The following is a 416,101-nucleotide window of genomic DNA, read 5'->3' on the forward strand; positions in this document are numbered from 1 at the left end:
CTACAAAACTGAGTAAATTCTCAACAGCTATACAAATATAAGGTAATACTATTACAGATTTAAACGGACTGTGATACTTCCCTTTTCTTCCTCTCCCCCATCCACACCAGTTTATAGACATTGGCAGACATTCTGTGGTCTGCACCCCTATCTTCATTGGATCATTTATGAACCACCTTAACTCAAGCCTCCAACCAAATCATATATTAAAGCATCCACTCTTTGCTTAGGTTAGCACCATGTAGACCTGGAAAGAAGCTTCATTTAAATAAAAATTAATATGTTGGAACTTACTCAGAGATCCAAGTTTAAAAAATGTAATTAATTCTGTGCCCATGGAAGAGAAACTTTTATATATATATATATATATATATATATATATATATATACACACACACATATATATACTGTTATATATATATAACAATTATATAGTATATATATATATATATATGTATATACTATATATATGTGTGTGTGTGTGTGTATATATATATATATATAGTGTGTGTATATATATATATATATATATATACACACACACTAATTGTTCCCAAGCATCTTTTATATATATATATATATATATATATATATATATATATATATATATATATATGATGCTTGGGAACAATTAGTATAAAGTAGATAGAATTGGGGGAGAGAGGTGTACCTTACACAATTAAATTTCTGGAGAGCTCAGCAGTTAAGGCACTAAGGCAAAGGGGGTTCCTTAAAGAAGATCAATGGAAAAAAAATCGACTTAACAATGTTGTTTTATTTAGGGAAATGAGATTTACTTCCTATGAGAGGGAATTTACCAAATTCAACAATGAATATGTTATATTGTCTCTCTTTGCCTTCTCCAGAAACCATAGATGGAAGGGGGGGCAAAGCCCCTGGAAAGGTGAAACTCACGGCCCTGAGTAGTCTTGGATCTGGATGTAGTCCGGGCTCAGCCGGCTTGTCTGTCTATACCATGATTATTCAGGCTCAGCTTTGTCTTAGAGAGAAGCTGACTCGAAGTTGGGTTTCCCTTAATGTTTCTTGTGTTCCTCATAGTGAGATATAGTTTCTCAGGCAACCTCATTAAAGAGAATTATATACCCCTGCCCCACTCCCAGATATCAAATGAGAGAGGATAATTGTTTGGGAATTTGGTCCAGGGCTTTTTTTTTTTTTTCCTAATGTATAAAATTTAGACTCCATTTCCCTTATAAAGCTGCTGGGGCTTGGCTGGACAACATTGACAGTCTGATTCCTGTGATTCTGAAACACAGATTTTAAACCTGATAATAACTCACCATGTTGGGATAAGATGTTTGTATATTGCACATAGGTACATGGTACATGAACTTTGTTTTTTAAAGGTATCAACCTCTTAAATTTATGAGAGGCACATTGTGAGGGGCTGCATTTGTCTGAATTTCACCTTCAGCTGGCCCCACAGCTGCCTGAGGTCAGAAAGTTTTCCATGATCCACTTTTTGATCCTGAATTAACAAGCTTGGAAACAGGTGAATGGACTTATATCAGCCTGCTGGAACTTGAAGTTGATTGACCACTATTAGCCCATGTTAGTGTGTTAGGGAAATCTTTCATTGCACATGAAGATTTGCTGTAACATTTTGACTATATTTTGTGGGCTTCTGGGAACTGTGCTATTTTCCTTTGTAAACTGCCCTCATCCTTCTCATTTGAAGGAGAGTTGAGGTGTCTAATGCAGGGGATGCGTTTAATGGGGCTTTACTTATCTGCCTTTCTTTAGCAATGTAGGTGGCTCTCAGCATCTATGTTGTAGATACATGAGGTCAGGGAAGGATACCTAGCAACCTCTGGAAGAGATGGGCTTCTTGGTAAATGTTTATTGAATTACAATAGAGGCAGATGTGGAAAACCAATTCAGAACTTGGCCTTTATATGCCTCTTCTCCTGGAAGTAAAATTATTCTCACTGTGAGAGAGAGGGCCTTGGACCAAAGCTTCCTGAGGACTTGAATATATTTTACTCACTCTTGTATTAATCCTGTCACTAATGTGGCATCTGAATACAGATTACAAGCTTTAGGAGGCCTTAGGTAGAGTAGGACTCAGAACCATTCCCCTGTCTCAAGCCAAAAACTAGTTCTAGGGGACACACAGAACATCAGGGAATTGTTAACAGTAGGCAAGAATTACCTAGATGGGAACATGGGGAAAACTCACAGACACTTATATTTACTTGGCACCTATCACCAAAGACTTGTATTTAAGACACCATTCACTAGTTTGATTGATACCCACAGCGGCTCTGAGAGAGATGTTAGGAGCTTAGTCTCAACAGTGGAAACATGTACTTGGTTTGAACACTGGTCCTGTATTCTAGGGGTGTGTGTGTGTGTGTGTAAGCATAAGTTCAAGTGTTCTGTGCTATCATTTGGCCTTATGAAAATAAAGGAGAAGAGATCACTAACAAGTGAAGTATAAATCTTAGTGGGAACCAGGGACCCCCTTTTAAAATTTGAATGTCTTGGTCCTGGGTCCACTGTAAGTAACCATGGTTATGGTCATGGTGCTGTCTCAGAAACTGTAGAACAAAGCCTCCTGCGAAACCAAAAAAAAAAAAAAAAAAAAAAAAAAAAAAAAAAGCCCCTTTCATGCAGTTATAATTCTTTCATGACTTTATTCACTTTACAATGTTCTGTTCGTGAATTTTATGATTCTCACCCCTTGTGTGAGAATGTACATACTTTGGAAATTTGAATCTATCCAAGAAAGCCACCTGTGGACTTGGAGTTTTTGCAGAAGAGTTCTAAACTCAAAGCCCAGTCCATGTGGATCTGGTTCCAAGCTTTCCCACTTGGGGTTTCCTCTGTACTTTTTCCAGACCACATAAGTAGCCTTATTTCTGAGGGCAGCCTTCGGGGTAAAGGTATAGAAAAGGTGGTGGGCACTAAATGCACTGGAGGTTTTCTTGCTTCTGGTGTTTCAGAACTCTTGGATTTTTCACAAGAACCAGCAAAACTAGGAGAGGGGGGAATGGAGAAATAGGCCTAAAACTCCCTCCCTACTTACGTCTTTTCTGACTTAACACACTGTTTGGGTCTGGTCTGTCCTGGTGCTATGGCCTATCACAAAGGACTGTTTTAAAAGGAAAACAATCTACAGCCTTGCCGGACAAGTCCTCAACACCAGCAGTCAAGTGTGGACCCTGAGCCATGGGAGGCAAGGGCCTCTGACTATTTTTGGGGACAAAGGATGATATTGACTAGTGAAATGATGCCACCATTGCTGATGGTGCCTGTTCTCACAGTGTGTGGAAGCTCAGTCCTGAGGTTTCTACGTGGTTTAGTCAACCTAACTGCGTGCTTAGCTTGGCCAAACGGAGGTGGGCAAATAGTGCTTGAAGAAGGATGAGGACAGGCTTTAGGGGTAAAATCAAGTCACAAAGCAGATGACTAGAGGGCCCCTACAAAGTTGAGACAGAATTAAAACTGGACAGTTCCTTATCTCCTTTTGCAAGAAGGCTCTAAGGAAGTGTAGTTCAAATGTTTCTTTTGAGATTTTAAAGTGCTCATTTCTTTTCCTCTTCCCTTCTTCCTTTCTTCCTTGTTTTGGTTGAATATTCTCTAAAGACAATCAGAGGCCTGCCAGGGTGGGACTTCTGGCTGGTTCCAGCCCTCTCCTTAGGCCTCTTTCTAATACTAACTTGTTGGAACTGATGCACTTTGTTTATTGTATGCTATCCTTTTTTTTTTTTTTTTTTTTTTTTTAAGCTGCTTGTTTGGAACAAAACAAAATGCATATTGCATTGTATCCTTCCTGCTTGCTGTTTTTCTCTTAATTTTAAAAGTTATGAGTTGAGGATAAAGTATAATTAAGGAGAAATATGCACAAAAATACCTATTAAAAATAATTCCCATCAAGTTTGATGGGTATAACTTCAAGGGATTAAAAAATAACTATTTTGGATTAATATTTTGCGTGGGTTTTTTTTTGTAATTAAGAGTGTATATAAACTTGTGGCATATTATGGCAGTTTTAAGTGGTTGTAAGAACATTAATACAGGTCTTAAGCTATGTTTAACTTCATTTGACAGCAAAGAAGACATCTTGGCCAGAGTAAATCCTTCAAAACTCTTTCCAGTGGGGCCTCAGAATCATCTCTGGAAGGAGGAGAAAGTTCCTTTCTACTTTAATAAACTGAGCCTTTCCAGAATTCTCCCCCCTTCTGCTGTCTGACCTTTACCCTCTGGACTTAGGGACTTTTTAATTGCAGGTCAGGAAAGGTAGGAAGAGCAGAATTTCCCCACAGCGACCTTGCTCCTGGCGTTGGGGAATCTGCCCCTGATCTCGGAAGAATGCTTCTTGTTTGTCTACATTTGTCTTGGTACAGCAGCAACGGGCCTTAAGGATCCCTCACCTGGAAGGACAGAGCAGTGCTTTGTCAAAAACGTCATTCTCCAGCTCTTATGTGCAACTTCCCTTAGGCTGCCTGTATCTTCAAGCAATTAACAGTCTCCTTATACTCAGCCCACAGTCTCTTCTGCTTTAAGTACACATCCTCTTGTTTGATTCCTTCTGAACATGGACTGTAACTGTTGAGCATCCCCGTAAGAGACCTTCTTAGATTTAAAGGCAGTAATGCAATTTTCCCTTACCTATTTATTTTCTTAACCTGATTTTCTGTATTTTCCCATGGTCAATACTTGTGGAGAGTTTTAAATTTTATAAATTAAAATTCAGTTTAATTTAAAAAAAGTGTTGCCATGTTCTGTGTGCCAGGCGCTATGTTGGATGTAAGGGTGAATAATGTAAACCAGTTCCCGCCCTCCGGGAACTCACACTCAGCTGTGTGAGAGACACATGTAAAACCATCTGATTAGCAGTATGAAAAGCTCTAGTGGAGCAGTATATGCAAGGTAGTATGGAAGCCCACCGGAGAGGGAGGTCAGGCAGGCCTTAAGCACGAGGAGTAGTTCATTCAGCAGAAAAGGGAACAGTAATACACACAGCTGAAATGCCATTTAAGACCCAGAGCTATGAAGTGCATTGTAAGAGAAGGGCTCTAAAGAGCCAACAGCATTTCTGTTCTCTGGATAATCAGGTTAGTATTCCTGTTAGCCATGAAAGCTTTTGTGTGGCATTTAGCCCTTTTATATAATTGGAATTCGTTGGTGACTATCTTTTAAGGGTAAGTTTCCCTAGGTGGAGTATCTATTGTTCCACAAATACAGCCCAGTGTCTATTGGAATAATATGTGTACATGGTCATTAAGCAAATGCAGCAGGAAGGCTGGGGACTTGAGGGAATCAACAAGAAGTGTCTGGAGAAAAGGCAGAGGTGTTGGGAGGATAGATGGGACAATAGAGACTAGAGGCCCTAATAGAGGTAGAGAGCTCCTTCCAAGGAGTCAAGGGGTTAAGGTGGGAGTAAACGTGCATGCGTGAAGGGAGGCATTAGAGACTCTGAGAGTTACCAACAACTTGGCTTTATGAGGCACGTTCAAAATGGACATGATGGGGATATGTTGGCCTATTTTCAGTATAAACCTTGTATATTTCTAAACGACCACAACTGGATTGAAATAACCATTTACATTATGCTCAGGGAAGAAAAAAAAGTCGACTCAGGCGGATTGATCAATCTAAGATAAGCTCTTGGCCACAATTTCGTACTAACAAGGAAAATAGAAGAACGTCGAACGTCTGTACTGGAAGGAATATTACTGTGTGCAGAGTCTTGGATTGTTTGCCTCACTGCCTCCTTCAGAATAATCTAGGCCGCTTGCTGAAAATGCAGATTATTCTGCTTGGTCTCAGAGCTACTGAATCGGAAACTGAGGGTGGAATCCAGGAGTGTTTTTAGTAAATTCTACAAGCTACGATGGCTTAATCTTGGAAAGGAAAAGAATTTAGTCGCAGACGATCCCTGCTCCTGCCTTGCCGACCTGGAGCTCAGGGTCCCGGGACTCGCTCCCTCCAGTCCGTGCTGCCCGGCTCACCTGGTCCGCTCTACCTGTGGCCCGGACGCACCACCCCGCCCCCACGCCTGGCGGGAGCCCCGCCCGTGGTGGGAGAGAGCTGGAGCGGCCGAGGCCCGCCCCCACGCCCGGCCGAGCCAATCGGGCGCTGCGATCTCAGACGTCGGGTTACGCGCGGCGGCGAGTGGGCCGCGGGGCGGAGGTACCGGCTCCTGTCTCGGACTCCCGGCCCGGGGCTCAGCGGTGCGGCCCCCGCACGCAGCGAGGCCGGCCGGGCTGGCGGGCTGGCCGCGGCACCCCGCGCCCCTCCGCCAGGCCCGCCATGCAGGGCCCCGCCGGGAACGCGAGCCGCGGGCTGCCGGGCGGGCCACCGTCCACCGTCGCGTCCGGTGCGGGCCGCTGCGAGAGCGGCGCACTCATGCACAGTTTCGGCATCTTCCTGCAGGGGCTGCTCGGCGTCGTGGCCTTCAGCACGTTGATGCGTGAGTCCCGGACCCCCACTCTCCTGAGGCCCTGTACGACCACCGCAGGCCCTGCCCAGCCTCGGGGACCCTCCCGCCTCCAGAGTTAAGGCCTGGGGTGCCTTCTGCCCGCGAGCCCGGGCTGGGCATTCCCAAACTAGAGGAGGCTCTGGCCCCGACCCAGGGTCCTGAGTCTCTCGCCTTATCGCTGCAGCCTCTAGCCAGGGTTCACCCCACCTCCTTTCCTCCAGCTTGCTCATGCCTCTCTTCCGAGATACCTGCCTAAAACTAAAACTAGCTCCCCGCCCCTCCCCCCCACCCCCCCCTTCCCGCTACCTTGTTACCGCGACTTAAGGCTACTCCACTTTCCAGCCTGGGGCTGTGAACGCCCAGTTGGAACAGTCCTTTGTGCCCCCTTTTAGAGTCTCTTCCTAGCCTCCCCTTCTCACTTTTAACCTGCATCTCTAAATCCCTAGTCTGATGCTGGGCTTTTTCCTGCTCTTTCACATCCCAAAGCTTTGCTATCTCCAGTTCGCTTTTAAATCCTGTTACTTTGCAATGTCTGGATTGTAAGGCCATGCATTGCGTCCTCAGTACTACTCCCTCCTGCCCCTTCGCCCTCACCTTTCCCCCCAGCTTTTTTTTCTGTTTTGGTTGGAGCAGGACCCACTCGGACTGCCTTCTTCCCCACGTCTCCTCTTTCCCCTCCTTCCTGAATAGGTCCGCCTGTTCCGTCCCTGTCCCAAGCTTTCCTAATTAAGTTGCTTCTCAGGCCTCCCCTGGTGGTTCCCTTTCCCAGCGCAGTTCTGTTATTTGTATTTCAACTTTTCTTCCTTTCCATGAGACTTGGGACAACCAAGTGGCTTGCTGAATGGAGGAGGAGGTTCAGAGGGTCTGGGGAGGTCTCCGAATCCCTGTGCTAAGTCCTCGTTAGTTCTTCCTTGAGGGTTTGCTGATGGAGGAGAAAACCCCAGATGGCCCTTCTGGAGAACTAGAAGTTCCACCCTATTGTCATGTGTGCTGTGTGTCATGGGTTTGTATTGTTTTCTTGGCGCACATCCTTACCTTTATTACAGTACCAGGAGGCTTTGGTTGGCTGTAGGCCTAGGAGTGCCCCTGTGATTGCATTTTGGGGAAGGAAGGGTTATAACTATCTGTACAGAGGCATTAATTCCAAAATGACTGGTTCTCAAAACTTCCCCACTGTGCTCACGTGGGCAGAGTGGGAAGTTTCTGCAGAGAGTATGCTCCTTAGCATTAGGGAGGGGTCCTGCAGCTGTGTGCATCTTACAGCGTGGAGTTGCTAGACTTAGAGTTTTGCTTGTTATAACTAACACAGGGCTTATTTGAGTGAATTATCCCAGGCTCCAGGTAACCCCGAAGAGGCTTTTCTTGGATGCCATTTTCTTCTGGTTGTCTGGCCTTGATAAGTCTTACAACAAGTGCCTGACTGTATATGTTTGCCACTTTTTCTTTTCTTTTTAGTCTCTACTTGTCTTGCTATTTTCCCTGTTGAACAAATACCGACTTGTTCCCCCAGGAATAATTTGTGATGACTTAGCCCAATCAGCTGCTGACTTGGGTGCATGAACTGTATGTGTGTGTTTTCAAGACATTGTGCGTGGGTCTCCACTCCCCTCCTACTTCTGTCTCCTCCAGCTGGCCCTCCTTTCTCTCTGAAGGAACTACAGGCTTACTTTGCATTGTGTTCCCTGACCTAAGATTTCCTAGCCTAGCTCTGGCTGTTTCCGTGGATTTGATTAATGCCGATGGCCCGACTTATTCCTGAGGGCTTGATACTTGTGGTTGAGAGAATGAAATGTGATTATGACGGGCAGAGTTGCCCACTGCTGAGAAGTGTGCCAGGTTGCCTGTGTTCAGAGTGATGGTGCTGGCCCTGAAGCCTTCAGGGACACACTCGCTTTGCTTAATCTTCGGTGCGAGCATATGTGCAAACCCCACTGCGGTTGGCGCTTTCTGTATGCAAAGACCGGACGACAGCATGGCCTTTTGCTCAGCGTAAGGCTAGACGTGGAGGGAGCGTGTGGAAATGGGCACTGGGTCCTGGGACTGTGATGAGGAGGAGGGTCGGGGAGAAGAGGTAGAAGGGCGAGGACTGTGTCTGCCCTTGCTCATCTCCTAGACTTGTTGGTTCTGTCCAGAGAACTGTGGGGCTTTTCCCTCTGGGAAAAGGGAGGGGGTCTCTCAGGGAAGTCTGTGAGTGGTTTGGCTTTGGGGGGCTCTGTCTTCCCAGACACGGCGTCGGCTCCCCAGTCCAGCAGAGCTGCTAGCTAGAGTGCCAGGCTCCCATGACAGGAGCGTCCACCTTGCAGCCCTTACGGGAGGTCTTGGTGTGTGAAGATGAGGCCACTCCATCCTTCATCATCAATTCCACCGTTTATTTTGTTGAGCATATTTAAAAAAATTTTTTTTTTTAAGTTTATTTGAGAGAGTGTACAGGCGAGCTCACGAGTAGGGGATGGGCAGAGAGAGAAAGAGAGAGAATCCCAAGCAGGCTTCTGTCAGCATGGAGCCCAATATTGGGCTCGAACCCACGAACCATGAGAACATGACCTGAGCCAAAACCAAGATACTGATGCTTAACCGACTGAGCCACCCAGGCACCCCATTGTCAAGCATATTTTAAATAGCATTCATCTCTGCTGAGCAGTTTAACAGTCCCTACCCTCTTTTGGGGTCATAGTCTTTTCTTCCTGAGAGCTTTTGTCCCCCTGTGCCATGGGCTTACTTCCTCTCTTCTCTGACAGTTCCCCAGCTCTGCGGGCAGGTACTGTCCCATTTTCCTGTCAGACCAGCTCTGTGCCATCAGCTGCACCCCCTTCTCTGCCAGACAGGCCGAGGGACTTTTCATCACTTCACATCCCTGATTTCAGTGGATCCTTAGACCACTGTCTTTGTTTCTTTTTCTACCCAGAATATCACTTTTGGTCTCCATTTACAGGTTGTTGTGTTTTTTACCTGGAGGGTTTTGTCCTGGAGGATGGCTTCTGATATATATATACAATCAAAATCCTCCCCTGAGATGTTAACATATATATTAATGATAATGTTATTATATATAACAATGTATAATATATATAACATATTATAACATAATATATAATATAACAATATACAATATAGATTAATTTATTATAATTATTGCTACATAATATTATTATATTAATAATTAATAACATTATTATAGTATATATTAATGTCTCAGGGGAGGATTTTGATCCCCACAAGGATCTCCCATCGCAGTGCTTACCTCTGTTGTGGGGGTTTTTAGACGGTCTCAGCCCAGGTGGATGAGAGTTTGAGTGCCAAGTGATGCCTGGAGTCTTTCTTCGAGCTACATAAACACACTGACTATTATGGGCCAGCATCCACAGACATGTTTCAGTGTCAGCGACACCTTGCTAAGTAGTGAGCTTTCCAGAGGCTCCACCTAAGCTACCCTCTGTATGTGAGGAAAGCTGAACACACTCAGAGGCAAGCTTATTAAGGGACTTCCCGCTCTGGTTCTCTGGGACATCACTGAGAAGCCTTGGTGTCTGAGTAGAAAAAAATGCTTTAAATGAGGGACTTGTTGGGGGGCGGGAGAGGGGAAAATGGGTGATGGGCATTGAGGAGGGCACTTGTGGGGATGAGCACTGGGTGTTACATGTAAGCGATGAATCACGGGAATCTACCCCCGAAACCAAGAGCACGCTGTACACACTGTATGTTGGCCAACTTGACAATAAATTATATTTAAAAAAAAAAAAAAAAAAAGTCAAAAAATAAATAAATGAGGGACTTGTCATGACCTGCCTGCTGAGCAGTTCCTCATGTTTTGGTGGCTTTATCTCCAGTCTGTGGTTCAATGAAGTCACTCAGCCCAGAGTCCCAGCAGAGCAGAGCTGAGCAGTCCCGGAAACTCAGCACACTGTTCCACTGCAGGGCAGCGGCCCAGCTGCCAGCCAAAGGTCAGCGTCGACCAGTGTGTGTGTTGGCATTTGGGAGTGTTTACTCCCAGGACGTGTGATGCAAAGCAAACGCAAGCCTCTTTCGCCGTGCACAGTTGAAGTTCTGGACCAAAGTATAGACAGAGTTGGTTCTTAACACAACAAGCATTTTGAAAGCTTGGATAAATCTACCTGTGCCTATTTTCGTGTTACAGATGTGGGGACTAGCCAGCTGGGTGAGGGTAGCCGTGTTTTACAAAAATACTGCTGGCATTGAGAAATGATAGTGTTCCTGAGACCCAAAGTAACATCACAAACCAGTCTGCCCAGCCTTGAAATCTTAATCTTATACAAGAGTCCCTGGTGTTTTCTCACGTGGTGAACAGCCTCCTTATGTGTTCTGTACACACAGACCTGCTGGGACCACCCCTTCCTGGAATCACCTCTGCCTACCCTATTCCAGTTTTTATCATACAAAACATCAAACATGCAGCAAAGATGAAAAATAATACAGTGATAATACACTATCTGCCCTCTGCCTAGTTCAGAAATTGTTCATGTTTTGCCACATCTGTTTTCTCTCTTTGTACTTTTTTTTTCTTTTTTTTTTTTGGCCAAGCCATTTGAAGCTGAGTTGCAGCCAGGATCATACTTTACCCCGAAAAATTTCAGTTGAGTCTCCTGAGAATAAGGACAGTCTTCTACATAATCACAGTTTCACGATCATGCGTAAGAAAATGGATAACTCCACAATATCATCTAACATCCAGTCCATGTTCACACTACCCCACACATCACAAATCTCCCATAGCTGGAGTTTTTAAAACCTGTGAGCCAGTCGAGGTCCACACATAGCATTTGGTTGTGTTTTGAAGTCACTTTTACAGTAGAAAAATCTCCCCCTAAACACACACACACGCACACACACACTTACACACTCACACACTGGTTTTTGTTGTTACTTGTTTTTAATGGCCTTGCCTTTCTTTTTAATGTTTATTTATTTTTGAAGGAGAGACTGAGCACAAGTTGGGGAGGGGCAGAGAGAGAGGGGGAGACACAATCCAGAGCAGGCTCCAGGCTCCGAGCTGTTAGCACAGAGCCCGACGTGGGGCTCGAACCCACGAACCGCGAGATCATGATCTGAGCTGAAGTCGGACACTCAACCAACTAAGGCACCCAGGCGCCCCTTCTCTTTTTTTTTTTTTAATTTTAACAGTGCAGGCCAATCGTCATGTGCAGTGTTCCATGTTCTGGAGTTGTCTGGGTGTTTCCTTGTGGTGTTTGAGCTGTTTCACTGACCCCTGTGTTTCCTGAGTTTTTTCTGGAGGAGGTTTTCCATTAAGGTAACCTTTTTTACAGCAAGAACACTCTGTAGGCAGTGCTGTGTGCTTCATTCTACATTGCACCAGGAAGCGTGTAACATCAGGCAGTTGCGATTAGTAATAATAAGGCTGACTACTTGGTGGAGGGGTGAGGTTTCCTGATCTCTCCCTTGAAAAGGTACGTTTTCCCCTTCACAATGAATAAATTATCTCTCTGGTGGTGGTAATACTTTGAGATCGCATGAATGTCCTATTCTGCAGTAACTTTTCACTCCGTGGTCACCTGGTAAGATAATGAAACACAGTGATGGCTGAACTGGATCTCAGGAGAAAAGGCACCTGTCTCTGGGCCTGGCACCCAGCACACTCAGTAAATGTCCGTTTCCTTCCTGCCTCCCGAGTGCCAGCCAAAGCTAAGGAAGAACTTCCCTTTTTCTTTCCCAGGCTGGTATTGTGCCCACAGGGGAAAGGAGGACGGCTGACATTAGTGTGGTAGCCGGTTAGGAGTCTTCATTTTTAGAAAGTTTTCAAGGTTTCTAAATGCTGATTTATCTGGTATAGCATGGATCCATAATGGTGATCTACTCCTTTATTTATAGTAAAACTTAATTAATTTGGAGCCAAATTGGGGCAAGAGGGCAAGAGTTGTCTGAATTAGAGGCCAGTCTGAGTTGTAGGATAAGTTAAGGAAATGCATTTTTTTTAGCCTTTTAAATAATGTTTGTCAAGCGTTACCCTATAGGGGCCTATCAAGCCTCTATTGCTTTAATGATCTGTTCAAAATCCTTTGCAGTTAGTATAATATTTGCATGAAGATGAAGTCCCTTTGAAGGAATTTTAGAGGAGGTTAAAAATAGTGGGATCCCTGGCTCTGGAACCAGTCTGACCTGGCTTCCACGTCTGCTTCTGCCACACCGTGCCCTTGAGCAACCTATGTATATTTCCCAAAGGTTCTGTTTGCTCCCCAGTAAGAGGGGAATAATAATTTTTCTGGGACTGTGGGGATTATAAAGAATGTGTGTAAGGAAGCTGGATCAGTATCAGGCACTTGTAAGGGGCAGGGAGCGAAGTCATCCTCATTGTTAGTACAGTATTTGCACTCATGAGTCCCATTGAAGAACGTTTCACAGGTGCTTGAGTAACTTGTTTTCTGAATTAGGTTAAACATTTCCCTTGCTGTCTTGTTTGCACAACATCTTTACCTTCAGCCCTCTTTTCATAGACTGCACAATGGTAGAAAACTTGATTAGCATGTACCCGAAGCAGGTGGCTATAGTACAGGTAATGCTCTCCTTTCTTCACCTAACCCTACCCTGTGTTTTCACCTGCAGAGTCTCATGTGGGCCTGGAGAGGGCAGTGGGCAGAATGGGGCAGCCTGGTTACAGGTGATTAACCTGTATCCGAGTTCCTGGCCTTACACGCCCCAGGGCCTGTGATGGCAGGTGGGGGGCGCCGGCAGCTAGAGCCGGTGTCTTTCTTGCTGCTTGCTCTGTACTGAGTCTCCACTGTGCTGGCTCTTGTGCCCAGCACTTCATGGACCTCCCAAGCACCCTGGAAGGAATGGGGACAGCAAGCAAGGTCCTGGTTAGTAGCTGTAGAGCTAAAATGTAAGCCAGATCTGTCAGACTCCAACCCCCCTTAGCTGCTTCCTGGCTACTTTGCCTCATTTTTTCCTGTTTAAACAACTCTGATTTTCTTTCTTTATGATTCTTTTTTTGTGTCCAAAGTGTTATCTGGAACTTCAGGCTGTTCTATGGCTATTGATAGCATGAAAATATACGTTTGAAATTACTTAACCAATCATTTTGTGCACATACGAGTTACATCTGAGGTTTTGCTTTCTCAGCCTGGGCCTTCATGCAGGTTCTCCGTGGCTGCATGAGGATGGCACTTGTACCCAGAGACGGAGCCTCCCAGAAGCACTGGGGAGGGGGTACCCGAGTCCATTGAGGAACTGGTGAGGAGGAGGCCTATCCACAGCCCTCCTGCTGTGTTTCTTTCTTTTTTTTTTTTTTTTTTTTGTTAATGTTTATTTATTTTTGAGACAGAGCATGAACGGGGGAGGGGCAGAGAGAGAGGGAGACACAGAATCGGAAACAGGCTCCAGGCTCTGAGCCGTCAGCCCAGAGCCTGACGCGGGGCTCGAACTCACGGACCGCGAGATCGTGACCTGAGCCGAAGTCGGACACTTAACCGACTGAGCCACCCAGGCACCCCCCTCCTGCTGTGTTTCCTTGGGGACTAAGGAGTGTGGTTGATAACCTTGAGTTAGGGATAACCCATAAGTTATCCTTTTCCTCACGTATGCATAGAAGTAGCCTTTGAGTGTCTCAGGCACCCCACTCCTGGGAAGTTCTCCATCAAACCCACAGTTTTTCACTTTGACACTGTTGACATTTGGGGCCAAGTAATTCTTTACTGCAGGGGCTGTCCTGTGTGTTATTGGGTGTTTCGCAGCATCCCAGACCTCTACCCACTAGATGCTAATAGCACCCTCCTCCCTCAAGCTGAGACAGACAAAAATGTCTCCAGGCACTGCCCAGTATGTCCTGGCGGGGAGGGTGCACAGTTGTCCCTGTTAAGAACTGCATGTGTTCAGTTTGTGGATCACTCAGTGAACTCTCAGGGGAGCCCTGGAGAGCAGATTCAGTCAGTATGTTGCTCCTGAAGGATGAGAACAGTGCAGCGACAGGGCTTAAGGGCCTGGGTGCCACACGTGGTGCTGGGTGTTGCCTCGACAAGGGACTGCTAGGACCCACACCCCGTCCTCCGGGGGCCCTTGGCTGGAGGGGGCTGTGTCCCGAACAGTGCGAAGGGAGTCAATGAAGCCTTGAGGGGAGAGATGAGGGGTTCTGCCTACAGCTCGGGAAGTGTCCATGGGGGAGCCCTGCTGGAGCACAGCACCAGGGAGGGAAACAATGGGAAGGGGACATGCGGTGGTGAGAGCTGAAGTCCAGAGGAGGCTGTGAGCAGGGCCGTCCTCCTCGGGGCTGGAGAGCATGGGACAGAGGCTCTCAGAGAAGGAGGCCGAGTGTTCCAGAGACTTCTAGATGGCTTTCCTTGTTCAGCGTCTTTTCCTATAGCTTGCACTTAAAAAGGAGGATGCGTTAAATTATTGGATGGCAAGTCAGCTTCTGCATTTACCTCATGCTCCATTTGGACTGTTTTTCTGAGAGCCTTTCTTTTGAAGCAACTTTATCATGTCCCATGTATTTTTTATTTTTGTTTTTTTAGAGAGAGAATAAGTGAGGGAGAGGGGCAGAAGGTGAGAGAGAATCTTTTTTTTTTTTTTTTTTTTTTAATGTTTATTTGTTTTTGAAGCAGAGAGAGAGAGCATGAGCTGGGGAGGGGCAGAGAGAGAGACACACACAGAACCTGAAGCAGGCTCCAGGCTCTGAGCTGTCAGCACAGAGCCCAATGTGGGGCTCAAACTCAAACTGTGAGATCATGACCTGAGCTGAAGTCAGATGCTCAACTGACTGAGCCACCCAAGTGCCTCTGGAGAGAGAGAGAGAGAGAGAGAGAGAGGGCTGGGATCATCACCTGAGCTGAAATCAAGAGTCAGACGCTCAACTGAGCCACCCATGCACCCTGATCATGTCCCTTTTGGATCTCATGGGGTCCCCCTGAGGAACAGGCTGTCCAGCTCCAGAGACCTTGCTTTTAGCTAATAAATGAAGCTGTTCCTTATTGTTAACTAGCTTTGTTGGCTGCCCACCATATTCCACCCAGGTGTAGAGGAAGCAGGGATGCTCCTGGCCTCCATTCTGGACAGCTGCCTGGTGTGGCTACAAGACTGATGCCAGGGCGGGGGAGGCATGGTCTGTGAGCATGGTCCCAGGCTTTGGTGAGCTTGGGTTCTGCTGAAGAACGTCTTATGAGAATGCCAATTGTCAGGTACATTCTAGAAATCCTGTACCTGCCACAGGATTGTCAGCCACTAAAACCACCTCTGTACCTATGATGAAAAGACTTCGAACTGGAGTTACTGCAATCCTGTCTTAGCATCTGACACATCCCTCCCACATTTAGTTTGATGTAGTGTCCTCCTCATTCTAAAGGGCATGCCGTGCTGTAGGCAGGCCCAGCTCGAGCAGCTTTGTGTGAGGCTGGGCCTTACCTGGGGCGGGCTTTCATGTGGGGGCAGTGGAGTGGCACTCGGGTAGGGGAAGAAGGGTCACTCGGCTGGCTGGGGCACTCGACTGGTGTTTTTTTCTTGGCTCTAAAATTTCTTTGAAAGACTTGGTGTTGAGTATCTGTGGCTTTTCCTATATTCAGTCAGTGAGAGGTATCAGGAGCTTTCATGCTTTTTCTTTAGTTTTCTCTTTCGTGGGCTAAGTTATATGCACAGTCGTTCAGGACACAAGCAGGACCAACCTTATATTTTTCATATGCTCACTTCTCTCAAAATGCTTTTCTGCCCCCAGCTTTTGTTCTAGTCCATGGACTCCTCTAGCCTCTTACGCTCATCAGTGTTCTTCATGGACTTTTTTGTTTTCTTAGAAGACATCTTCACTTAGTAACATGAAAAATGATGTAGAGAAATGAGGTACTGGCTTCGCCCCAGTTAAATGACAAGCCTGAGACACAATCCTGCGGGAGCAGGGCACACCGCCTCTCTTGCCCAGACCCAAGCACAGTGTGAGCATTTTGGCCGAAGCGGCGTGAGAGTGCCAGGGCAGGGTTTCTATTTGGGTGATGCGTTTGGGCCCAAAATATTTGCAGGTCGTTCTGACGCAGCAGACTTGAAGATTATAGGTCTGCTGTTTCCACTGCTGTTCCCACCCTCTGTCTGAGCTCTGCAGGCAACTGGGCTCCAGAAGCCTAGGAAAGAAAGAGATGGGTCTGGGGGGTCCTTTAGACACAGCGGAGGGGGCCCTGGTTTGTAATTCTATCCCCAAATTTCTCTGTGAGAAATCTCATTAGTTGCTGGCAAAAAAAAAAATAATAATAATTCCATGAAATGAGAATTAACAAGAACGTTAAATTGCCTTTCAGTCCACTGAGCAGATTACATATGGGTTTGGTTTTTTTCAGCGTGTTTAAGTAAACAACTTACTAATACCCCCTGCCCTAACAGGTAAAAATCATCAGTGAATACAGCCGACAAATACACTGTAGTCTTGCTATGGACCACCGTAGTTCAAGGGCCACTGCTGTGGATGGGACAATATTCTGGGTGCAGCTTTTTTGTAGTGATCTTGTTCCCCCCAAAATGGACATTCTTGGGCTGGGCCAATGTGGGTGGACGTGGCTTAAGCTGAATTTTGGTCTCTGATCACGTGAGGCACGAGGGTGAGGAGAGGTGATGCGGGGGCGGGGGTGGAGCAGGCGATTGCTGTCTGAAGGTGTTCATAGCTGGTGAAGCATTGAGCTGTACCAGGGAGCTCCTCTGCCCTCACTCACGCTGACCATAGCATAGGTGCCATAGGTACTCTTATGTGGCAGGTCCTTCTTTGCCTTGACCTAAAGTGGTGTGGTGTCCTGGCATCCTGCAGGACAGCTAGGCTCCTGGACCTGGTGCCCCCATCCTCCTTTTCTGAACTCTCTCTGTGCTGCAGGCAGTGCAGCCACCATGGTCTGCCCTATAACCTAAGCCAAGAACAGCAATGTTATTGGACACTGGGATGCAGCAAGATGCCCCAGGGCTGCTCTTCTCCCAGCCCCCCGAACCTGCCAGACCCGTTCCTGCCTCTTCCCCTTACTCACATTCCTTCCCCTGAATGCTTTTCTCCTTCCTTCCGGCCTAGCCACATCGTCCCCAGCTTCCAAGAAACTTCCCCCTAATGACCTTTGCCCATACTAGTCTCCTTTGAAGTTGCAGGACAGTCAGTCAGTACTAATCAGGTATGACCTCCATGTGGCTCTGCCTTTCCTTGGGCCTTGTCTGGCTTACTGGCCAGGCTCGGGGCTGGCACATGCGGGCGCTCTGACTGGGTGCTCCCCACCTGGAAGCTGGTCAGGAAGACAGCAGTGAGACATAGTACACTTAGTCTCTATTGGTCTTGGAATAGTTTCTCCACCTTTCTTTGTCTTTCTTGGCCTTGATGCTTTTTAAAAACTAATTAATTTTTTTTTTAAGTTTATTTTTGAGAGAGAGAGAGTCAGCGGGGGAAGGGCAGAGAGAGAGGGAGAAAGAGAATGCAAAGCAGGCTCCACACTATCAGCACAGAGCCCGATGAGGGACTCAAACCCATGAGCCATGAGAGCATGACCTGAGCCAAAACCAAGAGTTGGATGCTTAACCAGCTGAGCCACCCAGGCGCCTTGGCCTTGATGTTTTTGAAAAGTACAGGCCAGTGGTTTTGTAAATGTCCCAGATTGGGTTTGTTTAATGTTTTCTCATGGTTACCTTTGGGTTGTTTGGGGGAGGGGGGGGATGTTGCATAAGTGATGTTGTGACCTCCTCAGTGCGTCAGAACCTGGGGCACCTGATGTGGGTTTACCCCAGCGCTGGTGAAGTTCTCGTGATGATTTGAGGAAGGTGGTCCCTCCAGGTCTCTCCCCTGAAGTGAAAAATTTTCCCTTTGCAATTAATAAGTAAATTTTGGGGAGGTATTCTGAGACTGTGTAAATGTAAGATGTGTTTTCATTCTTCTTGTAAAGCCTCCCCTGCTTGGGAGGTCAGAACCACAGGCACTGAAGGTATTTTGGCCAAAGGTGCTTTGGCCAGTGTTTGATCTGGTGACGATACTGAGTCACGTTTTTTAGTGCTTATTATGTGCCAAGTCCTGTAAGCACCATAAATATATGTTAACTCATTTATTTCTCACATTCACCACACGAAGCAGGTACTCCTGTTATATTGTATACCTGGGGAAACTGAGGCACAGAGAGGCTGAATGAACTGTCTAAGGTTGTGGCAGCTCCTAATTGGAATCCTGGAATTCAAACCGGTGAGTTTCACCCCAGTGCTGGGACTTTCCACTGCTCTGCCCGCCTGTTGTGTGCAGTGTTCACGTGTATTTCATGACATGGGGACACTGCTTTCCTAACCTCTGTAGACTTCCTGTCTTCTCTGCACATGGAATTCTTTACCACCATTTGGTTCCCATTGTCTTCCATCTGCTTGGTTTTCCTTCAAGAGCATCATTGCAATCATTTTTGTAGTCATGATAGGTGTGCCAGGAAAAAGCCATAGGCTTTTCCTTTTGAGATTGGAATCCCGTAGGGCTTGTCATTGAAGTCCGAGGACTCTCTCCCATGTGGATAAATTTAACATTTGAGCCTGCACAAAAGTGGGTAAAGAGACTTTTGCCAATGAAGGAGTCACTGGTATAGAACTTGCCCATCTTCTGTTAGCAACCAGAAAACAGACCAAAATGTGTGAAACAACTCTTTGCAAACATTGGGCAACGGGCGGCTCAGGATAGTGGTCCCTGAGAGAAAGAAAATGATGAGGTGAGCCCTGTGGTCTTTCTGCCGGAGGCAATTTCCAAATCCCAAGCAGAAACCCAAGCAGAGCCGAGCAGCCTTGCCAAGTTGAGAAGACAGAATTGAGGAAGCCAGAGCAGTTGGAATTTCCAGGAACAATATGGAGAAAAACAAACTACATAAAAGAAAAGCTCTAGACATTTGCTCAGGGGTCTCCTCAAGGCTCTTTCTGAACATTGGTTTGTGCGTGCATGGGGTAAAACTCATGAGGCAAAGCCAAGAATAGCTGCTGGGAAGATGTAAGCGCAACTCTTTCTAGGGCCGGGAGATGTTTTTCTTCCCAGTTAGGTGAGAGACCTTACTGAACACCGGGGGCACTGGGTGGATACCTCAAAAGATTGTGCCTTATTTGAGAAAGCTGCTTGCAAACTTAACTGCCAACCCAGGAAAGGGCACAGAGCTTAAAAACAAACCAGATACCATACACAGAAATTGAGCAGAAATATATCACAGATCTGGATGTAGAAGCAAAAGCTCTGACACTTCTAGAAAGAAACATCGGAGAAAGTCTTTGTGACCTTGGGATAGGCAGAGAGATCTTAGGACACAAAAAGCTTGAACTTAAAAAAAAATAAAGTAAATGGAAGATAAGTCAGACTTCATCTAAATTAAGCATTTCTGACATTCAGAATAGACTGTAAAGAAAATGGAAAGGTGAGACGCAGACTGGGGAAAAACTATCTGACAAAGGACTTGCATCCAGCATAGGTGAAGAATTCTAACAACTCAGTTAAAAGACAGTGTTGTTTAATGATAGGCAAAGGATTGGAATAGGCATTTCTCTGAAGAAGATATACAGGTGGCCAATAAGCACATGAAAAGATGTTCATCAGGGAAGTGCACATTAAATGATACCACTGCATACCCAGCAAGGATGGCTAAAATTTAAAAGATTGACAATACCAAAAGTTGAAGAGAATATGAACTTTGACATTCTTGTATACTGATAACAGAAATGTAAAATGACACAACCATTTTGGGAAACTGAAAGTTTCTTACAAAGAAAATCACACCTGCCATATAACCCAGCAATGTTGTCCCTAGACGTTTACTTAAGAGAAAAGAAAACAGGGCCACAAAAGGACTTGTACATGAATATTCATAACAACTTTATTCATAATTGCCCCAAGCTGGAAACGATCCAAATGTTCATCAGCATGTGAATGGATGAACAAATTGTGACCTATCCAAATGAGGGGATACAGTCAGCAACAAAGAGGAATGAACTACTGATTCGTGCAACAACATAGATGAACATGCTGAGCAAAAGATTCCAGCTCAAGAGAATATGTCCTATGTGAGTCCATTTGTATGAAATTCCAGAAATGGAATCTTTAGTGACAGCAAGCAGATTAGTGGTTGCCTTGGAGTGGTAATGGTGAGACTGACCACAAAGGAACATGAGATAACTTTTGGGGGTAATGGAAATTACTATGTTGGTAGTGAGGGTCACATCAGTGTATACATTTCTCGAAATTCTTGAACTGTATTTAATATGGATGTATTGGGTATATAAATTATACCTCTGAATTGATATAAAAGAGAAGGGAGAGAGGGGCGCCTGGGTGGCTCAGTTGGTTGAGCGTCTAACTCTAAGTTTCATCTCAGGTCATGATCTCACAGTTTGTGGGCTCGAGCCTGCATTGGTCTCTGTGCTGTCAGCACAGCTTGGAATTCTTTCTCTCTCCTTCTCTGACTGACCCCTCCTCATGCATGCTCTCTATCTCTCTCTCAAGATAAATAAACTTAAAAAGAGAGAGAAGGGGCAGAAGCCTCAGAATTATCAAACTGTTTTACAGACTTAACTGCTTACTCCAGCAAACTTCGGTACTCATTAAAGGAAGACCACAAAATTCAAATACCTAACAATGTGGCAATCATAATGTATAGCTTCTAATCAAAAATTATGGGACAGGTGAAGAAGCAGAAAATTATGACCTATAATCAGGAGAAAAGTCAGTCCATATAAATGAATTAAGAATGAAACACAAAAGGAAGTCAAATAACAAACAGAGCCCCAGTGACCCATGGGAAAATAGAGGGCCAACCTGTAATTAGATTTCTAAAAGAGGCAGAAGAGAGGGCAGGAAACATATTTGAAGACTAATGGCTGAACATTTTCCAAAGTTGATGAAAACTGTAAACATAGATCCAAGAAGCTTCATAAACCCCAAGCAGATGAACCACACAAAGTAAATGACACTAAGCCACATCGTAATCAAATTGCTGACGAACAATGATAAAAAGAAAATTGTGAGAGCACCAAGAGAAAAAAAGACACTCTGTACAGAGAGACATAAGAACTGATACAGACTTTTCATCAAATTATTCAAGCCAGAAGACAATGGAACAACATCTGTAAAGTGCTGAATGGAAAACCCTATGAATCTAGGATTCTCTGTCCAGGGAGAAATAGCTTTCATAAATGAAGGCAGGGAAAAAAAAAAAAAAAAATGGGTAAAGGCACTTTGATCCTTCCTTACCCAAAGCAAGTGGCCCCAATCCTTACATACTGCCTTATCAACTTAGCTCTTGGACCCTTTTACAAATTTTGTCAACTCTAGTTGTAATCTCAGGACCTATGTTTGATGGTAGGAATTATGTAAATTGGGGAGAAATTGAGTCACTTTGCTAATTTTAAAAAATTACCACCACCACACTAAGAAGCAGTGCAACAGTATGGCTTTGGGCTCCAAGAGGCCATGTGGGAAATCATGATCCCAGTGCCTCCTTTGTGTGGTCAAATAGTCTGCCCTGCTTGGCTGTCGCAGGCCATAAGTGCCAGGACCTTGGCCCTTCTTGGTACCCCTCCACGGGAACATTTGGGTCTACACTGCCCTTGTCGGCAGACTTCATCGCACTGATAGGATGTCCCCTTGTTTGGGTAAGCGAGAAGCTGAATTTGGCTGAAAACACCTTTTTGGTTGTTTTCAGTAACAACCAAAGGGGAAGGGAAAGCTCTTGTAAGGTTGGACAGAAACACTGGTGATTCCTTCTAGTGCCTTGTTCGGTTTTCCTTCTTTGGAAGGTGTTAGCCAGCCAGGACAGCAAAGAGCATGAGTGTGTTGGCAAAGATGGAATTGAAAAGCAAAGGAACAGCTTCCAGGTCCCCCTGGAAAGGTTCATCCATTCCACATTCAGTAAAAATTTCCTGCAGACGTAGAAGGGCTCATGTGGCAGCCAGCCTCCACCACAGACCCCAGTGATCCCCACTCCTGATACTCACGCCCTGTGTGGTCCTCTCCCACATTGCATCAGGGTTAGTCTATGTGACCAATAGAATATAGCAGAAGTGATGGTATATCACTTTGGAAATTAAGTTATTAAAAACCGCAGCTTTTGTCTTAGATGTTCTCCCTCTTGGATCACTTGCTCTGGGAAAAGCCAGCTGCCATGTCTTGAGGACACTCAGACAGTCCTTTGGAAGGACCCTTCTGGTTAGGAGCTAGGGAGTCCAGCCAACAGCCATGTGTGTGTGAACCTTCTCGGAAGTGGCTCTTCCAGCCCCAGCCAAAGCTTCCCATGCTTTGTAAGTTTGCAGCCTTACAAGAGATCATGGAGCCAGAACTACGCAGCTAAGCTGACAATAAATCTTCTGGTTTTAAGCCACCAAGTTGTGGAACAATATGTCACATAGCAGTACAAAACTGATATAGTGAAGGTGGGCATGAGAAAAGTTTAGGAGACTTGATCCCTGTTCTCCAAGAGACTGTGATCTACTTAGGAAGACAAATCACTTGAACCAGTAACTAATACTTCCAGATTTGTATGCTGAGTGGCCAAAGAGGATCGATTCGGGTATATCTCTATATTGGGTAGATAAGTGAGAGCTTGTTGATTGGATTTTATCTTGGTGAGTGGGCTGAGCCCTCAGACGTGGTTGGAACAGGCCCAGGATGCCAGTGGACAGCTCCTCCAAGACAAGAGTTGGCTGCTGCTTTAGCCTTTCTTTTGAATTTTTGTTCATGTTTACTTTTCAGAGAGAAAGAGCTGAGGAGGCGCAGAGAGAGAGGGAATCCCAAGCAGGCTCTGCACTGTCAGCACAGTGTCCAACACGGGGCTCGATCTCACTAACCAAACCGTGAGATCATGGCCTGAGCCAAAATCAAGAGCCAGGCGTTCAACAAACTGAGCTACCCAGGCGCCCTGGCTGCTTCTTTAGTCTTAAGAGCCTCAGAGAAGCAACTTGTCATATTCTATTTGCCAAGCCAACTTGGTTGCTCACTGCTTATATTTTAACTGGTAGGAAATCAGAGTTTCTACAGTCTACACTAGATTGTTGAACAAGATACATTTCAGACTAATTTGTATAATGAGCCTTTGAGTTATGTGTGGGAGGAAAACAGGGACTAGTAATTGAAATGGAGCCTATTCATTCTGTGTGTACAGTGACTTTTTACACGTGTTCGGTCTTCTCAGTACCTTTTTTATAAGAACGCAGTTGATGGATCTTCCTTTTCACCCCTCTTTCAAAGATACCAGCAGCTCAAGGAGTTCATATTTCAATGGTGAGAGAGAAGAAGTGCCAAAGTTCTGACTTGTGTACAGTATAGAGCTTTGTTCTATAGAGTCTTTCTTTGTATAGAATGCTCACTGCCCTGAGCCCTCAGTAAGTCTCTTCCTAGCCACCTACTCTTCCCTTGCCCCTAGCGTATATATAGGCATGGTCACTCTCCTGATACTTGTGTCAGATTATTTTGGTCATTTCCTGACAGAGTATTCTGCTTTCTCTGGGTTCTGTACTTGCCCACCCACATGAGCAGTGCAACCTCTGGCTCCTCTTGCATGGATGGCGTCAGATGTGGAAAGGTGCTTATTATTTAAGCCTTCTGCAGGTGTCTTGGTGGACCAGCAAGCCCAAGGGAAGCATGCTCCCTGGCACTATTGCTGGGTTGGAGAGTCTGAGGACAGGTAGGGCCCTATGCCTCCTTTTTGCCCAGCGTCTTGTGAATTGTGCCTGGCCTTCCTGATCGAGGGCTGGCATAGGCAGGCCTGTTTAAAATGCTAAGTAGCCAGGCCAGGGTATTGTGATTTTCTGAGATTGATTTATGTTAATTCTAGACTTCTAAGAAGGCTGGAACCAAGGAGGATATGTTGTGAGTCAGTCCCAAAACAGCACCCAGCAAGCCCCTCTCTAAAACCCAAGAGGCTCGGTGGCTTTCCCTCACTACCTGTAGCTGTGGTTTTTGTTGCCCCCAAGGGAAAAAATGGAGGCAGACCTCCCTTTTGACTTGCTCTTCATCCAGGCTGTCTGCCTAGCCTTCATCCCTGCGACCACTCACTCTGCAGTCTGCATAATGGGACGATTGCAGAAAAATTTGAAAGTGACTCTTGTGACCATATGATGGTAGTTTGTTAGTGTCCTCATGGAAGAAGAATTGGAGGGATCCCAGCAGACAGGTGGACAGAGCGAGCACTGGGAGTTGAGAAATGCTAATTTGACTCAGATCTGCCTTTCTTAGGGCAGCCCAGTGTTCCTGGTCCTGAGTCATGGTCCCTTTACATCCTTCCTCTTCCTTTACTGGTGTATGCACTGCTCACTTGTTCCTCTCACCCCATCCACCTGTTCTTCTACATGGAGAAGAGGAGAAATAGCTGTGAGCAGAACCCAAGGCACCTGAAGCATCCACCATACCACTTTGGATAGGATTCCCACTGCCCGCCGAAGAGTACTTCAGATGTTGTAGCTGCTAGGGGCCTGATGATCTCAGCAAGTAAGGTCCCAGGCCTCCTTAGGCCAGCTTATTATATAATAAGGTCAGCTTATTATTGTAGGGTGAAGGCTTCCTCAGCTGCTCTCTTCCCTGGCCCCTGATTCCGAGGCTTTGAGACTGGCGAAATGAAGTCTGTTGCTTCTCTTCTGCTGAGGTTCTAGTTGGTTATACACCTTGGATTGTTTGAAAAGAGAAGACTCTGGGTACTAATTGCCCTGGGTTGAGAAGCTAGGGAAAAGGTCTTAAATGTAGCTTTGTAACTCTGATATCAAGAGAAGAGCCAATCTTCTATTAATTTTTCTGCTGCGGGTGCTTATTGATTCACTTCCACTAATAAAATTCAAAGGTGAAGCCCCAGTGTGTCCCAGACAAAGTCTTCTGCTGGGTGAATGCGTGGTACTCTCACAGGAGACATGGTGCCTCCCATGACCACCATGTAACGTTACAACTGTGCAACTTCATCCCAGGTGACTTTATGCCTCTGAGATTGTTTCTTGTCCTCAAAATGAGGGAGGTGATTTCCCTTTTTTTTTTTTTTTTTTAATATTTATTTATTTGTTTATTTAGAGAGAGACAGAGAACATGCGCATGAGCAGGGGAGGGGACGAGAGAGAGAATCCCAAGCAGGCTCTGAGCTGTCAGCACAGAGCCCGACGTGGGGCTTGAACTCGTGAACTGTGAGATCATGACCTGAGCCAAAATCAGTGGCCAGTGGAAAGTGGCAGAGAAATGTGGTGATGGAAGAGGGGGGTCACACACTCGTGGTGGGCCTGGGCCAGGGGCTGCACATGTTACCTGTGAGAAATGCAGGCTCTGGGTCTGTGTCTTCTGTTTGATTAGCCATGAGGTTGCAGAGGCTGAGGTGTTTTCTGTCCCCAGGGAGTTCTGCCTGCTGGAAGATTTTCTCTTAGAAGGAGATTTGCTAATGAGTTAGGTTTGAGGAAGGCTTTTAATGACCTAATGTGCAAAATTGTAATTTTGTCATTTTTTAATTCTTGTTTTTAGGTTTTTTCCCCAAGTAACCTTTTTTAAGACTTTTTTTTAACTATGAAAATAATGCATGCTCTTTGTAAATAACTAAAACATTATGGAAATAAATACACAGCATAAAATGTGAAAGTTCCCTATAATACCATCCTCTAGAGAGTTAACCATGGTTCACAGTTAATGTGTGTGCTTTGAAATGTCTGTTTGTATAAGTTACTTAAAAAAAAATGAAAGTAGGTTCACACGACACAATTACTGCTTTGGTGACTTGCTTTTTTTCCCATTTAACGTGGGAATTTTTCCAAATCAAAACAGATAAATTTACTTTTTAAACAGTTTTGCCGAGGTGTAATTTACATGCCATAAAATCTGCCCATTGCAGGGGTACCCTGTCTGCTGACTTTCTAAGCATAACTTCCAGTGCATGATAACTTACATTTAACTCCTCCCCCATTGATGGACATTTAGGTGGTTTTTAAATCCTCCACGCTTATAGACAGTGCTGTAGTACACCCTATTATGTAGATTTTGGGCATTTGTGTGAGTGTAATTAAAGAAGAAAATCCTAGGAGTGGAGTTTCTGGGTCACAGCATTTAAATAGTTGAAGTCATAATAGATATTCCCAAAATACCCACTGCAACTTTTCAAGTGATCTATGGATCGATGGGGGAAAAAAAACCACACACATCTCCATCTGCTGTGAGATCAAATTAAATTCCTACATTTACAGCCAGGGAGTATGGGGTCGGCAGTGCAGGGACAGCACAGGGTGGGAGCAGGTACAGCATGTCTCAGGATTCCCTGATGCCGGCTCGCGGCTTGCGGGGTAGGGTCCTTCTTGGACAGCCCATTTACTCTCGGTGCTTCCATCAGTGTGAACGAGGAAGTTACACTGACAAGGTAACTTGTCTCCCGCCCCTGCTGAAGGCCGCGGTCATGCCACGTCCAGCACATCCCCAGTTCCCAGAGGGCTCCGTTCACTGGGGCCACCCCAGCACCAAGAACGAACGTTCCCTCTCACCTGGGAGCCGGGGGGACAAGATCACAAAGCCACTCCCCCACACATCCCCAGGGGTCCTAACATTTACTTTTCCACCAAGAATTTAAGAGCCCCTGTTTTCTAATATCCTCACCCGATGTTTTTGTGTTTGCTAATCTGGTTGAGGGTTAATTATTAATTCACATTTTTAAAACCCACCTTATTGGGGTTGCATATCTTCTCCTGTGTTTATCAGCTATTCATATTTCTTTCCATCAAACAGAGCCCTGCGGGATGCTCACACAGTGACAGTGCGCCCTCACCCTGCTGAGGTGTCGTCGTCGTCAGCAGATGGCGCCACCGCCCTGCTCCCAGGGGAAGCTGCGGTCCTAAGGAAGCCCCGTGTTTAGAGCTAAGCATATTTATTTGCTACACAGTTTGGGGTTTTTTCTTATTTCTTCCTCAGCCTTTGGCAGAACCTCTGCGTAGGAGGATTAAAGCTGGCTAACTGTGAACCTTGGCTTCATCTAGTCCTTACTAAAAAATGTTCATGAACACTTCAGCTGTTTACAAACCCAGATTGTCTGGTTCTTGCATCTAAGGCCAAATTTGGTGAGGGAGACCTTGACGGGCCGGTTCTCCCTGCCCTGTGGTCGGGGAGGAGGAAGAAAGGTTTTGGGTGGCTGTCCTTTGGGAGTCTTGCGGGCAGATTACCATGTCCAAAACCAAAGAGCTAAGCAATTTTGTCCTGTTGCAGGACTAAGGGCTTGCAAGCTAAGTTTCTGGGAGAATCTGCCAGGCAGATTCACAGACCTTATTGAATTAAAAATAAATACCTGGACAGTACTCTAAATACATCTGAAGCGACAGACTGAATCAATTCCTTTGTTCAACAAATATTGTTTAGCTACCTGTTAAGAGCCCGGCACTCTCTAGATGCTAGGAATATGGGGGTAAACAGAACCAAAGCTCCTGGTCTTGCAGAGCCTACTTTCCAGGGGGAGAAAAAAAGATAGTAAAGAGATGAGAGGGGTAATAGTGGCGAAGAAAATAGAACAGGGAAGTGAGAGTGAGGGCGGGGGGCAAGGCAAGATGTGCACACCCAGGCATGTAGTGGTTGCGAGAGGCCTCCAAGGAGGTGACCTGGGAGCCAAGACAAGAATGAAAAGGAGGAGCCACCCGCTGGTTGGCAAACTGGGAGAAGAGTGTTCCAGACAGAAGTCCAGTGTGAGCCAGGGGTGCTGAGGCAGGATGCAGCTTGGTGTGTGTGATGCGTAGAGAGGAGGCCCTGGTGGCAGGCGTTGGAGGGAAGGAGAAGATGAGGCCAGAGGCAGAGCCCTAAGTCATATGGTCCCTTGGCCAGGAGAAGGAGCTGCTATGGAAAGGCACGGGAAGGATTGGTGTTCGTTTTGTTGTTTTTAAATTTTCTATTGAGATATCGTTTACCTAAAGTAAAATGCACCCATCTTCAGTGTAAAGTTTGGCTTTTGACACATTTATGTGTCATGGAAGTTTTAAGTGGAGCAGAGGGTGACGTAATTCTGTTAACATTGAGACCTCTACCGGCAGCCGTTTGGAGGATAGATGGACAGATGGACAAACAAATGGAACGATTAATTGTGTCTTATTACATAAAGCGTAGAGTCACTCTGAGCGGGCCATTTTGTGGCCAGGAGCCATTGCAGGTGGCCTCTGAAGCTCGCTTCCTCTGCTGGCCTTGCCCCAGGAAAAGGCTAAGGGGCAGGTGTCAAGTGGGAACCGCACAGTCCAGCGCAGGCTCACGCTGGCTCCACCCTGCATGTTCTTCAGCTCTCTAGTGGCATTAGCGGTTGTTTCTGCTCAGACAAGGCCCTTGTTGATTGTATTGGGCAAATCTAGCCTGGTCTCTGCTCTCTGACTGGGCCCAGCTAACTCAGCCTTTTCTCTGCCTGGGGTAAATATCAGTCCTATGATCAAAAGGGCAATGGCACTGACCCACGGGGTGTGATTTTTGAGGGTCACTAGAAAGGTCTCTCTTCAAAGATAGCTTTTGCATCTACCTTTTTTGGTGCCTGAAGTTCCACCATTAAAACGTCTTGATTTTAGAAACAACAGGTGTTGGTGAGGATGTGGAGAAAGGGGAACCCTCATGCACTGTTGGTGGGAATGCAAACTGGTACAGCCACTGTGGAAAACAGTGTGGAGGTTCCTCACAAAGTAAAAAATAGAGCTACCCTACAACCCAGCAATTGCACTATCAGGAATTTATCCAGAGTACAAAAACACTAATTCAGAAGGATACATGCACCCCGATGTTGATAGTATTATCTACAAAGCCAAATTATGGAAACAACCCAAGAGTCCATCAATGGATGAATGGACAAAAAAGAAGCGGTGCGTGCGCGCACACACACACACACACACACACACACACACATGCATGCACACAGTGGAATATTACTCAGCTATAAAAAATGAAATCTTGCCATTTGCAACAACATGGATGGTGCTAGAGAGTATAATGCTAAGCAAAATAAGTCAGAGAAAGACAAATACCATATAATTTCACTCATGTGGAATTTAAGAAACAAGCAAAGGGAGAAGAACGAGAGAGAGACAAACCAAGAAACTATAGAGGACAAACTGATGGTCACCAGAAGGGAGGTGGATGGGGGGATGGGTTAAGTAGGTGATGGGGATTAAGGAGGGCACTAGTGATGAACACCGGGTGATGTATGGAAGTGTGGAATCACTATATTGTATGCTGAAACTAATAGTACGCTGTTAACTAATGGAATTTAAATTAAAACTTCAAAAAATCGACTCCCATTGTAAAAAACTTAAAAATGTCTTGGTTTTGAGTGTGTGAAGCCACCTTTCTGTCTGACACGGATGGTGGTAGTATTTTGATTTGCTTCCCAGTGTAACGGTGAAAGGAAGCAAGGTGCAGGGCAGGTGGGTTAGGAAGGTGGCTTGGGGACTGAGAAGGACCCGGGGCGGCAGCACTCTGTCTTGACCGACAGGCCCAAGCGAGGGGCCCTTGGTTACATAGACCAGGAAGGCTAGAGTGTGCAGGAGTGCTGAAAGGTGCTGAATTCTGGGGTGTCCATCATCCAGCCCGCATGGGCTCTGACCTGCTCCTCCTCCTGGATCACATTCTGGTGACAGGGGTCGGGTCTCGTGGTATTTCTTGAATCAGCGCCACATCGGTTCTAGTTTTTTCCTGACTCTGATGATAGAAGAAATTCTTCAGTGCCCCAACTTGATTTCCCAGCGCGTCTCCTCTCAGCAGCTGAGAGTAGTGCAAGGTAGGACAGGAACCAGCCCTGTCCAGACAGTGGTCTTCTGAACCTTCGCAGTTAGTTTTGAGCCCCTGTTTTGCCAGCCCTTAAGCATTTCTACACCTCCCCTGGGTCCTGCCCTGCGAGGCGGGAGGACAAGACTGGTGCCTGCACCCCCACCCCCCACCCCCCACCCCCGTGCTGCAGCCTGGAGCGTGCCGTGCCGCCCTGCCTGAGTCATGCCTGTCACTGTTCTTGTGTGCTCACCTCAGAGAGCCGCCGCACCTAGAGAATTCTGAGTGATCAACCTTTGGGGCTGATAGAGGCTGACAGACCAGGGAACAGAGCACAGCCTGACGGGGCTTTGTACTGCTCCCTCCTGGGACATATAGGCCAGGAGGAGCTTTGGAACCAGAACTAACATGTTGTAACAATGCGGGCTTGGTTGTATCCCATGGTTACACTTTAGATGACTTCTCTTAAGTTTCCAAACTTGTTACAGTGATTTGTAACAGAAAAGGAAGGAGAAAGACTCTGGGGATGCACAGGTTATACTCTGATGTGTGCTTTCCTGCTCTCTGCCACTGGGCTTTGTGCCTGAGGATGGACCCTTTCTCCAGCAGTAACGGCACTGCTACTCCCTGCTAAAGTGTGCACAGTACTTTCTAAGTACTCTGATATATTGTCTTACTCTTACCTGTAAGAAGTGGGTACTATAACTTCTTCCATTTTACAGAGGGGCAGATTAAGGCCCAGAGAGGTTAAACAACTTTCCCTGGCCCCGCAGTAAGTGTTGCAGCAAGATTTTGGACCAAAGGTTGCATCCCCCGCACTAAGCTATTGCCTCTTTTGACTTGAGCATTCTTCCAGTATGTTCTGCTCTGTTTGTTCTGGTTAGTAGTTAAGTGTCTGCTTCCTTCCAGGTACAGGGCCGGGTGCTGAGGTTATAAGCATGAATAAGACAAGGTCCCTACCTGCTTCCTTAATCTAATTGTCTGGTGGGAGAGACAGATCCTCAATATTGCATGGGAAATGCCAGTACAGAGGTATGTGTAGTACACATAGGAGACTCTGGGGAGCCATGCGGATGGATGCTTAGCTCCGCTGCAAAGCAGGAAAGTCTGAGAGCTGCCAGACCTAAATGTGGAAGGATGCCTAAGCGTTATCTGGGAGAAGAAATGTGAGGGCCCTCCCAAGCCAAAGTGACTGTGTGAGTGACAGCACCAAGGAAGGTGCCACGCCCTGGGGATGGCCCAGTTTGTGAGCCCAAATAGCCTGAGTTGTGTTCCCTGAGGAAGGGGAGGTGGGACACACACTGAAAGGCTTGACCAAGGGGGTGTCATGCTCAGTTCACTCTAGCTCATGTGAGGGCGGGTTTAAGGGAAGAAGACTGGGGTCAGGAGGCCTCCCTGTTGAGGTGATGGAGATGGGCCCTGGTCTCAGGAAGCCTCCTGGGCACCAAGGCAATGCCCCTTCTACCCTTGTGGCTCATTCATGTGAGAATCTTCGTTGCCTTGTATTAGGCTTCCTCGAGACAGTGGAGATATGGGCTTTGCAGTCAGAGGGCCATGCATGTAGACAGACCTTGCCTGTGCCGTTTTTGGCCTTACCCGTAAAATGAGAATGATACCTTTCAGGGTTGTCATAAAGGTTAGAAATAATGGTGTGTAAAGTACCTGTCATAAGTAGCCAGTGATGGTGGCCACAGCTGCAGATGCTTTTCTCCCCACATTGACCCTCTTAAGTAGACAGTTGAGGAAACTGAGACCCAGAAAAGTGACTTGCTTAAAATGACAACATTTTTCATAAAACAGGGACTAGATTTCAAGGCAACCCCAACTTGGCTGCCTTTAGTTCCTTGCTGTAAGAATCAGTGGGCCCTTCATTTCTCCTTGAAAAGTAATCACCCTGTGTTTAACACTCTCATAGGCTAGGACTTAGTCCTGTGGTCACCGCCAGCTGCAAGGTCATTCCCCCAGCTGGGAATGTGGTCTGTCAGCTGTGTAGCTGAGGCCTTAGGAAGGAAGGGAGGAAGGGGGTATGTAGGTTTTGGGGAGGCAACCAGCAGTCTGCCTCAGTGACTTTCTGGGACTTTGTCCTGCCCTAAAGGAACTGGTACCTCTGGGGTTTTCCTACCACTGCGGGCATTAGGAGGTTTGGAATAGGGCTTGGCTGTTTATAATCTAGGGAAAGTGCAGAAACATTTTCCTTGATTGCTGGTTCTGCTAGTGAGAGTGGATTTGCTCACCACCACCCAGAACAGTTTCTTTCCTTTCTGAGCACTGGGGTACTGGGCTTACAGAACCAGCAAAGTGTGGCTTGAGGTCTCTGGCCCAGCCAGGGCCAGTTGGAGGAAGAAGTTGGCTCAGGTGGCTTGTACTTCATCCCAGGTCCACTAGTAACTATGCGGTGATCCTGGAGGGATCACCCCTTCCCCTCCATTTTCTCCGCTCTTTACACTGGAGGTGTTGGACCCTCAAAGACCCTTCTGACTCTGACTGAGAGTCCAAACTGCCTACTTTGTGAACCAGTCCCTTGATGGCATTAATGGCAGCTGTTTTGCTGCGGACTTGCTGTTGAGTGGGGCCTGGAGCTGTTTGCCATTCGCCGTGGTGAACGGTCTGTTGCCCTCGATGGAAGCCTGTCTTGGATGGGACACTGACCTGTGGTACACCTTGAAAAAAGAGGCCATCACGTCCAGGTCAGCAGTGTGTCAGTGGACAGAAAGCTCCAAAAGTGCGAGGGATTTTTTTGGCTCCAGCCCATTGGAAGAAAGCAAGAAAAGAAAGAAGAAAGCAAGAAAGCACATCAACTTCTGGCATGAGCTCATGGTCTCTGGAGCTTCCCGTGGGGTGGGAAACCTTCTCTCACATCCCTAGACCCATGATGTCATGAAAGGACCTGTGGTTTCCTGGCCCCAGGGAAGAGCATGCGTCTGTGATTCCCTGTAGCATGTGGGGCAGAGCCATCCAAGTTGTCTTCTGTTGTGTCACATTTTGAAATAGAAGCTAATGTGGCCACAGTGTGGTCTGTGATCACCCCCCTGCTTTAAGATTATGCTTTGGGCGCAAGAGCATGAACATTCCACACATTTATATTCCGTATGTAGTTGGATTGCCTCCGTGGATTTTCACAGCAGAGGGTAGCGCTGTGCCAAGAGCACTGCCGGGTTCAGGAGTCTCTTCCTGTGCTGTATCCACAGGGCGGGGTGGCAGTCTTCCCTCCACGTGCTGGTTTGGGAAATGTCCTCAGATCAGGAGAGGTGCAACGGACTGCCACTACCCAGTAACTGAGTCTGCAAAATCCCTGTTAACCCCACCTCCATTCGACCATAAACCTTTCTTTCTCTCCACCTGGTAGCTAAGCAGCTTCTTACTGTCTCTTCCATTCCTGGCAACTCTGCTTCTCTCAGGCTGTGCCTGACATTGACCAAATGGCTCTCTTAATTGTGTGGTTTAATTTCAAAACAGTTGTGCTTTTTATGACTCAGTTTCTAGATAGGACTACATGGTAATTGTTCCCCTTCCAAACCCCGTGATTTTTTTAAAGGTTTTATTTTCAAGCAATCTCCAATACCCAACATGGGGCTCAAACTCAGAACCCCCGAGATCAAGAGTCACATGCTCCACCAACTGAGCCAGCCGGGCGCCCCCGTCAAGCCCTGTGATTTTTAACACCACCTCTTATGTCTTCCTCCTTGTGACATGAAAGAAAACACCTGTATGTGAAACTCAGCTGTCCTCTGTCATGTAGCAAGGCTATGGGAGCACCACCGGCAAGGCTCCGAAAGGGAGAGCGAAATGAGGTATGCAGAACTTCTACAGGAGTGATCACTGTGCCTTGCCCCCTCAAGGGAGGGCGTGAGCCGAGAGCACGTGTGAGAGAAGGGGCCAGGTGGGGGCCTTGCCAGCCCCACCGGAGGTGCTGGGCAGCAGCGAGCCCTGCGGGCATCTGGGCACCCACGTGACCTGGTTAGTACACACTGAAGCCATGCGGAGGAGGCAGCCTGTCCGGTGATCAGATTGGCAAGGTTTGCTCCTGCTCCCTGCCGGCGGGGATGTGGGGAAACGGGCAGTCGTGGGAATTGCCACACCCCCTGGACAGCGGTGTGACAGAATCAGCTGCATGTACGCGACCTTTGACGCGGCGAGTCCGCCACTAGACATTCACCCACACAGGCATGGCCGGTACGTGGCAAGGACGTTCACTGCGTGGTGCACGGCCACGCCATGGCAGACCACAGAGCCTCTGACAAAAGAGGCAGAGCTGCGTGTCCAGGAGGTGAAATTTCAATGAGAGCAGCAAGGTCCCACAGTGTGTAAACTATGTGGGTGTCTGTCTCTGAAAAGAGACATCTGTCCATCTTTGGTCTCATGTGGCATGTCTCTGGAAGGCTGTGCAAGATCTGGGTGACAGTGGTTGTCTCTGAGAAGGGAAACATGGCCTAGGATTTCAGACAGAAGGGAGACTTCTCACTGAGTGTGTTTGTACTCTTCAGATTTTTTTTTTAGGAGAAAAAAAATGCCTTTATTTACTAGAGGTGCCATACAAATAATCACAAACTTCTTCACTTAACACAACCTTTCTGGAAGCTCAAAGCCCAGAATCAAGCTGTTGGCAGCCACACTCCCTCCAGTGAGTCTGGGGGTGAATCCTTCCCCATCTCCTCCTCTTCAGGGGTGTGGCTGCAATGCTCCAGCCTCTGCCTTTGCCTTTACAAGGCCTTCTCATTTCCCCTTGCCTTCTACTGTCTCTCAGTGACACTGGTAATTAGATTTAGGGCCCACCTCATTTATCCAGGATGATCTTATCTCAAGTTCCGTATCCTAATCACCTGTAACGACCCTTTTTCCAAATAAGGTCACATTCACAGGTATGGGTGGGGGGTCAGGATTTGGACATCTTTTTGGAGACAACTATTCAACCCACTACAATTGTGAGCCAGATTTATAGGGGAAAGCTCACCTATATGCTGTTTACGGTAGACCCACCTTAAATATAATGTTGAAAAAAAAAAGACATTAAAAAGGATATACCATCCAAATATTAGCCAAAAGAATGTGCTCTGAAGTTTGTATATGTTCATCTCTTCCAAAAGATGTATTTTAATTTAAAAATGGGTAAGAGGGGCACCTGGGCAGCTCAGTAGTTTGCACATCTGACTCTTGGATTTCGGCCTAGGTTACAATCTAGGCACCTATCAGGCTCTCACTGAGAGTCTGCTTAAGATTCTCTCTCCCTCTCCCTCGCCGTCCCACCCTCTCTCTCCCCCTCCCTCTCCCGCCTTCCCTCTGCCCCTATCCCATGTGCAGGCACACATGCTCTCTCCCAAATTAAAAAATGTGTAAGATTAGGAAAGAAGGGAGCGGTGTTTCAGGCAAGTCAACAGTGATGTGCACTGTTATGGATGGAAAGTTGCCTGAGGGCAGGGACCCAGCTGTATTATCCAGTGATATGTCCCAGGCACAGTTGGTGCTCAGTGTAGCGGAGGGAAGCACAGGTGGGTGGGGTGGTCAGAGAGCCAGGGGCAGGGAGCCCTGTTAGGAGGCAGTCTGCTTAGCACAGGAAAGCAGTCATGAGTCCCCGACTACTTTGGTGGTAGAAATGGGGAAAAGGACACATCCAGAAGACTTGAGTTGCACAATTGGCAGGGGCGATTGACAGTTGAGTCGGAGAGGAAGGTAAGGAGTCCCCAAACAGAGGATGCATCCATTCTGTGAAGCCAGGGAGCGAGGGCTGGCCGGGGGAGGAGGCTGGAGAGCCCTCACCTTGGAAATCCTGGTTAGAAGGGGAGCCTGTGGAGAGAGGACAGACCATGGAGAGGCAGAAGAGAGACACAGAAGAGTACTCAGAGCACTGGGGAGTCAGCCCAGGGAGCATAACAGGGTTGGGGAACCCTGGGACCCTCCTAGCATTTAGGCCCCTGTAGAGAGGTCATGTTGCAGATGGCAGACCCAAGGTCACATGCTTCTCAGGGACCCAGAGACTAAGACGAGGTGGTTCAGCCCCAGGCCTGAGGAGAGTAGACACCAAGAGGAGGAATGGGAAAGCAGGGCCAGGGCAGGGACCCCTGAGTGCACATCGCTTTCCTGAGCATGTGTCTGTGCCAGCATCTTCCCCCTGTTTGTTCTCATGTAATCCTGACACCAACCTGGCAGCCCCCCCCCCCCTTTTTTTTTTTTTACACACAGTCAGTTGGCTATATAGTAGCAAAGACAGAACTCCAAGCCATATCTGTCTGGCTCTTGGCCACTACTCCTTTTCAGAGGTGACAGGACCCCATGCCTGTCTTCAGGACACGTGTGCGTAAATGCAGAGCACCTGCGGGGCGCCTGGGTGGCGCAGTCGGTTAAGCGTCCGACTTCAGCCAGGTCACGATCTCGCGGTCCGTGAGTTCGAGCCCCGCGTCAGGCTCTGGGCTGATGGCTCGGAGCCTGGAGCCTGTTTCTGATTCTGTGTCTCCCTCTCTCTCTGTCCCTCCCCCGTTCATGCTCTGTCTCTGTCCCAAAAATAAATAAAAAAAAAAAAATGCAGAGCACCTGCTTAGGGGCCCACCACAGCCTGGAGGTGGTGGTGCACAGTGTTGTCAAAGGAGTGGAATGGGGTCTGTGTGCCAGGTTTCAGGGACCACTGAGTACTGCACACCCCGACAGTCCCTCTCCTGTCCCTGCTCCACCCCCCACTCTGCTCCTTCCTTTTCTTACTGGGGGCTCTTTGAGGCTGTCAGCCTGAGATTCTGGTGTCCCGCCTTCAAGGACCTGACCTACCCTTGAGTTGTGCTGTCCTTCCCAGCCTCTTGCCTCAGGCTGTGTGGTGAGTGTTAGGGTGGATTGTGCTTTGCTTTGGTTTCTGGCCCCATCTCAGTTCTCTGCATCCTATAGAAGCACCACCAATAATTGAGCAAAACTCATCTGTCCTGTGGCTCTGCCTGAGCCACTCTCTGCTCAAGCTTTGTTGTTCATGGCTTCCCAGGGAGCAGCTTCCAGGCTCCTGCAGGGAACGGGCGTGTTTCCATGGGACTGGTGCCTGGCTCACTGTCCATGAGGGACTCAGGGGCAGCTCATTTCTTGCGCACAGAAGTCTCGTGTCTTCCAGGTTCCCACAAACCCCCCCCAACACCCCCCCCTCCCCGTCCAACCACTACCACCAAAACAAAACCAGAAATGGGCAGAACTGTGTCAGCCCCCACCATACCCGCATCCACCTTGTCGGCAAATCCTGTAGGTTCACTGCTGAAGGTACCCTGCGGCTCCCACCTCTGGTCGCGCTCTCCTCCACCACCCAGGCCGAGCACCCAGTCACCCAGGGTTATTGTAGTGGCCTAATCTGCCTCTCCGCTCCCGCCTTGGTGCCCTCAGGCCACTCTCAGCACAGCAACAGTAGACCACAGCCCCCCTGCCCTTGGCCACCCCCAGGTCACCCTGGCCACGAGGCCTGGGCTATCTGACCTCATGCCCACATTCCTGCCGCTCGCTGGCCCCAGCCCTCCACCTGAGGGCTCTTCTGCAGACACCTATGACTCACCCCTGCCTTTCTTTGGACGTTGGCTCACCTTCTAGACCTCCTGATCTGCAGTCTGCCAACCCATTTCCAGCCCACTGTCCTTTCCCGCTTTGGTGTCAAGTCGCCATCCTGCCACTCTCCACATACCCTCTCCCCTCTCCCTGCCCGGAGAATGCAAGAAGTGCAAGAATTGTGTCTATTTCGTCTGCTGCTGAATGGGGCCTGTCACACCGCAGGCCCCGCAGTACAGCATGACTGCGTGGCAGAGCAGCTTCCAGAGTTTTCCTGCCACATTAGATCTGGAGGAGTTCTTTTAATGTTTCTTCTGCCTTTAATTAAAAAATAAAAAGATTTTAGACTTTGAAATGTTCTAGGGGGGAGGGGATGGCAGATGGAGAGGAAGAAGGCAGGAGTCACACTGCTCTGTTCTGGAGAATCACGAGTGGGTTCTGAATTCTGTCTGAGGTGCTCCTACATGAGGCTGCACCCCTACCTGCGAGCATGATCAGCACGCACACACATTCTTCTCTCTTCTTGTCCCATAGGCCCCCATGACCCACACCACATCTCCCCATGTCCCGCTTTGCTGTATTAGCACAGGTGTCTGATGGGTTTATTTTTAATTCATTGAAATAAAAACAACGTGAGATTAGAAGAATGTTTTAAACCATTCAGAATGATGTAGAAAGTCTACTCCCCTGATCTATAATTCCTTTCACCAAAGGCAGCTCTTGTTAATAGCCATGTACCCTTCTAGGGAAAAAACACATGCATAACACCAACATAAATATATATCCTTTAAAAATGGATATGAACAGGAGTGCCTGGGTGGCTCAGTTGGTTAAACATCTAACGTTGGCTCAGGTCATGGTCTCGCAGTTCACGAGTTCAAGTCCCATGTCAGGCTCTGTGCTGACAGCTCAGAGCCTGGAGCCTGCTTCGGATTCTGTGTCTCCCTCTCTCTCTGCCCCTCCCCCCCCTTCTTTGTCTCTCTCAAAAATAAGTAAACATTAAGAAAATTTTTTTAATTAAAAAAAAATGGATATAAACATGGGCACGTGGCTGGCTCAGTAGAGCATGCAACTCTTGATCTCGGGTTTTGAGTTCAAGCCCCACATTGGGTGTAAGGATTACTTAAAATCTTTAGGATACCTAAGTGGCTCAGTCAGTTGAGCGTCTGACTCTTGATTTCGGCTCAGGTCATGTTCTTAGGTTTTGTGAGATCAAGCCCCACATCAGGCTCTATGCTGATGGCATAGAGCCTACTTGGGATTCTCTCTCTCTCTCTCTCTCTCTCTCTCTCTCTCTCTCAAAAATAAAAGAAAAAAAAAGCTACCCTCTTAAAATAAAAATAAAATATTTTTTAAAGGCTAAAAAAATAAAAAGGGTATGAACAGAATGGTGGTAGGCATATTTTTCTGCAATTTATTAATATAATTTGGAAATCTTTCGACATGAGTCCATGCAGATTACCTTGTTGTTTTCAGTGACAGCCTAATGTTGCATAGTACCATGACGTATATACCCAGCCACACACTGGCAAACGTTGGTGTCTTTCCGGGTACTTGTTAGGACAATATTACAGTGAAGATCCCTGTATATCTTGGCACATGTTGTGCCTGTAGAACACACATCTGGCAGTGCATTGCAGGTTAAAGGGGTCTGGGCACTTAAAATTTTGATTGATATTGCCAGATGAAATGGTTGTCCTGGTGTATGCTTTTACAGTATGTTTTCCTCTCAACTTTTTATTTCAAAATGTTGGGGCGCCTGGGTGGCTCAGTCAGTCAAGCATCTGACTTCGGCTCAGCTCATGATCTCACGGTTCGTTTGAGCCCCGCTTCAGGCTCTGTGCTGTCAGCATGGAGCCTGCTTCAGATCCTCTGTCTCCCTTTCTCTCTGCCCCTCCCCTGTTCATTCCTTCTCTTTCTCTCTCTCTCTCTCTCTCTTTCTCAAATAAACATAAAACAATTGTTTTTGAATGTTCAACCTACAGAAAAATCTAAATAGTAATTTAGTGAATACTCAAATAGCCTTCCTCTGGGTTCTCCAACTACTGTGTTGCCACACGTGTTAGTGTGCTAGGGCTGCCATAAAGTACCACAGACTGGAGGGCTTGGACACCAGAAATGTCTCTTCTCACAGGTCTGGAGGCTGGAAGTGCCAGGTCAAGATGTGGGCAGGATCAGATTCTTCCAAGTCCTTTCTCCCTGGCTCGCAGATGGCACCTCACAGGACCGCCCCTCAGTCTGTGTGGGTCCTAATCTCTGTAAAAGGACACCAGTCGTGTTGGAATAGGACCCACCCGTATTACCTCCTTTTACCTTAATTCCCTCTTTTAAGACTTTCTCTCCAACTACAGCCACATTCTGAGGTACTGGGGGTTAGGAACTCCCCCAGCGTGAATTCAGGGAGTGAGGATACAATTTTTCCCATGACACCACATTTACCTCCGTTCATATGTTATGTGTCATATTAATATAAATAATAGGTTTATTACATAATTACTGAGATTGTATTTATTACAATGTGTTATAATTACACCCTGTGTAATATGTAGTTACTTTATATGATTATATAAGGTGTAATTTTTTCCCTAAACTAACTGCCAGTGAGTTGCAGCCATCCTGGTACTTGAGCATGTGTCTCCTCAGAATGAGAAGGTGCTGCCCCTCAGGACATGTTTATTTTATACTGATGAGGACAGAGGCCCCTGAGGCAGAAGCACAAACGCCCTTGAAGTGGCCCTGGTCCTGACTGGGGGCTTTCCCTCCAGATTGTTTTCTCCTGGCCCAGTTTCCTCTGCGTCTCCATCCCCCAGCACCCAGGCCCTCAGTGAGACTTGGGTACTTGTGGGGAGGAGACCCCTGCCTTTGAGAACCTTTTGGGCCAGCAGAACCTCCTGGCCCCACCTCCAGATTCTTTGACGTTGTTGACATTTGGGGATCTGTGATGTATCAGCAGAGTGACAGACGTCCTTACAGTTCCTCCTGCTTGTTGGTCTATCAAAATGTCTCTCTGAACACCATACCTGTTTTGTTTCTGTGTACAGGTAGTCCTTGCGTTGCAGACTGCAGACTGCCTGTTTTCATTTAAAGTAGCAGGGTCGGTTGATTCGGGCACCAAGCTCTCCCTCCCTGTGTCCTCCTCCTGCATGCTCATTGGCAACTCGGAGCTCTGCTGTTGGTTTTCACCCACTGCCTTAGTAACGAGGACCCTCCATAGGCTTGCGTTGTTATGTTTCTTCCTTGGTACTTTTGTGAGGGGCGACATCACACATGCAGCACTTTCGGTGTTTGTGTCAGGGGATAGACCCGTGGAGACAGTCTACAGACCCGAGGTGAAAGTGCCAGTGTGGGCGGTCCTTTGCCTTTTGAGGTCGACCTGCTGGTGAAGGAGCGCCCCACCCCGCTGGCTGTTCTGTAGCGGGGAGCACCCCTGCCTGGTGCTAGGGCTCAGCCAGCATTTTCTCCAGCCCCAGAAACCCACCATCTACATGATTCGGAACCATGTTTCTAAAACACAATCCCAACTATGTCTTTGACTCTGCTTAGCACTCTGCCCTGGCTTTTCCTTCCCTATGAATTCATTCCAGGTTCCTTAGCCTGGCATTCAAGACCCTCCGTCATGTGGCTTCTGCTCCATTTGTCTGCCATGTTATGTCCCTGCACCTATGAGCTCATGGTGTGTGCTCTGTCCCCTCCCTGGTCCATTCGCTCAACTTTGCTAACCTTCAGGACCTGGGTTGGCTGCCTCGCACCAGTGAAGTGTCTCCTGACCAAGGCCCTCCCAGGCAGGCAGACGTGGTCATCCTTCCCTCATGCCCTCACTCTGCCTCAGACATACCTCTTCTCTAGCACTTGCCTCACTATATGGTTGCGTGCCTGCCCTCCTGCTGGACAGCTGCCTTCGCCTTTGTCTCAGTGCCTGGCTAGTGGCCCAGCCACTAGATGGGTGGATGAATGGATTTGTCATCACGTAGAGCAAATTCTGAAGTTGGAGGTAGCTGCATTCCACTTTGTGGTTTCTAGGCCCTGAGGGAACCTCATCACAAAAGAGAAGAAAACACAGTTTTCCACACATTGTGAGGAGTCTTTCTTCATAAGTGTCCAGTTCTGAAGAGTCTGTACTGGTCAGCACCCAGTGCAGGGCCTGGGGCCTCAGTGACCTTCACAGCTTATTGTGCATTGGCACATGTTAAAAGAACAAGTACCTTAACTTAGTAGTGTCAACCCCGAGTGTACTGATAACCCCACTTGTTGAATGCATTTTGCTTCGTTGTCGCTGTGGAAAGCCGCTGAATGGTGTGTGTTTTCTTCCAGTCAAGCGCTTCAGAGAGCCAAAGCATGAGAGACGGCCGTGGAGGATATGGTGAGTATTTAAATATTAACACCTTCCTAGAATGCCATGGGCTATTTGGGGTTTATTTGCAGGGAGGGCAGGGGGCAATGTGAGCGGTTCTCCAGAACATAAAGTGTTAGGATCCCTTAGTTGAATCAATCATTAGGAACTACGAGTAATATGAAAGACTTCTATTTCTCCAGATAACATTGAGCTTTGCCTTTAGTCTATCATCACACCGCTGGCCAGTTTTAGAAAATGGAGGATCAGACAGATATATCACTGTGTGCTGCAAGTCCCTTTAATTATGTCTCCCTGGTGTTAGATTGTGATAAATCCTCAGATTCTGTAGTCTGTGTGTGTGAGCAGAACATTATCTATATTTGGAGATTACTCAGATATACTATGTATATGTTTCTCTCCCCAAAACTAGTCTTTCCTAGTCCTAGGATGACCCTGTGGTAGCAGTTTTTCCTTCATAAAAGGAGCGTAAAGCTTCAGACACGGCTTCCAAAGACAAAACTCCAGAAAATAAGACGACAGCCAGCTCTTCGAAACAACATGTCCACAAGAAGCTGACTTTCTTGGGCTGTGTTAGGCTTGCAGGTGTGCTAACAAAATAGCCATTTTCCCCTCCGGAGAAGATGTCAGATAAATCACTGTGATAAAGGCCCTTTACAACATTTTAAGCATCTCCTTATTGATCTGCAGTGCATTATTTGTGAATGTTGATCATTCTTGTTTTTATTTTCCCCGGTTGGTTTCTCTTGAATCTGGGTATCTAGCTTGGGCTGGGGGACCTGGGGAGGGTCTGGAGCTGGGGCACTCTGTGGGGCACACATTGTCCTTTGGAGGGGGGACTTCTACTTTGCCATTATTTCAGGAAATGATTTTCAAGCTTCAGTCACGGGGTTGGTCTGGATAATCTCCAAAGTCCATTCAGTCCTAAGACCCCAAGGCTGATGGTCCGTGCCTGTGTGCCCCTCACCACCCCCTTCAGTGGCCTAGCCCAACCCTGGATGCCCAGCCTGGGAGACCAGGAGATTGACTGCAATCCAAAGACTACCTGTGGTTTCCAGGTGTTCGTGGCAGGGGAGAAACTAAAGACCCCTCATGGATGGGGCAACATAGTATCTCCAGAACGAACACCCTGCCATCTAGCCCAAGGGTTGACAAACTACAGCCCACAGGCCCAATCTGGCACGCTGTCCATTTTCATAAAGGGTTGCAAGAATGGCGGGCTCTACAGCTGCTCTCACACTGCAGTGGCAGGGGGGTGACCAGTTGCTGCAAACAGTGGCCTGCAAAGCCTAAAATATTTACTCTCTGGCCCTTTACAGAAAATATCTGTCCACCCCAGGCTGGCCCAGGGCATAAATGGCAGCAGCCAGAAGTCGTTAGAGTTTGAGCTGCAGTGCTGGATTTGAGCGTCTTGTTAGTCTTGCACAGCATTTAGCTCTGAGTGAGGTTGAATGGGAGCTCTTTATTTTTAAAAAAAATTTTTTTTAACGTTTATTTATTTTTGAAACAGAGAGAGACAGAGCATGAACGGGGGAGGGGCAGAGAGAGAGGGAGACACAGAACTGGAAGCAGGCTCCAGGCTCCGAGCCATCAGCCCAGAGCCTGACACGGGGCTCGAACTCACGGACCGTGAGATCGTGACCTGAGCTGAAGTTGGACGCTTAACCGACTGAGCCACTCAGGCTCCCCGAATGGGAGCTCTTTAAAACAGAGGCACCTTGGACTTCATCGCAAAGCTATGGTCGAGCATTTTGAAATAACAAAAAATGAAAAAGTAAACACACCTAATTTAAATATATGTTTAAACATGTGTTATACATCAGTGGCCTTTTAGGGATTTATACATTATTTATGATGTTATACATCAGTGGCCTTTTAGTGTTATTGAAGGGTTCAAAAGGTAGCCGAGATGCCAAGCCTGAGTTAGTGCTGATGCCGGGGGAAGAGGTGACTAGTAATGGTGAGTTTGAGATCTCCCTGCTAGCTTTCTTCCTGTTTCAGACTTCTCATTTCCCCTAAATTGGATATTACCCTCCTATTGGGGTGATAACAAGTGCTGATCCTATTTTGTGCAGGTTTTTAGACACTTCCAAACAAGCCATAGGAATGCTGTTCATCCACTTTGCAAATGTGTACCTAGCAGATCTCACTGAAGAGGACCCTTGTTCACTGTAAGTGGCTGATATTCCAGTACAAACATCACCCACCCGTCCACTGAAATTATAGGCTGGTCTTGCTTTCTGCCACCAGTCATGTTCCCTCTAGCTTGGGGAGGGAGCAACCCCCCATTGTGCTCTGTGTTCCCCCAAATGACCATATTCTATGTGCTCCCTGTGGTTGCTCAAACACAGCTGTCAGTTGACCATTAGGGCTTTGCCTGCTTACGGTTGCCCTGCGCGTTGGCTTTCTCCTCATCAGAACTCTGGCGCTTGGTGTTCTGGTACTTTCAGGCCTCCTGGCAGGGAGCAGTCCCTGGCAGGATGGCATCGTGCCCTGAAGGAGTATCTCTGCTGGAACTGGACACACAAGGGCTCCTCTGTGGTGCCACCCGCTCAGGGTCAAAGCCATTGTTGACCATCATTGACCTCTTTGACCTGAAGACCACAGGTTGTTCCGGCACATCCCTGCGGTGTGTGCCTTCCACACAATCCCCCACCCCAAGAAATCTGACTGAATCCCCAAATTGTGCCTCTCCTGGCAGATGGAGTGGAAAAGGAGGCTCACCTGCCCTATCCTGGCTCCATCTCCTACCTTCCTGGCTCAGACTTGCTCCAGCCAGTGCTGTGCTGGTGGCCCTGAACGCCACCAGCTACCTCCTGCTTCTGTGCCTTTACTCATGCTGCCCTCTGCCTGGAACACACTGCCCCCCCCCCCCCCCCGCCCCACCACCACCCCCACCCCCACCCCTGTCCTGCCCCTGCCTCTGAGAGAGCAGGGCGGATGGCTGGTGAGTCCCTTGCCAAGAGGTTTAGTGTGTATTTAAGAACATTTGGACTGGAAGATTCTTTTAAGGCTCCTTCCTTGGTGACTGTGTAGATTTAGATTTCAGAAGGAAGTTATGAAGTCTCCCGGAATCTTTCTCTAAGAATTGGACAGGTTGTGATCTGTTTGGATGTTTGGGTGTATGTAGTCACAAAGTAGAGGAGTAGAAAGGTGACCCTTCTGTAGGGGAGATGGTTAGGAAAGGGCCTTGTCCTTCCAACTCTTGAGTCCCCCAGCAGGCTTGAGTCATTGTCTGATCTTGTTAATCATCTTGATGTCGTTGACCAGGATAGACTGAGACCCAGCTGCTTGCACAGGAGCCTCTAACCTAACTCCTGGTGTAGCCTCGGCCATGTGCAGGACTCTCCCTTGCAGCACCTCCATTGCCCGTCTGCAAAAAGAAGATGATACAGCTTTAAGAGGGACATTGACAAACTGAATCATAGCCAGGATGGAGAAAGGGCTGTTGACCGATCTTGAGTGCTCAGCCTGGAGGAGAAAAGGCCCAAGATGGAGCTTGTTATGGTGAAGGCACTTGCCTGAGAGGCCAGACTGAGCCATAGTTTGCTCCCCTGTCCTGTGTGTCCTGCCAGATCCCCAGGATTCCTATGAAGGTTTCAGGAGTTGATGAGTATAAGCGCCACTGGAAGCCAACCAGTGGGGCACTTCTCAGGAAGTTAACAGTTCAGTTAGAGGAAGTTGTTGTTAAAACTTAGGAAAGGCATGAGAGCCCCAGCAGTGGGGACAAGAACAGGTGGTGCTTGGGGAGTAGATTGCATGTGCCCTGGAATCTGTTCCAGGTCCTACCATCCTTGCTCTGTCCTGTGACTTTTTACAGGTGGGCTGGGTTGGGCTGGCCCTGGGGCATCATGGGAGTCTGCAGACCGGAAAGGAAGCCGGCCCCAGCTCAGGGAAAACTCAAACAGAAGGAGACAACTGCTCCCTGTGGCTGCATGGGTCCCGTGTGCTGGGGGCTTTGCTCCTTCCTCTGGACAGCTTTGTTGGCCAGGTTGGGGGGGGGGGGGGGGGGGTAAGCTTTCGTGACTCTGAGGAGCTATGATTCAGACAACACATTTGTGTAGTATCTACTAGGTGGCAAGCACTGTTCACATGTGTTAATTCATTTGATCCTGCCCTACAATTTAGATACTTTGGTTATCCTCATTTTACAGCTTGGGGAACTGAGGCACACAGAGAGGATGTAAGTTAAGTTCTCACGGCTCAGTAGTGACAGAGTGGAATTTGAAGCTGACCAGTCTGGCTCAGGGCCCACTGCTGTCTGCCGGTCTCATCTGTGCTGGATAGAGGGTATGGAGCTTTCTGTCTTTGTTCCCAGGGCCTGGCGCACAGCAGGCATAAATATTTGGTGAGGGAATGAATGAACTGACGTGTATATATGTATCAGGTGTTCTTGTTATTTTCAGGGTGAGCCTCAGATGTGAGAACCACTTGAAACCAATTAGATGTAAGCGTCCGAGAGCAGTTTAGCTTAGGGCCAGCTGTGAACTTGGAGAAATTGCCTTGGAAGCAGTTGCTGTGCTTTGGTCTCTGGTCTGAGAGTGACCCCTTGTGATTTTAAAGAGGAAGGGCAGATGGGAGAAACCACCTTCCCCTCTGGTTTTCTTGCCACTCCAGGGCGCCCCTCCAGTATCAGTGTGCTGTGCGTATCGCCAAAGCCTGGGCCTTATCTTAGGGTGGGGGCTGTGAGTCTGCATAAAATGTCTGAAGCCTCAGAAAGTGGAAAGTGTCACAGTTGATCTGTGGCATCTGGCACTACTTTGAAGGCTTTCCGAGCCACTTGGCATCCCAGAGGGCTGTACCTGACCCAGTGATGTCCTGTCTCCTGCTTTGTGTGGAGAACTGGAGCCTGTGATCAGTAAGATCTGGGTACAGGCCCTCGAGGGAGGCCCTTTCCTTGGTGAGGGAAGAGGTGCGTATCAGACACATGGGAACAGACCTTACAAGAACACATGATCAAGGTGGGAGTGCTCTTCCGACCCTCCTCCTCTCCTTCTCCCATCATCGTGCCTTTTCCATGGGAATAAAGCTTCTACTCCTTAGAAGTACTTGTACTTGCCTCCATGGTAGGCTCTGAATCTGAAATATGGGGATGAACAGGGCCACATGGCCCTGACCTGGAACAGGAGCACTGTCTCAGGGCTTTGGGTGGACTGGACCGTCAGGATGTGAACAGTGTCATGGAACAGACTTCTTTTACTGAATTAAGTTCTGTTTCCCTGCTGACTCCCTTGCTGTTTCCAGGCACTCTGTCTTATGAGAGGTCTTTATTTGCTGGGAGTGTTTGAGGTCTTCCAAGTTTCTTTGTCCCTGATGAGTGTCAGCACACTGTCGTGGGGAGGCTTCGTTGGGGTTCCTGGGAGTGAGCCCCGCAGCCTCTTGCATGGGCCCCAGAACAGGCCAAAGTACCAGGGCATCAGGCTTGAAGTTGGCCCACCAGGGGCTCTTGCTTCCTGACAGTGCTGCTATGTCCTCTCCTCCCAGGTACCTCATCAACTTCCTCCTGGATGCCACCGTAGGCATGCTGCTCATCTACGTGGGCGTGCGTGCTGTCAGCGTCTTGGTGGAGTGGCAGCAGTGGGAGTCTCTGCGTTTTGGCGAATATGGTAACGTAGCACGGACATTGGTAACGTCGTATGGAGTGTGGGGGGCGCTTCCTAGAGGGGGCTCTGCTCCTTGTCCCATACAGCCCTCCAGGCCAGTGGATTCAAGGGTTCAGGAGCTGGTGACTGTCTCCTCTGTGTGCTTGTGGGGCCAGTTCTGGTCCCCTGCTGGTATCTGAGTGCCACATGTCTGAGGTGGGTAGGTACGCACATCACTGCCACTAGACGGCAGGAGCCAAGAGACCCTGGACACAGGGAGAGCCACAGCATTGGCCTCTTCCACCAGAGGGCACTGGAGGCCACACCTGCTGGCTGTAAGGCCACCTCACTGTGCCGAGCTTCCCACTGAGTACACACCGCCTGCCCACCTCGTTAGAGAAGGGACAGCTCTTGGTTTGGGAGGTGCTCAGTAGGGAGCTGGCCCTCTTTGTGCCGCATGTCTGTGCTTGTCCTGCCATTGGGCCATTTCACTACAGGGGCTGCAGGGGCAGGATGGAGGATTCTCCCCTCCCTGGGGCCAAGTTGCCTTTCTGTCTCCTGACAGTAGGCTGGCCCCCACCGGTTTCTGGCACATACGGCTGCCAGGGACACCAGGTGCATCCTCCCTCAAAGAGACGTGGCTTAAAACAGGTGACCTCTGGCTGCTGGCTCATCTTTGACCCACCCCCCTCTCCTCAGGCCCCAGGGACAATGGCCTGGGCAGGAAGTTCCCCTGAGGCTGTCTCCCAGCACAAACACATCGCCCTTGACTTCGACTTCGTACTCCCAGGGAAGCGGCTGGCTGTGGCCTGAGCAGGGCTGCAGAGACAGGTGCCTCCTTCAGGCCTTGCCACACCCTGGGAATTCAGGACCACCTTCATAGCTGGTCCCTACTGTCTGGGAGCAGGAGCTCCTGGTCTCAGTGGGAACAGCATCAGCAGGGCCTTGGCCACATAGGGGCACACACAGAACAGAAGGGAAGGAATTCTGGACCTCCACTCTGTTTCCTGTTCATACCTTCCACAGAGCTCCTGGGTCTGGGCCTCAGGGCCGGTCACTCCTAGATGACTGAAAACTCACAAGGCACCAACATGTAAAAGGAGCCGATTCATGGAGCTGGCTCTGAGTGCCTTGGGTATTTCTAGAAATCTTAAGTAATTGTTTGTCTCCGTTGAGGGGAGATGAACTCAGGGGAGGGCTTTTCTTAGCCCCGTTACTCGATGCCTGGTGAGTCATGGACTTAAAGATAGTGTCTGACACACAGTGTGTGCTCCTGTGGCTCAAGAGAAGGCTTCTGAGAAGCCCCGAGTCATGACTCCTCAGCTTAGAGGACACACTCGGACCACAGCGGTGCCATCCTCATTTATAGGCTCATGCCCAGAGAGGTTAAGTGACACAGCGAGCCAGTGCACAGCTGAGGTGGGGCGGGGGGCGGGGGGGGGTCTCCTCTCCCACCAACTCCAAGGACGGTGCTGCTCACTGCTTGCCACTGAGACCCGTCCCGGAAGGCGGGGCTCTGGACTGCACTGTGGTGACCAGTACTGTGGGAGGTGCACCCATGGCCCCTTGATGACTCGCGGGAGGGGAGGCCAGGCTGGCCCTGTCACAGCAGGCACTGCACCCATCCCCAGCGCGTCGGGGAGGCAGCGGCTGTCTGAGCTGCTTGCTTCCGTGCAGTCCTGTCTTCCCACCACTGCATTTAGGAACCCGAGTCTTCAAGCCGGGTGTCTCCAGATGTAGCTGCCCCTTATCCAGGACCATCCCGAGTCCTCCCTCCCTAGGCTGACGGAGGACAGCACATGTGATGTTACCTCATTCTGTTTCTGTCCATGTTACCGGTTTCTATCGCTGCTATAAAAAGTTACCGGGAAATTAGTGGCTTCAAACAACACGGATTTCTTGCCTTACAGTCGTAGTTCAGACATCCCACGTGCGCCTCCCTGGGCTAAAGTCAAGGTGTCGGCAGGACTGGTTCCTTCTGGAGTCTCTAGGGGGGCACCCGTGTCCTTGCCTTTTCCCGCTCCTAGAGGCTGCCTGCACTGCCTGGTCGTGGCCCCTTCCTCCCTCCAAGGGTCCCGCAACCGGTCCTCTCACGCGGTATCACGCTGACCTTCCAGCACCTCCTTCCAGCTTGAAGTGCCCTTGTGAGCACTCTGGGCCCACCTGGATACTGCAGGATGCTCTCCCTTTCTTAGAATCGGCTGGTTAGCGACCTCCCTCCCCTCTGCCAGGTTACCTGACACGCGCACAGGTTCCTGGGACTAGGATGTGGTCTCTCTGTGGGACCGTTATTCTGTCTCCCGCACCTGTTGACCAGCTCACTGCTTGAGGCCATGGTTCCATGTAAGCCCCAGAGCTCTCTTCTCAGCTAAGCGAAGAAGAAGGGCTTGTTTTCTAGGTGCTTCCTTTGTCCCTAGATGAGAGGGTGAACTTGCTGAGAAGCACCTGGGACTTGAGGAATCAGCCACGTGGCCCTGAGGGGTGAGACGAGATCCAGGTGACAGGTGTGCTTACAGTCAGATGACCAGGCAGCTTCTCCCCAAGCAGAAGCTCTGAAAGTGGGGTCTCTGCCCCAGGGGCACCAGTGGTTTGTGGGTTTTGCTGCCTGCCCCTGTCCTAATGGTCCCTTCCTGAAGCCTTGAGAGACAAACATGTTCTGTCCGTTTGTCCCCTATTCCTGCGATTTATCCTGAGGAACTTATTCAATAAAAAAACACCCATGGGGGCACCTGGGTGGCTCAGTCAGTTGAGCGTCCGACTTTGGCTCAGGTCATGATCTCACGGTCTGTGAGTTCGAGCCCCGCATCGGGCTCTGTGCTGGCAGCTCAGAGCCTGGAGCCTGCTTTCGATTCTGTGTCTCCCTCTCTATCTGCCCCTCCCCTGCTCATGCTCTGTCTCTCTCTCTCTGTCAGAAATAAATAAACATTAAAAAAAAAAATTAAAAAAAAAAAACAAAAAAACACCCATGTGTGAACCTGAGGCTGTCCATTGTGGTAAAAAGCAGGACACATCGAGAATGCCTGACGTTGTCTGTTTTTAAACAATGAGACAGTGGGGAACGTCTGAAAGGCTCTCAAATGAAACAAATCTGAAAAACAAACCGCACATGTACCCATTCCAGCTGGGGCTGCATGTGGTCCGGACACAGCAGAGGAAGGGATGTGTGGGAGCAGGTTTGCACAGGTTTTTTTTCATTTTTTTCCACCATGTTTTTTATTAAAGCGTGTAAATGAAACAAGCCGCAGCTGCAGCTAAGCTTTGAGGGGGCAACACGAGGGGAGGGAGGAAAACACGTCCCCCTTTGTCAGTCACCTCAAGCTGAAGGGCAGAGGGAGCAGACACACAGAGCAAGTGGGTTTTCTCTTGACATTAAGTGTGGCCCCTTGTTCTGTTGACTTTAAACACGGCAGTCCCCATTTAGAGATACTGACTGCTAGTGCTCTGTCTCCGATTTTAATGATTTTTAACAAATATTTTGATTGGTTGTTTCTGAGAACTTTTCTCAGTAAGGTCACATGGTTTACTGAGGGGATTACAGAACTCCATTAAAAGTCTGGCTAGGAGGGATTGTGCTTCTGAAGTGGTTTCTTGGCTCAGCTGCATCTAATCCCAAAAGTGAAAGTAGACAGAACGAGCTCAAAGGAAGGCCCTTTGGCTCTTCTGCATGCCTTCTGTACCCTTCTCCCGAGGCTTTCCAGAAAAGGGAATGGCCTGATGTTGTGTCCATTACAGCTGCGTGAAGGCATTCACTTGCTCTTCCACTGGCAGGCTCTGGCAGGGCTGGGGCCTGTGACAGGGATGGCTACGGAAACCATAGACTCCAACGAGAAGCTGGCGCCTTCTCTCTGGGTCACGTTCTCTTCTCACTGCCTATATTAGGGCCTTTGCCTCCCCTGAAAAGCTACCGTCTACCCTGCTCTTCTGGTCAGCGGTGGTCATACAAGTGCAGCAGAGCTCCCAGAGCTGGCCCCGGGGGACCCCACCCCACTCTCCCTGCATCTCCCACTTTGGGGAGGCATGTGTGGCTCCCCGGGAGGCCCATCCTGTGGGTTCTGCCTGTCCCTGAGGATACAGATCCTTCCCTGGGACTGGTCCTCCACCCTTCCTTCTAGTCCCTGTTGAAACATTCTGGAGGCCCTCCAGGGCCTGCGTGTACCCCAGCTTGGACTGTTGGGATTTCTCCATTTCTCAAACACGGTGACTGATGGGATCACAGATGGACCCTTGGCACAGCCCCAAGGCACAGCCCCTCACTGCTGCCCCCTTGCTGTGAGGGCTGCCCACTTTTCTTCTTTGTCCCCAGCCAAAGCTGTCTTGGGCTGCCCTGTGTAGACAGAATCAGAATCCCTCCAGTCCGAATTCTGCTTCAGGGCTGAGGGCGGCAGGGACAGCCGGGGAGGGTAGGTGGGGGTAGCAGATGAGCAAAGAGGTTATCTGCTGCCATCACAGTCACAAACATCAGCCAGCCCACAGATGGAGGAAAGGATGGGTGGCACCACAGTCACTGGAAAAATCAACAACGGATAATAATAGCAGTCTTGCTTCACACAGCTCTGCCAGTGGACAAAAAGAGCCAGCTCTCCGAGCCCCAGCAGGGAGCACTTACTAACTTTAGTTTTTTTAATTATATCTTAGAATCTCTTGAAAGAAACGCCACGCTGGTATCTCCAAATTAGGAATTCTCTGATTTTGTCTAAAACACTCACATTTGTCTACTTGCGCTGAAGTGATTCTTGGTGCTTTCAGGGCTCATTAAGTGGCTTTAGAGCTGGCATTCTGGTGTGAGCTGGGGGCGTGAGGGCTCACAGCGGTGGGTACGGGACAGAAGTGTGGTGTCCGGGCCCCACGTGACTGCACACCCACTGTCCCCACAGGAGACCCTCTGCAGTGTGGAGCCTGGGTTGGGCAGTGTGCTCTTTACATCGTGATCATGATTTTTGAGAAGTCTGTCGTCTTCATCGTCCTCCTCATACTTCAGTGGAAAAAGGTTTGCCTCTTGTCCCTTCTCTACCAGCTCCTTGGGACACCAAGCAAGGTGGTACTTTTTCCCCTACCTCCCACACATTCCCAACCTTATTAGAAAACCAAATTTGTTGTTTCTTTCTTTCTTGCCTGCATGAATGCAGCCTGGATTCCACGTGATAGGGCCACCTGTCGAGAGCAGGAGCTTGTTTTTCCACTTAGCCTCCATCTCTTTGGATCATGCAAACATCTGCTCTAGATTAAGCCTTGGGATACGTAATGGAAGTAAGAGTCCCTGCCCTCGGATTGCTTACCGGCTGATGCGGTCTTTAGACCTCATGACTGCAACCCTCAGGAGGGTGTTCTCTACATCTGCACATGTCCTCACGCACCCGTCTTTGCCAGTGGTTTAATTGAGCCCTTTGGTGGCACAGGAAGCTCCTGGTTGCATGTTGTTCCCAGGGTTCCCTTGACTTTGCCCTCTGGCCCCGGTGCCCATTTCCTCCATGTGGCCGCATGAAACCAGCCAAAGAGCCTTTGGAAACAAGTAGCTCAGAACTTGGCTTTCCTTTGGTTTTATTTGTATCTGCTTTTTATTTTTTAAGAAAATAAACCAAGGCTTTTCAGAGCTGTTGTCCTTCGGGAGGTGGTTGGGGTGCAGGACTTCTGTAAGAAAGCGGCCTGGCGCCTCATTGCTAGTGTCTGTAATGAGCATCCACTGACCTCGCTCCCTCTATCTCCCCAAAGCCTCCCCACCCTCCATGCCTCCTGGTGTGTGGTTGTAAGCCCACTACATTTCCTGAGTCCACAGCCCTGGGCAAGCTGTGAAAGCCCTAACTGCTCCAAGTGCTCTCCCTGGCCTGCCTTGTTAGCAGTCACACTTCGGGACGGCCTGTGCAGCCCTGGGCATGAGGTGCTCTACCCATCAGAGTTTGGGGGACTGTGGTCTAAGCTATGCCGCCCTGCTCAGGGCCTCATGGATTGACCCGTGCCGCCACCCCCACCCTCAGGTGCCTTCCCTGTGGTGTCTCCCTACCTCACGGAGTCTGCTTCTCTTTACAGGTGGCCCTGTTGAATCCCATTGAAAACCCAGACCTGAAACTGGCCATCGTCATGCTGATCGTCCCCTTCTTTGTCAATGTCAGTGCCATGTTGCATTTTCCTACCCCCACGTGCTCTCTGCCTTCCAGTGTCCCATTCACAGTTCAGAGTCTGACAGAGAAAGCCCCTTTTGGCCCCCACGTCCCTCTGTGTGAGCATTTGCCCTCTCCCCACCCCCACTCCAGACGTGAAGATGGCAGGATTGCTTTCTCAACAGGCACACCCCATGCTCCAGGCCCCCTGTGCAAGATGGAGGGTCCCGGGAACTGTCTTGCCCTCCCTGCCAGGGGACCTCCCACCAACGAGGCCCACCACATGCATGACAAGGATTTCTAGATCAGGATGCCGGGCTTCTATCCCTGTCGTTTACACAGAGCTCCAAGAAAAACTCACAAGCACACTGGCTAGACTTAGGAAACAGTGAGAAGAAATGCTACAGGCACCTGGGGCTGACAGACGTGGCCGACTATGCAGGCCAGCCGCTCAGCCCGTGGAAGGAGCCCCAACCAGGAGCCCAGAGACCTTGTTAGTGGCTAAGGCAAAGGCTCAAGGCAGGCTGTCCCCATCAGTCACCACCACTCGGGGTGAAGAGGGCCAGGGCTTTCTTACCAGTTCTCTGATAAGAAAGTAGAAACAAAGGAAGTGGAGAGTGGGTGTCTCTTTGAAAGCTTGTGAGAGCAGGGGGACTGGATGAGGGTTTTCTTCCCCTTGTCCTGGACGTAATCTGGAGCGGGTAGGAGGCATGCCGATGGGGTCTGCTCTGCTTTCACAAACGGCTTATCCCGGAGTAACGCTCAGGTTCCCTCCCCACAGGCTTTGATGTTCTGGGTAGTGGACAATTTCCTCATGAGAAAGGGGAGGACGAAAGCTAAACTAGAAGAAAGGGGAGCCAACCAGGACTCGAGGAATGGGAGTAAGGTCCGCTACCGAAGGGCTGCATCCCACGAGGAGTCGGAGTCTGAGGTAGGGCTGAGCCCCTGTGCTACCACCCGACCCAGGGAGGTCTCTGGTCTCTGTTTGCATCTGGTCCTCTCAGCACTAGCCAGGGGGAGGGAGAAGAGGCTGACAGCTCCATCTGGCAGGGACCCATCCCTGCAGCCCCTGGCCTTCCCAGGGCAGGAAGGTGGAGCACCCAGTGTGGTGAGGGCCCCGACAGTCCCTCCCCAATCCCTCCGCCAGTGGAGGAAGACAGGGAAGGGAGGGGCTGCCTTTCCCTGCCTTTCCTTCCAGGGAAGCTGGCACAGACTCTCCTGAGCCTGATCATTGACCTTTAAGCATTCAGGTGTTTGAATCCCTGCCCACCACTACAGAGCAGCAGAAGTGTTGGCTGAGCTCACTAGAAAAGTCTAAAACGTAGGGGTAGCCAGACCTTCCCAGGGCACCTCACCTTCCCATATTTTCAGGTTTCCTACATTCAAGGGTTTGGACTTGGAGGAGACTGGTGGTCATAACTAGGAGCATAGAGGCAAAGTTACACTCCCTGGGCAGCCTGCACTTCTGTGTGCTGCAGGGTGAGGCCAAGGCTGCCTCCTGAAAGGGCCTTGTCAGCCCCCAGGGTGGGGCTACAGAAATGGCTGAGGTGACATTTTCCCTGAGAGACCTTCAGACTGCATGAGGTGAACGTGTCTGAAGAGCTCTCTGTAAGACTGATCATTTTGAGATTGAGGTGTTAACAAAAGCCCTGTGAGGACCCTGGAACAGTTTGTTTAACTCTTGGGGGCATCCTGGAGGGAGTTTTGGAAGCTGGGTAGAAGAGCAAGACAGAGGGTAAGCCCATGTCTTCTCTAGGGGTGCCTAGGATCCGACCCGGGGCCTGTCGTGTTGTAAGAGCCTGGTGAACATTGGGTGAATGACAAACAGCACTACAGGCAGAAGCAATGACTCATGAGCAGTCGTGCTCATGTGGTATGGCATCTGGGCAATGTGAAATCCATCATGGCCAGAGCGGCCTGTGTTCCTCAGGGTAGGATGGGATGACAAGAAATGAGGTACAGGCAAAGGTCTCGGCGAGACAGGCAAGGTGCTTTGTGATTGGGGCACACATGTACAGGCAGTCGGGAGCCAGAGAGAAGGTTTAATCTGGGAGCCACCAAGGGAGTGGTCCAGGAAGAGGTGATGTCCCCATCCTACCCCCGGGAGAGCATGAGCTCATGGTCCCCTGTACAGCTGCAACTGTCCCTGTCCTTCTGTGATGCCCAGAGGTCTGCGGAGCCAGGCAAGTGGTGTGGCAGGTTGGCAGTGAGTGAGTTTGCCCTGGATGCCCTTGCTCCGTGGCCGAGTCATTCCAGGGATTCAGAAGAGTGAAGGGCTCCTTTTGTCTTCACAAGTTACAAAGTTGGCTTAAAGCAGCTGCTCTGAAACAGACCTGCCTCGTATGTGCTCCACAGATGTTTTCTTTTCCTCTTGAGAAAGGGGACTCTTTTGTTTGCTTTTGCTTTATTGAAGGCAACTCCAAAGACTTGTGATGCCCCTGGTCAAGATTGGGCTTTTTTGCCGGGATGACCTTAGGTTGTGTGTGGGTCCTTGCTGAGTTTGCTCTGACTGGGGTTCCGTTCCAGCCGGAGGTTGGATGGAGAAGTGGGGAGCACTCCAGAGAGGCGGGTATGTCAACTCGATGCTGGTTTCAGTAGCCCATGAATATCCTGAGAGTAAGTGAAGTCTGGGGTGGTCTTACTCTGTAAAGGGGCCTCCCCATCACCCTTTCCTCAAGAAACACGAGACCAGAGGCCTCCTACAGGGGTTGGCACCCTGGTGCTGGGGTGGAGGGAGGACAGAGGAAGAAGGCACCGCTCGTGGTGACACAGACCGTGCCTCCCCCGCCCCCCGCCTCAGATCCTGATCTCGGCCGATGACGAGATGGAGGAGTCTGACGTAGAGGAAGACCTGCGCAGACTGACCCCCCTGAAGCCCGTGAAGAAGAAGAAGCACCGCTTCGGGCTGCCCGTGTGACACACTCCTGCGCTGGGGTCAGGTTTGGGGGCCCAGCCGGGTCCTTCCTTCCCTCCTCCCTGCCCTTCCTCTTCTACCTCCGCCCCTCTTGCCGTCTCCGCCCGCTCCCAGACTACTGTGACTCGACAGAGGGAGGACGGGCCGGCGCCGAGGGGTTTGCGGCAGCCGGAGGCTCCCACTCAGTTGCACTACAAACACTGACCAAATATGCAAGTGAGGCGTTTTGTCTGTCTGTCGTTGTCCCAGACGGTGTTGTGAGGGACCCAGAAGCCCCGTCCTGTGTCTGGCTGGGTGGCATCGAGGAGGGAAACACACAGGCTGTGGTCAGAACCTTTCCGCAAGGCTCTGGGCGCGTGGACACATAACACGTTTGGGGCTAAAAGTCACTCATTGACCAAGTTGGAACCGCAATGCTTTCTTACTCGAAATGGCTTTGTAACTACTGATTTCTAAAGCCGGTTTTATGAGCTGTCACAGTGTTAATGTTTTTTGAGTATGTGTTTATTTCCTATGGGACTAATGGGCAAAACATAGATTTTTTAAGTCTTCCGTACGCTGTTGACTTTTATATTTTTAAGTTATATTTTCATACTATTGTATTTAAAAACTCTTTTTAATCCCCAAAGAAATGGGTTTGTTTGCCTTCCATGAGATGTGAACTGGTGGGAAGAAAAAGTCAAGAGTTTTGTTAATTTGGAATATTTGTAGGCAATCTGCGATAAGATGAGATAAATGGTCTCAGCAGGAAGGGAAATGAAGCCTTATCTGAAAGGAACAAACCCAGTGAGTCTGTGTAGGGCAGGCCTGACTGGGAGGCAACTGGTCTGAAGGTCGAGCTAGGGCCCTGGTGCATGTGGGACAGGAAGTGCTCTGTCCAGTGGCTTGGTTTTTCTGCTGGCAGGTAGAGGTTTTAGTTAAATGTGACCAAGAAAAGAGCCTAAGAGGTCTGTGTCCAGAGAAACTGAGACCTCGAGGCCAGCCCTGTGTGTTCCCTGTCTCTCTTCAGAGCCTCCAAATCTGTAGTTTAAAATTCAGTCTGGGCCTCCTTGCCTCCCACTGGTGCAGCCTTCAGAACCAGCTGCTGGACCAGCCCCAGGAACTTCCTCCCAGGCTGCCCTCTGCCTGTTGTCTTACTGTCATCCCCTTGTTTGCACAATAGTCTGAGGAACCCCTGCCTGCCCAGTGATCCTGTTTCTCACGTCCTTCAAAGATACAGGGCAGCTGGGGACGGGGCAGGTTGAGGTGCAAGAGCTTACCGTCTGCCTCCACAGGTAGGCGAGGTGCTTCTAAGCCCATGTGCCCTCCCTGGGGAGCGGCCCCACTCCTCAGCATGGCCACAGGCCCCCGTAGCTTTAGGAGTCTGCTGACCACAGTGGAATGAGTTGGCCTGGGCACTTGTCCTACTGTGGAAGCAGCACGGTGGAGCAGCCAGGGTTTTGTCACAGCCCAGAGGCAGCCACAGAAATTAAGGAATAGATAACTACACCACTAAGGTGGGAGCTGGAAGTGAGACAGGTGCAGAGAGGCCACCTGGTCCAGAACCTTCCTTTTAGACCTACATACAAAAGTGCTGCCCTTATGTAGATTGGGTCTGAATTGTAGCGTGGGAGCCAAACTGTTAAGCCCTGGGCCTGCCTCACCTTTCACATCCCACCCAGGGGCAGGGCAGGGGGAGTGGGCTTCTCAGCCCTTCTTCCCGTGGGAGTCTGGACCCAGAGGGCTGAGAGGAACTGGGACCTGTCACTGCCGTGAGCAGCAACTCTGCAAAAGTGGGCATCTGCCGCAGGAGGCAAGATTGCGTGCAAGACTAGAGGCTGTATCCGCTTCTGCCCTCATTTAGGCTGTTAACCCCCTCCCGTCCCTGGCCACGGTGAGGTGTCTGCCCTGGAGAATCGGTGCTGGGGAAGACCAGAACTGACGTTGTGCCTGCTGCACATCAGCCCCTCATGGCATTGCTGGCTCCCTGTACTTTTCCCTCCTGTTTCATTTTGTCTGAACAACCTGTGTCCATCGCTGTTTCCTGCACCTTACTGAGCTCAGAATCAGAGATGTGCTTTCAGCCTTGAGCTCCAGGCACAGCGAGTGGGAGAGACACAGTCCATGAAAGATGGAAAGTAGGGGTTATGTAAGCCTCGACAATCTGTTCTTCCGAAGGCCCTTCCCAGTGCCTGCTGGGCGGTGGGTTTGGGGGACAAAGTGGTGGAGAGTGAGTGGTGGTTTTTCCCTGTATCCTGATTTTCAATAAGGGCTTTAGTCTCTGAGCCACAGTCATAGAGCTGGCTGACTAGGGGATGAGTGTCTAATCATAGAGGGCCTTGTGGTGTGTGGGACTGGACAGTGTGGCCTTGCCTGTTTGGCCTTATCTTCCTGTGTGTGTGTGTGTGTGCATGGGTGTATAACACACACACACACACACACACACAGAGTTTGTATTCCCTGGAGTGTTTCCTGCAGTCACTGGGGGTTTTTCTGTGGTACACTGTCCCAGGAGAGACCAGATGCAGAGGACCATGGTCAGAACTTCCCCTGAGCTGTCCTCCCTCCGTCCCTGGGATGAGTCTCCTCTCCACCTGCCCCAAGGTGCCTTACGAGGTACAGCTCTTTACCCAGCCACATGGCAAGTGTCACTGTGCTTGAGAAACCATGAGACACCAACTGGACATTGTGTGCTATCCATCTGATCTGTCCAAGAGTGGACCTTGGCCAAGCCATGCATGATGAAAGCTTATAAGTCAAGGTCATGAACAAGTTTCTTGTAACTGATGGAAATAACCTGATGAGGTAAAACTGTCACATCTCAATGGAAGGAATCATTGTTGGCCTTATTTCCTTTTGTTGTCAGTGGCATGTGGACAGTGGCAAAGGGGGATGTTGGTGAGATCCTAGGCCGCAGTGGCTTCTTGGTCTGCTCAGAAGACCTTCGAGATAAGGGCCCATGGCCCATTAGTTAACCCACAGGCATGCTGGTGGCCTCCTGCCTCAAGCTTTAACTGGTGCCCCTTCCTGGCAACAGGGAGTCCTAGGCGAGTATTGTCCTATCATGCCTTTAAAGGGAAAAGATAAGGCTCAAATCCTAGGCAGTGTAGTCCTGTGGCCTGCAGCACAGAGGCCCCATCTGTCAGCTGCCCAGGAGCCCACTCTGGCCTCCAGACAACAACTCACTGGCCTTTTCACAGCCAGGCCAACATAGACAGCTCTAGGAACTTCTCATTGGCCAAAGCAGCCACCTTGTAGGGTGTAGGGTTGGCGTTGAGATGTTGCACACACTTCCAGCCAGGAGTGGAGAGCTCTCTGCTTTGCCCTGTGTGGCACTGGCAGCTCTGAAGGGCTTTGCTCTTGGTGAGGGACTTCTGGTCCAATGGCTGTCAGCTACTTGAGCTCCTGGCTAGGTGGGTGGGTTGGTTTCATTTGATTTCTCTTTTCATGATGTTTCTTAGAACTCAGACCAACGTGAGCAAACCGTGGCTTATTTCCACTGCCCTTCTGGTGGGGGTGTTTAATCAGTGATGACTCACAGAAACCCGTTTTTGAAATGAAAGGGAAGATGATGTACTTAACATTGTACAATGGTTTACAATAAAGTTTCACATCTTAATACATTTTTTAAAAAAAAAAACCATCACTTGTGGCTGTGGTTGTGTGTTCTTTGGAGTTGAAACAGCTTAATGGGGTCAAGAAGATTTCCCCAGTGAGTTAGAAGATTCTCCCCCAGGAAGCCAAGTGTGAATGAACCTACATCACCTCGTGACACACACCGGAGCCAGAATCTGCCAAGGGAACAAGCTAAAAGTACTCTTGCCTTTTCCACTTACCTGCTAAGGCGAATAAAAGCTGCTTTACCTCCTCCTGAGGAGCAAGCAGTACTGGGAGGTTGAGGGGTGAGGAGCAAGGCCACGGGGCTGGGAGGCAGGTGCCTCCCTGGGCAGAGCCAGCTGGGGTGGCAGGATTGGGGGCAATGCCAAAGCACCCTTCCCAGGCTGGGCCCACCCTTGGTGCCTTTCGGCCCCGTTTGCAGTCCTGGGTTCGTGCCCCTGAGCGCTGGTCTCAGATGGAGCCTGGCAGTCCTCTCATTGGCCTCCTGGGACTTGGAGGGGGAGATTGGAGGCATGACAGCAGCGGAGTGGTATTCGGGATAACCAAGTGTCAGTGCCTGGTGGGGTTCTGTCTGCCTGGAGCCTCCAAGGATAAAAATAATCCCCACCACACACTGACCAGGAGCTGGAATGTGGCCGACCTCCCACCCACATCCCCTCCCCACACCCATCTCAGGTGGAGAATTCTGCCTTGCGCCCCGAGGGTCTCCCCTTCAGGGATGGGCTATTAGGAGCTAGCAGAAAGCTAAATGGCCTTCAGGAGAGACCTTGGGCCTGTCCCTCTCTCCACAGCTCAGTGCCTGGAATGGGCTTGGATCTCGCCCACCTGCTTTCAGCAACCTAAATGTCAGGCCAGGCACCTTTGGGTGACCTCACCCAGTCAGAGGCTCTGTGCCCTTCCCTGCCTACACTCACCGGTGCCCTTACCACAAAGCAGGTTTTCTTCTGGTCCTTTCTGGGCACTTTACCTCCCGCCTTTTGTCCCTTTGCTACCCTTGCACTAGGAGCCAGGCAGAGGGCAAAAACACAGATGAAGCAGCTCCCCAAGCTTCTCACAGCCTCAGCTGCTCACCTGTGAACCATGGGGGGCTGTGCTCACTGTGAGCAAGTGCTCCCAAGTGTCACACACAGGAAGCTTCTGCTCTGCTGCCATGCAGGATGGAAAGTCTCTTTCCTCTGGAATCCATAGAAGGGTAAAAGAGAGGGAAAAATAAGCTCAGAGCGGTCCAGCCTAGCCCAGGGCCCTCTCTTCCCTCAGGGACACCCACCGCATTGGGATGGACTCTCCCAGGTGGACAGCTCAGGCTGCCACACACATTCCAGGACCCACGCTCATAAATCCTCATTGCGCACTGCCAGGCCTGGCACCTCCCGCCTGCATAAGAGCACCTGTTCTCGAGGGCCCCGGGTCTCCCCAGCTGTCCTTTTCCACCAGGGCTGTGGCCCCGGGGCAGCAGTGCTCAGCGAGCCCCTATCATCTCTAAGAATAAACTCTGAAGCTGCAGGCTGTGCGGACCTGAATCATCGGGAAGCCCATCGAGGAGGGGAGTGGCTTTCCGGGGCAGGCAAGTGGACTATATAAGCCCCAGAGGGCTGGCGCTGCCCCGATCTCTTCCACCGGCTTCTGCCTGCCAGAGGGGAGCCTTTGCAGCAGCTCTCGCACAACACCCACCATGTCCCAGGTAGGAGGGTCCGGCACAGGCCGGGTTGGTGCCGGGGGGGTGGGGATGGACAGCTGGACACTGTCACCTCTGACAGTTGTGTCCTGAGCTGAACTGCAGGCGTAACGAGAAGTTCTGTGAGCCCCTGGGAGGCCAGGGCTCAGGAGGGGCAGCACTGGGCCCCAGCTTGCCGGCAAACCCCCATTTATCTTGGGTTTGGTGGTGTTCTGTGGCTTGTCAGGAGGGTAGAGACAACATGTATGATACTTCAATTTGTGTCTGCCTTTGTGTGTGAAGAAGACCATAGGACTCGTTTGTAGCTGTGTGTGTGTGTGTGTGTGTGTGTGTGTGTGTGTGTGTATGCGCGTGCACGCCAGGCGGGATCTGTGGGTGCATAACTTCCCCCAGGCATCTCCCCAGCAGGATATATCTCGGTGCAGGGGGTGTACTGTGTTGCCACAGGATCCCAGCCCAGACTCAGGGACCAGGAATTCCCTGCACCTGTCCCCAGGGCTTAAGAAGGAATGAGGCCTCAGACTCCTGGGCGCCTGGGGTTGAATGGTAGGATAAGCACTGAGTCTGAATATCCCCAGTCTGGAGGGGGATGGACTTGTAGGTCAGTGCTAAGGCATGCTAAGTTGAGGTTCTCCTTGCTACCTGCTCCATGGGTGGGTGCTGACTTCGGACCGACTTCACGGGCATCTGATTCTTCCACCAGATTCCCACCGCAAAACGCACGAGGTAAATGCCAGCAGTTTGGGGGAGAGAGAGACAATCCCTGAGGGGCCCTTGCCACCCAATGAGCAGATCTTGGAATTTACCCAAGGAAACTCCACTCAAAACCAGCCCCTTTCCCCTTTGCCCTTCGTTCCCAGGCCTGAGCCTGGCCAGGCAGGCAGTGTCAGGCCACAGTAGCCAGGGTCCCCATGCTCCTGGTCTGTGGGGGAAGTAGAGAGAGACGTGGAGGTGGGGGTGGAGCACGGTTGGGAGAGCTTCCTGGAAGAGGAGTGCAGCCTTAAATTGGCTTGAGTTCAGTGACCAGAGAAGAGGGGTCTCAGGGCCAAGGCACTGAGGTAGGAAAGGGCTTTCACCCTTGAGGCCTCGGGTTGTAAGATGAGGTTCTGGGCTCTCCAAGGCTGGTGCTCAGGAGGCCCCCATCAAGAAGAAGCGCCCCCCCGTGAAGGAGGAAGATCTGAAGGGGGCCCGTGGGAACCTGGCCAAGAACCAGGAGATCAAGTCCAAGACCTACCAGGTCATGCGGGAGTGTGGTGAGTATCCTCCTGGGCAGTGGGGGTGGAGGGGGGAGGTGTCAGTGGGAGGGGGGGATGGGGAGAGGGGTCCCAGCATCCTTTCCTGAGTCCAGAGCTCCTGAGCAGGGGGGGGCGCTCCCCACAAATGCCCCTGCCCACACCTCCCCATCCTGCCCACAGAACTAGCTGGTTCCACCGCCCCGTCGGTGTTCAGCGGCACCCGGACCGGCACCGAGACCGTCTTTGAGAAGCCCAAAGCTGGACCTGCCAAGAGTGTCTTTGGCTAAGAAGTGCACACCATTCCTCTCGCCACTGCCAACTCCTAGATGCAGGAGCCTTTCCCAAAAACTTTTTTTATGCCAGAATACACCTTCTCACCTGCTGCCTCTGGGACTGCCGCCTATCCCTCAGAGCCCTGGTCCCTCAGCCCAGGGAGTCTGCACCGGCACCTGGGGAACAATAAAGAGGATGCCCAAGTGACTCCGGCATTTGGAGGGTGTTAGTTGGTCACCAGCCATAGCCGCTCAGTGTAGGGGAGGGGCAGGTGGGGTAGGGGGTGGGGCATGTTCTGTACCCTTTGTGGGCTTTTGGGAGGTCCCAGAGGATAAGGCAGGTGCCATTACGGCCACTGCCACATGCCAGAAAGTCTTGGACATGGTGAACTGGCGCTGAGCTGTGTGGCTTCAGACCAGTCTCTGCCTTTCTGAGTCTCAGTTTTCCCTCCCATCTGAAAAGGGACTAGAGCTGGAGCCTGTTGCATAAAACAGGCCACAGTAACACTGCTCAGAGTGAAGCAGGTGGGGGCCCGAGGCTCACCCCTCCCCCTGCCTCCCACAGAGGATGTTGAGATGCTTCCGAGGACACCAAGGCTCTGCAGGACCAGGTCACCTCAAAACCGCTTTCCTCTGGGGCCCTTATTTGTACCACCTCCTTGCCAGCTCACACCCCTTAAAGACAAAACCAGGTCGAGGCCCCTTTCTGGCCAGTGGTAGTCTGCTTACTGAGCTGCTCCTTTCTCAGACTCGGGGTGAGCCTCCCCCTCGCCATTCCCACCGCTCTGCCTGCATTGTGAGAACTCCAGGTCCTTGGCTCATGAGCGGTTCTTCCGTTCTCAGGCTTCAGTGTCCCCTGTGTGCGTGGAACTGTCAGATCCAGGGGACTGCAGAAGTCTGTCCCCCTGTGACGGCAAAGCCATAGGCAGTCCTGCCTGCTGCCTGCACGGAAGTCCGCCTGTCCCCTGGGCACGTGGGGGTGGCTGCTTAGAGCCTTCCCCACATTCTCAGCCAGCATGGCGTCCTTATATAGCTGTCTTCAGGCTGGGCCCGTGCTCTGTGCCCCGAGTGGCCCTTCTGTGGGGCAGGGCCTGGGCCTGCTCACCGTGCTCCTCAGGGGTGGGGGGGGGGTGCTCTTTGCTCAGATTGCTGACCGGGTGTGAAGCCCTGGATGATCCCAACCATATTCAGAGCCAAAGGGCAAGCAGTATAGATGTGCACAGAGATGCTTTCTGGAGGGGAACATTGACTTGCAGCCAGAGACACAGCTCCAGAGTCCTGGATGCTCCTGCCACTGATGGAGGGGACCTTGGGGGCCGGTCACTGCCTCAGAACCTTGTGTGGGCCCCCGAAATGGCTACTCCTCTCCCTCCCCACCCCCACTGACAAGTGTCACCAAGTCACCCTCCTTCCTCAACCCAGGGCTTGGTACCTGGCCACACTTTCCTGAAGCAACTTTACCTTATCTATGGCCAGACTTGGGAGCTGGGCTGTCCCAGAGCCGCCAGGGACGTGAGCACCAGCTGCGTCCAGATCCCTTAATATTTATTCATTTTATTGCTATTTGTTATAAAAGCAGCATTTCAAGTTTATTAAAGAAAAATTGAAAAAAGCTACTGGTAATCCTACTCCAGGCCCTCGGGTGCATTCCTACGGGTCTGGGCTCAGGACAGTGGCACTGCCTTGGTGTGCTGATGGCTGGGTGTCCTGTGCTTTCTCACGCAAGCCGTGAATCATGGGCTCCCTTGGCACGACCGACCTCCACAGGCTATCTGAGTGCACACACCCCCACAATGAATCATCCCCTTCAGGACTTGTGTTGCACGATTTCCTATCAATAAATTACCCAGAAGGAGACTTCCGGGCCACAAGGTGCAGGCATCTTTATGGTTCTCAGTTTGTATTGCCAAAGTGCGGGTCTTGTTCTGGCAGCCTTGCTGGAGTTGAGCCAAGAGCCCTAGCTAGGTTAATGGGGGCTGACAGCAGCCGGGGACCCAAGGAGAGAGAAGGGGACCCCTGGACCCAGCCCCTCTCACCCCAGAAATGAAGTGTCTCCATCCTGCCTTGGCCCCAGCATATCTTGCCCCACTCAGACACTCCAGTGGCTCCTCAGAGCCATTAGGGCCCTCACTGCCCCGTCACATCAAGCTGGCCTCCGGTCCCCCTGCCTCCTGGAAGCCACCCCCTAGCCCTCCTGTTCTGGGCCATCCCTATTTCCCCCAGACTGGGCTTTTGGAGAGCAGGCTGGTTCACTGGTGTATCTCCCAGACCTAGGGAGCTGGCTGGTGCAATGGCTGGTATGGGGGGTGGTAGTGGCCTGGGGTGACCGTGGACCTTTCAGAAGGGGTGCCGTACCCAACTCCCACCTGAGCTTGCTCTTCCTCGGTACATGTTCCTGTCCCCAGCCAAGGTCCACAGGATATTCACAGTTTACTTATCTGAGGCAACTGCAGTTTTTGGCTTGTAGATCCCAATTTCCCAGAACCTGCCCCCACAGGGGCGGGACAGCAAGCATGTTATTAATTCATTCCCCACTTCTTCTCGAGTTCAGAAGCAACCTGCCAGGCACGGGAGCCAAAATGAAGCCTTCAGCCCCTTGCCGCACCTGTAGCATCGCGACGGTCCTGCTCTCGCTGCTGGCTGTCCTTCACACCTCCACCCCGCAAAAGGTAGTGGGTGTCCGTGGGGGCCTGAGTGTGAATGGTGTGAGCTGATTAGCAATGGTGAGAGCCTCTGCACGTGCAAGCATTATGTGGACAAGGGAGCATGGATCAGTGTGTGTGCAAAGAGTTGGTGCTGACCATCCACCAGGCACTAGCCCGGGCTGTATGGTTCCTCTCTTACTTAACAGTAGGGAGATCTAGTCCCATTTTACAGGGAGAAAATGCAGCCCAATAAGTTGCTGCTAGAGGCCGGCAGTGGGGGGCGTGGGGAAAGGGGTAGGAATGGGCTTCACGAGGGGCACCTGGGTGGCTCAGTTGGTTGGGCAGTTGAATATCCAGCTTCGGCTTAGGTCACGATCTCACAGTTCATGGGTTTGACCCCCGCATCGGTCTCTGCACTTTTGGTGTGGAGCTTGCTTGGGATTCTTGCTCTCTCCTCTCTCTCTGACCCTCCCCCACTTGCACTTTTTCTCTCTTTCAAAATAAGTAAATAAACTTTTTAAAAAATGGGTTTCATGAGCCCAAGTCTACCTCTCCCTGGCTGAGTGGCCATGAAGGAGTTATTTATTTAAAGTTTGTTTATTTATTTTGAAAGAGAGAGAGAGGCATGCAAGCAGGGTAGGGGCAGAGAGAGAGAGGGACAGAGGATCTGAAGCAGGCTCTACGCCAACAGCAGAGAGCCCAATGCGGCGCTCGAACTCACAAACTGCAAGATGATGACCTGAGCCGAAATCAAGAGTCAGAAGCTTACCCAATTGAGCCACCCAGGTGCCCCAGGAGTTATGTACTCTGTGTCTGTTTCCTCATCTATAAAACACTAAAAAGAAAAGCTATTCAAACCTGTAACATTTATAAAGAACTTAGTACAGTGCCTGCCACCCAGCAGACACTCCCGTGTATACATAAGCCGCCGGGCCAGTCACCTGTCTCTGTGCTAAGCTGCATGCACAGCGGAACATACCGCGTGCAGGCAGCTGGTGTGCACATGTCCTTCCCTGGGGACCACAGATCTGGAGGAGAGCATATGTCTGGGGAGGGTCCACAGCTGCAGGGTCAAGGGGGCAAAGAGGAAGGCTCCCAGCAATTAGAGACTGGGTCCTCATCACCTCCAAGTTCTAGCTCCTGTGAGCACCTGGTGGGAGACAGGCAAGAGCTGTTTTTCCCAGTTTCCACGAGGCTGAGGTCACCAGAAATCACAGGACTTGTTCATTACCCTTTCAGTGGGCAGAGCTAAGATCAAATGTGAAGCTTCCTGACCCATCTAGGGCCCCCTGCCTGAGGAGTAAGTGAGAGTTGCTTCCCAGACGCACTGGGCCACAAGCTCCACCATCGTGGCCCTGAAGGGTGGGGAACGAAGCACATAGCTGCCTCTTATGTGAGACTGGTGTTCACATGTGGAATGTATCATGGGGTTTGGCTGGAGGCCTGGTCAGTGGCTCAGTCGGGAATGGGGGCCAGGACTTGGTCTGGGACTCTTTTTAAAGAGTACTGCCTCGAGCTGGACTGGCATTGAGACAATCCCATTCCTCCTCCTTCATTTGTCCAGAATGACATTGACATCTACAGCCTCACCGTGGACTCCAGGGTCTCATCCAGATTTGCCCACACAGTCGTCACCAGCAGGGTGGTCAACAAGGCCAATGTTGTACAGGAGGCCACCTTCCAGGTGGAGCTGCCCAAGAGAGCCTTCATCACCAACTTCTCCATGTAGGTACCTTCCTGCCCTCCTCGTCTCCCTCCCCAACCCAACACCATGACACCAGCTTCCCCGATGGCACCCAGTCAAGAAGAGCGACTCTCTTCCTGATGTAAGGTGTGCCTTAGGTGTGTGTGCTCGGCCTGTAGGCAATACAGGGAACCAGGGACTTTACCCACGAACTTCAGTACATTCTCAGAAGTGTTCCATACCTCCATCCTCCACACCTCCCTCCCTCCACCCCTCCCTCCTTCCATCCACCCCACCGTCCATCCCTCTGTGCACCATCCCCAAATACTGCCCAGTTGACAGGTGGAAAACCACAGCATCTTGGTTTCTTTGCCTCTGAGGAGTACAGAGTTGGGGCATCCTGAGGCCCAGGCCCAGGCAGGAGGGAGTCACCCAAAGGCAGAGTCCAGCTCAGAATACAGAAGACTTCCTAACTCCGGGACTGCCCCACAATGGAGCAATGCCTTGAGGAGGGGGATCTCTTTGTCATAGGAAGTTCCAAGCCAGGCTAGTCCCCTCCCTCCCACCTGGGATACTGCAGAGGGCGTTTCTGCTCTGGACCAGAGGCCAAAATTGGGAGACCCCCTGGGATTTCTGTGGACTCTGTGGCTGAGTGCTGATCCTCACCTTGTCCTCCTCACCCTTCCCGAATGTTTTGCAATGTTTGTCCAATACATGAGAACCCTCTCTATCTGTCCTTGTCCCCACCAGAGAGGCAGTGATTGAGGGCAGGCCAGAAAGAGGCTGATCCCAGCAACTCAGGGAGGGCGCTGGGTGGGACAGAGAGCGGGCTCAGCCGGGGTCCCCAAATTACCCTGAGACCTCTGAAAAACTATAGTGGGGGCTGGGTCCCTGTGCTCGGCTCCTTCTTCTCTCTTGGCCACTGCTTCTCCTAACCCTGGAGCGGGGGGCCTGTGCTGTGTGAGCACTGTGTGCAGTGTGCGCTCTGCAGGAGGCTCCCAGCCAGCTTGGGGAGCAGGGCACCCTGCCCCCTGCTTCCCTATGCCCTGCAGCAGCACAATCTGGGCCCAGGGAGCGGCGCCAGCCCGGGGCTCTCAGCGCATGTGATGGGCCCGGAGCCTGGCAGCCTGCTGGCCTTGGCACCCCAGCTGGGCGTCCAGGAGGAGGAGCCCTGCAGCCCACTCTGCAGCCCCATCCCTAGCCCAGGGTTAAATTATGACCAGGAATGTCAGGAAGGTGGGGAGGAGGAACACTGGGTCCTAATGCCCTGGCTACCCCCGCCGACCCCTGAACACCCTTTCATGCCACCCCCAGGTGGAGCAGGGCTGTGTTTGCCTGACACATCCCTGCTCACCTCCCAAGGAGGATCTGGAATAGTCATTTTCATTCCAGAGGAGAAGCCCTGGTAGCTCTTTCTAGTCCCCAAAAATAGGATTGTGGGACCCACACCCCTGGGAGTCCAGTCCACCCGTTGTCCAACACCTGCTTCCCCAGAGGCCAACCTCCCTGAAGAGCCCCCTGCCCTGTGCTGGCAGGGGGAGGGGCCAGAGGCTTTCAGTGCTGCGTTTCCCACTGACCTGGGAGCCCAGCATCTCTCCCCTTCCCAGTCTTCCCCGCACAGGTGCATGCAGGGCTGGACACAGGGGCACCCCAGAAAGCTCACTGGTGACTGACCAGTTCTTCTGGGAGCAGGCTGTGAGATGAGAGGGAAAGCTGGGATGTGGGGCCAGACTGCAAGGGTGAAGAGAGGCTGGGACCTAGCTCAGTCCTGCCTCCTCTGCAGCCTCCTTCCCCTGTGTGTTCGGTAAACACATGTTTGCCAACACTGTGCACGCCTCAGGGTAGATGGAGGCATGGCATAGCATGCAGAGCTCTCCTCCCCACCTGGGGTCCTGCAGAGACTTGTATACAGTAAGTACATAATAAACAGGGATGGCCTCAGGCAGAGACAGGAGTTACTCTGTTAAGAGGCACAGCGAGTCAAGGGAGGCTCCCTGGAGGAGGTGGGATTGGAGTGGGCTGCCTCTATCAGGCCCTCCACAAATCTTCCCCTCCTGCCGCAGGATCATCGACGGTGTGACTTACCCCGGGAACATCAAGGAGAAGGCTGCAGCCCAGGAGCAGTACAGCACGGCCGTGGCCAGAGGGGAGAGTGCTGGCCTCATCAAGTGAGCCAAAGATGGTGGTGGGAAGGGACCCCAGGAGGGTGGGGGCAGAGGCTGCCCTGCCTCCAGCCCTTCAGACCCTCTCCAGCCTCCAGTGGCCATAACCCCGCCCGGCCTGGAGGGACAAACCTGACGTCCCTCTCCCCCAGGGCCACCGGAAGAAAGATGGAGCAGTTCCAGGTGTCAGTCAATGTGGCTCCCTCTGCCAAGGTCACCTTCGAGCTAGTGTATGAGGAGCTGCTCAAACGGCGTCTGGAAGTGTATGAGCTGCTGCTGAAAATCCAGCCCCAGCAGCTGGTCAAGCATCTCCAGGTACTGGCACCGCCTTTTCCGGGGAGGTCTCCAGGAACACACCTGCTCTGCTGAGGGCAGCCCCTCCTTCCCCCTCTGCCTCCCCGGAGGCCCAGCCCCAGCTCCTTGCCAACCCAGTGACCCGCTTCTTGCCTCCAGATGGACATTCACATCTTTGAGCCTCAGGGCATCAGCTTTCTGGAGACAGAGAGCACCTTCATGACCAACGAACTGGCAGATGCCCTCACCATCTCACGGAACAAGACCAAGGTGGGCCTGCCATTGTCAGCAGGCAAGGGTACCAAGGGGCCTGTTGTCCGGCCAGCCTTATGAGTCTGTCCGGAGAGCGGGACAACTGGGCAGAAGCTCTGTGCTGGAGGGACTTCTGAGGTCTGTGTCCATGCTGCCACTTGGCAGAGGTGGAGGACAAGGCCCAGAGAAGGGTGGTAGGTGCTGGTGTGGAGACCACCTTCGCCTTGGTGGGGAGAAGGCTGTGGGGAGGAACTTAAGTGAGGGCCCCATGGATGGAAAGGGGCCTGCCAGCTGGATCATGCATATCCTGAGCCGGGCCCCTGCTGGTGCAGCTCTAAGAGCAGAGGTTCACTCCCCCACTCCCCTATGGGGAGTCATTCTCTCCAACAGCTCAGCCTCAGGGAACATTCCCTGGACTGTGGCCCAAGGCCATATCCTGGAATTCTTGCTTCAGATGGAGTGGGTGTGGCCATGGGGCTCTTCTCAACCCCAGCCTGTCCTTTCCCAGGCTCACATCCGATTCAAGCCCACACTCTCCCAGCAAAAGTCACCAGGGCAGGAGGACACAGTCCTGAATGGCAACTTCATCATCCGCTACGATGTGAACCGGACCCTCTCCGGGGGCTCTATTCAGGTGTGTGGGCTCCAGGCGAGAATAGTGGCAACCAGAAAATCCATCCATACTCAAGGGCTTGAGCTTACATGTTCTAGAAGGAAAGGCAAAGTAACTGCCCCTACTCATCAGTGTGAACCAGTGGCAGCACAGACCAAAAACAAGCAATTTTGTTATGTTGTCCCTGAAACAATTTTCTTTTGGAGGCACAGAAGTTTCATCTCTGCTAAAGAGATGCCTTGCAGGATTTTCCTTATTGCCTTGGCTGACAGGAGGCTCACAGTTCAGTTTGATGTCCAATGGCAGTAGCTTCTTTCATGCAAGTTTCTGGCTTCATTGTGCTTTCCCTTACTCTTTTTTTTTTTTTTTAATTTTTTTTTTTTAACATTTATTTATTTTTGAGACAGAGACAGAGCATGAACAGGGGAGGGGCAGAGAGAGAGGGAGACACAGAATCGGAAGCAGGCTCCAGGCTCTGGGCCATCAGCCCAGAGCCTGATGCGGGGCTCGAACTCACAGACCGCAAGATCGTGACCTGAGCCGAAGGCGGACGCTCAACCGACTGAGCCACCCAGGCGCCCCCCTTTACTCTTTTGATGGACCTTGTTTTTTAAAACTTTTTTTAACTTTTTTTTTTTGAGAGAGACAGAGTGTGGGTGGGGGAGGGGCAGAGAGAGAGGGAGATACACAATCCAAAGAAGGCTCCAGGCTCTGAGTTGTCAGCACAAAGCCCGATGACATGGGGCTCAAACTCACACACCGTGAGTCACGACCTGAACTGAAGTCAGAAGCTCAACCCACTGAGCCACCCAGGTGCCCCACTATGGACCTTGTTTTTCAAGTCCTTACTCTTTTAACGGATCTCAGGTTTATTATGTCTAAACCTTTTAGGATAAATTGCCTCAAATACTAAAACAAATAGGAGGTAAAGTGGGGGTAGAGTTCTAGTAGGCCATACGTGAGCAGGGAAGGCAAGAGAGGGGCTGGACTGAGCCCTAGAAGATGTTGAGGATTTGAGGAAGTTAGCAGTGGGACAGAGACAGATGGGGCTGCGTGAAGAGAGGAACCCAAGTATTAAGCTGAGAAGGCTGGTTGGGGGCAGGGCAGGGCTGCAGCTCTTATTTACCTGGGTTTGTTTCACTCTGATCACAGATTGAAAATGGCTACTTTGTACACTACTTTGCCCCCGAGGGCCTACCCACAATACCCAAGAATGTGATCTTTGTCATTGACAAGAGCGGCTCCATGTTGGGCAGGAAGATCCAACAGGTGGGTCCCACAGGTTAAGACCACAACTCTGGAAACTCACACATGCCTCACACCATCACCTCTGGCCCAGTAGGCAGATTCTCCCTCCTCCATCTTCCTGAGTATGGGGTACCCAGGGGTTGAGATTGGTCAGAGCATCGGCAGGTCCTGGCTCTAGAGCAGTCACCATGCAAGTCCGGGGATGCCAGCCCAAGTACACAGGATGCCAGCCCCAGGGAGGCTCCACTGAGACACCCACCTTGTCTCCGATCCTCCTGCTCAGACCCGGGAAGCCTTAATCAAGATCCTGGATGACCTCAGCCCCAGAGACCAGTTCAACCTTATCAGCTTCAGCGGGGATGCAACCCAGTGGAAGCCATTGCTGGTGCCAGCCTCAGCCGAGGACGTGAACCAGGCCAGGAGATATGTGGCTGGCATCCAGGCCCAAGGCGGTGAGTGCCTCTGTAGCCCTGCTATGGTGTGGGGGCTTCTGGGGCACCAAGCCCAGCCTGAGGCGCTGGGCTGGAAGCCATCCTGAGTGTGTGCCCCCCAGGGACCAACATCAACGACGCAATGCTAATGGCCGTGCAGCTGCTGAGTAACGCCAACCGGCAGGAGCTGCTGCCCGCGGGCAGTGTCTCCCTCATCATCCTGCTCACCGATGGTGACCCCACTGTGGGTGAGGGCACCACCAGCAACTCCAAGGCACACGGCCCAGAGGGATCTGCTGAGGACTTCCCCTGGCTTGCTGTGGAACCCGAGGCAGGGCGGGGGGTGGGGGGGGTCTCTAGAGTCCAGAAGTATCCATTGAACAAATCTGTTTTCTCATACCCCCCACCCCCTTCCCAAACTGCTGGGCCCAGGAGAGACCAACCCTGCGAGGATCCAGAAGAATGTGCAGGAAGCCATAGCTGGCCAGTACAGCCTCTTCTGCCTGGGCTTTGGCTTTGATGTCAGCTATGCCTTCCTGGAGAAGCTGGCACTGGACAACGGTGGCCTGGCTCGGCGCATCTATGAGGACTCGGACTCTGCCCTGCAGCTCCAGGTGCCAGAGTGTCCCCAGTGGCCCCTGAGTGAGGGATGGCACAGAGAGGCAGGCAGACCCCAGCCCCGCACTCGTGACACCCCCCACCTTGCAGGATTTCTACCAGGAAGTGGCCAACCCACTGCTGACAGCAGTGACCTTTGAGTACCCAAGCAACGCTGTGGAGGAGGTTTCGCAGGACAACTTCCGGCTGCTCTTCAAAGGCTCCGAGATCGTGGTCGCTGGGAAGCTCCAGGACCAGAGCCCTGATGTGCTCTCAGCCAAAGTCAGAGGGCATCTGGTGAGTGTGGCCGGCCATTCTGCAGGGGAAAGGCCACTGGAGCAGGGAGTCAGAAGGGCTTCATTCACACCCCAGCCCCACAGGGCTCCAGCAGTGGAGAGAGCAAGTCACGAAGTGCTGTCTCCCACTTAGAGATGACACGCAGCAGTCCGTCTGTGCTGCTGCTGTTCCTGAGAGAACCAGAGGCCTGGCATTCCCTCCTGTCCTCACACTGCCCTCTGAGGTTGCAATGGGGTAGAGAGGGCTGCTCCCATTTCACAGATGAGCAGGCTGAGATCCAGGCAGGGCAGGCAACTTGCCTGGGGCCCCTCTGCAGCCAGATCAAGAGCGTGGCTCCCCACATGGTGCCGTCTCTGCCCAGTCTTCCCCTGCCTCTGTGCCACAGGAGGCCCTGTCATTCCACAGAGAGAAACAGCACCTGCTCTGCGCCAGGTCCTTCTCTAGGCCCTGGGGACGCTGTCCTCCCGACAGTGACAGTGCGTGTAAATCCTCACACCAGCAAGGAGATTCGGGCTGGGATGTCCCTGACACAACAAACCCAGGAACTCAGGGGAGCAGCCCTGGGAACCCAAACCTGGTCTGGGAATCAGGGAGGGATGCCTGAAGGAGGCCCAGCTGAGACTGAAGGATGAGTAGAGGATGGTACAGGCCAGATGGTGGAGTGATGGAGGAACATTCTAGGCTTGCATGGCAAGCAGGCAGTGTGTGTGGGAAGAACAGCAGGTAGGTGAGTCAGAAGAGAATGGGGGGGGTCCCGGGCCTCACCTCAGAGGAAGTGGCCGAGTAGTGGGATGGGCAGTGTGTGACCTATGGCCAGCCTGCCTGGGTTCAGACCCAGCTCTGCCACCTCCCAGAGGTGAGTCCTGGGGCAAATCACTTAACCTCACTGTGCCTCAGTTTCCTCCTGTGTAAAAATCAGAATAGGTCACCCTACCCACCTTGTAAAACTGCTGTGGGGATTACAGTCTGGCCCCAGTGTAAATATTTCATTCATGTTAGCTGCTAATATGAACCTAAAGGCCCAGGCGTTCCCAAAGTGTAGGACCCAAGGTGACTCAGGGTAGTTCACAAACATGTTTGTTTTAGTAGTTGTGTATTTATTTTAATGTGTCTCCTGAAAAATAGAACTTGAACCCCAGACCTAAGATTTCACAGGTATTATTGCTTGGGACAGGGCCAAATAAATAGTATTCGACTATTTAAAGTTCATTTAAGGAAAACCATCAAGCAAATAGCTCTATGTGTGGATAGGACAAAATTCGTGCAGGTGGCCTGCATGTGACAGTGTGGGGAGGCCTGGCTCTGGGTGAGAGACAGAAGAGGTAGTTCCAGCAGGGGTAGTGGGATCTGATCCACACTGAGAAGTTCTTCGACTGCGGTGGGGAGCAATGGCAAGAAAGGTGGGGTTTCCTCTGTCCTCCCACCTCCTGCCACTTCCCAGGCTGTGGGCAGGGCAGCCCCAGACCAGAAGCCCCCTCCCTGGGGAAGGATGCAGCAGTCACTCGGAGCTCGGCATATGCCTTGCTGCCTCCATCCCACAGTGCCCAGCCCCAGCAGAGGGCATCAGCATGGTCCGGGATAGCTGGTTGCGGGTGGACGGGACCCCAAGCCCTGTCAGGGCCATGACACCAGAGTCCTCTTTTCAACTCTGCCACTGACTGCTGGGGAAAGCTCTTCCCTCTTTGTCCCCAGAGTCTTTATCTTTGGGGTGAGTGTGGAATGCATCTGGGGACCCTTTCTGTCCACACACCACACTTGGACTTCCTTCCTACTGCTGTTTCTACACTGTCCTGGGCTTCACATCCCATTCTCATTTCCCTTTCTCTGGAAGGATCCGTCTGACCTGAGCTCCCAGCTCTGTGTCTGCCATGTTGCACTTGGACGGTTTGCTACCTTTTATCTCCACCTCCTTCTCATCTTGGGAGGCTCTGTGACCAAGACTCTCATTCCCCAAACTCCCTCCCCACGCCCCACTCTACTCAAAGGTAGTGCAGTCCTTGCAGCCGATGCATGGGGGCTGCCCCAGCTCCAAGCAGGTTTCATGTGGGAGCACTTGGAAGACCTAGGCCCTCACAGCTCCTGCCCCGGCTGGGCCCCTCTTTCTAGCACATGCAGAACATCACCTTCCAAACGGAAATTAGAGTGGCGGAGAAGGAGGAAGAGTTCCAGAGCCCCAAGTACATCTTCCACAGCTTCATGGAGAGACTCTGGGCATACCTGACCATCCAGCAACTGCTAGAGAAAATGTGGGTAGCCCACACCTTTGAGGGCCCACCAGGATAGCTGCACATAGCCTGAGCACCTTCACAAGCTTCCCATGGCGGCGGGGGCGGTGGGGGGAGCAGCGGGCACAGGGTGTCTCCCAAGTCCAGAGAGAGGGGGTTGTGGCACCACGTGTGAGCTCCAGACTCTCCCAGTGGAACCTTCCCAGAAGGGTCTGGAAGGGAGGGAGAATCTGACAAGGAATCCAGGGACCTGCTGAACCTGTGATGTCCTCAACCTGCAGGATTTTGGCATCTGATGCTGAGAAACAGGCCCTTGAGACCCGAGCTCTGAACTTGTCGCTCCAGTACAGCTTTGTCACACCCCTCACGTCCATGGTGGTCACCAAACCCGAAGGCGAAGAACGATCTGAAGTTGCAGAGAAGCCTGTGGAAACCGGTGGGTGTGAGAGCAGGACCCCAGCCTCCTTGGCAGCACAGTTTTGACCCAGCACCCTCCGCAGCCTTTCCTCTGCATCCCAACCAAGACCCCGACCCTGCCACCCCTAATCTCCCAGGAGCCCTGGGAGACTCCTCCCATTTCATTGATGTGAAAGCTGAGACCAGGTCTCCTGACCCCAGAGTTCACTGCACCTGTTTAGTGCTGGGGTTGGAAAGCAAGGTTAAATACAAGCATGTCAAATTTATTGAAATCACTCTAACAGTGTATTTCTTTCTTTCTCTTTTTGTTTTATCCAGAAAACAAACGCAAGCACTTCCACTTAGGTAAGAGCCTCAAAGGCTGGGCTGGGGGACAGTTGGCTGACACAGGACCTAAGGCACCAGCCCCACAAGGTTGCTGGCCAGGGCCTCTCCAGCCCAACCCCACTGCCAGCAGGGGGTGTCATCTGCCTAAGCAAATGGGTGCATTTAGTCACTTCGTTCATTCAGATACTGGCTGCCATTTGGGGCCTGCCCTGGGCACTAGGGATACAATCCCTGTTCAACTGCAGGCCCCAGAAAGGTACATCTAACAAGCAAACCCAGGTCCCTCTGATTTCCAGGTCTTCCTCTCTCCAGATTTCATACCATGGGAGACAGAAGTTCCAGATTAACAGGTGGCAAAGGAGGAGAGGGGAGAGGGGTGGGAGATTGACAGAATCATGACCCTGGCCACAGATTGGGCTCTGCCCTGGTTGTTGGGGGAGTGACTTTCCTGGCTCACCTGGCTGGCTGGCGGGGCTGGGACTCACGTCCAGTTATGTCTGATTAGGGAGCAGCTATGCAGACTCCTTCCTTACCGAAAGAAGCGGCTATAGAGGACCAAGTAATTTGAATTGGGGACTGGGGGTGGGGGCTGACATCCCAGTGGCAGGGGCGGAGGGGTTCAAGAAGGGTCCTTTGTTCCCACTTTGAATTTCTTCTGGCCATGGGAGGAGAGGCTCCCAGAGTGATGAGTGCAGGGAAGGGAGCCATCCACCCTCTCCACATCCCTCTCCCGGGGTGGGTCCCAGAGCCCAGGCTGGAGGGGGGGACCACAACACCACTTTAGAGAAGACTGTGTGTGTGTCAACTTTTCCAAAGCTGGACCTTCTGGGAAGGCACCTGGTAACCCAGGGAGAATCGGACCACAAGGACCTGTTCATTCTCCATCTCATCATCTAACCTACCATGGGGTTAGGGACTTGCTGCTACCAGACATGTTGTTAGGTAAGCCACTTTCTGACCCTCTGAGAGTCTAGTTTCCTTAAGGTGATCATTAAACCTGCCTGTAGAGTTGGAGAGGTAAAGCACCAGCACAGAGCCTGACACGGGGCTCAAACCCAGAACTGTGAGACCATGACCTAAGCCAAAGTCAGACACTTAACTGACTGAGCCACCCAGGTGCCCTGAAGTAATGTGTCCTTTATTTTCACTGGATCAGATTCATTACACTCTGGAGGCTGGCTCAGGATGGAACCTTCTAGAAAGGGAAGGCTTCCTCCATTTCCAAAGCTAACAGTGGTCCCTTGAGCTATTTCCAATCCCAAATCTGGATTCAGAAACGGCAGAGTCAGGCTAGACCCCATGTCCTCTGCATTTTCCCTAATAGTATGCTCTCCTGTTTGAAAATCTCGTTACAAAGGCTCTTCCAAGTTGGATGTATGTATGGCAGGGGTTATGGGGGCAGGGGGGTGGCGGGTGGCAACGATGGCTGGAGGATGTGAAGATTACTCTCAATCCTGACTACCTTCTTCCTTTCTGTTTCTGGCTGCCCCTGCACTAATGCCTGCTTTGGCACCATCAGCCCCCTCCATTCCTGATGAAGTGGATTTAAGAATCAAGGCCAGAGTTTCTGCAATACCTTCTGACACTATGACACAGAGACACCAGGAGAGGAAACCCTCGGGGAGCTCTGAGGACACATCACGTGGGTTTCCCAGTGTTGAAGTTGAGAGGGAGCCCTGGCCACGGGCATCTGCTTCTCCATCTCTCACCTCTTCCCCCACTCCCCAGGAAGGGGCTGTCTAAATCCAGACTTTTTCTTCTTTCAGAACCAGCCAAGACAGACTCACCCCCAGGTAGGTTGCCAGCCTCCCTCAGGCCCCCTCCCTGCCCTTACCTCCCAGCCCGCTCTACCTGCTCTAGGAACTACACCTGCTGTCCCAGCCCCCATCCAGGCACCTCCTGTCATCCTGACACTGCCTGGACAGAGTGTGAATCATCTCTGTGTGGACATCAAGCACTCTCAGGGGCCAATGAACCTGCTCTCAGACCCTGACCAAGGTGAGAGGTGCATACCCAATCATCTACCCAGAGAGACCCAGACACCACTCACTCCCAACTTAACCACCCCAGAGACAATGATGGGACACCAGCCCATGGAGACACACCTTACCCCGTGTGGGCCTGTCCCAAGATCACGGTGTGGCCTGCCTCTGGGCGCTGACACTTGCACTTACACGGCCACCCCACAGACTTTCCCCTGAACACCACATATGCAGGTCCGGGTGGCCTGGGCACTCCAGGGAGACCAGATGTGGACTTGCCCCAGGCACTGCCATACTTCAGGGGTGACGAGACAGACTTGGGCACACATAAGCTCAGAGGCCTATAGTCAATGCCCAGAGCGACATGGAAGTGAGCCCAGAGGAGGAGACAAGAGCTGTCTGAGGTTCAGGGGAGGCTGCACGGGGTCATACAGGAATGATTGGGCCTTGGCAGATGAGTGGGGGCCCACTGGGCAGAGGAAGGGGAAAGCAGCAGCGGAGCCCTGGAAGGTACTGATAGGACTCTGGAGGGTGTGGAGCAGGCGAATGGGAGGAAGGGGTAGGTGTGCTGACCAGGCCTGCACTCCCAACCCCAGAAGGGTCCTACTGGTTGAACCGAGTGTCAGGTCAGATGTGAGGATACACAGCACTCGGGGATGCTCACACACACCTGCAGAGCCACCCAGAGCCAATGAGCCTCTGCGGCTCCCCCATTCTTCCCACATCCACCCGGTCTACCGCTCATCTCACCAGGCCGTGGTCTGCTTGCTCCCAGAGGCTGGGCATCGCTCGTTTTCCATCTCGCTCTTGGCCACAGCACCTCATCAGGCCAGCCACACTATGGGGGCTTTATGAATATTCCCTGATTTCAGACAGGATCTGCCCTCTCAAAGGGCTCGTCTGAAGGTGGCCATCGCTGAGGATTCGGGGGCCCTTCCAAAGCCACATGAAACCAGGGGATGAGGGAGAGGTTGTGGGAGGAAGTGTTGGGAAAAGGGGACTGAGAAGGTGAGCTGGTGAGAAGGGGTTTGGGTAGACCTGTCATCCAGGCCAGCACCCAGCTGGGGCCATGGCCTTGACCTCTGTGCTCCCGGCCCTCTTAGGGGTTGAGGTGACTGGCCAGTATGAGACAGAAAAGGCCCAGTTCTCGTGGATCGAGGTGACCTTCAAGAACCCCCAGCTGCAGGTCCGCGCCTCCCCTGAGCACGTGGTAGTGACTCGAAATCGAAGAAACTCTGCCTATAAGTGGAAAGAGACGCTGTTCTCGGTGACACCTGGGTATGCCCCCCGCTGGGTACTTCTCTGGCCACATTAGTTGGCTGGTGACTGCTGCTAGGTGATCTGGGCCCATGCGCCTGGGGATGGGGTGGCGGAGCATGCGTCTCCTGCGGTGGGCTGCCCCCGCAGAGAGCCCTGCACCATACCCTCCCTTTCTGGAGGTCACAGAGGGGTTGTGCTGGGACCCAGCTGCCCTCACACCTCACCTGGGTCACTACCCGACGTGGGGCACAGTGTGGTTTGGAGCTAGCTCTACTGCCAGTCCTGTGTGACCCTGGGCAGGCTGCCTAGCTGCTCTGTTTCCTCACTCGTAACTAGAGACAATCACCCAGCCCTGAGTCAGAGGGCTGAGGAGAAGGTCCAATGAGGGGATGGGATCCAGGAGTACTGTGCCCATTGGACAGTATGGTGCCCACTGGGTACAGGGGAGGGCCGTGCTGTCTGTGTGGTGAGGTAATGACGACAATAATGAGAAGCTGGAGAGCACTGTTCCCTGGGGGAGGTTACGAATGTCATCCTTAGCATAGAGGTGGACAGCCACCTCTTCTGGGTGAGGCTGCCCCACCACAGAGCTTTCCAGAGGCAGCTTGCCAGCTCTGGAGGCTACCAGGGGCCTGGGAGTGGGGCCAAGGACCCTGGCCCTCTTTGAGCAGTGCGCAAGACCCCAGCCTATACCGAGCACGGAGAGTCTTGTCCTCTGCCCTCTCACTGTGCCACACTGTAGAGACCGGTTTCCACTTGACAAATGAGTGGGTGCCTAGAAAATCTGAGGGGCTTACCCGAAAACCATCCAATTTCATAAGAGATCTTAAAGTCTCCTATTATCTGATAAATGCACAAAGAATGTCAAGAGTTTCTGTGCCCTGGACGTGCACACTAGAAGGTAGAATGAAGAATTCCTAACACCTGCAGTGAGAGAAAATCCAAATACTTTCATGAGCTGCAGAAGATACACCTAAGAGAAAACAGACCACATCTTGTACATTGAATCAAGGACAGTGTAAATTTAGGGCAGTTCCATTTCAAATAACCTCAGAGTAACAGCAGGATCTTATTCAACATGCTTTAAGGAGCCTGACAATCAAAGCTTATCTTAAGTAGAAAAGGACAGGATAGGATGAAAAGGGACTTGCTCTTCTAGACATAAGTAACACTAATCATCAGAAGGAAGTGGCACTAGCCATAAAAACGAAGGGGATAGAATGAATGTATCAGGCAATTGCCTAAATCATATAAAACTAATTTATGAGAAACTAATCTAAGAAAACCAGGGAGGGAAAGGAATCTGGTTTATCTTATAAATAATACACCAGATACCGCTAAGACGGTCCCAGTTTACCAGTGAGGAAAGCGAAGCCCAGAACATTTAAGGGACGTCCCGCCCAAGGCCACTCCCACCTCGATTGCTCAGGATGCGGGGTTTCCCCACAGCTTCAACATGACCATGGACAAGGCGGGGCTCCTGCTGCTCAGCAGCCCAGACAAAGTGACCATCGGCCTGCTCCCCTGGGACGGTCCTGGGGAGGGACTCCGGCTCCTTCTGCGGGACACCGACCGCTTCTCTAGCCACGTTGGCGGGACCCTTGGTATGTTGCCCACGGCTCAGGGCACCCTCAGAAGCCACCTCTGCCTGCGAACTGACAGTGCCCTTCACCTCTATGTGTCTCCCAACCTCCATCTTTTTTCCTTGCTGACCCGCCCTTTGTATCTCAGGCCAGTTCTACCAGGGAGTGCTCTGGGGGCCCCCAGCAGCGGCAGATGACAGCAGGCGAACACTGAGCGTTCAGGGCCGTGACTACTCTGCCACCAGGTGACTGCGCAAGCAGGCCACTGAGCCTGGCTGGGTGTGGAGGCCTAGAGGCTGGGAACTGGGCTTGGCGGGTGGCCCTACTCCTCTGTCCTTGCCTGGAACCTAGAGACAGTGAGGGCAAAGGTTGATACTTTAGATATCTCTGACCTAACTCTCAGTGACCTCACAGAGGACAGTCAGCTCAAACCTGCAAAAAACACCCCAGCCCAGAGATCACTAGGGTGAGTCGGGGACAGTAGGAAATTCCTCCCAAACTCTCAGAGCCCTGGGCCCTGAAGACCACACACAGCTGGGTCCACTTGGGTGACCAGGCCTTGTCGTCCTGTGCTGGAGGAAATTCTAAGGCTCCCAGCCTCTCTACCCTCCACACTCCTAACCCCAGCCATCTCCCTCTCTTCCCACCACACCTGAGATTTGCTGACCACCTATCTTTCTGTCTGTCCACGTATCCATCCCAGATTGCTCAAGCTGGATTACCAAGAGGGTTCCCCAGGAACAGAGATTTCCTGCTGGTCCGTGGAGCTGTAGTTATGTGGGAGGGGTTGTGCCCACACCCCGGGCCACCCCACTGTGTGCAGAGAGCTGCCACCCTGTGGCCAGAAGACCGCCCGTGGGGCCTGGACTGCGATGGGGAGGGATGTTCCCACTCATTCCAAATAAAGGTGCTGTGAGCCCAGGGAATGGACATCTGTGGTTGCATCTGGCTACATCCCAGGGCCTCAGAATCCCATTAGAACCTTCCACTGTGAGCCCCTCAAAGGCCTGTGGCCAGTAAGGCCCATGAAGAACTTTCAGTCCAACCTCTTCATTTTACAAGCAGAGAAACTAAGATTTAAAGAGATTAAATCACCCATTTAAAATGTTGCTGCAGCCCCCAGCTGGGGGTCTAGGGCGGGAGAACATTCTCTGGGAGCAAAGGTTCAGTCTGCTTAATGGTCACTGAGTCTGTGAAACCCCGTTTCGACTAAAAACAAAAACACACAAAAAAAGAAGAAAAAGAGTGAACTGGGTAGAAGTTCTTATTAGAAACACAACTGGCCCTGGGTGGGCACAAACTGGGTAGAAGTTCTTTATAGGCCAACTCTCCAACTTCTCAGCAAGCTCTTGGGCCCCTCGGTGATGGGATTTGCATGACACGGTTTGGTTTTTGCACCTGTGCTCAGGATGTCCGCTCGCCACCGGGTCAAGAGGCCAGCACTGGAGATGGGGGAGGCAGAGATGAGGTCCCCGGCCCACGGAGGATGCAAGCGTCTGTCCCCAGGAGCCTTGAGTCTCATGAGGGGGCTCCAGGCCTGGGCTCCAGGCCCTGGGTCTGCTCTGCCATCCATGCTCCGGGGGTGGGCACCCCCAAGATTGCACTCAATCCCCTGCATAGGCGAAGCACACCTAAACATCTACAGTTACTCCACCTACTTCTTAAAAAATGACACATGTCTTTGGCTTACAAATAAAAACCATGAAGAGAACAAAAGCAAAACCATGAGAATAGAATAAAAGAAACAAGCAGGGGAGGAGTTAGATCACAGGCACCAGGGTAAGGCAAGCTAGAGCGGCACAAAGCTTTGTGCAGAGCTTCCTGGCAGCCAGGGGAAAGCAATAAATGAGCTCGTTTGCTTGCTGAGAGGAAGCAAACTAGATCACCAGGGAAAGCATTCTGTTCTCAGCTCTAGAGCTTTAGAGGTTGTTTGCAGAGTGAGTCTTTCTAGAAGGGTCAGGGGAGAGCCCAGTGGGAGGGGGTTCCAGCAGCGGTTTGCCAAATTCACAGGAACACCCCTGCTGAGCTGCTGCGTCTCCATTGAGCCTGGTGGGCAGGTGGGGGTCAAGGCTGAGTCACCTTGTGAAGGTTGCTCCGAGGGGCTCAGACCAGAGCTCTGACATACCGGGATGCGAGATGAGTGCCCACCCCGACTCACCCCTCCAGGACCCCAACAGCTAGGCTGGGCTGTGGAATTGGTACAGCAGCAGAGGGGTCATGGGTGACTTTCTGGCCCAGCCGTACTTGCAGAGGTGTTCTCCGTGAACAGGTGAAAGGAGTTCGGTGCCCTTCGCTGTTTTGTTCACCGAGTGCTTTCCAGCACTCACTTGGGCCAGGCCAGGGGCTGAGTGCTGCAGGTCCATTGGATACCATGGAGACACATTGCCTCGTGTGACAGCTACCACCCAGAGAACAACCAGGTGCCACCAAGAGCCCGGGGAATGTCAGGGAAGGGTTCCTAGAAGTGGCATGGTTGGGGTTGGATTTTGAAGAATAAAGAGAAGTTAGCCCAGTGAAAAAGGAGGGCAAGGACACCAGGCCTAGAGCGAGGACACTGTGCACCAAGTCAGGGAAGGTGCAGTGCCATGGGGTGAGACGGAAGCGGATGCTGAAGTAGAGAAGCAGGACCAGGCCATCACTGGCTGAGTGCCCCCTGCCATGAAGCATGGCTTCTATCTTGAAAGCTGAGGGTAAGCAAAGACAGGTGTAGCCAGGATGATCTAGGACTGGGGAGCAAACAGGGTCCCCCTGGCTTTTACCTGCGTGGAGGGCCTCCCTCACTGTTGGAGGGAAGGGGCAAAATTTGGGCTGGGGACCTCCTCCTGACTTTCTCCCAGCTCGCTGGGCCAGGAGACTAGCTGGAGGCGAAGGACAAAGACAGGCACCTCAGGAGGGCCAGAAACCATAATGATGATGTGTCTACACCATCTGGCAGGATCTTTCTCCCCATTTTACAGATGTGAAAACTGACTGGTTTAAAGTTACATGGTTCCTCAGTCAACCCGGGACCCAGTAGGTAGCAGGGCCTGGCCGCTTAGGTTTTCTCCTGGACTGGCCTCCCCAGTACCCTCCGCCAGGCCTCCAGACCCTGCGAAACCCTGTTCTGACTCAAGCAGATGGGGCCCTGGAGTGGGGGGTGGGGGAACTTCCTGGTGACCCATCACCAGATCCCACCCTCACCCACACTGGCATTTGTGGCCATTCCCAGTCTAACTCAAACCTCGTCCAGGAGGTTGTGTTCCCTGCTCTGCCATCAAGCAAAGCTGCCCACTGCTTCCAGCAATGGGTACCCTCTGCCCAGCAGGCCCATAGCCCCCCAGGCAGTGAGAAGTGCAGAGGCAAAGGATCTGGAACATGAAGGGTTAGGTTCACAGAACTGGAAGCAGTCTATGTCTGGAACCCTGAAAGTGAGGTGAGACACCTGGTGTGTGGGGTTGGTGAGGCTGGACAGGCCATAGGTAGGACATTGGCCTTTCTCCCAAGATCAGTGGGTGGGAGGTGTTATTAATAGGGTTTTAGACAGGAAGTGATGGTTGGTTCTGCTCTACACAGTCTTTCTGTGGAAGCAGGGAGACCCGAGAAGGGGTGTTGCAGTTGTCTGGGTGGGAGAGGGTTGTCCAGGCTGAGGGCCCTCAGAGCCCCTCCTCTGGGAATCTCTATCTGATCCCCGACCTCTGACCCCACCCAGGACTTACTGTGAGGGCAGAGTGGGTGGTCACCATGAGCTGTGATTGGAGGATCTTAGGGATTTCCAGCCTAGCTGCCACAGGCTTGGGGCACCCACGCGAAAAGGAAATGGGCACAAAGCTGTGTGCCCCCAGACTCTGGCCCAGAATGTTGGGTTTATCTGCTGAATGGATAGATGGCTGGATGGCTAGAGGATGGGTGGGTGGGTGGGGGTGGACATCTAGATAATGGGAAGATGGAGGGAGGAAGGACATCCATAATGAGCTGCACGCTATGTCTGCTCCGGAGCACTCTGCTTCTGCGTCATAGAAAGATCTTCAGCCCTGTGGGTCCTGATGGGGGCTGCTGAGCCATGAGCCCTGACTTTTCTCATTACCCTCCTGGACTCTGAAATTCACTCAACCCTTCTTGACTTCTCAGCCCCTTCACACTAGAGCCAATTCTTGTTTGTTTTTTTCTTCCCAAACCATCATACACTTGGCTCCCAAAAGCGCTACCCCCAACCAGCCCGGTCTTTCACTCACACCAGGGGAGAGCCCCAGGGAATTGCCTTCCTAGCAGCCAGCCCCTCCTTTGAGCTACCTCGGGGCCCAACTGCCTGATCCCTTGAACAGGGGCTTACAGAAGCATGCAGACATGGCTGGTGGCAGTGTCCCCTCGGGCTTTATTGTCACAACCCTCCCTTAGACCCTGGGCTGTGTCCCTGTTCCAGAGGCCAGGTGAGCTGGGCCAGCTGTCTCAGCAGGAGCTGGCATGTCTACTCAGAACAGGTTGGGGACAATGTAGTCGCTGTGGACACCATCAATCAGCCCTTGCCCGTTGTTGTGGACAAACCAGCAGGCAACCTTGGTGCCGACACTGGCATCCTTCCTGTAGTCTTTCTGGGATCCCCTGGGAAAAAGGAAAGACACACTGTGATATACACAGGGCAGGCAAGACGGCTGCTACACTCAAGGTCCTAAGGCTGGAGAAGGGTTTGAAGTTGCCAATTGTGAGTCCAGGAACCCTTTGGTCAAGAAAGAGATCAAATGATTAACTCCCTCTAGGGGGCCAAGTTTGGCCTTTTCCTGATTAGGAGGGGCCTAGAGTGGGGGGTGGGGGAGGTCAGGACCCCAGAGGGAAACTAGGGTAGGTACCCCACAGGAGACAAGAGCCTGCCAGGCCAATGTGTCTGGGCAGAGAGGGCTCTCTCCTCCTGTCTTGTTACTGGGCAGGGTGAGGATGTCAGAGTTCCGTCACCTGGTGACTGTCAGCCGATGGTTCTTCACCACCATTGTGGCGTCTGGCTTTGTGGGGTCAGAGCCTGGGTGGATGTCGGACACTTTAAAGTCAAAGGGATGGAAGAATTGTCCTGGGAACAGAAACATTCACACTGTCAGCCCCTGCACACTGTCAGCCTCCACCATCACCATAGGTAAGACAGCCTCTAGTCTTGCAGGGTTGACGCGAAGGCTGACTGGGTGTTGTGTGCTCATCCAGGGTGACGAGGACAGTCTTTCATGTGGCTTTTCACCTCTACCATGTCTCCTGAACAATCTGAAGCTTAAACATTCCATACCCAGCAGCCCATGTGTTTGTGCTGACATCCGGTGACTATCCACCACATAGAAGCCCAGAAAGTCTTGGTGGACAGGATGTTTCTTCCACACCTGGTGCAGGACGACCACAAAAGTAACCCCGTCTCCAAAGGAGACCACCATGTTCTTTTTCCTGTTGATTGTCACAGACAGCCTAGGAGAGAAGAGGAAGGAAGTCAGCAAGCGGGGCTCAGTGGTGACCATCGTACTGGGCATCTGAATCAAGGGTATCTCGATAGGGCCTTCTCCATACATGACACCCAAGAGCACACAGACTCTGGAAACAATCTCAGAGGCCTCATGTGTGTTGACTGTGGAGAGAAGATGCCTCATGCGTGTTGACTATGCCCTCTCCAAAGTGGATCCTCGTTCCTCCCTAAGCAGAAGACAGGGCTGTCCTCGGAGTCTGGAGACATGGGATCAATCCTCAGCTCAGCCACTGGCTTCCTGTGTGACCTGGGGTAGGTTCCACCCCTCTCTGAGCTTCACTGGGAGTAACGCCCTGCCCTGTCCACTGGGCTCTGGGTGACTTGAAGACCTAGGAGAGGCTGAGCAGTTGGAGAGCTAACAAGTTCAACTAGAGAAGGTGAAACTGAGGGTTAGTGTGTTACTAGATTGCAGGTCCCCCTAATGCTTACATCCACACAGCCCTTCCCTCAAGATCAGTCCTGTGGGGGCTCCTGGCTGGCTCAGGGGGTTAAACGTCTGACTCTTGATTTCGGCTCAGGTCATGATCTCACGGTTTGTGAGATCCAGCTCAGAGTCAGGCTTTGTGCTGATAGTGTAGAGCCTGCTTGGAATTCCCTCTCTCCCTGTCTCTGTGCCTCACCTCTCTCTCTCTCTCTCTCTCTCTCTCTCTCTCAAGGTAAATAAATAAATAAATAAATATCAGTCCTCTGAAGTGTCCAGCTACCAATTCTGGCTGGGGCCATCGTGGTCACCCTTCCCTGGGCAAAAGGGCTGAACTCTGAGGCCACCAGTCTCTCCTGTAACCCCCGTGGGTCTTCCATTCTGGGATTTGTCCACATCCCTCAGAGAGGCTCCTTAGACCTCTGAGACCCAGGAGCGGGGCTGTACCCGTCCTGTGTGACTGTGACCGTGTCCAGCCAGCTGAAGGTGCTCTGTGCAGCTCCACTCCACAGGGTGATCTTCTCCGGTGTCACCTCCACCCGGAAGTCCATGTGAGCACTGGCAATGCCCAGCTTGCCAAAGTAAGTCTTTCTGGTCTTGGAGTCAGAGTTGCCTCCCTTCTCGCCGATGATCTGCCCGTTAACTGTGAGGCCTGCCAGAGGGATGGGGTAGTGAGGGGCCAGTGAGACCTTTCTGAGTCCAGGCTGGTTTTTAGGATGCACCTTCTCCTCCAGCCAGACCTGCTAAGGGATCCCACACGGCGTGGGATCCCCAAGACGAGACCAGGACTTCAGAGCCAACCCTCCCTGTTCCTAGACACTCCTGGGTCCCTCTGGCAGCTGAGGACCCATGTTGCAGACCTGCCCCCTGCCTGGGCCAGGGAGTGGTGTTCAGAGCAAAACTATTTCCCAGACACAGGCTTCGCCTGGGCCCCCCTCACCCCTAACCGTGTCTCCAACACCACTGGGTCCCGGGGGCTTGGTGAGCCTGTGGCCCCACAAGGTGTAAGCTGCACATAAACACGGTGCATTATGGGCAGAGTGAGGGCCTGGCCCCGGCTCCTGCCCGCAGCCCCCACCTGTGACGGGGTCCTGAATGAGGCGCAGCACTGTGCCTGGGTCTTCATCGACGTTGAAGCAGATGGCGTCGTCTCTCTGCGGGACTTGGATGATGAAGTGGGGGTCCCCATCCACTGAGAGCACATCAGAGAAAGGGCTGGCTCCCGGGACCTCTCACTTACTGTGCCGGGGCGCCCTCCCCTCACCCCTCGGCCCCTGTGGATAGACTCCTAACAGGTAGGAGGCTCTGGGCTCTGGGGCCCGGCTCTCACTTCAGGAGGAGGCGGGGGAACTCACCGTAGTAGTAGGGCGTTTGAGGAGGCTGGTAGCTGGCTGTGGACACAGTTGGGGGAGAGGCTGAGCTAAACAAGCAGGCCTGAGGAGGCGCCAGGACCCACATCCGGATTCTGGTTAATGCGCCTCCCGTTCCCTCTTCCCCATACTCTCAAACCGCCTCCCATTTCCTCGGGATCCCAACCATCTGCCTGTTCCAGAGAGCGGGTTCAGGAAGGACTCTGGGGGAGAATGTGGCATGGGGCCAGTCTCTGGGGAGATGCCCTGTGGGGGTAAGGGGGCTGCGGCTGCTGCCATATACTCACTCAGGTAAGCCATGGAGCGGGCCACTGAAAAAGGAAGCAACCGGGCAGTCGTGAGCTGGGTCTGAGGGCTCCCTCTCCCCCAACCCCATGCTTTCTACCTGGCTTGGGGCTACCAGTCTCCAGTAGAGCCCCAACCCAGGTAGACAAGAGGGTTGAGATGGGACTCCTCATGTAGGCTTCAGAAATGGGAGCGTGCCCAGGGAGTTCCTTTCTAGGGCTGGTGGTAATATGGATGTCATTTTTATGCCGGGGTCATGGCGCTGTGATGTGGCTAATATGTACACCATGAGATCGTCTGCCTCCCTGTCATGAATAGTGTTCACAGCAGACACCATCCCACACCCCAAACTCCCACTCCCCAGGTGGGGTGGGGTGAAGCTCAAAACTGTCTGTTGTCCTTGGTAGTAACCCCCCTCCCGACATACTCATGCACACACGTGTGCACACCAGTGACTGCATCTGACAGGGCTGTGCTGAGGGAAGAACAATGACCTGGTCCAGATGAGATGCTAGGATTGAACCGCCTATCGGTGGAGGTAGGGCAGGCTGGGAGAGGCTGGGAGCCCCTGCCTGGTGGTCCTGGGCTTATTGGGGGCAAGGATGCAATTTGATAATGAGAGACACACAGAGCGCTATGAATCCCAGAGTGGGCACAGGTGCCAGGCTGCCCAGGCTGAAGTCCCAGCTTGGCCACTTGCTGACTAAGTCCTCGAACAAATAGACTTAGCCTCTCCATGCCTCAGTTTCCTCACTATAAAATGGGAACCATGAGAGGACTCCTTTAGAGGGTTGCTGTGGGATTAATGGCATGTCAGTGTCCGATGTGTGAATTTGCTAATTTTTGCAGGTCACAGAATGCTCTCATACTGATTGTCCCTCATTAGTAAGGGGAAGCCACCTCCAGACAACTGACAAGGACCTGATGAGGCTCAGAGAGGGCAGAGCCTGGACCAAGGTGGCTCGTGAGTTGGTGGCAGAGCTGGGACCTGATCGCAGATGTCCTAAGGGCCCCTCCCTGGGCTGGGCACTTGGAAGGGCCTCCTTGGTTCTCTCTTGTCGCCCTCCTGGGACACCTGCCCAACTGCCGGCTGAAGCTCACCTTCCGTATCTGCAGGCCCTGTGTAGGAGGAGGAGGAGAATTGTGTTAGGAGCCACAGACTCCTGGTGTCGGCATCAATGCCATCAACTGGCTGCCTGTCCCACCTCCAGGCTGTGGGCCTCCCAGCCAACAACGGACCCCCCACCACTGTGTGTCTCCTGGAGCCAGGGGCTCCTAGAGGCCAGAGGCCTGGCCCGGACCAGCTCTTTGCCTCCTGTGCCGCCCCATGCCACCTCTCTGCTCCCCACGCCCAAGTACAGGAGCACTTAGGAGTCCCCTCTTAGAGTCTGGTTGAGCAGGCCTGGTCCAAGGCCTCAAGGCCTTTTCCTCTCACAATTCCCAGCCACATGCTCTGGGACTAACTTACAAGCTGGAAGTGCTTCTCCCTGTCTGACTGAGCCCTTCCATGCTGCAGCCAAGTCCCTTTCCTTGAAGTGACCCTGGGCGAGGTGTTCCGTGACTCACAACCCTTTAGAGACCCAGAGGCTCCTATTCACCCCCTACCCACTGTCCATGCTGATGGATTCACCCGCTCCACAACACCCTCCTCAGCCCTTGGCCGGATCTCCCTCTATGCCCGCTGGACCTGCCCCTCTTCAGCAAGTCTGGGTCTCACCAGCCTGGCTCACTCCTTTTCGGGGCATCCAAGGCCCCAGTGGCCTGGAAGGCTTTCGAAGTCTGGCCTCCACTCTCCATGCCCACCTTCTCCAGGCTTGTCAGCGATGGCTGTCTGGTCCTCATTGTCCTCAGGCTTGGTCACCACCATGGAGGTCAGTGGAGTCACAAAGTGGTACTTGAGGGACAGGTCCAGGGCCTGGGCTGTGAGGTTCTCCTTCTCCTCACCATGGGCATTCTTGCTGTGGGGAGGGGTGGGAGTGTCAGTCAAAGAGCCTTTCCCTGCTTGGCCTCCTCTGCTGTGACTCCCAGAACCAGGCCTAGAGCCCCAGAGGCAGCCTGGGAACGCCTTTCCCCAGGGTAGAACCCACTAGCTCTCAGAAAAAGACTGGTTCACCAGCTCCCTGGGACAGATGGACAGGCTGTGTCTGAGGCTGGGCCTCAGTTTCCCCACAAGATACAAGGGGCTCGAAATGGCATCCCAACAATCACTCATGATAATGTCCATGCCCTGAGCACTCAGCATGTGCCAGACCCTGCACCAGGGGCGTTGGAGGCTTATCCCACCTCAGGGAAGGCTGACGTGGCACTCTCAAATAGGCCTAAGCTCTGCCTTCTGGGGGCTGCGGGCAAGGACCCAAGCCTTCAGTTGTGCTCAGCCTCACCGCATTGTGGGCCCATGAGGGGTGTGGGGTACAGGGTGCCAAGGCCCGCCCCTGTCCCCGAGGTGCTCCCAGGATGCTGCTTGAGCCCCCGATGTCAGGCTGGGCTCTGCCCCTGGGAAAACATTCTTTGGGGCTGGGCTGAGAAGAGGGGAAGGCAGCTGGCAGGGCGTGTGGCAGGGCACGTCCTGGGGTGTGGCTGACTCTTCCTCCTCTTGGGCTCCCCCAGAGTGAAGCCAGCACAGGGGCAAGCGCAGGTAGGTGGTGGGGCAGTGTGGGAGGCCCAGGTGTGGGGCCTGGCTGTGTGAGGGGTCGCTAGGGTCACCGTTTCTCCAGCAGCTGCTCAATGGTGAGGTAGGCCCAGAGCCGCTCTATGTAGTTCCCAAAAATGTAATCCTGCTCCTTCAGGGCCTTTTCCATCTCCTTCATGTCCACCTCCTCTGTGAAGCTCAGATCACTGATGGCCTGAGATGGGGGTGAGAGGAGGCCAGAGGCTGGAGGGCAGGAGGCCTGGACCCAGCTTGGGGTTGCCACCGCTGGACCCTCAGGCAGGGGGCCAAGCCCCATGGGTGCCGATCCCCCATCCACAGCACACCTTCCGGCCCTGGCTCAGCTCACCCCGTGGCCCTTTACATCCGCCTTAAAGTTGTTCATGTCCTCGTCCAGCAGGCGCCCAGCCACCACAATCTCAGAGCCATCGTAGAAGTGCTGGTAAGCGCTCTGGGTGAGGTCCTGGATGGCGTTCTCGGGGTACTCTACCTCCACGCCTGTCAGCAGCGGGTTGGCCACCTCCTCATAGAAGCCCTAGAGTCCAAAAGGGGGACCTGGTCATCTCAGGCCACAGGGCAGATCTGGAGAGGACAGGGTGTGCAGGTGCCCAGTGCCTCCCTAGGCGTTGAGTCCCCCAGGCTGTGCCGATCTTAGGTCCTGATCTTCACTTCCTCGTGGCCCTGATCATGTCCTTCAGTTCGTGGGAGCCTTCCCTGCCCTCCCCCCTTCAGGTAGAGCCTGGGAAGAATAGAAAGGCAAGGACAGAGTTCCGGGGAATGTAGAAAGTGCTCGATAAATGTTTGCTGGAATGAAAGCAAGAAAGAGAAAAGGAAAGGAGGAGAGGCCGACCAGAGGAGGTGACAAGGCGCAGGAGCACAGAGATCAAGAGGGAGAAGGCAGAGGCACGGAGGCACGGGGTGGGGCTTCCTCTGCACCGGTTCAGGCACTGTCTCCTGCACTGGGGAAGAATGGGGCTGCTGAAGTTCGCAAATGAAAGTACAGGACATGCAGTTGAATTTGAATGTCAGGTAAATAGCACACTAATTTTTAGTCTAAGTTTGTCTGTTATGGGATGAATTCTGTGCCCCCAAAATACATGTTAAAGTCTTTACCCCTACTCTCTCAAGACAAGTCTGTTTTGGGGATGAGGGTGGTTACAGAGGTGATCAAGTTAAAATGAGGCCTCTGGGGTGGGTCCCAAACAGTATATCTGGTGTCCTTATGAAAAGGGGGCAATTTGGACCCAGAGACAGACAGGCACACAGGGAAGATGATGGGAAGAGACGGGGAGAAGGTGGCCATCCACAGGCCAAGGAGAGAGGCCCGGAACAGACCCTTCCCCCACAGCCCTCAGAAGGAAACGGCCCGGCAGACGGGGTTGATTGGGCTTCTGGCCCCCAGAGCCGTGAGGCAACAATTTCTGTTGTTGAAGCCCACTGCCTGCCCCCCACTCCACCCCCAGCATGTGGTACTTTGTTAGAGCAGTTCTGGCCAACTAACACAGTGCACTCTGCAATATTTGGGCTCGTGCTTACACTAAAAAATTGTTCATATTTGGCCAGGTGCCCTGTATTTGATCTGGCAATCCTGTGGAGGAAGCAGGTCTGTTGTGTGTAGCCTGAGGACAAAATCAACCACCACTGATGGATAAGAGGGAGCTAGAGGTAGATGTCAGCCCAAGAGGCTCTTCCTAGAGAGTGAAATTGCCATTCGATGGAACAGCTGTCTGAGGAAGTAATGAGCTCCTCATTCCTGGAGGTATGCAAGACAAGGCATACCTGCAACTGCAAGTTGGCATCGGAATCCTCATAAATGCGTCGGGCCAGCCCATGGTTCTCCAGAGCCATGCTCTCCAGGAAGTTATAGTTCAGATTGTTGCCAAAACCCAGGTTATACAAGGGGAACTTGCCCCCAATGGCGTTGCGTACATTTTCTTGGATTTTTTCAGGTCTGCTTTCACCTGCAGGAGAAAGGGGTGTTCACACCCCAGCCCCAGCCCCAGCCCCAGCAACTAGCTGGATCAGCTCTGTCTGGAGCTGTCTGACACCTGCATCAGCAGAGCTGGTGGGGGGTGGGGGGGGAGATGGTGCGGTCTTTGGCAGGGGGACACGTGCCCTTGCAGGGCTCACAGACCATGAGGGACCCTGGGGAGAGCCGCCCAAGATCTTGCAGCCCACTGGCTACAGCACACTGGCTTTGGTTCAGAGCCACACCCGCCTGCCTCACCGACATTGGGGTCCCCGTCAGTCAGCATGATGACGATGGAGGTGCTCCTCTCTGGGACACTGTGTTCTTCCCGGGCCTTGTTCAGCATGCTGATGCCCCTCAACAGCCCATCGTTGATGTTGGTCACTGGCACACAGACAGACAGAACCGTGGGAGGGTGTTCTCAGTACTGGGGTGGAGGAGGAGAGGGCAGCAGGCCCCGCTCTTAGGCCCAAGGACCCTGTTAGCCAAGGCGCCCTGGTACTCAGTAGGTATTGACCGAGTGAATTGGCGAGTGATGAATGAATGACTTACTCTTTCATTGGGGACCAAAGGACCAGCCTGTCGGGGCTGCCGGAAGGTGATTGTAAAAGCAGTTTGGAAAGCTATCAGAGGGGCTGCCAGGCATGCTCACTGGGAGGAGAGGGGAGCAGTGTCGACGTCGTTTGTCATTTTCCCTAAGGAGCGGCCCAGGATAAGGGTTCTCTGTGGCGTTATCTTGCCGGGACCAGTGGGGCTCCAGGATCAAGGATTAGAGAAAGGAAGAGTGGGCTCCCCTAGACTGCAAAGAAGACACCCTAATAAGAAGCCTGAGCTGCCCCCTATCCCACCTCTACCCCCAGCTGAGGTCTGCAGGGCCTAGACCAGCAGAGGCTCTGTCCCAAGGCACAGGAGAGGCAGACTGCTCAGGCCAAGGGGAGTGACAGGATGTGTCTGTTCTTCCCTCCGCTCATACTTCCTTGATCATCAATGTTCTTCACAAATGTCCTGGCCTCCTCGATGTTCTCAGGAGTGGCTTGAACTAGGGTGTCTTTCCAGGTGGTCACATCCCCACTGAACAGGATGAAATTCAGGTAGTCATCCTCTTTCACATCCTCCAGGATCTTGAGGAGGGCATCCTTTGTCTGGGAAAGAGAAGGGCACGCAGACAAGAAGCTGGGAACGAGCAGCAGACGGCCAGCTGTCTCCCGCATGGCTGGCACTGGGGCCTGCACTCTGCAGCCAAAGGGGGCAGATGCTTTTTTTTTTTTTTGATCCTGTCTCCCTTCTTCCTCTTTCACTGGGAATATCAGCTTTGTCCACTTACAAATAAATGTGTCTCCCTGCCACACGTCACCCCCAGTCGCAGTGAGAAGCGCACCTGCTCCATTTTCCGACCGTGCATGGAGCCACTGACGTCAATCACGAAGACCACATTTTTAGGCACCACGGGAAGGCCTTGAGGTGCAAAGAAGTGCACAAAGTAGCCATTGACTATCTGGAAAGGGGAGAGAGAGAGACTGCAGGCAAGTGCTTTTAGCAACTCTTGCAAATAGAAGCCAGACATTTACCAGCTCCAGAAAAAGCCATTCTTTCCCACCCACTGTGGGGTGCCACACAAAGGCTCTGGACCGTCCTCCATACCCAGGCTGTGCAGGAAATCCGGCCTTGGGCCGAGCACCAGGGTCTGGGGACGAGAGGCAACTGCAGCCCCTCCCGTACCTGTTCTCATCCCATCAGGGTGATGGAGAATCAACCAGCCCGGCAAAGCCAGTTGGCAGGTACCTGTACGTTGGCTGGAGACTCTCTGTTCACGTCGTAGGTGATGATGAAATCTCCGTTGAGGAGGGAGTCTGTACAGGTTGGGCACGAACGCTGTTGGTCCATGCTGGGCTTGAAGGACACACGGCCCTGGGAGAGGTGATGGAGGGCCTCGCTCAGCGTGGCCAGGGCCTGTCGACTGTGCTCTCTCCTGGGGAGTGAGGCCAAGCCCCCACAGGAGGAGCCCGCAGATAGGCGCCTGGGCAGTCCTGCCACCATCTGGCAAGCTCTGGCCTTTCTGAGCACCTCTCTCCCCCTCAGAGACCAGGGGCTCCTTGTCTGGTTCAGCCTTTGCCTGTCCCTGTTCGATGGGCCCCACAGGCTCCTTGGCTCAGCCTACTTTGGGGCTCAGCACCGAGAAGCCACTCAGGGAGGGGTTTTGCACCATGAGAAGGAACTTTGTGTTGGGTGGTATTGCGTGTATTGGTGGCAAGAAGAGGGGGAAGGGAATGAAGGGGGCAGGGAGAGGGCGGGGGCCCAAGGCAAAAGCACAGCCTTGCAACAGCCAGGAGCCCTCTGAGCTGTGCTCCTCTGGCTTTGACTTGGAAGTCCCGAATGACTAAGGTTTGCTATTCATGTAAACTTTATTCATTCACTGCCCACAACAAACAAGGCCCCTGGGATAGCTGGGGGCCTCGGGAACTGGAGCCAACCACCTACACCAAGAGAATCCCTTTCGTCTGTCACCCTTCAGCGTGGCATCAGTAGGCCTAAATGACTCCCCCTGGCCTCAGTGTCCTTATCTGTAAAATGGCCAGTCACCTGCCCTGTCCACTTCCCAAGGCAGAACAGGATCTGGCCTTATAAATGGTCACTCTGTCCCCGCAGTACAGATGAGACCCCAGTTCCTCTGGCAGATCATCGACAGCTGGCAGCCCCTGCCTCCAGCAGCCTCACTCCTGACTGGGGTGCCCCAGGAGAAAGGAAATGGCTGTAGATATTTCCCCCTTCCCCTCTCACACACACACTTGCTTCAGCCAAGCCCCAGGGTTCACACTTGTCCTGTTGGTTTCAAGGTTCCTGCCCCTGCCCCCCTCCCAGGCCTGAGAGGCATCTACACCACCTTCCTCCCTGAGAAGGACTTGGTGAGGGCGCTGCCCAGGAGGTCATTGGTGATGAATGAGGCCTCAGCATCCAACGTGCTGATGCCCTGGGGCTCGAAGATGTCTGCCTCGATCTGGAAAAGGCAAGAGTAAGGAGGGGTCACTCAGTGACAGTGCAGAGGCCGAACTCCAGGACAAGGCCAAGGGGACTGAGATGGTGGGTGAGGGCACAGGGACAACTTCCAGACAACTCATGATGACTAAGCCTGGTGTCTCCCACCAAGAAAATGGCTTCAAGAGCTGTGGACGGGTCCGTGACCCCAAGGCTCTTCCATCACCCGCCATATTGGCCTCCATGCTACCACTAAAGCATTTCCCTTTGGCTTTCAGCTCCTATGCTCCTCGGCCATGGTGGGGCCGACTTCTGCATTCTTGACCCTGCTCTGGGCACTGCCCCAGGGCCCTTCCCTGCCCCCGCACCCTTGCAGGTTCAGCAGAAGCTGCAGGGGTGGTTGATTACCTCAAAGTGCTTGACCAGTTGCTTGGGCTGGACCTTAAGGTACATCTCGTATTTGCCTTTGTGCCTTTTCAGCAGCTCCTCGTAGGTTAGCTCAAACGTGACTTTGCTGCCCGCTGCCACATTGACTGAGACTGTGAATTTCTCCAGCTTCCTCCCCGAGGCCCTGAATGCGGGTGCCAGACAATGACTGCCCTGCAGAACTTCTTGGGCCCTCGGGCCCTCGGTTTCAATCTCAGCCCCTCAGGAGAGACCCTACCCTCTCTGAGCCTTGCTTACCTCCACTTCAAAGTGGGGTAATGTAAAAATTACAGGCAACTTTTGCTATAATAATGAAATAATAACTAATAATTATAATGGCCGTTGCTGTTGTTGTCTGCATCTCTGAGAGCCCTTGTAGCCCACATGTTCTTCCCTAAGTGCTAGGGGGTCCATACTTACTTGACCAAGCCGGCTGTCTTGCCCTGGGACACAGCCTTTTCATACTGCTTCTTGGCGACTTCCTTCTCCTTGACATTCCCAGGGTAGGTAACACCGTCGATGGTCCTGTAAGAAAGGAGAGTTGGGGGCTCAAGCTGAGCCAGACTCCCCTCCCCCGCTGGAGCCAGCAGCCGTGGTGACACCCACAAGGTGAAGTTGGTGATGAAGGCCGTCTTGGGCAGCTCCACATCAAAGGACACCTCCTTGGCGGTGTCTGCACGGTTGACAGCCCTCATGGTGACAACATTGTGAGCAAAGCGGGAGGTGACCTTGCAGCTGATCTTGGTGCTGTAGACCTCGATGCCGTTGACGACCTGCAGGAGGGGGTGGTGATCTGCCTCTGGGAAACCAGACCTTCAACCTGGCTGCTCCCCTTCCAGGCTCCGTTCGCACAGCCCAGAGCCCCTGCCTGGTAAGTGGCCCCTCCAGTTTCCCAGTCACCGTGTCTGGAGCCTGGGCGGCATCTTCCACCTTCGTGTTCAGTTGTCTACCCCGGTTCTGGAATTCTCTGGCCTTTCTGAGCACCTCTCCCCCTCGGAGACCAGGGGCTCCTTGTTGGGCGGGATGCTTGTCTGATTCAACCTTTGCCTCTCCCTGTTCACTGGCCTCACAGGCCCCTTGGCTCAGCCCACCTTAGAGCTCAGCACCAAGAAGCCCCTGGGGGAGGGGTTTTGCACCATGAGAAGGAACTTCATGCTGGGTGGTATTGCCTGTGTTGGTGCCAAGCGGAGGGGGAGGGGAAAGGGGGAGAGGGAGAGGGTCCTGTTCCACATCCTTAACCCTGGGTCTGTTTACATAACATGTAGCCAGCTGTAGCAGGGAGATCTTATAAAAACCTAAATCTGCCGCTCCCCATCACCCTCAGGACGGTTTTCCCCATGGCTCTGAGGTCCCCCAGGCAGGTCCTGCCTCTCTGATCATCTGTGCTCCAGCCACACCAAGTCTCTGGCCCTAGATCACCCTAGTTCCTCCCGCTCACCTCCACTTAGAAAGAAATCACAGTCGCACACACCCCGCCCTCCTCCTCTCCTTTGGTAATTGCCCAGTTCTGTCCCCAAACAAGGGGAGTGTGTGGGGACGACCTTCATGCCCCCAGCACCTTCTCTCCAATGCAGACGGTGGACTGAGGGAAGGCCGAGGGAGACATCTGGCAGGATATAAAGATGCTTCATGAGGATGTGTGTCCCCAGCCCTGCGCACGGGCCCTGGTACCAGTGAGTGCTGGGTAAGTGTTTGTGGAAGGAGGGGCTGGTGGAAGAGCAGTCCTGCGCCGTATCCAGAGAGATCTGAGAGCACGGTTCTGTGGCACTCTCTCCCAGGGGTTTTGAGTCGCATGGGGGTCTTGACAGGGCAGGGGGCTGTGGGCTGTTTGTCCAGTGTCAGGGACCTGCCATTATGGCCCACCCCTTCTACTTTTGGGCAGCCAGCTCCATCCTGCCCTGACTCACCCCACCCCATCCCTGGTGAAAGTTCTCACCCCTTCCGGGAGGCTCCGTTTCTGCAAAAACAAAGACAAACACAGGGATCAAGCCAAGGCCAAGGCCACCATGGCCTGGGAACAGGCTCTGGGCTGAGGCCAGGGTTCAGCAGTGACCCCCACACACACACCACTCTTGAGGGGCCTCTGGACATAGGGCCTACCCAGAGCTACTTCAGAGTAGGAAGGGCTCTGAGTAGATTATGGAAACTGGGGTTCAGAGAGGGTCTCCAGGTTTCACAGAGGAGCAGGGCTGGGAGAACTAAACCAGCTCTCTCCCTGCCTCACATACCCTGACCACTCTGCCTTGCTCCGGGCCCAAAACCCCTGAGGCCTCCCCTGAGAGCACCCCCACTAGGGGTGTACCCCACAAGGCTCAGCTCAACCCTTTCTGGAGTCCTCTGCCCTTATCTCAGATATGGACCTGCACAGCCCCTCAGTGAGCTGAGGGGTTCCTGGTGCATCGCCCATTTAACAGGTGGGGAAACAGAGGCCCAGGGAGATTTAAGAGCCCAACACCTAGCTCTGTCCTCTGTAGCTCACTGCCTAGCCTTCTGCCTCCTCCTTGCCCCACATAGAGGACCATCCATCCTGTTGCCTCTGCCCATGTGACAAGCCCAGATGGTGAAGAGGGGGCAGACTTACCCCCAGTGGCCGGGAGGGGCTCCTTGGGAAGCCAGAGGCCGCCAAGCCAGAGAGCAGGGCCAAGATGAGGCAGGGCCACCAAGCAGATGCCATCGCTGAGCACGCAGGCCTGGCCTGAGCTCCTTATATGGTGAGGCTGGTGTTTTCCAAGTGGGGTCAGTGACCTGCAGTGTAGGATGGGAGGAGCGGGGGGGGGGGGGCCTCCTCTGGGAACCTGGGGCGTGGGTGGAGTAAGAGGCCCTAGATCTGCCTGTACCAAGGGGGCCATGGGGACTGTCAACAGTGTTGGGACATGGAGGCTCCTGGCAAAAACACAAGCTGTGTGTTGGCACATGGGCCCGGGGCTCCCCAAGTAGGGGTGATGGTGTGGAGTCGCAACGAAAGTCAATGGCAACGTTAGTTAGTCAGCCATCAAAAAGAATGAAATCTTGCCATTTGCAACAACGTGGATGGAACTAGAATGTATTAGAGAAAGACAAATATTGTATGATTTCACTCATATGTGGAATTTAAGAAACACAACAGATGACCATAGGGGAAGAGGGAAGGAAAAATTTTATAAGATAAAAACGGAGAGGGAGGCAAACCATAAGAGACCCTTAACTACAGAAAACAAACTGAGGCTTGTGGGCCGGAGGTGGGTGGGGGGACGGGCTAGATGGGTGATGGGCATTAAGGAGGGCACTTGCTGGGGTGAGCACTGGGTGTTATGTGTAAGTGATGAATCACTTAATTCTACTCCTGAAACCAATGCTACACTGCATGTTAACTAACTTGAATTTAAATAAAATCTTGGAAAGACAAAAAAAGATAGCCAATGGCATCTCGGCACTGCTGCCTGTTGTCCGTTACCTGCACCACTGACGTGGCCTTGAGTCTGACCTCCTGGACAGAAGCCTCCCAGCCTTCTCCAGGCAGCCAGGGCGCAAAGCCAGGCCGGTCACAGTGAGGCTCAGACCTCCATGGCCAAATACCTTGTTCATTACCCTTCTTGGGTTCTCACGGCCCCAGGGAAAGGACAAACCCCAGGCCTGTGCGCCAGCGCTCGCTGTGATCTAGCTCCAACTTGCTTTTCCAAACTTACTCTCTTCCCACTGGCATGTTCTCCCCGTCTCTGCACTTGCACCTCTCGCCCTGCCAGCCTGATGTCCCGTCCCAGAAGCCTTCCTGTTTTGTCCCCTAGCTGACCCCACACAGCTCTGCTCCAGGCTCCCAGCCCCTGAGGGTCTGCTCCATTTCACCTTTTGTTGAGGCTTGTATGTTTGGGTCTAATCACCCTAGAGTCCTCTAGACTCTAGAGTCCGAGCTCCTGGAGGGCCAGGCCATGTCACATTCATCCCTGTGTTCCTGGGGGATGGCCAGGGACTCAGCTGCCCTCGCCTCCTGGAGAGTCATTCCCCTAAGAGTCTCCAGTGAGGCTGGAGCTCTGGTCTCCAGGACAATGGGACACTCAGAGGAAGAGCCCAGGCCCACCCTGGGTCATGCCAAGACCCTGCCAGCTCCCAGACCTTCCAGAGTGGCCACCATGTGCCTGCCATACACATACTCTTCTGAGCAAAGTGACCCCGTGACTCTCCCACGGGGCCACCACTGAATGGTGTTGACGAGGCTGCCTGGGCACAAGGCAGCTAATTTATGACATACCATGGCCTTGGATGAAAGCTCCACACCCAACTGTGAGTTATACAGAGAGAGTTGACTGCCAGGAGCAGAGAAAGGGCGAGAAGGCAGAAAGAAGACTCCATGAGGCAGCAGAAGCCATGAGGAAAAATTGGACTAGTGGCTGGAAGTGGCATGAGCCACAGAAGCAATGACAGTTGCCAAGTCAGCAAGATGACGTTGGACCAGATGAAGCAGCCACTGAGAGGGTCACCACCTGTGGAGGAGGCCAGCTGGGGTGCCTGTGCTCCCCAGGCTTCTGGAATCCTTACACACCCCCGCTGCCGGCTGGTGCCGAGCTCGGGGCTGACCCCCAGGAGCAGAGCCAAGACCCCTCTCAGACCTGCGCTGCAGCCTGGCCCCAAGGTTCCTGGCTCCCAGGACATCTCGTCCATGTGGTCATTCTCAGCGCCCATGGTCACTGACTGCCAGGCGACGGGGGCTGTGGCAGAACTGTTGTCCTCACAGCAGTGTCTGGTGGCTCCTTGTGGCCCCGCAGCTGCCTGTGGAGCCTCCCCAGCCTTTCCTCTAGGTACGACCTCCTCCCCAGTTACTTAGACTTTTGTGGGAGGGACAACTCGAAGTAGGACTTCGGAAGCGGCTCAACAGGCACCAGAGGGACAGCTGGGGTCTTGGAGGGACCCAGAGTCACCATGCAGACTTGAGAATTAGACAGAATCTAAGAGATCTTTGGGCTCCCCCTTTTCCACTCTACAGGAGGGCCTTGCTTCAGGTGGCCGGTCATCTGGAAGCCCATGGCTCTCCCTTGAGAAGCCCAGGATGCTGCAGATGGCGGTTGGTCCCTGAGACTCTGTTGGCCACCCGCCCCCACCCCCCACTACCTGCCACTGAAGGAGGGCTCTATGTTCCCTGGGCCTGGGGCAGCCCTGGATCTCAGCATCTGTGTTACTTTAAAACAATTTTTTTAATGTGTATTTGTTTTTGAAGGAGAAAGTGACAGCTCGTGAGCAGAGGAGGGGCAGAGAGAGGGAGACACAGAATCCGAGGCAGGCTCCAGGCTCCAAACTGTCAGCACAGAGCCCAACATGGGGCTGGAACCCACAAGCTGTGAGACCATGATCTGAGCTGAAGCCAGATGCTTGACCAACTGAGCCACCCAGGCACCCCCAGATTTGTGTTATTGCTCTGGGTCTTCAAGGGCCTCCACTGCAGTGGGAACTGGACAGAAGCCAGCAGAGAAAAAGTAGAAATCTTTGGAAAAGAAATGCCCATCACCCAGAGGGCCAGAAGCTCCCCAAGGTATAGTATAGGCTCATCTCCTTGCACCCTGTGACATTGAACTTTAACTGGGCCCCAAGGTGAAGCCAAGGGAAGGAGCCCTGAAAAGATCATTCCAGGTGTCAGCATGAGGAGCCAGCGGGCTGCCGTCACTGGCTCCCTGGAATCACAGCTTCTGGGGACTAGCTATCCCTGCCTTTGGGAACTATCCCCAGTGTAAGGCGTTGCAAAGCCACAGCTGCAGAGTCGAGCTGAAGGGGAAGCCCTGTGCCCAGGGGTCCAGCATCTAGCTCTCAGCAGGACTACCTAGGGACCCCAAGTCCATATATGGTTTGTGCCTTTCTTATGTTCATTTTTTTTTTTTAACGTTTATTTATTTTTGGGACAGAGAGAGACAGAGCATGAACGGGGGAGGGGCAGAGAGAGAGGGAGACACAGAGTCCGAAGCAGGCTCCAGGCTCTGAGCCATCAGCCCAGAGCCCGACGCGGGGCTCGAACTCACGAACCGCGAGATCGTGACCTGAGCCGAAGTCGGACGCTCAACCGACTGAGCCACCCAGGCGCCCCTCTTCTGTTCATTTTAAGCGATGCTCTGGAATATCTAGAACCCAATCTCAGTGGGCTGCGGCCATCAGCTGCCCAGCCTGACAGGAGTATTCACAGGGGGGTGCTTAAGCACACAGATGATGGCACCAGACAGTATGGGTTCAAATCCCAGTTGGGCCATTCATGAGTGACTTGGGACAAGTTACCTAACCTCAGTTTCCTCAGCTATAAATGGGTAAAACGGTATCCCCCCTAGGACTGTTGGGAGCATACATTGAGTTAATTCAATGAAGGCACTTAGAACAGTGCCTATATAGGCTGCCACAGTGTCCTTTGGGCCTTGGACCTGTAGGGATAGCTGTGTGCAGGGGACACTCCAGATGCTCAGAGAGCATAGGGTCTGGCAGCTGCAGCAAACAAGGTGGGGTGGGGGCAAAGTTGGCATGGGTTTCCTCCCGGCCTCCAGGTCTGCTATGACCCCTGAGTCCTTCCTGGCGGCAGCATCTTGGATTGCCTCCCCATCGCCCTCCCTCCCAGAAAGCAGCAGCCTGGACTGGACATAGCTTCTCTTTAATGGAAGTCACGGGTGCTTTGACACAGTGGATCAGCTTGGACAGCAAGATGTGTCCTGGGCAGTGGGTCAGGATGCTGTGCTCCTCTGCCGTGAGCCCAAGGAAGGACAGGTGTGTTGGCTGGGGGCTCAGAAGATGTCAGGGACAATATAGTCAGTATAAACGCCATCGATCAGCCCAGCCCCATTGTTGTGGACGAACCAGCAGGTCACCTCAGCCCCATGCCGGGGGTCCTTGCTGTAGTCTTTTTGCAAGCCCCTGGGGAGATACAAATCAGCTGGGGTTACCTTTTGGACTCAGCAGGGCTGCACCCCCTCCAGGAAGCCCATTCCATCTGTGTGACACCACGAGGAAGGACCTGAACAACCACAGGAATGCCAAGGGCAGAGATGCTGGGAGAGCCACCCACCCACCTGGTGACGGTCAGCTGCCGGCTCTTCACCACCATTGTGGCATCTGTCTTTGTGGGGTCGGAGCCCGGATGGGGGTCAGACACTTTAAAATCAAAGGGGTGGAAGAATTGTCCTAGAAAGGTACATTGGAAGCAGCAGTGACCATTGAGGGGCCTTGCACTCAGCAGGTGCTCACTGGAGGGTTAGGGTCGCCTGGGTGTTTTTTCTTAAGGGCATGACTATTTCTGATACATTTTGGCATCGAAAGCCTCCTTTAGTTCACCTGCTCCAGAGAAGCACCTACTGGCAGGTGGTTGTACCTCCTGCCTCTTTTAGACCAACTCTGAAGGAACATGGCTGGGGAGAGAGGGTTGAGAGGGAGGTGCCCACAGAGAGCAGGGTCTGCAGGAAGGCCACCAGGGGAAGCGGTGTGGCCAGTGACCCATCACACCCAGGAGGTCTCGGGGAGCCCAGTCTGTTTGGACCCTCCTGCTAGTCGGACGTCCCCTGCTCGCCCCCAGGTCCACTTAAGCCTGAGTTTCACCTTGTGTGTGATCACCTTTCTGAGGGACAAGACCTTCCCCAGGACAAGCCCTCTTTGGACCTTTGAGTCTTGATGGCCAAGTTGGAGGGAAGTGTGTTCGGTGCCCAGAGGCAAGTCTGACCCATGGCGAGCCCGCTGGCTTCAACAGCACACCCCACAGCTCTGCCTGCCTAGCAGGTCGTACCCAGCAGCCCGTGTGTCCGTGCCGACATCCGGTGACTGTCCAGCACGTAGAAGCCCAGGAAGTCCTGGTGAATGGCACTCCCCTTCCACACCCGGTGCAAGACGACCTCAAAAGTGCCCCCGTCCTCCACAGACACCACCAGGTTCCTCTTCCTGTTGATGGTCACTACCACCCTGCAGGGCCAGGTGGCCGTGAGGGCAGATGCAGCCACATTACACCTTTCTCCATTCGGTCACCCTCATCCTCTTGGACCCAGCTCTCATGAGCTCCTCACCCTCACTCCCAGATGGTGGGTGTTACCTTCTCACATGTTGTTATTGTGTATGGGGCCCCTACAGTGTGCTAGACCCTGTGCCAAGCCCTCCCTACAAACTGCATCATTCAGTTCTCACTGTGATCCTGTGAGGCTCAAAGAGGTTAAGTAACTTGCCCAAGGTCACACAGCTGGAAAGCGGTAAAGCCAGGACTTAAACTCCAGCCTGTCTAATATCAAAGTCTGTGTTCTTTGACCGCCACTCATCATCTGTGTCCTCCACCTGGACTCTGCCCACCTCTTTCTATAGCTCTCTGCCCGGCGTCAGGCTCTGATGCTCAGCAGAGTTTGCTGAGTGAATGAGTGAAGGAAGGAACAAACACAAGGCAAGGCGTGCTAACACAGGTGCTGAAAGAGCACTCTGGAGTTTCAGGGAATGGGTAGCCTTTGCCCTGGGCCGGGGAGGTGAGTCGGCTTTGCTTGGTGGAGATGGGATGGACTGTAGGGCGAGTGAGCCTGGGAGCCCAGACCCGCAGGCATTCGGGCCTGGAACACGTGTCTGGGAACTGAGGGAAATGGGTGGGGTGGTCCTCAGCGTCCCACATGTCTGCCCAGCTCCCAGGGAAGCCACATGGATGTCATTCACTGCCATGGCGCAGGTGACCAGGGCCCGGCAAGCTCAGGCAGCTGAGCTGGCTCTGGGGCTTCGTGCCTGTCCCTAACCACCCTTGCCCTTGCCTCCCCACCCAGCCCCCGGCCCCAGCCTGGTTACTCATGCTGCCGCAGTGAAGCCTGGTCTCCCCAGGAGAACACAGGGCCGCCCAAGCCGGGGTTCAGCGTAATGTTCTGGGGAGTCACTTCCAGATGAAAGTCCGTTGCGGGGTTGGCGATCCCCAGCCGCCCGAAGTACGTGCCCTCATGCTGCCCGGGGCTCCTGGCCTTGTTGCCAATGAGCTGCCCATTCACTGAGAAGCCTGCAGCGGGGTGAGGGGCCGTCCGGGTCAGGGAGGGGTCTGCTCTCGCCAGACCCCCGCGAGCCTGCCTGTGCTCATGCCGCACCTCCCCCCGGGAGACGCCCACACCCCACCCATCCCACACCAGCTTTGAGGGGCTCACCTCCTGAGGGGTTTTCAGGATTGGTGGAGGCCACACAGCACCACTCTGCACCCCCCCCCCCCCCACATACACACACACACTACCTGTCACTGAGCCCTCACATCCGGGCCATGAAAGACGCCTTGCAGGACTTGGGCCTGCTCCTTCTCTGTGGCTCTAACCCCTGACACAGAAGCAGGTCACAGAAGCCTCCTATGACCTGAGCAGCCCCAAAGCCCCCTCATCATCCTCACTACCACCACATCATGCCTCATGCTCTGAGGCTGTCATCAGAGAATTTGCTGGCCTGTTTGTCTCCCTTCCCTAAACTCCACAAGAGTAGGGACTTACTACACCCATGGCCCCCAGGAGGTACTCAATGAACCCTTGCAGATGACCTGACTGGACTGGGAGGGAGGGAGAGAGAGTGGCCGAGAGACAGGGAGTCATTCCCACCCCAGAGCACTGCCGGGGGATGGACTCAGAGGCCCCCTCAGAGGCTGAACGCAGGGCAGGATCACTATGTAACTTGCAGAACTTGGTACAAAATGGAAGTGAGGGGCCCTTTGTTCAAAAAGCATTAAGAATTTCAAAACAGTTACAGCAGAGTATTAAATCAAGCGTGGACCCTTCTAAGCATAGGGTCCTGTGTGCCCCCACCGGTCACATGTCCACGAAGCAGGTGCCATCTAGGGCAGGTGGATGGGAGGGAAGGAGGCAGGTTGAGTCCCGCCAGATGATGCTGGGGCACGGGCTGTGGGAAGTGGCGGCCACTGCCACTGTCCTGTCTGCGGCTGTACACTGAGGGCCGAGGAGTCCAGGCCCCACGCTGTCTGGCAGAATCAGTGATGTCACCCATACCTGTGTCAGGGTCCTGCACCAGGCTCAGAACCACACCGGGCTCCTCATCGATATTGAAGCACAGGGTATCCTCTTTCTGGGGCACGTGGATGAGGAAGTGGGGGTCAGTGTCCACTGGGGGCATAGCATGGAGTCTGTTAGATTGGGCATCCGGAAGGTGGGCTAGGGCCGGCCAGGAGCAAGGCAGGGGTGTCCCCCAGACCCTCCCCAGGACTCACCACCAGTCACTCGGTTTGGCAACTGCTGGATGTTGGAGCTGGATTGAGTCGGGGAAGGGTGCAAGGCCGACAGCATGAACGCTGGCAGGGAATGAATGGCAGTTAGGAGGACGGCACCCCACTTCCCTGGGGCTGCTGGCTCCTTTCCCCAGACCCCTCCACCCAGGCGGCCGGCCTGAAGCCACAGGAGCGACCCCGAGCCCCTGATGCCTCCTGGTGTGCTGGCCCCTGGTCTGCCTCCTTCCATGGGGGCCCGATGGAGCTGCTGGCATAAGGGGAGGAGGCCAGGGACAGTCAGGAGGCAGTTCTGAGGATTCCAGGGAGAGTCAGTGAGGAAGCCTCAGACCGGCTGTCGTTTCCTCCTCAGGCAAATAGGAGCTTCGCTCAGGACTGAACGTACCGCCTGAGGGACAATGGCACAAGGAGGAGAGAAGTAGAGATGTATGTCCGGGGGATGCCGCCACTTACTCTTTCTGTGTCCCAGCATCTCTGTGGAGGACAGCGAGAGAGGACAGCATCACCCTCAGCGCCCTACCTGAAAGGCACACGCCTCGTTCCCCAAGGGCATCCAGGGCCCAAAGGCCAGGCAGGCCTGGGCTCGAAGGCCTCCCTGGGCACCCCCACCCTGGCCGCTGGGCAGACACAGGCAGACATGGAGGCCCGGATGGAGGAGGCTGCACAAGGGCTCCCCAGGCATGCAGGGGGCAACTGCTGGTTTGTGGTGAAAGGCTGGAGGATGCGGAGCAGGGGGATACACCCCTGGGGGCTGGGGCACCAGCTGCTTGCCTGACCCCAGGAGCCCCTCCTGGAAACCAACGTGATTGAAAAACTCACCCAAGGGCAGAGAATCTGGAAGGGAGAGAAAGGGAGGAGAATCAAAACCCAGGAAGTTTTTGGCCCTCAGAAGCCTCCGCAGACCCGCAGCCTCCCCCTTTGCAGCACCCCTACCCTCGGGGGGCTTGTCAATGATGGGCTCCAGGCCATCCTCATCCGTCATGCCTCTGATGGTCATGGAGGTCAGTGGGGTCACAAACTGGTAGGCCAGCGACATCTGCAGGGCCTTGGCCGTCGCGGTGGCCTTCTCCTTCCCCTCCAACTTCATCCTACGAGACACACACCGGTTCCAAGCCCCACGGCCTGGATGACAACAGACTTGAACTCCCCGGCCCTTTTGCTCATTTGGTCACTCACTCACTCATTCAGCAAACACGAATCAGGCACCTGCAGTGCCCCTGTTCCATGGCCACCTTCAAGGGCCTCGTGATTTAAAGCCCTCCCACCTGGAAAACCTGGCGATTCGGCAGGGTTGGGGGACGGGCCTCAGAAATACGCAGAGAATTTAACAGCTGGGAGATTCTGGGGAGCGGTCTAACTTCTCTGAGCCTCTGCTCACTCCTCTACGAAATGGGGATAATGAGGAAATTCCCCCGCAGGCTGTGAGGATTGCCCAAGCGTGTCTGGACGCAGCGGCCCCCTCAGTAAAGGGCAGCCTCCCCCTGCCCGGCAGCTCAGCGGAGGCAAACCGGGTCCCACCCACGCTGTCGACTGACTGGTTGGTTCGAACTCAGTGAGCGAAGCCGAACGCCAGTCAGCCTGACCCACTTCCAACCTCGAAGGCCCGGAAGCACCCCTTCTCCGTTCACCTCACTGGTCCAGAGGCCCTGGTGTCCACCCCCGCCGCAGGGGTCGTACCGCTTGGCCAGCAGCTCCTGGATGGTGAGGTAGGCCCAGAGCCGTTCAACGTGGTTCTCCAGCACGTGGCCCCGCTCCTGGAGCAGCTTCTTCATCTCCTCTTCATCCACCAGGCAGGTCGCCTTGAATTCTTGGCCCTCCTGAGGGTGGTCACGGGGAGAGGGGCCGGGCGCCGTGAAGGGCACAACCGCAGGCTGGTGCCGGAGGGCCCGGGACCCCCCCCCCCCCCACACACACACACACATCCAGGCTCTGCGATTCTTTCTCAGCACCGCCCTTCCCCGAGCTGCAGTCCTAACGCTCACTCATCCCTTCATCCCGCACACGCTTGCTGAGCACCGTCAGTGAGCCAGTGGGGCCTCGGCCCTGGGGACTCCAGGAATGGGAGGACCAGACCCTGGCCTCCTGAAGTTACTCTCTCTGGGACGTGCCAGCAAGCATCCAGCTACTTCGACCATCTAGCTGTTTCCACCATGTCCCCTCCTTCAAATGCCCACCGCGGCCCCACCTGCAAATGCTGTTCTGTCCCCAGCTACGATAGTGGGACTTCACTTCCTGAGGGAATCCCGTGCCCCAGGCACTGCGCAAGCATATTACATAGATTATTTCACTTAATCCACACAACCCTCCAGGGCAGTATCACCCCACGGTACAGAAAAAGAAACTGAGGCCTGGAGAGCTGGACCCATTCGCTCAAGGTCACCCAGCCGGTCAGGGCGGAGCCGGGGTCCGGCGCAGCTTTCCTCACCCAAAGCCCCCGTTCTGCATGCTTGACCACACAGCAGGGCTTGAAGCCACTCCCAGCAGGACAGGGTCCATGTCTCACACACCTGTGACCCCCACAGCATGCACACACACACACATGCACTTGCACCATGGCGCCAATCTGGGTGTTCAGGAAAAGATTGTCAAGTGAAACGGAAGAGGCTGGCCTCTTGCTCTCTCATGCCTTTGCGGAGAACGATGTAAGGAATAACAGGTGATCCGTTTTGGGCCAAGGGACTACAAATAATCAAGGCTATGTCGGTTCCATCCCAGCCCATCCCCTGGATGCCTGCGTGGAGGAATGTTCTGGCCTGGGGTATGTGTGGCATGGTGCAGAGGTGGGGGCACTGCTCTGGGGAAAGAGAAGCCTGGGGACAGCGGGGACGGGTGGAGAATGAGTGTGGATTTGGAGCCTCTGGGTGCTGCCTGACCTCTCCACCCTCCGCAGCCCCAGTGTTTACCCCACGGGCCAGCACATCAGCTTTGAAACTGCTCAATTTGTGGTCAGCGATGCGCCCAGCCACCATGATCTCCGAGCCTTCGTAGTACTGTTTATGGCGGTGCTGGGTCAGAGCTGAGACGGTGTCCTGGGGATAGAGCAACTCCACATCCACCAGTAGGGGGTTTGCTACCTGGTCGTAGAAACCCTGCAGGGGTGGGGCGGGGGAGCACAGCCTCAGAGCTGGTGGGTCACCTGGGGCACACAATGGGGAGACTCACTCACAAAGTAGAGTATTGGGACCCCCATTTTATAGATGGAATTGCAGGTTCATAGGGGTTAAGTAATTGGTTTGAGGTCACGCAGCTGATTCCAACCAGATTCCAGAATTTTATCTGCTTCTCTGGATGGATGGGCAAAAGGCTGCTAAGACCGGGCTCCCCCATGGCATTCCATTGGTGGTATGTTGGGGGGCAGAGGGGGTAGGAGACCTGCAGTTGCTGGGTGGCGTCGTGGTCCTCGTAAATTCTCTGAGCCCGTCCGTTGTTCTCCATGGACATGACCTCCAGGAAGTTCAAGTCCACGTTGTGGCCAAAGCCCAAGTTGTAGAGTGGGAACCTGCCCCCAATGGCGTTGCGGACGTTCTTGAGGATTTGGGAACGGTCTGTCACCCCTGCAGCCACACACCCAGGCAGTGACAGGATACCAAACACAGGCATGTAGGGCACAATGGACCTTTGGGGCACACTCCCTGGGGGACAAGCCTCCTATCTCAGACCACCCCCCCATCTCCAGTCCCCACCAGCCTCTTGAGGCAATGTCTCCCACTGGCTCCCAACGACTATAACAGATCGTAACAGCCTCTCAAAGACTTGCCCAACTATATGGACCTATCATAAGCAGACCAGATTTTGCTCTAAACCCTCCCATGGGTCATTGCCATGGCCCATGAGACCACACTGACCTTCCCAAACCTAGTTTCACCTATTCTGCACATGTTGTTCTTAGGCAGGCCCCGCCATCGCACAAACTTTTTTTTTTTTCCTTCAAGCTTCTCCCTCTGCCAGGGATCCCTTCCTGCTCCTCCTCTCCTCCTTCCAGCCCAAGCTCATGGGTCACCTCCTCCAGAAGGCTTCCTGGGACCCTGCCTGGGCCAGATGCCCCTTATCTGCAGTCCTGCAGCCGCCTGGCACCCTGTTCTTTCAGGGCCCTCAGCACAGCTTCTGTTCCTGGGTCAGCCTCCCCCAGTGAACCCTGTGCTCCTTAAGCACAGAGACAAATCGTGTTCTCTTGGTATCTCTTCTTGGTCCCTAGCGCTATGCTTGGCACACAGTTGGCGCTGAATACATAGTTCGTTAAATTCAACCTAGGAATCCTGCCTATCGTCCTGGGGTCTGTGCAACCTTGGGTCATGTAGGTACTTCCCCAGTTTCCCAGCTCAGCATAGAAGTATGCCTTCTCTCTCCTGCAGACATTACAGTCTGAGCTCTGTCTTTAGACCAGGGCTTGATTTTGCCTGGAGCCTTTCTGCCCCCCAGTAGCACCTCCAGTGGTTGGGTTTCCAAGCTCAGCTTGAACGCCTTCAGTCGCAAAGAGATCGCCACCTCCCAACACAGCCCTTGAGGTGCTTACCCTCTGTGGGCTCCCCGTCTGTCAACATGATGAGAACTGAGGCATGGTTGCTGAGTTCTGGGACGCTGCCATGAGCTCCGTTCAAGATCTCAATTCCCTGGAGCAAACCTCCATTCAGGTTTGTGGCTGCAAAAGAAGGGAAGTAGGCCAGTGTATGACCTCATTCCAAGGGGACAGAAGTGACACCAAGGTGGCCCAAGACCCCTGCCCTTACCCCCAGCCAGGTGGAAGCGCCGCACAAAGTCTTGAGCCGCTCGCACATTGGCGGCAGATGCCGGCACCAATGAGCCCCTCCATGACTGCACTTCAGACCCAAAGAGGACCAGGTTGAAATAGTCCCCTGGCCGCATGTCCCCCAGGATTTTAAGGAGTGCCTCCTTGGTCTGGAAGGACAGGACAGTCATCAGAGGGACATGGCCCCTAGAGAGTGCCTCCTGTCAACTCCAGATGCCCCTTTGAGAGATCCACAGGGCAGAGGTACACAGTGGACAAGTGGGAGGGATGGACAGGCCAACCAGGTGGCACCAGAAGACGAGTGTCCTATGGACCCCTGGGGGTGGATGAGGGGATGGAGAAGACAAGGGACGTAGCATGGGAAGAGGAAAGGACCAGGAGCTCGAACAGGGCAGGATCAAGAAAGAGGACCACAGGGGGCTCAGTTTCTGACACTCAGCCATGGTCTCACTGCACCATGGGCAGGGCACTCAGTGGGCTGTGCCCTGCTGCGAGACTCCTCGTCGTGGACAGCCACGCTTGTCCCTGGCACATTCAGCAGACAGCTGTCATCTTCCAAGTGCCCCCATGGCCGGATTCATGACCTCGTGGGCATTGCTATCATTCTCATTTTGCTACTGAGGAGAAGTGAATGCACTTGCCACAGTTGCACAGCGAGGAAGTGGCTGATGCCAGAGCCCGCCACGGGGTGGGGGGGTGCGGGGGTGAGGGGGGGGATTTCCTGTCAGATCGCCCACCTCCGACTGGGAGCAGGAATCCCAAACCCAGACCCCAGCAACAACACCAAGGGGTGCGTGCCAAGGCTGAAGAAGGCTCTGCTGGGTGAACTGTTTAAAGCCACAGTTTACCTGCTTCACTTTCTGGCCTTCCATAGAGGTGCTAATGTCAATCACAAAAACCAAGTTCTTGTTCAGGTTCGTCAGGTTTTGGGGGGCAAAGAAGTGGGCAAAGTGGTTATTGGCAACCTACGATACAAAGGAACAAGTGAGGCCCCTGTCACAAGCATCCGTGCCTGCCCTCTGAGTCTCAGGCCAGAAGTTTCAGGCTCACCAGGAGGTCACAGAGTTTGTCTCGATTGACATCATAGGTCACCTTGAAGTCTCCATTCATCAAGGATGTAGAGCACGTGGGGCAGGATTGCTGCTGACCCACAGTAGGGCGGAAAAGCACATGACCCTGGAACCACAGAGGGTGTGAGGCATTACTGGCTTGTGCAGCAGCCGCCAGGGTGTTCGCAAACGCAACATAAGGGGTGTGTGTGTGTGTGTGTGTGTGTGTCGCATGGACATAGAAATGAATCTGGTGGGCCCTCCACCCAGCTGCTGGGAGCACACACCTATAAGGTGGTAGGAGAGAAGATCTGTTTCTTTGCTTATACGCTTCTGAATCATTGGGCTTTTCTACAATAAGCATCACCACTTTGGGTACAAGATAATAGCAGTAGAGAGACATTAGTTAATGCAAACTGTGGAGTACAAAAGCAAGACTATAATACTGTGCTGGAAAACAGGACCATCCCCCCCCCCCCCCCCCGCCACCAGGTAGACAAAGAGCAGAAGCTGGGAGGAAGGACACAGGGCAGAGGCTAAGGTCTGGTTTGACTTTGTGTTGGTGCTCAGGGAAATTAGGGATGGTTTTCACTCAATACTTTTCTATACTTTTGTAACTTTCCACTTTTTCTTTAAATACTTTTTAATTTTTACTTTTTGTTTGTTATAGAAGTAAGATATACTTATCAAAAAGCCCCCACAAAACTTGAAATGGATTGTTAGGAAGACACAGACCCACTTCTTGGTCTCCTACTAAAAGCAAGCATGTTGGGTAACACTCTGGGGTATCATATTTTGTTTAAAAAAGAACCCCTCCAAAACCGTAAGAAACATTCCCTTTATGTGAATTATTGTGGGGTCACTACCAAAGGTAGGCGGGGACTAAAGGGCTTGTTCCTGGCTCCAGTTGAGGGCAAGTTAGAAGGCAGGGCACTAGCTGGGTGTCACCGACCCGGATGCCACACCCCTCCAGGACCTGGGAAGGGGCAAGCAGGAGACTTTGGGGATCCCTGCAAACAGGAAGTGAGTGACAAGGGGTAAGTGGCGGGGTAGCCCAAAGGCCTTCCCAAATTAGTTCTGTTTCCTAGAGGCCTGGAGCTTGGACCCCTAACTACAACAGCACCTGGGATTTCCGCATGTGCCCTGTGCTTCCCTGAATGCTTTACCCATGCATGCGACACGGGCAAAGAGGAAACCGAGGCTCAAGCAAGTCAGCAGCTCACCCCAGACCATGCAACCAGGGGCTTGCCCCTGCTGAGGGGACACCTTCCCCAGCCTCAGCATCAGGATTTGGCTAAGTCGCTCTGAGAACCAGGAGTGCTGAGTTCTCTGGGATACCAACCACACAACACCTACCTTCCTCACCCCTAGGGTGGCTTGCAGCCCCTGCCTGGTTCCCGGGCCAAGCCTGGACACTTTGTGAGGGGTTGGACCAGGCTGAGAAGTCCCGGGGGCCCACCACCACCCCCCGCCAGCCCACACACCTTTTTTCCCGAGAAGGATTTCTCGATGAGTTGGCTTGCCAGTTCCTTGGGGAGGAAGGACGCCTGGGCATCCAGCTTGCTGATCCCCTGGGGCTCAAAGATGTCCACGTCGATCTGCATCATTGAAGCAGCCAGGCTCCCATTCAGGCCACCATCAAGTCTCAGCCAAGAGCCAACCCGTGTCCTGGCCACCTACTGTGTGCCACACCCACCCAGCCCTCAGCACAGGGCCTGGCATGTTGTACGCACTTCAGAAATATCGGCAAAATGAAGGTGTGCATGCCTGGGTCCCTCAACTCGGCCGCCACTGAGGTGCCAGTGACAGTCACAGCCCCTCGGTCTTCCCAGGACTTCCTAGCCTACCGACTACCTGGATATTTAATATCTGTCGTGATCCTTGTGGCAACTCTGGGACACACGGGAAGCCCCACTTAACAGATGAGCAAGCTGAGGCTCAGAGAGGAAGAGGAGACTGGAGGGTTCAGGTAGCTCCCTGCCCATGAAGAACCCACTAGAACCCACCCAAGGAGTCAGTCCCCTTCCTGTGTGCTCAGGCCTGGGATGGCACACGGTGGGCCTGGAACCAGTCCTCAGAGCCATGGCGACAGAGAGTCGGGAGCCCTGCCCCAGATATGGCTCCCCTGCATACAGCCACCCACGATCTACCTCAAAATGGTGCACCAGCTGCTTGGGCTTGACCTTGATGTCAATGTTGTACTGTGTAAGTCTTCGCTTCAGCACCTCCTCATAGGTCAGCCGGAAGGTGGCCTTGCTCCGGGGACCGATGGTGAGGTGGATGGTGAATTGTTCCATCGTTCTCCCCGAGGCCCTGCACATACCACCAGCAGCCACGACACACAGACAAATGGTGAGTGACATGTGGGTTCTTGTCACCTAAAGCATGGCCCTAGAATCAATTTCTCTTACATTCCTGCTGCTCCCAGGTTTCCTTGCCCTTCACCCTTGTCTTAGCTGGCTGGCCAGGGTCAGGGCTCAAGGACAGGGCCCCTTCTCTCAGAGGCTGGTCTGGGAAGGTGGGCGGGTCAACGCCAGCCTTGTCCAGTGCACCTGTGCCAGCATCTACGTTTGGGCAGTTTGCTCACTTCCCGTCAGCCTGGGGCTGCTCTCACCCAAGGCTGGGGAGGACAGCACCAGAGGTTGGGGCAGCAAGGCCACACTCACCTGACAAGGCCCGCATTCTCTCCTGAGACGGCCGCTTTCCGGTACTGCTTCCACGCAGTCACTTTGTCCTTTATGTCCCCAATGAATGCTTTTCCATCTGCTGTGCTGTAGGGAGGAAGAAGCCCTCAGGGGGGGGGGTGCCCCTGCCCCCACCCACTCAGTCCTACGGCTTGGAGGTGCTCCTGGCCTAGATCCTGAGAAGGCCCTGTCATGGGAGGCATCTCCTGCCTCCTCCCACTGCCTGCAGAGTTGTTCAGAGGCCCCACAGCAGTGAGGTGAACAGCCACAGCGACAGAATCCAACAGGAAGCCTCGGGTGCCTGCTTTTGCTCCCTGGGCCCTATGCTGAAGACATACCATCAGAGGCTCCACTTCGCCCTCCAAGATGGGAGCCCAGAACAGACCTAAAGGGGATTGCTCATCCCCTCAGTGCCGGAGCTGGCCTGTGGCCCTTTGGGACAGAGGAGATGGTCTGCACCATCTGGCCACCCTGAGCCATGGTTTGGGGCTGGGGCTGGTGAATGGACAGCTCGGGTGTGGGAGTCAGCCAGGGCACGCACATGGCAAAGTCACTGATGAAGGCCGTCTTGGGAATTTCCACATCGAAGGCCACTTCCTTGGCTTCATCGGCATTGTTGACCACTTGGCTGGTGATAACGTAGTGGGCGAAGCGAGAGGTGACTTTGCAGTTGACTTTCAAACTCCGGATGGTCACGCCGTCGACACTCTAGGGTGAGATGTGAGGGGCTGTGGCTGTGATGGGGGGTGGGGGCCCTGAGCCAGTGAGAGGCCTCCCGTGTTGTGCAGGGGCTCGACACCCAGCACAGGTGCCGGGTGCCCAGAGAACAGACCAGATCTCCTGGGAAGACCCTTCTGTCCTCTCTGCCAGAGACCCCGCAGTGGGGCGCGAAAGGCCCCATTTCTGGGAAATGGAGTCCCTCTGCCCAGGGTGCCCCCTGAAGCACGAGGGAAAACAGGCTGCGGTATGGCCCCACCACAGACCCCTTTGCAGGGACTCTCACTCACTGTGTCCACAGTCTGTTGCCTCTGTAAAACAAAACCGGGACAAGTGTGAGTGGGAATGTGCGGGGGACCATAGCCTATCTGCGAAGGGGTGGGAGCGGGGCACTACTTGTGTCCTCCGCTCCTTGGCCTCACCTCCCCTTAGCTGCTGGGACATCACCTCTCCAGTCAGTGGTGGTGGAGGTGGGTGGGGTGGCCCTGGCCCCCAGGGTAAGGGTCTTGTGTCCCTCCCGGGCCCACTCTGGCCCAGCGGCCTGTTTCTGGCCTGAGGGTTTACCCACATACCTTGCTGACTTTGGGCCTGCCTGGGGGTGAAGCCTGAGTGGGCATGGCCTGCAGGATGAGGAGCGAGGCCAGGCACACGCACAGTAGCACCCGCAGCCCCATGGTGCCGTCCATGGTCTCAAGGCTCCTGCTGCCCTGTCACTTCCCTCAGACCGTTAATCAATAAGGTGCCGGATAAACATGGATTAAACATTAGACAAGGCGAAGGCAAATATTATAACTTGGAGGGATCAACATTTGGCAGTGAAGTCTTTCTCCTTGGGGGGAATCCCCGGCCACGTGAACTCCCGACCAGACTCAGACCATGTCCTTCCTACAGAGCTGCGCTCTGCTGCTGTGAGTGGCAAAGACCCCGCGCTCATCTCATCCTGGGTCTGGCTCAGGCGACACCAGCGACATGGCGACCCACATCAAGAAGCCACAGTTAAAAGTGGACTTCTGAACTGTGTTAGGTGTTACTTTCAAAATCCTTTAACTAAACAAACTTTGCACAGTCACACTCTGGCCCGGGTGGCAGATGGTGTAGTATAGATGCTGTCTGCCCACACCCACGTCTCCAACAGCGCCAACCCTAGCGTCCGTCCTGCCAGAGGCAAGCTGGGCAGTCCTGGGGATGTGTAGTGGGGGGCCCATGCTTTAGGACAGTTGCTTCATTCCTCTGGACCTTCTCGTCCAGATTTGGAAAGAGGAGCAGAAGGAAGCCTCACCATTCCTCCACCTGGCAGATGAGGGGAGATGAAGGTAAATACTATGTGTTCATGATGGAGGACTGAGTATGCCTTTTGATCTGAGCCTTTTATCCTCTTATTTTATCCTCATGGTGGCCCTGCCCCCGGGACATTGGTCCTGCAGCAGGCAACAGACAGGTATTCAAACCCAGATCTTTCAGACTCCAAAGCCCAAGACTATCACATAATGACAGAAATGCCCTCTGCATTATTAGGAAGAAAGGAGAAGTAGAGTTGAAAACCCCAGGGACAGCTTTGGACCTTCACTTTCTTTTCTTTTTTTTTTTAATTTTTTTTTTTACTGCTTATTTTTGAGAGAGAGAGAGAGAGACAGAGCACGAGCAGCAGGGGAGGAGCAGAGAGAGAGGGAGTCACAGAATTTGAAATAGGCTCCAGGCGCTGAGCTGTCAGCACAGAGCCCGACGTGGGGCTCGAACCCACGAACTGTGAGATCGTGACCTGAGCCCAAGCCGGACGTTCAACCGACTGACCCACCCAGGCGCCCCTGGACCTTCAATTTCTTAATTTTTATGCCCAAACCCTCGGTGTCTCCCACAAGCCACAGCACGCAAGGTAGATGTGGCCCCGGTCAATCCAGTCCATGGCCCTGGGTGGGATGTGCTGGCTGCTATGACCCTGATAAGATGAGGGGGCCCAGAGGCCACTTTGATCTCTGTTTGCTTGTCTCGGACTTTGTCTCACAGAGCAGATTCTGGGAAAAGGCTTATCATCCCCAGGCCAGAATGACCTTCTGGCCTGTTTTCTGGCCTTTGTGGGAGATGAGGTGGATCAACATGAAACTGCATTGGAGGCTGTGTTGACTTCCTGCACCTGTATCAAACGAGCCCCATGGTGGGTTGTGCACAGCGCCAGGCACCAGCATGCCACAGTGATGAACTCAAGTGCCTCGCGGTGTTCAGTGAGCTGATGTGTTGGGAAAAGGAGCCTGATGACTCAAAGGAAGCCCAGCGAGTGTCAGAAGCTAAGAGGAGCACGAAGGGGCTGGAGTGATCTGGAAGTGGTGCAGCTCACTCCCATAGGCTTCGGGGAAGGCTCCTAGAGGAGGTGCCTGGGAAGCAGGGCAGCCCTTGGGCAGGGGAAGGAGAAAGGAGAGGGAGGGAAAGTAGATGGGTAGGTGTGACGTGTGCTTGGGAGAGGTGCAGTTGTGTACCCGATGGAAGCAGGACCTGATGAAGAGGGCAGGGAAGGAGGCTGGGAAGTGGTTTGGGACCAGCCTGGCCTGGAAGTGGCCAGTCTTTTTGGAAAACCCCAAAGATATTCTACACAGGGGTGTGGTGAGATCAAGACTGGACTGTTGGGAGATGACCAGCACCAAGCTTGGTCCCTAGAAGGTTTGAGGAATACATTTATGTGGCCAGAAGGGAAGGAGAACAGCGACTAGCACCTGGCCCGCTTCTCAGCATTTGTGTCCTATCTCATGTCCCGAGGATGATGGATGCTGTGATTCTCCCCATGTTACAGAAGAAGAGGATAGGTTGACTCACCCTGTGGATGTGGAAGGTGGGAGATGGGTGGACAGAAAGCAGGTGAGGTTGCTGAGGATTGAGCCTAGGGGCTTGAGAGGGGGTTTGTGCTGCTGGTGCAAAGGGATGACACATAGGACACAGGACACCTCAGACCTGCTCTGAGCTCCACCCACACAGCCAACTGCCTGCCTGATTTGCTCAGAGCCCCTCCACCTGATATATCCCAACTGAACTCATGACTTTTTTTCCCCCTCCTGTATTCCACCACCAAGCCTGGTCTTCCTCTCTTGTTGTCCACCCCAGTGAAGGCCACCACCATCCATCCAGGCATCCAAGCCAGATTGCTGGGTGGTATTCTGGCTGGCTTCCTTCCCTAGACTCCCCACCCCTCATCCCTCACCTCAGACTCTCTATCTTTCTAATCCATTTACTTCTCTCCAAGTCCCCAGTCACCACCGAGTCCAAGCCACCCTCATCTCTCACCTACATGGCTGCCCCCCCCCCCCCACCGCCTCATTTCCACTCTACTCCTACAGTCTACTCTCTGGCAGCAACTAGAGTCATCATTTAAAAATGTGGATCTGCTTGAGACCTGTCCTCATCGTATACACTTCTGTGTCCTGAGTGGTCTGGCCCCTGCTGACCCCTCCATCTCACCCAGCCATGGGCCCCCAGGGTCTTTCAGCTTCAATCATAGAGACTTTTTCCCAGTCTGTGTAGGCGGGTGCTTTTTCACTTGTTCATTCATCAGCCCCCATTTCATCCACTCATATCTACTGTGTGCCGTCCCCACGTCAACTGCTGGGTTTGGAGTCTTGAAGCAAGCAGTGCTGGCCCAATGCTCAGAGAGTTCCCACTGCAGCAAGGAGGTGAAGTCACAAAATAAGTCCACTGGACCTTAGCATATGGCGCTCCCTTTGCCTGAAAATTTTTTCCTTCAAACTTCAGTTCAAGCAATGATTGCTTGGGACAACCTCCCCTGGATGGGCAGCCTGGGCCTGGTGACCTTTCAGTATGGCACTGACCTCAGTTGGCAAGTATCTCTCTCTTCAACCCTAAGTCCCACAGGGGCAGGGCTTTGTCTGTCTTGTTCCTTTCGTGCCTCCAGGGCAGGGCACTAGTCTTGCACCATGAAGGCTCATACTAAATGTCTGTAGAGTGAATGATAGATTTGATGAAGAGCAAGTTGGAGAAGGTAAAAGGCAGAGAGAAGAGTAGAGAACCCTGGGGGAGCCTCAAACCTGAGGGGATCATGAGAAGTCAAAAGAGAACAAGAGTAGACAGGAGAACCAGGAAAGTTCTAGAAACCAAGAAAGGAGAGGATTCACCAGAGGGGCAAAGGGGAAGATGGATGGAAGAAGACTAAGAAAGGCATCTAGGGAATCTGAGTCATTTTTCAGGAAGCTTTCTCAAGGGCAGGCGTGACCAAGTAACTACAGGCGTTTTAGGAGCGAGCAAGCCATCAGCCTGTTGTTTTGAATACAGACCAATGAAAGAGAAAATTGCAAGCTACAAAATAAAATATGTGTGTTTATTTGGGGTTTTACGGATTGCAATCCAGGAGACAGAGATTCGATTGAAATTGAAAGCATGCTCTGGAGAGACAAAGGAATTAAGAGTTTTTAAAGAAGGAAGAGAGGATTTACATACATAGTTGTTTTTAACAAAATGTAACTTGTGCGCGTATAGCTATAGTTACAGTAACATATATGTGATTGCTTGCTAGGGCTAGCGTTAGGCAGAAAGTCCATTTATGTCCATTTTCACATGTAGCAGCTGCCTTGGCTTTTAGCTGAATTCAGCAAAAATTCCAAGAATTTGAGACAGAAGACATGTATAGGCTCCACATCCTCGACATCCTCCTGGTTCCATTTTTTTAATTCCTGGTTCCTTTTTCATTTCCTCCTGGTTCCTTTATTTATTTATTTATTTAAAAAATGTTTAAGTTATTTTTAAAAATTTATTTAAGTAATATCTACACCCAGTGTGGGGCACCAACCTATGACCCCAAGATCAACAGCTGCATGCTCTTCCAACTGAGCCAGCCAGGTGCCCCAATTTTAAATAATCCTCTTAGCAATGTTGATTCCATTTTATTCCCTCCATTAGCATGAGTTTCTTAACTTCCCAGAGATTCAATTTCCTTAACTGTAAAATGAAGATGATAAAAGTATCAGCCTCATAGGGTTGATATAAGGATTAAAGGAGCTAATGTACTTGGCTCTAATGGGGAAGTGGGGATTAACTGGGGAAAATCATAAATTAACTTTCTGGGGGTAATAGTATTATTAAAAAAGAGACAACAAGCCCCAGATGGAGTCATTTGCCCCCTCCACTGCCCCCAAGAGCAAACCAAGAATTAATTACAGTTTCAACCAAACCCAAGAATGTGACCTTCTATCAGTCAATCTGAAATTTCCTGATCAGCACTAAGTGAGATAATCTGTGTAATTAAACACCCCACCACTCCCTTCCTCACAAAAAAATATGTCCTGACCTGAAACAATCCTTTCTTTCAGATAACTTGCTTGCCCTGCCTTAGTTCGAGTAAAAACCTTCCCTTTTAAACAACTCCTTAGAGCATCTCTCTACTTGCCATATAGGATGCTGCCTGACTCACGAATTGCTTAATAGAGTCAATTCGATCTTCAAATTTGCTGGGTTGAATTTCTGTTAACATTACCCATTCTCAACAGGGGCGATATTGCCTCCAACTGGGCAAAAACTGGTTCTTGGATGTAGGCAAACCTTACACTTCAAAGGGGTGGATTATAGGTCCTTGAGAAAGGTGCCCTTGGTTACAGGAGATACCCATGTATCTAACAGGGACATAGGAAAGATTCACAATTGTAAACTCTTTTAGGTAAATGCTCTAGGAAAGGGAAGGGAGGTGTCCGCTGTGTCAAACGATAAATTCTTTTGGCAGCTTTGAACTTTCACACACGGGCCTTTTAAGGAGGGTCCTCCTACAGACACTACCTCAAGCTGTTAAAAACCATGCCAGAATTTGGTCAAATCACAGTGCAGTGGTTTGGATGGTTATGAGAGTTCTTTGCATTTCTTAATGCACAAGCTTAAGTGTTTAGGGGGAAATGTACTGGTCTCCTCAATTTCTTTTGAAATGCATAAAAATAAGATGTATTGCTAGATGCATACCTGAACCATTGTGTGATAAAGCAAACGTAACAAATGTTAGTTGTAGAATCTAGTCTGTCATCCTCGATTAGAATGGGAATCTCAGGAGGACAGGGACTTTGTCGGCCTGGCACACGGTAGGCGGTCGATAATTTATTTGTAGAAAGAAGGACCAATACTTTCAAAGCACTTAGATCACGTAGGTGGAAACTTCCCTGCTTTTATTGTTGCTCGCACCCGGAAGTTCCCGGCGGTGGAACCGAAGCACAAGGTCCGCGCGCAAGGACCAGAGGAGTCGCTCTGGCCGTCCGGAGCCTGGGCTCTATGGCGGTCCTCCCGAATAGCGGAACCGCTCTGGCTGCCTGGCGCTTCGGCTCTGTGGTGGATGTTTCCGGGCCGGCGGAGCGTGCGCGGTGCTGCGTTGGCTGGGATCGCTATGGCAGCGGCGTCGCTGTGGGCCCGGCTTCCGTACTCGCCTCGGGGCCCGGCCGTCTCCGCAGCCTCCAGTACCGCGGCTTCTCGGGCATGAGCGGGGTCTCCCGCCGCGGCCCGCTACCCTGGCCGCCGCTGCCGCCGCATCCCAGCTTTGGGCCGGCGCCGGGAACATGCCCCTGGCCGCCTACTGCTACCTGCGGGTCGTGGGCAGGGGCAGCTACGGGGAGGTGACGCTCGTGAGGCACCGGCGGGACGGCAGGCAGGTCGGCGGGGTTGGGGCCCGGCAGGGGGTGGAGGGCAGGCAGCGGTATGCCGAGGCCGCTGTTCAAAGGCAAGGCGCGGAGAGGTCTAAAGGAGACTCACTTCGGATGTCCCTTCTTCAGCGAAACCTCCCATACCACCAAGACTAGGCCAGGCCGTACTGTCATATGCGCCCCAAACTGCCTGTAGTTCTTTATAGTGTTAATTGTTGTGCTTTATCTACACACCCTCTCCACTCTGACAATTCCGTGAGATCATTCATTCCTAGAATCTCATGCAGCGCCTGGCAAGGATTACTCTTTGGACGAAGGGCCCCATACATCTGACCTGGAGACTACTGGACTCGCTTAAAACTCAGTTCATCACCTTCCCGCCAAACCTTTCACGGTCCCCATTTTAGTGAGTAGTACCACTTGCCATCCAGTTGCCCAAGCTGGCCATACCCGGAAGTCATTCTTGACACACACCACCGCCACCATTCACCTGCCCACTAAGCCAGCAGGCCTGTTCTCTATCCAGTGGTACCCCCCGCTTCCCCCATTCCAGGACATCATTATCTTTAGCTGAGTTGTGGCCATGGCCTCCACTGGTCCTCCCTGCCACATGGCTTACTCTCGAACCCATCACTTTCATTGCCATCTCCGTGATCCTTCTCAAACTTAACACTAATGTTGCCACTCCTTTCTTTCAAGCACTTTATCCCCTGACCCTCAGGATAATGAGCCAGTTCTTTAAAGTGGTTTATAAGTAGGGTGACCATATAATGTATCATACAAACTGGGACAGTTCTGAAACTAAAGGGAGGTGCTATTAATAATGACACCAGGATAGGGACAGTGCCCCAGGCAAGCTGAAAGGAGATGTTCCTTCAAGTATAAGGCCCTCTAGACTATTCTGCCTGGTGTCAGGTGCTGGTAGCTCTGCCTGGAACACAAGTTCGGGCATAAGAGATTTATTCAGAAATAGGGGAGGTGGGGGAGGTCATTGGATTTTTTTTGAGTGGAGAATGGGGTATTGGTTGTAATAACAGCCCCTCACGTGTGACAGCAGTTTATGTTTTACAAAGCACATTTATATATGTGTTTGTTGAATAATGAATTGGTCAAGGGCAATGTATTAGATGTCAGAGGATCCTGACTTTTTTTTTAATGGGAATAATTTTTAATGTTGAGAATCAGTGATTTTTAACCTTATTAGGCCATGGATCCCTTTGATTATCTAATGCAATCTGTGGACCCATTCTGTCTGCAGCTGTATTTTCAAGCCATATATTATATACTTTTGTAGGGGAAACTTAGAGGTTAAGGAATCTCTATCACGGATTTTACGATTGATCCAGTTGTATGTTCAGATGGACTCCTCTTTTATCCATTAATGAAATTATAAAATGCAGATGGGAAGTATACATTTTTTGTGACCCTCCAGTCTGCTCTAAGTCCAACCTGTTGAAAGTATTAGTAAGTGATAGCAAATCTTTTTCCCAATTTTGCACTTTGTGAATAACAAAATGAATAGGTTATCTGATAGGCTCCGGGAGGTTGGTTTTGAGGACATTCAGGAGAACCCTTAAATACTCTTAAACCTATAAAACTGTATGCTTATATGCACACCGTAAAATCATATGTTTTCTCTGTAGTATGTCATCAAAAAGCTGAATCTCCGAAACGCCTCTAGCCGAGAGCGGCGCGCTGCTGAACAGGAAGCTCAGCTCCTGTCTCAGTTGAAGCACCCTAACATTGTCACCTACAAGGAGTCATGGGAGGGAGGGGACGGTCTGCTGTACATCGTCATGGGCTTCTGCGAAGGAGGTGATCTGTACCGAAAGCTCAAAGAACAGAAGGGGCGACTTCTGCCTGAGAGTCAGGTGGTGGAGTGGTTTGTTCAGATCGCCATGGCTCTGCAGGTACTGTCCAGACTCCCAGCATTCCATTTGCTCCAAGGTGACAGGCAGAGGGCAGGTGGATTTTAGGAAAATGCTTCATGAAAAAAAAAAAATGTATTTAAAAAAAAAAAATCCATTTATGAGGTGGACCCAGTCCCTCTCGCCATAGCATTCGAGTGTTTTTGAATAAATGATGTCTATGTTGAGGTAGACATGGATTTCGGTTTGCGGGGGATGCCAGTTCTCTATTCACTTAATATTTATAGCAAAATCAATTTTAAGGGCCCTGAGTCGACAAAGAGCAAAGAATGACCGTTTCTGTTGCCAGCTGGTCAGCTATGTCATACCACAAGGTGGTTGGGTTAATTAATATGCCGAAACTGTGGGGATTTGGGCTTTAACCCTGCTGTGGCAGAGTGAGTAGAAATGCAAGATATGTTTGTGTTTGAATATACACATAGTCAAAAGTGAGACTGTTTATGAAATACTACTCTGGAGCTGAGCAGACTTGTCCAGAAATGATTGACTTTGTTTAAATTCTAAGGTACTCTCTCTAAATAAGAGTTATCTTGTTATGTTTGAAAATGTTATTAAGCTGAAGATTTCATGAGTGTGAGGGAATGTGTTTCTGACTCTGTACAAGTTGTCTTTCTACCTTCAGTGGGAATTTGTAAGTGTATTTTAACTGGAACCATTTAATGCTAAATGGTAACATTGTCAAGGCACCGGGAACAATTTTGAAGATTTTTGGGCACACTATGCATGGAACTTAATTCCTTGCTTTGGAAAGTTGTGAATCAGACTTTTTGTTTAGAGATTTTGTAAAACAATAGTGTTTTGTTATGTAGATAAGTGAGATTATTTAACTCATGCAATTGTTGCTGGTATGTAAGAAGACAGGAATAAGTAAGTAGGTCAGTATATTAATATTTAATGAAGTTTTATTTCTGTCCTCAGTATTTACATGAAAAACACATCCTTCACCGAGATCTGAAAACTCAAAATGTCTTCCTGACAAGAACAAACATCATCAAAGTGGGTGATTTGGGAATTGCCCGGGTGTTAGAGAACCACTGTGACATGGCCAGCACTCTCATCGGCACACCTTATTACATGAGCCCTGAACTGTTTTCGAACAAACCCTACAACTATAAGGTAGGATTGGGCTGCATATGCCAGTTCACCTTGTCTCTAGGATAGTATTCGTAACTTCAGAACCCATCAGATAGAAGAATTATCTGTGAATTGGCTCAAGGAAAATGTCTGGTTTTGTTTTTGTTTTTTTAAGAGGAAAAATATAAGTAAGGCATTCCGACATTTAACTGTTTACTGTTTTTCTTTTCTAGTCTGATGTTTGGGCTCTGGGATGCTGTGTTTATGAAATGGCCACCCTGAAGCATGCTTTCAATGCAAAAGACATGAATTCTTTAGTTTATCGGATTATTGAAGGAAAGGTAAAGAATATTCTGGAACTAATTGTTTTAATATTTGGAGCAAAGTTACTTTAATGCACCTTTGTAAGTAGCTATGGCAAAAATGAGTAATCATTGATGTCAGTTGGATAGGTAAGAATGGTAGGTCCCTTCTATGGGGAAGGTTGAACTAGAAACAGGACTAGGGGCGCCCGGGTGGCTCAGTCAGTTGAGTGTCCGACTTCGACTCAGGTCATGATCGTATGGCTCATGGGTTCAAGCCTCACATCGGGCTCTGTGCTGACAGATCAGGGCCTGGAGCCTGCTTTGGCTTCTGTGTTGCCCTCTCTCTCTGCCCCTTCCCCACTCACACTTTGTCTCTCTCTCTCTCTCTCAAATATATATATTTAAAAAAAAGAAACAGAGGGGATTAATATTTTTTAATATTAATTTGTGAAAGTGGCTTAATCGTTCTGAAGAGTTGGCTTTTTGAAAACCTCTACCTTGTAACCACAGAATGTGCAGGTGCCCTGAGGGAATATTGGTAGCATCTTATAAGTAGTTTGGGTTAAATGAGTCCCACCTAAAATGAGTCTACTCTGGGCAAGAAGTACCCATTCTATTCCCAGCTTGCTCAGTAGCTGGTGATTGGAGGACACTTTGCAACAATGTAAAATAATAACAATAATAATAAATAAAAATAAAGTGAGTCTACTCATTGCACATGTTGCTCCTTTGATGATTATCGCAATGACAAGTAAGCAGTTAAGAACTGCAGAAAGCAATGTGTGTAATATAGACACCAGAGTGGCCAACTTTCTATGTTTGTTCCATAAGTCTGGTTGTCCTCTCTAGTGTGAGGCATCTGTGCACACCCTTAAGTTTTAAAGCTATAACCCACTTACTGATTTTAATATTATGCCAAGACTCAATTTTAAATATTTTACATACTGAATAATTAATTTTAATTAATAATTAATTTTAAATGTTGAATACTTATTGAATAATATTTATTGAATAATATTACATTATTAATAATAATAATTAATTTTAAATATTGAAAACACACAAGAAAGTAAAATTTGCCCATAATTCCACTACTTGAAGAATCAGACAAGAGAGGAGGAGTAAATTCCCCTCTTCTTCTATTCTCATCTATCCTCTGGAGATAACCGTTACTAACACTTTTGTGTGCAGCCTTCCTAGCATTTTCCTGTCTGTATGAAAACATACATGTCTTTATTAGGCGTGCACATACACACACAGGTACTTTTATTTTTATTTATTTATTTTTAATGTTTAGTTTTGAGAGAGAGAGAGAGAAAAAAAAATGAATGAGTAGGGGAGGGGCAGAGAGAAAGTGGGGACAGAGAATCCAAAGTGGCTCTGCGCTGACAGCAGAGAGCTGTATGTGGGGCTCAAACTCACAAACCGCGAGTTCGTGACTTGAGCTGAAGTCGGATGCTCCTGTGGGTAATTATTTCCAATAATATTGGGAAACCTCTACCTTTTCTTTCAGACTTTGCTTCACAAGATCGTAGTAGTAATTGTGATATCATTTCTCTTTGTAGCTGCCGCCGATGCCGAAAGACTATAGTCCAGAGCTAGCAGAACTAATAAGAACAATGCTGAGCAAAAGGCCTGAAGAAAGACCCTCTGTGAGGAGCATCCTGAGGCAGCCTTACATAAAGCGCCAAATCTCTTTGTTTTTGGAGGCCACAAAGGCGTAAGATACTTCCCTTGCAAATAGGTGGCTAGATAGACGGAGTAAAAGAAGGTAGCTTGTATAATTTTCGTATGTTAGAATTTATGGTGATTTTTAAATTTTTATTTATTATTTTCTTAAGTTTATTTATTTATTTTGAGAGAGTGAGAGTGAGAGAGTGCATGCGAACGAGCCGGTGAGGGCAGAGAGAGAGGGGGAGAGAGAATCTGTACTGTCAGCAGAGAGCCCGACGAGGGGCTTGAACTCACGAACCTCGAGATCATGACCTGAGCCGAAATCAAGAGTCAGATGCTTCATGGGCTGAGCCACCCAGGTGCCCCGGTGATTTTTTGTTTTTAAACATGAAGGAAAATTGTGTGATTAGGGCTTGTGTTGAGGTTTACTTAATTGCTAAAATCAGAAATATAGGGAACCATTTAGAGAATGACTTTAAATTCCTCAGAGGATTCCAAGACCTATCAATTACAATTCTTTCAAAAGAATATATATTTTAGAAACCATATGAAAGTGAGATTGTCTAAGAAGCCTCTTACATTATGTGCCATGTAAGATAATAGTCATGTTTAAGAATGAGCACTCAAATTTGAGAGCTTTTGTAAGTTTCCCTCTTCACTCATATAAATTTCTCAAGAGAAAAATTTCTTTCTTTGGCAGGTGTTACCTTCACTAAACAGCTGTTTCAGGATGTAAGAGTTAGGGCTGGACAAGAGCTTCGTGATCTGTGTCTTGTGACATGTTAGATTTGAGAGCAATACTAGAGAGGCCCCAGGGGATAAAGAAAGACCATCTTTTTATTTACATTGTCTATAATTTGGCATCAAACAGACCTTTGGCCTTCCACAGCACTGGTCTCACCCTCCCATTGAATTCTCCAAAGGGTTATTAGTTAGCTCAGTTGTAGAAATGTCACACTAAAAGAGTTGGGGATATTAATCCTCTACACTTTTATTCTGCAAGTCCAGGCTGAGCATACTCTGAAACTTGGCAAAGCAGTTGTGATTTAATCACAAACATATGAAACTTGAAAATTATGCCGGTTCTTCTGTACATAAGGTAATTTCTCATAGATTTTTTATTTTGGAATAGTCTTGTATTTACAGACAAGTTTCAGAGAGAGCACAGAGAGTTTATGTATACCCGTCACCCAGTTTCTCCTGTTGTAAACGTTGACATACCATAAATGGCATCAGTGGCTTACTGTTGACTGAACTCCAGACTTTATTTGGCTTTCTCTAGTTTTTCTACTAATGTCCTTTTTCTGCCAGGATCCAATCCAGGATATCATACTACATTTAGTTCTCCTATCTCCTTAGTCACCTTGTGTCTGTGACAGTTTCTCACTTTCTTTGTTTTTCATGACCTTGATTGTTTTTGAAGAGTACTGGTCAGGGGTGCCTGGGTGGCTCTGTCTGGTTAAGCATCCAACTCTGGATTTTGGCTCAGGTCATGACCTCATGTTTCATGAGATTGAGCCCCTGCATCAGGCTGTATGCTGGCAGCATGGAGCTTGCTTAGGATTCTCTTTCTCTCTCTCTCTCTCTCTCTCTCTCTCAAAATAAATAAATAAATATTAAAAACAAAAGTACCGGTCAGGTGCTTTGCAGAATGCTGCTGCCTGGTTTTTGGAAGAATATTCTCTCTAAATGGAGTAGTTCTATGGTTCTTATAATACATACACACATTTCTCTATATATGTAAAAACCTTTAATCTTCACTATACTGATGATAATTTTTTCTTTTCTTCCTCATAAAGAAAGACCTCCAAAAATAATATTAAAAATGGTGACTCTAAATCGAAACCTGTTGCTGCAGTGGTTTCTGGAAAGGCTGAATCAAATCATAAAGTCTTTCCCCTCCAGCCTCACTCTTCTGAGGGCTCCAAGACATATGTAATGGTATGTTTCGTTTTAAAGGGTATGTATCTTAGCAACTATTAAAATAGTAGGTATTCAAAGCAAGTTACATAACATCAAGTTAACCATTTTAAAGTAAGCCATTAATTGCATTTAGTACATTCACAATGTTGTGCAACCACCATCTCTATCTAGTTCCAAAACATTTCACATCACCCCAAAAGGAAACCCCAGACCATTAAGTAATCATCCTCATTCCCTGTTCCATCCAGTCCCTGGAAACCACCAATGTGTTTTCTGTCTCTGTGGATTTGCCTACTCCAAGTATTTCATATAAATGGAACCATATAATAAGTGACTTTTCGCGTCTGGCTTCTTTCACTCAGCATGATGTTTTTGAGGTAGCATGTGTCAGCACTTCATCAGTTTTTATGTCTGAGTGATACTCCGTTATATGTGTGCACCACAGTTTGCTTATCCAGTCATTCACTGGTGGGTATTGAATTGTTTCCACCTTTTGGCTATTGGTATGAACATTTGGGTACAAGTCTTTGAGTCTCTGTTCTCAGTTCTTTTGCATATATGCATAGGAATGAAATTGCTGGGTCATGTGGTAATTCTGTGTTTACTTTCTGAGGTACCACAATGCCGTTCTCCAAAGTGGTTGCACCATTTTACTTTCCTACCAGCAGTCCACAAGAGTTCTGGTTTCTCCACAACCTCAGCAGCTCCTGTGATTTTCTACTTTTCTCATTCTAGCCATCCTAGTGGATGTGAAATGCTGAGTGTAGTCTGGGTTTGCATTTCCCTGATGACCAATGACATAGAGTCCCTTCCCATAAGCTTCTTGACCATTTGTATTTCTTCCCTCAAGAAATGTCTGTTAAGCCCTTTGCCCGTTTTTTAATTGAGTTTTTTGTAGTTTTGTTGTTGAGGTCTAAGAGTTCTTTCTATTTTCTGGACACTAGCTCGTTATCAGAGATATGATTTACGAATATTTCTTCCCATGCTATATACTTTGGGTTTTTTGCTTTTTTTTTTTTTTAAGTTTATTTATTTGTTTTGAAAGAGAGACAGAGTAACATGAGCAGGGGAGGGGCAGAGAGACGGGGAGAGAGAGAGGGAGAGGGGAGGGGAGAGGAGGGGAGGGGAGGGGAGGGGAGGAGAGAATTCCAAGCAGGCTCCACACTGGCAGTGTAGAGCCAGACACGGAGCTCGAACTCACAAACTGTGAGATCATGACCTGAGCCAAAATCCAGAGTCAGATGCTTAACAGACTGAGCCACCCAGGTGCCCTGGCTTTTTACTTTCTTGATAATGTCCAGTTATACACAAAAGTTTTTAATGTTGATGAAAGCCAATTTATCTTTTTTTTTTTTTCTTATGTTGCTTGTACTTTTGGTGTCCTATCTAAGAATCCTGTGCCAAATCCAAGTTCATGATGACATATAGCTATGTTTTTTTCTAGGAGTTTTATAATTTTAGTGCTTGTATCTAGGTTGCTGATTTATTTTTAAATTTTTAAATTTTCTTTTATTGTGAAATATCTATGACATAGAATTTGACATTTTGAACCATTTTTAAGCATACAATTTAGTGGCCTTAACTACACTCACAATGTTGTGCAACCATCACCACTATCTTCCAAAACCCTTTCATTGCTCCAAGCAAACTCTGTGCTCATTAAGCAATAGTCTCCCATTCCTCCCGTTCCCAGGCCCTGGTAACCTCTAATCTACTTTCCGTCTCTAGGAGTTTACCTGTTCTAGATAAGTTAATCATACAATATTTGTCCTTTTGTGTCTTGCTTATTTCATTCAGCATGTTTTCAAGGTTCACCCATGTCATAGCAGGTGTCAGTACTTCACTCCTTTTAATGGCTTTATAATATTCCATTGTATGTGTATATTATATTTTGTTTATTCATCTGCTAATGGACATTGAGGTTGTTTCCACTTTTAGGCCAGTGTGAATAATGCTGCTCTAAACACTGGTGAGCAAATAACCTGTTTGAGTCCTACTTTTCAGTTCTTCGAGATATTTACCTAGGAGTGAGATTCCCAGGTTGTGTGATGATTCTATGCTTAACTTCTGAGGAACCTGCCATTCCTTTTGAGTTAATTTTATGGGGTGTGAGGAGTGCTGTAATAAATTAGAAGCCTATTTTCACTCAGGGTGAAGACAAATATTTGTCCCAGGAGAAACCCATGGTCACTGGCCCCTTGAAGTCACCAGCAAGTCTGAAAGTCCACACCTCCAAGCTGGACGTGAGCAATACTGCAGAATCACTAGCCACGATCAGTAGAGTGAATATTGACATCCTACCTTCAGAAAGGAGGGACTCACTGAAAGATGGCTTAGTTTGGGAGAATGAGCTAGAAGGTAAATGTGGTATTTCTCAAGTAAAGGAGAAGCTGCAGGATGGCACAAAGCCCAGCACTTACCCCAGAAACCTGATTCCCACATGGTCCTCTGGTGATGTCGCTGGGGGAAGGAATGACCGACTGAATCCTCTGCAACCCCTAAACACAGACCAAAAGCCAAAAGACCAGGTGAGTGATACGCATGAGGTGTTGGTTTCAGAGAGATGACTGGAAAGTGCAGTTATGAAGGTGTGGCTCGTGTTGTTTGTCCTTTTCTAGTTGGTGTTTTAGGAAAGTTAGTTACTCTGTGTACCAGTTTAAACATTCCACAAACTGGGGTGCTTGGGTGGCTCAGTCGGTTAAGCATCTGACTTTGGCTCGGGTCATGATCTTGTGGCTCGTGAGTTTGAGCCCCATTTTGGGCTCTATGCGGACAGCTCAGAGCCTGGAGCCTGCTCTGGATTCTGTGTCTCCCTCTCTCTCTCTGCCCCTCCCCTGCTCACTCTCTGTCTCTCTCTCCTTCAAAAATAAATAAACATTGGGGCGCCTGGGTGGCGCAGTCGGTTAAGCGTCCGACTTCAGCCAGGTCACGATCTCGCGGTCCGTGAGTTCGAGCCCCGCGTCAGGCTCTGGGCCGATGGCTCGGAGCCTGGAGCCTGTTTCCGATTCTGTGTCTCCCTCTCTCTCTGCCCCTCCCCCGTTCATGCTCTGTCTCTCTCTGTCCCAAAAATAAATAAAAAACGTTGAAAAAAAAATTTAAAAAAAAAAAAAATAAATAAACATTAAAAAAAATTTCTTTTTAAATAAACATTACACAAACTAAAGGATAGGACCCAGGGCTTCTTAGATCCCTTCTGTGCCCTGGCATAGGGTATTTGGTGGAAGCAGGGTACTTGTATGTTTTGTCCCATTTTTTTGTCACTCTTCCGTAGGCCTCCACATGGATGGGTAGTTCCAACAAGTAGGTAACATCACATTTCTTCTTGCTCTTGAAAAGTTAGTGATTGATCTCATTTCTTAAGAATAAAAAATATATATATATGTATTGGAACCAAAGGGGAAAGAAAAGAAGGAGAAAAGCAAATAAGCAAAAGGATTTTGATACTAAGAGACTGTTCTGAGTAAATTTAAAGGTTAACTTTTACTTGAATTTGGAAAGAAGCCCGAGTTAAATGAAGCATGGCAATAGCTGAGGATTAGAGAGAAAGAACATTTGGTGAACTTTACGTTTTTATATGTAATATATTCTAAAAATATATTTAAGTTGTATATTAACTGTTTTTATACTATGCTAAATATATTTGATATCATTTTTATATAGATATATAAAACTATTTTATACATTTATATTCAAATGTTTCTAATAAAATTTCATTTTTGTGGAAAAGCCCACGTGTAATGCTCTTGTCACTTAAAGCCATTAGACAGAAGTCTTAAGCTTTCTTTGGACACTGGGATTCTTAGTATTTTGTAGATAAAATTATGTGTTCTGCTTGGCTCTCAAATTATATTCAGGTATACTTCTTTCATTTTTTTCTAATTTCACAGTACTAATTCAGTGATTTTTAGTCTGTTTATAGAGTTATACAATCATACTAATTCCCAAACATTTTTTGTAATGTTTATTTTCTCTTTTGAGAGACTGAGAGCGTGCATGCAAGCAGGAGCAGGGGAGGAGGGGCAGAGGGAGAGAGAGAGTCCCAAGCAGGCCCCACACTCAGCATGGAGCCCAGCTAGGGGCTTAATCCCACCACCATGAGATTGTGACCTGAGCCGAAATCAAGAGTCAGAGGCTTAATGGACTGAGCCACCCAGCTGCCCCAGAACATTTTTATAGCCTCAAAAATAAACCCTATACCCACTAATAGTCACTCTCTAGCCCCTGCAACCATTATTTGTATGGATTTGCTTATTCTGAGCATTTCATGTACAGGCATACTTCAGAGATATTGCGGGTTCAATTACAGATCATTGCAATAAAGCAAACATTGCAGTACCGGGTGTCACATGAAATTTTTGGTTTCCTGGTGCACGTAAGAGTTATGTTTACATTATAGTCTAACCATCACCTGAGCTTTCAGGAAATCATAATCTTTTTGCTCGTGGAGGGTCCTACCTCAATGTTGATGAGTGCTGACCAATGCCGTAGGTGCTGAAGGGTAAGGGTGACTGTGGCAATTTCTTTAAGACAGCAGTGAAGTTTTTGATACATTGGTTGACCCTTCCTTTTCCTTGAACACTTAGAAGCCATTGTAGTGTTAGTAATTGGCCTAATTTTCATATCGTTGTGTCTCAGGGAGTTAGAAGTCCCAAGAAGATGGAGAGAGGTGGGGGAATGGCCAGTAGGTGGAGCAATCATAACACACGCATTTATCAGTTAAGTTCTCCATCTTTTATGGGCACAATTTGTGGTGCACCAAAACAACTACAATAGTAACACCACAGATCACAGATCACCATAACAACTATTGTACTATTGAACGTTTGAAACATTGTGAGAATTACCAAAACGTGACAGAGTCATAAAGCAAGAAAAGGCCGTTGGAAAGAATGGTGCCGGTAGACTTGGTCATTGCAGAGCTACCACAGACTTTCCGTTTGTAAAAAATACAGTATCTGTGAAGCGCAATTAAGTGGAGTATAATGAAATGAGGTAGGCCTAGAAATAGGATCATAAATTTAGGGACTTTTGTGTCTGGTGTCTTTTACTTAGCATAATGTTTTCAAGATTTCTTCATGTTGTAGCATATACCAGTATTTCATTCCTTTTTAAATTGCCAAATAAATTCACTGTATGTATATACCATGTTTTATTTGTTCATTCATCAGTTGATGAACATTTGGGTTGTTTTCAGTTTTTGGTTACTATGGGTGATTCTGTTATGAACATTCTTATACATAAGTTTTTGTGTGGACGTACGTTTTCAGTTCTCTTGGGTATGTATCTAAGAGTGGAATTGCAGGGTCTTACGTATGCTAATTCTATGTTTAACTTTTTGAGGAACTCTAAAACTATTTTCCAAGGCAACTGCATCATTTTACTTCCCAACAATATACAAGAGTTGCAGTTTCTCCACATCCTCACCAATACTTGGTATTTTGTTTTGTATTATTTTTTTCCTAGCTTATCTTAGTGAGTGTGAAGTGGTATCTTAACAGTGGTTTTGATTTGCATCTCCCTAATGACTAACTGTGTTCAGCATCTTTTCATGTGCTTATTGGCCTTCTGTATACCTACTTTGGAGAAGTACTGTTTCAGATCCTTTGCCCACTTTTTAAATTGGTTTATTTATCTTTTTATTGTTGAATTGTAAGAGTTCTTTATTCTAGATGTCAGTCCCTTACCAGGTATAAGATTTGAAGATATTATTTCCCTTTCTGTGAGTTCTCTTCATTTTCTCGATGGTATCCTTTGAAGCACAAGAGTTTGTAATTTTGATGCAGTCCGGTTTTGTCTATTTTTTCTTTTGTCACTTGTGCTTTTGGTGTTATGGATACCTATCCCTATGTTTTCTTCTAAGAGTGTATAGTTTTAGCTCTTACATTTAAGTCTGTGACCCATTTGAGTTAAATTTTTGTGTATGGTGTGAAGAAGGGGTCCAGCTTCATGCTTTCGTATGAATATCAGCTTGTCTTAGCACCATTCATTAAAAGATTATTCTTTCTCCATTGAATTGTCTGGGCATTCTTGTTGAAAATCAATAGACTATAAACGTAATGGCTTATTTCTAGACTCTTAGTTCTGTTCTGTTGATCTGTATGTCTGCCCCCTGTCAGTAACACAGTCTTAATTATTGTAGAGAAGTTGAAGTCTTTCAACTTTCTTTTTTAAATGTTTATTTTCGGGAAAGAGAGTGTGCACACATGTGTGCACATATGCAGGGGAGGGACAGAGACAGAGGGAGACAGAGGATCCAAAGCAGGCTATGTGCTAAGAGCAGATAACCCAATACAGGGCTCAAACTCATGAACCATGAGACCATGACCTGAGCTGAAGTCAGTCACTTAACTGACTGGGCCACCCAGTCACCCCCAACTTTATTATTATTTCTTAGTATTGTTTTGGCTATTTGGGGTCCTTTGCATTTCCATTTTAAGACTAGCTTGTTAATTTCTGCAAAATGGGCTGAGATTTCAATAGGCATTGAATCTGTAGATCATTTCCAGAGTATTGCTATCTTAATATTTAAGTCTTATAGTCCATTAACATGAGATGTCTTTCTATTTATTTAGGTCTTTAACAGACTTTTTGCTGTTTAGTATTCAAGCCTTGCACTTCTTTTATTAAATTCATTTTTAAATATTTTATTCCTTTTGATACTACTATAAATGGAGTTGTCTTAATTTTATCTTCATAGTGTTCTTTGCTTGTGTATAGAAATACAGTTGATTTTTGCATATTGGCCCTATGTCCTACAACCTTGAACTCATCTATTCTCTATTGGTTCTAATAATTTTTTTAATGTTTATTTTGAGAGAGAGTGCAAGCAGGTGAGGGGCAGAGAGAGAGGGAGAGAGAGAATCCTAAGCAGGCTCTGTGCCACCAGCACAGAGCCCGATACCAGGCTTGATCTCACAAACCGTGAGATTATGACCTGAGCCAAAATCAAGAGTTGGATGCTTAACGGACTGAGCCACCCAGACCCCCTTTAATAATTTTTTTATAATGAACTATAGGATTTTCTGAATATAATATCATATTATCTGAAAATGGAGATGGTTTTATTTCTTCTTTTCAGATGTGGTTGCCTTTATTTCTTTTTCTTGCCTAATTGCCCTGGCTAGAACCTCCAGTATGGTATTGAGTAGAAGTAGTGAAGGTGGACATCTTTGTCTTGTTCCTGATCACTATCTTTTTTTTTTACATATATCACACGGGTTTTTTGTTTCTCTGATAGAACTTCATGTCTAGCATTTCCTCTTTTTTGTTGTTGTTGTTGTTACTGTTTTTATTGATAAAGGTAGAAGTTTTTTAGGACCAATTGGATTTCATTGAGAAATGAATTGCTTAAGTCATTTGTTCTGTCATTCTTGTATCTGTATAAACTTTATTTGAACATCCTGTACTTATCAGCAGAGAAAAATTTATTTCACTGTCCAGAATTATATCACTATTTATTATCAGGGTCTCCTTGTTCAGCCAGCTTATTGTATAATATTGTAAACATGTAATCATTTGCTATATTTTTTGTATAATGTTACATGGACTCGAAATAATAAATTTACAAATTATTTTCTTACAGGAGTTGTTAGTTTGTGTTTGGCAGAGAACCTAAATGGTAGATGATAATGACTCTTAGAAAGCAACCTCAGGGCAGGACTCTTGGGTGGTGGGACTTGGTTAAGTGTCTGCCTCTTGATTTTGGCTCAGGTCATGATCTCATGGTTTGTGAGTTCAAGCCCCATGTTGGGCTCTGTGCTGACAGCATGGAGCCTGCTTGGGATTCATATTCTCTCTCTCTCTCTCTCTCTCTCTCTCTCTCTCTCTCTCTCTCTGCCTTCCCCTGCTTACATACTCTCTCTGTCTCTCAATAAATAAATAACCATAAAAAAAAATTTTAAAAAAGCAACCTCACCTTGTATTAACATTGCATTTTTTGTTTTTCTTTCTAAAATGTACCACACAGGGGCTCTTGATAAAAATGTGCTGCTTGAATGAGATTCAATTACCAGTGTCCATCTGTCAGATGTTCTGATAGTTAAAAATTGTTTAAGAAGTAAACATAAAGGGCACCTGGGTGGTTCAGTTGGTTGAGCATCTGATTCTTGATTTCGGTTGGGGTCATGATCCCAAGGTTGTGGGATTGAGCCCTGCTTTGGGCTCCACACTCAGCATGGAGCCTGCTGGGGATTTGAGGATTCTCTGTCTCTGTCTCTCTCTCTCTCTCTCTCTCTCTCTCTCTCTTTCTCTCTCTCTCTCTCTCTGTTTCTCTTCCCTGCTTGTGCATACTCTCCCTGTCTCTCTCTTAAAAAAAAAAAATGGAGAAAAAAATGTAAAAATCTATTTTATTTTAATAATTTGTATGCATTTGTTTCTAAAACTAGCTATCCAAATAAAATACTAAGTCCTTTGTGATCTTTATAACTTAGAAGGTAATTTACCTTATCATCACTACTGCTAGGAATAGCTCCTGTTTTTTGAGCATCTAGTATGTCCTAGACAGAGTCCTAAGTACTTGAATGCACCATCTCCTCCAGCCTGCTTCAGTCAGGCAGTGTGTGTGAGGCATTATACCGCTTTATCGAGGAGGAAACTGAGGTTCAGGAGTATTAAGTTTCTCAGATAGGATTCCATTTGACTCCAAACCCAGTGCTGTTTTCTTGGTGCTTTTTAGGGTGTATCCAAATAACTGATATTTACTTGGGAAGTACGTATATATTAAATTGGATTTCATTTAAAACGTTTCCTAGTTTTCCGAATACAAATCCTATTAAAAGTTATGAAAAGAAGTATTTTTTTAAAACATGAATCGAACGTCAGTAGTTTGGGTTAATAACAATCTGAGTAATGTAATTAAAATAATTACTTACTTTTATTTGGGAAAAGAGGAAAAAAAGCCAGAAAATGTGGATAACCAATGTCAGCATTTTGTCTTTGCCTGTCCACACTGCAAATGAGCATTCATTTTGATAAAGACACTCATTTCCATTTATAATTTTAAAATAGTTTGGTCACTTGGAAGTTCAAGACTATCTCATTATTCTGTTTTCTTTTTTGTTTGTTTAATTTCATTATTCTTAAGGATCAAGTTGCTGGTGAATGTGTTCTAGAAAAACCAGACAGGACCAACCCAGGTTTACAACCACACAGCTCCGGGTCTGAGCCTTCCCTCTCTCGACAACGACGACAGAAGAAAAGAGAACACCCTGAACACAGTGGGGAAAGGACACAGGTCAGCGGAGATCTCTTTGAAGTAAGTCACTGTGCTGTTGCTTGGGAAATAGACTTTATTTAGAATGACTAACAGTTGCCAAAAAGATACATAAGAAATGCATGGAACATATGGAGAGGGGTAGCAATGGTAAGATGCTAAATATTAGTTTTCAAATGTCAGTGAGTTGGAAACAGAGTAAAGCTCTTATCTCTTCCATCAAAAATGGACAAATCCTCTTGAGAGTTAAAGGAACAGGCTAACAAGAGTATTTCTCTGATCCCTCCTGTGTTATACTGATGAATAGTTTCTCCCTTATCTTCTGCATAGAATCATGTCTACACCTCATTTCTTTCACAAGCACCCTGTCTATAAGCTTCTCAGATGGTAATTCACTTTTGGCAGAGTTTCCTTCCAATAAAATGCAATGTTTTGAAGTTTTTGAGAGCAAATCACTGCCAAATACATAGGAGACTTACTGGTAGGGGAACTTTGGAAATGGTTGTGTATGAAACTGATAATTCCCACCTCCCGTTTTTAATTATTTAAGTTCCAAGAGGCTCCTCCTCGACTTTTGCCTTCTCTTCCCACTATCGGAAAAACGGATATCACATTATCACAAAAAGATGCTGAAAATCAAAGTAAAGTGGTCATTGGGTCTACTGTGAGCTGTTCGAGCAGCAGGGAGGTGCCATCATCCAAGGTTTGTTGGAGTGTATATTGGATTTGTTTCAACCTTCTTATAAAACTTTTTCGTTATAAAAATCCTATATATATTATGAAGTTTTCTGTTAAAACATCTTAGCCCTGCCTTTTGCCAAACAATGGAGGGGACAAATTTGTGATTCTCAGCAGAAGCTTTCATTGAAATGGACAGATTCTATAGTTCCAGGGATGGTTGCTTCCACTTAATTAAGGAGACCAAAGTAGATTCTGAATGTAGGAAATGCAAAATTTTCCATTTACCCTTCCAAAGATGAGTACTTCCCAGAAATGAGTGTTCTGATCATTCTAGCTAGTAGTTGTAACCAGGATATGACTGGTTTCAAACACGTTCCTTTAAAGGCCTGTGGAAGGCCTGTCCTATAGTGCTGGATGATAATGTCACGCATTCCAGGTGTTCTAAAAATAGTAAGAAGGAATGAAAGTAACGGACTTTCTTTAAAAGGATCGACCATTATCAGCAAGAGAGAGGAGGCGACTAAAGCAGTCACAGGAAGAGGTGTTCCCCTCAGGTAAAGTTTTCTCTTTCCTTCATCTATTGAAAGTTGTTGGTATGGCTTATGGATGTAGCATTGGTTCTGATTGTGAGATGTGAAGTATTTTCAGCATCAGTGATCCATCTGGGAAACAGATTTGGGAGAATTTTTAAAATTTCTTGGTAAATCTTTAAAAAAATCAACATATGCGGCTGTTGGGTCTGGAACTTGTATTATCAGAGGAAAAGGATATTAAAAAGAGAGCAAGAGGGGTTTGAGTGGCATTAACTCCTGGGAGATTTCAGACAGGAAATGGAGTGAGTGTTCAGTTTGTTTCCATGTTCAGATTCTGCTGGTCAAAGAGTGGTATCTTCTCAGGAACAGAGAGAGGAAGCTGGGAGAATGGTGCTTCCCTGGGCTGAGGGCTGTGATCATTCTTATCGCTATCATCTAAAAACAGGACTAGCAGTTTCCATTTATTGAATGCTGACTATGTCTCAAGCATTATGGTAAACGTTTTAAGAGCATTGTCTCATCTCATGTTTACAGTAGCTGTCAAAGGCAGGCAGCATTATCTCCATTTTGCAGCTGAGGAAACTGAGGCTTGGAGGGCTTAAATAACTTGCCCAGGGTCACAGCACCGGTAGACCTAGAGCTGAGGTTTGAGCTGAGATGTCAGGTACCAGAGTGATGATGAATATGCTGTCTGAGGTACTTCTGGGCTGGCACTTGCTGGGGTATCTTTCATATATCCTGTGTAAAGCGCTCTTCTTTTGGGGCCAGCCCACTACAAACAACTGCTGGGGTGGTCACTTTTTCAGGCCCTTCAGTGAGGAGAGCTTCTCTGAGTGCATCAGGACCAGGGAAACCACCAGAGGAAGGCCAGCCCACCCCTAGCCGATGGTTGTCTTCTGACTGCTGTGCGGCTCAGGTATATTACATAGTCCTATGGAAAGGGGGGACGTGTCTATATCATCTGGCAAGCCTAATACAGTAAGCCTCATAACTGCCAGCTCCATTTATTTCTGGGACAGAACTGGCTTAAGTTCTGCCTTTTCACTTTTTTTTTTTTTTTTTTTTTTGAGGAGAGAGAGAGAGAGAGAAAGAAAGTGCTCACAAGGGAGAGGCAGAGGAAGAGAGAATTTTAAGCATGGATGTGGAGCCCAACACAGGGCTTGATCTCACAACTGTGAGATCGTGACCTGAGCTGAAATCAAGAGTCTAATGCTTAACTGACTGAGCCACCCAAGCACCCCACCTTTTCACTCTTGATAAGGAAAAGAACTGGTGAATAATAATTAAGAAGGTTATTTTTGTACCATTAAGGGAATGAGTTTTACAGGTGCTCTTATAAGCAGTTGGTAGGTTAGTTACTATCTTTCTTTAGGTAGTATTTAAAACAAGACTTTAAACGGCTTCCATTAGGCAACCTTTTGCTTATTCTGCTGTGTAACCAATATACCCACCTACCTGGCCAAATTTTAGTCTCACTTGCTTATTATCTTTGCTCAGTTTCCTGTTTGTGTCAGAGTTCATCACCTTCTCGCCTAGGGATGATGTAGGGGCAGCACCTAGTGGCTACATAGGTAATTGCAGGTTTCCAACCCATTTTCACTTTTTTGTGTATTGATACTTCAGGAAAAATGATCCATTTTTCTGTACTGCACTTTCTGACATTATTTCTAGGAGCATATAATTATTTTTAAAAACAGAAACTTCTTGCTCTTGAAAGTAAGGAAGATTTGTTTCTTTAACAATATTCTATGAATAAATTGTTTCACTAATTAACACAGTCTTCTCCATTGTCTAAAGTTTTAAGGTTTGTGTGTAATTAAGTCAAGTACTCCTTTAAAGTATTTTAACAAAGAGTCTCCGATATAAACTGAGGTTGCTTTTATTTATGTGGCATTTTTTCTAGTTTAAAATTCTTTAGAGCACCAGCCCTCTGTGTGGGAGTTGAAGTACCAGAACTGTTTGTCCACTCGCCTCTGGAAAGAAAATTTATTCATAGCTGAGACTTTCCAGGGCCTTGTAAAATTTCCCTTTAAGGTTCTTCACGGTTCACTTGTGTACTTTATAGGTGAACTGGGACATCATTTGGGGAAAGTAACTTCAATTTTTATATCATTAGATTGTCCAGTTAAATTGGATGTAGGTGTGTGTTGTATGTAGACATTGCATCTGAGAGTGGTGCATGCATTACATTCTGGTTGTGTTGTCATGTGGAATTGTGTTTTTCCAAACATTAATAGGAAAGGAAAGTCATCCACTGTCTCTCTGAGGATGAATTAAGTTCTTCTACAAGTTCAACTGATAAATCAGATGGGGATTCCAAAGAACGGTATGTTCTTGTTTTTCTGTCTTCTTTCATAAACAATTTCTGTTTGAATTAATCCTAAATATACGTTTGTCATGGTGTTCAGACCTGCAGTGCTGTCATCGATAACATTATAAATGGGTTTTTGTACATCTTAGAGCTAAAAATAATCTCTTCTAATGAACACATCTGATTTCATTCAGAATTCTTCTAGAATGTCTTTTAAGATCTATGGGTTTATAATTTTCATCAGATCCATAAAAATTTTGGCTGTTACTTCTTCAAAATTTTTTTGGATCCATTTTTGCCTTCTTGAGGATTTTAATTACCTATATATTAGATTGTTTAAAGTTGTCCCACAGCTCACTGATGGTGTTCATGTGTTTTAGACTTTTTTCTGTTTCATTTTTCATAGATTCTACTGCCATATCTTTGAGTTCACTAGTGTTTTCTTCTACAGCGTCTAGTTTGCTAATCTTATCTCATGTATTTAACATAGTGTACTTTTAATTTCTAGGAGTTCTATTTGGGTCTTTTTATATCTTCCATGCCTCTCCTTAAGATGTTAATGCTTTCCTCTACCTTGGACATACGGAATATATTTATAATAACCACTTAAGTGTCCTTATCAACTAATTCTATCACTTGTGTCACTTTTGGGTCTGTTTCTATTAACTGATTTTTTTCTCTTTATAAAGGTGTGCTATTTTCCTGCTTCTTTGCAGGTTTGATACTTTTGGCTGGATGTCAGACATTGTCAATTTTATCTCATTGGGAGCTGGTATTTTTGTATTGCTTGATATTCTTGAACTTTGTATGTGGATGTAATTAAGTTACTTGCAAATAGTTGGGCAGAATTTATACATAGAACCTGGAGCTTCTTTCTGGCTCTTTCCTTTCTAAAATTTCACTCTCTAGTGGCTATGATTGAACTTTGTCCTTTGTCTCTGCAGGCCAGAAAGACTGTGGGTTTTCTTTTGTACTTTAGCTGCCTATGGCCCTTAGGCTAAAAGGTGTTGACGCCCCTACAGAACCTGCATACAGGTTTTGTATATGCTCCATTGTCTTCACATACTTGAGTTTTAATTTTGTTGGGTTTATACTTATTATTTACAGAAGGGTCTGTCTGTAAGAGCTTACTTGCCTATTTAGAAGAACTTCCTGAAGGTTGTTTTGCATCTAATTTTTTGATGAAAAATTCTCATAAAGCCAATGAAATCACAAGGGGACTTATTTTCTCCCCCCCCCCCCCCCCCCCGCTCCCCCCAGGAAAGGTCATACAAATGAAATGAGTGACTTGGTCCAACTGATGACTCAGACCCTAAAATTAGACCCTAAGGAGAGCTATGAAGATCTCCTCGTTCCAGATCCAGTGTCAGAATTTAAACTTCATCGGAAGTATCGAGATACGCTGATACTTCATGGGAAAGTTGCAGAAGAAGCTGAGGAACTCCATTTTAAAGAGCTACCCTCTGGTGATCAGTTTATTCTTTTACAGCAAACTGGAAAGCATGTTTATTGGAGAAATGTGTCACACCAAGAAGCTAATGCTCCCAAAATGTTTTTGCTTTTTTTAATTATTTTCTTTCAATAACTCCATAAAAGGCATATCTTGTTTTATGCAATAGTTGTGTTCCTGAAAAGTTGCATGCAAATTGTTTTTAAAAAATAAATATAAATAAAATGCATGTTTGGGTTTTTCATGTGGCTTTTCTTCAAATTAGATAGCTGTAGATTTAGGTTTAAGAGGTTGGTAACGAGACATGAAGTGTAAGTTCATGTATACATTTGTAGTCATTAAAAATACATGAAGTGCTTAAACCAAGCTCTTGTCAAAGTGAAAAAAAACATGACAAGATTTTTACAAAAACATGTTCTTGTTGCAGTGAAGTGTTTATTTTTCCCTATCTTTGTTATTTCTTTTTAGCTATCATGCCAGGTTCTGAAAAGATCAGAAGAATAGTTGAAGTCTTGAGAGCTGATGTAATCCAGGGCCTGGGGATTCAACTTTTGGAGCAGGTGTATGATCTTTTGGAAGAGGAGGATGAAGTGGAGAGAGAGGTGAGTGTCCCATCAGCCTAATGTGTCAACTGCTTGTGCGATGGAATTCTTTTTAACAGACTTTTGAAATTATCCATTGCACGCATTTAAAGCATACAATTCAGTGGTTTTTAGTATGTTCACAGAATTGTACAGCCATTACCACAGCTGATGTTAGAACATTTAATACCTCCAAAAGAGAGCCTGTATCGTCACTCTCCATTGTCCCCAAGCCCTCCACTCCTAAGCAGCCACTGATATTTCTGTGTCTGTAGATTTGCCTCTTCTGGACATTTCATTTAAATGGAATCATACAAAACATGTGGTCTTTTGTGATTGGCTTCTCTCAGCATAATGTTTTCAAGATTCATCCATGTTGTAGCATATATCAGACACTTCATTGTTTTATATGGTCAAATGCTATTTATTCCATTCTGTAGCTATCCCACATTTTGATTATCTGTTCATCGGCTGATGGACACTTAGGCTTCCACTTTTTGGCTATTATGAGTAATGCTGCTGTGAACATTTGTGTGCAAGTTTTTTGTGTGGACATAGGTTTTCATTTTTCTTGGGTATGCATCTAGGAGTGGAAATTGCTAAATCATATGGAAAGTCTGCGTTTAACGTTTTGAAGAACTGCCAGACTCTTTTCCAAAGCAGCTGCACCATTTTACGTTCCTACCAGCAATGTATGAGGGTTCTAATTTCTCCACATTCTTGTCAACTCTTGTTAGTGTCATCATTTTGATTACAGCCATCCTAGCGGGTAGGAATCCCTAGCTGGGATTTTTATTAGAATGATATAGGATCTTGCTCTAAATAAATTCTAGTTTTGAGGCATCTGGGTGGCTCAGTCAGTTAAGCATCTGAAACTTGATTTCAGCTCAGGTAATCTCGCGGTTTATATGTGATTGAGCTCCACATCGGGCTCTGGTCTGCGCTAACAGCATGAAGCCTCCTTAGGTTCTCTACCCTCACTGTTTCTATACTGCCTTTTATCCTCTATGCATTTGTCTGTAGTTTGCTGTGTATATACACATCCATCACATCCATATATGTATCATAGGCTTTTTTTGTTTTGTTTTAAAGCCCAAATAGAATTATACTGTACACAGTTTTGTAACATGTAATTTTTACATAATGGTACAACTGAGCTTAGAAGCATAGTCAGCTTCTTGTGGTAACAATCACTTGATCGATCCTGTGCTTTTGAGGCCTTTGCTCTTTTCCTACTGTCGCAGGGCTATTTCCTGATTGAGATGACCACTCACTTTGGGTCATGTAGATTATTCTCCAGTGAGTCAACTGCATTACATCACACCTGCATAAGAAAACTTTCAGAGTAGGGGCGCCTGGGTGGCTTAGTCGGTTAAGCGTCCGACTTCGGCTCAGGTCATGATCTTGCTGTCCATGAGTTCAAGCCCCGTGTTGGGCTCTGTGCTGACAGCTTGGAGCCTGGAGCCTGCTTCAGATTCTGTGTCTCCCTCTCTGCCCCTCCCCTACACATGCTCTGTCTTTCAGAAATAAATAAATGTTAAAAAAATTAAAAAACAGAAAATTTTCAGAGTAGTAGAAGTGCCTGAACAAACATTCTTTTGACTAGCTTTATTTTTAAATATTTGTATTTCTAGTTGTTTGGTGATAATAATAGCAATGACAATGAAGCCTTAAATTCCTAGAAATACAGTTGCTTCTCCACCAATTTATTTATATTGTTTTTGATGCATTATCTTATTTTATCCAGACACTAGTCTGAACACACATGGTCCAAGAACACTCAAATAATAAACCAAATATAAACAGATGTTAAAGATTGGTCTTCATGGGGCGCCTGGGTGGCTCAGTCGGTTGGGCAGCCGACTTCGGCTCAGGTCACGATCTCGTGGTCTGTGAGTTCGAGCCCCGCATCGGGCTCTGTGCTGACAGCTCAGAGCCTACAGCCTGTTTCAGATTCTGTGTCTCTCTCTCTCTGACCCTCCCCCGTTCATGCTCTGTCTCTCTCTGTCTCAAAAATAAATAAACGTCAAAAAAAATTTTTTTTAAAGATTGGTCTTCAAACATTATAGCCAGCAATGCCATGCTTACCTATGATCTCATTGACATAAAACCACATCCACACCACAATCCCTATCAAAATAACACCAGCATTCTTCACAGAGCTAGAACAAACAATTCTAAAATTTGCATGGAACCAGGAAAGACTCTGAATAGCCAATGTAATGTTGAAAAAGAAAACCAAAGCTGGAGGCATCACAATGCCAGACTTCAAGCTGTATTACAAAGCTGTAATCATCAAGACAGTATGGTACTGGCACAAAAACAGACACACAGGTCAATGGGAACAGAATAGAGAACCCAGAAATGGACCCACGATTGTATGGCCAACTAATCTTGGACAAAGCAGTAAAGAATATCCAGTGGAAAAAAGACAGTCTCTTTAGCAAATGGTGTTGGGAAAACTGGACAATGACTTAGCAGAAGAATGAACCTGGACCACTTTCTTACACCATACACAAAAATAAACTGAAAATGGATGAAAGACTTAAACGTAAGACAGGAAGCTATCAAAATCCTAGAGGAGAAAACAGGCAACAACTTCTTTGACCTCGGCTGTAGCAGCTTCTTACTTGACATGTCCCTGGAGGCAAGGGAAACACAAGCAAAAATGAACTATTGGGACCTTATCAAGATAAAAAGCTGCACAGCGAAGGAAACGATCGGCAAAACTAAAAGGCACCCACCAGAATGGGAGAAGATATTTGCAAATGACATATCAAATAAAGGGTTAGTATCCAAAATCTTAAGCTCAACATCCAAGAACAAGATAATCCAGTGAAGAAATGAACAAAAGACACAAATAGACTTTTTTCCAAAGAAGACATCCAGATGACTAACAGACACATGAAAAGATGCTCAATATCATTCATCATCAGGGAGATACAAATCAAAACCACAATTAGATACCACCTCACACTGGTCAGAGTGGCTAACATTAACAACTCAGACAACAAGATATTGGTGAAGATATTGGTGAGGATGTGGAGAAAGAGGAACCCTTTGGCACTGCTGGTGGGAATGCAGAGTGGTACAACCACTCTGGAAAACAGTATGGACGTTCCTCAAAAAATTAAAAATAGAACAACCCTAAACTCAGCAATTGCACTGCTAGGTATTTATCCAAAGGATACAGAAATGCTGATTCAGAGGGGCACACGCACCCCAATATTTATAGCAGTGCTATCGACAATAGCCAAAGTATGGAAAGAGCCCAAATGTCCGTCGACTGATGAATGGATAAAGAAGATGTGGTATATACAATAGAATATTACTTGGTGATCAAAAAGAATGAAATCTTGCCGTTTGCAACAATGTGGATGGAACTAAAGTGTATTATGCTAAACAAAGTAAGTCAGAGAAAGGAATATATCATTTCACTCATGTGGAATTTAAGAAACAAAACAGATGAACACAGGGGAAGGGAAGCATAAATAATATAAAAACAGAGAGGGAGGCACACCATAAAATACTCAAATATAGAGAACAAAGTAAGGGTTGCTGGTGGGGTATTGCGGGGGATGGGCTAAATGGGTGATGGGCATTAAGAGGGCACTTGTTGGGATGAGCACTGGGTGTTATATGTGATGAATCACTAAATTCTATTCCTGAAATCATTATTACCCTATATGTTAACTAACTTGGATTTAAATAAATTAAAAACAACACAACACGTCCACACCTCAGTGGCTACCGCTCTAGTCTATTCAGCAGAGCTTCCTTGACTGTGAGCTGTTGGAAGCTGTCAGTTTAGCACTCTTGACTTTTTTTCAAGCTCTGAATAGCAGTAGGGATCTCAGCAAAGACTGGTGGGAGGAACTAGCTCAACCTCAGCATAGTGCCAAAATGTGGCCAGTCAGTGCTTCGAGTAAGTCACAGCAGCACTGGAGCCTTCTCTGCAGGGTTATGAACAAACTGGGCCATTGCTCTGGACAGCCACTGAATGTCACTTCTCCAGCAATTTAATACTAGGTGACTTTGTTGTGTTGTTTTAATTTTTTATTTTAAAATAATTTTAGACTAGCAGTTGCAAAAATAGTATAAAGAATTCCTGAAGGGCGCCTGGGTGGCGCAGTCGGTTAAGCGTCCGACTTCAGCCAGGTCACGATCTCGCGGTCCGTGAGTTCGAGCCCCGCGTCAGGCTCTGAGCTGATGGCTCGGAGCCTGGAGCCTGTTTCCGATTCTGTGTCTCCCTCTCTCTCTGCCCCTCCCCCGTTCATGCTCTGTCTCTCTCTGTCCCAAAAATAAAAAAATAAAAAATGTTGAAAAAAAAAATTTAAAAAAAAAAAAAAAAAAAAAGAATTCCTGAATACTCATCTATATTCCCTAACATTACTATTCTACCACTTTTGCTTCATTATTCTTTTTCTCCATATGTACAATTATTTTTCTGTCCATTTGTGAGAATGTTGTGGACATGATGTCCCTCCACCCCTGAATTCTTCATTTCACTTCCTAGGAACAAGAATATGTCCTTATATAACCACAGCACAGTGATCAGATTCAGAAAATTAACACTGATCTAATACCATTATCTAATCTACAGACGTTATTTAAATTTCATGAGTTGTCACTGATATCCTTTATAGCAAAAGAAAAAAAAATCATTCTGTTCTAGGATTCAGTTGATTTAACTCAATTGTGATTAAATAAAGGATTACTTTTTTTAATAGCTTTATTAAGATATAATTCACATACCATGCAACTCACCCACTAAAGTATATACTTCAGGGGCACCTGGGTAGCTCAGTTGGTTAAGCGTCAGACTTTGGCTCAGGTTATGATCGCACAGTTCATGAGTTTGAGCACCACACTGGGCTCTCTGCTGTCAGTGCAGAGCCTGCTTCAGATCCTCTGTCCCCCTCTCTCCCTGCCCCTTCTCTGCTTTCATTCTCTCTCTCTCTCTCTCTCTCTCTCTGTCAAAAATAAGTAAATGTTAAAAATTTTTTTCAATGTGCACTTCAGTGGTTTTTAATATATTCACAAATACATATATCACTACAGTCAATTTTAAATATTTTTGTCTCCTTAAAAAGAAACCTTGTACTTTTAGCTATTGACCCTCTATCTTCTCTTCCTTCCAATCCTAAGGAACCACTAAATCTGCCTTCTCTCTGTATAGATTTGCCTTTCTGGACATTTCATTTAATAGAATCATATAAAATATATAGTTTTTTGTGACTTTTTTTCACTTAGCATAATGTCTTCAAGGTTCATGTGTACAGGAACATTTATCAGTACCTCATTCCAACTGAATAGTGTTCTGTTGTGTGGATATGCCACATTTTGTTTAATTTTTTTATAAGTTGTTGGACATTTGGATTGTTTCCACCTTTTGCCTATTGTGACTAAATCTGATATAAACATTGGTGTGCAGGCTTCAGTGTGGATTCAGTTCCCTTGGATGTATAATGAGGAGTGGAATTGCTGGGTCACATGGTAACTGTTCATTTAAATGTTTGAGGAACTTCCAGACTGTGCTTTTTGTTTTTTTGTTTTTAATGCTTATTTATTTTTGAGAGAGAGAGAGCATGAGCAGGGGAGGGGCGGAGAAAGACAGAGACACAGAATTCGAAGCAGGCTCCAGGCTCTGAGCTGTCAGCACAAAGCCTGATGTGGGGCTCGAACACATGGACCGTGAAATCATGACTTGAGCTGAAGTCGAATGCTTAACTGAGCCACCCACGCGCCCCAATTCCAGACTGCTTTCTAAAGCAACTGCATCATTTTATATTTCTACCACCAGTGTAAGAGGGGTCTGATTTCTCCCCATCTTAGTCAACACTTGTTATTATCTGACCTTTGGTTTATAGCCATCCTAGCAGGTGTGAGGTAGTATTTATTGTGGTTTGGTTTGCATTTCCCAGATTGCAACTGATGTTGAGCATCTTTTCATATATTACTTTGCATTTGTATATTTTCTTTGGAGGTATGTCTACTTAGGTTCTTTGCCTATTTTTAAATTGAGTTATTTATATTTTAATTAATGAGTTATAGGAATTCTCTATATATTCTAGATACAATCATATTATCAAATACATGATCTGTGTATATTTTTCCCATTCTGTGGGAATGGGAGAATGTCTTTTTACTTTCTTGATAGTGTTCTTTGAAGCACAAAAATTTTCATTTTTGATGAAGTCCAATTTATTTTTATTTTTATTTCTTAATGTTTATTTATTTTTGAGAGATGGAGAGAGATAGTACGTGAACAGGGAAGGGGCAGAGAGAGAGGGAGACACAGAATCTGAAACAGGCTCCGGGCTCTGAGCCGTCAGCACAGAGCCCAACGTGGGGCTCAAACTCACAAACCGCGAGATCATGACCTGAGTTGAAGCTGGATACTCAACCGACTGAGCCACCCAGGCGCCCCTATTTTTCTTTTGCTACTTGTGTTTTTGGTGTCATCAAAGAATCCTTTGCCAAATCCAAGATCATGTAGGTTTACCTCTATGTTTTCTTCTAAAAGGTTTGTAGTTTTAATCTGTGTATTTAGGTCTTTGATGTATTTTGAGTTAATTTTTGTATATTGTATGCAGTAAAGGTCCATCTTCATTCTTATGTATGTGGCTATCTTGTTGTCTGACCTCCATTTCTTGGAAAGACTGTTCTGCCCCCTGGTCAAAAAAGAAACAAGTTGACCATATACACTTGGGCTTATTTTTAGACTCTCAATTCTGCTCCTTTAATCTGTGTCTGTCCTTATGCCAGTACCATACAGTCTTGTTAACTGTTGATTTGTAGTAAGTTTTAAAATCAAGATAGATGAATCCTCCAACCTGGTTATTTTTCAAAATTGTTCTGGCTAAGTCAGAGTGGCCAAAATGAACAAATCAGGAGACTATAGATGCTAGAGAGGATGTGGAGAAACGGGAACCCTCCTGCACTGTTGGTGGGAATGCAAACTGGTACAGCCACTCTGGAAAACAGTGTGGAGGTTCCTCAAAAAATTAAAAATAGACCTACCCTATGACCCAGCAACAGCACTGCTAGGAATTTACCCAGGGGATACAGGAGTGCTGATGCATAGGGGCACTTGTACCCCAATGTTTATAGCAGCACTCTCAACAATAGCCAAATTATGGAAAGAGCCTCAATGTCCATCAACTGATGAATGGATAAAGAAATTGTGGTTTATATACAAAATGGCGTACTACGTGGCAATGAGAAAGAATGAAATATGGCCCTTTGTAGCAACGTGGATGGAACTGGAGAGTGTTATGCTAAGTGAAATAAGCCATACAGAGAAAGACAGACACCATATGTGTTCACTCTTATGTGGATCCTGAGAAACTTAACAGAAACCCATGGGGGAGGGGAAGGAAAAAAAAAAAGAGGTTAGAGTGGGAGAGAGCCAAAGCATAAGAGACTCTTAGAAACTGAGAACAAACTGAGGGTTGATGGGGGGTGGGAGGGAGGGGAGGTGGGTGATGGGTATTGAGGAGGGCACCTTTTGGGATGAGCACTGAGTGTTGTATGGAAACCAATTTGACAATAAATTTCATATATTGAAAAAAACAAAAAACAAAATTGTTCTGGCTATTCTGGGTCCCTTATAATTCTATGAATGTTAGAATTTGCTTGTCAATTTCTTCAAAGAAGCCAGTTGGGATTCTTATAGGGATTGCATTGAACCTGCAGATTAGTTTATATAGAGTATTACCATCTTAACAGAGTTAAGACTTCCAGTTCATAAACATGAGGTGATTTTATGTTTATTAAATTTTAGATCTAAATTTCTTTAAACAATGTTTTATAGTTTTCAGAGCATAAGTTTTATACCTCTCGTTAAATTTATTCCTGAGTATTTTATTCTTTTGATCTTAATGGAATTTTCTTATATTTATTTGGGATTGTTTACTGCAAATGCACAGAAATAAATTTGATTTTGGAAATCTTGACCTTGTGTCCTGCAACCTTGCTTAACTTGTTTATTGGGTTTAATAGTCTTTTTTTTTTTTTTTTTTTTGTGCACTCCTTGGAATCTTCTCTATATAATATCACATCATCTGTGAATAGAGTTAGCTTTACTTTATAGTCTGGATGTCTTTTACTTCTTTTTCTTGCCTCATTGCCCTGGCTAAAACCTCCAGTACAGTATTGAGTAGAAGTGGTACAAGTGGAGGTCCTTGACTTGTTTCTGATCTAGGAGGGAAAGCATCCAGTCTTTCACCACTAGTTGCCTGTGTGTTTTTATAGATACCACTTATCAGCTTGAAGAAGGTTCTTTCTTTTCCTGGTTTGTTGAGTGGTTTTTTTTTGTTTTTGTTTTTTTTTTGTTTTGTTTTTTTCAACGTTTTTCATCTATTTTTGGGACAGAGAGAGACAGAGCATGAACGGGGGAGGGGCAGAGAGAGAGGGAGACACAGAATCGGAAACAGGCTCCAGGCTCCGAGCCATCAGCCCAGAGCCCGACGCGGGGCTCGAACTCACGGACCGCGAGATCGTGACCTGGCTGAAGTCGGACGCTTAACCGACTGCGCCACCCAGGCGCCCCTTTTTTTTTTTTTTTTTAATCATGAAAAGGTATTAGGTTTGTCAGATGCTTTTTATTTCAATGATCATATGGTTTTTGTTTTTAATTCTGTTGATAGGGTGTGTAACATTATTGATTTGGGGATGTTAAACCATCCTTGCATTCCTGAGATAAACCTCACTTGGTCATACTACTACTTCTATGTTACTGGAGTCATGTTTCTAGTATTTTGTTGAAGATTCTTTTGTCATATTCTTACCAGATATTGGTCTTTAGTTTTCTGTGATGTCTTTGGTTGTGTTATCGGGGTAATAATGGCTTCATAGAATGAGTTGGGGAGTGTTCCCTCACCTTCTGTTTTTTGAAAGACTTAGTGAGTAATTGGTATTCTTAATTTTTTTGTTGTTTATTTGAGAGAGAGAGTTCATTAAAAAAATTTTTTTTTAACGTTTATTTTTGAGAGAGAAAGAGACAGAGTGCGAGCGGGAGAGGGGCAGAGAGAAGGGGAGACACAGAATCTGAAGCAGGCTCCAGTCTCTGAGCTGTCAACACAGAGCCTGGTGCGGGGCTTGAACTCAGAAACTATGAGAGCACGACCTGAGCTGAAGTCGGACACTCAATGGAGCCACCCAGGAGCCCCTAGAGAGTTCATTTTTTTAAGATTCTGCATATAAGTGAGATCATACAGTATTTGTATTTCTCTGTTTGACTTATTTCACTTAGAATAATGCCTTCAAGTTTCATTGATGTTGTTGCAAATGGCACTGTTTTTTTCTCCCTCACTTTTTTTTTTTTTTTTTTAATTTTTTTTTTTTTTGTCGTTTTTTTTAATTTATTTTTGGGACAGAGAGAGACAGAGAATGAACGGGGGAGGGGCAGAGAGAGAGGGAGACACAGAATTGGAAACAGGCTCCAGGCTCCGAGCCATCAGCCCAGAGCCTGACGCGGGGCTCGAACTCACGGACCGCGAGATCGTGACCTGGCTGAAGTCGGACGCTTAACCGACTGCGCCACCCAGGCGCCCCCCTCTCCCTCACTTTTAAAGGACATTTTTGCCAGATAAAAGATTCTTGGTTGACAGTTGGGTTTTTGTGTTGTGGTGTTGTTTCACTTTGAAAATACTGCACTACTGTCTTCCGCCCTCCAAAGCTTCTGAGGAGAAATCTGATATCATATTGGAGATCCCTTGTATGTGATAAGTTGCTCCTTTATTGCTGCTTTCAAGATTCTCCCTTTCTCTTCAGCTTTCAACAGTTTGATTATAATGTGTCTGGGTAAGAACTGTTTGTTTCATCCTAGAGTTCATTGAACTTTTGGATGTTTATATTCATGTCTTTGTTAAAACTTCATACATCTTGGCTATTATTTCTTCAAATCTCTCTTTCTCTTTCTTCCCCTTCTGGGACTCCCACTATACACATATATCTGTCTCTTCAAATCCCCTGAGAGTTGCATCAGCTGGAGGGGGAGAGGTTTGTAACTGTCACTGAGGGCTACAACAGTGGTTGCCTGCTTCTGTGTTTGCAACTCTGTGAGCAGAAGAAGCAATCATCTGTTAGTACACAGACCCCCAGGACTTGGAGGACAAGTTCTTATTGCCTACCCTGGCTCCACAAGCTGTGTGCAGACTGCTCCAGGAACATCTGCCCACCCAGCTGCCTGCTACCAGGCTTGGGGGTGCTAGGGACTGAAATTGACTGAAATTAACCACAATTTACCAGCCTTCCCCTGGAAGTTACAAGTCTTTAATAGACTGCAGAGGTCCAATATAGTTACATCAGGCATTTTGTCAGGGCAGTTTTTTGTCCATGTGAGGAGAAGAAGTCCTGGTGCTTTCTCCTCTGCCCGCTTTCATACATATTGTGTAATTACTTTTTAAAAAAATTTTAGTTTTTTTTATTTTTGAGAGAAACACAGAGTATGAGTGGAGGAGGGGCAGAGAGAGAGGGAGGCACAGAATCCAAAGCACGTTTCAGGCTCTGAGTTGTCAGCATAGAGCCTGATGCTGGGCTGGAACTCCCAAACTGCAAGATCATGACCTGAGCCAAAGTCTGACGCTTAACCAACTGAGCCAACCAGGCACCCTGTATTGTATAATTATTTTAAAATCAGTTCCGAGAAGAAAGGAAAAACAATATGCATATATATTAGGTTTTATTTTCATAATTACTCTGAGGTGTCATCTGAAATTGGCCCCTGGTAGGAGGAGGGCAGAGAGAGGGGGAAGGAAGAGGCAAACGCTCCACATTGGTAGGTGGCAGTTTTAATAAGGAAGGGAACTTACATATGAAGCTTGTCTTGGGCAGCCACAGGATGAGTAGATCTCCACACCTACCTGCCAAATCTCAGAAGTTCATATATATATATATATATATATATATATATATATATATATATATGTAATATTAACTGAGTTCAATCACATATACTGTCCAGATGGTCTCAACACCACATCACTATCTCAAGGCTATGCCCTTGGGCAGCCTTTGGGAGTAGGGAAGGCAAATGGAATGTACATTCCAAGGACAGGAGAGGATGGGAACCTCTAGTTGCCAGGATTAGGTTCACAAGTGAACCAGAGGTCACATCCTCTCCATAACCTCCCCTCAAAGTAGTGCTTTTATGTTTCCATGTAAATTAAAATTGTTGTCTAGGGTCTTTTTGATTTCAGCTTGATAAACTACCTTTAGTAGTAGTTCTTTCTTTTTTTTTTTTTTTTAAGTTTTTTAATGTTTATTCATTTTTGAGAGACAGAGACAAAGCAAGAGGGGGCGGGGCAGAGAGAGAGGGAGACACAGAATCCGAAGCAGGCTCCAGGCTCCGAGCTGTCAGCCAGAGCCTGATGCAGGGCTTGAACCCATGAACCATGAGATCATGACCTGAGCTGAAGTTGGATGCCTAACCAAGTGAGCCACCCAGGCAACCCTGCCTTTAATAGTTCTTGTAAAGTGGTCTGCTAGCCACAAATTCTTCACCAGGGAATGTCTTTACTTCACCTTTTATTTTTGAAAGACAGCTTTACTGGCTATGGGATTCTTCTTGCTTGACAATTTTTTTTCTTTGAACACTTTGAATATAGTATTCCACTGCCCCTTGGTCTCTGTTGTTTATGTTAGCTGTTAATGTTATTTCAGTTCCTTTATAAGTGATACAGTTTTCCTCTTGCCACTTTCATGATTGTTTCCTTGTCTTTGGCTTTTAGCACTTTTGCTTTAATGTGTCTGTAGATCTCTTTGAGTTGATTCTGCTTGGAGTTCATGGAGATTCCTGGATGTGTAGATCAGTGTTTTTCAATACATTTGGAAGTTTTCAGCCATTATTTCCTTTTTTTTAGACGTATTTTATTATTTATTTGTTTGTTTGTTTGTTTAAATTTATATCCAAGTTAGCATATAGTGCAACCATGATTTCAGGAGTAGATTCCTTAATGCCCCTTACCCATTTAGCCCATCCCCCCTCCCTGTTTTTATATTATTTTTGCTTCTCTTCCCTTGTTTTCATCTGTCCGTACCTTAAATTCCTCATATGAGTTAAGTTATATGATACTTGTCTTTCTCTGACTGACTAATTTCACTTAGCATAATACCCTCTGGTTCCATCCACGTAGTTGCAAATGGCAAGATTTCATTCTTTTTTTATTTTTTTATATATGTATTTTTAATTTACATCCAAATTAGCATATAGTGCAACAATGATTTTAGGAGTAGATTCCTTAGTGCCTCTTACCCATTTAGCCCATCCCCCCTCCCACACACCCTCCAGTAACCCTGTTTGTTCTCCATATTTATGAGTCTCTTATGCTTTGTCCCCCTCCCTGTTTTTATATTAGTTTTGTTTCCCTTCCCTTATGTTCATCTGTTTTGTCTCTTAAAGTCCTCATATGAGTGACGTCATATGACTTTTGTCTTTCTCTAATTTCACTTAGCATAATACCCTCCAGTTCCATCCATGTAGTTGCAAATGGCAAGATTTCATTCTTTTTGATTGCTGAGTAATACTCCATTGTCTATGTATATACCACATCTTCTTTATCCATTCATCCATTGATGGACATTTGGGCTCTTTTCATACTTTGGCTATTTTTGATAGTGCCGCTATAAACATTGGTTGCATGTGTCCCCCTGGATGAATACGTAGTAATGCAATTGCTGAGTCATAGGGTAGTTCTAGTTTTAATTTTTTGAGGAGCCTCCGTACTGTTTTCCAGAGTGGCTGAACCAGTTTGCATTCCCACCAGCAGTGCAAAAGAGATCCTCTTTCTCCGCATCGTCGCCAACATCTGTTGTTGCCTGAGTTGTTAATGTTAACCATTCTGACAGGTGTGAGGTGGTATCTCATTGTGATTTTGATTTGTATTTCCCTGATGATGAGTGATGTTGAGCATTTTTTCATGTGTCAGTTGGCCATCTGGATGTCTTCTTTGGAGAAATGTCTATTCATGTCTTTTGCCCATTTCTTCACTGGATTATTTGTTATTTGGGTGTTGAGTTTGATAAGTTCTTTATAGATTTCGGATACTAACCCTTTATCTGATATGTCCTTTGCAAATATCTTCTCCCATTCCGTTGGTTGCCTTTTAGTTTTGCTGATTGTTTCCTTCACTGTGCAGAAGCTTTTTATCTTGATGAGGTCCCAATAGGTCATTTTTGCTTTTGTTTCCCTTGCCTCCAGAGATGTGTTGAGTAAGAAGTTGCTGTAGTTGAGGTCAAGGAGGTTTTTGCCTGCTTTCTCCTTGAGGATTTTGATGTCTTCCTGTCTTACATTTAGGTCTTTCATCCATTTGGAGTTTATTTTTCTCATGGTATAAGAAAGTGGTCCAAGTTCATTTTTCTGCATGTCGCTGTCCAGTTTTCCCAGCACCATTTGCTGAAGAGACTGTCTTTATTCCATTGGATATTCTTTCCTGCTTTGTCAAAGATTTAGTTGGCCATATGTTTGTGGGTCCATTTCTGGGTTCTCTTGTAGCAGGATTCTCACGCAGAGAGTCATGACACTGAGGCTTTTCTTTCCAGGAAGCAACTTTATTCCTGTTGGCACTGCTCAGTTGGGTTCGTACCCAAAGAACTGAGCCCTGAATGCCACGTGGCATACTTTTTTATATATTTTTTACTTCTTTGCCTCCCATATATGGTAACACACAAACATGTAGTCTGATTAAGTGGTCTCATGTTACAAGGTCATGAGGGATGTTGTCATATAGGCCGTATAGTCAGGTTGCCTTGAGATTTTTTTTCTTAGGGAGGGGACCCTACCACCTTCCCCACTTTGATGCTCGGACCCCTCTATTTTGGGTCAAAGAACATCAGGCGCCCTGAGGTATAAAACTTTTTTAAGAGCCAGGAGTTCTGCTAGAGAAAGAGTCAAAGCAGCCATTTACCATTATTAATTTGCAAAATTTTAGGTAAGCCAAAAGTGGGTATTATTTTATAAAGCAAAACTTTTATTGCTTTTTGTGCCTTTTTTGTCTTGCAGAAGAAGGCCTTTACTCAATTAGTGAAAGTATCAATCCATACCCACAGATGTTGGAATTCCTTTGACCTTGGCATATGAGTGAAACCTAATTGTTAGTCTTTCCTGGATAGCCTCCAGTTCCTTGATTGCCTGGGAGAGCAAGTTTGTGGTTGAAAGGATTGTTTTTAAGACATACTTCACAGGCTGATACTACTTTCAGAACTCTCTTTGAAAATTTTTTTTCCCAGTAAACATCCTTTGGGTCATTTGATAAGTTTTGCCTCTCCCTAAATGAAAGGCCTGATCCTGTGTTTTAATGATCTTTTATTTCTGTGAGCTTGGTAATAGTAATTGCTTTGCTCTGTTGTAACCAAGGGCTGGAGACGGTATCTAGGAGTCAGACCCCAGTTTATTTATTTATTTTTTTGGGAGTCTCCTTTAATAATTGATATAGCAGGCAAACTATTTTTCTGAACCCTGGTATCTACAGTCTACCATATCCAGTAATTTCCAACAACTCACATATTGTTTACCTGTCCTGGAGTTGGTAGCACCATAGTCTCTATTTTAGTTATAATGTCCCTTTCTAGGAAGGGAGTAAGACTCTCTGGCATTATCAGGAAAGAATGAGAAAAAAAATTAGTTTCCCCACATACATCCCAGGGGCTGAGAGAAAAATTTAGTTAGCAGTTTTCCGGAGATACCTCTAATTGTCATGCTGCGTTTGGATAGTTGGCCTGGAGTGGAAAGGAGGTCAGAAAAGGTAGCTCTGGTGTTAAGAAGGAAATCAACCAGTTTTCTTTCTGTATTTACCTGAGTTACCCGAGGCTCTGGGTTTCTGATAGACAGTTTGTTTAGGGGAGTCACCATGAAGAGCCCCAGACTCCAGTTAGTCCCTTCCAGGGACATTGGTTATCTGAGCCTTCACAGATAGAGGTCCCCGAGGGCCTTCAGATCTCCAGTGATTGTCTCCACAGAAGGGGCATGGCTTATGGGGTTTTCATTTTGGTTGTCCCCTCTGAGGACATTCTCATCATTTTAGTGCTCTGAATGGCCATATAAATGGCACTTGGTGCCAGGACCTCGGGAAGTCTGGTCTGACATAGTACGGAAGGCCACAACTAAGGCCTCAGATTTTTTTTTTTAAGCCTCCTTTTCTGTTTTTTGTTTTGTGTTTTGTTTTGTTAATTTTGGTTGTAATACACTCAATTGGCAACTTGTAAGAGTTCCTCCAGGGTCCCTTCAAGGCCAACAGCCAATTTTTGCATTTTCTCTGAATATCTAGGGCTGATTGAGTGACAAATTTGTCCTTTCAAACCATCTCAGCCTTAGGGGTGTCAGGGGAGATAGCCATATATTTAATGAGAGCCTTCCTCAACCTCTCCAGGAATGCCATCGGGCTCTCATTTTGTGTTTGTAAAATAGTGGCTAATTTAGCATAATTTAAGGGCTAAATCTTAGATTTCCTTAGTTTTTTTTTTCCAAAAATCTGTGTCACTAAGAGTCTGATTTAACAAAAGCATTATATCTTTCCAGTTCAACTCAAAAACATACATAATGTTCTGAAAAGCCCTTATATACTTATCTGATCAGAAAATTTACCTAGATCTCCTTTTATTTGTCTTAAATCTTGTAATATAAAGGTTTTTTCTTCTGGCATTCTAGCTTCTTGTAAGGCAAACATGCCTGTTACATTATGAGGAGGGCCTGGATAAGGTGAGTAGCAGCGAGCAGAATTGTGTGTGTATGTATGTATGTATGTGTGTATATATATATATATATATTTATAAACATATATATATGTATGTGTATATATATATATAGTAATATATATATACATATATATATATTTAATAGATTGAGGACCCAAGGAGAAGGAGGTTGAGGTGAAAGAACTCCCTTCCTCCTTCTCTAGGTCTGTTTTAGATACAGGTAAGGGGCCCTTAATTACTTCCCCCACTGATTGCTGGACTTCAGAAAGGGTTGCCATTAAATTAGGATCCACCTGGGGCACCTGGGTGGCTCAGTCGGTTAAGCGTCCGACTTCGGCTCAGGTCACGATCTCGAGGTCCGTGAGTTCGAGCCCCGCGTCGGGCTCTGGGCTGATGGCTCAGAGCCTGGAGCCTGCTTCGGACTCTGTGTCTCCCTCTCTCTCTGCCCCTCCCCTGTTCATGCTCTGTCTCTCTCTGTCTCAAAAATAATAAAATAAACATTAAAAAAAATTAAAAAAATTAGGATCCACCTTATATTGCTTACACATATCTCGATTTTTTTTTTCTTAAGGCCCAAAAACAACATAGGGGAATTCTCCCCATTTCCCTTCACATTTGCAAAACAAGTCCAATTGTAGGATAGTATTGTCATTGATATTTCCCTTTGGGGGCCAGGTTCCCTCTTCCAATTTGTATTGGGGCCAAACCTTTGTACAAAAGAAAACGAATCATAATGCATTCCAAAGGAGTAATGGCCTTGGTTGGGGAATTAACCATCTATAGGAAAAAGGAAGAAAGTTGTCCCTTATCTCAATTTCCTATAGCTGGCCAGGAGAAACCTCATCTCCTGTCCTGCATTTTGGCTGGCTCTGCAGCTGGCAGCCAAAAGCCCTGCCAGTCTCAGGAGGTGCTGAGAATAGTCATTCTTACCCAGGCTTGACCCCACCTCCAAGAGCTGACCTGGTCTTTCCTGTTTTTTTCTTACCCCTCCATTTCCTGCCTGCAGGACCTTGGGGTATGGACTGTGACCAAGCAAGACTTTCCTGGTTGTTGTAGGATGCACTAATTTTATTTTGGCCCAACAGTAACTTCCATATTGATCATTGGCCATTGAGGGAGGGGGTTAAAGGGCCAAAGTCAAGGTCTATTCCCTTTTTTCAACAATGCTCACATAAATATGTTTCAGCCGTGTGGATATCCATTTTTGGCATACAGTGGGCTAAGTGTAGTAAAATGGCTCCCATGTACCTTAGTAAAAGCCCTTCATATATCACCCATCCCTCATATGGCAGAGGCATCCAGTCCTTTGCTGAACAGGAACAACAGAAATGTGGAGGATTTGGAGGCTGGCACCAAGGGTATTGCTATCATTTTCTCTGCCTTTGGGTCAAAAGAGGAGGAATTTAATCTTAACCCAATGTACTTTTAAAATCCATTTATTTTAACCTTAGTCCATCCTGACCACACATAAAATTTCTTTTTAAAGATTTTCCTTCATGAACTTTCTGCAGTTTTTCTTTACATTTAGATTTTGTCCAAGCCATTTTTCTCCAAATAACCAGTCCCTTTTAGAACAAAATTACTTTCTTTTACCTTCAACAAAAATATATTTCCATTTCTTATATCTTTCTTTCATATCTCCTACTTTTCTACATACAGAGTTGCTTGTCTTATTTTTATTAGTTTTAACTACACTTAGTAGAATTTTACCTCTTAGAAACCTTAGTCTCCAGTGAAAACTAAGTAGTAACCAATTGTGAACTTGATGTTATATCTGAATGTTTTTAGATGGCAAAATTATGAATCCATTAAGGATAAAGCATGTTTTCCCATAGATCCAAATGTCTGGAGTTTCTCTGCAACAAGTCAGAAGCACAAACCTACATCTAGTAATTAGTGCTTTAGCCTCTTATCTCTTTAGATATCCAATGAATTCAATCTCAATTTATCATGCAAGCCAAACTTTAACGTTTTAGGTTACCAAAGACTTTGAAAGCTATCTTAACAGTTACCCGTGAAAGCTTTGAGACAGACAAAATTAACCATCATTTTAAGTCACCTTTTTGCTGACAAATTGCAACAGAGATAAAAGAGCTTACTTGACCTTTAGAAAACAGTTTTATATGTTTAATGCTGATAACTCTAAAGACATCTCTATTTTAAACCAAAAAACTTAAATCCATTTAAATACCAAATGTGTTCCATCTGTGTCCATTTAAAAGTTAATCAATTTGTTCCCTCTTGTCTATTTGTATCTGGGGCACCAGTGGGGAAATCTGAAGTGGGTGGTCTTCACTCCACAACCTCTAAGGTGGGAGGAGGAGCTGATGGTGCCTGAGGCATTGAGGAGCCAGTTATGCCGGCCACCCCCAAAGTGGTACAGAAAAGAAGGTGGGGGAGGGAAGGCAGAAGAGGAGAGGTGCCAGCAAAAGGCAGAGAAAGAGAATTCCCAGTTTTAACTCTTGTCAGCTCAGACAGAGGAGCAGACTCCAGGTTTGTTTTGTTTTGTTTTGTTTTGTTTTGTTTTGTTTTGTTTTCCACCAGTGGAATTGGGCAGTCCGTGTCAGTCTGGAGAAGACAGGGAATTTCCCTGAAACAAAAGGAGTTTCGGCAGCTGCTTGGGAATATTCCTTAAAGTCCCTGTTCTGAGGTAGAATAACCAGAGCCGGTTGGCTCTAATTATCATAGTCATTAACCCAGGAAATGAATGAGAGACAAGTCCCCACACACAGTCACACGGTGACTCCACAATCTGCTACCCAGTGCCTTAGAGTTGTGGAACTTGTGGAACTACTAGGGCAACTCTGGGAGGTGATCAGGCTCCCCTTCTGCCTCTTGGGGGCAGGTGTGCCAAAACGAACCCAGGTTCTTACCAGTCTGCCAGGTGGCACTCCCTGAGCTGGTGTCTGGGCCTCACGAGTTCCATTGGGGCACACGGGGTCCTCGCCCCGGCATGCTGGGAGGGCTAGTCTCCTGCAGATCAAGTGGTCTGCTGGCACCAGGCAAGGCTGCCTCTCCCGGCATTCTGAGGTCCATATCCCTGGTGGCAAAGGAGGAGGAAATGAACCGTCTCTGAATCCCGGACAAGCCCCCAAGTAATGTAGCAGGATTCTCGCACAGAGTCGTGACACCAAGGCTTTTCTTTCCAGGAAGCAACTTTATTCCTGCCAGCACCACTCAGTTGGGTTCCCAAAGAACTGAGCCCCGAATGCCACATGCTGTAGCTTTTTATATATTTTTTGCTTCCTTGTCTCCCATATATGGTAACACACAAACATGTAGTCTGATTAAGTGGTCTCATGTTACAAGATTGTGAGGGATGTTGTCACATACGCATATAGCCAGGTTACCTTGAGGTTTTTTTCTTTCCTGAGGGAAAGGACCCTACCACACTCTATTCTGTCCCATTGATCTGAGTGTCTGTTTTTGTGCCAGTACCATACTGTGTCTTGATGATTACAGCTTTGTAATATAGCTTGAAGTCCGGGATTGTCATGCCTGCAGCTTTGGTTTTCTTTTTCAAGATTTGGCTTTGGCTATTTGGGGTCTTTTCTGGTTCCATACAAGTTTTAGGATTGTTTGTTCTAGCTCTGTGAAGATTGCTGGTGTTATTTTGATAGGGATTGCCCAGCCATTATTTCTTTAAGTAATTTTTCTGCTCCTTTCTCGCTCTTCTCCTTCTGATGGTCCCATTATACATGTGTTGGTGTGTTGAGTGAAGTCCCACTTTTCTCTGAAGTGATATTCACTTCATTTTCTTTTCTCCCTGTTCTTTGATTGTATAATCAAAGAATTATATATTGATCTATCGGTCTATAATGTGAATTATATATTGATATTATATATTGATTATCAATTATATATTGATCTATCTCCAGCCCGCTTACTTTTCTTTCTGCCAGTTCAAATAAACTGTTGAGCCCCTCTTGAGTTTTTCATTTGTCATTATACTTTTCCATTCCAGAATTTCCACTTAGCTCTTCTTACAACTACTTTAATCATAGTTTTCTTTAGTTCTGTGAACATGTTTCTGATGATATCTTTGCTTGTTAACTCTAGTATCTGGTTACTCTCCCAGGTAGTGCCTCTCTTGCCTTCTTTTTTCCCCCAGTGTATGTGTCTTATAACTATTGAAAACTGGACATTTCAGAAAGTATATTGTACAAGTCTGGGCACTGGCCTCCCCAGGGAGGAGAGTTGCTATTATTATTTGCTTCTTTAGTGATTGGCTGAATTTTTTAGTAAAGTCTATTTTATCCCTTCTTCATGTCTCCACAATGTAAATCTGATGTTGCCTCTCAGCTGGCAAGGCCTTGGTTGTATCCACAGCCACCTTGGGATGATGGTGGGTTTTGCAGAACTCTTTTGACTCTCCCTTGTCCTTCCCTTAGCTGTTAAGGATTTTTAGTTGCTAATTGATGGCTCTCCTGTTTCCAACAATGTCCTGGGGCACACATTGCTCCACAAACTGATCCAGTAAAATTTGGGATAGTTCCCAGGGTCAGTGTTTGAAATTAGTTTTGACCCCAGGGTGGGGGGTGGGGTGGGGGTGGGGGAGGGTTCCTCCCAGCTTCATAGTTGTCTCCATCAAAGTAGGCTGCCCACAGTTTAGCCTATACACCCAGTGACTCTACCAGTCTCCTCCTAGTTGCCATTCACCACTACTTCCAGTTTTTGAGAGCACTTGTAGGCTTGAGTTTTTCCACTCTGTTCTAAATGAGGTCAGTCCATTAAGGAAAAGTTTTGGTGCTGTTTTAGGTCTTGCTTCTCACCCCAGGAAAAATCTCGGAACACAGCTGGGAGCAAAGACAATAGCATACTTGTCTATGAGTGATACCCCTACTTTAGAAGCTCAGTGGCGGGGAGGGCTGGTCTTCTTGGCATGCTTCACCTGAGCATGGGATTTTCACTTTATGGTCTGGGGCAAAGGTGACTGGGGCCCCAGTATTTTCATTGGCCTTGCTCCCAAGGTACAGCCTCCATCCTACAAGTCTAACCTGGTATAAAAAGGAAATTCCCACATCTTGGCTGCACTCTCTCAAAATTTATCCTTAACCACAGATATGGGAGGGCAGGATGAGATATGATGTCCTGCCCCTCCCAGGAAGATTGCCTTTGGACTAGGAGCTGATGGAAAGGGAACCCTGTGTTGTTGGCTACAGTTTGGTGTAGAGTTTTTGTCTCACTCAGCTGGGACTGGGGAGGGAGGCCTTTGATCTTAGCTTAGATACCACCCGCTCTCACTGTTCTTAATGGGTTTTGGTAGATTTTCTTGAGAAAAAAAAAAAAAGTGTCTTTATTTGCTGTATGCCCTCAGGACCGCTTCCAGAGACTTTAAATGGTTAGTTTAGAAAATAATTTTCACCAGTTTCAGTGAGGAGGGGGTCTTCAGAGCTCTTCAAGCCATCATGCCAGATGCGGAACCAATTGGGATTGTATTTGTTATCTCTCATCTAATCTGGGACAGTTAGGACATTTTTGAAGAGTATTGGCCATGTTTTATAAAATGACCCTCCATTTGGATTTGATGTGTTTCCTGTTAAATAGATTCAGATTCTGTATTTTTGGCAGGAATACCACAAAAGTGATATTGTGTCCTTCTCTGTGCACTGGATAGGAGGTGTGTGACATCTGTTTAACATATTGTTAGGTGTTATTTTAATTCCAGGCATATATTGAGTGTCACATTGTATGTATTTTTTTTATTAGATTGAAATTTCTGTTTTAATTGGCTATTTGTATTAATTTGTAAATGCCTTTGCTGAATTATCTATGAGATTGATTTTGTTGTTTTACTAATTCTAATGTTCTAATATTATGTGTTTTACTGGTTCTAAGAGCTCTATTTTTTTTTTTTTTAAATAGGGAAACTCTATGCTGTTTAAAGTTTGATTTCTTGAGAGAGAGTGGGGGAGAGGGACAGAGGGAGAGAGAGAATTCCAAGCAGGCTCCACACTGTCAATGCAGAGTTTAACACAGGGCTCAATCCCACAAACTATGAGATCATGAGCTAAGGTGAAACCAAGAGTCAGATGCTTAACGGACTGAGCCACCTAGGCACCCCCAAGGGCTCTATATTATGTTAATGGTATTAATTCTTTGGTATGTATGTTGCAAATTTTCCCCAGTGTATTGTTTGTTCTTTAACATCTCATGACAATTTTTTGACATCTTGAAGTTTCAAATGTTTTTTAAATGATAGCATTTTCCCATGTGGTTTCCACCTCTGGTATCATGCTTAGAGAAGTCCTTCTTGGGACACCTGGGTGGCTTGGTCGGTTGGGCCACTGACTTCAGCTCAGGTCACGATCTCAGTTTGTGAGTTCAAGGCCCGTGTTGGGCTCTGTGCCGACAGCTTGAAGCCTGGAGCCAGCTTCTGATTCTGTGTCTCCCTCTCTCTCCCCGTCCACCACTCACACTCTCTCTCTCTCAAAAATAAACATTAAAAAAAAATTTTTTTTAAAGAAAAGCCCTTCTCTTTTTTCTTGAAAAGCCTTTCTTCTAAAATTGCAAAAAATATTTTTTCTACTACATACTGATTTTCTTTTTGTTTCTCCACTAGGTACGTTTGCAGGAGCACATGGGTGAAAAATACACAACTTACAGTGTGAAAGCTCGCCAGTTGAAATTTTTTGAAGAAAATGTGAATTTTTGATAATTTATTCTAATCTGCCAGAACTAAAGACCTATTTTCAAAGGTTTTTGGCTTAAACAGAAACAAACCCATAATAATGGCTGGAGGCCATTCAACATCCTTATATCTTTTAACTGGGGAAAAAATGGGATGGAACAGAGTAAAATGAAGCAATGTCACAAAACAAAGGAAAAAAATCTGTGGCTAATGTTACTCTTGATGAGGAAAATCTGTTATAAGACTTTTGTTTGGTTACTGTTTACTGAGCCTTAAACCACCAACTTTATATTTAGAATTTTATTTTTCTAAGGTACTAATTAGTTTGATACGTAAGGGCCATAAAATATTGGATTGGAAGTTTTATATTGCACTATAGTGATAAAAGTAATAGGATAAATAAGTGACATAATATGTCTAGTGATGCGAGTTGTCATTGTTAATAACCTTAGGTAGTAGTTGAAAAATTATTTTTTTAAGAAAATCAATTCATGATTCTGGGAGTAGATATAAAGAATATGTAGTATCTAGTAATTGAGCAGTTCCTTTTTTATATATTGATGGATGTTTAATAAACCTTTTATTTTCATTTAATATGAACCTCATTTAGGATATGCAAGAATTGAAACTAAAATAATTTGGCTTTGTAAATCCATGTTTCTGCTGGCTTTTTTTAGAGTAACTTTTCATCAGTGAAAACATTTCTAAAACACGAATTCCTTTTCCAGTTAAGCAATTTGTAAGTGAAGTCCAGCTCCTTTTAGTTATGTTGGACATACTTACCTCCTGAAGTTTGTCTTTTTGTCTGTCAAATTATTGGTTGTCTTCCCATGTTGTAAATGTATGACTGTATATCACATATTTTATTAGTTGTTTAATGAGGAGTAATTCCCATGTGGGAAATAAGTTGTTTTTATAAAATAAAAATCTTGATTAGTAAATTTTCACTTTTGTATTCGAGGGACTTTAAAAATGAATGCTGTTCCGGAAACGTTTTCACTTTTTATAATATAAAGTGTTATCTTACCTTCTTTGAAAATTACACACACATAAAATACTCTAATGAAATGTTCCCTTTCTAGCCACTTAACAGATTTTTAGTTTTTACTCTGTGTCAGGTGCTCTGGCAGGAGCTGGGGATATGGTGGTGAGGAAAACACTTACTCCCTGTCCTTAAGGTGCTCATAGCCTGGTTTCTGAGATCTCTTATTTTCACTTTGAAGGGTTTGTTAGAACTCAACAGTAAAACCGTCTCATCCCAGTCCCAGTCTGAGGCAAATCCTTGGCAAACTGTGGGTGGGTCTTTCTGAACTATTCACCGTTTCTTGCATGTTTTATGAATACATCTTTCTGGAGAAACATCAGTTTTAGTTAAGTTTTCTAATTTGTATAATGTACATATTTTCTTAGAATTAAAAAATTCTCCCCCATATGTTATTATTCCCATTCTGTATAGTTTTATTTTGTCTAAACATTCATTTTGGTTTTCATCCCAGTATCTTTTGGTTACTCTGTGGTTTTTGAGTGCTTAATCATTTTTTATCTTAAATATAAAACACCTTTAATTTTCTCCTCATTATACCTTTGACCATATTTCAGACTTTGATATACTTTTGACAGTTTGTAAATAGTAATTGTGGTTTTCTCCTTAAGAAATATTCCTTAATTTCCATATACATATTTTCTCATTACCCCCAAAAAGCAGTCCTATGAAAACTTTGGTAAGCTGAAATGGTGAAAAACAGAGTATCTCCCACTCTCTGAAAGTTCTTCACACTTAAGACCTACAGTAGTACCTGTTTTTGTTGAAAGAAATCTGAAGAGGATTTTTGCTTTTATGAAAAAAGCCATTGCTGTAGTAACGTTAAGACTTGCAGAAAAGTGAAGTGGCATGAAACGACCTTTTGGAAAGTAGGGATACATGTATTTAGAAAGCCAAAAAAATTCGGGGCACCTGGGTGTCTCAGTCGGTTAAGTGTCCGACTCATGATCTCAGTCAGTAGTGAGATCGAACCCCACATCGGGCTCTGCGTTGAGCGTGGAGCCTGCTTACGATTCTCTCCTTCCCTCTCCTGTTGCCCCTTCCCTGCTGGTGCTCACTCACGTGCTCTCTGTCTGGCGGGGCGGGAGTCATTGCAGTGTGGTTACTGAATATGACCTGCATTAACTTTTACTTCTTGGGATTGTTCTTCCTTGTGGCTCAGTAGATGAGCCAGTAGAGGGAACAGTCCAATGGGCATTTAGTAAAGATTGTTATGCACAAACACAATCACTTGCCTTTCTCTATTATTCAAACCTGTAGAAGACCTGATCAGTAGTTTTGTGATGATGGAAATGTTCTGTATCTGTATTCTGTGATAAGGTAGCCACTGGTCATATATGGCTTTTGAGCTCTTGAAATGTAGCTAGTTTGAAGGACTCCATTTTTAATTTTAGTTTTAATTAAACTCAAGTAGACCAGGTGACTAATGGCAATGCACCTCTGAATCATTCATTAACTATTTACTGAGCACCTACAATGTCTCCCTAACTCTTAGAAGTACTGGGCAAACAGCAGTGAGCAAACAAGATCCCTGTTCCCTCCCATGGAGCTTACATTCTGTGGAGGGGGGGTGGCAACAATGAAAAATATGTAATGTGAGATAGATCAGTGCATAGAGGATGGGGCATACCACTTTATTTTGACAGGGCAGTAGGAGATGCTTCTTTATAGTCCCATCCGAGTAGAGACCTGAATGAAAGTAAAGAACAAGTCCTGTGTATCTGAGGGGAAATGTTCCAAGTATAGAGAACAAGTGCAAAAGTCTTCCCTTTCAATATATGCCCACTTATCTACCAAAATCTGAAAGGTAGTATTGGGTCTCCTACCCAGTGGTAGCGTTGCCAAACTCTTATGTATGTAAAATTCTTTCTTTATACATTTCATGTCTTATTTAATGTATAATGATTCAGAACAGCACATTTTGGCAGCTCCAGATGTCCCTCCTTGCCGCATTTCTGATGTTAAGTATGACTTTCTAATTACCCCTCCTTTCTGCTTGCATCCACCTAAGATATCCTTTTCCCTGTTTTCAACCTTTGGGTGTCATCTGGAAAACAGGAGGTAACTTGATTTTTTTTTAAGTTTATTTATTTTGAGATGGAGAAAGCCTATGCATGCGGGAGGGGCAGAGAATCCCAAGCAGGCTCCATGCTGTCAGCACGGAGCCAGCCCAACTTGGGGCTCAAACCCATGAACTGTGAGATCATGAGCTGAGCTGAAACCAAGAGTCGTTCACCCAGGCACCCCAAGGTAACTTGATTTTTAACACTATTTGGGAGCTCCTAACTTTTAAATCACATTAATTACTCTTATTTATATGCTTAGTCTTATTTATGTGGTCTTAATTTTCTCTCTCTTTTTTTTTCTTTAAGCTTTCCTGACTTTTGTTTATTAAGGTCATTGTTCTCATTTTTTAAACACATATTTTATCAAGTCCTGTATCCTGGTACTGAGAAATAGAATATTACCTACAATAACTCTCCCACTTCCATTCTGTACACAAACCTTTAGAATATTTTTCTGTTCAGTCCTCTGGAAAATTTAAAAAGAATTTAGTTTTTATAGGTTTCCACTTTGCTCCACCTCAAGTAAAGGATGGATTGAAATTTTTCTGCTTAACAACACCCTTATTTTAGTGGTACCAAACTATGACCGTCCCACAAATTTACACTACATTTTTTCATAGGCACTTACTGTTGTCAAGAAAGACATGTACAAGACTTACAGCTACAGAAAACAGAAATGGTGCTCAGTGATGTTTTCAGAACCACAAACTTCTAACTCTGGCATTTACTGGTAGGTTCGCTTTCACAACAATGGACAGAAGACTCTTTAGACATAGACTGGTGTTGAGTTTTAACTGAAAACCTTAAAACGATTTAACCACTCATAATGAATTATAAAACTCTGACAGTCAAACTGTACTTTTATGAGGCATTTATTCATTATTTTTGTAGACCTGAAAGAAACTTTGCATACTTGTGTTTTCTGCTCTCATTTCAGATAAAGATTATGAAGAGAAGCCCTAAAATAATTATAAGTCAAAAGCCAACGGAGTTAGAAATGAAATATAAAGACAACAAAATCTATACACAGCTGTGCTGGAGGAGCAGCGATGGGTTTCAACTCATGTTTTGGATACGAAAACAATTTAGCTCATCTCATACAAAACGAAAGCAGGTGCAACAGTAAAGCTGAATCATGAAAACCCTAATTATTTTTAGCATGCCTCTTAACTTTTCTTTCCCCTGGTTTCTTGTCTTCGGAGCCTGAATCTTGAACAGGTAACCACTTGAGGGGATGCCGGCGATAAATGGGCCATGGAGGAAGTGTCAACTGAGCCAGAACAGAGGAAATCCGTCAATATTAAACATCAAAAGTTTAAAAGAGCATTACGTGTAATATTCCTAAATAAGTCCTCTATGCTACTAGAGGTAAAAAAACAACAGCAAAACTGACATTCCAGTGAAAACTCATTCACCCAGATAAGATATTTAAGAATTGCAAACAAGCCTCACCATTTACACATAAGGCTTTAGAAGCTAAAAAGTGAGGAGAGCGCATTGTGAAGACCCTAAGAAATTCCTGCTAGTTTTGACCTTAAGATTACTGCTTGGAGCAGCTGCTGTTAAGAAATAAACTGTATCCTTTTATGCAGCTTACTTTATCTGCCACTTATTTGGTATTCTACTTTTCCAGTGATAGATAGCAAGGTGAAACACTGATGGCAAAAAGAGGAGGTTTTGAAAAGCTGGTGCTGGTTCTCACTACCAGCTCCAACCAAACCAACCCAATTTAGAAAACTTGCCACTAACATCCAAATACCCACAATCTTCTTACCAAACACGAAAAAGCAAATCCGGCCATAACTATGTACACAGTCCACCCGAACTGTTCAGCCACGTACCCGTAGATAAATCCAACTATCTGGAGACAAACGAAGTACATTAAATACAATCAAGCTGGTTGGGGGGGGGGGGGGGTTGGGGGAGGGGGAGAAGAAAAAGAATACTATGCAAAAACAATACTTACTGCAGAAAAAAGAATAATTCCCTGAAACATCTGTTCAGCTAGCTTCTGCCCCTTGTAATCCTAGAAGCGAAGGAGAGCAAAGCAGGAATTGGTTCCACCACCGAAGAGGTGGTTCCTGCTCTGGCCTCACAGCTTTGGCACCGGGCAACCCCGGCATCAGGGACCTCCCCAAGGACCGGACAAGAAATGAAATTCTAGGTTTTCCGGAGAACTGAAGCATCCTAACGGCGCATGGGCAGGGGGCTCCTCGCGGGCGAAGAGAGACGGGGACCCGGGAAGCACAATTCAGGGAAGAGACAAGGGCCGCCGGAGCTGCCAGCTCCAGAGAAGCGTGCGGGGCCGGGGGGTCTTGGGGTCGAGCCCTCACCATTTGCGTGGGCAGCGAGCTCAGATGCTCCAGCATGACTGACTGAGAAAGCTGGCGGCAGAGCGAAGGCAGGCGCGACTCAGGGATCGTAGGCGCCGGGGTCGGGTTCCAAGTGCAGGACCGCGGGCCCGCAGAGCCGGGCAATGAGACGGCCGCGGCCCCGGAAGCGGATGTCTCCCACAGACCCGAACGGCCCGAGGCTCCGCCCCGCACCATCGCTAGGCCACCTGCGCTTTCGGAGCCAGCTGTAGCCCGGCGCACTGCCCGCGAGGGCTGAGGTGGCGACGGTGGCGGTCGAGCAGAGGCATCGCGCGTCCGGGAGGGGTTAGCCGTCAGTAGTGTAATGGCGGGAGCCGCGGCCCCGGCCCTCCAAACTGTCCTCCTCAGCGCCCCCGCGGCCTAACGGCCGCCAGAGCGCGCCCCGTCTCCATGGCGACCGGCTTTTCTCTGCGAGGACCCGGGCGGTGGGGCTGCCCGGCGCGCCTGTTCGGCGCCACGATTCCGCGGTCGGAGCGGCGGGTGGGTTTCAGGTGTCGGGGCTGCGCCGCGGCCGCAGAACTAGCAGGCGGGCGGGCTTGGTCCGGAGTGCAGGGGAGGCGGGCGGCCCGGCGGCGGACTGGGCCCCCGGGCCTGCCGCGCGGGCGCTGAGCTGGCGGGGCGGGCCGGGGCCCGGACGGTGGCTCCTCCTCCTCTGGCTGCAGGTAAGGGCGGTCGCGGGGAGCGTCCGAGATGAGCTGCTTGCCCCGGCCCTAACCGGGGGTCTCTGGGCGTGGGGGGTGGGGAGGTCCTACGGAGCGTCACACCGTCCTTAGCACCCCTAAGCGTAAGGGGGCCGTGTTGACCCCTAGAATTTAGAGGGCAGTACCCCAGGCCACATCACCCAATAGAAAGGGCATCCTCTCAAAGAGGGGACCCCCCCCCCCTCCTCCGTCCCTTGCACCGAAATGGAGAGATGGCCTCCATTCGGAGAGTCTCCCAGGTTGGCCGTCCAACACGCTCGCCGGCTGCACCGGCCCCTCCCTATAGGGGCCAAGGGTTCGCTTTGCCTCTCTTTCAAAGCTGGTGTCTATCTCAAAAACTTAGGCCCTCCCTTGTTACCCCCTGAGCGAGATGGGGTGCCCACGCTTGGGAGAGAAACCTCCCTGGGGAACCTGGGCCTGTGAATCCTAGGTGGCTCTCTGGCCTCTATGCTGTGTTGCGTGTCAGGGTCACAGACAGTGGGATGCTCAGCTTTCCCCGGGCAGGCTGCCGCCCACATTCATACATTCAGCACATTTCGCGGTACCTTTTTCTCTGCCACGCAGTGAGCCTAGGATACGGCTGTGACCAACCTCAGGTCCTTACCTTCCTAGAGCCCAGAGTGTGTCAAGGGAGACAATGGTGTAACCCTAGAAATAAATGACAGCCAGCTTTATTCTTGGATAGGGAGGGCCGGGAGATGTGGGAGCTCAGGGCAGCTGCATCTTGAAGGGGGCAGGGGGAGGGGAGGAGAGGCTCCCTCGAGTCCTGAAAGCCAAGTAGGAGTTAGCCAGATGAAGAGGTAGGAGAAAGTGGATGTATATCTTTAGTGCTTTTCCACTTTTCAGCCTGGCAGAGACTTAATAGACTTTCTGTTGTATGTAGAAATTGACATATCCCTCTGTTACACCCTCCCCCTTCCTTTTTAAAAATTTTATTTATTTGGAAATCTCTACACCCAAAATGGGGCTCAGACTCACAGCCTGGTGTCAAGAGTCGCTTGCTCCTGCAACTGAGCCAACCAGGCACCCCCGTTTTACTCCTTTTTAAATGCACTTTACAACGTGTCAGTTGCTATAGAGGCAGTACGGTATTTGAGCTATGAAGATATGAAAAAAGGAAATTGCTTGTGAGGTTCCATTTGAGAGAGATCTCTGCTGGAATCCATGTCGTTCCTTATGTTGAAATGTGTTTTCATGACCATTATCAAAGATTGTGTTCCCTTTCTGAGCTGAGAACCACCAATGCTCCTATTTACAAGATCATTCAACAAATATCACCTGCCCACTACCAGTGGAGGTTTTTGATGGTGAGGATACATCAGTAAACACTTTGTTTCATTGGGGTCTCTGTTCTCATTAGGGCTCACATTCTAGGCCCAGAAGACAGATATAAAGAAACAAAGAAATGAAGGGCACCTGGATAGCTCAGTTGGTTAAGTGTGCGACTTGGGCTCTCGTCATGATCTCACCATTCCTGAGTTCGAGCCCCTGTATTGGGCTCTGTGCTGACAGCTCAGAGCCTGTACCCTGCTTCAGATTCTGTGTCTCCCTTGCTCTCTGCCCCTCCCCTGCTCATGCTCTCTCTCTCTCAAAAATAAATATTAAAAAAAATAATAAATGAGAGGATTTCATAATTGAGGAGGGGATGTGGTGAACTTTCCTGATGGCCTCTGAGGGGATGGATAACAGTATAGAAAGATAACCTTGGCCTGAGATACAGTTGTGAGATTGAGTTCCGTATTGGGCTCCTCGCTGGATGTGGAGTTTGCTTGGGATTTTCTCTCTTTCTGCCCCTCCCTCTCTCTTTCTCTCTCTCAAAATAAACATTTTAAAAAATGACCTTGGGCTTTGGTGACCTCAACAAGATGAGTTTGAATGGAACAGTAGGGACAGAAGTCTGGCCTGGAGGAGGCTAAAAGAGGATGAGGAAGAGCTAGAGGTAAAATTTTTTCAAGCATTTAGAGTGAGGGGAGCAGAAAAATGGGTCCGTGGGTCAACTGGGTGAGGGGAGTGGTGTCTTTTTTTTTTTTTTTTTTTTTAATTAATTAACTGGAAAGATACAAGAGCATGATAGTATGCTGATGGGTGTGATCCAGCAGAGAGTGAGTTTGCTGATGTTGTGCCAAGGAAACAAGTAGAGATTAGCTTACAGAGCGTAAGTGGAATGACCTTTCTTGGGACTACATATTTTTTTTTTTTTAATTTTTTTTTTCAACGTTTTTTATTTATTTTTGGGACAGAGAGAGACATAGCATGAACGGGGGAGGGGCAGAGAGAGAGGGAGACACAGAATCGGAAACAGGCTCCAGGCTCTGAGCCATCAGCCCAGAGCCTGATGCGGGGCTCGAACTCACGGACCGCGAGATCGTGACCTGGCTGAAGTCGGACGCTTAACCGACTGCGCCACCCAGGCGCCCCTCTTGGGACTACATATTAACAAGAGGGAGAGCAGAAAAGGTGGGTACATCTGCCGAGAATGGGTGCTAATGCCGGTAACTAGCAAGTTAAAAAAAAAATGGTATTCTTTCTCCCTAAGGTTTCTTCAGCCATATTTTTTGGATACGCCTGTCCTGGTTGTGTGTGTGTGTTTTGTGAGTGATTTGGGAATGTGAAGGTTTTATAATTTCTAAACAAAATATTAACTTCCCTAGTGAAAAATTGAATATTGCTGATCAAATTGTTCTTAGCTGTGTACTCTTAAAAAATATAGCCACTATTACACATCCAGGTTCTACATGAGGTTTTGAGAATTCTTTCTAACCACATCAGTGAGTTTCATTACAAGGAGTAGCAATAGGAAAGAAAATATGGATCAGACATACTTCATAATAATTAGCATTTGGCAGAGAGATAACTGTGGAAGTTTTAGAAGCAAATGGTTTCTGCCATGGTGGTTTATTTAAGTACATCAAGTACCTGTCAGGATTGTGGTTTTCTTGTGTCTAGCTAATTACCTCTCAATCCACATACTGTCTCTAAGTAACTTACTGGACGTTGTTGAGCTAAAACACTGTCCCTTGTATCATTAAGTTAAATGAGATTTATTCGAGTGAGATGGTTCTCTTTATTTGTGGTGGAAATTGGCTCCAAGCAGGCAGATGTTAGAGTTTTGTCTGCGGGGCTCCTGGTCAACCAGTTTTTATAGGTAAGGCTCAGCCCACCATGTGAAAAGCACACAGTGTATATAATGACGTGCATTCTTTAGAGAAGTTCACTGGTATAATGTACTTTATATATACTGCTCTAGAAAGAAATGGGAGAGAGGGAGAGAGTGTGTGTGTACGTATTTTAGATTGTTCTTTGGGAGTCTGAATTATTTTCTCCCCAGTTTGTAGTCTAATCTGTGATTCTCAGTTCTTAAAACAACCCTTCAATAGATTTCTTTTTTTTTCTCTTTTTTTCAAAGGTCTTGAGAAATCAAGTGCCTGATAGGCACACACTTAAGATGAAATTAATTCAAACTTACTTTTATTTAATTATTTAAATTTTTTTTATTAAAAAAATTTTTTTTTAATCTTTATTCATTTTTGAGAGACAGAGTACAAGTGGAGGAGGGGCAGAGAGAGAGGGAGACACAGAATCCAAAGCAGGATCCAGGCTCTGAGCTGTCAGCACAGAGCCCGACATGGGGCTTGAACCCCCATGAGCTGTAAGATCATGACCTGAGCTGAAGTCAGATGCTTAACCAATTGAGCCACCCAGGCACCACACTTTGATGTAGAAATATGCTATAATTCAGGGTGCGTTGTGAAGTTAGTAGCCTTATGTAAATGTTAGATGCTTCCATGAGGGGGAAGATGAAGTAGAAAATGGTAAATGTCTCAAAGGTAGGATTATAATATCCTGGTTGCATAAACCTGTTTTTATAAGGAAACGTTACCCAGAGATTGTTGTAGAAATCTCATCATTTAATTTTGTTCCACACACAATCTCATTTTCATTGGATGATCATTATTATTATTTTACAGTTTTCTTTTTTATTTATTTTTTAAGTAATCTTTACACTCATTGCAGGGCTTGAACTCACAACCCCATGCTCTTCTGACAGAGCCAGCCAGGCTATTAATCTTTTTTTTAAGTGAAAGCATCAGATGAGCTGAGGAGCACAAGCCACAGGCAGAGTGACAGTATTGGATACCACTTTAGGAAGAGATGAGTAGTTACCAACAGAAATGAAACCCTGGAAAGAAGCTCATTTTTCTTTTAGGGGATTTTTAATTTTTGAGAACAGCAGTCTCAAATTTTGACGGCAAAATTGGGTTTTGTGCATTTTTGTAATTATGTTTCTTTAAATGAATTTCTCTTTAAATGAAATTTTGTTTTAAATGAAGTTGGAAAATTTTTCTCTTTAATTCCAGTTAAAGCTGAATGGGATACAACTCAGAACAGGGACGTTTTGTGCCAGTGAGGCCGACCTCAGGCTATAGACAACAGAGTCCATGTCTAATTTAACTAGAAATTTCACCTGGAGAACATTTCCATAGTGGTTAGACCTCAGGTAGTCCTCTTGGTAGAATTTATTTTGCTTTTCATCTGGTGATATTTAACATACAAGGCTATCTATTTCTCCCAGGTTATTTGCAAGTATTTTATTATCATGACAACTATATAAAATTCAGATCCCAAATTGGGTTCTTGGAGACTATTAATTCAGAATGAGCTTCTGGCAGAAAATACTTGTATGCATTTCTTGTTTCTATCTAAATAAAATGCTGAGGCATTTCGATGGCCATTCTCATGTACCTGCTGACTTTGGGGGCTTGTTTTTGTTTTGTAGGGTTAAAAACTAATATTTATATAAGACAGAAGAGAAAGATGTCATTCCGTAAAGGTATGCTCTTTCTACAAATTTTCTTGTTTTTATAGCTGCTCAAAAGGTAAAGAGATGTAATGCAGGCTTTTCCTCTTTGTTTCAGTAAACATCATCGTCCTGGTCCTGGTTGTTGTTCTCTTCCTACTGGTTTTGCACCATAACTTTCTCGGCCTGAGCAGTTTGCTAAGGAATGAGGTTTCAGGTATGGGAACCCTTACTAATGTTTTGGCATCTGTTGAGGACCCGGGGTTCCCTGTGTCCCACATCCTAAAAGTTATAACACTAGGCTAAAGGAAAATAAAGTTTTCTTCTTGTCCTTACAAAAGCTGCTAGGAAAAGGTAGTGGTGCTCCTTGTGTTCTTATGGCCCCACCCCCACCTCCCTGTTGTGGAGATTTGCTAAGGGTTTTATCTTACCGCAGACCCCTTTTCACCAAAGCAGAGGCCTTAGGGGAACTGTCTGCTCATTGCAGCAGGGGAGGGCTTCAGAAGGTGGGGACAGGTATGTGAAGCTTCTACTTGATGCCTGCCCTGTTTACTGGTGTCATTGGGCTCCTTTCCTTCATCTGTTCTTTCCTTTAACGTGTGGAACAGTAGTACTGGGACCATAGTAGTAAAACAAAACCAGAAAGCCTTATTAACTGATGTAAAAAATCACTTTATTGCATAATTCCATTGCTCTACTGCAGTATTGGGAGGTTTCAGGATGTTTGTCAAAAATCATTTTGCGGTTGCTACCCACCCTAGTTGACCAGAACAAGAAAAGACGAATAGCTTTTGCCTGACCTTCACAGAGTGCTCTGAAATAACAGTATGTATTTACATATATACATACAACATACATTAAGCAAGTAAGTATGATATGTATAATGTATGCATAATGTATGCTCTTGGTGGGAACATTTAGAAAAAGGAAAACAGCATTCAGGCTCCACGAGAATACTTTGTTCACTGCTTTATCTCCTATGTAGTTGGATGATGGCTAGTACACAGGAGGTGCTCAATAAATTTTCATTGAAAATTATTTCATTGCCTAGATACAGCTATTACTAAAATTTTGGCTTAGTACCTTCCTGCCTTTTTTTTCTGTGTATGTATTTTTTCTGTCATGAGATGATGTAATATATAAACTGCAATGACCTGTTTTTCCATGTGATTATATCTGAAGCAAGTCACCGTGATGGTAGATATTCTTCATATATAATTTTAATGCCACATAGTTTGTTTTCCACAGGAAAAATAGTCTTGGAACAATGTGACTCAGCCTTTTTTTGATGGCATTCCCACTATAAGAAACATGTTATAGACAGCACCCAAATATACATGTGTATTTGCTTATTGTCCATCTACCCTTCGTGGTGGTAGAGATTTGTGTTTTACTTATGGCTATGACCCCAATGCCTAGCACATATTAGATGCTCAGTGTCCAATGAATGTAAATGAATGAATATATATTGTAAAAGGCAAAAAGGAACGTTTACAAAACAGTACTTAGAATTGCTGTGTGTGGTGTGTGGTCTGATACTTTTCTGATTTGGTGCTCTATTCCAATTCAGGAATTGCTTTTCTACTCAAATTCTGATTGTGACCCACTAAATTGATTTCATGCCTATTTATGGGACACAGTTCATGGTTTGAAAAAAAATGGTTTAGGGGCGCCTGGGTGGCTCAGTCGGTTAAGCGGCCAACTTCAGCTCAGGTCATGATCTCACGGTCCATGAGTTCAAGCCCCGCGTTGGGCTCTGTGCTGACAGCTCAGAGCCTGGAGCCCGTTTCAGATTCTGTGTCTCCCTCTCTCTCTGACCCTCCCCTGCTCATGCTCTGTCTCTCTCTGTCTCAAAAATAAATAAACGTTAAAAAAAAAAAATTTTTTTTAAAAAAGAAAAACATGGTTTAGTCAGTTTCTAGGTTTTCACAATTATAAACACACTTGCGACTTTGGATTACCTCTCAGATTTGTACTTAAAAGAGGCAAGGGGTTATTACTGGGTCAGAGATCATGTACCTGTTTAAGGTTCTTGATACAAATTGCTAAAAAGACATTCTGGAAAGATTCTATTGTATTCCCACCAGTAATGTATCAGAATTCAGTCCACCAATATTTTTTTTAATGTTTCTACTTTTCTAAAAGCCTTGTCACACATAGGAAAACACAGAGTTTCTGGGCTATCTGCCTCATGTTGTAATGGGGGGAGAATAAAGTAAGTATAATCCTCACCTTACCTCTTATCATGTCTTGGGCTCTAGATCAAAAGCTTATGAGGTTTTGTATCACAATACTTTCCTTGTGTGTGTTCTTTGCAGATTCAGGAATTGTGGGGTTTCAGCCCATAGACTTTGTCCCAAATGTTCCCCGACAAGCTGTAGACGGGAGACAAGAGGAGATTCCTGTGGTCATCGCTGCATCTGAAGATAGGCTCGGGGGGGCCATTGCAGCCATAAACAGCATTCAGCACAACACTCGCTCCAATGTGATGTTTTACATTGTTACGCTCAATGGTACAGCAGACCATCTCCGGTGAGTTCTGCTTGCCTGATGATTCTGCTTCTAGAGGATGCTCTAGAACAGGCCAGCTGCCAATCCAGGAATGTTTTTTTCCATATGTGTATACTTCTTCTATACAATTGAGATCATACCACATAAAAACTGCACATGAGAGGTTTTTCCATGTGATTGTATCATAAACACATCCCTGTGGTAGGACAAAGAATATAAGGAATTTGTACCAAGATGTAAATTAATTCTGTCATACACACATTATTAAATCAAGATTTTTTTTTAGTAATAGTTTCTCAGTGAAGGAAGCAATATGTTGATTTACATTCTGTTACAAGTTCCTTATCTCATGGACACACCCTGAGTAGTTAGTTCTAGAGTGGGATGGGTCAGGGGAACGATGGCAAGGTGGTGTGGTGAAGTGAGCATATAGATGAGAATCCGGATCCTGGCCCAGTGATTGGGGAGAATTACTTAACCCCTGGGAGCCCATTTCCTCATCTCTAAGTATGGGGTGAAAATGTCCAACTTAGAGGATTATTGTGTTGAAAATGAGAATATATAAAAAAAATTAAGAACATAATAGTCAGTAAACGTTCCTTACTGTAATTGTGATTAATCAAAGAATCCTAATCTGATAAAGTCATCCAGATCTTGAAAATGCTCTGAATTCAGATTTATAATATTCAAAGAAACATCTTATTTAATAGGCTAACAGTTGTCACTGTTCTAAAACATTTCTGTCCTTGTGACTTTCTCCATAGTTCCTGTTTAGTTTGTGAAAGTTGTTATTATTTTTCCTATATTTTAAGGACTCCAAGGGGCGCTTGGGTGGCTCAGTTTGTTGAGTGTCTGACTTTGGCTCAGGTCACAATCTCGTGGCTCGTGGGTTCAAGCCCTGCCTCCGGCTCTGTGCTAACAGCTCAGAGCCTGGAGCCTGCTTTAGATTTTGGGTCTCCCTCTCTCTCTCTGCCCCTCCCTTGCTCATGCTCTGTCTCTCTCTCGGTCTCAAAAATAAACTTTAAAAAAGTAAATAAAAACTCCAAAACCATCTAAAATAATGTAGAAATACTGCACTAGCAGAGACCACAGGAAAAATGTGCAGTTATTTACAGAACACAGACTTTCTTAGAGTTAGTACCTTAGACACTGGTGGAGGAATTACTTAGTCATTACACTGAATTAATGAGTCTAAAAGAACAGGCTGACTACCAGTTTTGTCGACAATTAGCTTTCACTGCCATCATATTTTGACTTTTCTTCACCACGTATTTGGAGAAACAAGAGTTGATTGGTCCGTGTGATGATGGGATGTTCTCAACTGGTTTCTCTCCAGCACTGATCCTGAATGTGAGCCTGGTGGGAGCACTGTCCATCACCACAGAATCTTGGTTCAGGCAGGGACTTTGATGGGCATACCTTCACTTAGATGAGGAAACCAAGGCTCATAGAAGAGGCTTGAAGACATCTATATGGTCCCCAGGGTTTCTCTTAAACTACATTATGCCCTCATTGGAAGACAGAGAAGGCTATAGTTTGGGGACATAGTTACTTATTTAAAAAAATTTTTTAGGGGCGCCTGGGTGGCTTAGTTGGTTAAGCGGCCGACTTCGGCTCAGGTCATGATCTCATGGTCCGTGAGTTCAAGCCCCGCATCGGGCTCTGTGCTGTCAGCTCAGAGCCTGGAGCCTGTTTCAGATTCTGTGTCTCCCTCTCTCTGACCCTACCCCGTTCATGCTCTGTCTCTGTCTCAAAAATAAATAAACGTTAAAAAAAAAAAATTAAAAAAAAAATTTTTTTTTAATGTTTATTTTTGAAAGAGAGCACGCGCTCGCACATGTGTGGGAGGGGCAGAAAGTGAGGGAGACACAGAATCTGAAGTGGGCTCCAAGCTCTGAGCTGTTAGCACACCTAACGAACCATGACGTGAGATTGTAACCTGAGCTGAAGTTGGACACTTAACTGACTGAGCCACCCAAGAGTTCCTGGGGACATGGTTATTTAAAAATTTTTCTTTAATGTTTATCTATTTTTGAGAGAGAGAGAGAGAGAGTGCAAGTAGGGGAGGGGCAGAGAGAGAGAGACACACACAGAATCCAAAGCAGGCGCCAGGCTCCGAGCTGTGAGCACGGAGCCCAATGCGGGGCTCGAACCCATCAACCGCAAGATCATGACCTGAGCCAAAGTTGGGTGCTTAACCGACTGAGCCACCCAGGCGCCCCAAGGACATGGTTATTTTTTTTTTTTTTTCCAACGTTTTTTTTTTTAATTTATTTTTGGGACAGAGAGAGACAGAGCATGAACGGGGGAGGGGCAGAGAGAGAGGGAGACACAGAATCGGAAACAGGCTCCAGGCTCCGAGCCATCAGCCCAGAGCCTGACGCGGGGCTCGAACTCACGGACCGCGAGATCGTGACCTGGCTGAAGTCGGACGCTTAACCGACTGCGCCACCCAGGCGCCCCAGGACATGGTTATTTAAAACAAATTCGGTGCTTTATTTTCATCAGGTCCTGGCTCAGCAGCAGTACCTTGAAAAGCATCAGGTACAAAATTGTGGATTTTGACACTAAACTTTTGGAAGGGAAAGTCAAGGAGGATCCTGACCAGGGGGAATCCATAAAACCAGTGAGTTCCATACATCCTTGTTTGTACTTGGAGTTTGGTGGACTCGAACACAGGTTTGAACTGCATGGGTCCACCTATATGCAGATTTTTTTCGATACAGTACTATAAATGTTTGTTCTTACGATTTTAACATTTTTCCCTAGCTTACGTTATTCTAATACAGCATATAGTATGTATACCAGATGTATGGACTGTTATAGGTAAGGTCAACAGTAGGCTATTAAGTTTTGGGAGACTTAAAAGTTGTATGTGGATTTTTGTGCAGGGGGCCAGTGCCCCTAAACCCCAAGTTCTTCAGGAGTCCACTGTGTTAGGAAGTGATTGGAATACTTGGGTAACTGGGTATGGTTCCCTGGGGATCAAGGTTGGGCAGTTCTGAGAGACCTTTAGCTGTCTTCTCCTGCATGGGTACTGAGAGCACTCTGGGAGTTTCTAATAAAGGCATAGTCACTGATGAATCCTGTGCCAATGGCTCTTTCTTTTTCCTTTCCCAGTTAACCTTTGCAAGGTTCTACTTGCCAATTCTGGTTCCCAGTGCAAAGAAGGCCATATATATGGATGATGATGTAATTGTGCAAGGTACCAAAGACTGTCACCATTAGTGCTGTTCTCTATCCAGAGTGTGGGTGGTAGCAATTGTTTTATTTATGGTATCTTATAAAAGGTCATCCTAAGTGGGAGGAATGGGCATCTTGAGGCAACTCAAAGTGTAAATCTTAAAAGAAAAAAAAAAGTAAATCTAAATCATACACCTTGTCTGTTTCAGGGGATATTCTTACCCTTTACAACACACCACTGAAGCCAGGGCATGCAGCTGCATTTTCAGAAGATTGTGACTCAGCCTCTACCAAAGTTGTCATCCGTGGAGCAGGGAACCAGGTAAAGTTCTTATTCAAGATCTTACATAGACACGCCACTCTCTATACTGCAGGGTAATGGGGAGAGGCAGCAAAATCAAGGGGCCCTTTACTTTTTGCTACATGTTCCATTCCCCAGTTCATCCCCAAATTCAAGGCCACTTTTCTGTGGACTGGTTCATGATTTTAACAACCTGATTCTCTTTGAACATCTGGCTTAGTAGGTTTATTCTAGGTTCCTATTGTTAATTTGGAATCCGAAATGTCACTGTTTTGTTAAAAATGTTTATTGGAGAGGAGGAAGAGAGAGCATGGGCACATGTGTGCAGGAAGGGCAGGGAGAGAGAGAGAGCATCCCAAGCAGGCTCCGTATGACCTGAACCAAGATCAAGAGTTGGATGCTTAACTGACCAAGCCACCCAGGCATCCCCCAAATGTCACTTTTCATTGCTTTACACAGAGCCCCTTTGCTAATAATCTGAGTAGTTTAATAAGCAGGTTTTTTTTTTTTAACTGGCTATCAGTTACATCTATTCTGTTTGAAGCAATAAACCTACTATATATCCCATTTGTGTTTTAGTATAATTACATTGGCTATCTTGACTATAAAAAAGAAAGAATTCGTAAACTTTCCATGAAAGCCAGCACCTGCTCATTTAATCCTGGAGTTTTTGTTGCAAACTTGACAGAATGGAAAAGACAGAATATAACCAACCAGCTGGAAAAATGGATGAAACTCAACGTAGAGTAAGTATATATAGCTGACCATGCTGTAAAGATGCTTATTTCAACCCGGTGGTCTTAAGAGGAATTTTTAAGGATTCTCCACTAACAGCTTACATTTGTCATTTGTCCCCCCAAGAGAGGGACTGTACAGCAGAACACTGGCTGGCAGCACCACAACACCACCTCTGTTGATCGTATTTTATCAACAGCACTCTACAATTGACCCCATGTGGAATGTCCGCCACCTCGGTAAGTTGAAAAAATTAACCAAAGGCCTAACTAATAAAGAATTTAAGTGTCTTTCCTCAGGGATGGGATATATCCAGTTCCCTTTAAGTTTTCTGGAGTTTGATGTAGCATTCTTATTTCTGACTAGTACTAGGTACAATCATTTGGCTCTTTTTTTCTCAATGTAAGGTTCCAGTGCTGGAAAACGATATTCACCCCAGTTTGTAAAGGCTGCCAAGTTACTTCATTGGAATGGTCACTTTAAGCCATGGGGAAGAACTGCTTCCTATTCTGATGTCTGGGAAAAATGGTACATTCCAGACCCCACAGGCAAATTCAGCCTGATCCGAAGACATATGGAGATCTCAAATACAAAATAAAACATAATTTATGCTATAAGCATTTCTCAGGAAATCCTGGAAGACAGTATGTGTGGGAATTAACAGTTGCAAGGCTTCAATGCCTACCTGCAGCAACCCATGGAAAGAGGGACATTTCAGCTGGGTAAAGAGGATGAACTACCCTGTTTAGCAGTCAGCTTCCCAGATAGGCTATAAATGTCTCCATCTGCCTTACCAAATGTTTGCTTACTGCCATACTGAAGGACTGACAGGGATGGTACGGCTAGTTCAACACTACTGCTTGGTTTTAATTTTGTAATATTAACCTGTGGTCTGATCTGTTAATAAAGTGAAACCTACATTTTTCAATAGGTGTCTGATGGTTTGCTTCCAGGTGATTAAGTATACTTCTACCCAGTTGTTAAGAGAGCGGTGCTGCTATAGAATTCAGACACTTTATAATTGCCTCATTTTTAAAGAATGAGTGTACCATGATATATATTTACAAAATTCACACAGCTTATGGCATACAGCAACAAACTATACATCACACACAATAGAACAGCTCAGCAGTCTGCTCAAAATGTAAAAAAAAAAACAAACCACAAAACCCAACAAACACCTTCTAAAAAGACAAGGTTGTTACACATAGTCTGTACTGAAGTCATAAGCATCATCTTCCTCTTCAGCCATTTTATCTGAGATGTAAGATTGTGCTGACTCATCTATATTGGAGAAAAGAAAAGTTAAGGTTAAAATTCCATACCATGCCGCTTTGTTATTGGTAAATCCCTCCACCAACCCACCTGCTTGAGACTCTTCAGGCAGTGCCCACGTCTCTTCCGCCGGGACCATGGCTAAGCTCTCTTCCTGTGGGACAAAGAAGCAGTGCAAGATTAGTAACCCTTGTCTGCTCATTAAGTAACTGCACATCTGGAAAGACTCTGAAGGTACTTGTAACGAGACACACAAAATTAAGACTCATGATTGCAAACCTTAAATACTAAATCTTAGGTTTTTTTCTTGGGTTTTTTTTTTTTTTTGGTAGTCTATCATGAACTGTTTAATTTCTACTTTCATCTCTTTCCCATTTGTTAAACATTATTAATGCTAAAAAATGCACTCAAGCTTAAGCAACTTGTGTGCAACATACTTACATCAGCTTCTTCATCAACACTTTCCTGGTCACTGTCAAGGTCGTTGTGGTCCTCCCCCTCCTCCTGCTGTTTCTGTCTTGGCAGTTCTTCAGGAATGTCCTTTTCTTCTATTATTCCATTTGTTAGACCTGAAGACTGGAAAAGGATGCTCCTGGCTGAACGAGGGCCCCTGATGCCTAGGGAAGGAACATAGTCCATGTAAACAGAGACCTTTTACTGCCCTGTCAGCCAACGAAGAGAGCAAACACAAGCCTTGCTTACTGTGTATGCTGTGTGCATTGTTCTTTTCCAATTCTTCCAGATTAAAGCCCTGTTTCATGTCTGTCATGATGCCCTCATTAAAATGTGGAGAAGGAGTCCAGGATGTAGGGGGATGGCAATAGTAACCTAAGGAGGCACTAGTATTAAAAACAAGATTTGTCAAAAACCAGGGGTCTTCATTCCATGTGGTCCTCAAAATGCCAAGAGAAAGGAGTCTTACCCTGTCCACTCAGACCACATCAGTTTGGCTGCACCTTCTACATTTGGGCTTCCACCTTTTTGGTGCAGTCCTCTTCTCTGAGCAAGCAATGTAAAAAATTCCAGAGGATTCTTAAAGTCTGGGACAGTAAATTTCAGTACTACCTTAAGAAAAAAAAAAAAGGAAAACTGAAAATTTCATTCATCTGATACAGTGTAAAAAGCCTTGAAAAATCTCCCACTTAAATGCTTATGATGAAAGAGAAAATGGAGCTCAAGGGAAGAGGTTCTTATACCTGTCGAGCATCAGCCTGGGACAAGATGGCGCTAGCGGCCTCTACTGGTTTCACCATTTCAATACTCGCTGGACTCCTCAGAGCAAGTGTGCTGGCAGAGTTAAGCGGAGACACGATGCAGCTTGGACTGTCTATGACTGTGATCTGTTTGTCCAAGGTGACAACCTGCATGCACCTAGAACAAGGGGGATGGTAACTGATGGGAGCACTGGTTTACCTGAAGGATGAGAGACAACGCGAAGCTCAGGGTTGGATTGAACAAACTCAGCACACAGTCTGTCAGATCCAGTTTATCATCATTCGCTTCGTGTTTTATCTGAAACCCTAACGGTGCTCCATCTACTTCTAAAAAGAAACACTACGTTATAGCCTATATGTTGACCTAAATGCATGCTGTTTCCTCTGCCATAAAGATTTCCCCTCCCCTCAATCTATTTGCTTGTCTTTCAAACTAGATGTGAGCTATTCCACTCTAATCCATTCTTCCCTAAACCTAGCACTAACCTAACCCTGTTCCTTTCACTGACACCTCTAAAGAAAGAATGGTCTTCCTTAAGCTACTGAAAACAAAATATTGACTCATCTATGATAAAATATTATAATTATGTAAGAACTCACTTTTACCTTGTCAGCCCCATGGATACACCAACATTACATATCCGTTCTTGTTTCAAGCTATTGATGATGCTGCTTTTCCCCACATTTGGGAAACCTACAAATGGGAAATCCACAGAACAAAAGGCATTATGTATTATATTGGTAATTACCAAATTTCCACTGCCTTATTTTAGGTTTGCCTGATGTTTAGAGCAAGATCAGAGTTGGATCTGAGTGTCTTCATTTCAACACTAAGACAAATCTTAGCATCTTCATTTCTTGCACAAGAAATCAAGGGTAGGAGGATTAATTCAAATAAACTAGGGAGCTTTCAGAAGCCAACTTCCTACAGTGCACATCTGGCAAAAGACTGAAATAGGCAGCAATTAACATTTCTTTGTGTGCATCTGAAATGGGCAAGAAGCTAATGTTTGAACAAGCCCTTTATTAAGCACCAACCCCACACAGTTAACATGGAAAAATTCTCGGCACTTAAGAGGTAATACGTAAGATGTGTTGAACTGAAACTCACCAATTACTCCAACCCGAATGGCTTTGCCGTAAGTCTCCTGAAAACTTCTAAGAAGCTTCCAAAGGCCTTCTTTCCCAACACAGACTTCATATTTGAATGGAGCTCTCTTCTTTAACTTCAAATGCTAAATAAAATTCCAAGTTTACTTCTGATAACTCACCAGATAAAACCCAAGCAATCTGGTTCCAGAACCCAGCTATTAAAATCACACTATTATCTTTCAGATTATCTCTGGATGAAATCAGAGTTGGATCTTATGAGTTCTCATTTTTTAATCAAGATTTTGTACACTCATCATATTTCAGCCATCCAAAATCTGAAAGAACCATACTTCCCACCACTAACAGTGAAGAGTACCTTGATTATCTTGCCTTTGTCCTTCAGATTTGTTGAGGCTCTGAACACCACTGTTGGTAATTCCTTCTTCAAATAATTTAGCCAGTTCTCCAAATTCTCCTTTGGTACCAAATCTAATAGGAATTAGGAATAAGACACATACTCCAATTTGGTAATTTTGTTGATAGGAATATGCACTATCTGATAAACTGGATTTCACTCTGGTTTGTCTCTTCAGTTTTTTCAAAAAGATTTAAGTGGAAGATGGGGAGAGGGTAAGCTCCCCACTATGCTGCCCTTATCTCAACAGATTTTGGTATCTATACCTCTATATTTCTTCAATTCTCCTCTGTACTACTCACCCTTTCAGAATTAAGTCTACCTGTAGATCATTACCCTACTAACTCTAGGGCTATGTTTCCAAAATTTACTCTCACATATCAGCCATGTTTACTGGCCCCAGCAGTAACTGTGGATCCCAATATTACTTTCTGCTTCCCAAGTCTCTGTTCTGGGTTTTCCTGGCCCTGATGCTCAAACCCGTACGTACCTGCACTTCACATAAATACTGTCATACTGCCATCTCTTCCTATGTGAAATATACTGCACAGTAAGCTATGTACAGAAGCCTATACTCTTGATTAAGACAAAGTGCTAAGTAATGAATGTCAAAAAGAAAGTTGAAACCAATTGATCTCTCATAGAAAATACCTCCACCCCATTGCCCAGCACTGTCTTTGGCAACAAGACCATATGCACTGGCTTTACTGAGATCAGAGTTGGATCTTAACAGTCCTCAGTAAAAATCAGACTGCTCACATGTTTTCCTCATACCTCACTAGTGCATATGGAACATAAAACATCCCTTTTGCTCACCTGATTTATTTAATACAAGTACCAGCTTTTTCTGTCCACCCTGGACAATGGCCTCTTCTACCTGGGGACACCTGCAACCAAGAGGATCTCTGGCATCCAACACCTCCAGCACAACATCTGAGGCTTCAATCACCTGTCAAGGCAGAAACTATCAGAGGAGCATCCCTTACTCTGTCTGGCAACACCCTCCATACAAGTATACTGGCGTTTTCCACTTTGCAACTCAAAGTTGGATCTTTTGTGTTCACTTTGGCATGAAGGATGTTCACATATCATTTCTCATAGGAAAGTGAAACACAAGTTTGCTTGGCAGCCTCTGGTCTCTCATCAAAGTGGAAATACCCCACTGTCTTGAACATATTACCCTCCCATAGTGAATTATGTAGTTTGATAGGCCCCTGTGGCCCTGCCAAGACTGCTGAGCAGCAGTCATGTTCTATTCACAGAGGGGAGTGAGCTTAGGAAAATGGGCATTGGGGATGGGAGTTCTGGGGAGCAGCTATGCCAAGACACTCCCTTGACCTCCTTCACTTAGGAGGTCACACAATACTTCCAACAAGAGTATTTTAGAGACTTTTTCCACACTGCTTGCTATAATGTATTTTTCTCTATTAAGTTTTATTTTTGAGAGTGCAAGTGCCCACATGTTGGGGGAGGGGCAGAGAGAGAGGGAGAGAGAAAATCCTAAGCAGGCTCCATGCTAACAACATGGATGTGGGACTCAATCGCACAAACCATGAGATCATGACCTGAGCTGAAACAACCATGGATGCTTGACTGAATGAGTCACCTAAGCACCCCATGTTTTACTCTATTTTAAAATGTGCTATATCATCATGTTACTTTAACACAAAGTACCACTTTTGTAAATCATGCTCATAGGAAACTGTTCCTGTGCAAAAAATTTAAAACACAAGAATATTTCCTTTAGCTAAACAGAAAAGGCTGTAAATAGAATAAGCCACAATAAACAAATAGGATAAGCCAACTTTCTGAAAAATTTTTCTAGCTCAAGTGAATTCCACTTCCACCTTTTCAGGGTTGGTAACAGGAAAAAAGAATGACTCTAGTCTTTTCCAACCTCATTACCATTTTTACACACTAGCCTAGACTAAAATACCTTTTTAAGTTCCTGACAATACAACTTCTTTGGATTCTGTTTGCCTGCCTTGGCTTTGTTCTTAGCTTTACGCTGCCCAAATTCCTACAAGATAAAAAAACAAAGGAAAAAAGACACAAAATTAGCAGTTCAGTTGTAACGTCTTTCTCCACTTTCCATGGCTAATTAGGAGCACTGCAATTGTTATTTCTATAGGTAAAACAGAGTGAGAATGGTCTTTTTCTGCCCAGGCGGTACAACAGCCCCTGCCCTAAGTCTATACTTTTGCTTCTACAATAGAACTCTCATTCACAAAGACACTTGATCATACCTCGTTCACAGGTTCCAAGTTAGATGCCTTAACACCAGGGTTAGTTTCAAGTTTCCTTTTCTTTTCCTGTTCTTTCTGCCTATCGAGTTTCTGCTGCTGTTTTAGTTCTTCAAGCTGTATCCAAGTCATAAGAGAAAAGGGTGAGCCAGAGCAACTTGGTTTTACTTTACTTTCAAAAAGTACACATACCCACACATCACTTGTTCAAAGTTTCAGCTAACATATCTTACTCGCTGTTTCCTTAGCTCAGCTTCCCGAAGAAGAGCCTCTTTAAAGGGAGCACTGTTTGGAACTCCTGGGTCTTTTCTAGGCTTTCTGCGACCCTGTTTTTTGGCCTCCTTCCTCAATTTTCGATGGTGCTCTCGAACCTATCATAATAAAAATTTTTATTAGTTTATGAAATTTACTAGCCAATCTGGCTAAAGTTAGTTATGCCTGTTAAATAACCTAGAAAAGCTGTAGCAAAAAAAAAAAATGTCACCAGAAGATTCTCTGCAAGGGTTAACATACTGATCAGAGTTTACAGACTTTCTTATCACCAAATTACTGCACTTTCCCACAGCCATATTCCTGATGCCTAAGAACTTGTACCCATGGACAGTCTATTTAACTTCAGTTTCATGAGGTGAAATCCTATTAATCCAGACCTCCTAGTGGAGGAGAGGTGGAGCAGAAATCACGTTAGGATTATACTTAATACAGTTCTCCTAAGCACTGGACTTACCTTTTTTTGGATTTTATACCGCTTATGGCAGGTCATGCGTTTACTTGCTTTCTTTAACTCTACAAAGAAACCGGTCACAAAAGGATTAGGCACAAATGATCAATTTGTTTCGTTTTTAGTGACTGTGCTCTAGAATCATATCCCTTTTCCTATTAAGTAGCTAATTAACTCTCAAACTTAATTTAAGTATCATATGTGGCGGATAATAAACATACACCACTCTAAAATCCTAGAGAAGTAGACTGAACAGGTCCGGAGCAGAGCCCAGCTTCCTTGCTCCCACTCTTCTCATATAGACGGGTTGCGCACAGGAGCACATGAGACCCCAAACAGCAGCCACTTCTGGTCAAACACCATGAATTACAAGTTAGGAGCAAACAGTGGGTGTCAGAGGCGGCTCTCGGACCTCACCAGGGCCAGACTGAACGTGGTCATGGAAGGGAAAACGCCGGGCCCGAAACATGGTTCAGACTCAGTTTCCTTGCCTAGTCTCCACTTTTGTCTTCGTTTCGTACAACAGAACAGGCCCACGATTAACGTGGGGCCTTCCCGCTCTTGGTTCTACTACCAGGGACCAGCGCGACGGCCTACCCGCAGGCTCTCCCATTCCCGCAGAGGAGCGCCCTGGTGGTGCATCGGCCAACAGAGACAGAAGCCCCTCCATACCCGCTTCCCGACCCCACTCACTCGGTCGCTTCATCCTGGTAGCAGGAAAGGAAGCAGCGGCAGAAGCTACAACGCGCCTCCGACACAGCCACGTGTGAACTGCGGACAAGCGCGAGCAACACGCACTGACGCTACCGCCGTAAACAGCGCCGCCGTCCGCCCGCGTGCGCGCGCACGCAGTGTCGTGCGGAGCCGGGTTCGCTTGGCGGCCGCGGGACTGGTTTTGCGGCGGCACCGGGAGGGGTGAGGGTGGTGAGGGCGGCGGGTGCTGGAGCGACGGCAGCGGCCGCAGCCGGAGGAGCAATAGCAGCAGCCGTGGCGGCCACGGGGCGGGGCGTGGCGGTCGGCGACCGCGGCCGGGGCTGCAGACGGCGAAGCGGCTGGGTAAGGCCGGGCCCGGGGCGGGTGGGGCCGCTCCCACTCGGCCGGCTGCCGGGCCTTTGTGTGGGCCCCGGCGGGCGGGAGCAGCAGCGGAGGCCCCGCCCCAGCCGTGAGGACGCGCCGGTCGGGCCAGGCGCGCGGGGCGGGGCTCGGCGGCGGGCGTCGGGACGGCCCGGCCGCCTTGCCGCACCTGCCGGCCGGGACAAAGGCGCGCCGCGGCCCGGAAACTCCGCTTCTTTCCCGCCCCAGCCGCTGGCCGAGCGCTCGTCGCGGGCAGCTTCAAAGCTGTCAACGTTTCCCTTAGTCCCCGTACCAGTGACAGGTCCGGAAAGTCTTTCATTTCTTCCGCAGGTCAGGGCCTCCTTTTTTTTGTTGTTTCTTGTCGGTTAGGACGCAAACTCAACTAGTGATTTTTTTTTTTTTCCGTTTTACAGATGACTGTGTTAAGACTGAATGTTGTATCAGTGGGACTTGTATTTATAGTAAAGGCTAGATATTTAAGTATCTTATTTATATGTAACACCACAAAAAATAAGCTTTTAAAACTGTGTACGTTTTCTGGTTTTTAATTGTCCACCTCTTAAAATATTTGACTGTAAGAGAAGCGTAGTTTTGTTGTGATAGGGCAGGTTTGGTGATTTAATGAAGAAAGATTGGCAAAATGTAGAAGAAATACTGAAAAATGGCAAATACACGGTATTATAAACAGATACAGAAATTATTGCTATAGTTAGAGAAACATGTTGGAATAAAACATTCTTATCAACTTATTTTCCAAAGAACTAGGACTCCTCAAAAATGATTTTGAGGTGATTTTTTTCCCTATGAAGAGTAGTATGGTTTTGCTTTATTACTTGCTAACGTATTGTAGTATTTTAAGATTCAAAGGAAGATTAGAAAGTATCTTTTGGAGAAATACTTCCAATTAAAACAGTAACAAATATGTGTGTGGATAAATGGAAGGGGCTTGATTGTTTTCTTTGATTTGGGGGTCTACAAAATACCTCAAATATTAATATTCTATCCTAAACCCCAAGATTAGTAAATTGTGGTATATGTGTATATGATAGGCTATTAAGCCATCAAACATTACGTGGAGATTGTTGACTCGGAAGAATCCCAAGTTAAAACACAAGTTGCAAAATAATACATATGGTTTAACACTTTTGTTAAAAAGGTAAATGAAGCATAGAATAAATACAGAAAACTGAATGCCAGTGTTAAGGATGCTTTTTTCTAGAAAGGATTGTAAGGTTTTTTTTTCCCCTTTGAATCCTGTTCTCCAAGATTCTTATTTTAATCATGCATTACGATATTGAGTATCATGAGAAATAAAGGAGAGTACTAAAAGTTTATAAACTGTCAGAATACACCATATGGTTATAATGAGTAAATATTTTCCCAGTTGCACATTATAAAGTTATTCTTTAGTGCCCACTGTAATTTATTGGTTGTCAGACTTTTGGACATGTGACTGTAATCAGTGCCATTTTAAAATTTCTAACCGAGCTTCATGATGTCTTTCCTCTTTATGGGAAAAGAATTGCTGAAGGGATGCTCACAATCTTTTTAAATTGCACAAACTTTTCTAAATCTCCCACTTATGTATACTTTTAACACATTTATTAAAAAGATGAATTGATCTTTCACGCTATGCCAAATACTATTTTATAAGCCAGTGCTACAAAGATGAATAAAATGTTCTTCCTGTTCCCAGGGAGCATGTAATCCTACAGTTGAAACTTCTTTGTTGTGCTTTGAAGTTTCAAAGTGATTTCATGTACATTTCACAGTCCCAATAATCTAAAGGAGATATGTACACTTGACTGCTCGCTCTCATTTTAGAAGTGAAGAACCAGATCTGAGAGGTTGTGACTCAAGCAACATCAAACAGATAATTTAAGGTGGCGGACTTGAAACTCACATTGTGGTCTTCTCAGTTCAAGTCCTGTTACCTCTCCCACCTGCCAAGTCACATTGCCTCTCTTGCCAACTTCCAAACTACGTTTAAAAATGTGTCCGTTGAATAAGAAAATAATTGAAAATTGCCCTTAAGTTGCATCTTTTTCTTGTTTTACCAGAGACAGTGAATGGTTTAAGGAGTTTTGGATATTGTGTGGTCTAAACTGGTATACACACCAATGATTTACTTTTTTTTGGTCATTTGCTTTTCACTGGATTATTTATGTAGATAATTATGACCTGCCAAAATGATTGAAGGTTTTGTTTTTAATCTTTCTAAACCTGTGTGTGGTGTCTTTCCAATGCTGATAGGACTTTTGGAAAGAAATGTCTTTCTCTGAATTTTTTTTTTTTTTTAGGGGGGGAGGAGTTTTCCAGACTCTGCTCACATGGGCCATTCTTGGTTTGTTCCAGCTTGCCAACACTTGGGGTCACATGTGAGCCTTCCACATGTGTTCACTCTCCATTCCAGCTCTGTGATTGAACTCTGCTCTTATTGACTAGGGGGCATTTGGGCAGGCATGCTTCATTCCTGGAATTGACAGTCATTCCATGTGAGTAAAGTGGAATCTCAGTGAGCCTTCTTTAAGTATATGAAAAGCATTTGGTTTTAAAATGGAAAGAAATGTCAGGTACTGTTAGTGCCTGAGCCTTTGCAGCAGTTTGGCTCAAGAGAACTGATATGCCTATGTTTTCCAGTTCTCTTATCTTTCTTTAGCAGTTCTACTTTAATGTTTTCTATCTATTCGTACTCATTTTTATTCCTTCTGACCTTTTTTTTTTTTTTATTTCCCCTTTCTCTGCTTTGTTCTTCTCTTTCAGTTTTGAATATATTAACACTGAATCAGCACTTCTAAAGCCCTGCCTTCTCCCACTGGCTTCACTTGGCCTTCAGACATAATGAGGAGACTGGCTTTTCGAGGCGCTGGTTGTGCTCTGGTAAAGCTGGTAAATTACTGATCATCTACACCTTTTCTCTTTTCTGTCCTTCCCTGCCTTTTGCCTTCCACTTTTCTTGAATTTTGTTATCCTTTCCATAAAGAGTCCCTCCTTGTTTTCATCAAATTCACTTGTGTCCTTGTCATAGCTTGTTTAATTAGGTTTGGTCCTTAGTTTCTTCATCTTAATGAATTGAGGCCAGTTGATCAGCCTATTATAAATAAAAGAAAATCAACAAAACCTGGCTGTCCTTGGCATAAGCCCGTTGAACCTTTTAGCCACTTGTAGCCAATTGCAAACTAATATACCTCATAACAAACCAAAGCCTAGAGGAGGGAATATCGTCATGGTAGGCTGTTTTTAAATACCATGTGGACGGTATTTCAGAGGAAGACATAGGGGACTCCTCTTGCTTCTTAGTTGGTAATCAGAATTTTTTTTTTTTTTTTTTTGTTGGTTTTTCCCCTCCTTTCTGTTCCCTGAAGATGCCCAGTTTTTTCTCCATACCTACTGGCAACCCATTCTTTCAGCTGATTGTGTCTTAGTTTACTGAAGTTGAACGTTGATGAGTGAAACTGGGATCAGGTTTTTCTTTTAGCTTTAGAGAAAGATCTTTGAAATCATAGTATACTATTTCATACTTTTGTTAAATTGTACAAGCATTATAGAACCTTCTCAGGCATATACCTTTTCCCTGTAGCTGTAGCAGATCATTTTAACGGTTGCATTTTTTGTGTTACCATCAAATGTATACATTAGTAAAGTCGTGTTAATATTAGTTACTAGACAGCCTACCTAAACCCAAGAGCAAATATTTATGTGCTTCTGAAAGGCCAAGTAGGACCTAAAAGTTCACTTCTGAGGTACTGTTCCAAATTATCTGTTGAAACTTCAAGCTATGATTTCAAGATTCATGAGCATAGAATACCTCATATGACTGACTGAAAAGGAGATCAGTCTGATTGACAGAAAAGTTTCAAAGCAGTTTTACTTCTTTGACATAGGTGTGGTAAGTCACATTAAGTGTTTTCCAGGAATATGTGTTGTGGCCTTCTTTAATGAGTGGAGAAAATTCATTTTCAGTGCATTATTCTTAGAGTTCATCTAAAATGCTAGAAGATTCATTGTCCTCTGCCCTCTACACTGCCACTGCTCATTTTCCTCAAGCACTGATTTCTATTTTTTCCATATCATGGCCCACCTGGAAAATGATCATAATTGTAAGACACACTGGGGAAAACAGATGAAGCTGCTGACTCCAGAGGTGATTGTCTTGGGGTTTCTATCCCCATGACCTGCCTGGCTGCCTTAGGGGCTTGCACTGCACTACATGCAGATTTTTAAAATCCAGTGAGGAGTAAATTTGGAGCCAGACGTGATTGGGTCATTCAAAATTGGTGATACATAAATGGATCTACTTTTGTTGAATTTGTCCTATCTGAATTGAAAGTGTAGCATTCTGGTAAGTGAAGGGGCTAAAGCCAACAAGGTCCAGAATTTCCCCTGAAAAAACTTGACAGTTAAGTTTCTTTACAAGAGTTAAAATATCCTCCTAAGTGAACCCGAATCTTGGTAGCAGGTGGCTAGCTGAGGGCTTGGTGGCAGTGTCTAAATTTAAGTATAAGAACATGGCTGATTATTTCTTATAGAAGAAGTTGGATTCCATGGGTTCCAAGAGAAGACGAGCTACCTCCCCTTCTAGTAGTGTCAGCGGGGACTTTGATGACGGGCACCATTCTGTATCCACACCAGGCCCAAGCAGGAAAAGGAGGAGACTTTCCAATCTTCCGACTGTAGATCCTGTGAGTAACTGGCACCACAGCTTCTGCCTGCTTTTCCTGCTCTTCCTTTAAGGATAAGCAGTTAAGATCCAGGCCTCACCACTTCTTTCTCCTCTGGCTAGATATTCCTAATCTCTTTCCAAATGTAGCTAACAATCTTAACAGTAATAGTGTAATTCAGTGTTAAGAAATAATGGTGGGTGGGTGTGGGTGGGTAAAATAGGTTATCCTATTTAAGGGGATTAAGAGGTATAAACTTCCAGTTACAGAATAAAAAAAGTCACAGAGATGAAAAGCACAGCACAGAGAATACAGTCAGCAGTGTTGTAATAACAATATGTGGTGACAGATAGTAACTACACTTACTGTAATGAGCAGTGAATAAAGTGTAGGTTTATTGAATCATTGTTGTACATATGATATTGTATGTCAGGTATAATTCAATAATGCACTTAAAAAATTAGTATTCAAGAGCTCTCAAGAGAAGTAATTTCTCTGAATACATTTAGAATGGGAAATTTGCATAAAGTGATTCCTGTTTTGATGAAAACATGTTTTTCTAAGAGTGTAATCTGCTGAAGCACTTACCTTAATTCTAATTAAAAATAACCAAATGGGTTAGCAATTCAACAGGCCAGAGAATGGCAGACAATGAAATAGAAATATGTACAAATTTGTTTTGTAATTTTATTGAGATGTAATTGACAGACAGCACCATATAAGTTCAGGGTGTACACTATAATGATTTGACATATATTTTGTGAAATGATTGCCACAATTAGTTTAACGTCTATCGTATCATATAGATGACCAAAAAAAATGGTTTTTTTCCTTGTGATGAGAACTCTTAGGATCTACTCTTGTGGCAACTTTAAAATATACAGTATAGGAGTATTAACTATAGTTACCATGTTGTACTTTATATTCCTAGTACTTATTTATAATAACCAGAAGTTTGTACCTTTTGACAAAAAATTTTAAAATGTTGGTATTTGCATTATACGTTCATTCAAATAACTTTGTGCTTGTCATGTGCTAGGCACTCACTATTCTGATGGTTGGGATATAGCCATGTGTAGGACAAGCCAGTTTTCACATGGAGCTTAGATTCTAGTGCAGCAGAAACAGAATGTAAACAGATGAACAAATAGATAATAAAGTACTCCCAACTAATATTAAGTGTTAAGAAGAAGAGTTTGGCTGAGGCTTCTTGGATCCAAACCTTGAGGCATTTCTTTGCGATTGGAAGGCACTGGCCCCACAGAATACTGGGGAAGGGTGTTCCAGGGAGGAGGGACCCAATGCAGAAGAACTAGGTCAGGAATGGGTTTGTTGTGTTGTGATTACAGAACAATAGTCAAGAGGGAGAAGGAGACTGGCAGAGTCTGCCCAGCCACAGTATGTAGTTACCTTACCTACTCTGTGGTCATTATTACAAATTTAGATTTTATTCTCTGATTAGTAAGAAGCCCCTCTTTTGGATGATTTTAAGCAAGAAAGTGATATAAACTGATTTAGCTTAAAAGAATAATCAACAATAGCATAAATCTGATGAAAGATACCAAAATGTTTAATAAGTTATTTTATTTTATTTTTAAAAATGTTTATTTATTTTGAGAGAGAGAGAGCGGGGGAGAGGCAGAGAGAGAGAAAGAGAGAGTGAGAGAGAGAATCCCAAGCAGGTTCCATGCTCAGTGTGGAGCCCAATACGGGGCTCAGTCCCACCACTGTGGGATCATGACCTGAGCCAACATCAGGAGTTGGACACTCAACCGACTGAGCCACCCAGGCACCCCATGAAGTTAAATTATTAAAAAATTTTTAAATGTTTTTTTTAAATTTTTGAGAAGGGGGGAGAAGGGCAGAGAGACAGGGATAGAGGATCTGAAGCAGGTTCTGGGATGATAGCAGTGAGCCTGATGTGGGGCTTGAACTTACAAACTGTAAGATCATGACCTGAGCTGAAGTTGGATGCTCAACTGACTGAACCACCCAGGCACCAAAGTTAAATTATTTTAAATAAGGAGATACTGTCATGTCAGCACATTTCAGACCTGGGATCCTATGTGGGAACTTGGGGATTTGTCCATTTTCTCTGCTTGCCTTTTAGGGGTCTCTTTTTATTAAGGATAGTCCTTATACCTACACTGCCTCTGTTTTCACATTTCTGGTGATTTTTTTCATCTTTTCATATGTGTAGATTGCTGTGTGCCATGAACTCTACAACACCATTCGAGACTATAAGGATGAGCAGGGCAGGCTACTCTGTGAGCTCTTCATTAGGGCACCAAAGCGAAGGTGAGTTGGAAGGTGAATGGGAGGGATTTGGCCCTGGGTCCATGTTTATGGTGTTTGGTAGTTGAGTTTTTTTAGAAGGAATGGCTTAAATGATAACTGGAGTCCCCATTTTAGTTTTAGTTGTCAAGATGCAGTGAAGCATATTTAAAAAAAAATTTATTGTAAAATACACAACGTAAAATTTATGCATTTTACATTTTTAAGTGGACAGCAGCAGTTCATTGAGTGTTTTTTATTCACATGGGTGTACAACAGATCTACAAAACTTTTTCATAATGCAAAATTCAAACTCTGTACCCATTAGAGAACTCCCAATGCCTCTCCTCCTGCCCCCAGCCCCTGACAGCCACCATTACACTTTGTTTTTCTAAATTTAACTATGTTAGGGATTTTATGTAAGTGGAATCATACAATATTTGTCTTTTGTGACTGGCTTCTTTAACTTAGTATAATGTTTTTAATGGTCATCCATGTTGTAGCATGTGATAGGATTTTCTTCTTTTTAAAGGCAGAATAATACTCCATTGTATGGATATACTGTCTTTTGTTTGTCCATTTATCCATTGATAAACACTTGGGTTGCTTTCACCTCTTGGCTATTGTAAATAATGCTGCAGTGAACATGGGTGTGTAAATACCTCTGATGCTGCTTTCAGTTCTTTTGGATATATACCCAGAAGTGGCATCTCTGGATCTTATAGTAATTCTATTTTTAATTTTTTGAGCAACTACCATACGGTTTTCCACATCACTGTACCATTTTACATTCCCACTAACGATGTACAAAGGTTCCAATTTCTCCATATCCTTGCTACACTTGTAGTTTTGTAGTAAGTTTTGAAATCAAAAGTGTGAGTCATTATGATGGTTAATTCTATGTGTCAGCTTGGCTGGGCTAAGGCATGGCCACATAGCTGGGGAAGCATTTCTGAGTGCGTCTATAGGGATGTCTCTGGAAGAGGTTAGCATCTGAATAGGTAGACTGAGTAAAGAAGATGGCCTTAACCTGTGCAGTTGGGTATCATCCAATGCCCTGAGGCCTTGAATAGAACAAAAGGGGGAAGGAAGGATGAATTAGTGCTCTCTGAGCTGAGACATCCATTTCCTTCTGCCTTTAGATCTCAGAGCTCCTGGTTCTTGGGCCTTCAGACTCATACTGAATTATACATACCACTGACTTTTCTGGTTCTCTGACTGGCAGATGGCAGATCCTGGGCTTCTTGGCCTCTATAATCTCATGAGCCAATTCCTATAACATACGTGTGTGTGTGTGTGTATCTCCTGTTGGTTTTGTTTCTCTGAAAAACCCTAATACAGTCTTCCAACTTTGTTCTTCCTTTTCAGGATAGTTTTGGCTATTTGGGGCTCTTTGAGATACCATGTGAATTTCAGGATGGATTTTTCTGTTTCTGTAAAAAATGCTGTGGGAATTTTGATAGGCATTGCGTTGAATTTGTAGATAGCTTTGGGTAGTATTGGTATTTTAACAGTACTTAAGTTTACTAATCCATGAACATGGGATATCTTTCCATTTATTTATGTCTTTAATTTCTTACAGAAATGTGTAGTTTTCAGTGTACAAGTTTTTCGACTTGTTGGTTAGGTTTATTCATAAGTTTTTTTGTTTTGTTTTTTGTTTTGATGGTATTAAAGTTGAATTGTTTTCCTAATTTCCTTTTTGGATTGTTCAGTCTTAGTGTATAGAAATGCAATGGATTTTTGCATGTGGTAATTTTGTATAATGAAACTGCGAATTCACTCATTCTACTTTTTTTTTTTTTAATCTTTAAGTTTTTTGCATGTGAGATGTTACCTGTGAACAGAGATAATTTTACTTCTTCCTCTTCAATTAGGAGAGCTTTTCTTTTTGTTGCCTAATTGTTTTGGTTTGGACTTCCAGTAATGTGCTGAAAAGAAGTGGTGAGAGCAAACATCCTTGTTTTTTTTCCTCAACTTAGAGGAAAAGCTTTCAGTCTTTCATGATTTTGAGTATGATGGCAGTTGTGTGCTTTTCATAAATGGTCTTTATTATGTTGAGGTACTTTCCATCTATACCTAATTTGTTGAGAGTTTTTATCATGAATTTTGTCAGATTCTTTTTTTGCATCAATTGAGATGATCATGAGGTTATTTTCCTTCATTTGTTACTGTGACGAGTTACTTTTAACAATTTTCATAGGTTGAATCATCCTTGAATTCCAGGAATAAATCCCACTTGTTTATGGTGTATTATCCTTTTAATATGCTGCTGACTTCATTTTGCTAGTATTTTGTTGAGGAATTTTTATCAGTGTTCATAAGGGACATTGGTCTATACTTTCCTTATAGTGTCTTTTGGCTTTGGTATGAGGGTATTGCTGGCCTCACAAAATAAGTGAATTTTTCCTCCAATTTTTTGGGAAAAGTTTGAGAAGGATTAATGTTCTTTAAATGTTTGGTAGAATTCACCAATAAAGCCATTAGGTCCAGGACTTTTCTGGGAGTTGTTTTTTTTTTTTTTTTTTTTTAATTGAAATTTTAAATTCCAGTATAGTTAGTATACAGTGTAATATTAGTTTCAGGTGTGCGATATAGTGGTTAAACAGTTCTGTACATTACTCAGTGTTCATCACGATAAGTGTACTCTTTAATCCCCATCACCTAGTATGCCCACCCCCAGCCACACACCTCCATTCTGGTAACCTTCAGTTCTTCAGTTTGTTAAGAGTCTCTTTCTTGGTTTGCCTCTTTTTTTTCCTTTGCTTGTTTTACCTCTTGAATTCCACATATGAATGAAATCATATGGTATTTGTCTTTCTCTAACTTAATTTGACTTAGCATTATAGTCTCCTGCTCTATCCGCGTTGTTACGACAGGCAAGATTTCTTTCTTATGGCTGAATAATATTCCATTGTACATATATACCATGTCTTCTTTATCCATTCATCTATCAGTGGACTCTTGGGTTACTTCCATATTTGGCTGTTATAAAATAATGCTGCAGTAAACGTAGAAGTGTATGTATCCCATTGAATTACCGTTTTTGTATTTTTTGGGTAAATACCCAGTAGTTTTGCCGGAAGATTTTTGGTTACTGGTTCAATTTTCATAATAGTCATAGGTCTATTCAGATTTTCTGTTTCTTCATATCCAGTCTTGGTAGGTTTTATGTTCCTAGGAATTTATCCCTTTCTTCTAAGTTATCCATTTTATTGGCATACAGTTATTCATAGTATTCTTTTATAATCCTTTTTATTTCTGTGGCATTGGTTTTAATGGCATTTCTGATTTTTTTTAAGTCTTCTCTTTTTCTTAGTTCATCTGGATAAGGGTTTGTCCATTATATTGATCCTTTCAAAAAACTGACTCTTAGCTTTAATTGATTTTTATGTTTTTCTATTTTTTGTTTTCTTTTATCTCTATATATCATTTCCTTCCTCCTGCTGGTTTGGGGCTTATGTTCTTTCTCTAGTTCTTGAGAGTGAAGCATATTTTTAAAATTTATTTATAGCATTTAAGGTAACATTAAAGTTATAGCTGTTATCATTAAAAGAAGTAAATTTTTCAAAGTATACAGAGAGCGCACAGTCATTGTTTTCATCTTGCTTTTTTGCTTTGTCCCCATACTCTTGGGCTTGACTTCTGTAGTCCAGTGAAACAAAAAAAAAAAAAATTGCTGGCCTAGTATGCACATTGCACACACCTCCCTTTAGAAGCTATGTTCTCCCTGACTAGAACTTCCTTCTTCTCTTGCTATCAAGATAACATCACTATTCCCTTCTAACTCAGGAAGTTGAAGTTATTTGTTCTGAAAACATACAGAAGTGTGGTAGACAGAATGATGGTCCCCAGATATGTCCATGTTTCAATCCCTAGAACCTATAAATATGTTAGATTACATGCTAGAAAGAAATTAAATTGTTAACCAACTGACTCTGATTTGGAGACATTATCCTGGATTATCTAGATGGGCTCGGTGTAATCACAAGAGTCCTTAAACAGAGAGGAGGGAGACAGAAGAGTCAGAGTCAGAGAGAGATTTGAAGATGCTACACTCCTGACTTTTGAAGATGGAGGAAGAGGGCTACAAGCCAATAAATTCAGGCAGCCTCTAGAAGCTAGAAAAGGTGAAGAATGGATTCTTCCCTAGAACCTCCAGGAGGAACACCAACATCTTGATTTTTAGCCCTGCAAGACCCATTTTGGACTTCTGTAAAATAATAAATTTGTGTTGTTTTAAGCCATTAAGTTTGTAGTAGCTTTTTACAGCAGCTCTAGGAAACTAGTACATTGAGTTAACTAAAGATTTAGGTTCATTCGTGGTTGTTAATGCCAAGCTGAAGTTGAAGGCAAACTTTTCACCTCAGAGAGCAGAGCCATTAAGAACACAGCACAACATCCTGAATTAAAGAATGTAAATTAGTCATGGCTAAAAAAGAAGGGTTCTTTTTAAAATGAGGTAACTCTCCAGATTTCATTTGGTTTATCATAGTCATCTTTTAAAAGTTACTTAGTTAGCATATAATAAAAGCCCATATTTATTTCGTACTATATATTAGATATATTGCCAAGTACTTTCTTCATATTGTTCAAACTTGTAAAATATTATTATCATGGTTTATAGGTAAGAACTTGCACAAGTTCTCAGAACTACTAAAAGATAACCAGGGTACAGACTCCAGTCTTTCTGATTCTAGAGCCAGTGCTCTTAACCAGTATGTTGTATAGAGGAACAGCATCGTACTGGAGCACACAAGCCCCTCATTGAAAAGGACTGCCCATCTGCTGCCTTCCACCCCCAGCAGGTTAGTGAGTCCTGAGGGGTGGAGGATACAGACTTTGGGTGCTAGAGCACTGTCTCCTTGCTTCCCAAGATGTGGCACCCTGTGAGCACTGATTGCCTTCCCCCCCGTGCTGTACCAGAGGATAGCTCTACCTTCTTTGGAATGGGTATGTTTTCTTAAGAGTTTGTGGGGAGCAGTAATGCTCAGAGCTACACAATTGTGAATCTCTTTTTGAGACTTTGTTTTGATTAGTATATTAAGCTACTTGTGCTAAGATACCCAAATTAACAATGGCCGAAACAAGAAAAACTGCTTTTTCTCATATAAAAGTTCTGTTCTGTCAAGTTCTCAGGGTCTAGGAACCGTCTTTCTTTTGCTGTCGTTGGGGTATCGCTCTTAGCTGTATAGCCTAAGATGGCTCACCAGCACAGCTGTCTTTCAGCCCATAGGAAAAAGAAAGTCTGTTAAGGGTATCGTACACCTTGGCTCTTGTATTGGTCAGAACTTGGGTGCAGCAAGGCTGGGGAATATGCTCTTTAGTACCCACACAGCAGCTCAGAGTGCTGCCATCCTGAGGATAAGGGAAAATGAATTTGGGAATAGCCAGTAGGCTCTGCCTGTCAAGCCTAGTATTTTTCACTTTTCTGGTTAAAAATGTCACTTATGGTTTGACTGTTCTGCTGCCATATCATAGCAGGGTGCCCTCGCCTATTGTTGAAAGAGAAAAGCTGCTATGCAAGAACATGTATGTATTGCACAGTGCTGTTTGTGTATGTGTGTGCCTGGAAGTCTGAAAGAATACTGATTGTGCTTTTACCTCTAGATGAATAGGGACAATGTTTATTATTTTATTCTTTTCCGTATGTTGATTTAAGCAGGAAAAATTAGTAGAACTATTTCGTTTTCAAAAGATGAGGACCTTGTCTTAACCTTATCACAGAGAGTGAAATCTGGGGATCCTGATTTCTGTTTTGTCTGGTAAGTCTGAAAATGTTTGTGAGGAGCCCTCTCACAGAGCTTCTGGGAGAGAGTGTTCTTTCTAGGCACATGTACTCATTGGGTGCTCAGTTGTCTACAGATAATCTCCCAAGCCTGAAAGGCTGCTGAGGTCCAGCCTCAGCAAGGAGCAGTGGACTGGCCTGTCAGGTCCAGGTGGAGAGAGCCATTGTGAACGTCAGGTTAACAAAGCCCTAACGCTCACCCTAGGAAAGTCCCTTGATGCCACTGATGACATCGATATTAGGCCTAGGTGGTCCTTTGTTGTTACTTGCTAAGACCTTTATGTTCTTGTACTTTGTCTGAATAGCAGAATGAGTACTCCTTTTATTTCCCTTATACTTAATTTTATAGTTCACTAAAATCATAAATAATTGGTAAAAGTTTTAAAAAATTCAGGTTGTTCTTCCTCCTCATTTCTCTTCCTGAAGAACTTAATCCAGAAGCCATTAGGTGAGACTGAGCAAGCTTGACATCTACAGGGAAGACAGGTGTTGGGGTGTTGGGGAGAGGGTTTGGACAGTAGCAGTATCACGTCACGGAGTGTCAGCTTGAGCATGGGAAAGAGGGGGGTCATGTAGAAGGACTTCCTGGCACAGGGTCTGGAGGCCTGAGTGGAGAGGGGAGGATGTCCATGTTGGGAGAGTGGTGTTGGTAGTGGCCTATCATGGATGGGGTCGGGAGGACATCTGCTGGGGTTGTGACCTAGCCCAGGCAGGGGGCTATAGCCTTAGTGAGGTGAGGAGAAGCCTTGTGGGGTCCGGGTAGATAGCAGCAAGAGGAGATTGGTTACGTACAGGAGATGAATCATTGTAGTAGATACATTGTGAATAATATGACCCGGGCTTCTCATTATCTAAGAAAGGGAGTACAAATATGGCAAGGAAACTAGAATGAACTCTGTTGTAGAATTGGAATTGGAAACGTTGGTGTGAATTCATGGTTTCCAACATATGTTGGTAATAGAAATTTAGGTATAGGGGCGCCTGGGTGGCGCAGTCGGTTAAGCGTCCGACTTCAGCCAGGTCACGATCTCGCGGTCCGTGAGTTCGAGCCCTGCATCAGGCTCTGGGCTGATGGCTCGGAGCCTGGAGCCTGTTTCCGATTCTGTGTCTCCCTCTCTCTCTGCCCCTCCCCCGTTCATGCTCTGTCTCTCTCTGTCCCAAAAATAAAAAATAAAAAATGTTGAAAAAAAAAAAAATTAAAAAAAAAAAAAAAAGAAATTTAGGTATAAGTGAGCTTATGTCTATCCACAGCTTTGTCCATTGAGACAGCCTGGGAGCAGCAACACACCAGTAGTTCTTTGGGGAAATGGCTGATTTTAATGGCAGGGAAAGTACAAGATGAGCCTGTAATATCTTAGGCAGCCAGAAAGTAAGCAGATGTTCAAAGGGTGATGGGTGTCAAAAGGACATAGAGAATAGAAACCATCTTGAAAGGATTCCAACTGGCCCAACCTTGAACAGATTGGACATCAGAATAGTTAATGGATTTTAATGACTTCCAAATAGGAATCCAGGAATCCATATGGATATAAATAAATGAGTAAATTGATTAGGAATGGACTTAATATAGTCAGGAGGTACTGCTCTATAAAATACAGGGAGCAATTGAGAAGCTTGGTGGACATCACTAAAATCAAGTGATCAAATTCAGCCTCGCCTAAGTACTGAGACAAGTTGAAATTGTGTGCCACCTAATATTTTATCAGGTGTGACGAACACAATATCATGTCTGTCATAGTCCTGCCAAAGAAGTGTAACCTGCGTTTATTCATTGGGAAAACAGACAAACTCAAATTGAGGGACACCCTATAAAATAAATGGCCCGTAATCTTCAAAAGTATGAAGATCCTGAAAGTTGAGGAAGGACTGAGGAACTGTTTCAGAATGAAAGAGACTAAAGAAATAGAACTAAATGCAACATGCGATTCTGGACTTGATCCTTTTGCTATAAAAGACGATTTTGGAACAGTTGCAGAACATGAATGGGGTCTGAGGATTAGATAGGATACTATCAAAGTCAGTTTTCTGATTTTGTTGGTTGAGCAGTGGTCCTTGTTTGTAGGAAATACTAAACTATTTAGGGGTGATAAGACCTCATCTGAGCAGCTTTCTAGTGGTTCCGGGAAACACACTTTGTACTGTTACTGCAATTTTTATGTCAGAATAAGATGATTTTAAAAATTAAATATATCCTACATATATGGCTATAATATGTCAATCACAGTCCCAAGAGAGAGTAAAGCCTTAATGACCATGACATTCTTTGTATGTAATAACAGGTTTCTTATACATCTAGAATGGAGTTAACTACCTACCCCTGAAGGAGAATTGAGAGAAATAGTCACTTATATACTTGTCTCATGAAATTTCGTTTGAAAAAAAGCCAGAAAGAAGAAGAATAAACATCCATGAACCCAAAACCCAACCTAAGACATTATCATTAGAACTGCCTTTGAGGGACACCTGGGTGGCTGAGTCACTTAAGCATCTGACTCTTAATTTCAGCTCAGGTTTTGGTCTCACAGTTCATGAGTTTGACCCTTGTGTCAAGCTCTGCTCTGACAGTATGGAGCCTGCTTGGGATTCTCTTCCTTCCTCTCTCTCTCTGCCCCTCCCCCACTCATGCTCTCTTTCTCTCAAAATAAATAAACATTAAAAAAAAAAAAAAAAACCATGAAAACGTCGGGGTAGCTCAGTCTATTGAGTGTCCAACTTTTGGTCTCTGTTCAGATCATGATCTCATAGTTCCTGAGATCAAGCCCCCACATCAGGCTCTGCATTGACATCCTGCTTGGGGTTCTCTGTCCTCTCTCTCGTTTCCTCCCCGGCACACGTGTGTGCGCTCACATTCTTTCTCTCTCTCTCTCAATATAAATTAAAAAAAAAAAAAAAAAAAAACTTAAAAAAAACACTACTTTTGAAATTTCCTGTATGGCCTTTGGTTGGTGACCACGGAGCTTTTTCTGCCAAGTACTATCAAGTGCCTGTTATATATAAACTTCTCTAATATCAATTACTAAACTTACAAAGAAGAAAGATGTGGTCCTTGGCACAAAGAGCTTACCAAAGATAAAAGGGCGTAAGAACAAATAAACACGACCAAACTATTAAAAAAAGAAAAACACATAGGAATGGTAAATACAAAATCCAGGATGGTAATTATTTCTTGGAAGGGAGGATAGTGAAGGTCATACAGAAAATAAGTTTTAAAGAGTTTTGAAACCTGAATCTGTTTTCAGCCACTATTGAACATGAAAGGTAAGTTATTTTCATTTGCAGAAGATACATATAGTTTTAGTGTTAGTGCCCTAAATCTTAAATATTTAGCATATAAATGATCATCACAAGCGTTGTTAGGTTTTTATGTCACTAACATATACTTAAAAAAGGCCTTGCATATGCACCTTTTGTTACTCCCTTTTAGTTCTAATGGAATAAGTCTAATATGTTCTGTCACTTGGAATGTTGGACAAAAAATAGTTTTGAAATATAACTTTTCATAGACTTTGGACTAACACCTTTTTTAAAAAAATTATAACAGAAATCAACCAGACTATTATGAAGTGGTTTCTCAGCCCATTGATTTGATGAAAATCCAACAAAAGTTAAAAATGGAAGAGTATGATGATGTTAATCTGCTGACTGCTGACTTCCAGCTCCTTTTTAACAATGCAAAGGCCTATTATAAGGTAAGAAACCATCAAATTTGGAAGGTATCCTATTTGATAATAATTTGGCTTTTTTAATATTTATCAGTCTGGTAGGTAAGTAGTGTTTACTCATTGAGTGGTTTGAGTTTGTATTTCTCTTGCTACTAAAGAGACTGGGGCACCTGCATGGCTCAGTTGGTTGGGCATCTGACTTCATTTTAGGTCATGATCTCACAATTCCTGAGTTCGAGCCCCACATTGGGCTTACTGCTGTCAGTGCAAAGCCCACTTTGGATCTTCTGTCCCCACCTCTCTCTGCTCCTCCCCTACTCGTGCTCTCTCAAAAATAAACATGTTGGGGCGCCTGGGTGGCGCAGTCGGTTAAGCGTCCGACTTCAGCCAGGTCACGATCTCGCGGTCCGTGAGTTCGAGCCCCGCGTCAGGCTCTGGGCTGATGGCTCGGAGCCTGGAGCCTGTTTCCGATTCTGTGTCTCCCTCTGTCTCTGCCCCTCCCCCGTTCATGCTCTGTCTCTCTCTGTCCCAAAAATAAATAAAAAACGTTGAAAAAAAAAATTTAAAAAAAAAAAATAAATAAAAAATAAACATGTTAAAGAAAATAAAATAGACTGAAGATTCATATAACATGAACCATTTTTGTTACTTTTGAGTCTGTTCAAATCTTTTGCCCATTTTTCTCTGGAGTTGTCATTTTCATATTTTTAGAAATTTTTTATATACTGTAGAGACTAATCCTCTTTTGTTGTATTTGTTGCAAGTATCTTTTCCCACTATGTAGCTATTTTCATTCTTTGTGATGTCTTGATGAACAGAATATTTTTATGTTAATATAATCAAACTTATTAGTCTTTGTAGTTTGTTATTTGTGTCTTATTTCAAAAATCCCTCTTATTCAAAGATTATAGAGATAATCTTCTCTCTCTCTCTTCCTCTCTTTCTCTCTCTTTTTTTTTTTTTTGAAAGAGAGAGGGCACAAGTGAGCAAGGGGCAGAGAGAACGAGAGAAGCGGAGCTCACCCGCCGCTCGTGTTTTACCCTAAGTGGGGCACGAGCTCACCCAATGTGGGACTCTAATTCACAAACTGTAGGATAATGAGCTGAGCCAAAGTCAGATGCTTAACGACTGAGCCACCCAGGCGCCCAAAGATATTCTTCTCTTAAATATTACAGTATATGTTAACTAACTAGAACTCAACTAAAACCTTGAAACAAACAAACAAAAAAAGTTCTTATATATTTTCTCCTAAAAGTTTGTTTTTCACATGTAAGCCTTTAAGGCAGCTCACATTGGCTTTTGGTGTCTTCTGTGAGGTAAGGACCTATTTTTTTTTTCCTAACAGGGATAAGCAGCACCTTGAAGTGGCAACCTCTCCATATTTGTTTACTCTGTCAGTGCTGACACCATTTCCATGTACTCATGGGTCCCTTTCTGGCCTTTTATTTTGTTCTTTTTGTTCTGGCAAGTTTATCTATTACTGGGCTATTACATTCTTGCCTTAATTATTATGCCTTTATAATTCCTTATTAGGTAAGGAAAGCACTGGTTATTGATCATTCTTGATTATTCTCAGCCCTTTTTTTTTTTTAATGTTTTTATTTATTTTTGACACAGGGAGAGACAGAGCATGAACGGGGGAGGGTCAGAGAGAGAGGGAGACACAGAATCCGAAACAGGCTCTAGGCTCTGAGCTGTCAGCACAGAGCCCAACGCGGGGCTCGAACTCACGGACCGCAAGATCATGACCTGAGCCAAAGTCGGATGCTTAACCGACTGAGCCACCCAGGCGCCCCTTCTCAGCCCTTTTCTCATACATGTCTATATTATTAGTATGTTAGGTCAAGCACAAAAAAATTGTTGGAAGTTTTATTGGATTGCATTGACTCCTTATATCATATTTTGGGGAATTGGCATAATTGTGATACTGACTTTTCCAGTCTTTGAATTTGATATGTCTTCATTTATTTAAGTCTTCTTTAATTTATCTTAGTAAAGCTTCATAAAGATTCTGCAAAATGTTATTAGATTTATTCTTAATATTGTGTGTATATATATGGTTTTTTTTTCTTTAATTGAGATACAATTCACACTTTTTAAAAAAGTGTAGAATTCTGGGAGGGTTAGTATACTCACAAAGTTGTGCAAAGATCACCATTATCTACCTCCAGAATATTTTCACTACTCCAAGATGAAAACCATACCATTAACAGGTGTTCTCCATTTCCCTTCCTCCCTGCCTCTGGCAACCACTAATCTACTTTCTTTCCTTGTGGATTTTCCTGTTCAGCACACTGCATGTAAATGGAATCGAATACTGTATGGCCTTAGGTTACTTGCTGCTTTCACGGAGGTGTCTTCAAAGTTCATCCATGCTGTAACATATATTAGTACTTCTTTCTTTACTTTTCATTTCTTTTTCTCTTTTTTAATTATTTATTTATTTGTTTATTTTTATTTTAACTTGTTTTATTTTTTATTTTTTTTAATTTACATCCAAATTAGTTAGCATATAGTGCAACAATGATTTCAGGAGTAGATTCCTTAGTGCCCCTTACCCATTTAGCCTATACCCCCTCCCACAACCCCTCCAGTAACACTCAGTTTGTTCTCCATATTTAAGAGTCTCTTCTGTTTTGTCCCCCTCCTTGTTTTTATATTATTTTTGTTTCCCTTCCCTTATGTTCATCTGTTTTGTCTCTTAAAGTCCTCATATGAGTGAAGTCATATGATTTTTGTCTTTATCTGACTAATTTCACTTAGCATAATACCCTCCAGTTCCATCCATGTAGTTGCAAATGGCAAGATTTCATTCTTTTTGACTGCTGAATAATATTCCATTGTGTGTGTGTGTGTGTGTGTGTGTGTGTGTGTGTGTGTGTGTATACATACCACATCTTCTTTATCCATTCATCCATCAAGGGACATTTGGGCTCTTTCCATACTTTGGCTATTGTTGATAGTGCTGCTATAAACATAGGGGTGCATGTGTCCCTTTGAAACAGCACACCTGTATCCCTTGGATAAATGCCTAGTAGTGCCATTGCTGGGTCATAGGGTAGTTCTAATTTTAGTTTTTTGAGGAACCTCCATACTGTTTTCCAGAGTGGCTGCACCAGCTTGCATTCCCAGCTTTTCTTTTTAGCGTTTTATTTATTTTTGAGAGAGAGCACAAGTCGGGGAGGGGCAGATAGAGGCGGGGGACAGAGGACGCAAAGGAGGCTCTGTGCTGACAGCAGCGAGCTCAATGTGGGGCTTGAACTCAGGAACCACGAGATATGACCTGAGCTAAAGTCAGAGGCTCAACTGACTGAGTAAGCCCCAGGTGCCCCAGTATTTCATTCCTTCTTATGACTATATAATATGCTATTATATCGCTATACCACCTTTTTTTTTTTTTTTTGCTTGCTTTCTTAATTGTTTTTGTTTTTTTGTTTTTTTTTTTTTTTTTTTAAGAGAGAGCGCTCATGCAAAGTAGGGGAGAGGGGCAGGAGAGAGAGAGAATCTTTTTTATTTATTTCGAGAGAGAGCAAGCAGGGGAGGGACAGAGAGAGAGGGAAACAGAGAATCCCAAGCAGGCTCTGCGCTATCAGCAGAGTTTGATGAGGGGGCTCGAACTCTGGAACCATGAGATCATGACCTCAGCCAAAGTCAAGAGTCAGATGCTTGACTGAGCCACCCTGGCCCGCCTGCTTTATGTATTTTTGTGTATTATTTAAGTTTTAATATGCAAATGTGAGCATACAAGTTTAAAATTGTTATATTGTCCTAGCAAATTGAAGTTTTGGGGGGGTTCTGTTGTATCATTACTAGTGTCTTTTGTTGAAGTCTGTTTTATATGATATTAGTGTAGTTATGTCAGCTTTTATTTTTATGTTTACCTAGTTTATTTTTTTGCCTTCTTTTCCTTCAACCTTTTCATGCTGATATATCACTTGTAAACAGCATATACATGAATTTCTATTAATACAGGTGATAATCTTTGCCTTTTAACTGGAACATTTCATGTCTTTACAGCTTTAGTAATTAGCATTATGTTTGGATGTATTCCTGTCATCTAAATTTCTACTTTCTATTTCATTTTGTAAATTTTTTTTTTCTTATTTTGTTTTTCTTTCTGCCTTTTGGTTTCATTTTGTTATTATTCCCTCTTCTTTTCTTGTGATTTGGGGATTCTAAGATCTGTTGATAATCTATTCTGAAGAAGTTTTAATATGCATAATTAACTTATCAAAGTCAAAAGTTAATCAGCATCTTAAACCTCCCTCTAAACAACACAAAGACTTTAGCATAACTCAACTCAGATCTCCCTATTTATGCTACTGATGTTTTGTATTTTAGTTGTGTTGTGGTAGGGTTTTTTTCAAGATTTTATTTTTAAGTAATCTTTGTACCAAATGTGGGGCTAAAACCCACAACTCCGAGATCAGGAGTCCCATGCTCCACCAACTGAGCCAGCCAGGTGCCGCTGTTGTTGACAGATTTTTAATCCCATAAAGTAATGTTGTTTTATATATGGTATTTGTTTTTATTTGCATTATACTCTTTATTCTTTTTAAAAAAGTTATTTTAGTGTTTATTTTTGAGAGAGAGAGAGAGAAAACGAGCGAGCATGAGTGGGGGAAGGTCAGAGAGAGGGAGACGCAAAATCTGAAGCAGGCTCTAGGCTCCAAACTGTCAGCACAGAGCCCGACACGGGGCCCAAACTCACAAGCTGTGAGATCATGACCTAAGCCGAAGTCAGATGCTTAACTGACTGAGCCACGCAGGCGCCTCTTAAGTCTATTTATTTATCTTTTGTAATCTCTACATCCAATGTGGGGCTTGAACTCATCACCCCGAGATCAAGAGTTACATGCTTTTCCTACTCAGCCAGCCAGGTGCTCCTATTCTTTATTCTTTTATTGCCATCAGGAAGTTCTCTGTCAGTATAATTTTAGTTCCTTTAAAGGTTAGCTATCTTTTCTTTCTGGCTGTCTTTGGTATCTTCCTTGTGTCTTTTGTGTTCTATAGTTTCATGGTGATATGTCTAGATATGAATGTCTTTTTCTTTGTATAATTTTGAAGTTGTAGGGCTTCCTAAATCTTTGGAGTTGGTGTTTTTCATCAACTGTGACAAGTTTGCAGCTGTTATGTCTTTGTATACTGCCCCTGCCCCACTCCTCTCTCTCTCTCCCCTGATGGAACTCTGATTGGAGTTCTGTTAGACCTCCCTCAGGTCTCTGTCTCTCCTAACAGTTCATAGTTCCCTTTATAGTGCCTGTGTTGCTTTTTTTTTTTTTTTTTTAAGATTTATTTTTGAAGGGGAGGGGCAGAGAGAGAGAGAGGGAGACACAGAATCCAAAGCAGGCTCCAGGCTCTGAGCTGTCAGCACAAAGCCTGACACGGGGCTCGAACCCACAAACTGTAAGATCATGACCTGCGCTGAAGTCGGATGCTTAACTGACTGAGCCACCCAGGTGCCCCTCCTATATTACTTTTTAGGTAATTTCTTTAGTTCTGCCAGTTTACTTTGTAATCTCCTCTTAAACTAATCTATTCAGTTCTTACATTTTAATTTTATATTTTTCATATTTTGGAAATAGTTTCTTTTTCAGGGTCTTCTGTACTTATATTTTCTACCCCCTTGGTTCTTTAAGCGTGTTCAAGCTACTTATTTTTAATTCTGTGGCAGATAGTTCCAGTATCTGAAATACTTGCATGTCTGATTTTGTGGTCATTTCTGCTGACATCACTCTTGTGTGTTTCATGGATTTTAACCTTGAGCTCACATTTCTTGGAACTTGATCTCTAGAGATCCTTTGAGGCTTATATTGAAGTTGAGTTCACTCAGGGAAGCGTGTTGCTTATCCCAGGCACTGGCCTGTCTCTGTTAGGGCTAGCTTATGAAGAGTTCTCAGAGCAGAGCATTCCCGTACCTCTCTTTCTCCCTGCAGTGCCATGGTTTGAGATAGGAACAGGTTGAACTGTGTGGAGGCTGAGGTGGAGGCTGAATTGTTTTGAATTCCCACTTACACAGCAACTGTGGCCTTTGGAATCCCAGCTTTTGATGGGCCTTGACCTATATCTCTTGCTCTTGTAGCCTCAGGGAGCCTTGAAAACTAAAGCTTAGCTTTATCTTGTCTTACAGATGTCCTCAGGTGAGGGGCACCTGGGTGGCTTAGTTGGTTGAGTCTTGATTTTGGCTCTTGATTTCGGCTCAGATCATGATCCCAGAGTTATGGGATCAAGCCCTGTGTTGAGCTCCACACTGAGCATGGAGCCTACTTGAGATCTCTCTTTCTCTCTAAAATACAAAAAAACAAAACAAAACAAAAAAAACAAAAAACAAAATAAAAAATATCCTCAGGTGAACATTGGCTTCTGTGTTCTGCTTATTCATCTGAGTTCCTGCTTTTATTCTACTATTGCTTTTAAAAAAAAATTTTTTTATGTTTATTTATTTTTGAGAGAGAGGGAGACAGAGTGTGAGCAGGCCAGGGGCAGAGAGAGAGGGAGACACAGAATCGGAAGTAGGCTCCAGGCTCCGAGCTGTCAGCACGGAGCCCCACGCGGGGCTTGAACCCACAAATTGTGAGATCATGACCTGAGCTGAAGTCTGACATTTAACCGACTAAGCCACCCAGGCGCCCCTCTACTCTTGCTTTTTTGAACATAGCTTACTCCTTATTGGCAGCACATGGATGCATTTTGGAAGTTTTGTTTATTTGATTGATTGGTTTTAAGATTGCATCCAGCATTGCTTTTACTGGAAAGTTTCAGTTTGAGTTCATCCCTATTCAGGAAAATAAATCTTCAAATAAAATAATAAATCGTTTTAAAAAATAGAAGTAGTATTAGAAAAATCATTAGCTTCTATCCTTTTTACTTATATCCCTTAAATTGGGTCTTATTTTTTAAATTGTCTTTCTTGGGGCTCCTGGGTGGCTCAGTTGGTTGAGCATCTAGCTCTTGATTTCAGCTCAGGTCATCATCTCATGGTTTGTGAGATCAAGCCCCATGCTTGGGATTCTCTGTCTCCCTCTCTCTCTCTGCCCCTCCCCTGCTTGTGCTCTCTCTCTCTCAAAATAAACAAACATGAAAAAAAAATTTAATAAAATTTAAAAGTGTTTTTCATAGTGTATCACTAATAATTTGTCTTAATTTAGCAAATCATCTATATTATCCCTCAAGTCTTTCTGTAATGAGGTAGTAGGTTATAAATCAATAAAATAATATGATTCTAGAATGCCTTTAAAACATACACTTAGTTCCAAGGAGGAATTAAGGCCCGTGTATCTTTAATCACAAGGATTTCTAAATTTATAATTAAGTTTCAAAGTTATGTCTTAGAATACTAGTCTCTTCTGGATTAGGATACTTTAAAAGTAGTCACTGACTTACAATAAAATAACTAAAGTGCTATTTTTTTCTCTTCTCTTTGTTAATGTACAGCCAGATTCTCCTGAATATAAAGCTGCTTGCAAACTCTGGGATTTGTACCTTCGAACAAGAAATGAGTTTGTTCAGAAAGGAGAAGCAGATGATGAAGATGATGATGACGATGGGCAAGACAATCAAGGCACAGTGACTGAAGGAGTAAGTGTGCAGCTGGAATGGGTGAGATGGACCACTGGGAGGTAGACAAGGGCCCTGCCTGTGATTTCTTCTGTGCTGCTTGGGCAGCTGGGCTTCCTGTGGAGTTGTGTTGGTAACTAGGAGGGCAAAGGGGCATACAGCCAGAGAGCCCCACTGCAATTGCAAGGGATACTAGGACATCCTGGACAGTGTATGCCATGAGTGGTTATTTTCATGAGTTGCTCTTACATTAATGCATATTTCCTGCCCAGTTTTAAGGAGAACCTTCATATTATCAAGGATTGTTCAGTATTGCTAGATTGAGGTATCTTATAAGGGTGGGCAGTGTTGTGATTAAAAGTTGCAGAATCAGGAGAATCATCTTAGGGATATTTTTGTAGATTAGACTGGTGCTGTTCCTAGAACATGCCAGGGTATGCTCCTGCCTCTGGAATTTTGCAGTTGCTCTTCTGCCTAGAACGTGCTTCCTTTGGCTCTTTCTGTGACTTGCTCTTTTTCATGGTTCTTTTTTCTTTTTTGGGGGGTGGGGAGGGACAGAGAGAGAGCGAAAGAGAGAATCCCAAGCAGGCTCTGCACTGTCAGCGAGGAGCCCGACATGGGGCTCGAACTCACAAATTGTGAGCTATGACCTGAGCCAAGATCAGGAGTCGGACGTTCAACTGACTGAGCCACCCAGGCTTCCCTTTTTTTTCATGATTGTAACATCCATTAAAACAACGTCAGCTAGGAGAGGACTTTCTTGACCCTCTATCTAAATTGTTTGCCTCACATCCCTCCTTTCCCATCATCACATCACTCTGTTCTGTGGTCTTTAGTTTGTATCAATGTATGTGAAATAGCTTGTTTATTTGTTTACATGTTTACTTTCTTCTACCAAGGAGAATGATAGCTCCACAAAAGATACTGCCTTATTCACCTGTTCCTGGCATCTAGACTGTGTGTGGCATGTAGGTACTGTTAAATACTTGATGAGTGAACACACATGTTTAAAAAAGGAAAAAGGATAGTAAAAGGAAGGACATCTGTAGCTAAATAGTGAGATACCTAAAGCAGAGCCTTCCCCTTTCTTCCCTAAATTAATCTAAATAGGCCTTTTGCTGAAACTCTCAACACAGAAAAAAGAAGTGGTAGGGTGAATTTCTCAAAAATGTAACTACTTAGAGTCTCAAAATGTACTTCCTAGGCACTTTGTCAATTTCTTTCTCGCAGTTAAATGATTAAAATAGGTAGAAGGCGGGGCACCTGGGTGGCTCAGCCATTAATTGCCCGACTTCGGCTCAGGTCATGATCTTGAGGTTCGTGAGTTCAAGCCCCGCGTCAGGCTCTGTGCTGAGAGCTCAGAGCCTGGAGCCTGTTTCCGATTCTGTGTCTCCCTCTCTCTCTCTGACCCTCCCCCGTTCATGCTCTGTCTCTCTCTGTCTCAAAAATAAATAAACGTTTAAAAAAAATTAAAATAAAATAGGTAGAAGGCAGTTAACTAGGGTTTCCCTGGAATTTTACTCTCTGATATTAATATAGGAACAGCAGCTTACCCCATGCTTTCTCGGGTAGAACGTTACCTACAGAGGGCTGAGTCTTATAGGCCTCCAAGGTTCTAGTCAAAAAATGAAATTGCCTACATTTAGGACTTGCCTATGTTTCTTTTGGTGAGAAATTGGGAGGATCTTGCACATTCATATTTATACCTCCCAAGCTTCTTCCTTATTCTAAGCTCTTGTGGAGAGAGAGGGAATTTTCAAGCTTTTATTTTTAAATTCAGAATGATTTCCTTGGAGTTTTCCCAGTTGTGGAAATAGGTTTATGAATGCATTTGCACACCCCACTCCCTTTGTCACGTGCAATGCATGTTTCCAAAGTAGCTAGTTGGGTTGGAAGGAGAGGAATCTTGGCTGCAGAATAGAACTCTCCTCTCTTTGAAGCTAACTCTGTGGTGCTGTGTTTCACCCAGGAAGTAAATGACTTAAACATGAGTTATTTTTAGTCTGCTATCATTGGTGTTTTGGTGGTTCTCTAAGCTTATATGGTTAGGGACTCACAGCTCATCACATGTTTTTTATGTGTTAAATGTTTGTTATGTGTCTGCTATTTCCAGATACGATGCACAAGGCCCAAGAGATGTTATTGCTCTCTGTGGAGTTAACGTTGGACCTTAAAATTGAGACTATACTAAATAAAAAAGACATGTTGGATGGATGAGGACGCAAATAACAGTGCTTTTATGATTTAAACCAGAAATACCATTAATCTTTCTTTTATATGTACAAAACATGGTTTGGACATGAAGTACATTTAATATAACTCTTGACTGACACATGCCATTGCTCACAATAAAAACTAGCTTCAGACTCAGACCCTTCCCTGCCACGTACTCTTTGGGGCATAAACTTTCTCATGTTGAAATGATGGGTAAGGCAGGAGGAGTAAGTCAGCCAGTCTGCAGAGCAGAAGTGAGATACTTTAGTTGACTTAATAATAGTCCTTACTTTTTAAAATTTTTTTAATGTTTATTTATTTTTGAGAGAGAGAGAGAGAGAGACAGCGACAGCATGAGAGCTAGAGTGGCAGAGAGAGAAGGAGACACAGAATCCGAAGCAGGCTCCAGGCTCTGAGCTGTCAGCACAGAGCCCGACACGGGGCTCGAACTCACGGAGTGCAAGATCATGACCTGAGTCGAACTCAGACACTTAACTGACTGAGCCACCCAGGTGCCCCAGTCCTTCACTTTTGAGATAGCTTGAATTCTATTGTTAGATCTGGCCATGCACCCCATGGGTAAAAAACGTATGTCGTTGTACCAGAATATCAACACTTCAGTAGATATGAACAGCAGATACAGAGATGGTCAGGTATCACCGAGCATGTTTTCTCTGTCTCAGTTGCTCAGACCCTAAAAAGGTATGTATTTCCATCATTTCACACATATGGCACCATTAGAGTTTGGTAAAAGGACCTGATCTAAGAGATTTAGTTACTGAACTAATACAAGGAGCCTCATTAGTTTCACATACATCATTCTGAGGGTCCAACATCAGAGCACTTTTGTGGTATTCTTGAAACTTACATTTAAAATAAGTACTGTTTAGAAGTTGCTTTTTTCAATTAGCTTTAAAATTTAGAAGCTGTTTAATATTGGCATTTATTTTTGGATTTTTCTCACAGTCTTTCTCCTTTCTCTCCTTCCTGCTAACCCCCTCCTCCCAGTCTTCTCCAAGTTACTTGAAGGAGATCCTGGAGCAGCTTCTTGAAGCCATAGTTGTAGCCACAAATCCATCAGGACGTCTCATTAGTGAGCTTTTTCAGAAACTGCCTTCTAAAGTGGTAAGTGATGTAATTAAAGACAGGGGAATCAAAGTGTTTTTATTTTTGTTTTGTTTTTGGTTTTGTACTTAGTTCTTAGCAAATAAGGTAAGTTAACGGAAGGCATTGGAGGCTGCTGAGAGATCCTTCTTGTGGCCTCAATAGCAACCACATAAGACATGTTCTATAATTTTACTTGCCTAAAGGTTGTAGTTTTTTTAAAATATTTGTTTTTGATTGGTAATTCTTACTGTTTGTTTTTTGTTTTTCATGGTCATGAAATACACATGATTTACCATTTAACCTCTTTAAGTGTGTGGTTCAGTGATGTCAAGTACATTCATATTGTACGTCTATTGCCTTAACTGAAATTCCGTATCCATTCAATAGTAATTCCCCATGTCCTCCCATCCCCCAGCCCTGGCAACTACCATTCTCTGTTCTCTCTCTATGAATTTGACCACTCTAAGTACCTGATAATAAGAGGTCTCACACAATATCTCTCCTTTTATATCTGGCTTATTTCATTTAGCATTATGTATTCCAGGGTTCATCCATGGAATTTCCTTCCCAGTGTTCATTCATGGAATCCATGAAGAATTTCCTTCCTTTTTAAGGCTAAATAATACTCCACTGGGGGTGCCTAGGTTGCTCAGTCGGTTACGTGTCCCACTTCAGCCCAGGTCACGATCTCGCAGTTCGTGGGTTCGAGCCCTGTGTCAGGCTTTGTGCTGACAGCTCAGAGCCTGGAGCCTGCTTTGGGTTCTGTGTCTCCCTCTCTCTGTCCCTCCTCTACTCTCTGTCACTGTCTCTCTCTCTCTCTAAAATAAACATTAAATAATATATTACCGTATGCATATACCACATTTTGTTTATCCGTTCATCTGTCAATTGACATTTGGGTTGTTTCCAAGATTGGTAATTCTTAAATAACAAAGTAAGTACCTAAACTAAACCTTTTATTTATAACAGAGACGAAACATTCTCTTTGCTCAGGGACAGAATGAGAGGAAGCTAAATGAGTTCTTCCTCTTTTATTTCTCTGGATTTCCTGGTGATGGAGAAGAGAGAGACTGACTAGTACTCTTCTACCCCAAAGAGGAGGAACTTTCTAGACTAGTGAGACCCTTTAAAAGTGGGAGGGCCTGTTGTGGCTTCATACCTAAAAGGCAATGAACATAGCTAAAGTTCCACTTTAGCTGTGGAACTACAAAAATTTCCATGGCCTCAGCATTCTTGTATTTCTAGACAAGAATATACTTTCAGAGGTACTCCACTGTAGCACATAACTCCTTTGTGATCATTTACTATTTATCTACCTTCTTCCCTGGTTCTTGAATTGAAAAACAAAGATTATATCATATTTTCTTTTGTGTCCCTGCCATGTAGCTGGAACCCAGCATGTCCTAGGTGTGTAAGAAGTGCTTATTGACTGATAAGTGGCTTGCAGCTTTCCCCATCAGTCACCGACAAGACTGGTTATTTAAAGGTGTGTCTTGACTAGTTGTAAGACAGTTCTCACATAGAAATAAAGCCTAGAGGCAGTTGGGTGGCTCAGTTGGTAGAACATGTGATTCTTGATCTCAGGGTTATGTGTTCAAACCCCATGTTGGGTATAGACTTTAAAAAAAAAGTTAAAAAAAAAGAAAGAAAGAAAGCATATATGACTACTGCTATCTATCCTAAGTGTGGATCTGATTACAAAAACATAATGATGATATTGGTCATATGTTTAAATTTTTTTTTCAAATGTTTTAAATTAAAAAAAAAAAAGAAAACAGTATGATGATTTCTCAAATAATTAAACATAGAATTACCGCATGATCCCACAATTCCACTTTGGGTGCATACCCAAAGGAACTGAAAGCAAGATCTCAAAGAGGTATTTGTACAGTCATGTTCATAGCAGCATTATTCACAGTAGCTGAAACATGGGAGCAAACCATATGTCCTTCGACAGATGAATAGATAAATGAAATGTGGCATATACACACAATGGAGCGTTATTCAGCGTTTAAGAAAGAATGAAATTCTGACACACACTACAGTAAGAATGAACCCGGAACACATTATAGTAAGTGAAAGAAGAGAGTCACAAAAGGACCAATATTGCATGACTCCTCTTGTAGGAAGTATTCGGAGTAGTCAAATTCATAGAGAGAGAAAGTAGAATTGTGGTTTCTAGGGGCTGACAGGAAGGGAAAGAGGGGAGCTGCTGTTCAGTGGGTATGGAGTTTCAGTTTGGGAAGATGAAAAGTTTGGGAGGTGGACGATGGCGATGATTGCACAATAATGTGAATGTACTTAATGCCACCGAACCACACACTTAGAAGGTTAAATGGTAAATCTTTTGTATCTTTAATCACAATAAAACTATGAGAAAAGAGTATAGCCTTTACTCAAGATCTACTCCTGAGTAGCAGGAGATCATCACTAGTGGTCAAGCCACCAAAGGTGACTTGGAGCACTAAAACATTGATATTCTGTTCCCCCATTCCGGGACGGCTTCCAGGGACACCATGCAGCAGGAGTTGGTTGGAAAAAGCAGGTTCCCATTGGCCCCTCAGAGAGTGACAGTTTCAAAGACAGTAAGGACTGAGGCTGGGAGGGTGGAGCAGTGTTTACCTTTCCTTTATGAGCCCTTCCTAGGCTGGACTGGCTAAGTGGGAGAGGAGATTCTGACTATTGTGGGCCCAACAGCCGGGATTACATGCTATCCCAGCCTGGGTGGCCTTGTCATAATTTGTCTTCTGAACTGTTTCTCAGAAGTAGTATTGGTTAAGAGGGGGGCAGAAAAGGGGTTGGATCAAGCCAAAAAAAACCCCAAAACAACCCCTCCCGCCCCCCCCCCCCCACACACACACAGTAGGGGTTAAAAAAGAAGGGATACGCTGAGGACTCAGATGAGAGGAAGCATCCCTGAGATCATGCCCTCAGCCCAGCAACTGAGTGAAGGCTGTAACCTCTTGGCTTTTTGTTATTGTACGGGCTGCAAGGATTTGAACAGGTCAGAAGAGCATGGAGAGCACAGCCTCACCTTCCCTGACACCTCTCTCACCTACCAACTTTTGACTTTTGGTCAACTTCAGTTGTTTCCTCTAAGGAACTAAAGATGTAGGAAAGGCTCAAGGCAGTGAACACACTGTGGGCTTTATGAGATGCTTCAGGGACATTCCTCTAACACGCTTAACTTCTTGTGTTGACGTAGTCTTTGCTGAGAAAGCAGAATGTGCTTATGATTTTACTGTTTCTTTAATGTAGTTTTACTTAAAATGTGTTTTATTTTGTAGAAAATTAATTTGGCCAAAATAAGTGAAAGCTTTAAACCTGAAGCTAACAAGCATGCACCCTTATGTCTTGTAGACCATTAACAATTTTATATGAAATAGGATAATATTATGTGATTTAGATTGCAGTTTTAAGAGTTTATGAGAACATTCAGAAACATTCCTCTACTTCATTGCCAGGAATAGATACGTTAGAACCTTAAATTTAAAACTGTGTGATTCTGTGAATTTAGAATTTTTTAAAACATTAAATTATGGTGTGTTAGTTGGATAATGATAATTACCAAATGCTAACTATAAACTCCTACAGCATACTCTTGTGTATTTCATGAAGCTGGTTAAAATCAAATTCTGTCTGCTTCAAACATAACAGTATGCTGTACAGCTTTGTCAGTAACCTTGCACCTCACAGAGCTGTTCAGTTGATCAATACGTTGTCAGTGCACTTCTTTGTTTTCTTATTAGTTGGATACTTCTCATTTATTTAGCCTGCCTGGGTTTTTGTCTTCCAGCAATATCCAGATTATTATGCAATAATTAAGGAGCCTATAGATCTCAAGACCATTGCCCAGAGGATACAGGTATGCAGATTACCATATGTAACTATATGTAGTTTAGGGAAGATTGGCTTGTGGTCTCTTTTAGAGGCTTTTAGAAAATGGAGAAGCAGATGTCTCTGTAAAGGATTTTTAGCATATAATGTAAATGGATTAGTTGATTATAGCTTTGGAAAAGGCAGCATGGTGTCTCTTTAGCATTTTTTCTATAGGGAGGAAAGCAGAATTTTCATTGGCATGGTAACAATAGGACAATATTTTAAAAAGACAATAATTAGGACAGTAATTAAAAAGCATTGGGCATAGACGTTTCTGGTTGTGAAAGATACATTGGCATTAAAGCTTTGTTGTTTATTCTTACCTGCTTCCAAATAGTTTTAGGATATCTCAGAATAAGTTACCTGCAACATATTTTAGAGTGTAAGGTTAGTGAAAACAGACTTCATTCTCTTCGAGTGCCTTCCTCCCTGTATCTCCAGCAATAGCAGCAGAACACTCACCTGGCATTGGTAGGTGTCTGCTCTGTTCTAAGTGCTTTATATGCATTAGCTGATTAATTTTTATAGCCACTCCGTGAGGTGGACTCTATTATTATTCCTGTTTCACAGATGAAAAAACTGAAGCACAGAGGTGATAAGTCACTTGCGTAAGTCATCAGCTAGTAAGGAGAAGGGTTAGGATTTGAATCCAGACATTCTGCCTCCAGAGTCTGTGCTCTTAACCCCTGCACTATTCCTACCTCTCCATAGATATTTATTGAGTGAATCAGTGACTGAAATTTAAAACTTGATGATCAGAGGTTAAGGAAAGTGTAGGGAGAAGGAGCTAAATTTTACAAAAAATCTGGTCTTTAGAGTTGTGCTGATGTGGGTTAATTTCCTAGCTCTGTTCCTTACTGGCTGTGTTGCTTCGGTCAGGCGACTTTCCTGCTTTCCTCTGTTGTGCACTGAGTGTAGTGTTCCCACTTTGCAGAGTTGGAGGGGGCAATGATCATGCATGTGAAGCATCTCACAGAGCACCTATGGGATGTGGCCTTGGACTGTGTGAGTTACTGATCCTCCCAGAGTAAGGAAGGTTTGGGGCTCCTGGTAGATAAAACAAAAAGGAAATTTTAATGTGTTGCATAGTCTCGTTGAGAAAGGAGACTGAAAGCAAGTGGTTTGCCAGAAGGGAGAAACTTCATTGGCTTTAAAGTTCTAGGAGAGTTTGGGGTGCTTAGGTGGCTCAGTTGGTTAAGCATCCGACTTCAGCTTAGGTCATGATCTCACAGTTTGGGAGTTCTAGCCCCACGTTGGGCTCTGGGCTGACAGCTCGGAGCCTGGAGCCTGCTTCGGATTCTGTGTCTCCCTCTTTCTCTGATCCTCCCCTGCTGGGCTCTCTCGCTCACGTGCTCTCTCTCAAAAATAAATAAACATTAAAAAAAATTTTTTTTAAATCAAGTTCTAGGAGAGCAGTAAAGAATAACAGTGTAGTAATTACTGGTATTGTAATACATTTTCACAGAATGTTAAAATACAGATTCCCTAATGTATCACCTGGTTTTTAAGGCAGCTCCCTAGCTGCTGCTGGTAATGACTTAGTCTCCTGGAACCTAAATTTCTGCGGTTCCTAATGTCTATCTGGGGGGGACGATGTTTTGTTTTTTTTTTTTTTAATTTTTTATTTTTGGGACAGAGAGAGACAGAGCATGAACAGGGGAGGGGCAGAGAGAGAGGGAGACACAGAATCGGAAACAGGCTCCAGGCTCTGAGCCATCAGCCCAGAGCCTGACGCGGGGCTCGAACTCACGGACCGCGAGATCGTGACCTGGCTGAAGTTGGACGCTTAACCGACTGCGCCACCCAGGCGCCCCTGGGACGATGTTTTTATAATCCTGAAGTTCAAATCAGATCTTTGGAAACCCCTGCCCTAGCCCCAGTCTTCTCTCCAAGACCTCACTTCTTATCTTGTCTGTTCTTCCTTCTAGAAACCCCATAGAAGCACCTCCTTTTGCCATCACCCTAATCAAGATCTCATCCATTTATGTCCAAATTACTGTAATGGTCTTTCTTACCTCTCTGATGAAAGACTCTCTAGTCCTTTCTGCATGTTGCTTCCTGACCCTAGCTTCCTTCCTCTTTCTTTTCTTTTTGATTCCACAGCCCAGAGCCTTGTCACTTGTTTTCTAGTGCCTTTTGCAGCGAGTCCCAGTTTCTTGTACTGGTGCAATAGTAACCAACTCTGAATAACTCCAGTAGAAGTGGTATCCATTGAAAGGATACTGGGTAGCTCATGGAATTGTTAGGAAGGTAGGCAGGAGAAGTAGCCTTAGAGAAGTGGGAGGAACTCAGGGACATTGTGGTACAGCTGAGGTCAACGCACAGTGTCTTTGTGGTGCCATCGCTGTTCCTAATGTCATTCACCACTGTGGGCCCTGGTTGCTCGCTGCTCCACTCTGCTTTACGTGCCCTTCATGGGGGTTAGGAATTCATTTTCTCTATTCCTTTGCCCTCACTCTAGTCCCTCAAGACTCAAGCATGAGTGATCTCCCCTTGCCTGGGTGCCAGGCTGCTGGCAGTGCTACCATCTGCTTACTTCTACCCACTGTTGTGTAGGACAGGTCCCTCCCTACCACCTATGCTGGGATTTTCTCCAATTAAAGAGGGTAGGGTGCTCAGGGGCTCCTGGCCAGCTCCTTCAGTAGAGCGTGTGACTCTTGATCTTGGGGTTGTGAGTTTGAGCCCCATGTTGGGTGTAGAGATAACTTAAAAATAAAATCTTAAAAAAAAAAAAAAAAAAAAAAAAGAGGATGCTCAGATGTTGGGTATTCTCACATGGCAAATAACCAGCTACTCTCCTTTGGCTGCCTGGATTCTGCCTTATTTATCCTCACCTTTGCAGCCTGTGCTGTGGTTCTGCCCTCCCTAACCTTCCACTCTACTTAATTTGGTTTTCTCAGTCTTTCTAGAATGTGTTTGTTCATTTCTGTGTCTTTCTCATTAGTCATGTGTACCTTTAGCCTAGATTGTCTCCCTTCTTCCTTTTCTTTGTAAATTGAAGGCAGTTCTAAGTTTCCCTGGGTTATTTGGACCTGAGTGAGCTTTAAGATGTAACAGCTCTAACATGGAGCCTAGTGCATAGTAGGTACTCACAAAATGTTAACCTCTGTGCTAGGCTATTTCATCTGAAGTAGTCTGTACAACTAGAGGAGTTTTACTTCACACTCTCAAGTCTACCTTAATGGATTAGTATTCATAAAGCACTTAGAACAGTGCTTAACACATAGTAAGCACTACATGTTTGCTAAATTAAATGACTTTTGTCTTATTTGATCTTTTAGAAGTTATGTTTTTATGATTCTTAACATAGCTCTAGTTTTGTTATCTATCTCAAAAACTTGTGTGTAAATGGACTATTGTAATAGTTTATAAAAGAGAGAATGACTTTATATATTGTTCACGTGTATTTTCCAATGAAGTCTTTGAATATGGTGACAATTTAAAAATGTATGGAGTTAGGGGGCGCCTGGGTGGCTCAGTCGGTTAAGTGGCCAACTTTGGCTCAGGTCATGATCTCGCAGTCTGTGAGTTTGAGCCCCGCATCAAGCTCTGTGCTGACAGCTCCGAGCCTGGAGCCTGCTTCGGATTCTATATCTCCCTCTCTCTCTGCCCCTCTTCCACTCATGCTCTGTCTCTCTTGCTCTCAAAAATAAATAAACATTAAAAAATAATAATAATAAAAATATGTGGAGTTCTTTTTTTTAAAAGGTCATACCGATTAACTCTCAATAAGAGGAACTGTTGTATTTTGTTGTTTACTCTAGAATGGAAGCTACAAGAGCATTCATGCAATGGCCAAAGATATAGATCTCCTAGCAAAAAATGCCAAAACTTATAATGAGCCTGGTTCTCAAGTATTCAAGGTTAGTGTTTTGTTGTTGTTTTCATTGGTAAGAGTGATACCTTAATGTAGAGCCAACAGTTTTTTGTTTTTCTTTTTAATTTTTTAATGTTTATTTATTTTGAGAGAGAAAGACAGAGTGTGGGGGGTGGGGGGCAGAGAAAGAGGGAGACACAGAATCTGAAGCAGGCTCCAGGCTCTGAGCTGTCAGCACAGAGTCCGATGAGGGACTTGAACTCATGAACCATGAGATCATGACCTGAGCCAAAGTCGGACACTTAATTGACTGAGCCACCCAGGCACCCGAGCCAACATTTTTTATATAATGACTTTATTGAGTTAAAATTCACATACCATACATTTCACTCCAGGTTAATTTAATAGTTTTTAGTGTGTTCACAGAGTTGTGCAGCCATCACTACAATCGGGTAGCAGTCACTCCATTCCTCCCCCGCCCCCCGTCTCTCAGCCCTAGGAGCTCAATCCACTCTCTGTCTCTGTGAATTTGCTTGCCTGTTCTGGACATTTCATATCAGTGGAGTCATACAGCATGTGGTCCTGTGTGTCTGGCCTCTTGCCCTGAGCGCAGTGCTTTTACGGTGCTCTCACGGAGCTCATGCTGCAGTAGGTGTCAGTACTTTGTTCTCGTCTGTTACATTTATATACCGCTTATTGTTTACCCGCTTGTCATTTGTTAGACATTTGGTTATTTCCACGTTTTGGCTATTATAAATAATGCTGTGTAAGCTTTTATGTAGACATAATATCTTCATTTTCCTTAGGTACATACCTAGGAATGGAATTGTCGGTTCACATGGTTAACTTTATATTTAACTTTTTGAGGAACCACCACATTGTTTTCCAAAGTAGATACACCATTTTACATTCCCACTAGCAATGTGCAGTTGAAATTTCTCCACCTTCTCACTAACATTTCCTTGCCATTTTTGTTTTTGTTTTTGTTTTTATGATAGCCATGCTCCTGGGTGTGAAGTAGTATCTCATTGTGTTTTGATTAGCATTTCCCTGATGATTAGTGATGTTGAACATCTTTTTATGTGCATATCAGCCATTCATATATCTTCTTTGAAAAAATTTCTGTTCAGATCCTTAGCCCATTTTTTTATTGGGTTACTTGTCTTTTTATTGTTGAATTGTTAGATTTCTTTACATAGTCTGGACATTAGAGTAGATATATGATTTACAAATATTTTCTCCCATTCTGTGGATTGTTTTCACCTTCATGATAGTGTCCTTTGACACAGAGTTTTTAATGTTATTTAGTGCAGTTTGTTTTTCTGTTGGTTGCTCATAATTTTCAGTGTCATATATTACTTAATCCAAAGCCACAAAGATTTACACCTTTGTTCTCTTCTAGGAACTTTATAGATTCAGCTCTTAGATCTAAATGTATCCATTTTGAATTAATTTGTGTATACCTGAGGTAGGTGTGAGGTAGGGGATCTACATTGATTCTTCTCCATGAGATACTCATTTGTCCCACCACCTTATATTGAAAAGACTGTTCTTTCCCCATTGAGTTGTGTCGGCTAGTGGTTGACTATCAGTGCATGGGTTTATTTCTGGAAGCTCAGTACTCTTCCATTCATTTATATGTCTCTTTATGCCAGAGGTAAGGTTCATTTTTGAGCCACTTTAAACATTGATTTAATGTCTCCTTTTAAACCTCATAAATATAGAAAGCGACTTCTATAGTATAATACACAATGTAAAATGACTACTTCACTGCTTTGTGATGTGAGTCTTTCCTAGAAATTTTGTAGTCCTATAACACAGTTGCTTTAGAAATGCCTTGAATTAATCATATGTCATTGGGAATTTAGCAAAGGATTCTCAGAAAACCTTTTGAGAATAAAATCATTGACTTCCAGAATACTGATTCATATATAGTTGCTTTTGGTAGTTCATTTATCTTTCATCTTTTAGTAAACTTTCATCTTTTAAGAAACTTCAAGTGAAAAATCAGAGAAACGAACAATAAAGTTCTTAAATTTTTAGTCCTTAATTGGACACTTCAATAGTACAGTACCAATAGTTTGTTGATGCAGTTAAGATTGTACTTTTTGGTCTGATTATTTTCCCTAAAATAAATTTTAGAGAAAAGGGAAACTAGATTTGATCTATTGTATGCTATTGATTTCAGTAAGTACATTCATCCTAAATTTGTGTGTGTAATCTTTAATCTTAGAAGTATACCAATTTTTAGGTCAGTGGACATAGGTAGAGTTGTTCATTTTCACTCATTTTTCCTTGTTCACTGTTAGATTTTTGTGCATTACTTGACTAATTGTGAAAGAGGTAGGAGGCTTTTTAACTTCTATAGAATTATGACTGTGTTTTTGAAAGTTATGGAAAGGTTAGAGGATGCAGCTTTATGGGCATTAAATGGAAGTCTACTCCAAATGGAAGAGTGCCGTAGAAAGTGTCCAGTGCATGATTGATGGCATTTTAAACTGTCCTTTTTTTCTAAACCAAATAATTTTATGTTGACAGGATGCAAATTCTATAAAAAAAATATTTTATATGAAAAAGGCAGAAATTGAACATCATGAAATGGCTAAGTCAAGCCTTCGAATGAGGTATGTTTTAAAAATGTTTAAAATCCTTGTGCCTTTGTTATTTGCCAAATTTTCTAGCTAGTGGGATCAGTGCAGTGTAAAACAAAATGTATGTTGCATTCGAAGATTATGTTTACAGTTAGTAATGTAATTCTGAAGAGAAGAGAGATTAACTCTTACCCAGCCCCTTCGTTGCAGCTGAAAGGCTTTATTTAAAAAGAAACAATTTTGGGGGCGCCTGGGTGGCTCAGTCAGTTGAGCGGCCGACTTCGGCTCAGGTCATGATCTCACAGTCCGTGAGTTCAAGCCCCGCGTCGGGCTCTGTGCTGACAGCTCAGAGCCTGGAGCCTGTTTCGGATTCTGTGTCTCCCTCTCTCTGACCCTCCCCCGTTCATGCTCTGTCTCTCTCTCTGTCTCAAAAATAAATAAACGTTAAAAAAAAAAAAAAAAAAAAAAAAAAGTTCTTCTTTAAAAATAAATAAATAAATAATAAAAAGAAACAATTTTTGAGGCTTAACATCACTATCTACTTTTATTGCTATATATGTATATATTTGTTTTTATATATACTATATATAACATGTATATAACACATTATATGTGATAAGTGCATGTGTAATATGGTATTTGTATGTAACACATAATAGTATATATTTATATCAGCAGCGAGAGCATATAGCCAGGTGTCAGGAGATCTAAAGTATCATCCTGGCTCTTTCAGGACTTTGAACAAGTCTTATTTCTTGGATTCCATTTCTTCCTACTGGAAATGGAAGCTGGAGTGGCTGCTTTCAAAGCTTTCTCCTGACCCTGACATTTGTTTCATTACCAGATCCTCTGTTACTGCAGGGACCTTGAGCTCTCTAGGACCAGCCCTGGTCCATTCTCTTCTGCAGTCTTCAGGCTTTGGAGCAAAGCCTGCTGTGGAGGCTCAGAAATACTTGAACATTTCTATTTAGAAACAAACCAAAAAACGCTTGTTTCCTTTTTGTCTACCCAGCATTCTGATTTCAGCCGTCAATTTCCTAAGGTTTTTTTATCTTATCTGTGATAGGACTCCATCAAATTTGGCCACAGCCAGGCTGACAGGTCCTTCACACAGTAAAGGCAGCCTTAGTGAAGAGAGAAATCCCACTAGCAAGTATTACCGGTGAGAGAGTGAGTGTGTTTAATCTGAGAACTGACCATGTTTTTGAGGCGAGGCATATTAGTGTTTGCCTGATGGCTATCTTGAAATACTTCTTTTGGGTATAATTGGGTTATTATGAGAATTGTTATCAAATGCCTTTTTAAAAGTTAAGTGCTATAGTTGGCCTGATCTCACCTCTGAAAAATGCATAAGCATAAGTTGTTTGTCTGGTAATATTTAATATTTACAATAAAATAAATGTGTGGTAAAATACTAAAAGATTTGGTATCAAAAGTAAGATTTCTTTTCACTGTAGAATATGAGCATCTTAGAAGAGAATTAACCAGTAATTATGAATGAATCTGTATTTTTCATAAAATAAAGAGTAGTGCTACATTTAAGTAACACAATTGCAAGTAGCCTGCTTTAGGCTTTCTACCACTCTGAGAGAAAAAAATTGGTCTTCTTGGATTAGATTAATTATGGGGAATATAAAAAGTATAAAGATAAATTGAGCACACAGTTGAATAGAAATTCTTTTTTTTTTTTTTTATGTGAATGCTTTGTTAATAGTTCCTATTTCCTGTAAAGTAACCAAATTATTATAACATTTTTTTCCTGTCTTCTGATTGCTTGTTTTTCTTTGTAGAAATAAAAGAACAGTCCAAGGGGGTCGTTTGTCAGCAATTACCATGGCACTTCAGTATGGCTCAGAAAGTGAGGAGGATGCTTTAGCTGGTAGGTGTTAGGTCTTGACAAGTTAATGCCTTCTCAGCTGATCCTTCTGGTGAAGGAAAGTTACAGTAACTTTGGTCTGTCTGGGAGTTTGTCAGTTTTGGAGTACATGCTATTTTGTTGCATTTTGATTCCACTCTTTGGTTGGCAAACTTATCAAAAGCTTGTTTATTTTGTGTTATAGCTTGTATCTAATAAGTAAATACTTTTGCCAAACAGTTCGTTTGCTAGCCTTAGCACATCCCGGTTTCAAGCCTATAAATGATAAATAGTGAGTACTAGTGATGCCATCAGGAAACCCCGAGAGAGACATTCACGCCATCTTAGATTTCCAGGCCACTGCCTTACATTTTTAGTAAGCTATAGTTTCTTTTTGGCAGGAACTTCTGATTGAAGACAGACATAAATTACAACCAGAGCAGCCTAAGACAACAAGATCAATATAAACAGGCAAATGTTCTGCAGTTAGAGAATACATGTTCTTCTCAGATTCACATAGAACAGTCATAAAAATTGCCCATGTACTTAGCCATGAAACAAATTTCAACCAATTTGAAAGTTCGGTATTTTACAGACCAAATTTCTGACCATAATGCACCTATCATAAGCACCCAATCTTGAAAAGATTAAAATTTTTTTTTTTTTTTAAGTTTTTTTTTTTTTTTTTTTTCAACGTTTTTTATTTCTTTTTGGGACAGAGAGAGACAGAGCATGAACGGGGGAGGGGCAGAGAGAGAGGGAGACACAGAATCGGAAACAGGCTCCAGGCTCCGAGCCATCAGCCCAGAGCCTGACGCGGGGCTCGAACTCACGGACCGTGAGATCGTGACCTGGCTGAAGTCGGACGCTTAACCGACTGCGCCACCCAGGCGCCCCATTGAAAAGATTAAAATTTAAAAAACCAAACACTTAGGAAAGAGAAAAATTTCCAAATGTTTGGGTTTCTCTTTTTTAAAAAGAAAAATTATAATAGAAATTTAATTACCTGAAATTGAACAATAGCAAGAATGAACATAATATATGTCAAAACAGTAGGGATACACTAAAGGGCTATTTTGGAGGGAAACTTACAGGGCTGATTGCTTCTGTTTAGAAAAGCAACTGAAAGTCAATGAACTAAGCACCCAACATAAGTAAATAATAAGAGAATAAAAGCAGAGACATAGAAAAAAAGGTAAGAAAGCTAAGAGCAGAAACGAATTTGTTTGAAAAGAAACCTATAGTAGAGAAGATCAGTGAAGTCAAAGTTTTTCTGTTACAACTGTTAATAAAATAGGCAAATCTGTGGTGAGAATATCAAGAAAGAAACTGAAGGAACAAATAAAAAAATACTAGGGGAAACAGGGAGCATACAGATTAGAAAGAATGTATGAACTGCTTTATGCAAACAAATTTGAACATTTAGATGAAATGGGCAAACTCCTAGAAAGTGATAAATACCTGGGGCACCTGGGTGTTTCAGTCAGTTGAGCGTCCGACTTCGGCACAGGTCACGGTCTCGCAGTTCATGAGCTCGAGCCCCACATCAGGCTCACTGCTGTCAGTGTGTCAATGTGGAATCCGCCTCAGATCCTCTGTGCCCATCTCTCTACCCCTCCCCCACGTGCGCTCCCCCATAAATTAAATAAATAAATAAGTAAACAAACAAACCTAAAACTGGTTCAAGAAGAAAAAGGCTCATTAGTTGTATCAGCATTAAAAAAATTATTATAAATCTTTTCCCATAAAAACACCAGGCCAGACATTCAAGGACCAGAATTATATACAAACTCCTGCAAAGAATAGAAAAGGAGCTCCAAAAAGGAGCTCTCCAGTTTATTTTTTAAATCTGATAGAACCTAGATATTCAAACTAAACAAAAAGAAACACACTGTATCTAGCAGTATTTGTAAAAGATAATGCATGATGACACAGTTGGTTTTGCTCCAGGAATGCTAGGTCACTTCAGTATTAGAAAAGGTAAAAAGAGCACAAGGGAAATACTTACAGCATTCCCTTTACTGTAAGTAAGAATGTCGTTACCTCTTTTGATCAGAGGCCAGACAACAATGAAGGAGTAAGAATCAGAAAAGAAGAAGGATTTATAAAGATTGCAGTTGAAAAATTGTTTTTTGAGTTTTCTACTGAAAAGACTATACAGATAAATTATTGGAATTAATAAGAATAATAAGGTGCTAGATATAAGATCATTATCTAAAAATTTATTTAATTTCTGGAATCAGCCACAAAAAGAAAATGTAATTTTTTTTTCTTAACGTTTATTTTTGAGAGAGACGGAGACAGAATGCGAGTGGGTTTGGGGCAGAGAAAGGGAGACACAGAATCTGAAGTAGGCTCCAGGCTCTGAGCTGTCCACACAGAGCCCGACACGGGGCTCGAACTCACCGACTATGAGATCATGACCTGAGCTGAAGTCGGACACTCAACCGACTGAGCCACCCAGGCGCCCCAAAAAATGTAATTTTTTAAAGATAGGGTTGAAGTAGCAACAAAACATATCTAGGTATATAAATCAACTACCTATGTGCAAGCTCTCTACAGAGAAAGTCAGCAGTAGTAGGGTCAGAAAAAACTAGTTTCAGATCCTCTCTTTGCTTCTGTCTCCATGACTAGATCCAGATCCTCTCTCAAATCACCTGAGACTGGTAGTGTACCCATCTCTTAACACTGTAACTAAGTACTTAATTAATAAATGATTGTCATTCTTACCTGGGAACAGTAGTGATTTTGATTAAGGAAAACTTAAATTATGGTCCTTATATGCTGTTATAGAATTTAGGGAAATGAAGAATATATTTTGTTTTTCTATAAAAATGACTATATGTTGTTTGTTTTGGTGTTTTTATGATAAGCTTCTGTCTGAAACTTCCCTCAGTAAGGGAAGACCTCATTCTTAAGGGATGCTATAGATCAGTGGGGCAAAATCACACAGAGTTAAAGCAAAACCAGATCTACCAATATCAACCTAACATCAGTATACATTTCTATGACCATAAACTGCATGCTGTTGCTTTAGTTCTGAGATCTGTTTATGGCTGGTTGCTGCTTTTCTTGGCCAGACACATACAGCAAGGAGTCTCTAAAGGAGTCACATTTAAAAAAGAGAAACTATTTTGGGGCACCTGCGTGGCTCAGTCATTTGGGCGTCTGACTTCGGCTCAGGTCATGATCTCACCGTTTGTGAGTTCGGGCCCCGCGTTGGGCTCTGTGCTGACAGCTCAGAGCCTGGAGCCTGCTTCGGACTCTGTGTCTCCCTCTCTTTCCGACTCTCCCCCACTCATGCTCTATCTCTCTCATTCTCCAAAATAAATAAACATTAAAAAAATTTTTTTTTAAAGAAACTATTTTGTAACTTTTAAAAAACAGTATAACATATTCTATGTAACATTTTATTCTGTTTCTGTGTAACATTTCTCTACACATGCAATTAAGCATTACTAACAACATCTTTAATGAGGGCTGGAAGCTATTCTTTTAATGTAAGTATTCTCAAACATACATAAGCTTAAACTGGAAGGTGGTTAGAAGCTTTAAAGGATGGTTCTCTCTTCCCCTTATAAATAAATACCTTTTTTGTCTTTTATTTAGCTGCACGTTATGAAGAAGGAGAGTCGGAAGCAGAGAGCATTACTTCATTTATGGATGTTTCAAATCCTTTTTATCAGCTTTATGACACAGTTAGGAGCTGTCGGAATAACCAAGGGCAGCTTATAGCTGAACCTTTTTTTCATTTGCCTTCAAAGAAAAAATACCCTGATTATTATCAGCAAATTAAAATGCCCATATCCCTACAACAGATCAGGTAAGATGTCTTCTACATTATTCCGTAGAAATCCATTTTCTTATGGTTGAGCCCTGCATATCTATCTCCTTCCTAAAATGAATAAGGATATTAAAGGTAAAAATGTTTGCATGTCTAGAGTATGCTTGAATATTACTCCTATGTGAAGGGTGAGAAATAAATTTGATTACATTCAAATGGTATTCTTTGTACTACAATAGAGTCAAGGCAAGTGAACCAAAGTTATTCCAGCTAGGCAACTCAAAAGTCATGTAGCTCAGAATTTAACTGTCCATTTTCTTACAACTGAGCAAAACACAAAAATCTTTCTGCTTATACCTCTCAGTGATATTTTAATTATAACAGTTTAACTGTATTTAAATTTTGTATCTACAGTTGAGCCCCCAGAATAAGTATAGTTAGCTCTTAGAGAATTCATTATTTGAAACAATACCTGAAAGATGGCCCATCTTGGTATCCCTTTTCTGTATAGAAAATGGTAAAATAATCAGAAGAGCCTAGGTGGCTCAGTTGGTTAAGCATCCAACTCTTGATTTTGGCTCAGGTCATGATCTCACAGTTTGTGGGTTCAGGCCCCTTGTGGGGCTCTGTGCTGATAGTGCAGAGCCTGCTTGGGATCCTCTCTCTTCCTCTCTCTCTGCCCCTCCCCTGCTTGTGTGCATTCTCTCTGTCTCTCTCACTCTCTCAAAAATAAATAAACTTTAAAAAAAAAGAAAATTACCATTGAGGGATGACTGGCTGGCTCAGTTGGTAGAGCATGGTAACTCTTGATCTCAGGGTTGTGAGTTCTAGCCCCACATTGGGCATGGAGACTACTTTTAAATAAACAAACAAATAAATAATCATTGGGAAATCAGCCAGACAGAATACTGAAACCACCACATTATTTTTTTTATTTATTTATTTTTTTTTATTTTTGGAACAGAGAGAGACAGAGCATGAACGGGGGAGGGGCAGAGAGAGAGGGAGACACAGAATCGGAAACAGGCTCCAGGCTCCGAGCCATCAGCCCAGAGCCTGACGCGGGGCTCGAACTCCCGGACCGCGAGATCGTGACCTGGCTGAAGTCGGACGCTTAACCGACTGCGCCACCCAGGCGCCCCTGAAACCACCACATTATTAAAAATAATAGGAAATAAGTAATATTGTAACTCTCACAGTGTGGGTTAGGTTTTATAGTATACCTAAATAGAGGTAACAACACAAAAATAATTGGGTAAAATCACACTAAGCTGATATTTACCAGGGCAGGTAACTCACTTTCCAAATAATAGAAATTAAAATTCTTATACTTGCTGGATCCTAGAAAATAAGTTTGGCTAGCAACAGGTGTTTCATGGTTTTGCATTTGTAATTTCCATGTTCATCATTTGATCAGTAAAATTTATGGTGTTTTTACTTAATCCAAACTTTGGAGGTTTTGTACACAGGTAGGATAATAGAAAATCAGTTTATTTTGCCCTCTTAAAATAATATTGAAATTAAAGCTGCCATTCATGAAGAAAATCATTTGGAAATTGTCTTTTATACTCTTTATGTTGGAAAAGGTAGTGACAGTCTTCTAGATGTTGAGAGGTTCTCTTTTAACTCAGCAATTTTTGTCCTTAGTTTCTTTTCTCCCTCAGTCTTTGTTGTTGTTGTTCAGTCTAATTAATTAATTCAAAAGAAGACATATTTCAAGCCAACTCAGTCACCTGCCTACAACCTTCTTCTGGTTAAAATTTTCTAGTCTAAACCTTGCTTTGTTAAGTCAATAATTCTGCGCCTTCCCCCTTTTTAAATTTACTTTTTGACAGTTGTCTGGCACACAGGTAGGGGAGTGTGAGGAATGGAGAAGTGGCTGAGAACTAGCTGGGAGCACAGTAGAATTCTGCAGGGTCAGCTTTTAGGGTGACTCATCTACCTCCTTTCTAAGGACCCACAAGCCAGTGGTGCCTGACAGGAGCTGGACCACCTTCCGTTGTCTCTCCATAGGAGCGACAGGGAAATTGACAGCAGTACTGCTGACTAGAACTTTCTGTGATGGTGGAAATGCTGTTTTCTCTGCCCTGTCCATTATGGCAACCACTAGTCACACGTGACTGTGGAGCACTTGATACGTGGCAGGTGCAACTAAGGAACTAGATTTTAAATTTTATTTTGATTTAAATAGCTACACGTGGCTAGTGGCTACTCTATTATATAGCCTAGTCCTAGGAAGATTTGTTGGCAGAAGTATGATAGTTGAGTGTCATCAAAAGCAACAGAAATGAAAGAGTGGTCAGGAACTAGACAGTGTGGCTCCATATGCCACCTATCACTGTGCTGAGGCTTGTCAGCCCCGTCTTTTATTCCCCATTCGGCCCATCCCATCCCTACTATGCTTGATTAACATCAGTCTGATGAATATCTGAAGATTTACTGTAGATTGTCACTTACAAGTTTGAGTTCCATGTCTGTTCTTTGTGGGTATTGAGAATACTCAGCACATTACCCCGGGAGTTGGCCTGAATAATGATGTCTGAGGCTGTAATTTAAATTCTGGGTGCTAGCTACATAAGCTGGTACTGAGAACTGAGTTTCTGCATCGTTGTTGTTTGCTTCATCCCAGAGATGTCCTCTAACACTCGTGTCTTTTTAAGCCCACATGGAATCTGCACATAGTTTGTGGGTGCTTCCATCAGAAGATATCAAAGTCTATCCTAAGTGCATATAGTTAGGGCAAACTGACTCTTAACTTCATATAAAATGTATAAGGGACTTTATGAGAGTTGGTATTAGCAATAGCCATAGTGTCTGAGAGACATATCAGAATTCTTAAGGCTTTTGGGGTGCCTGGGTGGCTCGGTTGAGCGACTTTGACTCCAGTCATGATGTGTCATAGCTTGTGAATTCAAGCCCCGCGTTGGGCTCTGTGCTGACAGCTCGGAACCTGGAGCCTGCTTCAGATTCTGTGTCTCCCTCTCACTCTGCCCCTCCCCTGCTTGCATGCTCTCTCTCTCAAAAATAACTAAATGTTAAAAAAGTAAAAAAAAAAAAAAAAAAGAATTCTTAAGACTTTTAAGTAAAGTAAGTAAAAATGTCAATTTTAAGCCATCATAATGAGTTACAAATGTTTGTATTGGAAGGGTGGTGGTGAATGGACTCTGACGTGTGTGCGTCTCATTTACCATCTTAAGATATCTTCGTTGTACATACATGTATCCCCTGAGTTGCTCTTTCATGGTGTTGCCAGTACTTTCTCTTTTCTTTCACCCTTATGAATGGGAACGGACTTTTATTTTCAGAAGTGGCTAGATCACCATGGTTCTTCATTAAGGTAGCTTAAAACCTCCTTGATTTTTTTTTTTCTCTTCTTGGGGTTTGAATATTAGCCACTATGGGTTTTCCATTAGGATTTTTGCTAGTATATGTGCTTTGTAATTGACCACCTTAACACCTAGTTCCTCTTATTACTTCTTCTAGTGTTTCATTCTTCTGGATTTTCAGGTAGACTGTTGTGTTAACTACAATGGTGCTTTTGGGGGCGCCTGGGTGGCGCAGTCGGTTAAGCGGCCGACTTCAGCCAGGTCACGATCTCGCGGTCTGTGAGTTCGAGCCCCGCATCGGGCTCTGTGCTGACAGCTTGGAGCCTGGAGCCTGTTTCCAAATCTGTGTCTCCCTTTCTCTCTGCCCCTCCCCCGTTCATGCTCTGTGTCTCTCTGTCCCAAAAATAAATAAAAAACGTTGAAAAAAAAATTAAAAAAAAAAAAAAAAAACAAAAAAAAAAACAATGGTGCTTTTGCTTCCTGTATTGAAAGTGCCCCTACCAGGCCTCTAATCAGCGTCACCAGTGAAGAGGCCAGTCACTGCTTGTTAAGACTTTCAGTAAGGATGTTCCATCGTTTTCGTAAAGGCAAAGTGTAGCTATGTGTTTGTCTTTCACAGAACAAAGCTCAAGAACCAAGAATATGAAACTTTAGATCATTTGGAGTGTGATCTGAATTTAATGTTTGAAAATGCCAAGCGCTATAATGTTCCCAACTCAGCCATCTACAAGCGGGTCCTAAGATTGCAGCAAGTCATGCAGGTATGATGCCTTGGGTTTGCTTGGCTGCAGCGTGTGTGACTGAGGTGATTTCACAAAGTACGAGGCTGCGCTTTTAAGAGGTGTGATTTCTCCCAGCAATGACACATCATTTATTTCAGCCACAAGTCCTGCTGGGTACTTTTTTAGAGTTGTCAGAACCATGTAGAGTAAAAGAATAGTTTAGACTTAGTTGCCTTTGTGAGTGGAAGGAGCAGGGATTTGTGCCTGGGGAGTAATTTTACAGTCCTCAGGAAGTTTCCTTCCAATCACAGACAATATTCTGTTATTTAGATTTTATTTCTTTTGTCCTAGACTTTGCTAAGGTAGGATTAGTCCTAGGAGAAAGGACACCTTAGAGCTAATTCATCATTGTACAGTGTCCATGAATTTATCAGATCCTTTCTGATGGGCATCTGGAGTCATGGGTCCCTTATGGGTCTTGAAAGATAAAGGCATAGATACGAAATACAAAGTGTGTCCGTTGGTTTTGGGTAGACTCTTTCTGGAAAGAGAATCTCAGAGCAAGGAAGCAACGAAAGCAATTTTAGACCACCTATAGAATCTTCATTTTGTATAGTCAATACTAGCATCAGTGCTGTGGATTTCAAGTATTTTCTTTCAGTACTCTGTATATCTTCTCTAAGTGCGGTGGTTGGACTTTCAGCTGTTTTGCAGAAGGTCTTTAAAAATGCATGTGTTGAAAAGTAGACCTTCTTTCACCTCTCACATTAAACTTTCTTCTTAGCCACACCATTGCTTAAGAAGTTAAGGGTACCAGAGACCGTCTTTGAATTGGCTTTACTTAAAATGACCCCTGGGGCCGGATGCCCCTACAACTTGCTTCAGTGCTTTTAATGTCTGTGCCCTTTGTAGTCTTGCATTTTAGCTATTGTTGATTCCTCAACCCTCTGGATCTGTTTTTTTAACCTACTTTTCTGTCAAGCAGGCTTTTGTTGATTGGGTTATTGAAAATCTTTACGGACTCTAATTTTGTGCATCCTCCATGCGGTTGTGTTTTTCTAAAAGAATCTGCTATGTCTAGCTCATTAATAATCATATATTCTAGGAGTGTTCAGCAAGAGCTTGACTCCTGGGATCTGCTCTGTTTCAGGCAAAGAAAAAGGAGCTTGCCAGGAGGGACGACATTGAGGATGGAGACAGCATGATCTCTTCGGCCACCTCTGACGCTGGTAGCGCCAAAAGAAAAAGGTACACACTCTTCTCACAGCTGGAGACACCTCCGTTTCTATTATTTTGTTTTTGAGAAATGCAGAAAAATGTGTTTTTAAGTGATCAGGTATGAATTTTCTTATAAGCTTTAATTATCTAATAACACATCTTCTGTTAGAATTCATTTGTAAATTGTGTGATTAGCACTTTTGTTGGTGCAAGTACCGTACGGGTGTTAGATGATCAAGATGAAAAATGGTGACTACTTACGTAGCTTGGAAGAATGTGTTCCTCTTTTTGCTGTCCAGGTTATTTTATTTAATGTGGCATTTCAAGAGTGCCACTTAAATGTGATTTAGGTAATTTCTACATAGTGAATTGCAAAACATTCAGTACTATCACTGCAGTGAAGTAAGTCATTGATACTCTTACATCCTTGTTTTTCCTTATGAATCTGATCTTTATTTGCCATTTTAAGGATGTCAGATTGTAAACTACCAAGTCATAACTTCTTGTAGATCATAAAATGCTAAGCTAGATGTTTGCTTTTCTCCTCTTTCTAATCTCTCTCTGAACTTCCCTAACCCTTCCTTTCTCTCACGGGTTGTATGGAAGGGCACCTCACTGTGAGATTCTGAAGCTGGACTCCATAAAAAGTCATACAAGAACATCTCTTCTATCTATGCCTCCCACACAGAGTTTCTCTGGCTTGATCTTTGTGAAACACCATATTCTCCCTCAGCCTTAACTGTTTCACCATCTCTGTAGCAGCAGTCACTCCAGGGAGGACACCTTAAACAAGAAATAAGCTAATCACTAATAGCGGGGACAGGTTCAAAGTTGAATAAAGAAGTTACTAGTAACTGTTGACACTGTTCTGTTCATGCACTAATAGATCCACTAAGATCAGAGGATTAAAGAAGTGGTTTTCAAAAGAGAACCTGTCCTGTCTTTTCCTCTTAGAAATAGCATTTGGGAAAAATGTTTTAGCTTTGAAAATAACTGCTGTGCTATGCCATGGGAATTAAATTGATTGGTGTGCCCTGAGATGTGAGTCTCCTCCATTGCTGGCCTATGAATTTCATCCTTCCAAGTTCTTAATTCCTTGTTATACCAGGGACAACGGAGGAAAAATGTGAAACCAGATCAGAGACATCAAATCAAGAACATCTTTGAGTATAATTATATAACTCTACTACAGCATCACCTGTGTTTTCCAGATCAGTCACCCATCAAAGATAAAAACTTCTAAGGCAAAAGAAGGTAATGGAGGCAAAAGTGATGGTACAATTAGTGCCAACACTGAATGAAAAGAGAGATCTTAAACTAGTTGAGTGTTAAAAAAGCAGTTCCGAAGAAGCCTTAGCCCAGGCCAGAAACTTAAAAGTACCTATCTCTCTCTGTCACTTGTAGTTTGTGGGACAACCCAAGTACATCAAAAAAAAGTTATTACTCTAAAACCTCCCATTAAAAACAAAACTAAGAATTATGTTGTTGAAATCATAAAAATCCCACTTCAGACAAAAAGTCTCCATGAGCAGGTTTCCTAGGAAGTGTTTTGAATAATGAGGTGAAAAACACAAGAGAAGAGCAAACATAAATCAAAGCTCAGGCAGTAAAAGAACATACCTGGTTTTGAAATCTAGGCATGAGCAGCCAGTAAGAAGTTGAGAGAAGCAAGTCCTATACTCTGAACTGTGTGGCAAAGGAAGAAACATAATGAGCCTTTAGAAGGTAGCTAGTTATGTTAAGAGGTTTTGCTGATGAGAAATAGACTTTTTCCAGAATTCAGGCAAACATAGCTGCCTAATAGGTTAATAAGTTCAGCTTGTCCACAGAAGTCAGGGCCAGGTTTTCCAAGTACCATTCGACTTGATGACTCCTGAATATTGTGTATGACTTGATCTTTGCCTTATTTTTTTTAATATCGCAGAGTATGAAAACAATTAATGTATGTTTTCTTCATTCTGGGAGTGCATTCTTCTCCCCCATCCCTTTGCCCAAAAATCTACCTGCTGTCTTCCAGGTTAAAATGTTCCAAGTATTCTTAATATCTTTTATCCTTTGGATTGAAGAATCTTCTTTTTTCGCAACCTTATTTGGTTTATACATGATCCTCCGATGTTGCTTGTTTTGTTTCTCTTCACATGTAATGTTTGTTTCTGCTTTCCCAGGAACACTCTTGACAGTGAGATGTTGGGTCTCAGGAGGCTCTCCAGGTGTGCAGTCCTTTTTTATGCATAAACATATTTTTAAAAGTATAACTTCTGTAGCATGGTCAGAAGGTGAAAAGTGAAGACTTAAGCATGTGAAATGACAGTTTTTATTTGGGAGCCAGTTTATTTTATGAATAAAGAAAGCAGTATTGTTTGGAAGTATAGTTGGTAAAATCAATTCAGAATTAGTTAGCCTAGGTAGTTCAGAAGCCTTAATTTGTTGCCAGCTTTGCCAGGGGCAGCAAGCCCCCTCACCAGTCGTTGTGGTTGTGCTTGTGCAGCAGAAGGCTGAGGCCAGGAATACGGTGGCATCGCCAGGGTCCAGAGGCTGGCGGATGCTGATTCCCTTTCAGGATGTCTTTTACAGATTGAGGGGTGGTGGAAGGATCAAAATCAATGTTGACATTCCAAGTGATGTCAGCCTGTGTTGGCGCCTGTGCGTTGGGTTAGTGCTTCTCGAGCATGAATACATCTCCTCAGTCTCTGATCTTGCCCATGTTTTGTTTCTTTGATAGCATCCATTCTTTTGCATGTCACTTATGATTTTGAAAACAGCCTGCAAGTTGCCATGTTATAGTCTCAGTGATCATTGTGTGGTGCTTTTATTTTTACCTTAGCCTTCTGGCATTCATGGAGTGTCAATTGCTATTAAGAACACCAGACTCTGCTCTTACAGGCCATAAAGGAAAATGGTTAGGCATCATCTCTACCTGCCGGGAACTTACTGGCCAGAAGAGGCAGGTTGAAAACAAATGAAATTATGTGGAAGCAATGTAAGAAAATAATTGCACAAGGTACACTGTTGTGTAGTACTATAGAACTACATGCATGATTGCCCAGGTAGCTCTAGGAAATATGATTTCCCTATCGTGCTTAAGAAAAGGTTTCTTAGGTCACAAATTTAAGGAAAAGACCACGGGTTGTATTTCTTTTGTATCGTTCATAGTGTATGCCACTAGCTCTGGGTAGTAGTAGAAATAGAAACGTGGGACATCATGGAGTAGTATCATACTCCCGAGCTCTAGAACTTAACTGCCCAAGTTCAAATCCTAGTTATTCTAATTAGCTTTGTGATCTGAACCTCGCCTCAATTTCCTCATCTGAAAAGGGAACTGGTAACTATACCTACATAAGATTGTTGTGAGGACCTGAGTGGTTAATGTGTTTGAAGCCCTTAGAACTGGACCTAGATGCAGTTAGTACTCTGATTGTAACTCTGATTATTTCCTGGGAGTAGTTCCTATGACATTAAGACCCAGTAGGTTTCATTTTGTGTTTAGTCCAGTGTGTAGTCTGGGAAACTCATTGGAAAAGGTTTATTATTTATTAAAAGGTTTTACTTATTAAAAGGTTTTATTCCTTAAAGGCTTAAGATGCAGTGAATGTAGTGAGCCTTGTAAAGGAGAGAACCTTTGGGTTTACTTAGCTTAACAGCAGACACTGCTGAAACTCTAGGACCAGGTTGTTAAATGCTGGTAGACCTGGACGCCTATGAGGGTAGAGAGGCTCTTGGTAAGTGCTGACTTTTAGGAAAGGGAGCAACATCATACATTTTTCTTTGTTTGTTTTAACATTTATTTATTATTGAGAGACAGACATAGAGTGTGAGCAGGGGGGAGGGGGAGAAAGAGAGGGAGACACAGAATCTGAAGCAGGCTCCAGGCTCTGAGCTGTCAGCACAGAGCCTGACACGGGGCTCAAACTCACAGACTGCAAGATCGTGACCTGAGCCGAAGTCGGTCGCCTAACCAACTGACCACCCAGGTGCCCTGGGAGCAACATCATAAAAGCAGCCTGGTCTCAGTTCTTATTGGTCACTTTATGACGTTAGGTATTTGCTTGATTTCTCTAATCCTCCAGTTTTCCATCGGCAAAGTTGGGATTGTAAGTGTACCCCCGGTTCTTAGAGTTTGAGGATTGAATGAGGTTGCACATGTAGTGCTCATTAGCACAGTCCCTGGCACATGGAAGAAGTGTTAACTGTAACTATAAATGGGAATTTTGTGTTTACATGCAAATATGAATACATATAAAAAATAACAGCTTCAGAGGAAGAGTAATTGTTAAGGACATTTGAGAAAGTGGTCAGCCTCAGAGTGTGAGGGTGAGGACTAACACTGTGGCATGAAAAATTGAAAGGCAAGATCAGACCCAGAAGGGCTGTGGAGGCCCTCTAAAACTTGGTGATAAACTAAGAGAAGCAAAAAGTGACAGTGATTACAGTGTTTGAGACTGGTTGGGAGTCAGGAGGATGTGGTAGTGGTAGCCCTGGAAAATCAGATTCAGAACAGAGCCTTTTCTAGCTTCTAATCATTGTGCAAATTAGAAAAAGCACCCATTTCTCAAGACACTTTCATTTGTTAGAAAATTGCTATAAAAGAATGATTTTGTTAGCACAGACCCCTTTATGGCCCATCCCTTATAAAATTCTAGAACTGCATATTTATTACAACAGTGTCTGTTATCTGAATTGGCATCCCCTTAAGTGTGGCACCTGTAAGTGCACAATGATAAACAGCCCTGGATTTGAACTCCCTTGAGATATAGTTTACTTTAGTATGTTCAAAGGTGCTGATTAAAAAAGGAAGAATGAGTATGCCAGTTACAAGGTCCGAGATTTATGTGCCTTTCCCAAAATGGGGAGGAGTAAACAAACTATTTACAGTTGGTGGTCTGAGAGAGGAGGACAGGTAAGACGCATGGAAGCGTTCTAAGAAGAATCTGAAAAACAAAGTAACATTGAAAACAGTGAACAGAAGGGCAGCTAGGTGGCTCATTCTGTTGAGCGTCCGACTTCAGCTCAGGTCATGATCTTGCAGTTGGTAAGGTCAAGCCCTGCATCGGGCTCTGTGCTGACAGCTCAGAGCCTGGAGCCTGCTTCAGATTCTGTGTCTCCTCCTCTCCCTCCGCCATCTCTGCTTTGCATTCATCTTTCCATCTCTCAAAAATGAATAAACGCTAAAAAAAAAAAAAAAAGAAAGAAAACTGAACAGAAAGTACCAGTTAGGGGAATATGGTATCTGTTTTTTGTAATGTAGAGTTTACTGCTTTCAGAAAGTACTTGAAGTTACTTCCAAGAGTCATGGATATAATAAAGTTCAGTATCCATATTGGAAAGAGATAAAGTAAATACGCCAGCCACCCAAGCTAAAACAGTTGCTATAGAGAGAATGAAATTTAGCTCTTGAGTTTTTTTCTGGCAGCCAGATTAAAACTAATGAACCAGTAGTTCTCAGTCACAAAGGCAATATAAGGATCCAGGAAAATGTCAGCAAAGTAACAAAACTGAGTTTGTTCAGACAAGGTTATTAAGTGGCCCTGATAACAAAAGTTTTGCTTGCCTTTGAGGATAGAAACCAATTACACATCACTCTCTTAAAGAGTGAATGATACAAATGGGAAAAGGATACTATTGGTAATAAAAGTCCTAAAACAGTACATTTCAGTTATTAGAGCACTGTCTTAAATAAACTCAGATTTCCCATTTTGAATTATATATTTTTTTACATGTTTGGTTTTTTGGGGTTTTTTTTTTGAGAGAGAGAGAGAGAACACAAGCAGGGGAGGGGCAGGGTGGGGGGCACAGAATCCGAAGTAGGCTCCAGGCACTGAGCTGTCAGCACAGAGCCCGAAGCAGGGCTCGAACTCATGAACCATGACATCATGACCTGAGTCGAAGTGAGATGCCTAACCAGCTGAGCTACCCAGGTGCCCCAGATTTCGTATTTTGGATATGTCTCATATAAGGCTGCCTAGTGTCAGAGTTATCCCACTCGCCCATCTTTTACTTTGTTGACCCTTTTTCTAAAATCCAGTTAAAAGCTTTCCCTCCTCTTCAAAAAGCTCATGAAAATCTGCCCTAGATCCACTGTCAGAGTATTTGTAGCTTCATATAGAAAAGTCCAGTGGTAATTGGGAGTAGTGTACTAGAACTAGGAAGGGAAGAGAGCTTACCTGGACTAAGTAAGGCACCTTGAATTGTTATGTATGGTATTCCTGGAATGAGGAGTGATTTCATTTTGAGTTGATGATTGAAGAGATTTTTTAAGCTTGGGTTCAAAATGGGATTTCTGTGGATGGAACTGAAAGTATGATGCTAAGTGAATTAAGTCAGTCAGAGAAAGACAGATACCGTATGTTTTCACTCATGTGGATCTTGAGAAACTTAACAGAAGACCGTGGGGGAGGGGAATGGAAAAAAATAGTTACAAGCAGAAAGGGAGGGAAGCAAACCATAAGAGACTCTGAAATACAGAGAACAGACTGAGGGATGGATGATGGGAGTTGGGGAGAGGGGAAAATGGGTGATGGGCATTGAGGAAGGCACTTGCTGGGATGAGCACTGGGTGTTGTATGTAAGCGATGAACCATGGGAATCTACTCCCAAAACCAACAGCACACTGTATACACTGTGTGTTAGCCAAATTGATAATAAATTATATTTTTTTAAAAAAGAAAGAAAACAATTAATTCTGGAAAACAAACAGAAAAACCAAAATGGGATTTCTGAGTCTTCGTTTTGAAGTTCTACCCCCTTACACACGTGAGACCCAAAGAAACCATAAGTGTCTTTAGTAGTTCTAACATAGATTTCCTGGGTATCAAATTGAGATTCTGAAATTTTTCTTTAGAGGCTTCCTGAAGGTTAATGTCATCTGTGTTCTAATCTCTGCCCAGATGTGGAGCTCTGTGGTTTTGGAGCTCTGTCCCAAGTTCCCTTTCCATTATCCATTTGCTAGAGTCCTGGACTAAGAGGACTCTTGGCTCTCCCCAGATGTCTCTTGGGAAATAATTCCCACTGGATGAAACTTCTAACATATCTAACAGTTATTTACCTGATGCAGAGACACAAAAGTACTAAGAGGGGAAAACAGCAGAAATGGCCCCAGGGCCATTCAGGATTACCCAAGGGAAATGAGCAGTCTGAGTGAAGGCAAAGGAAACAGGTTCTTTTTCCCTTCCTAACTAACCACTTCCACACTGTCTTAGCTCCATGATGCTTGGAAGATAGGCATTTTTGACATTTTATTATTTATTTTTATTTTCCCATTTCTGACACATTTAAGTTTATTTATTTTGAGAGAGACAGAGACAGCATGAGTGGGGGTGGGGCAGAGAGAGAGAGAGAAAGAGAAAGAGAAAAAGAGAGAGAATCCCAAGCAGACTCCATGCTGCCAGCACAGAGCCCGATGCAGGGCTTGAATCCACGAAACTGTAAGAGAACATGACCTGAGCCAAACCAAGGTGACTGAGCTACCCAGGCGCCCCTCGTTTCTGACACATTTTAAAAGCTTGACTTAAAGGTGGATATTTCTTTTCTTGTCTATTAATTATTCGGTATTGGGTTTTGTTTCTTTTTTAAAAAACATATTTTGAACTTGGGAGAGAAAATATCTGGCCTTTGGCCTCATCGTGACACAGTAGAGTGAGTCACTGAACCAGAAGACCCATTTGGCCACATAGTTTTCTTCAGAAATGAACTTCCTTCCATTTATAAGACAGGAAACAGATAAAAAATATTTACCTCTAAGTACTACATTATAGCACCTTATAAGCATTTGTTGAATAGAAATTAAGTCATAAATCATTTCGTTTTATTACCTACCTGAGTATTCATCTTGAGACTGCTGGTCTGAACTTTGGTAGAATTTATCAGTGTCCTGAAAACACACATAGTGGGCTGGAAATCATGCTGGAAAATCATCTCTTCTAATAATTCACTGGACTACTCGCCTTGGGCAAGTCATTTTAGCCTCTCTGAGCCAGTTTCCTCAACAGTTAAGAGACAGACTATCTCGGGGCGCCTGGGTGGCGCAGTCGGTTAAGCGTCCGACTTCAGCCAGGTCACGATCTCGCGGTCTGTGAGTTCGAGCCCCGCGTCAGGCTCTGGGCTGATGGCTCGGAGCCTGGAGCCTGTTTCCGATTCTGTGTCTCCCTCTCTCTCTGCCCCTCCCCCGTTCGTGCTCTGTCTCTCTCTGTCCCAAAAATAAATAAAAAACGTTGAAAAAAAAAATTAAAAAAAAAAAAAAAAAAGAGACAGACTATCTGTTCTCTTGGGCTCCTTTTTAACTCAGGTTCTAACCTGTGGCCCCTTGACTTTGTTCCACACTACACATATTTGTGGCTTAGTTTCACATCACATCTCACAGGGAGAATTTGGAGAACAAGACAAGGACTCACATTCAAGATGAAAATTTTCTCAAGAGCTCAGGTGAACCACTGAGCATTTATTCCTTAGGCTAGATTGGGATTTTGGAGTAATGCTGACAGAGCTGGAGGGAGCAGGGACTGACCTAGACAGGATAAATGCAAGAGAGACCTGTATGCATTGTAGAGACTCTAGTCTTGCAGGTAGCCTCCCTTTGTTTTCTGGTAACCAGGATATGCAGGTACTCAGAGTGGTTGTCTTAAGAGATGGGATATTCTCTGTGTGTTTGGTTTTGGTGTCTTTTAAAAAATTTTTTTTTTTTAATGTTTGTGTATTTCTGAGACAGAGACAGCATGAGTAGGGGAGGGGCTCCAGGCTCTGAGCTGTCAGCACAAGAACCTGACACAGGGCTCGAACTCACAAACCGTGAGATCATGACCTGAGCCAAAGTTGGTCACTCAACCGACTGAGCCACCCAGGCTCCCCTGCTTTTGGTGTTTTGAAGTAAGACTGTTAGTAACAGCAGGGAATCAGTAGTTTTATTCCACTTTTGCTGTGTTCTTAAAAACAAAAAGTATATTTCAACTGATAATAGAGTTTCATTTTCTTTGGATGTTAGAGAAGGCTTTTTGTTAAGCATTGCATTTCATAAATATTTTAAACAGGTTTGTCTGGTGTTCATTGGCTGCTCCTACTAGAGTCACTGTTTTAATTTTAACTATTTGGAAATTCTCCTAATATTTGCTTATAGCTTCCAGCATGTTTACTGTGTTTGTGGCATATGTAATCAGTAAATTATGATCATTATAAAGCACCTTCCCACAAGTTTAGTTTGTTTCATTTCATGTTCATCCCTGTATAAAGAAAACTGAACCTCTTCTCATTTCTCCCCTTTTCTACCTCCCGCCTCAACAGTAAAAAGAACATAAGAAAGCAGCGAATGAAAATCTTATTCAATGTTGTTCTTGAAGCTCGTGAGCCAGGTTCAGGCAGAAGGCTTTGTGATCTGTTTATGGTTAAACCATCCAAAAAGGACTATCCTGATTATTATAAAATCATATTGGAGCCAATGGACTTGAAAATAATTGAACATAACATCCGCAATGACAAATACGCAGGGGAAGAGGGAATGATAGAAGACATGAAGCTGATGTTCCGGAATGCCAGGCATTACAACGAGGAGGGCTCCCAGGTAAAAAATGTGTAGGAATCCTGCAGGAGGCACATTTTCTTTTGGGTGCTGGTAGAGTAATACATCTTGAGAGACCAGATCTAGATGCCTCACTCAGGTTACTCTTCTCAGTGAGTAGCTTAATACTTTGTCTTTTCTTAATTGTTTAAAATGGGAGACAGTACACTGTATAGGTTAAAAGCTTATGCTATGTAGTTTGACATCCCAAATTTGAATTCTGCTCTTCCAAAGCCCATGTAAGTAACTTATCTTCTCTGAGCTTCATTTTCCTCCTCTGTGCAGTGGAGATAATAATAGTACTTCCAACAGGGTTATCATAGGATTTAAATGAGAGAATGTACACAGAGCATGTGGCATGGTGCCTGGTGTTCAAATAAGCATTCAAATGAAAACCAGTGACATTAAAATCTTTCCTCATTATCACTACCCTCAATAACATACTTCTCCGGGGAGAGTCCACAGAATGGTATGGTCATATAAGAATTAAGATATATTCATAAATGTACCTCTAAATCATTGATTTTGTTATGAAGCATCTTGATTTTCAGTTCTTTATCAGTATAACTATGATATATTCTTTTGTTTTTTTATTTCATATTCTTTATTTTTTTGTTGAAATTTAATTGACCTGTACCATTATATTAGTTTCAAGTGTGCAACATAATGCTTTTGTATTTGTATATATTGCCATGTGATTATAGTAAACCTCATTAACATCTGTCATCATGCATAGTTACAAAATTTTTTTTCTTGTGAAAACTTTAGATCTACTCTCTTAGCAGCTTTCAGATATGCACTACAGTTTTAATAACTAGTCACCATGCTGTACACTATATCTTATTTTCTAACTAGAAGTTTGTGCTTTTGACCCCCTTCACCCATTCCACCTATCCCCACCCCCTCTCTCTGCGAACCACTGATCTGTTCTGTATGAGCTTGGGTTTTTGGTTGGTTTGTTTGTTTGTTTAGAATCTACATATATGTGAGATGATATGGTGTTTGTCTTTCTCTGTCTGACTTATTTCAGCTAGCATAATGCCATCAGAGTTCATCCACATTGTCACAAAGGACAAGATTTCATTTTTTTTTTATGGCTGAATAATACTCTCCCCCACTCCCTCTCCCTCTCCCTCCCCATGCATGCGTGCGCACGCACGTGTGTTTTCTTTATCCATTCATCTATTGATGGACACTTAGTTTGCTTCCATACCTTGGTTATGGTAAATAATGCACTAAACATGGGTGAGAGTGCATATACTTTTCGAATTTCCTTTTTCTACATTAAATCTCCCAGAAATAAAATAACTTTAAAATCATGTATTTCTTTTCTTTTGCTCTTACAAAATAAACTAGGCATTGAGGGTACTTGTGATCAAACACCCTATCATAGGGGTTTACACTCTCCTTAGTATCATTGGCGAATTTGCCACTTGTCTGCTACTGATTGAGAAAAAAGCCACCCTTAAGAAAAGTAGCCAAAGAAGAGAGAGCATTTATTCCTTCAGCCCCTCTGCTGTGGTGGCGGTCAGGGGAGCCTCTGTGGAGACAGTCAGGGGGATATAGCTCTTGGGGTATGGCCATTAGGTGAATAACCTTGTTCTTGGCTACATATTACCACCCTTGGCTCAGTCTTCAGAGAGCAGTCCCAAGCAGGGATTGTTGCTTTTCACAGATCAGAGTCTACATTGTGAATTCAGACTGATATTAAATCCCATTTAACAATATTTGAGCTATTACTGTCTATCAGATATTTTTCAGTTTTAATTCTCATTGAGCTAAGTCAGCTACCTTGAGGGTCCAGTGGGAGAGAGATTTATGAAAAAAGCAACACATGTAAATATGTTTCAGAAGTTCTGTAAAAACTTGCAGTGATTCTACTGCAATAGTTCTGAAACTGTAGCATGCATGTCTGCACATTAGAATCACCTGGAAAGCTTAAACAACAAACCATTTGAGGCTGAGGCCCACCCCTCAAAGATGCGATTTTGTTACTCTGTAGTGATCTCAAGCTTTATTTCTTTAGTTCTCATCTATGCTAACCTGTGTCTTGAAAACTTCTTTATAGATGTATGTTATACTTCAATAGAACATTTTTTAGAAAATAATTTTAAATATATTTATGGAATATAGGTGTACAACGATGCGCATATCCTGGAAAAGTTACTCAAGGATAAAAGGAAAGAGCTGGGCCCATTGCCTGATGATGATGACGTGACTTCTCCCAAACTCAAGCTGAGTAAGGCAGCCTCACACTTTGTTTTTCAGTTTAGTCTGTCAAGGATAGTACTGATTCACCGAGATAATACTTAATTTATTGGTGAATATGTTTGGACTGACACTTCCAGCATGGAGTTTTTTCTCTTCCCCTCAAGCACTCTCTTCTATATTTTAAGTAGTTAAAATGTGAAAAGCATGTGGGGAATAGTATATAATGTCAGAGGTTTTGTTAACTTTCTTAAATGCTGGGGACATTTATAAAATTTAAATGGTAAGAATAGATAAGTTTTCCCACATATTATGCCTGCAAGAGTGTAGTGGCAGATTTGGTATTTTATATATTTGCTTGTTTGCTGATTACTGGAATTAAAAGTGAATCCCAGCAGCAGATCCTACATAGAATTCAAAGTATTAGATGCTCAGCCACTGCACTTGTCTTTTGAGTTGGTTTGTGGATGGTGATTTTATTAAAACTGTGAGGGAAGGAGGGGCTCCTGGGTGGCTCAGTCGGTTAAGCATCTGACTTCCACTCAGGTCATGATCTCACTCTCCATGAGTTTGAGCCCCACATCGGTCTCTGTGCTGACAGCTCAGAACCTGGAGCCTGCTTCAGATTCTGTGTCTCCCTCTCTCTCTGCCCCTCTCCCATGCTCGCTTGCTGTCTCTCTCTCTCTCTCTCTCTCTCCCAAAATTAAATAAATTTTAAAGAAATTCAAAGCAAAACAAAAAAACTGAGGGGAGAAAAGACAACAAAAGCAGTTAATAGCATTGGGCTAAACAAGAGGTTTCTGCCTTATTTACAGTATGTAAGTAAAATAAATACCAAGCCTATGATAATGGTGTCGTCAAATATTCTTTGGAAGTATATTTGCTGAAAGGGGAAAAACAAACAGACCTTGCTTTTTTATATGAAATTACTATAAATGAAGTATTATAATAGTTTTGAGCATGACTTACTGCTAAGTGGTGATTCCTTCATATTAAGGGATTTATCTTTTTATGGAATTGTAAAAGCATGCAGAAGTTTTGCAGAAATGAAAACCTTTGTTTTACTTTTTAGGGACACAGTGCCTTATAAAAATACAATTCATTCTAGGGAGCATCTGACTAGCTCAGTGGAGCATGCAACTCTTGATCTTGGGGGCATGTGTTCAAGCCCCAGATTGGGTATAGAGATTACTTTTAAAAATTAATTTAAGGGGCACCTGGGTGGCTCAGTCAAATAAGTGTCTAACTCTTGATTTTGGCTCAGGTCGTGATTTCACAGCTCGGATCAAGCGTCATATTGGGCTCTATGCTGACAGAGCAGAGTCTGCTTGGGATTATCTCTCTCCCTCTCTTTCTGCCCCTCCCCCCTCTAAATAAAGGAATAAACAAATAACCCAAATAAGTAAATAAATAAAATTTTTAAGAAGGGTTTTTAAAAAATGGAAATAATTCCGTAAGTTGAGTTAGGAAATGGTAGATAATTCAACAGTAACTAAATATACATATATTTTTTAAAGCTCAGGGAAAAGAAATTTTAATGTTGATTTCCTTTTCATTTCTGTTTTGTATTATGAAAAATTTCAAACATCTACAGATATGAAGAGTAGTACTGTTACTCAGCATTTATCAAGGTTGTGCCTTATCTCCTATATCCACTTTTCTCTCTGTGTTTTTTGTTCTAAATTATTTTAAAGGAAATTCAGGCATGTCACTTCATTTTTACATAATTCAGTACGTATCTCTAATATTTGCAGGTATTTTGTTAAATATCCATAAAATCATTGCAACTAACAAAACCATTTCTTGGTTTCACCTAATACCTGACACATTTCCAAATTTTGCTGATTGTCTCAAAATGTATTTTTACAGTTGGTTTCTTCAAATCAGGATTTAGTTAAGTTCTTTATGTTCTATTTAATCATTATGCCCTCTGGCCTAACCTAGAGCAAACCCCTCCCTTTTTTTTTTTTTTTTTTTATGGTCAAGCCATTGACTCTTCAAAAACCAGACCACTTTTTTTTTTTAATCTTTTTAATGTTTTTATTTATTTTTGAGAGAGAGAGAGAGAGAGGAAGAGAGAGACCGAGCATGAGTGGGGGAGGAGCAGAGAGAGTGAGAGACACAGAACCCGAAGCAGGCTCCAGGCTCTGAATTGTCAGCACAGAGCCCAACACGGGGCTCGAACCCACCATGAGATCATGACCTGAGCTGAAGTCAGATGCTTAACCAACTGAGCCACCCAGGTGCCCTCCTAGATCACTTTCTTGTACACTTTCATGTTCTGGATTAATCAGTTCACTTCTTTGTGATATCAGCTAACTTTTCGTCTTTATTCCTCTCATTTCTTAAAAACATTTACTCCAGAGGCTTGATTAGATTAAGTTTCAGTTCAGCAAGGATGCTTCGTAATAGGTTTTCTATACATACATTACATCACAGGTTGAAGCAGTGTCTGGTTGAGGTAGAATCTAAATAAGGTCCGTATAGTGCATTTGATTGATACTTCTAATCCATAAATTCTCCTCTCATCTTTCTTTTTTTTTTTGCCTTGCAGTTTATTTGTTGAAGAAACTGGGATTTTACTGTAGCTTCCCGTAGTCTGGGTTTTGCTAATTGCGTTCCTTTGCTATAGTTTAACGTGTTTTAGTGTGCTTGACATTTCCTTTAAATTGGCAATTGGAGCAAGAGGCTTGATCAGATTTAAATTAGATTTGATCTTCGTTCCCTCCTTTTGGTACAGAAACCAACTTCAGAGGTGGTATATGGGCTTTCATTGGGTGACCCTGTAACAGCTGGTTGTTTCTCCCATGTGTTAACAGCTATTGATGCTGACTACCTTAATTCATTAAAGAGGTATAAAATAGCAATAGTGGGATTTTATCATTCCTTGCTCATTTACCAACTGGAATACTTCTGTATAGAGAAACTATGCCTCATCCAGAATTTGGTTACCCAGTGGTAGTTTTTTGTTCATCTTGGTTTGGTTTGGTTTGGTTTGGTTTTTTGTTTTGAAAGGATAAAAGATGCCCCCCTCCCCCCTTGGCTTACTACTTTTCAGAATAATGCATTGATTTACCAGCATCCTCCAACATTTACCCAGCTCATTTGTTCAGTTTTATATATCATTAAGAACTACTAAATTTAGACATGTAGCTGGGTTTTAACCCATTGCAGTTGCCTTTATTGATGCTCCTGTTGTCCCAGGCTGGCTGCCGTGTTCTTTTGACATGACCATAGTAAGGAGGCATTGATAGATTCTTTACTATCTCGTGTTTCAAGATACACGAGGTTCATCTTATGCCAACTGTGCATCTGCCATTTGCTGAAGAGTTACTGGTGTCAGTATTTGAAATCCCTATTTCAAAATTATAGTCAAAACCCCATGGGATTATACTGATACTGGATTGGTCATTGTTTCTAAGATTTTCAGTGGACAGAGATAAGAAATTTTGTGTGTGTTTGTTTTATATTTAAAGATAAAATACATCAAGGGGCGCCTGGGTAGTTTAGTCGGTTGAGCGTCCGACTTCAACTCAGGTCATGATCTCACATTCGTGAGTTTGAGCCCCGCGTCGCGCTCTGTGCTGACAGCTCGGAGCCTGGAGCCTGCTTCAGATTCTGTGTCTCCCTCTCTCTGCCCCTTCCCCGCTCATGCTCTGTCTCTCTCTGTCTCTCAAAGATGAATAAATGTTAAAAAAAATTTTTTTAAATAAAAATAAAGATAAAATACATCATAAGTTCATACTGATGCTCTTAACTGAGCTTTATGGCTGTAGGGTTTTTATGCAGTGTTCTCTGTTTTAACATCTGTATCTTTTTTCCTACTGTGATAAAAATCTCAGTTCTCAAGGGTACTACAAGTGATGGAATTAGAATGCCACATAGCTATTCATTTGCTTTATTCTACCTTATTCACAACTATCTCAACATGGTAGTGCTTGCTCTCTCACTAAAAAATGATTACTGAAAGCAGTTTAAATTTTTTTCCAGTTTTTTTGTTGTCCCTAGGATATACATTAAATTGTGTTTTACGAATCGTTTGGAGTAGTCCCTTTGTTATGGTTATGCTTTACCAACTGTATACAAATTTGGGTTCATTTATTTCATTTTACCCATTTAACATTAAATCTCTTCCTTTAGGTAGGAAGAGTGGAATTTCTCCTAAAAAATCAAAATACATGACTCCAATGCAGCAGAAACTAAATGAAGTCTATGAAGCTGTAAAGAACTATACTGATAAGAGGGGTCGCCGCCTCAGTGCCATATTTCTGAGGCTTCCCTCTAGATCTGAGCTGCCTGACTACTACCTGACCATTAAAAAGCCCATGGACATGGAAAAAATTCGAAGTCACATGATGGCCAATAAATACCAAGATATAGACTCCATGGTTGAGGACTTCGTCATGATGTTTAACAATGCGTGTACATACAATGAGCCTGAGTCTTTGATCTACAAAGATGCTCTTGTCCTGCACAAAGTCCTGCTTGAAACTCGGAGAGACCTGGAGGGAGATGAGGACTCTCATGTCCCAAATGTGACCTTGCTGATTCAAGAGCTTATCCACAATCTTTTTGTGTCAGTCATGAGTCATCAGGATGATGAGGGAAGATGCTACAGTGATTCCTTAGCAGAAATTCCTGCTGTGGATCCCAACTTTCCAAACAAACCTCCTCTTACTTTTGACATAATTAGAAAGAATGTTGAAAATAATCGCTACCGGCGGCTTGATTTATTTCAAGAGCATATGTTTGAAGTCTTGGAAAGGGCAAGAAGGATGAATCGGTAGGTTTTCAAAGCTATTTCTTTTTGAGAAGGTGTGATATTTAATACAAAACAGAAGAAAATTCTGCTTTGATATACTATTTCAGCTTAGGTACATGATTCCAGTTGGTGGGGTGCTGTTTTGAATTCTAATTTGCCACAACTTGTAGAGAGCAAGTGTATGCTACAGCGTAGAGAAGTCACGCTACTAAATCATCTAGGTAAGGACCTTTGAGAAAGAGTAGAGGATGGAGTTGAAGATCTGTTGAAAAGCATAAACTCTTAAAATATAGCCTTTCACAGAACATGTTTCTAAAGGATAAAGTACTTATAAGTTGAAATCGTATTGTGATTTTCTTTTAAACTTTGAGTTCAATCCGAGCATGCTTTAAATCAGATAGCCCTAAGTTCTTGATCTGAGGTTAGACTGATTTAAATTTGATCACCATTTCCTGTTCCTAAAAGGGTGGCTTTTTTTTTTTTTTTAATCTCAGATTTCTCACTTTTAAGTGCCTTTTGTAGCATTAGAAGCACTGAAAGAAGCAGTCAAGTTTAATTTTCCATCAAATTTGAATTCCCTTTTAATTTTGATCTACAGTATATCTTTGTCACATAACACTGGTATAAATCGACTATTAAAACAATTTCAGTTCAGTGGTTATGGCATGTCTTCTGGTTGCTCTTAGAGTCACTTGGGGAAATATAAAAAGCCAAAGATACAAACCTTTCTGGAGCTTATAGTGTACCATGCTGAAAGGAGACTTTTAGGCATTGGGTGTGAGGTAATTCTAGCTGGGGAATCTGGTGAAGCCTGCATTTGCTCTGGATTTTGAAAGAAAAATTAGTAATAAGGTATGCTCTTCCCATTAAGCACCTGCTCTTTATAAAGAAGCGTGCTGAACACTTTATGTAGATAGTCTCTAACCCTTGTAGCCATTCTAGATGATAATCTTCCCACTTTGCATATGAAAAAGTGGTACCTAAACTTATAGAAGTTGCCTAAAGTCACACAACTTGTAAGTGGTTCATCTCATTCCCCACCACAGAGCCAGTCACTAAGACACCAGTCATGGAGCCCAGCCATGGATGATAAGGCTTGTGCTCTGTGCTCTAAGAGCTTGAAGTCTGACAGTTGGGATCGGTCCTATGCTTGGGGAAGAATAATTCCAGGCATGAGACAACATATAACAACTTGATAGGTGGTAAAGACGGTGGAGTAGAAACTCTGCACTGGAGTTCTATAAAAGACATGAGGCATCAGGGAAGAATGGGGGAATGGGTGGGATGCAGATAAGGCAAGTGGCCTGAGGAAAGGCATAGGGTTAGGAAACTAATATGTTCAAGAGATGGGTGAAGTGGAGGTCAGATTGGAGAGGCCCTTGAGTGATGGCACATGTAGGAAATGGTCCTTATTGTTCAACGTTGGAGATACAAATGAAGAGAAAGATGGGGAGACATCTTGCAGTCAGAATTTACATTCATTATTTTCATTTATTCAACAAATGTTAATTGAGTGGCTACGAGTTATAAGTCTGTTCTAGATACATAGGATATACCAATGGACAAAACAGACGAATCCTGCTTTCATGGAGCTTAGACTTCATTTTTGTTCTCAGTTTTTTTAAATAGTTCTTAAATCTAAAGTCACCCCTCTCCTCCACCCCTGCCCCATCCCCATTACATCTTGGGGTTAGTTCTGTGAGTCTTCTAAAAGTGCGTTTGTCTCTTAAATCATTAACAGCTTTGTGTATCTTATATAGATGACGTGACAATTTCAAGAAATAAACAGATTTGTATCTCTAGGAAATGAGCTCTTTTCATTCTCCCATTACTGACATGATTGATAATTTGCTTTTGAGGCCTGGGAGGTAGAGTCTAGGGTGCATTTATTTATATGATACAATGAGGAGTTTCACTCTTTGGCCCAGAGCTTTGCAAAACCATTTTTATGGGAAGCCATTTTTACCTTTGCGAATGAAGGTCATCTTATGACTGCTTATAGTACTTAAGGGTAACCCCATGCTGCTGAGGTAGAGATGCATCAGTTTAGTTGAATGATAAACCATCATTTTATCTACTTTGCCAGTAATGAAGATAGACATCTTAGGGGCGCTTGGGTAGCTCAGTTGGTAAAGTGTCCGACTTCAGTTCAGGTCATGATCTCACAGTTCATGAGTTCGAGCCCCATGTTGGGCTCTCTGCTGTCAGCCCAGAGTCCACTTCAGATCCTCTGTCTCCCTCTCTCTCTGCCCCTTCTCCATGCACACTATTTATCAAAAATAAAAACATTTAAAAAAAAAAGACCTCTCAGAAACATAATTTCATGAATTTAATGAAGTCCATATGCACTAGATTTCCATGTTGATATCCAGCAGTGTTCATGCTTCTTTACACTCACCCCTACCTACCACTACTAGCCAGTATCACCTAGGACTTTACATCCTGAAATAGAAGGAGTCTGAAAAGTGAGGTGTAGAAAAGTTCACTCGGGAGAGTGGTTTGTCCATCAGCAATACTCTGTAACAGCACAGCACTGACTCATGCCAGTTAGCTGCTGGCTTTCCTAATAATATGCTGGCAGTATTCCTGAATTAAGTTCTCTGACTACCTTACAGGGACTTGGGACGACCAGGACAATGGAAGCAGTAAGAGCTTCCTAAACTCTTTAATTATTTCATCCTACTGAATGTCTACGTTACAAATAAAGATTATATACTAGTAAGGGAATAAGAGCTCTTTGTTTTGCCAGCTTGAGTTTTTGTTCTTGTGTGTACAGGGAATACCGAGCCTCTTAGATTAATAAATTAATTGTTCATATTACTTTGTTTAAATAAAACAGGAAAGATCTGTCAGACGTCTAATGGCTATGTACAGAACTTTCCTTACTAGACAACATGACATGATGGAGTTAGGAATCTCCCCTTTCAGTGTAACAGGGATTACCAAAAATGGATTTTCACTTTAATTTTATACTTAAAATTGTAAGCTATTATAAAATGAATTTTAATGTCAAGTGAACAGTCTTCAGACATCTCTTCAGAAAACAGGCATCGAGAGATCATAGGAATTTCTTCCTTTGACCACTTTTTGTATTGGTTTCCTACAAGTGTTAGCATTTCTGTAATTTGAAAGGATTTTTAAAACCTTTCCAGAAACATTCATTTAGGGTATTGTTGGCAGTGTTTTTAGATTGTTTGCCAGTTCACTTTTGTTGATGAGGAGAAGCATTCTGGAGGCTTTACTAAAATGTGATGCTCTAGTGGTCAGTGGCAACAGGCAGCTCACTGGGCTTGCTACACCTGCCACACCCCTCTGACCAGAATGTCTCTGTAGATGCTGCTGAGACTTTGTGGTTTCCTTTGTGAATGATTTTTCAGCCCCTGGGATTCTTAGTTAATAGAATTATGTTTAAGCGATCCTCAGACCACAGTGGAATAGAGATAGTAATAAAAGTTCTTCCAGTCTGAATTCTGAAGTTGATTTTGCCCAGGTCTCTCATTCTGTAAATGAAGAAAGAGTCTTTAAAAAGCTTTCAGTATGACAGATAATTATTTTTCTCTTTTTCACTATGTTGTCTCTGCTGATTCCCCAGCATTGTGTAGTTACTGCTGGGGAAACTAACATGAACACAGACTTTGAGGCCTTTCGCCGTTGTAGGGTGAATGCCCTCATGACTTTGCAGTTTAGGGTCAAATTTTTGCTGAGGCCTCCCAGCTTAGGCAAGGACGATACAGATTCAAAAAGAAGAAAGCCGACACTGCCTAAGTCTTCTGTTAACACTTTATATAATGTGTTGGTCCCTCAATTAAGAGAAAGTAAAAATTAATCCAAGGATTAGATACAAGTGCTGTACACGGTGGGGAGGCTCGGTGTAGTCCTTGATTCTGGCTGCCCCCTTCTGTTGCCAAAATCAGTTGATATTTGCACCACATTTCTCCCCCAAAACCATATGAGGCCTTTTCTTTTATATGTGCTGTACAAGGAGTAAACCGTAAGGAAAAGCAGACTGGTGGCCATGGGACTCCTCCTCGAGGTCAAACAACACTTCAGATTCTGTTGTAAAACTTTTCAAGGAGATGCCCTACTGTACAGAAGTACCCTTATGTCCTGTAACATTATTGGTAACTAAACATGTAATCGAGGTGTGTAAAGGAAGCAGCTTGTATGTCAGTGGATACTCTTGATCCCCTTATAGGACAGACTCTGAAATATATGAGGATGCAGTGGAGCTGCAGCAGTTTTTTATTAAAATCCGTGATGAGCTCTGCAAAAATGGGGAGATCCTCCTATCACCAGCGCTCAGCTACACCACGAAGCACTTGCATAACGACGTGGAGAAAGAGAAAAAGGAAAAATTACCAAAAGAAATCGAGGAAGACAAATTAAAGAGAGAAGAAGAAAAAAGAGGTTGGTTTCTTTTCATCTTGTTAAATATGAGGAAACGTTATACTGTGTTCTAGTTGTGGTTCGCACTGGGAGCTGTGGGCACGAATCCTGTGTGTGTAAATGTTGACTCTTTCAAAATGATGTATTGATAGAAATGATTTTATCATCATCAGTTTGGTCATCAGACCGTTAAATGGGAAGTTTCATGTGGCACAGCTGTTATCCTAGTATTTCAGGAACGGAGTCCGTTCGTTCACAAGTGTGGGAGCTCAACAGTCTAGTATTGTGAGGAGATAAAACCTAAGGAGCCCATCTGGAGCTAGAAAGCATTCTCAGCAGTGAGTGCATCAAGGCTCTACCCTGCCATTTAGTAGACTGACTTTCCTCCCGCAGACTCAGGCCAGATTAGTAGATGATACTTTGGTTGAACCACAATACTAGGAGGAAATTTTTATTTTCATTTATCAACCCAAAAATGTTACTTGGAGTCACTTGCTAGAATTTAGAAATATTTTGACAGTGAGAACTCTTGTTAGAAATTTGACCATTTCTAGGGGCGCCTGGGTGGCTCAGACGGTTGAGGGTCCGACTTCAGCTCAGGTCATGATCTCACGGTTCGTGGGTTGAAGCCCCGCCTCGGGCTCTGTGCCAACAGCTGGGAGCCTGGAGCCAGCTTCGGATTCTGTGTCTCCCTCTCTCTCTCTGCCCCTCCCCCGCTGGTGCTCTGTTTCTCTCTGCCTCTCAAAAATAAAGAAACGTAATAAAAAATTTAAAAAAAAAAGAAGAATTTGGCCATTTCTGGGCTCTCACTGGAGTCACCACCGTGGCCCACCAAGCCATGCATGCGCGCTGCTCCTCACCCTGCCGGAACTGGCGCTAGTAGTTGTGCTGGCCGCAGCACTGGCACGGGGCTGGTGCAGGGCTGGGGCACCTCGCTCTGCCGCCGCTGCCTGCCTTCCCCCTCCCTGCGAGGACGTGGCATGCATGGCCTACTTCTGGACGCACATCTGTGACTGGGCAGCAGTATGCCCTACTTCCACCTGAACCTACTACCACAGTTGGTGGGCAACCTGCAGAAGAATCCATATGCTACACTCACCATGTCTGGCACACACTAACTTCTACAGGAAGCATGGATTTGATCCCCAGAGTCCCTTCTGTGCTCACACAATAGTGTCAGGAATTATTACTGAGGTAAATGAAATGGAAATGGTCTTTGCCAAGGGTTCACTGTTCGTCCGACACCCTGATTTGAAAACCTGGCCTTGCAACCATTATTGGTTTTTTGCTAAGTTGAATATAGCCAACCTCCGGGTCCTGGACTACTTTGGTGGACCAAAAATAGGGCCACCTCAAGAATATTATGTCATATTTCAGTGAAGCAGAAAATAGATTTAACAGCATACGTGAGGTTGCTTAGAATGGCTCAAATAAGGTTTGAAGGGATTAATGTTTCTCTGTGGAACGATTCCCACATTAACTAGTTTTGTTTCACGTGCTGGTTTGTTTATTTGCTTGCTTGCCTGTTTATAAAATACAGTTGGACTGTTCGTGGATTTCTTGGAAGATGTGGTTGCTAGATTTTTTTCATATTTTGAAGACATTTTCATAGAGGTATCTTTCATTACAAGTTTTTCTCCTTCAATTGCAAATAATTTTCAAACTGTGCTCCTTGAAGAGGAGCAAGTACCAGATTCAGATTGCCCATTGGCATTTGAAGGTACTCAAAGATGTGTTCTTAATTCCTGGAAGCCATCGTGTTGGAGAGAGGACCTCACTCACCCACAGCTGTGTCTGAGCTGCCCAAGTCTGTCCGGCGGGACTGGCCTGTGTTACTGTGCACATGTGTATGTGTGGCCAAACCACACCTAGTGAGACACAAATGGAACTTCCACCTCATGGTCCATTTGTGTCTGACAGGACTGGGTGTTATTGATCCAACATAGGGCAAGACCATTTCTTATAAAGAACTTTTTTTTTTTTCCCACTTTTCAAATCTAAAGTAATAACTACCTTACCTAGAGCAAAAGTTCATAAAACTTTTCCTGAATTTGATTTCCCCACTTAGGTGGACACTGTATAATCAGTGTCCTCCACTCAAAACACATACATACACACATTTACACTTTTATTTTACTTTTATTTTATTTTATTTTATTTTATTTTATTTTATTTTATTTTATTTTATTTTATTATTTATTTATTTGTTGCCCATAAGTGGGCTTGCAAAAGAAAAAAGGATGCAGGGAATTTTGTGTAAGTCATTTCTGGTGTCCTTTTGTAAGGTGTACCAGACATGGACCAACTTAGGTCAGGTCCAAAACTCCATGCCCCCAACTTCACTCTGTAGCTTTTCTTTTTTTTTTTTTTTTTTAAGTTTATTCATTTTTGAGAGACAAGGCATGAGTGGGGGAGGGGCAGAGAGAGAGAGAGAGAGAGAGAGAGACAGCATCAGAAGCAGGTTCCAGGCCCCAAGCTGTCCACACAGAGCCCGGTGCGGGGCTCAAACCCATGAACTATGAGATCATGACCTGAGCCGAAGTTGGACGCTTAACCAACTGAGCCACCCAGGTGCCCCCACTCTGTAGCTTTTTAAATAATGCTGCTCTCAGTAGTGTCCTAAGGCTTCCTTAGTTGCTGTAAATCTTTAAATGGTTCCCGTGCTGTTACTACCTTAACCGGGTCGTCAGGGAGAAGATAATGTTAAAAAAAAAAAAAAAATCACATTTCTTCAGAAAAGAAGAGACTGTTTGCTTTTACCATCTGTTTACATGATTTGAGAAGATGATATAAGGTCTCATAAAGAGGTGTGTCAGGAACCAAGGTGCTTAATCCTTACATGGCTAAAAGAAAGGAAGTTGAATATAAGTCATTATGTTTGAAAACTACAAAATGAATTTACCTGAAATGCAACAAATAGCTTCTGTTTAAGAAAAATGATTTATATTAAACCTGGTAAAATAGCTTTTTTACTCAGAATATTAAGAAGCATTATTGTAATGAAAAAAAATTTGATCATTTCTTGTAAAGTTTTTATCATTATTTTTATTTATTTTCATTAGATAGCTATCTTTTTTTTTTTTTTTTTTTGAGCATAGTTGACACACAACGTTACATTAGTTTCAGGTGCATATCTTGTAAAATTTGAGTTCACATAGATACTTAGACTATGTGATTTTCTGAGAGTTACATTAGTTTCAACATCACATCTGCTCCTTAGGGCTTTTTTTTCCTTAGGCCAGAAAACAGTTGATTTGAAGCAAATTCTCATAAGCAGTGGCATATGCAAAGACGAGAAGGGAACCTGGTTGGTGAGAATAATTTACCAGCATAAGGCTATCTGCAAGACCCAGCGACTTTTCTGCCAGAGGAGATGTACTGATTCAGGATGGCGAGAGTGTATGGGCAGGGGATGTCTTTGCCAGCTAAAAGTGGTCGATGCAGAGATAAACGGGCCAACATTACAGTTGAGGGTGAGGACTATCCTGGAAGTCAGCCATAGAGGAGTGAGCTAGCTCTCACACGTTCTTGGCTGACTGGGAAACCATGCCTGTGCAAAGGAGCTAGGAGAACCATTTTGCAAGCAAAATGCAAGCGGTCCTTGGACATTGGTTACAGCTTTGAGTGGGTCCCCCAAGCCACATGCACATCAGTCATTGGAAGGTGAATCCTTAAAAGTTTTAAGTGTTTGAGGACAGTCTTCACCTAAATCATTGGCTGACCCATAGCTAAGCAGACTTAGGAGCAAACCCTCATGCCATGTATTCTAGTATACTTATATTGGGAGTCTCGACGGAAGAGAAAGAAAGTGGGAGGGAATACCTGAAGACATAATGGCTGAAAACTTCAAATTTGATGGAGAACATTAACCTACAGCTCTAAGAACACTAAGAGAACACAGGGAGACCATATCTAGGTACACCATAAACTACTGAAAGAGAAAACTGTGAAGGTAGCAAAACTTCTCAGGTCCAAGAAAACAGAAATATGATAATGGTTCATAAGAAATCATGGAAACCAGAAAGCAGTGACACAATATTCAAAGTGCTGAAAGGGACAAAAACTGAACCAACAATTGTATATCCAGTGACACCATCTTTCAAAAATGAAGCTGAAATAAGACATTCCTAGATAAATAGAAACAGAATTCACTGCTGCCATATCTTCCCTATAAGAAATCCTAAAGGAAGAGCTTCAGGCCAAAAGAAAATACCACCAGATGGTTGACTCAAATCCACAAGAAGGACTGAAGAGTAGTGGAAATGGTAAATATGTGGGTAAATATAAAACACTATATATTTTTTCTCTTCTCTTAATTTCTTTAGAAAACATTAGATTGTTTAAAGAAATAGTTGCATCATCAATTTTAGGTTTACAACATTTATAGAAGTAATGTATGTGAACAGTAGTAGCACAAAGGAATAGAGCTATTTTGGAGCAAAGTTGCACTATTTAACAAAATCAAGTCAGTCAGTATTAACCTGAAGTAGATGGTGATAAGTGAAAGATGCATACTGGAATGCCACTAAAAACAAATAGCAATAAAAATCCAACATAGAATTAAAATGGTACACCAGAAATACTTGCTTAAAAGAAGGCAGTAAGGAAGGAAAAGAGGAACAAAAAACGTAAGACATGTAAAAAAAAAAAGTAGCAAATGGTAGATGTGAATTGAGTCATAGCAATAATTATATTATATGTTGTGAATAGACTAAGCACTCCAATCAAAATACAGACTGAATTTTAAGAGATCCAACTCTGTGCTGTGTGTAAGAAACTCATTTTAGATTCGAAAACACAAATAGGTTGAAAGGAGAAGGAGGGGGAAAGATATACCGTGCAGATAGTAACTGTAGTGAGTTGGAATGGCTGTATTAACATCAATAGACTTTTTTTTTTAAGTTTATTTATTTATTTTGAAAGAGAGCGAGCACTAACAGAGAACGAGCAGAGAAAGAGGGAGAGAGAGACAATCCCAAGAAGGCTCTGCACAGGCAGCACAGAGCCCGACCCAGGGTTCGAACTCATGAACTCTGAGATCATGCCCTGAGGTGAAGCCAGGAGTTGGATGCTTAACTGACTGAGCCACCTAGGCATCCCTCAGATAGACTTTAAGAGAAGAAATATTGCTGAAAACAAAGAGGGATATCTCATAATATTAAAAGGGTGGGGACATTGGAACATACAATATTTATAAATGTATATACACCTAACAATGGAGCCTGGAAATACATAAAGCAAAACTGACCATAATGGAAAAGAGAAATTGTTTAGCAATTAAGTCTCAATACTCCTTTCTCAGCAATGATAGACCAAGTACACCAAAAATCAATACTCTTTTCTCAGCAATTGATAGACCAACTAGCAAAAAGTACAGAAGACTTGAATATGGACTCAAAGTTTGTCTCCCCAAAATTCATATATTGTAGCCTCATCTCCTGTGTGATGTATTTGGAGGTCAGGCCTTTAGGAGGTAATTGAATGTGGTCATAGAGGTGGAGGCACCACAATGGGCTCATTACCATTATAAGGGGATGAAGAGCAAGAAGACAACTGTCCATGAACCAGAAAGCGGACTTCTCACCAGAAACTATGTCTGGTGGCACCTTGATCTTGGATTTCTTAGAACTATGAGAAATCAATGCTGTTTAAGCCACCCTTGCTGTGGTAGGTTTTTTATAGCAGCCTGAGCTGACTAAGATGGACTGTCAACCAGCTTGACCTGACTGAGATGTGAAACACTGCACCCAAGGACTGCAAAATGCACATTCTTATCAAGCACACATGGAACATTATCAAGGATGGACCACATGTTAGGTCATGAAGCAAGTTTCAGAAGATTTAAAAGGATTGAAATCATACCCAGTTTTCTGAACACAATGGGATTAGACTAGAAATCAGCAAAGAAAGAAAGCTGGAAAATCCCCAGATATTTGAAAATGAAGCAGTACACTTCTAAATAATCCGTGGATCATAGAAGATATTGCAAGGACAATTAGGAGTCTTGAACTGAACCCAAATGAAAACATGGTATATTAAAATTTATGGGATATAGCTAAAGGAGTTTGTGAAAGGAAACTTAACAGCTTTAGATACATATACCAGGAAAGGAATAAAGAGCTAAAATAAGTCTACGTTTGCACCTCAAGAAGTTAGCAAAAGAAAAGCCAATCACACTTGAAGTAGAAATACTAAAGATCAGGGGCGCCTGGGTGGCTCAGTCGGTTAAGTGGCCAACTTCGGCTCAGGTCATGATCTCACGGTCTGTGAGTTCGAGCCCCGCGTTGGGCTCTTTGCTGACAGCTCAGAGCCTGGAGCCTGTTTCAGATTCTGTGTCTCCCTCTCTCTGACCTTCCCCCATCTCCCTCTCTCTGACCCTCCCCCGTTCAGGCTTTGTCTCTCTCTGTCTCAAAAATAAATAAACGTAAAAAAAAAAAAAAAAAAGAAAGAAATACTAAAGATCAGAATGGAAATCAGTGAAAGAGAAAACAGAAAATGCCAGTGCTGTAATGGGTATGACATTTAGGACGATTCACATTGTTTCTACTGACAAAATTTCTTATACTTGGGATTTTTTTTTTTTTTTTAAGTTTTGTTGACACTTTATCTGGTGATAACAAAATTAGCAACAGTGGCTTCTTGAATTACTGAGGCAGTTCTCAAAATGTGACCTAAAGGGAAGCAGCATCACATCAGCATCACCTGAGAGCTTGTTAGAAATACACGTTCTCTGGTCCCACTCCAGACCTACAGACTCAGAAACTCTGAAGGCAGAGTCTATGTTTTTTTTTTTTTGTTTTTTTTTTTTTTTCCCAACGTTTTTTTTTTTTTTTATTTTTTTTTTATTTTTGGGACAGAGAGAGACAGAGCATGAACGGGGGAGGGGCAGAGAGAGAGGGAGACACAGAATCGGAAACCGGCTCCAGGCTCCGAGCCATCAGCCCAGAGCCTGACGCGGGGCTCGAACTCACGGACCGCGAGATCGTGACCTGGCTGAAGTCGGACGCTTAACCGACTGCGCCACCCAGGCGCCCCAGAGTCTATGTTTTAACAAGCCCCGTAGGTGGTTCTGATGCACACTTAGTTGTGGGACTTACTGCTTCTTGGGCCTTGGATCTAATAGAGGAGCAGGAACTTAGGACACCTATCTTGCTTCATGGTGGATTAGTAATGATACATGAACCCATTATGTAATCCTGGTACATTCTAGAGAAAAAATAGTTCTGACATTTTCGTTTTTTTAAATGTATTTAGTTTTGAGAGAGAGAGAGACAGAGCATGAGCAGGGGAGGGGCAGAGAGAGGAAGACACAGAATCTGAAACAGGTTCCAGGCTCTGTGCTGTCAGCATAGAGCCTGCTGTGGGACTCGAACTCACGAACTGCAAGATCATGACCTGAGCCAAAGTCGGACACTTAACGGACCCAGGCACCCCAATACTGACATTTTAAAGATTATTGGTCACTACCCTTGATTGATCCTTTGCTACCAGGAAATATTTCCAGTGACTTAGTCTGTGAAGAAGGCATGTGGTAGAAAAGCAAAGCCATATAAAAAGACAGGAGGGGTGCCCCAGGAGGGGCACCTGGGTGGCTCAGTTGGTTAAGTGTCTGACTCTTGATTTCTGTTCAGATCATGATCTCACAGTACGTGAGTTTGAGCCCTACCTCAAGCCCTACGTTGGGCTCCATGCTGAGCATGGAGCCTGCTTAGGATTCTCCCTCTCCTCTCCTCTCCTCTCCTCTCCTCTCCTCTCCTCTCCTCTCCTCTCCTCTTCCTCTCTCTCTTCTCCCCCACACAAACACACACAAAATAAGCATTAAAAAAAAAAAAAAAAAAACTTAGAAAAGAAAAAAAAATCTTTATGTAGGAGATTTTCCTTTCCCATCACTGTGCCTATCTCAGGAGCCTGCAGCCCTTTGTTGATGAGAGGAGCCAGAGCCCTGCTGCCCAAAGCTACTTTCTAAGGCTGCCAAGACCAGCTCTGTTAATACTTCTTTTTTATATATACCAACTCAGGGACTGTATTTCCCAGCAGTGTAACTGGAAGTAGGTAAGAAGTGGTGTTTGCCATAGAATGTGAAGTCAACACTGGAAGGACTAAGAAAGGGGACCCAGAGGGTTATTGTAACTAGTTATTACTAGCCGTGAGACAACTGTAGTCTGCTTCAGATCATCCTATGTCGAGTTACTTAATGAATATTAAAAAGACAGCAATCACCAGAAAGTAGTGTAGTGGTTGTGTGTGTCAGTCAGCCTTCTCTGCCTTTAAGCCATAAGAGGAGTTTTCTTAATAATGATGAAAATTGAGGGAAACGAGAAGATCTCACACACCGCGTTTTTGTATTAACTACCAGAACTAAGTACTCAAAGGTAAGTAAGCAAAAGTAAAACAATATGAAGGACTTGTCACCTAAATGTGGCAGGTTGTACAGATGCCTACTACTAGTACATCCCAAAATACCTCTAAAATGATGGAAAATGGATTTTAAAGCAAAACAAAAGACATAAATGTAAAACATTCCCCTCCCTCAAAAAAAAAAAAAAAAAAAAAAAAGAAGGGAAACCATTGAAAAGGAGATGGTGGCAATGGGAATTTGGGAGCTAGAAAATGTACAAGTAGGTTGCTAACACTGACTTCAGTGCTGGCATCAGATGAAGACCTTAAGTAGGCCAATTCCTGTCTAGAATGGTGCAGGGATTAGAGCACCAGGTACTTCTACAAATGGAGGTGCTGAAAACAGGAGGATTAGTTAACTCTAAATTTGAGTTCAACCACCAGATCACTTACCAACCTTTCCTGTGACTGTTTGCCTTCAAGAGTCTAGTCTGAGAGACAGCAGCATACTGAAAGGTTAGAGGTACAGTTCTGAAGAGGGGGGTCATAAGAGGGTTTATACTAAGTAGTGAGACCCCTTGTAACTCTTTTGCTCCAAGAATGCTGGCAGTCAGGCTTCTAGTTTTGAAATAGGAGATTTTTCTCTTGAGAAATGGATCAGGCAATGGGGCAAAATTATGTACATAAAGAGCTTCTAGTCAGTTTTTTTAGTATTTTGCTTTTAAATAGGAGCAGGTACTTAATTTAAATAGGATCAAATATTTAAGGCAAACCTCTAAGATGTAAGATAGAGAACAAAACAAAAAGAGAAAAAGGACCTTGGAAAAAAAATAAGGCAGATGGAGAAAAATTTTAAAAACAAAACAAAAACGGGTGCCTGAGTGGCTCAGTTGGTTGAGCATCCCACATCGGCTCAGGTCATGATCTCACAGTTTGTGTGAGCCCCATGCCCGGCTGTCTGCTGTCAGCTGTCTGTCAGCTCAGATCCTGCTTCAGATCCTCTGTACCCATCTCTCTCTGCCCTCCCCCGCTCATGCTCTCCCTCTCTCTCTCAAAAATAAACATTTAGGGGCACCTGGGTGGCTCTGTCAGTTGAGCATCCGACTTCAGGTCGGGTCATGATCTCGGGGTTCATGAGTTTGAGCCCCACATGGGCTCTCAGCTGTCAGCGCAGAGCCTGCTTCAGATCCTCTCTGCCTCTCCCCTGCTTGTGCTCTCCCTATCTCTTTCAAAAATAAATAAATATTAAAAATAATAATAATAATAAATAAATAATATATAAACATTAAAAAAAAAACTGATAAAGATTTAGACCTTCAGAGAGATGACAAGCTACTGCATCCATAAAATAAAAACAGGAGGCCATAAAAACGAATAGTCACAGAACAGAAAATTTCTTGGAAATTGAAAATACGGCAAACCAACAGAATGAGAGAAAATATTCATAAATCATACATCTGATAAGAGTCTGATGTCCAGGATATGTAAATTCAGTAACAAAACAATTCAAAACTGGGCAAAGTATGGAAACAGACCTATCTCCAAAGAAATTGTACAGATGGCTGTAATCACATGAAGAATGTTCAATATCATTAATCGTTAGGGGAATGCAAATCAAACCTACATTGAGATACCACTTCTTTTTAGGATGGCTGTTATAAAAAACAAACAAACAAACAACAACCAGCAAGTGTTGTTGAGGATGTGGAGAAATTGGCGCCCTTATACATTGATGGTGGGAATGTAAAATGATACCGCCATTATGGCAAAACAGTTTGGCAATTCCTTACAAAGGTAATTATTGAATTACCATGTGATCCATTAGTTCCACTCGTGGTGTATACCCAAAGAACTGAAAGCAGGGACTCCTGCACATAATTGTATACCAATATCCAGAACAGCATTATTCACAAGAGGCAAAAGACAGATACAACCCAAATGTCCATTAACAACGGGTGAATGTGGTACATATACATACAATAGAGTGTTATTCCCCCATAAAATGTAATGAAATGGTGATAACGACATGCTACAACACGGATGAACCTTGAAAACATTATGCTAACTGAAATAGGCCAGACGTGAAAGGACAAATAGTGTATGATTCCACTTACATAAGGTACCTAGAGTAGCAAATTCATAGAGACAGAAAGTAGTATAGAGGTTACCAGGGTCTGGTGGGGATGAGAAATGTGCTTAATGGTTACAGAGTTTCTGTTTGAAATGAAAAGTTTTGTAAATAGGAAGTGGTTCTGACTGCACAACATTGTGAATGTAATTAATGCCACTGAAATACGTGCTTAAGAATGGTCAAAAAATGGCAAATTTTATGTGGTATATTATCACACTTTTTTAAATTAGTAACATACCAAGAAACTGAATTACACACTTGAAGTAGGGGAATTGTATGTGTATGTTGTGTAAATTATATCTCAATGAAACTTTTTTTGTTTTAAGTTTATTTACTTTTGAGAGAGACAGAGACAGCACAAGTGGTGAAGGGGCAGAGAGAAAGAATCCCAAGCAGACTCCACACTGCCAGCACAGAGCCTGATATGGAGCTCAGACTCACAAAGAAGCCCTGAGATCATGACCTGAGCTGAAACGAAGAGTCGGATGCTTAACTGACTGAGCCACAGGCACCCTCAATGAAACTGTTTTTAAAAAATGATAGCAGAGGGGCTCCTGGGTGGCTCAGTTGGCTGAGCATCTGGCTCTTGAGTTCAGCTCATGTCATGATCTCACGGTTCTTGGGTTCGAGCCCCACATCAGACTCTGTACTGACAGTGCAGAGCCTGTTTTGGATGCTCTCTCTCTCTCCCTCTCTCTGTCCCTCCCCTGCTTGCATTCTCTCTCTCTCTCTCTCAAAAATAAATAAACTTAAAAAAAAATTTTTTTAAATAAGGTCCCCTTTGAATAAAAACAATAGAGTGGGGTGAGGCGATAAGAGTGAGGGTGTTTAAGGGTACAACCTTGTAAGGAGTGGTAAATAGCCATGGAGAGCTAATGCACAGTAAAGTGAATATAGCCAATAGTACTGTACTATGATTAAGTAATGTGGTAAGTGTCACTGTAGTGGCAACAATATATAAGTGTATTGAAGTAACTGGTTGTACAGCTTAAATTTACACATTGTTATATGTCAAATTGATTCGTTTAAAAATTTTTTTAATGAGCCCCCCAGGTGGCTCAATCAGTTGAACGTCTGACTTCGGCTCAGGTGATGATCTTGCGGTTCCTGAGTTCCAGCCCCACATCAGGCTCACTGCTGTCAGCACAGAGCCTGCTTCAGGTCCTCTGTCCCCCTCACTGCCCCTCGCCTGCTTGCACTCTCCTAAAAATAAAGAAATACATACATACATAAATAAATATATATATCTTTAATGATAGCAGAAAGGAATCATTTAGAGAAGGATTAGAAGACGAAGTGGAAGAAATCTCAAGAGGTAGCAGAACAAAAACAAATGAACAAAGAAGGAGAAAGATAACCAAAGATCAGCCCAGGAGGCCAGAATCCAAGTAATTGCAGACATAGTTCTGCTAAGCTTTCTGCCACTGTGTAACAAGGACCCCCTTTCCAGTAACATTTTCATTTCCACCTGAGCCTTCTACTGCCAAGTCTTTAATGTCCGTTTCTCTACCATAGTCTATGCAAGGCAACTGAGGCCTTTGCTCTGTTCAAAATTCTCCCAGTTTCTGTTACTGCCCAATTCCAAAGTCGCTTCATATTTTTTAGTTATTTGTTGCAATAACACCCTGCTGGCGGGTATCAAAATCTTATCTAAATATTATCAGCTGAATGAGCTCAAAAGCCTCCAATCTTACTATTTAAATCATTTAAGGGGCACCTGGGTGGCTTGGTCGGTTAAGCATCCGACTTCGGCTCAGGTCATGATCTCACGGTCCGTGAGTTCGAGCCCCGCGTCGGGCTCTGTGCTGACAGCTCAGAGCCTGGAGCCTGTTTCAGATTCTGTGTCTCCCTCTCTCTCTGCCCCTTCCCTGTTCATGCTCTGTCTCAAAAATAAATAAATGTTAAAAAAAAATTTTTTTAATTAAATCATTTAAGTTGGTATATATAGGTGAGGCTCTGGGTGTGACCCATCCTGGGACACAGTTCCTCTCCCTCTGTGGACCTATGATACCAAAAACAAGTCCTTTGCTCCTACAGTACATTGATGAGACATGCATAGAATAATAATTAAGAGACATTCCCATTGAGAAAGGGAGAAATGGAAGGGAAAGGGTCTTCAATTCCAAGCAATCTTGAAATCCAGCGAGGCAGAACCATTAGGTTTCAAGGCCTAGAAATAGTCCTTTATGGCTCAGGACTCTGCCCTCTAAATCATCCTTTTTCATATTTTCAGCTGAGTTGTTTTATCATCCTGTTTCCTGTCTCTAGAATTTGGGGGTTTTGTACTCTCTCTGTCCTTTTCCATACAGTTGACCATGTTGTTGTTGGTGTATAATCTCAAGTACCTTGTGAATTTCTTGTATATGTTACAGAATTTCTTGTATATGTTATATGTTATATTTGTTATATTTGACTAATCGAATACTAGATAACATTTTCCACCAATATTGTCAAAACTTAAAAAATTAGATATGTTGGAGCATGAGAATGGAGAAACAGACCCTGTAGCCACACAGTGAGGGACTTAAATTGGTACAGAATTTGGGGGGTTGGTTTGGAATAGGCATATGAAAAACATTTAAAATGCTTCTTTCTAGCTGTCCTATTTGTAGAAAATTACCATAAAGAAGTAATCAAAGATGTGGGCACAGTTTTATCTTAAAAAACAAAAACCCTGTGGTATTTGTAAATGATGGCTTGTATGGGAGCCATTAAAAAGTATTATTTAACAAAAATAAGTCCTATTGAAAAGCATTAATCTCAGGGGAACTGCACAGTTCTGTCTTTAGTGTAGACATGTATAGTTCACATTATATTGCATAATATGCATGTTTGTATTTTCTCAGTTCTAAGATTCCATTAATTGTGACATACCCCTATAGTAACTTAGGGAAAATTTTTTCAGAGGCATTAAGATGAAGAGGAAGTACATATGAGATTATTTCCAGATTACATGATTTACATGTAATCTATTTTCTTCTTTACCTTCTACCTATTTTCTTCTTTATACCTTTCATTATTATCCAGAATGACTGTCTCGAGCATTTATTATTAAGGTGGTTATTTTTATTCTGTAGATCCTTTATTTATGGACTTACTTAAATTAATGACGGTTATAATTCAAAAAGGCACTAGACCTTGAAGGTCTAGAAAAGAATGAAATGTAGTAGTATGTGTTCTTTGAATCCTATGTCTGATTCCAACATGCTTTGAATGGGAACCTTTTTTTCTTTTTCACCTAAGAAGCTGAAAAGAGTGAAGACTCCTCAGGCACTGCAGGCCTCTCAGGCTTACACCGCACATACAGCCAGGACTGCAGCTTTAAGAACAGCATGTACCATGTTGGAGATTACGTCTACGTGGAGCCCGCGGAGGCCAGCCTGCAGCCACACATAGTCTGTATTGAGAGACTGTGGGAAGATTCTGCTGGTAAGTTCATTTTAAATCAAAGGACAGATTGGTGACATGTAACTATTTTACTCCTCCTTGGGTCTCAAGGAAGAAAACTGTCACTCAGACAATAGTTGTACTACAGTGTATCAGTAAATATAAGTAAGCACCCACTATATGAAAACATGGGATCTAGCACTATTGGGCCAGTGAGTGGTACAATTGAGTCAAAAGAAATGCATCTTCTTGAAGTGAAGCTGAGATTCATTTGCTCCACTGGTGTTTATTAAAACCAGTCAGGGGCGCCTGGGTGGCGCAGTCGGTTAAGCGTCCGACTTCAGCCAGGTCACGATCTCGCGGTCCGTGAGTTCGAGCCCCGCGTCAGGCTCTGGGCTGATGGCTCGGAGCCTGGAGCCTGTTTCCGATTCTGTGTCTCCCTCTCTCTCTGCCCCTCCCCCGTTCATGCTCTGTCTCTCTCTGTCCCAAAATAAAAAATAAAATAAAATAAAATAAAATAAAACCAGTCAGCCAAACTCTGGAGGATGGCAGAGACTCACAGGAACTAAAGGCTCACGTTTTGCTTCTGGCAAAACCAGTCTGGTATAAATCACAAGTGAAGAATAAATTATAGAGAGACATGTGCCTTGGCTTAGAATTTGATTTTAAATTTTTTTTTTTTTTTTAACGTTTATTTATTTTTGAGACAGAGACAGAGCATGAACGGGGGAGGGTCAGAGAGAGAGGGAGACACAGAATCTGAAACAGGCTCCAGGCTCTGAGCTGTCAGCACAGAGCCCGACGCGGGGCTCGAACTCACATACCGCGAGATCGTGACCTGAGCCAAAGTCGGACGCTTAACCGACTGAGCCACCCAGGCGCCCCTAGAATTTGATTTTAAAAAGGTGTCCTAGAACAGTTGCCTTTACCTTAGGAGTTAATGAAGCCAGAAGCAGGCAGAAATGTGATCCAGGCAATCCAATTCCCTCAGCTTTGCATCCCTTGCCCTGAGTGCTAACTGCATCCTTTAGTATGTGGTATCCTTCTTAAGCATGCATCCCTGGCCATGTCCTGGCCCCGGCAGAGTGGAGCAGCTCTCATCACCCTCCTCATCTGGTATATTACCTATCTTTTCATGTGAGAGGGAGAGTAGCATTTTTTAGGCCTTCTTATACTTCATTATTTTCAAGTATCATTTCTTCTAAGATAATTATTTTAAGGACCTGTGGCTTAAAAAGCACATCATTGGGTTCGGGCCATAAGAGAATAGATGGAGTATTTGCTTGTTTTGCAAAGAATGTGTGATTTCTGTTAATGGTAATTCTCTCTCTCTCTCTCTCTCTCTCTCTCTCTCCCTTTTTGTTTTTGAGGTGAAAAATGGTTGTATGGCTGTTGGTTTTATCGGCCAAATGAAACATTCCATCTGGCTACACGAAAATTTCTAGAAAAAGAAGTTTTTAAGAGTGACTATTACAATAAAGTTCCTGTTAGTAAAATTCTAGGAAAATGTGTGGTCATGTTTGTCAAGGTAAGAAACTCATTAGTTCCCAAAGTACAAATCATTCCATGAAAATAAAATTTACGAACACGGAAAAATCAGTATTTACAAATTAGAAGCTCTGTTTTAAACCGTTTGATTTTTTTTTTTTTAAACTGTATCTGTATGGCTGTGTGTAAAAGATTTGGGAAGAAATTAATCTGATCATGATGATGGAAGACCATTTGCTGCCTACATCATATAGTTGAATGCAGTTAGCTTAAAGTTTTTTTTATACTGCGAGGTTAATTTTTGAGGATGACATTTTCTGAAAGATAATTTTCTGAAAACTGTCAGTATGCTTTTTTAGGTAATAAAGTATACTTTTTGTGTATCTATCTGATACAGGCACATTGACCCCTGCCCCAAAGCTTTCAAGAACGTTATAGCTGTATTATGAAATGTTAATATATTTTCAGAAGGGCTGTTGGTAAGCTAAATAAGCTAAAGGGTGTGGGGGCGCCTGGGTGGCTCAGTCGATTGAGCGTCCGACTTCGGCTTAGGTCATGATCTCACGGTCTGTGAGTTCGAGCCCCACATCAGGCTCTGTGCTGACAGCTCAGAGCCTGGAGCCTGCTTTGGATTCTGGGTCTCCCTCTTTCTCTGCCCCTCCGCCACTCATGCTCTGTCTCTCTCTCTCTCTCAAAAATAAAATAAACATTAAAAAAAAATTTTTTTAAATAAGCTAAAGGGTGTGTATTTAATAAGGCTATTTTGTAGCAAGAAATTGCTCCTACATCTCTAGCCATTTACTATTTGTGGTTAACTGTCAAAAAGTCTTAACAGTTTAGCTTTTGTTTGTTTGCTTGATTGATGTGTGGTTTTGGTTTTTATGGTTGACTGGTTTTCAGAATATTCACCTAACTTATTAATTTTATTATATCTCCCAGGAATACTTTAAATTATGCCCAGAAAACTTTCGAGATGAGGATGTTTTTGTCTGTGAATCACGGTATTCTGCCAAAACCAAATCTTTTAAGAAAATTAAATTGTGGACCATGCCCATCAGTTCAGTGAGGTTTGTCCCTCGGGATGTGCCCTTGCCTGTGGTCCGAGTGGCCTCTGTATTTGCAAATGCAGATAAAGGGGATGATGAGAAGAACACAGACAACTCAGAGGATAGTCGAACTGAAGACAGTTTTAACTTGGAAAAGGTATGTAGCTAAAAGCCACACAGAAAAGAATTTTACACTTCAAAATACCTATTCCAGAAAATAAATGAATAAAGCATTCAAAATCAGAATTAGAAAAAGAGCAATAACATAAAACCTTACATAAACAGAAAGAAGGGAACTATAAAAGAGACAGAAATTAATACTTAGAAAACAACAGTAGAGCTGAAAAGTAAATCCAGGGGCACCTACTGGTTCAATGAGTAGAGCATGAGACTCTTGATCTCAGGGTCATGAGTTTAAGTCCCCCGTTGGGCATGCAGCCTACTTTAAAAAAAAATTAAATAGGAGCGCCTGGGTGGCTCAGTCGATTGACTTGATTTCAGCTCGTGTCATGGTCTCAGGGTCATGGGATTGAGCCCCGTGTCAGGCTCCACACTAAGCACGGAGCCTGCTTGAGATTCGGTTTCTCCCCCTCTTCCCCTCTCTCCTGCTGGCTTACGTGCATGCATGCGCTCACGTCCTCTCTCCCTCTCCCTCCCTCTCTCAAATAATAAAGAAGTGAATCCAAGTGCTAATCATTTGACAAGTCCAGTGAAATAAATGACCAACTCTCCTAATAAAAAAAAGAGAATTAGGGGCGCCTGGGTGGCGCAGTCGGTTAAGCGTCCGACTTCAGCCAGGTCACGATCTCGCGGTCTGTGAGTTCGAGCCCCGCGTCAGGCTCTGGGCTGATGGCTCGGAGCCTGGAGCCTGTTTCCGATTCTGTGTCTCCCTCTCTCTCTGCCCCTCCCCCGTTCATGCTCTGTCTCTCTCTGTCCCAAAAATAAATAAAAAAAAAAAAAAACGTTGGAAAAAAAAAAATTAAAAAAAAAAAAAAAAAAAAGAGAATTAAGCTCAGACATATAAATGTGGAAGAAATTTAAAGACTTGTAAATTTTGTTAATAAATTGAAATCCTGAATAAAATGAATAATTTCCTAGGACAATATAAATCACTAAAGTGGCATCAAGAAGAGGTGTAACACGTAAGTGGACAACAACAAGAAGAAATTTTTTTTAATGTCTTGAGAGCTAATCACAGAGTACTCAGATCAGATAATTCTGTAGGTGAGTTCTTTTAACCCTTTAAGAGACCTATAATTATACTATGGTTTAAATTCTTTCAGAGCATAGAAAACAAAGAAAACTTCCCAGTTATTTTACAAAACCAGAATAATCTTGATTTCAAAGCCTGACAAAACCGGAAAAGCTATAGTTCAGTCTAACTTATGAATATTAATGCAAAAAATACTCGGAGAAAATATATTTTTATAAATGAAATCAAAGTAGTTATTTAAGAACAATATGACCAAGTAGGTGGAAGTCCATTCTACAAATGCAAGGATTGGTCAAAATTAGGAAAATTTAGTAAAACATTTCATTGCATTAATAGATCTAAGGAGAAATTATTTGATAAAGTACAGTAACTGTCTTCATTTACTTAAGTCTTTAGATGGATATTTCCTCAAAGTGATTTTTTAAAATTACATTTGTTTCTCACACCTAAACGTGCTTGCTCTACTACTATTATCTATATTTTTCTGAAAGTAGCCAATGCAGACAAACAAAATAGTAAAAATATTGACAATAGAGGCAAAACTTTTTTTTGCAGATAATGGGGGAGAAATTAACTAAAGTTTTGAAAACCAAGAATTCAACAAATAGGAATTTCAAAGTCCATATACAAGTCAATAGCTTTCTTATATAAACAAAACAGTAATTCACAAGACTTTTGAGAGTAAGATAAAAATGTTGAATACGCTTTAGCAGCTGTTAGGAAAGTCATGTAGAAGAAAATATTTGATTCATCTTAACAACAAGATACATTAAGAAATAATCTTGGGAGCGCTGCTGGGTGGCTCAGTTGGGTAAGTGTCTGACTCTTGATTTCGGCTCGGGTCATGATCTCACGGTTTGTGAGTTCAAGCCCCATATTAGGCTCTGTGCTGACAGCGTGAAGCCTGCTTGGGATTCTCTCTCTGCCCCTCCCCACTCCACTCTGTCTCTCTGTCTCTCTGTGTCTGTCTCTCTCTGTCTCTCTCTCTCTCTCTCTCTCTCTCTAAACAAACAAACAAACAACAATAAAAAAGAAATAACCTTAAAAGGAATATATGGAACCTATGGGAAGAGAAACAGTCTATGGACATGAAAGACTTGTTTTTGGAACCTGACAGAATTATGCTGGCATTCTTATGAAGGGATCAACATGTTAGTTACCAGGAAAAGAAGGGAGAAAAGTAATCAAAGTGCTTTGCCCTGCTAGATACTATTGTATTTTATAAAACAACATTTTTAAAAAATTGGGAGAGTAGCTCAGGACCAGTCAGTGGAAGGAATAGGCTTTTCACAACTAAAATCTAGAATATAAAGGTAGGATTTTAAATCAGCAGGAGAGGATGGAATCAAATGATACTGGAAAAACTGGTAGCCATTTGAAAATAAAAGAAAAAAAAGAAGAAAGGAAAAAACCCATCTGAATTCTCTCTTGATATTCCAAAAAGATAAAAAACAAAAAACAAAAAACAGAGTACTAGTTGCTAACATAAACATATTTACTATTATTTACCTATATTCTTTTATGTATGTATGTATGTATGTATGTATGTATTTATAAGCTTGGAATGGGTCCATTCTATACATGATATAAAATCCAGTATCCATAAAAGGCGGGGGGGGGGGGCATTTTATCAGTGTACAATGGAAAATATCCATTAGTTTAATAAAAGAGTCTAAGGACTGCCATTTTTAACACAATGAGCTCTTGGAAACCTAGGAAAAAAGCTACACTAGAAAAATAGGCAAAGGACCAAATAGATGATTTGTAAGAGGGAAGATAGCCAAAAAGGTAAAATGTTTTTAAATGCCTGGCAGATTGTCAGGAGTTCTAAAGACTGCTAATACTGGGCACACCTGATGTGAGTGTGGGCAGTACACTTCTCTCCCATCCATGGCATTCCCTTTGACCCTACAGTTTGATGCCAGGGAATGTGTTCCAACTCAGTACTCAGGCGCACCAAAGGGTTGTCTACAAGGAGTGACATCAGTGTTACCTGTAAAGCAAAACCCTTGGCCAAACTCAAATGCCATGAATAGGAATTGAGTAAGTTGTCATACATCCATAGCATGCCAGCTGTACGGCCAGTGAAAGCATTGAAGTAGGTTTATACATGTCACGTGGAAAATTTTCCAAGTCCTGTGGTAGGAGGATGTTCATGATTAACAGGCAGCAGAATGGGATGCAGTTCCATCATTATTCAAAACAAAGAAAAATGTATATTTACATACATGAATGAGAAAATGAAAACAGCATGGAATACTGCTGTGTGCTAAACTAGGTGCTTATCTCTGGAGTTGGATCACAGAAGATTGTTTTTAAGTTTTACATGCTGTAATGTTGACTTGTTGCCAATGAATGTACTTCTTTTATATAATCAAGAAAGATAAAACTTTTATATTGTTAACATAAAAACTGGAAAATATTGAATTCCTTGAGTCCATTTCAGTGTCCTAACAGTTTTACAAGAGAAAGGGAGCCTGGGAAAGAACATGATATTTTTTACACTTTACCAATATGTCTGGGAATTGTAGAGACGTTAATTACGAAAGAATAAGAAATACCAAAGGAAGCCAGTGTGGGAATAACATAGATTTCTTCTTTTTCTTTTTTTAAAATTAATTAATTTTTTAATTTACGTCCAAGTTAGTTAGCAATTTTTTCTTAAAATTCATAAGTCCCCAGGATCCTCTCTGTGCACACATTTTTTTTTTTTTTTTTCTTTTTCTGTTCTTGTCTCCTATCTATTTTAATGCTGCCTGGCCAAAACAGGTCATTCCTGGAACTTTTTAAAAGAATACCTTCAGCAGGTAGAGCATGCAGCTCTCAGTCTTGGGATTGTGAGGTCAAGCCCCACATTGGGCGGGAAGATGACGTTACAGAAAAAAAAAAGAAAAGAAAAGAACTTCAGAACAGACCATTCCTGAAAGAAAAAGTTATTCTTACTCTCAAGGGTCACTTTATAGCTCCCTTTCCTGCAGGTGTCCCTCATCCAGCACATCTCATTCTTAAGGGTTTTCCAGGAGGAGCATTTAGATTGCACATTTATAGTTGTAAAGAAAGAAGCAAACCGTTTGGACCTTCTGAAAGAGAGATTTTTGTTTGAAGTTTCAGATACTCTCAGGGAGGTGCAGTAGAAAACTTGGGGGTTCTGGGGTTTCCTCGAGGAGCTTTTATATGTTTTGAAATTAATATGTTTACAACACCTCGTGCTGTGCCCACTATCTGCATCAGATCAGAACTTGTTTTTTTTTTCCCTTTTTCTGCCAACACTATAAAACAATAATAATGTTTGTTAAAGCGCTTTTCATAAGTCAGGCATTGCTCTGTGTAGTTAATGGGGAGAATATCCTTAAAGCTTCCTAACAATCCCATGTAATAGGCACACTGTCTTCATTTTCCAGATGAGGAAACTAAGGCCTAAGAGGTCAAGTAATTTGCCTAATGTCACAGTAGCCAGTAGGTGACAGACCTTGTAATTTATTTAAAAATTGAGAGTATGTGTTTGTATCACAGAGGCTATACTATTCCTTTCCATGCTAGAATAAAGCAAAATGATCATTTTAAATCTATCAGCTGTTAATGCTAAGACAGTGAGAGCTCAGTAAATGTGGTGAAGAGGAAGCTTATGCAGCATTTGCTCCTTATCCTCCATGGCAACGCATGAGTGAGGCTGCTCCTGAATGCTGCTAAGTCCTCTCTGGTGCTCTTTTTGCACTGGACTAGGGGAATAAAAGCATCTTGGAGTAACATTTTGTGAAACTTAACTAGAAATTTAAAATAAATGCATTATTTGAGAAGACTTAGTTTGGTTTCAGTGCCCTAATCTTTTGGTTTCTGATCTTCATCAAAACTTATGTTTATGGTTATTTTTTTCTTCTAAGTTAATATGAAGGAAAGTCAATTTTCCTTTCTTACCTTCTCTGTCTACTCCTTGATTGTGAGCTGCCTCTCTTCAACCAGTTTCCTTTACCACAGGAGAAAGAAGATGTCCCTGTGGAAATGTCAAACGGTGAGCCAGGTTGCCACTACTTTGAGCAGCTCCGTTACAATGACATGTGGCTGAAGGTTGGTGACTGTGTGTTCATCAAGTCCCATGGCCTGGTGCGCCCACGTGTGGGCAGGTGAGTGTTACTGAAGCAGCGAAGATGCAGTTCGGTCAGAGAGATTTGGAGCAAGTGGAAATTCATCACTCTTTAGGATGAAGACACACGTCATCATCAACCCCCCCACACCCCGCAATCCTGTTAACTTCCCCAGCTTCCTTGAACACCCTTGCCCTGCTTTCGTCTCTAGCCATGCTTCTTTAAATTCCTCTTGTGAACTTTTTTTTTCTTCTCTTACCATTTACTCAATTCTCAACCCAGAAATCTCCCTGCCCACCTCACATGATGAACTCTCTTTAGCTTCAATTTAAGATGACACTTCCTTAAGGAAGCTTCTCCTGTACCCTCCAGACTGGATTAGGTGTCCTTGTATTCTCAGAGCACTTGTCATGTTATTTTACTGTCAGGTTGCCATACCAGACTGCAAATGCCCTGACAGTAGGGTCCCTGTCTTTTTGCTCACCTTTGTCTTCCCTGCTTCAAGCATACAGTTCATGAAACATAGTAAGGGCTCAGATATTGGTTGAACAAGTAAATGGATGGAAGAGTGTTTGCATGGCATAAAATAGCAGTGACGGAGTCAGGTACAGAATTGGGCAGTAGAGGATAGTGGTTAAGAGTAGTAGTTGGTTCCAAGAGATCCTGGTGTAAGTCCAGCCCTGCTAGCTTCATGTCCTTAGGCAAATGATTTACTTCCCTGAGCTTCAGTTTCCTCATTCCATTTTTTCCTCATTCAGTAATCATTTATTACAAACCTATTTGCCAGGCTCTGAAGCTACATTAGTGAATAAAACAAACATTCTTAGTGCCCGGGATCTTCGTTCCAGTGGGAAGACAAACAGTAAACATCGTGAAAAAGTAAAGTGTAAGGTACATTAGGTCATGAAAAAATAAGAGTATGAGAACACTCAGGAATGCCGTGGTCACAGTGAGGAAGTGCAAAAGTTTAAGTAGGGTGATGTATATAGGCCTCACTGAGAGTTAATAGTTGAGTCAACGAAGAAACTGAGTGAGTTATGTGAATATCCAGGGGGAAAGCTTTCCGGGAAGTGAGAACAGCCAAGATAAAGACCTGAGAGAGAAGCGTTCCTGGCCTGTCAAATCAGGAGAGTTTGTTACAGGGGGAGTAAGCAGCGTGTTGAGTTAGATAGGAGATGAGGGCCACGGCATACAGTGCAACCCTTGTGGACCTCAGAGACCAATGTAGGCACTTGGGCTTTCACTGAATTAAAAAGAGTACCATTGGATTCTTTTAAGCATCAGTGTGACAGCTGAATTAGTTCTTAGCAAGATTGCTCTGCCTACTGGTTGTTGAGAATAGACTTAAAGGATCAAAGAGAAGCAAGGAGATCTGCTAGAAGGCTGGCTGTTGCAGTAATCCAGGCAGCAAACGATGATGGCTCAGACCAGTAGTCAGACCTGTTTTAAAAGGTTGAGTTAATAGGATTTCTGATAAATGAGATGTGTGGTCTGAGAGAGAGAAAGGAGTCAAGGGTAACTTCTGTCTCTTGTCTTGAGGAACTGGAAGGTGGAGTTAACAGTAACTGAGATGAGGATACTGCTTCTTGTTAGGAACCACAAGACATTGGAGACCATAATACCAAGCTGGTGGGGTGGTTGTGAGGAATGATACAGTACCTAGTACATAGCAGTCACATGTGAATTTTTATTTTTTTCTAGGGAGATAGTATCTGGCTTTGGTCAGATTCTCAAGGGGTGAAGGGCTCTTATTTCTTGGCACTCAAAAGTCATGAACCAACCATTGCCTTACAGGAATATCTGCCATTCATGTGAGCTGACCCCAAATATCGATGGTTTGCGTGTGTATTTGGCTGACAAGTCCAATGACAGATGCTTGGTTTTGTTTCACCATGAGCATCTCAGGGGAAACACCTGGGAGATATGCCTTAGTATTGTGTTAAAATTGTTTTCCCCTGGGGCACCCGGGTGGCTCAGTCGGTTAAGCGTCCGACTTCGGCTCAGGTCATGATCTCACGGTCCGTGAGTTCGAGCCCTGCGTCGGGCTCTGTGCTGACGGCTCAGAGCCTGGAGCCTGTTTCAGATTCTGTGTCTCCCTCTCTCTCTGACCCACCCCCGTTCATGCTCTGTCTCTCTCTGTCTCAAAAATAAATAAACATTAAAAAAAAAAAATTGTTTTCCCCTTAGATAAGTAGCCAAATGTTTGTTTCTCTTTCTGAGTATCTTCTGTGCTCAAAGAGGGCGAAACATCAAAGAAATTGTCTTTTTATCAAAATAGTCAGTGAAACTTCTCTAAAATAGTAAATATCATCGAGGCGCCTGGGTGGCTCAGTGGGTTAAGCATCCCACTCTTGATTTCAGCTCAGGTCATGATCTCACAGTCGTGAGATGGACCCCATGTCGGGCTCCGTACTGGGTGTGGAGCCTGCTTAAGATTCTCTCTCCCTCTTCCCCTGCCCCTCCCTGACTCGCGCTCATTCTGTCTCAAATTTTTATTTTTTTTAAATAGTAAATATCATTAGGTTTTTGGCTAGCAGAATTTTTGGTAGATTAATCCTTCAAGAATGAAACCTGTCAATTCATTTTAATGGAATTTCTCCATTTTTCCCCCAAGAATTGAAAAGGTATGGGTCCGAGATGGAGCTGCATATTTTTATGGCCCTATCTTCATTCACCCAGAAGAGACAGAACATGAGCCCACAAAAATGTTCTACAAAAAAGAAGTGTTTCTGAGTAATCTGGAAGAAACCTGCCCCATGACATGTATTCTGGGTACGTATTTCTGCCTTTTCATTTAATCACATTGATTCTGCTACAGTTGACTGAATACTCCTCCTGTGTTAGGCACTGCTCTAGGTGCTAGGTATACAGCAGTAAACAGACCAGAGTCAGTAAGTAAATTAAAATTAAATCTATAGAACATCAGATAGTAATTAGAGCTCTGAATGAGAATAAGGCAGAGGAAGAGGATAGAGCAAAATGTTGAGGGGAGGTCTTGTAGGTAATGTGGTCACCAAAAGCATTTCTGATGGGTGACGTGAATAGAGCCCTGAAGGCAGTCAGGGAGAGAACCACCCAAATACAGGCATGCTTCATTTTAGTGCGCTTTGCTTTATTGCCCTTCCCAGATGCTAGGTTTGTTACAGAATGAAGGTTTGCAGCAACCCTGTGTGGAGCAAGTCTGTTGGTGCCATTTTCCCAGCAGCATTTGCTCATTTCACGTTCCTGTGTCACATTTTGGTAACTCTCACAATATTTCAAACTTGATTGCTATTATATTTGAGATGCTGCAGTCTTATGATAAAACTTTAATGGACGAGGAATTGCTTGTTATGGAGGAGCAAAGAATGTGGCTTCTTGAGGCAGAATCTCCTGGTGAAGATGCTGTGAAGGTTGTTGAAATGACAACAAAGGATTGTGAATATCACATAAACTTAGTTGATAATGCATCAGCAGGATTTGAGAGGATTAACTCCCAATTTTGAAAGAAGTTTGTGGGTAAAATGCTATCAAATCACATCACGTGCTACTGAGAAATCATTTGTGAAAGGAAGAGTCCGCTGATGTTGCAAACTTCACTGTTGCCATATTTTAAGAAATTGCCACTGCTACCCCAGCCTTTAGCAAACACCATCCTGAGCAATCAGCAACCATCAACATTGAAGCAAGACCCTCTATCCCCAAAAAGATGGGGACACCTGGCTGGCTCAGTCAGTAGAGCATGTGATTTTTGATCTCGGGGTCATGAGTTTGAGCCCCATGTTGGGCATAGAGTTTACTTAAAAAAAAAAAAAGATTACAACTCACTGAAAGCTCAGATGATGGTTAGCATTTTGTGGCAATAAAGTGGTTTTTAATTACAGTATATAGTTTTTTTAGACTCCATGCTATTGCACACCTAATAGACTACAGTATAATGTAAACATTACTTTTAATGGAAACCAGAAAATCATTTCAATCACTTTATTATGATATTTGCTTTATTGAGGTGATCTGGAGCTGAACCTGCAATATCTCTGAAGTGTGCCTGTGTCTGAGATTTTACTCATTTTAGGCACAGCAAACATGAAATGCAAAGCCCTTAAGGCAAAGTAGCTGGGCATGGTTGAGATAACAGAAAGCCAGGTGGCTGGGGCAGACCAGGAGGGTGTGGTAGAGAATGAGCCCCCTGAGGTGCCTGGGTGCACACTCACAGTAGATCTACTAGACAGTGCTCAGATGGAGTTTGGGGCAGATGGGAAGTCCTGTCTGGGTGTGAGCAGAGCAGCTGTGTGGGCCAGCATATGCACTGGAGGAGTCCCTGCAGCTGCAGGATGGGGAATGTGTAAGAATAAGGTAGGATTCGGGGGAAGGAGTTGAAAGACTTCTAGTCTCTTGGACTCTTAATCCTAGCAATGTTACTGTCCCTGATCCAGAAATGTGCAGGGCTCGTGCTGAGGTTTCCATTCAGTCATCCTGAGTGTTCACACACACTCTGCTGCTCAAACGTAGTTCTGTGCATCATATGCTGTCATTATTTTCAGCTATTGCATTTCTTCCGGCCCAGAGTTAACACTACAGCTTACTTACAAACCAGCTACTCTCCATCTTTTGGAATAGTTTTCCAAATGATGTCAGTGAAAATAGTGAAGTAGGAAGATTTGAGGGCCATTCCCTCACAGAAACATGGGAGAAAAGCCCACAAAAGCTGTCAGAATCGACATTATTAGAACTCTGGAAAACAGCCAAACATCATTTGGAGTAATTCCTTTTTATAGACGCTTAGTAGAATTTGTTGCACTCTGTAGTTTATAAACCACATATCCAGGCTCTCACTTATTTCTCACCATGACCCCATACTAAAGATGCTGTCATTCTCAGAAAATTGAAGTTACTGTCCAATACATGGCCAAAACTAAAACCTGGGTCTTTTCACTTCTACTTCTGTACTGGTGTTTGGAACGCTTTTGAGAGTGAAAAGAGGTGCTAGTATTATTAGGCAGGATACCAGGAAAGCAGTGAGATGTATGGTTACTTCATCTTGAGATGATGCATTCCTCAAAAGGAAATGGATCTAGTGGTCACAAAATGGGATTTCAGCCCGGCTTGTGCATTTCTCATCTTCTGTAATGTAGACCTGATGGGCATATTTCACTCAGGAGACAGTACTGTTTTGCTAACTAATGCTTTTTGTTCATTGCCTTCAGTAACTTAAATAGTAATCAGACAGCCACAGAGAAGTTGCTTTTAGGAATGAACATGGCCACACCTGACAGAAAGTGCCTCCAGCCTAGGCACTTGGATCATAAAATTTCCAGGAACCTGGGTTTCTGAAACATGCCAATTCCTAATTTATTTGCCAGTTCTGTTTTCTTCATAGTAGGTTTTTTTTAATGCTGCATTAATTGAAAAACTGTTCTTACTAAGGTAAGAAAATTAAAAGGTTTTTAAAGATTAGAAAGGAAAAATTAAAAGAATCAGGTTTTGCAAAGAGATTATTAGGTACATAGAAAATTGAAAAGGTATTTGGATAAACTATTAGAATTAATAACTGAGAGGTGCCTGGGTGGCTCAGTTGATTAAACATCCGACTCTTGCTTTTGGCTCAGGTCATGATCTGCTTCGGGTTCTCTCTCTCTCCCTTTCTGCCCCTCTCCCACTCATGTGCAGTCTCTCTCTCTCAAACATTTAGAATTAATAAATGAAAATACCAAGATTAGCTATACTTTTATTTGTGGTCAATGAACAGAAAGTTGAAGTTTAAAAATACACCATTTATGTTACATACCTAGGAATAAATATTTTAAAAAGTTGTATAAGACTATGGATATAGTCTCCCTCTCTTTCTGCCCCTCTCCCATTTGCGCTCTCTCACTCTCAAACATTAAAAAAATTAAAAAATTTTACAAAAGATGTATAAGACTTCTACACACACACCCCTCTGAGGAAATGATTGAATGAAATAAAAAAAGACCTAAATTAATGAAGTGATTCATCATGTGTATAGCTGTAAGTTCAGTATTATAAATTATTTTTATAATGTTTATTTATTTTTGAGAGAGACCAGGCATGAACAGGGAAGGAGCAGAGAGGGGGGAGACACAGAATCCAAAGCAGGCTCCAGGCTTTCAGCACAGAGCCCGACGCAGGGCTTGAACTCACGAACCATGGTATCATGACCTGAGCCAAAGTCAAACGCTTAACCCACTGAGCCACCCTGGGTGCCCCAAAAGTTCAGTATTAAAAGAAGTCATTTTCTCCCATATCGATCTATCTAATTCATTGTAGTTCCAGTCAGAATCCAGCAGGCTTTTATCAGTTTTGTATGCTTTGTTAAATGAAGCTTCCTGGGGCACCTGGGTGGCTCAGTCGGTTGAGAGTCCGACTTCGGCTCAGGTCATGATCTCGCGGTTCAGTAGTTTGAGCCCCATGTTGGGCTCTGTGCTGGCAGCTTGGAGCCTGGAGCCTGCTTTGGATTCTGTGTCTCCATCTCTCTCTGTCCCTCCCTTGCTCATTCTCTTTCTCTCTCTCTCTGAAATATAAAATAAAACATTTAAAAAAATTTTTTTTAATTAAGCTTTTATCTTTTCCATGTCTTCTGAAGGCCTGGGAGGAAGCCCAGGTCAGGGCACAGAGAGACCACATCCATTCCAGGGCTACCAGTCAATTTTACTCTTTAGCTATGAGCCCAATTCTTACCTTTTCCAAATCTCTCTTTTTCCTTCTGTGAAATATGGAAAATGGTAACTATGCCGCCTCTGAATTGAAAAGGCTTTGGATTGTGTAAGTCAAGTGCTGTAAGTCAGAGGCAGTGATAATAATTATAGCTATTTTCAGCTTCTAAAATGTTTCTGACCTGTTTTTCCATGTTTTAGCTATTTTGCATGTAAATGGTTAATAAGTTATTAGCTATGAACACTCCTGTTAAAGTCAAGAGCAAAATCAGGGTGTTCTTATCATTGTTATTTAACTGCGTTGTGGAGGTACTAGCCAGCACAGTTAAAAGTAAGAAACAAAATCTACAGTGAGGTGATAATTCAGGAGGATCAACTAGGAATTACTCCATAATAGGAGAAGATGGGGGGTTCACAGGTGGCTCAGTTGGTTAAGCATCTGACTCTTGATTTCTGTTCAGGTCATGATCTCACAGTTGTGAGATCGAGCCCCACATGGGGCTCTGCACTGACAGTCCAGAACCTGCTTGGGATTCTCTCTCTCTCCGTCTCTCTCTGCCCTCCCCTTCACACTCTCTCTTTCAAAATAAGTTAACATTTAGAAGAAGAAAAAATGTGGTGTACCTGGGTGGCTCATTTGGTTAAGTGTCTGACTTCAGCTCAGGTCATGATCTCACAGTCCATGAGTTTGAACCCCACGTCAGGATCTGTACTGACAGCTCAGAGCCTGGAGCCTGCTTTGGATCTGTGTCTCCTTTCTCCTCCCCTCCCCTGCTCACGCTCTGTCTTTCTCTCTCTCAAAAATAAACATAAAAATATTAAATTAGGGGCACCTGGGTGGTTCAGTTGGTTAGGCGTCCGACTTCAGCTCAGGTCATGATCTCACGGTCTGTGGGTTCAAGCCCTGCCTCCAGCTCTATGCTGACAGCTCAGAGCCTGGAGCCTGCTTCGGATTCTGTCTCCCTCTCTCTCTGCCCCTCCCCAACTCATGCTCCATCTCTCTCTGTCTCAAAAATAAATAAACATTTGAAAAAAAAATAGTTTAAAAAAATTAGAAGGAAGATAAGATTGAGTATAACATGGATAACAAAGCAACTGCCTTAAGAGATTGAATAATAATAAAAAGATAAAACACGTTGGGATAAATTTAACAAGATACATGCCACATCTGTATAAAGTTTTTAAATGCTGCTTTTAATGCATTTAAAAGGGAGTGCTTGAACAAATTGAAAAGCATACCGTGTACTTGAATGAGAAGTCTCAACATCATAGAGATGTTCATTCTCCCTAAGTTAATCTTTAATGTGGTTCCAGTATATGTACCAATGGGAATTTTCTTGTGAGGACTTTGGGACTTAAATAAACTGATGTTTAAAATAATGGGGTGCCTGGGTGGCTCAGTTGGTTAAGCATTGACTCTTGATTTTGGCTCAGGTCAAGCCCTATTTCCGGCTCCACACTGATGGTGCAAAGCATGCTTGGAATTCTTTCTCTCTCTGCCCCACCCCCCAAATAAATAAACTTAAAAAAAAAAAATCTCAAAGAGAAGCAAAAATCAGGAAAATATGAAAAGTATAATAGGGGGTGAGGGTCTGTCCTGATCAGATATTAAAATTATTTATATGATATAAATACACAGATTCTTTGAACAGAATAGAAAGTTTAGCAGTAGAATCAAATATAAACTAACTTATGATAAAGGTGACATCCCAGGTAAGGGGGAAAAGATGGATTTTTCTGTTAAGTGGTATTTGGAAAGAGCATAGACATTTGGAAAAAATAAACTTGTATTCATCCCTCACATCAACTTCAGAATAAATTTCCAGATGAATTACAGGTTTAAATGAACATAAAGTGAAACAGCAAAGATACCAAAAGAAATGATGGGAAAGAAATTTTGATAACCTTTGACATAAACCTAGAACCCATACAGAAAAACAGGGATAAATTGGACTATGTAAAAGTTGAAAATGTTCGCATAACCAAAACAGGCAGAAACAAAGATAAATGACAACTTTTAGGAAAGTACTTGCAATGTATGTAATACATAAAGATCAAATTTCCTTCACATATGAAGAACTTCTATAAAACCTTTAGAAAAAATCAACATGGGGCACCTGGGTGGCTCAGTCTGTCGAGCATCCAACTCTTGATTTCAGCTTTTCAGCTCAGGTCATGATCCCAGGGTCATAGGATCAAGCCCCGCATCAAGATCTGCACTGAGCATGGAGCCTGCTTGGGAATCAATCTCTCTCTCTCTCTCTCTCTCTCTCTCTCTCTCTCTCTCTCTCTCTCTCTCTCTCTCCCCCCCCTCCCTCTCCCCCCCCTCCCCCCCGTCCTTCTCCCCCACTCATGCCCACTCTCTCTTTCTGTCAAAATAAAAATAAAAAATAGAAAAGATCAACACTGAACAGAAAAATGGGCAAAGGATAAGAATAGACAGAAGTTACCAGTGTTTCTTAAATGAAAATATGCCCAACCTCAGCCCTTAGAGAAATAAACATACCCAGATGTTCTTTTTCTTTATTTTAATTACCTACCAGATTGTCAAAATTTCCAGTATTAACTAGTTGACAAGAACATAGGGAAGTGGCATTTACCTACTTTGTGGTGGGTTTATGAATTAGCACAACTTTTATGGAAGGTAATTTGATTATACCTATAAAAATTACAGTGCCCATACCTTTGACCCAGGTTGTATACTTTTAGAAGTTTGTACCTCGGATATACTCACACATGTACAAATTGATATATGTGTTAAATTATTTATATCAGCATTATTTGTTTCAGGGGGAGAGCAAAAAATTGGAAATAGCCTAAATGTCCATCAATAGGGAATTAGTTCAATAAATATGTTAACACCAGCAGTGATCCTCAAGATACATTATTTTACAACAAAATTTAGTTGTAAAATAATGTAAGTGATATGCTACCATTTTTTAATTGTAAAATACATAACATAAAATGGAGTTTTTTAATCATTTCTAAGTGTACAATTCATTGACCTTAAGTCCCATGACAATATTGTGCAACTGTCACTATTCATTTCTAGAACTTGTCACCTTCCCAAGTAGAAACTTGCTACCCGACAAGCTGTAACTACCCACTGCTCCCAGTCCTTGGTAATATCTGTTCTACTTTCTGTCTCTATGATTTTTGTCTATTCTAGGTACCTCATAATAGTGAAATGATGTGCTGTTTGCCTTTTTGTGTCTGGCTTTTTTTGCTTAGCATAATGTTTCAAGGTTCATCCGTGGTGTAGCATTATCAGAATTTTATTCCCTTTTATGGCTGAATAATATTCCATTGATGTATACATAACATTTTGTTTATTCACTTATCTGTAGATGGACATTTGGGTAGTTTTTACCTTCTGGCTGTTGTGAATAATGCTGCTGTGAACATTGGTGTATGAGTATCTAATTGAGTTCTTGCTTTCAGTTCTTTTGGATATTTATCTAGAAGTAGAATTGCTGGATCATACAGCAGCCCTGTTTAACTTTTTGAGAAACTGCCATGCAGTTTTCCACAGAAGTTGTAGCCGTTTACAGTCCCATCAGCAATGTGTAAGGATTCCAATTTCTCCACATCCTTGCCCACACTTGTTATTTTCATTTTTTTGTGGGTTTATGGGGAAAGGTCTGTTCAGACCCTTTGCCTGTTTTTTAATTAGGTTATTTGTCTGGTTATTGTTGAGCTGTAGGAGTTCTTTGTATGTTCTGGGTATTAGACTTACACCAGAGACACGATTTACACATATTTTCTTCTGTGGGTTGCCTTTTCACTTTCTTGATAGTGGGCTCTGAAGCACAAAAGGTTTTCATTTCGATGAAGTCCGGTTTATTTTCTTTGCTTGCTTGTGATTTTGATGTCACATCTGCCTAATAGAAGGTCATAAAGATTTATACCTATATTTTTTTCTAAGAGTTTTATAGTTGGAGCTCTTATGTTTGGGTCTTTGATCCATTTTGAAGTTACATTTTGCATATGGTGTGAGGTAAGGTTCAGAGTCCACTCTTCTGCATGTGGAAATTCACTTGTGCCAGTGTTAACATGACTCTTTTCTCCCCATCAAATTGTCTTGGCACCCTTGGGATACCTGGGCGCCTCAGTCAGTTAAGCGTCCAACTTCGGCTCAGGTCATGATCTCATGGTTCATGGGTTTGAGCCCCGCATCGGGCTCTGCTGACAGATCAGAGCCTAGGGCCTGCAGCCTCTCAAAACTAAACAAACATTAAAAAAAAAAAAAAAAAATTGTCTTGGCGCCCTTGTAAAAAATCAGTTTCTTGTAGGTGGTGCCTAGGTGTCTCGGTCGGTTAAGCATCCAACTTCAGCTTAGGTCATGATCTTTCATGGTTTGTGAGCTCGAGCTCCACATCAGGCCCTGAGCTGACAGGGCAGAGCCTGCTTTGGATCCTCTGTCTCCCTCTCTCTCTGCCCCTTTTCTGCTCATACTCATGCACTCCCCCTCCCCACCTCTCTCTCTCTCAAAAATAAACATTAAAAAAAAAAAAAATCAGTTGCTTGTAAAAACCCAACTGTGTGGGTTTGTTTCTAGACTTGTAATTCTATTCTGTTGATCTGCGTGTCTATTTTTATGCCTGTGTACACCTATTAAATCTTCTGACTTTTGAGTCATGCAAATATATTCATTCAATAATAAAATTTTAAAATGATTGTTAGCTATGACCACAATTTACTCCTTTAATTCCCCTCCAATTTGCCTTTCAGGAAAGTGTGCTGTGTTGTCATTCAAGGACTTCCTCTCCTGCAGACCAACTGAAATACCAGAAAATGACATTCTGCTTTGTGAGAGCCGCTACAACGAGAGTGACAAGCAGATGAAGAAATTCAAAGGACTGAAGAGGTTTTCGCTGTCTGCTAAAGTGGTAGATGATGAAATTTATTACTTCAGGTAAAGCTTAAAAAACTTCAACTCCCAATAGGAAAATTGATACCCAAATAGTATAGCCCATGGTGGTTTTTTGTTTGTTTTTCTTATTCTTAAACTAGAGCTGTGTCCATTTCAAATAGAAAATATTAATTCGGCTAAAAATTAAAGGAAAATCCTCATTGTCGAGATGTAATAACTGCCCTTGGCATAGACTCCAGTAATTGTAATTTGGAGGCAGAAATCCTTGGTTCTGGTTTATAGCCTATCTATTAAGAGATCTTGCCTAGTTCCACAGTATGAAAATTCTCTTCACTGTATTATATAGGCAACTAGATCTCAACTTTGGATCCAGTTTTGTGGATTTTGGGTGGATTTTCAGCAGAATTCTTTGAAAAATAAACGTCTATAAATAGGGGTGACTTTATAAATACCCATTTAAATTCTTTCCTTTGCTGACTTAGAACATACATTGCAGATTGCAGGAAGTCTTTTCTAAATATTAAGGCAGAGCATTGCTTTCTGACCAATCCTGGAGTGGTATTTGGTGATTGTTTTCTTTTTTTTTTTAATTTCACTTCTTTTAGAAAACCAATAGTTCCTCAGAAGGAGCCCTCACCTCTGTTGGAAAAGAAGATCCAGTTGCTAGAAGCTAAATTTGCTGAGTTAGAAGGTGGAGATGATGATATTGAAGAGATGGGGGAAGAAGATAGTGAGGTCATTGAACCTCCTTCTCTGCCTCAGCTTCAGACCCCACTGGCCAGTGAGCTGGATCTCATGCCCTACACACCCCCACAGGTGATGGTAACAAGTTCCTGTTACTTGTCTTTCTCTCAGCTTTGGTTCATAGCACACTCAAGCCGAAGGAAGGAGATACCCAGCCCTCATATATGTGAGCTTCAACCTAGAATTATGCAGGAAGGAACAAATTTTTTTTCTTTCTTGATGCCACAAAGAATTTTAAATTTCATACCGTTTTAAACTTTGCATAGATAGCTATTTTTAATGGCATGTTAAGTTAGAAAGCTCTGCCTACCTTGTGTTGAAGGTGAGCAGTGAGGAGCAGCATCGCCCTGTGACTTTAGCCTTTCCTGCCCATATCTTTCTCGTCTCTCTTCCTTCAGGCCCTTATCTGGGTCGAGGTGCTCCCTGGTGGTATTTTGTTCTCATTCAGAATTTTCCCAAGACATAATTGTGAGGTCACCATTACAGATTACAGTCATGGAATTCAGAGAAACTTTCATTTATTTCTTAAATGGTAAGAGGCAAGGAAGAACTGTTTTGACCAAGAAAATGACCAGCTATAAACTAAACGTGTCTGCAAAATAATAATAACTATTGAATCACATGTTCCTGGCTTCCAGAAACCTTGAGCAGTTGACCAGATGCAGTGTTCTGATGCACTATAAGAGCTTTCTGTCTTACAGTCTACCCCAAAGTCTGCCAAAGGCAGTGCAAAGAAGGAAGGCTCCAAACGGAAAATCAACATGAGTGGCTACATCCTGTTCAGCAGTGAGATGAGAGCTGTGATTAAGGCCCAGCATCCAGACTACTCTTTTGGGGAGCTCAGCCGACTGGTGGGGACAGAATGGAGAAACCTTGAGACAGCTAAGAAAGCAGAATATGAAGGTAAATAGAGACTAGGTGCAACTGTCTCAGCTTTCTAAACAAGGGGGTGTTTTCAGGAATGCACGTGCGTAGACAGGTTTTACTCTCTTGTTCTTACCTCTTGCACATGAACTGTGTGTTGGGGACTGTCTCAAATGGCTCCCAGCCAACAGTTTAAATGCCAGCCTTGTCCTGACTGAGCAAGCACTGCCCCTGACTTGGCCTTTGGTCCTGGTGGGTTTTTTTTTTCCCCTAAAAAAATTTCTCAAATATTTTGCTATTAAAAATTGCATGGTTTTCTTCTTTTGTTGAGTCCTATAAGCATACGTGTGTTGAGCTGGGGAATGATTATATAAGAATGTTAAGTCGAATTTTGGTTAAAATTCATCCAAAAGGGAACATTCAAAATCAGGATCTATTATGGCTCTCGATAAGCCACATATTTAAGCTCCAGGCTGAGGCTTGGCTGAAAGCGCTTGGTTTCCTAGGCCAGTCTTGGCCTGTGCTATGTCTGCAGTCATAGCTACTTTTAAGGCACTTGGAGTCCCTGATAAAGTTCACCTGCCTTCATTTTCCTTTTAACTCTGTAATTAAGTTATTTGGGGCCATGAGCTATCATTTAAAGATTTGGTGGTTCTTAATTAGCCTTTAGGGACGAATACCTGCGAGATACTGTGGGGGGGGGGGGGGGGCAGGTATTGTTTTTTTTAAATGTCAGACATACCTTTAATAAAGAAATGAGTAGTGAACATTAGATTAGGCAGGACTCTTGCCGTGGAGCTATATTTTTTCCATTTGGAATTGTATATATTGTTCATTTTGCCAGCTTAGAGCTGTGTCTCTATGGTTCACCACTGTGATCAACCATTACTCTTCTTGGCTGGGTCTAAATCTGCTATTTTCCAGCAAGAATAAAGAAATTAATTGTTAAGCCTGCCTCCTTTATTAAAATTTATGGTATTTCCTAAGAAATTTTTCTAAAAAAAAGATTTTAGTCTTTTCATTTATATCAGTTGATTGATAATTGTAAAATTATCTGACAGGCTTCCCCAAACATCTTCTGCAGAATTCTAATCCTACAAGATGCTCAGACAGAAAAACCTTTGTGGCAAAACCAGTTTGAGAAGCATTCCAAACACTTCCACTCTTGGAAACTTATAGTGCATATTCCCATAGTAAAGTCTTTAAGACCTACCTTAAACACCTGTGTTTTGTCACCTGGCATTTTCTGAAACTTGATCAAGTATTCATATAATACTTTCTAGAATCATAAAGAACAAATATTTTGCAGAACACTCTTTAAGAAACCCTAGTCAATTCCATAAAAACCTCGAACTTTTCTTTGGTATTTGACCTTACTGACAGTTAAGACCAAATATCACTCCATTGGAGGAATATTGGAAACAAAGCTCATGTGAATGTAAAGCCCAGTCTAGGGCAGATGAAGCCAGTCACATGTGGCTGGTTATTTAGAGTGTGAACAAGAGAGACAAATGTGCTGGATGTAAAAGTATACGCTGGAGCAGGGCTGGAGAGAGGGGGAAAGGAGGGCTTCCAGGAAAGTCTCCTAAATTCAAATAGGAGTCTGAAATGGGAAAACCAAGTGAGAATGAGCTGGGTATGACTCAGCAGTGTCTGCCTGAGACACAAAATCTGAACTTGTGGTATTTGGACCAAAACCCAGTGTGGGTTTGAACTCAAAACCCAAAGTTTCGAGTTGGGCTAGTTTCATTTAACAGTCTTTTCCAACGCAGCCCGATGGGCTCTTCCCAGAAGGAGCCAACAGGTAGCCAGTCCAATATTCGATCCACAGGCCTGAATTTTTCTTTTTTCAACTTCATTTTTTTACTCTCCCATTTTACTGTGTCATTTGTGTAATGAAAATACTAGAATTTAGGTGCAAGGAAATTGGGTGCAAGGAAAATTGGGGGTCTAGGTCATTCAGTGGTTTTGTTTTTTGTTTTTTTTACTGCTAGCACAAGGAAGTGGGTTGTTCCAATGGCCTTTGTCCCTCACATTCATTGTACAGAGGATCTATAAACTGGGACAGTGTTAATGAGTGATGACAGGCCCATACAGGCAACTCTCACAGCAAGGAAGCTCTGACTTGCTTGACTTTCACATTCTTATGCTCATCGAGGACTGGAGCTGTTGCTTCTTGATTCTCTTTAAAGCCATGTGATCTTGAGCTATTTTCCACTCCTTAGATCAGCCAACAGTAGCCTTTTGAATTCCATGTTGGAGGGTTAATGTGTGGCAGTGGAATGTGCTATCATAAGTCAGGGCTACATGTTGCTGGTTCTCTCTGTATCCTTGGACAAGTTACTACCTATCTCCCAGCCTCAGCTTGCCCATGTGAGGAGTGGGGAAGATTTCCCGTTTATGAATAGTGAAGCAAAATAATCCCTGTATTGTGAGAGCTTTGGGAGCACATTTCTAGACTTTTCTAGTAACGGTCCAGCCTGCTAGCTCCCAAAAAGACTGGGAATGTGATTGTTGGGGCTACTGGCTATGGAGGGGTAGGACAGAGCAGCTCGAAGGAGAAAAGGGTACAGCAGGCGGTGCTCCACAACCCAGAACTGGCACAAGCAAATGCTCCTCTTGTACTTTGGATGAAAGAAGAGTGATTTCTTGGAACTTTAGCTGATTTAGGATGATCTATGGTCAGTATTGAACTGCTCAGCCTCAGGAAACCTGGTTCTGTCAGTACATTGTCCATTGTTTCATATGTGTATATATATTCCCTGCTTCTGATGACTGTAGCCTGGAGTATCATGCATTTTTTCCCCTCGGGGTTTATTAAACATGACCTCTTTGCTTCATTAGGATGTAGAAAGTAGTGTTTAATTTTCCCTAAAACCTTGTGAAGGAGGCAGTAAGCTACTTTTCCCTTACAGAGTTAATTTTCTTCAGCTGCTAAACCCCATGACACTAATGACAAGAGTCCTCAAATCGTAGTAAAATTGGGTGCAAGGAATCAGGAAAATAGTGTAAGTAACAATTGTGCCAAAAATAATAATGGGCCATGGAATTGCTTCATGTTGAAATTATAAATAATTTATAATGCTATTAATACTAGAATAATGGTAGCGCTTCTCATCTTCAGGGTGCCTTGTGAGATTAACCACGTTGGTTACGCTGGTGACGTGTTTAAATAAAACCTGTGCTTTCTGAATGTGTGTTGCAGTCTTAACATTCTTGAAATCTTTGCAGACCAGTTCTCAAGATGGGATAGGAAAGCTGGACGCTAGGTTACCAAGTGAAATCGGCCCGACTCCTCCTGTGTTGAGACTAGTCATCTACTGTTCCTTCCGTTGAGACAGAACTGTTGCCTGTGTTTTTACTAGTCCTGTTGAATGCAATGGATGGTATTTTGAATTCCTGGGTTAAAAACAGAATTGAAAATCTGAAATGCCTTTACAGAGCGGGCAGCTAAAGTTGCTGAGCAGCAGGAGAGAGAGCGAGCAGCACAGCAACAGCAGCCGAGTGCTTCTCCCCGAGCAGGCACCCCTGTGGGGGCTCTCATGGGGGTGGTGCCACCACCAACACCAATGGGGATGCTCAATCAGCAGTTGACACCTGTTGCAGGTAAAAACAGGAGCTAAGACCATTTTTTTCCACTTTAAGAAATTCCTTCATTTTTTTTTTTCTCCAATGAGGAGTAGGCCACAATCTCTAGGCTTTTCTCATGGCAGAGTCAAAGTTTCCAGTCGTCCATGTCGTCCTTCTGTCGCCTTTCCCATATGGGCAATGCCTCCCCTCTGCCCCAGAAATGGGCCCTGGGCCCAGCCCTGGGAATTAGTAGGGAGCAGCTCTAGCCTGGCTGTGGGCATGGTCTGGCGATACTCTCCACCCCAGACTGCTCTGGATATAGAGCCCTATAGCAGAAAACCTAAACAGACCCTGAATTCTGTTCTGGAGGGGCTCCCGAGAGAAAACACGAAACTAAGCTCTTAGGTGATACCGATTTTCCCGACTCATTCCAAGGTTCAGTTTGCCTTGTTCTGCTGCAGCCATCCTTAAAAGACTGACCATTTAAAAGGATTTTTGACAGTGAATTCTAAATCCTTTCTTGGTCACTAATGTGCATGACTGCTAAGTGGAGTACAAAGTCCTTATTCAATTCATTGTGCCCACTCTGTAATGCTTTTCTATTTAATTACATTAAACTGCATTTTCTGTTAGTATCCCAGTCACATATTTTAAAAAAAAAGAAAAGAAAATGATGAATGTGGTTTGCTTGTGTGTGTTGTCTCTGGTTCTGGTAGCCATGGCAAATTTGGCTATTCTTGAATTGAATAGCCTTGTCTGATGTGTCTCCAACGAGAAGCCCGTAGATCACTTCTCGGGTCCTTCCTTCGTGATCTCCCTAAGCCTGGTGAGGTCCATACAAGCCACCTGAGTGTCTTCTGAAGCAAGCGGTCTGACTTCTTTTCGCAGGGAGTCCAAGACAGTGTTGTTCAAGGCAGGCTCATTGGGATGCTGTTTTTGTTTTTGCTTTTTTGTATTTGCTTTTGAAGGAAGAGTAGCCTAGGATAACTTTTTCATTGTCGCTCCTACCTTTTGTGATGGCAAGTTCTCAAATGCACTGTCGCTCAACTCAGCAGTTGCACTCGCCAGAGCACATCTGAATCATGGCTTTTCAGTACTCTCAGTGTAACTGACGTTGATCTAACAAATCTCATAATCGCCTGCTCTATTCCATGGCCCATTTTGGTTAACGGGATTCCAGAGGGTTTTAGAAATCAGGCCTTGAACATGGGGACTTTTGAAAGTTAGAATTCCCTCGTTGACATCCTGTTTTGTTGCGTTTGATATGTGATACTGTAGCACTGTGCCCTTGACTAAAAAGCCCAGGGACACGTTAACAAAATGAATTCAAACAGCTAAAACTATTAAAACACAGCAGCTGCAGCATTTTAGCTCCCTGTTGGGGAATACCATCATAGCGCTCTGAGGGGCAAGGAGGGGGGGACCCCTTCACATTATTAAGCATGTGCTGCCCAGATTCCAGGCCATGGGAGTGAAGGGCAAGCAAGCATCCTGTACGGTCACCAGTCTTTGGTCCACAGTGGGAACTTTGCAGCTGACAGGGTGATTTTTCTTGGGTTTACAGATTGCTTAGGGCCTAAGTCTTAGCCTTGTTGCTGTCTGAGACCAGCTTTGCTTACAAGCATTAAAGCTCATTTGAACACATGTGACTGGGATAATAAGTGCCAAAGTACAGTTTAATGAAGACAAGTGTCATGGCTTTCAGTTCTTAATACTTTTCTTCAACCACAGCCCGTGAAGGCTGCGTTCAGATGGGCTTTTGTAATTGAAAGCAAAGCCTCCTAATGTCCTTAAACTCCCACCTATTTACCCATAAGAGCTGGAGCTGGTGGTGTGGTTAAAAGGCAGTTTGGCAGTTTTGTTTAAGATGATGGTATCTGTTCAAAAGTAGTTTTTACTCTCTGAACTCTCATTTTAAAAACCATGAAACTCATAATCCTATTTCATGTATAGAGGTACTATTTAGAATTCGCTTTATTGGTGTGTGTGATTTTAAGTTTTTCAGTCAGCTTAGATATGACTAATGAAGCAGGCTGAACCAATCTCAGAATTTTCAGTTATTTTATAGCTTCAAAAGACTAAACTTTTATCAATAGATACCTTTCAATAATCCTTACGGGAAAGTCAAAGAGTAAAGTCCTTAGAATCTGGAGTTTTCCACTGTTTCCCAGGGTCCTCCTACAAAGAGTGTTTTGTAAAAATGAGGTTTGGCACCCGTCCCTCAAGCTTCCCTTCGTGCGGGAAGCTGGGACGAAAGGTGATTGCATTCTGGGGGGAGCCTTATGTTTTGTTTATTGTGATCATTTCAAATCCCAGAAGAGTTAAGTTGTTTTTCTTGCTCAAAAAAAATGTCGTGTGGCTTTAAAGTTCTTTTGATAGGTGAGTTTTTGACATTTTGAAATTATTTTCTTTCTTTCACTCCTTTTGCCAAAAATACTGGTTTCCTGAAACTCTTCCCTAGCCAGCAGAAAATATTTTGTGTTATGAAGATACACTTTGAAAATAAAGGAATAAAGGCCTCTGTTCACAGAAAGTCTGTACCTCATTTAAAATGTTCCCTGTTAACTGAAGGTTTATGTGAGGGCATTTGTGAACTTGGAGACAGTAATGACAATTGGCATTTTCTCACATCAGCAGAGCCTGATTCTCCAGCCATTCCTTCTGAGGTCTGCGTGCCTGCTACCGAGTGACCTGGGATTAGCTTAGCTTGGCTTGGGAGGGTTTAGGTTTTACCTTTGTTTTACATGTTTAGAGATCTAAAGATGAAACATCATCCATTGTGATGGCTCTTCTCTGTTCCCCAGCTCAAGCCTGAACATGATCCATTTTTACCAAGTAGTGGTGGGGCCAGAAGGGAAGAGGAAGCCTTGAAAGGCTCTTGCCCACTCCCCCCCTCCACCCCCACGCACCCCAAGCTGGAGAACCATGCTTTGTGATCAGGGCTGTGCGCCTCATTTCCCTCCATTCCAGTGTCCCCTCATGTGTACCCATGATAGGCGTAAGAGTGTGGGCGGAGTGGGGTGATGGGGTTTAGTCTGTTGAATTAGAACCGCAGTTGCAGAACTGGTCACTCTGTTTGAACAGCTTGCAATAACATGACCTTGGGAAGGCTGTTACTGGAACTCCTCTTTATTATTATTTAATTAAAAACATGCAACATATTTATCCCAGGGAAGATAACTACAAATAATAATCTACTAAGTACTAATTCATCCACAAGTGTTGGATTTCATATTTGTAACTTTTTATTTTGTTCATTATTGCAACAAAATAATTGCACTAATTGCTGTTATCTCACACAGTACTAAGGGCGCTTTATTCATTGGTAGTGCATGGGGGGGATTTGTTATTACTTCGCTCATGTTGCATGTTAATGATGCATGTCTGAAATTTGTTGTGTCCTTCAAGGCATGATGGGTGGCTATCCGCCAGGCCTTCCACCTTTGCAGGGCCCAGTTGATGGCCTTGTTAGCATGGGCAGCATGCAGCCACTTCACCCTGGGGGGCCTCCACCCCACCATCTTCCGCCAGGTGTGCCCGGCCTCCCGGGCATCCCACCACCGGGTAAGAACTTCATCCTCCTTCATTCATTAATCTCATCTTCATATTCTTTTTTCCTCCCTCAGCCAGTTGTTCCCGGAGGTACCTGCTGCCCACTGTGGCCAGGCCTTTCCTCACTGAGAATCCCAGGGATGTCAGCAGCAGGGCCTGTCCCGTGTATTTGAGCAGGCGGCTCAGCACCTGTGCCCTTGGGCACCTGGCTCCCTAGCAGCAGCAGAGGACACATGGCAGAGACCAGACTCAGCAGACCAGGGGGCAGAAGGCATACTCTCATACCACTCAAACAATTTTACGTGTGCTCAGAAAACCGAATACAGCCTAGGAAGGTCATGCCCTCTTTATCAGTGAATGATACATGGATGATCAGTGAACGATATCCCAAATGGCTAGTTCTGAGTCACATAGGAAAGCACTTTGGGTCCTGAGGGCACTTCTTCCTCTGATTCAGTTCTTCTCTCACAAGGTCTTCTGTATGGAATCCCTGCTCCATCTCCTGCTTCTCAAATAGCCCTTCTAAGGGGATTGCAGAATCACTGATCACGGTGAATAAATCCTTCAGCCAGTCATTCTAGGAACAAAAAGGAGGGAGGGAACGAATTTGCAATGAACACGCTTTCTGTATATGAGTCCCCTAAGAAGTATGACATAAGACCTTAAAGAGCAGCATAGCCCTCCCATACTAACTGTGGACACTGGTTTATCTGTCAGCAGAAGCTCAGAATTTATTTCATGTAGAAGCATATAAATGGAGTTCAGAACTAGCTACAGATTTACTTTGTAAATAGTAAGTTGAAATATTACTTTATTGTGAAAGGAAGATCGCAGGTTCCCATATTGATTGCCATCAAATGCAAAAGAACTGACCTTTAGCCATAATCTAGTTGGAGGGAATGTGACCTGAAGATAACTTAGAAGAGCATTGGGGCCATTATCCAAAATACCAGCTAAAGGCCTGGCCCAGAGGACAAAATGTAGAAATGTTAGACTTGCCTCCAGCAGTGTTGGGTTATACAGAGTTCCAGAAGTGCTTCAGAGGTACACCCAGCAGTGGGCAGGGTGAGTGAACCTGGTGGCTTGGCCTAGAGCCTCCGGCCACACTCTTATGAGTATTGCTTAGAGAATGGCCATAACTCCACACAAGTGTTTGATTCAGATATACCCGAAGAGGAAATGTTTATGGCAGTGGGTACTTCATTTTAGAAGTAGTGGCCTGTGTGGGAGTTACTCTTGCAGCAAAAGTCAGTCATAAGATGGGTGTGCCCCTGTGGCAAGTAGAATTGGCCTTAATTCTGTACCTTCTCACCTTGACTTAGGGTACCCTATCTGACTGACTCAGACCAGGTTAGAGTTGACTTCTGGGTGCATTTGGTACTCAGTGGGAGCCACGTCTGAGGCCAGTACCCTCTAAGTAGCAGATACCTTTTGGTGGGTGTTGAGCACAGCTGTGTCCCTTTCCCCACTTCTTCGGGTGTTAAAAGTGCATTTGAAGGAGGCACACACTTAACTTTTAGTCGGGGAGACAGGGAAGAACTCTTAGTGCCCACACACATGCAGCACACACCTGCTTAGGCTTGGAGGAGAGGAGGACTCTGGGAGCTCCTCTGCTGACTCAGCCCATGCTCTCACTGGCTGCCCCTTTGCATGGCATTTTAAAACAGGAAGCAGAGGGGATTGCTGAGTTGTCTGTGCTCCCCTGCAGAAAAGGAGAAAGGCAGCTCAGGGAGGCCCCCCATGTTGTGGGATCTGAGGAGGGTGAGTGTCCCGGAGGGGGGCGGTGCACAGGGGTTAGTATGTTGGAGCAGCAGCTTACCCACCACAGCCTCTTAACCCAGTCACAAATAATCATCAGGATTCTGCTGTGGTGATCTGGAATATAAAAATCCCCACTTTGTAAACAGAAAGCTTATTTGTACTACTACGTTCTCTTTAACAAATGTCTAATACTTCCTGAAGTGGCATTTAGCAATTCAGAACCTTAGAATAGTGTACTGGTGCTGCCTGGCCAAAATAGCAACATTTTGAATCTAGAAAATCTAGTATGTGAAGTGAGCTCCTTTAGACCCTTCTTTGCAGCCAGCAGGACTTGTTTAAAAGTTTAAACAGGGGTTTGTTTGACTGTAGTTTGTTAGTTTTTAACAAACTGGAACCCTTCCTTATTTCAGTGTTTTATGAGAATAATAAATGGACAGTCCTGAGATGAAAACAGCCCCAGACACTAAAGTTAGGACATCTCACCTTTATCAGCTAGTACCTGTGGGACAGAAGTTGCTTGTGAGGCATCATCACTGGGAAGTTTATAAACTTACAGAGTACAAATGTAGAAAGAGTACAAAGTTTATAAACATAACAGAGTGCAAATGTAGTAAGACCACGAAATCTTTTCTCTTTCCCTTTGTCATTTTTGCATTTGAAGTGATAGCAACGAGGCTGATTTACTTCCAGATGATCCTTTTCCAAGTACTGCTCTACCAGATGGAAGTGACCTGTCTGCCAGTATTAGTGACTCCAGTTAGAACCAGGGGTGCTGGGGGCCTGTGAGTGGACCGCAAGGATGTGCCTCCAGCCACCACAGAGCTCATTTAACCGTGCACTTGCACAGCCTCTCCCCTGTGTCCCTGCTGTCCTAGCACACCGCCTGCTGCTGAGCCTGACTGCGGCACCATCACTGCCAAAATGAAACATGGGCTCCAGTTTCAGGAAAATGTGTTGTCAGAAGAACAATACCTTGAAAATAGAGGTGTATTCTGACTATAGTTTACCTAGGGAAATACTAGAATTTTATGCAGGGTTCAAATCATTTCTAAGCCATGAATAATTAATGTACATCTGACAAGTTGTACTACCTTTGTACTTAAAATAGCTAGAAAACCAAAGAATGTGAACTTTCTATTTGAATGCTGCATCCTGTTCTGGGTGCTTAGGGTTCTTATCCACAAAGATTCAAGGGCAGAGATCCATAGGTTTGCATTATAAATGGCATCATTTCTTATCAGACAGTAGTTTTTCAGTAGCCATCTCAACTCAGAACCTCTAACTGTGCCATTGCGTTCTGAATTATAGGTGTGATGAACCAAGGAGTGGCCCCTATGGTAGGGACTCCAGCGCCAGGCGGAAGTCCGTACGGACAGCAGGTGAGCCTCCCAGCTGGATTTTCTAGGACTTGACAGAATTCAGGTTATCCTCTTTCTCAGAGCATGTGCCAAGTATTTTTTCCCTCACCATGTGCCCTGTGCTCTTTCAGGTGGGAGTTTTGGGGCCTCCAGGGCAGCAGGCGCCACCTCCGTATCCTGGCCCACATCCAGCCGGCCCCCCTGTCATACAGCAGCCAACAACGCCCATGTTTGTGGCTCCCCCACCGAAGACACAACGGCTTCTCCACTCAGAGGCCTACCTGAAATACATTGAAGGACTCAGTGCTGAGTCCAACAGCATTAGCAAGTGGGACCAAACCCTGGCAGGTAAGGAGAGTCCTTCTCAACAAGCCTTTGTGAAAGCCGTGCATCATCAAAGTCCTCTCACTATGATTAGCGTGTTATGTCATGGGGTAGAGATCTACTTTTCGTATATAAGTAAAATAAATTTTATCTTGAACATGACACACCGAAGATGGTGGGGTTTTTTTGCTCAATTTCTAGACTTTGTTTTGTCATAAGCATCACTGCTGTCTTTTTAAGTATATTCTGGGGGCGCCTGGGTGGCTCAGTCGGTTGAGCGGCCCACTTCGGCTCAGATCATGATCTCACGGTCTGTGAGTTCGAGCCCCGCGTCGGGCTCTGTGCTGACAGCTCAGAGCCTGGAGCCTGTTTCAGATTCTGTGTCTCCCTCTGTCTGACCCTCCCCCGTTCATGTTCTGTCTCTCTCTGTCTCAAAAATAAATAAACATTAAAAAAATAAATAAATAAAAAATAAAAGTATATTCTGAATTTTTTCAACAGTTTTTCAGGCATTTGAGCATCAGCACAGATGCACTTGGGTAAATTAAAAATTAAGTTCAATTTTAAAAAAGAAAAGAATATTGGAAAACATGTTTCAGATAACCTGTTGAGTCTTCATTTAGCTCAGAGGACTTCCTGTGTTTTCAGTACCCACTAAAATAACGTGCCTGGCTTCTGGGAAGAAATGTGGAAGTTCCTACTCATTCTTCATTTCTAAACCTAATTTGATTTCTTTCAGAAGTATGGTTTCCCTTTCCTCACATTTACCTTTTTAGGAATTTTTGTTAACACTAAAGAAATTGATTATCAGGACTGCCTACAACAAAATAGTAGTGATCAGATCTTTTAGGTGTTTGTGCAACTCATGTGTTCCCTTTTAGAGAATTATGTTATATTGTGCAGCTCTTTTGTGAAGTCATTATTATAAATTAGATAATTTCTAAAATACATAGCATAAAATAAGACATCCTTAGCTAGGTAGTCTCATACCTAAGCACGTGGTTTTCTAAAAACCAAGATGCCTAATAAAATAATAGGCATTTGCTTGGAAATACACTGCAGGGTTAAAATTCATAATATTTAATAAATAATAAGTGTTAGGGGTACCTGGGTGACGCAGCTGGTTAAGCATCCAACTCCTGGTTTCCATCCAGGCCACAGTCTCACAGTTAGTTCGTGGGTTCAAGCCCTGCGCTGGGCTCTGCGCTGACAATACGGAGCCGGCCTGGGATTCTTTCTCTCTGAGCCTCCCCCACTGGAGCATGCGTGCACCTCAAAATAAATAAACTTTAAACTTTAAAAAAATATTTAAAAAATATTAAATGTTATATGCTTTAGTAAATCTGTCAGGCCTTAGGACTGAGGGGGAATTGTTACCTACTTATATTTCTCCTTATTCCTACTTATATTTCTCCGTGTGTATTTTAATTTTCAGCTCGAAGACGCGATGTCCATTTGTCAAAAGAACAGGAGAGCCGCCTGCCCTCTCACTGGCTGAAAAGTAAAGGGGCCCATACCACCATGGCAGATGCCCTCTGGCGCCTTCGGGATTTGATGCTCCGAGATACCCTCAACATTCGCCAAGCGTACAATCTAGAAAATCTTTAATCACGTCAATTACGTTTCTTTTATAGAAGCATAAAGAGTTTTGTGGAACAGTAGCCATTTTAGTTACTGGGGGCGGGGGGGGAGGAACAAAGGATGATTTTTATTGCATTTTACTGTACATCACAAGGCCATTTTTATATAAGGACACTTTTAATAAGCTATTTCAATTTGTTTTTGTTATATTAAGTTGATTTTATCAAATACACAGAGATTTTTTTGCATATGTTTCCTTCGTTTAAAACCAGTTTCATAATTGGTTGTATATGTAGACTTGGAGTTTTATCTTTTTACTTGTTGCCATGGAACTGAAACCATCAAAGGTTTTTGTCTTGGCTTGGGGTTTTTGATTTTGGTTTTTGGTTTTGTTTTTTAAAAAAGAACAAACAAAATGAAAAAAAAATACGTACACACACACACGCACACACACGCACCCATGAGAGTTTACAGATTAGTTTAATTTGACAATGAAATGTGAAGTTGGTCCTAGTTTACATCTTACAGAGGGGAGTGCACTGATGTCTGCTTCATGTGCCTCAGTATCTCAAGTCACTTTAGCAGAAGTGAAGGGTGGTTTTTAGGTTCTAGGTGTTTGGCAGACATGGCACATTTGCTCTATGGACTCAGAGGCTTGCTCCAGAAATCTGAAGTCAGTGCTGTGCATCCTTCTGCAGCTGGTACATTGCCCAGACACCTGCGGGGCAGAGCACTGTTTCTTGTGCTGTTGGTCATATATGGTGTCAGTTATTTTTGCAGAACATGTGCACAACCTTGAATTGTATTTAGTCTTGGCAGGTAAGTTTAAGGGTACTTTTGGTCTATTTATAATGAATTCACAATTTAATCCTATACTTCTTAGATTTAAAATTTTAAATCTCTTACATTGAAAAAATTGAAGTTTACCTTGAAGAAAGCATTGAGGTGTGCATGGAGGTGATTTATTTTTCAAACCTAACACCTAACCCAGCATAGGGAAGGGAGTGTATATGAGCTGTGTCAGAAGCATAATTGTAAAAGAGTAGATTGTCTACATATGCAAATATGTTTTCGTACCTTTATTTCCTCATCAGATGTGGCATTTTTTTCCTTCTGACTTTCAGCATTGCAAATCTCAACCAGAAATTTAAGGCTTTCTAGAATGTTTTTTTAAATTTAGCTTGTGCTTTTGAATTTCAGGAGAAAATAATTATAATTTAAGAAAATACTAAAAAAGACCATTACGGATCCCAGACACTTGGGCTTGACCCTGTCTCTCCTAGGTGACCCTAGAAGAAATATTTTCAGGTAGTGTATGATGCTCAGACAGGTAGAAAACTCCACGGTTTTGAAACCTGCTTTTTTGTAACAAGATGGTTGCCATGTTGGTGGAGCTTCCCTTACTGTTTGTAAATGGAGAGAGTGACCCTCACAGGATACTTTCTTCTTTTAATCTGGTATAAATCAATACCTGGATATTTAATTGCCATTCTTACTAAATCATGAGGACAAAAAGAGTGTAGAATGGAAGAAAAGCCTCTTGTATCTAGGTGCTTTAAATACAGGAGGCCCTTGTAACTTAATTGCGTATAGTCAACCACTGGATCTCAATTTGCATCAAGTATTTTAAATAATTCTGACTTTTAAAAAATGTATTGCAGTAGTATGTCAGTACCTTATTGTTAAACTGAATCAGATAAAGAAATCTTCAGTTCCTAGTTATTTGGGCCATTGAATCATCATGGACTGTATAATACAATCAGATTATTTTATTTCTAGACATTCTTGAATTACACCAAAGAACCTGAAATCTAATTTTGGTTAAGTTATTTATTTATTTCATTCACCCATTTTATTTCCCCTTTTAAGGTCTGGATGAGACTTCTTTGGGAAGCCTCTACAAACTCTTCACTGTGGGCTAGGGTGGGGCATTAGAAGCCAGGGCACTCCTCCTCCCGGCTCCTTCCCAGTGTCCAGAGGTGCTGTAGAAACCATAGATCCAGCCAGGGGCTTCCCGAAGGCAGTGCAGAGCCAGGCCAGGGGGCCGGTAGGCAGGCCCTAATTAAGTTTAAAAAAGAAAATCTATGTATTTATTTTAGAATCATGTCTTTCTGTATATTAACTTGGAGAATATCAGTTAATATTTAGGATATAAGATTTGAGGTCAACCATCTTCCAAAAAAGATAAGCCAAAAAAAAAAAAAAAAAAAAGTCCTGACTTAAAAAAGTACAAGTAAACTATATACATCTTTTTTTTTTTTTTTTCCCCAATGAATTTTAGGAACTAGTGATATGGCTTAGAAAGTATAATGGCCTAAATGTTTTCAAAATGTAAGTTCATATGGAAAAGAGTTTTGTTTATATGGGGGAAAAACCTATTGGTTTAAAATAGTAGGTCAGCCAACTGATTTAAAAGGCGCTGAATTGCCTTGTTTTGAACCCCCCCTTCTCTTCCTATGAGGAAGCACTGAAAGGGGATGCTTCCCTGTGTGAAATCTCAAACTGGTGTTGTTGACTTTTGAGCTTGAACATTTTCAGACCTAATTAAAACTTGGTTTATTCTAATTTCTGTATCAAAGGAGGTTTAAGTGGGAACTAGTCTTATAACATGTATGTATCATATGTTTGTTCATTTAAAGCTTTTTAATCCAAATAAAAATGGAGTTTGCAAAGTGATTTGGATTAACCAGGTTTGGTTGTTCTGTTAAAGCTTGTGTCAGATGTAAGTGTCAAGCAGATTTAATTGCTGCAAGTCTAGATTTTATGCTGACAGGGACACAGCTGCCAATTTAAGGGAACAAAGCTCCTCAGGTAGAGGCACAAGTCAGTGACCAGACCCTGGTTCAGGGCTTAGGCTGCATTAACACAAGCTGAATGTAGTCACACTGCAGCTTGACATGCCCCACGCCAAGCGTCTCAGGCAGGCAGTCAAGGAATTCCTGACATGTCCTCACCATGGGTGGAAATACAGGTCGAAGTTTAAATTGTAGTTACTGATGGTGGAAGTCAGGAAAGCGTGTCTTATATCATAAAGCAGTGTAAGCCATTTGAAATAGCTGCCTGTGGCCAGAAGAGACCAGTGGCCCAGTTATGTCTTTACACATGCTTGTAATACAGCTCTTAAAGACATGACCACACTTTTAATAGAAAGTGTTGGTAAAATCAACCAACTGTTTTCCTCTAATATCACTTTGCAAATCCCTGTGGCTCTGTTCTCCTAAATGTTTGGGGCTGTACTGCATCTATGCTCATGGGCATATTTTGAATGATCATTGATATGTAGTCAGACATTTCCTGCTGAACACCATGAGCAAACAAGTACTGTTACTGTGTTCCTTTTTAGCTTGGAAGTATGCTAGGTCAGCTGAATGAATGTTCAGAACTGAGCAAATTAACAGACTGTTTCTATCCCCACAATAGACATAGTATTCACTTCTTGTGGGTTGCACATAAATGTGGCAAGAAATTCTAAATTTAATGCACATGTGTAAAGACTAAGAGCTGACACTGTAGTTTTGTTTTTTTTTTAACGTTTTATTTATTTTTGAGAGAGAGACAGAGTACAAGCAGGGGAGGGGCAGAGAGAGAGGGAGTCACAGAATCTGAAGCAGGCTCCAGGCTCCGAGCTGTCAGCACAGAGCCCGATGCAGGGCTCAAACTCACGAACTGTGAGATCATGATCTGAGCCGAAGTCAGACGCTTAACTGACAGAGCCACCCAGGCGCCCCTGTATGGCTTTATCTAGGAGAGGAATTGCTTTGGAAAACACCATGGTCCAAATGTGTTTTGTTGTTGTTGTTGTTTTTTAAGAGAAGTACCTTGGGGTGAAAAATTCAGACTTACAAAAAGAAAGGAAGAGAGATTAATGTGCTTAAGTTATAACATCTTAGATTTAGGCAAGACTTCCAGAATAAAACCCTTTAGACAAAGATAGCTCCCCTTTATGATTTACTATGTGCCTAACTTAAATACTGTCCCTATCAGTTCAGATGAATAAGTGAAGCTCCAAAGCCACGTTCTTTACCCAACACCACACCGGACGTAGATTTCAAGCAACAAATGCTAGTTCCGTTTTTGTCATTCTAGAAGTATTACAGTTTTTAAAATTTGAGTTATTAAATTTTTTGCCTTGTACTTCACACTAGGGGGCACAGCAGTTCTGTAATCAGCATATAAGAGCATTGCTTTTCACATTATTTAAGTTCCCTTAGCAGTTCCAGTGTGTGAGAAGTAGGAGGCTTAAAATTTTTTTGAGGTGAAGCTTAAAAGCTTTCACTTAGGTTAACAAAGATTAGTTCTTACTTTGTAGCATCCAAACAACATACTCTGAGAGTATCTTCAATTTAATGCAACAGATGCTTAGCTAGTCTCCTTGCCTGGAAATGAGACATTTCTTATCATCTTCAAAGTTCTGTTGTCCATCAGTAAATCAGAACTCTGATATATATTTTAAAAAGAAGAACAGGGGCACCTGGGTGGCTCAGTCGGTTAAGCGTCTGACTTCGGCTCAGGTCATCATCTCACGGTCCGTGAGCCCCGCATCGGGCTCTGTGCTGACAGCTCGGAGCCTGGAGCCTGTTTCAGATTCTGTGTCTCCCTCTCTCTCTGACCCTCCCCCATTCATGCTCTGTCTCTCTCTGTCTCAAAAGTAAATAAACGTTAAAAAAAAAAACAACACACACACAAAGAAAATGCTAAGGAAGGTTAACATGAATTTGCAGCTGTGATTCTTTCTGGGGTGCAGGCAGGGGGGGGGGGCGGGCCAGGGAAGGAGCCCACAGCAGACACAGAAGTTAACTGTCAGTTTTATGGGCAGTTGTAAAAGGTGTGTAAGTTACAGATTCTCTCTAAATTACCAATACTAAACTTCTAGAACTGGGGTGGGGTATGGAATAAGGCCATATAATTGAGAGAATCCTACTACAATTTAATTCCTCATGCTGCAGTCTAATCACTAAAATGCCTATAAGGTCAGGTTCACCAGGAACTCTCTAGGTGACACTGCACAGAAGAACCTCCTTCCTCTCCCCAGTGCTGTGGGGTCATCACTGGCCTTTACGCTTAAGCCATCTCTGAGCAGTGACCCTGAGCTGCAGCTGGTGTGGATAGTGCTTTAAGGAGATCGGAGTAGTCAGTGGGTCTTTATACTGATTCTAACATAAATGGACTAATTTAAATTAGAAAAACGGGAAGAGATGTTTGTGACAAAGATTATTGAGAATACACTGTGGCCTTAAGCATCTGCTTCTATATATTCATGAGCAGTCATTAGAAACTATTTTGAAACTTAGTCTTCTTTAATACAGATATGTTCTTGTTTGAATAGATGTTGGATGTAGTTACCAAGCAGGGATTAAAAGGGAAAAAATGGATACAGCTTCTGCTTTTCTTACCAGCTGACCCAAACTTACTCTGGGTCAAATTACAAAATCTCTCCTCTGAGCTTCCGATTCAGATGAAGTCTGTGGTTACTTTATGGTTGCTTTGCAGTGTGAAGGTTCACTTTCTCAGGGAAGAAGTAGTGTCTTTATCTTTAGCAGCTGGATGAAAGCACATCTTCATCACAGAGGGGTGGGAAGCCTGTCCCCTCTGGAGTCCTTATGGAGGTCCAGCCCTTGTATATTAGTGGGGACAGGCAAGGGGAGGGGTTATTTCTGTTCATAAGAGCACCTGACATGAGTAATGTGTGGTCAGGAATTCCCACCACCCTAGCAAATATTGACAGATTGGTAGCTAGCAGGAATGTAATCTGCAAAATTATCTTGGTTTAAATAATCTTGCAGTAGAGATCTTTTATCTCTATGTTTAAATCTAAATTCTGCAAACAAGTAATTATTTGTGGCCTAAAACAAGACTTCACAAATAATTCAGACTGAGACTGCACTAAAAAGCATCCTGACTGATCCTTGAATTGTTTTGTTTTGTTTTGTTTTTGATCCTTGAATTGTTTAAGAAATATTTTCATGGAGGGACACCTGGGTGACTCAGTCAGTTAAGCTTCTGACTTTGGCTCTGGTCATGATCTCGCAGTTGGTGGGTTCAAGCCCCTCGTTGGGCTCTGTGCTGACAGCTCAGAGCCTGGAACCTCCTTCAGATTCTGTGTCTTCCTCTCTCTGTCCCTCCGCCATTCTTGCGCGCGCTCTCTCTCTCTCTCTCTCTCTCTCTCACATAAACATTAATTTTTTTTTCTAGTATTTTCATCGAGTGGATTTAATGGGCAAGAGCGTTTCAGGAGGAAAGTATTTTCCATAAGTGCCATCCAACAGTGACTTGGGAAGTATTCAAGCAGAGACAGGAAAACTATAAAAATTCTTTGTAAAGGCAGTTCTGGGAAGAACAAGAGATCTGAAAAGTACATTTTCAAAGGAATTGAAACCAGTAGTAAAATTTCATGTTTACTTTATTGACGGCTGAAGTACAGTCTCCGATGCATTTTCCAGCCTTCTCTGATACTGTCGTTCTGAGGCTTTTCTACGGTAGACATCATCTGTGTCAAATAAAAATTTCACTTAGATTTTTAAGAAACAGGAATTAAAAGTACTCAGATCTGACTAATTTAACCAGTGGCCTAGAGCTCTCAAGCTCTTTCTGAATCTCACTGTTTAACTCAATGCCAAAATAGACCTCATTTAAAACAAAACTTGAGTTAGATGAGGACTATGTTAATGCAGTTCTGGACTTTAATAGCATGGTAAGAGTGTCTTCAAAGACAGGATCCTGTCCTGGCATACCTCTTAGCAATGTTTTTAAGACTTTCCTCACTTCCTCCCCTGCCCACCCACCCCCCCTTCCCCCCCCCCCCCGAAAAAAAATGTCTTTCTCTGAAATCATCCTTAACTGAAGTGCCTCAAAGGCACGTCTTGCCCTGCAGCTCTCTGCTACTCCCTCACCTACACCAGGAACTCAGGGTGGGGAGGTGAGGTGAGTTCCCTTGTTCTCAACAGCTGCCCTTCGACACTGCAGATTCTTCACCCTCTTCCTTTGGGGCTTACGCCATTTGCCACAATGAGCACCTGGCTCTCTCATGGGCACCTGGCTCCACCACTCCCCTTCAGTCACTGAAAATGCTGGCATCTAGTTCAGGCTCCTTGACCTCCCTGTGTGATCTTCCAGGCAACACCACCTGCCATGGGGATGAAGCACTAGCCCCTTCACCTCCCTGACTTCTCTGGCCACCTTCTGCCATCTACTTGCGGTGTTCTCTGAAGTATTCATCCTGCTCTGACCACAACCTCTACCACCTTTCTAGCCATTCCGTCCTTGAACCTCTATCAACTTCTTCCCCAGGCCCTTGGCCCCTGAATACCTCCTCAGCCCCCTCTTGTTCTCTCTTCCTGCCCAAACCAGCTGCAGTCCCCTCTTAATAACTTCTTGACCCATCTTCAAAACCCAACTATAGACTAATCCAATTGCCTTCCTCCTGCATGCCTCACTCTGCTTTGTGGTGTAGGACCAACTTATGCATTTAACTGGGTCCACTTGTGATGCCTGACAATCCTGTTTCCTCAGTCATGACCCTGACCCTTCTTCACTTACCCCCAGAAGGCCATGGACCCTTCTTCACACAGCTAAGTCATCAGTAAAGAATTCTTCCAGCTAACTTCCAAGGGCTGCTCTCATGCCTCTGCTCTGATCCCAAGCTCTCCCACCTTCTCAAGAGCCAGGTATGTGTAGCCTGTCTCCACCCCCCTCTCCTGACCCGAATCTCCGTATCTTCAGGTCTCTCCTGGTGGGGGAGGGGAGGATGACCCCCACACACACACCCCACACCCCCCATTCACAGAGTCAGATTCCTGAGCCTCTGGGTTTCCTCCTTGCCTCTAGGGCTACTTCTAGTCATCCTTAAAATGTTGGATTTGCCTCTGACTTTCCTTCCAATCTGGTTTCAAATGACCCATAAACCCAGACCCATGAGACAGATCTGCCTGCTGAGCTTCAGATCTATAGAACTATCTCCACCTCGGCACGTCCAAAAACGGAGTCTGGACTGCCCCGCCAGTGTCCCCTCCCTAACCCCACCCCTGCCCCGGCTGTCCTACCAGAAGCCTCCACCACTCATCTCCTGAGTCCACTCAGTCACAAGGCCCTGTCAGTACCATCTCCTGAGTGTCTCTCAACTCCACTCTTGGGCATCCCATCTACACCCACCCGACCAGGCCATCATCTCAGGCCTGAACAACCAACAGCCTGTGTTCTTGCCTCCTCTCCACAAGAACCCACTCTCTTGTTAATCCTCCGCAGCTTAAAACCTGCAATCCTTTGGGTACGTTCTTGGTTCTCCAGTGCTTCTGGACACATCCGCCCAGGCACATTTCTAACCACTTCATCCCTCACTCCACTCACCTTTAGGCCCTCAAACAGTAATCTTTCACACCATGGCACTAGCGTCAGACTTTCACCTCCACAAACGTTCCCCTCATCTGGCTGACCTACTCAGTCAATCTTCAGGTCCCACCTGGCATGGTAACTCCTGGAAGCCTTCCCTGCACCATCTGATCCAGCTGAGGTCTCCACACTCCCCCAAGACTGCCATTGCCCCCTGCCACTGTCCCCTCAGTATTGACCACACTTAATAGTAACAGTCTTTATGATGGGTCTCTGCCATTAGAGCTCTTCTGAAGGAGGGGACATTGCCTTGTTCCTTACATACTCTCATGGGTGTGTATTAAATACTGATGAATAGATGAACAAAAGGTAAGTATCTTTAGGAAGCGCTAATGTAACAGTGTTTTTAAAATAAGGGTTGGCCCAGCACCTGGATGGCTGGGTAGGTGGAACATGCAACTCTTGATCTCAGGGTTGCAGGTTCGCGGAGACCCACGTTGGGGCTAGAGATTGCTTAAAAATCTTTAATTTTTTTATTTAATTTTTTTTTTTTTTTTTTTAAATAGGGGCGCCTGGGTGGTTCAGTCGGTTAAGCATCTGACTTCGGCTCAGGTCACGATCTCCCGTTTGGTGGGTTTGTGCCCCACATCGGGCTCTCTGTTCTCAGGGCAGAGCCCCCTTAAGATCCTCTGTCTCCCTCTCTCTCTCTGCCCCTCCCTCACTCTGGCACCTGCTCTCTCTCAAAAATAAACAAACACAAAAAAATTTGTTTTTAAATGAGGGTTGGTAATTCGCGAGTGATAACGTGTTTCTGGAGAGGAATAAAGCAGAAATGGCCAAGGGGGTGGGAAAGTTTTTCCAGAAGGGTAACTAGCGCTAAGGCTTGGCAAAGCAATGCCAGGCATTCTTTTCACAGGCATTCTTTGCTGGGCCCTGGTGTCAGTGACTCTGTCCCGCAAAGACTGTGGCAATCCTCTAGGCCAAGGCGGACCAGCTCTCTCCAGGGTTTGGACTGAAGAATCCAGAGAGGGCTGACCTAAGATTAGCAGGTGTTTCCATGAATCTTCAGGGTCGCACTCGCTTCTACAGTGCTGTGAGCAAGTGTGTTCCTTAGGACCAACCAAACAAATGTCACCGGCGGGCAGGGACGAAGGGGCTGGCTTGAGAGGAGGGTGTTCCGCGTGGAGTCACGTGCTCTCCCCTCAAAGTGCAGGGAAGGTCTCAAGGTTGGACACCAAAGTGCTTCTGTCGCCCCGCTTACAAGAGAGCCCGGGGCCGCGAATGTAACCGTACTTGCCCTTCTGACCACGGTAAAGGCAGCTCAGCGCTCAGAGTGGAATGAGCAGTCTGCAACCTGACTGTCCCCGAGGGAAACAGGTCCCTTGCCGCCTCCTGCCTTCCTGAAATGAAACGGACGCTGCTGCACCCCCACTTACAGAAGGTCTCCTGGCCCACGCGCAGTTTAATCATGATCCACTCCATCGTTCCTCCCAGGACAAAAAAGAAGGGCAGGAACCTGTAAACGCCGAGTCGCTGCTTCCCGGGCACCCGCTGCAGGATCCGCTTCACCTGGGCCCTGGAAAACATGCCCGACCCAGGTCGTGGACAGGGGTTCAGCGGAACCAGGAGCGACGAGAGCTGCCCCAGCTCCTGGACTGGAGCTCCCTGCTGAAGACGAGTCCGGCGGCCGGCCTGCGCCACCTCCAGGCAGCCGCGGAGCTGAAGAAGCTGAGCTCGGACACCCGGCCCCAGAGACTGGGCGGCTCCACCAATCAGAGTGCGGTGGGGCGCGAGGACCCGCCAATCCGATTGCGGCAGAGTGCGCGTGCTCCTTAAGGTGGAGCCCAGCCCGAGGGAGCTGGCGCAGGCGCCTAGGCTCTGGAGGCAGGGTGGCCCAAGGGGGCGGGGCCTCCCACGTGGCGTCCACCCCGCTCCGCCCCAGCCTCCCCAGTGCAAGCCAGTGCTCGGAGTTGGCGGCGGCACCCCCTACTTTGCCACCGCCATCTTTTTTCTTAAAGTCCTGCTAGAAGTGACGACCCTCTCTGATGGGCTAAACGTATACCGCATTGTACTATAGAGTGCAATTATGCAATTCTTTGCATTTATTTCGGGGTTGCGACTGGTGACAAGAATACTAAAAATAACAGAATTTGATATGCATTGTTGAAAGCTGAACTTTATCACAACAAAAGTCCAAGTAATCACCTTGTGACAACCCTGAAATTAATCAAAGCCATCCTGTATCCGGGGCACTTACCGTTATACAGGGACGTGTAGGTGCTTTTTATGCATCATCTCCTTATTCACAATAATCACAGAAGAGCAGAGTGGCTCAGGAGCATGGGCTTTGTCAAACCACATCCCTTGCTCCACAAAATGGGACCCTTTCTCTGATGCTGGCGATAACGATTTATTGAGTGCCAGTTCTTTACATGCACTCTAAATCCTAGGGAAACTCGCCTTTATTTGCATCTTCTCCTTTTATAGATGGGAAACTGAGAAGTTAAAAGCTTGAGCCAGGTAGTAGCAGAGCTCAGACTCCAGAGCCTTCACTCTTGCTAAGTCACTAAGTCTCCACGCTTTGTTGTAAACAGCTGTCACTTTATTACCTAAGGCTAAAAAAACAACTGGGTCCTTATCTTTGGAAAGGGAGACAACTAGTACACAAACTAAAAAAATCAAATGAAAACTTAGTGAAAAAGTCTGGTGACGTGAACACAAAGTATACACAAACAGGCTGGAGAAGAGGGACAGAGCAAGCAGGGCCCCTGGCAAGGGTCACAGAGCCGAGCTGAGCAGCCAGGCCAGTGCTGCTACCCGGATAACCTGCCTTCTCCAGCTTCCCGCACACACTGGCTTGGCACTCACTCGTTTCTTTTGGTGGCTCTGGAAGCCTGTCACTGCGGGGCACCCATCTCCCGCCTGAGGAGACTTGTGGACAGGTGTTCAACGCCCTCCTAGCTTCCTGGGGCTCACACGTGCCTACCCTTCCGCCTCCATCCTGCCCCATCACCTGGCCCAGGATCTGGCCCACCATATGTAAGTGCTCAGCCAAGATGCAATGTGTATTCAAATAGGCACACACCCTTAAGCCGGGAGGAGCACCCCAAGGAAACAGAATGTCTAGCCGGCCAGGTCCCCACCGACAGGGCCCACCGGTGCAGTGCACCACCTGGTACGCAGCGGGCTCAGGAAACAGATCTGAGTAGAAGAAACACAGGTGGAGAGTGGTTCCAAGAAGGAATGCCGAATTTCGATGGAAAGTCTGGAAACATTGCTGGAAGAGACCGCGGCATCTCAATGGGGGCCCCGCGCGGGGAAGCGGAGAGTGAGGTCGGTGCGGCTGTTTGCTGAGGTCAGAACCAGGCAGGCGCAGTGACCCCGGGCCCACAACTCTGCAGCGCACCGCTCAGGGGTCCTGCCCTAGGTTAAAAGGGGTCATCTGTGTGCGGTAGAGGGCGGGAGCGAGGAGAGGCTGCTTCAGCGGCGCTGTGGGTCCCGAGGTCTCACCCGGCGTGGGGAAGGCTCTTTATTCGCTAGAGTGAAACTGGCCGGCCTCTGATCTGCAGGGAACAGGACCCTCGCCGCATCACTGGCTGGGAGCGGTGGCGGAGCTGAGGTCGTGAAGGACAGGGGCGGGCGCGGGGGGCGGCGGGCTAGCGGACCCGGGAACGGAGGGGGAGACAGAGGACGGGGGGTCGAGGTGGGGCCGCCGCGCTCCGACCCTTCCCTCTCCGTGTCCCGGCCGTCTGCAGCCTCAAGGAGACGACCGTTCTTGGGTCCTCCGACCTCCCGGGAAGGGAGCCCAAAGAGCGGCCATCGCTGCGGTGGCCACCGAAGGGGGGCGCAGAGTCCTCCTCAGCCTCGAGGAGACGGGGGAGGGGGGCTAGGGAACCCGTCCCGCCCCGCCCCGGGACCTCCCGCCCCCCAGGCCGAGGGGCGCGCCCATTGGCCGGCCGGGCTCCGCGCGCCGCGCCCATTGGCCGGCCGCCGTGAGGAGCACGCGGCCACCGTGGCGGGCGCGCAGTCGGAGGGCGGCGGACTGGCCGACGGGCCGAGGGCTGCGCGGGCCGCGCGGCGGGCATGGCGGGTGCGGGGCTGCGGGCGGCCGCTCGGCGCTGGCTGCCGTGCAGGGGCCACGGCGGGCCGCGAGCCGCGTCGTCCTCGCCCTCCTGCCCTGGCTGCGGCCCCCCGGGTCCCGGCGCCCACTGCCCCGGTGCCCCGCGCCCCGCGCCCGCCCCGGCGCCCGCCGGCGGCGCCGAGCTCAGCGCGCACCTGTGGGCTCGTTACCAGGACATGCGGAGATTGGTGCACGGTGGGTGAGCCGAGGTGGGATGGGCGCCGGGGGTGTATCCGCGCGGCGGCCGGCGCGCGCCCAGGCGACGGACAGACCAGCGGTCCCCAGCCGTCCCGGGCGCCGCTCTTCGGGGAAAGCACCCTGGTGAGGCTCGCCGGGGCCCCGGAGCCTGAAGGCCGAGCAGCTTTTCGGGAGAGGCTCCCGCTGGTCGTCCCGGGGCCCTCTAGGGCCGCCCCGACGTCCGGAGGCAGACGGGCCGACGGGAGGTTTGTTTCCTGGCTCGGTCTGCAGGATCTCGGGGTTCCCGAAGCGGCCTCCGGAATGCGGAGCCCCCACCGTCTTTCCTGGCGACCCCGTCTGCCGGGATGCCGCGGCGGAAATGCCCCTACCCCTTGTTCTCTTAGGGGCCCTTAGTTGGGGCGGGAGCTCCAGGGACAAAGCCGGCCGGCGGCGCTGCCCAACCTAAGCGGACGCGGACTAGACTTTGCAGACACCTCTGGATTGCCACCGAGGTCCGAGGCACTCTCAGCCCAGGAGGGGAAGGTGTTGGTTGGAGAAACGAGACCAAGCCACCCCAGGGCCCTGGAGTCCACAAGGGTGGCTTCATCCTTGGCCGAGACACTGCAAAATGGGCTGATGAACCTGCGGCCTCTCCCCAGAGAGGCTAGGCTTCCTGTGTTCTCTCCCACACCTACAAGGCAGGCTCCTCAGGTTGCTCTACAGAAGGTCTTCTCCAGACCCAGAGCAAACACAAATCCTTAACAGCATCCCAGGCCTGTCCTGTCCACTGAAGCGGGGGGAGGGGGGGGGGGCGGGTCCTGACAGAGGTCCAAGGCCTTAAGAACCACTATTCTGCCTTGGGCTTCTCAAGTGAGTCCTGTCCAGCTCTCCACACAGCTAGAGTGGAGGCTCTAATCATCTGGAATCTTCCAGACAGGGATGGGATGAGAGGCTGGGATGCCCTGATGAAGCCAGAGATCTGAGAGTGCCTGATATTGGTCCCCACACCCGCCCTGGGGCTCTTCTCTCTTCTGCGGCAGGCATATGTGGTTTGGGCTTGACCCTATCACTGACCAGCGGGGTGGCGCTCAGCAGGCCTCAACCCTCTTGGACCCTCAGAGTCTACAGTGTAAAACACAAACCCACAACACAGGGCTGTGGTGGAGACACAGAAGGAACGAGGCCTGGAAAGGGCAGGGGAGCTTCTAGAGGAGCCCCCAAGGGTGATGTGGCTTTCATTGTCTGGTAAGACAAAGTGGCCCTGTCTGGAAGATTCCAGATGATTAGAGCCTCCACTCTAGCTGTGTGGAGAGCTGGACAGGACTCACCTGAGAAGTCCAAGGCAGAATAGTGAGGAATTGTGGTTCTGAAGCCCTTGGACCTCTGTCAGGACCCCGCCCCTCCCACCCCCCCCCCCCCCCCCCTTCAGTGGACAGGACAGGCCTGGGATGCTGTTAAGGATTTGTGTTTGCTCTGGGTCTGGAGAAGACCTTCTGTAGAGCAACCTGAGGAGCCTGCCTTGTAGGTGTGGGAGAGAACACAGGAAGGCCTGCTGGGCTTTGTCACACCTGGCTCACCTGGATCTTAAGATCATCACAGAGCCACCCAAGCTCCTCTTGATGTGAAAGCATCATTTCCAAGATGCTAGGATGAGCCAAACTGGCACCCCTGAGTCCTAACTCATCACTCTTGACTGGGTTTTCTGGGGGACATTCTGGGCATTGAGGTATGCCTTGGGCTAATGCCTGTGGGCAGAACTTTGCCCAGGAGCCAGGCCCCAGCCCAGTGCCTCCCTGCCAGCATGGGGACACTGAAAGGCTAGGCCTAGGGGCAGAGTGGTTAAGGCAAGTGGAGTGACCCGAATTTTAATCTCAACTGCATTGCCTACCGCTGGATGGTTTAGAGCAAGTGACTTCACCTTCCTGAGCCCATTTCTTCCTCTGGATGATGGATGAATAAGTAGGACCACCTCACAGGATTGGAGTAAGGCTTGAACAGGATGAGCCTCTAAGGCACCCAGCAAGTGCACCCAGCAACAGCTGGGAGGAAGGCACCCACAGTGAGTCTTACAGCTGCCGTGGGGAAGAGTTGGCCCTGGAGCCTGGGGCAGGGGTGGGAACTGGGGACTGAGAAGAGGAAAGAAGGGTGAGGTCTGCACAGTGAGCCCAGTGAACTTGGGAGGCCAGTGCAGGTGAGGAGTACATCCTCCTCACCTGGCCCTGTGCGCCACCATAGTCCCGTGGAAAGGAGTGGACCTTGTGGCCCCCAGAGCTGTGCTTTCCTCCGTCCAGAAATCAGGTCAGGAGGGCAGACCCCATGGGCTGCTTCCCCATCCTGCTTTGTTCCTCAGAGGATTGTCCATCCTGGGAACATTTTCAAGGACAGAGGCAGAAGCCTGGTCTTGGCTAGAACTCTGCCGGCAACAAGGGGCTATACTGCCAAGCAGATCCCTCCCCTCCTCCCAGTAGCCCTGGGGGGCTACTGGACTTGGTGCCCAGGAACTCAGGACCGTGGGGAGAGCAAGGCCCAGTGACATCAGAGGCCTAGTGACATCAGAGGGGCATCTCACAAGCAGTTCCCTAGAGAGCTGAAGGCAGCTGCGTCTCACGTGCATCCAAGTGAGGAGTGTTCTGTCTGCACCCACGAGTCTGCGAAACAGCTGCTCTGTGCCAGGCTTACGTTGGCCTGGGGCCCCTAGAGGAACCAGCCACACTTGTTCCCCCACCCACACCCTGCACTTTGCTCCAAAGGAAAGGGGGTAGGGTGGAGCCCGTGTTCCAAAGGGGCCTCCAAGGCAAATGCTCAGAGCATGGGAGCTCATCGGTGTTTGCCTCTGTGCACAGGCAGCTGTGTGGCCGAGGGTTTCTGCTTCAGGATTGTGCCTTCTTGTGGCTGAGACAGGAATTCCATGGAGGCTTGGGCTGTGGGTGCGGGCCTTAGCCACAAGCTAGTGGTCTCAGGAATGGGGCCACCTGGAGCCCCTGCAGGGCGGTGTCCTGTGCACCTAATCCCATCTGGTCCCCTCTCCCGCAGCCCCTACTCCTCGAGTGATGCAGGGAGATCCGGGACAGGGAGGTGACAGGCTTCAGAGGCCCGTGGTTCATTTAATCCGTTTGCTGGGTGCAGAGCAGGAATGCTGCACAGAGCACATTCAACATGACCTCTCCATAATTCTGTAGGTTGGCACGATTTTGATTCCGCCTTGAGAAATAGGGAATCTGAGGTACAAAATGTGAGGTAACTTTTCTGAGGTGCCAGTTGTAAGAGGGGGTATTTGGCTTGGTCTCTGTGACCTCAAAGCCCAGGCCCTTTCCCCATTCAACTCCCCTACTGTACAGATGGGGAAACTGAGGCAGATAAGCCTGGGACCCCCTCATCCTCCTCTGCCTCCCTAGGACCCTAGAGCCTACTCTGCACGGTGTCCCACTCAACCTGACCATAGCAGCCAGGGACTTGGGGTGGCCATGACCACATCCCCAGAAGGGAGCAACCTGGGTACTGCCCTGCAGCCCAACATCACACGTCCTGCCTGTCGTAATTAGCAATGTTCCCTGGCCAAAAGCAGCAAATGTCATTACGTGGACTGGCGGGCCGCTGAAATCCGATTAGAGGGGCCTCATTCCACAGGCCGTGGCAGGTGCTCAGACCCGGGAAAATGAGCGACAGAAGAGCTACCCCATACTCCCCCCTCCCCCAACTCCTATAATGTTCCTCAGTCCCAGCCTGAGCTTCAGGCAGGGTGGAAAGGGCCCAAGCATAGCCATGGGTCCAGTGGGGCTTATGAGAGCCTGGAGGGGACGTGGGCTCAGTTCACCTGGTGGGCTGCAGGCAGGGGTGTAACCCAAGACCCAGAGGTGGGAGATCCAGCTGTGGTCTTGTCCCATTGCCAGCTCTGCCTTACCCCAACCACGTGACCCTGGGCAAGTGGCATTTCTAAGCCTCAGTTTGACCATATGCAGCCTCGGGCTAAGATTGCCCATCTTGGGTGGTTTCATGAGCCTCCCAGAGCTGGGCACTTGGAAAGTGCTCGGTGACCATTTGCTGCTTCCGTGTTCATCTCATCATACCTGCATCTCCTCCCTCCAGACCTCCTGCCCCCCGAGGTCTGCAGTCTCCTGAACCCAGCAGCCATCTATGCCAACAACGAGATCAGCCTGCGTGATGTCGAAGTCTATGGCTTCGACTACGACTACACGCTGGCCCAGTACGCAGATGCGCTGCACCCCGAGATCTTCAGTGCCGCCCGCGACATCCTGATTGAGCACTACAAGGTAAGGCTGGCCGGGCAGACGGCCCAGGCCCCGGGGGAGCCTCAGGCTGAGTCACGGAGGTCCCCTGAGGCAGCTGCCCAGCCAGAGGTCTGGCATTGCCACTGGCTCAGGCGTGGCGCACTTCCCCCCCCCCGACAGTACCCAGAGGGGATCCGGAAATATGACTACGACCCCAGCTTTGCCATCCGAGGCCTCCACTACGACATTCAGAAGGTGAGTGGCTAGGCCATGTTCTCCGCGGGGCCCCTCCTGACTGGATGTGCATCAGCACTACTTCCTTAGCCCCCATCCTCTATAAGGGGCTACCCCTGGCCTCACAGCTGTAGCTTCACGGGCACTTAATCCCCTTGGTACCTTCCAGCTGGGGCTTCAGCACAGGGACTGGAAGAGGCTGGCTTGGATGAATGAATGCAAGCCCCTTTCTTACCACTCATCCCATTCCCCTGGTGCTCCCAGAGCCTTCTGATGAAGATTGATGCCTTCCATTATGTGCAGCTGGGGACGGCCTACAGGTCAGTGCAGACTGCCCTGCCTGACCCTGCTGTCCCCCCACCCCCTCAACCTGCATCTTACACCGTGGCCTCAGCTCAGGACCACTTCAGACTCATGATGTCTGTGCATCCACCCAGGGGCCTCCAGCCTGTGCCTGACGAGGAGGTGATAGATCTATATGGGGGCACCCAGCACATCCCACTGTATCAGATGAGTGGCTTCTACGGCAAGGTACTTGCTCCGTCTAACACTGCCACTGGCCAGGCAGCTCAGTGATCTCGCTGTGGGTGCCCTCACCCTGGTGGGCTGGCTCACCCAGCAGGTAGTTTCCCTCTACCAGTGTCCCAAGGGACACTGGTCTCCAGGGCGAGGGGCGGTAGGGCTAGAGGGGCTGCTGAGGTGGCTGCTCCCTCCACAGGGTCCCTCCATCAAGCAGTTCATGGACATCTTCTCACTGCCAGAAATGGCACTGCTGTCCTGCGTGGTGGACCACTTCCTGAGTCACGGCCTGGAGTTTGACCAGGCGCACCTCTACAAGGATGTGACAGTGAGGACACTGGGCCTGCCTCTTGGGGTGGCAGGGAAGATCAAGTCAGCCACAGCGGGGCAGGCCTTCTTGGCCCCACTGTACCCTCACAGTCCTTCTCCTACCCCCAGGATGCCATTCGAGATGTGCACGTGAAGGGCCTCATGTACCAGTGGATCGAACAGGATATGGGTAAGGATAGACAGTAGCCCTGCTGCGGCTTTCTGGGCAGGGGGCCGGGCTGGCCCTCACAGACCCATCTCCCTGTTAGAGAAGTACATCCTGAGAGGGGACGAGACCTTCGCCGTCTTGAGCCGCCTGGTGGCCCATAGGAAGCAGCTCTTCCTCATCACCAACAGTCCTTTCAGCTTCGTGTGAGCTGCCTGCGGTGGGGAGGTGGGGGGGGTCCTGGGGGGAATGGGGCGGGGCCCAAGGAGGGGCCTGCCTCAGCCCACCTGCTGCCTGTTCCACTTCTGCCCAGGGACAAGGGGATGCGGCACATGGTGGGTCCTGACTGGCGCCAGCTCTTTGATGTGGTCATCGTCCAGGCAGACAAACCCAGCTTTTTTACTGACCGGCGCAAGTATGGGCCTAGCAGGGGTGATGAAGGTGGGGAGCGGGCACTGGCCTTTGCTCACCACCCTGTGTGCTTGGGGTGGGGACACCCCCTTGTCAGCACCCAGCCCATGTGAGCAGGTGGCCTTTGCAAACTGAGGAGGTGCCTGCTTCTGGTCCTGCCCTAGACTGGAATCCAAGCCCTTTACCCCTCTGCTTCCAGGCCTTTCAGAAAACTTGATGAGAAGGGCTCCCTGCACTGGGACCGCATCACCCGCCTGGAGAAGGGCAAAATCTATCGGCAGGTGAGTGCTATCTGGGTGGCCTAACCATAGCCCAGGCTGTGGAGGGGTCAGTAGCACAGCCTCCTGGGCCCTGCCCAGCCACCACACATCTGCCGTGGCTCTGCCCCCTTGCACCATTTCCAGGGGCACCAGGGAATGGCTCTCAGGACACAGGCCTGGTCAGTTTGCCTTCATTTGAATTCCAAGTTTACTGCTCGATAGCAGAGGGAGTCTGGCCAAGTCACTTGACCTCTCTGTGCTTTGCTTTTTCTCATCTATAAAAGAAGTATAATGTAAAAAAAAAAAAAAAAAAGTATGTTTTACTTGAATTGTGGTGTACAAGCCCTTAGATGGGCCAGGCATTTACTGAATACCCACTAAACAGCAATGTCATTAGTTGGGGCTGACCACTCTGCTACAGCCAGTCAAGCTGGCCGGAGCAGCTCACGGGCCCTTGGGGAAGACCCCCTTTCCTGGCTGGTGGCTAGGAAGATGAGAAGGGGGCCCAGTGCTGGGGGTTGTGTGGTGATTAAGGAGCAGGAGGTGATTAAGGCATTTGGCCCTGGATGGAATGCGGAAATCCTGGCTGAGCTGGGCTTCTTGAGGGTGGGGGTTCCAGGGGTTGGGGGGAGGGAGGAAGTCAGCAGTTGGGTCGGGAGCAGCCTGGGGGTATCCAGGGCAGCGGCCCGGCCTGTAGACAGTACTCCTACCTGGGTTGCACCCAACTCTCCATGGCCCCCTTGAGCGCAGGCTCTTACCCTCAGCTCTGAGGGCAACGCTCTCCTTTGTCTTGGCATCTTGGCTAATAAGCCTGAGGAGGGTCATGTACCTTCGTGGGGAACAAGGGGAGTTTTTCTCCTTTGGCAGCTTTTAGCCTTTTCTTTATGCCTGATGATCTGAAGTTTCATTTTTTTGTGTGTGCCCGATCCTGCTTGGTTCTCATCTTTCTTTATGCTCCCTTCCTGTCTCCCCTTGCTGGGGAGCCTGGAACCCAGGTTCCGTCTTGCCTGACTCAGCACCTGTACCTCGAAATTTTCTCTTGTTTCAGGGCACATCCTCAGCGCTCCACCCACTCGTATTTGACTCTACAGCCTCCCCACTTGAGCTTATTTCAACAATCCTTTCCCGGCCCTGTGTCTGCCACGCCTTGCTTTCTCCCCCTGCCGCTAGCATGCACAGGCTACTGTAGTAGCTCCTTTGTGCTGAGTGTGAATTCTGTTCATTTCTAGGGTGTGGGCTCCTGCCTCACTGGCTGCTGCGCTTCCTGCTCTGGGCCCCCTGCCCCATTTTCTGCTCTCCCGCGAGCCTCCTCTGTTGTGTTTGAGCTTGACTGCTTTCATCTTTTCTCTGGCTTTGGAGCAGGAGGGGCAGATGGCTTCGCAGTGAGGTCTGCTGGGTCCCTCTGGGCCCAGGCCGGGGAGGACAGGAAGGGCTTTAGGGCCACAGGCTCGCTGCTGTGGTTTGTTTCCCACAGAGTGGGATCCCTGGGGTGGGTGTGAGGCCACAGGGAGGGGAGGCCCAGGGCATCATGCCAGGCTGACAGGAGACCTTCCTGTGGCAGGCAGACCCCCTTCCTGACTGTGAAGGGGGAGGAGAGAGGGCCAGAGCCCGGGGACACTGAGGCCACGGGAAAGGGCAGCCCGGCATCCAGCTGGAGGGGCCATGCTGCCCCTGGGGATTTGGGAGGAAGGTGGAGAACATGGCGTGGCTCTGGTAGTCCCGTGGTACGCTGTGCTCAGCAGTGCCCCCACCACCTCTCCCCAGGGAAACCTGTATGACTTCCTCCGCCTGACGGAGTGGCGTGGACCCCGTGTGCTCTACTTCGGAGACCATCTGTACAGTGATCTGGCGGTGAGGGGCGCAAGGCTGGGTGGGAGGGAGGGAGCCTGCTGGCTGATGCTGATCCCTGTCCTCCACCCCCCCCCCCCCCCCCCCCAGGACCTCATGCTACGGCACGGCTGGCGAACCGGTGCCATCATCCCCGAGCTAGAGCGCGAGATCCGCATCATCAACACGGAGCAGTACATGCACTCGCTGACGTGGCAGCAGGCACTCACGGGGCTGCTGGAGCGCATGCAGGTGTGGGGCGCAGGGCGGCCCCGGGGGGAGGGCAGGGCTGCCGCCCAGGCACACACCCAGCACCCACCTCGTCTCCCCCAGACGTACCAGGACGCCGAGTCGCAGCAGGTGCTGGCTGCCTGGATGAAGGAGCGGCAGGAGCTGAGGTGGGCAGGGTGGGGCAGGAAGGGCTCCCAGCCTCATTCCTGCTGTGCCTGCTCTAGTGCCCCATGTCTCTTCCTCAGGTGCATCACCAAGGCCCTGTTCAACGCTCAGTTTGGGAGCATCTTCCGCACCTTCCACAACCCCACGTACTTCTCACGACGCCTCGTGCGCTTCTCTGACCTCTACATGGCCTCCCTCAGCTGTCTACTCAACTACCGGGTAGACTTCACCTTCTACCCACGCCGCACACCCCTGCAGCATGAGGCGCCACTCTGGATGGACCAGCTCTGCACCGGCTGCATGAAGACACCCTTCCTTGGCGACATGGCCCACATCCGCTGAGGGCACCTTTATTGTCCAGAATAGGTCCTAACCCCTCCTGCCCCGCCTATGCTGGGCGTCGTTCCAGGGCAGGCAATAAAAGTGGTCTCCCTCCTGCTGGTGCCTCTGTTCGGTCCTAGATGCATCACTTGACCGTGAGGATCCGCTGGGTGTCCGGGAAGTCCTCCTCCAGGAGTGAGTCCTGGGTAGGGGGTAGGACCGCTTGTGGCTGGGCTGATAACCAGGCCCGGGGGTCCCCTTCTGTCATCGCTCACCCCTCATACTCACATCGAAGGGCTCACAAAAGGCATCAGGGCTGCCGAAGACGGGGTTGGGAACAGAGACCAGAGTTGGGCTGGTTCCTTCCTGCCATGGAGAGAAGTCATCCTCAGCATCATCTTCTGCCTGGAAGAGAGGTATGTGGTGAGGGGCCTCGAGCAAGATCAGTGGACCCAGACACCCCCAACATCCCTCCCCCCTCCCCCCCAACACAGCTCTACCTGGAAGGTGGAGAAGCCAAAGCCCGTGGCCTGGCCTCGGGCACGGAGGTAGAAGGCCCCAGCCACTAGGCCAAGCAGTGCTCCAGCAGCCACTACAGCCCCCACACCTGCCACCACGGGTGGACCCTCAGGCGCCACCACTGCCTGCTGCAAACAAGGAGAGCGTCAAGGCCAGGACCGTCCCCTCAACCCTTGCTGTTCTGCCTGTCGTCCTCCCCACCCCTCACCAACTCACAGGTTGTAGGGGAGCCAGAAGGGGCCTGGCCAGAGCATGGATGATGCCGTTGAATGCCATGATGTCCCACATGACGACGTGGCTAACCACGACCGCCCCTGGGGCCTGTAGGGAGACCAGAGTCAGGCCTGGTGAGTGTGAGGGGCCAGAGCCAGCAGGGGAAGTATAGTAGCAAAACTCACCACAGGGCCCCAGGAACTGTTGTCAGGGCCCACAGCACTGAAGAAGAGGCTGAGGCCCGAGTGGGCGGGGAGCACAGTATCCTGGCTGGCATTGGTGCTCAGGAAGGTGGTGTTGGAGGCATGCAGCTCCAGGTCTGGGCCACTCAGCGTCTGTAGGCAAAGCAAGGCCTATTGGCCCAGGCCAGCCGGAGGCATCAGCATTGGGCCTGGCTCTGCCCACGACCCCCACTGGTTACCATGTTGTCCACGAAGCCTTCATTAACAGGGACAAAGAGTGTCTTATAGGTGAGCTCATCGTCCAGGAAGTCCAGGAAGTCCAGACCCCGAGGGGTGGCATTGGCATAGCCAAGCAGCATCTGGAAGAGGGAAAATAGGACTGTGGGCAGGCTCCCTCCCCAGGGACCCCAGCTACCCACACCCTCAGCCCTGAGGCTGGGCCCCTGCACACCCCATAGAAGGTGGAGAAGTTGGCTGTGGCAGCCAGTACGTCGAGCAGCTTCCCATTGCAGACACTTGTCCCATCACCCACAAAGCCTTGGCGGCACCGGCAGGCCACATCTGCGGGATAAGCAGTTGGGTGGGTCAGTGGGAAGGGGCCAAGCCGGGGCATGTGTTGGGGGGGTAGGGGAGGCTGTACCTTGCTCGCGGTAGCAGTAGGTGTCCCAGCGCTCTGAGTGGTTCTTCCGGAGGCCCAGGCTGATGACACCCACCTGCCCACCACCGCAGTCTGCCGCAGGGAAGACGACTGGGTGGGCAGCCGAGCCGTTGGCCAGCCAGCCCACACGGCACAGGTGGAAGCCGACCTGTAGGGCCAGAAGGGGATGCTGAGACCAAGGGCCCAGTTCCAGGGGGCCCCCATGGGCTTGGCTCCAGATTCCTAAGCCCCACACACCTTCTGGGCAGCAGAGAGCTGAGGGAGAGAAGCAAGAACAGCTCCCTGGGCCCCACACGCTGCCTCGGCCTCTGAGAAGTTCAGGCCGTAAGGGCCGCTGGGGGCCTGGAGGTGGAAGACACCAGCCTGTTTCTCTGCAGAGGGAGGGAGGCGTGATCAGCCCAGCAGCACTGAGGTAAAGCAGGGGCACCGGGAGCGGGCAGGGAAGCACACCCTGGAAGTGGAGGTCAGTGCACACAGCATCCACGTGACAGGGTGGTGGCTGGCCCAGGCAGCGGTCCACGGGAGGCTCAGGCTCCTCCAGACACTGCAGTCCATCACCCACGTAGCCAGCATGGCACACACAGCGCCTCGTGTTCTGGGGCGGGAGAGCGGGCAGGTGCTCTTCAGGGACCGGGATGGGGGGGGCCGGGGGGGAGGGGGGCGAGGTGGAGGGGCTGCTCTGTGGAGCCTCCCCACCCTGCCGCTCAACTCCCCGGCTGCTCACCGGGCCTGTGTTCAAGCAGTCGGCATGCTCGCTGCAGCCCCCACGGTGGCCGTCCGCACAGGGGTCGCGGGCCCGGCAGCTCCAGCCGTCGCCCTCGTAGGCAGGCAGGCAGGTGCAGGTGACCACTGTGCCTGCTTGGCTGCAGGTGGCGTGCTCGCTGCAGCCGCCACGCCCATCCCGGCACAGGTCCGCCACTGCGGGCAGGGAGAGAGTGGCAGGCCCCGGTGGCAGGGGGGGAGGGGGCCTCCCACCTCACACCTGCCCACCACTCACCTGTGCATGAGCGGCCATCCCCTTCATAGCCCAGGCCGCACTCACAGCTGTTGCCCGCGCGGCACACGGCCTCGGGCGCACAGGGCGGGGCACACACGGGCTGCAGCTCTGTCCCCCAGGCATCCCCCGCATATCCAGGTTAGGAACTGCCCTCCTGGGTACCCCTGGACCCCCTCCCACCCACCCTCAGTGGCTCCACCTGAGTGTGTGGTCGGGGCACATGCCACTACACGCGAGCATATAAAAGCACTCAGGTGGACACAAACACAGACAGCACTCACTCAGCTGCACCTCACAGCTTGGCCCGGTCCAGCCCTCATCACAGAAGCAGGAGCCAGAGCCCCCAAGGCCCTCGTCACAGCGGCCATGGGAGGTGCAGCGGCAGGCTGGGGAGAGAGATCAGCAGGCTGATGGGGTTGGCATGTGGGCTGTGGGGCTCAGAGGGCAGGGTCGGACAGGGTGGGGCAGGGAGCCCACCTTGGCACTGGGGCCCAAAGGCACCCGAGGCACAGAGTTCACACGCTGTCCCTGTAAACCTCGAATGGCACTGGCACTGCCCGCTGCCACTCATGCCGTCCATGCACACGCCGTGACCACCACAGGGGCTGCTGGCGCCACCAGGGCAAGCTAGTGGAGAGGTGAGAGAAGTGAGGTGGGGCCAGGGCTCTCACTAGGACCCCCGCCACAGGCAGCCCCAGCCCAGCCACACCATCCGTCCCGTACCCGGGGCAGTCGAGCCTCCTCCGGAAGCCACAATCCACCCAAGTCCCCTCACAGGTGAGAATCCCACAGATGCCCACCCAGCCTCTCAGAGCACTCTCTCCTGGCCAAATCCATTCACCACCCAGACCTGCCCTGGCCCCACTACCCCAACATGTTTTATCTGGAGCAGTGGCTGGAGCTGTGCCAGAAGAGCCAGCCAGTGACACTCACGACCTTGGGACACTCACCTCGGCACTCGCTGCCATAGTGACCAGGGCAGCAGCTGGGCTTCCAGGTGGTGGTGACACAGTTGCGGTGGCAGCCCCTGCCCAGGCCTTGGGGCTGACCCCAGAGGCTAGACCGGGCCCAAATGCTGCGCAGTGCCAAGGAGTGCAGTGGAGGGGACGTCCAGAACTTTGAGTAGTACCGCCAGCAGGTCTCAGGACTGCCCTGGGCCAAGAGGAGTCAAACAGCCCTGGAGTCCCTGGGCCCTGCCTGAACCCCCACCCAGCTTCCAGGCCCTTACCTGCTCCCGTGAGCCCTCAGGACAAGGTGGTTCTAGCCCGCAAATGCTACAGATCTTCTGTAAAGAACAGAGGCCAACACGGCAAGGTCAGATGGATAGACGAGATGGGTCCCTTGGCTAGGATCCCTTGCCCCTCCACCTCTGACCTATGGCCTCCCTCACCAGCCGCAGAGGTCGAGTCTCAAAGCGGTCACAGCGGGCACCAAGGCCAGGTGGCTCCAGCAGCTGGTCGATGCCATAGGCCAGGCCACCCTCAAAGGGAAGGTGCCGCTGCATGATGCGGGCATCCTCCTCACCCACGGTGAGCTCACCCTGCAGGCGGAGGAGGGAGAGTACACGGGGTCACAGGTGCACTGTGGCCCCCCAATGCCAGAGCCCCTGCCTCCTGCTTCCCTCATCTGAGTCCTCTCCTCACACTCACCGGCCGGACACGGCTGCAGGAGAAGGAGATGGGGGTCCCATGCATGGTGCGGAGTGGACCCAGGTTGGGCAAGTCAGATGCCAAGGCCTGAGCAGAAGGGGCTACGGTTGGAGCCAGGCAGGTAGGCTGGGTGGCAGGCAGTGGGGACCAAGGACTGGGGGTATACCCACCTCAATGTTGCGAATCACATGGCCCCGCAGAATGGCTGCCAGCTTGTCACGGTGGTCTTCATGGTACAGCCAGGCCTGGCGATCAGGTGGCAGGGCTTGCAGGGCAGAGTCTGTGGGCCACAGCATTGTGAGGGGCCTGTGGGCCGCATCCTGAAGCAGGGGCAGGAGGCCAGCCACCTGGCAAGGAGAAGCAGAGGTGTGACAGAGACTCGTGGGTGGAAGTAGGGGGCTGGACCACAGAGGCCAGGAAGGGGCTCCAGGGCCCAGGGGGCCTTCCCGCCAGCCACGTTCTTGGCTGTAGCCAGATACACATGGACGTATGTGCAGGGATAAGCTTGCACACACCTGGACTACTTTCGGGTACGTGGACACAAATAAGCATACCCTTGTGCTCATACTGGGAGGCTCACATACACGGCCTGTACACACACAAGGGACAGGCTTACACATGTAAGGGTGCAGACAGGTAAATATACACTCACACATTTGTCACACACACACACACACACACACAGGCACAAATGCACACACTGACAGGCCTACCCACGGGAGCAGTACCTTCACGAGGCCGCTGAAGATCTTGTAACCAAAGCTCTCAGCAGCGGCGGTGACGTTTCTCTGTGGAAAGGCACCTGTGAGGCTTGAGGTCAGGCAGGGAGGGAGCATCTGAGGCCCCCAGCAACCTGCTCGGTAAGCCCCCAGGCCTGTGCCCAGGTCATACCCGCAGGACAGGGGCAACATCAGGCTTCCAGTATAACACCTCCGGCGGCAGCAGGACTCGGTCGATGAAGTGCAGCACGCCATTCACAGCCTCGTGGTCACTGCTCACCACACGGGCGAAGTCATTGAGATAGATGCTGCCCTGCGGGTGGGGCCCAGGACTGAATGAAGCCGATTGGTGGGGTACTCATGCTGTGGGTGGGGCCTGAGGTGGGGCGGAACCTGCGTTGGGTGGGTCTTGGGGCAGAAGGTGGGCACGATCAAGGCAGCCAGGTGTGGCGGGTGGGAGTGAGGGTGGAGCCAGGCTCGGAAGGCCCGGGCCTGGGGGACAGGCCTTTGGTAGTGGGCAGGGTCTGGAGCTGGTCTCCCCGTCACTAAGACCCGCCCAGGCCCAGGGAGGGTGAGGTCTTAACTGCGTGGGGTCAGAGCACAGGGGTCAGGGGCAGGGTCTCTGGGTCGTTTAGGGTGGGGGCGGGGCCCGGACCCACCTCCCTCTCGTGGATGCGCAGCGTGTGCCCTGAGAGCGTGGTGACGTAGCCCTCATCCAGCAGCTCCTGGCTCCTCAGCTGCCGGCAGCCGACCACGTGGTAGCGGAACACAAGCTGGCGGTGGGCGCGAATCGGGGCCAGCTCATCCTGGAGTGGGGGTCCGGGAGGGTAGAGGGAGGCCCCTGATTGCTGCCTCTGCCCACACCCCAGAATGCCCACCCCTTCCTTCCCAGCCTCTCTGCGGGTTGGGGAGGGCTGCATTACCTGCGACAGGTTGCTCATTAGATCTGCGCGAGGCACAAAGACTGTGAAAGGCCCATCGCCCTTGAGCTCCTTGTATTCCTGCGGGAGGGGGAAACAGCTTGAGTGCAGGAGGGGTAACTTTCGACCAACTCAGGGCTTCCATGGATCCTCCTGGAAAGACCTGGACTCTGAGAGACCAGAACAGCCAACCCCCTGGCCAAATGAGAACCTGAAGGCCCAGAGACCGGTGGGACTGGCAGATCAGAGAGACCCAGGCCAGACTGAGGAATTGGAAGCCAGTTGGTCACTCACCAGGAGGTGGAGGCTGAAGAATGAGGCATGCCTGTCCCGAAGGAGCTCCTGGGGGGGGCGAGGATCAGCTCAGATTTTGGGTGGCCCCCATTCAGGGCCTGGTGCCTGTCCCAGCACCTGCAGCCCAAGGTCTGGCCAAGGCAGAGATGAGGAAAGGAAAGCCGGGGGTCTGAGCTAGGGTTAGGATTAGTTTCATGGATCATAGCTGGGTCAGGCCCAGGTAGAGTCAGGGGTCAGGGTCACGGTTAAGGCCAGGATCAGGATCAAACCTGGGGTCTTAATATCATGGGTGAGGCCCATGGGGAGGCATAGCCAAGGTTGGGTCAGGGGTCTAACTTGGGCATCATTACCAGGCCAACTCGGGCACGGCAGGTGAAGCCATCACCCACGGTGTGGGCTGCGTCACAGGTACACGTCCTCTGGCCATCCCCTGTGCTTTTACACACAGCATAGGGGCTGCAGCCTCCGTTACTCTGAGGCAGGGATAGGAGAGGGAGAGGCATCAGTGGCTCTCAGACTCCTCTGCCCCGTCCCTGGGTAAGGGGCCATGAAGACCCCCGTCCAGCCCCCAAAGCTCGGTTTGCTACTGATCAGTCAGACTGGAGCTTGTGGGAGGGCGGCTTACCCTTCGGAGGCCCTTGGGACCCTGATGGGGGCAAGGAGGGCTGGTTCCTGCCTCAGTCCCCTTCCCCTATGAAATGAGGTGGGGCTGGGCCCTGACCTGGGAGCAAGGGTCCAGGAGTTCACAGGTCCGGATGCCATCCCCACTGTAACCCTCACGGCAGCTGCAGGAGACCTGTCCCAAACCCTAATCAGTGCGGCTTCTGGGCCCCAAGAGCAGGCCAGCACCCTTGACAGAAGGAGCACCCCGCCTGGTCTGAGGGGGGCCCCACCCTATGAGGGAATGGCACAGTCCCAGTGTCCACCTCTGTTTTGCTGACCTGCTGGGGGCCTGTAGGGATACATTCAGCATGCATGTGGCAGCCCCCGTGGTGGATGAGACAGCTGTTAACTTCTGGGGGAAGAGACGCGGGGATGAGAGGAGGCCCTAGGCGGCCCTTCATCTATGCGATCAGGTACTCACCCCCATGCTCTCAGGGCCCCCCGTGGGCCCCTCAGCCTCTCCTAGTGTGACTCACGACACTGAGGCCAGACCCCTGGCCCCACGTACGCCCAGGGTAGGGACCCCAGCCTCACCCTGGCACAGCTCCCCATCTCCTGTGTAGCCATCCTGGCAGGTGCACGTCCGCTGCCCAGGCGCCACCTTGGTACAGTTGGCGTGAGGGGAACAGCCCCCATGGTCACGGGCACAAGGGTCCACCTCTAGGGGCAGATGATCCCAGAGAGTTGTGAGGAGCTGGCACAGGGACAGAGTGGGGACAAGGGAAGAGGACGTGGGAGGAAGGAAGAGGTCAGAGGGAAGGGCAGGCCCCGAGATGGGACCGGGATCGAAACTAGATTCAGAGGGACTGGAGAGGGCTCTGCAGGGAAAGCCACTGCAAATTTCAGGGTGGGGGCCCGGAGCATCCGTGTGTGACTGGACCTGAACAGTGGACGCCATCGCCTGAGTAGCCCGCAGCACAGACACAGGCCGGGGCTGTAGCCGAGTCCTGTACGCAGCTGGGAGGGGTGGCAAGAGCTCAGCCTATGCCTGCCTGGCCCTTCCCTGCCCCCAGCACCCCTACACACTTGCCCACCTGCCCCAGGCTGAGCTCACTCACTTGGCATTGGGATCGCACTTCTTTGGGCATTGAGGGCCGCTGATGTCTGGAGGGGTGAGAAGATGGTTCTGGTCATTTGGACCCAGGAACCACCTCCCCAGGAGTCACCCACCTCTTCCCCTTGAGGCCACTCACTCTGGTCACAGCGGGGGCCCTGCCAGCCCGCATGACAGACACAGCTTCCATCCCCTTGGAGCCCCTCCTGGCACAGCCCATGGGCACAGTCACAGACTGGGAGCAGAACAAGGGGGGACAGGAGTTACCCAGTGCTCCCGTCCTGACCCTGCTGGTCCATCCCCGTGCCTACCGTCCTCCACCCTCTCCAGTGCTCACCTCCGGCACAGGTGGGCCCATAGCGGCCCAGCTCACACATCTCACAGGCTGTTCCATGGAAGCCCTCGTGGCAGTGGCACTCTCCGCTGCCCAGGAGCCGGTCCTGGCACTGCCCGTGGCCCGAGCACACACCACCCAGTCCCCCGGGGCACGGCTCACACAGCGTGCCGAAGAAGCCAGGGCAGCAGTCAGGCACCTGCAGGGAGGGGGCAGGGAGAGGCCCGGCACAGGCCAGATGTAGGGGGAGGGAAGTGGGGGGCAGGGGACTGTTGGAGGTGTGGGGCGGGGACAGGCCACAAAGCCATAAAATGAAGCAAGCTGGAACCAGGGAGATGGTGGCTGCCTTCTACCACCCTCCCCGTGGCAGGGGCGAGGGAACGGAGCCTCAGGCAGGCGACAGCTGTGCCGGGTCTCACAGTGAGACAGAGCTGGGCCCAGCAGCTGCCCCTGGGGCCTGGTTGACAATGTCCGGGCTGAGCCTCTTTCCCCTCTCCCCGTCCCTACTTCCTGGGGTGTGGCCATGGGGACCAACACTGGCCCCACTGACCTCAGACCTCTCCTCCTTACCCTCCCTCTGGGCCCTTGCCCCTCTGGCCTCAACCCTAGTCCAAGCCCAGCCTCTGCCTTTGAAATCTAGGCCAGGTTTCTCCCCTCGGCCTGCACTCCCACTTCCCCCTTTCTGGTTAGACTTGGGGGTGGGGGTGCCGCAAGGCAAACCTGGATCTTCTTGGCACAAGTGTAAGAACAGCCCCGGGAGAATGAGTAGCCAGATCGGTAGACACAGCTCTTCCTGGGAGTGTTCTGGAAACAGGGGCAGGCAAGGAGGGCTCAGCCCTTCGCTTGAGTAGGGGCAGACAGTGAATGGGGAGACAGACAATCAGGACAGACAGATATCAGTGGGTATGACAGATGAGCAGGAAAGCAGAAAATTAGGGAGGGATCAAGACAGGTAGACCTGATGAGGAGATGGCAGGTGGGACCCAGGCCTCGGGCTGCAAGTGAGTGAGGCCTCCTCCTGGCAGACCTGGGCCTGGGCCTCCTGGCCTCTACCAGGGAGGTCAAGCAGCCCTTGCTGTTCCATTCCCCAGGCTTGGGTGAGCCGACTGGGCCCTGCGGGCTCAGACACCTTGGGAGCAGAGAGCAGGCGAAGCTCAGAGCTGTGCTGGGCCCATCCTCACCTCCAGCTGGAAGCCCTGAGTGCAACGGAATTTCCGGGTGCAGTTTATGCATTTCTCCTACGGGGAGGGAGGGCAGAGCTTTCAGGTCGTCCTGGGACGGGGGGCCCCCCCAACTCACCTTCCTTCCTGTCCCACCCCTGACCAACTGCCCTGCCCTGCCAGCCAGGCCAGCCAGCACCTCCCAGCTCTGAACCCCCAGCTATCCTCCCCACCGGCCTCGGCCTCTCACCCGCAGGGACTCGGCGTGGCTATGCAGGCAGCGGCTTGAGCCCACAGTCAGGACCCCCGACAGGCCAAACAATGAGCGGCCAGGGGCCTCCAGCACAGGGCCTTCCAGTGGCATGTGGTTCACCTCAGGCTGAGGAGGACAGTAGGAGGCTGAGTCCACACCCCACACTTACCACCCTCACCTTGGGGCTACAGGCGTGGGGCGTGGGGCAGTCTCCAGGACGGGTGGTCTCTGGAGCAGAGCTTGCAGGCTCCCAGCCCCCGACCCCCGCAGACCTGGCCGCTATGATTGTAGAAGACGAGCCAGTGGGCAGGGCCCAGGAGAGAGTTGCGGTGTCCCCCTTTCTGTAGGGATTCTGTGGAGAGGGCTTCCCCCAGGATCACGTGATGTCGCACCGTGTCTGCATCCTGGCAGAGAAGAAGCTCAGGGACTCCGGGGACCACCAAGTGCCCAAGACAGTACGTTCCACCTGCCTTGTCCCTTTGTCATAGGATGGGAAGCTCCCCCAGGTTTTCACCCTCCCCTTCAGTGGCCCTATCCCAGTGACCTCACCAGGATGCTGCTGTTTCCCTGGGCCTCCAGAGAACGGTTTGTGGGCACAAAGATGGTGTAGGCCGTGGCCGCCTCAATCTGGGGCACCAGCCTGTGGTGCTGGGGGCAGGAGGCCAGGGTCACCAATGGGCATAATCCCCCTCAGTTCCAACCCCGGGGCCAACCACCTCCCTCCAGGCCCAGGGGAGGGCGCCCCGACCAGGCACTCCCCCTCTCTCCTCTGTTCCTTACCTGCAGCAGCTCCCGGAAGAGGTGGAAGGCAGGCACCGAGTCTAGCTGCTGCAGCAACCCCTGCCCGTGCAGTGCGTCCCCTCTCGGAGGCAGTAAGACCTGACGTGGAGCATAGGGGCTGGTCAGTATGTCAGTGCCCCTCAGCTTAGGATGTTCCCTGTGCACACCCCTCTGGCCATACCTGGCTGAGGACATGTAGGACACCGTTGGTGGCAAGGAGGTCAGCCACATCCACGCTGGCATTCTGCACCCAGACCCTCTGGAAAACAGCAAGCAGGGCTCAGCCACAGGGAGTCACAGGTAGACACTTAAGAGCGGGTACAGCACCAACAGAGACTCTGCTGGGCACACAGGCAGCTACCGGTGGCCCCCAGCCTGGCCCAGACACCCAGAGAACCTACCAGATGGGTACACAGACCCACACCAGGACCCATGCACAAAAGGGACAGGTATGCACATGCAGAGAAAGACAAACAGACGGCCCCTGGCAGGGCAGTCACTGCTGGTCCCAAGACACTGTCCTGAGTATGCCCTCTGCTGGCCCTGTGGAGGTCGAGGGGACCTCAATCTCATCACCGGGGACCCCCTTCTGGGAAGTCCCCCACCATGTTCTGCACGACCCCCTCTCCTGCCCAGAGTTCACCACGTACCCCACTGATGTTGTGAATCTCCCAGCGTGTGGAGGGGCTCAGGGTGGCCACATCCTGCCCAGCCAGCCGGGCCAGCTCCTCCTCAGAGAGGGCACCCTGGAGAAAATGGGCCCTGTAGGGCACGGAACCAGGTTAGTGTAACCTACCCTGGGACTAGGCTCCACCCCAACAGATGGACATAGGTCCTCAGAATGAGAACCTCTGGGGAGGGGCGGGGTCCCACACAGAAGTCCCTTTCCCAACCCAGCTCCCTGCCCTGGCTGCCCACCTGACCAGGTGCGGCAGCATCCTCGGCTGCAGCCAGAAGGCCTGGTCCTCGGGGCTCAGCCTACGGATGGCAGACTCAGAGGGCACCAGGGCTGTGACTCGGCTGTCGGTAGGAAGAGTGATGCCAGCACTCTGTGCGCGTGGTGACAGGGGGGTAGGGGGAGTAATGAAGGCAGCCACCTGAGATTGCTTGCTCCCAGCCTGCAGGCCTGCCCCCACCTCCAGCTCTTGGAGATATTATGTGGCACCTCTGCATCCAGGGAGGCCTCCTGGATTTGAACCCCAACCCCAGTATTCTGCCCTGTCCTACCTTGATCCACTGGTAGAAGACAGAGAAGTGGGCATTTGCCTCCAGCTCCTAAGGGAAGGGAAAAAGCTGAAGTCATCAGTCTAGGGACAAACCCAAGCCCCCTCCTCACCAGGACCCTGAGCACTGCCTCTTCCCACCTGAGGTGTGTGAAAGGACCCCCCTGCACACACCGCCGCCCTGCCAAACACAGGGACCCACTCACCCGGAAGATGTCTCCATAGCAGTTGAAGCCATCACCCCCATAGCCAGAGGGGCATGTGCAGACCCGCTGGCCTCCCCCCACTGCTTGGCAGGTGGCCTGAATTGCAGGTGGGGCAAAGAGACAGGGCCCTCCGTTCAGTACCCAGATGGCAAGCTGGACAGCACCCCATCTCTCTGTTCACCCTTATCATCTATCTTCCTGCTGCCTGCCTGTCTTGCTACCCAGCCCCACCATCTGTTTGTCCATCCAGCCAATCTGCATTCATGTTCTCCTTTGGTATGCCTGGCCCTAGGTCTCCAAGGTCACTGAGCACTTGACATGAGTTACCCTACTTCATCATGACAGATGAGTTGGGAAAGCCCAGGGTTGAGGGAGCACCCAGGAGGAGAGGCCTGAACTGAGAGCAGGAGGAGCTAGCTGGGAGGCCTTCCAGAATACGTGGGCAGAGGTACAGTGGTATTAGAGCAGAATGAAGTCGGGACAGCAGCAATGGGCTCAAAAAGGCCACAAGAGCATAGAAGAGGGTAGGGGGCAAGGGAGGAGATGGGAGGCAGGGCAGGGGTTGGGGCCTTAAGAACCAGTGAAAGCTCTATACTGTGGACAAAGGGGTGACATGGTTTGGATTTGTGGCTTGGATTCCAATCCTGGCCATAGACAGGGACAACCAGAGAGCCTCCCCCAGGCTCCGAGCCCTCTCGCCCCCTCACCAGGTCATGGCAGCCACCGTTGCCTGCCCGGCAGGGGTCAATAGGACTGCACACATAGCCATCCCCTGCGAATCCCAGCTTGCAGGTGCACCGGCTCTGGAGAGGTTAGAAGCAGAGGGCCTTATCTCACCAGGGGCACGCCCCTCTCCTCCTCCATGGACATCTGTCCATGGGCCTTATGTCCTGGGGAGCCTTGTTCAGACACATGGAGCTTCTCCCAGCTCCATCCACATTCCAGATCAGGATTCTGAGGCCCTGAGGGGAGGCTGGCTCTCCAGATGAGCCAACAGAAGTGATGGCATCATCAGGGAAGCATCCATGGGGACTTGGTACCCCTCTGCCCTCAGGCCTGGGAGAGGTCAGCAACGTGTGGTGAGCAGGCAGGTGTTGGCAAGGCTGGCCCCAGGGCTGGTGGCACAGACCCACCTCTGACCCTGCCACCCTGCTCTGATCCTTCCCACTGAATGCCTGTGTCTTGGGCTTGTCCCCACTGCAGCTGAGTGGTGACACTCCCCAGATCTCAGTTGCCCTCCTCTGCAAGTTGGGGGAATCTCAACCTGCTTATTCTGGTCCTCGGTTCAGGACTTTAACATTGTGTAGCTTCTTGTGGAGTGGAGAGTGCCAGCCCTCATAGCCAGCTGGGTGCTCGCCATGGACACCCCACAGGCGGGTGGCCCCAACCATCATGAGCAAGGTCCCTGCACACACTGACCCAGAGCCAGCCAGGCCTGGTCTCCCGATCGGCATACTAGACACTTGAGTGCCACCTAGTCCTCAGGTTCACGGGTCTGATGTGCCTCACAAGGAAAGCTCCAGATGCTCAGACCCTGTGGCTGGGGTCTGAGGCTGCAAAGCTCCACAGCTGGATTTCCAGGAGTCTAAACATTTGGGGATGCCACCTTCCTTGGGCAGGAGTCTCCCCCTCCTTTGCTCAGCTTTGAATTCCTAAGTCTAGAATAGGGACTAGCATGTAACACACTCCTGGTGCCATGTGGGAAACCAGTGAGTGAATGAGTGAACTCATGGTCAGAAGACAGTGGCCCTGAGGCCAGAAAGAGCAGAGGACTCGTGGACTCAGTTACGAGAGTCCTCATTCCCAAGGGACGGGAGCCGCGGCCTTCTGATTTGGGGAATAGGCAGCCTTGGACTGGTGCTAGAATGCGCCTTCCTTTAAAACTGTCATGGCCTTCATGTTGTCTCCAGGACACGTCTGCTGCTTCTAGACTACACGACTCAACATTCCAGACCTGCATTCTCACTTGTGTCTGAGATTTGAGACCCTCAGCTGGAGTTCTTGGGAGTGGATGCCCATGGAGCCAGACGGGGTGGGGTGAGAGACCCCCAGAATGAAGACCCCTCGCCCCACTCTGCTGCCTCTAGGCTTGCTGTGCCTCACCTGCCCAGGTCCCACGTAGCTGCAGAGGGCGTCGGCGTGACAACCACCTCTCACATCCAGCTCACACTCGTCGATGGCCACACAGACACGGCCGTCCCCGCTCCAGCCTTTGTGGCATGTGCAGTGGTGGTTGCCCAGGGCCCCAGGGACACACTCAGCCTGTGAGAGCCACGATGAAATGACTCAGCTCTGCAGGATGGTGGGCTGACCCTCCCACCCCTGGGTCAGGGCTTCAGGAGAGAGACAGTGAGACTGACATTTTCTGAGCAGCCACCACGGTCTGGGTGGGAGCAGGGGTTGCTGGGTGTACAGGAGAAGCCATCACCCTCGAAGCCATCGAGACAGACGCACCTGCGGCCAGTGAACGAGAGGCCTCCAGTGAGCCTCTGGAAGAGCTCAGAGGCCGAATGAACTGACATGCATGGTCATGGACAAGGCAGAGGGGAAACGTGAGTCCTCACCTGGTAACGCCTCCCTGGCTAACACAGCGGGCGTGCAGGTGGCAGGTCTGGGCCCGTTCCGTGGGCCCACAGTTCACAGAGGACTCATTGCAGAAGTGGCCGCTGAAGCCTGGGGCACACGTGCCACGCTGGCACACACCCCCACTGCCTGGACGGTTGTCACAGAGACCGTGGACGCAGCCACAGTCTGCAGGGAGGAGATGGGATCAGGAAAGCTAAGACAGGGGCAGAGCTGGCTGGGAGCCAGGATGAAGCCACGGGAGCACTGGGGACGGGGAATGGGGCAGCCGGCATAGATTTGACTTCAGGGTCACAAAATCAGAGGCCATCCCAGACTCAGTGGACAGGCAGAAGAAATGCAAGCAGGGCCACTCATTGCTTTCAGTCACCCCATTCTAGCTTCCCTGCCCCCAACAGCACCATCAGAAAGTTCTTTTGTGTGTCTGACTTAAATCTCACATGCTTTAGATTGAACCACAGCTGTCATCCTGGCATGGGTGAAGGAGACATCTATTTTTGTCCCCAAATCCTCCCCTCCTCCCTCTGGCCTTCACTCTTCCTCCTGGGGCTCTATTCCCCTTCTTGAGAGTCCCCAACCCTCTTTCCAAGCAGAGCCTTTTTTCCCTGGCAGGCAGCCTGGGCCAGGACCACCCACCTTCCTGGCACCGGTCTCCATGCTTGTTTGGGTTAGAGCAGATGTGGCAGGCGATGCCTTTGTAGTCTGGGAAGCAGAGGCAGGCCCCGTTGCCCCGGACCCCGTCGCTGCACTGGGGGTGGACAGGAAGAGGGACCAGTCATGGGGTGGGGGCTGTCCTTGCCCTCCCCCACACCCTCTTCCTCCATGGGGTGGCTCTGAGCTTCTGCTCCCCGCGGAAGACCTCACCCTGGAAGAGACCAAGCCACCGATGCTGCCAAAGAACTGGGGCCCTAAAAGACACCCGGCCCTGGAGGCTTCAGGCGGGACCTGTGCGCAACCTAGAAACGCACAACCCCTAGGGTGTCTTCCCTGCCCTCGATGCTACCAAGTGGCAAAACAGAACACACAAGAAAAGCACCGACAAATAGGTTTCATGAAAACAGGTGCCCAAGTCCATCTACTTAATTATTTCTAATTAAAATACTAAAAACAATATGGTCCAACTCCCTCTGCCTAAATGTTGGAAGCCTGAGACCACAGAGCGGCAGGCTTGACTCAGACACACAGGGTGTCGCTGGCCAACTCCCACCCCTCACCCCAGGGCAGTGGGGGGACTCACGGTGCCTTTGCCATAGCAGGGGTTGGAGAAGCCCCCAGGACACTGTATACAGTCAGGCCCAAAAAACCCTTTGCAGCAGCCAGGTTTCTGTAAGAGACAAAAGTGTGTCTGAGGGTCCATCTGGGGCCACTGCTGCTCTCTGGTCCCATCTCTAGAACAAGGGGGTGCATGAAGCCCCTCTGGGATGCAACACAGCTCTCTGAGGAAGGCAGCCTGCTCTGCCCCGGAGGGGAGGCTCCAGCTCACTGGCAGTGAGCACCCCACACCCAGGCTCACCAGGATAGTCTGGTTGCAGTAGTGAGCGCAGCCTTTCTTCAGGACGTTGAGCCCAGTAGGGTCATGGGTGTAGACACACTCCTTGGGGAAGATGTCCTGGGGTGGGCCGTGCAAAGCTGATCAGCAGGCATGGGGCCTGAGCCGGCCCCTTTCGCCAGGCAGCTCTGATCCAGGGACCACTCAGCACTCTGGGTCCAGCATTCCCACCCTCAGTGGGGCCGAGAGGGACTGAGCCTCCAGGTCCAGCCTCACAGGGCCTTCTCCCCACCCTGACCCATGACGGAAGTCTCACTGGGCAGCCCTAAGGGCCCAGCCAAGGGACACTCACCAGCTTCATGCTGTTGGGGGGGCACATGCTGGTGTTCAGGGCTTGGCAGTCCACACAGGAGCCCTGTGCAGGGAAGGGCCGACAGGAGGAGGGGGGTGGCGGGGAGAGTGGTTAGTCATGGTTTATTTATACAGAAGACCCGAAGAAAGTGTCACGGAGCCAAGCCCCGAGGTATGAGAGAGTCAACTGTCGGAGGGCCAGGGCAGAAGGAAGAGCTTAGCGTGGGAGTGTGAGAACTGTGCCAGAGGGCTGGGACAGAGGGCCAGAAGATGCAGGAGTGATCTTGAAGGAACCATCAACAGCACTGCTGAGACCTGGTGGTGGGGGAGGCAGGCACCTCTGTGGGGTGTGTGCCCAGGCCCCAGCCTTAAAGCCACTGGAGGAGAACAGGGATCCCAGGAAGGCTGGGACCGTGTGGCACGTGCTCACCGCCACGATCTTGTACTGCTCCTCGTTGCAGTGCTTAGGCAGGATGGGCAGGATGGTCGGGGGCAGCAGGACACCCTCCAGCATGTGGATCACGCCATTGGCAGCCAGCACGTCCACTCTCCGTAGTGGCACCCCCTCGGGTCCCAGCAGGATGCGCCCCTGTGGTGGAGCCCAGTGTGCAGCCTGTCTGGCCTGGCAGACCCCTGGGCCCATGCCTCCTTCATCCCCACAGCCCAGCCTGCCGGCCCTCTCCTCTCCCCTCTCCCTGGCTCTCCAGAGCCTCCTGCTCTGGCAAAACTGCTCCAGCCTCTGTGTCCTGAGCCCTGTAGTGTCTGCTCATGTGGTTTCCAGCCTCTGCGCCCCAAGTCACACGGAATACCGCCACCCCCCCACCCTTGTGCCCACCCTCCACGTCTTTGGAGCCCCCCCAGTCTGTTGGGCCCCAGGAGAGGGATTTGATCTGTGCCTGCCTCCCACATAGTCCCACCAGGGCCTGCACTCCATGGGGCTCAGAGCATAAAGGCAGGTCCAAAAGAGACCACGTAACCAGCCAGTCATCACCAGCTCCTCCATCAGTCCATTTGTTCCAGATTTTGTTTGTGGAGCTCACCTCCTCAGAGATATTCACAGCCAGGACCTGGTTTGCCATGGTGAGGACCCGACCCTTGGAGATGAGCTTCTCAATGGTCAGCTGAGGCGGAGGAGAGTGTGGCCTTAGGCTGGGCATTAGCCACACTGTAAAGCCCCAAACAGTCCTGCCCAGGTGACTCACAGCCACCACCTTGGTCCCCAGACTCTCTTCTGTGCTTATAGAGTCCAAACGGATGGGGAGAGGAAAAGGGGCTCCCAGGGAGGCCAAGACCTACAGACAAGCATCCAAAAGCCCAGCAGCAGGTACAAGCTGGTCACCCTTCCAGAGAAGAGCCTCTCACCTGCCCATGGCTGTAGATGTGGTACTTCACCAGCTCCTGTAGTTTCGACAGACCCTGGCAAGGGAGAGAGGGCTTGGCAGGGGAGGGTAGAGGCCCAGGTACCCTGTCTCCCCAGCCCCTTCTCCCCACCAAGCTTACTGCTGTGAAGAGGTAGATCAGACGGCCATCACGCAACATATCCACAGCCTCGTTGCTTGGGACAAACACTGTGAATGGCCCAGGCCCATCCAGGATGGAGGGTAGCCCACAGTTCTGTGACAGCGAGAAGGAGGCTCAGCGAGGCTCGGCCTCTACCTCTGAGGCCTGCCTGGGCCCCACCACCCTCAGCCTGCAGGGAACGCCCACGAGGAGTAAGTGGGAGACAATGGCATTGGGTCCATGCTAACACAGGACCTCAGGATGGTGATGGGCAGGTTACAGGGTGGGGGCATGGGCAAAGACCCATACTACTCCAGATCCCCAGATCCCTCTGGGGTAATGAGGGGTCCCGAGCCAAAAGATCAGATGGGCTAGGACCATTCCCCCAAGCTCACCTCCAGGATGGTTTCAAACCGGCTGAAGGCCTCAGTAGAGGCAAGGATCTGGCCGATGGTTCTCTGTAGCAAGGGACAAGCATGAGAGCCTCAGAGAAAAGGGTGAGGCTGCGTCAGCCTCAGAGGGGAAGGAGTTCTGTTCCACTCCTGCCCAGAACTGCCCCTGCCCACTCTCTGAACTCTGTGGGAGTCAGAGGTCACCCAGTGGCACGAGATGGAGAAAGGGGAGGGCACTGGCTTACCTTGGGGTCCTCAGGGAGCTCTGGTGGGGGCTGCCACTGCAGAGCAGTGACCAAGTGGAAGACACCGTTGGCTGCCGGGTAGTTGGCCTTTTGGATGGTGAATGTTTGCTGGGGGTGCTCTTTGTACTTGTATGTGTACTTCTGCTGAGATGTGAGACCTCTGGCTCATACGGCACAGGCCAGCCTCCTGTGCCGAGGCTCCGTTCCACCTCCACACCATTGCTCAGGCAGCGTCCCCCAACCGTGACACCTCTGGTCCCCAGGCTGGGGTTGCCCTCCTTACCATGAAGTGATTGAAAGTGACGGTGAGCTCCTGCCCATCCAGTGTCCACCACCTGCGTGTCTGCTGGGTCCCCAATTCCTCCAGGATGTGCTGTCCTGCTACGATGTGCTGTTTGCAGAGCTGCCGGGCAACGGACGCCTGTGGGCACAGGGGGACGAGGGTGCCGAATGGGCCCGTGGCGGTCGTCATGCCACGCTGCCCAAGCAATGGAGAGGACAGGGGGCGTCCCAGGCCTCAGATCCCCAGAGTGTGGCCTCTCTTGGGGCCCTCAAGCCTGGGGCAGGTCCAGGGAGGAGGCAAGGGCTGGCAGCCAGCTCCTCAAGGGGAAGGGCTCACGTTCATGGTCCTGGAGAAGACAGACGAGAGGGACGGTACCAGCACGGTAAATGGGCCCGATGTGGTGAGGATCTCGCGGCAGCCCTGGTCTGGGAGCCGGGAGAGGATGTATTAGAATAGATCTGGGAAAACCTCAGGCATCAGTCCTATGTTTTAGAGAGTTGGGTGGGGGGGCACTGGGCCTAGGTCTAGGGTAGATGAGAGGCATCAGGATTTGGGGGACTAGCTCCCACCTCCAATCACACACCCCACCCCGGCCCACTCTACTTCCATAGCTCTTGGGCAGAGAGACAGGGCATCCTTGCAGAGTCCGCCCCTCCCTCCCTCCTAAGAATGTATGAGGGACAAGGTCACAGGCAGGTGGTAGGGGTCACACACCCAACATGGCCAGGGTGACTCTCAGCCGCAGGAACACCACACCCAGCTGGCTGGCCTTCTGTATCTCATGGAGCAGGTGTCCATAGCAGGCACGCCCATCCCCTACCTCACCCTCCTTGCACACACAGCTAGGGACATGGGTAGAATGGGTCAGGGCAGGGGTATGGCCCGTCCCCACCTCCTGGCCCTCACGCATCTGTCCCCTCAGGGCCTTTGAACTGAGGGTACACATGTGCACACACTTGCCCCTGCCCAGCCCACCCTCTCTGCTCTGCCCCCGGTGCCCACCCCGAAGCCCTCGTGCCTACCTGGTCTTCCCGTCGGAGGTCACCTGACAGGTGGCTGACCGGTCACAGGAATGAGGGAAACAGTAGGCAAAGCAGCCCGCAGAGGCATTGTGATTGATGCTGACCAAGCCTGGCTTACACTGGCAGGAGGCCTGGGCCACCAGGCAGGGGGAGGAGGGTGACATCACATCTGTGAGAACCACTGGCATCTGCTGCACCCACAAAACTATGCTTGGCCCGTGCACCCACCAGCTGAGAAGAGGGCTGTCATCTTCTTCCCATTTTACAAAGGGGGCAACTGAGGCTCCCAAGAGGCCCGTGAGGGCCAAGAGGCCTAGGGTCCAGTAGCCAATGGGGGTGGGTGGACCACGGGACAGGCCCGAGCCAGGGCCCGGCTCACCTTGCCTGATCTCAGGTATAGACACACGGTGGAGTTGATGGGGCAGCCACCATGGTTGATGGTGCACGGGTCATGGGGCAGACACACCGTCCCGTCACCGTGGTAGTCCTTGGGGCAGCGACACTGTGCCTGCCCCGTGGGGCTCACCGAGCACTGGGCCAGTGGGGAACAGGGCGATGGCTGGCAGGGATTAGGGGCTGCCAGGGCAGAGAAAGAGAGAGCCCAAGTGAGCTGAGCACCCAGGAGCCTCATCACGTCTGCAGGAATGGCCCAAAGATGAGGTGAGCAAGTTGATCTAGAACTTGGAGACAAGGCCTCTCTCGGTGGCAGGCTGTACTTGCTGTAAATGGCCAGATTGTACTTGCTGGTTTAAAAGGGGGCGCCTGGGTGGCTCAGTCGGTTAAGTGTCCGACTCTTGATTTTGGCTCAGGTCATGATCTCACAGCTGTGAGATTGAGCCCTCAGTCTAGCTCTGTGCTGCCTGTGCAGAACCTGCTTGGGATTCTCTCTCTCCCCCTCTCTCTCTGCCCCTCCCCGGCTTGCGTGCACTCACTTTCTCTCTCTCTCTCTTTCTTTCCAAATAAATAAATAAATAAATAAGCTTAAAAAAAAATTTTTTTTTAAAGGATGTCTTCCCAGCCCCTGGTCATTCTGAACTTGGGCCTCCGGCATCTAGGTCGCTGACTTACCTCTACATTCTCTGCCCTGCTGGGTGTGGCCCGGGAGGCAGCTGCAGGCAGGGGCCTCTGCAGAGCACTGGGAGTTCTGGGGACAATTCAGGGCCTGGCAGACTGGCAGCTCTGAGTGGAGAGGGGGGAGTATTGTGGTGACGCAGAGCTCCAGGTTGGGGAGGAAGGAAGATAGGAACGAAGATGTTCTGCCCAGTTTGCTGTGTAACTCTGGCCAGGGCCTTACCCTCTCTGGGCCTCTGGGCAGTATAGGTCTCAGATGGCGTTCCCTCCCCCAGACCACTGTGTCTCTTTCCTACTTTGAAAGAAATTAGGCTTTGGGCAGAAGTCCTGCTGAGGCTCAGGCCCCATCCCTCACCTACTGGCCTCTCTTGCTCTGGTCACTGAGCAAGGGCTCAGCACTTGCTCAGTGAGCAAGAGGCTGCCATTCCATCCTATCCCAGCATCCCTGCCCACCTTGGTCACAGCGGGGTCCCGTGTATCCAGCAAAACACAGGCAGCTTCCATCTCCAAGTGGCCCATGGTTGCACACGCCATGCACACAGCTGCACACTGGGAGGGACACACAGGGACACACGGGGACATTGAGTCCCTACCCTCTGCATTTCTAGAACTCAGTTTCAGCTGGCACCAGCCCAAGAATACAGGGCTGTAATGTAGGACCACAGGGGAGATGGGAGCCCAAGGGAGGCTCCTGGCCTAGCCTAGGGGCCCAGGGGGTGGCTTCCTGGTGAAGGCCTCTGGGAACAGTACAGGACTGGAGGTATGAGCTGGCAAAGCTCATGTCCTTGGAGGTGAAGTGTCAGGCTGAGGGACTGGGAGGGAGCCTGCTGGGGGGCGGGTACATGGACTAGGTCTCCACAGTTCCCCAGGTGGGCAGTGGCCCTGCCCCCTGCCCCGCCAGCACTCACCTGACTGGCAGTTGGGCCCAAATCGGCTGGGGTCTTGGCACTCCTGGCAGGAGGAGCCACTGAAGTTTTCCTGGCAGAGATTTGCAGCAAGTCAGTGCAGCCCTCCACTGCCCCCACCCCAGCCCTACCAGGCCCTTACCTGGCACACACAGGTCCCGTTCCCGTCTATGCCATCCAGGCAGGTCCCACGGCCATTACACGGAGTCTCAGCACCTCCAGGACACTCTGTGAACCGCCCCCCCCGGAACTCAGCTGTGCCCCTAGGAACTCACAATTCACCCCTGACCCCAGCAGCTCCAGGCAGCCCCGGCCCCTCCCGCAGGCAGCCAAGCTGTGCTGGTGCTCACTCCGTGTCCATTTACTGAATGAGTGGAGGGTGATGCAGGCAGAAGCTGCAGATGGGGGCACCCAGGGCTGGAGTATGAGGAGCAGGGTTGGGCCCCCACCAATACCATAACACTGGGATCCCCAGTAGCCGGGGCAACAGGCCTTCTCCACCACGTCCTTCCAGCACTCCATGCTGCAGCCGCTCATAGACATCAAAGAGTCCCCCAGCTGCACCTCGTAGCTGGGCACAAAGGTGGGCAGGGTGACAGGAGGGACTCCCACTCTGCAGCCCCCAGCCTGGCCTCCCCACACTGGGTTTCAGTGCTCTGGCTCTGCCTCCTCTCTGTCTGCCTGGTCCGGAGATGAGCACAGGGCTGGCAAGTAGTAGGTGCTCAATAAATACCAGCTGCCCCCACCTCCTCCCTACTCCCTATCTCTGCCCCACTGGAAGGGCAACAGACATGTGAATAAGTGAGTCCCTGCCCTCACCACCCAAGCCTGCCAGGCTCTCCCTCGTCCCCCCAGCCCTCCCCCACCCTACAGGATGCTCCTGGAAGTGGATAAGGATGGAGGTGGGGATCCACACCGGCAGTCCTGTGAGATCTTCTCTGGTAACTCCCGAAGCCAGCCTGGGGGGCACATCCGCCTCTTAATGGCGGGGCACATGGTGCAGGGTATGCGCATGACAAACTTGGTCTTCACATCGCAGCGTCTGGACCGCACCTGGGCAACAAGTGGAATTTGGGGCGAGGCGGCCTGGACCCTGTACCCAGTCCTGGTTCTGCTCTGAGGCAAGGCCTAGCACTTCTCTCCAGGCCTTGGTTTCCCACCTGTTCCAGTGAAGACAGGGGAAGCTGTGAGAGATGGGGAAACCTGCCTGTCACAGGTCCTCCCTGCCACGGTATGTTCCTATACCACAGCCACGGACTTCTGCCCATGGCCACAAACATATGCCCAGAAGCCTCAGAGTCTATACCTCCTGACGTGATGAGAACCCAGCCATTTTGTTAGACCTTAGTTCATTCAGATGATGAAACTGAACCCTGGGCCCCAAACCACCCAGAGACTGGGTCTGTCAGGGACCAGAACCTGAATTCTCAACCTAGTGTCCATTATCACCTCTCACTTAAGAGTAAACACTAAATGCCACAGCAGACACCGCTTGGGAGAGCACAGCGATTCAATCCCCAGGCCCAGGCAGAACCCCTTTGGTCATCACTTTGCCCTGAGCATGTCTCTACTGTGCTGCTAAATGACCCTCTCAGCAAGCCCAAGGGCCTGCTCAGCTGCCCCAGGGGCAGAGACCCAACAGCCAGCCCCAGACCCAAGAGGTAGGCCTGGGTGAGCAGACGTGCACAGGGAGTCTGCATGGGTTCCCTAAGTCCTGACCCCAGGCCTGGCGCCTGGCCCCTGGCCCCTGGCCCCACACAAGAACGCGGACCCAGAGGTCCACAACTTATCATCGGGTGGGCAATGCTGGCGTGAGGGAGCTGCGAGGACCCAGGCGGCTTCCCAGGGGTGGTGACTCAACTGAATTGGGGCTGAAAGATGGATAAGAGTTGGCCAGGGTAGTGCCCCTGGTAGAGGGGAACAGGAGAGGCAAAAGCCAGGAAGTGGAAAGGAGCAGGTGACAAAGTGTGACAAGGCAGAGAGTGGCTAAGGAGAGAGGCCAGTGGCCAGGCCAACTGGTTTGTTTTAAATGGACCTCTGGCCAAGGTGGGGGAGGGGGGAGGGGGAGGAGAAGAGACCATCCCCTGAGGGTGCCGGATGCTGAGAAAGCCCAGCCCTGTGGTCCCACTCACTGGCCTGCCACAGCCCCTGCCAGTCCACTATCCCTGGGGCCACCGTCATGGCAACAAAGTCCCAAGAACAGTGCTATGCCCTGGAGGGATGGAAGTTTAAGTCTACATTGTAAGTGGGAGAAAGGGCCATAGGAGAGTGTGTGTTGATGGAAGAGAGGATTTGGGGTTCCAGGGCCCAGACTAGAGAATCTAAGATATTCTAATCTAAAAAATGCCCAGAACATCTCTTTCCTAGAAGGTTACACGTGTGAGGCCTCTCAAGGCAAGAGGAGAGAAGAAACAGAAGCATGACACTTCTGAGAGGACCCGAGGGCCGCTCTCTGCTGCTGTGATTTGGCCCTTTCCGCTCATGCCTCTGCGGTCTGCAAAGAAGGAAGTTGCTGAGAGTGGCCTTAGGCCCAGCCGTGGGGCTGAGTGTTGTGGTCTCATCCCCCATCCTGGGGCTCAGCCTTTGCTGAGCCAGGGAATGTCTAGGAAGTTGGGTAACTCCAAGCCTGGGCAGCTGCTGGCTCAGGGCAAAGGCACCCCTGAGGGCCACCTGGCCAGCTGGGCCCAGTTGCCATTGTGGCCACCACTGGCCCGGGGACTGGCTCTGAGAGGAATGGAAGGGTTTAGGGGAGGGAGACAGCACGCTTTCTTGGCTCTTGGCAGGGCGGTAGGGTGTGGAGTGTGGAGTGTGGAGGTGAGCACAGGAGGAAGGTGTCCCAAGGGGGACACACTCACTCTCAGGCTGCTGCATCGGGAAATGTGTGTGAAATGGTGAAGGGTGGATAAGTCAGTGGCTGAATCATACTTCCCGTGGGGAGTGTACCAGATGCGGGCACCGGGCCCCTCTGCCCTACAGCCTGGAAGGGGCACCAGCCTCCCCAGTGCACAGCGTCACCGCTGGTCCCTCTGGGTCACAGCCCAGTGCTGAATCAGATTCTCTTCTTTCCCGGGCACCTCAGAACCGCCTGAGCCAGGCCCTGGGTGCTGCCCCCTCCCTGCTCCGATCCAGAACTGATTTTGCAACATCTGCTTCCCACAGAGACAGATGTTGTTGGGGAAGTTGAGGAGACATGAGGTGTAAAGCCTGTTGCCAGTGGGAGAAATTCCCCCAAGATGGGGCCTGGGGCCCGGAACCCAAACTCCCTCAGAGGGGCAGCCCCCTCCGAACCCCCAACTGCTTTCTCTGCCCTAGATCAGGGCTCTTCTCCCTCTAACCCCCAGCTTGAGACTACAGGCTCCGCCAGCACCAGCACAGAGGAAACACTAAGCAAAAGGCGTTTTGAATGGACAAGGGCTAACACTCCCCCTCTTCCAGGAAGCCTTCCTTGCCTCTACTGCCTGAACCTGCCTGTGTTTGAGTCCTGCTTCTGCCTCTCACTGGCTGTGTGACCCACAGGTCATCCTTACCCCCTGGAGCCTCAGTTTCCTAATATTTAGAGAGGGCCTCACACTACAGGGATTGCCAGGAGGGTCGGGTGACTGAGGATGCAAGAGAAGGCCGGTATTGCCACCTCCCTGTTCATGGGAGCCCCGGGGACCATCAGACCTGGCCCAGGATGGCTAAGCCCCAGCCCGGCTAAGCCCCAGCCCCAGGATACCGACTCAGAGGTGGTCAGAGCATAGGTCTTTGACAGGGAAAAATTCCCAGCGTGAGGCGCCTCATTGACCCCTGTCCCCAGAACATGGGGAGGTGGCAAGGCCTATGAAATGCCCTTGTATTTCACTTGTGGGAAAAATGGAGGAGGGAGGGAATGGGAACCCACCTGCAGGGCTCATTGCAGCCTAGAATCCTGGGCTCTTCCAACCATCGGTCACCCCTGCAGCTTCCAACCTGCCCATCCCCAGCTCCGATCTGGCGCTACCTGGCAGTGGAATCCTGGACAAGTCCTTCCTCTCTGGATCCCAGCCTGCCCACTAATAATAATGGGGACAGCAGCAGCTGTCCCAAGAATCAAATGAACTTGGCCTCATGGTGGAGGGAACCCTCAACTGTAGGCAGGCCCCAGCCAGGCAACTCTATCTCCACATTCAGGGTGGGAGGCTCTTCTGGAAGCTCCAGTGGGGACAACGTCCCTGCTCCGGGGCTCAAGCAGACCTGCAGCCCGGCAGCCAGGAGGCAGCTGACACACACGGGACCTGACAGCCACACACTGGGACCCCTTCTCTGGGGACTCACAGGCAGTGATTTGGAGCATGGCTCCAGAGTTGGACAGACTGGTCTCCATCATCCTTGAACTTAAGCTCCCTCAGGCAGAGAACAGGACCCACTGTCCAGGGGTCATGAAGATTCCAGAGGATAATGGCCAGGTGCACCCAGGGCTGTGCACTTGATAAAGGGCAGCTCTTAGATTTGAGAGTATTCCTGTTGGCTGCTGCTTACCCAGACGGAGTAGGGTTGAGTAGACCTCATTCTACCCCTGGGGCCAAATACAGGCACACATACATGTGTGTTCCACAACCCTCCAGGGTTGGGGGTAATGTTATCTCCAATCCCCAGGCCAGGGTCACAGAGAGACCAGGCCCCAGTCTGGACAGGGAGGGCAGGAGGATGGGCCTGGCTCTGTACCCCCCAACTTCAGGCTGGGGAGCCCTGGGATGGCTGCCCATACCACATGGCTGGCAGGCTGGGTGCAGTTATAGGAGGGCAAGCCAACACACCCCTGCCACCCGAGGCAGCTAGACACAGACCTCTCAGCCTGTGGAGGTGGGCACAATAGCCCAGCCCTCTGGTCTTGCTCGGAGTCAGACAAGTATTGGCTGCCCCGTGTGTCCCCCCAGACCTGTGCCCGATCTGTGCACACTTCCCTCCCTGCTCCCACCACTGGCCAGCGGGCCTGGATACCATGTCCCCCACACTGGCTCCTACTCACCTTCTGCCCCCTGGTGAAGCTGGAGCCTGCTAGGCAGAAGGCCAGGAGGCAGAGCAGGAGGAGGCCCCGGGGCCCTGCCATGGCTGGTGGCGGCTGGCGGGCACGCCGTCCAGGACAGTCAGGGCAGCCAGTGTGGGGAACGAGCTTTAGGAGGCAGGCACAGGACAGGCGGGTGGGACGGGGCGGGCAGTTGCTTTAAAAGCAGCCTGGAGGCCCCGCCAGTTCACCCCCACAGGAACCCGCCAGGATTTCCTTCTGCTATCAGCAGCCTGCAGGCGGAAGGGAAGGTGCTGGCCGCTGACCCCTGCATGGTCAGCCTGGGCCCTGTTTGGGGCTTCCTGGCCCGGGACCCTCCTCTTGGTATCACTGCCCCCAAGCCCACCAGCAGCCACAAGCCTGGGGCTTATCAGAGGGTGTGAAGCAAATTCCGATGTAAACAACGGTCCAGCCCCTGTCTGCAAGCCCGGCCTGTATCATTCATAGGCTCTGGGGGTGGGGGGCTCTGGCGGTTGTGGGTAGGGCAGCCCCTGAATCAGGTCTGCCTGTCTTGACCTTTCCAAGTGCTGAGAGCAGGTCCGGGCCCGTGCTAAGCAGACAGCGCATCAGACCCTTCTTTGGCTCACCTGCCCCAGCCACACCCTCCACCTTGTTCTTGCACCCTCCTCCTCTTCCCAAGGAGCCTCCTGGCTTCCCACTGCACCCCAACCCCTCTACCAGCCCCTGAGCTTGCCTGCTCTGCCATGAGCCTCTCCACTTCCTAACCTGCTGCTGTTCCCCCAGATCCTTTCACAGGGACTCACCCCAAGGTCAGCCTCAAGTCAAGCAAGGGTCACCAGCTGCCATCACCTCCTAGCACTTGCCACCAGTTGACACTTTATTTCATTTATTCTCTGTCCTCTGATGGAATGTCAGCTATGGGAAAGCACGGATGGTGTCTGGCTGTTTCTCACGGTTGATGCTTAGTACAGATTTGTGGAGTGAACGAAGGCAGGCAAGCAGGTACCTTTATCATCCCTGTTACTGGTGGGGAAACTAGAGACTCAGTGCTGGGGCACTTGTCTAAGGTTGCTTGGCTAATCAGCATTAAGGTCCCATTCTCAACGCTTAAGGTCTGTTGCCTGCAGGGCCCCGTGCACTACACAGCGCAGCCCCTTGCCAGTAGATTCTGTGCTCACGGACTCAGGCAAGGGCCGACTATCATGCTGGTCCATGGGGCCTGGGAACAGTAGCCCAGGTGGTGAGGCCTGTGTATGCTAGGCCTGGGCATGGTGGACCCTGCCTCTGGTTGGCACCATCCCTGTTTACACACAATAGATAGAGGCTGGTAGCCACGTAAATGTCTTCAATAAAAGCCTGGTAGGGAGAGAAGCCTTGTCACCTGACTCCTCCTCCTCCTCCTAAGCAGGCCTCTCTCCCCTCACTGGCTGGAGGAGCCATCGACTGGGCTAGCTTTTGAAATCTGGCTGGGGAGGTTGTGAGTGGAGAGACCTTCCCAAATGTGGCTCACCCCCTCCCCCCTCCCCCCCCCCCTCCCCCAAGCCGGGCAGCCTTCCTGAGGGTGACGAGTGCTGCAGACCCTCCTGAAGAACAGGAGTTGTAGGCTGGAAGCTGGGCTGGCCACCCTCCACTCACCTCTTCTCCAGTCCTGCCTGACCCAAATGGCCCCAGGGCCTTGGGAACTGAGACTCCTCACTGGACCAGGATGGAAGAGACAAGTGGGGCTCCAGGGCCCCACTCTGGGGGTAGGAATGGGGTGAGAAAGGGTGAGACACGGGACTGGCTCCCAAAGACATCCCAGGTCCTTGTCTGACAGGGCTCCCTGAGGCAACCTCCACTTCTCTGAGAACAGGAACATCCTATCCACCACCTGGGGCCACCTCCCACAGGCCATCTTCCTGCCAGCGCTCCCGGTGAGACCCCCCAGGCCCCAGCCTACACAATCCCAGACTCCAGGCCTTACCCTCACAACAGACTGCAGCTTCATGGGGCCGGGCCAGGTGTGACATCCCAGACCTGCAGGAAGCAGAAAGCCAGTGAGCCCATGTACCAGGTGTGCCCTGAGGCTCAGGGTCTAACCCCAGCTCAGCACGGCCCGATCCCAAGGGTCCCCTGACACCTCCCCTGTGCCGGCACTCCCCTGCCAGCACCACCCTGGAAGAGCAGCTCCTTTGCCCTCCGTGCCCTTCTCCCTCCCCCGCTTTTCCCTTGCCCCCAGCAGCTCACCTTCCTGCTTCTCTAGGGTACCCTCTCCCTCATGCCAGCCCTGCCCTGGTCCAGTGCCCTGCTGGGACCCCAGTGCCCCTTGAAATAAAAGACCCAGACTGTGTCAAACTCTGCTTTATTGGAGTAGAGAAAACAGGCAACAGGAATCACACTCGGTGCTGGTAGCTCTAGGTCCCCTGTCCCCATCCCTCTCAGCCCAAGGCCTGGGGACTCCTGCCCCCATGGGGCTTTCCCACTTGTCTGGACCAGCAGAGGCCTCCACTTCGGAAAACTGCACGGGGCGGGAGCTTCCGACATGTATTTTGCTACCAGCTTCACGATTAGCAGCAAACAGCACAATGACAGCACATGACTGGACATTTCAGGAAAGGACACAAAGAAGAATAAATCGGACCCATGGTGCCACACGTTAATAACAGTCCCACGACAGAAGACACAACACTAGAATGCTGGCCACACCGCACCAGGGCAGGCAACAGACCACAGGAGGCTGGCGGCACATGGAGGTCCTGGAGGGTGCCGGCGCTTTCACTCCCAGTACTGGAAAGAAGTAACTGAACACCTATGTTCACATTCTCTGAGGACAGTCAAATGAAGGTACCCAAAAGGGAGGAGAAAACGCTTTAAAAATGACAAAGAGAGCCTGCTTCCCGCCCTGAGTGGACGCCAGGGTGGGCATGGCAGGCAGCAGGGGCCAGCTGTGGTCCGGGCTAGCCAGTGAGCTCGACGGGCAGCTCACGGCCACACAGGGCCTCCCACTGGCGAGCCAGCAGCGAGATGAGCTTCTCGCGGCTCTCAGCGCTGGGGACAAACACCTGCCACTGGACCTCACGGCCCTGGCTGCTGCTGGCAGGGCCGTCTGCTACTTCCCCGAAGTGGTCCGGGGTGACGCTGCCCATGAGGTCACGGCCCTGAACATCGTCAAAGATGAGGGTGAGGGCCTGTGGGTAGGTCTGGTAGCCCATGAGCACGCGGTCCAGGTCTCGGACACGGCGGCCGTCGTCCAGCCGGTACCGGTCTCTCTGCGGCGGCTCTTTGGCGAACTCAGGCAATGGGTAGTGGACAAAGTCCTCGTCCAGGAGAAAGATCTCAGCACTGGTGAGCAGGAGCGTTTTGGGGCGCAGCATGCCCCTGCAGCGCCCAGGGGGCGGCGTGCCCACCTGGAACGCCTGCACATACAGCAGGATGCTGAGGGCTGGTGCCTTCTCTGGGTCAGCCATCTTCTGGGCCACAGTGAAAGTCAGGTCCCCAATCTCCTCCTCACTGGGGTAGGTGAATTTGACACGGCTTGAGTGGATCAGCTCGTAGTTCTCCATCTTCCCTGCAGAGAGAGATGGCCACCGGGGCTAGAGCCTGGAACTTGCCTGCTGTGGGGCCCGGAGCACCAGCAAACCCACGCTACACAGAATGGCGGCATAAGGGGCTGTCAGAAGCGGGGCAGTGCTCCAGGCTCCCACACTTGGGAAGGACACCCATGGGCCAGCAGCTCAAAGCGGAGCAGACGCTTGAGATGCACATGCCGAGTGGCTGAGGGTTTGCTGGGATAGAGGCTCTGCAGTGAAAAAGCTCATGTGAAACCCTAGCTGGCTAAGCAGGAAAGACAAAAAGTGAGAAGGCAGAAGGGGTTCTGGGCACAGACAGGTGCTCTGGGGTCTGCTGCAGCCCTTGGGGTCAGGGAGGAGGTCGGTGACATCGGCCCAGGTGGCCTGTCTGCAGCCTGAGCCAAGTGGGGGTACCTGTGGTCTTGTTCCCAAACTCAGAGTAGAAGTCCTTATCGACAGGTTCAGGGGAGGGTGTGCGCTCTAGGGAGGAGAGCACGGCCATGAGGTGCTGGAGGAAGCAGTGTGTCAGGTAGCTGTCCCGTGTCAAGCATGTAACCACCTGCACCGGAGAGGAGCCTGTAGGAGAAGGGGCTGGTCACGGTTGCAAGCCGCCACCCCTGGGCTCTGTCCCTGCCCCCCGAGACCACAGAGCCATGAGGGCCCACGTGGGAAAGCATCACGAGGCCTGGAGAGATAGCTATTTCTCAGGCCGGAAGGGCTGTGACATTTTTCTGGAAGGGGATGCAGAGGCATTAGGGAAAAAGCTTAGCTTTCTCTCTTCAGGAAGTGTGAGTCAGAAACATCCTGCCCGTGAGCCCTGGGCCCACTCTGCCTGCCCGTCGGCCACTTGGTTGCCTTGGTCCCCGCCTCGCGCTTGAGCCCTGGGGGGTTCTGCACGCTCAGCAGTTCCTGAAGCCGCTTCCTCCCACTCCGGTGAACGGACTTGGGAGCAGAGATAACCCAGCCTGCGATAACGCACCCACATGTGGAAGGTGGAAGCCCACTGGTGACGCTGGCCTTCACCCAAAATAGGAAAAAGCATAGCAGTCACTCACCCGTCAGCCGGAAATACTGGTCGAAAAGTCCAACGTTGACTGCCTGCAAGTCGCTAAGCTTTAAAACAAAGCACTGGGAGATGTGGAAGGGACTGTTGTTGTAGTCCGTGTTCTTCTGATGCCAGAAATCTATGATGGAAAGACAGGAACCAAGCGTGGTGCTGGCTGTGCCAGGGGAGCCCAAGGGTCCCAGGTGTACAGCTGTGTCCAGCAGGAAGGGGTGCCCCTGGCCAGCCCGGTCTGCTGAGGCCTGGCAAGGAGCCACTGCTACCTCTTATGCACACGAGGCCTCACGGGCAATGTCTTGCCTGGCTCAGCAGAGTCACGAGGAGCCCTGTAATAGGCCACTAGCTAAGGCTCCCACCGAGGCCCCACAGGACAGAGGCTGCCCAAGCCCTCCTCGTCACTGCCAGTTCCTGGGTACTCACTGGGCCTGGACTCAAGCCCTGGCCTCTGGTCTCTTGTGACAGCTCCAGGAAAGAGCGTGGTTATCAACCCCCTTCCTCAGACAAGGGACGCTCCGCCCAGCCCTGCTGAATCGCTGCTGCCTGAGGCCACACAGCTGGCTACAGAGACAGAGTCCAGCCTGTCTCCTCAGGCACTGCTCTGAGCTCCTGGGTGCCAGCAGGCCCCGGTGCCTACCTTGTAGTGGCTCTGAGAAGTAGCGGCGGAGGCCATCGTGCAGCACGAAGTACACAGCCTTGGTGGAGAGCAGCACGCAGGCGGTCACCTCCAGCCCCGGGGTCTGGTAGAACACCACTGAGCACCACATGAGGTGCCTCAGCTCCTCGTTTTCAACCTGGATACAGAAAGGCCGGGTCTGGCCCTGCAGCAGAGCAGGGCCGGGGCACACAACTCTCTTCTAGGCTGTACCTGAAAACAGCTCTGGGCAGGGCAACCCCCCATCAGCCCCACTGCTCTGGTGACCTGCACATACCGGTGACATGGCCACAATCCCAGATGGGGAGACGCAAGACCCTCATCGCATCTTGTCAACGCATTTATAAACTTGGAAGCAGAGAAGGATTCAAGGGTGGGAGATGGATGTGGGGCGGGGTGTGCCTGGGGCCCAAGGCTAGGGGTGGCCACAGGGTGAGGTGGTGACAGGAAAGACAACTGACCAGGGAGAGCAGCCCAGGACCTCCCTCCCCAGGTCCTCAAAGCTGTGACCAGCTAAAGCTAGGAAGGAAAGCCAGCACAGAAGTCCAAGAGCCTGCAGCTGACCCCAAGCCAAGCCCTGCCACAGCTCCCAGGACCAACTGTACCACCTTTCTCCACACGAGCACCAGTCAGCGAGCCCGGCTCTGGGGCCACTACCTCGGCAATGCTGCTGTGAAAGAGCTCGATGATGGCGCTCCCCTGTAGGCTAGCGATGTGACGGAGCGATGGGCAGGCGGGCAGGTGGGACGGGATCTGATTCTCCTCGGAAGTGGACCGGATCAGCTGCTCGCTTGGGTACTGAGCAGGGGCCTCCGCTGGCACCAGAGGCTCTGCTGGGGCCGGGGCAGCTGGGGTCGGGGCTGGGGTCTCCACTGGGGACTCCTCTGAGCCTGAGGCCTCTGATGGGACCGAAGCTGGAAGCGAGGCCTCCACTGGACCTGGGGTCTTCGCAGGGTCTGAGGCCTCTGCCGGGGACGGAGCTGGGACCTCCACCGAGGCTAGGGCCAAAGCTGGCGCCTCCACCGGGTCCGGGGCTGGAGCCTCCACCAGGACCTCCTGGGAACGCTGGTCATTGCTGCATCCCCCAGTCCCCAAGAAACACTGTGTTAACACAGGGACCCCAGGCGGAGGGTCACATCACACACAAAACCTCATGTCCACCAAGTGCCACCTCTGAGGTCACCTGGAGATGTCTGGGTTCCCTACAGGAAGACAGAACAAAGGGAAAGTGCCAGGCCCTTTCTCTTAGAAGGGAGATGGGTAGACAGGGGAAAGACAGACCATCCGGTACCCTAGGGCTGGGATGGCCAGATATACGTGGCCCAAGGACTAAAAATGCATTTTCAGAAGGTGGTAGAGGTGCCAGAAATGCCACTCTAGAATCCGTAGAATTCTACGGCCTGGGACCTGAGTGCAAACAGACGTTAACAACCAAAACCAAACTGTTCCTCAGTTTGCCTCTGGGTCCTCCTGAAGTAGCCCAGGCTCTCATCCCATCTAGCCATATACACGTGGCCACACTGGGTTTTTGCTGGTCTGTTCTAAGTACCAGACCAAACAATGCTCAGAACCCTTAAAGCTCAGGTTAGGAACGGACCCCTGAGGTTGGGAGGACCCTGCAACTGGCCTACATGCCCCAGGCTGACGGGGTCTTTTGGACATCATCCTCTCTGTTGGGACAGTCCATCTGTTGAGAGAAATCCCTGGGACCCTGATCTTGGAGAAATCCCTGGGCTGTCTCCTTGTTGTCCTGTGACAGAGATACATCTGCTGGGGAAAAGCAGGGCACCTGTTTTCTGCATGCGGTCCCTACTATGGGCAGGTTTCAGCCAGGCTTGGGGACAGCAGGGAAATGGAGACAAGGTGTCACCACTAGAAGCCGCAGCACAGGGGCAGGGAGGGGAAGACCCTGAAGTGTGTGCAGACATTGAGTGTTTCTCTGGAGGCCACAGGACTTGAGCTGGGCCCAAGAAGGGTACCTGATTCATCCAGAGAGAGGCTGGAAGCCCTTTGGGAACACCGGTTAGGGGACTGGGACTGGAAGCAGGCTGTATGAGCTGCTGGGATGAGAACAGGGTCTCCACTGCTCATAGAGATGGAAGAGAAAATGAGGGTAGGGTAGGCTGTATCTCAGAGAATAGGAGGACCACCAGATGAAGGGTTTTCTTGCCCAGGCTGGGGAAGCCCCAGCCTGTATGAAGCCGGGGGGCAGGTGTGCCCTCCAGGGCACAAGGTCCCTCTGGAGGCTTGGGTTGGGGTGAACTGAGGATATGATTACGGCTGCCCACAGGCTTCCCTCTAGCCTCAGCCCCAGATGGCCCTGAGGGAAACCCAGGGAGGGAGATGGGGGTTAGTCAGGCTTGGGGACAGAAGCAAAGTGAGGAAGAACAGGACAAAGCTGCCACTACTTCCCTGTCTCCCCTGCCACAAGAAGGAAAGGAGCTTTCAACGAGGGGACCACCCAGGTCACAAACTCAGACCTTCGCACTTTGCCACTCTTAGCCAACAAGTTCCTCTGGAAGGAATTTACAGAATGGTACACAGAGAAAGAGCCCCTCAGCAGACCAGTTCTCCCCGGAGAGGGGTATATGGCTTACCACCAGGGTAAGGCTTGGTACTGGGTGTCAGAGGCAGCCAGTTTTTGAGCAGTTTTGAGGCTGGTCAGAAGTCAAAGCCGGGAGCAGAGGAGCCGGGCCCACCCTGGGCCCACTCACGCAGATGCTCAGAGATGTGATTTGGGGCGAACGGTCTCAGAAACGGTCCCCCCCACAACTTTCCCTCAAGAGCCCGTGCTCAGTCTCACCTGGCCCTGCCCTCGGCATGCTGGCCATCCACGAGGGGCCTCTGGGACGGGGCCCCGGTCGCGGGGCTCTTGGCGATGACCACAGTCTTTAGGTCCTGCAGCGAGGCCCGCAGCTGGTTGTAGATACGCAGGAAGTGGAACTTCTCATGGGGCAGCACAAAGATGGCAGTGACAAAGCGGTAGCCCACGAGCAGCTCAAGCACATGGCCATCTGCGAAGGCACCCCGCGGCTGGGTGCAGCTGCGTGTGGGGTCCAGCAGCACCGTGGACAGTGGCACGCGGCTGAGCTTGAAGCTGTTGCGGTTGCGACAGTTGTGGGTGCCGCGGTTGGGCATGGGGTTGAAGTCGGCCTTGATGACGTTGAGATGCTGGGGCGTGAGCAGCAGCCAGTAGGGGATGGCAGCCGATTTGACGGCCTCGGAGGGTGCGCAGCAGGAGCGCCGCACAGCTGAGCAGAGCGTGCAGCTGGCCCACTCGATGTTGCCCGAGTAGTCCCCGGCGGCCGTCTGTACCATGCGCTTGTCGCTGTAGACCAGGTAGACGGGGAAGCAGCCCTGGCTGTGCTCCTGGCCGCCGCCCGCCACCTTGTAGAAGGTGAGCAGCTGGCGGAGGAACTCCTGCAGGCTGGTGTGGCTGCCATAGAGCACGGGGCTGCACAGCATGGCCATGTGCTGTGGGGCGAAGCACGAGCGCAGGTCAGCATGGAACTCGTGCAGGTTGGTGGCATCCGAGATGATGAATAGCGTGTTCTCGCTGTGCCGCACCTTGAGCACCAGGCAGAGCTCCGGCATAAGGAAGCCGAACTCCGTGAGATCACCGTGGGGGAAGCAGAAGACGAAGCGCAGGGACGAGAGGATATGCTGGCTGCTGCCCCGCGACTCCTGGTGTGGGATCTCGAAGACGGCGATGCCAAAATCGGTGAGCACAAGGCAGGCAGCGAACTGGCGGATGCTGCCCTGCACGTGGATCAGGAAGCACCAGAGCACCTTGAGGATGCGGATGTGCTCCAGCAGAAAGTCCTCGTCTGCACCCAGGGCCCACTCCAGAGCCAGGCGCTCCTCCTCGCCCTCCTCCTCCTCCTCCTCCTCCTCTTCCTCCCCCTGGCCACCTTCTTCCTCTTCCTCCACATCCGGGGGCCCCATTTCAAAGTAGCGGTTCTCAGCAACATCCTCCTCATCGTCCTCATCCTCGCCCTGCTCGCCCTGGCCCTCCTCCCGCTGGTTGGCAGCCTCGATCCAGGCAGGCAGCTGTCGCTCAATGGCCTGCCGGATGAGTGTGCTCAGGCGCTGGATGAAGTCCTGGTTGGTGGCCGTGTAGCCAATACAGGTAAAGGGCAGGAAGATGATCTGGCCGGACCCAGGCACCACCTGGACCTCTGGCTCCGCATGCTCCAGGCTGTGTGGGGAGAGGCCAGGTCAACGGTATGTTGCGCTGGGCCATCCCTACCACCCACACACACAACCGTCTGCTGCACCCTGGCCTCAAGGGTCTCCCAAGCCTTCTGAACAGCTGAACCTGTCCTGAGCCCACAATAAGCGTCCCAGTGGGGAGCCAAGGTGCTGGAAGGCTGGGACTGCCAGTTCAGTGACAGCCCATACTCCCAGGGCTCGGCCCACAGGCACCAACACTGTCCTACCCACACCACACAGGATCCCCCAACAGAAGCACCACAAAGACTTCTCAGTCATTCAGACGCTGGCCGTGAGCCCCAAAGACGAGAGCTAAAGGGCATGAAGTCACTGGTTGACAACAGTTCCCTTCAGGGGCACCCAGGAGCCTCTGGGATGGGAGTCAGGCAGTAAGCTAGGTGGGTCTTCGGACTTTCCACATTTAAATTCTAGCTCCTCTTGGCCACTGCTCCCCTTATGCAAAAGCATATAGAGAATCGCATTGGGAAACTTCTATAAAAGGTCAGAAAGTAAGCACTTCAGGTTTTGGGGGCCACCCCACCCACATATTCTTTTTTTAACAGTGGCTTAAGAATAGAACAATCATCGGGGCGCCTGGGTGGCGCAGTCGGTTGGGCGTCCGACTTCAGCCAGGTCACGATCTCGCGGTCCGTGAGTTCGAGCCCCGCGTCAGGCTCTGGGCTGATGGCTCGGAGCCTGGAGCCTGTTTCCGATTCTGTGTCTCTCTCTCTCTCTGCCCCTCCCCCGTTCATGCTCTGTCTCTCTGTCCCAAAAATAAATAAATAAAAAAAAGTTGAAAAAAAAAAATTTTTAAAAAAAGAATAGAACAATCATTCTTAGCTCACACAGGCTGTAAAAAATTGGGGCGCCTGGGTGGCGCAGTCGGTTAAGCGTCCGACTTCAGCCAGGTCACGATCTCGCGGTCCGTGAGTTCGAGCCCCGCATCAGGCTCTGGGCTGATGGCTCGGAGCCTGGAGCCTGTTTCCGATTCTGTGTCTCCCTCTCTCTCTGCCCCTCCCCCGTTCATGCTCTGTCTCTCTCTGTCCCAAAAATAAATAAAAAACATTGAAAAAAAAAAAATTAAAAAAAATATATATATATAAAAAAATAAATAAAATAAAAAAAAAAATAAAATAAAATAGGCTGTGGACCAGATCGTCCTTAATCTGCTGACCCCTAGTATGGGATAACGTGTCAAGCAAACTTCAGGGATTAGAATTTGGAAACAGACCACAGCCCACCTCATTGGTGCTTATTTAAAGGAAGAAACAGTTTTGAAGGACTCCTATGAACAGATCCTTAACAAAATCCAACTGGTTCCCACTAGCCCACAGCTGGGCACGTGCAGGAGGCCTAGAATGCCTTCTCAACCTCTTCCTTACCTCACACCACCAACAGCTCCTGGCACGTCCCGTAAATCATCAGAAGGTGCCTGACAGAGAAGGACATGACGTGAGCCCCCTACTTGCTACAGCCATTCCCTGGTATTTACTGGGTGCCTGACCCTGAGCCAGGCACCCCCTGCCCCTCACCATCCCGCTTCCCTCGGGGATGGATTCTGGGGCCCAGAAAGGCAGAGACTCATCCAGTTACCCCACCAGTGTACAGCAGGGCTGAGATCCCTGCCCATGTGTCTGACCCCAGCCCACGCCCCCATACCACAACTCAGCACGCGCCTCTAGGTCTGGCATCTAAGTGCTCCTCATGCCACCCGAGAGGCTCCACATGGTCAGTCTACCAATCTGGCAACTGGCCAGGAGAGGACTCGATGAAAAGAGGCTAGGCAGCACCTGGCACGGCACTCCCAATGGTCTCTGGGCAGTGTGGAGGACTGAGGGCCCAGGACCTCCTACTGTGTGACCCTGGGGAGAGCGAAGGGAAGAGTGCCAAGGAGTGTGGGGACAGAGCGAGGACCCCACAGACTGCCCAAGGTCACAGGGCCATGACTCTGGCCTGCTGAACACAGCTGGGGTTGGATGGAAGCCCAGGTACCAAGCATACTCCCCACACACAAGACTCTCACATCACACTTGCTGTCCTCCTCTCTTCCCAGGACTCATGGAGAAGTTCCAGAACCCTCAGCTATAGCCACAGAGGAGGTGCTGGAGTCACAGTGTGTCCCAGACTGCTAGGATAACATGCAGGAGCAGGCAGAATAGCCCAGGACACCAGGCAACAGGGGAGAGGGAAACTCTTCCTGATGGGTGTAGGACCCAAACAATCCCCACTTAGGGCCTTCTGAACTGCCTTTCACAGGAGAGTCCACTCACAGGGGCTAAGGACCATCTGGCTTTGTCCCCCAGGACCTAGTGAGAGAGAACTGCCCATTCCTATTAGCCCTGACAGACGGACAGACAGACGACAGACGACAGACAGGGAACCGTTCATCATAAAGCACAGTGGACCAAGCAGAGACAGCATCTGCCCCAACTCCAGCCAGACCACCTCCTACTTCCAGCCAAGGCACATCCTACTTCTGGACAGCCCCAGGCAGAAGAGGTGGTCCACAGAGATAACCAAGCCCTGGCAGCAGGAGGAGGGTGTTACCTGTCCTGCAGGGATGGACTCTAAGGAATCAGAGCATCCCCGGGCAATGGGCCGGTCTTCAGGAGTCAGACTGTCGGTGGATGAGAGGCTGCTGGCCAGGGCCTCCTCTTGCACGAACATGATTCCTGGAGAGATCAGGGGCAGGCGGGCAGGGCAGGCAGGGCAGGCAGGGAAAGTAGCCATTCAACACACAGGGCTGGGCCCTCAGGCTATCGGCATTGACTGGGGCCTTTTCAGACCCCTTACCCCAGCCGCATGGATCACAGAAGAAAACATTAAAAATGGAAATCTTAAAAAAAACTCTAAGAAAGAACAAATGACTGCTTATCTAACCTCAGGGCAGGGAGACTTTCTAAACCTAAATCCAAAGGAAAAAATTGATACGTGTGTGACTATGTAACAACGAAACTTCTGTAAGAAACCTAAGATATAACAAAGTGAAATGAAATGAGAAAAAAGTACTTGTAATACTTGATAAAGGTGTGTGTCTTTAATCTATAAAAGGCTCTTCCAGGTCAAAAATGGGAGGGGAAAGCTGGAAACCCCGTTAGGAGACCACAGGATGAAGAGACATCCCACAAAGGAATGGCCGCCAGAAAGAACACAGGAAGCGATGCACCCTCTCACAGGGAACCACAGAAGGGCAAGTTGGAACACGACCTCTGTTTCGCCTCACGTTGGCAAGAGTCTGACTGACTGCATGGCCTGGATTTGGCCTAACTGGGCAGAGGTGGGCAGTGGGGCATGAGCTGGCCTGCCCGCTGGGAGAGCAGTTTGGCAGTATGTCCGTCAAGAGCCTGAAACGTGTTCACTCCTAGAGACTCTTTCTAGGGAAATGACTGAAGTTGGCCCCATCCCCCCAGTAACATGACATCTCCGCTGAGCTTCACAGACACGCAAGGGCTCAGATCCCCTCATTCGGCCAGGCCTTCTTCCAGGCTGTTTTCTTCCGTGGCTGGCAAGGACAATCCGTGCTTGGTACCCATGGCCTGTTTTCCGCAGGACACCCCCCACTGACCCTCCCTTAGGCTACCTCCACATGGACAGCAAACTGACTCATGCACCCCAGAAACACACAGTGCTCTTAAACCCTGCTGAGGCTGTTTTATGAACACAGCATGTCCAGGCCTGTTCCTTCACTCCGAACGTCTTCTACACTGGAGGAGGATAAAGACTCTTTAAAACATTTTCCTAAATGCAGCTGGTGAGGACAATACTGAGCACTGACCCCAGTTTTGCAGAGGTTTAGAGGAGCTTAGGGCTTGCCTCCACAGCCTGGCTTTGCCACTAGTCACCATGGTTCGATGAAATGACTGAGCTCCAGAGGTCACGGACCCTCGTCCAGCTCAGCTGCCCCCCAGGGACAGGACAACTCATGCAGCCCAGGCCGTTGCCCATGAGCTAGCCAGGCCAGCAGCCCAAACCCAGACACCCCCAAAAGCAAAGCAGTAGGCGCTATGCAGGCAGGAAGGCAGCAGCACACAGCCATGCATGAAGCACACTGTTCTCTCCTGGAGTCCACCCCTCCCCTCCCTCACTCGCTCAGATTCTGCCATCCTCTGAGGTTCACCTCACATACTAACCTCCACTGCAAAGCCCTCTGCTCTAGACATGGCTCTCCCTTCTACAAGTGCCCCCACATCATTCTGCCTTGTTCTCCCTTGGGTACACAAGCTCACTTCCCCAAGAGACTCCACATTCCTCAGGGGCACTGTCCTGGTCATCTGGAAACCTCTGATAAAGATGCAGGGAAGGGAAGCCCTTACTGACCATTTCTGGTGAGCCAGGAGCAGTGTTAAGCGCTCCCCCAGCATTAGCTCATGCACACCTCTCGTTATTTACCACAGTTCATCAAATCTAAGATGCGTGGGTGGGGCGCCATCTTGGTCTTAGCAGATGTCCACGGAAGGCTTTCACACGACTCCATCACGAATACCAGCTGGCTGACAGCGACTATGAGACGCCACTGACTGAAAGACGCATCTCAATTTCAGACAAGTCACAAGGTGGAAACGGGTGCATCTTAGAATCGATGAAGTAGGGTGCATCCACTTTACAGTTGAGAAAACAGAACTTCAGAGAGGCTGCAAGTTGCTTGAAGGAACACGGCCAGGGAAGCCGGGATGCAAACTGAGCCGACTGCCTCCCAGGTGCCTGCTCCTAACCACTTCTCTACAGACCTGGCTGAAGAATCAACTCTGGCATTTCACACGTCAGCCCCTACTGGTCACAATCCTCCATGGCTCCAACAAGCTGGCTAACAGCTCCTGAGATAACCAGAGGCCTGGTGTTAACTCGAGAGCACCCAGTTTATTCACAAGTATATTCACCTCTACAGGTGGGAGCAGGCTGGGAGCATAACTGCTCCCTTAGGGGAAAACCCTGACCCGTCCAGGCAAGACCCTAGACGGGCAGCGCATAGCTGAACACAAACATTTCTCCACCTTAGTGAGAAAAAACGTTTTCTTGCCACTACCCACCCACACCCTGTTTGGAACTGAGGAAATGTGGACAGGGACAGTCTTTCTGCTTCCTTCCTGGACCATGGACTGTACAAACAAGTGGTCAGGAAGGGTCACTCAGAGGAGGAGACGAGCGGCATCAGATTGCCTAGATGGGGCCCGAATTCTGTGGTTTCTCACAAAAAGGAAAGAGATGTGCACACAAAGACATCCAGTGCAGTTTTATTTATAAGAGGTGCAAATCTGGAGACAACATCTAAATGTCCGGTAGCTGGGAAAGGGGGAGCAGACTACAGCGAGCCACCCTGTGGCATGTCCCCAAGGGTGGGGCAGTGGGGGAAGGGTTGCCTGCAGCTGCGGCTCTGGGGGCAGACACCTCACATCCCCCTGCCCACAGTCTGCACTTTACTATCTGGTTCTCTGCTCACTTGTTCATTCACACACTCACTCGTTCATCGATTTAACATACTGACTGAGAACCGGCTGGTTCCCAGCCTCAAGGACCAGTTGCGTCTCCCTGCCCCCAAAAAGCCTAGTCACACGGCTTGGCTCCTCTGCAGGCCAGCAGGCCAGCCGGTGCTGTGACATGGCAGCTTGAGGCAGCAGTCCCCAAGAGGGCCCTGGCCCAGTGGCAGGGAAGGAGGCAGGAAAGCTTCTTCACTGGGATACAAACCCCCCTTCCCTTTCAGGTAAAAAAATAAAACCAAAATTTCTCAGTCAAGGGTGTTACAAAAGCAGATGGACAATCACTCTGGCCCCTACCACCACCACTCCATTCTCCTGAACTCTCTCCCCTAATCTCACGGTCATGACCTTGGTGTGCTGCCCTGCCATGGGCTTTCCGATTTAACTCGAGCACTTCCCCTTTCTTCCGACCCAGGTCCCCTCTCTCTGATGTCATGGTGGCAGAGCATTTTGTACCACAGCTCAATCTCCCTTGCATCCTCTGACACTTGTTACATCCCATGTTTTGCTGGCGTAAATAACGCTGCAGTGAGCATTTCGCCTCCCCCTTCCCCATTAACTTAACCCGCTAAGATAAAATCCCCACCAGCGGGGTTACCAGGTCAAGGGGTGGGAACGTTTTTCTGGCTCTTGAAACATAGGGTCAAACTGTTTTCCCAAGACCTCACACCAAGTTCTGCGTCTCCAGGAGCCCGGGTGGGCGGCGTTCTTTCCTGCGTGTCCCGAGCCTTGGCTCCACTCGGGACGGCACACCCTCCCCTCTTCCGTGGGGGCCGGGCCAGCAGACACTCCCATGGGACCTGCTTCACTCACTCATCTCCGAGGATGCCTGGGTTCAGAGGTGAAAGCCCTTTGAAAACGCTAAGACAGTGGGCGGGTGAAGGGAACTGGTCTTCCATGGGTCCACGGACAGCCCATGTTGGCCCCACACACGCAGTGTTTGGGGGCTGAATCACACCGTGAGAACCACAGAGGTGAGGAAACAATAAAAGAAAGTTCCCTGCACAGGGGCCAGGGTGCCTGATTCCAGAAAGTCACTGGGCCCGGCTTCCCTTTAACAAGGAACCAATCTGCCCGCAATGCCTATCAGGGATTAGGGTCCTTATGAGCAGCAGCCCTGAGCCTGTTCAAAGGGCAGCCCCCCAGCCCCATCAGAAACCCACAGGATTCTATAGGAACTGCGATGTGGGCGTTCAGACCAACCGAGGGGTACTAGCTAAGCAAACAACTGAACTCAGGCTGGCACCCCCCCCCACTCTGTGCCACCCCAAGAGGCGCTAGCCTGTAGATAGCACCATGCCCTCCCTGTGTCTGAGCTCTGCAGGGAGCAGGTGCCGGCATCAGCCCCAACCCCAGCCAGGAGGCCCAAGCAGGACCTGTGTGACTCTGCCAGGTGGAAAGACACATACACAATTACCTTGATTGGAGAGGATGGGCTGGGGCAGGGAGGCAGAGGTGGGAGCCACGCTGGGAGGGGAGCCACTGGGCCGGACGCAGGAGGCAGCTGAGAGCCGGGAATCCTCACCAATCTGAGGAGGAGTGCTCAAGTCAGCCCGGGAGAGGAGAGAAAGATCAGGAAGCACAGAACCCGGCATAGTCAGTGGGGAGGAGAGAGGAACTCCCAGCTCTCACAAGTGTGGTGATGGTGCAGGCGGTCCGGCCTAGTCCGCAGCAACCCGATGTGGCAGGTGCTGCCACCACCCTCCTTGCACAGGTGAGGAGAGGGGGTGTGGCTTGCCCAAGGTCAAGCAGCTAGGACATGGAGAGGCACAGCTGAGATGCAGTGGACCTGAGCACTCTACAGCCTGGTTCCACAGTGAGCCAGCTCCTTCCTCAGCTGGCTCTTCACCATCACTCCTGTCACCTCCCACATAAAGACCCACCTTCTTCTCTGGGTTGTTCAACTTTGACTTGACCTCCTTGGCTTTCTGAATTGCTTTTAGCACTTCCACGGTGTCCAGCTCTTTCTCTGTGGTTGCCGTGTTGTCCAGACAGACCTACCGAGGTCAGAGAATGGAGTCAGCATAGGGGCTGAGGGGGGCAGAGTGGCAGGGGCCCTGCTGAGGTGTGGGCCAGGTCCCAACATAGGAGGCCATAGGACATAGGACATAGGAGGCCAAGGGAGGCTCTGCCCCCTGGCAGGTGAGCCCTTCGCCACCCATGGAAATGACCTGGGAGTTCCCACACCACCTGGTCCATTTTTTGGAGTCCCTCTCTGAGAAGGGGAGGGTACAGGATCCACTGTGAAGGCCTCTTGGGTGGCTGGGCATGGGGGCAGCGACCTGAACCAAGCCCCCAGTTATGGCAAAACTCAGATCAGTGAAGAGCAAGGGGAGGGCTGCTGGGCGGGGGAACAGGCAGAAGAGCAAGGACCCCCATCCGCCAATAGAGGAGGACACTGTGGCTGGCAAACAGTGAGGGGTGGCAGTGTGCTCGAATGAAGGATGGTCCCAAGGACCTGCGGGAGGAGCTGACACCACACCATGCAGCCTGGGAGGGTAGGAGGAGGACATCCTGTGAACATGGTCTTGGTGACGGTGCGAAGAAAGGGGCACCAGGGCTGAAAAGAGATGAGGAGGGTGGTGGGGGAAGGATGAAGACACCCAGGTATCTTCTGGCCCGGGATTTGGGGAGAACGGGGCGGGGCCTACTTGAGACCGAAAAGACGGGTGAATCTGGCTAAGGATCTGTCCAGTTGGCATGGTGGCAGGTGGCCAGATTACACTCAGCAAGCAGCAGACACTGTGCTAAACTATACTGGCAAAGGCGGGCAAACCCTTTATGTTTGTAGCCCACAAAAAACAGTTTGACTTTTTAACAAGTTGAAGACAGTCCTTCCACCCTCACTCTGTGCTTGTTGGTTCACGGGGAGCCTTCCTGGCCTGAAGCTCTGACAGAGAGGACATGAGGGAAGCTAGTGGGAACCACGGCAGCTGACGTCCCCATAGAAGAAGCAAGAAAGCCTCTTCCTGAGGAGGCAGCAGAATTCCCAGAACTAAAAGACCCTTAAGGGCCAGATGTCATTCCGAAGCAAGCAGGCATAAAACAGTGGACATCACCTCCAGTGCTGCCTGTGAAAAGCCAGACTCCATCCAGACTGTCTCTCTGACAGAGCCGACCTACCCCAGCAGCTTACCTCGGAGGCCCTCTCTCCAAACTGAGCTAGCACCTTGGTCCGGTAGTCAGGGATGATGCTCAGAGGGTTGTTCAGTAGAGCCACGTGCTCCAGACACGGGAGGCTGCCAATGCTCTTGACCTCCTCCATCTGTAAGATACGAGTTCCCTGCCATCATCCCTGTTTTGAATGCTTCACCAACAGGGCAACATGTCTGATGGCCTCTTGGCAGTGAAAGGCAGCTTCCCGCTCTTCTTTATTTGTTAAATATTTATTTATTTTTGCAAGAAAGAGAGAGAGAGAGAACGAGCAGGGAAGGGGCAGAGAGAGGGAGTCACAGAATCTGAAGCAGGCTCCAGGCTTTGAGCTGTCAGCACAGAGCCCAATGCGGGGCTCGAATCCATGAACCGCGAGATCGTGACCTGAGGCAAAGTCAGTTGCTTAACCAACTGAGCCACCCAGGTGTGCCCGGCCCCCGCTCTTCTTTAAAGTGACAAATACCAATTTAAAAAAAAAAAAAAAAAAAAAGGGGGCCGCCTGGGTGGCGCAGTCGGTTAAGCGTCCGACTTCAGCCAGGTCACGATCTCGCGGTCCGTGAGTTCGAGCCCCGCGTCAGGCTCTGGGCTGATGGCTCGGAGCCTGGAGCCTGGAGCCTGTTTCCGATTCTGTGTCTCCCTCTCTCTCTGCCCCTCCCCCGTTCATGCTCTCTCTCTGTCCCAAAAATAAATAAAAAACGTTGAAAAAAAAAAAATTAAAAAAATAAATAAATAAAGTGACAAATACCAAGGTACAGACATCCCAGAACCCTGAGATCCTTCTGGGCTGTGGCTCACCTGCTCGATCCTGTTGTCACGGAGATCCAGGTTGACCAGGGAATAGAGCTTATGCAGGCCACTCAGACTCTCCAGGAGATTGCCCGCCAGGTTCAGGGTCTTGATGTTCCCCAGTTTGGTGTGAACCCCTTCCAAGGAGGAGAGCTTGTTGTAGGATAGGTCCAGGTGCACGAGGTTGTACAGGTGCTGCAGCAGCATAGAAAACCGGGTACACAAGTTGAGGCTCCCAAGAAAGCAGGCTGCCACTAAAGGTGCAGCAGGCCTTCCACCCTCAAACGCCCACTTCCCTTGGACAGTTATTGGCAAGGGAATCCCCCTGCCCCCATGCACGCACCATGGCCCAGTGGCACCCCCAAAGAGGCATCACGGCCCACAGGGCAGGCGCTGTCCATCATTGTGATGGAGGCATATCATCTTCACCATGCTTGAGTTAGATTTCCATACCTTCTCCCATTCTTTGAAACTAGAGCAACAATCGCCCAGTGCATCACTGAGACCCTAAAGAAACACTAGCAGCCCCTGGCTCTGTAAACCTCTAGTGTACCCAGACATCTTTGGGGTGCCTATGAGAGAAAACCCCAGGATATGGCCAAACTCCCAAGGCTACATCAGCCTCCTGAATTCTCAGGAGAATGGGACCTTGAGAAGCCCACAGGTGGTGGTCCTTAAAAGACATGAATTACCTGCAGGTTGTCCACGACCGGGACTCCATTGTGACTCAGGTCCAGGAACTCAATCTTTGGAATCAGTTTCTTGTGAAACAAAAGAGATACTCGAGGTTACTCTGGGAGGCGGGATCCTAGGTGGCCCTTGCACCTGGTGGGATGCTTCCTCTTGACCACGGACCCCTCAGCTGGACACTTCTGCAGGGCTGCTGATGTGACCCCTTCCAGTGCCCACCCAGCAGCACATCCCAGGAGTACCCCGGGCCTCCAGTGTTGAATATGACCCACTGTTTTTATAGGACACTTGGCTTGTAAAAATGACAAATGCAAGGTCCCAGACAGGGAAGGAAGCCCATCCCTCTTCTACAACCCTGCCCAACCCCACCAAAAGGCACAAATACAGGAATTACTCTCCTAATGCCCAAATATCATCTGGATGTCACTCTTATACAGGCACATGGATTTTTCCACTCTACCCCCTGGGCATAAATTCCTTCACATACTGTGTTTCTGTATCAAATGTGCATGTAATCAGTAGGATTCATTTGGCTCTATCCACTACCTCACCTATTTTAATTAACCCCACTTTGAAATTAACTTTAAAAACTGCAAGCAATGCACAGAGCACTGGATACAGGTTTTCCATGGTCCTTCTAGAAGAGGCCAAGTCAAATACTCAACCTCAGGATTTGATCAGGCCAAAGAAGCCCCTGGTGCCTGCTACTGAGAGCATACCACAGACTCGTCGATGTTGGAAATGCTGTTGTGGCTCAGGTCTAGAGTAGTCAGTGCTTGCCATGTGGGGATGACAGCAGTCACAGGGCCTTCCAGGGCCGTGCCTTCTGGCTCCCACTCATCAAATTCCGAGGCTTCGGGAACAAGGACTTCCTATGTAAGAACATCTGTTGAGCACCACACTTGGCCCTCACGCAACACAATCATTGCAAAATTTCAGGAAGGGCTTCAGCATATTTAGTATGTGGAAGTGAACTTGCATTAAAACAGGCTTCAGTTCATACAGCTTTAAATGATTGCGAAATAACTGAAAAGCTTAGCAACATAACAGCCACTTGGGATATGCTCTGACCCTGCTTTGTTAGCAAATGCTTTTCAAACCCAGAAGAGCCTTATGCTTCGTGGTGATGCCTTTTCTGGCTTAAACCTCAGGAGCTGAAGCTCAGAATTCATGGTGTTTCCAGGCAACTGTGCTTTCCAGACTGGCACTATGGTCCCCACTGAGGATAGTAGGCCCTTTTAGCCATTACTTTGCAGGGTAGCAGCATGGACGCAGGGGCACCATCAAAGGGCAGGAAGGCAGGTCTGCCTTGCTTTGCCCAGAAGACCTCACCTCCCTCAATGAATGAATTTGGGCCCTTTGAGCCAGGCAGCAGGGAGTGCCTTGGACAGAGGCCGAGTTGCCCCACACCCTTGCTCATTACATAAGCCTCCTATTTCAGCCAGTGGCCTCGAGTCTTCAAACTCAAATCTGGATCATACACTGTAAGTCACAGAAGTAGCCACTATGTTTGTTCTATACCCTGAGATGGACTTTAACACTACTAAGATGCAATCCATAAAATAGTAAATAGGAAAAAACCCCTGACATTCTCAATTTGAGCATTTCTATTGCTCACACACAAATGACAGGGACCAGCATTTCTACAACCTATCTACTTAAAGTCCACTCAGAACAAGATACGAACAAGTGCTAAGCCAGGGCGTTTTAACCTTGGAGAAACATTTTTATCAATCTAATAAACGTTCTGCCACTTGCCACTGCCTAGCAATGTGTTCACACATCCAAAACCAGTGACTTTTTGGGGTAGGGGAGACCTAGTTCCTTCAACTGCCTTGTTTCACAGTGTTGATCTTTTTTTTTAATGTTTATTTATTTTGAGAGTGAGAGAGAGAGAGAGAGAGAGAGATCACAAGTGTACAAGTGGGGGAGGGGCAGAGAGAGAGGGAGGCACAGAATCCGAAACAGGATCCAGGCTCTGAGGTATCAGCACAGAGCCCGACGCGGGGCCCCAACCCACGGACCGCAAGATCATGACCTGAGCCGAAGTCAGATGCTTAACTGACTGAGCCACCCAGGCACCCCTAACAGCGTTGATTTTTGATGAAGGCACAGACTAAAGCATCCCAGGAACTGTCAAGCACCACGAGGACCTGCACGAGTGTGCTGCTGCCCAGGGGAAGGTCCAGCATCCGGTGTCTCTGACAGGCAGCAGTGATGCTCACACCCATCCTCAGCGCAGAGAGGACCACAATGCAGGACCTTGTCTCTCAGCCAGCACCCCAGGCAGGAAATGGGTGGAGCTTACCTTCATAGAGGTTGCGGAGTAGCGGACACTCATTGTGGCTAAGGTGGGCTTCGACGCAACTAGCCCCCGTATGTGCCTGGCACCACAGTGACTTATCTGGGACAAAGAACAGCTACGTCTCAGAAATGGCATCATTGCTCCATCAGAAGTCTTGGAAAAGGGTGTCTACCACCCACACACAACAGAAGCACAACAATCAATAAACCCAAATCCTAAGAGGCAGGAGGCAACTCTACCCTAAGTCTTTTTCCCAATTTTTAGTGCTAACTAAACATTCCCCGAAGAATCTAGCGATGTGCACAGTGAACCACGAGCTTGATGTTCCGTTTTCTCTGTAAGGGCTGGCTGGGGCTTGGCAGGTGGATGGGAAGTGCAGGCTCTGGAAAGCAGGGCTTGCAAGCAAGGGGCTTCTCTCTGCCCCTTCTGCTTCTGCTCTTTGGTGATGGGCCCTCTTGCTCACCCAGCCCTACTTCACTGGCCTCGGCAGTCCTGCAGCAAGGGAGGGTGGGCCAGAGGCCAGAGCACGTGCATGAGTGCTACCCATACAGAGACTCCGACTCTGGGGCCTCAGCCTGTGTGGGCTAAGGCTGGGGTGGGCCCTCCTCTCACTTCCCAGCCCTTCCTCAGCCAGCACTGGTCGAGGCATGCACCACAGGTTCCCATCAAGGGATGTGGGACTCCAGTTCTCTGAGACTAGCCCAGAATGTGCACGCAGCATAGTCCAACGGGTAGCAGAGGCTCTGGAGTTAGACTTGGCTGGATTCAGATCCCAGCTTCATTAACTTCATGGTCCTGGACAAACCTCCTTACTTCCCTAACCCTGTTTCCTCAACTGTAAAATGGGAATAAAAGTACCCATTTCACAGGGCCGTTGGGAAGCTTCCATCAAGAAGTGTGCATAAGGGCACAGGGCTGAACGCAAAACCCATGCTCGAGAAGCAGATGCTTTGAAGCATTTTTTTAAATTTGTTACTGGGTCCCCTTTCATTAAAAAAATGTTAACAAAATGGCATCGTGAGCCCAGGAGTTTAGTAGGGAGTGATACAAAGCATCAGGCGTGGGCACACCAGAGAGCAGAGAGCCCTCCAAGCCCTCTGCCAACCTGCCCTGGGAGGCACAGACTTGGGAGGCAGAGGCCCTCTGCCAGACCCTCAGGGTGCACCCCCAGCGCTTGAGCTCCAGCAATGGAAGGAGGGAGCCAAAGCACTGATACTCTGTCCTGTCCAAATGCTGCCTGTGCCCGGAGTGGAGACACGCAGACCAGCCGAGGAGAGTGGAGGCCCCTCTCTCTCTACCTTCAGATAGGCCAGACTTCCCCCCAGACAGAGTCTGCCACATACTGACAAATGCGAAAACAGTGCCTTATGGGTAAATCCAGACACTCTCCAGCTATAGATGATCAGACGCAAGACCACACCCACATGGGCTCAGCCCTGCCTAAACTCCAGGGCTCCTGGGCCTTACCTCCACCTGATGAAGAGACTTGAATATTGACAGATCAAAAGGCAGGAGCTGCTCTTGAATGTTGCTAGTCCCAAAAGGTCCTTCTGTGCCAGAAACCTGTGGCCAGAGAGAGGGCTTGAATTAGGGATGCTGCTGCAACTGCTCCCCAGCCACATTCACGAGGCGGTGCCGCAGCAGCTGCCAAACGTGACTCGCAGCGGGCACGCACCTCCACTCACCACATGCATGGTCAACAAAGCAGGCTAAAGCCGAGGTTCTGAGCGAGGGGGGCACTGGGTCACAACGCCCCCTGGTGCTCACAGCCAGAAGCACAGTGTCAAGAACACCCAAGACGGCCTTCCTTCTCCCAGGGCCCATTCAGCCACCTTCACACATGCTGCCAGCCAATGAGCTGTTATGCCTCACACGGGCTACGTGCCCACAACGGGGTGGCTCTCCATTACCAACCTGCCACAGCTTTACCTTAAGGTACTTAAGGCGACAGGTGAAGTCCAGGATGTGCCCCAGGTCAGTCTTGGCGTCCCCACTGGCACACGTGGGCTTTCCCTGCTGTAGCTGCTCGGTGACCGCATAGAGCTGTAGGGGCCCGATGGCAAAGACCTCTCCGGCCCCCAGGAGCTGTTCTCCTGCAACAGCCACGCCCCACAGGATGAGCATCCAGCACCAGCCCCACTGTGCAGCCAGGGCACCTGCCCACGTGGCCAACAGTTAACAAGCACTTGGCAAGCACCCTCAGGACGAAGCTATGGTCCTGAGCTCACGTGGGCACAGGGCAGACCCACGACACGTGATTACAAAGGAAGGGACATGAGAATGTGCGGCTGGGGAGCCTCCACGAGGCGAGGCCGAGTCAAAATCTGAGGCACTGAGCTGGGATAAAGCTGATGCGAGGCGGCATTCGGGCAGCAGACTCACACTACAACCTCTACTATGCAAACACTCTGTGATCAGGTGAGGCCTAAGGTGTTAGCCCAGTGCAGGACCTGTGAGGAGGCAGGGTTCTCAACCAGACAGACTGGCACTTGGTCCTTGCTCTGCTCCTCCCAGCCATGTACCCTGAAGCAGGTTCCCAGGCTTCTCGTTCTCAGTGTCCTCATCTGCACATCCCGGAAGGAAGGCAGTGAGATGCCCAACACAGGGCTAAACTACGGGAAACACTCATTACACGTCAGCTACTGTTACTATGCTCTCTGGCAGGGCCACGACCCTGGGTTGGCTTCTGTTTGACGTCTAACCTCTTTCAGGTAAGGACAAACCAGGTGTAAGAGGGCAGCATTGCCACCTACCTTCCAGAACTCCACCTCAGGGCTTCGGACTAGATCCTGAGCCTGGGGTTAGCCCCCAACACAGAGACTCAAAAGAGTACTCAGGTAAGGTCCATAGCTTCTCGGACCTGGCTGCCCTCAGGGCAGGTAGACAGGCAGGCTCAGCTGTGGACCAGATCCAGGGATTTGGGCAAAACCCCAGGGAGGTGGGCCCTGGCTAGGACTCATAGCCCAGCACAACAGATGTGGACGGAGTTCTGCGCCACCCTGGGTCCCCAACTGCCTAACAGGGCTGGGTGAGTTACACAGTATTTCAGGGACTCCTGGCCACATACCTTTTTCAAAGAGCTCTTCAGCCAGTGCTGCGGTGATGCCATTTATCTCCTGCAGAGAAAACAGAACCCACAGTTAGGAAGTCCCTCTGCCCCCAGTCACTGGGACGCACACATCCCCTGCTACCCACCTCTGTTGCTGCAACGCCAGCTCTCTAGAAAGTTAATGTAACAAAAAGAGATTATGATATACAACAAAAGAGAAAGTAAACTAGAAGTCAAAGTGCCCAGGAAAGGAAAGTGAATATTTCCAGTTCTGTGGATATTTGGAATGTCACCTCAAAGGCAGAATGGAAAGCAGACTATTGTGGTGACTCTCAGCACACAGGCCCTGGCTCACACATGAGGCCCAGGAGGCCAGCAAAGCCTGGTTATGCAGAGACCCAGCTGGGAAGCCAGCAGCTCCTAAAACTGGCCCCAGAAGATCCTAGGAGACGGCGTGACAGAGAGAAAGTCCTATTTCTTCTACGAGGGACCGTTTCTACTTTCTTTCACATTCCAAGTGAGCACCTGCTCTCTTTCTATGCTTATCCAGCAAGCCCTGCACCAGTCCACTTGGCCCCAAATTCATACAGAAGAGACAGGAAAGGACTTCTTTAATGAGGCCTGACAGGCTAAGCCCACAGTCACATAACAGCTGGTATGCTGGGGTCTGAACCCCCTGAGCAGTTACTGCATACTGGCACACTCAGGTTTCCCAATGCCCCATGTGAGGAAGATGGCATTTTGAACTCAGTTTCACAGATGAGAAAATTGAGGTGGAGAGGTGCCGTATTCTCCAATTTTATAGAAATTGGCCAAAAAGCAGCACAGTCATTTGGCCTTGAAGGCTCTCTCTGTACGTCACCAACTGCCTCAGTGCTTTTGTGTATAATTGTGGGAACAGTAGGGCCCCCCAGCTGCAAATCCTGCAGGTAAGAATTTTAACAAATTGACAGATGGCAGCCTTCTGGTAAACAGGCCCAGATGGAGGCCACACAGTTGCCTTCGTAACTCATGGGAACAGCTCTGCCACCGGGACATGCGACTCACATATTTATGGGACTCAATAGGCACCAGATTGGAGACACAGTGTCCTTTTCTTGTTTTTCTCTGTAGTTTGTCTGTGCCCTTACCTTTCATACATGATGGACATGTTAAAGTTGTTTATATGCTGTATCTTCTTCCTGTTGTGCATGCCTTTTACCTTTGTTTGTGGCAGTTTTCCTGACACAGAGATTTTTCCATTTTATAAAAGTTGTTTAATCTGTGCTTCTTTTTCTTCGTGACTTCAGGGCCCTTCCCCAACCCCAGGATTATATAAATATTCCTCTAATTTTTCTTTCAGTACCTTATACTGGCTTTTTAAAATGTGTTTATTTCTTTAAGCTGCTTAAAATTCAGTTTACATGTTCTACGAGAATAAGCCCCTTTGGCATCACAAATGGACAAAAAGCCCAAGGGAGAAAAATGAGCAAATGTGGCCCCAGCGGATGAAAGGTCAGATGAAAAGGGGCCACCAGGACAACACAGGCTCTGAGCAGGACAGGGCTCCAGCTAGGGAGGAGAGAGGCTCTCCATTCATGGTGAAGTTCAACTTCAGTCTCTTGCAACAACTTAAACTCAATTATAGTTTCCTTGACTGCTGTGAAGAACTGAAGAGCTTGGAATGGTCCAAAGGCTCGTTTCTCGGCCAATAGTTTTAAGGGCCGCAGCCCATCTCTAAGTTAAGTCCGCTGCCCGAGCATCACCTGGTGAGTCCTGAAAGAGGCAGGTTCCTGAGCAGCAACTTTCTGACCTGTGCTAGTGACCCTGGGGATCCCAAAGGTCTCCTGCAAGAAAGGGCTCCCTGCCCTCCATCTGACCTAATAATGTTGCATTTCTTTGGGCAGCTGGCTTCAATGCCAACCTTGCCAATAGGACAAGGCTGGCATTTCCAGAAAACACAGAAAGCTGAGAGAGATTAGTGAGGGCCAAGGACTCATGCTAAGCAGAGAACAGGGGTTTTACTTCGGGGCAATCTAAGCAGCAAACTATGTGACAATTTCTCTCCCACTCTTTGGGGCACAGGAGGTGCACACTGCTGCAACACTTTGTCTCCCAGGCTCATCTTCATCTGGGGAGACTTCATGGGACAGGAAAAAAGGAACATCTTGGCCCCTGAATTGAGAGTTCAAGTCTCCTAACAGAAGCATTTTGCTGGCCGCCTCAGAGTATTCTGGTTAAGCTGTAGCCTTGTGTGCAGAGCAAAGGTGAGCAGAATCAGGCTTTCTCCTGGTGTGGGAGGGTGGGGATGGGGTTCAGTGCCCCCCCCCCCCCCATCTAAGCCACTGCAGATTCTGTTAGGTCACCTGAAGGGAAAGGTGACTCCCACACACCTCACCCAATCTGGGTGGAGGGGACCTAAAGTGCTTTGGGGTGCCACAAATGTCTGAATTGAGATGCCTTTTTTTTTTTACGGTTCTTTATTTTGAGAGAGAGAGACAGAAAGAGAGTGTGAGTGGGGGAGGGCCAGAGAGGGAGAGACAGAATCCGAAGCAGACTCTGTGCTGTCAGCGTAAGGTCTGACACAGGGCTTGAACTCACAAAATGGTAGATTATGACCTGAGCCGAGATCAAGAGCCAGGACACTTGACTAAGCCACTCAGGTACCCCCAAAATGCATTTTTAAAAAAAGACATTCTTTATACCTCAAAAAATTTTTCAGTAAAATTAGGTATGTTTAAAAACCATTAACACCCATCCCTAAATGGGTGCTAGACCAGTCAATCAGCCGCCTACCAGGATCACGTGTTGGTGTACGCCCTCAGGCAGCAGTGTGAGCTGCACACAAATGCGCCACAAACTAGTCAGGCTGTAGATCAAAAGCTACGTCTGTGCATGTGGCACCCTGCAACCCAGTGCACCCCACAGCACACGTGGCTGTGCTCAAGACATAACCCCAGGCCAGTCCGACGCTTCTGCTTGGGCAGAGCACAGGGTACTTGTTAGCAGGGCACAAACAAGGGACGCCATCACATGTCACTACGTGGTTCACTCACACACATGCTAAGGGTTGGCGGGCCCTATATAGCTCTTATTTCATGACTGTGATGAGGCATTCTAGCAGGAGACGGGTATGTTATGTGCAATTCGGCTTTAAGTAAAAATTCCCCACTGAGACATTCAAGGCTAAATATTTACTGGGGAGAGCTCCAAGACCATAAGGATGCTGCAGAGAAATCTGCTACCACTCACAGCCTCAGTACCTTGCCACTGAGACAAAGAATGGATGCGGATACTAAGGCTGATGTTAAGGTGGTAACAGTCCTATCACAGCTCCTGATTTCAAATTTCATAAAGCGCCTTCGTCCTAGACAACTGGCTTTAAAATAAGAAAATGACAGGAATGCCACCTTTGACAAGAATTGGATGCCTTTCCTTACCAGGGCAGCCAGCACTGGATGGCATTTGGTGAGCCCCCATGGGCCCACTGCTCTTCCAGGCTCTTTACCTTCACTGCACGGTCTCCACCAATTCTCAAGCTTGGGGGACATCACCCCCAAGCTTACAAAGGAAGGACTGAGACACAGAGAGGTCAAATGACTGACTTAGAAGAAACAGTCAGGAAGCGGCTTGCCTCCTAAGTCCACTGGTTGACATCCTGCCTCAAAATGGTGTGCTAAAATTCTCTGTGGGATTCCATTTCACTGAATTTGAAAACCTCTGCTTGGGGGGTGTTGGGATGAGGTTTATCACTGAGAGTTCCAGGAGTACTGAGCCACAGCTATCTGGAGGGAAACAGCACAGCAACAGGCCCAGTGCCAAGGTGTACCCACCCACTCACTGCAACACAGGTGGCTGGGCTGCCCCAGCCCCTGGATTCTCCGGCTCAGAGCTGGCCACAGACAGATGAACTGCTTTCTTGCCTTGCCATCAAAATCCACACTGCAAAGGAATGAAGTTGGACCCTTACCTCACACCATAAACAAAAACTAACTCGACGTGGATGAAAGACCTAAATATAAGAGTTAAAACCATAAAAGTCTTAGAAGAAGAAAACAAAGCTCTAAAGTTCTGTAATCTTGGATTAGACCATGCTTTCTAAGGACATCAATAACACAAGTGACCAAAGGAAAAAAAATGGATGAAATGAACTTCATCAAAATCTAAAACTTTCGTGTTTCAAAGGACAGTACCAAGAAAATGAAAAGACAATTTGCACAATAGGAAAAATATTTACATATCACATTTCTGATAAGGGTCTAATACCCAGAATATATTTTAAAAATTCCTAAAACTCAACCACAAAAACACAAGTAACCTAATTTTTTAAAGTGCCAAGGAGGGGCGCCTGGATGGCTCAGTTGGTTTGGGTGTCTGACTTCGGTTCAGGGCATGATTTGAGCCCCGCATGGGGTTCTGTGCTGACAGCTCAGAGCCTGCAGTCTGCTTCGTATTGTTCTCCCCCTCTCTCTGCCCCTCCCTTTCTCCCCTCTCAAAAATAAACAAACGTTAAAAAAAATTTTTTTAATTAAAAATGAAAAAATAAAATGCCAAGGGTATCTGAATACATTTCTCCACTGACAGTATACAAATGACAAATAAGCATACGAAAAGAGGCAGCCTCATTAGGGAAATGCAAATCAAAACAAGGAGACACCACTTCACACCCACTAGGATGGCTATCAAAAAAAGTGGACAGTACCAAGTTTGACAAGGATGTGGGGGGAAGAGAGCCTGTATATTACTGATAGGAATGTCAAATGGAAAAATTTTGGCAGCTCCCCACAGGACCCAGCAATGCCACTCTTTATATATCCCCAACAGAAAGGAAAATATATGGTCCATATAAAAACTTATATGTGAGTGTTCACAGCAGCATTATGCATAATAGCCAAAACGTGGAAACCCAAATGTCCGTCGACTGAAAGATAATGTCGTACATCTAAACTGTAGAATATTACTCAGCCAAAAAAGGACCAGAGTACAATACAAATGGACCTTGCAAGCATCATGCTAAGCAAAAGAAGCCCATCACAAAAGGCCACATTTGTATGATTCATTTATATGAAATGTCCAGAATAGGCAAATCCATGGGGTACAGAAAGTACATCAGTGATTACTGATGGGTACACAGTTCCTTTTCAGAATGATGAATGTTCTGGAATTAGACAGTGGTGATATCCACACAACGATGTGAATATACTAAAACCAAGGAACTGCATGCCTTACAAGAGTGAATTCTATGGTATGTGAATTCTATTTTAACGAAAAAACAAAACAAAACCAAAAAACCAGGCTCAGGACAAGTAGAGTTCCCTGAGCCAGCCCTGTCCAACGTCAGCCCCACAAGAAGTGGAACACGTTGGGAATAATTTCAGTGAGGATGCTGATGGGACAAAGGGCGGCACAAACATTCCCTTAAGAGCTTCCAGCCTACAGAAAAGGCTGACAAATCTTTCAGGTCCTGTTTGTTCAAACTCATTTGAAGATCTAGTGGTTCTCAACCAGGTGCAATTTTGTCCCTCAGGGGAATATTTGCCAATGCATGAGGCCATTTTGGTTGTCACAACCTGGGGCGGCTACTGGCGTCCAGGGGGCAGAGTACAGAGATGCCGCTCAGCAGTGCACAGGACAATCCTCATGACAATCATCCAGCCCCAAAGGTCAACAGTGCCACAGCTGAGAAACCAGGATTTACGGTAATGATGGGTCAATTACTTTTTTAAAATCTTTGCATGTATACAACCCAGGGCCCTTCTTCTTTTTTTTTTATTTTTTATTATTTTTTATTTTTTGAGAGACAGACAGAGAGCAAGCTGGGGAAGGAGCAGAGAGGGGGGAGACACAGAATCCGAAGCATGCTCCAGACTCTGAGCTGTCAGCAAAGAGCCTGATGAGGGGCTCAAACTCACAAACTGCGAGAACATGACCTGAGCTGAAGTTGGACACTTAACCGACTGAGCCACCCAGGCACTCCCATGGGCCTTTGTGATAACAGTAATTTCGATATGTCCGATATGTTCCAAACAGTAGAGCATGCCTCAAACCAGAACCTCAGATGTGGGCCAGCCCAGGCCTACCTCAGGCAAACCTATCTCAGAAGAGCAGCCCAGGCCTTTCCATGCTCAGAGCTGGGCAAACCTGAGGTAGCCAGGAGATTTGTTCCTCAAAGGCCTAGGTTTTAAGTAATGAATTATACTTTCAAAGGGCTGCTTATCAAGTTTTAGCCTTTAATGACTAATCAAGGCTTTCTTAAAGAACAGCATTTCCTAAAATACTAACCGATAGTTTCTCTGAAAAACTCCCGTAAGGAATGCAAATTTTTCCTCACATACAGAAAGAAAATGTAAAAAAAAAAAAAACCTACAACAGGAAACTGTTAGCCACATACACTACTGGTATATGCTGAATAAAATCCGCAGCATTTATATAGATACATGCCACCTGTAAATGTCACCCTTTTTCCTCACAGGCCCTCCAAGCTTAGTGACCCAATACTAGCGTTATCACCAAATTTCCAGGCTCTATCTAGCACTCCAAGAAAGGTTCAACTGTCCTACTCTGAAAGCACTTCAAGAAAGTTGTGTTTTAAACATTATTGGAGCCTTTAAGGCCACAACCTACAGGTCCCTTCCTAAAAGGTAAGCCTGAAAATGGAATGGGTTCTTCCATATCTTCATCACACAGAGGGAAAACGATTAAATGTCAATTATCCAAAAACCTATCACCCAGAGATGACTCTTAGTATTGTGGTATATGATCTTTCAGAATTTTCCTGGACAAATATTCCCACATAAACCTATTTTCAAAAAAACAGGACCATTTTATAGCCTTCTCATTTCATATAGTAATATACCTATTTTCCTTTGTCAATGAATCCACAGCTACACCATCATTTTCTAGCAGAATATCCAATTACATGATCAAAAATCCTGTGATTTTTTAAAAAACCGCCTCCACTGGACTTTTGATAGTCTTCAGTATTTTGCTACTATCCTGGAATGTACCTATATCCTTTTCTTTTCTTTTCCTTTCTTTTTTTTAAATTTACTTTGAGAGAGAAGGGGGGCAGGCATGAGCGAGCTGGGGAGGAGCAGAGAGAGAAAGAGAGAGAGAAAGAGAGAGAGAAAGAGAGAGAGAAAGAGAGGGAGAGGGGGAGAGGGAGGGGGAGAGAGAGAGAGAGAGAGAAAGAGAGAATCCCAAACAGGCTCCACACTGCCACCACAGAGCCCAATGCGGAGTGTGAATCCACAAACAGTGAGATCGTGACCTGAGCCGAAATCTAGAGTCAGATTCTCAACCTACTTAGCCACCGACTGGAGCCACCCATACCTATATCCTTTTCACAGTGGCCTGACTTTCCCCCACTAGAATAAATTCGCAGAAGTGGAATTGTTAGCTGTTTTCAATGTTTGAGTTTCACACAGCTGAACTTCCCTGTGTGAAGTGTGACAGCTCGTCCTGTCACCAGCAGCCCATGAAAGTTGTTCCTCTATCCAAAGGGAGTACAGAGCTGCTCCAGGGCATATACTGCAGTCTATCTATCTACGGACACTCGGCACCCTGGACCCTGAAGATGCCCTCAGATAGCAATATTCTGCTGACACAGCCTGACTCCTTAGTCCTGAGCTGTAAACCAACAACGAAATGATAGTCTGTGCCAGGTGTCAGCTGTTTCTAATCTACCCCCATCCATTTGGACGGAAAACTAGCTTCAACACCCACAGGCTGTTTTTGCTCAACAAAATGCCATGTGGTAAAGGAAAACCTGTCTGTGGCTACAGTCTAATTTAGAGCAAATCTGTCAACAAACATGCTCCTGCCCATATCCCGTCCCCACCCCAGTGATGTTCCTACATCTTTCTAACCTCGGGGTCAAACCCCAGCCCACCTCTCCTGAAAGCTGAGACTGAACGCTGGTTTATGCCTCGAGCTGTGGTGGCTGCAGGCTTGCAAGGGGACACCTAGGAGGAACTTACATAGAAATGAAAATGTAAGAAGTGGGCCAGCACGCTGGGGGCCACACCAGGGAAGGTGGCCAGGAGCGTCTGCAGGTAGATCTCCAGATCCTTCTCTCTCTTTTCCACCAAGCTTCTCGAGTTTTTCCCAATTATCTTTTTGGGCGGAAGTAGGTTTTTATCAATTTTCCTTTCTGCAACCAGCTGTAAGAAAACAGAAGCACGGTCAACCACAGACCAAGAGATTCTGCAATGGTGCAGGACCAAGGCAAGCAGCCTGAGGACAGGAGCCTGTCACAACTTCCACAAACCGTCTTGGCAGCAGTGTCAGAATTAGTGACCAAACTAGTGCATCTGGAACTTGGCCTCATCAGAGTCAACTAGGATTAGAAATACCAGTACAATCCCAGACAAGGAGCTCCATCTGGAGACTGTGGAGACATTCAGAAAATACCTCCAGGCCTCTAAAAACCATCATCTTTTCCAAACCAGAATGGAAAAGAATCAGGGCGGTACTCTGTCTTTAAAACACTCATGTTGCAAATGACCCAGAGAAAGGCAGCTCTACCCAAAAACAAAGAAAGAAATGGAATCACAGCTGGATATTAAAGTATAGGCTCTGGAATAGCTACAGTAAGGTGAAATAAGTTCAAACCTGTTTCCTCCCCAGGAAACTAAACATTATAGGCATGGAGCCGGTTTTGCCCTAAATTTAATGTGTGGCACAATGGGAATTTGGCCTAAAAGCACCGCCCCCTCCCCCCCCCCCCCCCCACCCCAATCCCTGAGACACAGATCCCCAGTTCTCAAGAGTTACCTTTTCGTGCAGATCATAGAAATCGCTGTAGCGGTGCTTGACTGTCCATTCATGGCTGCCAACAGTGACCTGGATGATGTAAACCTACAAGGGAAAACCAATAGTCCTTGCCCAGCCAGCAACAAGGAAAGCCTAGTTCTCCCCTCAGCAATAGCTGCAGGCCACCCAGACGGTCCCAGCACCCAGGCCAAAGCTAGGCTGCCCTTGCCTGTTAGCCTCCGCATCTGACCCTAAGCAGCAGGACCCCCTCTCAACCTCCTCCACAGTCCTAGCACTGGCTGGCAGGCACATGGAATCAATCTGTGGCTCTGTGCAACAGTGAGGAACAAAAAAGGTGACCATCCTATCAAGCCATCTCTTTAGTTTTTTTTTTTTTTTTTTTTTTTTTTTTTTTTACTTCCAGCCTCCAACCTGAGCTGCAGGCAAGGCCACCCTTCCAGGGGAGGCATAACAGGGTGAGGTCTGGAGGGACTAGCTTCTCTGCTGTATATTTTTCCAGGTGCCCCAACTATATCCTAGAAGCAAGTCCCTTCCCAAAGCTTTCAGCTGGTTCATGGCTATGATTTCCGTTGCTGAGCCAGGAGTCAAAGTACTAAGAAGTTGATGGGAGGGCGGGGGAAGAGCAGTGATGAACAATCAAATCCTAGCAGAAGGCAATATAGCTTAGCGGTTAAGGGAATGGGCCCTGGAGTCAAGGAAAGCCTGAGTTCAAAACTCAGGTTCTGCCATTTCCCGGCTGTGGCTTATGTAAGTGACTGGGAGCCTAAATTCTCTCTGAGCCTCAGTTTTTCCACTTTAAAATCTGATAGGCTTAACAATCGAATAAAGTAATTCACGTAAAATGCTTTGTACAAGGCGTGACATGTAGCAAATGTTCAACAAACGTAGGTGTGTTAATAATATTCAACTCAGCACAGCCAGAGACAAAGCCGTAGGGTCAGCCTGGATCACCACTTCCCTGGTACCCATGCAGAGGAAGGCCTCAACCCCTCCGAATGAGAGCTTTTTGGAACTGCCGTCCCAGCTGAATGCTGCTTAGGGGTGATGGACAGCCAGCCATCCGCTCAGAGACCTTAACCCTCACCTGGAGAGGCCCTCTGGTCCCAGTGTCCTTCCCCTCTCTGCAGCATGCAGGGAAGGGGGAGGAGAAATAATCAACTCAGCTGAAGCCTCCAAGGAAGAGCAGCCATTTCTCTTAGGACCGGCCTGTTGCTCCAGGATCCTCCCCAAGCCCCTCTTTCCAGCCTGGCAGCTTCCCTCTCCCTCCTGCTGCCCAGGAAAGGAAAAAGAGCCAGGGAAATGACCCTTAGGAGGAGGGTTAGGATGAGGCCCAAAGGGGTGGGGTGAAGGCAGGGCCAAAGCCCCCCACCCCCACCACTTCCCACCCTCAGGGAACAAAGAACCAGAGGCTGGGAGATGCTCAACACGCCCCCACCCCAAGACCAGTCCCTGCTAGGCAGCCTACCAGGTCCAGCAGCCTGGTGATCAACCCCATCCAGACCCAGAAAAGCCTTCCAACTCCATCACAGTCTGGAACTCCATCCCCCTTTTCTGTTCTCCACCTCCCCAGCCTTGATTGAAGTGTGTGGGCGGCTTGCTGCCCCGACAGCCACCGCCCCCCTCCCCTGCCCCCCTCCCCTCCCCGCGCAAACCATGAAGACCCCTGAGGTTCCTGGGTCTTAACAGTTTCTGTCCAGAGTGACCATCTCAATTCCCCCGTGTCACGGCTCCACTCCTCCCCCATTCTGGTCAATGCCTGACCCCCTAGGGCCTCGGAGCTCCAGATCCCCCCGTCATTTTTAAAGCAAATCTCAATTGCGACCCCAACCCCCCGCCCCAAGATCAAGACCCCGCTCCCTCTTCTTCAGGGCCTGCAGGGACCCCCGAACCTTTCCCCTGATTACATCCATCTGAGACCCCTCCCCTCCTGGAGCCCCTGTCACGTCCTCCCAGGCCGGCGCCCTTCCAGGCCTAGAGGATCTACAAGGGCCTCCGCCTCATCTAGACTCCCGTCTTCCGCAGACCCCCTTTATCCCCAGATCCTCCCCAACCCTAACCTTTTCTGAAAATGTACCCATTCCCCAAGCTCCCTCCCTGGACCCAACCCGGGACCCTGTTTCCGGACATGCGGAACCGAACCCCGTTCCCCAGATTCCTCTCCTCGAAACCGGGGCCCCCGCTACCCCCTCCTCACCGGTGGCGGGGCCCAGATACCCCCCAATCCTCTCGACTCGGACTTCGGGTTCCAGTCACTACCCCTAGTTATGGCGCTCGCGCCCCCTGCACACCGTATACGTGTCCACGAGCTCAGAGCCCACGACGCGCGCCTCCTTGACTGGCTCGGCCTCTCGCTCGGGCCCGAAGCAGCGCGCCGCCGCCGCCATATTCCGGGATCAGTTGCTGCAACCGCTGCCGCCGGTCGCAGACTGGCAGGAGCAAGGGGCGGGGTCGGCGTCCCACCCGCCCCCGTCCCACGCCGTGCCGCCATCTTGGCCCCGCCTCCTCCTAGCGCCCTCGCCCCGCCCCTCGCGTGTAATTGACAGCAGCCGCCAAAGGCACGCGTGCGCAAGCCGTAGAGGCCTGAGAGTTTGTATGCTTAGTGATCTGTGTCTTGCGGTGCTCCCTGCAGCCTGGGAGAAGACATGCACTGGGCCGGGGACAGTCCTGTACATTGCCACTCGGTGCCCTGGAAGGGAGGACAGAAGATCCCGCACCTCCCGGGCAACCCAAAGCAAGTCATTGCACCACCTGGCCTCAGTTTCCCAGTCCTGAAAAGGGGCAGGCCAAACCTGGCTTTCAGGCTCATTCCCTGTAGGACACGAGAGGGTTGAAGGTGACATATGAGCTGTGCTTAGAGCCCGAGCTGGACAGAGGTTCTTAACCTCTCCAAGACTTGGAGAACTGTTTTATCATATGAGGTTAATCAATGCAGTGCCCAGCACTCAAGGCCTGGAGCTTGTGTGGTTATCAAGTGGGGGTTCTGCATGTAGGTGGGAGGGATATGTGCTGGCCATCGAGTGCAAGACCCCCAGATGGTGCCCTACCAGAGCTCAGAAGGAGGGGATGGCAGACTGGCCCTGGACACAGAAACTACAGTGCTGGAATGGGAGAAGCACAGGTACAGAGAATCCTAACTGGGGAAGCCCCCAGACCCAGAAGAGGGAGATGGTAACCCAGCTGGAGGGGATAGTAGCACAGATAGGGCATCTGTGTTTATTGAATGACTAAGTGAAGCTTACTCAAGCCCAGAGCACTCCTTGGGGAGATGAGAGGTCTTGGGCATGGATCCTCTGACACTCCTGGCTGAAGGGGTCCGGACCACTCTGTACTAAGGTGGGTCAATAACTTCCTTCTCCAGTGGTATCTGGGTAGCTCAGTCGGTTAAGCCTCTGACTTCAGCTCAGGTCATGATCTCATGGTTTGTGGGTTTTAGCCCCTTGTCAGACTCTGTGCTAACAGCCTGGAGCCTGCTTTGGATTCTGTGTCTCACCTCTCTCTCTTTGCCCTTCCCCCACCTGTGTGCATGCCCCCCCCCCCAAAGTAAATAAATAAACTTTTTAAAAAACTAAAAAAAAAATAATACTTCCTTCTCCAACAGTTACACAGCACCATACTCTGAGCTTGGCTTTCAAAGCTTCTCTTGGCACAGCCTCTCCTTGCTTACTGCTGGCCAGCACCCCACCCCCACCCCAACCCCCCCCCCCCAGCAGGTTTAACTTAAGCCAGGGACTGCCAAGTCGGTCATACCTTGAGCAAGTCACTAGTTCCTCCAGGAGCCTCAGTTTCCTCATCTGAAAAGTGGGAATAATATTGCCCACCTCTATAATCAGATAGGAGTTGAGTAACTGCGTATAGGAGCCTAGATTGGGGTCCACTACTTTGCAGCATCTGTCCTGTCTTCGGCTCATGTTTTCATTCATTCAAGAAACCTTTCCAGAGGGTCCCTTGGGGGGCATGGGGGACAGAGAGGGAAAGATGTGGTCCTTGCAGCCCTTCATCTGCTCCCTGCACTGGGCAGAGGACACAGGAACTCAAGCCAGCCTGAGATCACCAGGGCTGGGGGAGGGGGTGGAGGATACTGCAAGCAGGGGTGGGCTGGGCCAGCAGGAATGTGGTGGGGCAGGGCTATTTAAACCCAGGACTGGCTGGCAACGCCAGCAGCCTGCCCTGTGAGCCGCCAGCATGGATGACATCTACAAGGCTGCGGTGAGGGACTGGGCTGGGCAGGGCTGGGGTGGGTGGGCCCACTGGGGGCTCACTCAACTCAGGATGGGGGTGGGCACAAAGGTGGTAGAGACCCAGGAAAGGGCCCTGCACTTTCAGCCCAAGCCCTCAAGGGGACGGTGGATCTGGCATTCCATTTCTAGGGTGTGGAAGGAGTGAGGGGTTCAGGGTCTGGAGAGAAGCTGTCAGGTGGGTGGAGGAGATCACAGCTTTTAGCATCATGTCTGCCCCCATCTCCAAGTGTCTTTAGTCTGTGTCACTGTCTTCCGGCCACATCTCCCTTCACTTGTGTCTGTGGTCTCTGGACCTTTGCCTTTTTTAGTCTTTTTCCATCTCTTTGTTCCTTCCAAGCTGTCCCTCCGAGTCTCTGCTGCTGTCTCCCTGTCCCTCCGACCCCTTCCTGCCCCTTACATTCTGCTTCTCACACTCATGATCCCCCACCTACCTCCAGTTCCTTGGATGGCTGAAGATGTTGTGGAGGGTGGGACAAGAGTTTGAGGAGGGGGCTGGAGAGCTGGAATCCTAAGCTGGAGAAGGGGCTTTGAAGTTTGAGGTAGACAGGGAAGCACTGGTCACAGGGGAGAGACAGGGAAAAGGGAATAGAGAACTGGGGCCCCAGCCCACATCAGGCCTGGCAGGCACAAGTCTCGGTGGTTTAGCCAGGGGTGAGGGCTGGAGAGTGGTCACCCCAAGTCCCTGCAGCATCCTGGGGTCACAGAGGGGTTTTAGATGCTAGTCCCTCCCAGGAGGGGGGTGTTGCTGACCTCCCCCTACCCCAGAGACGAGGACATTCGGCACAGACAGCTGTCCCCAAGGGAACCCTTCCCTCCACCCTGGTAGTGCAGCCCCCCTCCTGGGCAGGGAAGATCTACAGCTGGCTCTGGGGGCGGCCCTGCCTATCCCGCAGGAGTCCATGGATCTGGGGCGGGTAGCCCTCCACCCTGTGCCCATACAAGGCCTGGCGGGGCTGGGGACTAATTTTGGCTCCTGAGGCACCATCAGGCCAGGGGGCCAGATAACGCTGCCCCACCCCCTGCATGCCAGAGTCCCCAGAACAATCACCAGGTTTAACTTTGTCCCCCGTTAAAAATAGCCCAGTGGCTATCCCGGTCAGATTACTGTGGGTGGCTTTGCCCATCCCCACACTGGTTTTATTGTCCCAACCTGAGGGACAGCTGTCCCTCAGGCCACTCAGCTTGGGTTTCAGAAGGGGGGCCAAAAGGGCATTGAGTGAGTGGTCACTGACTATTGTTACTCAGGGTCACCTTGGCCCTGGAGGGGGCAACCCACCTGTCACCCTGGCCCTAAGCCCAGTCTTAGTGAGGCCAGCTGGGTCACCTCAGGGCTTCAGGGACAGGGAGGGAGGCCTGAGGACTGTGACCTGGGAATGGCCTGTCTATTCCTGGCTTCACTCTTCCTATCTGTGGAATGGGTTGGTTTCCTTAAAAGCAACGAAGGCCTGAGTCTGAGTCCTGAGACCTCTTTTCCTCTCTAGGTAGAACAGCTGACAGAAGAGCAGAAAAATGGTGAGTGCCCAAACATATGTGTGGGGACAGCAGGGCTGGGCTGGGAGAGCATGAGGACCCCAGAGGCTGGGTCCCTCTCAGTGTGACCTCAGAGGTCTTGGGGGGAAATGCGCAAGTTGGCAGGTGGCCCCAGGGGTCTGGCCTTCTGGGGTCTTTGCTTCTGAGCCCTGGCCACTCTGCACTTCCCCCCTACCTTGGACACAGAGTTCAAGGCAGCCTTTGACATCTTCGTGCTGGGCGCTGAGGACGGCTGCATCAGCACCAAGGAGCTGGGCAAGGTGATGAGGATGCTGGGACAGAACCCCACGCCTGAGGAGCTGCAGGAGATGATTGACGAGGTGGATGAGGACGGTGAGCCCCTCTGTCCCCCCCGCCCCGCCCCGGGCTCCAGACCCATATCACCCTCCGGTTGCTGAGGACCTGAGTCCTGACTCCGCCACTCATTATTCTGTGCCCTTGAAGGAACTATTTTGCCTCTCTGAGCCTCAGTAATCTCATCTATGAAATGGGGATAACGACCACACTCGTCTCACAGGGTTGCTAAAAGGATGCAGCAACAATACTGGGGTCTAATGTTGAGACCATTGTAACCGTCCCTCACTAATGGCTGTGCTGCTAACCTTGCAGGCAGTGGCACCGTGGACTTTGATGAGTTCCTGGTCATGATGGTTCGGTGCATGAAGGATGACAGCAAAGGAAAGTCTGAGGAGGAGCTGTCAGACCTCTTCCGCATGTTTGACAAGTGAGTTCATGACGCTGGACCTCTGACCCTGAACCTAACAGAGCTGGGGAAAGGGGGACAGTTTGTGATGTCAAGGTCTCAGTCTCCCATTCTGTGCAATGGGGGAATGGGATGCCCCACCTCCCAGTGGCCCTGCCTTGCCTCTTGGGGTCATGGGTGGGGCTGCTTCTTCCCTTCATCTAGCCCCCACCATGAGCTCTCGAGGTCCCCTTCACCCTCTCCACCCCACTCCCCACCCCCCAGAAATGCTGATGGCTACATCGACCTGGATGAGCTGAAGGTGATGCTTCAAGCTACAGGTGAGACCATCACGGAAGATGACATTGAGGAGCTCATGAAGGATGGTGACAAGAACAACGATGGCCGCATTGACTATGACGGTGAGGGGCAGGGTGTGCTGAATCCCCGTTGCCCACACCCTGCCTAGCCCCCTTCTCTGACCGAGGCCTGTCTCTCTCTCCACAGAGTTCCTGGAGTTCATGAAGGGGGTGGAGTAGACACCAACCCTCTCCCAGAGCTGCCTGTGCTACCTGGCGACTCCAGCCGGACCCTGGGGTGGGGGTAAGGGACCAGGGTCCCCAGCATGTGAGCTTCGGTATGTCCTTGGCCGACCGTGGGCCCTCACTGACTGCCTCCCCCAGCCCTATCCTAGGGAACTCAAATAAAGCCCTGCTCCCTGGAGGCCTGGTGTCTGGCTTTCATTTCCCTGGGGGGGCTGTGGATGCTCCACCAGGGTCCACTGATGCTCTGATGACCACTTCCTGCTTTATCCCAGAGCCTGTGTTCTGCCCATCCCTGTACATAGGCTTCTGCCAGAGGGGTTAGATTAGATTAGAGATTACCATGTTCCACGGCCCGCTGACTCTTTTCTATGACTGTTGATGTCCAGATGATTCGGCATCTGGAATTGGTGGTGGCCTGGGAATCCACATTTAGCAGGCTCCTGGCGGCTGTGGCTCTGGTCAGCCAGTTGGCTGAGAGGTCCTGTGCTTGGAGAGAACAGGGTACCCTTCTAGGCCCTGGAGGCCACTCGGCACAGCAGCCCAGCTCCTTCTCGGCTCTGGTTGGGGAGAAGCAGGATGCCACATGGGCTCAGTAGGCTGTAGTACCAGTCCATGTGCCCGCTCGCTTGCATTTCGTGCTGGCAACACTGATTCCCTAGGACTGAGGGACACACCGTCTATTCTCTTTCCACTCACCCATTTGCCAGGTGAGGACCCCAGCACCCAGAGAGGCACAGGGACCTGCCGAGGTCATCCAGCGAGCCTGGCAGAGAGCAGAGCCACCTGGCTCCCAGGCCAGGGCTCTGTCTGATGAACCAGGTCCAGACGGGTATAATTTCCAGTTCTCCTGAGCCTCGGAGGCTCCAGCAACCCACTTTCCCTCCCTGACAGAATGGAAGTGTGAGACTTGGTGGCTCTCAGCTTAGTGGGGGCTAGGGCTGCAGCCAGAACATTGAGTGGCTGCAAGTGGCACTGGCCTTGGAGTGGGGGCCACAAGGACATGGAGGTATCAGCATGATGCTTGCAGGAGCGACAGCTGCCACGGTGTGTAGGCTCCATCCAGAATGCCAGCAGCTGTCCTTGCTCCGCCCCACCGCTCCGAGGCCTCTCCACATGTGCCCCAGCCTTAGCACTCCCCAGACAGGCCCAGCATTCCGGAGATGGTCTTGGAATTCTGGGGATGCCTCCAGTGGAGACCAGAGCCACAGGAGCTGCCTGGTCCCTGGGGAGGCCTGAGGGGAGATCTGAGGGGTCGCTTCAGGCCCACCCTTGGGAGCAGGAGAACTCAAGGACCTACACGTCCACCTAGGAATGACAACATCCCAGGAGAGCAGGTGGGGCCACAGTGGGCCCACCTGCCAGTGCGCCATTCCACAGTTTAAGCACATACCTACTTTATGCCTGGCGTGGGCTGTATGCAACCCTCCAGAGGGAAGCCTTGTCCCTAATTTCATGAAATTTACCATCAACTTGGGAAGACAAAAGAAAGCAATGAGTGCAGTGAGGAGAGCAGTGTATGCTGGAATGGGGATTGTAGAGATGTGATGACCAGTGGTCCAGGAAGGCTTCCTGGAGGAAGTGCATTTCTGGTGGGACAATCACAGAAGAGATGAAGAGTCCTTTGTCCATGTCAAAGTTGAGATACCTCTGGGACAGGATGGTGGGGATGTCAAAGTGGGACTGGAGCTAAGTGAGAGGGCAGAAAGAGGACTATAAACTCAGGTGTCATCAGAGTAAGAAGGTGACAGAGATGCCCTGGTCCTGGATGAGGGCCCCGGGGAGAGAGTATAGAGAGAGGTGGCCCACAACTGGCACTGGACATCCCACATAGGTTGTCCAAGAGAGGAGATGCGGCCAGGGAGAGACCCTGGGTGAGTGAGGGGCTCAGGGGGGAGGGATGGGGGCATTGAAAGTGGCTGGTGACCCTGAGGTTAGGGAAATAGAGGCTCCTAAGGCCTTGGCCACCTGAACATGAGGGTTTCATTGGAGCAATGGGATGGAAGCCCAACTGGAGAGGATCAAAGGAGTGAGGCAAGACAAAGGGGGGATGGTGAGCATGGACAGTACTGGTGAAGTCTTACAGGAAATGCACCGAAGCTGCAGGGAGATGTGGAGTCCAGGGACGCTCATTGAAGGAGGTGGGGCAGGGAATGATTGGGAAAAACCCAGTGAAGCTGGCAAAGGGTGATGCAAGACACAGAGGCAAGCCTACAGAAGGTGGGTGGCAACGTGTCTCTGGGGAGTGTTTTAAGGGTCTGCTTCTAAGTGCTGGGCCCCCTGGATCCAAGCTGGACAAGGAGACAGGGGCTGGAATGGAGGCAACGAAGAAAGAACTGTGGCAGTGGGGTTACTGAGTGCAGGAGAGGGTGCCCAGGGGAAGACATGTTCTGAACGGAGACGCCGAAGGTTACCTCCCTATTGATGGTGAGGTGGAGGATGGGTGGCTGATGTGGGGGCAGGGGGAGGTGGTTGTCTGCGAGGAGAACCGGGGGGAGAGGGGGTCGCCTGGGGGATGTGGGATGCTGTTGGGATTGGAAAAGAAGAGAGAAACTCCAAGAGTTAAGCTTTCTGTGAACAAAACAGGAGGATGGCTGGACCAGCTATCAAGAGGTTACATGTGGGTAGGGGGGTGGCTGGCTGTGCCTTATAGAGAGGTCCAGAGTCAGGGGGAGCCTGTGCGATTGTCCCAATGTCTCTTCTAGAATGAGTTTGGTTGGGGAGGAACCAGAGGCATCCATTCCTTCCAGGCATGCTCACCCCAGAATTCTAGCTGGGAGAGGCCGGGTGGGCTATGGCCCTCCACATACCTACCTGGTGGTGCCTGATGTGTGAGCACGAACATCACACATGTATATGGCCACGGGCTCACAAGTTCCCATCAGCACGTGGCACTAAGCTCCCTACATGTATCACCTAATTTGGCTGTTTTGCTGTATTCAGTCCTCTCCCTTTTTTCTGCACTGTGTGTCATCCTTTGCCTAGATAGTGCTTCCTCCATGAAGCCTCCCTTGATTTCTTGATCAGAATCAATTACCGGAGTCTCCTACTGCCCTACCTTTTCATATTATGATTGTCTGGTTGCTGCCTGCTGCTCCAGGGTCTTTGGTTTCTGCTGAGTGGCCCCACTGCCAAAGCACAGGGCTTGACCCAGTGGGCAGCTTTAGGACCTCCTGCAGTTCCCTCTTTGTCCAGTAGATGGCACAAGATGCTCGTGGCTGGGCCCATCGATCTGACCCTCAGAGTCTGTTTTCCATCTTACAGCCACCAAGCATTGGCCTTCACAGAAGATCCTTACCCCCTTCCCTGACTGGGAAAATGAGGCCCAAAGAGGGAGAAGACCTGCCCGAGGCCGTACAACAAGTTAACAGTAGACCTGGGGCTCCCAGCCCCTGCCACAGGCTGTTTTTCTGCAGTATGGAGTGGCCTGCCCTGTGCATCCTGCTCCAATAGACCCGGGTCTCCCTGCAGCTGCAGCTGGGTGCCTAGCTAAACTGAGACCCCCAGGGTGAGCTGGCTGACTGAGGAGCTGTGGGCCTCCTGCCCACAGCTGGTGGCCACATGCTAAATGAGAGGCTATGTCCAACCCAATCTTCAGCCAGACGTTGGCCCCCAGCCCGGTTTTCAGGCTGAAACATCTCCCCAGGGAGATAGAGGCAGAGGGGCTCCAGCCTTCTGAGGGCTCATGACATAATCATCACCATGGCAGGCCCTGAACAAGCACACCTCACTGGTATAGAGCCTGTTACCCCCAAGGTGGCTGCTCCCTGCCCACGGAAGGAGGAGACTGAGGCCCAAAGAGGGAAAGGCTTTAGCCAAGTTTCTCCAAGGAGCCAGAGGCTGGGTGAGCTGACACTAGTCCCTGGCTTCCCTGAGAAATCCCTTGCCCAATGCCAGGAGGCATTGCATATGCCCTGGGAAGAGGCATATATGTATTATGGGGAGATGGAGACAGGGAGACAGGGTTCCAGGTCCCTGGGTCATTCTCATGCTGACTCTAGGAGCCAACCTGTTTCCCTTGCAGGGATGAGATGGGGGTGGGGGAGACAGGACCCCAGTACTCCAGGAGCCCCAGAAGATAAAGAGAGTCCCAGGAAGGGCCAGGGCTAAGCGGAGTCTGTTCTCAGCCTGCTGTGTGGCCTGAGCCAGGTCCTTCTCTTTCTAATGCCCCCAAGTTTCCTGACCACTATCTAAGGGCTCAGGCTTGTCCACCTGGGAGACCTAATTTGCAGGAGTTTCTAGAATCCTTGGAGCTCCAACTCCAGCTGAAGTTTGAAATCTTAGTGCCTAGAGCCTCAGATATGAGTAAAGGGCTCTGGGGTGGAGTACTGTGGGTGAGGGGGTGCAGAGACAGGAGCTGCTATGGGATGGGGGGCATAGGGAAGTCCCCTTACTTACCCCTACTCAACCCCTCAGCCTTCTGTCTCCCTTGTCTGGCTTCTGTGGCTCTCCTGCCCTGAACCGGTGCTCAGGCTAGAGGGAGTAAGGGTGTGAGCACCGTACCTCCACCTTCACCCCGAAGGGATCGTGTGTGTGTGTAGGGTCTGTGTGCAGAGGGAAACTCTGGGAAGAACCCACCACTCACCTGGTGACATTCTGGGCCGTGGAGCTCTGGTGGGCCTGGAGGGCTGAGGGACACAGCAATGGGAGAGTTCCCTAGCATGAAGTGGATCCTGTCCTCTGCCCCAGTGAGCTGGGATGGGGCCTGGAGACCAGACGGGGACAGGGCTGGGTGGAGGAGGCTGGGCTCATCTTTTGCCAACCCCAGATCTATGAAGTGTAGCCAGACTTCCAGCCCCCACCCAAAGCATGGAGTCCCTTGGACTGGAATGACCCTCCCAGGCAACTTGGGCCCTGCCAAGGGAGCTGGGGAGCCAGGCCAGTGCTTCAGGGGGCTGGACCTTCCTGGTATCAGGGATCTGGGCCCAGAGTCAGTTTGTCTTTGTCATGGAGACTGTCACGGGCAATGGAAGGACAGGGAACAAAGAAGAGCCCAGCTAGACCTCTAGCCAGCCCACCAACCTCTGATCCCTGACCCCTGACCTCCCTTCCAGGCTATCTCTGGAGACTTGGGTTTGTGAACATTTTGTGTAAGCCGCCCACATCCCAGCTGGGAAAGAGTCTCCCCAATGGGGAGCCTGCCAATCTGACACAGAGGCATTAATCAGGCCAGCCCGGGTGGAGAGAGAGGCAGCAGGTGGATGGCAGGGGCCCCTCCCCCATCTCCTTCCCTCCTCCTCCCGCCTCCCTGGCCCTACAGGGGGTGGAGCCCCTGCCTTATAAGTGTCAGGCCTGGCGGCAACGGAGCAAACTACAACCAGCAGCGGACTGAGGGCGCCTCTGCTGGGCAGCGTGGTGCCCTTGGTTCCCCAGCATGGCCCCCTCGGCCTGGGCCATCTGCTGCATGCTGGGAGGACTCCTGCTCCTCGGGGGCAGCCCCAGCCCTGGCCCCAGCGTGCCTCGCCTGCGGCTCTCCTACCGAGGTAAGGGCAGTGCGTGCCCTGTTCATGTGCGCGTTTGTGGGACCCTGGGACTCTGTGACATCCCCAGCTGGGGGGGCCCCAGCTAGCCCCGGGCAATCTCTTCTGCCAGCCGGAGGTCACTTCCACACAGCACAGACTGTGGGAAGGACTTCACGGAGATGGTTCTCCAGCTGAGTTGCCACCAGAGGCAGGAACTGGGGAGGAGGACCGGGGGCAGGGGCAGGTCCCAGGAGGGTGGAGGTGGGAGAAACAGAGACACAGAGGACAACCTGAGGGGGCTTCTGAGAAAAGGAGAGGGGCATGGAAACCCTGAGAGGCCTCCTTAGAGATGGGCAGGGAGAGATGGGGAGGGAGGGAGAGGACAGGTCTGCAAGATCCTGAGGTGTGCACTCAGCCTGGGCTCCTTGCCCGGGGTGGGCAGTGAGAAGCAGGGCAGCAGCCTGTGGTGGGGGCCCTCACCCTATCTCCACAGCCTTGTCCCCTCTGCCTCTTGCAGCCCACTTCACAGTGCTGGCCTTTGCTCTTCCCACTCTGTCCCAGAGGCTCTTCACAGCTCAGCAGTGATTTCAGCCTCCTCTCTCTGCCCATCCTGGCCCGGTGGGGGGCGGGGGGCAGTCCTCAGCAGATCTAACCTGATATGCTGTGCTGTAGCTGGCACAGTCTGTGGAGAGGGTCCCCAGGAAAGGTCCCTGAGACATAGACTCTCCATGATTCTTCTTCTTGGGGAAACCAGAGGGGTGACCACCTTCCCCTGGGCACCCCAATCCAAGTGGAGAGACCCAGGCCTGCTCTGGGGACTGAGGGGGGAGACGTGGCTCCACCCTGGAGAGTGTAGCTGGGTCTGGGGGCAGAAGGTGGTCTTGCTCTGGGAGCTATGGTTTGGGGGGGAAAGTAAAAAAAATAAAGCCCAAATAGGGCAAATCCCCTCTAAAGTACTGTCAGTCATGGAAGGCTTCCTGGAAGAGGCTGTTGATGAGTTTGGGGGTGGAGTGGGTGCTGGGCTTGCCACCTTGGATGGGTATCCTCTGAGCAGGCACAGGATAGCCGGCCTTCCCAAGGGTAGCCAATGCTCATTCCCACCATATCCTTCTGCCTGCCCGCTTGACCACCTGTTACCTCCACCTCCCTAGCCAACCCCCAAGGACCTATTTCATGATCCTTGGCTCCTGGGGCCAGCATCCCCAGCCAGCCACCCCCAACCCCCTGCGTCTGGGAAGGCAGTGTCTATGGAGGAGAAAGTCTTCCTTCATCACATCCCTGGATTAGAGCCTTGAGCTCTGCCTGGCCATACCTGACCTTTCCCATACCCAGGCCTTTGCCAGGTGTTCTCTCTGCTGGGAATGCTCTCCCCTGTCTGTCCGCTTGTCCCACTGAGTCAGTCTTGCACACCGCTCAGACTAACCCACCCTTCCTCCAGGCTCTTCCAGCACTTTGCTCAGCTTGCTACCGTAAGTTCTGACAGCGGGGCCAGCAGGTCATATTCCTTGGGGACTGGGTAGGGCACAGATGGGCCTGTGGGAAGGATATGTTAACTGAAGGATTAAGGGACCAAGGAATGGAGTGGTAGGAAGCAGGGCTCAGGGCCCCCCTGTCCCACCCACCCCCAGGAGGCAATTCTCAGAAGCCCTCCAGTGGGCCTATGGATGGAAACATTTTCCAGATGTGAGGGGGTGGGGGTGGTGAGGGGCGGTGAATGCACAGCTGGGACCCTCTACCTCCACACCTTAGCTGGAGAAGTGCGCTGAGCAGTAGGCACTGACTACCCTTGCTCCCTCCTAGATCTCCTGTCTGCCAACCGTTCTGCTGTCTTTCTGGGTCCCCGGGGCTCCCTGGACCTTCGGGCCATGTACCTGGATGAGTACCGGGACCGCCTTTTTCTGGGGGGCCGTGATGCCATCTACTCTCTGCGGCTGGATCAGTCATGGCCGGATCCCCGGGAGGTGAGCTGGACTGACAGAGGGAAGGGTCTGTCTGAGAGCTAGGAGGCCAGATGGTGAAACTGAGGCTGTGAGGTCAGGAGTCAATTAGGCTGTGTTTCAGGTCCTGTGGCCACCACAGCCAGGACAGAAGGAGGAGTGTGTTCACAAGGGAAGAGATCCTTTGGTGAGTGCTGTCAGAAGTGACTGACCCCCAGCCCTGACCAACACCCAGGTCTTGACCCCCAGGATAGCCTGTAGCCACTCCCCCAGGTGCTTACACTAGGGGCATTTGGAGCAGATCCTGAGGGCTCTTGAAGGTCTGTGAAGAATGTCATCCCCACCCTAGATCTCCAGAGCTGATCAGCCAGGCAGGGCTGAGCCTTGGGGCCCAAGGAGATGGTAAACACCCCTTCATCCCCTCCACCCTGCCCCTTCTCTCTGCTAGGTGGAGTGCGCCAATTTTGTGCGGGTCCTACAGCCCCACAACCGGACCCACCTACTGGCATGTGGCACTGGGGCCTTCCAGCCCACCTGTGCCCTCATCACGGTTGGGCATCGTGGGGAGGTGAGCCTGGGGCAGGCCCCACAAGGGACTGGGAAGCAGTGACATTTCCTCCCTGCTGTCTGAACGCTCCTCATTGAGCCTGGCTTGGGGCAGAGGGGTCAGGGGCCTGAAAGGCATCTTTGTGCCAGGCTGACCCCTTTGGCGAGGCCCTGAATGAGGGCGCCTTCTGCCCACCCCCACTCTCATCGCTGCACGCGATGGCCACTACCCGGGCGGGGGGCTGGTGCTGTTTTCCTAGGTGACACCCTTCCCTCCCTTCCTCCCTCTCGGGCAGCACGTGCTCCACCTGGAGCCCAGCAGTGTGCAAAGTGGGCGGGGGCGGTGTCCACATGAGCCCAGCAGTCCCTTCGCCAGCACCTTTGTAGGTGGGTGATGCCCAGGCCTGGGCGGGCACAAGGAGGGGGGAGACTGCCGATGTCCTTGGGAAGAAATGGGGCCAGCTATGGGGCCTGGCCCTCCTCCCTTGATTCTGCCCCACCCTCACCCAGGTGGGGAGCTGTACACGGGCCTCACGGCTGACTTCCTGGGGCGCGAGGCCATGATCTTCCGGACTGGGGGTCCCCGACCAGCTTTACGTTCTGACTCTGACCAGAACCTCCTTCACGGTGAGCCCAGGGTCTGCCCAGGGCAGGGCTGGCTGGGATCTGCCCCTGGCACCAGCAGGGAGGTAGGAGAGCTGGCACTGGAGTGGGGATGGCCCTACCCTACTCTACTCCCTGGGACCCCAGCCTCCCGTGGGGTCCCTGTGCCTCTTGCCCTCCACGCTGGGTTCAGCAACCTCCCCATCCTCCCCCATAAGGTGCCCCCCCCAACCAGCTGCACCCTGTTACCTCCCAGACCCCCGGTTTGTGATGGCCGCCCGGATTGCCGACAACTCTGACCAGGATGATGACAAGGTGTACTTCTTCTTCTCGGAAACTGTGCCCTCGCCCGATGGTGGCCCAGGCCGTGTCACGGTCAGCCGCGTGGGCCGTGTCTGCGTGGTGAGAGCTGTGAAGAGGCGGTGAGGTTCAGATCCTCACTGCACCCCCTTCCTACGCCCATCCCCACCAGCGGCAGAGGGAAACTGAGGCAAGGGTGTGACGCCAACATCCAAGCCTCTGCCTGCAAGGGTGAGGGTGGAGGAACAGGAGGGAGCCCCACCCCCTGGGGCTCAGGGCTGATTCTGGCCTTCCACCCCCAGAATGACGCCGGTGGCCAGCGAGTGCTGGTGAACAAATGGAGCACCTTTCTCAAGGCCAGGCTGGTGTGCTCAGTGCCTGGCCCTGGTGGTGCTGAGACCCACTTTGACCAGCTGGGTGAGGGCATGGCCGGAGGCAGGCCTGGGTGTGGGTGCGGAGGGCTCAGAGTCAGTGAGCGGGGGGCATTGACTGTGGTCCTCTGTCTCCCAGAGGATGTGTTCCTGCTGTGGCCCAGCGCAGGGAAGACCCTTGAGGTGTACGCCCTGTTCAGCACAGTCAGGTGGGCACATGGGCCTCCCCTCACACCCCCACCCCTGGTTCCAGTCTCTGCACTGCTAGTGTCCTCTGCTGAGCCTCTGCTTGCGTGTTCCAACTTTACCGTGGGTCCCTGTCTCTATCTCCAACTCAATAACTCTGAGGCTCTGTGTCTATCTCCCTCTCTTTGTCTCTGCCTGGGTGTCCTCGTTTTTCAGTCTCTGTTGACTTCAGGCACCATCATCCTCTGTCCTGTCCATGGATAGGTTGCCCCCTCCCCACCTGTGACAGCCACCCTGGCCTGACTATCCCTGTCCGCCCTTGGCAGTGCTGTGTTCCAGGGCTTTGCCGTCTGTGTGTACCACATGGAGGATATCTGGGAGGTCTTCAGGGGACCCTTTGCCCACCAAGATGGTCCCCAGCACCAGTGGGGACCCTATGGGGGCAAGGTGCCCTTCCCTCGCCCTGGAGTGGTGAGTATCTGCCTGGAAGCCAGGCCAGGGAAGAGGGCTGAGCCGATACCAGAGGGACTGTACCTTGGGATGACCTTGTGGTTGAGCTGGGACTTCAGGGGAGCCAGGTGGGGTAAGGAGGGGAGCAGAGCCCTGCCACATTAAGGAGTCTCTGCTACAGCAAGAGCAGTCCCCCCAAGGTGGGCATGCCCAGCAGTGGGGCCTGGAAACAGGATGGGGTGGGGGACGTGCGGCCCCAGGATGTTTCAGATGCTCCTTTTGCTGCCGCTCACAGTGCCCCAGCAAGATGACAGCGCAGCCAGGACGACCCTTTGGCAGCACCAAGAACTACCCAGATGAGGTGCTGCAGTTTGCCCGAGCCCACCCACTTATGTTCTGGCCCGTGCGGCCACAGCAGGGCCGCCCTGTCCTTGTCAAAACGCACCTGGCCCAGCAGTTGCGCCAGATCGTGGTGGACCGCGTGGAGGCAGAGGACGGGACCTATGACGTCATCTTCCTGGGGACTGGTGGGTGGGCTGAGTGGGGTGGATGGGCTGGGGAGGTGTGCCTCTGGTTGGGGGGTGGGGCAGGCCACTCCTTCTTCTCCCACTGATCCTTCCCTCCTGCCCTGCCCCAGACTCAGGCTCTGTGCTCAAGGTCATCGCCCTCCAGGGTGGGGCCTCCACTGAGTCCGAGGAGGTGGTTTTGGAGGAACTCCAGGTGTTCAAGGTGAGTGGGGTCTTGGGAAAGGGGGAACTGATGGGAGGGGTCCCCTACAGCTCCACTGCTGGGTCTAGGCCTGGCCACGGGGACAGAGGAGCAAAATACAAGGAGATAGGCCTGTCTTTACTGAACCTGCAGCCAGTGGGAAGTGCAAGTGAGACACTGGCTGCCGCAGGGCCTTGCTGGTGCGTTTATCTGGCTGTGGGGCCCAGAGAAAAGTCGGAGGGCCCAGGGAGGGGCGTCTAAGGTGATCACCCCTTGACAAAGCCCTGCCAGGCTCAAGCAACAGTGAGGGGGTGGCTGAGACCCCAAGTCCCTATGGGGTTCTGTTGGCCCCCCAACTACAGAGCGAGGCAGGGCATCACGTGTATCTGGCGGACTGCTGTGCTCCCAACATGGGATGGGTGATGTGGGACAGCTGCCTCATTGCTGGACAGCGGGGCTGTGGGAGGGGACACTGGAGCTTTGTGCTCCTTGGAGGCCAGCCAGTGTGAGGGGACCTTTCTAATAACCCGACGTCTGGGAAAGACCGTCTGGCCTTAGTTGCCAGGGAGCACACTGACCCAGGCTGGGAGATAGGTGGCTCCCATGCAGGGGCTGGAGGAGGCCGAAAGCAGGGATGCAGGGGAGGTCTGGCCCAACCCACCCATCCCTGAGACCCTGCTCCTTCCACAGGTGCCGACACCCATCACTGAGATGGAGATCTCTGTCAAAAGGGTAAGAGCAGCTGCCATCCCTCCCTCCTTCTCCCTCTAACCCCTCACCTGAAGCTCTGAGCAAGGCCACTTTCTGGAAGGTGCTGCAATAGGCCATGGGGATGCCTGATTAGGCCTTGCAACGAGGCTTGAGGGTCCGGCGGGGAGCTGAGATCTCATGCATGAAACCAGTGGGCAGTGGGAATCCTGAGTAAGTGAGACTGTGTTCAGATAAGGGGAGAGCCACAAAGGACAGTCCCTCTGGGGAGACAGAAACATGCTTGGAAACAAAATCCGGAATTTTTTTATTGAAAAAAATTTTTTTTAATGTTTCTTCTTTTTTTTTTTTTTTTTTGAGAGAGAGAGAGAGAGACTGAGCATGGGTCAGGGAGAGGCAGAGAGAGAAGGAGACACAGAATCCAAAGCAGCTCCAGGCTGTCAGCACAGAGCCTGATGCGGGTCTCGAATACACAGACCTTGAGATCATGACCTGAGCCGAAGTTGGCCACTCAACCTACTGGCACCCCCATAATTTAAATCAAATAGGGCAGAGCCACTTTTTAGAGGCCTGCTATGTCCTTTTGCAAGTGGCAAAATCTCCTCAAGTTATTCTGCCCCAGTTTATTTTTGGGTAAATCCCAACTTTTGTATTAGGATTGCTTGAGGCAGAGTACACCTCTAAGGTCAGAGGCAAGTCAGGATAAAGGTTATTGAGGTTGAGGGCAAAAGTCAGCAGCAGGAAGGGCCTGGAGAAACCCCTTAGAGAAGAGCCCCCCAGGTCTGCCCCGTGCCTTCCTTCCGTGTCCTAGAACAGGATCTGGTGCATATCAGGTGGGTGATCAACATTTTTGGTTTCTGGGGATACATCCAAGAGGTTCTGGAAGACTGCCTGAAAATGGTGGGGGTCTCAGGAAGCCCAAGAGGGCCAAGAGCCTAGTTGCTTCTAGGTGGGGCCCAGGCTCACCTTGGCTCTGCTTGTGTCCCCCCCCAGCAAATGCTGTACGTGGGCTCAAGGCTGGGCGTGGCTCGGCTGCAGCTGCACCACTGTGAAACCTACGGCAGTGCCTGTGCTGAGTGCTGCCTGGCCCGGGACCCATACTGTGCCTGGGACGGTGCCTCCTGTACCCGCTACCGGCCTGGCACCAGCAAGCACCGGTTCCGCAGGCAGGACATCCGGCATGGCAACCCTGCCCTGCAGTGCCTGGGGGAGAGCCAGGAAGGTGAGTGGTGGCAGGCATGGGGGCCCCTCCTCACCCCTCTGGCCCGGGCTCAACCCCTGCAAAGTGTGGTCTCAGGTTGGTCCTGTTTTATTTAACACCCAGCCCTCAGTTTTCCTACATGTGCAGCTCCTGTCAGTATACTGGGGAAGGAAGGGTCTTTGGACAGAATGAATGGCTTGGGGATTGATGGACACTTAGGTCCTTGTCACACTGGTGGGGGCCCTGGGGGCCCACAGTACTGAGCCGAGCCCCCCTCCATCTCCCTCCAGACGAGGCTACAGGACCCATGGCGGCCACCACAGTCTACGGCACGGAGCACAACAGCACCTTCCTGGAGTGCCTGCCCAAGTCTTCCCAGGCTGCTGTGCACTGGTTCTTGCAGAGGCCAGGGGGTCAGGGACCCGACCGGGTGAGCAAAGACCTTGCCTCCAACCTGCACATGTCCTGATCTCACGTCCCTCCCTGACCCCAAGTCCTGATCTCTAGGAAGGGGCTCTAGGGGGAACCTGCCAAGGTCAACTGAAGAAGAGTGTGCATTAAGTGCCTGCAGTGCCTGGAAGGAGGTACCCCTCTTCCTGCCTCCAGGAATGCCCAGGCCAGATGTGGCTGCAACCCTTCCTGTGACAGAGAGCCCACTAACTCCCAGGCACTGAACTGAGCTCTGGGAGGTGGGTAGTAGAGATGGAAGAAAGTCTGGTCTAGTCAAGAAGCCCCCCAGGCTCACACATATGGCTCATCTTTGCAGGCCTCTCTTTCCCATGGGTTCTTGGTTCTCCTCTGCCCCAGGGTGGTGCCTAAACCACTGAAACTTGCACACACACACACACACACACACACCCCTACACACATACCCACTGCCTAGCCCCACACTTCCTCCCTGGAGTCCAGCTGTCTGCCCAGGCCCTCTCCTCCCCCATCCGGAAAAGTCTGTCAACCCCAGAAATGGCCTCAGTCTGGGGCCTGACTAGGGTGTGGGTGGGGCAGGGTGAGGAACCATTCTCCAGCCTCTCTCAGGGGCAGAGAAGGGGAGGGAGTGCCTTGATTACAGGAGGGGCTTTCCTTCCAGCTTGGGAACTGGGGGAGGCCAGCTTTGGGCCAGCTGTTGGGCTAGGCACGAGGAGCACACCCCCAGGGGGCCAGGCACAGGGAACAACAAGATGGTTACACAATACTTACCGCCCAGGCAGTCCCGCCTCAACGTACAGATGTGCAGACATCCAGGTGGGATCAGAGTAGCGCTCCTGCCTCCCGCACTGTGATGGGCACTCAGCCCACCCCTGGTTGGGGGACTGAACAGTGCAGACAAGGACAGAGAGAGAGAGAGAGAGAGAGAGAGAGAGAGAGAGAGAGAGAGAGAGAAAGGAAAGTGGAGGGGACTTCTAGTCCTAGGGCTATGGGTATAGCCCTCCCTGAATAAAAACCCATAAATACCCCTCTGCCCACTCTATCCCCAGGGACTATGTGGCACGGCTCCCAAAGGCCAAGGTAGGTGCCACAGAGCTCTGACTAGGGGAGAAACCAGTCAGCGAAATCTTTGAAAAGCCTCCTTTGCAGGCCCTGTCCTGGGTTATAGGAAGGTGAGACCCTGCCTGCAATTGGCTCACAGTGCTGAGCCAGCCTGGGAAGGAGAGATGGGGAGGGGAAATGCTTAAGCACCAGGTCCTGAAATGCGAAGTTGGAAAAGCAGGGAGAGTAACTGATGTTGTGTGTGCCCTACTCCATGTCCCCCTCATCCCCTCCCCCACCTCCCACAGGTAAAGACAGATGAGAGAGTCCTGCAAACAGAGCAGGGGCTGCTGTTCCGCAGACTCAGCCATCTGGATGCAGGCATCTACACCTGCAAGACACTGGAGCACGGCTTCTCCCAGACTGTGGTCCGCCTGGCTCTGGAGGTGATTGTGGCCACACAGCTCAACGGCCTGTTTCCTCGGGATCCAAGGTCAGAGGAGACCCCAGGCTGGGGAGGCCTGGCCTCCACCCCCTCCAAGGCCTGGTATAAGGACATCCTGCAGCTCATCGGCTTCGCCAACCTGCCCCGGGTGGATGAGTACTGTGAGCGCGTGTGGTGCCCTTCCAGGAGCCGGGGCAAACAGGCCAAGGGCAAGAGCTGGGCAGGGCTGGAGCTGGGCAAGAAGGTGAAGAGCCGGGGGCAGACCGAGCGCAATCGGACGCCCCGGGAGGTGGAGGCCACATAGAAGAGGGTGGAGGAGAGGGTGGTCGGGATGGACCAGGTGGCCCAGAAACCGCCAGAGTCTCCCACCCACCCAGCTAGGGCTAAGGGGAGGGGGGCAGCATGCCTGACTGCCTCTTAGAGGCAGGAGTCTCTGCCCCCCATACTTCTACCAGGCTGCCCACAGGAAAAGCTGGGGCTTGATGGAGGGCCCTGTGTCCAAGGCCTGTTCCTGCCCCTCTGTGCTCTCAGTCCTAGGCTGGAGCCAGCACCCTCTGTCTGCTGCCAACCCCAGTGGGCCTGCTGTTTGTTTTCAGACATGGTCCCCAGAGCACATTTCCGGCTGTGCCCGGAGGTGAGAGGCCTGGGTGGTTCTTTCCCAGCCAGCAGAACAATGGCCATTCTGAATGACCCTTGGAGTGGGCATTTGGGTGCGTCTGAGGAGCTGTCTGGGCAAGGGGCCCTTAGGCAGCCAGAGGAGGATGGAAGTTGCCTCTATGCTAGCACCCATTAAGAGGACCTACTGTGAGTTAGGGCAGGGAAGGGGAGGGGCAGAGAAGGTGGAACAGCAAGCCCCTCCCCCCACTTGGGGTGGCTCCCTGCCACTGCCCACCACTTCTTCTCCATGACAGAGTCATAGAAGCATTGACAGCCAGAGCTCCCCAGGCCCCTGGTCTGGGTCTCAGGCACTACTTCATAAACCAAGCAGTGTCTCTACAGCCTGACTTCTCTTCCCCAGACCCCAAGCTGCCAGGCCAGATTTCCTGGGATGCCCAGACCTCTGATGGGAGTCCCCCTCCCCACCATCAGGGGCTGCAAGCTGATGAAGGGAGAGGGTAGGTTCTAGGAGGATTCTAGGTTCTGTGGACTAGAGATGGGGAGAGGGGAGCAGGGGAAGTATGGGGCAGGAGGGGGGGCTGTCTCTCACTGGGTGGTACAAGCATGCTCACAGCTGGGGAGGGAGGGAATGTGGCAGCTCCCCGAGTAAGCTACAGCTGGTGGGCAGGCACAGGCCCAGGGCTTTGCCAGGGCCACAGAGGGTTGAGACACTTCTGAGGTGGGGAGAGGATGAGACCCCCAGGATGGGCTATGGGACCCCAGGCAGGCATTCTCAAGAACCCAGGATAGCATCAATTAGCTCAGGAGCCACAGGGGAAACAAGATGTTTTCCCTCTGAGATCGTTGGTTTCTGTTAAATAATGGTTGGTTATAAATTGTTTCATTTATGAAGACTTTCTCTCTTAAGGGAAGAAAATAGAAGGAAAAAAAGCTGCTAAATCCTGCTTGTTCTTGGAGGTGACGCTCAGGTGGCCAGGATGCATTTTGTCTGGGTGTGTAGGGAGGTGTTTTTGCCAACAGCAGGGATGTGTTTCTTGGGCTGGGGAGCACAGAGGGGGAGGAGGAGGAGGACTAAATGAAAAGTCATTCCCAGACTGCATATGAGCAAGTTAATGACGCACAAAACTGACAGGAGGGGACAAGAGCATCAGGTTTGAGATTCCCTCCATGAGAAAAACTAAGATGAAGAAAGGAGGGGGAAAAACAGATAAAAAAGCAGGACAGGGTTTCCTGCTCCACTGAACTCAAACCCAGACTGTACATCTACAATGGATTTTACCTGAGTCACCCCACCACGCCCAGAGAACTGGGATCTAAAATAGGCCCCCTTTCCTCTTTGACTTCACAGTAAGTTAACCAGAGGCATGGAGATTAACCTTGGGAAGCCTCAGGTTTGGGGTTGCTGTGGCTGGGAAGTCAGCAGGTAAAAGCAAAGGAGAGGACTGTGGGGGTAGGGGGCTGGAGAAGGGCATGGAGGGGGAGGTAGAGGCCATGGAAGAGGGAGAGGAAAGAGCACAGAGCCCTGAGAATGGGTGTATAGAGCTGCAGCCCCTCTATCCCAGCAAAGTCAGGAAGAAATGACCAGCCAGGCTCTCAGTGGCCTCTAGGTTGGATCCAGGCATGGCTGGCTCCAGGCAGGGTTCTCTGGGGAAGTTACTCTAGATAATGGAGGAGGAGCTCAAAATCCTGAACAACGAACATCTGCACTTAGAAAATTATGGACAGTTTCTGCCAACTCCCCACACCTCCCACCCCCATGGTACTGTGTGTTATTGACTCCTGGAAATGCTTCTATGTGTGAATTCTATTTTTATATTGGTATGTTGAGATCAGCCTTGTGGTTTTGTCTTCAGAGCACACTTCTTGTAATTACTATTGTTACTTTTATTGTCATGACTGCCTCTGTGCTTTGATGAGGATATGAGGTAGTCTACCGCATAGACCTATAAGGAAAGCGATGGAGTTAATATTTATATCACATAATTATATCATTATTGTATCTCTGTATTTTTCTGTTCTAAATTGATGGATGCCATCTATGTGAGCTGGAAATGAAGAGCCTTTCCATCCATTCCAGGATGGCCGCCCTCGGAGATATGTTCTAGGAGGGAGGGAGATGGGCATGAGGGGAAGGAAGGAGTCAAAGGGCTTTGTCTAGGAAACTGAGATTGCTTATTAAGTTAGGAAACTCCTGCCCCTCAGGCTTCTGAGACTGACCTTCTTGGGCTTCAGGAAGACCTTGAGTCAGAAAAAAGTGCTGGCAAAGGGCAGCTGGGCACGTAGGCAGTCCTGCTCCTTTTCCACAGTAACTTCATGACAGCAATACTTGGCCTGGTGCCTGTCTTCCTCACAAGCCACATACCAACATATATTAAGGCCCCTGTGCTCTTGCCTGGGGTGCTAGGCTGCACTGTGGGGGCTGCAGCTTCTGAGAAGGACGGGAGGTCTGGTTGAGCTGCCTCCGAGGGCGCCACTGACCACAGCTCTCACTCCCCCAGCGATGCCATGCCCCTGCACGAAGAACAGAGCGCGCTGGTGCTGGAGGGAGATGGGAAAAGGCAGGGAAGGTTTGAAGATGGGAGGGACATCACCTCACCTTGCCAGGGAGACGAATCCCTTGTTTGCCTGGGCCCCTCAATCCATACTATAGAGTAGAGAGGCTTAACAAGTCAGTCACCAGACCCCTCTCGCAGCGCTGGAGCAGGGCCCCTCCTTTTGTCCCCTGGGCCTGACAGAATTGAACCGGTATGTCCTGCCCCAAGCCACCTGAGAAGCATCATGGGCACCCATTTGATGCTGATCGTGGGGTTGGGAAGGATGTGAGAACTTGACCTCCACAGTCCCTTCTCCCCCCAGGCCACAGAAGCTGTGTTCCTACCTTCCCACCCCTAGAGTCTGGACTTTTCCCTCTCAGCCTCTCATCTTGAGTCCTATTTCCTGCCTCAAGGGCTTCCCTCTCACTCCTTCTGGCAGCTTTTTCCTCAAAGTCTCATACCTCCCCTAGTCTTTGGGTCTGTGTCATGATTTCCCAAACAGGTTTAGTGCTGGAAAGGGGCTTGGAGAAAGACACAGGACAAGCATTTTCCAAAATGGTGTCCTATGGAACATGAGATCCTCTGTGACAAGGGTCAAATAAATACGGGGATTTCTGTCCCTTTAGCCCCCGTGGAATTGCTGTGTGCTGTTTGCCCTGTGAAATCCCCAAGAAGCCACAGTGATCTCTCGTTAATTTGCATGTCTGTCATGAGCTACATGATTCTCCTAAACCTGGGTCCTCTATCCCCTTTTTCCCATCAGGTCATCACCACTTCGTGTTTCTAATGTTTTGAAGCATACTTTGGGAAAATGCTGATTTGATTAATTCATTCCTTCCTTGGCCATGTGAAATTAGTTTATTAATCTCTGTTTTCTAAGCCTGTAAACGCTGGAGGCCCTGCCCCAACCCCCCCAAGTCGAATAGCCACATCTTGGCTTCCTATGGGAGGCACTGGAGCAGGACCCGCCACCCTAGGGCCAGGGCAGCCAAGCCACCAGTCTGCTGGCCCTTGGGCTTGGCCTCTGCC

The 416,101-nt window shown here is 47.8% G+C and overlaps 16 protein-coding genes, 1 long non-coding RNA gene and 3 other non-coding genes across 100 annotated transcripts; 9 read left to right on the forward strand and 11 right to left on the reverse strand.

The window, feature by feature from the left end:
- Positions 1–6,134: 6,134 nt before the first annotated feature.
- On the forward strand, positions 6,135–60,147 carry STIMATE (STIM activating enhancer). Of its 2 annotated transcripts, XM_058726603.1 has the most exons (9): positions 6,135–6,439; positions 7,365–7,451; positions 41,895–41,943; positions 44,010–44,105; positions 47,419–47,540; positions 52,391–52,503; positions 53,541–53,618; positions 54,393–54,542; positions 56,412–60,147. In XM_058726603.1, exons 1-9 carry the CDS (start codon positions 6,280–6,282, stop codon positions 56,526–56,528), a joined length of 972 nt encoding a protein of 323 aa, XP_058582586.1. In that variant the 5' UTR covers positions 6,135–6,279; the 3' UTR covers positions 56,529–60,147. The 2 variants fall into 2 exon arrangements, with proteins under 2 accessions (XP_058582586.1, XP_058582587.1); XM_058726604.1 differs by lacking the exon at positions 7,365–7,451.
- Positions 60,148–61,535: 1,388 nt separating this feature from the next.
- On the forward strand, positions 61,536–63,512 carry MUSTN1 (musculoskeletal, embryonic nuclear protein 1). Its single transcript, XM_058726605.1, has 3 exons — positions 61,536–61,803; positions 62,918–63,050; positions 63,213–63,512. Exons 1-3 carry the CDS (start codon positions 61,795–61,797, stop codon positions 63,317–63,319), a joined length of 249 nt encoding a protein of 82 aa, XP_058582588.1. The 5' UTR covers positions 61,536–61,794; the 3' UTR covers positions 63,320–63,512.
- Positions 63,513–65,838: 2,326 nt separating this feature from the next.
- Positions 65,839–82,251, forward strand: ITIH4 (inter-alpha-trypsin inhibitor heavy chain 4). Of its 6 annotated transcripts, none has more exons than XM_058726593.1 (24): positions 65,839–65,973; positions 67,514–67,674; positions 69,697–69,801; positions 69,948–70,110; positions 70,249–70,359; positions 70,850–70,975; positions 72,107–72,223; positions 72,486–72,654; positions 72,756–72,881; positions 73,066–73,247; positions 73,342–73,527; positions 75,634–75,773; positions 76,034–76,188; positions 76,488–76,514; positions 76,793–76,846; positions 77,002–77,055; positions 77,286–77,438; positions 78,016–78,138; positions 78,263–78,289; positions 78,378–78,494; positions 79,582–79,756; positions 81,188–81,342; positions 81,470–81,566; positions 82,025–82,251. In XM_058726593.1, the coding sequence occupies exons 1-24, from the start codon at positions 65,884–65,886 to the stop codon at positions 82,092–82,094; spliced, it is 2,883 nt and encodes a 960-aa protein (XP_058582576.1). In that variant the 5' UTR covers positions 65,839–65,883; the 3' UTR covers positions 82,095–82,251. The 6 variants fall into 6 exon arrangements, with proteins under 6 accessions (XP_058582576.1, XP_058582577.1, XP_058582579.1 ...); XM_058726594.1 differs by having other exon boundaries at positions 77,313–77,438; XM_058726596.1 differs by lacking the exon at positions 77,002–77,055 and having other exon boundaries at positions 77,313–77,438.
- Positions 82,252–85,652: 3,401 nt separating this feature from the next.
- On the reverse strand, positions 85,653–99,579 carry ITIH3 (inter-alpha-trypsin inhibitor heavy chain 3). Of its 3 annotated transcripts, none has more exons than XM_058726601.1 (22): positions 99,467–99,579; positions 98,822–98,842; positions 97,492–97,658; positions 97,306–97,410; positions 96,868–97,030; positions 96,368–96,481; positions 95,269–95,394; positions 94,865–94,981; positions 94,460–94,628; positions 93,745–93,870; positions 93,297–93,478; positions 91,867–92,052; positions 91,574–91,713; positions 90,674–90,828; positions 89,972–89,989; positions 88,873–88,896; positions 88,571–88,606; positions 88,294–88,407; positions 87,663–87,867; positions 86,567–86,739; positions 86,248–86,359; positions 85,653–85,899 (listed from the first exon to the last, which is right to left on the reverse strand). In XM_058726601.1, the coding sequence occupies exons 1-22, from the start codon at positions 99,557–99,559 to the stop codon at positions 85,770–85,772; spliced, it is 2,676 nt and encodes an 891-aa protein (XP_058582584.1). In that variant the 5' UTR covers positions 99,560–99,579; the 3' UTR covers positions 85,653–85,769. The 3 variants fall into 3 exon arrangements, with proteins under 3 accessions (XP_058582584.1, XP_058582583.1, XP_058582582.1); XM_058726600.1 differs by having other exon boundaries at positions 87,636–87,867; XM_058726599.1 differs by having other exon boundaries at positions 87,636–87,867; positions 94,811–94,981.
- Positions 99,580–103,461: 3,882 nt separating this feature from the next.
- Positions 103,462–116,964, reverse strand: ITIH1 (inter-alpha-trypsin inhibitor heavy chain 1). 2 transcript variants are annotated; one of them, XM_058726655.1, is made up of 22 exons: positions 116,814–116,962; positions 116,532–116,552; positions 116,066–116,232; positions 115,507–115,611; positions 114,991–115,153; positions 114,325–114,438; positions 112,842–112,967; positions 112,640–112,756; positions 111,772–111,940; positions 111,558–111,683; positions 110,417–110,598; positions 109,948–110,133; positions 108,722–108,861; positions 107,978–108,132; positions 107,864–107,878; positions 107,498–107,518; positions 107,030–107,110; positions 106,812–106,925; positions 105,628–105,829; positions 104,603–104,775; positions 103,896–104,007; positions 103,462–103,740 (listed from the first exon to the last, which is right to left on the reverse strand). In XM_058726655.1, exons 1-22 carry the CDS (start codon positions 116,925–116,927, stop codon positions 103,611–103,613), a joined length of 2,733 nt encoding a protein of 910 aa, XP_058582638.1. In that variant the 5' UTR covers positions 116,928–116,962; the 3' UTR covers positions 103,462–103,610. The 2 variants fall into 2 exon arrangements, 1 of the variants encoding a protein (XP_058582638.1); XR_009260879.1 differs by lacking the exon at positions 104,603–104,775 and having other exon boundaries at positions 103,628–103,740; positions 116,814–116,964.
- Positions 116,965–122,554: 5,590 nt separating this feature from the next.
- On the forward strand, positions 122,555–171,106 carry NEK4 (NIMA related kinase 4). Of its 11 annotated transcripts, none has more exons than XM_058726659.1 (16): positions 122,555–122,861; positions 124,496–124,762; positions 125,699–125,896; positions 126,088–126,195; positions 127,725–127,879; positions 129,633–129,774; positions 131,907–132,284; positions 138,839–139,009; positions 139,518–139,670; positions 140,136–140,202; positions 140,988–141,097; positions 142,419–142,507; positions 143,753–143,958; positions 144,411–144,544; positions 170,579–170,688; positions 170,896–171,106. In XM_058726659.1, coding segments are annotated over exons 1-16 (2,382 nt in total). In that variant the 5' UTR covers positions 122,555–122,768; the 3' UTR covers positions 170,897–171,106. The 11 variants fall into 11 exon arrangements, 9 of the variants coding, with proteins under 9 accessions (XP_058582642.1, XP_058582641.1, XP_058582643.1 ...); XM_058726658.1 differs by lacking the exons at positions 170,579–170,688; positions 170,896–171,106 and adding exons at positions 160,173–160,223; positions 166,782–167,797; XM_058726656.1 differs by lacking the exon at positions 170,579–170,688 and adding an exon at positions 160,173–160,223 and having other exon boundaries at positions 122,559–122,861.
- On the reverse strand, positions 170,813–172,507 carry SPCS1 (signal peptidase complex subunit 1). Its single transcript, XM_058726670.1, has 4 exons — positions 172,292–172,507; positions 171,925–171,984; positions 171,733–171,819; positions 170,813–171,228 (listed from the first exon to the last, which is right to left on the reverse strand). Exons 1-4 carry the CDS (start codon positions 172,505–172,507, stop codon positions 171,103–171,105), a joined length of 489 nt encoding a protein of 162 aa, XP_058582653.1. The 3' UTR covers positions 170,813–171,102.
- Positions 172,508–172,698: 191 nt separating this feature from the next.
- GLT8D1 (glycosyltransferase 8 domain containing 1) lies at positions 172,699–185,487 on the forward strand. Of its 2 annotated transcripts, none has more exons than XM_058726669.1 (10): positions 172,699–172,810; positions 177,809–177,862; positions 177,948–178,046; positions 180,148–180,361; positions 182,849–182,966; positions 183,461–183,545; positions 183,733–183,845; positions 184,404–184,570; positions 184,686–184,798; positions 184,967–185,487. In XM_058726669.1, the coding sequence occupies exons 2-10, from the start codon at positions 177,847–177,849 to the stop codon at positions 185,155–185,157; spliced, it is 1,116 nt and encodes a 371-aa protein (XP_058582652.1). In that variant the 5' UTR covers positions 172,699–172,810; positions 177,809–177,846; the 3' UTR covers positions 185,158–185,487. The 2 variants fall into 2 exon arrangements, with proteins under 2 accessions (XP_058582652.1, XP_058582651.1); XM_058726668.1 differs by lacking the exon at positions 172,699–172,810 and adding an exon at positions 172,886–172,992.
- On the reverse strand, positions 180,361–192,440 carry GNL3 (G protein nucleolar 3). 2 transcript variants are annotated; one of them, XM_058726667.1, is made up of 15 exons: positions 192,213–192,440; positions 191,526–191,584; positions 191,032–191,169; positions 190,802–190,915; positions 190,492–190,575; positions 189,372–189,504; positions 188,517–188,629; positions 188,160–188,283; positions 187,655–187,742; positions 187,031–187,205; positions 186,757–186,899; positions 186,537–186,673; positions 186,276–186,451; positions 185,925–185,988; positions 180,361–180,536 (listed from the first exon to the last, which is right to left on the reverse strand). In XM_058726667.1, the coding sequence occupies exons 1-15, from the start codon at positions 192,223–192,225 to the stop codon at positions 180,523–180,525; spliced, it is 1,575 nt and encodes a 524-aa protein (XP_058582650.1). In that variant the 5' UTR covers positions 192,226–192,440; the 3' UTR covers positions 180,361–180,522. The 2 variants fall into 2 exon arrangements, with proteins under 2 accessions (XP_058582650.1, XP_058582649.1); XM_058726666.1 differs by lacking the exon at positions 180,361–180,536 and adding an exon at positions 185,555–185,843.
- LOC131511248 (small nucleolar RNA SNORD69) lies at positions 187,264–187,342 on the reverse strand. Its single transcript, XR_009261443.1, has one exon. It is a non-coding gene; the product is annotated as a small nucleolar RNA SNORD69 (small nucleolar RNA).
- On the reverse strand, positions 188,389–188,470 carry LOC131511258 (small nucleolar RNA SNORD19B). The gene has a single exon (XR_009261451.1). It is a non-coding gene; the product is annotated as a small nucleolar RNA SNORD19B (small nucleolar RNA).
- LOC131511247 (small nucleolar RNA SNORD19) lies at positions 189,256–189,332 on the reverse strand. Its single transcript, XR_009261442.1, has one exon. It is a non-coding gene; the product is annotated as a small nucleolar RNA SNORD19 (small nucleolar RNA).
- PBRM1 (polybromo 1) lies at positions 192,436–311,588 on the forward strand. Of its 47 annotated transcripts, none has more exons than XM_058726608.1 (34): positions 192,441–192,575; positions 194,949–195,088; positions 195,357–195,482; positions 197,123–197,275; positions 199,455–199,552; positions 208,858–209,005; positions 216,413–216,556; positions 219,758–219,874; positions 223,653–223,721; positions 227,500–227,598; positions 230,091–230,176; positions 231,210–231,305; positions 231,934–232,022; positions 235,608–235,821; positions 239,728–239,869; positions 240,981–241,078; positions 243,214–243,258; positions 250,319–250,595; positions 252,726–252,831; positions 256,941–257,583; positions 261,758–261,969; positions 275,660–275,845; positions 277,174–277,331; positions 278,231–278,494; positions 283,526–283,671; positions 286,247–286,404; positions 295,017–295,200; positions 295,764–295,974; positions 296,604–296,805; positions 300,208–300,372; positions 303,745–303,900; positions 306,958–307,028; positions 307,139–307,355; positions 308,767–311,588. In XM_058726608.1, exons 3-34 carry the CDS (start codon positions 195,435–195,437, stop codon positions 308,937–308,939), a joined length of 5,175 nt encoding a protein of 1,724 aa, XP_058582591.1. In that variant the 5' UTR covers positions 192,441–192,575; positions 194,949–195,088; positions 195,357–195,434; the 3' UTR covers positions 308,940–311,588. The 47 variants fall into 47 exon arrangements, 46 of the variants coding, with proteins under 46 accessions (XP_058582599.1, XP_058582591.1, XP_058582590.1 ...); XM_058726609.1 differs by lacking the exon at positions 192,441–192,575 and adding an exon at positions 192,731–192,923 and having other exon boundaries at positions 275,663–275,845; XM_058726606.1 differs by lacking the exon at positions 192,441–192,575 and adding an exon at positions 192,732–192,923.
- LOC131510059 (uncharacterized) lies at positions 235,638–296,339 on the reverse strand. Of its 3 annotated transcripts, XR_009260883.1 has the most exons (5): positions 296,213–296,339; positions 248,861–248,915; positions 247,210–247,337; positions 236,543–236,636; positions 235,638–235,754 (listed from the first exon to the last, which is right to left on the reverse strand). It is a non-coding gene; the product is annotated as an uncharacterized LOC131510059 (long non-coding RNA). The 3 variants fall into 3 exon arrangements; XR_009260884.1 differs by lacking the exon at positions 248,861–248,915; XR_009260882.1 differs by lacking the exons at positions 247,210–247,337; positions 248,861–248,915.
- Positions 311,589–315,294: 3,706 nt separating the features above from the next.
- On the reverse strand, positions 315,295–318,977 carry LOC131510062 (ubiquinol-cytochrome-c reductase complex assembly factor 5). The gene is made up of 2 exons (XM_058726679.1): positions 318,674–318,977; positions 315,295–315,399 (listed from the first exon to the last, which is right to left on the reverse strand). The coding sequence occupies exons 1-2, from the start codon at positions 318,822–318,824 to the stop codon at positions 315,308–315,310; spliced, it is 243 nt and encodes an 80-aa protein (XP_058582662.1). The 5' UTR covers positions 318,825–318,977; the 3' UTR covers positions 315,295–315,307.
- A 2,276-nt stretch (positions 318,978–321,253) lies between these two features.
- Positions 321,254–330,323, forward strand: NT5DC2 (5'-nucleotidase domain containing 2). Its single transcript, XM_058726678.1, has 14 exons — positions 321,254–321,552; positions 325,621–325,805; positions 325,944–326,018; positions 326,262–326,317; positions 326,435–326,528; positions 326,716–326,844; positions 326,955–327,015; positions 327,095–327,197; positions 327,305–327,406; positions 327,602–327,683; positions 329,427–329,513; positions 329,601–329,741; positions 329,823–329,887; positions 329,966–330,323. The coding sequence occupies exons 1-14, from the start codon at positions 321,321–321,323 to the stop codon at positions 330,225–330,227; spliced, it is 1,674 nt and encodes a 557-aa protein (XP_058582661.1). The 5' UTR covers positions 321,254–321,320; the 3' UTR covers positions 330,228–330,323.
- On the reverse strand, positions 330,202–357,043 carry STAB1 (stabilin 1). Of its 8 annotated transcripts, none has more exons than XM_058726672.1 (69): positions 356,862–357,042; positions 352,788–352,924; positions 352,327–352,442; positions 352,014–352,099; positions 351,875–351,944; positions 351,420–351,515; positions 350,964–351,074; positions 350,275–350,471; positions 349,896–350,026; positions 349,588–349,715; positions 349,210–349,298; positions 348,874–349,011; positions 348,591–348,731; positions 348,349–348,411; positions 347,954–348,067; positions 347,816–347,869; positions 347,494–347,574; positions 346,884–347,042; positions 346,455–346,517; positions 346,127–346,222; positions 345,851–345,937; positions 345,250–345,361; positions 344,595–344,781; positions 344,391–344,484; positions 344,134–344,292; positions 342,738–342,833; positions 342,031–342,126; positions 341,829–341,876; positions 341,520–341,650; positions 341,252–341,363; positions 340,783–340,860; positions 340,602–340,700; positions 340,371–340,469; positions 340,094–340,225; positions 339,819–339,947; positions 339,590–339,646; positions 339,129–339,212; positions 338,412–338,607; positions 338,214–338,309; positions 338,079–338,124; positions 337,901–337,977; positions 337,555–337,680; positions 337,299–337,372; positions 337,079–337,153; positions 336,708–336,830; positions 336,358–336,405; positions 336,067–336,144; positions 335,803–335,949; positions 335,316–335,456; positions 335,153–335,212; positions 334,595–334,771; positions 334,425–334,511; positions 334,166–334,315; positions 334,004–334,060; positions 333,726–333,927; positions 333,253–333,402; positions 333,057–333,161; positions 332,776–332,883; positions 332,503–332,696; positions 332,229–332,373; positions 332,016–332,149; positions 331,761–331,926; positions 331,572–331,681; positions 331,360–331,479; positions 331,124–331,273; positions 330,942–331,046; positions 330,707–330,853; positions 330,509–330,611; positions 330,202–330,428 (listed from the first exon to the last, which is right to left on the reverse strand). In XM_058726672.1, the coding sequence occupies exons 1-69, from the start codon at positions 356,940–356,942 to the stop codon at positions 330,352–330,354; spliced, it is 7,725 nt and encodes a 2,574-aa protein (XP_058582655.1). In that variant the 5' UTR covers positions 356,943–357,042; the 3' UTR covers positions 330,202–330,351. The 8 variants fall into 8 exon arrangements, 7 of the variants coding, with proteins under 7 accessions (XP_058582655.1, XP_058582658.1, XP_058582656.1 ...); XM_058726675.1 differs by having other exon boundaries at positions 330,202–330,408; positions 330,495–330,611; XM_058726673.1 differs by having other exon boundaries at positions 330,707–330,850; positions 348,591–348,734.
- A 2,140-nt stretch (positions 357,044–359,183) lies between these two features.
- NISCH (nischarin) lies at positions 359,184–393,047 on the reverse strand. Of its 3 annotated transcripts, none has more exons than XM_058726680.1 (21): positions 392,739–393,047; positions 390,545–390,628; positions 389,749–389,931; positions 381,809–381,857; positions 380,671–380,834; positions 380,209–380,304; positions 378,745–378,840; positions 377,156–377,308; positions 376,439–376,507; positions 375,756–375,941; positions 374,944–375,072; positions 373,691–373,804; positions 373,225–373,336; positions 368,881–369,005; positions 367,716–367,765; positions 364,925–366,319; positions 362,779–363,196; positions 362,104–362,260; positions 361,462–361,590; positions 360,821–360,982; positions 359,184–360,405 (listed from the first exon to the last, which is right to left on the reverse strand). In XM_058726680.1, exons 1-21 carry the CDS (start codon positions 393,030–393,032, stop codon positions 359,795–359,797), a joined length of 4,776 nt encoding a protein of 1,591 aa, XP_058582663.1. In that variant the 5' UTR covers positions 393,033–393,047; the 3' UTR covers positions 359,184–359,794. The 3 variants fall into 3 exon arrangements, with proteins under 3 accessions (XP_058582663.1, XP_058582664.1, XP_058582665.1); XM_058726681.1 differs by having other exon boundaries at positions 392,833–392,987; XM_058726682.1 differs by lacking the exons at positions 359,184–360,405; positions 360,821–360,982; positions 361,462–361,590; ... (3 more) ...; positions 367,716–367,765; positions 368,881–369,005 and adding an exon at positions 371,539–372,636 and having other exon boundaries at positions 392,833–392,987.
- A 1,601-nt stretch (positions 393,048–394,648) lies between these two features.
- Positions 394,649–397,717, forward strand: TNNC1 (troponin C1, slow skeletal and cardiac type). The gene is made up of 6 exons (XM_058726683.1): positions 394,649–394,750; positions 396,264–396,294; positions 396,499–396,645; positions 396,922–397,036; positions 397,280–397,416; positions 397,502–397,717. Exons 1-6 carry the CDS (start codon positions 394,727–394,729, stop codon positions 397,531–397,533), a joined length of 486 nt encoding a protein of 161 aa, XP_058582666.1. The 5' UTR covers positions 394,649–394,726; the 3' UTR covers positions 397,534–397,717.
- Positions 397,718–402,833: 5,116 nt separating this feature from the next.
- On the forward strand, positions 402,834–414,545 carry SEMA3G (semaphorin 3G). Of its 3 annotated transcripts, XM_058726684.1 has the most exons (16): positions 402,834–403,019; positions 404,799–404,959; positions 405,060–405,122; positions 405,384–405,503; positions 405,778–405,868; positions 405,992–406,108; positions 406,341–406,486; positions 406,687–406,801; positions 406,895–406,964; positions 407,268–407,412; positions 407,687–407,918; positions 408,029–408,120; positions 408,790–408,831; positions 409,801–410,029; positions 410,299–410,438; positions 411,784–414,545. In XM_058726684.1, exons 1-16 carry the CDS (start codon positions 402,911–402,913, stop codon positions 412,222–412,224), a joined length of 2,313 nt encoding a protein of 770 aa, XP_058582667.1. In that variant the 5' UTR covers positions 402,834–402,910; the 3' UTR covers positions 412,225–414,545. The 3 variants fall into 3 exon arrangements, with proteins under 3 accessions (XP_058582667.1, XP_058582668.1, XP_058582669.1); XM_058726685.1 differs by lacking the exon at positions 405,384–405,503; XM_058726686.1 differs by lacking the exons at positions 402,834–403,019; positions 405,778–405,868 and having other exon boundaries at positions 404,816–404,959.
- The last annotated feature ends 1,556 nt before the right edge of the window (positions 414,546–416,101 follow it).

The sequence above is a fragment of the Neofelis nebulosa genome, chromosome 4 (genome assembly GCF_028018385.1).
Source record: "Neofelis nebulosa isolate mNeoNeb1 chromosome 4, mNeoNeb1.pri, whole genome shotgun sequence".
Classification (NCBI taxonomy): domain Eukaryota; kingdom Metazoa; phylum Chordata; class Mammalia; order Carnivora; family Felidae; genus Neofelis; species Neofelis nebulosa.

Coding starts and splice junctions, on each gene's coding strand:
- ITIH3 (XM_058726599.1), bottom strand. CDS start 99,559: ATGGCATCTGCTTGGTGGCCCTGCCTCATCTTGGCCCTGCTCTCTGGC. Junction 96,482..96,867: donor AACTGGTCAAGCACTTTGAG/GTAATCAACCAC, acceptor TGCCTTTTCCAG/ATCGAGGCAGACATCTTCGA. Junction 90,829..91,573: donor GAGCAGCTGCTGGAGAAACG/GTGACCCTAGCG, acceptor CCCTCCCCACAG/CAAGAATGCCCATGGTGAGG.
- SPCS1 (XM_058726670.1), bottom strand. CDS start 172,507: ATGGTGCGGGGCGGAGCCTCGGGCCGTTCGGGTCTGTGGGAGACATCC. Junction 171,985..172,291: donor GCTCGCTGCCCACGCAAATG/GTGAGGGCTCGA, acceptor CTTCGCTTCTAG/GATTACAAGGGGCAGAAGCT. Junction 171,820..171,924: donor GAATTATTCTTTTTTCTGCA/GTAAGTATTGTT, acceptor GTTTGTCTCCAG/ATAGTTGGATTTATCTACGG.
- ITIH1 (XM_058726655.1), bottom strand. CDS start 116,927: ATGGACGGCACCATGGGGCTGCGGGTGCTACTGTGCGTGTGCCTGGCC. Junction 108,862..109,947: donor CTGATGTGCTGGCCCGTGGG/GTAAACACTGGG, acceptor GACCACCCTCAG/GAGGGCCAAGAATTCAAGGC. Junction 106,926..107,029: donor GCCAAACCGAGTGACTGGTG/GTGAGTCCTGGG, acceptor CTATGCCCCCAG/TGGACACTGACCCCCACTTC.
- STAB1 (XM_058726671.1), bottom strand. CDS start 356,942: ATGGCAGGGCCCCGGGGCCTCCTCCTGCTCTGCCTCCTGGCCTTCTGC. Junction 348,735..348,873: donor TCACTTTCAATCACTTCATG/GTAAGGAGGGCA, acceptor CTCACATCTCAG/CAGAAGTACACATACAAGTA. Junction 331,047..331,123: donor ACAGTTCCTGGGGCCCTGTG/GTGAGTTTTGCT, acceptor GTCTCCCTACAG/GCCCCAGGGGCGGTCGTGGT.
- LOC131510062 (XM_058726679.1), bottom strand. CDS start 318,824: ATGTTTTCCAGGGCCCAGGTGAAGCGGATCCTGCAGCGGGTGCCCGGG. Junction 315,400..318,673: donor CGTGGGCCAGGAGACCTTCT/GTAAGTGGGGGT, acceptor TATTTGACACAG/ATGATGTCTACCGTAGAAAA.
- PBRM1 (XM_058726608.1), top strand. CDS start 195,435: ATGAGGAGACTGGCTTTTCGAGGCGCTGGTTGTGCTCTGGTAAAGCTG. Junction 307,029..307,138: donor GAAGTCCGTACGGACAGCAG/GTGAGCCTCCCA, acceptor GTGCTCTTTCAG/GTGGGAGTTTTGGGGCCTCC. Junction 307,356..308,766: donor GTGGGACCAAACCCTGGCAG/GTAAGGAGAGTC, acceptor TTTAATTTTCAG/CTCGAAGACGCGATGTCCAT.
- NT5DC2 (XM_058726678.1), top strand. CDS start 321,321: ATGGCGGGTGCGGGGCTGCGGGCGGCCGCTCGGCGCTGGCTGCCGTGC. Junction 326,019..326,261: donor TCCACTACGACATTCAGAAG/GTGAGTGGCTAG, acceptor TGGTGCTCCCAG/AGCCTTCTGATGAAGATTGA. Junction 327,407..327,601: donor TTTTTTACTGACCGGCGCAA/GTATGGGCCTAG, acceptor CTCTGCTTCCAG/GCCTTTCAGAAAACTTGATG.
- GNL3 (XM_058726666.1), bottom strand. Junction 188,630..189,371: donor ACTTGTATTAAATAAATCAG/GTGAGCAAAAGG, acceptor AATTCCTATTAG/ATTTGGTACCAAAGGAGAAT. Junction 185,989..186,275: donor GTGTTGATGAAGAAGCTGAT/GTAAGTATGTTG, acceptor TTTGTCCCACAG/GAAGAGAGCTTAGCCATGGT.
- TNNC1 (XM_058726683.1), top strand. CDS start 394,727: ATGGATGACATCTACAAGGCTGCG. Junction 394,751..396,263: donor ATGACATCTACAAGGCTGCG/GTGAGGGACTGG, acceptor TTTCCTCTCTAG/GTAGAACAGCTGACAGAAGA. Junction 397,417..397,501: donor TGGCCGCATTGACTATGACG/GTGAGGGGCAGG, acceptor CTCTCTCCACAG/AGTTCCTGGAGTTCATGAAG.
- SEMA3G (XM_058726684.1), top strand. CDS start 402,911: ATGGCCCCCTCGGCCTGGGCCATCTGCTGCATGCTGGGAGGACTCCTG. Junction 403,020..404,798: donor CCTGCGGCTCTCCTACCGAG/GTAAGGGCAGTG, acceptor GCTCCCTCCTAG/ATCTCCTGTCTGCCAACCGT. Junction 407,919..408,028: donor CGTCATCTTCCTGGGGACTG/GTGGGTGGGCTG, acceptor GCCCTGCCCCAG/ACTCAGGCTCTGTGCTCAAG.
- ITIH4 (XM_058726593.1), top strand. CDS start 65,884: ATGAAGCCTTCAGCCCCTTGCCGCACCTGTAGCATCGCGACGGTCCTG. Junction 67,675..69,696: donor TTCATCACCAACTTCTCCAT/GTAGGTACCTTC, acceptor CTCCTGCCGCAG/GATCATCGACGGTGTGACTT. Junction 78,495..79,581: donor GCTCTCAGACCCTGACCAAG/GTGAGAGGTGCA, acceptor CGGCCCTCTTAG/GGGTTGAGGTGACTGGCCAG.
- STIMATE (XM_058726603.1), top strand. CDS start 6,280: ATGCAGGGCCCCGCCGGGAACGCGAGCCGCGGGCTGCCGGGCGGGCCA. Junction 41,944..44,009: donor AGACGGCCGTGGAGGATATG/GTGAGTATTTAA, acceptor TATTTTGTGCAG/GTTTTTAGACACTTCCAAAC. Junction 54,543..56,411: donor ACGAGGAGTCGGAGTCTGAG/GTAGGGCTGAGC, acceptor CCCCCGCCTCAG/ATCCTGATCTCGGCCGATGA.
- NEK4 (XM_058726656.1), top strand. CDS start 122,769: ATGCCCCTGGCCGCCTACTGCTACCTGCGGGTCGTGGGCAGGGGCAGC. Junction 132,285..138,838: donor ACCAAAAGCCAAAAGACCAG/GTGAGTGATACG, acceptor ATTATTCTTAAG/GATCAAGTTGCTGGTGAATG. Junction 142,508..143,752: donor GATGGGGATTCCAAAGAACG/GTATGTTCTTGT, acceptor CGCTCCCCCCAG/GAAAGGTCATACAAATGAAA.
- GLT8D1 (XM_058726669.1), top strand. Junction 178,047..180,147: donor GCTAAGGAATGAGGTTTCAG/GTATGGGAACCC, acceptor TGTTCTTTGCAG/ATTCAGGAATTGTGGGGTTT. Junction 184,571..184,685: donor TGGATGAAACTCAACGTAGA/GTAAGTATATAT, acceptor TGTCCCCCCAAG/AGAGGGACTGTACAGCAGAA.
- NISCH (XM_058726680.1), bottom strand. CDS start 393,032: ATGGCGGCACGGCGTGGGACGGGGGCGGGTGGGACGCCGACCCCGCCC. Junction 375,942..376,438: donor CGGTCGTGGACAACCTGCAG/GTAATTCATGTC, acceptor ATGCTGCTGCAG/CACCTGTACAACCTCGTGCA. Junction 367,766..368,880: donor AGTCCATCCCTGCAGGACAG/GTAACACCCTCC, acceptor CTTCTCTGTCAG/GCACCTTCTGATGATTTACG.
- MUSTN1 (XM_058726605.1), top strand. Junction 63,051..63,212: donor CCAGGTCATGCGGGAGTGTG/GTGAGTATCCTC, acceptor TCCTGCCCACAG/AACTAGCTGGTTCCACCGCC.